This window comes from Watersipora subatra, chromosome 1, assembly GCF_963576615.1.
Source record: "Watersipora subatra chromosome 1, tzWatSuba1.1, whole genome shotgun sequence".
Classification (NCBI taxonomy): domain Eukaryota; kingdom Metazoa; phylum Bryozoa; class Gymnolaemata; order Cheilostomatida; family Watersiporidae; genus Watersipora; species Watersipora subatra.
In genome coordinates, this window is record NC_088708.1 from 462,630 (window position 1) to 1,021,750 (window position 559,121).

The window sequence follows — 559,121 nt, forward strand, 5'->3', positions numbered from 1 at the left end:
TTTGTTAAAGTCAAAGTTGTTACAAGTTGTTAAAGTCAAAGTTGTTAAAAGTTGTTAAAGTCAAAGTTGTTACAAGTTGTTAAAGTCAAAGTTGTTAAAAGTTGTTAAAGTCAAAGTTGTTACAAGTTGTTAAAGTCAAAGTTGTTACAAGTTGTTAAAGTCAAAGTTGTTAAAAGTTGTTAAAGTCAAAGTTGTTACAAGTTGTTAAAGTCAAAGTTGTTACAAGTTGTTAAAGTCAAAGTTGTTAAAAGTTTGTTAAAGTCAAAGTTGTTAAAAGTTGTTAAAGTCAAAGTTGTTAAAAGTTTGTTAAAGTCAAAGTTGTTAAAAGTTGTTAAAGTCAAAGTTGTTACAAGTTGTTAAAGTCAAAGTTGTTACAAGTTGTTAAAGTCAAAGTTGTTACAAGTTGTTAAAGTCAAAGTTGTTAAAAGTTTGTTAAAGTCAAAGTTGTTAAAAGTTGTTAAAGTCAAAGTTGTTACAAGTTGTTAAAGTCAAAGTTGTTAAAAGTTGTTAAAGTCAAAGTTGTTACAAGTTTGTAAAGTCAAAGTTGTTAAAAGTTGTTAAAGTCAAAGTTGTTACAAGTTGTTAAAGTCAAAGTTGTTACAAGTTGTTAAAGTCAAAGTTGTTAAAAGTTTGTTAAAGTCAAAGTTGTTAAAAGTTGTTAAAGTCAAAGTTGTTACAAGTTGTTAAAGTCAAAGTTGTTACAAGTTGTTAAAGTCAAAGTTGTTACAAGTTGTTAAAGTCAAAGTTGTTAAAAGTTTGTTAAAGTCAAAGTTGTTACAAGTTGTTAAAGTCAAAGTTGTTAAAAGTTTGTTAAAGTCAAAGTTGTTACAAGTTGTTAAAGTCAAAGTTGTTAAAAGTTGTTAAAGTCAAAGTTGTTACAAGTTGTTAAAGTCAAAGTTGTTAAAAGTTGTTAAAGTCAAAGTTGTTAAAAGTTTGTTAAAGTCAAAGTTGTTACAAGTTGTTAAAGTCAAAGTTGTTACAAGTTGTTAAAGTCAAAGTTGTTAAAAGTTTGTTAAAGTCAAAGTTGTTAAAAGTTGTTAAAGTCAAAGTTGTTACAAGTTGTTAAAGTCAAAGTTGTTACAAGTTGTTAAAGTCAAAGTTGTTACAAGTTGTTAAAGTCAAAGTTGTTACAAGTTTGTAAAGTCAAAGTTGTTAAAAGTTGTTAAAGTCAAAGTTGTTACAAGTTGTTAAAGTCAAAGTTGTTACAAGTTGTTAAAGTCAAAGTTGTTACAAGTTGTTAAAGTCAAAGTTGTTAAAAGTTTGTTAAAGTCAAAGTTGTTACAAGTTGTTAAAGTCAAAGTTGTTAAAAGTTTGTTAAAGTCAAAGTTGTTACAAGTTGTTAAAGTCAAAGTTGTTAAAAGTTGTTAAAGTCAAAGTTGTTACAAGTTGTTAAAGTCAAAGTTGTTAAAAGTTGTTAAAGTCAAAGTTGTTACAAGTTGTTAAAGTCAAAGTTGTTACAAGTTGTTAAAGTCAAAGTTGTTAAAAGTTTGTTAAAGTCAAAGTTGTTACAAGTTGTTAAAGTCAAAGTTGTTAAAAGTTTGTTAAAGTCAAAGTTGTTACAAGTTGTTAAAGTCAAAGTTGTTAAAAGTTGTTAAAGTCAAAGTTGTTACAAGTTGTTAAAGTCAAAGTTGTTAAAAGTTTGTAAAGTCAAAGTTGTTAAAAGTTTGTAAGGCAAGGTTGTCATACTCTAGTTGAGTTCAATCTGGTTTTGCATGTTTTCTTTGGCGACTATGAGTGTTATTACTAAGGTAGTACCACAAAAAACAGTATTGTTTAATGAATTCTGGGAACTTTCTTTAGCACTATAGTTGAAGTATAAAGCTATGCTAAGCTATGCTAAAGCCTTCTAGATCAAGTCAATTACTCATTCCCAAGCAACACTTTCAGATGAGTGACAGCCATTATGGCCAAGAAGTCATGCCCTCAATTGCCAGACGCATTCTGTTACAATGAAAGTCAAGTTCTGGCTGTTATTCTCTCAGTGTCTGGTAGCAAAATCAGTAGCTTGCTATTCCGCTACCCATGTGATAGCTCAGAAACACAGTTAGAGAATGGAGCAATAGCAGGTAAACTCACCACATTTATTAGGTTTGTTTTTTAATTAAAGCAAGGCTTTTTTCCATTTCAATCTGATCGTTTGTGCATGGAAATTAAATTGTTCAAATGTTCACATTAAATTATCACTAACACTTTTCTGCAAGTACTATTGTTCTTTCATCTTCAGGAATCCCTTCACAAAACAAATTTGCTGTGAAAAATGCTGAAAGATTCTACGAAATCACCAACCAGTAAGCTATTTCTCACATCAAACAGCAGTAAGCGATTTCTCATCATTAAGGTATCTCCCCAATCACTAACCAGTAGATTATCTCTCTATTCACTAACCAGTAGGTTATGTTCTAACAATGATTGTTATGTCACCATGTCATAGTTGCAAACTTGTTCTAGATTTCATCAGCACTTTGGTATTGGAGAAAATGGTTTGCTCACGTGAGTACTGTTTGTCTTTTGCTAACACATTTGGCCCTTACGTCCCTACATTACGCAACACTCAAAGTTTCATTTTTATATTGGTTTTGTGTTCCTATAAGCTTTCATTGGTTTTGCACTTTCTTCATATAAACACCTGCCACAGATCTTTCTCTGCTTTTTACTAGATTCTAACATTCTGTTGTTAAGCATTGATCATGAAAGGAATGCTGCGATAGCACATTGCCTGTTTGGTTTCAAGATAACACTTGCATCTCTCAACCTTTCAACTTTCTTTTACTTACCAACTTGAAAAAAAACTTTCATGAAAAATTTTCATCTTATGGGTCAATAGCAAGGAAAGCCTTACCTTCACAATGAACATTTGTTCCACTTAACTAGTGCTTTCTTTTGGCATTAAAATATTTTCGACTGATAAACCCGTATTTCATGGCAACCTCATCATTATATTCTTTTTATTTGCTGAAACACAGGTGATGCAATTTACTTCATATATTTCGCATCAGTTTCTTTAAATTTTTGGATTGTCAGTATGTACACGGTGAATTTGGTCTGATCACTACTGACTGCAATGCTTACTGTCCCCAATAAGTCTCTTGCTTCATTTTTCATGGTATCAGATTCGCAGTGCAGAGTTTTTCTGTGTCATGATGTGCGATGTTACGCATACAGTTTGTTGTGTTTTACTTGGCACATAGTTGCTAGCAGATCAGTTGTGAATGTTAACTCTGTGTAGTTCGTAATAAACAGTTAATCTTACCCTCTGTAGTTCTGAGGAAGTAACTATTCCTGGTTAAACTTGAATATTGCTTTTATATTTAATATAATCCTAAGCTAGGAGATATGATATACCTAAAATAAAATTTGGGCAGTAGACATGGCTAGTACGAACCCTTACGCAGTTGATATAGCTAGCATAACCATTATAGCTTAGACATAGCTAATACAGGCCTTAGACAGCTGTCATAGCTAGTATAACCATTAGACAGTAGACAGCTAGTACGAACCCTTAGAGAGTAAATACATCTATTGCAACATATCTTCAATTGTGTAGAAATGTCATCAGATAAAACACTAACGGACTGGATTCCATTTAGTTCTGGCTCGCTATTTGCAAAGTTGAATTATATGGGCCATAATTTCGCCATACCTGCCTCTAGCCAACCTTGCGCATGCTCATTCACAATGCTGCAACAAAGATTCCTTGCAAGATAGACATCAGAATATTCTCGTAGCGCCGCAACTAGATATGTCCCAGATATGTCCCGAGATGTGAATTTGCGCCAGCTCACTCACTTTTTTCCTTCAAGCAATAAAGCTTCCATATGCATGGAATTCTATATTTCAAGAGTTAGCAGTATATGTCATTTTGCATTTGTTAGTCGTGACATAATTATTTGTCATATTTCATACTACGTATTCTTAAATCGAACTGCAATCCTGCACAATTAGATTGCTTTATCTCATCTATTTATCTCTCATTTTTATCTATTAGAATGAGGCTTTTATATTTATCAATATCATGCCTGGTCTTCAACCTTATTTAACAAATGTTGTATTGTAATAATATTTTGTTCATTAATAAACAGATATCATAAAAATATACAATAAAATATTTGGATGCACTGTGGTTTATTTACTGGTACATATTAACAGTCATATTTAATAGTACTTCGGTGCTTATCCCTGGCTGGCCTTGTCCTTCCTGCATGAGGACACACTTTACTATGACTCCTATACTGTTTCTAAGCCAGTTCTCTGCTATTTTTATAGGTATTCTGACAAGGTTCTCTCCAACTTTCTCGCTGTTCAGTCAACACAGCTCGCTAACAAACCATTTGATGTCAAGGTGGATGATGTGCAATTTGTTGGATATCCTGTTTCTGTCAAGCATTGCCCGAGTCGCAAAAAAGGGCGGGACTCTGGCGGAGTCAGCCTTACCAATGTCAATGTAGTCTTCGCACTTCCTGTATGTTTCATTTATGAACTTTAATATTCAAGCTGATAGCTCAGCACTTTTAATTTAACATTAAAACTGGTATTTCAGCCTGTCTCTTAGTAACTAGCTGGAGTTATCTCTCCTGTCTCTTAGTAACTAGCTGGAGTTATCTCTCCTGTCTCTTAGTGACTAGCTGGAGTTATCTCTCCTGTCTCTTAGTGGCTAGCTGGAGTTATCTCTCCTGTCTCTTAGTGACTAGCTGGAGTTATCTCTCCTGTCTCTTAGTGGCTAGCTGGAGTTATCTCTCCTGTCTCTTAGTAATTAGCTGAAGTTATCTCTCCTGTCTCTTAGTAACTAGCTGGAGTTATCTCTCCTGTCTCTTAGTGACTAGCTGGAGTTATCTCTCCTGTCTCTTAGGGACTAGCTGGAGTGATCTCTCCTGTCTCTTAGTGACTAGCTAGAGTTATCTCTCTTGTCTCTTAGTGTTTAGCTGGAGTTATCTTTCCTGTCTCTTAGTGACTACCTGGAGTTATCTCTCCTTTAGGAAAGCGTGAGTGAATCGACCAAGTCTTGCTATCATCAGCTGTCACAACAGGTTGCCATGGCGATTAAGCATGAAGAGGGTCGGTGTTGCTATTTCTGCTCTGAGAGAAAGCTGATGGAGAGGGTGATAGAGGAGTATGCTCCTCCTGAGCACAATGATATCATGCCAAGGCTTAGCAGTAATACAGGTAGGCTAAGTGAGCGTGATAAAAAGCACCTTCATGCCAAGCGCAATGGTATCATGCTAAGGCACGACAACAAAAGGTCGGTGTGATTGAAAAGTTTTCTCATCTGGAGCACTGTACTATGCCAAGGCATGACAATAACACAAGAATGTGAGCTTGATGGGGCGCCTCATCAGGGCAGCTCAGAGTGGGCAAGGGAGATAACTCCTATTGCCAATGAGTTATATATGAACCATATACATATATATGTATATATACTAGCTGTACCACCCGGCGTTGCCCGGGTAATAAAAACGTCTTTGGACAGAAATTTGATTTGTATTTAATATATAACAATGTTTCCCATTCTTACTTTCAAACTACATTTCATGAGAGAAGTGTTTTGTGTAGTTGAAATAAATTTAAAAAAAAATAAAAACAACTGTAAAGGTTTTAAAACTTTGTCAAACAACTGTACCTTTCAAGCTAGTAGCCTGGCATATTGCCTATGGAAAATTCCACTAAGCTAGTTAATACGGCTAGGCTTCCAATGACGGTAAGCCATGACTTTGCGTCTGCATTGTTGTCCAGCTCCGCTGTTCTAATAATAGCTATAGCCGGAAAACCAACAGATATACGGCGACACACAGACATACTTTGAGAAATATATATACCATAAGTCCTTATGCTCAAGCCGCGTGGCTTGTCGTTGGGCGCGGCTTCTGGTTCAAAGTAATAGGCCGCGGCTAAAGCCAAGTTTTTAAAACTTACGTGAGGCTTAGGGCGGCTTCTCGATAAATGCGGTCTCTGCTCAGTTCCGCGCTATAACCGTAGAATCGCAGTCATGATACACTTTTATGTACGGGATTTTGGCGACCTGCTCGTTTATTTTCAAGGTCATGTTTATGGAATACTTCAGACTAAAGAAGAATTTATCGCTAATGTTTAACTCACCACAGTCATAGGTTATTAAAACTGTTTCATTCTTGACCGGCATCTTTCCATAAACGTGAAGCCCTCTAACAGCGCAATAAAAATTTAGCTGAGACATGGCAAGTAAGTTCTTGATGCAATGGTTTAGGAATTTTAATTCGAACTTGAAAGTAAAAGAAAACTCTTTTCGCATGTACTGGTGTAGCCTGTTTTCTTATTCAAGAGGATGGGGTATAGCGAAACCCTTCTCAACACTCTCGCTCCTGAAGGGGTCAATGACGACAAAACCTCAGTCATTAGCCGCGGTCTGTGGGCATACGTGGTTTGTTAGAGGATTATTTTTTCTTTCGTGAGTCATCTGGTTTTGAGCACAAGCCGCGCGGCTTGAGCATGAGGACTTACGGTATAGATGGTATACATACATAGCTGGTACAATGTATATATATATATCATATATATATCATATATATATATATCATATATGTGTATGATATATATATATATATATGTAGATATTATAGTGTATATAAATCTCTCTATCATATATATCACAACTATTCATATATGATATTTCTATTCATCTATATATATACCTATATACCTACATATATATATAATCTCAGTGTTTGTCTGTGCAGTTATTGTGATGAAGTTTTGTATTTACTAAGCTAATGAAGTAATGTGTAAATAAATAAATGATGAAGTATGTGTTTACTAAGCTAAATTCATTTAAATTAAATTCAACGTTTATGTTATACGTCTGTCTCAAAGGTAAGAACTACCTACAGTACGTACTGCACGTAGTACATTGTAATGTTACATTTTATTGCAGATCATAATCACTAACTAAATACACTAAAGTTACTGAAGGTAACTATAGTTACTGTAGGTAACTATAGTTACTGTAGGTATTTATAGTTACTAAGGTTAACATTTTATTTTGTTACTAATTTTTAATATGTATATAAAATTTTGATGATTTTTACCAAGAAGTGTTTGCATTAGATATTTACTATAGGTTTGCATACCACTCTGTACGCCATTTTCGATTTATGATGCCAACACTGAAACGAATTAAAATCACATAATTTACATTTAAATATACTTTTACAGTTTTTTTATTTTTCTCTTAATTTAACAAAACACTTTTCTCATGATATGAACTTTGAAAGTTAGAATGGTAACTGTTGTTATATGCTAAATATAAATAAATTTTCTGTGCAAAGATTTTTATATTACCCAGGAAACATCGGGTATTCACCTAGTATTACCCAGGAAACATCGGGTATTCACCTAGTATTACCCAGGAAACACCGGGCATTCACCTAGTATTACCCAGGAAACATCGGGCATTCACCTAGTATTACCCAGGAAACACCAGGTATTCACCTAGTATTACCCAGGAAACACAGGGTATTCACCTAGTATTACCCAGGAAACACCGGGCATTCACCTAATATTACCCTGGAAACACCGGGCATTCACCTAGTATTACCCAGGAAACACAGGGCATTCACCTAGTATTACCCAGGAAACACCAGGCATTCACCTAGTATTACCCAGGAAACACCAGGCATTCACCTAGTATTACCCAGGAAACACAGGGTATTCACCTAGTATTACCCAGGAAACACCGGGCATTCACCTAGTATTACCCAGGAAACACCAGGCATTCACCTAGTATTACCCAGGAAACACAGGGTATTCACCTAGTATAACCCAGGAAACACCGGGTATTCACCTAGTATTACCCAGGAAACACCGGGCATTCACCTAGTATTACCCAGGAAACATCGGGCATTCACCTAGTATTACCCAGGAAACACCAGGCATTCACCTAGTATTACCCAGGAAACATCGGGCATTCACCTAGTATTACCCAGGAAACACCGGGCATTCACTTAGTATTACCCAGGAAACAGGGGGCATTCACCTAGTATTACCCAGGAAACATCGAGCATTCACCTGGTATTACCCAGGAAACAGGGGGCATTCACCTAGTATTACCCAGGAAACACCAGGCATTCACCTAGTATTACCCAGGAAACACCGGGTATTCACCTAGTATTACCCAGGAAACAGGGGGTATTCACCTAGTATTACCCAGGAAACATCGGGCATTCACCTGGTATTACCCAGGAAACACCGGGTATTCACCTAGTATAACCCAGGAAACACCGGGTATTCACCTAGTATAACCCAGGAAACACCGGGTATTCACCTAGTATTACCCAGGAAACACCGGGCATTCACCTAGTATTACCCAGGAAACATCGGGCATTCACCTAGTATTACCCAGGAAACACCAGGCATTCACCTAGTATTACCCAGGAAACACAGGGCATTCACCTAGTATTACCCAGGAAACACCGGGCATTCACCTAGTATTACCCAGGAAACACAGGGCATTCACCTAGTATTACCCAGGAAACAGGGGGCATTCACCTAGTATTACCCAGGAAACATCGGGCATTCACCTAGTATTACCCAGGAAACACCAGGTATTCACCTAGTATTACCCAGGAAACATCGGGCATTCACCTAGTATTACCCAGGAAACAGGGGGCATTCACCTAGTATTACCCAGGAAACATCGAGCATTCACTTAGTATTACATAAATATTGCATCTTCAAGCTTTGAACATTGGATCTTTTTGATTTATAATTGTTAAGTATAATCAAAACCTTTTCATGCCCTAGCACTAGTAATGAATATAGTACTATCACTAGTAAGGAATACAGTACTAACACTAGTAATCAATACAGTACTATCACTAGTAATCAATACAGTACTAACACTAGTAATGAATACAGTACTATCACTAGTAATGAATACAGTACTATCACTAGTAATGAATACAGTACTATTACTAGTAAGGAATACAGTACTAACACTAGTAATGCATACAGTACTATTACTAGTAAGGAATACAGTACTAACACTAGTAACAATACAGTACTATCACTAGTAATCAATACAGTACTAACACTAGTAATGAATACAGTCCTATCACTAGTAATGAATACAGTACTATCACTAGTAATGAATACAGTACTATTACTAGTAAGGAATACAGTATTATCACTAGTAATGAATACAGTACTATCACTAGTAAGGAATACAGTACTATTACTAGTAATGAATACAGTACTATCACTAGTAATGAATACAGTACTATTACTAGTAATGAATACAGTACTATCACTAGTAATGAATACAGTACTATCACTAGTAAGGAATACAGTACTATCACTAGTAATGACTACACAAACTTTTTGTGTTGTTTATAGAGGAGTCCATGTCTCACCCATCACAAGTGATGTTGGATCGAGGGCTAGCTTTACCGAATACACTCAAGAGAGTATTTGATTCGTGAGTTGCCAACTGCAATTAAATATTCAAGTTTGCGTATATAATGATCTTGTAGATATGAAAGGGTGCCTTGTGTTATCATGCTTTGAGTTCATACCAGCGTAGGTTGTAGACATGAAGGATGTCTTGTGTTATCTTCCGTGCAGGGTCTCCGAGAAAGGCATTGTACTTGAGCTAATGAACCACTGGACTGAGATAAACTTCTGCTTACCAATTAAAGCACACAATCTGCCATTCGAGTCTCAACTCTGCATCACGGTAGGCCCTTCCTTTTTCTAAATGCCAACTCAAACATCACGGTAGGCCCTTCCTTTTTCTAAATGCCAACTCAAACATCACGGTAGGCCCTTCCTTTTTCTAAATGCCAACTCAAACATCACGGTAGGCCCTTCCTTTTTCTAAATGCCAACTCAAACATCACGGTATGCCCTTCCTTTTTCTAAATGCCAACTCAAACATCACGGTAGGCCCTTCCTTTTTCTAAATGCCAACTCAAACATCACGGTAGGCCCTTCCTTTTTCTAAATGCCAACTCAAACATCACGGTAGGCCCTTCCCTTTTCTAAATGCCAACTCAAACATCACGGTAGGCCCTTCCTTTTTCTAAATGCCAACTCAAACATCACGATAGGCCCTTCCCTTTTCTAAATGCCTTCAACTCAAACTCTTTTTTTCTAATGCGTTTGATACTACCTTTCATCTAGGCACCCGCTCTTAATTGCGTGGTTCTCGTGATGTTTTTATCACTTTGACCTTGAAACCAGTGACGAATAATTAACACCCAAATACAGTCTTAGTATTTTAGTCTGTAACTTTCACTCAATTAAGAATTAAATTTTGCAAAACCCAGTTTTGTGTAAGGCATTGACAAGATTGGAAATCTCTAAGTTGTCATTTGGTGTGGCAAACATAATCAACAATTTATTGTTATGGTTACGGGAAATTAATCAAATCAGCTGTGTCGAAGTAAAAACAACTCGTTTTGAAATCTCTGCAAACAATTGAAGTAAATCACTAACTCTTTTCTGGACTCAAGAATTGGGGTTTGGTTAGAATGTAATAAGTTATTGTAACTCATTCATGCTCTTCATTTCTCAATCAAAACTAAATGAAGCTATAACAAGGGAGTGAAGGGACTATAGTAAACACTAACTTCAAGTAGGTTCATTTGGGCTGACTCCATAGACAACAGTCTGAGAGTAGAGACTTTTCTAATTATATAGGTTGTATAAGTTATATAGGTTATATAGGTTGTATAAGTTATATAGGTATGGATGTAAAGACTGTTTATACAGCTCAATACTTCATCGCCAACCGACATACCTGTACTGTTTAAATATACCACGTTTAAATATTCAAGCACTCATTTAGATACGTGAGAAATCTGACAACGGAAACAAGTTGTATGATTGCTTTTCTACTGCTGTACCTTTTGTAGAGGATTCATGAATCCAGTCTAGCAGCTACATGTAGTTGCTGTGTGATTTGCGCAAGAAGCTACTGTAACATCTACTATTAATTGTCACCTTGTTTAGCAGTTCTGGTTAAAAAACACTTCATGCTTGACTGAACAACTTAAAACAGTTCTCCATATTATTGTATATGAATGATACATATCTTTTTAGGTTTTTGCTTCACAACTGTCTTTGTTAACTCCTTGCCTTTTGCTTTGAATTGGATTGTAAAGAACAAAGTCATGATCTGTAAAGCTTTATACAGTTCTCCGTGTTGTGATGCTATTGTAGCTGAAGTCAGTTAACTGTTTAATATGTTGCAGGAGGAGGACATTGACCGGTGCCTTGAGCTTTTGAGGTGGGTATAACTTGCTATAAGAAATATTGAAGAGGTACTGTTGGCTAACTTTGCACCATTACCGATATTACTATTACTGATATTACTATTACCGATATTACTATTACTGATATTACTATTACCGATATTACTATTACTGATATTACTATTACCGATATTACTATTACTGATATTACTAATATTACTATTATTAATATTACTATTACTAATATTACTATTACTAATATTACTATCACTAATATTACTATTACTAATATTACTATTATTAATATTACTATTACTGATATTACTATTACTGATATTACTATTACCGATATTACTATTACCGATATTACTATTACCGATATTACCATTACCGATATTACTATTACTGATATTACTATTACTGATATTACTATTACTAATATTACTATTACTAATATTACTATTACTAATATTACTATTATTAATATTACTATTACTAATATTACTATTACTAATATTACTATCACTAATATTACTATTACTAATATTACTATTATTAATATTACTATTACTGATATTACTATTACTGATATTACTATTACCGATATTACTATTACTGATATTACTATTACTAATACTACTATTACTAATATTACTATTACTAATATTACTATCACTAATATTACTATTACTAATATTACTATTACTAATATTACTATTATTAATATTACTATTACTGATATTACTATTACTAATATTACTATTACCGATATTACTATTACCGATATTACTATTACTGATATTACTATTACTAATATTACTATTATTAATATTACTATTACTAATATTACTATTACTAATATTACTATTATTAATATTACTATTATTAATATTACTATTACTGATATTACTATTACTAATATTACTATTACCGATATTACTATTACCGATATTACTATTACTGATATTACTATTACTAATATTACTATTATTAATATTACTATCACTAATATTACTATTACTAATATTACTATTACTAATATTACTATTACTAATATTACTATCACTAATATTACTATTACTAATATTACTATTATTAATATTACTATTACTGATATTACTATTACTGATATTACTATTACCGATATTACTATTACTGATATTACTATTACTAATATTACTATTATTAATATTACTATTACTGATATTACTATCACTAATATTACTATTACTAATATTACTATTATTAATATTACTATTACTGATATTACTATTACTGATATTACTATTACCGATATTACTATTACTGATATTACTATTACTAATATTACTATTATTAATATTACTATTACTGATATTACTATCACTAATATTACTATTACTAATATTACTATTACTAATATTACTATTATTAATATTACTATTACTAATATTACTATTACTAATATTACTATCACTAATATTACTATTACTAATATTACTATTATTAATATTACTATCACTAATATTACTATTACTAATATTACTATTACTAATATTACTATCACTAATATTACTATTACTGATATTATTATTACTAATATTACTATTACCGATATTACTATTACCGATATTACTATTACCGATATTACTATTACCGATATTACTATTACCGATATTACTATTACCGATATTACTATTACCGATATTACTATTACCGATATTACCATTACCGATATTACTATTACCGATATTACTATTACTAATATTACTATTACTAATATTACTATTACTAATATTACTATTACTAATATTACTATCACTAATATTACTATTACTAATATTACTATTACCGATATTACTATTACCGATATTACTATTACCGATATTACTATTACTGATATTACTATTACTAATATTACTATTACTAATATTACTATTACTAATATTACTATTACTAATATTACTATTACTAATATTACTATTACTAATATTACTATTACTAATATTACTATTACTAATATTACTATCACTAATATTACTATTACTGATATTACTATTACTAATATTACTATTACTAATATTACTATTACTAATATTACTATTATTAATATTACTATTACTAATGGTGATAAGATGTTTGAAATATACCATAACATGCACTAATATGTGATAAAACTCTCTCCCTATAATTATTTTCTCTGTAGTAGTCAGTTGTATAATCCTAGTTGTATAGCCCTGGTTGTATAGCCCTAGTTGTATAGCCTTAGATGTATAGCCCTAAATGTATTGCCCTAGATGTATAGCCCTAGTTGTATAGCCCTATTTGTATAGCCCTAACTATATAGCCCTAGATGTATAGCCCTAGTTGCATAGCACTAGATCTATAGTCCTAGTTGTATAGCCTTAGTTTTATAGTCCTAGTCATAGCTTAAATTAATCTGCTAGACTTGTGTTTCCTCAAGAGCTAGATCAAGTAACAGAGTATTGAGGAACAAATAGCAATGAATTTTCATAAACTATCGATATGTTTTACGTTATTAATTTCTATAGTACAGGGTTGTTTTAATTAACAAAGCAACAATCATTACTCCGATTTTCATGCTGTCATGGAGTAAGAGATAAAATAACTAATTATATAGGCCTATCTATATATAGGCCTATATAGACTCTATCTAATATCACGCTGTATGTTGAGTATCGTTTATGTACATTTTACCGTACTATAATTAAAATTTTGATACCATTACATTAAACATAAGCTTATCAGGTTTGAAATATCTAAAATAGAGTTGATATCTTGCACATTTCATCAAACTATTTCTAAGTGTGTGCGGTGCGTTCATATTCTTGTGTGTCTTTAACCTGCTAATCTCCACTTTATTTACCGCTCACTTCAACTGAATATAATAAACAGTTGAGTGTATCAACAGGCCTTACCACGCTATGCTCCTGCTTGTGGAGTCACGATCCCTTCTCAAAAGTTTGCCAATTGACTCAAGCCCTGCCCTTGTTAGACTTCTCAAAGTCAATTCTGCTGGTAAAAATCTCCAAGAGTTAGCTGCAGACTGCGACCTTGAACTCTCACAGGTATGGCTTATTTTAGTCGACTCTTTGTTATGTCTGCCATTCTCCACCTTGTGAAATAGCTGGGTGAATTCTTGTGAATAGCTTGTGAATTCTGGGTAGTGAGTTTATCGATCATAAAGTTGGCACAGTCATCACACGTGATATCTGCACGTATGATAAATCTCACTCTGTCAGTCATTGCGTGTCTGTGCATCCGTGTGTCTGTGCATCCGTGTGTCTGTCTGTGTAAGTACTATGCGTTTCCAAATTTGGTGGCCGATTTCATCCAAACTTTATAGGCATATATTATGCCACCCGCTCAGTCACTAACAATATTTGGTTTCAAGAATCTATCTGGTTCCTGAGAAACAGCCTCTTGAACACATACCTGGGGCTGTTTCACTGGACTCACCGCTAGTCTCACCGCTGGACTCACTGTTAGTCTCACCGCTAGACTCACCGCTAGACTCGCCGCTAGTCTCACCGCTAGTCTCACCGCTTCTCACCACTAGTCTCACCGCTAGACTCACCGCTAGTCTCACCGCTAGTCTCACCGCTAGTCTCACCGCTAGTCTCACCGCTAGACTCACTGCTAGTCTCATATAATTTTCTTTTTCCAAAACTTTAGCTCAAGTATAGAATGAGGTAGGGTTGTGCTGTCAGTGACTATTGCAGCAGTGGAGTTGGCACTCAATACTGTCTAATACAAGTTTATTATTGAAGGCTACAGTTGACTAGCTTATCACTACCCAACTCATGACAGTAGAACACTAGTACATGACAACAGAACACTAGTACAGGACAACAGAACACTAGTACATGACAACAGAACATTAGTACAGGACAACAGAACACTAGTACATGACAACAGAACAGTAGTACATGACAACAGAACAGTAGTACATGACAACAGAACACTAGTACATGACAAGAGAACACTAGTACATGACAACAGAACACTAGTACATGACAACAGAAAAGTAGTACAATACAACAAAACACTCATACATGACACAGATTCATGATTACTCACAGCCTAGCTTGTGATTGTCAAGTCCATTCCTTTCATTTGTAGGTGTTTAAGCTTGTCAGTCATCTCGTCTACTGGGCTAAAGTCACGGTCATATACCCTCTGTGTGAGCCTAATGTTTACGTTCTTTCCCCGAATGCACCAACATCACTGTGAGTTTTGCACCAGTTTGTAAGAAGAATCATCTTTACAAGTAATTAGGGGATATTCTCTCTAGAATATTTAGCCAATGTATGCGTTTAAAACAATTCTGCCAACCTTACAGTGATGTATTTGAATAAATTCTCTAACTGGTTGTGATGTTGTAACTTTGTTGAGGATATAACTCCATAGCTATCCTCGATAGATATAGCTATCCTCGTTGTAGCCGATTTTGGAGCTCACGTCTGAAAGTTCTTCAGTCATCATGCGGTTATTGACCAGTTAAGGCTTTACCTTCTATATCTTCTATAGTTATGATTTGAGGGTCTTTCTATCATACGCTTATATAGCTTTATTGTAGTAAATGGTTGTTGTTTCTGCAGGTTATTAATTCACTAAATGAACGTCTTTGCACGGTAACTTTAAGGTATACGAGAACGATAAAAATACTAGACAATGAAATTACATGCAGGTAATAAATGTCAGAGATTCATATGAAGACAGGAAACATATCAGTTAGTCATCTTGGTCATCTTTTTAGAAGAGCACTATAGATGTCTAGTGGTACCTGTAGTCTTGGTGCACAAATGTGTCTCATATACAGTTAGTTAGTAGTTATAGAACATGTGAAAATGATAGCTTTTCAAATGACTCAAGTACATTTTATATTAGTAATTGAGCATAAATACAATCATCTTATGATCTCCTGCAAGCTATAGAATGCTTTAGAGCCACATTTACTTTTAGTAAATTCACCTTGCACCACGTTTGCTGTTGCCATGGTAATATTGGCATCCACTGTGATAAATGATCACCTACTGGTACCCTGGCAGTCTAGTGGGCCGTGAGACATTGTCAGAAGGTGGTCAGTCAGTGCAGTTGTTAGAGTGCTCGTCTACTGGGGTTGAATACTTTGAGTTTAAAAGCCTGTATAAAGCATTCTTTATCTTAGTGTAAAGGAAACTGCCGTGTTCTCCTTTTTTTCCTGTTCCACAAGGAAACAAACCACTGAGTGCAAGGCAATAGAAATATATTTGACAATATATACAACAATATAAACAATTCAAAGTAGGTGTGTGCATACAATGAACAACATGCAAGATACTGCCAGGGATCTCTGCTCATCGTCGCTTCAGTCGTTCCTTATAGACTCTTGCTTCTTGATTGGCTCCCTCCCCGATAGCATGTTTGACTCGGTAGCCGACCGGAAGCGTCACCGGCGGTCGTGTCTCCTGCCAACTGGGCGCGGTCGCGACGTCGCTCACCTCAGTATCGGTTTGGCAACCGGCCCTGGCCTCTGTGATCTTTCGCCACACTAGCCTCTAACCCTGGCTCCAGGCAGGCATTTTTCTTTCGCACTTATCATCCGTATACAATTGATGATCATACACTATTGCGAGTCTTTTCAAGTAGTAGAACTTGTAATACTGAGTGAAGATGATGCTCTGTAAAGCTTTATTTTAGTGATTTTACTATTTCAGCAAATCACATCTAGTTGAAGACTTCGAGATCTCATTTCCAGACCAGTCTCAGACACTCACCGAGGTACTGTCAGAGTTTTCACTACCATTACAGTTGGACGAACACACCAGCATTATTGATGACCCCAAGGAAAAGGTACACTGTTGCTCCATCACCCCTTTCTCCTAACACTTTCACTAACTCACTATTTCTCTCTCCTCTCTATCTCTTTCTATCTATTCCTCTACATGACAGCTAGTACGGTATATTTATACATTATATATATACAGTATATCTATGAGCACAAAATTACTGGCTTCATTTACATTTTAGAAGGTGTTTTAACAATTTGAGATGTTTATAAGATAATAATGGAATTGGCCAATTTTGAGTTGCTCATCGAGTTATTTCAGCTGACATCATTTCCTTTTACATTCTCAAATTATCAGACTAGGTAGGTCACTGCACCAAAACTGGATCATGTACTTTTATCATTTGCTCAATTTAAAACTGCGTCATTGGGGGAATTTATCCTTTTGATTTCTCATTAAAAGGGGTTTCAGCAAGAGTTTCAGATTTTATCTAGCTCGTGTTTCTAATTGATTTGAGTTGATTTGATAATTCATTTTTAGAATCACTGATAGAGCTGTGTACTGTTTTCACTCTAAAACTTGTTCCATCTAAACGGGTCATGCTTGTGTAAAGATCGTTACAAAAACTCTGATCTCTGCTGGCAATATTATGCATCATGTTTTGACAGAGCCTGAAGGTGTCAATGGTGCTCTGGTTGCTCCGACGTAGGCTGCTTATACAACTGCACACTTATCTCTACCTCAAGCCTTCTTACTGCCACATGGATCTGCTGGACAGTGGTCAAGGTTGGCACTGTTTTAAGTAATGCGTATGTTTTATCTAGTCATGCACATTTCAAGTATGTGTATGTTTTATCTAGTCATGTACATTTTAAGCATGTGTATGTCTTATCTAGTCATGTACATTTTAAGTATGCGTATGTTTTATCTAGTCATGTACATTTTAAGCATGTGTATGTTTTATCTAGTCATGTACATTTTAAGTATGCGTATGTTTTATCTAGTCATGTACATTTTAAGCATGTGTATGTTTTATCTAGTCATGTACATTTTAAGTATGTGTATGTTTTATCTAGTCATGTACATTTTAAGCATGTGTATGTTTTATCTAGTCATGTACATTTTAAGTATGTGTATGTTTTATCTAGTCATGTACATTTTAAGCATGTGTATGTTTTATCTAGTCATGTACATTTTAAGCATGTGTATGTTTTATCTAGTCCTGTACATTTTAAGTATGTGTATGTTTTATCTAGTCATGTACATTTTAAGCATGTGTATGTTTTATCTAGTCCTGTACATTTTAAGTATGTGTATGTTTTATCTAGTCATGTACATTTTAAGCATGTGTATGTTTTATCTAGCCATGTACATTTTAAGTATGTGTGTATGGTGAGCTACCAGTTAAAAATAGTATTTTATCAACATGAAGTAAACTTGACTGACATTATAGCTTTCAGTTTTATAACAGCTTCAATACGGTCACTTTCCGAATTACGACCTAGATCGGTTCCAACCAATGGTCGGTCAACAGTCATAACTCAAACCATATACATGTACATTCAAAGTGTATACTCAAGGGCATCTGATGTAGAAAGTAAATCCAGCTCAAATGTTTATCAACAACGAAAAATAAAAATTTACACATAATTTAACAAATAGAAAATATGCATGTAAAAACAAAGAAATTAAAATCCGCTTTTTAGTTGCGCGCCATCAACCCTTTCTTCATACGTACCGTGTTTCCTGTTTCTATACAAGTTTTTGTGATGGTATCTACTCAACAAGTGAGCGAGGCTGAATCTACTGAATATGGTTGTAAGTACTGGTGGGTGTAAGTCATGCAGGTCGTAAGTACTGGTGAATGTAAGTCATGCAGGTTGTAAGTCACACAGGTTGTAAGTGCTGGTGAATGCAAGTCACGCAGGTTGTAAGTACTGGTGGATGTAAGTCATGCAGGTCGCAAGTACTGGTGGATGTAAGTCATGCAGGTCATAAGCACTGGTGGACGTAAGTCACGCAGGTCGTAAGTACTGGTGGATGTAAGTCATGCAGGTTGTAAGTACTGGTGAATGTAAGTCATGTAGGTCGCAAGTACTGGTGGATGTAAGTCATGCAGGTCGTAAGTACTGGTGGATGTAAGTCAAGCAGGTCATAAGTACTGGTGGATGTAAGTCACGCAGGTTGTAAGTACTGGTGAATGTAAGTCACGCAGGTTGTAAGTACTGGTGGATGTAAGTCACGCAGGTTGTAAGTACTGGTGAATGTAAGTCACGCAGGTCGTAAGTACTGGTGGATGTAAGTCATGCAGGTCGCAAGTACTGGTGGATGTAAGTCATGCAGGTCATAAGCACTGGTGGACGTAAGTCACGCAGGTCGTAAGTACTGGTGGATGTAAGTCATGCAGGTTGTAAGTACTGGTGAATGTAAGTCACGCAGGTCGTAAGTACTGGTGGATGTAAGTCACGCAGGTTGTAAGCACTAGTGGATGTAAGTCACATAGGTCATAGGTTTGATAGTGAGTCTAGTTTGAATCCTTCACTCGTGATGACAACATGAGTTGTTTAGGTCTATTATTTCTGCTAAGCTATCCTTCAGTATTATGTGTCTTATTGCTGATTTACTAATTTGCCAGGTCCTCAACTAAATGACGCGGGCAGAGAGAAACTTGCATCAATAGCTGATACTAAAGGAGAGGCAATATTTGCAAAGTAAGTCTATTTTGTATCTCAATCAAGGTCTTTGCTGAAATTGTAAGTGTTCGTAGAAATGTTTTGTTGTAACGTTCATCCAACCTACTTAAGGTTATCAACTAATACTTTGTTTTTATAAGATTATAATACTGTAAAAACCCAACGCATATTTTCTATCGAATTCATGTGAATTTAGCCCTTGCAGATTTGGTAGTTAATCGTAAGAGCTACAGCAATTGATTTTTATGCTTTTGATATTTAAGGTAAGCTACTCTTTGTAATTGTTTGCAGTTCTGAACATTCCGAGGCAATGTAAAAGTCGTAACACCATCAAATCAAAAAGCAAAAATCACCGATATTAGTCACTGAAATTATGTCATAAAAGAGGATATTGTTTAAAGCTTTTGTTGATTTTGCAGTCAACTCTCTATGAACATTTCAGTTTAATCAAATAATGTCAGCAACATATAAAATTACAATATAAACCCTAGCTACATCTCTGAATGGCTATATAGCCTTGCTATCCCATTTTTTGTGGTACAAGTCATTTTACGTCTATGGAGCCACATGAGGATATACCCTAACTATACCCATACTCTATACTCACTCTGGTATAGCTCAACTGATATTGCTAAACTAAAACACTCATATCATACTATATACTCACTCTGGTACAAGTCAACTAATATTGCTAAACTAAAACACTCATATCATACTATATACTCACTCTGGTAAAAGTCAACTAATATTGCTAAACTAAAACACTCATATCATACTATATACTCACTCTGGTACAAGTCAACTGATATTGCTACACTAAAACACTGATATATTACTATATACTCACTCTGGTACAAGTCAACTAATATTGCTAAACTAAAACACTCATACAATACTATATACTCACTCTGGTACAAGTCAACTGATATTGCTAAACTAAAACACTCATATCATACTATATACTCACTCTGGTACAAGTCAACTGATATTGCTACACTAAAACACTGATATATTACTATATACTCACTCTGGTATAAGTCAACTAATATTGCTAAACTAAAACACTCATATAATACTATATACTCACGCTGGTAAAAGTCAACTAATATTGCTAAACTAAAACACTGATATAATACTATATACTCACTCTGGTACAAGTCTACTGATATTGCTACACTAAAACACTCATATCATACTATATACTCACTCTGGTACAAGTCAACTGATATTGCTAAACTAAAACACTGATATAATACTATATACTCACTCTGGTACAAGTCAACTGATATTGCAACACTAAAACACTGATATAATACTATATACTCACTCTGGTACAAGTCAACTAATATTGCTACACTAAAACACTGATATATTACTATATACTCACTCTGGTACAAGTCAACTAATATTGCTAAACTAAAACACTCATATAATACTATATACTCACTCTGGTACAAGTCAACTGATATTGCTAAACTAAAACACTCATATCATACTATATACTCACTCTGGTACAAGTCAACTAATATTGCTAAACTAAAACACTGATATAATACTATATACTCACTCTGGTACAAGTCAACTGATATTGCTAAACTAAAACACTGATATATTACTATATACTCACTCTGGTACAAGTCAACTAATATTGCTAAACTAAAACACTCATATAATACTATATACTCACGCTGGTAAAAGTCAACTAATATTGCTACACTAAAACACTCATATCATACTATATACTCACTCTGGTACAAGTCAACTGATATTGCTAAACTAAAACACTGATATAATACTATATACTCGCTCTGGTACAAGTCAACTGATATTGCTACACTAAAACACTGATATAATACTATATACTCACTCTGGTACAAGTCAACTAATATTGCTACTCTAAAACACTGATATATTACTATATACTCACTCTGGTACAAGTCAACTAATATTGCTAAACTAAAACACTCATATAATACTATATACTCACTCTGGTACAAGTCAACTGATATTGCTAAACTAAAACACTCATATCATACTATATACTCACGCTGGTAAAAGTCAACTAATATTGCTAAACTAAAACACTGATATAATACTATATACTCACTCTGGTACAAGTCTACTGATATTGCTACACTAAAACACTCATATCATACTATATACTCACTCTGGTACAAGTCAACTGATATTGCTAAACTAAAACACTGATATAATACTATATACTCACTCTGGTACAAGTCAACTGATATTGCTACACTAAAACACTGATATAATACTATATACTCACTCTGGTACAAGTCAACTAATATTGCTACACTAAAACACTGATATATTACTATATACTCACTCTGGTACAAGTCAACTGATATTGCTAAACTAAAACACTCATATCAACTATATACTCACTCTGGTACAAGTCAACTAATATTGCTAAACTAAAACACTCATATCATACTATATACTCACTCTGGTACAAGTCAACTAATATTGCTAAACTAAAACACTCATATCATACTGTATACTCACTCTGGTAAAAGTCAACTAATATTGCTAAACTAAAACACTGATATAATACTATATACTCACTCTGGTACAAGTCAACTGATATTGCTAAACTAAAACACTCATATAAGACTATATACTCACGCTGGTAAAAGTCAACTAATATTGCTAAACTAAAACACTGATATAATACTATATACTCACTCTGGTACTAGTTTACTGATATTGCTACACTAAAACACTCATATCATACTATATACTCACTCTGGTACAAGTCAACTGATATTGCTAAACTAAAACACTGATATAATACTATATACTCACTCTGGTACAAGTCAACTGATATTGCTTCACTAAAACACTGATATAATACTATATACTCACTCTGGTACAAGTCAACTAATATTGCTACACTAAAACACTGATATATTACTATATACTCACTCTGGTACAAGTCAACTAATATTGCTAAACTAAAACACTCATATAATACTATATACTCACTCTGGTACAAGTCAACTGATATTGCTAAACTAAAACACTCATATCATACTATATACTCACTCTGGTAAAAGTCAACTAATATTGCTAAACTAAAACATTCATATAATACTATATACTCACTCTGGTACTAGTCTACTGATATTGCTACACTAAAACACTCATATCATACTATATACTCACTCTGGTACAAGTCAACTGATATTGCTAAACTAAAACACTGATATAATACTATATACTCACTCTGGTACTAGTCTACTGATATTGCTACACTAAAACACTGATATATTACTATATACTCACTCTGGTACAAGTCAACTAATATTGCTAAACTAAAACACTCATATAATACTATATACTCACGCTGGTAAAAGTCAACTAATATTGCTAAACTAAAACACTGATATAATACTATATACTCACTCTGGTACAAGTCAACTGATATTGCTACACTAAAACACTGATATATTACTATATACTCACTCTGGTACAAGTCAACTAATATTGCTAAACTAAAACACTCATATAATACTATATACTCACGCTGGTAAAAGTCAACTAATATTGCTAAACTAAAACACTGATATAATACTATATACTCACTCTGGTACTAGTCAACTGATATTGCTACACTAAAACACTGATATAATACTATATACCCACTCTGGTACAAGTCAACTGATATTGCTACACTAAAACACTCATATCATACTATATACTCACTCTGGTACAAGTCAACTGATATTGCTAAACTAAAACACTGTTATAATACTATATACTCACTCTGGTACAAGTCAACTAATATTGCTAAACTAAAACACTGATATAATACTATATACTCACTCTGGTACAAGTCAACTAATATTGCTAAACTAAAACACTCATATCGACTATATCCAATTTTAGGTGCATCGAGAGGCTAGTAAAACCATCTAAAATAGTTCCATAACAACTTGTATAAAGGTTCTATATTATTTTTGAGTCTACTGCGTCTACTAAATGAAGAGTCCATTCAGTAGACGCAGCTGTATGAATTCTTGTTTTAAATCTGGTCTTTTTTGACAGCAAATGCTGAACAGCTTTTATTCTGCTTGTCATATTCTGTTGCAGGAAGGTTCAAGTTTGTGAAAAGTTTAGTTAGAGTGCTTAAATTAGGCAATGGAATATAGAATGAAAAATTCAGTATGCGTAAATCTAAAATAATTAGCTCTGAGATATTTATCATGACAAAACGACTGGAAATCGCAGCCATATGATCAACCTTTTAACCTTCCAAGTTGTTGGTAGTCACATTGCATTTTTTCTAAAATAAATGTTACTTACCCAGGCTCTTGCCATACTTTGATGGAACCCGACATATCGAGGACATTATGTACTATGAGAACATGAGCAGGAGTGAAGTATTTGCTCATGTTGACCGATTCCTACCGATGCTCTACACGATGCAGGCTGCCGACCCTGCGACCTCATACTACGCTAAGGTTCAATAGCTCTTTCTACCCGCACATAATGAGCATCTAGAAAGCTGTCAGAATGTGGAGTTTTATACTTTTTTATCAGTTATGTTTAAGGCAACAGTTACATGTCAATAATACTTACCTACCGTTATATCCTTCAAGTTTTGGCTTTAGGATCTGTTCTTCTGTGATAGAATTGTATGAGTATTCGTGCAACCTTTTCAGAGATTCCGCATGGGAAGCCACAAGAGTACAATCACTGTGAACTGGTTCTCAATCAAATCCCTAGAAAATCATGAGCTAGTTAAACATCTATTACCTGCAATGCATACATCTATTACCTGCAATGCATACATCTATTACCTGCAATGCATACATCTATTACCTGCAATGCATACATCTATTACCTGCAATGCATACATCTATTACCTGCAACGCATACATTGTTAGCTTCGTTGGTCAGAGTTTGTACAGCCAAATACTGACTGGTCATAGCATTACTAAATATTAGTTGGCCGTGATAAGATTTGGTGAACATTGCTTAGTGGGGGGTTGTTTTAACATTGCTCAACATCAACTGGTTGGAGTGATTTTCTCTGAATAGCTCTATAAATGCATCTCAACACATATGAATACTTCCCAAAGTTTTTCCAACCAGCAGAAAAGCAGAGAATCACAAGACAGATGCTCTGACATAGGAGTACTGCAGAACACATGGATAAGTAGTATAGGGGAATGACTACTATGCTATATATGACATTTTTGTAGTCTCCCTTATTACAGTGAACTTATTTTGTCATATCGTTTATTTTTAAGTTGATTTTTGGACTCTGATGGATCTGTGTATATAAATTAATATATTTGACAATCCAACTACAACTTGTAATGTTGTAGATTTGTGTTACATTTAGATACAAATCTAGAACAAGACACTAAGTAATTTGGAACTCTCTTTGAGACTTCCAAATTATGTAGTGCTTGGTCATTCACAGAAAGGCATACACACACAAGTGCATACAGGCACAAATGTATACACACAGAAGTGCATATACACACACACACACACAAGTGCATACACACAAAGGCATACACACACAAGTGCATACAAATTTGTGAGCACCTTTAAAAGCTCTCCTGTACTGATATGCTGATTAGAACATAGCCAAAAATCTATACAAACGTTTTGATAGTGAAATACTGAGCAGCCGAGATCATCGAGACAAGAATATATATCAGAGTTGTATGTTGTAGTCATAACCGAGTAGCTTTGTATCCAGCACTTGATTATTCCTGCAAGGCTTGTTGGTTTATGCTGAAAGTACATGGATTTATATAACTACCTGCTGAGGTTTGGTTTGATAGGATTTGAATATCTACTTACAATATTTTCAAGAATAAAGACTCAGTCTTACATGAGAAACTGGAAGTATCTCATGTTTTCTATTAGCATCTGAAAAAATGTTTAGGACTCCGTGTCATGTTCTTTATGTAGTAGGGGATTGGTATCTGATTGAATATTGTCTTGAGTGCGTCCTGGAAATGTAATGGTTGAAGTAATGACTAACTCCGGTTATTTTGGTCACATATGGTAAAGCTTGACAGAGCTGTGCAAGTGCAATCGCCTCTAATGTTTTTATCAATTCCCTGACTGACTGGTTAATGAATATTTTTCTATTGATTCTTCCTAAAGTGCCAGATGATTCTGCTGATCAAACGGACCGAGTACATTGCTTAGATCTTCTCTTTTATCATCCAGTTTCACCGATATCTCCATGCAACAACTGCATGAGACAAGTCTGGCAATCATTTGTTTGTAGAATTCAATGTGATAGCCCCTTACAATAAAACATGTAATCAGTTGAATCTAATGTTTTCATTTAGAGTAGAAAATCAAATCAGTTGAGAATCAATTTTTTAATATAAATGTGTGAGTAAAATCTATTAGATTGCAGGTAAAATTGTAAATCTATTCAATTTATTCGTTTGCAATAAATCTAAAATGTGCTAAATTATCCTGGTTTTTTGACATATTATATCTATATCCTGATGTGCTCCATAGAATTGTGAAGAGTTCAGGCATGTTCAATTACATTACATAAAGGATAACTTCAAAACTCCTGAATCGTCAATGTCTGGCTAAAAACTGAAAATAGCCAGCTGAAAGCAAATAAGCCAGTGAGCTTGGTCTTATTATGTGAAACTTTAAAAAAAATGTGGGTAGTTATTCAGAAAAAGCTATCATTTGCTTTAAGAAGGGTGTCGGTATCTACGATGTTGCTATGTGTTTCCACATGAAATTACATAAAACGTGTTGTATGAAAGAAAGTTAAATGTGGTAATCCCAAAGAAGGGCTGTGTCTCCTTCTGTATTCACTTATAAACGAACCTTACTACAGGGATGATCATTATTATGGGACCGCTGAGTACTTTTCATACTATTTGTCATTAATGGCATAAACTAATTTTTTTATTATCTCAGACCATGCATGCTACACATAATTATTTGAGAAGAAAGTTTTGTAGATGCTCTGTCTGCCACCAACAGTATTCTCGAGAAATATAATCTCTTTATTGGGCGCCCATCTTATCCTACCAGGCTAGTCTCGTCTCATGGTGACAGTGTAATATTGTTGCAGGCTTTTGGTATAAGAAATTTGCAGAAGATCTCATCCTTGTACACAACTAGCGAAATGTCTGGTGTTGCACGGGTATTAAAAATCAGCTTATAAACAATGAGAAGTAATGTTGTTGCCTGCCATTAGCCTGGCGCATTGCCAATGGCTAATTTGAGTAAGCTTACTATTAAGAGCTAACTACTTGCTCTCACGGTCGAGCGCACATAAAATTACGCCATCGCTCTCCGTGACGTTGGGCCATAACGAAGAGTGGTAGCGTATTTGCATCCATATAGCGACATATATCGCCTAATGAATCCATCAGACTTATGTGGTTTAATTGGTAAGTGATTGGACTGCGCAACGGGAGGGTCTGAGATCAAATCTTCTGCGATACGGATTCTTCAATCCAATTTTTTAATAGCTATAGCCGGACAAGCCGAACTACAGACAAACTTAGGCCCAGGTAATAAAGGTCTTTGCACAGAAAATCTATTTTATTTAACACATAACAACAGTTACCATTTTACCTTTCCAACTTCATATTATGCGAAAAGTGTTTTGTGCAGTTGAAATAAATTAAGAGAAAAAATATAACAACTGTAAAGTTTTTTAGACTTTGTCCAACAACTGTACTTTCAAACTTCATATCAAGAAGAAAATGTTTTGTGCAGGTCAAATAAATTTAGAAACAAAATAAAACATATAAAAGTGTTAAAATGTGAAATAATCAGAAAGTAATAGCTAAATCAAGTCAGTTTTGCTACGATTACAATAAAAGGTGATTTGGTGCAGATTAAATGATTAGCAGATCAGATTAAATGATTAGCAGATTAAATCATTAAAGATTTAGCAGATTTATGATTACACAGAAGTTTGGGGATTCTGCTAGTGCCGAGAGGCTGTGTCAATTTGTGCAAAAGATGATATGCCTCATAGGTGTCCCTCACACTATTATCTCACATAATGGTCGTCGGTTTATTTCTGATGTATTTTGAAAAACTAGTAAAAATATGTGATATCATTCACTACATCAGTAACTCTAGACGTGCTCAATCTAACGGGCATGCTGAGAGAAGATGGCAGACCTTTTCAAAAAACTGGCTTTAAAGAACTGCAATATCAATGCAGCCATGATATCATATCATTCCATGACAGGCCTAAAAAGAAAAGCTATTTGTCATCTCAGCCGCTGAATAGCAGGGCACTAAACTCTATGGTATGGCGAATTAGAGTGTCTCGGGTTCGCAACCCGAGTTGATAAACCGAGTTGCAAGCCCAGTATTACAACCCGAGTTCACAAACTCGAGTTTGTAGATATAAGGTGCAATATACTGGTATTACGGTAGCATAACCGTAGATCTGGTTATATTAACAATGGTACACCGACAAGCACCCGTTAGCTAATAGAAATTAAACTATGTGCATGTATGTACTGAAAAACTATGTATGTAACTATGTTCTCAACCCAAGTTCAACACTCGGGTTGAGAACATAGAACACGGGGCATTATAAGGCTCCATACTATGGGTTATTTAGTCAACTTTCCTAGTAAGCCTGATGAAACTGCGTGCATTTGAGACTGAGTACAGAAGCAAGTGGATACGCTACAACCTGAGACACTGTTGTTACTTGAGTAACCTCCGAGATCCAGCCGTGGATGAGTGTATTACTACTGTGTTAGCTGCAGCAGGCAAAGAGTTGGTACTAAAGGCAGATACTAGGTCTCCGCTTTGTCAAAACAAGGTTTGTACGAGTTGATGGCCATCGGCCTGTTGATGGTCCAGACCCGAAACCTCCCACAAAAAACACAGTACTACCATTTCCAATACATACTGGTCAAGATAAAACTGAGTCTAATACCAGTTCTGTGATGACTCAACCTCTATAGAGTGATGTCGCCATTTCCGGATCAGAGTCAGCTAGATAGGCAGATCAATCAGCAGCACTGCTCGTGTATACGCACGGTAGAATCTCTTCACCGAAATATCTCAGAGACCTGCAAAGGGCAATACAGACGCCTTGCCAGAAGAAGTGTCAAAACAAATCGCCTCATCAGTCTCCGTCTGGTTTTACTGTATCTGCTAGTTCACAGACTCCAACATGACAGAACACTAATACTGAACTACCTCGGAGGCAAACCAGAACTGAAAAGATTTTTAAACCTCTGGAAAAGTTAAATTTATAGCTTTTGACTTGTCATCATTTTTTCTTGTGCTAACACACTTGCTATGTCAAGTTCACTGCGTCGTAATTCATTTAATCACTCCCAGACCAATATTGTTACTGACACTACTGTGTGATTGACACCGAGGCATCGAGATTGACTCAGTTGTACCATCTACCTGAACATCTACCTGTTCAAAAACAGAACTGTTTAGTTTAATACAGTGGTGAGGGTAAGGCATGCTGGAAGTGTGCAACATCACAACCGAATTTAACGATGCTGAGGTACGATTGAGATCATGATATTACATGGGCTGAAACTGAAATAAGAAAAAGATGTTAGTAACCCAGGGTGCACACCAACTAATCGGCTGTCTAAGTGTGCGGCATCATTTGAGCTTTAAGTGAGCGTTGTAGCTTAACAACTGTGGGCAGATACTACTGTTACATTAAAATCAGGGCAAAAATGCAAATATCAGAAAATATTTAATAATGTTCGTGTATAGAACATCCTTTACTTTCCATTGAAGTGCATCTTGCCATAATTTATCTAATTGAATACTAATCAAACAATGAGGCGATTTTCGATGGTAATTTCTGTTAGTTCTGCCTGACAAAGAGATGGCTACTCCAAAATCTGAGCTTCATCAGTCAGAGATGCATCACTTCGATTTGGGTACTGACAGGAGGAAATGACTATGGCAACGGTCAAGTAGTGAGGTGCAACAAATCCCTTGTACATACTGTATCGGTGCAACCAATGATATACAGCAAATAGAAATTAAACTATGTAAGTATGTACTGTAAAACCAGAGCTAATGGCGAATTAGAGTTTTCAGAGTTTGCAACTCAAGTTGTACAACTCAAGTTATATTTACAAACTCGCGTTTGTAAATATAACTCGAGTTACACAACTCGAGTTTATCAAAAACCCAAGCCGAGTTCTTTCAACAGCAACTCGCGTTCAACAACTCCGCTTGAGAACGTGGAACGCGAAGCACTGTCGGGGCATTGTACTTAATAACTCATCGTTTCATTTTCTATAGTTATATTTTCTATATGGAATTTTTTTGGTGCATCATTAAACGCCGTTGAAATAATTTCTATGTTTGTTCATTTTCGGTGTTCATTCAGTTTCTTGCCAGGTTCTAGAGAGATAACTCTTTTTTTCATTTGAAAAAGAAGTGGCCTGGCCCCCACATAGTTTGTTTTTAGTTTGCTTTTTACATTCTACAATTGTTTTTGTCTCTTTATATTTATAGAAATAAATATGCACAAATATCGCCAATATATATAATTTAAATATGTATATACAATGTATTGTGAAAGAAACGCATCGCGAGCAGAGTTGGTGCCAGTGTGATGGCCAAGTGACAGGCCTCCCCCTCTCACCCGGAGACTGGGCCGGCGATAAGGCAGGAGCAACGTGAGTTACGTAGCCACCAAACATACGGCGGGAAGCAAAACCGCAAGTGAGCGGAGCCAACGAGAACGAAGCAGATAAAAGAACAGACGCGTTGGAGAGGCAGAGCAGCGCAGCTCCCTGCATACGAGAGATACTTTATCCTTATACTGTGTAATATTTATGTATGCATGACGTTGTTATATTAATACAAATATGTTTATTATGTAAATATACATTGTATGCTCAGATAACAACTCGGTCTTCGTGATTACTCGGCTTGTGGGAAACCGTGAAAGTGGCACGGTAAAATCCACCACACTGGTGGCAGCAGTGGGATACTTAGCCCGAATCCACAACAACCGAGTGAGCACTACGAGGAGCAAACCTGATCTCGGCTGCCGACCTTGCTTATAAACATCGATTGAGCACACCGGGGTTAGCTAGCACTCGGACGGAAAAAGCACACCGGATCCGGCTGCCGACTTTGCTGTAGCATCGCTCAGACACACCGGATTGGTGAAGGCCTCGGAATAAGAAAAAATTATCGAGACGTTATTTCCTGCTATTGGCCAACTGTGCTGATGCACGCAGTCGATTCGCAATAACAGGCATACTCTCGGCTAGGAAACAACAACGAGACGTTATTCCCTGCTACTGGCAGACCGTGCTGAGGCACGCAGTCGACCCCCAGTAAACAGGCATACTCTCAAACAAGATGCAAAAGAGAGCGCGGCACCGACCGATTGGCCGAAGTACTGGAGCGCCTAGCAATAGCCCCACGAACTGAGGCCCCTGGGCCACAGTTCAAGGCCTCTCAGTACAACGGGACCGGCGACGTGGAGTATTTCATCCGCCAGTTCCTAGAGGTGGCGGAGGCCAACCGATGGACGAATGGAGCCAGCCTGTTGCATCTGAGAGAGGCACTTCGAAAGGATGCCGGGAACTGCGGAGAAGCAGGCGAGGTGGGAGCCATCTTTGAGATGCTCCGGGCTCAGTTCAGTCTCTCCCCTCGACAGGCAAGGGCTTGGCTAAACAGCCTTCGGAAGACGGCGACCGCCTCGCTACAGGAGCCTGGCCTGTCAAGTAGAAGGCCTAGTTAAGGTGGCCTACGGGGACTTGCCGGTAACTTACCAGGCCGATATGGTAAAAGAATTATTTTGCAACTCGCTTAATGACACCAATCTGTTGCGGCGTCTGCTGGCTGTGCCCACGGTGACCTTAACAGACGCTGTGCGAGCCGGCACAGAATTTTTGCAGATCCGGCCAGAAAGGAGGAGCCAGCCGGAGGTGCGAAGCGTCGAGGAGCTCGCCGGAGACCAGGCCGCGGTGGTCCAGAATGCCACGCTAGACCAACTAACTCAATTGGTCCAACTCCTCACCCGGCAAGTACAGAAGATTACGAAGGAACACACACCCTGTAAAGATGTATCCATAAAGCGACCCCTGCAATGTTGGAGGTGTAGGAAGATAGGGCACGTCTGAAAGGGGTGCCCTCGGGGTAGACCCACTGTTCCTGGAAACGGGAAGGGGGCGCAGCAGTAGGGCCAACTACTGCCTGCACCAAGGCCCCGAAGTCTCCACCACCCGGCAAATACTAGCGGGTGAGACCCGGCCACCCCAGTCGGGCCTCGGCCCCTAGAAGCCGACAGGAAGAGGGACTCACTCCAGGGCAGTGAAGACAGGACAGGCAGGGTCGTGCTGTGGCACCCTCATGGCCAGACTAACCCGGGCTTGTCCCTCTTCGAAACTACTATGAGTCTTTGGGAGGATTGGACCCCACTCCTGTCCACAAAGAAGAAGAGACGGACCTCGGTGCCCCCAGACACCGGGGAGGTCGAAAACCGAGGAACTCAGGGAGACAGAAGCAGCTAGCCGAACCTATTGGTATCCCTGCAACCCGGTGGAAAGACACAAGAATGAGTTCCTACCTGAGGGACCTCGGACACTCCTGTAGGGCGGATCAAAGGAAGGGACCCTCTTCGCCCAGTAAAAAACCTGCCTGAAAGGCGGCAGGGCTCACCCCTAGCGAAACACCAGAACCCTCCTTGCGGATATCCCAGGGCTCAGGCCCAGGAGTATCTGGATCTGTTGCAGGTACCTGTAATGGCGCCGAGCTGATCAGAGCCCGGGCACTGAGCCGGCCTCACTCCACGAGCTACTTCCTTCCAGGGAAGGAGGAGGAGGGGAAGCCCGCCCAGTTTCTGATCGACACAGGGTGCACCACAAATCTTCTGAGCAAACAGGGGTTCGATAAGCTTTCTCTAGCCATGAGAAGCCTGTTGGAAGAGAGTGACAGCCACGGTCTCATGGCCGATGGGACCCAGCTGACATTCTACGGGGTTGTTCGCCTGCCAGTATGACTCCGGGATGTAAAGACCGAGGAGGTTGTGGCAGTGAGTCAGATCAGCGAGGACGCTATCTTAGGGATGCCCTTCCTGGTTGCTCACCAGTGCACAATGAACTTCGAGCAGCCCATCGTGACCGTACGGGGTCGTCCCTTGGCCTGCACAGACTGACAGGACCGGTTGCTCCTGAGTAAAGTTCAAATATTGCGCGATGTGGTAGTACCTCCTAAGACGGAGATAACAGTGCCTTGCCGAGTCACCACAGAGAACCACTGCCTGCTCAGATTAATAGAGAGTTGCCCCAGTGGACTGCCACTGGCCGCCAGCTTAAACCAGCCTGGGCCGAAGGGAGGCGTGACAGGTAGGTGTCTCAATCTCACGAACCAACCCTATCACTTGCGGGCAGGGTCGGTTGTCGGCAGCTACACGGGATTAGAGGACCATCAGGTGGATGACGAACCACCTTCCCCCGGATCCAGGCCCACCTTGGGAGGCGTGGAAGCGATGCCGGGTGTAAAGGTGCCAGCCCACCTGAAGGATCTCTAAACGTCTGAACGATGAACTGCCAAGGGCCGGACCAGCTGGCACGGCTGGGGCAGCTACTGGTGCGTTATCAGCACACCTTTAGCAGGGGAGACAAGGATGTGGGTCGTACCTCCGAGGTGGAGCACTCCATTCCACTGAAGAAAGGTACTCGCCCCATCCGACAACCACCCCACCGGCTGGGCCTGGAAAAAGAGGCAGACGACGAGCGGCAGGTACAGGAGCTGCTAACAGGGAGTTAATCGAGCCAGCCAGGGGAGCTTGGAGCTCCCCGGTAGTATTAGTCCGAAAAAAAGATGAGAAATGGTAGTTCTGTGTCGACTACCGGCGACTTAACACCGTGACCACACAGGACGCCTACCCCCTCCCCCCGGATCAACGACAGCCTCGATGCCCTCTCCGGCTGCCGTTATTTTAGTACACTCGACCTGGTGAGCGGGTATTGGCAGGTACCCCTAGACGCAGACGCGCAGGAAAAGTCCGCCTTCACAATCCGATCTGGGCTCTGGAAATGGAAGGTGCTGCCATTTGGTCTGACCTCGGCACCAGCCACGTTCCAGTGGTTTATGGAGTGGGTCCTGCGCGGGCTGCACTGGAAGACACTCTTGCTATACCTGAATGACATCATCGTCGTCGCCCCGGACTTTGATACCCACTTACAACGGCTGGAGGAGGTATTGCAGTGCTTGAAGGGAGCTGGACTAAAGCTCAAGCCTTTCAAGTGCGAGCTCCTACAGCCACGAGTTCAGTACTTGGGATATGTAGTCAGCAAGGAAGGGGTAGCCAATGACCCAAAAAAAACCTGGCAGTCCGGCAATGGCGGAATCCCAGGGGTCTCCACGAGCTACAAGGCTTCCTGGGTGCCGTGGGGTACTATCGGCAGTACGTGCCCGACTTCACTGACACAGCCCGTCCGTTGAACCGACTCACCAGCAAGGGGAAGGCCTGGTCTTGGAGCCAAAAAGAACAAGAGGCCTTCGACAAGCTGAAAGAGGCGCTGTCCTCAGCCCCCGTACTGGGTTACCCAGACCCAACGCAGCCGTATATACTGGACACGGGCGCTAGTAATTGCGGAGTCGGTGCAGTGTTGTCCCAGGTACAAGGAGAGTTGAGCGAGTCATCGCATATTTCAGCAAAACACTGAATCTGGCGTAGCGGAATTACTGTGTGACTCGAAGGGAACTGCTCGCCGAGGTGATGGCCGTAAAGCACTTCCGGCCTTACCTCTATGAGGGCGCCAGTTCCTCCTGCGTACAGATCACACATCTCTCCAATGGCTGTGTCGACGCAAGGAGCCTTCCAACCAGGTGGCCAGATGGTTGGAGATCCTTGCCAAATTCCAGTCAACCCTGGAACACAGGTGCCGGCCTTCGATATGGCAACGCAGGTGGGCCCAGCCGACAGACCTGCAAAGATTGTCGACAGTGCAAGCTGATTGAGTTACGGGATGGAGGACCGACCCACAGGGAGTTGGCCCTGGAGAACCAACCAGGAAAGAACCCGAGTCTTGACCCGAGAGTCACCTGGACCGCGCGCGAGACGGCCGGTCATTCGAGCCCGCTTCTGCCCCTAGAGGCATCGAGGTCCAGCTCGAGGCCGACCGAGGCCACCCCAGGACTCTGTGGGACGGCTCGGATAAGCACCAGAGAAACCGCCACAGGAGAGTTGGCATGCATGCAGGCTGCCGGACGTGGACCAGTGGCCTCCATGTACCTATCTATGCGGCAGGCGACGGAATTAACTCCCGAGCAAATAGAATTGGGCGGATTCGAACTGCGGCAGCTACACCGCATTTGCTCATTCCTCTGGCTGCAGAACGGGGTATTGGAAGCACGTACTGCTCCACACGGCCAGCCAAGTTGGTGCTCGGTCTGCCCCCACCGGTCCGAGAAACAGCTGTTTGGCAGGCTCACGCCCTGGCCCACTCTGGAATGGAAAGAACGGTCAGCCGGCTCCGACTGACCTGGTATTGGCCAGGTATATGACGGCCATGGTGAGAAGAATGGTCAGGTTCTGTGAGGTCTGCCAGGCGGCTAAGCACAGTAGCGACAAGGGAGCAGGTAGCCAGCAGAGGTTATACGCAGGTCGCACCTGGCAAAAGGTGGCAGTGGACCTGGTTAGACCAATGCCGGAGACACCGAGAGGGAGCCAGTGGATCCTGGTGCTAACAGACCATTTCACTCAGTGGCAGGATGCCCTGGCCCTCCCAGATGCCACGGCGCCTGTAGTTGCCAATTCGCTGGACGAGCGAATATTTTGCTACATGGGCTTGCCGGAGCAAATACATACGGACCAAGGGGCACAGTTCGAGAGCCAACTGATGGAAGAACTGTGCCTGCTATGGCGGGTGGAAAAAACGAGCACCACACCGTACCACCCTCAGGCTAACGGCATTGTGGAGAGAAACAACCAGCAACTGGGAGACTCGCTACGAGCGCTTCTGCTAACACAAGGACAGGAGGAATGGGACAGACTGCTGCCCCAGCTGATGCGGGCCTACAGGGGTATGCCACACTCTGTTACGCGCAAAACAGCAAACCTGCTGATTTTCGGCCGAGAGTTACGTTTCCCTGACCTGTTGGAAATCAGCCCGCCTCCGCTGGAGGAGCGGCCTTCTCACCAGTACGTGCAGGAAACACAGAAGAGGTTAGAAGCGGCTCATGAAATACTGAGGGAGGCCCAACAGGCGGTGAAACAGGAGGACCAGAAAGAACCGCCCCTATATGCGCCAGGAGAGTGGGTGTGGCTTCGAGACAAGCGCCGGTGAAGGGGAGAAAACCCTAAATTACAGGCCAAATACGTGAGCCCTTTTAAAATCATAAAGGCTTGAGCAAACCATACCTATTTGATCGAGAGACTGGGCCAGTCTCTATCCAAAATGAGGGCCAGCTCAAGCCTTACTATGCCTGCGAGGAAAAGGTAGGCTAAGCACCAGCTACACTAGAGCCGCGATCCGGCCCAAACATGAAAGGCGCCCACGCAAAAAGGCAGGAGAGGGACTGCCAGCTCGAGCTGGAGCTGGCAAGAAGGCAAGCAAAAGAAATCGCACAGCGAAGGACAATAGGCGGTGAAAAGGAAAGCCAGTCAGAGTTGACTCGGAAGCAGGCGGAGCGGCTACTCCAATCCAATCAAGGGATAATAGCTGATAGTAACTCAGAACAAAGGGAGCCGACCACAGAAGCGTCAATTAGTGAGGAGTTAGCAGATCTGCCAACCAACCCAGCCCAGACTGAGAGCCCTTCCCCAGCTCACCATGGGGAGGAGTCTAGGGAGCCCGGTACGTCATAACCCCCGGCCAGCACGAGCTACTTGGCCACCGGACAGGTATGGCGAGTGGGCGTGGCTGCAACGATTAGTAGTCAACCCGAGCCTGCCTTCAGACAGCAAACAGGTTACGCTTACACCCTGCAGCTACACAGACAGTCTCCAGGATCTCTGCACTGCTACTACTACGAACACTCTTATCGACATGGCTAGAACAGGTGAGCTCGCTAGTTTGCTATCTACCGAGCTTTACCTGTCTGAACTCATGGCAAGCGACAAGGAAGCGAGGCTGGTGGACTTGCTGGCCCCAGAGGAGGAGTTAGCACTCTCGAGCCAGACTGCCTCTGATAAGCCTGGTAGGTGCCACCAGCGACCGAGTGCTCTGGCCAGGCTGCCTCCTCAAGCTCTGCTCAAGTTGAGTCACACCTGGTTGACACTCTGTCAGTCATCGGCCAGTCTCGACCCGCGGAGATAATTGGTTTCAAATCTATCTCCAACGGCCAGAATGACACCGGTAACTCGGCCACGACCGACTCGACAGCGTCTACCAAAGAAGTACTCGAGATACACGAGAGGCTGGATTGGGTGGCCGAGATTGAGGCGGCTGAGACGGCTAAGGCGGCTCGGGTCTCTTACATTTTAGAGACCAAGTCTAATCAGTCGCCGGCATCTCCCAAGCCCAGCAGGAAGCCAATTGTAAGGACCGAACATTTCGTGGATCGGACCACTTGGGAGAAGACACGGGCCACCAGTTCGGCACCCGGGACCTGTAACCTCTGCCAGGTCGAGACAAGCAGACGGAGGATCCGGCAGCATGTCATGCAACACTTCGCTGTTTTTGTGTGTCCCTGCCGACGTCAGCACATGTCACGCGACCAGATGATGTCACACAGGAGGACCTCCGGAGGCGGTGAATGCGGAAGCACCATCTACCTGGTGGACAGACCCCGCTGGCAGTCTTTTTTGCGCCTCTGCGGATGGCCGGCAGACCTGCCCATGCTTACCTTGGCCCACACTTACCCCACCCGAGAGGTCGGCCAGGGCCTCGACCAATCGGGCAGAAAAAAACCACCCCCGGGAGAAGCCATGACAAGAGAAGCCAGGACGAAAGCGGCCCGCACCTAGGGAAGAGAAGGTTTGGCCCGCAGACAGACGGCCTTCCCGTCCCTATAACAAAAAGGAGAACTCTCCGCCGGTGACAACCCTACCCACCAGAGCGGACCGACTTCGGAACCTGTTGGGAGAGCGGTTCAAAGAGGAGCTCCGGCGACTGCGAGAGGGCCACTGCGACCGGTTACAAGAGGATGGTCGCCGTTGGCATCGGATGGCCATCCGGGCTCGAGGACTCGTTAGGGGTGCCCGACATCGAGGTCAGGATGCCCTGTTCCTAGAGGACACAATCTTCCGGTGGGGAAAAAAAGGCTTGACAGCACCGGCTCTGGGCCCAAATACTCTCTCCCTCCAGCGTCGGTCGGATGGCCCCCATGGCCAGTCCTGGGGAAAAAGTGTGACGGAAACGCATCGTGAGCAGAGCCGGTGCCAGCATGACGGCCAAGTGACAGGCCAGACCAGGCCTTCCCCTCTCGCCCGAAGGCTGGGCCAGCGATAAGGCAAGAGTAACGCAGGTCACGTAGTCACCAAACATACGGCGGGAAGCGAAACCGCAAGTGGGCAGAGCCAACGAGAACGAAGTAGATAAAAGAACAAACGCGACGGAGAGGCAGGCAGAGCAGCGCAGCTCCTTGCATACGAGAGACACTTTATCCTTATACTGTGTAATATTTATGTATGCATGACGTTGTTATATTAAAACAACTATATTTATTATGTAAATATACATTGTATGCTCAGATAACAACTCGGTCTTCGTGATTACTCGGCTTCTGGGAAACCGTGAAAGTGGCACGGTAAAATCCACCACAGTATGTTTAAATTATTAATAAAATTCTGTAAATGAGACACTCCAATTACTCACTTTGCTTTTTTTTACAAATCCGTGTTAGTTTTGCGCATAGATATACAAACCTAGATTGGCCAATAGAAAAAAGCCTGTCAGACTTGACTGAATTGCATCTCATGCTTGACTGCACTGTTGTTAACAATGTAGCTTATAAAAAAGGTGACAAAATCACATTTGTTGTCACATAAAAACCTTCTTGAAATCATAATCCAGTAAGCTAAAGCGATTCTGTGATAATATCTGATAACCACCGTAGATTAAAACTATAAAAGTTATGAAATGTTGCACACAAATCATGAGCCATCAGGGCTTTATTTGCCCTGCTCTCCTATCCCCCTTTTCTCTTTTCCCCTTCCCCTAAGAAAAAATGGGAAGGGAGAAGTTTGAAGGGGAAAAGAGAGAAGAGGGAAAGGAGAGGCAAATAGCCTAGCCACCCGAAGAGCCAGACCCTGGCTCTTTACTGCCGTAGGTTAGAATCTTTTTCCAAAACGGCTCAAATGGGGCATAGTTGTACAATATGGCATCTGTTTACACATTCACGCAACCTCATTCGTCGAAATATTTTCATTAATATACTTCACGCATTCAATAAAACCATGTCTATTGTTCTTACGCGCCTATTTTATTGTCATTGTAATGCTGTCACTCTCAGCACTGCTATCTTATAACCTACCGTGAAAATTTGTTAAATTTTTTAACCTTAGCTTGAAAGAGTACATATCATTGTCTGATAAACATGACGAGCTTGTTGGTCACCTGTGATAATCGAAAAAGGCTGCAGAAATTATTCGCGAAGTATGGGTCACATGATCAGATTAGGACTAGATGATTAGACCAAGCCGAAAAAAAACTGTAAAGTAGTGAGCATCTATATTTGATATGGGGTCTTCGGTAAAACCCGAAATGTTTGTCATAAACTAGTGCTACGAGAAGTTTTATATTGAGCCTTTTATTGGCCTTTCAATTTACATGAGAACAGAACGTGTCAAAACAATAACCAAATGTAATGACTACGTCAGAGAAATAAACTGATTCTGATCTACGGCGGTTTCGTGATGGCTGCGATCAACTGTTCATTTTTGAGCTTTTAATAGCTTGTAATCACATTTTCACATATTTTGCACCTACAACACAGCAGAGTAAGATATGGTGAATCTTTTGATACCAAATAACTGTAATGTGAATTCTGTTGCAAGTCAGCCCTTAATTGTGATTAGGGAATTCGTTGCTTGGTTGACATCATAATCAACAATCATTACACTTCAGCTTTAGTGACCGAGATACATAGCCAGCTGTAACATAATCATTCTGTCTCATTTTTGACTTAAGACATACTTCCATACACATCATATTTAGTTAAGCATGATATTGTAGAGGACTGGGACATATACCAATTATTACGCACATATATACTGTATATCCTTACTAGCACTTGCTTGAATTTCCTGAACTTCCTTTCCATTATATAATCGTATTCCTGAACTGCCTTTCTATTATATAATCGTATGCTTATCCTGTGTGCAAATCCTATTATATTCTGTGCATCCTTTGTGTTATAAATAGACTGGTGGGCGGAGCTAGACCACTATATAAGCCAGCGCAGTGAGTAGACAAGTTGTGCTTGATATCACTCAAACTTGTGAACGCATGTTGTTAAAGCTACCATTAATAAAACTATTACATACTCGCAAGAACTGATTATATTGACGCCTGCCTGGTTGGCTCACCGATTACGCAAGCAGGCTCATTGTAACCATCAGACGGAACTGCCAGGGTGGCTCTAGAAGGCTAGGGATCGATCCACGGCTTTGTCTAGACTTGATCGGGTGTGCCATGGCATAAGAAATCAAGTCCTAAGGCAAGCCGCTAGTGGATCCAGACTAGCCTGAAATAGAGATCCAGAGGGCAGGCCAGGGTTTGGTTTCGGAGCAAGCCTGACTACCAGGTTCTTGTCTTGGACTGACTTGACCGCTCTAGGCAGGTCAATCAGGCCTCGGACAAGGCAGGCCAGTAGCTCAGGTTGCGCCTCCCTTGTTAGGAAGTAAAGCTGACTCAGCTACCGAGGTCAGATTCTTTACAATATTAGTTTATTTACCTAGCCAGAGTCTGGCTCTTTGGGTGGGTGGGCTATTTGCCCCCCTCTCCTTTCCCCTTCTGACTTCCCACTTCTTCTTGGGAGAAGGGCAAAAGAGAGAAGGGTGATAGGAGAGCGGGACAAATAAAGTCCTGATGGCTCATGATTTATGTGCAACATTTCATAGCTTTTATAGTTTTAATTTATGGTGGTTATCAGATATTATCACAGAATTGCTTTATTTTAGTGCAGGGGTTCTTAACCAGTGGGAAATTTCCCACCAGTGGAAAATTTGAGGAGGGAAATTCTCAAGCTTCAGATTGAGAATATTGATTACGCGCATTTCAAGGATATAGCTGTTGTACTGTATTTTCACCACATAGCCTACATGGTGCAGATACATGCTTTTATTGTGGGTACGGAAACTAAGCCTCGTGATGTATCAAGCAGCTTATTGGATATTCAAATTACTCTATTGTTGTGTTTATCTTGAACTTTATTTTTCCATAAATAAAAAGTATATCATGACAAACTATCCATAAAATATGATTTCTTTCACAGTTCAATTAATAATTGATTCATTTTAACTGTATGGCAAAATGCTATCTAAAAAGCCTCCTCCTGCAATCTGAGAGTGGCAGAAATACCACAAGTTTTGGCTGTTAGAGAGGGTGAAATCTCGAAGTGTGGTTTGTCCAAGTGGAAAATTAACTGAAAAAGGTTAAGAACCGCTGGTTTAGTGGATTATGTATCCAAGAAGGTTTTTATGCGAAAATAAATGCGATTTTGTCACCTTCTTCTCATTAGCTCCATTGTTAACGACAGTGCAGTCAAGCATTAGGTACAATTCAATGACGTAACGTCATGCTATTTAAGTCTGACAAGGCAACCCATGGGAATAGCTATTATTGGCCAAAGGTTTATATATCTATGGTTTTGCGTAACACAACTTGAGTTCATCAAAAACCCAAGCTAAGTTCTTTAAACAGCAACTCGAGTTGTACAAGTTGCGAACACGCAACGCGAGGCACCATAAATAACAAATAACGTGTTTATTTCACGCGGTCCCCTAATTACGATCACTGCTGTTCTTCGATATCAATATCTTACCACTGTTGCCAACACTCGCGATTACTGTGACCTAAGACGTCAATATAACCTAAGCTCCTCAAACAAAAACTAACAGACACACAAGATGGGGCGTAAGTTGCTGTTTAGGAGAAAAAATTCGTTTATAACGCTGATTTCATGTGCGCATGCTCTCGTATCCGGATATTGATACCTTGGAATCCAGACAACAAATTTCATTAATTTTTTAATATAAAAGGCTACGATTAATCACAATGATTAGCTAATAAAAAACTAGTGCAATATTGATACGTTTTAGTTGAACGTGCGTATATATTATTTTACGTTTTTAACATTATTGCCTATTCATTATACACAGAAAATGCTAGGGTATTACAACTGATCCGGTATTGGAAGTTTTTATAACTGTTCTTTAGGTAACACTTTTATATTAGTTGTTACTGTCAAATGTGATGCATATATAACAACTGCTAACAGAACTTGAGGATTTTTTAGACTTTGACTATTTTCTTTGACTTATCGGTTTTTTTCAAGTTGTGTCTGATAGTTGAGCAGAGCTTTTTAGTATATGTATAACATTTTATTAGCATTGATAATCATCAACAAAACGATGTTTTTCGCTACATGCCCGAAGAAACGAAAATAATTTACTGCCTCTTTTGTACATGTTTGAGTGTATTATAAATCTTCTCTTGTGTAGCTCATTTACTGTCTAAAATCATTGAAACATTACAATTCTGCAGGTTTAATAACATCACTGGTGTACTTCTAATACACTTTTTTCATGTGTGAACTGCACGTGTCTTGACAAAGATATTTAATGCACTTTTTACACTGGCTCATTTCTATATCGACTAAATACAACTAATAAATGTATCCGAGGTAGCAATACGTTATTGAGACATTCTAATTAACTATCCAGGTTTTATTTTTGTACTCCATTACATCACAAAAGCTCTAGTATTGCAGTGTTCTAACATATTTTCAATTTCAATACAATAAGCATGATTTAATTTCAATACAATAAGCATTTATTAAAATAGCTAATTAATTTAGTTTGACTTACTCTGAGAATATGTAGGCAACTTTTGGATGTAATTCATCATACAGGTATTTATGATTTTACATTGCATATGTTTTATATATTTGTAAGGTCTTACATTTACAGACAGTGACAATGGATAAGTTGCAAAGAAAGCGTTGGTCGCAGGAGCCACACAGTATTATTATGACACCAAAACGTCATGAACGGGTTGGTTTTTGAAAGTTTGATACGACCGTGTGTATGTACTTCGTTTCACTTTATGCATACACAAGTGATTTGGTTAACTCTATTCATGCACAAATAGTATTGTTAACTCTATTCATGCACAAATATTATGGTTAACTCAACTCTATTCATGCACAAATAGTATGGTTAACTCAACTTTATTCATGCACAAATAGTATGGTTAACTCTATTCATGCACAAATAGTATGGTCAACTCTATTCATGCACAGATAGTATGGTTAACTCTATTCATACACAAATAGTATGGCTAACTCCATTCCTACAAATGTAATTTAGTTTACTCTATTCTTATACAAGTAATATGGTTTACGCTCTTCTCATACAATCAATATGGCTGGCTCTTTATAAGCAAATGAGGCAAAATGATGATTTTTTAGATTCCGGTAGCAAAACAGTTGGAGCCGTCTCCCAAATATGATGAGTACTTGCTTCTTCTTCAGCAGAAAAACAAGTGAGAGAACTACTTATTCTATAAATAGACTCACCACACAACTTGTCGACCACGCAACTTGTCGATCAACTTGAGTAATTGATCGATATATCGATCAATTACTTTAGGCTTTTCTAGCAGCCATCTAGATAAACAATGGAATGGGGTGGGGTTGACCAAGCAACCAATCCACTAAATAAGAAAGCAGCTCAATAAATGGGTCCATTTTTTCAGGATGTTGGAAAAGGTGAAACTGACTGACAAAGCACAATTAGAAAAAGAGAAAAAGGAGAAAGGCTTTACTCTCTATGTCAATGGTGCTAATGATAATAAAAAGGGCAAACGACGGACTCCAAACCCCAGCCCTCGCATTACCTCTAATGCTAGGCTGGCTGCAGGTCATTTGAGTAGCTATTCATCTGTATTTGAATATTTACTATGAAGAACTAAATAAAACAAGTCACACCTTGTGCTCTCTCCTTTCTTCGCTGACTTTTCACACCTTGTGCTCTCTCCTTTCTTCGCTGACTTTTCACGCCTTGTGCTCTCTTCTTTCTTCGCTGACTTTTCACACCTTGTGCTCTCTCCTTTCTTCGCTGACTTTTCACACCTTGTGCTCTCTCCTTTCTTCGCTGACTTTTCACACCTTGTGCTCTCTCCTTTCTTCTCTCACTTTTCACACCTTGTGCTCTCTCCTTTCTTCGCTGACTTTTCACACCTTGTGCTCTCTCCTTTCTTCGCTGACTTTTCACACCTTGTGCTCTCTCCTTTCTTCGCTGACTTTTCACACCTTGTGCTCTCTCCTTTCTTCGCTGACTTTTCACACCTTGTGCTCTCTCCTTTCTTCACTGACTTTTCACACCTTGTGCTCTCTCCTTTCTTCGCTGACTTTTCACACCTTGTGCTCTCTCCTTTCTTCGCTGACTTTTCACACCTTGTGCTTTCTCCTTTCTTCGCTGACTTTTCACACCTTGTGCTTTCTCCTTTCTTCGCTGACTTTTCACACCTTGTGCTCTCTCCTTTCTTCGCTGACTTTTCACACCTTGTGCTCTCTCCTTTGTTCTCTCACTTTTCACACCTTGTGCTCTCTCTTTTCTTCACTGACTTTTCACACCTTGTGCTCTCTCCTTTCTTCGCTGACTTTTCACACCTTGTGCTCTCTCCTTTCTTCGCTGACTTTTCACACCTTGTGCTCTCTCCTTTCTTCTCTCACTTTTCACACCTTGTGCTCTCTCCTTTCTTCGCTGACTTTTCACACCTTGTGCTCTCTCCTTTCTTCGCTGACTTTTCACACCTTGTGCTCTCTCCTTTCTTCGCTGACTTTTCACACCTTGTGCTCTCTCCTTTCTTCGCTGACTTTTCACACCTTGTGCTCTCTCCTTTCTTCACTGACTTTTCACACCTTGTGCTCTCTCCTTTCTTCGCTGACTTTTCACACCTTGTGCTCTCTCCTTTCTTCACTGACTTTTCACACCTTGTGCTCTCTCCTTTCTTCGCTGACTTTTCACACCTTGTGCTCTCTCCTTTCTTCGCTGACTTTTCACACCTTGTGCTTTCTCCTTTCTTCGCTGACTTTTCACACCTTGTGCTTTCTCCTTTCTTCGCTGACTTTTCACACCTTGTGCTCTCTCCTTTCTTCGCTGACTTTTCACACCTTGTGCTCTCTCCTTTGTTCTCTCACTTTTCACACCTTGTGCTCTCTCTTTTCTTCACTGACTTTTCACACCTTGTGCTTTCTCCTTTCTTCGCTGACTTTTCACACCTTGTGCTCTCTCCTTTCTTCGCTGACTTTTCACACCTTGTGCTCTCTCCTTTGTTCTCTCACTTTTCACACCTTGTGCTCTCTCCTTTCTTCGCTGACTTTTCACACCTTGTGCTTTCTCCTTTCTTCTCTCACTTTTCACACCTTGTGCTCTCTCCTTTCTTTGCTGACTTTTCACACCTTGTGCTCTCTCCTTTCTTCGCTGACTTTTCACACCTTGTGCTTTCTCCTTTCTTCGCTGACTTTTCACACCTTGTGCTTTCTCCTTTCTTCGCTGACTTTTCACACCTTGTGCTCTCTCCTTTCTTCGCTGACTTTTCACACCTTGTGCTCTCTCCTTTCTTTGCTGACTTTTCACACCTTGTGCTCTCTCCTTTCTTCGCTGACTTTTCACACCTTGTGCTCTCTCCTTTCTTCGCTGACTTTTCACACCTTGTGCTTTCTCCTTTCTTCGCTGACTTTTCACACCTTGTGCTTTCTCCTTTCTTCGCTGACTTTTCACACCTTGTGCTCTCTCCTTTCTTCGCTGACTTTTCACACCTTGTGCTCTCTCCTTTGTTCTCTCACTTTTCACACCTTGTGCTCTCTCTTTTCTTCACTGACTTTTCACACCTTGTGCTTTCTCCTTTCTTTGCTGACTTTTCACACCTTGTGCTCTCTCCTTTCTTCGCTGACTTTTCACACCTTGTGCTCTCTCCTTTCTTCGCTGACTTTTCACACCTTGTGCTCTCTCCTTTGTTCTCTCACTTTTCACACCTTGTGCTCTCTCTTTTCTTCACTGACTTTTCACACCTTGTGCTTTCTCCTTTCTTCGCTGACTTTTCACACCTTGTGCTCTCTCCTTTCTTCGCTGACTTTTCACACCTTGTGCTCTCTCCTTTGTTCTCTCACTTTTCACACCTTGTGCTCTCTCTTTTCTTCACTGACTTTTCACACCTTGTGCTTTCTCCTTTCTTTGCTGACTTTTCACACCTTGTGCTCTCTCCTTTCTTCACTGACTTTTCACACCTTGTGCTCTCTCCTTTCTTCGCTGACTTTTCACACCTTGTGCTCTCTCCTTTCTTCACTGACTTTTCACACCTTGTGCTCTCTCCTTTCTTCGCTGACTTTTCACACTTTGTGCTCTCTCCTTTCTTCGCTGACTTTTCACACCTTGTGCTTTCTCCTTTCTTCTCTCACTTTTCACACCTTGTGCTCTCTCCTTTCTTTGCTGACTTTTCACACCTTGTGCTCTCTCCTTTCTTCGCTGACTTTTCACACCTTGTGCTTTCTCCTTTCTTCGCTGACTTTTCACACCTTGTGCTTTCTCCTTTCTTCGCTGACTTTTCACACCTTGTGCTTTCTCCTTTCTTTGCTGACTTTTCACACCTTGTGCTTTCTCCTTTCTTTGCTGACTTTTCACACCTTGTGCTCTCTCCTTTCTTCGCTGACTTTTCACACCTTGTGCTCTCTCCTTTCTTTGCTGACTTTTCACACCTTGTGCTCTCTCCTTTCTTCACTGACTTTTCACACCTTGTGCTCTCTCCTTTCTTCGCTGACTTTTCACACCTTGTGCTCTCTCCTTTCTTCACTGACTTTTCACACCTTGTGCTCTCTCCTTTCTTCGCTGACTTTTCACACCTTGTGCTCTCTCCTTTCTTCGCTGACTTTTCACACCTTGTGCACTCTCCTTTCTTCGCTGACTTTTCACACCTTGTGCTCTCTCCTTTCTTTGCTGACTTTTCACACCTTGTGCTCTCTCCTTTCTTCGCTGACTTTTCACACCTTGTGCTCCTCCTTTCTTCGCTGACTTTTTACACTTTGTGCTTTCTCCTTTCTTCGCTGACTTTTCACACCTTGTGCTCTCTCCTTTCTTCGCTGACTTTTCACACCTTGTGCTCCTCCTTTCTTCACTGACTTTTCACACCTTGTGCTCTCTCCTTTCTTCGCTGACTTTTCACACCTTGTGCTCCTCCTTTCTTCGCTGACTTTTCACACCTTGTGCTCTCTCCTCTCTTCGCTGACTTTTCACACCTTGTGCTCCTCCTTTCTTTGCTGACTTTTCACACCTTGTGCTTTCTCCTTTCTTCGCTGACTTTTCACACCTTGTGCTCTCTCCTTTCTTCGCTGACTTTTCACACCTTGTGCTCTCTCCTTTCTTCGCTGACTTTTCACACCTTGTGCTTTCTCCTTTCTTTGCTGACTTTTCACACCTTGTGCTCTCTCCTTTCTTCGCTGACTTTTCACACCTTGTGCTCCTCCTTTCTTCGCTGACTTTTTACACTTTGTGCTTTCTCCTTTCTTCGCTGACTTTTCACACCTTGTGCTCTCTCCTTTCTTCGCTGACTTTTCACACCTTGTGCTCCTCCTTTCTTCACTGACTTTTCACACCTTGTGCTTTCTCCTTTCTTCGCTGACTTTTCACACCTTGTGCTCTCTCCTTTCTTCGCTGACTTTTCACACCTTGTGCTCCTCCTTTCTTTGCTGACTTTTCACACCTTGTGCTCTCTCCTTTCTTCGCTGACTTTTCACACCTTGTGCTCTCTCCTTTCTTCACTGACTTTTCACACCTTGTGCTCTCTCCTTTCTTCGCTGACTTTTCACACCTTGTGCTCTCTCCTTTCTTCACTGACTTTTCACACCTTGTGCTCTCTCCTTTCTTCGCTGACTTTTCACACCTTGTGCTTTCTCCTTTCTTCGCTGACTTTTCACACCTTGTGCTCTCTCCTTTCTTCGCTGACTTTTCACACCTTGTGCTCTCTCCTTTCTTCGCTGACTTTTCACACTTTGCGCTCTCTCCTTTCTTCGCTGACTTTTCACACCTTGTGCTTTCTCCTTTCTTCTCTCACTTTTCACACCTTGTGCTCTCTCCTTTCTTCGCTGACTTTTCACACCTTGTGCTTTCTCCTTTCTTCTCTCACTTTTCACACCTTGTGCTCTCTCCTTTCTTCTCTGACTTTTCACACCTTGTGCTCTCTCCTTTCTTCGCTGACTTTTCACACCTTGTGCTCTCTCCTTTCTTCGCTGACTTTTTACACTTTGTGCTCTCTCCTTTCTTCGCTGACTTTTCACACCTTGTGCTCCTCCTTTCTTTGCTGACTTTTCACACCTTGCACTCTCTCCTTTCTTTGCTGACTTTTCACACCTTGTGCTCCTCCTTTCTTCTCTGACTTTTCACACCTTGTGCTCTCTCCTTTCTTCACTGACTTTTCACACCTTGTGCTCTCTCCTTTCTTCTCTCACTTTTCACACCTTGTGCTCTCTCCTTTCTTCGCTGACTTTTCACACCTTGTGCTCTCTCCTTTCTTCGCTGACTTTTTACACTTTGTGCTCTCTCCTTTCTTCGCTGACTTTTCACACCTTGTGCTCCTCCTTTCTTTGCTGACTTTTCACACCTTGCACTCTCTTCTTTCTTTGCTGACTTTTCACACCTTGTGCTCTCTCCTTTCTTCGCTGACTTTTCACACCTTGTGCTCTCTCCTTTCTTCGCTGACTTTTCACACCTTGTGCTCTCTCCTTTCTTCGCTGACTTTTCACACCTTGTGCTCCTCCTTTCTTCGCTGACTTTTCACACCTTGCACTCTCTCCTTTCTTCGCTGACTTTTCACACTTTGTGCTCTCTCCTTTCTTCGCTGACTTTTCACACCTTGTGCTCCTCCTTTCTTCACTGACTTTTCACACCTTGTGCTCCTCCTTTCTTCACTGACTTTTCACACCTTGTGCTCTCTCCTTTCTTCGCTGACTTTTCACACCTTGTGCTTTCTCCTTTCTTCTCTCACTTTTCACACCTTGTGCTCTCTCCTTTCTTCACTGACTTTTCACACCTTGTGCTCTCTCCTTTCTTCGCTGACTTTTCACACCTTGTGCTCCTCCTTTCTTTGCTGACTTTTCACACCTTGCACTCTCTCCTTTCTTCGCTGACTTTTCACACCTTGTGCTCTCTCCTTTCTTCGCTGACTTTTCACACCTTGCACTCTCTCCTTTCTTTGCTGACTTTTCACACCTTGTGCTCTCTCCTTTCTTCACTCACTTTTCACACCTTGTGCTCTCTCCTTTCTTCGCTGACTTTTCACACCTTGTGCTCTCTCCTTTCTTCGCTGACTTGTTCTTTTACTTTCCCACTCACTATCTTTCTTTGACTCTTTTATTTTGACTTCGTGTACCCTTCTCATCTTTACTCTTCACTTTTCTTCTTTTGAACGTCTATTTCATTATTCCGTCTTTTTTATATCTTTTTCTGCTCGAATTTTAATTTTCATATTACAAGGTCGGAGCCAGTGATAAACAGTAATTATTTCTGTAGAATTGACTCACATGTCATTAAAACCCTCAGCCGATTCTGGTCTTCCAACATCTTTTGCTGGCTCACGGTCGCGGTCGGCTCCAGACAAATCCCAAAAGACTCCTAGAAAAAACTGGAATACATCATCCGTCAACATACAGACAGCGAGAGGAGACAAAATGCACTTGCATGCGCCAGGTTTGTTACTCGAGCTAATCTTTAATCTACACCCATAACTACAGTTCTTGTATGAGGAATTACTATCGTATAGTTTGTTCGCTTGTTGTATACCAGGGGTTCCCAACCTTTTTTGGCCTAGGTACCCCTGGGGAGTCATATTGCAAAAAATGTACCCCTTTGGAAAACACAGTTCAATCAAGGGTATTATTGGTCTAACTTCATTAATATGACATGTGTGCATTATTAAAATGTGTCACTTAAACAGGTAAAGAAATGTGGTATGAAACTGTTATTTATTAAAATAAAGATAACCATGCAGCACAACTTTTATACATCGCAGTGTTTTGTTACTTTCCCACTTTATTTTGGTCAGTCTAATGGGAAGGCTGTGCCTGCTTTGCATCAGTGATCTGTTTGATGTTCTGTTCAGTACCGATAATAAAACTCTGAGGTCATCATCAACATGTAGTCGTGAGCGATATTTGCTTTTCATGTACAAAAGTGAGGAAAACCTTTGCTCACACTTATAACTACTAGGAAATATGAGCAACACTTTTAAAGCTACCTCTGAAAGCTTTGGGTAGGATGTTATCAATGAGCACCAGAACTTGCTAAAAACAGAATCTTCAAATCTATCATGTGCACCAGAGTCATTGAGGTCAATCAACTCTTGGTGCGTGTCACTATCAATATTAGCTACATTTAACTTAAATGGGTTTCTAGCCAACTTCAAATCTGTGTCATTTAAGTCAGGAAAATATTGTTGAAACTAGCAAGCCAGCTGAGAGAGGTGGTCTGCAACCAGATCTTTCATGAATGAAATTGAATCATGTGAAGGCAATACTTCTGACAAGCTATCGAACATCAAATGATCCAGCATTGACTTTTTCCACATCTCTAGTTTCATGATAAATGCTCTAAGCTCGTCTGTAAAATCAATTATAGTGGTAGAGTTCCCTTGAAGGGATGTGTTGACAGTGTTTAATCTTAAGAAGATATCTCTCAGATATGCAGCTTTCCATTTCCATTCTGAAGTCCTTAACTTCTCACTGAGTCTTGCAGCTTTCTCAGAAGTCGTGTAGCAAAGAAAGCTGCAATCTCATCAATCAGTTCCACAAATCGATTGAGGACATTGCTTTTAGAAAGCCATCTCACTTCTGTGTAGTAAAGGAAGTTTTCACGATCTGCATCGCAATCTTGACATAATTGACGAAACAACCTTGTGTTTAGGGCTGATGCTTACCTAAGTTTGTCTGAATGGCAAAAATAGTTGGCTTTAAAATGATACCAATAATAGCTCTATAGCAGTGGTTTCAGCAAAGTTATTAATAATTAAAGCCAACCAAACCAAAAATTTATTAAGCTTGTAACTTGTATTGTACCCCCTAGATTTCTAAAATGTACCCCTAGGGGTACTTGTACCCCAGGTTGGGAACCCCTGTTGTATACGAATAAATGTACTTCTAATTGTATCGTACAGCCCATACTGTAATGCCTGTTGTCATGCCTTCTTGCAGAGACTATAACTGGTAACTATGAAGAAGACTTTGAAGATGAGACCATTGCAGAAAACTTAAACACGAATAACAACGAACAGGTGAGGCAATTGATTTTAATGCGAACTTAACAACTTTGTCAATGTACTTTTCCGTTTTTTATGAGCAGTAATGTTTTTTTCACGTCTTTTAAACATTTTGCAAGTATGTTGACATGCATAGAAATAGTTTGTTGTTAATTAACTTTTTTTTAGTAAAAATTAATGCATTGCATGCAGCTATTTGGTTAAACATGTTCATAGGGTTCGAGTGGTAGTGAAGAAGACACACTGCAGGAGACTTTAACAAGGAGTAATGGAAAAGGAACTGAGCAATCAGATTTGACACAGAGCATTAGTGATCATGTTCTGCTTTCCATCAGTGATGTCTCCGTAAGTTAGTTTATAGTCTGTTGCAGTCTATATGTTAGTCTGTAATTAAAATATTAGTGGTATCGCTATATGTTAATCTGTAGTTAGAATATTAGTGATGTCTTTATATGTTAGTCTGTAGTTAGAATATTAGTGGTGTCTCTATATGTTAGTCTGTAGTTAGAATATTAGTGGTGTTTCTATATGTTAGTTTGTAGTTAGAATATTAGTGGTGTCTCTATATGTTAGTCTGTAGTTAGAATATTAGTGATGTCTCTATATGTTAGTCTGTAGTTAGAATATTAGTGGTGTCTCTATATGTTAGTTTGTAGTTAGAATATTAGTGGTGTCTCTATATGTTAGTTTGTAGTTAGAATATTAGTGGTGTCTCTATATGTTAGTCTGTTGTTAGAATATTAGTGGTGTCTTTATATGTTAGTCTGTAGTTGGAATATTAGTGGTGTGTCTATATGTTAGTCTGTAATTAGAATATTAGTGGTATCGCTATATGTTAGTCTGTAGTTAGAATATTAGTGATGTCTCTATATGTTAGTCTGTAGTTAGAATATTAGTGGTGTCTTTATATGTTAGTCTGTTGTTAGAATATTAGTGGTGTCTCTATATGTTAGTCTGTAGTTGGAATATTAGTGGTGTGTCTATATGTTAGTCTGTAGTTAGAATATTAGTCGTGTCTCTATATATTAGTCTATAGTTAGAATATTAGTGGTGTTTCTATATGTTGGTCTGTTGTTAGGATAATAGTGGTGTCTCTATATGTTAGTCTATAGTTAGAATATTAGTTGTGTCTCTATATGTTAGTCTGTAGTTCAAATATTAGTCGTGTCTCTATATGTTAGTCTGTTGTTAGAATATTAGTGGTGTCTCTATATGTTAGTCTGTAGTTGGAATATTAGTGGTGTGCCTATATGTTAGTCTGTAATTAGAATATTAGTGGTATCGCTATATGTTAGTCTGTAGTTAGAATATTAGTGATGTCTCTATATGTTAGTCTGTAGTTAGAATATTAGTGGTGTCTCTATATGTTAGTCTGTTGTTAGAATATTAGTGGTGTCTCTATATGTTAGTCTGTAGTTAGAATATTAGTGGTGTGTCTATATGTTAGTCTGTAGTTAGAATATTAGTGATGTCTCTATATGTTAGTCTGTAGTTGGAATATTAGTGGTGTGCCTATATGTTAGTCTGTAATTAGAATATTAGTGGTATCGCTATATGTTAGTCTATAGTTAGAATATTAGTTGTGTCTCTATATGTTAGTCTATAGTTAAAATATTAGTGGTGTTTCTGTATGTTAGTCTGTAGTTAGAATATTAGTGGTGTTTCTGTATGTTAGTCTGTAGTTAGAATATTAGTGGTGTCTCTGTACATTAGTCTGTTGTTAGAATATTAGTAAGGTCTCTGTCAGGTAATCTCTGGCTAGGATGTTGTATTGCAATTTGTGTTGCTCAGATGTAAGTATAAATGAGAAGCTGAGTTATAAGTTTTAATGCATAGTATGAACAGCATGTAGTAACGCTGTCACTCAATTTATGATGATCATATGAAGTACTGTTACGGTTAGTCTGCATACTTGTCACACTGTTGTAGAAACTTCGGAAAAGCCTCGAGTTGAGCAAATTTGTTAGAGAAAGCATATGCCAGGACACGGTGGGTACTCAAAAGTATATACGGGTAGGGGATGGCATATACTAGAACATGGTGGGTAGTAGAGGGCATATACCAGGCCATAGTGAGTAGAAGAAAAAGTGTTGTGTTTCTGTCTAGAATTTCTGTATACCTATTTTGCATGCCAAATAAGTAATAATATTTCGAAGAAGAGCAGAGCTGGCTGATCAACCCTATCAAGGTGATCGATTGCTTACTTGGTAGGATGACGATGATGACTCCGACCTGGAAGAGGAAATCATCAACACATCAAATCCTGAAACCTTCTCTCCTGCTGACACTATTATTCTAGAATTCGCTCCAGCTAAATCCTTTAGTCACCAAACAACTCCTAGAAGATGTGAGTTTGTGGCACTTAATTTCTGTGTGTCCGCCATTCTACAGGCTTTATCATTTGCGTGAGGCATTTTCTTTTGTTGCATCTAAAACGTATTTTTGCTGCCATTCATATAGGAGTCTCTAGTTAGTCACACTCATGTAGAAGTGTCTAGCTAGTCACATTCATGTAGGAGTGTCTAGCTAGTCACATTCATGTAGGAGTGTCTAGCTAGTCACATTCATGTAGGAGTGTCTAGCTAGTCACATTCATGTAGGAGTGTTTAGCTAGTCACATTCATGTAGGAGTGTTTAGCTAGTCACATTCATGTAGGAGTGTCTAGCTAGTCACATTCATGTAGGAGTGTTTAGTTAGTCACATTCATGTAGGAGTGTCTAGCTAGTCACATTCATGTAGGAGTGTTTAGCTAGTCACATTCATGTAGGATTGTCTAGCTAGTCACATTCATGTAGGAGTGTCTAGCTAGTCACATTCATGTAGGAGTGTCTAGCTAGTCACATTCATGTAGGAGTGTTTAGCTAGTCACACTCATGTAGGAATTTCTAGCTAGTCACTTCGCCGTAGTTCACTGTCAGTTATTACCTTCGGGCTGCACAAATAAGTGATAGTCAGTAGTGGGTCTGTTATCTCAACTGTATCCGCTCACCACTCAGCCGTACCCACTGTCTTAACTATATCCACTCTGTATCAGCTGTACCCACTTTGTATCAGCTGTACCCACTTTGTCTCAACTATATCCACTCTGTATCAGCTGTACCCACTCTGTATCAACTGTACCCACTCTGTATCAGTTGTACCCATTCAACCACAGTTGTACCCACTCTGTCTCAACTATATCAACTCTTTATCAGCTGTACCCACTCGGTATCAGCTGTACCTATTCCACCTCAGCTGTGCCCACTCTGTCTTATCTATATCCACTCTGTCTCATCTATATCCGCTCTGTATCAGCTGTACCCCCTCTGTATCAGCTGTAACCACTGTCTTTCCCATCTGTATCCCCTCTGTATCAGCTGTGCCCACTCTGTCTCATCTATATCAACTTTGTATCAGCTGTTCCTATTCAACCTCTACCGTGCCCACTCTGTCTAATCTATATACACTCTGTATCAGCTATATCTACTCTGTATCAACTGTATCCACTCTGTATCAGCTGTACCCACTCTGTCTCATCTATATCCACTCTGTATCAGCTCTACCCACTCTCTATCAGCTGTATCTACTCTGTATCAACTGTACCCCTTCTGTATCAGCTGTAACCACTGTCTCTCCCATCTGTATCCCCTCTGTATCAGCTGTGCCCACTCTGTCTCATCTATATCAACTCTGTATCCGCTGTACCTATTCAACCTCTGCCGTGCCCATTCTGTCTCCTCTATATCCACTCTGTATCAACTGTACCCACTCTGTATCAGCTGTAACCACTCTCTCTCTCTCATCTGTATCCACTCTGTATCAGCTGTGCCCACTCTGTATCAGCTGTAACCACTGTCTTTCCCATCTGTATCTCCTCTGTATCAGCTGTGCCCACTCTGTCTCATCTATATCAACTCTGTATCCGCTGTACCTATTCAACCTCTGCCGTGCCCATTCTGTCTCCTCTATATTCACTCTGTATCAACTGTACCCACTCTGTCAGCTGTAACCACTCTCACTCTCATCTGTATCCACTCTGTATCAGCTGTGCCCACTCTCTTCTCACCTGCACCCACTCTCGGCTGTGACATTATCTTAGATCTGGAATTTTCTTCCTTTCAGCCTCCTCTTCACAAAGTAACTCTCATCATCGGATAAAACGGAGGAGCAATAACAGCAATGGACACAAACGCAATGTCACAGATATTGAACTCAAAACTTGTAAGCATCATTCTGCATCAATCTTACACCGCTTTATGCCTCTAGTCAGCACGTTTCCTTGAAATTTATTTGTTTTTTTTGTTCGTTGGTTTTATTAGCTTTTGTCCTTTAAAATCGATTAAGGTCTCTTCAAGTATGCCCCATGTGATTCACTAGCTGGCAGATGTTTTCCTTGAATCATTCCTTCAATTCTTTCTTACTCTAGCTGACTCAATCGCTAAGACCCCCAGACCACTCTCATCAGTGAAAAGGACAAGTAGAGATGGACACCTCGAGTCGAAAGAAGAAAGAAACCGAGTTCTGTCAGCCCTGGAGGATGAGAATAGAGACTTTAGTCAGCAACAAGCAAAACAGTTGGGTCTCTGTAGCAAGGTTCGTCGTGTCAAGCTAACACATTATGTGACTATGTATGGGTGTTCATTAAAGGCACTTATTCGCATGCAAGTACACTTGACCATAGCAAGTACACTTCACCATAGCAAGTACACTTCACCATAGCAAGTACACTTCACCATAGCAATCCATTTGTTGTATTGTAAGGGCTGTTTAATTTTATCTGTTGACTCCACTTCGATTGCGCGTGAGTGTTGTCAGCCTTCTTAAAACACGTAGCATTCTGTACTGTTTCCAGGAACTGGTGCAGCCTGGCAATCCACTTATAAACAGTTTCATGCTGAGCAATGAGGATGATATGCGTGAAGTGGAGAACAGAGTGCTACAGATGGAGCCACGTCAGCAGAGGGATCTCATAAAGACTCTCTACCAGCTAGAGAGAACAGTCAGGCCCTCGAGCACGGCAGCTCTCAATAAGGAGGGAAAGCATGACCGCACCAAGGTAAGCATGTGGTCCTTAACACTTGCACATTTTTAGTGCTTGTTCCGATGCTTCAGGTAAGACTTAATGCATAGTTTACAGTTGTAAAGAGGTTTCCTGTTAGCCCACTTTTAGGAAAGACTAGGATCCAAAGCTATAAGGGCTCAGTGGTTTAACAATGGAGAATAACAGAGAAGCTGGTGATAGCTGGCGTATGTTTTAGAGTAAGGACTCATAGGTGATAGCGGGTGTAGGACTGGTGATAGCGAGTGTATGACTGGTGATAGTGGGTGTGTGTTTTAGAGTAAGGACTCACAGGTGATAGCGGGTGTAGGACTGGTGATAGCGGGTGTGTGTTTTAGAGTAAAGACTCACAGGTTCATAAAGTCATGCTCGAGTTTGTGTCTAACTGGGGGGCAAAGAATCTAATAGGACTCACCGAGATCCTCCTGCTGAATGAGTCCAACCAGAAGATAGACGTAAATACATCATTTCTCAAGCTGGATGGAGCGAAGAACTGTTGTGGTGTTGTATCAAACCTCTTCAACAGTCGATACAGAGTAAGTACCATCCACTTTGATAAACCATTGAAGTTCACTTTTCTAATATTCATAACGTTTCGTCATAACTAGCTATGAATTTGTCTTCTTTTCAATTGAAGTCCACTATTAGAGAGTTTAAAGATTTCACCATTATCTTATGTGTCATTCTACTTCATTGTAATGAAAGTTGTTGTGTGCAACAGACGGTGAAAGACAGAAACATGTTTTGCTGTGAAAAGTCCGGTGAGAGACCTATCAGCCTGTCTTTTAGAGTAGAGATTCCCCTTGGAACTCAAATCAACAAAATCAAGTTCTGGAATTACAACAAAAGTCTTGAGGTTGGTATTCATTATGTTAAATATTCCCTTAGCTTTTTGTCTTGCTGTAGGTAGTCATTTGTAGTAAATATTCCTTTAGCTCTTTTCTCGATGTACATATACATTATATATTCTCTTAGCACTTTGTCTTGATGTAGGTAGTCATTGTATCATATATATTTCACATATTATACATACACATCTCAAAGTTTGTTTTCTATCTGTCTGTCCTTCGGTATGTCCAGCTGTAGCTATTAAAATCTTGGAATTAAAATTTCGCATACTGCTGGACTTCAACTCATGAAGATTGCAACTGCAGGTTTGCAATACAATTCTCTAACCACGAGACTATGAAATTTCTTACAATTCATAGCTCTTACTACATACTCTATACACCCTTTACTCGATTTCATGCGCTAAATGACGTATTAATTTAAATTCTATTAACTCTATAAAACGCAATGTTTTTTTCGTGTTTTCATGAACTTTTATTTCCGGTTTTTTGTAAAGTTCAATTGCTAAATCCGCGGTCAAGGCTTTTTACGCAGACAATTCTATGATCTCGAGTAGGAATAGCCTTTACATTCCCTCTTTTTTTGGGTCATACAAAGACAGTCCGATATCTCATTTTTACATTTGTACCAGTATCGAGAGGTACCAGTATCGTCGCATTCAAAGTTTTGATGGATAGCTTCTACTGGAACAGTAATCTTTTTTATACAAACACACTTCTATGCACGCATTGTTATGATTGGGTCAACATATTCAGGATTTCTATTTTGTTTTCTTGGTTCGTATTAATTGTATCATTACCAAATAATCTTTTATTGTAATCGTACCTAAACGGACTTAATTTAGCTCTTACTTACTTACTTACTAATAGTTTCACATTTAAACACTTTGGTAGTTGTCTTATTTTGTTTCTTAATTTATTTAACCTGCACAAAACATTTTTTTCATGATATGAAGTTTGATATTGTTATAGTTAAAAGTTGTTATATGTTAAATAAAAATAAATTTTCTGTGCAAAGACTTTTATTACCCGGGCAACGCCGGACATTCAGCTAGTATGTATATATGTCAAACAATCTTATCAAACAACTTTCAGGCTTATCTGTCACACAGACAAATAAAGTTTCTATAGTCTCTATAGTTTCGATATGTGCTCTGTCTTTATTTCCTTTTATAGAAGTTGAATATTGGCGTGCGAAGGCTGCGAATTAGCATAGATGATGATATAATATATGATGGAGACATTGAGAAGGGCTGCGGTAACCAGGTGTTTGACTATGGTCAGACGATTGTCCTTGGTACAGATGACCCCGACAGTGATAATGGATTCAACGGTTTGGCCACAGGTCTGTTAGCTATTTTAGCTTGAATAACTCACCGACCTTATATACACACTAAATATATTTTTGTATGTCTACTTTTCTAAAGTGTGTAGAAAAATAATTGGATATGCCAAGAATGTTTAATTCATCATCTATTGTTAAGTTGTGGCAAATATGTAAGCTTTATTGTTTGACATATTTGGCTATTTATTTTTATATCTGGTATATCGGTGTTGTGCTTCCTTCAGCCCTGTAAGAGTTTTACTTGATGAGTCAAAACTTTACCACTGCTTGTGTGTCACTTAATGAAATACGAGAAAAAGATTTGTGTTCACAGTGGTTCATTTATAATGTGAGTTTATTACATGATGAGTAGAGTTTATGACATAATGAGGTGGGTTTATGACATGATGAGGTGAGTTTATGACATGATGAGGTGAGTTTATGACATAATGAGGTGGGTTTATGACATGATGAGGTGAGTTTATGACATGATGAGGTGAGTTTATGACATGATGAGGTGAGTTTATGACATAATGAGGTGGGTTTATGACATGATGAGGTGAGTTTATGACATTATGAGGTGAGTTTATGACATAATGAGGTGAGTTTATGACATTATGAGGTGAGTTTATGACATGATGAGGTGAGTTTATGACATTATGAGGTGGGTTTATGACATTATGAGGTGGGTTTATGACATTATGAGGTGAGTTTATGACATTATGAGGTGGGTTTATGACAATATGAGGTGAGTTTATTACGTAATGAGGTGAGTTTATGACATGATGAGGTGAGTTTGTGACATTATGAGGTGAGTTTATGATGTAATAAGGTGAGTTTATGACGTGATGAGTTGAGTTTTACTAGTTTTAATAATGCTGCTCGTGGAAGGAAAAAAGCTGTAACTTTGTTCCTTGCAAGTTGTGTTACTGAAAATATTGAGTGTGTCTTCAGCACAAGTTGGAGCCAACGCATAGTTTGAGACTTACTACTAGGATATATACACTACACAGGAAATATCAAACACTCTAACTGAAACCTTAGAATAAAAATTAGGTTGCTTGAACTGCTTACGATTCATTGCTCTTTGACTTTTGGGAGTCTTTGACTTGTTACTGCTTTCTTATCAGGAAGTTTTTCAGGAAGACAATAGTTTGTCTTGTTTTTTTTAATGTCCTGCTTTTGGCTTTCAATCAGCGACCATGAGCACTTCCTCTCAGCAACTCAAACAGATGTCATTCCCTGACCATTCTCCAAACTGTTCGACATCGAGAGATTTCTCAAAGCAGCTGCACCACCCTAATCACAAAACTGTGCATAAGTCAACCGAACACAGACAGTCTTCAGAGATGTGGATACCATTGTCAGAAACTCCTGAACCAATTGAGAGAGCTCAGACTAGAGTGCTGATGAGATCTACCGATGGGGTTGAGCCACCAGTCGTCTACAGCAGTGACTCTGATGACGGTCTGTAGCCACTTTTACTTGTACACTGCTTTCTCTTACATTGTTTGCACTTGTACACTTTCTCTTACATTGTTTGCACTTGTACACTTTCTCTTACTTTGTTCTCACTTGTACACTTTCTCTTACAATGTTCTCACTTGTACACTTTCTCTAACATTGTTCTCACCTGTACACTTTCTCTAACATTTTTCTCATTTGTACCCTTTCTCTTACAAATTCGTATAACTTTTGTTCAAAAATAGCTAGTTTGTAAAATCTTCTGGCGTATTTGAAGTTCTTTATATCTGGTTTGCATCTAACCAGTCACTCTTTGTAACTATCAACTGGACTTGCGTTTGTTATGAGCTGTGTTGAACAGTTGGGAGAGTTTTTGTAACCTCATGTAACTGTTTTTAGAGAGAAAAACATACAATCAAAACGATGTGACTCATGCAAACAAATTTGAGTCGACTATCCCTGACACTGTTGTGTCTGGTAAGCTCTCTGATCCTCGACTCACTGACACCAGGTGAGCTGCCTCATGGAGGTCACACACTTTGGTTTATATAAGTAAAACTGAGTAATTTTACAACCTGAGTGAGGTGTGTCTAGTAACTCACATTGTAAGCCTTCAATTTGATCTTGTCATGAGTCTCTCTGGATACATTCTCATTCATCTATGTTGATAGAGTGGTCACCTTCTTATCAGGGTGTTTACTGTGGTCACCTTCTTATCAGGGTGTTTACTGTGGTCATCTTATCAGGGTGTTTACTGTGGTCATCTTCTTATCAGGGTGTTTACTGTGGTCACCTTCTTATTAGGGTGTATACTGTGGTCACCTTCTTATTAGGGTGTTTACTTTGGTCACCTTCTTATCAGGGTGTTTACTGTGGCCACTTTCTTATTAGGGTCTTTACTGTGGTCACCTTCTTATCAGAGTGTTTACTGTGGTCACCTTCTTATCAGTGTGTTTACTGTGGTCATCTTTTTATCAGGGTGTTTACTGTGGTCATTTTCCTATTAGGGTGTTTACTGTGGTCACCTTCTTATCATGGTGTTTACTGTGGTCATCTTCTTATCAGGATGTTTACTGTGGTCACCTTCTTATCAGGGTGTTTACTGTGGTCACCTTCTTATCAGAATGTTTACTGTGGTCATCTTCTTATCAATGTGTTTACTGTGGTCACCTTCTTATCAGGGTGTTTACTGTGGTCATCTTCTTATCAGGGTGTTTACTGTGGTCATCTTCTTATTAGGGTGTTTACTGTGGTCACCTTCTTATCAAGGTGTTTACTGTGGTCACCTTCTTATCAAGGTGTTTACTCTGGCCACCTTCTTATCAGGGTGTTTACTGTGGTCACCTTCTTATCAGGGTGTCTACTGTGGTCACCTTCTTATCAGGATGTTTACTGCAGTCTTTTTTGAATAGAGTAAACGAGACCAATCCACACAAAAATGGTGCTCGTTCTAAGCTGCCATGGATGGAGACATCAGCGGACTGTAGTACCCTACAAGATTCTAAATCTTTAAACACTTCCACTGGCAGACCTGCAAGGGAGAAAAAACATCCAGAATGGTTGGACAAATCAGAAGAAGGCAGTTTGAGATCCTCGTTAGATGAAATGTTGGAAGCATTGGATAAGTGGGAGCCATTAGACAGACGGTATTTCTCTTCTCAGACTTGTTTCAACTAAATGGTAGTATTGAGTTTTAGGAAAAACTGTTTTCAGCGATATCATGCTCTCTTGTATTGAATACTCATTAACTTTTGTTTAGCAAACCAGAAGACTTGAAGACTATATTTGACGGAACAGTAAAAGAAGCTCAACCCTCTACAGGAATTCCCACTATGGGTAGGTAATTCTCACCATAGATAGGGAGAATAAATTTGTATTTTTAAAGAAAACAGAATACAGGTTTGGAGTACCGTCATTCTTCTCTTAGTTTTGCGGTTTAGTAACTTTTTGTACAAGCTGACACTTTAATTGATATGAATGAATGTGCCCCTTTTAAGTTGCCTCTGAGACGGAGGAGGCTAACTACAGAAAGACAGCTAGCAAGGAAATGACAAGAGCACAAAGACGAAGAGCCAACAACTGCAGCGCTGCCGAATCACGAAGAAAGAAGTGGCAGCAACCTTCAGTAGACCTTGAGGCCTCATGGACATCATTAGACATGTTCGCTCGATCACACAAAGGCCGTTTGTCAATGGAAGGTGGGTAGGTGGAGTTGCAGCCTATATCTGCTTTTGTAAAGCAGGTTTTATGTCAGTTGGCCGTTTAACGCCTTTTGTAAAAACTTGTCTATCTCTCTCTTACCCCATTATGAACACACCTTATTCTATCTCTTTATTACCCAGATATGAACTCACCAATACTCCATCTCTCTATTAACCAGATATTAACACACCAATAGTTCATCTCTCTTCTCTCTACATGTATGTAGCTATGAGCCTATGTATCTATGCACACACCTCAATGTGTCTCTGAACAGGGGATGCACTGGATGAGTACTTGAGAAGTGTGAGCACACCAGGAACTGGCATTACAGTTGATGCCACTGGACTGCTCTCCAAGGAACAACCCTCAACCACTCCGCTTCAAGTTATTTCTGAGGAGTAAGTCGTTTGTTAGTGGGTAGACAAACACTGTCGCAGTATCAATGGCTTTTGAGTTCAGCGACTAAAGGAGTCTGTCATATGGCAAGGATGGATTTAGCTTTTTTTTCTGTGGGGGGTCAGGGTGGGCTAGAAAGAGTTTAATACATGGTAAGAGGAGTTTAGCCTTGAACTCGGTCCCCTGTGAGGGTGGGCTACAAAGAGCCTGATACATGATGGTAAATGGAGTTTAGCCTTAACAATAGAGGTCTTTCTCAGTATCTCTCATCAAGCAACGTGTTAAAACATGTGCCATTTAAGCTTTTCTCACAGATGCTGAGAGAAAGAAGCATTTCTATAAGTCTGCATGTTGACTATAGACAGAATTCTCTTATGGCTAACTATAGATTTTCTATTTTTAGAGAAGCTTTCATCATACCTGAGCTGCCCAGTGGTGAGAACCTCGTTATCAATATAAAGTCAACATGGGGAGACAAGTACTATGTTGGACTGACTGGAATTGAGCTTTTTGCAAGCAATGGAGAACCGATTTCAATTGCAAAGGTGTGCTTTGCTTGTTTTTTTATTTGAGGCTCACGAGTGAAAATCGATAACTGATGGATATAAATGTGACGGTCAAGTTAGGTTTAGCTTTTTTAAACAAGCCATTTTGCTATGATGTAGCTCTTTGGTATGATGTAGCTTTTTGGTATGATGTAGCTCTTTGGTATGATGTAGCTCTTTGGTATGACGTAGCTCTTTGGTATGATGTAGCCCTTTGGTATGACATAGCTCTTTGGTATGATATAGCTCTTTGGTATGATGTAGCTCTTTGGTATGATGTAGCTTTTTGGTATGATGTAGCTCTTTGGTATGATGTAGCTCTTTGGTATGACGTAGCTCTTTGGTATGATGTAGCCCTTTGGTATGACGTAGCTCTTTGGTATGATATAGCTCTTTGGTATGATGTAGCTCTTTGGTATGATGTAGCCCTTTGGTATGATGTAGCTCTTTGGTATGATGTAGCTCTTTGGTATGGCGTAGCTCTTTGGTATGACGTAGCTCTTTGGTATGATGTAGCTCTTTGGTATGATGTAGCTCTTTGGTATGATGTAGCTCTTTAGTATGATGTAGCTTTTTGGTATGGCTCTTTGGCATGCTATAGCAACTTGCACTATACTAGTACACCTTGCTATATGGCACGATTGCTGATTGTTTAGTCACTGTTCGCTACTTTTTAATTCTCAAAAGGATTTACATTTACATTCCAAAAAGCACAGCATTTTAAAAACTATCTTGTCATATCCAGACTCTATTATTTTAGGTGGCGGCTAATCCTAGAGATATTAATGTTTTACCCGACTACAAGAACGACCCACGAGTTGTTGAAAATTTGGTGGATGGAGTGAATAAAACAAGAGATGATACTCATATGTGGCTTGCTCCTTTCACTGAAGGGGCTAATCACTTCATCTCTCTGCAATTTACACAAGCGAGTCAACTTGCTCTGTTCAGGATATGGGTGAGATTACTCCTCATTCACCGAGTGTGTTCATTACTGTCCTTTACTTGGTAATGCATTATATTTAGCGTCTCAGTCATCGGATGTAAACTGCGAAGTAGCAATTTCCTCTTGGTATTCTTGTAGAATTATAACAAATCAAGAATTCACTCATATAGAGGTGCTAAAGATGTTGAGATTCAACTGGATGGCAGATATATATTTAAGGGTGAAATAGCGCGTGCTTGTGGTGGTACTCAGGGTGGAACAGAAGCATTTGGTGACGTGAGTCGATTTTCATTTCATTGTCATTCGTCTGTGACCTAGTTATAGGGAACAATTTCAATGTATGTGAGCAACAGTACCTGGAGTAAATCTAGAGTATGTGATAGTAGCAGGAGTAAATCTAGAGTATGTGATAGTAGCTGGAGTAAATCTAGAGTATGTGATAGTAGCAGGAGTAAATCTAGAGTATGTGATAGTAGCTGGAGTAAATCTAGAGTATGTGATAGCAGCAGGAGTAAATCTAGAGTATGTGATAGTAGCTGGAGTAAATCTAGAGTATGTGATAGTAGCTGGAGTAAATCTAGAGTATGTGATAGTAGCTGGAGTAAATCTAGTGTATGTGATAGTAGCTGGAGTAAATCTAGAGCATGTGATAGTAGCTAGAGTAAATCTAGAGTATGCGATAGTAGCTGGAGTAAATCTAGAGCATGTGATAGTAGCTAGAGTAAATCTAGAGTATGTGATAGTAGCTGCAGTAAATCTAAAGTATATGATAGTAGCTGGAGTAAATCTAGAGTATGTGATAGTAGCTTGAGTAAATCTATAGTATGTGATAGTAGCAGGAGTAAATCTAAAGTATGTGATAGTAGCTGGAGTAAATCTAGAGTATATGATAGTAGCTGGAGTGAATCTAGAGTATGTAATAGTAGCTGGAGTAAATCTAGAGTATGTGATAGTAGCATGAGTAAATCTAGAGTATATGGTAGTAGCAGGAGTAAATCTAGAGTATTTGATAGTAGCTAGAGTGAATCTAGAGTATGTGATAGTAGCTGGAGTAAATCTAGAGTATGTGATAGTAGCATGAGTAAATCTAGAGTATGTGGTAGTAGAGGGAGTAACTCTAGAGTAATACTCTGTATACACTCAATACTCTGTATACACTCAATTTTCTGTATACACTCAATACTCTGTATACACTCAATACTCTGTATACACTCAATACTCTGTGTATCTATATATATATTTCTCAAAGTATGTCTGTGTGTCGTTGTATATCTGTTGGTTTTCCGGCTATAGCTATTATTAGAACAGCGGAGCTGGACAACAATTCAGACGCAAAGTCATGGCTTACCATCATTGGAAGCCTAGCCTTATTAACTAGCTTAGTGGAATTTTCCATTGACAATATGCCAGGCTACTAGCTTGAAAGGTACAGTTGTTTGACAAAGTTTTAAAACCTTTACAGTTGTTTTTATTTTTCACTTAATTTATTTCAACTACACAAAACACTTCTCTCGTGATATGTAGTTTGAAAGTAAGAATGGGAAACGTTGTTATATATTAAATACAAATCAATTTTCTGTCCAAAGACCTTTTTATTACACGGGCAACGCCGGGTGGTACAGCTAGTACTTAATAAACGAAGCTTAATGACTGAAACAAAATCATCTTTTCACGACTCTAAATTATAGCTAATTCATTTCTAATGCCTTGATTCAATGTCTGCAGACGATACTCTTCACCGTGTCAGATGAAATACTAGATGCTGTATCACGTCACGATGGCCAGTATGAGGGAGGTAACTTCTCAGATGATTGGGAAGATGATGTACCATATGAAGCCCGACCAGCCACAGCTGAAAAAGGAAATTCTGTATGTTTTTTTGTTGTATCCGCTGTTACCCTGTTACTGCTAGCTTTGGGTTTATTATTCAGCTTGTGAGCTTGTAGTGAGCTTGTATACCTGTATTTTACATCAGTGAATACAAGGTGAGCTTTTATACCTGTATTTTACATCAGTGAATACAAGGTGAGTTTGTACATCTGTATTTTACATCAGTGAATACAAAGTGAGCCTTTTAAAAGGATTTAGGATGTACCATGACTTACTGAATACCCTGCTCCATTAATTACTGTCCAATTGTTTTAGGACCGACCTCATACAAGTGTTGACACAAAGATGTGCAAAAAGGGGATGTCAGTGCATCACTCAATCAACACACCACCCCAAGCAACAGCAGCAGCGAGTATTAGGCCTGAGTCTATGGCTACACCTGTTGCTGTCGATGGCACTACCTTAGTCTATCGAGCTACCGGTCAGTCAACTTATATACACGATATCAATGTACTAGTTTAATGGCGGCTGCTGTAAGCTCGTTCCCATTATTTTTGCTTGTTCTGTCATCAAAAGCAGCATTGTTTTAATATTCTAGAGATATCCCTTAATTTTACGGAAACTTGGGGAGACCCCCATTACCTCGGACTAACAAGCATGGATCTAGTTGCTAAAGATGGTGAGGCTATACCTCTTTCAATGGAGATGTTGTCTGCCAAGCCTCAGGACTTGCATGTTCTTCCAGGCTATGAAACCGATGATAGGACCCTTGACAAGTGAGTCTTCATTCGACTTTTCAGCCCCTGACCATCCATATCTCCTTCGTTAGACTCTGTCATGTTTGTTGGAACTAGCTGGTCACTTTTTGTGCCGTGGCCTCGCTTAGGCTCTGTAAGCTACTTCGTGACATGCCTGGTATTTTGTAGACTCGTCGACGGTGTGAGCATCACAACCTCTGATGAGCACATGTGGCTTATACCCTATAGCGAGGGGGCAGACCACACGCTGACCATAACACTGAGGCAGTCTCAAGAACTCGTCGGACTGAGATTCTGGAACTACAACAAGTCACCAGAAGATACTTACCGAGGGGTAAGTAAGCTTTATGTAAGCTACATGTATGTAGAGCGCAAAGTCACTGCTACTCTTACTCTAATCCATATTCCACATTGTCAGACTGTCTCCTATGTTTGCTTACACTAAAGCTCTTTGTTGTCTAATAATACATATGTAGTACTTATTGAGTATGTGTATTATTATATATGTAGTACTTATTGAGTATGTGTATTAATATATATGTAGTACTTATTGAGTATGTGTATTATTATATATGTAGTACTTATTGAGTATGTGTATTACTATATATGTAGTACTTATTGAGTCTGTGTATTATTATATATGTAGTACTTATTGAGTATTTGTATTAATATATATGTAGTACTTAGTAAGTATGTGTATTATTATATATGTAGTACTTAGTGAGTATGTGTATTATTATGTATGTAGTACTTATTGAGTACTTGTCTCACGAACAAACGAGCGGAGCGAAGTTTGAGAGTTTTTATGATAAATGCATGTGCACACAACTTACGAAAATTATTCATCAACAACGTCGCAAACCCTTGCATCGAAATCTCATAAACAAATTTAACCATTTTTTGTAGATTCGTTAAAGTATAATAACGATACAAAACACATACAAACCTATTTAAATATGTTACCAAGTCTTTAAAAGGTAACCACAATCTCTTAAAACTAACCCATCTTATCGGATTATACATAAAGAGACAGATTAATTTGGCCGAAAATCGTTATTAAAACTGGCCAAGCCTTACTTTTATCAACATTAAGACCGGCAAACGAAATGCCGAGCGACAGAAAAGAGAACAATTAAGTCGTGCGCATTTCACGAAAAAATAACGTGCACATTTCACCATTCTATAGCATTGTCGAATTGGCGACGGTTTCTGTAATTAACGTAAAAGTACAGAAATCGTTTCTTTTTTGCCGATTTTAAAGTAACTGACATTTTGGAAACTTTTAAGTACTTTGGCATTCTAACTGATGTCCAAAGCAGTGAAAGTAAAGGAAATGACGATGATATTTTTTTCTAACAATTCTTATGAGATTATTACAATATTTAATTATAAATTTGGATATTCTTCTTGATACTTTTTGATATTGTTAGCTATGAAGTTTTGAAATGTAAACAACATTGTGCATTGGTTTTTTATTATTACTGTATTACTATATTAATAATATTGGTTATTCTAATAATATCAGTGCATTTTACTTCTAATATTGCATTTCTCCTATTGCAGGGGGAGAGATATAAACATATAATCTTTTTATTTCATTATTACTGTTTGTCATGACCAAACCCTTTTTTAAATAGATATTTTAAAAATCTATATAAATATCACAACTTCTTGATATTGTTAGCTATGACGTTTTGAAATGTAAACGAAATTGTGCATTGGTTTTATATTATTACTATATTAATAATATTGATTATTCTAATAATATCAGTGCATTTTACTTCTAATATTGGCCAATATTGCATTTCTCTTATTGCAGGGGGAAAGATATAAACATATAATCTTTTCCTTTCATTATTGCTGTTTGTTGTTTATAATAACACCCACACCCAGTACATTACAGCTACTATTGCAGTTATCCTATTGCACTGCAGTGCCATTTGACTGCTAATATTGCATTTCTCAACCATCAGTACCCTTTCTTTTTTCCAATATCACTTTGGTCGTGGGCTGTATGACAGTGGAATTTTTCGTATTAATATATATGTAGTACTTAGTAAGTATGTGTATTAATATATATGTAGTACTTATTGAGTATTTGTATTATTATATATGTAGTGCTTAGTAAGTACTTGTATTAATAAATATGTAGTACTTAGAGAGTACTTGTATTATTATATATGTAGTACTTATTGAGGACTTGTATTATTATATATGTAGTACTCATTGAGTATGTGTATTATCCATTCCAGGCTAAAACTGTTCATGTTCAGTTGGATGGGTTGGCTGTCTCACCTCCTCAAGGTTTTCTCGTAAGAAAAGGGCCTGGCAACTGCTTCTTTGATTTTGCCCAAGAGCTTCTTTTCTCTGAAGTTCTGCGGCGCATACAACTAGATTCCCAGCTTTGCATGCCAGACAGGTGGGTGCCATGTGTGCTTGCTCGTTTTCTAAATTTACTGTTCAGTTCATCTTGCTTTCTGGGGTATACTATTTTAATAATATAATTTTGTAACATGTTGTTTATTGCTATTTGGGTATTGCTGATGACAGCAACTCATGGGGTGATGAATTGGAGGATTATGTCATCAGCGCAAAGATGCCCAAGGGCTGTATCCTTTTGCATGTTCAACTGTGTAATAAGGTGATACAAAAAAAAGTAAAAATACTCTAAAAAAATGGTGTGATAAGATATTGGAGAGGGAGTTAGTAAGGAAATGCAGCTGTGCTACCTTAGCTAACAAGGGATGATGTCAAGGGAGACAACTCTTAAAAAAACACTAGGATGTCATGTGTGAATGTAATGAGACAAGATGAGAGTGTGTGAGATATAATCTTATGTTAGAATGCGATAAAACAGCGAGAGGGAGATGGTGGGAGGGAAGGAGGATAGAGAAAGGAAAAAAGAGAGAGGACGAGATGGAGGGAGAGAAGAGAGAGGAAGATAGAAAGAGAAAAAAGAAGGTCAGGGGAGAAGGGAGAGTGCAATAAGACAACGAGAGGGGAAGTGCAATAGGACATCCAGGAGGAGAGTGCAATACAGCAGCAAAAGGGCGAGTACAATACAGCAGCGATAGTGCAATATAGGAATGAGAGATAGTGCAAAAAACAGCACGAAGATTAAGATGGCATTGAAGATTGCAGTTCCGGCAATAGGGTGGTAAGGATAGAGGGGTAATGATAGGGTGGTAAGGATAGGGGGGTAATGATAGGGTGGTAAGGATAGGGGGTAATGATAGGGTGGTAAGGATAGGGGGTAATGATAGGGTGGTAAGGATAGGGGGGTAATGATAGGGTGGTAAGGATAGGGGGGGTAATGATAGGGTGGTAAGGATAGGGGGTAATGATAGGGTGGTAAGGATAGGGGGGTAATGATAGGGGGGTGGTGATAGGGGGATAATGATAGGGGGGTAGTGATAAGGGGGGTAATGATAGGGGGTAATGATAAGGGGGTAATGATAGGGGGGTAATAATAGGGGGGGCAATGATAGGGGGTAATGATGGACACAAGAGGACAGAATACGAGGTCGCAACAAGCTACATGTAGAATAGCTGGGTACAACTGGCTGGTAGGATTGTGTAGAATAGACGGGTACAACTGACTGGTAGGATTGTGTAGAATAGACAGGTACAACTGGCTGGTAGGATTGTGTAGAATAGACAGGTACAACTGGCTGGTAGGATTGTGTAGAATAGACGGGTACAACTGGCTGGTAGGATTGTGTAGAATAGACGGATACAACTGGCTGGTAGGATTGTGTAGATAGACAGGTACAACTGGCTGATAGGATTGTGTAGAATAGACAGGTACAACTGACTAGTAGGATTGTGTAGAATAGACGGGTACAACTGACTGGTAGGATTGTGTAGAATAGACAGGTACAACTGGCTGGTAGGATTGTGTAGAATAGACGGGTACAACTGGCTGGTAGGATTGTGTAGAATAGACAGGTACAACTGACTGGTAGGATTGTGTAGAATAGACGGATACAACTGACTAGTAGGATTCCGTAGAATAGACGGGTACAACTGACTGGTAGGATTGTGTAGAATAGACAGGTACAACTGGCTGGTAGGATTGTGTAGAATAGACGGGTACAACTGGCTGGTAGGATTGTGTAGAATAGACAGATGCAACTAGCCGGTTGGATTGTGTAGAATAGACGGATACAACTGGCTGGTAAGATTGTGTAGATAGACAGGTACAACTGGCTGGTAGGATTGTGTAGATAGACAGGTACAACTGGCTGATAGGATTGTGTAGAATAGACAGGTACAACTGACTAGTAGGATTGTGTAGAATAGACGGGTACAACTGACTGGTAGGATTGTGTAGAATAGACGGATACAACTGGCTGGTAGGATTGTGTAGATAGACAGGTACAACTGGCTAATAGGATTGTGTAGAATAGACAGGTACAACTGACTAGTAGGATTCTGTAGAATAGACGGGTACAACTGGCTGGTAGGATTGTGTAGAATAGACAGGTACAACTGGCTGGTAGGATTGTGTAGAATAGACGGGTACAACTGGCTGGTAGGATTGTGTAGAATAGACAGGTACAACTGACTGGTAGGATTGTGTAGAATAGACGGATACAACTGACTGGTAGGATTGTGTAGAATAGACGGGTACAACTGACTGGTAAGATTGTCTAGAATAGACAGGTACAACTGGCTGGTAGGATTGTGTAGAATACCCGGGTACAACTGGCTGATAGGATTGTGTAGAATAGACAGGTACAACTGACTGGTAGGATTGTGTAGAATAGACAGATACAACTGGCTGATAGGATTGTGTAGAATAGACGGGTACAACTGACTGGTAGGATTGTGTAGAATAGACAGGTACAACTGGCTGGTAGGATTGTGTAGAATAGACGGGTACAACTGACTGGTAGGATTGTGTAGAATAGGCAGGTACAACTGGCCGGGTGGATTCATAATATCTCCTTTTCGGTCTCCTTAACTCTATCAATCAGTTGTTTATCAATTTCACTTGATGTCTTCTCAATCAGACCTCTATTATCTGGGCCTTAATGCAATAGAGTTCTATGATTCAGAAGGAAAGAAAATTCCTCTTGATGCCAACAGTAAGTACAGTTATATGCGTATGTATCATTAGATGGTGTATAGATGTACCCAGCATATCAAAGTCGATGCGTGTTTATAAGACTTGATGTTCAATAGATGTACCTAGTACAAGTTGGTTAACAGATGAACTTAGCGCAAAAGGATCAATAGATGTATCTCACACAAAGTAGTCAATCTATCTATACAGCATTGTAACTTGTACAAGTAATGTTAGACGCTTGAATGACTCAAGTATGTAGTATTCACCCGCTGTATGGTAGATGTAGCTGCATACCCCGAGAGTGTAAATGTCCTTGATGGCATTGAGGGAGACATTCGGACCCCTGATAAACTTGTTGGTGATGCCACGGGCAGCAACTCTGATCACAACATGTGGCTTTCTCCGATTCTTCCAGGCATTGTGAGTTTAACTCTTACATGTATTTATTTCATTCATATTTTCCTGTAGTCTGTTTCTTTTACTCTGTTTAACGTCTTTTTTATTCCATTAAGGCAATTACATTCTGTTATAAATATCTCTGATAATCACATAGTTCTCAAATTTCGTATTTTGTATTATGCATTTGTCGAACTTCTTTTTATCAATATAATCCCACGACCAAACACAAGCAAAGCGATTGTTTGGGAGATTTATGACAAATGCATATGTGCACACAACTCACGAAAATTATTCATCAACGACCGTCGCAAACCCTTGTACCGAAATCTCATCAACAAATTTAATCAATTTTCAATGGAGTCGTTTAAGTACAATAACGATACAAAACACATATAAACCTATTTAAATATGTTACCAAGTCTTTATTATTTGTAGAAAATTTCCTAAACCTTACCCATCTGATCGGATTATACATAAATAGACAGATTAATTCGGCCTAAAATCGTTATTAAAACTTTCCAAGCCTTATTTTTATCAAAATTAAGACCGGCAAACGAAACGCCGAGTGACAAAGAATAGACCAACTAAGTCCTGCACATTTCACGAAAAAAAATGTGCACATTTCACCAGTCTATAGCATTGTGCAATTGCCAAAGGTTTCTGTAATTAACGTAGAAGTAGTGACAATTAATCGTTTTTTTTTTGCCGATTTCAAAGTAACTGACATTTTGAACACTTATGAGTACTTTGGTATTCCAACTGATGTCCAAAGCTGTGAAAGTAAAGGAAATGACAATGATATTTTTTCTAACGATTCTTATGAGATTATTACAATATTTATTTATAAGAATAATTATTCGATTTTATAAGATTTAATTATAAGAATAATTATTCGGTTTTATAAGGTTTAATTATAAGAATAAGCATTCGAATTTACAAGATCGAAGTATATAGTGACCGATGTTGGGCAATATGTTACTGTTATTATTTTTTCTAAATAGTTTTATTAAATAGATTTTCTAAAAATCTATAAAAATATCACAACTTCTTGATATTGTTAGCTATGAGGTTTTGAAATGTAAACAAAATTGTGTATTGGTTTTCTATTATTACTATATTAATAATATTGGTTATTCTAATAGTATCAGGGTTTTTTACTTCTTATATTGCATTTCTCCTATTGCGAGGAGAGATATATGGTAAACATATAATCTTTTCCTTTCATTATTGCTGTTTGTTGTACATAATAACACCCAGTACATTACAGCTACCATTGCAGTTATCCTATTGCACTGCAGTGCCATTTGACTGCTAATATTGCATTTCTCAACCATCAGTACCCTTTCTTTTTTCCAATATCACTTTGGTCGTGGGCTGTATGACAGGGGAATTTCTAGTATGACACGTAATATAGTTTTAATCAAATCATGTGTTTGGTTGTTTAGGAAGTATTGTGAAACAAATTTTATCAACAGATATTCATCGTTGTATGGTCTATACATAAAATCATTGAGTCCATGTTTGTGAGTGCCTGTGTCTGTATGATCTTCATGCCGGATAGAACACCAAATGTTTGCACAGATATACTCGACTTCTTAGTGAATGTTTTAAAACTAAGGCTTAATAAAATTTCCAGTTTTCTAGAATCCAGACAAAATACATTACATTGTAAAAATAATCTCTGTTAGCTGCCATATTTAATTTTGTGAATAAATTTAGTAACAGATTCAAATGACAAATTTCGCTGGTTGATTTTGAAATATTTGTTAACTTCCGCGTATTTGTGGAATTTAGCAATAAAAATGTTGTAAATATCAGTTTGATTCTTTTTAATAAATAATTAAAATTTTCTATTGTAAATTCACTTATACATTTGGAACTATTGAATTGTGGTTGTTCATCGACTCTATTATTGACTACTCTCTCCTATCACTCGCTCATCTATATAAACTTTATTAAATATACATGTTACCAATAATATATGTATACCTGTCATCACAAGTTTTTACTAAATTTCTACTGGATGATTAAAAACAGACAACCAGTGTGCAATAAGTTTTTTCTGCTAGATATAGCCTGGACCTAAAACTTTTTTTCTTGTTCACAACTTTCTGTGACTTTTTAGTAAATTTGCTGCTATGAGCCTTTATTAGTTGTCTATCATGATTGATGTTGATCTCAATCCTTTCCTCTGGCTTTCATCTCAGTGAAACTCATTAAATATACATGGAAATGTTATAAAGATATTTGTTTTCTTCGTAGCCACAGTTTTTTTATCATTTCTGATTTAAATGGTTATATTATACGTACATCTACCTAGACACAAATCAATGCTGTAAGATGAGAACATGTGGTGCAGATACAGGCATCATATGAGCTAGATTGATAGACAGACACGTAGAAAAGCAAAAAGACAGAGATAGAAAGTTTAGTTTACCCAGGAAGATGGTGGAAATTTCAGCTGGTTATACATATATGTAAGATCTAACATAGTACACAATAAACAAGTGCACTAATATGCATTATACAATATACAAGTGCACTAACATGCATTATACAATATACAAGTGCACTAACATGCATTGTACAATATACAAGTGCACTAATATGCATTATACAATATACGAGTGAACTAATATGCATTATACATTATACAAGTGCACTAACATGCATTATACAATATACAAGTGCACTAATACGTATTATACAATATACAAGTGAACTAATATGCATTATACAATATACAAGTGAACTAATATGCATTATACAATATACAAGTGAACTAATATGCATTATACAATATACAAGTGAACTAATATGCATTATACAATATGCAAGTGCACTAATATGTATTATACAATATACAAGTGAACTAATATGCATTATACAATATACAAGTGAACTAATATGCATTATACAATATACAAGTGAACTAATATGCATTATACAACATACAAGTGAACTAATATGCATTATACAATATACAAGTGCACTAATATGTATTATACAATATACAAGTGAATTAATATGCATTATACAATATACAAGTGAACTAATATGCATTATACAATATACAAGTGAACTAATATGCATTATACAATATACAAGTGCACTAATATACAGTATACAATTTACAAGTGCACTAACATGCATTATACAATAAACAAGTGCACTAACATACATTAAACAATACACAAGTGCACTAACATGCATTATACAATATACAAGTGCGCTAACATACATTAAACAATACACAAGTGCACTAACATGCATTATACAATATACAAGTGCACTAATATGCATTCCGCATATACATATACACAAACACTTAAATACAGTATACAGAAACACTAACATACAGCATACATAAACGCTAGAATACAGTGTACATAAATACTAACGTGTAGTATACATAAATAATAACATACAGTATATATAAATATTAACATACAGTATTTATAAATATTAACATACAGTATATATAAACATTAACATACAGTATATATAAACACTAACATACAGTATATATAAACACTAACATACAGTATATATAAATACTTACATACAGTATATATAAATACTAACATACAGTATATATAAACACTAAAATACAGTATATGTAAGCACTAACATACATTATATGTAAGCACTAGCGTACGATGTAAAAACATCATCATGTTGTGTACATATGAAATGGACTACTACACGTATCAAGTGCTTTTGCTTGTAGACCAATCGGCTGTTTGTAATATTTGACTACCCGCAGACAGTCTCCATGATCAAGATATGGAACTACAGTAAATCCCCTAAAAGAGGCGTCAGAGAATTTGCCGTGAGTCACCCTCTTCGCCGCTTTAAGATTGTACTAGGTTGTTGTCTACTCTTGTCATTTAGCCAATCGTTTTGCATTTATGTTCTTAGCTATTAGTTGACGACTTGCTCGTCTATAATGGAGTGTTCGGACCGGTGACCTTTGGAAGGGGAATCCTTCCAAACACAACAGGACCGCAAAACTTTCACACAATCCTTTTTACGAATGACGAGAAGATAAAGAACAAAGTAAAACACACAGTTGTAAGGTACGCGTCTTTTTACTTTTGGTTACGCACTAGAGAGCACATATTCTACTCACTACCATATGTTATATCCATATAATACAAAATATATACATTTTAAACCTTCATATTCAGAGTGAATGCCCAGCATTGCACGGAAAATAAAATTTTGCACCCAAAATTTCTTTTTTATCAATATATACAACGTTTACCATTCTAACTTTTAAATGAAGGCGTTTTTTCATTTCTGTGTGTGCTGTAAGTTTAATTAAGTTTATGCAATGCGTTACACATACAATTTGATTTATATGTCTATGTCTATGGTATAGAGAATGCGGGTTCATGCCATGTTTGTTGTAGCAACGAGACGGAGGAGTTAGATGTTCAACTGACAAATGATAACCTCGTCATGTCTAAACCTCTTAAGCTACCAGAAAAACCTGCTGATCAAGGTAAGACCTGCTTTGGTAGAACTTGATGAAACACCCCTAGCTTGTGACACCCCTGTATTGCTGCTTGACCTTATTCTGACCTTATATGACTGATGCCGGTCAGCCTTGCATTCTAGAACTGATAGTTGATCTGTTAAGTTCGATGAGAGGGTGTGAGAGCGTGTCTTCTATAGGCATGTTTTTATGGCGAATGTTCAACAATGGTTTGGAATGAATTTTGTGAGCGCTAGAACTAGATAGTTAACTGTCATACTATTTAATGAAGTCTGTATATTGTAGCCTTGCGACCAAAGACCGGCATCCATAAACAACGCAGTGGCAAGAGGTGGTGATTCTACTGTCAATCGACGCATAACTATTAGCGCACAATTTTCTTTTCTTGTATAAAAATCCTTTTTATAAATTTGTCTCAACCGATGGAGTTGTGCAATTATTGTAATTCTTTTTATTTCTTGTAATATTTTTTACCAAAACAGCTACTATGGTAAGTGTCAACATAAAGTAGGAATATTGACACTTAATAAAAATATGATTAGTTATACACATTAATGGTATATGTTTCTTAAAGTTATATCACGTAATTACATCCAGGTATTTTATAAGTGTTTCCGCTGAGCAATTAAGTGTCAGCATATCTTTTTATTTATTTACCAAATGATCTAGACGAAGAGCATTTATAAATACACACGTAAGTTATAGATGACAATTTTACACAGAGCAGTTTGTAGTAGTAATCAAATAGCAAAGTAATATCTTTTTAACTGATTGTTCCCAGATGAGCTGTGAAGCTTGGCACAGTTCTGACGAGGATGACATGGTGTATTTGCAAATTGCATCAGTTGTCAGGTGCATGCAATGGGTCATGAACGTGCATGCAAAGTATAGAACCTACCTGAAACAGGCCAACATAAGCATCTTATGCAGAGCTAGGCCTCTATTCATAGTTATTACCATAAGCAGATGCCCTCTACTCATAACATACATTTTATTGAAGTAAATTAGTTATCAATTCACCTGTTACAGTATTATGTTATTGTCTGTGGTTTTAGAGAATATCATAATTTGAGTGAACTATCAGCTTTGGGGTATTTTGTGTTTCACATAGGAATCAGAAAAATGTTTGCGACGCATCTCTATATATAAATCTAAGTGTGTATTGGTTTATTTTTTGTCGTATGTCTAGTTATCGCGACAAAGTTTCAGCAATGGAAAAATCACTTCGCACTGGAATTGAACTCAATAACCCCAGTTCTGCAAGAAAGGTGTGCTACACACCCACCCTGCCATAGTATGGAATAATTGGGCATAAACTTATTACACCTGCCAATATTTAATGACGATTCGTTAAAATACATATGCTTCAGTAGTACGCTTGATTTACTGGAAGAAAGAACATGAGCCCAGACTTCTGAAAATGCTGTAAATATATATATATAAACCTCAAAGGTTTCAGTTTGCCATCCGGTGCCTGTCTGGTTATAGCTACTGAAATCTAAGATTGAAAAATAGGATTGTATTAAATTGAACTCACGAAGTTGTAACTGCAAGTTTGTAAACAAGCGCCCCTAACCATAAAGCAACGTCGTTCTTACCATTCCTGTCGCTCTTACCAATGATATACAGCCCCCCACAGCACACATGGAGGGCTGTATATCATTGCTCTTACCATATGCCGTATACCCTTTTCGCGATTGCGCACGCTAAATGGGCAATTGTTCCTAATGTTTAATATGTACAGTACATATATAAAACTTTGATGATTTTTATTAGGGGCGTTTGCACTAGATAATTACAATGGGTTTCTATACCACTCTATACAATATTTTTGCTACAACACTGAAACGAATGGAAATCATTTAATTGTATACCGAATAATATTTCATTGTAATCGTAGCAAAACAGACTTTATTTAGCCATTACTTGCTAATTCTTTCACAGTTACCTTTGAACACCTTTACGGCTGTTTTATTTTTCTTCTTAATACATTTTTTCAACAAAAAACCTTTTTCATTGCATTAAATTTAAAATTTACAGTTATTTAAAAGTTTAAAAACTTCTAGAGTTGCTTTATTTTTTCTCAATTTATTTCAACTGCACCAAACACTTTTCTCACGATATGTAGTTTGAAAGTTAGATTGACAGATTTTGTTCTATGTTACATAAAAATAAATGTTTTGTGCAAAAACTTTTTTATTACTTGGACATTCATCTAGTTTATATATCTAAATCTCAGTGTTTGTTGTCTGTCTGTCCAGCTGTCTGTCTGTCCAGCTGTCTGTCTGTCTGTCTAGCTGTAGCGATAAAGTTATAGCTACGAAAACTCACCTTCGTACTGGATTTGAACTCACAACATTCAAATGGCAATATTCAAATACTAACAAGTGTGCATAACCATAAGGCTAAGTCATTCTTACCATTCTCATCGCTCTTACCATATACCTACTATATATCCTTTTCACAATCGCACAGGCTAAATGTGCACTTATTATTAATTAATATTACCTTTTACATTTGTTATTTTTTAGAAATATTTGTAAAAGCTAATTGTTTACTATTACCTATTCTTTCTAATTTGTACTTTTCAAATGTTCTGTTTAAAGTTCAAATGTTCTGTTACACTCATAATTTCGATACGAGCTTCTGCTAAAATCGTAACCTTTTTTTATACACACACTTTCATGCACGAACTGCACAAAAACACTTTTTTCATGGTATAAAGTTTAAAAGTTAAAATGGTAAATGTTGTATGTTAAATAAAAATAAGTTTTTGCGCAGACTTTTTTATTACCTGGGCAACGCCGGACATTTTTCTAGTATATGTATATATAGCATACACTTAATTATATTTATAGCACATACAGAAATAAACAACCCCCTTCATTTAAAACTTATAATGGTCAATGTTGTATATGTTGATTAAAATAAGTTTTTTGTGCAAACCTTTTTATTACTCATGCAACGCTAGACATTCACCTAGTAACGAGGATTTCTCCACATGGCTTTCTGTCGATTGTGTAGAAGGCATTTGCATTCTAGTCCACCATATCATCAACTGTATGCTGAGAACCACTGAATACCTTAATATCTGGAAAAGCGTTCAGATCTCTCCTATCCCTAAGTGCAGCAGCCCGGCGGATTTCAAGCAATTTAGACCTATCTCACTGTTATTCCATATCGGCAAGTTAGCAGAGAAAATTGTAGTTAAAAAGATGAAATCAAAGCTGGACACAGTAATAAATTCATTGCAGTATACCTACAGGCCTGGTGTGAGCACCACAGACGCTTCGTTTCAGTATGTACATGACCTTACTAAATTTCTTAACAATACAATCAAACAACAGAATTTGTACAGAGTGCAAGCCTTGATTTTTCTAAGGCATTTGATAGGTTGCAGCCCTCAATTGTCTTAGATAAAAAGAGAAGATATAAATTTAATAAAAATATTGTAAAGGTGCAAACACACTAGGCGATATTTAGCGCGATACCGCGCTGCGTGGCGCTAATCTGCGTTAGAACTCGCTCAGCAAGCTCATGTACAGCGATGACGCTAGACATTCTCTATTACAGCTTTATCGCGCACGAGATGCATTTCAATTTGTTGGTTTTTCCCAGAATGCAATCCTATGGCTGCTAATTTTTCGTATCAATGTTCACCAATGTATGTACAGTAACAACATTTGGCTATTTTGTTACGCTTGAAACATCCTTAAAATGAACACTGAATTGTTCATAGATTTAATAAGAGCACACCGAGTCCTGTGTTTTCACAACACACAAAAACTACAGACAAACCCAGTTGAATACCAACATTTGGGAGTCAATCGTCGCGCAGGTTGACCATTTTGAGAATGGCGAATATTTATTATATTAAAAATAAAAAACTACTATAAAGTAAACCATATATAAAAATCACAAAATATTACTGTCAAAAATGAAAGAATCGTTTTTTCTTATGTCTTCTTGTAGTGTACAATCGGTGAAAGTGAGATTGGCCTAATAAAAAAAGGGTAAGTTGTTTACGTCATTGTCTAGAAGGCGCCATATTGACTTAAATTTATCAACAATTCTGAAGAAACTGATGATACGGAAATTTTTTGACAGCTTGTGAGCGTGCCCGCGTTATCTGGTGAATTGCTCAAGTGTGTTTAGGCACATGGCAGCAATATCTCAGCATTCCTTATGACGCACGCAATAAAATTGCCGAGTGTGTTTGCACCTTAAAACTAGTAGGGAGTTCTCTAACCAATCGTAAACAGTGCAATAAGTATTCTCATATATTTTCTGATTATTTTTCTGTACAAGTTGGCAGTACCCAGGGTACAAAATTAGGACTTGATTTATGGCTGATTCATGTTGATGATTTGGAAGGAGATGGTTTTTGTTCTTTAAAATATGTGGTTGATACTACATTTTACAGGCCATGTTTAAATATTAATTACAGCAATTCTATAAGCAGTTGTGGCAAATGACGTCCCCTTACGGTTAGCCAAGTCAGAGCCATGTCGAGTCAAGACCGAGTCGTGCCGATTCCAGCCAAGTAGAATGGAGGCGGAGCTTACTAGCTATATAAGCTCGAACATTTGTGTAGAAGAGCAGAGCTGTTCTGGGCCTGTTCATTGCCTGTCACTTGATCATTTTTGTACAACTTACGAACAAAGCAGAAATATATGTATAAACTCATGCACCGAGTCTTGTACTAGTGGAGGAAAGTGAAGGCCGCACAAAACCTTTACACTGGTGGCAGCAGTGGGATCGCTAACGATCACAAGAACTCCACCGCAGGACTTGCATCAGGATCACTAAACACTGGGAGGATTACTGGACTCTAAATGAACTGGTCTGCCTAAAAAACGGTGACAATTCTCTTACTGGAAGAACTTCCTGACAACAGGAAGAAACCCAGAGAGAGCTGTGAAAAGCCCTGCGGTATCGGACCCAGTAGATGCACTGCTCCGGGAGCAAAAACCTACTAAAGGCTCCCACAGGACTTACCTGAGGAAGCAGCGTGCTCCTACTGGAAGAACTTCCTATGGGAAGAAACCCAGAGAGAGCTGCGGAAAGCCCTGCAGTATCGGACCCAGTGGATGTACTGCTCTGGGAGCAAAAACCTACTAAAGGCTCTGACAAGACTTGCCTGAGGAGGCAGCGAGCTCCTACCGGAAAAACTTCTTACAGGAAGAAACCCGGAAAGGAGCCGACAGCCACAGACACAGTAGAGGCACTGCTCTGGGAAAAAAGCAGAAACCTACTGAAAGCCAGATATGGCCAATAGAAGAGCAAGAAGTGCTAACCCGGGACCCGACCGACTAGTCGAGGCACTAGAATGGGTACTACTGATGCCAAGGGCTCAGGAACCGGCACCACGTTTTAGGACTCCTCAGTACACTTGAAAGGGAGATGTGGAGTACTTCATTGCTCGCTTCATGGAGGTAGCTGACGCCAACCAGTGGACGGAAGGAGCAACCCTATTGCACCTCCGGGAAGCACTGGGCAAACAGGCTGAGAACTGCGGATAGGCCGAGGACCAGGAGGCCATTTTCAATGCACTCCGAGCAAGATTTGGGCTCTCCGTCAGGCAGGCGCTAAGCCAGCTCAACGCCCTTAGGCGAGAGGAAAGGATGACACTTCAGGAGCATGCTATGGAGGTCGAGAGGTTGGTATGCATTGCGTACGAGGTCTTGCCAAGTCGATACCAAAATAGTATGGCTATGGAGACCTTCTGCAGCTCACTAAGGGACCCTGCCTTGCAGCGACATCTGTTGGCCATACATACGCCCACGCTGGTTGACACTGTACGGGCCGGAAACGACTACTTCCAGATCCAAAGAGGCGAGCATAAATCCACCGGATCTTCGGTACGAACCCTGGAGGGAGGAACCTCCGACCAGGTGAACTTGACCGAAACCGATGTTATAAGACAACTAGCCCGGCTGGTCCAAACTCTCACGAACAAGGTGGAACGGCTCCAGGAGTAGGTTCGCACTCCAACCGAGAGGAGGAGCCAGCCAGCTACCCTTTGTAGGGGATGTGGGCGACCGGGGCACATACGGAAAACTTGCCTTCGCTACCCCAAACTGGCTTCGGGAAACAAAAAACGGCCACAGCAGTAGCTCCGACTACTGGCTGTACCAAGGCCAAACAACCCCGGAAACACAATAGGACTACACGGGATTCAGTGACAGCCGATGGTTGGTCTTAACCAGCAAGGACTAAGCCGAGGAAAATTCGTGCACAGGAAAGGCCTGCGGAGACACGAAACTACTACCAGTCTTTGAGTGAGGCCAATCTGGACATTCCCACTGTCTCGGATACCGCCTAAGCCCTTTCGTGCAAACGGCAGGAACGTAGCTCGAAACGAAGGAGGGTGACCCCCAAATCTCCTCCACCCCAGACAGCGAGAACCACCTCCACTGGACCGGATGGTCAGAAGCCTGCCTTAAAGGCAGCAGGGTCGACCCCTTCTCCGCCTTGGGAATGGCAATCACAGGAGCCGCGGGTCTAACCCGGACGTAGGACGGCCTGAGGGACCGACCCCACCCCAGAAAGGAAGGCTCTCAGGCCTCTCGGAATATGTCTTGGAAGGCACCTCTAGGGTGCAAGCCCTCAGCCGACCTCACTCAATCAGCTATTTCCTCCCAGAAAGAGTGGAGAGGCGGCCCATCTAGTTTCTTTTAGACACAGGATGCACCACAAACTTGATCAATAAACAGGTCGTTGACCGATTGCCAGGAACTGTACGGGACCAACTCGAGGAGGGTGACAGCCATGGACTATTGGCTGACAGAACACGGCTCCTCTTCTATGAAATAATCCGTCTGGCCATCCGCCTGAGGGATGTAAAGACAGAGGAAGTCTTTGTGGTTAACAGTCTGAGCGAGGATGCCATACTCGGAATGCCATTCTTCATGGCCCATCAGTGCCCTCTTGAATTTGAGCTGCCGGTGGTCCGAGTGGATGGCAGACAGCTAGTTTGCATGGATCGACATGGTTGGCTGCTACAGAGCAAGGTACAGGTGATAAGGGGGGTAATGGTTCCCGCTTGGACAGAGATGGCAATACACTGTCGCATTACCACATGGAATTACTGCCCCATGGGACTGATCGAAGGATTTTCCGACGAACCTCTGGTAGCAAGTAGCATGAATCAGCCGAGACCTAGGGGACAGATCATCCCTCGCTGCATGAATGCTACGGAGCGGCCATTGACTTTCCGGTCCGGAGCCACAATCGGCACTTACACGAGAGTAGAGACCTCGCAGGTCAAAGAGGACGATCTTTTACTGTGTGACGCTGGTCTGACTTCAATCAATGGAGTGCCGGCTCACCTTGATGAACTGTACCAAGCGGCCCAGCCAAACTGTGAGGAGACGGGTCAAACGGTGAGGTTGGCTTCCTTGTTGAGTCGATATGCCACCGTGTTCAGTACAGGTGACGTCAACGTAGGAAGGACCACCGAGGTGGAACATTCCATTCTACTTAAGGAAGGCACCCGGCCAATCCGGCAACCCCCCCACAGACTCGGACCAAAGAAGGAGGCCGAGGCCAAAAGGCAGGTCTAGGATCTGCTCAGGCAGGGGCTGATTGAGCCAGCCGGAGGAGATTGGAGCTCCCCGTGGTGTTGGTCCAGAAGGACAGGAAGTGGCGCTTCTGCATTGACTACTGGCATTTACATGACGTCACTGAGCAGGACGCCTACCCTCTACCCAGGATCGACAACAGCCTGGACGCCCTATCCGGCAGCCGCTATTTCAGCATGCTCGACCTGGTGAGCGGGTACTGGCAGGTACCCCTGGATGCAGAGGCGCAGGAGAAGTCGGCCTTCTCGACACGGTCCGGATTGTGGAAATGGAAGGTGTTGCCTTTCGGACTGACGTCCGCCCCCGCCACCTTTCAAAGACTCATGGAACGTGTGCTACACGGCCTCTACTGGAGAACGCTGCTACTATATCTGGATGATATTATAGTCATCGCCGTGGACTTCGGAGGAGGTCTTTCAGAGGCCCCTCACGGAAGGAGTTGGCAAGGGAACAAGGGCCGTTAGCCGCGTGGGTACCGACTAGTTGCCTGGATGGGACTCCCGCTCTCGACAGGGCGGGATCGACCCTGGGCAACGTCGCATACCCCAGAGGGCCGGCAGCTCGCATGAAACTCCCCCCAACAGTGGCGAGATTGAGCCTGGGTGCCGGAGGTTCCTCTGAGGGGCTACCGGCCACACCAGGGATAACAGGACCAAAGGGCGAGCTGGCAAGAACACAAGCCACCGGACAAGGACCCGTGGCCATCATGTATCGTGCCATTACCACAGGGAAAAAGTTGCCAGCGAAACAACTGGAAGTCGGGAGCAGAGAGCTGGATATCCTGCATCACATGCGAGGCTCTCTACCCATACGACAGGATGGCATGCTGGAAGCACGCGTGGCCCCGCAGGGCCACGCCAGATGGTGCGCTATCTGCCCCCGGCCACGCGAGAGACCACGGTGTGGCAAATGCATGCCCTGGCTCACTTCGGGGTGGGAAAAACGATAAGCCGCCTCCAGCTGACTTGGTACTGGCCCGGACTGACGGCCACAGTCAGACGGCTCATCAAGAGTTGTGAGGTGTGCCAGGCCGCAAAGCATGGAGGGACAAAGGTGGCCAGAGGGAAAAGAAGGCTCTGCACCAGACGACCATGGCAGGACGTGGCCATGGACCTGCTGGAGCCATTTGCGGTCACGCCTAGGGAGAACAAGTGGGTGCTGGTCCTCACCGACCACTTCACCCAATGGCAGGACGCACTGGCACTACCTGACGCCACAGCCTTGGTGGTCGCAAACGCACTGGATGAGCGGGTCTTCTGCTACCTGGGGTTACTCGAGCAGATTCACATGTACCAGGGGGCGCAGTTTGAAAGCCAACTGATGGCCAAACTGTGCCAACTCTGGAACGTGGGGAAAACCCATACGGCTCCTTATCACCCACACGCCAATGGAATCGTTGAACAGAACAATCGGGGACTCCTTGAGGGCACTACTTTTGACCCAGGGACAGGACGAGTAGGACCTGCTGCTTCCCCAGCTGATGAGGGCATACCGAGGCACCCCAACTCCGCAACCAGAGAGCCAGCCAACACGTTAATGTTGGGACAGGAGCTGAGGTTGCCAGACCAGCTGGAAAGCCACCCACCACCAACTGAGTTCTTTCCTGCCCATGAGCATGCCCTTAAGGTGCAGAGGAAGCTGCAGACAGTGCACGAGGCGCTACGACAAAGTCAGATGGAGGTGAGACAGAAGGACCGGAAGGAGCCACTGCTTTACGCCCCAGGCGACTGGGTATGGCTCACGAATAAATGCCGGAGACGGGGAGAAAATCCCAAGCTGCAGGCAAAGTTCGTGGGACCATACCGGGTCCTGAAGGCCTAGGGAAATCACACATATCTGGTAGAATGGCAGTACCAGTCTTTTATTCAGAGCGAAGGAAGGCTGAAACCTTATCATGCCTGTCCAGAAAGGTTGGGGCAAGCCCCGGCCACCTTGAAGCCAAGGAAGGGTCCTAACATGAAAGGAGCTCGACCCAGCAGGCCGGAGAAGAGGCAGGAGGAGGTCAGAATAGACCCTGTACCTATAATGCCACCCCCAGCTGGAAAAAGTTGCTACTAAAAGCTGCAGCAAAAAGAGGGCAGGAGATAACTCCGGAAGAAAATCCGACCGGACCGGAGGAAGAAGAAAGCCAAAGACGCCCTCCGAGGAAATCAATCCGGCCACATGGAAAAAAGTTCCGGAAGAACTTGAAGCAAACCCGGTGGAGACCAAAGGGACCACAACACCAGATCCCATCAACCCCACAATCTAATCAACTCCGGTCCGGCACAATCTGAGGCCAGCCCGGACAACTAGGAAACTGGAACAGTGCGGAGATGGTGTATGTTATTCTATGGATTTGCCAGAAAACGGTCCGGAGGTCGCTCGGGAAAGTTGTAAAACGGTTCTCATGGACGCAACCAAGGCTTTTCTTTAAAAGCACTCATTTTTTCTGAACGACATCAGAGCGCTAGAAAAAATGGATAGCGAAGGCAACACATCACTACAGGACTTACTGACTTCGGTCACAATTAGCTTGAAAGAAGCTGGAGAAGGAATGGAGAGGCCAACACCGGCAAACGTGGTGGTCTTAGAAATTACTGAACAAGGAGTAGAGGCATTGTTAGATGCAACCCTAACCTAGAAGAGAGTGGAGGATCTGCTCAACAAGGCCATGCCAGAAAAGATGGAAGAGGAGTGCCGGGTGGCTGCTGTGCGCACTAAGAGGAGACGAGTCAGCCTCCACTCACCGGAGTTGTCCTCTTCTCCGCCGGCTGTTACCGTTAGAGAAAACACGCCGGTAAAAGAACCGGAGCCAGAGGAAAGCAGGCCACGGAAAAAGATGATAGTAAAGATTATCAAATACCTGTGTTCCCAGGCCGTCTCACGGGCAGAGGAACAGGTGAAGGACGGGAGTTGCCAGATCTGCCAGTTTACAACCAGCCCCCGGCGGATCCACTTTTATGTCCTACAACACTACGCCGTGTTTGTGTGCCCCTCTGACTGGCAGCACGTGTCAAGAGACCAAATGCTATTACACCACACTACTCACCAACAGGAAGGAGTGGAGCCGGTGGTGTATCTCATCGACCAGGACTCCTGAGACCGCCTGTCAGGAGAACAGGCGGGGATCTCTGACGATGGCTGCCTGCACTCTCACTACTAAAGGAAGGAGGCGCCATAGCCCGCGAAGAAGAGTTCAGCAGGCCAGGACTCAGCTGTGCCCCCAGCCCGGGTCCGCCCGGCCTCGACCAGGAGGAGCCGGACGGCCTTGGATCCTGCCGCGTCATGCACGCTGGCAGAGATAGTGGGACGGACTCCAGCTAGCCAGACCCTCCTGCAGACCCAGCGCAGCCGGGCCTGGTTGTTCGCACAAGACGCCCAGGAGTGGACGAGGGCTGCCGAGACAATGCAGACGGTCTTACAGCAGGAACACTTGGAGGGCCGGAAGCGCCAGCTACTGCTGGAGGAGGAGGAGCGCTTCCGCTACGGAGCCCGCCAGCATGAGGCCCTGGCCCAACTGGTGCTTCCTCAGGACATAAATTGGAGACTTTAGTCGCCGATGGGGGAGTGTGTGGTGGATGGCGTTTCCTTACGTTTAGCCAAGCCAGAGCCGTGCCGAGTCAAGACCAAGCCGAACCGTGTCAAGCCAAGTAGAACGGAGGCGGAGTGTACTAGCTATATAAACTTGAACATTTGTGTAGAAGAGCAGAGCTGTTCTGGGCCTGTTCATTGCCTGTTACTTGATCATTCTTGTACAACTTATGAACTAAGCAGAAATATATGTATAAACTCATGCACCGAGTCTTGTACTAAAGAAGGAAAGTGAAGGTCGCACAAAACCTTTACACAGTGCCATACACGGTGCTAGCCTATGGTCCTTAGATAATTCCATGATTTTATATGCTGCTAAGACTAATTATAAATAAGTCATCTCGACCAACTTGATATAATATGAAGTAGTTGTCTCCCCTAATACAGAAACCAAGCTTTTAGTAGTGGACTAGTGGTTGATAATAATTTAAGTTTCAACAGCCATGTAGACCAGTTGATTTTTAAATGTAATAAGCGACTCTTTTTAATGAGACAGCTAAAGGTTTTAAGTCTCAGTGCTGACGGTTTGAAAACGTTTTATACATCTACTATCAGGTCTTTACTGTTGTATGATGCGCCTGCTTGGTACACAATTTTATCATCTACATGTAAAGAAAGACTAGAGCAGATTCGATGTAGTGCATCAAGAATCATTTACCCTGACATGTGCTATGGGAATAGACTAGCTTTGCTTTCTGTACTACTGTTGAATGATCTATTTCTGGTAGTTGTGCAAATCATTTTGAAATTATTAGTAGTACTCCTGATAATCCGCTGAATCAGATAACTGTTTTATACAATCTCAGGCAATCTTTCCACGTAACAGGCACATGCTCTGTTTACCATCCTGAGATAATACACACTCAGAAGAGATCGAAGAGTCTTTCCGTTTTTATAAAAAATTTTAACAATGGCAATGTCTATACATAATTAATTGAGTGAGCACAATCATTTCAATACTGTCAACCATATAAATGTTCTATTCTATGAAGAAATTAAAGAAATTAAAGAAATTTTACTTTTATCTTTATTTAAATATCTTTATTTTATTTAATATCTTTATTATTTAAAGCTCGGATATGAAAACCAGTGAGGTGGTTATACACCACCAACTATTTTATCTATTCCAGTTGACACGCCAAATTTAATTATTTTATGAAAAAATAAAGTTGTCTGTTCCTTAATATGTTCCACAAAATATGTAGACAAACATTTCCCAATCAACTTTCATCCCCGAGAGATATTTATTAATCGCTTCTGTTAATAATACAAATATACATTGCACTAGAAACTTGTAAATATTTCATTATAACTTTCAGTAAAAGACATAATGCTTTTTGTTATTAAAGAATTATCCCCAAGTAACAAATATTTGATGACAATGGCAGGTTCCACTACAGATACAAACTCTTTATGTAAATGTCTGTTGCACTCTCTTTAGCTACTTGCCCATGCTGAAATGAAAGCTGTTTTTTTCAGACCTATATGATTCCATAATGCAAATCTCAGTCGGAGACTGCATGATTGTGAGGTACGCCACTCCTTTCTTCAGGCTAGCATATTGAGCAGTAATACTGCGTATTAAAAAGCAATTACATTGTAACAGAACGCACAGACAGCTCATTTTTGTAATTAATTAATCAAATACCTTAGGACACTTATATTTCGCAAGTATTCAGTTGCGTGAGTAGCATACAGAGTAAAATTTCACTGCAACTTAATTTCGCAGCTCTGATGAGTGCGAAAATATAGTGATGTGAAAATAAATGCAGTGGAACAAACAATTAGATTCCTCAGGTTCAGTTCACTCGCTTCACCGATAAGAAAAAAACTTCAATTTGAGACTAGTTTGTAATTGTGAACCGCAGGTAGAATGGTGTGGGCAAAGTCGATAATGCAATTTGATCGCTTGCTGCCATTTGTTTCTTGAACTATTAATAAACAAAGCTATTTAATTTCGCGTTTTCGCTCGTTCGTTAGGATAGTTTAGTTTCGCACATGAAATTTTCGCGAGAGGATAACTCCGCGAAAACACGAAAGTTAGATGAGGCGAATACATAAGTGTCCTAGGGTACTTGTGTGTACATTCAGTTGAAGAGTTGAAGTTGTCTTTTCATATTCAGTCAAAATTGAGAATTGAACTTAAAGCTGGCATATCCAATATTATATGGCTGTATATCATTACAATTGATTATAATTTCTTTTACTCCTCTTGTGGATGAGAGCATTCAAATGGTGATCCCAAACTAATTAGAGACAAATACACTGAGCAAGAGTATTACATGTAGTATATAGTTATGCACACCCAGTAAATACCAAATGCTCAAATGTAATATCATATGATTCTCTGTTAAATCTGATGATATGCCTGATCTATGATATGATAATCTATGATGACATGCTCTTCTATCCCCCTATCATTATAAGTGATCTGGATAAGCCAAACCAACCCTGACTAGTTTTAACAAAACTAAATAAAAAGACAGCCACATTCTAATATATACATATATACAAGCAAACACTTATATATATTGTATACTAGCTGTGCTATCTGGCGGTGCCCTGGTAATAAAAAAAGTCTTTGGACAGAAAGCTAATTTGTATTTAAAATATAACAACATTTCCCATTCTAACTGTCAAACTACATATCATGAGAAAAGTGTTTTGTGCAGTTGAAATAAATTAAGAGAGAAAATAAAAACAACTGTAAAGGTTTTCAAACTTTTTCAAACAACTGTAACTTTTAAACTTCATATCATGAAAAAATTTTTTGTGCAGGACAACTGAATTAAAAATAAATAAAACAGCTGCAAAGGATTTCAAACCACTGTGAATTCAAAATTTCATAACTTTCAGCGACGTACAGTATGTATTTTAATAGCGTACAGTGGAACCTTGGTTCTCGAACATAATCTGTTCCAGAAGGTTGTTCGAGACCCGAAACAATTTTTTCCATTAGAATAAATTTATGTAAATTTTAATTCATTCCAAGGCAAAAAAAAACAACTTTGGTAAAGTATTTTTTTAACATTTTACACCATAAACTGTACTGTATACTGCATACTATAAATAAAAACGGGTAGATATAGATAGTGTTTAGTTTTAATAAAAGGTTTTCTATTTATGATGATGGAAAAAGAAAACAAAAGTAAACATTTTGTATGTTTGGCTCTTAAAACATCAAAAACATTAAAGGTTAAGATACAATAACAAAAATTTTACAAACTGATAATGAAACAGCAAAAATTGCAAAAGATCAGTTACAGCAAAAATCGTAGGAAAAAGAAAATATAAACAGCAATGGCACGTTTACTTCACATCTTTAAAGGAGAATCCTCCTCCAAAACAATTTATGGTAACTCGACTGGAGGGGTTATCTCCCTAAATTTCTTCGGTAGAGGAGACGTCGTCCAAGATGGTTCATCTCTTTTTGTAAAGAATTTATGAAGGGTAAAATGCTTCTTCGTTTGTTAATGGATGTTTCCATGCTGTTTACAGAGCTGTTCTCATTCCAATGTGCATGCTCTGGTTTGGTCAAAAACCGAATTTATGTTCGAGACGAACAAACCTCAAAATCTTTGGTCGAAAACCGAGTTGGTCGAGAAACAAAGCATTCGACTTAAGTTCCACTGTATATAATCAGTACACAAATCGCCAAATTTTAAATTCGAGATAAATTATTGTCGATATATTGTAGAATAAATTAGCCCTAACAAAAAACCCGAATAAGCGTCGCGTTGCATATACTTGGGTCCCAAAATATTTCTGAGCAGGAGCATCACAACTCCTGAACACAAGGCTAAAATAATTAGCACGCGCATGGTGTATCCGTTATTTGAAAACATATCTGATCACGGCGGCGTTCTAGCTTAGTGGTGGAGCGGCCGGATAAGAAACTTGTCAATGCATTCGTCGTGAGTTCAAATCCATTGGTACATAGAATTTTAATACCAAGATTTTAAGATCTACATGTATAGCCAGAATAACACAGATATTCACAGACATACTTTGAGAAATATATACAGATATATTACATATATAGATATATTACATATACAATATATATAGATATATTACATATATAGATATATTACATATACAATATATATAGATATATTACATATATAATATATATAGATATATTACATATACAATATATATAGATATATTACATATATAGATATATTACATATACAATATATATAGATATATTACATATATAATATATATAGATATATTACATATATAATATATATAGATATATTACATATACAATATATATATATAGATATATTACATATATAATATATATAGATATATTACATATAGATATATGTATAGATATATTACATATATAATATATATAGATATATTACATATATAATATATATAGATATATTACATATACAATATATATAGATATATTACATATATACAAATGTAGATATATTACATATACAATATATATAGATATATTACATATATAGATATATTACATATATAATATATATAGATATATGTATAGATATATTACATATATAATATATATAGATATATTACATATATTATATGTATAGATATATTACATATATAATATGTATATCTAAGTGTTTGTTTGTCATTTGTTGGTCTGTTGCCGGACGTCTAGTTATAGCGACAAAGTTTTAGGAGTGAAAAAAATCGCTTCACCCTGGATTTGAACTAGAAAACTCTGGTTCTGCTTCAACTACACCTCACAGTCTACTCGCCATACTATGAAATAATAAATAATTGTGCACATACTTATTACGCCTGCCAATATTTCATGGCGGTTGCTAAAATAAGCACGCTAGCACACTTGAACTACTAGAAAGAAATACATGCCCAAAAATGTAGACCTCCCAAAATGCTATAAATATGTATATATAGCATAAACTTAATTAAACTTATAACGCACACAGAAATAAACAAACACCTTCATTTAAAAGTTAAAATAGTAAATGTTGTATATGTTGATTCAAAATAAATAAATTTCTGCGCAAAAACTTTTTTCATTACCCGTGCAACGCCAGACGAGTAAATACTTGTCTCATGGCTGTGAAGGGCTTTCTTGAAAAGGTCAACAGGCCAAACTAAACAAGCTAAACAGAAGAGATATCAACAATCAACGGTTAGAAAGATAAAACATGAAGTATGTAATTGGACTCATGAATAAGCCACTACTCACAAACATAGCTTAAGTACAGAATGATCAAATCAAGCTCTACACGTACACGTACGTTAAGTATAGAATAAATTGACAACACAATACTAGTGAATAGCAGTAGATATTGGATTAATGATTCATTGCTAAACACCAGATATTATATTATATACTTCGAACTTTGGTTAATGCAGAGAATCTGACTAGGTTTCTTTGAGTTTAAATAACACAGAAACCACTGTATATACTGTATGTAATATTGTAACTATTATTACTTACACTATTTATTGAGTAATGAAGGTGGTGCACAATGCAACTTCCCTTAAAAAGTTTAGGACCAGAATAATTTTTTGTAACATCAAATACATTATTGAAGTCACCATTACATGGTATGTTCAGTTCTAATAATTTTTCCTGGACATGACAGGAGTCGATCATATTTACACAGCTGTTGTTTCATAAAAAGCGCGCAATCCTTCACAATTTAGGCAAAAGATTTTGCAGAAATAAATGACGTATTTCTCAGAATTCTTAGAACAAACAGTCCTAACTCTAAGACGTGCATGATTATTGACACTCTTTTACGCTGTGATTCTATTCAGGCATCCTTATTGAAATTATCAAGCCCAGAACCTTTGATAGGTTGATGATGACTTCATGAGGCTAAATGGTAACTCTTCAAAGTTATTTGCCATGTTTGTCGTTGACCTGTTCAGTATGTTTGTCTTAGACTTTTTTGCTGTGTTTTACCTTTGTCCTGCCAGTTATACTTTAAAAAGAACTACCCACACCATCAATCAAGGTTTGCAGATTGACACGGACCTACATGAATATTTGTATGCGAAAAAATTATGTGATATAAGCAGTGTGTGCAATGCACCACATAGTCAATATAAGACGGTTGCGGATTGCATTTTATTATTATAATTCCAGCATGTTACTGTTTTGTATAGCGAGTTGCATTTGCTGCTAATATATTAGCAAGCATGTGCACGGCTTTTTTCAGATTGGCCATGCCCAACAAAGATGCACAAATTGTTTACCATAAGTAGTGTTCACATCTAACCTGAGTTTGGGACCAAAGACAACCTTACTCTTCGTACCTTAATTACACCCCGGCGCCCCGAGTTAAGAAGATGAAGAACTGAGCAACAGTCTGTCTATTAAGCAACAAAGAACAAAGTTACTGGTTTCTTTCGATGTTGCTACAGATAAACTGAAAACAGCGTTGAAGTTTCAGCTGGACACAGTGGCTACATGCAAAATTTTGACAGAGACCACAGATTGCTGCAAAAATAAAACTGCAAAAAGAATACAAAACAACTGACTCTCTACAATTGGTCAGTATGTACACCACTGGGTTGGTATCTCTTGGAAGCTTTAGATGGAAGTGACAGCGCTCACAAACCTAAATTTCTGTAAATTAGCACAGCTTAACTCAGCTTGTCAGCAGCAGCATGCTTAGATTTGGGCTCATACACCTGGCACAGCAGGTTAACCTAGAATCTGACTGTGAAGTTGATGTACTACTGTAAAAGTATGATAATTTTTTTCAAAGACTGGATTTCTGCCAGGTGAATACAACATTGAGGTTGATGATGCCGTGAGTCCAGTGTAGGTACGCCAAAAGAAGATACCGCTGATGATAAAAGAGGGTGTCACGAAAGAACTATGCAGGCTAGAGCAGCGTGGAGTTGTAACCAAAGTAGGTACCTCAACCGAACGGATCAGCCATATGCAGCCTGTCAGAAAGGCTAATGGGACAGTGCACATCTGCATCGACCTTTAAAATCTCAACATTAAGAGCCATTAAGAGGAATCACATAACCATGTCAGTCTTGAAGACAAGTGGCCTCAGTTGAAATCTGCAAAATACTTCTCCCTCTGTAATGCTACCAGTGGTTTCCAACGAGTCAAGTTATCGTATGAATCAACAGAGTTAACTATTTTCTGGACCCCAAATTGGAGCACAAAAAACCAGAGGATGCCATTTGACATATCTAGTGCACCAGATAAATTTCATAGAGGCTGGCTGACACTCTGGTGGAGCTGGAAGGGGTAACGGTGGTAGTGGATGACATTCTTGTATACAGCTGAGATAGGAAGGAACATGACTACCTCTTGAAAGGTTTGCTGGAACAGCCAGGAAAATTGGTTTGAGACTGAATAGGGGCAAATGCAAGTTTCTTGAGCACGAACTGCCATACATTGGCCATGTGCTCACGTCAAACAGGCTAAAAACAAATCTTAAAAAAGTGAGAGCTATTTTCAGGATGGAGTGACCGACATCACTGGAGGGGTTAGGTGCTTCTTGGGGCATGTGACCTACATGTCAAAGTTTGTTCTAAATCTATCAGCAGAGTCGAAACCTCTGAGACTCCTGGTGAACAAGACAGATTTTGGGTGAGAAGATACCAGTTAGAAAGCATTTTCTAAACTGAAAGAGATGTTCAGCAAAGCGGAAACATTACAATACTTTGATGTAAGGTAACAGGGTCATTTAAACAGATGCGTCAATGGCCAGGCTAAGGGCTGTTCTTTTACAACAAGAAAAGCCAAAATAACATATGTATCTTGCTCACTAACCACGAGTGAACGCATTGTGATCCAATAAAGCTAAAAATGCTGGCTATAGTTTTGCAATGACCAGATTTGATCAGTTCATATTAGGATAACTAGACAGGAGAGTGCAGATGGACTGTCAACCTTTGAAGGCTATTTTCAAACATTCTATCCATAAGACAACCAGGCAGATTCAAACTTTTCTGCTCACTTTGCAAAGGTACACTGAAATCAAGGTGCTTTGGAGACCTCGAAAAGAGCAGCTAACCGCAGACATGCTGTGTCGAGACTCTCACATGCAGCATCCAATGGCAAAGATAGCCTGTTCAAATGTGTTTTTGGTGGCAGAGGTTCCTGAGGACTTCCCTCCTGTAACTCTAGAGTACCATCACCTATGGAACGCTATAAGAATATCAATCAGCTGCAAGAGCTGATCTCATAGATCTTAGGAGGCACTGAAACCCTTTCACAGTCATTGAGAGCATATCACTTTTTAAAGATCAAAATACAGTTGAACAGGGATTTGTTCCCAAAGAGAACAGAGTTGTGTATTCAAGCATGCTGGCAAAAATGCTTCAAAAGTTGCACATGGCTTACCTAGGGTTCACTGCAACTCTAAGAAGAGCTCGTCTGGCAATGTACTGGCCATCTTTCACTGACAATGCACGTAAAATGCTGCGGTGCTGTCAAACATACACCAAAGATTTTTTCAAGCAAGTTAAAGAAGATCTACAAAATCATGATGTACCCATGAAGCTATGGCAAAAATCGGGGCGAACTTTTCTGAGCAAACCAATCACCACTATGTGAAGGTAGTTGACTACACTTATGATTTCATAGAGTTGAAGGAACTTGAGCATCAAGGGACAGGAGAGGTAGTCACAGTCCTAAAGAAGTATTTTGCTCGATAGAGAGTTTCTGTGATTGAAAACAGTGATAGCGGCCTCCAGTTCACGTCACACCTGTTTTCTAACTTTGCCGAGTTGTGGAGATTTGAACATACATCAAGCAGCCCCATTATCCCAATCAAATAGAAATGTGGAAGCAGCCATCAAAACGATTAAGAGACTACTTCGAATATGTAATGATCCATATATGGCACTGCTTGAGTACTGTTATACTATAACAGAAGGGATGTCTATCAGTTCTACTCAAAGGTTACTCTGTAGGTCCACAGTTCCACAAAAGGTGGAAAATTCAACTACAGAGGAGAGAAGCCATGCAGGAAAACAGCACAAAAGTTTGAAGCAACAGGAGCAGTGTGATAAAGGCGCTAAAAATCTGAGATGACTACAGAAAGAAGAGCCGGTATTTGTGGAAGATTAATAACGGCACAAGGAATGGGAAGAAGCTAAAGTCCTCAAGCAGCTAAGTGGATAGTCATACAGTGTTTAGGTAGATGAGGACCTTATGCAACGGAATTGGAGAGATTTAAGGCTGAGAAATACAGTGAAAATCGAGTCGAGACATACTGGGAAGCCGCAGGATTAATCTAGAAAAGTTCAACGAAAGACAGGGGTCTCAGATCTCCATAGACTTGGGCCTTAGCGGAATGCACCCGCCTGTCGATAAGAACGACGAAAGAACAAACCACAGTGACTATCCGATTATGTTGTATAAGCAGAGTAACTATTTGACAATAAATCTGTTCGCCTGTTGAAGTTATACTTATATTATATACTCAGTGCATGATTTATTTTAGTATTGTTGAGTTTTTCATTGGTCAGTTTTTAGGCTCGTTACTGCCATGTTTTTCGTATGTTACCCTTATAGGCTTCAGAATATCACCAGACGCGTAGGCAGCTTAGAGACATGCATAACTTATTTCAGTTGCTTTTGTGCAACTAGAAGGAGAGGGAATGTTGCGAACCGCAATTTATTACAGTATTATAATTTCAGCACATTACTGTTTCGTATAGTGAGTTGCTTTACTAGTAATACAGTAGCGGGCATGCACACAGGCTTTTTTGGATTGGCCATGTCCAACAAAGACACGCAAATCATTACCAAAGAGTAATGTTCGCATCTATCCTGAGTGTGGAGGCCAAAAACATGGCATGTTCAGTTCTAATGACTTTTTCTGGACATGACAGAAAGAGTAAATCATATCTACACAGCTAATGTCTTATGAAAAGCACCAAATCCTTCACAATTGAAGCTTAGATTTTTGCCAAAATAGACGAAGGATTTCTTAAAATCCTTAGAACAAACAGTCCTAAGCAGAGCAAGATTATTGACGCTATTTCACTCCGTGAATCTCTTCACGCATCCTTATTAAAATTATCAAGTCCATAAGCTTTTGTAGGTTGATGATGACACCATGAGGCAGAATTGTAGTTCTTCAAAGTCTTTTGCTATGCTGGTCATTGCAAAAACCTTCATTGCATGTTGGTCATTGCAATCTCATTCTTCATACCTAATTACAAAACGGCCAAAGCACCATTATGGTTTTAAAGCTGAGCTCATAAAAGCAGGAAAGTTTGAACATCTATAAAAAGGAAAAGCTAGCAGGGCTGCAGGAGGCACATATATTCTGAAGAATTAGTCTGATCGTCTGTAGATTTTACTCAGTCTAGATGATAAGCTCAAATTTATGATAATGTGCTAACCGGCATTCGCACTTGCAAGTGTCATAATATAAGTGCCACGTATCAATGTTATTTCTTTTGTTAATTAGTTCGAACAATCTTTTCCCAGTGCTTATTTCACAAAATTACTTCTTTGATACATCTTGGCAGTTTAGCTTGAGCCAAACATTGCACATTCATGTACGTATAATCATTACATAGGCTAACCCCCATTTTCATTATTGTTGCGTTACCGGACAACTATGGTATGTTGTGCGTACATGTATGTAGCCTCAAACCACGGAAGTTTTTATAAATACACTGGTATGCGGATATATTTGTGAAAATATTTTATCACTAATTTGTTAACAAATAATTTTTTTTTTATGTTCATATTCATAAAGTAGACTAATAGCAGCTTTGGAAAATTTATCATTTCTTATATCATTAAATTTATTAAAAAATACTATTGCTTCACACTGCTAAAATAATAAATTTGATTTTAATGTAGCTGTATAAAATAAACGAAGGCTTCAGATCGACTGACTACACTTTTGGCTACTTTTGACAAGAGGTCTCATGAAGACCTCCAGAGACTGTTTGGTCAACTGATTAAGACTGATCAGACCTACATAGACTGATTAAGTTTAACCATAGAGTTATCTTTTCCCCATGAGATAACTCAGGGGAGATAATTTTATGAATTCAACCACGTAATATCTCTATCGTTTCTAAGCCAACACACGACAATTATCCAGTTCGTACAGAAGCAGGGTATTTCGAACCTCATAGCGGTAGTAATCGCAACATTATCGACTCACGTGCGTCGACAAGTAAACAGGCGGGTCAAAAGATCTATGCGTGATTCAAAGGTCATCCTTCCGTAACTGTATTTGCGCTGTCAGGGTCAACATTGTATAAGCGTACTGCAAACAAAATGCTCCAACGTCTGTGTTTAGTGACTGGAGTTTTGGTAAGTGTTAAGTTGTTGGTTTTTTTATAAAATCATTTGAAGGCTGTCTAAAAATCGACGAGTTAAATATTGTGACTGCTGAAATGGTAAACTGGCTGGATGAGTATCTACCTAACACTTACCTCATCAATTGATTGTACGTCGCCTCAGAGCGACTCCGTGTTAGACTGTTAGGTTGCTCAGGTGCTGCGACAACTACTGCAATACAAAAATCCAAGATGAGCTCAAAAATACACAAATGCCGGAAACAAACCCCTTTTTGTAATGTCCTGAAGCAACAACAGCTAACTAAAATTTGTTAGTTTTGCAACCAATTATACTAAGTTAAGCTTTGGTTAACGCAAAACCTTGAGCTGACACGTGAAAGCGAGAAGACATAGCTTAGCAACATCAATCAGTACGCTCACCCTCTACTTGAAAAACAGAACTGTGACCACTCAAAACATAGAAACGGAGAAAGAATACTGAACACACAGGCTAGCCTATTGACTGTAAGCTGTACGACTTTTTAAGTATAACAAAGCTCATAGAACACAAGAGCAACCAGTATGTACATAGCGATGTACAGATGGCCACGGAACAGGCGTATTTTCATTGTTTAATAGAATAGTTAGCCAATAAATTTATCTCTCCGATCATGTTTGCATCATTCGACAGTGTGTCTTGAAACATTTTTCACGTTAATCAATTATATCGTAAATGTAAGTACAGTGATGGTGGGTATTACTAAAGGTCCTATTGAGCCATTTTCAGGTAAAATGATATATTTACATACTATGCTGCATCGATTTAAGTCATAGTATGACTATGACTTAAATCACTCAATTTCAAGTCATTTTGACTATTAATTTGTAATTTATGTGTATGTTTGCTCACAAATCGAACATCTACGATCTTGACCAGTCATTTGATGGCATTTGTGTGGTACTGTGTGCCCTTTATGGCCGTCGGTAGACCTATGAATTAGCAGTTTCCTAGTCAAGAATGGAACGATTGCATAAAACCAGTTGTTAAGTTTCACAGTTATAATTTTAAATAATTTAAAATAATTGATAATTTTTAATGATATCACACTTGTAATAAGTTTGTACACCTTTTAAAAGTATGATATTCTGGTGTCTGGTGGTATATAGGCGGGATTATCAATCAAATTTAAGTCTCACGCTTGTTCTACATAATTATGTGCTCTTGTTGCTCTTAAATTATCATGGCTTTGCTAGCGAAGCAATTATCATTCAGATTTATACAAACTAAGTTTGTTATTTTGTTATCATTTGCTATTAATGGTACACAAAGTGATACAAATGTCAAAAGTAGTTGGTTGAAACTTAATGTCTCGGCATTCATTGGTCAAAATGCATGTACATTTTAACCAGTTATATAGGACTATGCTTAACATTGCCTGAGATTTCATAATAAGACGGCTCTACTAGTAATGGCAGTGTTAACAGATTGTTTCCCCTGAACATGGCTCAATAGGATACTCAAGGCTAGATAGCGATAACAAATGATAACAATTAGATATACTGATATGATCTGTTGGTTACCAAATATTTTTGTAACTACATCACCTCACATCAGCTCGATGCCTTTTTTGATGGCTTGTACACTTGCTGGCTGTCATCACATTTCAAACCACTTGAAATATCATTAGAATTAGATTAAACTGCTAAATTACTATTCATATCTTCATAAAATACTCTTCAAATCATACCATGCTTTGAATGTGTTGGTGAAGTTGTAAGTTATATTGGATAGTTTTGAGAAAAAGACATACAAAATGAACTTGTGATCGTTGTAACCAAGCAAAACACTTCAGTAGTCAACTTCAATTGTGCATACATTGTATAAAAAATTAAGTGCAGTAGATGCTCATATAACGTAAACCCTGTATGACATAAATTCTGTGTAACGTAAAGAACTTATGTAAAGATTTGGCTTCCGACTAGGTAAACAATTCCATATAAAGTAAAAATCGGGTCTGTGCAAGTTCTCAAATTTGATTTGTATAACAAGAATCTCTTAGTTAGCCTTGACAATATTGTTTTCTCTCTTGCCACATTTAGGAGAGAGAGAATGGCATACAGGATTACGTATCACTATTATATATACTAGTACTCTGACCGCCTATTGCGCTGTGAGAGATCGTCAGGTGTGCCGATAAAGTATGGAGAATAAGTAGCTGCACAAGTATTCGGGAATACTTCAGGCGGTCGATTGGTACAAGTGTCTGGGTGTTGGTATACCAAGCTGAATGTCACGAGTTGCAGTCTCATCGAAAGCAAGCTTTTATCCTACCCTCTAACCCTGGCCGACAGATAGATAGATAGACCGATGCCGCACGTATTAAATTAAAAAAAGTTTATTTTAGCCATATAAAATATTTTCATTATCTTAATATATTTTTTTTATGGCATAGACCTTGTTATCTAAAAAAAGTGAAAAATTTGATGGGAATTGACATTGAAGGTGTGCCTTCCACTTATCTTATTGTAAAATTTCTAAAAATCATGGACCCTAAACCGAGTGAAAATGATAAGAGAAAGGTTGTCAATAAATACCAATAATATCACATTTAGTGTACAGTAATTAAATTAAAAAGTAAAGTCTAGTATTTTCCCTTTTTTAAAAACCAAAGCGGTGAGATCACGAAGATCTTAGAATGGATTAGGCAAATACATGAATGGTACTGCTTGTATAAAATAAAATTCCTATGACATAAACCTTCCAATAATAGATTGTTTATGTTGTAGGAGCATCTACTGTATTAAATTATTTCAGAGTTTTGTTCCAAGTTTAAATACTCCTATCATGCAGGTGTGTTTGAACAGGCAATAAAATTCAGTTTGGATTGTCAGAGGAGCATACAAAAACACCTACCAATAAACAACGTACCAATAAACACTTACCAATACACACCTTACCAATGAACAACTTACCCGTAAACAACTCACCAATAAACAACTTACTCATAAACATCTTTGTATTTCTGCGGGTTGCTCTCATATTTATTAGCATTAATATAAAACAAAAGTAGACTGCCAAGCATTATGTGAAAAGAGATAAAATTGTTGAATGTCAGGGTGGGTAATACCTTTGAAAAAAACCTGCGATTGGCTTGTAAGTACATATTTCCTTATTTTGAAAGATCTTCACCAAATTCTTATGTATGGTGCTGATAGGATCTCCCAAACAGGTATCATAAGCTGCTTAGTGATTTTGAATAGCTACGTACAGACATGGCTGATTGGTTATTGATACCTCTAATGGTAAGTCTATAAACCTTGGGCATGGCTACTAAGTGTTCACTATAACTTGCACCATATCAGCCGTACATGGTGATACGTATAAAGCTATTGTCTGTGCTGCAATAGTTTACCATCATGTAACTCCCATTTTAGTTGTGCTGGACGATCATTGTTTGCAATGCAGACTGCATTTGGTATGATGAATGTCCCAATGGAGGACAAACGACAAACTGTTTATATGAAGGACCTCCAAGGTTGATGACCAATAATGACGCCAGCGAGCTGCTAAAGAACTACTGCCCATCGTTATTTGTTGGAAGTGAGTCTTGGTTTACATCTCAATATATTTTCTCTAATTATCATTATGCTAAAGTTGCATAGGCGATTAAAGTACATATCAATAATCTATTGTCAAGCAACGGTGTTTACTGCATGTGGTATAACTATGATGCACTCTGTGTAGTGGTATGTTTTAATTTGCTGTACTGCATCACTAGTTGCGTTCGATATTATTAAACATGACACATCAGTTGCCTAATTATCATGCCTCTGTCATCTTTGATCACGCCCATGTCATCTGTGATCATGCCTATGTCATCTGTGATCATGCCTATGTCATCTGTGATCACGCCTATGTCATCTGTGATCACACCTATGCCATCTGTGATCACACCTATGTCATCTGTGATCACGCCTATGTCATCTGTGATCATGCCTATGTCATCTGTGATCATGCCTATGTCATATTTGATCATGCCTATGTCATCTGTGATCATGCCTATGTCATCTGTGATCATGCCTATGTCATCTGTGATCATGCCTATGTCATCTGTGATCATGTCTATGTCATCTGTGATTATGCCTATGTCATCTGTGATTATGCTTATGTCATTTGTGATTATGCCTATGTCATTTGTGATCATGCCTATGTCATCTGTGATCATGCCTATGTCATCTGTGATCATGCCTATGTCATCTGTGATCATGCCTATGTCATCTGTGATCATGCCTATGTCGTATTTGATCATGTCTATGTCATCTGTGATCATGCTTATGTCATCTGTGATCATGCTTCTGTCATCTGTGATCATGCTTATGTCATCTGTGATGTTTTAAATTTTGAAAGTCATGAATTAGCTCCCTAACTTCTTCCTTTATCACCTCTCCATGAATGTCTCTAACTAATAAATTTCTTTTTACTCACTGCAGATGAAAAGAATCCAACAACGTGCTGCAGCGATCACCAGGTCTATACATTTGCTCACAATATGGGACCTCCGCAACAGTTTTTTTCGCGCTGCCCCTCCTGTTACCAGAACTTTGTTAATCTTTTCTGTTACACAACCTGTCATGTAAACAGCTCAACATTCATGTCGGTAAGTGAAATACTAGTTCACCTTTTTAACCCTAAAGCAAAGGGCAGAGATCGTGAGTGATCATAGTTGTTTACACAATTGCTTTTAATATCGTTTTACCATTATCCCACTAGAACTGACCACAGTCCTAGTGGGCTGTTCTAGTGGTCAGTGCATGTCCATGTATGAGATACTCACAGGAGTGTCTGCTAATTCAACTATTTGTTTGTCACATGCATGTATTTGATTTATTATGTATGCACAGTTTATTAGTGTGCCGCAGCTCTTATAACTTCCTTACTACTGGCTAGAATATTGACCTGGTAGCTGGTACTGTCCCGAGCATGCCCTGTATCAACACTGATTGTAACAATTGCAACATATACAACATATCGTATGCAGTCTCATTACACACATACATGTATATACAGTCTCATTATACACATATATACAGTCTCATTATACACATATATACAGTCTCATTATACACATATATACAGTCTCATTATACACATATATACAGTCTCATTATACACATGTATACAGTCTCATTATATACATGTATACAGTCTCATTATACACATGTATACAGTCTCATTATACACATGTATACAGTCTCATTATACACATATATACAGTCTCATTATACACATATATACAGTCATTATACACATATATACAGTCTCATTATACACATATATACAGTCTCATTATACACATATATACAGTGTCATTATACACATGTATACAGTCTCATTATATACATATATACAGTCTCATTATACACATATATACTGTCTCATTAATAACAGCTCACCCTAATCTATGTTTTAGAGAATTTTAAAGCAGTGTGTTTTTATTTTGGTGGTTTGATGTAGACATGTTTATGTATTTGCCCTTCATCACCATTCAGGTGTTCAACTTTGTTGAATGTTCTCCCTTGTGTTCTACAGCCTACAATATCTTTACCATACACTGGGCCAGCGTCAGAGACCAACGCCACTTCCTCTGTAATGGAATGTGATGTTGCCGTTTCTAGCTATTTTGCGGATGGCATGTTCAACTCCTGCAAGGATGTTCAGTTCCCAAGCAACAACCAAAAGGTAGCTCTTTTTTCAGTTCATTCTGTAAAGATTAATAAAGCAAGCGCTTGATTGGTGTTTTCCACCCAATCGATAAAAGCCACACCAGTTCAGCTGAGGATATACAAACCATTCTAATCTTTCACCCACTTGTTAATTTTAGCCATTATAACGATTACATTTGTCTCATTTGCATTTGTTTATGACTACTATTTATCTCTATGTCTGTATACATTTGTCTATGACTACTACTCATCTCTATGTCTGTATACATTTGTCTATGACTACTACTTATCTCTCTGTCTGTATACATATGTCTATGACTACTACTTATCCGTATGTCTGTATACATTTGTCTATGACTACTACTCATCTCTATGTCTGTATACATTTGTCTATGACTACTACTTATCTCTCTGTCTGTATACATTTGTCTATGACTACTACTTATCTCTATGTCTGTATACATATGTCTATGACTACTACTTATCCGTATGTCTGTATACATATGTCTATGACTACTACTTATCCATATGTCTGTATACATTTGTCTATGACTACTACTTATCCATATGTCTGTATACATTTGTCTATTACTACTACTTATCTCTATGTCTGTATACATTTGTCTATGACTACTACTTATCTCTATGTCTGTATACATATGTCTATGACTACTACTTATCCATATGTCTGTATAATATTTGTCTATGACTACTACTTATGTCTTTATACATTTGTCTACGACTACTACTTATTTCTATGTCTGTATACATATGTCTATGACTACTATTTATCTCTGTGTCTAGTGACTAGTTTAGCGAATCTTCTCTATCTCTGCACATGCAGGTCAAGGCCGAAGCAGATTGCTGAAACACTCCTCAAAAGTTCTATCGTGTTTATAAACCTGCATTAATTTTCAAGTGGTGGCTATAGAATTTCACTAGTCGGTTGGTGTGTTTCATCTTGTCAGGTTGCGCTGGGTCTATATGCCTCCTTTGGGCAAACTGGGCACTTTAAAAACGTGAAATCATTCAGATGGTTTCATGAATAAATATTTTGAACAGACAATCTTTTCAAACAGGCAACAGATAATCTATCTCTAAAAGTGCGATTCTAGTATGACTTTGTAATTCCTTTTTTATGTTTCCACTTGATATTTAGCAAATATTATGAATATTTCGGTCCAATTTTTGTCTTAAAATGTTCACAAACTTAGTATTTTGTTAAAATTAAACAAAATATTATTGAAGGCCCTATTGGTAACATCATGCGCTACTAATAATACATTAACTTTGTGAGCTGTAAGTTAAGTATTAAAGGTTGACTTGCAACAAAATTCACATTACAGTTATTTGGGATCAAAAGATTCACCATGTCTTACTCTGTTGTGTTGTAAGTGCCAAATATGTGGAAATGTGATTACAAGCTCTTAAAAGCTCAAAAACGAAAAGCTGCCGTAGATTGGAATCTCTTTCGATGACGTAGCCACGAAATTTGGTTATCGTCTTGTCACGTATGTTCTCATGTGAATTGAAAGGCCAATACAAACCTCAATATAAAACTTATCGTTGTACTAGTTTATGACAAACACTTCGAGTTTTACCGAAGACCCCGTATCAAATATAGATGCTCGCTACTTTACAGTTTTGTTTCGGCCTGGTCTAATTGGCAAGTCGTAATCTGATAAAGTGACCCAATACTTCGCAAATAATTTTTGCAGCACTTTTCGATTATCACAGGTGACCAACAGGCTCGTCATGATTATCAGACAATGATATGTACTCCTTCGAGGTAAGGTTAAAAAGTTAAATGAATTTTTACGGTAAGTTATAAGATATCAGTGCTAAAAGTGACAGCATTACAATGACGATAAAACAGACGCGTAAGAACAATAGACATGGTTTTATTGAATGCGTGAAGTATATTTGTGAAAATATTTCGACGAATAAGGTTGCATGAAGGTGTAAACAGAAACCATCTCTCACAAATGCGTCATATTTGAGCCGTTTTGGAAAGAGAATCCAAACTACGGCGGTCTCGCGTGGCTGCGCTTAACTGTTCGTTTTTGAGCTTTTAAGAGCTTGTAATCACATTTCCACATATTTAGCACCTCCAACACAACAGAGTAAGACATGGTGAATCTTATGATACCAAATAACTGTAATGTGAGTTTTGTTGCAAGTCAACTTTTAACCATTCATGGTAATTTGAGGTCGAACTCCTCTGGTATGTGGCTTTATGCAATAGACATAGAATGTAGATGATTGATAGGACCAGCAGCAGCGGTAGTGTTGGAGTTCCTAACGAAGGCATCTGGCACTTTACACCAGTCTTATCATAGACATACGCAGGAATCCTATTTTGTAGGCTATTGGTATATTGTGTGGCACGACTGGCGACACCTGCAGCCCTAAGATTTGGCTTGACTTTTTGGGTGACAACTCTGCCACTCCATTCACCATACATTTCACCATAACTGACACCCCAATCAAATCAACTAACTACAATGGGAGTGAGGTCATGCTGACCCCCCTCAATGAAACAAGCTTCTCGTGTACTGACAGACCAAGTGCTGATGAATCAACTTGCAGCTGTCAGGTATAGTACTTTAGCTGTTAGGTGCTTTATTGAAAACAAATAGTGGATTGTTGTCTAAAAATGATAGTGATTCCAAATTCACTTGGAGTGTGAGTTGCAAGTTAACATAGATCCCATTTGTTGTATATATCTGGCTATATCTATATATATATATTTGTTTTGTATATATATATAATACAGTTTTATCAAATTTTACACTGCTCTTTTATTATCTATTTTATATTTATCTTGATCTGGCCCCAAAGTTATACATTGACAAATACAGTCAAACATGGATAACTCGAACTTCACGAGACCGAGCGAAAGTGTTCAAATTATCAGAGCGTTCAAGTTATCAGAGCACTGTTACAAGTCCATGTATTTACTTATTTATTAGTAGATACATGTACATATACAAACTATAATATAAATCAAAAGCACAAATGGCTTATTTCAAATTAAATGCTTCTAATGTAAAGTTTAAAACGTTTTTTATCAAGGAGTATAGAGATTTTTCTATCACTTGAGATTAGTTTGTTGTTTGAGGTGATGTTATGCCAAGACGTTTTTTAGATTGACATTGGCAAAACTTGATCGTTGTTGAAATGCTCAAAAGAAAAGACATCTTTTTCTTTTGAGCGTTTTACCCACGATCAATTTTGCCGATTTTTCTTGAAGTTTATGCAAAGATTACCTCACTTTTAACTATGAGGTCAACAGAACACTATTTTCTCATGAAAACCTCAATAAATAATATTCACAAACAAACTTTACCTTGCTTCCGAAGGGCGATCGCTAAAGGATGTTTGGTATAAATCAAATTTCACCAAACCTTTAGAAAAGTCGTTGACAAAAATATTTTGCCGATGTTGGTAATAACGACGCTTATGAATTACGAAAAGTTGAGGTGTACCTCTATGGCTTGGAATAAAGTGATTTTCTAAAGCGATAACAACCGTTTCGGTAGCCGTTGGGAAAAAAGCAGTTTGAATTAACAGTGTTAAGTTCGAGTTATCTATAGCAATTTATCATTACACGGGAACGGACCAAAGAAACCGTTCGAATTAACCATGTGTTCGAGCTATCCGAGGGCTAGTTATCCATGTTTGACTGTACTTGGTAACTGACCCTAAAGGCATTTAAACAGAAGTGGCGTTCAAATTGAGGTTATGCAGTATATTCTATAATTCTACGCTTGACCCTCAATATTTGAATGACTACGTCAATTTTAAATGAATGACTGAGTGTGAATCAAAAAATTAATTTCAATATTTACATTCCTTGAAACCAAAAAGCTATTAGTATTATCGCTATTAGTATTATTGCTATTAGTATTATTGCTATTAGTATTATCGCTATTAGTATTATCGCTATTAGTATTATCGCTATTAGTATTATCGCTATTGCTTTGTTACTTTTCAATCTTGTTAATAGCCGCAAATCTGGCTTCATGTCAGGAGATAATTTAGTAATTATTTGTGCTTGTGTAGGATTGTGAGGCAGCTTGTCCTGCCCACAAAAATGTGGTGCCAGTGAAGGAGCCTTGGCAGATACTGTCTATCGAGGGAATGGTCTTCATAGCGACTCTAATCTTTGCTGTCTTTGCCGTTTTCTTTGGAACCTGTCAGATCTGGTTCCATGTCTACAAGAATGATGCACTTGGTCTCCGTCACACCATTGTAAGGGTTTGATTATCTTTTTTATTATCTAGGTGAATTCTAATGTTGTGATAGGCAGTACTAATAATATTGTTATATGCAGTACTAATAATGTTGGTATATGTAGTACTAGTAATATCGTTATATGTAGTACTAGTAATATCGTTATATGTAGTACTAGTAATATCGTTATATGTAGTACTAGTAATATCGTTATATGTAGTACTAGTAATATCGTTATATGTAGTACTAGTAATATCGTTATATGTAGTACTAGTAATATCGTTATATGTAGTACTAGTAATATCGTTATATGTAGTACTAGTAATATCGTTATATGTAGTACTAGTAATATCGTTATATGTAGTACTAGTAATATCGTTATATGTAGTACTAGTAATATCGTTATATGTAGTACTAGTAATATCGTTATATGTAGTACTAGTAATATCGTTATATGTAGTACTAGTAATATCGTTATATGTAGTACTAGTAATATCGTTATATGTAGTACTAGTAATATCGTTATATGTAGTACTAGTAATATCGTTATATGTAGTACTAGTAATATCGTTATATGTAGTACTAGTAATATCGTTATATGTAGTACTAGTAATATCGTTATATGTAGTACTAATAATATCGTTATATGTAGTACTATCAGTATTGTGTTCTCATCATCGTTTTTAGTCTGATAAAGAAGCCAATACTAATTCACGAGACAATGAAGGTTCAGGCAATGCGTTAGAGCGCGCTGGCCTTTGGTGGGAACATCTGCTCCAATCCGCTTTCTCAAGGTTAGTAAAACCTTTATAAAGTAATAACTTAGTCCAGTGCGCCCTTAGTCCTGGCAAACCCTTTCTAGCTTATTGATTTAAACAGTTTTAATCCTATATACACATTTTGGAACAGTTAGTGGACTCATTGGGGCACAGTTAGTGGACTCATTGTGAAACAGGTAGTGGACTCATTGTGGAACAGTTTGTGGACTCATTGGGGCACAGTTAGTTGACTGATTGTGGAACAGTTAGTAGACTCATTGTGGAACAGTTCATGGGTTCATTGTGGAACAGTTCATGGGCTCATTGTGGAACAGTTCGTGGGCTCATTGTGGAACAGTTCGTGGGCTCATTGTGGAACAGTTCGTGGGCTCATTGTGAAACAGTGGACTCATTATGGAACAGTTTGTGGAATCATTGGGGCACAGTTTGTGGAATCATTGGGGCACAGTTAGTGGACTCATTGTGGAACAGTTCGTGGGCTTATTGTGGAACAGTTAGTGGACTCATTGTGGAACAGTTAGTGGACTCATTGTGGAACAGTTCGTGGGTTCATTGTGGAACAGTTAGTGGACTCATTGTGGAACAGTTTTGAGGACTCATTATGGAACTGTTCGACCCATTGTGGAGCAGTGGGTGGTATAAATTGCTGGCTGGTAGATTCAGTTGTAATTTAACTAACGATATATTTTAATAGCTGACATTGATTAATGCTTTTCCTCGTGTTTTTGTTACAATGGTGTATTATCGGCAGGGAGGAACTTATTTTTGATTGCATGCAGATGTGACTAGCGTAAATCATTTTACAGATGGGGCCGTATTGCTGCTAAATATCCATACATCATAATAGGAGTATCTCTTGTGATATGTTTCGCTTTCTCCTTTGGTATCTACTTTGCTACCGTGACAACTGACCCAGTCGAGCTCTGGTCCTCTCCAACCAGTCAAACTCGCCAGAACAAGAACTATTTTGACAAGACTTTTTCGTAAGTATCGCTACATAGTCAAGTTTGGGAGGTACTGATACAATATCTGCAAAGGAAAACGAGTTACATAGTCAAGTTTGGGAGGTACTGATACAATATCTGCAAAGGGAACGATTAAGTCTAGCTTAATAGCGTTTGAAAAGTGGCCCCCTTTAGTATCTATTGCGTGATAACTCCGCATCAACCCTAGTAAGTCATTATTGCTTCTGCAGCTTTTAATGGCTGGCAGATGATTAGCGAAGAGACCTTTTGTAAAATTATTATAAATGTTGGCTGTAGCCAGTGCTGTTCATGCTTTAATGTGCCTTGCACAGCATTCCAACTTGTTTATAAACAGCCCAGCAACATAATTCACCTTTCAGGGACCACATCATAAAATAATAGTTTTTGAGCCAAATTTGTTGTTGTCAAAGGATTTTTGCAAAGCATAGCCAATTACAAAATGCTAATGCGTCTAATACAACCATATGTTCATCTAATACAACCATATGTTCATCTAATACAATTGTACGTTCATCTAATACAACTGTATGTTCCTCTAATACAACTGTATGTTCATCTAATACAACTGTATGTTCATCTAATGCAACTGTATGTTCATCTAATACAATTGTATGTTCATCTAATACAATTGTATGTTCATCTAATACAACTGTATGTTCATCTAATACAATCGTATGTTCATCTATTACAACTGTATGTTCATCTAATACAACTGTATGTTCATCTAATACAATTGTTCTGCGTCATGTCACTTTACCATATATTTGCAAATGTTTGACCCAGAAAAAATTAATTCTGCTGCATCTTTTATATGCCAGACACAAATTTGTAAAAGCACTCTTTTCAAAGTCAAACTTTAAACTATGATATTATCATGTTAACAAACCAAAGAATGTAATCTAGCAGTATCAAATTACTGGTGTAATCTAGCGTGTAATCTAGCAGTATCAAATTACTGGTGTAATCTAGCATGTAATCTAGCAGTATCAAATTACTGGTGTAATCTAGCATGTAATCTAGCAGTATCAAATTACTGGTGTAATCTAGCATGTAATCTAGCATGTAATCTAGCATGTAATCTAGCAATATCAAATTACTGGTGTAATCTAGCGGTATCAATTTACTGGAGAATTCGGACTGTTCGACACTCACCGAGGTGGCTTTTCAAGGGAATCGTTTTAAGGGAAAGAATCATGACCTGCAGGTTAATTTTTAACAAATCTGATCATAAACTTGTTCTTTTATTTGATAATATCATGTCTCCCTCGTTAATCATAGTTCATCTTTTTTGTTTTAGACCCTTCTATCGAACTGAGCAACTTATTATAACCTTTGATAAGAAAATGTGGAAGGATTTCTCTCACCAGGACCCATACCCTGCAACTACTTTCTCGAACATCAGTGGTGCATTTAACAAAAAACTACTTGCTGAGGTCTCTATTCACTTTCGGTCATTCAGTATGTTGTTGATGAAAATCTATGTTCAAGTGAGTCTGATGTTGTTATGTGTTTATCACTATTTCTCTCTCTTGCAGCTCGTCAGCCTCCAGAATGACATCTCTGAGTTAGTTGCTCCTTACAAGGATAATGAAACAGTCAGTCTCTCGGATATCTGCTTTATGCCTCTCTACCCGGACAACACATACTGCACAATCAACAGTGCTGTCCAGTACTTTCAGGTACGGCCTCGCTATTTTCATCAGTTGCGCTGTTGCCATACTAAGCTGTGCATATCCCAACATGCACATATCCCAACATGCACATATCCCAACATGCACATATCCCAACATGCACATATCCCAACATGCACATATCCCAACATGCACATATCCCAACATACACATATCCTAGCATGCACATATCTCAACAAGCAAATATCTCAACAAGCACATATCTCAACAAGCGCATATCCCAACAAGCGCATATCCCAACCAGCGCATATCCCAACAAGCGCATATCCCAACAAGCGCATATCCCAACATGAACATATCCTAACATGCACATATCCCAACATGCATATATCCCAACATGCACATATCTCAACAAGCACATATCCCAACAAGCACATATCCTAACATGCACATATCCCAACATGAACCTATCCCTACATGCACATATCCCAACATGAACATATCCCAACATGAACATATCCCAACATGAACATATCCCAACATGAACATATCCCAACAGGACCTTTCATGGTCGTAAGCCTACACAAGGTAATGTCATGCACTGCAGAGTACATATACATGCTTAATGATAATATACCCACAGGCAGGGTTGGCGCACCCTATGTAAACATCTTGTCTAACTCAGGGCTAACTCCCAGGTTCCTCTCTCATCTGTCACTCCCAGGTCCCTCTCTCATCTGTCACTCTCAGGTCTCTCTCTCATCTGTCACTATCAGGTCTCTCTCCTCATCTGTCACTCTCAGGTCTCTCTCTCTCATCTGTCACTATCAGGTCTCTCTCCCTCATCTGTCACTCTCAGGTCTCTCTCTCTCTCATCTGTCACTCTCAGGTCTCTCCCTCATCTGTCACTCTCAGGTCTCTCTCCCTCGTCTGTCACTCTCAGGTCTTTCTCTCTCGTCTGTCACTCTCAGGTCTCTCTCCCTCATCTGTCACTCTCAGGTCTCTCTCTCATCTGTCACTATCAGGTCTCTCTCCCTCATCTGTCACTCTCAGGTCTCTCTCTCTCATCTGTCACTCTCAGGTCTCTCACTCATCTGTCACTCTCAGGTCTCTCTCTCTCATCTGTCACTCCCAGGTCCCTCTCTCATCTGTCACTATCAGGTCTCTCTCCTCATCTGTCACTCTCAGGTCTCTCTCTCTCATCTGTCACTATCAGGTCTCTCTCCCTCATCTGTCACTCTCAGGTCTCTCTCTCTCATCTGTCACACTCAGGTCTTTCTCTCTCATCTGTCACTCTCAGGTCTCTCTCTCATCTGTCACTCTCAGGTCCCTCTCTCATCTGTCACTCTCAGGTCTCTCTCCCTCATCTGTCACTCTCAGGTCTCTCTCCCTCGTCTGTCACTCTCAGGTCTCTCTCTCATCTGTCACTCTCAGGTCTCTCTCTCATCTGTCACTCTCAGGTCTCTCTCTCATCTGTTACTCTCAGGTCTCTCTCCCTCATCTGTCACTCTCAGGTCTCTCTCCCTCGTCTGTCACTCTCAGGTCTTTCTCTCTCGTCTGTCACTCTCATGTCTCTCTCCCTCATCTGTCACTCTCAGGTCTCTCTCTCATCTGTCACTATCAGGTCTCTCTCCCTCATCTGTCACTCTCAGGTCTCTCTCTCTCATCTGTCACTCTCAGGTCTCTCACTCATCTGTCACTCTCAGGTCTCTCTCTCATCTGTCACTCTCAGGTCCCTCTCTCATCTGTCACTCTCAGGTCTCTCTCCCTCATCTGTCACTCTCAGGTCTCTCTCCCTCGTCTGTCACTCTCAGGTCTCTCTCTCATCTGTCACTCTCAGGTCTCTCTCTCATCTGTCACTCTCAGGTCTCTCTCTCATCTGTTACTCTCAGGTCTCTCTCCCTCATCTGTCACTCTCAGGTCTCTCTCCCTCGTCTGTCACTCTCAGGTCTTTCTCTCTCGTCTGTCACTCTCATGTCTCTCTCCCTCATCTGTCACTCTCAGGTCTCTCTCTCATCTGTCACTATCAGGTCTCTCTCCCTCATCTGTCACTCTCAGGTCTCTCTCTCTCTCATCTGTCACTCTCAGGTCTCTCACTCATCTGTCACTCTCAGGTCTCTCTCTCATCTGTCACTCTCAGGTCCCTCTCTCATCTGTCACTCTCAGGTCTCTCTCCCTCATCTGTCACTCTCAGGTCTTTCTCCCTCGTCTGTCACTCTCAGGTCTCTCTCTCATCTGTCACTCTCAGGTCTCTCTCTCATCTGTCACTCTCAGGTCTCTCTCTCATCTGTTACTCTCAGGTCTCTCTCCCTCATCTGTCACTCTCAGGTCTCTCTCCCTCGTCTGTCACTCTCAGGTCTTTCTCTCTCGTCTGTCACTCTCAGGTCTCTCTCCCTCATCTGTCACTCTCAGGTCTCTCTCTCATCTGTCACTCTCAGGTCTCACATATCCTCCTTCACAACATTCATAAACCTTATCTTGGGTCTTCTCCACCTCTTTACTCCTGGCAATGTCCCACGCCCATTTTCCTACATACTCATAATCCCTTGTCAACATGTGTCCATACCACCTTCCATACCACCCTCGCCTCCACTCTCTCAATATCTTCCCAATCCTTTTAAGACCTGCACTTACCCTGATGTACTCATGTCTGATCTCATCCATTCTAGTCACTCCTTGTTTTTTATGTAAGCTTATGGATATTATGTTGGATATTATATCTATTGTCACTGTGTTTTATTATTATATCGATTGTCACTGTGTTTTATTATGTGTATTGTTACCATGTTTTAATTGCAGAATAACGCATCTGCTTTGGATGACATCGCTTATGACCCAACAGGCTTCGAAGTGGCTGCAGATTACATTGACCATATGAAATCCTGTACAGGGTGCGTTGTCTGTCTGTCTATGTCTTTGTATAAGTATGGCAGCAGTGAGCTATTAACAGGGGTCAGTAAAGGTTCAGTGCTATTTCTTTTTGTGTTCAAATTGTAACCAATGTACGGTTATTGGTATGTTTGAGGGTCAGGGCGCCGTGTAAGGCTTATTCCTTCTTGGTTAAATTTAGAGTTACCTTTACAGAGACCCAAGTCAGACGGTAGATGCAACAGCTTTGAAAAAGAACTGTCTCGCTCAGTATGGTGCTCCCGTCTCTCCTTGGGTCGTCCTCGGCGACTATCCAGGTTTGTAAAGTTTCTCCCTCACTCGGCTAGTGTCTCATAGTTTAATCTTAGCTTAGAGCACAGTTCAGCACGGTACGTACGTTCAACAAATATTTGTCATATCTGTCATACCTGTCATACCTGGCAGGTGACGACTACATGCTGGCCAATGCGCATGTCATCACCTTCACAGTCAACAACTACCATGACGCGGATGACCCAAAGCTTGCCAAGGCTAAGGCTTGGGAAAAGACATACTTGGAGTTCGTAGAGAACTACGTAAAGACAAAAGCCCCTGCGAAGGGAATGAAAATAGCATACAGCGCAGAGGTTGGTTATACATACGAGTCCGTTTAGACCAGTGCATTCAGTTTGTATTTGTTGAGGAAATCTTATGACCGGCCATTAAAATATACTGTTCTTTGTGAGAGCATGAGACGAGCAGAAATTAAAGCACTTGCTCATCTGTTCTTCATGCGCTTTCAGCGATCCATTGAAGATGAGCTGGCGAGAGCCAGCCAATCAGATATTGCCACAATTGCCATCAGCTACCTGCTCATGTTCGCTTATATCGCCCTTGCCCTTGGTGATTGGGTGCCTTTTGACTGCCCACAAGTGATGGTGAGTTGCCACTCTACTCATGCAAAAGGACACAATAATAACACTAATAATAACACCAATAATAATACTAATAATAACACCAATAATAATACTAATAGTTGCCTGAGTCATCGAGGTAAAATCAGCCACACATTTCCATAGCCACTACTGGAGCACACGCGCCGCAGCCGTCAGATATATACTTTACAAATTCACGCTTTTCCAAATGACGTATCTGATAAGTGTAAAGACTAGACAGTCTCCTTACACTTGTTATCATATAAAGTTTGATAAATCTATTCATTGACAGTTCTGGCAGTTCAAGAAATGTTGCATTATTATTTAATATATGAAGAAAAATGAATTGCATAAATAATTCAAGAAAATCCTAAGCTGTTGAATGTATAACTACTACAAGTATAACATGAGAGTGTTTTTTTATTTATTTGTCTAACTGGTACGAGATTTTTATGAACTTAACCACACATGTTTTACTATATTTATATACATATATTTACATCTATATTTATAGATTTACTATATTTATATACATGTATTTACATCTATATTTATAGATTTACTATATTTATAGATTTACTATATTTATATATGTTACTATATTTACATCTATTTACATCTATTTATATATTTACATTTATTAAAATGCAAAACCTAGCCTTGCTTCACCTCTTCTTCACCCCTATCTTCAATTATAAAATTAAACTAGATTAAGTTATTTATTTGCTTTCTCCGATTTCTGAGATAGCCATATGGCGCTATCGAATAGCAATACGAGGCAGTGTTACTTAGGAGCTACCCGGGAAGGTTCTAGAATTGCATGTACTTATAAAGATATCGCACGCTATATTTAGTTGTCCTGCATTCTTAATTGACGGTAACAGATGTTAATTGTGATGCTAATTTATAGACCCGCATACTGTTTATAGTAATAGGTTTTTGTCTAGTTAGCTTTTGGTCCTTGCGCTTACTGCATAGCAATTGTATTTTCTACTTGGAAGGGTCAGAAGTGTGTACTAAGAGTTAGCTAGTGATAGTGAGAATATATAATAGAGAAGATATAAATTTGGTAAGAAATTTATTAAAATTTGGCTAAGCATAAAAATGACTAAAAGTTTCATATTACACAAAAGGAGTGTAACCATAGAGTTATCTCCCCCTAGAGTGATAACTACACGAGCGTTTCCGGTGCCAACAAGGAGCGTTTAGGCCACGCCTCTTTTTTGTGCTAGGCAGTCGTAGTGATTGACTAGATCAATAACATCAGCCATGAGAAGGGTTAAACAAGGATCATGAATTCCAGTTGAGATAGTAATTAATGCTCATATTAAAGAAATGATGATTATAGTTTATTACTCTAATATATGCTTATTATTTAAAGCAATTCAATACCTACCAGGGATCGCTAAACATATTATGGAAATGTTTACTTTTTCTTTTCCATAAACATAAATATTTCCATAATTTTAGGGAAATGGATATGGAAATTTTATTTTACAAGTATGGAAATGGTATGAAAATGGAAATAATATGGAAATGAATTATGGAAATGCTATGGAAATGGAAATAATATGGAAATGAATTATGGAAATGGAATTAATATGGAAATGAATTATGGAAATGGAAATAATATGGAAATGGAAATAATATGGAAATGAAGTAGTGAAATGGAATTAATATGGAAATGAATTATGGAAATGGAAATAATATGGAAATGGAAATAATATGGAAATGAATTATGGAAATTGAATTAATATGGAAATGAATTATGGAAATGGAAATAATATGGAAATGGAAATAATATGGAAATGAATTATGGAAATGGAATTAATATGGAAACAAATTATGGAAATGAAAATAACATGGAAATGGAAATAATATGGAAATGAATTATGGAAATGGAATTAATATGGAAATGAATTATGGAACTTTTATGAAAATGGAAATAATATGGAAATGAATTATGGAAATGGAAATAATATAGAAATGGAAATAATATGAAAATGAATTATGGAAATGGAATTAATATGGAAATGAATTATGGAAATGGAAATAATATGGAAATGGAAATAATATGGAAATGAGTTATGAAAATGGAATTAATATGGAAATGAATTATGGAAATGGAAATAATATGGAAATGGAAATAATATGAAAATGGAAATAATATGGAAATGGAAATAATATGAAAATGAATTATGAAAATGGAAATTGTGACATACACGTAATCCCTGATACCTGCATGACTTGCCAAGGCACTGAATAGATAGTGAGTGAAAGTGAAGGTAATGCAAGCAGTTACTCATAGATAACATACATAGTCATACTGGGGTTGTATTACATTGGTGTGATGGGAAGCTAATCAACTGCCATCAACTATGAGCTGTACTACCCGGTGTTGCCCGAGTAATAAAAAAGTATTTGGACAGAAAATTTAATTTTATATAACATTTACTATTCTAACTTTTAAACTTCATATCATAAGAAAATATTTTTAAGCAATTTAAATGAATTAAGAGAAAAAAGAAAACAACTCTAAAGGTTTGCAAGCTTTTTCAAACAACTACAACTTTTAAATTTCATATCATGAAAGAAGTGTTTTGTTGAAATAAATTAGGAAAAAAATTAAAACTAAATGTGTTTAAATGTAAAATAATTAGCAAGTAATGGCTAAATATAATCTGTTTAGCTATGATTACAATGAAAAATTATTTAATAAATAAGGTAATAAAAAAGTATATTTTATTTTTATATAATTATAGTTAGTAGAATTAAGTATAATTTATTTTTATTTAATATATAACAACATTTGCCACTTTAACTTTCAAACAACATATTATGAAAAGTGTTTTGTGTAATTGAAATAAATGAAGAGAAGAGAGAAAATAAAAACAACTGTAAATGTTTTCAAGCTTATTCAAACAACTACCACTTTTAAATTTAATATCATGAAAGAAGTTTTTTGTTGAAATGAATTAGGAAGAAAAATGAAACTGCAAATGTGTTTAAATGTAAATTAATTAGCAAGTAATGCTAATTATAATCTGTTTAGCTATGATTACAATAAAAAATTATTGTAATCATAGCTAATTTTTATTACTTTATTTAATAAATAAAGTAATAAAAAGTCTATTTTATTTTTAAATAATTATAATTTAGTATAATTAAGTATAATTTATTTTTATCTAACATATAACAACATTTGCCACTCTAACTTTCAAACTTTTTGCTTGCTTACATCAAGCAAAGATGTCCACTAACTAGTGGACATCTTTGCTTCAAGCTAGTCTATGTATTTGATTGATATGTATTGAAATCTAAGATTACATGCAAGGGCTGTTTGTGAACTGAGGTGACAATGAATCACTCTATCACCATACAATGTCAATACTTTCAGTTGATGGCAGTCGATTAGCTTCCCATCACACCAATGTAATACAACCCCAGTATGACTATCTATCTTATCTATGAATAACCAATGATATACAGCCCCTCATGTTTGGGGGCTGTATATCATTGGAGTAACTGATTGCATTAACTCACTTACTTAACACCATCTATTCAGTGCCTTTTCGATGCATGTAGGTATTGAATTGCTTTAAATAATAAGCATATATTAGAGTAATAAACTATAATCATCATTTCTTTAATATGAGCAATAATTACTCTTTTAACTGGAAATTCATGATCATTCTCATGGCTGACGTTATTGTTCTGTCGGTCACTACGATTGACTAGCACAAAAAAGGGGCGGGGCCTAAACGCTCCTTGTTGGCACCGGAAACGCTCGTGTTGTTAAATGCACAGTTATCACTCTAGGGGGAGATAACTCTATGAGTGTAACACTCAGATAAAATGCGTAGTTGAGGACTATACGTGAAATTCTGCATTAGCTGGTAAACTGAAATAGAAGCTCAGGTATTAAAAGCTAGATAGATGGGGTCTATTATGTAATGCTATTTCGTACAAGATGTTTCTTAGAATGTCTACAAGTAGATATGAGTTCACTTTGTTTGTTTAGAGTTGTCTTCTCGGGTCTGTAAATGATGAAATATTTTTCCAAAGTACATGATTTGCAATTTCCGCTGTTTTTGGAGTAAGGCTTGGCGTGTGATAAAATTTGCAAGGTGATGTGGTAGTCGGTGCTGCTTTCTCGGAGGTCCCATATGTAGCTGCTTAGCTCGGCAGAGTGGTGTTTGGATATGTCCTTGAATGTAGACTTGTGATGGTTATATTTTGTTTTGAAGCTGTTTTCGGTGAGCCCTACATATGTGGCTACAGGTTTGTTGTCACTATCTTTTAGTGACAGTCACTTTTACTTTGAAAGATAGTGACTTTTAATCACTATCTTTTAGGTTTTATATCACTGATTTTGCTAGGCAATTGTCTGGTAATGAGCAGGTGTTTTTATTTCCGCAATTGCAGCCAGGATTAGTTGTTTCTTGATGGTTCAGTGATAGTAGCTTCTGATTGTGAGAGTTGATAGCCTGTTTCACATTGTTCATGCAGCTATAGCTTAATTTTATAATATTTCTGTTAAAGATTTTGTGTAGCTTGTGGTTGGTGGAAAATTCTTCATCGATTAATTTGAAGAAAGTTTTCCCGATGTTAGTGTGTGCGGTGTTGCTGTAAGGGAGGCTGTACCAGATTGTGTTTCTCTTTTTTGTTTATTTCTTGCCTTTCGTTGTTGAGCTCTAAGTGAGGAAAATTCTAGCTTGTGTTGGTATTCACTCTTTGCTAATGCCTCCTGATAAATAGGGGCAGCTTTGCGGAAGGCATTTTCATTTGATGAAATTTCTGGGAGTCTTTTGTTAATTGCCAGTGGTATATTTTTGATGATGTTAGATGGGTAATGAGAATCTTTGTGAACATAGGTAATGGTGGTGTTTGGCTTTATGTATTATGTACTTTGGAAAAATATTTCATCATTTACAGACCCGAGAAGACAACTCTAAACAAACGAAGTGAACCAATATCTACTTGTAGACATTCTAAGAAACATCTTCTACGAAATAGCATTACATAATAGACCCCATCCATCTAGCTTTTAATACCTGAGCTTCTATTTCAGTTTACCAGCTAATGCAGAATTTCACGTATCGTCCTCACTAAGCATTTAATCTGAGTGTTACACTCCTTTTGTGTAATATGAAACTTTTAGTAATTTTTATGCTTAGCCAAATTTTAATAAATTTCTCACCAAATTTATAGTAAGGTCTACTTCAGTATCGAGCACTTTATGCCGACTTTCAACCTATACTTTATTGTAATAGAGAACATAATTTATTAACAAAATTAAATAATTGTAGTGAAGCCATTTTTCATCAAGCAGCCTGGAGATGGGCAACTGGTGCACTGGAGGCTAAGAGTTGATTGTCTAATGGAATTTTTAAAAAGTTTCTCACCAACTTTTGGTATTTGCTCGCATGTATTAGCAAATCTTTTCAGCAATGCCATACGTTTCCTGAAAGGCCTTTAGCCAATAATAAAAAGCTTTTGTAGCCATGGTATTCTGCATTACATTCTAAAACGTTTAGTACTTGCAGCAAAATGACTTGCTGATGTCCAGTCAACTAAGCCTTTAGTATCCTGCATCGAGTGCTGAAATGAGTTTGTTATCATAATAAGTCTAAATACAGTTGTAGTATTCCGATTCTCGTCCAACTTAGAATTTATACGGTAGTTGTCATATAATAGTTTTATTCAGTCTCAATATTGATATATTTGCATTAATTCAAGTTTTTGATTTGAATTCAACACTCTATAATCGTTACAATGTTCCCAACTAAATGGATATCAGGCTGATAACACGATATCCAATTCACCAGCTTGAAAGCGTCCCATTTCTGAGCATGTTAATAGAGTATCATTTTTCAAGAACTTTTTAAGTTCACACTTTCAAGTCATGTTTAAACATCGCTAGTTGCTTTCAGAGGCAGAGTCACTAACTCGCTGTTTAAATTCATTGATCTTGACCCGCTTCCACCTATTTGTAGATACAACAGAAGTTCTCTCTTGGTTTGAGTGGAGTTCTTATCGTTCTCCTTTCTGTGTCGAGCTCTATCGGTCTTAACAGCTATTTCGGCTTCAGTCTGACACTCATCATCCTCGAAGTTGTTCCTTTCCTTGTACTAGCTGTCGGTACAGACAACATTTTCATCCTTGTCAATGCACTTGGGGTAAGTTTCATATATGAAGTCTTCTTCGTTAGTTTGTTATACTTGCAGACATTTCAAAGCGGACATTTTAAGCTCACTAAACATTTTGTTGACAGCGAGACAGAAGGCTCGTTGGGGAAAGTAGAGAAGAACAAATTGGAAGGGTGCTCGGTAAAATCGGACCAAGTATGATGCTGACGAGTTTCACCGAGGTCTGCGCCTTCTTTCTTGGTGAGTTTCTCTGTTTCACTGAGCCCTCTAGTGTTTCACTGAGCCCTCCAGTGTTTCACTGAGCCCTCCAGTGTTTCATTGAGCCCTCCAGTGTTTCACTGAGCCCCCCAGTCTTTCATTGAGCCCTCCAGTGTTTCACTGAGCCCCCAGTGTTTCATTGAGCCCTCCAGTGTTTCACTGAGCCCTCCAGTGTTTCACTGAGCCCCCCAGTGTTTCACTGAGCCCTCCAGTGTTTCACTGAGCTCCCAGTGTTTCACTCAGCTTCTCGGTGTTTCACTCAGCCTTCCGGTGTTTTCATTGGCCTACCACACATCAAAGACATTTCACCTGGTGTTCTTACTGCACTTGATAACACACCCCTTGTGAGATGGTCTCATCTGCTGTTCTTTGCTGCAGGTGCCCTCACAGACATGCCTGCGGTCAAAACATTTGCCATGTACTCAGCTTTTGCTGTACTAATAGACTTCTTGCTGCAGATTACCTGCTTTGTCAGCCTCATCAGTCTTGACATGCGACGCAATGAGGTAGAGTATCCTCTAACTTCCTCCACTCGATGCAAGTCTGAACGTATCTTGTCATGTCAACTATTCCTATAAATTTATTGGGTTTTCTACTTTTGCTTTTGTGGTTATTAGACCTGGTCTCGAAGTTGTACTGAACCCTCTGAGGATTAGTCACACAAAAATGGCTATCTCTGTAAGCAGCTGTTATTATTTTCAAACTAACTAAAAATATGTGCGCTATTTGAATATATTACAATAAGAAGTTATTCTTTGATGGTCCCATTCGATAGAAATGATAGAGAATGGTCTGTAGTGTTTATCTTTAAAAACATATTTTTGTAGAGATATAAAACTGTTTTCAAACAAGCATCTGAAGGAAATACTTATCTGTAGCATTCCTTGGGGAATACAGCTTTGTTCACAGGATTCTGTTCTATCAACCATTATATTTGTAGTTTATGGTTTGATTCAGTTTTCACAGGTGCATCTGCAGAGAACAAGGTTAACAGTAAGGATGGCTTAAAATGCCTATCTACTTGTTGTTTGCAGAAAAACAGATTTGATGTGGCGTGTTGTGTGAAAGCCGATATCGGCGAAAGATATGAGCCCAAATCGATACTTTATATTATATTTAAGCAGCTCTATGCGCCTGCAATTCTCACAGATTGGGCCAGAAGTGTGGTGGTGAGTCTGTCCAACTGCGCTCATTACTCTTCCATTATAATGTGATTATGTGTGATAGCTTTATGTCACTTTGGTAAAACATGTTATTACACTGATGGCATACTTCATGATTTCCCTATCATATGATGTAATTGTCTTTAGCTTTCCATCGTGAGAAGAGCTGCTGTGTTGTAGATCGTTGCATTTGGAATATGGGCCTGTTTCTGTCTGGCTGTCTGTAACAAACTGGATATCGGATTGGACCAAACTTTGTCTATGCCGGAAGGTTCATATGTCATCAATTACCTCACAGAAATCAACACTTACCTATCTACAGGTAAATGGGATACCTGCGCATACATGTACATCTTTCCTGTGAACCTACTCACCTTATACAATACTAAACACTGTTTGACATGGAGAGGGGGTCTGGTGCTCTTTGTGCAGCTTTTTAGATATGATGCTAGCGGATACGGCAGCAAATTCCTTCACATGGAGATATATGTGTGTACACCACATGTAAATCTCTTTTAAAATACTTATGGTTTAACAAGCAGAAAATATGATCTTAGACATTCTTCTTCTGTAGTCATTCTTCCATCGTCATTCAGCCATCAAATGTCTTAATAAAGACATTAATAATGCATCTTCTAACAAGCTGACCTCCCCTAACACTTACAGTACTGAACCCTAGCTCAGTCTAAGACAGCTCAATGTCTGCAATGTTCCCTGTCACAATGGCTAGGGGATGCCTCACCTACGCCTCACATTGTAAAATAAATGATTTTGGAATTACTGTAGTTGGGCGCTTCAAAATGCGTTTTGTAGAATTAAAGCAACATTTGGATAAGAAGTTGTTACAAGGTGCACTTTCTTTAGTGCAAATAAATTTTGCTAAGAAGTGGCCATGTACTGGTAGAACTAGGGCTAATTGAAATAATGATATATAAGGAGATGGTCATCGGAGCTCTAGCAATTTGCAGTATCATTCAATAAGCATCTTCACATCATGACTGCGGTCTTTATACCATATTTGTGGTCTTTACATCATAGTTGTCGTCTTTACATCATACTCGTAGTCTTTGACATCATGGCTGTGCTAATATGCTAGTTGAGGTTGTTTAAAGCTTGAGTGGAACTTGAAGTTGACCGTGTGAATGTGATTTGAGGTTGATCACGTGGGGGTGATTTGAAGTTGATCACGTGGGTGGGACTTAGAGTTGACCTGTGTGTGACCCAGAGTTGACCCTGCAGGTGTGACTCGGAGTTGACCATATGGATGTGGCTTGAAGTTGACCATATGGATGGGGCTTGAAGTTGACCATATGGATGTGGCTTGAAGTTGACCACGTGGTTGTGTCTTGAAGTTGACCACGTGGGTGTGTCTTGAAGTTGACCACGTGGGTATGTCTTGAAGTTGACCATATGGATGTGGCTTGAAGTTGCCTGTGCGGGTGTGCCTTTGGGGCCTGTCATGAGGTTGTTGCTTAAAATTTCATTCAGAATTGGAAAGTTAATTTCCTTGCTGTAATAAAACAACAATGGTAATATCTATTAGATAGGATCTACCTCCTTAATGCACCTAATCCTTCTCCAAATAGTACAGCTCATGTCTCGAGTCTTCCCTGCCCATGGCTGCCTCCTTAATGCACCTAAACCTTCTCCAAATATTACAGTTCATGTCTTGAGTTTTCCCTACTCATGGCTGCAACTGTTTATAACCTGTCATCATTAAAATTACTACTTGTATTTCATTATTAGTTATGACTACTAACAGAGCTGTCTATTTTATGTGCAGGAAGTCAGCTAAGCACCCTAAAGATAAAGCCTATAGCTTAGGTTAGATATTGATGGTACATGGAATTTTATCATGACTTTCAACAACTGTCTAGAATTATAATCATCCTCTACTAAATTAGGCATATTTCATTTAACTGGTGGTAGTGTGAGGCTGCCTATATCATGTATACGCTTCGTATCTACATGGACTTTATGAGTTTGTCAAAGAAGTACTCGGGTATATCCAGTAAATGTATATTACAGGTGCTCCTCTGTATGTACCCAGTAGATGTATATTACAGGTGCTTCCCTGTATGTATCCAGTAGATGTATATTACTGGTGCTCCTCTGTATGTATCCAGTAGATGTATATTACTGGTGCTCCTATGTATGTATCCAGTAAATGTATATTACAGGTGCTCCCCTCTATGTATTGAGTAGATGTATATTACAGGTGCTCCTCTGTATGTACCCAGTAGATGTATATTACAGGTGCTTCCCTGTATGTATCCAGTAGATGTATATTACCGGTGCTCCTCTGTTTGTATCCAGTAAATGTATATTACAGGTGCTCCCCTGTATGTATTGAGTAGATGTATATTACAGGTGCTCCTCTGTATGTACCCAGTAGATGTATATTACAGGTGCTTCCCTGTATGTATCCAGTAGATGTATATTACCGGTGCTCCCCTGTATGTATTGAGTAGATGTATATTACAGGTGCTCCTCTGTATGTATCCAGTAGATGTATATTACAGGTGCTCCCATGTATGTATCCAGTAGATGTATATCACAGGTGTTCTCCTGTATGTATCCAGTATATGTATATTACAGGTGCTCCTCTGTATGTATCAAGTAGATGTATATTACAGGTGCTCCTCTGTATGTATCCAGTAGATGTATATTACAGGCGCTCCTCTGTATGTATCAAGTAGATGTATATTACAGGTGCTCCTCTGTATGTATCCAGTAGATGTATATTACAAGTGCTCCTCTGTATGTATCAAGTAGATGTATATTACAGGTGCTCCTCTGTATGTATCCAGTAGATGTATATTACAGGTGCTCCTCTGTATGTATCAAGTAGATGTATATTACAGGTGCTCCTCTGTATGTATCCAGTAGATGTATATTACAGGTGCTCCCCTTTATTTTGTTGTGAAGCCAGGGCTTAACTACAGTCTTCCACCAGAACAGAATATTGTATGTGGCTCAGCTGGTTGTCCCTTTGACTCCCTCGCCGGTCAGATATATCAGGCATCTCTCCAAGCCAACGGGTGGGTCTATTCGCTCATTCTTTCTTTTCTCTGGTTAGCTAGCCGTTGTTTCTCGTAGGCTAGCTGGTGCGTCACTGCAATACAAACACCAAAGCCATCTATGCACATTTTGCAGGACATACATTGCGCATCCAGCGTCAGCTTGGATAGATGATTATTTTTCTTGGCTTCAACCACCTAAATCAGGTATTGCCTGTTGCCGCTACCGGACGCAGCCAAATGGCACGAAAGTATTTTGCCCGTCTTCTGGTGAGTGATTTTCTGCCAAAGTTTTTCTTAGATAAAACACTGTTCCGCTATTAAATAAAACAGTCCGATTACACTAGCGTAAATAATTGTTGTGGTCACTTATGCATCTTTTGTTAAGAACTCTTTCAAACTGTACTGTCTAGTATTATATCATTCTCAAGTACTTATCATCTTTTTTAGACCAAGATATAAGGTGCAAGACATGTGAGGTTGAGTTCAGCCAGGGAAGGCCAGACTCGGCTGCATTCGAAGAATATATATCTTTCTTTCTTATTGATAACCCAAATCCTACTTGTTCCAAGGGGTGAGTCATGTCTCTTTATGTCTAATTCTGTCTTCCGTATCAAGGGGTGAGTCATGTCTCTTTAAGTTTCATTCTGTCCTCGGTATCAAGGGGTGAGTGATGTCTCTTTATGTCTCATTTTGTCCTCCGTATCAAGGGGTGAGTCATGTCTCTTTATGTCTCATTCTGTCCTCCGTATCAAGGGGTGAGTCATGTCTCTTTATGTCTCATTCTGTCCTCCGTATTAAGGGGTGAGTCATGTCTCTTTATGTCTCTTTACGTCTCATTCTGTCCTCGGTATGTTTCCTCAATCAAGTTACTCCAAGTCAAACCCTATGCTCTTTTCTTTTTTCCATCAGCTGTCTGTCGGTTGTCATCAAGCGCAGTTCACACTGCTGTGGGAGGTCAATAGTATAATAACTATACTTGTTATATTGGGTTGTGGTATATACACTCAATATAATACAGTACAGTATATCCTTTGTATATACACTCAGTATAATACAGTACAGTATATCCTTTGTATATACACTCAGTATAATACAGTACAGTATATCATTTGTATATACACTCAGTATAATACAGTACAGTATATCCTTTGTATATACACTCAGTATAATACAGTACAGTATATCCTTTGTATATGCACTCAGTATAATACAGTACAGTATATCCTTTGTGTTCAGTTGAGTTTCACAATTTTTTATTGCATGTTTTTTTCTATTTGTTGATGACTGTCTGAATCGTAGGTTGATTAGGTAGGTGTAATAATTTTTATAATTTCATTATAAATTTACTAATAGACCAGAAGCTAAATATTTGTGGCTAGAGAAAAGCAAGTATGAATAAGTTAGCACTTATCACCATTGCGGGGTCACAATCATCTTAGTCAAAGGCTAGTAGATTAATTTATTCGTTGGATAATATGGTCTGTTGCCATTGGCTAATATGGTCTGTTGCCATTGGCTAATATGGTCTGATGCCATTGGCTAATATGGTCTGCTGCCATTGGCTAATATGGTCTGCTCCCATTGGCTAAAATAGTCTGCTACCATTGGCTAATATGGTTAGTTCCCATTGGCTAATATGATTTGCTGCCATTGGCTAATATGGTCTGTTGCCATTGGCTAAATGGTCTGTTCCTTGCTACTAAGCATTCTTGTTTTTCCTCAGTGCCTACCAGAGGACTGTGGAGCTCTTCTGAGACCGGTTATTATCTCCTACCTTTAGCCATTCAATAAACTGCATGTTTAATGTAGTCTAAAGCACTAATTGGTCTGTTAACTTTCAGAGGACACGCTGCATACGGTGCTGGAGTGAAGTATAACGGCACATACATGCATAACCAAGTACAGGACACGTACTATATGACATACCACTCTGTGCTCACTAAAGATCAGCAATATATTGATGCCCTTAACTTCTCCCTCAATCTCGCCTCTGATATTCAGGTTACCATGCGGAATAGCTGTGCTAGCTGTACGAATATTGAGGTCTTCCCATACAGGTGCGTTTTATTATATTCGATCAAAGTAAATCAGTTAGCTATGTTGTGTGTTAGAGCAGAAACCTGGTGTTTGGTACCCAATGCTATTGCTAGGCTATTACTGCAATCTTATTGCAGTGTCTGGCATGTCTACTATGAGCAGTATCTCTACGTACAGAAACAGACCTGGCAGAATCTCGGTATATGTTTAGCCGCTGTGTTTGTCGTCACATTTCTTCTTCTTGGCCTTGACCTTTGGTCAGCGTGTATCGCTGTCGTCACTATAGCGCTGATAGTGAACAGTATGTTTGGCCTCATGTACCTGTGGAACATTAGTCTCAACGCTGTCTCACTCGTCAACCTCGTCATGGTACGTACATCAGCCTCTATTTTTATCAGTGATACCTGCAATGATACTTACCTGTATGCGCTTATATTTACATATATTTACTTATATATGTCTATGAGTAGTAGGAATTGATTATCTGCAGTTTCACTAGGAATCATACTGTCTCTAGACTAATTCTGTGTAGTTGTCTCACAGAGGAACTATGGGACCTTATCAAATATGTTGTTGTTAAATACAGCTAATATATATAGCTATATATATACTAATATATCTAGTGGAAATCTTCTGACTAAAAAGTGCTCAATGCCATAAAGGCAGTGCATATAGAATAATTTAAAAGAAGATAAAAATTTTGACTATTATATTTACACTACTAATAGTTTCGTGTTAAAAACACTCATCAGGTGTGTTTTTAACACGAAACTATTAGTAGTGTAAATATAATAGTCAAAATTGTTATCTTCTTTTAAATTATTCTAGCTATATATATATATAGCTATATATATATGTATATAGCTTATATATGAAAAAAAACATCCTAAGCATGTTTGGCATTAGGATATTCTTCCCATTTGCAGACCATTGGCATTTCTGTGGAATTTTGCTCCCATATAATCAGATCCTTTGCGTTGAGTTCAGAGAGGACAAGACTAGAGAGAGCGGAGGACGCTCTCGCTAACATGGGTAGCTCGGTGCGTACTTTCACATTAACATGTTATCCTTATCGTATGTCCAGTAATGGCTGAGAATTGCCTGCATACAACAACTGAATTGCTGCAACAGTCCAACATTATTTTGCACTTTAAAGGTCCTGAGTGGAATCACCTTCACAAAAATCGTGGGTGTGGCTGTGCTGGCCTTCGCGGATTCACAGATATTCGTCGTTTTCTATTTCCGGATGTATGTGGGAATTGTCACCTTTGGTCTTCTGCATGGTTTGGTGTTTCTGCCAGTTCTACTGAGTTTTATTGGTAAGTTGGTTATCACTGATTGTTTGCATGTCTTTCACACAATGGAAGGGTGGCTTTCTGTTTGAACTTGCAAATCATTCACCACCACTCATCATTTATTGGAATTCCACTGTAATAGAATACATTCCTTTTTACTGGAGTATCATGTCATAATCTAGCTTTACCCGTTAACTCAGGTCCACCTGTAAACAAGGCGAGGCTGGCATATAAAACAAAGGTGGCACGAGAGCGTGTAGACAGACAGTATCTTATATCTGATTCTTCAAGGGTCAGCAGTTAGCACCAAAGACTGGGTAGGAGTTGTCCTTCCTTATTCTTGTACTGTTTCAACTGTAGACTCGGTCTAAAGCTGAAACTCATTATACTTATGCAATCAATTGGTTATTCTTTAATAAACAGAATGTAACTGATAAAGATGGTCTTTCAACTGCCCTTTCATTTTATATCACGTGGCCAGAGCTGCTACCATGTGCTCTCATTTCATGCTTCTTATCAGGGTGTAATTATATATCTGAGTTCTTGGCCATAATCTTTCTCAGACCACCTTTTGTCATTGTCTTTGTTGTATTTGTCTTTGCAGGCCAATGGTGTTTGTAAGGTGAATGTTGTTATAACTGCCTTTTTGTTGGATTCTACCTCCTTTTCTATGGATGATTTTATGTAAATAAAACCTCATATCAAACTAAAACATGTATGCATAGCTTGTTTTTCCATACAAAGTTTCAAACACCTTGACTCTACTATTTGTCTCTGTTTTCAGAGAGCTTTTGTTAAAACTTCAGCAGGTAAAACATGCCACATGCATGACTAAGGTGCTGTATACTGATGCTGTAAAGTCCACCTACATGTAGCACTTCTTGATTGAAAAACTTGGGAACATGAGAGGATAAGTTGGTATGTGTGTGAACAGACAGATGAGTATAGTGAACATGAGAGGATAAGTTGGTATGCGTGTGAACAGACAGATAAGTATAGTGAACATGAGAGGATAAGTTGGTATGCGTGTGAACAGACAGATGAGTATAGTGAACATGAGAGGATAAGTTGGTATGTGTATGAACAGACAGATAAGTATAGTGAACATGAGAGGATAAGTTGGTATGTGTGTGAACAGACAGATAAGTATAGTGAACATGAGAAGATAAGTTGGTATGTGTGTGAACAGACAGATAAGTATAGTGAACATGAGAGGATAAGTTGGTATGTGTATGAACAGACAGATAAGTATAAGTTAAATGGCTATGCACCAACTTGTATATAACAAATGGAGTATTCCTATAGTAAGCAGTTTTCTAATCACAAACTGAGTCCCTCTATAGCAAACTGAACACTTCTAAACAAACTGAGTAACTTTATATCAAACTCAGTTCCTCTATAACAAACTGAGCACCTATAGTACCGCATTTCACAGTTTGGTACCTGCTATTACAAACTGGTACTCTCTATTATAAACTGGTATCTTCTATTACAAACTGGTACCTTCTATTATAAACCGGTACCTTCTATTATAAACTGGTATCTTCTATTACAAACTGGTACCTTCTATTATAAACTGGTACCTTCTATTATAAACTGGTACCTTCTATTATAAACTGAAATATATTGCTTACAGAGCACATCTACTACAAACAGGATACATCTATTACAACAGCATACATTTATTGCAAACAAATTACCTATTTTACAAGCAGGGTACATCTATTAAAAACGGGGTACACTCATTGCAAACAGGGTGAATCTATTGTAAACAGAGTATGAACAATAATAGTCTATTAGGCTTGCAGCATGCATTTTGAACATTGCAGCGCTATTGCCATTTAAGTACCGCAGCCATGAGCTCACCATTTCGGTTGTAAGAGTTTTTTTTCTAAAGAATTGTTTCAGTGTTACACATTTTGCTTGCAGACTTGTACAGTGGACCTGCATGGTGAACTGGCATGTTAACGCATAGCCTTCTCTCTAATCCTTAGCAATTCATTCTGTTAGAATCAATAAAGCCTTTGTGTATAGGAAAAGGCTATTATGATTACTAGCCCATAAGGCCTGCAAGCACAGGCTCACTAGCATATATGACCTGCAAGCACTTGCTATCACACTTTTACCTACGAGCATAGCAGTGGATTATTCTCTATGGAAGGGTGAGCATCTCCACTGATATCTTCATCTTAATTTCGGATAATTTCTGTGCATCTCATTGCTTGTTTCTGGAAGAAGTCATGTATTTCTTTGCATTGTATGGGTGCGAGTAGGTGAGCTGTTGAGGGTTGGGAGAGCTGAGGCTAGCAAGGAGAGCGAGTTGAAGTGGAGAAAAGCAGGTCTGTAGCGGAGGTGACAGAGACGAGTAAAGAGTAGGAAATTGAAACTAGGACTACGGTTGTGAACAAGGAAGACGACAGATAGTTCAAGTGAACAGGTGAGCTTTCAAGAAGATGGGGAGAACAGAGGCTAACAGGGAGAGCGAGTAAAAGCTAGGGGGAGTAGTTGTTAGCGGAAAAAGCATTGGGAAATAGGTAGGAGTAGGGAATATCAGATAAAATGAAAAGAAAGTATGAGAAAGCAGGAAGGGCAGGATAGAGCAGGTAGAGCGGAAGACCCGCGACAGTAGGAGAGGGCAGGGCTGCTGGACACTGAACAGGCATTTCTTTGCCTGTAACTCTTAATAATGTGAGGCAATAAACAAGACTTTCACCCTATACATACATTGATGGGCTCCTTCCTTCTAGCGACTGTCTTATTTAATACTGCAAAGTTTTAGTGATAAAATTTGAGAAACAGTTTATTCTTTATTATTATTATTCTTTATTAGTGAGAAAAATAGTCAAGCAGTTCTTATGGGCTGCAGCTATCCCAGCATGCCATGCAGTAGCAGGCTTATGTCAGCGGACAATAAAGTTGAGGTATGTTTACATACAAAGTTCAACTACTGCTGTTTGCAATGCCTGGGCGCAGCATATTCTCACCGCCATAACATTGAATACATTTGGTACCTTCCAATACCTCTCCTTAGCTTCTCCGCACTTCTTAGTATGTCAGAATTTTAGTTTCAATTTATATTTTTTAAGTTGTTTTCTCAGCCAAAGAAGTTGGACTTTATATAATAGTATTCTATGTAACAGGCAAGTTAAACAGTTTTGACTTTTTACATTTTTGGTGGACAGTTTGATTAAACAAGTGCTTATCCAGATGCAGATATATTTGCTCTTCATATCAACATTCTCAAACATTTGCTTGCAATAAACTGCCAGGCATCAGTTGGGACATTCGCCTTATCCTGAGCAGTCGAACCAGCTACCATGGCAGGTGAGCCTCTTTCTATAGACCTTCTCATTGGAAAGGCGCAAGCGACTATTAAACAATGTGAGGTGATAGAGAAGTCTAGAGTGAGGGTTTCCTGGAGTGACAGCAGTGGAGACAGTATTTATCCAATGATGCTTCTGCGGGACTGTTGCCCTTGCGAGAAGTGCTTTAGCCCAAGTGTTAACTCACGGCTGACTTTGTTTGAACAACTGCTCGCCGCTGCCTCTAGTGTTGCAAACATTTCATCTCAGGTATGTTGATGTATGTGCAGCAGAAACTCTTACATGCGTAATATTACAGATTCCTTTTCTTCAGTCCTTTTTAGAAGAGAATTTTATTCGTTGTCAAAATGGGACGGTTCTGGTAACCAGCAGCATTGAATATATTTAAAAAAGAACATAATAGCACATTAAGTAAGAAAACAAAATATTAATGACAAAAATAGCCTTTGCGTTATTTGTTAGCCTGAGAGTCTATGCATTGATTGGGAGGATGGGCATAAAAGTGTGTATGAAGCTGAGTGGCTCTACAGACGCAGGCTTGAGCGAGCTGCAACAGAAGATCGACTATTGAAGATGTACTGTGAGGTGCAGGAGACCCCTTGGACGATTACGAAACCAGAAGAGATAAAAACTGGTCGATATGATGATGTAAGTTTTCAGAGAGTCCTAAGTCTAACGTACGCATCCAATTCTGTAGTTGGATAAACATGTTTATCTAAAGAGAGAGCAAAGTGTTTAGACTTCTATTTATTAATGCTGCCGTGATGCCATTTTGCTGACGCTCTTTCGCAGCTCAATATTTACTCTTTCTGTTTTTGCGCGAGCGTTTTGATCTGCTATACCGACAGCGTGTAGAGCAGATCTAAAGATTGCTTTTGAATAGAGCCTGACACAAAGTCAACTCGCGATTACTTTGTGTTCAACTCAACCATCAACTATATATTTATAGCAGCATATTAATGGACATAATACAACTATAAACAAGTAAGAAAGTCAACTAGCATTTGATCATTCATCATCACAACTTAGTCTTTGTATTTAGATTTTGCGAGATCCAGCAAAAATTGTTGAGTTCACGGAAACACTCATTCGAGATGGAGCATACGTTATCAAAGATGCGCCTCCCCGACACTGCCTTGTTGAGTTTTTAAGAGAAATAAAAGCCAAACATCAGAGCACACACTACTCGGATGGCGAGTGGGTTATTAAGAATATACCAACAAGTAAAGATTTACCCAACTCAAGCAAAAAACTAGAGCTGCACATAGACATGCCCTACCTGGTCAAGCCTCAACAGGTTAGGAGTTGTCTGTCCCCTGTACTTAGCATCGCTATTGTTTAGAACTTCTCAGCAGGTATGAGTAGTGGATATTGTTACATAAATGATTATGCGCCTGCCTGTACAATGGTGTGACTGGTGGATATGCCTGTACCCTAATATGTCATACACTGGTATGATTGGTAAATAGAATTGTCACCTGCAGAGACTGTTATTTCCAGTATGGAAGATAAGAAATATGGATGGATTACACAACATTTAAATATTGTACAAATCTAATATGTATCGTGTGTTGCAACCAAAAAAAGGTTTGTGAACTTGTAATGGCTAGTTACTTTAGCTGAGCATCATCACTAACTACCACAAATTTGTATCATTGAAAAGTATTTTTGATATGAGCTGTTGCTATGTGCTGTTGCTATGTACTGTTGCTATGTACTGTTGCTATGTACTGTTGCTATGTACTGTTGCTATGTACTGTTGCTATGTACTGGTGCTATGTACTGTTGCTATGTACTGTTGCTATGTACTGTTGCTATGTACTGTTGCTATGTACTGGTGCTATGTACTGTTGCTATGTATCACTCTCAAGCGCCATTTTGCAATCACATGTATCTAAAGACATCGCAACAATTCCTTACCGTCTGCAATAAGACAGATAGGAATTGTGCGATTGAATGTACATCATATTTGTTTGTATCATTCTTCCCGTAACTGTGTTATGTTTGGCCGTTGGGTGTGTAAGATATATTGAAATGCATTTTTAGAACAGATTTTTTTAGAAAACTTTAATCAGACTTAACTTGTAGCTGCAGCTTCTACATTGTCTCGTGCAATCTGCAGATGGAGGAGAAAACAAGCTTTCTGATGCTCTCAAAGCTGCTTTACTACTGAAGAAGGAAAACCCAGAATATTACAGAGTCCTGAGTAGTGTAGAAGTGGACTTTCAATTCATAAAGCGATACAGAGGCTCCCATGACTGGTTCATCTGTAACAGAGCTCCAATAATTCAGTTAGTAGAAAGTTTTTGATCAGTATGGCTTCGCTTCCTATCAGTACGTAGCAGCTTTACAATTGGTTAAGGAACTGAGGCTAAGATATGAAGTGTTTGTTCTTATCCTCAGAATAGAGGCTAAGATGAAGTTATATTCACTAGTTTAAGAAATAGAGGCTTAGGGATTTTGTGAGAATACTCTACTCTAAGGAATTGAGGGTAAAGGAAAGATACTTCACTCTAGATTGGAATAAAATGGATGCTACAACAGGGGTGTAAGCAGACTAGGTGCTACAGGAAGGGGTGTAAGCAGACTAGATGCTACAAGAGGGGGTGTAAGCAGAATAGATGCTACAAGAGGGGGTGTAAGCAGACTAGATGCTACAAGAGGGCGTGTAAGCAGAATAGATGCTACAAGAGGCGTGTAAGCAGAATAGATGCTACAACAGGGGTGTAAACAGAATGGATGCTACAAGAGGGGGTGTAAGCAGACTAGATGGTACAGGAGGGGGTGTAAGCAGAATAGATGCTACAAGAGGGGGTGTAAGCAGACTAGATGCTACAAGAGGTGTGTAAGCAGAATAGATGTTACAACAGGGTTGTAAACAGAATAGATGCTACAAGAGGCGTGTAAGCAGAATAGATGCTACAAGAAGGGGTGTAAGCAGAATAGATGCTACAAGAGGCGTGTAAGCAGAATAGATGCTACAAGAGGGGATGTAAACAGAATAGATGCTACAAGAGGGGGTGTAAGCAGAATAGATGCTACAACAGGGGTGTAAACAGAATAGAGGCTACAAAAGGGGGTGTAAACAGAATAGATGCTACAAGAGGCGTGTAAGCAGAATAGATGCTACAAGAAGGGGTGTATGCTCTCCTTTAAGGAACAGAAGGAAAAAATGCCTACGATATCTTAATCAGACCAGAAAAACTTAAATATGATGATCACCCCGACGTGCTCATAGCAACAGTGTGACATATCTTCATCAATACTACCTCATAGCAGTCAACTTACTGCCTTAATACAATGTATTCAGAGTTTAGAACCTCCTGAATTTGTACAGCTTTATGTGGTTACAGTAAGCATATACAACTACAGTAATAACTTTAATTCAGTATATTACGCATTCTTGTGAGCTATTATGGTATATTATTTATGTTTTGATATTTTAGAGAAGATCCAAGAACTGGTCTTCCATCTCTCTGTCGTTTCGCCGCCGAAGTGCGTTGCTCTTCCTTTAACCAGCCCGTGGAAGTCATAGAGTCGTGGTACGAGGCCTTCAGGCATTATTGGAGTATCCTTGAGCAGCACTCTATACTAATTAAGTCCTCCCCAGGTTAGTTGTGAACCGAGAAAAGATTGACCAAAGATTTCTTTTGTTAAGACATAAAAATCATAAAAAGCGTTCAGCTACAAGATTGATCAAGATCGTTGAGAGACTTGTGTTGATTATTATACTCGCAGTGCATGTAAATAAGTGGGTCACATGTAAATAAGTGGGTCACATTAAATAAGTGGGTCACATGTAAATAAGTGGGTCACATTAAATACTCTTGTCACGTCTGATATTTTCTAGGAGACATTTTAGCATTCAACAATGGGAGGGTGATGCATGCTCGAGAAGCCTTTAATCAGCAGCAGGAGAGACAACTTGAGGGTATTTATGCAGACTGGGACTATCTGATGTCTGCTTGGCGAGTCGCTAAATGTGAACTGAATCGAAGAGTATAAACTGAAGACAGCCTTTATGTTAGGAGAACTCTCTTCGCCATGAAAAATCCAAAAAACCCTTTGATGGTCGAAAAGCTCTGAAAATCACAATTGATCACAAAAGAACTCGAAAAGTGCGACTCTCAGGAGTTTTTCTCTCTTATTCTGGTTGATGCTATTATATTAGCTCACAGGCTTCTGCAAGTTTTTTGATTTTTTGCATACTTTGTCAATGATCCATGCTTTACGCAGCTAATATATCAGATATCTTACATTTTCTGTAGTCCCAGTGAGTGTATTAAACACCTAACAGCGACATTGGGAGGGTCTTGCACCTTGCAACAGCATGAGACAGCATCAGCATTTACTGTGACATACTGTAAGGAGTTTCAAAGGAAATAGACTTCTAACACTAATTATGGCAGCGTGTTCACATAAGTTCATTCACAAACAGAAAACTTCTAGTCTTTGACTCTATAAGCGACAACAAAGACCAGTCCACCCAATGAAATTGTTAAGGTTTAATATGCCAGAAGTGTTACAACTGTATCAAGTGTCCGTCTATAACTAATACTTACATTCATTACGGGCGACAGTCCAAACATGAGTATATCAATTTATTGACCTCAGCCCAGTCACTCTAAAGACTGCAATCCTGATAAATTTTCTGTAAATTTAGGCTCCGCGTTTAGTCAGCAGTTATAACGTTTAATAAATCTTTGGTTTGTAGGATTGACCCAAATTACATCACATCAGGTAATGCTAATCATTGGAACCGTTGTATATTCAGAGTAACTTACATAAAATCACTGGAGAAGCCTGAATCTGCTTCTTTACGCTTAGACGTAAAGAACAAATGTCAGCTAGACAAGTGAGTCGCGAACTATGCCAATCCGTTAGCCGAAAACTTTATTTTAGTTTCTCACACTATTTAGCGTCTTTTAAAAATGCCATCTTCACATTGCAGCCTGCTAATTCCTTCTATCTATGGTTAACTAGAGTTATCTTCTTCTCTAACTGAAGTTATCTTCTTCTCTTGGATAAAACAAATTTTGTTACTTTGAAGGTTTATAGAAGAGAGAACAAGTAAATTTGCGACCTTTTTATGTCAAAGATTTTGTGTGTAGTCAGTTCCATTTTGAGCAGTTATTTTGAACATCTTGAAGTTCCCATAAAATTATCTCGACTTTACTGTGGCAGCAAAGACTCTGTCATTAGTATATTCACAGCTCTTCCAGCTCTCTGACCTCTAAAGACTTTGTTTTGAACTTGAGTATTGCTTTAAACATTTAACACAGCACTCTATTGAGTTTATCAATCAGTCTTCAAGGGAAGAAACTTCCTGCCTTTTTCACATTCAATTAATTAGACTCTTAATTGGACTCGGAAGATACAAGTTACCTAGTTTTCTGTTTAAAAACTTCCATGGTTGTTTGCTAAATTAAAACATCTATGTGTTAGGAAAGCTCCGAGTTCAATTGAGACTATTATGGTTGCCTCTGGCACTGGCCAATAACCACTGGCACTCTGCCAGTGTTTATTAAAGCCTGGCTGGCAAACAAGCCGGCAATTCAGTTAAGCATTCCTTGTCAACAATTATAAACTAGCTGAAATATTTGGCAATACCGTGTGAACTTTGTCTTAAACTTGTTCTCCTATATCTTGCTCCCTTCCATAAGTGTCTAGCTTATATGATGTGTATATCTACAGTATTTGACATGCACTCAGTCAAATGTGGTGCAAGAATTATGGGATCAATAATTCGTAGCTTTTTAGATGTATAAATATAATCACACAGAGTTCATGAATAATTGTGGCTAAAACTGTGGAAAAACTGAGAAAAACAAATATCGTTGTAAGATGTCCCAATACCATAATATATTTAATGAGTTTCACAGAAATAAAAAGTGGAGAAAAGGATTGATAACCAGTATCAACAGTAAACCATTAATAAAGGTTCATAGCAGCAAATTTGTTAATAACCAACTTAAGTACAGAAAGTTGTGAGTCACAAAGTAGCTTGTCAGGTCTAGCATATACATGTAGTTGGTAAGAAGAAATTATTGTACGTTGACTTTTAATTTTTAGTATCAGCTAATTATATAGTGAAAGTGCAATAGATATGAGTAAATAGTTTCCTGCTATGGAAAAAAAGTTAATTTTTTGACAAAAACTGAATGTGACAATTACCTTACGTCAAAGAGAGTACAAAAAGTAAAAACAATTTAGTACAGGTTGGCGGACCCATTTAGCACTGTATGTCTAGTACAGATTGGTAGATACATTGCATATTGTAGGTTTAGTACAGGTCAGTAGATAAATTTAGTACTGTATGTTTAGTACAGGTTAGTAGATACATTTGGTACGGTATGTTTAGTACAGGTTAATGGATACATTTGGTACTGTATATTTCGTACAGGTTAGTGGATACATTTGGTACTGTATATTTCGTACAGGTTAGTGGATACATTTGGTACTGTATGTTTCATACAAACCATCAAAGGTTCGCTACAAGGTTTAGTTCTTAGCTCATTTTTTAAACTTAATAGTTCAGGATGTACATGTATGTATGTATGTATGAAGAAACTCTATGTGTGAAGAGGAGGTGACGACTCCTCAAACAAAAGGGACTAAAAAGTAGTCTCATAGAATGTTTTTTGTTTACTTGCAGTAACATCGCTCGATAGTTGTAAATCTTTACACAATTCATAGAGAGTTAACAAATAGAAGGGAACAATAGCCACGCCTTGACTAAGACATTTCAATTGATTGTCAATTAAACTCAATAACAAGCATATGTTTCTCCTCACCCTCTGCACGCACAGGTCTGTAGCCTCACTCTCTGCACGCGGGTTTTCAGCTAATTTGAATGAATAGCAGTCATATCTAGAGCTACAAGCACACCAAGAAGTTCTAGTCTCACTGTCTTTACTGGTCCTCTAACTGTCGAAGGCATTAGGACCCCTCAGGTATGTATGGGTAATATTTTTGTAAGATGGCGTGGTGTGTGTGTGTGTGGGATGTCGGTACATCGAATGAGTATGTGACATGGGTAAAAAAGACGTGTGTAGGTGTGTGTGTATGCATGCGTTTGCACGTGTGTATGCGCTTGTGTACTCGTGTGTGTGCGTGCATGCATGTGTGTGAGATGTTGGGCGTTTGGGTGTGAGATGTTGGGCGTTTGGGTGTGAGATGTGGGTATGTGTGTGGGATGTGGGTATGTGTGTGGGATGTGGGTATGTGTGTGGGATGTAAGCAAAAATTACAATCAGCACAAACATATTTAGGATACGAACTTGAAATTTTAACAAGAAATGCTTTCTTAATGGTTATTATCATAAAATGTGAAGCGGACAAAAAGGACAAGAGTACCTACATGTATATGCATTACTTTTCAAAATATTTTCTAGATAATCTTATTTTAGTCACTTGTTAAAGTTATGATAAACCAACATAAAGGCCTATTTCAAGTATAATTTTGCTAGGAATATTATTCCCTCGCTACCATATCTATTCGAATCAATCTATTTTCCGGTCTTCATGTTGTTATCATGCCATGTTGTCATATCACACTGATTCCAGGCTTTATCAAAGGAAATGTGAAAACTGAATATTACATGTATAAAAGTTTTAGGAAATGCTGATAAATTTGCTGAAAATGTTTTAAAAATACAAATAGTTTGTCTACCGAAAATCGCCATGGTAAAACAAATACATAAATATTCGGCAACCTTATTTGCCGTTCAATAATTAGTTTATTATGTATATACGTACTAAAACACGTTTAACTTTTAACATTGTGTTAGAATTAAAGCTTTCAGTTACTTATGCTACTCATCAGCCCCCTACTTCAACAGCATGACTATTCAACGATATTTTAATTTTTGCTGAAAAACTCTTAATAATAAAGATCTTTACTCGTATCATTGTCATCTTCATGTCACCGTATAATAAACCAAAATATTTAAAGAAAAATTTGTTATTATTTTTACATCTGCTGTTTGTCTAACCGTGCCAGGATTTCACATAGATTTTATGAGTGGCTTGCCGCTTCCCTTCACGCAGGTTTCATACAAACATTTTTATTTATTGAAGAAAGCGCTCTTCTCTGTTTATCAGCTTCCAATAAAATGGTACGATTTGCAGCATCAAGATAGAGCAGCTGTTCATTCTACACACTTTGCATGTTTTCACTTTGCTTTTGACTGCACTAGCGGGCAAGGTTCCTAACATACCTCTGGCTGCTTAACTGGTGACCAGAAAAAGAGGAACTTTTATTTCACTTGTTAATACTGCGATAGGCAGTCTATCAGAAAAACAAGTAGTTTTCTTCTCTTGATGAAAATGTAGCTTAAACTTACAAAACCAACCTAAGCAGGTTGTTGTGTCTAGCATGGGTTGTGATTAGATTACAAATCTACAAATGTATCTGTGACCGATTTGCTAATGTAAATGTGTTTATAAACTTGGATTTGACGGTAAAACTTTAATTATTCGTCAACTCCATACAGACGATCAAGAAAGTAGAGTACGTGTCTACAGTGTAACATAACAGCATAAAAAGCGAGTGATCTTTCATTGAGGTGAAACTTTCGACTAAAAGCAAAACTGTGATGTGGGCTTTATTGTGTTATGGCACATACAAGATTAATACTTTTGGCGTAAGTGAAAACAAAAGGCAGGTGAAGACAAAAGGCAGGTGAAGACAAAAGGCGTGGGTCAGATAGTAAGGGACTAGACATTTAAACTATGGAAGGAGGCTTGCGTGCGGGAGACATATGCGACTGATTAGAGCAATTAAAATGCTACCACTGACACCCCGGTTACGCGGAGGGTTTTGGCCTTATGGGAGTGTTTTTACTCTCAGCTGCGAACAGCGGGAAGAGTTCCATACTCAACTGAAAGTTACACAAAGTTACACAAAGCGCAAGCTGCGTGTGTTGGATCAATTTAAGCAACATAGAACAGAGAATTAGGGTGTGGGTGACACGATGGGTATCTTTCTTAAAAAGTTCTCGCAACTCAGACGAGCCACAAAGAAATTAGCTCAGTTTTGCTTATCTACCTGCAGCAGTGAATATCCCTGTATTAGCCTCTTATCTACCTGCAGCAGTAAGTATCCCTGTAATTTAGCCTCTTATCTACCTGCAGCAGTGAATATCCCTGTATTAACCTCTTATCTACCTGCAGCAGTGAATATCCCTGTATTAACCTCTTATCTACCTGCAGCAACGAATATCCCTGTATTAACCTCTTATCTACCTGCAGCAGTAAATATCCCTGTATTAACCTCTTATCTACCTGCAGCAGTGAATATCCCTGTATTAACCTCTTATCTACCTGCAGCAGTGAATATTCCAATTTGCTTTCGCTTCTGTACAAGAGTTTGAACGATACCAAGAGACATTGTCTCATGTTCCTTGTAAGGAAAGCTCTGGAAAAATAGCTTGCATTGTGTATGAACTGGTTTGAGACCATTTCTGGATGCACAAAGTTAAAACGTCTCTTAGAGCGCAAAGCTGATCACAACCTGTTTTTTACAGTTTAAATCAAAGAACTAGCAGATATGAACAAACCTGCAGAGCCTCAGGCATTTTATAATGGTAAGGATGTCGCGGAGATGGGCATTGGCACAAAACTCGTTGCTCTTACTGTGAAGAATGAGCGGACCAACAACCGGCCAATGGTTACCCCCATCTACCATACAACCATGTACAAGGCAGAGTCTAGCGCTGGATTTGTAGATCAGATGTCGAAAGGGTTTGGGTACTTGCGTGTGAGGAACCCTAACATGGATGAAGCGGAGATGACTATCGCTCAAGCTGAGGGGGCCAAAGGTAGTCTCGTTTTTCCCAGCGGAATGGCAGCCATCACTAGCACGCTCATGTGTTTCCTCAGGCCAGGTGATCATGTAGTCGCACAGTCACCACTTTACAGTTGCACTTCCTATGTGCTTGACAACATGCTCTCTGAGTTTAACATAGAAGTGAGTTACGCTGACGCTGGTGGGGATGAAAGTCAATATCGAAAACTGGTGAAAAAAAACACAGCGCTGTTGTATGGAGAGACTCTATGCAATCCCATGATGCACTTTCTCGATGTGAAAAAGTTTGCGGCTATTGGCAAAGAGTTGAAGATCATGACTGTCATTGACTCAACATTCACACCTCCCACAATTCTTGTAGGTTATAAACTAATTGTTCATCAACAGGTTCAACTTTATTTGTATGAAACTGTTATATCTGTTAGTAAATGGGCGTTACTTTGACTTGTCATGTAATTGTTATATCTGTTTGTAAATGGGTGTTACTTTGACTCGTCATGTAATTACAGCGCTCACTAGACTACGGGGTAGATGTGGTAATGCACAGCGCCAGCAAGTACCTTTGTGGGCACAGTGATATGCTCGCAGGCTGTGTCAGTTTCAACGACCTTGACCGTTATGAGAAATTGAGGACCTGGCGAGTTTTCATAGGCAGCTCTCAGTCACCCTTTGACAGCTCACAGTTGGTGAGAAGCTTACGAACACTACACGTTCGGTAAGTCGCTTATCAATAACTCTGCTAACACTTGCCAGTGCCAAGATCTGAAACCCCAGCCATCGAAAGCCAACATATGTACAATAGATGTAAATAGTATAGCTTCCGTAATCAGGTGAAAAGCACAGAAATGCGGCTGAACTTTGTATACAACCTGTGTCATAGTTAATCACAAAACACGGTGATGCTAAACAAGTAAACTGAATGTTGTCTTGAACATGAGTATGACAGCATGCCACAACACCCTTCTGGTGACATGTGTATGACAGCATGCCACAACACCCTTCTGGTGACATGTGTATGACAGCATGCCACAACACTCTTCTGGTGACATGTGTACGACAGCATGCCACAACACTCTTCTGGTGACATGTGTATGACAGCGTACCACAATATTCTTCTGGTGACATGTGTATGACAGCAGGACACAACACTCTTCTGGTGACATGTGTATGACAGCATGCCACAACACGCTTCTGGTGACGTGCTTGACAGCGTGCCACAACACTCTTCTGATGACATGAGTATGACAGCATGCCACAACACCCTTCTGGTGATATGTGTATGACAGCATGCCACAACACTCTTCTGGTGACATGTGTATAACAGCGTACCACAATATTCTTCTGGTGACATGTGTATGACAGCGGGCCACAACACTCTTCTGGTGACATGTGTACGACAGCGGGCCACAACACTCTTCTGGTGACATATGTATGACAGAGGGCCACAACACTCTTCGGGTGACATGTGTATGACAGCATGACACAACACTCTTCTGGTGACATGTGTATGACAGCATGCCACAATACTCTTCTGATGACATGCAATGACAACATGCCACATGATTCCTTAGGTGGTATGTGTATGACAGCATGTCACTAGAAGAATCTGGGTGAAAATGAGGCAGTGTGTTGTAATACTTGTAGAACTGAGAGGCACAGTGAGAATGCATTGGCTGTTGCAAAGTTCCTTGAACAGTACCCACTCGTGACAAAAGTTCACTACATCGGGCTGGAAAGTCATCCTCAGCATGCCATCGCTGCCAGTTTAATGAAAGTATGACAGGCTATCCTCTAATATGATGTTGCCCAACTACAATGATGTTGTTTTTAGTAAATAAGTTAGCATATTTAGTAGATATCTTCGCAACAGGTTTAAAAATAAAAACCTTTGTTTTTCTGCATGCAGTTCTTACCTGTGGAATATTGACAGAGCAGCCCTATTACCTTCTATTCACTATTATGCAGGGGTTTGGAGGTATGCTCGCCCTCGAGCTAAAGACCAAGGAACAAGGAGTGAGGTTTGCAGAAAGTACAAAGTTGTTCAGACTTTCTGTATCACTAGGAGGAGTTGAGAGCCTGATAGAGCACCCAAACACAATGACGCACAACAAAACCGTAGTTACATCTGATGAGGTACGCTTATGCCAATCTAAACTATATATCTTCTGTTGGAATACCTGCCCGATGAGCCTAGCATCAAATCCTTACTCTATGTCACCGAGTCTGTGATATACAGTGCTCTATTTTCCTAGGTATTATCATATAACTGATCTAATTTGACTGCTAAAAAATTCAAACATTGAAATGGAAAAATCGACGTAATTTTTAGGATTTTTACAGGCAGCTCCTAATGGAGCTACAAAAAAACAAATTCAACAGCTAATAAAATATGTAACTTCTCCCTGCGTATTATAAAATCAAGAAGACCTTATTTAAACAACAGTCGACTTGCACCACACTTTGTTATTTCCGTCTGATGAATGACGCAAAATTAGGAGAGCACGGAGGTACTACTACTCATTTAGACAAAAATTTCAAATTGAAGTTTTTTTAATTATGTTGGAACTGTAGCCCAATATGTTCAACTTAATAATAATGCCATTCGCAATGCATCGCTTGTTCAGTGTTTAATTCTCTTTAAAACTATTAAAATTATTAAATATAGGATGAACCAAGGTGACTACTGTTCACAGACTCCCCTTCCGGTCATTTAGTTGGCTGTGGGTAGCCTGCGGATGCTCTGCACGATATTAGATACGCATTATTTCTTTAAAACTTAAAAACTGTTAGTCAGATTACTTAAACCGTAGCCACAGGCTTTCTATCCCAAGACTTACGAATCTCTCTGCACAAAGTCCACCGTGTATTGACAGCAATAGCTAGGTTAGCTCAACAAGCACCAGTTATAAATGGTTCCTGATGCCAGCCTGTGTGTATTCTCCCCAGCAATATGTTCATAAACAGAGCAGCTCTTACACCCACTTTACTGCTGAACATTAAAATTGTTTGTAATACTTATCAGCGAGGAGATGGCATCCCTGACACATTGATCAGGCTGAGTGTCGGCATCGAGAACGTCGAAGATCAGATCGCTGACTTGAAGCAAGCTTTAGAGAAATGTCAGCTAGATGGGCAAACTTAGATGTGAGTGAAAAGATTAACTTATCAAGGGTGGTATTACCACAACCTTTAGCATCTCTTATGTCAATACTCGGAATATGCTAGCACTCACCAGAACAATATGGTAACCTTATTGACAACAAATGTCAAACTTATGGTTTGTTAGCGTTCTTTCTGTCTACCATATTTGATAGCGCAATATCTACTCCTAATCATCAGAATATCCACATTTGAGCACCCTATTCTATGTACACTAACTGTAACCCAAGTGTACCCTCACAAGCTCGTTATCTCATCTGTACGATTAATATCCGAACCTCATCTGTACAATTACTATCTGTTCCTCATCTGTATCATTACTTTCTGTACCTCATCTGTACGATTAATATCCGAACCTCATCTGTACAATTACTATCTGTACCTGATCCATACGATTGCTATCTGTTACTCTGCCAGCTGCCGTATAGGTATTTAGAAGTACAGGCAGTCCCACATTATACCTAATCAGTTCAATCTCACTGCTCATAAACTTTTCCAAGTTTGTCTGCATGGAAAATGGTGCACATCTTTAAAGGTTGACTTGCAATAAAATTCACATTACAGTTATTTGGTATCAAAAGATTCACCATGTCTTACTCTGTTGTGTTGTAAGTGCAAAATATGTGGAAATGTGATTACAAGCTCTTAAAAGCTCAAAAACAAAACCCACCGTAGGTTGGAAGCTCTTTATTTCGATGACGAAGCCATGAAATTTGGTTATTGTCTTGTCACGTGACGTTCTCACGTGAATTCAAAGGACAATAAAAAGCTCAATATAAAACTTATCGTAGTACTAGTTTAGGACAAACACTTCGGGTTTTACCGAAGACCCCGTATCTAATATAGATGCTCGCTACTTTACAGTTTTGTTTCGGTTTGGTCTAATCGGCAAGTCGTAATCTGAACATGTGACCCAGTACTTCGCAAATAATTTCTGCAGCACTTTTCGATTATCACAAGTGACCAACAGGCTCGTCATGATTATCAGACAATGATAGGTACTCCTTCAAACTAAGGCTAACAAATTAAATGAATTTTTACGGTAAGTTATAAGATATCACTGCTAAAAGAGACAGCATTACGATGACGTTAAAATAGACGCGTAAGAACAATAGACATGGTTTTATTGAATGCGTGAAGTATATTTGTGAAAATATTTCGATGAATAAGGTTGCAGGAAAGTGTAAACAGAAACCATCTCTCACAACTACATCACATTTGAGCCGTTTTGGAAAGAGAATCCAAACTACAGCGGTCTCGTGTGGCTGCGATTTTCTGTTCATTTTTGAGTTTTTAAGAGATTGTAATCACATTTCCACTTATTTTGCACCTACAATACAACAGAGTAAGACATGGTGAATCTTTTCTTATCAAATAACTGTAATGTGAATTTTGTTGCAAGTCAACCTTTAAGGATTATAAATATGATGGGAAATGTAGCTGTGTTATTGCTGCAGCTATGCTATAGGCGGAATACTTGCTATCTCTTTCAATGTACTTGCTATCTCTTTCAATGTACTTGCTATCTCTTTCGATGTACTTGCTATCTCTTTCGATGTACTTGCTATCTCTTTCAATGTACTTGCTATCTCTTTCAATGTACTTGCTATCTCTTTCGATGTACTTGCTATCTCTTTCGATGTACTTGCTATCTCTTTCAATGTACTTGCTATCTCTTTCAATGTACTTGCTATCTCTTTCAATTTTCTTGCTATCTCTTTCAATGTACTTGCTATCTCTTTCGATGTACTTGCTATCTCTTTCAATGTACTTTTAGGCAATAAGGCGCAAGCGAACCCGGAGGACCAACAAGAAACATCGTGTTATCTCACAGCTTTTAACAATGTTTTATTTTATAGCATTTTAAGTTCATACTTTTACCTATTTGAGTGAAGAAACACGGAGCGCTGCACTTGCAGAGATCGCACACCGATATCAACAGAGCTACTATGTCCAAGTAGCTAACCGTACAAGCTTAGTACAAGCTGAATAGAAGTTCAGTACAAAAGCGCAGCCATCTAAATACAGATAGATAGTCTGTTAAGCTTTTGTAAGTACTGGCTTATATACATGGTAATAGTTGAAGGACAATAAAATAAATGCATAGAGCAAACCAGACTTGTTTTATTCTATGGCAGGTATTGTTTTTTGATAAAGTACTTATCAATTTGTTTATAATTTACAGCTGTGGTAGGACTGCTGCAGAGTTAACCCCCAGTTGTGTTCATGCTATTTGAATGAGAAACAAGTGATAATTTGGAAAACAGCAGGAATTTGAATTCAGTCAGTATGTAGTCAGCTCAGCCTAACCACAAAAAACAAGCGTGGAGGGATTGGGTTGCACTGAAGCTTGTTAAATCATTTGTGAGTTAGGATGGTGTAGAACTGCTATGCCTATCGCTATGGTTATAGATAGCTATGCTATAATAGATAGTTATTTAGCAACGGAGCCAGTATTGATAATTATTTTAATATATTTTAAGCTGATAAAACATAAAGCCTTTCCACCTGTTAAGCAATCAATAAATAACAACAAAGCAATCAAGAAGACTAACAGGGGCAGAAGCACTTCCCTGCATTGACTTGACGGAGATGTTAATGATAGAGATAACACAAAATATTAGAAATCACTGCACAAATTGGTAAAATTTAAATAAAGTTTAGGACTGGTCGAGAGCGGCACAACGCATAGATGCAAATAAGTTGAACAGTTACTGAAGGCCGACGTAGTGAGTGAATGCGGGGGCCTTCACCATGAGCTCTTCGTACTTGTCAACAAAATAGTTGAGTCGTTCCATGTATGGCTTCTCGTGGTATGGCAACCCATTAGACAACATGAATTGTTTGACAATAGGCCGAATCTTAAGAACCATGCAGTCAGACAGATTAGGGAAAAGGTGGTGCTCGATATGGCAGTAGACCAAAGTGTGGCCCATTATCCAATCCAGGTACACATTTCTGTTGATGTTGAGCACACCGGTTGACATCTGGTAGAGTTTTGCTGGGCGGTCCTTGAGAGTGTACATGGGGAGGCCGATGTGCTGGAAGATGTTGATGTGCACATAGTGAAGCGCGGTGACAGCGCGGAAAGCAAAGAGGAAGAGGGCAGCATTGAGAGGTGTTTGATAGCCAGATATTCGCATGACTAGTGCAACATTGGCGACGAAGCCAACAGTCATCCAAAACAGGAAGCTAGCAGTTTCCTTAACTTGCCCCTTAAGCTCCTTGAGTGCTGTGGAAAATTAAACATACCTGTAGTACTCTATAAATATGGAATATAATACTCTAAAAAGATGGAATATAGTACTCTATAAATATATAGAGTACATAGAGCACGAATAGAGGTAATGCTTTTACTTACAGACAAGGGGTGCTGATACAAAACTAATGTACTGTACTTACAGACAAGGGGTGTTGATACAAAACTAATGTACTGTACTTACAGACAAGGGTGCTGATACAAAACAAATGTACTGTACTTACAGACAAAGGGTGCTGACACAAAACTAATGTACTGTATTTACAGACAGGGGGTGCTGACACAAAACTAATGTACTGCACTTACAGACAAGGGGTGCTGATACAAAACTAATTTACTGTACTTACAGACCAGGGTGCTGATACAAAACTAATGTACTGTACTTACAGACAAGGGTGCTGATACAAAACTAATGTACTGTACTTACAGACAAGGGGTGCTGATACAAAACTAATGTACTGTACTTACAGACAAGGGGTGCTGATACAAAACTAATGTACTGTACTTACAGACAAGGGGTGTTGATACAAAACTAATGTACTGTACTTACAGACAAGGGTGCTGATACAAAACAAATGTACTGTACTTACAGACAAGGGGTGCTGACACAAAACTAATGTACTGTATTTACAGACAGGGGGTGCTGACACAAAACTAATGTACTGCACTTACAGACAAGGGGTGCTGATACAAAACTAATGTACTGTACTTACAGACCAGGGTGCTGATACAAAACTAATGTACTGTACTTACAGACAAGGGTGCTGATACAAAACTAATGTACTGTACTTACAGACAAGGGTGCTGATACAAAACTAATGTACTGTACTTACAGACAAGGGGTGTTGATACAGGCAAGGGGTGTTGATACAAAACTAATGTACTGTACTTACAGACAAGGGTGCTGATACAAAACTAATATACTGTATTTACAGACAGGGGGTGCTGACACAAAACTAATGTACTGTACTTACAGACAAGGGTGCTGATACAAAACTAATGTACTGTACTTACAGACAAGGGGTGCTGATACAAAACTGATGTACTGTACTTACAGACAAGGGGTGTTGACACAAAACTAATGTACTGTACTTACAGACAAGGGGTGCTGACACGAAACTAATGTACTGTACTTACAGACAAGGGGTGCTGACACAAAACTAATGTACTGTACTTACAGACAAGGGGTTCTGACACAAAACTATATACTGTACTTACAGACAAGGGGTGCAAGCACTGGTAAAAGGATTGGAGCAAAGAACATGTAGATGTATCTGGGTATGAGGGGGGCCTTCCAAGTAGCTGAATCTCCAAGACCTAGCAATATACATGTACAAAATTTATGTACAATATGACAACAATGTGCAACAGTTCTGAAAAGTTTAGATTAGAAACTTCGTTAAAAGGTTCGACACCCACAACGTTAAATATCTAGCCATGAACTGTGTAGCAGCCATAAAAACATTTATTTTCAAAACCGAAGACTTCTACTGGGCCTACAACCCCATAAAACAGTGAGAATTCTACTGTCTGCAACCCCATAAAACAGCGAGAATTCTAATGGGGCTACAACCCTATAGAACAGCGAGAATTCTGCTGGGGCTCCAGCCCTATAAAACAGTGAGATTTCTACTGGGGCTCCAGCCCTATAAAACAGTGAGAATTCTACTGGGGCTCCAGCCCTATAAAACAGTGAGAATTCTACCCAACAAACAATACCTATGATGTTGGTATACGGGTGATGGTCTCCGATGTGTATCTGAACAGCTGCTCGGTCAGAAAACCAACCAATGACTTCTACCACAAACCATCGAGCAATCTCATTGGCTCGTCTAGACTCAAAGAGTGCATTATGGGCAGCAAGGTGACCGGCCCTACTAGTTATCACGCAGTGGCAGCTGCCGAGGATGAAGAAACCGACCAAAAATGGGAGCATGGATTCAAAACTGCAAAGGTAGAGGCCAACCTAGAAAAGAAAGAATGGGCCGAATAGTTTGTGTTCTTTAGTTGTGAGTGAAGAGCGTGAATTGGCACTAAGCGAGGCAGTACTGCAGCAAATATGACATCTAGAGAGAATTCATTGATGGTAACCCACTCATTTATTTGAAAACTAGTGACTGCCTTTTCACACTATGAAAGAGTAAGTTTACTGACAATGAGATCTAAGCGCAGCTACAGGCCTACTCACGAAGTGAAGAGGAATGGCGCATCCCATTTCCATAAGTCCATAACCAAACCTTTCCCAGTAAGTAGACTCCGCAACTATCCTCTTGACCTGTGAACTCAGTTCCTGGTACTTGGGCAGCCCTTCTACATAGTGATATATATCTTTGTCATGAGCCTCCACACTCACCTTTACCTTTCTCACCGGCTTACTAGGCACTGCTGGAGCAGATGACTCCATAGTTGCTGCATGAAAGGACAGCAGACACCATTCATGTAACTTTCAGCGAAATGTGACCGATATGAGGAACACTCTATCAATGACCCACAACACACATTTTAGCATACGCTGAAGGCATTTGCTATCAGGCAAGCATTCGTAACTTAGAAACATTCAACTATTATAACTATTGTAATTATTGTAATTGTGCATCAATGCAATGCGTTCATGCACAGTTAGGACTCTACCAGACTTTTTTATCATGTAACATTGTGTCCCGCGAGCAAGGTGAAACCTATTGTAATTCTCCTACAATTGTAAGGGAATTACAGTAAGAACTTGAATACCCCGCATGTGCCATACGCATGGGGAATCATGAAACATCCATTTGTATTGCTCGCCCAAAACAATTCTTGTGATCAACCTTTCCCATGTACTCTCTGAGAAACAACAACTTAGTCCAGCAATTTTTAAACTCCCAAATCTAATTGTAATCTGAGATTTCTGCAGGCTAATAGCATGTATTTTGTTCGAATCTATGTTGAACATGCACTTTCTCTGTGCACTGGTTAGGAAGGAAATAGCAATGAATCAATGTGTACACAAAGCCGAGAGCATATGCAGAAATGCTGCAGCATATACACAAAAGATGCAGTATATAAACAAATATTGTAACGTGTTTTGATTTGGTTAAAACAGCAAAACTGTTGAAGTTATATTCCAATGCATCCCTGAAATATTATTGAACAGTAAAGTTACTTTTATGATACACAAATAGCGCAATAAGCATTCAGGTGCTAACTTACTTTGTTGCCTTTTATGATATACAAATAGCGCAATAAGCATTCGGGTGGTAACTTACTTTGTTGCCTTTTATGATATACAAATAGCGCAATAAGCATTCAGGTGCTAACTTACTTTGTTGCCTTTTATGATATACAAATAGCGCAATAAGCATTCGGGTGGTAACTTACTTTGTTGCCTTTTAATGTAAAACTCACAAATGACTAAAACACAAATCCGTACTCGTGATAACAACTCCTGATAACTAGCAAACCTGAAAATGTAGTATACACCATTTATTCCAAACACAATTGTACTGTCTATTGCAGATATTCAAACAAAGTTTTATGTCAATAAAAACTAGAAATACTGCTATGAAATTACATTTGTATATAAAAGTATATGAATCAGTCAGTGTGACGCAGTCAGTAAATAATTTGAGTGAGACTCACTAGGATATACCCTTGACACGCATACATTGAACAGACGCAAGTCAGTAAATGATTTGAGTGAGACTCACTAGGATATACCCTTGACACGCATACATTGAACAGACGCAAGTCAGTAAATGATTTGAGTGAGACTCACTAGGATATACCCTTGACACGCATACATTGAACAGACGCAAGTCAGTAAATGATTTGAGTGAGACTCACTAGAATATACCCTTGACACGCATACATTGAACAGACGCAAGTCAGTAAATGATTTGAGTGAGACTCACTAGGATATACCCTTGACACACATACATTGAACAGACGCAAGTCAGTAAATGATTTGAGTGAGACTCACTAGGATATACCCTTGACACACATACATTGAACAGACGCAAGTCAGTAAATGATTTGAGTGAGACTCACTAGGATATACCCTTGACACGCATACATTGAACAGACGCAAGTCAGTAAATGATTTGAGTGAGACTCACTAGGATATACCCTTGACACGCATACATTGAACAGACGCAAGTCAGTAAATGATTTGAGTGAGACTCACTAGAATATACCCTTGACACACATACATTGAACAGACGCAAGTCAGTAAATGATTTGAGTGAGACTCACTAGGATATACCCTTGACACGCATACATTGAACAGACGCAAGTCAGTAAATGATTTGAGTGAGACTCACTAGAATATACCCTTGACACGCATACATTGAACAGACGCAAGTCAGTAAATGATTTGAGTGAGACTCACTAGGATATACCCTTGACACGCATACATTGAACAGACGCAAGTCAGTAAATGATTTGAGTGAGACTCACTAGAATATACCCTTGACACGCATACATTGAACAGACGCAAGTCAGTAAATGATTTGAGTGAGACTCACTAGAATATACCCTTGACACGCATACATTGAACAGACGCAAGTCAGTAAATGATTTGAGTGAGACTCACTAGGATATACCCTTGACACGCATACATTGAACAGACGCAAGTCAGTAAATGATTTGAGTGAGACTCACTAGGATATACCCTTGACACACATACATTGAACAGACGCAAGTCAGTAAATGATTTGAGTGAGACTCACTAGGATATACCCTTGACACGCATACATTGAACAGACGCAAGTCAGTAAATGATTTGAGTGAGACTCACTAGGATATACCCTTGACACGCATACATTGAACAGACGCAAGTCAGTAAATGATTTGAGTGAGACTCACTAGGATATACCCTTGACACGCATACATTGAACAGACGCAAGTCAGTAAATGATTTGAGTGAGACTCGCTAGGATATACCCTTGACACGCATACATTGAACAGACGCAAGTCAGTAAATGATTTGAGTGAGACTCACTAGAATATACCCTTGACACGCATACATTGAACAGACGCAAGTCAGTAAATGATTTGAGTGAGACTCACTAGGATATACCCTTGACACACATACACCGAACAGTGTCTTGTTTCTAAGAAACCGTGCTGAATCATGAATGAAGAACCACATTAATTCTGCATATTTTCAAGAAACTTTTGAACAGTTTGCATTCTAGAATATGTCTGATATCATTAAATACTCTCAATTCTTGGTGGAATAGTATAACTCTACATCGGAATTTATTGAGAATCAACTGAAATATTTTCAAGGTCGTATCTCTACTGGCAATCCAATTAACATAAAAAGACCAAATAACACCAGAAATGTTTGGAGCTGATGTAAGTGAATATAATTCTATACATATGATAGATATAGATGAAGTGACTAAGAAATACAAAATTTAATTAGCTGAAAGTTTACAAAATTTATGTTTTGAAGATAGCACAACCGATTCCTTTCAAGCATCAATGAATATACTCATAAGATGCCCAGTGGGTTGATAAAAGGTAATCCAGCATGAGCTATAAAATTATGTCCTCGCATAGCACAAATAGAGAATATTACTGCTAACTTATAATGTCTATTCATATGTTAATACAACGAAAAGGAAGGTGTAACATTTTAGTCAATATCCAGTATAAAATAAAACTATAGAGATATTATAATAAACTCCAGCTCAAAAAATTTGGGTCAACAGAGTTAGAAATAATGTATGAAAAAGTAAGACGAAGTCTACTAGCCCAAGACATGTTCAAGTGAGCTGAGTGCCAAGGTAAGATGAGTTCTATAGAGCTCAAGCAGTGATCAAGTGAGCTGAGTGTTAAGGTAAGATGAGTTCTATAGAGCCCAAGATGTGTTCAAGTGAGCTGAGTGTCAAGGTAAGATGAGTTCTATAGAGCCCAAGATGTGTTCAAGTGAGCTGAGTGTCAAGGTAAGATGAGTTCTATAGAGCCCAAGATGTGTTCAAGTGAGCTGAGTGTCAAGGTAAGATGAGTTCTATAGAGCCCAAGATATGTTCAAGTGAGCTGAGTGCCAAGGTAAGATGAGTTCTATAGAGCTCAAGATATGTTCAAGTGAGCTGAGTGGCAAGGTAAGATGAGTTCTATAGAGCCCAAGATATGTTCAAGTGAGCTGAGTGCCAAGGTAAGATGAGTTCTATAGAGCCCAAGATATGTTCAAGTGAGCTGAGTATCAAGGTAAGATGAGTTCTATAGAGCTCAAGATATGTTCAAGTGAGCTGAGTGCCAAGGTAAGATGAGTTCTATAGAGCTCAAGATGTGTTCAAGTGAGCTGAGTATCAAGGTAAGATGAGTTCTATAGAGCCCAAGATATGTTCAAGTGAGCTGAGTGTTAAGGTAAGATGAGTTCTATAGAGCTCAAGATGTGTTCAAGTGAGCTGAGTATCAAGGTAAGATGAGTTCTATAGAGCCCAAGATGTGTTCAAGTGAGCTGAGTATCAAGGTAAGATGAGTTCTATAGAGCCCAAGATGTGTTTAAGTGAGCTGAGTGTCAAGGTAAGATGAGTTCTATAGAGCCCAAGATATGTTCAAGTGAGCTGAGTGTCAAGGTAAGATGAGTTTTATAGAGCCCAAGATGTGTTTAAGTGAGCTGAGTATCAAGGTAAGATGAGTTCTATAGAGCCCAAGATGTGTTCAAGTGAGCTGAGTGTCAAGGTAAGATGAGTTCTATAGAGCCCAAGATGTGTTCAAGTGAGCTGAGTATCAAGGTAAGATGAGTTCTATAGAGCCCAAGATGTGTTCAAGTGAGCTGAGTATCAAGGTAAGATGAGTTCTATAGAGCCCAAGATGTGTTTAAGTGAGCTGAGTGTCAAGGTAAGATGAGTTCTATAGAGCCCAAGATATGTTCAAGTGAGCTGAGTGCCAAGGTAAGATGAGTTTTATAGAGCCCAAGATGTGTTCAAGTGAGCTGAGTATCAAGGTAAGATGAGTTCTATAGAGCCCAAGATGTGTTCAAGTGAGCTGAGTGCCAAGGTAAGATGAGTTCTATAGAGCCCAAGATATGTTCAAGTGAGCTGAGTGTCAAGGTAAGATGAGTTCTATAGAGCCCAAGATATGTTCAAGTGAGCTGAGTGCCAAGGTAAGATGAGTTCTATAGAGCCCAAGATGTGTTCAAGTGAGCTGAGTGTCAAGGTAAGATGAGTTTTATAGAGCCCAAGATGTGTTTAAGTGAGCTGAGTATCAAGGTAAGATGAGTTCTATAGAGCCCAAGATGTGTTCAAGTGAGCTGAGTGTCAAGGTAAGATGAGTTCTATAGAGCCCAAGATATGTTCAAGTGAGCTGAGTGTCAAGGTAAGATGAGTTCTATAGAGCTCAAGATATGTTCAAGTGAGCTGAGTGTCAAGGTAAGATGAGTTCTATAGAGCCCAAGATATGTTCAAGTGAGCTGAGTATCAAGGTAAGATGAGTTCTATAGAGCCCAAGCAGTGATCAAGTGAGCTGAGTATCAAGGTAAGATGAGTTCTATAGAGCCCAAGATATGTTCAAGTGAGCTGAGTGTCAAGGTATGATGAGTTCTATAGAGCCCAAGATGTGTTCAAGTGAGCTGAGTGTCAAGGTAAGATGAGTTTTATAGAGCCCAAGATGTGTTTAAGTGAGCTGAGTATCAAGGTAAGATGAGTTCTATAGAGCCCAAGATATGTTCAAGTGAGCTGAGTATCAAGGTAAGATGAGTTCTATAGAGCCCAAGATATGTTCAAGTGAGCTGAGTGTCAAGGTAAGATGAGTTCTATAGAGCCCAAGATATGTTTAAGTGAGCTGAGTGTCAAGGTAAGATGAGTTCTATAGAGCCCAAGATGTGTTCAAGTGAGCTGAGTGCCAAGGTAAGATGAGTTTTATAGAGCCCAAGATGTGTTCAAGTGAGCTGAGTATCAAGGTAAGATGAGTTCTATAGAGCCCAAGATGTGTTCAAGTGAGCTGAGTATCAAGGTAAGATGAGTTCTATAGAGCCCAAGATGTGTTTAAGTGAGCTGAGTGTCAAGGTAAGATGAGTTCTATAGAGCCCAAGATATGTTCAAGTGAGCTGAGTATCAAGGTAAGATGAGTTTTATAGAGCTCAAGATATGTTCAAGTGAGCTGAGTGCCAAGGTAAGATGAGTTCTATAGAGCTCAAGATGTGTTCAAGTGAGCTGAGTATCAAGGTAAGATGAGTTCTATAGAGCCCAAGATATGTTCAAGTGAGCTGAGTGTTAAGGTAAGATGAGTTCTATAGAGCTCAAGATGTGTTCAAGTGAGCTGAGTATCAAGGTAAGATGAGTTCTATAGAGCCCAAGATGTGTTCAAGTGAGCTGAGTGCCAAGGTAAGATGAGTTCTATAGAGCCCAAGATGTGTTCAAGTGAGCTGAGTGTCAAGGTAAGATGAGTTTTATAGAGCCCAAGATGTGTTCAAGTGAGCTGAGTGTCAAGGTAAGATGAGTTCTATAGAGCCCAAGATGTGTTCAAGTGAGCTGAGTATCAAGGTAAGATGAGTTCTATAGAGCCCAAGATGTGTTCAAGTGAGCTGAGTGTCAAGGTAAGATGAGTTTTATAGAGCCCAAGATGTGTTCAAGTGAGCTGAGTGTCAAGGTAAGATGAGTTCTATAGAGCCCAAGATGTGTTCAAGTGAGCTGAGTATCAAGGTAAGATGAGTTCTATAGAGCCCAAGATATGTTCAAGTGAGCTGAGTGTCAAGGTAAGATGAGTTCTATAGAGCTCAAGATATGTTCAAGTGAGCTGAGTGTCAAGGTAAGATGAGTTCTATAGAGCCCAAGATATGTTCAAGTGAGCTGAGTGCCAAGGTAAGATGAGTTCTATAGAGCTCAAGATGTGTTCAAGTGAGCTGAGTATCAAGGTAAGATGAGTTCCATAGAGCCCAAGATATGTTCAAGTGAGCTGAGTATCAAGGTAAGATGAGTTCTACTAGCCCAAGATGTGTTCAAGTGAGCTGAGTGCCAAGGTAAGATGAGTTCTATAGAGCCCAAGATGTGTTCAAGTGAGCTGAGTATCAAGGTAAGATGAGTTCCATAGAGCCCAAGATATGTTCAAGTGAGCTGAGTATCAAGGTAAGATGAGTTCTACTAGCCCAAGATGTGTTCAAGTGAGCTGAGTGCCAAGGTAAGATGAGTTCTATAGAGCTCAAGATGTGTTCAAGTGAGCTGAGTATCAAGGTAAGATGAGTTCCATAGAGCCCAAGATATGTTCAAGTGAGCTGAGTATCAAGGTAAGATGAGTTCTACTAGCCCAAGATGTGTTCAAGTGAGCTGAGTGCCAAGGTAAGATGAGTTCTATAGAGCTCAAGATGTGTTCAAGTGAGCTGAGTATCAAGGTAAGATGAGTTCCATAGAGCCCAAGATATGTTCAAGTGAGCTGAGTATCAAGGTAAGATGAGTTCTACTAGCCCAAGATGTGTTCAAGTGAGCTGAGTGCCAAGGTAAGATGAGTTCTATAGAGCCCAAGATATGTTCAAGTGAGCTGAGTGCCAAGGTAAGATGAGTTCTATAGAGCTCAAGATGTGTTCAAGTGAGCTGAGTATCAAGGTAAGATGAGTTCTATAGAGCCCAAGATATGTTCAAGTGAGCTGAGTGTCAAGGTAAGATGAGTTCTATAGAGCCCAAGATATGTTCAAGTGAGCCGAGTGTCAAGGTAAGATGAGTTCTATAGAGCCCAAGATGTGTTCAAGTGAGCTGAGTGTCAAGGTAAGATGAGTTCTATAGAGCCCAAGATGTGTTCAAGTGAGCTGAGTATCAAGGTAAGATGAGTTCTATAGAGCCCAAGATGTGTTCAAGTGAGCTGAGTGCCAAGGTAAGATGAGTTCTATAGAGCCCAAGATATGTTCAAGTGAGCTGAGTGTCAAGGTAAGATGAGTTCTATAGAGCTCAAGATGTGTTCAAGTGAGCTGAGTATCAAGGTAAGATGAGTTCTATAGAGCCCAAGATATGTTCAAGTGAGCTGAGTATCAAGGTAAGATGAGTTCTATAGAGCTCAAGATGTGTTCAAGTGAGCTGAGTATCAAGGTAAGATGAGTTCTATAGAGCCCAAGATATGTTCAAGTGAGCTGAGTGCCAAGGTAAGATGAGTTCTATAGAGCTCAAGATGTGTTCAAGTGAGCTGAGTATCAAGGTAAGATGAGTTCTATAGAGCTCAAGATGTGTTCAAGTGAGCTGAGTGCCAAGGTAAGATGAGTTCTATAGAGCCCAAGATATGTTCAAGTGAGCTGAGTGTCAAGGTAAGATGAGTTCTATAGAGCTCAAGATGTGTTCAAGTGAGCTGAGTATCAAGGTAAGATGAGTTCTATAGAGCCCAAGATATGTTCAAGTGAGCTGAGTGTTAAGGTAAGATGAGTTCTATAGAGCTCAAGATGTGTTCAAGTGAGCTGAGTATCAAGGTAAGATGAGTTCTATAGAGCCCAAGATGTGTTCAAGTGAGCTGAGTGCCAAGGTAAGATGAGTTCTATAGAGCCCAAGATGTGTTCAAGTGAGCTGAGTGTCAAGGTAAGATGAGTTCTATAGAGCCCAAGATATGTTCAAGTGAGCTGAGTGTCAAGGTAAGATGAGTTCTATAGAGCCCAAGATGTGTTCAAGTGAGCTGAGTGTCAAGGTAAGATGAGTTCTATAGAGCCCAAGATATGTTCAAGTGAGCTGAGTGCCAAGGTAAGATGAGTTTTATAGAGCCCAAGATGTGTTCAAGTGAGCTGAGTATCAAGGTAAGATGAGTTCTATTGAGCCCAAGATATGTTTAAGTGAGCTGAGTGTCAAGGTAAGATGAGTTCTATAGAGCCCAAGATATGTTTAAGTGAGCTGAGTGTCAAGGTAAGATGAGTTCTATAGAGCCCAAGATATGTTCAAGTGAGCTGAGTGTCAAGGTAAGATGAGTTTTATAGAGCCCAAGATGTGTTCAAGTGAGCTGAGTATCAAGGTAAGATGAGTTCTATAGAGCCCAAGATGTGTTCAAGTGAGCTGAGTGTCAAGGTAAGATGAGTTCTATAGAGCCCAAGATATGTTCAAGTGAGCTGAGTATCAAGGTAAGATGAGTTCTATAGAGCCCAAGATGTGTTCAAGTGAGCTGAGTATCAAGGTAAGATGAGTTCTATAGAGCCCAAGATGTGTTCAAGTGAGCTGAGTGTCAAGGTAAGATGAGTTCTATAGAGCCCAAGATATGTTCAAGTGAGCTGAGTGTCAAGGTAAGATGAGTTCTATAAAGCCCAAGATGTGTTCAAGTGAGCTGAGTGTTAAGGTAAGATGAGTTCTATAGAGCTCAAGATGTGTTCAAGTGAGCTGAGTATCAAGGTAAGATGAGTTCTATAGAGCCCAAGATATGTTCAAGTGAGCTGAGTGTCAAGGTAAGATGAGTTCTATAGAGCCCAAGATATGTTGAAGTGAGCTGAGTGCCAAGGTAAGATGAGTTCTATAGAGCCCAAGATATGTTGAAGTGAGCTGAGTGCCAAGGTAAGATGAGTTCTATAGAGCCCAAGATATGTTGAAGTGAGCTGAGTGCCAAGGTAAGATGAGTTCTATAGAGCCCAAGATATGTTCAAGTGAGCTGAGTGTCAAGGTAAGATGAGTTCTATAGAGCTCAAGATGTGTTCAAGTGAGCTGAGTATCAAGGTAAGATGAGTTCTATAGAGCCCAAGATATGTTCAAGTGAGCTGAGTGCCAAGGTAAGATGAGTTTTATAGAGCCCAAGATGTGTTCAAGTGAGCTGAGTATCAAGGTAAGATGAGTTCTATAGAGCCCAAGATGTGTTCAAGTGAGCTGAGTGTCAAGGTAAGATGAGTTTTATAGAGCCCAAGATGTGTTCAAGTGAGCTGAGTATCAAGGTAAGATGAGTTCTATAGAGCCCAAGATATGTTCAAGTGAGCTGAGTGTCAAGGTAAGATGAGTTCTATAGAGCCCAAGATGTGTTCAAGTGAGCTGAGTATCAAGGTAAGATGAGTTCTATAGAGCCCAAGATATGTTCAAGTGAGCTGAGTGCCAAGGTAAGATGAGTTCTATAGAGCCCAAGATGTGTTCAAGTGAGCTGAGTGTTAAGGTAAGATGAGTTCTATAGAGCTCAAGATGTGTTCAAGTGAGCTGAGTATCAAGGTAAGATGAGTTCTATAGAGCCCAAGATGTGTTCAAGTGAGCTGAGTATCAAGGTAAGATGAGTTCTATAAAGCCCAAGATGTGTTCAAGTGAGCCGAGTGTCAAGGTAAGATGAGTTCTATAGAGCCCAAGATATGTTCAAGTGAGCTGAGTATCAAGGTAAGATGAGTTCTATAGAGCCCAAGATGTGTTCAAGTGAGCTGAGTGTCAAGGTAAGATGAGTTCTATAGAGCTCAAGATATGTTCAAGTGAGCTGAGTATCAAGGTAAGATGAGTTCTATAGAGCTCAAGATATGTTCAAGTGAGCTGAGTATCAAGGTAAGATGAGTTTTATAGAGCCCAAGATGTGATCAAGTGAGCTGAGTGCCAAGGTAAGATGAGTTCCATAGAGCTCAAGATGTGTTCAAGTGAGCTGAGTGCCAAGGTAAGATGGGTTCTACAGAGCCCAAGATATGTTCAAGTGAGCTGAGTGTCAAGGTAAGATGAGTTCTATAGAGCCCAAGATGTGTTCAAGTGAGCTGAGTGTTAAGGTAAGATGAGTTCTATAGAGCTCAAGATGTGTTCAAGTGAGCTGAGTATCAAGGTAAGATGAGTTCTATAGAGCCCAAGATGTGTTCAAGTGAGCTGAGTGTCAAGGTAAGATGAGTTCTATAGAGCCCAAGATATGTTCAAGTGAGCTGAGTATCAAGGTAAGATGAGTTCTATAGAGCCCAAGATGTGTTCAAGTGAGCTGAGTATCAAGGTAAGATGAGTTCTATAGAGCCCAAGATATGTTCAAGTGAGCTGAGTATCAAGGTAAGATGAGTTCTATAGAGCCCAAGATGTGTTCAAGTGAGCTGAGTGTCAAGGTAAGATGAGTTCTATAGAGCCCAAGATATGTTCAAGTGAGCTGAGTATCAAGGTAAGATGAGTTCTATAGAGCCCAAGATGTGTTCAAGTGAGCTGAGTATCAAGGTAAGATGAGTTCTATAGAGCCCAAGATATGTTCAAGTGAGCTGAGTATCAAGGTAAGATGAGTTCTATAGAGCCCAAGATGTGTTCAAGTGAGCTGAGTATCAAGGTAAGATGAGTTCTATAGAGCTCAAGACGTGTTCAAGTGAGCTGAGTATCAAGGTAAGATGAGTTCTATAGAGCCCAAGATATGTTCAAGTGAGCTGAGTGCCAAGGTAAGATGAGTTCTATAGAGCCCAAGATGTGTTCAAGTGAGCTGAGTGTCAAGGTAAGATGAGTTCTATAGAGCCCAAGATGTGTTCAAGTGAGCTGAGTATCAAGGTAAGATGAGTTCTATAGAGCTCAAGATATGTTCAAGTGAGCTGAGTATCAAGGTAAGATGAGTTCTATAGAGCCCAAGATGTGTTCAAGTGAGCTGAGTATCAAGGTAAGATGAGTTCTATAGAGCCCAAGATATGTTCAAGTGAGCTGAGTATCAAGGTAAGATGAGTTCTATAGAGCCCAAGATGTGTTCAAGTGAGCTGAGTATCAAGGTAAGATGAGTTCTATAGAGCCCAAGATATGTTCAAGTGAGCCGAGTGTCAAGGTAAGATGAGTTCTATAGAGCCCAAGATATGTTCAAGTGAGCTGAGTATCAAGGTAAGATGAGTTCTATAGAGCCCAAGATGTGTTCAAGTGAGCTGAGTATCAAGGTAAGATGAGTTCTATAGAGCCCAAGATGTGTTCAAGTGAGCTGAGTACCAAGGTAAGATGAGTTCTATAGAGCCCAAGATGTGTTCAAGTGAGCTGAGTGCCAAGGTAAGATGAGTTCTATAGAGCTCAAGATGTGTTCAAGTGAGCTGAGTATCAAGGTAAGATGAGTTCTATAGAGCCCAAGATATGTTCAAGTGAGCTGAGTATCAAGGTAAGATGAGTTCTATAGAGCCCAAGATGTGTTCAAGTGAGCTGAGTGTCAAGGTAAGATGAGTTCTATAGAGCCCAAGATATGTTGAAGTGAGCTGAGTGCCAAGGTAAGATGAGTTCTATAGAGCCCAAGATATGTTCAAGTGAGCTGAGTGCCAAGGTAAGATGAGTTCTATAGAGCTCAAGATGTGTTCAAGTGAGCTGAGTGTCAAGGTAAGATGAGTTCTATAGAGCCCAAGATGTGTTCAAGTGAGCTGAGTGTCAAGGTAAGATGAGTTCTATAGAGCCCAAGATATGTTGAAGTGAGCTGAGTATCAAGGTAAGATGAGTTCTATAGAGCTCAAGATGTGTTCAAGTGAGCTGAGTGCCAAGGTAAGATGAGTTCTATAGAGCCCAAGATATGTTCAAGTGAGCTGAGTGTCAAGGTAAGATGAGTTTTATAGAGCCCAAGATGTGTTCAAGTGAGCTGAGTGTCAAGGTACGATGAAGTCTACTAGCCCAAGCAGTGTTGAAGTGAGCTGAGTGCCAATAAGCGTTACAGGGACTGACTGCCAAAGTAAGATGCTATGCAGGGATGCTATTCATAAGCAGCAGTGCTTATTTGGCCTACACTTTTTTGTATCCGTGTTTGAGAGCAGAAAGAACTTTTCGAGCTATTATAATAGAACTCATTAAATGTGCTAACATGTAGGTAGGTTTTAGTATTATGAATAGTAAAGAAGTATTATATAGGCAATTATATATAAGATATCGATGCATAGCTAAACATATCCATCTTTAAAATCAGCGTGAAGGAAGGGCTTCAAGGATTGCCGACTTTAGTAATGACCCGCAGATAAATGTGACGGCGTTCTGTAACTGCTTAAAGGTGCTAATACAATATCGCATCTGCATCTAATTTAATTCACATTCCAAAACAAACAGGTTCATAATTGAATTTGTTTAGCTTAGACTAGAAAAGCTTCAGAAAAGAATAGCGAGTGAAGTCGTGTATACATGACTAGCCCGCTATTGACAGCTATTGACAGCAACATCAGTGCTTGAACGATTGGCAGAATGAGTACAATGACACGGTGAAACTAAGTTTAGAGAAGAAACTGCACTCTACAATCAACACGAGTTCTAAATCCTCTCCCATGAATAGAAATGAGACCTACAACCATGCTGCAGCTGCGCACTGCACCTTTGAATATTGATTTTCAAGAATAAACTAGAGCGTTATTCATGCCTCTAGCTTACATAGTATCTAAACATTGGTATCTCCTTACATCATAATAGTTTAATAACAAATATAAGTGGGTCTGAGCAGCTATACACATTATATACACGCGATATATAAGAATATTGGTGCAACTAAAGACCCATTAGAACTCCATTGACCCTTTCTGTCGAGATATGTATGTTGAATGAAATAACATAATAATCAGGTCAGATCTAGTTAATATTTCCATTAGAAACTGGGAAATAAACTTGTTGGTGATAATACAATAGAAAAAGGAATGTGTACAATTGACTATACAGATAAATGATGAAAACTCTTATATAATTTGATATAAATATAAATAGTGGACTAGAAAAACATGTTCAAAATCACAATATTTGAGAATTGAAAGAAATTCAAGTTATTTGAGTCTTGTAAGAGTAACTTGCTCTGAATAGAGCGGTGAAATGCCGGGTGTGGTCACTAAGGGAGCACCATTCGCCACTTGCCAGGCATAAAGCTTGGTCCGCTCCTGGCCTGAGTTTGTGTTGCTGGGATCTGCCAAAGTTTTATCCATGCTATATATAGTAGGGCTACCACCTGTCAGACAAGACCTATTTGTTAGCGAGAGAGAAGGCTTAGCAGAGGTTGACCTCGGAACAGATGGACTGTGCACTCTCCGCTTTAGTTTTTGCATTTGGTCAGACGTACAACTCTGAGGACGATGCGCTTGAGAAAGACGTGCGGCACTAACAGAAGGAAGAGCAGTCAAAGCGGCAGATGATGTTCGTGAATCGTGATAGTTATGGCTAGGCTGATTCCTATGTTGCGTTATCTTTTCAGTCTTCCTTTGATGGGTCGCGGAAGCTCTGGGTCTACGTAATCTTGGAGGCCGAGAAGGAATTGATCGGAGATTTTGCATGGGCTTTACGGACTTATTTTGTGTATGTCTTAAAACAAGTTTAGAGATCTGGTCAACAAGATTACCACCTGAACCAACTTCGACATCGGAGGAACAATCTGAATCAGAGGAGTCATCTGAATCCTCTGAACTTGAGCTGAGTGACAACTCATCCGACGAGTCACTGCAATTCTCTCGAGCAGGTATTTCACGGATACTCACTAGATCCTTCTTAAAGGTCACTTTTTTCCTAGCGTGTCGGCCACAATATCTCTTCCTTAGAGCTGTATGTGCTGGTTTCACGAATGTCTGATTGCTGGTCTCAGACATTGCCATATCTAGCCTTACATGGTTGACAGGTAAGCGTTCACCCACGGGTATTAGTTCTCCGGCATGCAAGAGCATGCTGCCAACTGTGTGCTGGCGATTCTCATATACAAGATGCTCAATCTTGCCTTTAGACTTCTCCAAAGATTACAGCCTTGCGCAAGCAAGGCAGACACTGATAACCTTTACAATCGATTACGTCCACAATTGCAGTAACCGTCAACAGGCTCCAATATGTACAAGAGATTGCACGATGAATGCTATTCATATACAGAGGTTGAGTAAATACCACGATTGCCGTCCTCTGATAGTTCAAAGCACCAATAATAAAGAGAGTGTCGACAGCATATGCTAGTCTCTGTCAGAAGTTGTGTTAGCTGTTGCTACACTTGCGATAAGTTAGCATTTTTACACAGTTATAAGTCGATTAAAAACAATTGTCAATGCATTAAATTAGCCAAGCTAAACCTGGCAACCTTCCTTTGAATTTAACTTAGTCTGTATACAAGAATATTCTCTAGCTCAATGGAGATTAATTTGCTCCAATTGTGTATATCACCGCATAATCTCAATGGAACCAATTGACATGAGAGAAAGATTGATTAGCATTTGGGATGAAGACCGCTATAAACACACACGTTTCATTCACCAATGCAAAGGTTGAAATAAGACACGGGCAGCATTAAACCTTAGTCTTGTGTACATAGTGTAAAGGTCAGGGTTTCTGGCTGCACAAAAAACATCAGCTTATTTACAGTGTGCTAACATAAGGAGACAAATCCTTTTAGTGATTCATGCATACGAGGGGCAATCGTAAAGTTCCAGGAATTGTCTCAGTACACAAAAACCGTTAATCGTAATCACTTAATTTAAACTGTCCCCTTCAAAGTAATCGCCTGAGCTTGCTATGCACTTGTCCCATCTGTGTTTCCACTGATCCATGCAATGCTGGAAATCACTTTCCGTAAGGCTTCGGAGTTGTCTCGTCACATTTTCTTGAATAGTTGGTATGTCGTCAAATCTTTCACCTTTCATTGTCAATTTGACTTTGGGGAATAGGTAGAAGTCACATGGTGCTAAATCAGGTGAATAAGGGGGATGGTTAAGCACAGTCACCTTATTTTTTGCCAAATACTGACGTACCATCATGAGCATTGTCATAGTGTAGGTACCAGTCACTTGAGAGCCACAAATCTCGACGTTTCCTTCTGATACTGTCTCTAAGTCTTATCAGAATGTCTTTGTACACATGCTGATTCACAGTTTGACCATGTGGCAGAAATTCAGAGTGTACCACACCTCTAATGTCGAAAAATGTTATCAGCAGCGTTTTTACATTTGAGCGAGACATTCTAGCTTTTTTAGGCCTAGGAGAGCCAGGGGATTTCCATTGAGAACTTTGTGATTTGGTCTCTGGGTCATAACCATAGACCCAACTTTCATCCCCAGTCACAACTTTTGAAATAAAGTCAGGATCTTGTGTTAAAGCATTTTTTAGTTCGATACAACAGCTAACTCTTTTTTCTTTTTGGTCGTCAGTGAGCAGTTTGGGTACCATATTTGCAGAGATCCTTCTCATGCCTAAATCTTCAGTGAGAATAAGATGACATGTACCATAAGCAAGCCCACTTTCTGCTGATATTTCCCGTATAGTCAATCGCCTATCTCCCATCACCTGCTGCCTCACAAGGTCTGTGGCAGTTGTGGTCCTTGAAGTTGCCGGTCTGCCCATGCGGTCATCATCTTTAGTACTTGTTCTTCCCTCTCTAAATCTTTTGTGCCATTCATAACAGGCTGTTTTCTTAAGGGCAGAGTCTCCATAAGCTGTCCGTAACATTTGGAGCGTCTCAGCACCGGACTTTCCAAGTTTTACACAAAATTTTACACAAACGCGTTGCTCTTCTACTTCATTCATTTTCGAAAAATCCGACGAACGATAAAAAATGACCTTGACATTACCTACTATAACTTCATTGCGGGTGCTCTGACAAGCGTAAAACTTTGGCTATGGGGAAATCCCGTGCTGCTTAGCAACATGGAACAATCAAAACAACTGCACATGGTCTTATATTTGACTAGGAAAACGATTCCGGGAACTTTATGATCACCCCTCGTAAGTGTTAGGTTGCAAAAGACAGAAAGAATAAACAGGAACCAATAGAAAGCTTTACATGAACATAAAACATATGAATTGCTTTTTTAATTCGAACTTTTGTAGACTTATTTTACCTCTCGTACATCGTACTTATGAGTGTACAACTTCGGCGATTACCAAAAACAACCTACTCAACTAGTAGCTCCTCTTATTGAACACTTCAGAATGAAATAATGTAAAACAAATGCATGAGCGGGAGAGGTTGTGTGAAACAATCATAAGAATTAAGCTTTGTAGGCCCATGATGCCAGTTAATTGTACAGATAATTGGTTTGTGATGAGGCTTTTAACAGGATCTAAGGCTCCGTTAACGGCGTAAACATTATTTTGTTGTGAAGATGAGAAATTATGGTCAAGTAGATGTTAGACTCGAGGGAAAAGGGTCAAGAAATATAATCCCTTGTACATTCAGTCTGCTCTTATGGTATATCATCTAAACTTGTGCAAAAAGAAGCATTCTTCTAATTTAAACCTCGCAATTCCTGCGCAAGAGAGGATAACTCAGGTCTAACAAAAGACTAAATTGAGAAAACAAGGGGAGGAAGATCATCTTATAATTAAACCAATAACAAAATGGAAACATCCTAACCATAATTACAATGACTTCATGCCTATGAAGCCTAATTGTCTTTTAAATTGAGAAGACAATGCGTGCACAGTTAAGGTAATTCTCGGTGGCAGTAGATCAACATTTACCTTTCCATGCACAGTTAAGGTAATCCTCGTTGGCAGTAGATCAACATTTACCTTTCCATGCACAGTTAAGGTAACCTTCATTGGCAGTAGATCAACATTTACCTCTCCATGCACAGTTAAGGTAACCCTGATTGGCAGTAGATCAACATTTACCTCTCCATGCAGTTAAGGTAACCCTCGTTGGCAGTAGATCAACATTTACCTCTCTATGCACAGTTAAGGTAACCCTTGATGGCAGCGGATAAACACTGACCTCTCCGTGCACAGTTAAGGTAACCGTTGATGGCAGCGGATAAACATTGACTTCTCCATGCACATTAAAACTATGACCTGATAGCTTTAGAAATAGATGCTAGTAGAGCAAGCTAACCTACTGCTCACCATATAACTAGGAAGTTTGGTGAATGCTCCAAATCTCTTCATTAAATTCACCAGCGAGTGATCTTCAATCAACAGAGTAATTACTGTAGACCACAAATAGGTCAAGTAGTATATAGAGGATAACTCCAAGTTTATAGATACACACAGACCTACATGCAGGTGATTGCATGTTGCACATCCTCTTCAACAATACTGTAAATGTTCTCTTATACACACCCCAACAGACCGCTACGCATACCCAAAAGGAGTACATGTAGAAAATTTAAAAACACCTGTAATCACACAAAAAGGAAAGAACATTAAAACTAATAAAATCTAACAGAGCTGGGCCAAATCTCGACAACACTTTTGACTGTCAAACTAAATGTTAAAGATCAACAAAGTTCCAGCCATAACAGTATCAGATGACAAGATTTCTTTTACACAATACGATTCAAACAACATAAAAAAGAATACCCATTTACCTTGTATTGATTTCAATAAAAACCATTACATTTCAGCAGATTATGATAACAAGTAGGGAGGCTCTTTTCAAATTAACAAATGTAAAATCACTTTATTGCACCATTTATTATCCTAAATTCAACTCATCAATAAATGTACATGAAAATGAAGTAAAACAATGAACCAGGTAATAATTGTGGACCTTAAAAAACTCATAGAAATACAAGGTGAAAGCTGTGGATATATAAGCAATGAATCTTAAGCGGGTGGCATCTTGCTATGCAGCCTCAGCTTTAGCTTAATAAAAAACCTTATGAAATCAGGAATCTAAAATTACGCACACGCTATTTCTGTTACATGAAAAAATACAAATGTCAGCAGATATTAGGAAAAGAGGCTATCATAATTTGCTGCTGATTGGTTAGTAGATAATTCAGGCAGCATTACCACAGACTCCACAACTTACGACAGTTCTAATGAATAGATGCATTATTAAACTAGAGTCTTTGGCTCATGTGAGTCAACACATCATATAACTAGTGTCTTTGGCTTATGTGAGTCAACACATCATATAACTAGAGTATTTGGCTCATGTGAGTCAACACATCATATAACTAGAGTCTTTGGCTCACGTGAGTCAACACATCATATAACTAGAGTCTTTGGCTCATGTGAGTCAACACATCATATAACTAGAGTCTTTGGCTCATGTGAGTCAACACATCATATAACTAGAGTCTTTGGCTCACGTGAGTCAACACATCATATAACTAGAGTCTTTGGCTCATGTGAGTCAACACATCATATAACTAGAGTCTTTGGCTCATGTGAGTCAACACATCATATAACTAGAGTCTTTGGCTCATGTGAGTCAACACATCATATAACTAGTGTATTTGGCTCATGTGAGTCAACACATCATATAACTAGAGTCTTTGGCTCATGTGAGTCAACACATCATATAACTAAAGTCTTTGGCTCATGTGAGTCAACACATCATATAACTAGATTCTTTGGCTCATGTGAGTCAACACATCATATAACTAGAGTACATGTATTTGGCTCATGTGAGTCAACCCATCATATAACTAGAGTCTTTGGCTTATGTGAGTCAACACATCATATAACTAGTGTCTTTGGCTTATGTGAGTCAACACATCATATAACTAGAGTCTTTGGCTCATGTGAGTCAACACATCATATAACTAGAGTCTTTGGCTCATGTGAGTCAACGCATCATATAACTAGATTCTTTGGCTCATGTGAGTCAACACATCATATAACTAGAGTCTTTGGCTCATGTGAGTCAACACATCATAACTTCTCCATGCACATTAAAACTATGACCTGATAGCTTTAGAAATAGATGCTAGTAGAGCAAGCTAACCTACTGCTCACCATATAACTAGGACGTTTGGTGAATGCTCCAAATCTTTTTATTAAATTCACCAGCGAGTGATCTTCAATCAACAGAGTAATTACTGTAGACCACGAATAGGTCAAGTAGTATATAGAGGATAACTCCAAGTTTATAGATACACACAGACCTACATGCAGGTGATTGCATGTTGCACATCCTCTTCAACAATACTGTAAATGTTCGCTCAAACACACCCCAGCAGACCGCTACGCATACCCAAAAGGAATACATGTAGAGAATTTAAAAACACCTGTAATCACATGAAAAAGAAAAAAACATTAAAAAGCTAATTAAGTCTAAGAGAGCTGGGCCAAACTTCTACAACACTTTTGACTGTCAAACTAAATGTTAAAGTCCAACAAATAGAGTCTTTGGTTTATGTAAGTCAACGCATCATATATATAGAGATAAGAAACTTACCAACGATCAGAATGAAAGAACGTATCTGGTCTATCAACTCTACAACAAACAAATACAATGAGAACGGAGGATGAGCCAAGCAGATTTTGATATAACTGTTTTTGCAAAGAATTTAAAGGAATAACCTAAGATCTTTATATTCAAAAAGTCTATTAGTATTTGTAATACTAGTCATAAGTCTATTAGTAATTTTTCTGCCCAATACTCATGTCAAAATCTATAATAGTCACTACTTTCATTTGCAGCATTACTCTAAAGTACAATTAATTTCAGTTTTTAATTGGAAAGGTTCAAAACCTTATACTATTTAAAAATGTTATTAAGAATTATCACGAACTTTTGCCAACCACAAAGGTGCTTTATAGCTCCGCATCTATGTCTACTGGTCTACAAATTTATAGCTCTCTGTCTACTGGTCTGCAAGTTTATAGCTCTATGTCTACTGGTCTGTAAGTTTATAGCTCCATGTCTACTGGTCTGCAAGTTTATAGCTCTATGTCTACTGGTCTGTAAGTTTATAGCTCCATGTCTACTGGTCTGCAAGTTTATAGCTCTATGTCTACTGGTATGTAAATTTATAGCTTTATGTCTACTGGTCTGCAAGTTTATAGCTCTATGTCTACTGGTCTGCATGTTTATAGCTCTATGTCTACTGGTCTGCAAGTTTATAGCTCTATGTCTACTGGTCCGCAAGTTTATAGCTCTACGTCTACTGGTCCGCAAGTTTATAGCTCTACGTCAACTGATCTGCAAGTTTATAGCTCTATGTCTACTGATCTGCAAGTTTATAGCGCTACGTCTACTGGTCTACAAGTTTATAGCTCTATGTTTACTGGTCTGCAAGTTTATAGCTTTATGTCTACTGGTCTGCAAGTTTATAGCTCTACGTCTACTGGTCCGCAAGTTTATAGCTCTACGTCTACTGGTCTGCAAGTTTATAGCTCTACGTCAACTGATCTGCAAGTTTATAGCTCTATGTCTACTGATCTGCAAGTTTATAGCGCTACGTCTACTGGTCTACAAGTTTATAGCTCTATGTCTACTGGTCTGCAAGTTTATAGCTCTACGTCTACTGGTCTGCAAGTTTAGGCAGATCTCTACCAGCTAATTTTGGCTGTTGTATTTTCATAGTTTAATTGCTTGGTTTACTTGTGGTTGAATAAGGGAAAGATTTAAAAACATTTCTCAGCATATGATATACCCTACAGGATGAATTTATTCGCGGAGTTAAATTTCGTGAAAATTGCCTTTTCATGCATATTCGCGGATTAATTTATTCGCGGCTGAACACTGTCACTCTCTATGAAGAATTAACTCTATTGCAGCTAGCAATAGAGTTAACCCTACGCATGCGCACACCGCGTGTTTCAGTGTGCGCATACACCAAAACGCGATGCACACCCCAGCTTGCAACTACGAGTCGATCATGCTAAGCTATAAATTTTTTGCTGCGTTCAGAGGTTTTTTCGATATAATATATATAATATTCATCGATTTGGAGGCCTTTGATGAACCAACAATTTGTGGTAAGTAATGAGTTTTTTCAAAACCATTTACTAAATTAGTTGAATTTTACTTTGGTTCTTCGGTAAAACGCAATATTTATTTTTTCCATCCCTACCGCTTCATTATTTGTTATAGTGTGAGAGAGAGATTTTTCATCATACACGGAAGCACAATGACTGCAAGGATGGTAGATGTCATTCTTAGAAGATCATCAATCATTCAGGGAGGTCTTGAAAATGAAGTAGAAGTGACTGCAGCTGCTAACGAAGAGAATTTATCTGTTTTAAAAAAGGAACAAAAACGCCTTTACGAGCACAAATTTTTGGTTAACCGGCAGAACTTTGCAATAGTAAGCCACGAGGAGAGTTCTGATGATAACTTTCTTACCAGTCATGTAGTAGCGAGAGAATCGCCTTTAATATCTACCCAAGACAGTGACAGAGCTGCTATTACCAAAATAACTAGTCAGAGAGCACCATTACACGCTAGTATTCACTTATCAAGAGTACCAGTTTAATTTTATTGCTAGACAACCGCCATTTAGACTAAACTGTTTATATTTACTCTATTCATCGTTTGTAAAATTTTGTTTGTATTTAAAATACTTTATTTGTACACTCAAGTTTGTAATAAATTATAATATATCTATACATGAAATAAAATATATAATATAATCATGTTTGCTGCAGCGATATCAAGGAGTTGTCGTCGATGAAGGGGTCTAGGTTGACTAGTTGCTTCTCTGCCAATATTCCTGCCTTGATGAATATTACTCCTTGTCTCTAGTTTTCGTGATCGGAGTAGATTGTTTCATTCTGAATCTGCAGTAAACCCAAAAATGAAAAAATATTAACACATGCAAAAGTGCAAAAACGTGCTGTGGTGCAGAAGTGCAAAAACAATAGCTAAAGTATTTAATGAAAGCGATCAGTTTTTAAACAAAATAATTAACTAATGCAGTTAAGTATGGAAAAGCGTATCTGCATTGCAAATCAAATACATACCATAATGTCCAGATCAGAATCATGATCGTCCTCAACTTCGGTATTAGAGATTGATGGAGTTGATTTCAATGTAAAAAGACTAGGAGAGATTTTTTTGCGATGACGAAGCCATGCCGAATAACTTGTGAAAACCTTGAATAATTTTGTAAAGTTTGATGCAATGGCAATAAAACTCGAAGCCCCGGCAATGATTTTAAAGAAGTTTTGGAACTCGACTACGTTTAGTACTTCTGCCAAGCGACTATTTTTGTGATGACGCCATTCTGCATATCTTGTGACAACCTTTAATAATTTTGTAAAGAAATGTGATGCATTGGCAATGGTGTTAGCTCAAAGCCCAGGCAATGATTTTTAAAATGTTTTGGAACTCAACTACGATTAGTATTTATATTAAAAACTAGCCTAGCAACTAGTTTTTAATTTGATGCAGTAGTTATTCTCCCTTGTGATTAAAAATAGAACTAATTATTCACGGAATTTAATAATTCGCGAAATTGACTGTTCGCAAAATCGTGAAGTTTTATAATCAACAAATATTTTCCTTCTGTAGGGTACTTACGCCTGGGGTATTTTGCTTTTAATGACTTTCAGCAGATATTCAGTAAAAGATGAATTTATAGAAATGATATGAAACATAATATAACGTAGAACAATGCACAGGCAGGGTTATAGTAAAGGTTATACTAAAAGTATTCATCTTTAAAATAAAACTTTGATGTAGCTAGTTATGCCTCTGAATGTTTCAGTAAAAACTGTCACTTAAAACTGCAATCTATCAAGTTATTTAAGCTGGAGTTGTCCTCCCATGGGGTAAAAAACGACATACAACCTTGCTCTTGTGAAATCAACTATATGATCAAACATGAAGAGCAATAGTAGTACAGTGAACTCTCGCAATACGATTTTAATCTGTTACAGGGTTGGCATCGTATAGCAAAAATGTCATCTAGAGGGGTACAGAAACCCATAGCAATTATATAATGCAAGCATCCCCTGGTAAAAATCATCAAAACTTTATACAAGTATTGAATATATTAAAAATTAGTAACCAAACAATATGTAACCTTAGTAACTCTAATTACTTGTTCAGTGGTTATGATCTGCAGTAAAATGCAACATTACCATGATTACATGTGTATGTGCAGTAGCAGAAGTATATACTGCACGGAGTTTTTACCTTTGAGACAGACGTATAACAAACTTTGAATTTGACTTGAAATGAATTTAGCATACTAAACACACACTTATAGCAAAGTTTTAATGTGTATTTCTAACTATTTTACTTAAAGGTTGACTTGCAACAAAATTCATATTACAGTTATTTGATATGAAAAGATTCACCATGTCTTACTCATTTGTGTTGTAGGTGCAAAATATGTGGAAATGTGATTACAAGCTCTTAAAAGCTCAAAAATGAACAGTTAATCGCAGCCGCACGAGACCGCCGTAGTTTGGATTCGCTTTCCAAAACTGCTCAAACGTGATGTAGTTGTGAAATATGGTTTCTGTTTACACTTTCATACAACCTTATTCTTCGAAATATTTTCACAAATATACTTCACGCATTCAATAAAACTATGTCTATTGTTCTTACGCGTCTGTTTCATCGTCATCGTAATGCTGTCACTTTTAGCAATGATATCTTATAACTTACCGCAAAAATTCGTTCAATTTTTTAGCCTTAGCTTGAAGGAGTACATATCATTGTCTGATAATCATGACGAGCCTGTTGGTCACCTGTGATAATCGAAAAGTGCTGCAAAAATTATTTGCGAAGTATTGGGTCACATGATCAGATTACGACTTGCTGATTAGACCAGGCCGAAACAAAACTGTAAAGTAGCGAGCATCTATATTTGATACGGGGTCTTCGGTAAAACTCGAAGTGTTTGTCATAAACTAGTACTACGATAAGTTTTATATTGAGTTTCGTATTGGCCTTTCAATTCACGTGAGAACATACGTGACAAGACAATAACCAAATTTCGTGGTTACGTCATCAAAATAAAGCGATTCCAATTTACGGCGGCTTTTCGTTTTTGAGCTTTTAAGAGCTTGTAATCACATTTCCACATACAGTCAAACATGGATAACTCGAAATTCAAGGGACCGAGCAAAAGTGTTCGAATTATCGGAGCATTCAAGTTATCAGAGCACTGTCACAAGTCCATATATTTACTTATTTACTAGTAGATACATGTACATATACAAACTATAATATAAATCAAAAGCACAAATGGCTTGTTTCAAATTAAATGCTTCTAATGTAAAGTTTAAAACGTTTTCATGAAAAAGTATAGAGATTTTTCTATCACTTGAGATTGGTTTGTTGTTTGAGGTGATGTTATTGCCAGGACGTTTTTCAGATTGACATTGGCAAAACTTGATCGTTGTTGAAATGCTCAAAAGAAAAGACATTTTTTTCTTTTGGGGTTTTACCCACGATCAATTTTGCCGTTTTTTCTTGAAGTTTATGCAGATTACCTTACTTTACCTGGGATTCGTTAAGAGCAACACTCCGAGGCAGTTCAATTAGAAGTTTTACGAGGTTTTACGGTACATTCAATATCACTCACGCTTCTTTAATAGATACTTATTGAATGTACACACGTATTCTGTGTTTAGGTCAAACGATGAATAGTTTTTTGTAGCTCAGACAACGTATACGTTTAATTACAACATTTTTTAAGACGTTTTAAACATTCAACATTCCGACGTTGATTCAACACAGAATCAACGTCGGAAAACTATTCATCACGGGCTAGCCGAGTCACGCACTCAAGGATTTTCGCCACGCACATACAAAACAACATGCGATTTTTGTTTTGTATGTGCGTGGCGAAAATTCTTGCGCGCGTGACCCGGCTAACCCGTGCTATTCATCGTATCGCAGTATAAATCAAAGTTCACCAAACTTTTAGAAAAGTCGTTGACAAAAATTTTTTGCCGATGGTGGTAATAACGTCGCTTATGAATTACGAAAAGATGAAGTTTACCTCTATGGCTTTGAATAAAGTGATTTTCTAAAGCGAAAACAACCGTTTCGGTAGCTGTTGGGCAAAAAAACAGTTCGAATTAACAGTGTTGAGTTCGAGTTATCTATAGCAATTTATCATTACGTGGGAACGGACCAAAGGAAATGTTCGAATTAACCATGTGTTCGAGCTATCCGTGGACGAGTTATCCATGTTTGACTGTATTTGGCACTTACAACACAACAGAGTAAGACATGGTGAATCTTATGATACCAAATAACTGTAATGTGAATTTTGTTGCAAGTCAACCTTTAATAAATTGCTGTTACAATTCTAGTGTCGTTGTTTTGTATTAATGGATTTTATATTGGTGAATGTTTTACATGTGAATTTGAAGTCAGACACATTATACATTTATTGAACTCAGACACACTATACATTTACATGTAAAACAAGTTCTGATAAGGTCTTAATAAGGTAGCTGGTCATATCTCTAACATCATAAAGCTATGGTAAAGGTCGTTTTATGTATCAGCTGATAAGGATGAAGCAAGATGATTCAAGTCATTGGTAATAGCAATACCCGGTCCTAAAATAGGTATCTTTGCAGATTTCCTGTTGTAGATTTATTTCTCAAGTCAGCAATCCAAAACCATCAGTCAGAATAACAGCCAATATTTTTATAGCGCTGTCATCATAACTGTAGGCAACTCCTCAGCCAATGCTTTCATAAGCATGTAGTTGTACTTTTTGAATGCTACACCACTGACCAGCAAATAAATTATCTCCAGAAAACTGTATGATTTTACATGTTTAACTGTTTAAACCTTGCCAGTTCAAAATTATGATCAGCATGACATTTTAATTAATGAACAGTAAAAAGTTTGGAGATAGCAAATCAAAACAAAGCTGCCAATTGATTGTTGAGAACAGATCCTATTGCTGCCCCTTCGGTTTAGCAACAACTGTAACGAGTTCAGACTCAACATAACTACTGCTGAAAAACTGAATACAACTGCTTCCATCAAATCTAGGATACGATGTGCTATAATTGCTTTGATGTGAGATTATTGCTTTATTGTGATATTATTGCTTTAATGTGATATTATTGCTTTAATGTGATATTATTGCTTTAATATGCTATTATTGTTTTAATGCGAGATCATTGCTTTAAAGTGAGATTATTGCTTTAATGTGTGATCATTGCTTTAATGTGATATCATTGCTTTAATGTGATATTATTGCTTTCATGTGAGATTATTGCTTTAATGTGAGATTCTGCTGACTTCTTGGTGACTGAAATGTTTCAAATACTTTCTGTTCTTTACAGCGCTAGATACAGTAAACCAAAATCTTACAAAATGGCTGCTATAGAAAGGTCAAACATGAAAATACAAGTAAATGTCTGGCGTACAATGGCTTTTTTACACAGTAATTCCTTATATCTTTAAAAGCAAGCTGAGCATTGTAACCCGCCTCAATCATCTTAAAAAGTGACAAAATAAAATCAGCACAGAAGAATGATCTGTTTACTAGACTTAAATGTGCATTTACACAGCCTCTCTTATTCAATACTATATGTATCAGTTGATTATTCTTTGACAAATATAATTCTCAAATGGCTGAGTATTGTTCAAACACTGAAAGTCTAAGTCATAGACCTAAGAAAACCTTTTTAATACAAATTGATCTGTATCATATTTCCTTCACAACACACGGTTCATACAACTACAAATATCCGAAATATTGTAGAATATTGGATTATCACTCTATAATGATTAAACTTATAACACCTATACTCTGTTCTATCTCTACATACACAACTATGAGTAGCTTACATCCTAGGAAAGTGTACAAAGCCCAAACAAACTTCGATAGGTGTCAACATTGCGATTGGTGTTAGCACTGCGAGAGGTATTAGCCCTGCAATAGGTGCTACCACTGTGATAAGAGTTAGCACTGCAATAGGTGCTACCACTGTGATAGGTGCTGCTATGTAAAATGTCGCAAGCAGAACATAATGCAAAAGGTTGAGTAACCTATTCTTTAACAGCTAATATATGGGACCTGTGTCTGTAACTTTTCACAAACCTCTGATGGTAGGTAACTGTTGCATTTTAAGCTCATTATTTCAGTTGACAGATGTTATATATGGCTATGCTATATATTTATATGCAAGTCCCGAGTTGCTGAGTGATAACTACACTGACAAAAATGCATTATCCCTTTATATTGCTGTGCATATGAGTGCATCAGTTGGCTTTATATTGCTGTGCATATGAGTGCATCAGTTGGCTTTATATTGCTGTGCATATGAGTGCATCAGTTGGCTTTATATTGCTGTGCATATGAGTGCATCTGTTGGCTTTATATTGCTATGCATATGAGTGCATCAGTTGGCTTTATATTGCTGTGCATATGAGTGCATCAGTTGGCTTAGCTGTTGTTACATGTTATGTGAACAACTGTTGCGTGTGACAATATTACTATATTCATTATATATTACTATAGTTACAGCAAACATATGTGTCGCGGTCACAGAAACCATGGTTAAGTCGCAAATCACGAAGTTGAGTTATCCGACTTTCAAGTTGCACCAACTGAATTTATAATATTGGTAACGATTTTTGTAACACGTGCATCTGGACCAATCAAAGAGTGATCTTTCTGAATCTGAAGTTTAGCCAATAGAAGTCTTCAACCCTGGGAAAAACCCTCTTAAAACCGTTGCTAAGCTAAACAGGAAGTACTGAAAAATGGCGTTCGATAAATATAATCGTTTCTTTTTTGTCGATTTTAAAGATAACTCTGACATTTTGGACACTTGTAATCAGTACTTTGATGTTCTAACTGATGTCAAAAGCAGTAAAAGTAAAGGGAATTACGATGATAATTTCCTAACAATTCTTAAAAGATTATTACATTATTTAATCATAAGAATAATTATTCGATTTTATAGGATTATTATCAGATTTAATTATAAGAATAATTATTCGAATTTCCAAGATCAAAGTATATAGTGAGTGATAGTGTGCAATATGTTACTGTTGTTACTTTTTTAAAGATTTTGCTGATGATTTGGTTGTGCCCGATACCGCGGTACTGCCAAGCCGTTTTAAATATCTACAAAATTAAGTAATACATTTTCTTATAAATATACAGCTAATTCTGTGACAACCAGCTAAAATCTGTTTAGATTTTTGAATTCAGCATAATTTTTTGAATAGAAACACAGAAATCTAGATGAATATCACAACCTTTTGATATTGGTTGCTATGACGTTTTGAAATGTAAACAAAATTGGGCATTGGTTTTCGTTTCTCAAACTTTAACACCAGTTTTCTCAGAACTATGTTTTCGCACTAATGGTAAACGCGCATTCAGTTTATTGACCATAAAATCTGCTGTAAATAAGCTAAAATCAAAATTTTTTTTGCAAAATAACTGAAAATTTTCTCTTTCTGCTAATTTAGATAACTCCATATCTTACAATCCCGACTTAACCATGGTGTCTGTGATCATGACCCATATTATAATCAACTCTCCTGCTTTCTGTATCTGGCCTCTGGCCATCTTGAATAAAAGAAAATACACACTGTTATCGCTAAATCAGACAGTACATTGATTGTTGCTATGTATGATGAGTTGCTATGTGTTTGATGAGACTACAAAATCTTTGGCGATATCCCAAGATGTGCGAACCGGAGAGTTGACATAATGATGGGAGGGAGAACTATGGAGGAGCATGACTAGACTCTCAGAACAGTACCACAAAGAGCAAAGGATTTCGGTATAACATTCAATAGGAATAAATGCCAATTCTCCAAACCTGAGCTAGAATTTTACGGATCCATCTATGCATGAAGAGGACTACAACCGTCAGTGAAGAAATTGGCGATAAAAGAGTGTCCACCTCAAAAAAACAAAGAATCAGTGCACAGCTTCCTGGAAATGACAGGATAGGGAAGGGTAGAGCACGTTGCAACTAAAAATGCATTTTTGGCTATAAAGTTTAACTAAAATATTGGAATATAATTTAAATAACCACATAGGATGCAGAAATGTTTTACATACCCTACAGTATGAAAATATTTGATGGATTTAATAATTCACAATTTTGCGAAGAGTCAATTCCGCTAATTATTAAATTCCGCGAATAATTAGTTCTATTTTTAAACACAAAGGAGAATAACTACTGCCTCAAATTAAAAACTAGCCGCTAGGCAGAAGTGCTAAACGTAGCTGAATTTCAAATTTTTTTTAAAAATCATTGCCAGGGCTTCGAGTTAACCCCATTGCCAATGCATCACACTTCTTCACAAAATTATTCAAGGTTTTCACAAGTTATTCGGCATGGCGTCGTCATCGCAAAAATCTCTCCTATAGTTTTTACATTGAAATCAACTCCATCAACCTCTAATACTAAAGTTTATGACGATAATGATTCTGATCTGGACATTATGGTATGTATTTGATTTGCAGTGCAAATACATTTTTTTATATTTAAATGCATTAGTTAATTCTCTTGTTTAATGACTGATCGCTTTCATTCAATACTTCAGCTAATGTTTTTGTACTTCTTTTACACTTGTTAATATTTTTCTTGTGTGTTTACTGCAGATTGAGAATAAAACAGAACCTATTACGAAAACTAGAGAAAAGTAGTAATAGTCAGCAAGGCAGGAATATTGGCAGAGAATCAACCAGTCAACCTAGACCCTTTCATCAACAACAACTCCTTGATATCCCTATAGCAAACATGATTATATTATATATCTCTATATATATTCATATGTAGAGATATATATATTCAGAATATATATATACATATTTTATATATATTTTTTAAAAGATTTTTAGAGATATTTATATAGATATTTTTATGTATAGATATATTACCGTATAATTTATTACAAACTTGTGTACAAATAAGATATTTCAAATACAAATAAAATGTTACAAACAATGATTGGAGTACATAAAAACAGTTTGGCCCATATGGCGGTTGTCTGGCAATAAAACTAAACTGATACTCTTACGTATTACGTAGTTATTTTGGTAATAGCAGCTCTATATTGCTGTCACTGTCTTGGGTAGATGTTGAAGGCAATTCTCTCGCTTCTAAATGGCTGGTAAAACAGTTAGCATCAGAACTCTCCTCATGGCAATATTCTGCCGGTTGGCCAAAAATTTGTGATTGTAAAAGCATTCTTGTTCCTTTTTTAAAACAAATATATTCTCATTAGCAGCTGCGGTCACTTCTATCTCAATTTCAAGACTTCCCTGAATGATTGGTGATCTTCTAGGTATGACATCCACCACCCTTGCAGTCATTGTGCCTCCATGTATGATGAAAAAGCTGCTTACTCTACTTATTTCACGGGGTAGATGACCAACCGTTGCGCAGTCTGCGTTTACTAGCTTTACTGCAAATGGGTCGTGCAGATTATTGGACTCTCTCACACTAAAACAACGAAGCGGTAGGGATGGAAAAAATAAATATTGCGTTTTACCAAATAACCAAAGTAAAATTCAATTATTAATTTAATAAATGGTTTTGAAAAAACTCATTACTTACCACAAGTTGTTGGTTTCTCAAAGGCCTCCAAATCGATGAATATTGGTGAAAATCTCTGAACGCAGCGAGAAATTTATAGCTTAGAATGTTCGACTCGTAGTTGTAAGCTAAATAGCAACCTAAACGCGGGGTGTACGCATGTGAAGGGTTAACTCTATTGCTAGCCGCAATAGAGTTAACCCTTAATAGAGAGTGATTGAGTTAATCCACGACTAAATTAGTCCGCGAATATGCATGAAAAAGGCATTTTGCGCGAAACTTGACTCCGCGAATAAATTCATCTTGTAGGGTATGTATGCCAAATGCTAATTATGTTGGTTGCATACTTTGGAAAAAATTACAAACGTACTAATTGCATAATTTGTGTCAATGTGCCCAGGTAAGGGGAATGTTAAAACATCCTATGGGTTACATTGAATCATCCTTGACTTTCATAGTAAATTTTAGTTTTAAAACTGTGTTTTCTTGAAATTTATTTTCGGCCAAACAACTCAAATTTCCACTGATTCTCTAAGCAAGAAAAACTTGAAAAGAGTTGGCTATGAACTTTAGAACAATGTGTACAACAATCATGACAAACAAGCTTCCAAACACAGTACAACAAAGCATATAAACATGTTGATCTAAATATCAAACTTTTCTTTCTATATGTTAAAATTTGCAGTCGTGATATCAATATTGTCCAGAAATTCAAGAGCTCAAAACTTCAACACTACTCAAGCTGTTCCCCTCCATAAGAATAGAGAGACAAGTTTGAGACACGTTGCAACTTGCCCCTCTATTTTATCATTAAAACATGTTGCAACTTGCCCATACCCTTTGTGTTTTAACGAGCCCCAAATGACAAAGAGTAACCAAAATGTTTATCCCAACTATGGATGATGTAATCTCATGAAGTTGGTGGGTACATTGTGAAGAGAACATGTCTATAGCTGCCTCCAGTGACTTTTGATAACATAGGATGATGTACAAAGAAGATATGCAATTCTCTAAATTTGGATATAAAAATAAAAGAGCAAAAATTTACAAATAAATTTTACAAAATCATGGCTCACTTAAATTGCTGTTCTTTTCATTTTAAGCAATCAAGATATCTCATAAGATAACCTAGAATGATGACCTAGAAAGGTCTTTAATTAGTGAGATAAGAATTCAAAATGATGTGAACAAGCAAGAAATTTGAGGTGTGTTTCAACGTGCCCCGCATTGCAGCAAACTCCACTCTCCCCTACCTCTTGAAATGTATCGCACAATATGCATCCATCACTTCACCATTGCGAGAACTCGACAAACAAAACACCAGATTTAGATGAACTCGAAAAGAATGCAAAACATTTGAGGAGATTAAAAAGATTGCAAGCGACCACACAGTGGCGTAGTTTGAAGCAGACAAAGATATTGTCCCAACCATCAGACCACAGAGAGGGGTTACGACCAGTCCACTTCATCAGCTGCGCCATGATGGATACTGAAAAGCACTACAGCCAAACCAAGCAAGACGCCTTAGCCGCCAAATAGTGCAAAAAAAAGATTTAGCATGTACTTGCTGGGAGCTTCCCACTTCAAAATCATACCATCACACAAACCATTGATACACATGTTCCACAATGCAATTGCCAAAATACCACCCCAGATTGAGAACTGGGTCATGATTATGCTAAACATAGATTTCGAACTCAGGTACAAACCGGGAAAAGATGAACAAGATCCCATAGACCAGACATGACTCGGAGAGACGCGCACTGACTGTGAATGAGCTAACAACAATTGAAGAGAACGATGCCACATACAAAAAAAGATGGCTGACACCCAGAACTCAAAGAGAAACATCAAAGGACACTCACTCAGTATTTGAGATTTTGCATTATGTCGACAGACCTTTGCAGGAAAGTGGGCTATTCCATTTGAGCCTATGTTTTATGAGATTACCAAGATCAAAGGATCCCGGGTCCACGGCCAAAGACTAGCAGACAGAAAGAAGCTGTGCCATGACGCCAGCTGGTGGAAACTGCTTTCCGAGATCTGTTTGAATAACTCAGAACAAGGGATAGAAGTACATCTCGCAACCATACTTGATGAACCAAGTGAAGATGAGCCAACAGATAATGCCACCCTATCACTCACATCTAGTATTGGAGAGATCGAAGACAGAGCACCCAATATCACTTCGAGCGCTGTAAAACCGAGCCAGATGAACTCCGATACACCTCAAAACCGACCCAAACACAGGCCGACTGTCCTGATCGACCATGAAGAAAAGGCAGCTACCGATGCAAGTCAGAACCAACTACATTGTGCATTGACTCTTAAAATGCACAATGAGTTTTGTATATATATTGCATTTTGCATATATATACATTGCATTTTTTTCGAGTTAGGGAGTAGTGTTACGTGAACAACTGTTTTTGTGTGTGATAATCACTATATTCATCGTATATCACTAAGATTACAGCAAACATACTATATTCATTTCTCCCATTTTCTATATCTGGCCTTCAGCCAACTTGACCAAAAGAAAATATACGCCGTTATAGCTACATGTAAATAAGGCAATACATTGATCGTTGCTCCTATATATAATACAGGTATATGTATATCCACATCTACCAGCTAGCCTTCCAGTTTATAATCATCAGTGTAAATTTGTTGTCACTAAATATCAGTGCTTACAAGCTGTAGAGTGTGTTGGTTATATACCTCTTAGCAAGAAAAACAACAAGACAATTATTGCTGTTATATTGACATTTCACTAAAACTGAAAGGGAATAGAGTCAGACCACAGGATATACATACATGCATTATGCAGTTGCTTGAAGATATTAAGACATCGACAAAGAATGGAGTAAGACCAAAAGATATACATACGATGCTCACAATGGGACGTACAGATAGCAAGCCACACCAGCAACAAGACCTCTGAAGGCATCCAAAGTCCAATAATAAAGCGACAAGCTAATTAGTGTGATATTACTCATACCGAATGATACCCTACCCATCCCCACAACCCAATTGACAATGTATTATAGTGTTTTCACATGTTTACATACTTCATGTTTCATAGTAGTTCTGTTGTACATTTTGTTTTATTGCTCACACCCTATTTAACATTCTTTATTCTTGTGTTGTAGAGAGCCATGGTGACGGGCTCCACTCTACCATCTTGGGTTACTTATTCAATAAACAGTGACTAACAAGTTAACTCTCTTACACAACTACCAATAACAACCAAATACTAATCGTCATAACATTACAATTAGGAACTCCAAAATGAAAAGATTCAACCACAGAAGATGAGCTAATCGCTTATCAGAGAAACCACGAGATGTTGAAATTTACTCCCCTCCCAACTAAAACCAGACATTGACAAAATAACTTGAATATGACGTCTCATTAATCTTGTGAAGTCCCTGACGAACACAAGCGCCATCAGAAGCAATGTTACACAACTACAGCATTCGCTCCACTAGAACAGCGCTCGTCTGATGACGTACCTAAAGCCAGTGCTCCCTCTATGACCAACTTCAGCAACCTAAAGACACAACCCTGAACACTTGTACATTTACCCTCAGGATAACCAAATGCCTATAAAAGAGAACACTTATAGTAGTTCATCTTCTTTTGACATCAACACCTTGTAGACGTACAAGACTGAGCTAAAGAGCAGATACAGCTGTTTGGAGAGTATTTTTTGTATTACTTAGCTTTTATTACTTCTTGTTAACTTTATTTTATAATTTTGCTACTCATGTATTAGGTTTTGGTTTATGAGAATAAAGAATATTTCTATTGCTACATTAAGCTCTGAGAAATAGCATAGTTAGACTTGCACTAAAGATCTGGGTCAAGTCCTATAAATTGAACTCTCAACTCTTGAGAGCCATAACAAAACAAGGCGGCTTGCCTTTGAGTAATCAATAATAGAAACATAGTCTGGATAAAGCGAGAACATAGTAGTTACTAATCAATAATGTTAGTGTGGTGTTCAAGTGAGTTAATTCCTTAAATACCACACATAACACTGCGCTGCATGAGTAAAACTAATTTTGCCATGTAGTGGAAGTATCATGATGTTGAGTTAGTTTTTAGAATATGTTACCTGTTTTATCATTCGGTAAAATGCATCCTCTAACACACTAGCTAAATAATCCTTAATATGGCAATAACATATGAGGTCGATATATATGACTAATCTACCCAAATATAAACTTTAGCTGAAACTGTGAACCAATGACTATTTTGGCTTTTAACATGGCTTAGAAAAACTCTACACACTAGTTTCAGCGTGGCAGTTATTGCTGGGTTTTAAAAATAGCCCCTAAAACAAAACTTTACATTTTTTCACTAGAATATTTTGGCTTATCTTAAGTGATCTCCTTTATATGCCACTAAAAGTGAATATTTTAACAGCTTTCTATCTAAAACCATAAGAGACATTAAAAATCCTACAAATAACTACTCAGCTAAAGCACTAGAAACTTATATAGGCCTATATAACAAGTTAAGCTTGCACTACTGACTAACATTAAACTCAATTACTCGAAAAATAAAAACCACTGACAAAATAAATTAAATCATATGAGGCACACCACTTCCACATTGTCTAGTGTGAAGACAACTACGAGGTAATATCTGAATGTCCGTATTGAGGTTACAACAGTATGCTAATATTATCATGAATACTGCTTGAAACGATTGAATGTACAATTAACTACTGAGTTACTAATATTACACGTTTTACAAAAAAAACAGTCGTCATTAGCAAACAAAAACCAAGATACATAAAACAAAAAATACATATTTGATATTGATGCAGGCGAATACTTACTAGGTATGCTAAAATCTGGGAGTCGATCGTAGCAACCTGCGCTGAACTTTGTACTCAGGTATCGATGACCTCTAACATTAATTTGAATAGCCAAAGGTGCATAAAGTTAAAAGTCTGGCCAGCAGGCTTGGCAGAAGTTAATTTATGCAGGTATATCAATTACAGTATGTAAGCAGTATTACCAAATTTTAAAAACATCAAACAAAAAAATTAAAATTTTTGGCAAATAATATTAGTTTTACTATAAATTAAAGATTTTTACAATCAATTACCAAAATTATGTGAGCGCTTTTATTAAACAAAGGCTCGCTTCACGAACTTTAGTTGTACGCGAGACAGCTAATTGCTGAAGAGAGCAAGGCGAAAACCCATAGTTTTGTAGTCACGTGTGACAAACATTGAAGCACGCACTACAACCTAAACTCTCCATCTAATAACGGAATAGTTGTGGTCCTTGTAAATTACATGTATAGTGGATAAATGTCTTCCGTGGAAAGCCATATGCATGTGGTATGAGCACTACTACTGCGGGCGGAATAGTTGACGCCCAATACAAAAAATTTCCGCTGTATTGCGATTCAGAGTCTCCGGATTGAGCGATGCAGGATTGAAAAACTTTCGTTTATTCGAATAAATTCTTTTTTTCAACAAAATGCAGATGTATATCAACTATTAATTATGTAGAGCTAGTCCGGTTGCACAAACGTAAGTTTTTCTGGTAAGAGTCGTAACTTTCTATTGTAATATTTTAGCTTGTCCATACTTAATAGAAGATTTGGTTGTAAATGACTACCAAACGCCTCTGTAAGCCAAACTTGGAAACTTGCGTTTTATATTTGGCGACACTGCGCCTAATTGAAGTTTCAGTCATGTTTTATTGTGACTTCTGTTATATTTATTTGTTGATGCGCACTTTAGTACGAATTCATTTGCGTGAGCCATTATCATGTGTGGAAATAGAAGGTTTATTTTAAACATAATCGCTCTGCATCCACACATAGGCCTACATCAGCGTTAAATTTGTTTTGTCATCTTTTTCTATTTTTGATTCTGTCTAGTTTATACGCTTAAACTAGACATAGTCAAAAATTATCGTTTGGCTTATGAAGAAAACTGGCAAGAGTGGGGTGGTGAAGAAAGCTCGCAAGAGTGGGGTGGGGACAGCCCCTGGCTCTAGTCTCTGCGCTTTAACTAACGCTACAACCTGCTGAACCCAACAGGAGGGAGCTGAAACCAACTCACTTGTGCTCTGCTGAACCCAACAGAGTGCGCTGAACCCAACGCTGCTGACTGTACAACCTGCTGAAACCAACAAGAGGGAGCTGAACCCAACTCACTTCCGTTCTGCTGAAACCAACAGATTGCGCTGAAACCAACGCTGCCAACTGTACAACCTGCCAAACCCAACAGGAGAGAACACAACTCTTGTAAGGATAATTATTTAATTATCCAATTTAGTTGTAGTAATTTTGTGTGAGCTTGCTGTTAGTGACGATTATAAACGATATTTCTCCAACAATAACGACTTTATTATAGTAATACTAATCATACGTTTAATTCAAGAGTCACAAACCCAAGCTGAACTGCCTAAAAATTAGTGGCAGTATTTATATTACATAAGCGATTGGCCTAGAGATTGACGGTTATCGTTCAAACCGACCAATCATATAGTCTTGCTGATTGCCGAGTTTCTAAGAGTTTTCACATTCAGAACAATAAAAATTATTGTTAGACAATGAGCCATTGCAGTGTAACAATCTAAACACTAACAAAAAGACCAGAAAATTTTACATATACTAGATAAGGAACAGTAATCGTAACAAAACAGTAAGACATATTTTGATAATAAAAAGGGCTAATTACCAAATCTTATCTTGAGGAAACGTATGAATAATAATGGAAACAATATTGTTTAAGTAGCTTAAACAACTAATACTTAATTGGAACAGAAACTAGATTATTCTGTGTTGATGTAGCCATGAATCAATGGTAGGTCACCTACTGGCAGCAGAGTGTGGAATTGCTTGTGAATGACTAATAGTTTCTATTTGGAAAGAGCCCCCCTGATAAATTCGTCATGGTTCTTGACTTTATTTTGAGAACATAAAACGTGAAACGGAATATAAGAATACACGAGATCGTTGGGAGATAATACGAGAAAAAAGATAATTGACCGATCAGATCATAACATGAAATAAACAATTTGTCGATTAGTGTTCACTGAGGCATAATGCATTGTTTTTCAAACCGCCCCCGCAATATGTATGCCGATGTTTTGTGTCAGGTGCTGGTGTTGTACCTTCCCCAATGGCTTCGTCAGGATGTTGGCTAGGTTATCGCTACTTGGTATATACTGATATTCAGCATCGTCACGCTCGCGGATGAAATGATATCGTACATCTATATGCTTTGTGCGTTTCATCTGACCTGGACGTTTTGTTGTGAGTGCTATAGCACCTTGATTGTCACAGTAAATGAGTGTTTTAGGTGGTTGAGCGATAGAATGTCCTAGTGATACGCAGAATTCACGTAGATAAATCATCTTCTTCACAGCTTCAGCAAGAGCAATGTATTCAGCTTCACACGATGATAGTGCGACAGTTGGTTGTTTCCTGGTTCTCCAACTAATAGGAGCACTGCCGAGTGTGAACATATATCCAGTGGTTGATATTCAGGACTCTTCGTCTCCGGCCCAGTCTGAGTCACAATAGCCAGTTAAATTTCCATGACTTTGTGTAAACGTCAGTTTGTAGTGTTTGGTTGCTTGGATATATCGAAACAAGCGTTTCAGTGCCTCAAGTTGAGGTTTCCCAGGGTTGTTCAGATATTGGGATAACTTGGAAACTGTCCAACAGATATCTGGTCGAGTGGCCGTCATGAGGTATAAAAGACCGCCTATGGCTTCTCTATAGGGAAAACTCTTCGTGTCGTCAGTTTCTGTGTCATTGTTAGATAGTAGCTGGATTCCCTTCTCAGCAGGTGTTGCTGCCGGTTTGCAGTTTTTCATTTTAAACTTGCGCAAGATCTCGGTTGTGTAGCTCTCTTGGCTCATGTGATAATGTCCCTTCTCATCAAAGGAAAAGTCAATGCCGAGGAACCATTTGAGTCTCCCTCGGTCGTACATGTGAAATCTCTTGTTCAGAAGCTTCTTTGCATAGTCAATCATTGTTGGTTTGTTGCTCGCAATGATGATGTCGTCGACCCAAAACAGAATCAGAATTTGGTTTCTGAGATCAGCTTTTGTATAGATACATGGGTCACTTAAGTTTGGAGTGAATCCATTTGATGTCAGGAATTCTGTCAGAGTCTGATACCAGTTACACCCACTTTGTTTCAGACCGTAGATAGATTTTTTCAAATGACAGCTTAGGTTTGTGCCATCTTGTGTTTTTTCCTCATAGCCTTGTGGTTGCTCAAGATAAATCTCTTTGTCTATGGGTGCATTAAGATATGCTCCCTTGACATCCATTTGATGGAGTTCCAGACTTTCATTAGTAGCCTTTTGCAGTAAGGTCCGAATTGATGCGAGTCTTGTGGTAGATGAGAAAGTTTCTTCATAGTCTATCCCCTGAGTCTGGGAATAGCCTTTGGCCACATGTCTGGCCTTATATTTCACTTGGCCAGGGGCTTCACCTTGCTTCAGAGCATAAACCCAACGTCCTTGGGTTTCATTTCTGTTTGTAGGTAAGGTTTTGACTTCCCAGGTTTCATTTTCTTTCAGAGTGTTCACTTCAATGTCCATTGCTTCCTGCCATTTGTCTCTTTCATTAGATGTTATGGCTTTTTTATAAGTGTGAGGGACATTGTATATTGCCCTGTATGCATAGTCAACATCGACTGTTTTGTGAACATAGTCGGATAAATATTTTGGTTTATTTCTTTGTCTGTTGGGACGCAGTTTGATATTTGTAAGGTTTTCAGCAGGTTCTTGTGGTATGGAATCACCCCTTGGTGTGTCATTTCTGCTCTTGTTAGTGTGTTTTGTAGCAGGTTCTTGTGGTATGACATCACTTCTTGGTGTGTCATTTCTGCTCTTTGTTTTTCCGTCACCAGGTCCTTGTGGCATGACATCACCTGCAGGTGTGCCATTTCTGCTGGAATTTGTTTGTTCTTTAGGTTCTTGTGATATGAAATCACTTAGTGTGTCATTTTCGCTGATATTTGTTGGTTCTTCAATTAAATCGTCATCCATATCCGAGGCTCCAGTTTTATGGACCTGAAGATCTCTTGAGGTTATGAGTGTGTTTTTCTCTGTCAACACTATGTAACTCTGACTTCTTGCGTGTATACCTAAGTAGGTACCAGGTTGGCCTCGGTCCTGTAACTTCGTTTTGTGACCCTCTGAATAATAGGTGCATGATGAGCCAAATAGATGAAGCTACCTCATGTCTGGTTTGATACCTGTCATCAGTTGAAAAGCAGTTGACCCGGTTCGTCTCTGATAACTTCTGTTGCGGATGTATTGGGCATGACGAAGTGCGTAGGGTCACAAGTTCTTAGGCAAGTTTGCATCTTTAATCATTGCTCTTGAGCTTTCCATGAGTGTTCGCCAAGATCTTTCAACTTTACCATTCTGGTAAGATGAGTATGGGGCTGTGGTAGTGTGTTTAATTCCATATTCTCTCAATACGGCTGTGAAAGATGCACCAATGTATTCCCCTTCTCCATCTGAATGGAGCTCTTGGATTTTTTCAACTGTTTCAACATCTGTGATGAACTGCTTCAGGGCTGTTGTGGCATCATCTTTGTGACGAAGTGGGTATGTGTGTATCGTGTTTGAGAATTCATCCATGAAGTTGATAGCAAATCTGTGGCCTTCCTTAGATGTCGGAGATATCGGTCCACATAGATCTGAATGTACTCTTTGGAGAGGCTTTGTCGCAAGGATCTGATGTTCATCTTGTTTGTGTGGTTGTTTGGTTATCTTTATTTCTAGGCAGGTGATGCAGGTCTTACGGTCTTTTGTGTGATCAGCAATTCTCATGCCATTGGTCACCTCCTGTAGTTTGATTGTCTTTACGATTGGCATGTCCCAAAGTTTTATGCCATTCATCAAGTGACTTCGTTACATAGGCAGAACTCTGTTTCTCACTATTGTTTGTTTGTAGGAAGAACAGTCTACCTTTGCTTATGATTGGGAACTCTGTGTTTCTTGCAACTAGGATGTTTCTTTCTGGTGAGAATGAGATTTTGGCTCCGCATGCAGTGGCTGCATGTACTGAGAATAAGCTTTGAGGAAAGCTTGGGGCGTAGAGTGCATCTTTGAGGAACATGGTTCTCCCCTGATTCTGCTTGTTTATGATTGTGTATTTGGCGGTTCCACGAGCCTTGATGATCTCATTTGATGAGTGGCCATCGGCCATCTCAATAAAATGCTTTGTTGGCTGGAAAGTGTGGTCAAAGTCAATGAAAGCTTCTTTGGTGTTTATTACATGGCTTGTTGCGCCACAGTCTACTATGAGTTTGAATGATTCGGAATCCTGGGATGAAGGGTTTGTGGTGCTGAATGCATCTATTTTGAATGCAAATGAGCCGTCGTCATCATGTGTTGCGTTGGCAGTATTTGACATGAACTGTTGTTCCCTTTTATTTCTGCGGCAAACTATCTCCACATGTCATTTTAGGTGGCAGTGCCCACATTTCAGTTTATCTCTGGAGTAGCACTGAGATGCGTTATGATTTTTTCGTCCTCATGCTTGACAAACTTGGCTTGGAATATTGTGGAATTTTGTTGGTTTCTGGTTAGAGAATGTTCTGGAAAGATTTTGGTTCCTTGTCGGCCTGTGTGTGCTAACAGTCATAGCAGTTGCGGGTTGACTTCTTTGCTGTCGATCAAAATTTGTGAGTTTGGCTTTGAATTCAGCGAAAGTTTCAGTTTTATCAAGTTGTGTATGTATAACAATGAATGATTGATTGATAAGAAGAAGGGAGGCCTTTCAAAATCATGGCTTTTATCAGATTGTCACTGATTGTTTCATTAGCTGCTTTCAAACCAGTTGCATAATTTTCAGCACGAATTAGATATCCTGAGATGTCTTCAGCTTCATTCATCTCGATGGTAGTGAGTTGTTCATACAGTGTTAATACTCTTGGTTTTTCAGTGGATATGTAGTGATCACATAAGATTTGTAATGCCTTACGTTCGACATTACTAGCATCTCGCATGATAAGTTGTAAAGAGCGTTCGTCTATGTATTGAACTAACTCAGCGTAGGCTCGTTTATTGTGCTTATCAAAATCTGTATGATTATCTACATCTTCTTCTTTTGGCAAAATTGACTGATGAACAAGTTCATTTTGAGTGTACAAGTGAGCAAGGAATCTGGTTTCTCAAATGTTGTAGCAATTCATGTCACTATTGAAATACAATCTCTGCAGTAGTTCATTTTTACTGGCCCTGGGCCCACAACCTGTTGATGTAGCCATGAATCAATGGTAGGTCATTGACTGGCAGCAGAGTGTGGAATTGCTTGTGAATGACTAATAGTTTCTATTTGTAAAGAGCCCCCCTGATAAATTCGTCATGGTTCTTGACTTTATTTTGAGAACATAAAACGTGAAACGGAATAGAAAAATACACGAGATCGTTGGGAGAGAATACGAGAGAAAAGATAATTGACCAATCAGATCATAACATGAAATCAAAAATTAGTCGATTAGTGTTCACTGAGGCATAATGCATTGTTTTTCAACATTCTGACACGTAACCATGAACATAAAAAAGTTCTTCAAAAGAGCGAACAGTAAGAAAAAAATTATAAAAGATTGGTCACTGCGTAAAAATCTTAATACATGCCGTCTGTTATCTTTTCTAGGTCAACCACTTTCCCAAAAATCCCTTCTCTATATATATCGCCTAAGTCACCTTTCCCTTTTTCGGTCTATTATGCTTTTTTGCGCCGGTAGTCCGAAGCGCTTTGATGAGCCTGACGTCAGTGGGACCGATAGCATCCAAATAAGACAATTCTTTGGAGTTATTCCCCCCACGGCTTTTTGCATGGCCACCACTCCTTTCATAGAGTTTGTTCTTTAGAATATCTCATTTATTTTTAAGTTTACAACACTTAGGTTGTTTGAACTAATTTAATTAATATTGGATCAGACACTCGTGAAGGTGCCAATCTATAAACAATGCCAACATTCACCAGTAGAAGATACATCTTTATTTCTATAAGTTCAACATATTGAATACACAACTAACAAAATTCTAAAAAAATAATAATAGTCCGTGTTAAAAATATCCAATGACACCCTTACACAAACAGTTGTCTATGCTCTTCCGTTGAGTCTCGCATGTCTGCGAGTCTCGGCAGTCAAAGCCATGACGGTTCAAAGAGAAGAAGATTCAACGGTTAAAAAAAAAGTGCTTTATTAATAAAAAAAAGAACAGAAGAGTCGTTGAAACGGTTCTCTTTTATAGATGTCTCCGGTAGCCTGTAAGAAGGTACAGGATTTAGGTTCTCAGGTCCTGTTCTTTATCTTGTAGAGAGCTGGTATTTGAGGAGACTTGTGAAATTGTGAGATTACTGCAAAATTGTGTAAAGGTATTATGTGTATGACTGATTTGTATTTAGCCTACTATTTCATAACATCGAAACCTATCAACTGACTATGACAGATCTAAAACACAGAAGGACAAAGGTGTTAAGTGTGAGCATTTATATAAATGTTGTATCTGAGTTTTGTGGAGTCTTGAAACAAATTAGGGCATTTACACTATATGGTACAATTGGCTTCTACTTACAAACCTTTCTACTTACAAAACGGCTTCCGAAATGAATTACTTTCGTAGATAGAGATTCCACTGTAATTTTATTTGTAGGTTTGCTAGACCCACCAAGATCAAACTCAAAAGAGCGTAATTAACTTCCTCGAAAAAAATTGTATAAGCTCCATATATTTTTTTTTTATCTAAATATCTGCAGCTTCATTTTTATACACGAATAGACAGAAAAACATATAAAAGAAGACAAATTTTGTGTTTAATATATATAGATGTGTGAGTTCCTCTACATACGATACGATATCACTTTCTAGAAAGAGCTCATCTTTAAATCTTTGTAGTTGTTGTAAACTAACTTGCTAGGGGCCTGTCAACAGTTTTGCACAAGTTGATCTAAGCTCTGTAGCCCTGCATTCTTTTCTATTTAAGAGTGTATATTTTCTATTGATCTATCCATAATTTCTCTTCTTGGTTGGCCCTTCCTCCTTGTAAGATGTGTAATCTTTCAACAGTTTTTTTACTGTCGCTGACTTAGGTCGTTCCCATTATTATGTACTCTCCCCTTTCGTTGTTCGACGTAAAGTTAAACTGTGAGAGGATTTCCAGCCATTTGCACCAGCTGTTCTTTGATCATGTGCTGTCCAGAATAACCAAGTTAATGAGGTGTGGTCTGTCCATATAACTGTGGCTTGAAGTGCTCCACCACACATGATGGCCAATATTTCACATCAGATAATACAGCAATTCTGCTGCTCACGATATATAGTCTTGAAGTAGTAGAAGACTATCTGGTCTTGCATATTTTGTTTCAAACAGATGATGGCTTCAAAGCGTATTGCGCTGGCATCTATGCTCAAGATGAATGATAGCTGATAGTCCAACTAAGCATCTTTCAAGGTTAATTAGTTCAGTTTCCGGTAGTTAAAGCAGAAGATCCATCTGCCATCTTCTGTACTAACATTACTGGTGAACTTTTGGCACTCTGTACGTTAATAATAAAGTGTGTTCCTTTTAGCTCACTTGAATTTCTAACTAATTCCCAATGGCCATCCTGTGTCGATGCTGGCATTGTTTGATAGATGCACTCTTTTCAGTTAGTGAGATTCATGTTCAACATGCCTTGGGCAGCAGTGAAGGGGTAGCAGCTCAGCCTTTTGCTTATTGGCTTAGTGCATGATGGTCTGATGTGTCTTTCAGTGTTGAGGAGAGTCCACCCTGGCCATACTGTCAGTTTTATGCAATACCTATCTAGGCTGGACTACAGGTTGCAATGTTTTTTTAACAGTTAGTTTTATGGTGTGGGCTGTCACTTTGTACAGACCTACAATTGTTCCTTTTTTGATTTATATAAAAAGGAGGCAACTACGTTGCCATGGTTTGAAGGAATTCTTTCGACTAGCACAGCTGCCACTTTTATGGTAAGGTCATGCAGGTCAGTATCATGACGTTTGCGTGTGGTTGTAACTCTACAGTCATAATAGTCTGTACTCTGATTTCTAAAGGCCTGTGTTGGTCCCTAGTCGGTCTCAGCTGGACACAAAATCCTTCCCAATATGCAAAGATGCCCTCTGAAAGTCAAGTTGGCTATTAGATAAACTCCATCAGGAAATTGAGCACCAATAGTAAGCTGTTTTGTAAGCTGGTGTTAATAAGTCTGATTACCTATTCTTATATGAAGTTTGGTCTAGCTTTTGATGGGTGTGATGAGCGGGTAGTCGCACCATAAGCTAGCTTTTGATGGGCGTGATGAGCGGGTAGTCGCACCATAAGCTAGCTTTTAATGGGCGTAATGAGCGGGTAGCAGCACCATAAGCTAGCTTTTGATGGGCATGATGAGCGGGTAGTCGCACCATAAGCTAGCTTATGGTCATAGTTTTTCACTGTTTGGTCTCTAGCGATGGGGTGAGCAGCGCCAAAGCTATCCAAAGTTGGCTGACAAAAAAGTAAATATTTTCTCCTGGTCAGAACTTCAGCCTCTTCAGTATCAAATGTGCATGCCTTTTTCAGATGCCATATTTTAGACTTGTTCTTGACAAGTTTCATAGTCAGCGTCAATTAGCCTGTTTCTAACATCTCCTTTTAGGCATAGTGCGAATAGAAAGTTTCATTTGGGGTTAGTCCACTTATTGTGATGGGCTCTTTGAATGTCTGTAAAATTTTTCAACACTCATTATAATGTAGCCTATTGATAGTTTGTAACTGGGATTGCTTGTCTTGAGCCTACGGAGAAGGTAGTATTTCAGTTATAACGGTTTCGACTTTGTTTTCGCTGTCGCTTGTGTCAATCCTAGACATTGTCATGTTTTAGAAATAATTCTACCACTCCTTCCAGTAAAGAGAATTTTCAGTTGCCTAGTTGGGCACTTTGTAGGTCTGCTTACGACATATAAGTGTATTTAAATAGCTGATAAGGAAAAAGGGATGTCCACATTTAATGACACTCAGTTAATAATCATGAGCAGCTGAAAGCGATAATGGTAATACGAGACTTTATTTTTTGCTGTTAGTTTCCACCAATTTCGCCACCGGCGTTGGGTACTTTGTCAGCGAAATCATTGAGTCAGAGTATCTTGCCAATTTTTCTGCTAAACAAGTGTTTTTGTACTGACCACTCAACTGCCGTTTACCCTGATGAGTCCATTGTATTGGGCCTTTGGCATATTTTTAGTTAGGCAGATTGTTAGTGTCGCTACTATAAAATAGCAACTCACTTGTGCCTTCGTTCACTTTTGAAAGTCATTATAATCTTCTTTAACTGTTCATTGGTTAATCAACAGTGCTGGCTATATTAAGCTATGTATTACGACTGTTCATTGGTTAATCAATAGTGCTGGCTATGATGAGTTATGTATTATGACTGTTCATTGGTTAATCAACAGTGCTGGCTATGATGAGTTATGTATTATGACTGTTCATTGGTTAGTCAACAGTGCTGGCTATGATGAGTTATGTATTATGACTGTTCATTGGTTAGTCAACATGTTTATTCTGCGTACAGATACTCGTATTATGTAAGTTCAAAGTTAAGTTATTTGTTAAGTTGGTAAATTGCTTCCCCAAGCTCTAAGAATCGTTCATTGCAATTTCATCATGCTATTGAAATAGTGCCAAAGTGTATTGCTGTATTAAAAGCTATCATATTTTATAACAGACAGAGTTGCTTCTGATATTAAAGTGGTAGAGAATATTGTTTCAATTATAGTGCAATATGAAACCCTTTGGAAAAGTAAGCCTAGTAATATATCTATTCATCATGTATTTACTATGGGTAGATAACTAATAATTACGAGCAAAAATTTGAGCCAATTGGATAAGGGCAGACAATACCAACATTTTGGAGTTGCAAGTATTGTTAGCTATGTTCAGCGTTGGCTGAACAGCTCCATTGTCATTTTTGAGCTGATGTTACTACGTAGGTATACACTAAGTTCCATTGTCACCTTTGAGCTGATGTTACTACGTAGGTATACACTAAGTTCCATTGTCATCTTTGAGCTGATGTTACTACGTAGGTATACACTAAGTTCCACTGTCATCTTTGAGCTGATGTTACTACGTAGGTATACACTAAGTTCCACTGTCATCTTTGAGCTGATGTTACTAGGTAGGTATACACTAAGTTCCATTGTCACCTTTGAGCTGATGTTACTACGTAGGTATACACTAAGTTCCACTGTCATCTTTGAGCTGATGTTACTACGTAGGTATACACTAAGTTCCATTGTCACCTTTGAGCTGATGTTACTACGTAGGTATACACTAAGTTCCACTGTCATCTTTGAGCTGATGTTACTACGTAGGTATACACTAAGTTCCACTGTCATCTTTGAGCTGATGTTACTACGTAGGTATACACTAAGTTCTACTGTCATCTTTGAGCTGATGTTACTACGTAGGTATACACTAAGTTCCACTGTCATCTTTGAGCTGATGTTACTAGGTAGGTATACACTAAGTTCCATTGTCACCTTTGAGCTGATGTTACTACGTAGGTATACACTAAGTTCCACTGTCATCTTTGAGCTGATGTTACTACGTAGGTATACACTAAGTTCCACTGTCATCTTTGAGCTGATGTTACTACGTAGGTATACACTAAGTTCCACTGTCATCTTTGAGCTGATGTTACTACGTAGGTATACACTAAGTTCCACTGTCATCTTTGAGCTGATGTTACTACGTAGGTATACACTAAGTTCCATTGTCATCTTTGAGCTGATGTTACTACGTAGGTATACACTAAGTTCCACTGTCATCTTTGAGCTGATGTTACTACGTAGGTATACACTAAGTTCCACTGTCATCTTTGAGCTGATGTTACTACGTAGGTATACACTAAGTTCTACTGTCATCTTTGAGCTGATGTTACTACGTAGGTATACACTAAGTTCCACTGTCATCTTTGAGCTGATGTTACTAGGTAGGTATACACTAAGTTCCATTGTCACCTTTGAGCTGATGTTACTACGTAGGTATACACTAAGTTCCACTGTCATCTTTGAGCTGATGTTACTACGTAGGTATACACTAAGTTCCACTGTCATCTTTGAGCTGATGTTACTACGTAGGTATACACTAAGTTCCACTGTCATCTTTGAGCTGATGTTACTACGTAGGTATACACTAAGTTCCACTGTCATCTTTGAGCTGATGTTACTACGTAGGTATACACTAAGTTCCACTGTCATCTTTGAGCTGATGTTACTAGGTAGGTATACACTAAGTTCCATTGTCACCTTTGAGCTGATGTTACTACGTAGGTATACACTAAGTTCCACTGTCATCTTTGAGCTGATGTTACTACGTAGGTATACACTAAGTTCCATTGTCATCTTTGAGCTGATGTTACTACGTAGGTATACACTAAGTTCCACTGTCATCTTTGAGCTGATGTTACTAGGTAGGTATACACTAAGTTCCACTGTCATCTTTAAGCTGATGTTACTAGGTAGGTATACACTAAGTTCAAACATATGTTTATCATAAACAAAGTTGTTTTATCTTTTTCAAATCCTTTTGCATTGTTCTTGATGAAATCTGTGAAGCTTGATGTTTTGTATAAGTGTTTTGTATAAGTGTTTTGTATAAGTGTTTTGTATAAGTGTTTTGTATAAGTGTTTTGTATAAGTGTTTTGCTATTTTACTCTCAGAGTGTCCAAAAATGTCCACATCTTCTATCGCCTAACAATTTTCAAGGTTTTCTAACTTTTCATTCGTTGATGGAATATGATTTGCTGCTAGGGTCTGGCTCCATTTCGTTTCAGGGCTAGTTTTTTATTTTCCTTCCTTACTAAGTAATTACTAAGCCAGCACTTCTTTCCTTCTTGCAACTCTCAGTGCAGATTGCTTTGCTAGTACTACCCAGCGTGACTTTTCTCCATATTCGTTCAAGGTCCTCCAAGTTCAAGGTTTTACGATGGTAATAAGTCAAACTGCTTTGATCCACGTTTTTCGTAGACTATTTTTCAAACTCGTAACCTAATTTTTCCTTGCAGCTCAAGAGAAGATAACTGCTGTCACTGTCTGATCTCTCTAATAATTATTCTCACTTTTATGTAGGAGAACACAACTCTAGATTCATAACACCTGGTACCACTCAAATCACATTTCATGCACAGGTTAATAGGGCAGGCGTTTATGAACAGTATATTCATTATATTTTGTTAGAACTAAAGACAGAAGTTTTTTATCAATAACAATTCCTTCATTTCTGATGAAGCTTGCTTTGGAGTGTCTCGTATATGTATATCTAGCATGTATATATAAATATACTAGCTGTGCCACCCTGCGTTGCCGGTGTAATAGAAGAGTATTTGGACAGAAAATAAATTTGTATCTAACATATAACAACATTTTCCATTCTAACTTTCAAACTACATATCATGAGACAAGTTTTTTGTCTTATAAACAATGAAAAATAGTGAGAATTTTGCTATTAGCCAGTTTAATAATGTGAGCGAACAGCTTCTCGTGACGTTATGCTATGACCCGCGTCATTCGCAAAGCAGTTAGGTTTTGCCCTGATATAATGACTTATATTGGCAGGCTAGCAATTCGACTTCCGTAGTCTAGTGGGCTAGGCATAAGACTGGTGAACGGCTTGGTCTGAGATCGAATCCTCTTAAGTTTTGGAATATTTATTCCAAGATTTTAAGATCTATAGCCGGATTTCTGACGACGACACACGGACAGACTGTGAGAAATATATATATAGATATATCTGGTGAAGTTGTTCAATCAAAAAGCAAGCGTAAAAGCAACAGTGGTTGAATATTTTCTTAAAGGTTGACTTGCAACAAAAATCACATTACAGTTATTTGGTATCATAAGATTCACCTTGTCTTACTCTGTTGTGTTGTAGGTGCAAAATATATGGGAATGTGATTACAAGCTCTTAAAAGCTCAAAAACGAACAATTAATCGCTGCCATCACGAGACCGCCGTAGTTTGGATTCGCTTTCCAAAGCGGCTCAAATAGGACGTAGTTGTTACAGGATGGTTTCTGTTTACACTTTCATGCAATTTCATTCGTCGAAATATTTTCACAAATATACTTCACGCATTCAATAAAACCATGTCTATTGTTCTTACGCGTCTGTTTTATCGTCATTGTAATGCTGTCACTTTTAGCACTGATATCTTATAACTTACCGAAAAAATTCGTTAAACTTTTTAACCTTAGCTCGAAGGATTACATATCATTGTCTGATAATCATGACGAGCCTGTTGGTCACCTGTGATAATCGAAAAGTGCTGCAAAAATTATTTGCGAAGTATTGGGTCACATGATCAGATTACGACTTGACGATTAGATAATGCCGAAACAAAACTTTAAAGTAGCGAGCATCTATATTTGATACGAGTCTTCGGTAAAACCCGAAGCGTTTGTCATAAACTAGTGCTACGATAAGTTTTATATTGAGCTTTTGATTGGCCTTTGAATTCATGTGATAACATCACGTGACAAGACCATAACCAAACTGTAATGACTACGTCAGATAAATAAAGAGATTCCAATCTACGGTGGCTTTGCGTTTGTGAGCTTTTAAGAGCTTGTAATCACATTTCCACGTATTTAGCACCTACAACACAACAGAGTAAGGCTTGGTGAATCTTTTGATCCCAAATAACTGTAATGTGAATTTTGTTGCAAATCAACCTTTAAGTTTTGAGTTCTTTCTAGTTAACAATTCAGTAATAAAGACTTTATGGATGTACAGATACATGTATAACTATATATGAGTAAGACTTTAGTCGCCCTCAATAAATGACTATTAGCTAAAGGAATGAGTGCTATCAGGGGTAACAAGATGACCATTCTTTGATTAACAAGATGAGCACTCTATGGTTATCAGCATAGCTACTCTATTGTTATCAATATAACCACTTTATAAATAACAAAATGACTACGCTATGGTTATCAAGGTACCGTAAGACCTCTAATTGGACGCGCTGAGAAATTATCAGCTTGAGCACCGACGCATAGTCTCTAAAAATTCTCACCCCTATTTGAAATAATTCTCAGTTCATTTCTTTAAAAACAGTTGCTATTTTGTTCTTTCTGGTTTCAGTTGTTCATGCTTGCATTAGATATCTGTCAGATTGTATGACAGTCATTAGATATCTGTCAGATTGTATGACAGTCATTAGATATCTGTCAGATTGTATGATAGTCATTAGATATCTGTCAGGTTGTATGACCATCATTAGATATCTGTCAGATTGTATGACAGTCATTAGATATCTGGCAGATTGTATGACAGTCATTAGATATCTGTCTGATTGTATGACCGTCATTAGATATCTGTCAGATTGTATGACAGTCATTAGATATCTGTCAGATTGTATAACAGTCATGAACATCTTACCTGCTACTGTGTTGTCAGTTGTATTTCAGTTGTTCATGCTTGCATTAGATATCTGTCAGATTGTATGACAGTCATTAGATATCTGTCAGATTGTATGACAGTCATTAGATATCTGTCAGATTGTATGATAGTCATTAGATATCTGTCAGGTTGTATGACCATCATTAGATATCTGTCAGATTGTATGACAGTCATTAGATATCTGGCAGATTGTATGACAGTCATTAGATATCTGTCTGATTGTATGACCGTCATTAGATATCTGTCAGATTGTATGACAGTCATTAGATATCTGTCAGATTGTATAACAGTCATGAACATCTTACCTGCTACTGTGTTGTCAGTTGTATTTCAGTTGTTCATGGTTGCATTAAATATCTGTCAGATTGTATGACAGTCATTAGATATCTGTCAGATTGTATGACAGTCATGAGCATCTCACCTGCTACCATGTTGTCAGTTGTATTTCAGTTGTTCATGCTTGCATTAAATATCTGTCAGATTGTATGACAGTCATTAGATATCTGTCAGATTGTATGACAGTCATGAGCATCTCACCTGCTACCGTGTTGTCAGAGACATTAATCTAGTCGAAGCATTCTAAGTTGTCTAGAATATAATTCCCATCAGGCAAGAAGAGCATTGTATAGCACTACTCTGCACATATAGGCAGCATGGTATGGCAGAGCCTACTACATGCCAGCTTTCTTATTATTAATAGGGAAGCCCAAGGACACAGAAAAACACTAGTTGACTTTTAATGATGTTAGATGATATTGTATATGCTATTAGATAAGGCTGTATAATGTTAGATGATATTGTATATGCTATTAGATAAGGCTATATAATGTTAGATGATATTGTATATGCTATTAAATAAGGCTGGATAATGTTAGATGATATGGTATATGCTATTAGGTAATGCTATATAATGTTAGATTATATTGTATATGCTATTAGGTAATGCTATATCATGTTAGATGGTGCTACATGATATTAGAGAGATTATGCATATAAAGCAGCACTTAAGGCATTGCTGCTCCGTGATTCACTCTTCAATGGGATAATTACTCACGCTTCATGTCGAATCAATACTGTTATCAACCTACCTAATCAATAGCTGAGACCTTTCTGCCGCGTTTGCTCAAGTCGGTAGTCGGGCCTTGCAGTCAGTCTGTGCAACTTATTGATTCGAGGTTAGTACGATCCTGACTATCATTCTTACTGTCTATTCTCTTCTTTCTTCTAAATTTTTTAAAGTAAGCAATGCCAGAACTTCAAATCACCTGAATATGTGTCTATTAGTTTTTTTTTTAGTGATTTGTTCTAGTGTTTGTATATAAGCGCTGACAGAAATGTGACTGGTAGCACCTATTATTCTCGAGACTCATCTGCATCCGGGTGTTTGGATAAATACTCCCAATAAGTTTCAGAAAAGATTTCATAAGTTTTACATATAGACGCTGTAACAGTCATGTCTGTTATAAACTTTTTATAGTAGAGTTTGGTGTTTTGGCTTCGGTGGTACTAATTGCTTCCTTAGATTCCTGGTAATAAAGCTGTTGTCTTCAATCTAAAATCAAGGGCAGCACCTTATGCTCACATTATTTAAAGACAGCTTATGAGTGAATACACTGTCTCAAAGTTATCGTGGTATGAGTGAGACTTGTACATGATATCTTACTCATCGTTTCTTGAGATGCTCTGGTGAAATCAGCGGTAAATGTACATGTTTGCTAATCAGGATTGCCCTGCAGTTTGATTACAAATAGTGTATTATGTCCGTATTAGGTTGCATATTTAAAACATGCTGCAGTTGTACTTTTTTGTTGATCATCTTTATTTGTATATAATTCACAGACAGAGGATATATAGAGGTTAATAACAAGCCATCGCGCATTCTGCTAACGTGATACGTGTACACGGTCTCCTGTCAGCCTCAGCTGTCTAACCTTGAACTGTAGCAAGGTCATTACTGTTACCTCTTTATTTCTTTACATTCATTCCTTTATATATAGTACACTCTCTACATACATCTATATATAGTACACTCTATACATACCTCTATATATAGTACACTCTCTACATACCTCTATATATAGTACACTCTCTACATACCTCTATATATAGTACACTCTCTACATACATCTAAATATAGTACACTCTCTACATACATCTATATATAGTACACTCTCTACATTCCTTTATATATAGTACACTCTCTACATACCTCTATATATAGTACACTCTCTACATACCTCTATATATAGTACACTCTCTACATACCTCTATATATAGTACACTCTCTACATACATCTAAATATAGTACACTCTCTACATACATCTATATATAGTACACTCTCTACATTCCTTTATATATAGTACACTCTCTACATACCTCTATATATAGTACACTCTCTACATACATCTATATATAGTACACTCTCTACATACCTCTATATATAGTACACTCTCTACATACATCTAAATATAGTACACTCTCTACATACATCTATATATAGTACACTCTCTACATTCCTTTATATATAGTACACTCTCTACATACCTCTATATATAGTACACTCTCTACATACCTCTATATATAGTACACTCTATACATACATCTATATATAGTACACTCTCTACATTCCTTTATATATAGTACACTCTCTACATACATCTATATATAGTACACTCTCTACATTCCTCTATATATAGTACGCTCTATACATACCTCTATATATAGTACACTCTCTACATACCTCTATATATAGTACACTCTCTACATACCTCTATATATAGTGCACTCTATACATACCTCTATATATAGTACACTCTCTACATACCTCTATATATAGTACAATATATATATACACCTTTATATATGGTACACTCTCTACATACCTTTATATATAGTACACTCTCTATATACCTTTATATATAGTACACTCTTTACATACCTCTTTATATAGTACAATCTATACATACCTTTATATATAGTACACTCTCTACATACCTCTAGACATAGTACAATCTATACATACTTTTATATATGGTACACTCTCTACATACCTTTATATGTAGTACACTCTACACATACCTTTATATATAGTACACTCTCTACATACCTTTATATATAGTACACTCTCTACATACCCCTATATATAGTACACTCTCTACATTCCTCTATATATTGTACACTCTCTACATACCTTTACATGTAGTACACTCTCTACATACCTTTATATGTAATAGACTTTATACATCTATACGCAGTACACTCTATACTTCTATATATAGTACACTCTCTGCTCTATATATAGTACACAATCTACTTACTTTTTACATAGCAAACTGTAAATTTCCCTTCATAGAAGTTGTGCTGCACTGAGGTTTTTGTACCGCTGGATAATAATCCATCCATACGCAAGGGTTGGACAACTCAAAATATATTTATAAAAACTCAAAACTTCATATGTTCGTAATATCTAACACACCCTTTAGTTCTGAGGGTTTAAATGAAAAACATAAAAAAACAAAATTAATCTCCAATTATTTGTGAACAGTGTGTATGTTTTACTCTGAATTTTTAAGCTATCCCTTCCTAGTAGCAGCCTATGCTGTAACTACACTATGATGTACCTACACTATGCTGTACCTACACTATGCTGAACCTACACTATGCTGTACCTACACTATGCTGTACCTACACTATGCTGAACCTACACTATGCTGTACCTACACTATGCTGTACCTACACTATGCTGTACCTACACTATGCTGTACCTACACTATGCTGTACCTACACTATTCTGTATTTACATTATGCTGTACCTACACTATGTTGTACCTACACTATGCTGTACCTACACTATGCTGTACCTACATTATGCTGTACCTACACTATGCTGTACCTACACTATGCTGTACCTACACTATGCTGAACCTACACTATGCTGTACCTACACTATGCTGTACCTACACTATGCTGTACCTACACTATGCTGTACCTACACTATGCTGTACCTACACTATTCTGTACTTACATTATGCTGTACCTACACTATGTTGTACCTACACTATGCTGTACCTACACTATGCTGTACCTACATTATGCTGTACCTACACTATGCTGTACCTACACTATGTTGTACCTACACTATGCTGTACCTACACTATGCTGTACCTACATTATGCTGTACCTACACTATGCTGTACCTACACTATGCTGTACCTACACTATGCTGTACCTACACTATGCTGTACCTACACTATTCTGTACTTACATTATGCTGTACCTACACTATGTTGTACCTACACTATGCTGTACCTACACTATGCTGTACCTACATTATGCTGTACCTACACTATGCTGTACCTAGCGTTGAGCAGAGTTTACTGTTTGACAGGTTTTATGTGTTGATGGGTCAGATTTCAAGCAGCCTGAACCTTTTTGACAACTGAGAGATAAGTTTCAGATGGTGCTTCTGCGGATTGACTGAGAACTTGAGTATTATTACTGCATTATTAGAATTTAGAATGTTATCAAAGCTTGTTGTAGTAGATAGAGGAGCGGAATACCGATTAATAACTAGTTTATAGTCTATGTATATCTTCAAATCTGTTACAATACAGGTCTTTACATGGCTATATTTGCGAATATTCTACTTGTTCAACATTTAAAAGATGTAGTTTGTTCGATACATTTTAATTACTATTGCGAAATGCAGTGCTAGTAGCCAAACCATGGTGAATCAGACAAAGGTCTTTTACTTGGAGAAGTTGCGATCGGGAGATGACTTTATGTTATGCATTCGTCATGCGCTATTACTGAGTCTTACAATGTTGTTAACACAGACATCTCACCGAGTCTTCTAATCACCATCATCATATCCATCATATCATATGCAGACCAGCTAGATATTTAGTAAACCCCAGTTATTAGAGATTAGCATCCAAGACTCGGTTGATTGCATCAGTCTAAAGAATGAGAGAGCGGAAGTGGTTAGGCTTATAGACTAAGCTCTGAGATTTATGGGTGATGAAGTCCGTCGGCTGTGTTATGTGTATGTTTTTATCTAGTTCGCAGTTGAGGAAAGCAGTAACATTCCCATTTGTCGGGTGATCATATTTCGATTGAAGTCATATAAAAGACATCCATGTAATGATGTTCTGCGCACAACAGAAGTGTGTGTCACTTTGAAATCCAGCCTTATTCCTCAGTGAACTCATGGGCTACGAGTCTTACTTTCTAACGAACAAATAAGCTTTCATTATGTGTACGCGTTACAAGTAACGCGTTACACTCTGGCGTTACACCCATAGGCTGTCTACCTGGAGGTATTAGAACTGCCAGTTGTCCATGTCGGGTTTTTGTCATCCACTGATTAAAAACGAACATACACAATTGGTTTTTTGTAGGTTTTATCAGCAAGTATGGATATTTTTCTATCATTTGCGATTGTTTTGTATATTTCTGGTGATCCGACTGCCAGAATGTTTCTAGATTTAAATCGATGAAATTTGATCTCGGTTAAAACGGAACACCATAGAAACCAACATCGCATCCGAAAAATTGGTAGGCTCACAAATATTGTGGACAGCGACTGTATGATTCAAAATTCTATATCATATCATCTCAGTACACGCAAGTTGATTGTCACAGGTCATTATAAGACAAGAGTTTTGTTCACCCTGAGAGAATAACTCTAATGTGAGAGTGTCAGGTTCAGTTAATTTAAGCTTTCTGAAAAGAAGGACACCGCATCATGTTTCCTCTGAATAAAATCTGCTTACTCATTAGATTGTGTTATGTGTAGGATTTCAGCTGCTGGCTCTAGTCTGCAGACATCATGACATCTTTTTTGACATGCTACTTTTGGGCAGCTCATTTGGAATGTCAATGAATGTTCCTGAGCAGCAACACAGAAGTTACTCATGTCAATCTTGGATCTGCAGCCAAGCTCATAAAAAATAAAGTGCAATAAACACCTTCTATTCATCTTTTTCTGTAGTGAAATTTATACCTGCTCCAAAAGCATTTGCATTACCTTAAATTTACCTTATTCAATTTTGACCCACAAATAAACATTAAATTGCCTGCGAATAGTTCAAAATATCATAATATCACAATAATATCACAAGGATGGCATTTGAAATGGAAGGTTTGGGTGTCAGCTACAGTTTTATGGCTGTTGAAATGAATTGTTAATTTTATGTTCTGTTATTGTATCTGTCACAATTATGTTGGGACAGATAAAGTAATGAATACGTTATATTCTCTCTATTTTAATTAAATGCTCTCAAGTAAAATCTGTCATATACAGCTGTATGCTGGGTATTATAGCTAGTAGACTGTATACATATGACTAAACGTCTGGCTACATGCCTGACAATATACGCTTGATGCGTAGTGCAGATATTCGCTGTAGTTACCCACACCCTTGGTACTGAATGACATGTTGTGTTTACAAATAGATTGGCCAATGTGACTTGGCCTCAGTGGTTTGAAGTCCATAACATTCTTGTTGGACTTTCCATTACCATTATTGATATCATCATCTATTATCAGACACCAACACTTTACAATAATAATAATAATATTTTAGCCAGGGTAAACAAATGATTCACATTGATGATGATAAATAATCAGCCAATATCAAAAGTAATTGAAGTTCAAGAAACTAATCAATTTAAAAAAATTCCTCGTTTAAACCAGTTTAAGCCAGTTTCAATTATCTACAGAATTATCTAAAAGATTTCATGAACAGCTCCAGTGTTTACTAGTGGTCTTTATATATCCGTTACTAGTCGAAATATATGTGTCTGTATATAATATAAATACGTGCTTGCGTGAGGCCTTGTTGTCAACACTGCTTAAAAGTGAATCTCAAGTGAAATTAGCTTTCGCTAGAAATGAATTAAATGGAAACGAGATTATGTTGGTTGAGAATCAACTGTATCAGTCAATCACAGATCCATGAGTTTCTTCCCTACTGATATAGGACAACATGTTCATTTATACACAGAGTATCGACGACACACTTTTTTACAAAATTTATGCATTTAGGCAGTTCAACCTGAATCACCTCACGGTTAAGATAATTACTATATATGTCAGGTTGTGTACAATCAATGCATTTGAGTCGCAGAGGTAATCTTCCAATATCTCATATTGCCTCCATCTGATCGAAATTTCAAATAAGTACAAACATGAGATAGCTTATTCACTTATGCATAATATTGATGTTTCTGCTCTAGTTTGTTAATCTAATTTATCCTCAATGTACTTCTTCTTGCCTCATGCATTTATAGCTTTACCCTGGTAGGGCCCTTGTCACTGCTCTCTTCCTCCAACGGCCCATTATCAGTTGCTTATTTCAATTAGCGGTTACCATGGCGATGTTTTTCGCTAATCACCCGAACTACTGCCAACAAACATTACTGATATAATTTCTACGTATACTTCACTTCAATAGAGCGTAGATTCTTTGATGCAGTTAAATGACTCCAGAAGTTTCATCTACTCAACATTCATGATGTTAGCCAGATATTACTTCTGTTACCCGTCTGTTCAGTTTGAGGTGTGTTAAACTTACAGTTTCTTACAGTAGGTAAGATTAGTTGTTGTCCTTGACTCACAAGTTCTTCCTCGAGCAATAAGCAGTTATTGCTGGGCTCCACAGCTTTACGGACCTGCTGTCAGACAGAGCTGCGATCAATGAGTAAATACAAATGTTACAGGAGTGCATACATGCCACCCGAGGTTTGGTGTGCCAAGTCTGCAGCGGAGCTCCAACGCTTACCCTTGGACAAAAGGAGGCTGCGCGGAGATGTAATCTCAGCCAGTTACGGGCCTGGGGATGACGCTCTGCTTGGGCTGGAGGACTGTACCAATAACAATGTCTGTAAGTCAGCAATGTTTTAGGTTATTATTGTAGTCTATTTAATACTCCCATCTTCCCTCTCACACGAGTACTGATCAGCGCTTCAGATTATGACAGGAGAAGGTTAGACAGCCATTGGATGTCTTAGGAAGAGTTTGTGGCTGGTGATGCTTTTTGCATATGAAATACCTTATAAATGGTGCCAGGTAGGTGATCCTGGTAGGTGTTTGCTGATAGGTGGTACGTGGTACATTGTAGATGGTGCCTGATAGGTAGGGAGTGTCAGGTGGTGCCTGATAGGTAGGGAGTGTCAGGTGGTGCCTGATAGGTAGGTAGTGTCAGGTGGTGCCTGATAGGTAGGGAGTGTCAGGTGGTGCCTGATAGGTAGGTAGTGTCAGGTGGTGCATGATGGTGGTGGGTGTTAGGTGGCATGTGGCACCAGATAGGTTATCCTGATAGGTGATTACTACTATGTGTATGTGATAGGCAGCACCTGATAGGTGCTGTCTGACAGTTTGTTTAAGACCACAGATACTTACGGAATATGGACTACGCACCGGTGTTATGGCTTATCTCTGTGTTCACAAATCCATAAGCACAAGACAGTCTATAATAGGTTTGTTCTAAGCCCAACACTGAATGATAGCATCTCTTAATTCAGCTCACATTGTTGAAAATGTAAAATATATCAATGTTATCTTGACACACTAGTATCGACACGTTGGTGTGCTATTTTATATTAGTAGTACCACAGGTAGACAATCTCATAAATTATATTTTGATTCGTCGTACCTACAGCCGTCTGCAGTGAATAATGTGCAGCTGTTAAATTTGAAGATATGCGTATTTAAAAAAAAATAAGAATAAATAATTTTAAGTGAATATCTGATATCAATAACAAAATAAGGCTTTTTATATGACTCGCTGTTATAATAGGTTTCTATTAAGCTGACCGGCCACACATGACATCCCCTGCATATGTTGTCAAAACAATACCTGGTCAATATGGCAGCAAGAACACAGCAATCTTCACAAAAATCAGTTTATTCTACCAATTAATAGACTCTTCTTTTTCTTGAGTTGCCTTTTCGCCTAGAGACGCCGGTAATCAGATCTGGTCTGAGAATCCGGTCAGAGAGTGTCATTCCTCGTGCAATCTGAAAGTACTTTCTGATATGAAAAGGTCCTTTTAGGTGGGTTAAAAACGTAAATGTAAACAGAGTCTTTTGAATACTCTGTGTTCTGCTGGAAATAAGGCCCCACCTGCTCAGCAATCATTCGCATTCCGCGGGTCAAGCTCCTGGCCATTGAACTGATCAGAATGTTTGAGTAAAGAGCTTTTCTGTTGCCTGTGTATCGGGTCAGATGTTTTATAGCAGGTCTATGTAGATCTGAAGTGACGGTGGTATGTACCATAGAGTGATGGTTGTATATACCATAGAGTGATGGTGGTATATACCATAGAGTGATAGTGGTATATACCATAGAGTGATGGTGGTATATACCATAGAGTGATAGTGGTATATACCATAGAGTGATGGTGGTATATACCATAGAGTGATAGGGGTATATACCATGGAGTGATAGTGGTATATCTTGGAGTAATTGTGTGTGGGGTTCAACCATAAAAATTATTTGTTATATGGATTCATGTTATATAAACATAAAATGTAACGTACTTCATTTAGTCCAGATCATTTGCATGGTATCTATGTACATGTGCTGAAGAGAAACAACAAAATATCACGGTAGTTTAAATAGCATGCAAGGTTATGTTTGACCTTCACATTTTGGTCGTTTGGACAATACAGAGCTGTAGCCCAATGCGTATGAAAGCAGTTTTACATTTACATTACTAGATTTCTGTTATGGTTGTTGTTTTGATGGCCCTTTGACCTTTGACACTAAAATACATAATCACTTTGTAACTGGATCTTTTTGGTGTTGAAAGAAACAGCAGTTAGTGCCTTAGGATAGGATAGATGTAGTCATCTTTCTAACACTCGATACATAAAGGTTGATATTAAAAATAATAAATTATTGCAATAGAATTAAAGGGTGTTTTAATGAGCATAGTATATGGCATAGTATGCCTCTTTACGCTGCTATTGGAAAATGTTCTGTCTAAACACTGCGATGTCATAATATACACTGGCATAATAAATACATTATATAAACTATGACGGTGTAGTACCAGAGAGTATAAATATTATACTGAGCTATGGGTTATACTATAGAACAGTGCTATGGATGAGTACTATTGGATAGCACTATGGAATAATATTATACAACAGTACTACAGATTAGCATTGTAGGGGAGTTCCATTGAGTGTGTAAGTAATATCCATAGAGTGGTACTATGGAATATTATTTTATAATATTGAATTAGTGTCATAGAGCTATACCATAGAACCATAGAGTAGTACGTTAGAGCAGAACAATGCAGTAGCATTAGAGTATTTAGAAGTTTAGAAGACTATAAGGATGCGATGCGAGGCTACTGTTTCACCCCTTCAATTACCATCACATTTGAGTAGCAGACAGTTTGAGATGTTTATATTATTCCAAAAATTGCCAGATAGATTGTATAATGGAATTAGTTAAGAAATTGTGAAGGAGTTAGTTATGGTGAAGGGTATGGTTATCTTTACGTCTAATCTGGAGAAACTTGAGAAAGTGTAAGCGCACATACATGTAATCGCTAGGCTTGATCTGATATACTCGCGGATATAACAACACTGTATCAGGTGAAAATCTCCCCAGTCATTTCCTACAAAGCTGCTCAGTCATCCAACAAAATATATTGATGACCTCTTGACCTTTTGCAGACCGGCATCGCTCAACGGTGTATTATCTTCACATTCACATATATTTCCTTGAATTCTTATTGTTTTATATCGTTGTGCTATCGTTGTGCTATCGTTGTTTATTTTATTATTTTCTAAAAAATCACCAAGGGTTTTGCATGAACCCGTGTGAGTTGATCACACCCAGTCTAGGCTTTCCATCAGCGACCTGAGAGTTTGAGTACCTCAATATTGTAGCCATTCATAACAATGGACTGTAGTGCTACTGCTAGTAATAGCTTGGGGCATTCATAACGATGGACTGTAGTGCTACTGCTAGTAATAGCTTGGGGCATTCATAACAATGGACTGTAGTGCTACTGCTAGTAATAGCTTGGGGCATTCATAACAATGGACTGTAGTGCTACTGCTAGTAATAGCTTGGGGCATTCATAACAATGGACTGTAGTGCTACTGCTAGTAATAGCTTGGGGCATTCATAACAATGGACTGTAGTGCTACTGCTAGTGATAGCTTGGGGCATTCATAACAATATACTGTAGTGCTACTGCTAGTAATAGCTTGGGGCATTCATGCGACAAACTCTTTTTATAGAGATGTTAATGCATCAGTGCTGTTGTTATAGAGATGTTAATGCATCAGTGTGGTTGTTATAGAGATGTTAATGCATCAGTGTGGTTGTTATAGAGATATTAATGCATCAGTGCTTTTGTTATAGAGATATTAATGCATTAGTGCTGTTGTTATAGAGATATTAATGCATCAGTGCTTTTGTTATAGAGATATTAATGCATTAGTGCTGTTGTTGTCATTGACTTTTTTAGTTAGTTCAGTAAAGAACTAAGACATTTAGTGCTCTGGGCAATGCATTATTACTGTGGCACTTTGAAATATTGTTCAAGTATATTACAAAAACACACATGCAGAACCGTCCCAATTTTGCTAGACAATAAATATGAAAACAGCCCATTGTTTTGCCATATACACTCGTTTGTTGGAAATACTGCACAAGTAGCATTAAACACACCTAGTCAGCGCCTAGTCAGCACCTAGTCAGCAGTGTCTAAACTCACCATCACATAGAGCGTAGTTTGTAAGATTCTCATTTTACATCTGTATGATCCCATTGGCCAATCGCGTTATCTCTTTACTCCCCTGTTTAACACTCCCGAGTTATCTCTTTACTCCCCTGTTTAACACTCCCGAGTTATCTCTTTACTCCCCTGTTTAACACTCCCGAGTTATCTCTTTACTCCCCTGTTTAACACTCCCGAGTTATCTCTTTACTCCCCCGTTTAACACACCCGAGTTACCTCTTTACTTCCCCGTTTAACACTCCCGAGTTATCTCTTTACTCCCCTGTTTAACACTCCCGAGTTATCTCTTTACTTCCCTGTTTAACACTCCCGAGTTATCTCTTTACTCCCCTGTTTAACACTCCCGAGTTATCTCTTTACTCCCCTGTTTAACACTCCCGAGTTATTTCTGATGAGTAACTTCTGGTTGCTAGGTCAATCTTGACCATCAGAAATCTTTTGTTCCAAATATTTATTCAATCCTTTTTACATTCTATGACAGTTCACTGTGATGTTTTGCTACCGATAGCGACCCATTATGTTCACGTTCTCTAGTCTATAGTTCTTATCAATAACCTATCAATCAACAAAACTAAGCAATGCTATACTAGTTGGTTTCACTGTGAGTGTACTGAGTACTGTCATACACTCATCACTAATCACTCATCTTAAGGCTGAGTGATTATGTATGGAGAGAAGACAAATTACCCTACGCCTGAGGAAGTTGGGTGTAATAGGGTGTATTCACTACAGTAACAGTTTTTAATTATTTTGTGATTTATTGCTGTAAGTTGTTGCAACAAATTGCCCACTTTTCATATTTACATTTTATTTCACCGAAATTTCAGCGAGCAAAAAAAGATCAGGTAAAGACAGAGTTGAATGGGGGCGGAGCAGCAGGAAGGCGTGTGGGATGGCGATATCGCTGTATGACCGAAACCCCGTAACAGGCAAAGTATCAGGTGTGTATTAATAATACACGGTAAGAACTTGACTAGATGGAAGCGGGTGTGGTAAGCAGTACTTCCTAATATGCAGATTATGTTGTATGCTATGGGTTGGTCTGTGCGGCATGGAAATGTGTGCAAGCGTGTGAGGAACAACTCCTGATAGCTAAAACGTGACCGAGATGGTGATCAGTAAAAACATGTAATGTCGTGACCAAATCGGGTCGATCCTTTAGAAGATGATTGCTGCTCAATGATAGAATTGGGATATTTGTCTGTTAATTCTTGAAGTAATAACTGTAATGACCGTGCCAAAGCCATGTTAAGGCCAGTTGCAAAAATGGTAAAATTCTGGACATGTATGTTTGTTTTATGGCACATTTTGTTTTTATTATTACAAGTTATGAAAATATTTTTTAGCCAAAATTTCTAATTTTAATATTTTTCGGTATGCAAGGCCGCAACTACCATTTTGCCCAACGTGGTTTTATGGTGAACATTCTCGGGATAATGCTGATCTCTAAAATTGTATCGCAACGACTTTATTGAACAAACTTCTTTTGATCTATGCAAGGTTAATGTCAGCATGACTGTAATTTTACTGATCTTCTTATGTATCAATATGTTATGGACTGAGTTAGTGTTACAGATAATGTATCAACATGTTATGGACTGAGTTAGTGTTACAGATAATGTATCAATATGTTATGGACTGAGTTAGTGTTACAGATAATGTATCAACATGTTATGGACTGAGTTAGTGTTACAGATAATGTATCAACATGTTATGGACTGAGTTAGTGTTACAGATAATGTATCACCATGTTATGGACTAAGTTAGTGTTACAGATAATATCTGTATTTTGTGGTTAAGAGTGCGCAAAAGTACAAAATTCTCACAAGTGGCGCCTGTGCATGAATAAGGGCCACCCAGGAGCTCGACTATAACCAGTTTTTTATCCTTCAACTGTCTGTTGGTGAGTTAAGGCGTGATGTAGCAAGGGTAGCCCTATAAGGCAGTATGGTCAGCACTTACATATAGCAAGGGTAGCCCTATAAGGCAGTATGGTCAGCACTTAAATGTAGCAAGGGTAGCCCTATAAGGCTGTATGGTCAGCACTTACATGTAGCAAGGGTAGCCCTATAAGGCAGTATGGTCAGTAATCATCCTCAGCTGTTAGTGGCCATGATGATTAGAATGCCTCTCATGTGCAGGTTGTCACTTACTTTTTTTCTAATAAGTAACAACCTAGTAATTTCAACAACATATGGCAGAATACCATCAGTAAAGGTCATCTGACAAATTGTTATCCATGCAGATGTCACAGATACACCTAATAGTATTTTTGTCTCTATGTTTCACAGCTGCTTATGTTGAATAAAACTGTTTGTGCAGCTGTCCGTTTCTCTATAAAATCACGCCCACCTTCTACAATAAATCTGTCATTTGCAATTAAAGAATTTGATTTCTAAAAAACAAGTCATTTTGATAACATTTACCTGCGCCGAATGTCATCTAAACCTGCTGTTTAGATCAGCACTAAAACTAGGCAGCCCATAAACCCCGAAATGTGTGTGTATGTGTGTGGCCAGGCTTCACTATCCTCGAACTCATAAGACAGATGCATACAGCTAAGTGCATTTAAATTGATAGTTACAAGCCAACTATGGCTTTGCAATGACTCTCTACTTGACAGCCACACTGCATCTTGAAAACAAGAGAATCACTGTAGAGGAACATTAATTTATATTTTGTAGTATTCGTGTTGACTGACTGGCTCTCAAGGATCAATATGTGGCTATTTCAAATGCTTATACCTTAGCTGTCTGCGTAGTGCAGCAGCATTAGTTTGTAGTGGTGAAAAGTCAGTGTATCCATCTTCTCTGACATTTCTGTAACTCCATCAAGACTGTTTTGAAATATAACTCAAACTACAAATTTTGCAACCCATTTCTTGGAAACGTGATGAAATAATTTTCAGCTTAACAGTTATTACTGCTGTTCAAATCTGACAGACCTGACCAGGACAGACAGACATGGCCAGGACAGACAGACATGGCCAGGACAGACAGACATGGCCAGGACAGACAGACATGGCCAGAACAGACAGACATGGCCAGGACAAACATAAATGACCAGGACAAACAGACAGACATGGTCAGGACAGACAGACATGGCCAGGACAGACAGACATGGCCAGGACAGACAGACATAGCCAGGACAGACAGACATGGCCAGGACAGACAGACATGGCCAGGACAGACAGGCCAGACAGACATGGCCAGGACAGACAGGCCAGACAGACATGGCCAGGACAGACAGGGCCAGGACAGACAGACATGGCCAGGACAAACGGACATGACCAGGACAAACAGACAAACATGGCCATGGTTGTCTTAGAAGAAACTGTATTTCCTGGCACGTGCATTGATGTTGATGAGCAGGAACAGACAAGGCAATAAAACATTACAAGCCTGTTTGTTTTCATACGTGTAGAGCTGCTACAACTGACTATTGACATTTTAGGCGACCCCATAGCTGACTGCTTTGCTCAAGTGTCAAGAACGGAAAGCTCTCTCATAGTAATAGCTGATGGAGTGAATTGGGGTGAGAGGTCACGGCTTGCTGCCAGCTGCGCTGTCACTGCTGCAGTTGACTATCTGACCAACAAACTATTTCTCGATAATGATGTTCCGAGTTCTACCCAGGCAGGATATTACAGATAGTTAGATACTTATATTGGCTGGTTTATATATTTAGACTTGTTCATGTGGAGATGTAGCGGTAGTATCAATACAGCAGGTGCTGGTACCAACATAGTTACTATAATAATAATAGAATATCACTGTATGAGTTTATAGCTCACACTCTTTCCTCTCCATTAGAATTGCTGATATTTTAGTTTTCTAATTTAGTTCAAGCTAAAATTTGAAATCTTCCAAGGTGCTCATGTGTAAAAACATTTTTCACTCAATAGCCACTCGCCTGGTTTATCTGGGCAACCAAAAACCGGAAAATGAAAAGGTTACGTGTTAAACCTAAAGAATTGTTACAGATTGATTCCTTTAAAGCAAGTGTGAAGACTTCTCTAGCCTCAACTAGCGATAGCTTTTCTCTGAGTCATGTCAAAACTAAATTTAGATTTGTATTCAAAAGCGACTGATTATGAACTTTCAACACTGTCTACACAACGGTTTATAAAAAGTGTATTTAGGAAGGAATGATGGATTTAGCAATTTCTATATTGTTACAATTTTAAAAGTGGAAACTTATTTGTTTAATATTCAAATAAGTTTTATTGGAATAAATTTAAAGTTATGTAAAAATGGACTTGGTTGGTTGTACAAACATAACAAAAAGCAATGCAACGTGACTCATAATGATAAAAATGAACGTGAATTAATTTTGATTACTCCAGCTATACTGACAGTCTTGGCTTTTGCCTCTCTACATACTTCTGTCGAGATAACCAAGGAACAACTTTTCCTACAAAAAACAAAACTTGAACAAAACAGAGCCCTAGCTTTACCAGGATTGATTTTCTTTTTAACTTTCTGAAATTGTGAGCAGTTTTTTTAGCAAAATGGGCACTTGTCATGTGAAGACAACTCTTCTGCTTTTAAATTATTTGTTATTCTACTTTTATTGATTCAACCATTGGTAAAAGGGTTTTAGTTGCTTAGATAAACGCCATAAATTTCTTGCTCTTGACCTTTGCCCTCATATAACATGAATACGCTGCTTTAATATGTGGGTCAACGTCAGCACCAGCTGGGTAAACGAGCTTCACATCTTACCGCTAAATGGCTTTTGGGTGTTTATGGTTAGGGAGACATACAAGTATCCTGTTAGATTCAGCAAAAGTAGATCTTCTGCTACAGACCACCACTAACAAAGGCAAAAGTTTTGTTACTGAACAATCCTCGAAATTGACAGTAACTGAACATATAAGTTATTAACAATTAACGGTTAAGTTAAGAACAATAAGATATTGAAAATCATGCGAAGAGCGTTATAGCTGTACAGTGTGTACAGTGCATCTTAGCCGCTAGATAGCATTATAGAATGCACTTAGTAAAATGTTTAACCTGAATCAATGAAATCTGCTGCTCCATTTAATAATTACAACAGAGCAATTCGGAGTCCAATGAGATTCTATGACTGCAATTGGAAGTTTTTTTCGTAAATAAATGTGACTTAGAAAAAGGTTTCAGTCTCGATTGTTTTTATTGGATTATCAGTTTTCCAAAAATCTAGTATTTTAATAAAACATTTTAATAAAAACTGAGCAAAGAAAACAAATCTTCACCACATAAGTTAAACCAAAATGAAGTGTTGACTAATTTATTCTAGTTAACTTATAGTTATTTAATATAACTAATATAACTACTCCGAGGTGGCACAATAAAATAAACAATTGACCATCTCCCTTTATTATCGAATATGCATCTATTAGTTTAGCTTGGAGGTATTCGTTTATGATTTCGAAACGGAATGTACACTATTTGGGGAATAGAGATCACTTGAGTGTAACACGTGCATGTTGATTATGACTGCAGTTTCATTTGTCCTGGTAGCAACATTCATAACAAGATACCGACTAGTTGGATAGCAACTAGTTGTATATCGACTAGTTGGATACCCACTAGTTGTATACCGACTAGTTGGATACCGGCTAGTTGGATACCGACTAGTTGTATACCGACTAGTTGGATACCGACTAGTTGGATACCGACTAGTTGGATACCGACTAGTTGGATACCGGCTAGTTGGATACCGACTAGTTGGATACCGACTAGTTGGATACCGGCTAGTTGGATACCGACTAGTTGTTACCGGCTAATGTTGGATACCGACTAATTGGATACCGACTAGTTGGATACCGACTAGTTGGATAGCGACTAGTTGGAGAGCGACTAGTTGAATACCGGCAAGTTGGATACTGACTAGTTGAATATCGACTAGTTGGATACCGGCTAGTTGGATACCGGCTAGTTGGATACCGACTAGCTGTATACTGACTAGTTGAATATCGACAAGTTGAATACCCACTAGTTAGCCTCTTCAATCCATTTTATGAAAGACTTATTTTATCTTTTTAATTTTGTCCTGTTTATTTCAGGAAGTTCTAGATCTCATGAGAAAGGCTTTCGACCTCGCTCACGAACTAATTCTACAACATGGGGCTGGTCTGACAACTCTAGGTATAGCGGCCATATTGCCCATCGAGCACAGTACGCAGTATGCAGTCTGCTCAGTGAATGTAGGTGACAGTCTTGCCTACGTGTTCAGCAAACGCTACGGCATGAATGAGCTGAGTATAGGATCGCATGACATCACCGTGGAAAGAGATATAAAGGATGCGGGTGGAGCTATTGGCCCAGTCAACGGCGAGGAACCTTACCTCACTAATCTGACATTTTGTTTGACTACGTGCGAGCCTGGTGACATAGTGTTCCTAACTACAGATGGAGTGAGTGATAACTATGACCCGGTCGTAACCAAATTAGCCGTGCCAGCATGCGCAGAACCTCTTTTGCAAAGCGTTGACACAAAACCAGCGATGCTGCCGTGTGAGAGACATTTGTTCGCGATGAAAGGCATGGAGAGGGTTATTCATGAGTATGAACTTGAAACACATCTTGACATTTCGTCGAAAGAGCTCTGCTTGGCCCTTACACAACACATCGTCAGCCTAACCTCGCAGAAGCGTCTAGTGATAGAAAACCCAGTCTATTACAATAGACGATACAAGGCAAAGGAACGCAGGAAGATTGAGGATACAATAAGGAATACAATTAGGACATTACCCGGTAAATTAGACCACGCCACAGTTGTTGCGTATGAGGCTGGAGTATATACAGATGAGTCATCACCTAATGAGGCAGCACAAATTCTTGCTGCCAGCATGAGTGCCACAAGCTTTTGTTCCTCACCAAAAAGTCACTTTTCGCACCGTCCAGCAACCTGATATTTTTCACTTTTTTGTAGCTATTATTTTTAATTATTGTACATTTACCCGAGCTCCACAACTTTGCCATAAGTTTGTCTTCCTTTATGAAGATGAAGTAGGCCCTTACAGCATCTGTAGCCTGCAGATAACCAGTTATATAGGGAAGGCAGATATTTCAAAGTATTTCTATCCTACTTTGACTATTCATTCAAATAAATTTCATTCAAATAAATTTCATTCCACTAACTTAAACTAATTCTCTACGCAGTTAGCTCCTTACGTATGAGTATCGTACGAAGCCATCGGCTAGTAAATCTACATGAGTTGGTAGGTAGCCAATATAAAGTTCATGGTTAACACAACAGCAACACAAATTTAAAGGCATTAATCTCTTTTCTGTCAGTTGTGCATTGTGAATGGATTCACATATCTAAATGGACAATGGTCATTTCCAGCAGTCTGCTGGACACAAGTTAATTTGTATTTGTCACAAAATAAAAAAAGTATAAAAATATATGTGAAGAATTTATTTGACTCGAGGACTTTATGGATATGGAGTTTAAATGCATGAATCGGGTGCTGACATTGCTATACTGGATGAGCCAGGACTTGTCAGCATATTGTATAGAGACAAAAAATATTGATTAGATATTAGTAGAATTAGGCTTATTCGACGTCTATGGTGACAGGAGACTAGACAGAAGTTGCACAAAGTATACATAGAATTCTCATTGAGTTCTGTAGTCTATGGTTGCATGGTGAAGGGAAGCACGGGCAATCTTTGACAGAATCTACAAACCATCCATGACACTATCAGTTGAAGAATTACATACACATAGAAATATGAATAAACTTTCCAACATAAGATTACCTAATCGTAATTGGTTTCCTTAAGAGCTGATCATCAGATCAAACTCCAATGCATAATGTTCTCTCTTCGACAGCAACTCAACAGTGGACTCACTATTAATGGCAGCGCAGTTTGCCTTTACTAATAGCCATCTCTCCTTGCTGAAGTGAACAGTGAACTTGTTAGCACCCTCCCCATAAACACACAAAAGCCTTGCGGTGGTATGATACAAAGGTTTTTTACCCAGCTGAGGCTGATGTTGGCAACGCCCTAAAGAACTTGTTTAAACTGGTGTGTTTGTTGTACGGGGACAGAGGTTAATGAGCGTGTTGTAAGGGGACAGAGGTTAATGAGCAGAATATTTACAGCGTGGACCTACCAAATATAGCCCTAACAGTAAAGGTTCAATCAACAACAATGTGAAACCAAATAGGAGTTGCCTTCACGTGACAACTCTAAGATATGCCAATGATAGATATGCCTACTGCATAACCCAGTATGGGCATAAACAACAGATAATGACTGATAACAGATAACATACTTGGGGCTTGCAAAATTCCTCAAGCCAGTTGAATGCACTAGCTGACAACTCGGCAAAATTAGAGACGGATATGGAGCTGTTAAATGAGAGGAAAAGGTTGTCCATCATCTGCTGGAACTACAAAACAATACAACTAACATAACATACCACAGCAAAACTCAGAATGGCATTGGCAGAGGTTTGCTACTGTATCACAATTTCATACCTTGATAAGGATATAAGAATCACAAGGAAGACCTTCCAAACTTTGACAGATTTTAGTAGGTATAGTAAATACATGTAGGTTGTAATAGGTATAGTAAGTAGGTTGTAGTAGGTATAGTAAATAGGTTGTAGTAGGTATAGTAAGTAGGTTGTAGTAGGTATAGTAAATAGGTTGTAGTAGGTATAGTAAGTAGGTTGTAGTAGGTATGGTAAGTGAGTTGTATGTAGTAAGTACAAAAAAGTAGATCATAAGTCAGGGTTGAGTAGCATAGCAAGAAACGTACAACTCTGAACTTCAGTTCATCTGGAAGCTGATCCTCACGAATCGGGTCTGAGGTTTCATGCATCTTGACAATGTGCTGATAATTTCTGTAAAAGTAGTTCAGACCATTTATTTCCTTTTACAAGTATTTGAGAAAACAAAAGCTAAAGAGGAAGCCCTACTAACAGCAGTTTGCCACTGCTAACTGTAATATACAAGCGGGAATTACAGCAAGTTTTTTTTAGCAGTTTAGACAATGTTGAGTTGTTTTGCTTTTGGCAGTTGATTATTGCATTGAAGAAATGGTTTTCTGGCTGCGCATAATAAATGGGTTATATGTGTGTTTGCTCCACATTAAAACACCAACAGCTATATGTCATGATGTACTTCAAATGATTCATAGCTTACCACTAAAATGTTACAAAATAACCTAAAAATAAATGTATGACCATCTACAAAAATTATCAAGAATTACAAAACATCTTAAAACATGCCTTCCTGATATTTATTACTATGTCTAACATGACTACAGTTTCAAAACTAAGGTAATCAGCATCTGAATTAAAGCCCGGAGTGAGCTCTTCAAGCTCACTCCGGGTTTTAATTGAGCTCGGGGTGAGCGCGATGAGCTCTTCGATTGGTGTGATTGAGATTCATCTCAATCACACCAATTGAAGCTCGGAGAGCTCATCCATGGCAGTGAAGATTACAGCTACATGAAGGTCATCTAGGGAGCTGAGCACACTATGATAAAACAAGTTATTGTTGAAGGTACAACCTTATGACGCGCAAGCATTTTATCAAATACTGGTTAGATTATCAGACCTAGGCCCATTTGATGAACATGCACAATGGTGAGGTTAGTGCAACTCTGCTATGAATCAGGAGTGGCTAAACAAGCAACTGCAATACAGTGTGAAACCAATATCTTAAAACACTTTACATCAGGTTTTACCTGCAGCTCTCATTCAAGTCTCACCACCATCTATACTTATAATTACCTATATCTATATCATCTATACCTATACACACCTAACTCAGCTCTTGTTATATAACATATTTGTGTATTCCATTATTTTGGCCAGAAAATATCTTGTATACCTTAAGAATCTGTATACTTTGCACATTTAGAGCAACCCGAAACCCTTACTAGCCTATATCTATAATAATATCCCTTATAACTAAAGGCAATAGTCTGGAGAAGGAGGGAAGACTCCAGCACACTATAATAATATCCCTTATAACTAAAGGCAATAGTCTGGAGAAGGAGGGAAGACTCCAGCACACTATAATAATATCCCTTATAACTAGAGGCAATAGTCTGGAGAAGGAGGGAAGACTTCAGCACACTATAATAATATCCCTTATAACTAAAGGCAATAGTCTGGAGAAGGAGGGAAGACTCCAGCACACTATAATAATATCCCTTATAACTAAAGGTAATAGTCTGGAGAAGGAGGGAAGACTCCAGCACACTATAATAATATCCCTTATAACTAAAGGTAATAGTCTGGAGAAGGAGGGAAGACTCCAGCACACTATAATAATATCCCTTATAACTAAAGGTAATAGTCTGGAGAAGGAGGGAAGACTCCAGCACACTATAATAATATCCCTTATAACTAGAAGTAATAGCATAGAGAAGAGAGCTGGGAAGATTTCAGCGCATACGCTTTCATGATCTTCAGGGCCATCACACTCTTCCTTAGCTTATCCAGGTTCTCTTCTTGTTTATGTTTCTGCTGCAGTGAGAACTGGAGATAGTCAATGGCTGTAGAGAAATAAATACAAATTGGTCACAAGGTTCGCATACACATTGTAACAATTGCGCCGCTGGTAGGTTTTCTTAATATGCCGGAGTGAAAGGGCACTCGCTACAGAAAGTTCCTGCTATTTTTATTTAAGTTATTATTTAGCAATTTTGTGCTTGAAACGAACACAATAATATACAACAGAAATTTATGAAAAGTCGTAAAACTTATCACAATGTAACAAAATATTTTCATAATATTTCTAACGAAAAGCGAATGCCAAAGAAATGTATCAGCGAATAGTCATGATTATATATTAAACAGAATAGATTTCTAGCAAAAGGTGTCATTTTAAAATAGATTTACTTTTAATAGAACAGTTTTATTGTTGTATTATAACAATACTGTGCAATAGAATAACACAAAAATAAAGACATCGAATTTTGACTCACCTACTGGACTAAAATTAGAATTAGTTCAATTTCAATTTTATTGGAACAATTTTATTCCAACACCACTGGAACCAGTGTTAACAATGTTAATTCGAACATTAACCTGATAGTGATGGAATCAGTGTTAGCTATGTTCATCCTACCATCCTACTACTAATCACAAAACTATTACACAGTTTAGCATGAAACGTTATTATAAAGTATAGCCTGAGAGTCACATACATGTAGAATATAGTTTTAGTAATTTGCTAATGTTGTGAATAGGCACAGAAACTAGAGGAAATTTTGGCAAAACTCACTGTTTGCCAGCACCTCTCAACAAATACATACTAATGCTAGAAGCTTACATTTTTGTAAAATTGTGGCTTTGCTAAGTTTGCTAGAACCGATGCTGTCCGCTTGCTGACACGTTGGGACAACTCGTTGAAGCTCTTCATAGCCTTTCTTTATCGCGTCGCGCCTCTTCTGCTCTGCAAATGTGTGTGCCTCTCGTCGGCGGTCCTTGTAACTGACAGTTGATCTCGTGTCACTGTCATCATCATCATCTACATTCATCATACAATCTTCCGTTAGAATAATAATAATCAAGCGAGTTACAAAAATGTGTTTAAAATTAAATACAATACGTATTTACTAAATCTCTAGTAATAGGAGAAGCTACATTTTTTTTAAATGACTACACACAACAGGGTAATTTTGTTGGGAGTAATAGCATCCCATGAAAACCTCTACACTGTCAGTAGTTTCTGAAACTTAATCTTTTAGTCACATAGGTTACATTCTCTTCAAGGATGTTTTTGTAAAACTTGCTTTCATTTCCAATTTAGAAACCAATGCCATGAAGATAGATTTGCTTTGAATAGCAGGGTTTTATTTGTATATGTTTAAAGTCTTTAGCAAACTTTAGCTTTAATTGTTTTGCATGGGCTAACAATTGAATTATGGGTAACAATTGAATTATGGGTAACAATTGAATTATGGTCTATCAATTTTAACAGTGCCTAAAACTGTAGTAAAGAGTTTTCTCAAACTAAGTTATGCTAATATAAAAATTTAAACAAGTTTTTCTACAGGTAAATAATCGTAATTTGGTTTTGTGATTATCTGCAGTATAATTTTGAGATAGTAACCACATTTTCAAGAAAAACTAAAACTTCTCATGTAATACTCTTCCAATATAAATATTGGAAGATATTAGAAATAAATAACATATATATGCATGTATCTATAAACAGTAGGCGCTCCTACAACGTAAAGAATCCGTTCAAGGAACATTTGCGTTATGTGGAATTTACATGATAAGAACAGTAAAATATCTGTTAATGGCCTAATCCATTACGAGATCTTTCCAAACTCAACCCTTTGGCCATGCAAAAAGGAAAAACTTGACTTAACTCTTGTAATTTGTGGGCTGTACCGTAACAGCCTACGGTATTATTGGGCTGCTGTTATTATTGCAGTATTATTTGTTTGTATCAACAACTTTTCTTTTTATGATCAATCTCACTGGTTTTATAGACCATGATTGCGGTAATTTTACAACAAGTTGATGGGGACTGCACATTTTCGACTTTCATTTACAACGATTCGCTTATTTTTTCTAGACAACAAAGTCTATTCTGCAAAGCAAAACTAATAGCAAATATTTTGTATGTCAACAACAAGGCAAAACAACAAAATATTTTTACTATAAAAACCAGTTTTACCTGTTCGTCATCTATCTGTATCCAGGGGTCAAGGTTAGAATAAAAGAGAAGTTTTAACAATATTCCAACTCGTGACATTAAGATTGGTAAACTAGCGCTGTAAGACCTGCGCCAATCGATCACCTTTGTATTTATGAACAATTACGCAGCTATCCTATTATCCTTTTTGTCATCCCATTTAACGACTAGAATGTCGCGAGTTATATATAATAGATATAATGTTATATGGAACAGCGCTTTTTTCCAAAAGTGCGGCAAAATAATCTAACATTCAAATCAAATGTGAAAACTTGTCCGATCTGACGCTTTACATTATATGGAACTTTTTACGTAGTACGAAGCAAAAACTTCACACATTTTTTTACGTTATCTGAAATTTATGCTATCTGGAATTTACGTTATAGGAGAAATACGTTATAGGAGAAATACGTTATAGGAGAAATACGTTATAGGAGAAATACGTTATAGGAGAAATACGTTATAGGAGAAATACGTTATAGGAGAAATACGTTATAGGAGAAATACGTTATAGGAGAAATACGTTATAGGAGAAATACGTTATAGGAGAAATACGTTATAGGAGAAATACGTTATAGGAGCGTCTACTGTATATAAATCTCAAAGTTTTTCTGTCTGTCTGTCTGTCCAGTTATAGCAATAAGGTTTTAACAATGAAAAATCACCTTCGTACTGAATTTGAACTCACGACAATCTATTAGTCTCGCAAATCTGCTAACAATCGTGCATAACCACATGACTAAGCGGTGCTTATAAAACCCATCGCTCTCACCATATACTGTACATCCCTTTTGCGATTGCACACGCTGAGTTATTAATTAACATAGGGCACTCTCGGGTTACGCTGCCCTGTTCTAAGATTTTTTTTTCGCCTTACGATGCATGGAGCATAATGGTTTTTCGTCGCAGCCATATGACAACGAAACTTTTTAGACTGTTTTTCTGCCATACGACACAAACAAAGCAGCGTTATTCGTTATAAGTTATAGCAAATAAGAAACCAAAAACAGGTAAGTATTACAATTTTAGCCTATAACAAAGTTGAAGTTTAGTAAAATACATACTAAAACTCAGTTTTAGGTATGTGTTTAGTAAGCTAAATTCATTTAAGTTAAAAAGTCAACATTTTTGTTATATGTCTGTCTCAAAGGTAAAAACTCCCCACGGTACGTACTGCACGTAGTACATTGTTATGTTACATTTTCTTGCAGATCATAACCACTAAAGTTACTGTAGTTAACTATAGTTACTTAAGTTAAGATATTGTTTTGTCACTAATTTTTAATATGTACAGAACATAAATAAAATTTTGAGGATTTTTACCAGGGGACATTTGCATTAGATAATTACTATGGGTTTCTATACCACTCTATACAACATTCTCGCTAATTGAACCTCGCAAAAAGCCGGAAATAGAAGTTCACGAAAATGCAAAAAAGCATTATGTTTCATAGAGTTAATAGAACTCATAGAGTTCCCAATAATACGTCATTGAGCATGTGCATACGTTATACAGTATATGATAGTGCCTTTATGATAAATGTCATTTAGCGACTTTAGCATGTGCATACGTTATGCGGTATATGATAATCTGTTTGATCAGTATGCCTTGCGTAGCTCAGTGGTATAGCTGGTGGTTAAAAAAACTTGCGGACGCAATCTCCGTGAGTTCAAATTCATCCGGACGCGAAATTTTAATTCCAAGATTTTAATAGCTATAGCTGGACATACTTAAGGACAGATGATAGAAAACAGACGACAAACTTTGAGAAATATATATATAGACTGAGAGAGTTAGTAAAGCATGTTGTATTCTTATCTCTTATCTTATCTTATCTTATATGTGTAAATGTTTAATTGACTTTAATGCAAAAGAATAATTAATGAACCTTAATTAATTACTTGATTAATTAATGACCTTGGCCTAGTTGCCAGCAGGAGTTCACTGTAAAAACACAAGCGCATTAAGTCTTCCTTTTCAATTCTTCACGTCAAAAGTGATTAACTCTGTCTAGTCCAAAAGGAAAAATCGTCCATAAAAAGGTAGAATAGCCTTACTGTCACTGTTGTGCACGGAAGAAGGTGGAGAGCTGAAGTGGCTATAAAAAGAGTTCGTGGCACCCACTCTAAAACCGCTTTTGCTCTCATCCTCTGCATTTGTCTTAAACATGTTGAATTCTGACTAAAATTAGTAAAAGTCATTTAGCAAAGACAAGCAATAAAGACTAACAAAATCTTTCGCATAGATGGTCTGTAGCCCCTATGGGCAAAACATCAACCTTGCTGCCTCAACAATGGTGCAACAGAGCGTGGCATATTTTTCAGAAACACTATTTTCTAGAGGTTCTTTAATTTTGGTAACAATTTGTTAAATGAAGTCTTTTGACAAAGCTACACTTCAAATTTTATTTCTGTCATTTTCTACGTGAATTTGGCAGGTGCAAAATTGAATAAGGAAGGGTATTATTGAAGTGACTAGGAACTCGACATATTCCAGCAACAGTACTATTTATTGTATAAAAGCAGTTTTATATTTTGCTTGTTGATATATTTGGAGTTGTTCACTCATGCATACAATTTTTCATGTCATATATCACATAATGCTTGGAATAACATTGCGCAGTCTCTCATGACCAGAGGCGTTGTTTAGAAATAAAGTGCGTCCGGTTAAAAAACAATCACAGCAAAACTACATCATTGAAGTGGCATGGAACCCTACAGGTAACAGTACTACTTAAGTAACACGGAACCCATGTTACTTGTAATGTGAAGTTTAATGTTACTTTACATGTTACATGTAAAGGTAGCATGTAACAGTACTGGTAAAGAGACATGAAACACAAAGCTCAGCAGTTTACTACCACTGAAATGACATGGAACTTTAAAGGTTGACTTGCAACAAAATTCACATTACAGTTATTTGGTATCAAAAGATTCACCATGTCTTACTCTGCTGTGTTGGAGGTGCAAAAATATGTGGAAATGTGATTAAAAGCTCTTAAAAGCTCAAAAACGAACAGTTAATTGCTGCTATCACGAGACTGCCATAGACTAGAATCTCTTTCCAAAACGGCTCAAATGTGATGTAGTTGTACAAGATGGCTTCTGTTTACACTTTCACGCAACCTCGTTCGTCAAAATATTTTCACAAATATACTTCATGCATTCAATAAAACCATGTCTATTGTTCTTACGCATCTATTTCATCGTCATTGTAATGCTGTCACTTACAGAACTGATATCTTATATAACCTACCGTGAAAATTCGTTTAATTTTTTAACCTTAGCTCGAAGGAGTACATATCGTTGTCTGATAAACATGACGAGCTGTTGGTCACCTGTGATAATAGAAAAATGCTGCAGCAATTATTCGCGAAGTATGGGTCACATGATCAGATTACGACTAGCCGATTAGACCTAGCCGAAACAAAACTGTAAAGTAGCGAGCATCTATACCTATTTGATACGGGGTCTTCGGTAAACCTGAAGTGTTTGTCATAAACTAGTGCTCCGTTTTATATTGAGCCTTTTATTGGCCTTTCAATTTACGTGAGAACATCATGTGACAAAACAATAACCAAATGTAATGACTACGCCAGAGAAATAAACTGATTCCAATCTACGGCGGTTTTGTGATGGTTGCGATCAACTGTTCATTTTTGAGCTTTTAAGAGCTTCTAATTACATTTCCACATATTTTGCACCTACAACACAGCAGAGTAAGACATGGTGAATTTTTTGATACCAAATAACTGTAATGTGAATTTTGTTGCAAGTCAAATTTTAAGAATAATGATTTTTGGTCCTTACATATAGGCACGCAGGTGTAGGTGATGTGATATGAAGGAGTCATGAAGTGTTGGCACAAGTGAGTGGTTGATGCAGGTGCAAGAGTTGCTTTGCAAAGCAAAATGGTAATGAAGAGAGTTAAGTGATGAGGGAAATGGTAGCAATCATTTGCTAGGCACTGAAATCATAATGGTAGTGAAAATAGAATTATTGGCAGAAGCTTTGAATTTTCCAACTCAAGAAAAACTATGCGGAAAATTAATGATGAAGCCTGAAAATGGTGTAGTGTTTGAAGGTTAATAATAAGTATATTGAACTTATGTTTAATACTGCAGCAGAAGTTTCAACAGTATCTGAAACAATACTGAAGATTGGAGTTGCAAATAGGGAAGCCATTGAGGGCTTTAAAAAATGTTGATGGTAGAGGGGGTAGTGAAGACGAGAGTGAGCCATTCAGCAGTTTACAGCTGAAATGCAGCTAAGCAGAGTGCAATGATGTGTTGAAAAGGCGGTCCATATAGAAAATCCAAACAGAAGTTAAGAGTAGCGCAACAAGAAGAGGTAGGTAACTCAGATGAGCGAGATGAATAAAAAAAGGCTAGTGTCTGAGGAGATTTTCGTGAAGCAACTTTAGGCCAGTTGCGTCGCAAATTGAATTGCTTGACAAATCTGGTCTCACAGAAAATGAAAAAAGGCATCGTATGATGGGAATTGATGAACCTCGGGCTGCATTGGTATCTGATGCAACAGACGCTGCAAAGAGTTAGAAAAGTTGGAAGACGTCTTAGAGATTAGTGCATAGTGAATATATATTGTTGCGAGAAAAGTGAAACAAGATTTTTTTGGGTCTTTAGAACTCATCAACCAACAAGTAACTCCGATTAATCTGGTTGCCACACACCATTATTGTGTCAACAGGTGGCAGAGAATGGTAGTTTACCACTTTTAACATTTTTTTCCTGTAATTAGTAATTCCGTGGCCTATAGCCCTTTTAGTTGATGAGCTGCAAATAACTAGCTATTAAAAAGGGAGTAGAAATACAAAAATCTACTTTTTCTTACGGAGTGAGCAATGCGCCAAATCAGCTAATCATAACTGTACTCAAATCTAGGTCATTTTTAATGCAGTGGATATTTGCTTGTATCGATAGCAATTAGGTCTTTAGTTTGTTTCCGGTATCGTTCAGTTAGAGGCTGTCGTTAACGTTGGTAGTAGCAGTGAAAGATTTATATCTCTACATAAACTGATTTTCATAGCTAACTATCGTGATTGCATAATTCATTACAATCAGATATTACATCTTAATAACCTAATACGCTTTATGAAAAAAAGCAGCTAATTGGACATTTTTGTGGAGCACTACTTACAAAGAGTCTGCGAGGTTCATTGCAACCAATTAAAATCATCGCAACAACCCACATTGTTGACTCATCCAAATACGGAATGCTGGAAGAGGTTTGCTAGCGAGCCAAAATATCAATCAAAGTGCTTCTCAAACTGTAAAGAATCTCACACCGGCTGAAGAAACCATTGTGAGAAAATAGCAAACCCATTTACTCCATCCTTCTATGAATAATCAAATGATTAATCAATCAGGTAATAAATGCATTATTTTATTGAAAATTCTGCATTCTTTTACCAGATCATTTATCTGCCATAACCATGTACTTCTTTGTTAGAGGGCATGTACTGTAGTCAACTGCATGATTTTAATATAATTATAATCACTCAATTAGGCCACTTGGAACAGCTCAGTTAGAGAACAACCCAACCGTGATATCACTACCACAAAGGAGCTTTGTGGCGAAGGAAGTCCACTACTACCACTCTTGTAAAAAGAACCACTGTCGCATAGTGCATACGCAAACTGTTTCTACCACAATTGAAATCAGTAAGTTGACCTAACAATATTCTATAAAGTGCATAGAGCAAAATTGAATCTTTCAAGAACCTTTTTCACTATAAAAAGTGCTGTCTCATGTCTTGTTCTTGATGGAAAAAAAATATATATATGAAGTTTATTTTGTCTGTTTTATTCAAATATGATAATGAGTTTTATAACTAATCCATTAACCTTTTAAATGATTGTATATTTATATTTTTATTGATAGGTTGCCAGACAAGGACCGCCAAATAGATATGAATGATACTACTTGTATGATAAAGACAATGGGTAAAGATAGCAGTGATAAGGGTGATAATGAGAAGATCAATCTTATTACTGACATCTGTCTGAAAACGTTCTATAAGCAAAACAAATAGCATGTCCTGCTTAACATTTTGAATCAAACAAAATGGGCCAAAAGTTTGTTGTAGATACAATTTAGTGTCAAATAGGTGCCATGATGGTTGTTTGTTATGAATAAAATGCATCAATAATAATGGAATTAAATGATGGTGAAGATAAAAAAGGGGTTACCAAAAATGCTCAGTCTTCATCATATGCAATCAGCTGCGATCATTGGTCATGGGCAAGCAGCAAATGTAGTGAGTAGTCATGACCGTATCTAGAATATCATACAACTATCCTATTTGTCTGACCATCAATTTCAGGTGTTCCCTTGAACTCCCATTCACTTACTAACATCTGCTGTTTGCTCTCGAGTCTTTCACTTGAAGAAATTTGCTGAATCACAAATAGTTTTTTTATGTGTGGTTTTCTTTGATACACTCTTACCGTATACTTTGTGAAGGTTTCAATAGTACAGTGTATTGTGTGTGTATTATAGTGTATTGTTGTGTAATCCATTCAATGCTGCTCAAACGACTCATTGGCTAATGCATTTCAGACAGAATTTTGAAACTTGTGTTTGAAAGAGGTTTTTCTAGTTGTGAGATCTGACTGGATGACCAAAGGAACTTGGCGGGTAATGAGACTGCAACAGGGTTCATGAGACAACTGTAGTTGCAGATATATGGACCAAGTAGGTAACACTTAACAACACTGTGCAACAATACCTAATCAAAAGCAGACAGTAGTTTGATGTATAGTTTATTACCTATATGCATGATATGGAATCATATGAAATTATAATCTACATCATTGATCCATTGGATTGCAGTACGCTCCAACTAACAATAAGCCACCTCGTTTTTGCAGATTAGTGATCGAGTGGAGTGTATGCAGAATTTTCAATGAATCAATGCATTTACTTTTAGATTGATTTATCATTTGATTATTTATTAAAGGATGAAACAGATGAACAAGTTTGCTGATTTATCAACATAATTTCTTCGGATTTGAGATTCCTTTCAGCTTGGGAAGTTTTTTGATATTTTGACTCATGAGTAAATGTGACCAAGCATTCAGTATAGTCTGTACAAGAGACAAGCAGTTTGAGTCGTTAAGGGGGCTTTAACTATTTTCCAATGGACCTCTCAGGCTCTTTGTAGATACAGTACTGCTCAATACTTCATAACGTTCTACTACCGGCTTATTTCCATTAGCAAAGCTTATCAGCTCGCTAGGATGTAGTACTGTATTGTAATGAATTATGCAATCCAAGATAGCTAGCAGTGGGAATCAACTTAAGTAGAGATATTAAATCTTTACTGCTACTACCAATGATAATGCCAGTTTCTAACCGAATGATACCTGAAACAGACTAAGTACCTAATTGCTATCGTTGGCCTTAAATAGCCACCGTTTTAAAAATCTAGATATTTGTAGAGCTGATTGGCTAATTTGTTTAGGTTTTTGTTTATGTATTTCTACTCACCCTTTAAATGGCTAATTATCGCTGCTCAACAATAGTTTCACCGGTAGGTGTCATTAAAAAGGTGAAGAAGGCTCTGGTCTACCTATTAAACCTAAGATCCATTATAGCCTACCCCATGGTCCTGCCTCCTTTGTAAAAATGTGACTCAAAAATGTCCCGTGGCAACCAGACTATATCCCATTGTCAGTGGGTTATAGGAGATGCTTGAACCGTTGCAAATATTACTCTTTCTGCTGATGATAAAAGCATTCAATACTTATGTAAAAATATGAAGTTAAAATTGAGTTGTCCGTACTCCAAAGCAACACATACATCAGCTCGACACTCAAACAAGAGTCATAACAGTTTATAGGTAAATAGGCCCAGCAGTTGAAATAGTGAAGGAGAATAAGGCTTCACAGGTAGGAGAAAGAGTCTGAGTAAGCAGAGGGGTAAGAGAGCCTCCACAGACAGGGAAAGACCCTCAGCAGGCAGAGGTTAAAGAGGCTGCGATGTTGAAACTGTCTTTTTACAAATGTCTTCATTAGCCTGAGAAACAGTGTTCAGGCACTCAGGTTCCGTTCTTTATGTTGTCGAGTGTTGGTATTTGAGTGGACTCATCTTAAGTACGTCATGTGAGGTTATTGGAAATGATGACTAACTCCAGTTATTTTGGTAATGTCTGATAGAGATCTAACTTGTTTTGGTAGTTTTCTGGCACGCCAATTGATGTCTCTTTCCTCATGGGTTGCTTCTATTGAAGGATTCCTATCAACTTGTGGATGGGTGTATGATGACTGTTTTCCTGGTGGTTCTCTGATGTACCAGGTGTTTTTTCGTTGTAACATTGAATATATATGCGGTAACTTAGGTGCTGTTTCCATCTGGCATCTGTATTTGCTAATATTCCCATATAACAAAATCTTACGAAAACTCTTAAGAGCGAAAGGTAGGGTTCACTGAGATTCTTTAAGTCTACGTAAAATAGAATCCCAAGGCCTCGTACCGGACAAGGAAGAGGGATCATCAATACTGGGAAAAAGAAAAACTACAATAGTTTTGTACTACAATAGTTATGAAGCATACCATCTCACGTCTCTGGAAGTTCTAGGCAAAAAAACTGAAAGTAAGATGGTTTACTTATTTGCTGGTTTAACTCTCAAGTCCACACCTCACGCTATCGATTTTAAAAGCAGTAATTTAGTAGCAAATTATGGAAACCTTTAAATTTCTGCTTAATCGAATGAATACACCACAAGCTGTAGCGTGTGAAGAATATTTACCATTGCGATGCGACCTTTTCGCACTCGCACGCCTTTAGAGCGTGGTCTTCGCGAAATAGGCTGTGAGCCAAAAATCCAACCATTTTGCGATGAACTGTTTCTAGGTTCATAGGTTCACTCTAGTAGTACAGTACGCGGTGTCGAACACCATAATATACAATGACATGTATATACAGTACATACTGTATAACACTCTATGCAGTACATTGCCCTTGAGATGTTGGGCGACAGCGGAATCACTTGTTGACAATGCGTCAACATAACAATAAAGATAGGTTCAATGTGAGAACACGACGAAGCTTACTCGCTACTATTAGGCGTGTCAAAACTTATAAAGAAAAGACAACTCTAACATCAGAGCTCACGTTTCCTATTTGCTCAAGCTAACAAAGTGCGCTGAACCCAACTCTTTCTACGATGCAGTCTGTTGGGTTCAACAGGAGGTCATTGAAAGCAACTCCTTATAGTCTACTAAAACCAACAGTATGCGGTGCGCATGATGTTTCTTGTCATACAACCTGCAGGGTCCAGTAGGACAGTGTTTTGCTGAAGCCAACACTAACACCCAATACTTTTAGTGATGTAATTCGCTAGACTGCATAGGAGAGAGCTGGAACCAATTTGTTATACTTTGCTTGATCACACAGAAGTGAATTCAATTTTTTGCTAAAACATTATCTTTATCCGAAGGCGACGATTTTTAAATCGAGAGATGACTGAGATGTTTCCGTAAATAAATTATTTCATTCATACTTACAGATCTGTGAGAGCAACTTACAAACTAAAGCAACATAATAATTTCAGCAGTGTTTGTGCTATACCAGTACTGACATGATACTAACACAGTACAGCACCACAGTACTCACACAGTACAGCACCAGGGTACTGACACAGCACAGCACCACGGTACTCACACAGCACCACGGTACTCATACAGTACAGCACCACGGTACTCACACAGTACATCACCACGGTACTCACACAATACAGCACCATGGTCACAGCACCACGGTACTCACACAGTACAGCACCACGTTACTCACACAGTACAGCATCACGGTACTCACACTGTACAGCACCACGGTACTTACACAGTACAGCACCACGGTACTTACACAGTACAGCACCACGGTACTCACACAGTACAGCACCACGATACTCACACTGTACAGCACCACAGTACTCACACAGTACAGCACCACGGTACTCACACAGTACAGCACCACGGTACTTACACAGTACAGCACCACGGTACTCACACAGTACAGCACCACGATACTCACACAGTACAGCACCACAGTACTGACGCAGTGCAGCGCCGCGCTACTGACGCAGTACAGCGCCGCGGTACTGACGCAGTACAGCGCCGCGGTACTGACGCAGTACAGCGCCGCGGTACTGACGCAGTACAGCGCCGCGGTACTCACGCAGTACAGCGCCGCGGTACTAACGCAGTGCAGCACCACGGTACTGACGCAGTGCAGCACCACGGTACTGACGCAGTACAGCACCACGGTACTCACACAGTACAGCACCATACAACACAGTTCAGACAAGACACATCATGTTTATAGGTAATGGGCGGTTGTATTAGAGAACTTGAAAGTTAGCAAAATGGCTGACAATCGTTTAATTAGTGTAACATTCGATTGGGTGATTTATGAATTCTTCTTTACCCTTCACATTCTATGCAATGCCCAATCATAACCTGTAGGCTTGACCTATATTATCGTTCACCAATTACTTGTGTGTTGTTTAATTATTTCTGTATATCCCTTTGAGGCCCGAGGACAACTTAATTGTGCTGCAATGATGAAACTTGGTGTATGCAGTGTCTAAGTAGCACTTAGAACAAATATTTTGTCAATTTTGTTTTATTTATTTTATTTGAAACATTATAAAACGTCCCTCCCAGGGGACGCTGGACTTGGGTATCTGCAAAATTTTGACGTGTACTTGATAATAAAATAGGTTGAGCAAGTAATTATGACAATTGTATTTTGTACAATAGTACTGGCACTCTACTATAAAGCATGCACACAGCTTATAAGACTAGGAGTGAAACTCCTGCAAAGTCCAAGTGCCATTTAATTATGAAAGTCTAGAAAACAGTTTCTGTCCGGCACCGTGCAGAGGAAAACATCACAGTGCACACATTTCACACTTGTTTTGAATTTGCAACCTTCTCTTCGGCAACGCGCACTGTTTTTTAATCTCATTGCCATAGGTAAATGTTTTGCACCTTTTTCTTGACTTTTTTGTGTTGGGAGAGGTACGACTTGACGGTATTGACGTGGAGTGTCATCAGGATCATCACTAGAGCTGCTGGAATCCCAAGCATCATCAATAAGTTGCTCTCCTAGCAAAAAACGGTAGTCATACAGCTGCATTATTTTGGAACCTGTGTTGTTCCTTCTGTATTCTAGCCAACAGTTGTTCTCAGCTACATCTGTAAGATGCATAATAACTCGGATCGGCCACCGCTTTGATCGTGCCGTAAACCGATGGTATGAAATCATCTGATCACATAAGTCTACTCCTCCCATTGATTTATTGTATTCTCGAATGGCAGCTGGTCGAGGCACAGTAAGAAATGACTTAGTCTTTTTGCACCATCTCCGGCACTCATCTCTTGGTTCTAAGCTATGTAAAGAAGAAGCAATAAGAATGCTCTTGTTGTCAAACCACTTTATGATGCTGATCTGCTCGTCTTTCTGGTTTGCAGAGACAAATTGCTCCATGGCTCCTCTATCTTTCTTCTTCATGACTTTATCTGCTGAGAACGTTACTGGAACATTCTTGAGGCTAATAGTCCCTGTTAGGGATATGTCCTTTTTGGCCAAGTGATCTATCAAAGGTATGGTAGTAAAGAATCTGTCACAGAATACATGACTTCCTTGCACCACATCTTTAGTGAGCCGCAGGACCGCTCCTACTCCTTGCCCACCCGAACCATCGTCAAGCTTGTAATCTTTAAATGTATTTTCACCCTGATATATGTCGAAGTCTAGTACCATGCCACTAGGAATTGCTAGCACAAAGTTTTTGAGGCCTGTTGGGGACGGCTTTTGCGGCACGTATTGCCTAGCTGGACATCTTCCGGTGAAAGATATCATCTGCTCATCAATAATCACTTTGTCTCCCCTAGCTACCTGTGTGCAAGCAGTTCTTATCTGTTCAACGAAGGGACGGACTTTCCAAAGTCTATCTGCTTTTTTCTCGTGCTCATTTACCGAGAAGTTGTCAACTACTTTAAGATTATTTCTGATTTTAAAAAACCGTGTTCGAGACATTGAATTTGCTATAATTGGTACCCTCGTCTTCTTAGACCAATACATTCGCAGTCTCTTCATGTTGATGCAACCCATTATGAGGCTCATCCCAAAGAACTTCTTAATCTCTGACATCGTTGTACAAAGACTTTTGCCATGGTTCTGGGCATGATACTGGTTGGTCAGATCAGCTATTGTTTTGAATGTGTCATCATTCAGGTATGCTTTGAATGATTCCAGTGACGTCTTATCAAGCACTGGTGGGTCAGAGAGCGCAGGATGTTGGGAGAACCTACTGGAAAACGTGTCACTTTTCTTGAAATTATAGCTTCTCTTTTTGCTCGCATCCTTTTTTTTGGTAGGAGGTTGTGGTTCGGCAACATCATCATCTGTGTCAGCATCATAATCTTCATCACTGGTGTTTTGAGAAGCTACATCTTGTTCTGGGTTGTACTCATCTTCGCTTGACAAGTATTCAAGATCAGACTCATCCAGTTGGGCTAATAGATTATTATCACCATCCCCATTTAGTGACAAATACCGCTTTTTTGATGAATTTCCTACAAAAATTAGTTTTATTGTCATAAAAACTTGGACAAATGCACACATGAGCATTGTTGACAAGTCAGCAAAATAAACTGTGACTGATAAATACTTCAACTTTACATTTCTAAAATGTATGCTAAAAATTGTTTGTAAGCATTAAGCTCCAGTGTCCCCCGCAGAGGACATCGGATTTAAGCTTGAGCAAAATAACTTCTAATACTAGTAAATAAACTTTAAACTAGTTCAACATTTTGAAATGCATGTTAACAACAAGAATATGTAGTTTAAAATTATAGATGCACTGTTTGAACAACTATACAGATAGATTTACCTGGAAGGTTTGAAGTTTCACACTTTGAAGTGGAGGCAGCCATCTTGAATGTTTTCTACCTCTCACAAACGAGAGTGAAGCAAGTACCAACATGAGAAGACAATAAACACATTGTCCCCTGACAAGGTCATTAGACCTTAATACCTACAAATTGCTAGGCTCAATTGTATCACTAATAAAAGAATGTCCTCTTCAGGGGACTCATGGCCTCAAAGGGATATAAGGCCTTTATGCTGCATATTTTGGTCAGTCTGCTCTCGCTGTGATTTTAAACTTAGGGATTCAATTGAAACAAAGCAACAATATTGATATAAATGGCAGACTAACTAGAATTGAACACTAGCTATATCTACTTTGCTTTCATTATAAGCTACAGGTAAGATCCTCAGAGCTTCAGTCACTCGAGGTTTCAGGAGACTACTAGGAGGTTTGGGTGTCCGTTCGTATATTTGTGGTATAAGACTGCGAACTCTACCTGCATCCACTCAAATGTTCTAACCTAAATAGACAAGTGTTCTGTGAAAGGTAGTAGTTATTGTCACTGGGTGAGAGTGCTAGATGAACAAGTGTTCTGTGAGAGGTAGTAGTTATTGTCACTGGGTGAGAGTGCTAGATGAACAAGTGTTCTGTGAGAGGTAGTAATTATTGTCACTGGGTAAGAGTGCTAGGTGAACAAGTGTTCTGTGAGAGGTAGTAGTTATTGTCACTGGGTGAGAGTGCTAGGTGAACAAGTGTTCTGTGAGAGGTAGTAGTTATTGTCACTGGGTGAGAGTGCTAGATGAACAAGTGTTCTGTGAGAGGTAGTAGTTATTGTCACTGGGTGAGAGTGCTAGATGAACAAGTGTTTTGTGGGAGGTAGTAGTTATTGTCACTGGGTGAGAGTGCTAGATGAACAAGTGTTCTGTGAGAGGTAGTAGTTATTGTCACTGGGTGAGAGTGCTAGATGAACAAGTGTTTTGTGGGAGGTAGTAGTTATTGTCACTGGGTGAGAGTGCTAGATGAACAAGTGTTCTGGGAGAGGTAGTAGTTATTGTCACTGGATGAGAGTGTTAGATGAACAAGTGTTCTGTGAAAGGTAGTAGTTATTGTCACTGGGTGAGAGTGCTAAATAGACAAGTGTTCTGTGAGAGGTAGTAGTTATTGTCACTGGGTGAGAGTGCTAGATGAACAAGTGTTCTGTGAGAGGTAGTAGTTATTGTCACTGGGTGAGAGTGCTAGATGAACAAGTGTTTTGTGGGAGGTAGTAGTTATTGTCACTGGGTGAGAGTGCTAGGTGAACAAGTGTTCTGTGAGAGGTAGTAGTTATTGTCACTGGGTGAGAGTGCTAGGTGAACAAGTGTTCTGTGAGAGGTAGTAGTTATTGTCACTGGGTGAGAGTGCTAGATGAACAAGTGTTCTGTGAGAGGTAGTAGTTATTGTCACTGGGTGAGAGTGCTAGATGAACAAGTGTTTTGTGGGAGGTAGTAGTTATTGTCACTGGGTGAGAGTGCTAGATGAACAAGTGTTCTGTGAGAGGTAGTAGTTATTGTCACTGGGTGAGAGTGCTAAATAGACAAGTGTTCTGTGAGAGGTAGTAGTTATTGTCACTAGGTGAGAGTGCTAGATGAACAAGTGTTCTGTGAGAGGTAGTAGTTATTGTCACTGGGTGAGAGTGCTAGATGAACAAGTGTTCTGTGAGAGGTAGTAGTTATTGTCACTGGGTGAGAGTGCTAGATGAACAAGTGTTTTGTGGGAGGTAGTAGTTATTGTCACTGGGTGAGAGTGCTAGATGAACAAGTGTTCTGGGAGAGGTAGTAGTTATTGTCACTGGATGAGAGTGTTAGATGAACAAGTGTTCTGTGAGAGGTAGTAGTTATTGTCACTGGGTGAGAGTGCTAAATAGACAAGTGTTCTGTGAGAGGTAGTAGTTATTGTCACTAGGTGAGAGTGCTAGATGAACAAGTGTTCTGTGAGAGGTAGTAGTTATTGTCACTGGGTGAGAGTGCTAAATAGACAAGTGTTCTGTGAGAGGTAGTAGTTATTGTCACTAGGTGAGAGTGCTAGATGAACAAGTGTTCTGTGAGAGGTAGTAGTTATTGTCACTGGATGAGAGTGTTAGATGAACAAGTGTTCTGTGAGAGGTAGTAGTTATTGTCACTGGGTGAGAGTGCTAGTTGAACAAGTGTTCTGTGAGAGGTAGTAGTTATTGTCACTGGGTGAGAGTGCTAGATAGACAAGTGTTCTGTGAGAGGTAGTAGTTATTGTCACTGGGTGAGAGTGCTTAATAAACTGGGCATTTGGGCAACCAGAGACAATCCTTGGCCTAAATTGCCATGTTTACTGTACTAGAGAGCTATCTGTGTGCTTTGAGTAGTCATGACCAGTACAGGACTCAGCCAGTCTTTGGTTTAACCCTACCAGGCCAACTTTTGGTCAAATCCAGCCCGGCCAGTATTCAGTCCAACTGCCCCGGGCCAGAATTCGATCAACCTGCACTATTCCTATATTCAGCCTAGCTTTTGCAGAGCCAGTCTTTAGACAAATTCATCTGGGCCAGTTTTTAGCCGAGCATCAATTGTAGCTGAAATTATAAGATGTTGCGATTACGCCTTACATAAAACCAGCTTTTTCAATTCGATGTATCGCAATGGGTACTATTAAAACTTACGTACATTTACAAGCAATATATTTAGAGCATATGTTAAGTGTTATCAGTTATAAACACAAAATGCCTGTTTCAAAAAATGTGCATGGAAAACAAAAGAACAGCTAATAAACTACACTACAACACATATCCACATTCTATTCTAGTCACTATTCAGACACTCAAACATTTTAATTAATTCTATATGTTCTTAAAAGGTTGTCAGTCACAAAAAAATCTTGCTTCAATAAAAATGGATTTTTATATCTTTGCTAGGTTAATCAGCAGACGTCTGCGCATAATTATTTGCTCCTTTATGATGGGTACATATGCTGTCCAACTCGAGAAACTTCTTGGAGTTGTCTATCTCATGAGACTTAAAACCTGCCTTTAGAACCATAGAGTAGAGTCTGTTGAATATTTCTATTAACTTTCTGCTTAACATTACTAGTTTCAATAATCTTGTTTCTAAAGCTGTTTTAGGGTAATAACCAAAACAGCTTATAAATATTCTTTATAAAAATATCCTATAGAACAGATACCAGAGAATATGTACATGAATTTGCTATACGGTAGCATGACAGATATCACTCAGAATTCCCTTTGCTTATGTTATATATGCGTCTATGCATATTATAGGCTCCGAGGCTACGTCTGACTCACCAGACCCAGGATTAGGACATCGCATGACATAAAGGCTATATACAAGTATACAAGGTGACCAGGCCACAGTTCTCTCACTTGACTTCTTCTCACTGGTAAGTGACCAGTAGGAATCCAACATGGCGTCTTAGGCAGGATGCAGTGAACGGTGTAGAAGTCGATATAGGAACCCCAGCAGGAGGGTTTGGTTTTCTGAATCTAGCGGTAAATGACTAGATGAGAAGATAGTTAAAACCTTAAAGGTTAATGAGAAGTTATCTTTACTTTTGATACAGGTTCAGATGTTTCTACACTCACTGAAAAGGTGGCTGATACACTTATGCTAAACCTTGAAAAACCTACAAGACACCTGAGTGGTGCTGACGCATCTAGGCTAGATGGCGCAGGTGTCAGTATTGTATGTATGAAAAATACATATAAGAGTATAGCTACTTGTGTATATGTTCTATATATGCACTAGCCGTAACTTGTTAGGCATACCAGAAATTAGAAAATTAAATTTACTGGCTGTCATCAATGCTACATGCTTAAAGGTTGACTCGCAACAAAATTCACATTACAGTTATTTGGTATCAGAAGATTCACCGTGTCTTACTCTGCTGTATTATAGGTGCAAAATATGTGGAAATGTGATTACAAGTTTTTAAAAGCTCAAAAATGAACAGTTAACCGCCGCCGTCACGTAAACGCCGTAGATTAGAATCCCTTTCCAGAATGGCTCAAATAAAACGTAACTGAACAAGATGGCGTCTGTTTACACTTTCATGCAGCCTCATTCGTCGAAATATTTTTGTAAATATACTTCTCGCATTCAATAAAACCCCGTCTATTGTCCTTACGCATCTATTTCATCATCATTGCAATGCTGTCATTTTGAGCACTGATATCTCAAAATCCACCGTAAAAATTGGTTTAATTTTTAAACCTTAGCTTGAAGGAGTGCATATCATCCTCTGATAAACATGACGAGCCTGGTGGTCACCTTTGATAGTCCAAAAATGCTGCAGAAATTGTTCGCGCTGTTAGGCAGGAAGTATGGGTCACATGATCAGATTACGACTAGAGGATTAGACCAAGCTGAAACGAAACTGTAAAGTAGCGAGCATCTATATTTGATACAGGCTTCTCGGTAAAACCCGAAATGTTTGTCATAAACTAGTGCTATGAGGCGTTTTATATTGAGCCTTTTATTGGTCTTTCAATTCATGTGATAACATCATGTGTCAAAACAATAACCAAATTGTTTGAGTATGTCATAGAAATATATTGATTCCAACCTACAGCATTTTCGTGATGGCGACGATTAACTGTTCGCTTTTGAGCTTTTAAAAACTTGTAATCACATTTCTACATATTTTGCACCTACAAAGCAACAGAGTAAGACGTCGTGAATCTCTTGATACCAAATAACTGTAATGTGAATTTTGTTGCAAGTCGACCTTTAAATGAGCTTGATCCTATAATATTTATTATGTCTGTTACCATGATCTCTATTAAAGTTAAACCCTAATTAAACAGAAGTAAACTAAAACAGCATATAATAAATAAACTACATAACAGTTGGAAATACAACTCAACTCCTGCATTTAAGCAAGTCACTTGGCTACCCTACTGATCGCATATTTCAACAGGTGTTGATATAAGCGTGTCCAGCTGCAATGCCTACATCTTACCATATCTATACAGTTTATTCTTCTCGACGAATCTTTGTGCTGTAATTTGCCTGTAGATGGTAAACGGTAATGGCAAACAAACATGTTTGTACCATCGTTAAATATTCTTTCTGGCTGACAACTGTTCATCTTGATCATCTCTCTCCAGACTCTCCAACTCTCGCTCATGGGGCGCGCCTTTCACTATCTTTCTTTCTTCGATTCCATCGCTCTCCAAACTTCTCCCTTCTCCTCGACGGGCTCCTTCAACTTAATGTCCAACCTGTTAACCTTTTCTTCGTAGTAAATATTCAAGCTGTCTCGTTTTCATGAGAACAGCTCCATCTCAATAGGGCTCTGGCTATGTATCGAAGAATTGGTATCATATCCACATGTCATATATATATATATCATTTGCTCATGATCTCTCCCTTTAGCCATCTTATTCAGTGTGTATCATTCAGGCTGGATTGATGGTGTTTGTATATTGTTTTCTTGTTTTCATAGTGAATGAGAAAATGGTTAGTACAGCGGTTAGCCAGTCCACGGATCACCTCTTCCTGTGACTCAAGACTCTCCTCTTCATCATGTTTCAACAAACACTTTATACAACACCTGATAGAAGAATTACACGTACAGTAGTTCTAAAAAATTATACATAAAACTGACCAAATATAGAAAGTTTTGTTGTAGATTTTCATAGATACTCATAATTCTTTTAATCCAGGATTACACAACCTCTCTGTGTAATCTGAATATATGAGATCGATTACTGTACCCATATCATACACACTAAATACTGCTTTACACGCAAGCAGTTTTCACACACAGTTATGTTTTATCACTATGGCACCACTATTGTAATTTTGAGCACAACCGAACAGCGGATATAGGTGCTTTAGATTATAAAGAATATAAAGGAGTCTACTGACAGTGCAGTCCAGAGAGCAGAGACTGATGACCCACTCCAGTTGATTCCTGGTATCTCTCTACCAGCAGAGTCTAATTTATTACCCACTTGTCAGATTGATAGAACAATACATCAATAGAAGAAACCAGTGAGCCCACCCGGCGTATTACCAAAATTAGCCAGAGTCACTTCCAGGGCCACAATACAGCAGGCTTGTTCTCAAGAGAATGAGAATAACTATAATAACTCCTATACGCTGCCAGCCTACGAGTCTTTTACCAGCAGCAAAATGCATATCTCACTTCCTACGGGCAGCAAGTAAACCGCCCACAAGTGGTGTTACCTTTGCCCTGTCAACACAGAGATGATCAGAGGCTAAAGGGAACTGCTTACACTAATAAGACTGTATTTCTGAGATGCCCAAAACTTGTGGCATCTGCCGCAGTGCCTTATGCACACTAATTATGAAACAGAACATTGCATGTGACAGCCAGCCAACAGCATTAGGTAAGGGTCATTTATAAACCTGCCATGACCTTACAAAAATATTGACCTGTCTGCAGTAATCAGTTGAAGGGGTTCCATTTATTAAAACCCACTTGAGATGTTCTGTCAGTTTGAGGGATCAGGCTAGCAAGAACACAGGCCAATGAGAACACAGGCTAGTGAAAACATTGGCTAATGAGAACACAGGCTAGTAAGAACACAGGCTAGTGAGAACAATGCTTTCCACAGCTATTGTAAGGCAAACTTATGCCATTCAGGTTTTCTATAATCAATCTGTGATGTTAATAGATTCTGATTAATTGAAGGATACTCTTTCAAAGGAACCTATTAGTATTTCAATTCAGTGATGTCTTCATTGGTTATATGCTGCTCAAAAAATTTCCTACCCATTAGGCAGGTTATGTGCGCAACTGATAGACATTAAAACACTACTGGCTATTGTGCAGTACAACCCGCTATGTCAGAATGACTATGTCTACATCTTGAGAAGGACAAAGTTTGACCTCATCTTCGCTTGTATAGAAGAATAAGTGAGCGGAAGAGAGGCTTCGATTCATGAGACTCTTCTGAGCTGCCTGAATATGTTTACTTTGAGTGTGATGATGAACAGGATGATACCAAGGATGAGAGGTTAAATGAAGAATTGAATAGCAATTTGGTGTAAAAACTCAAAATATTTGTTGAAGAAAAGAAGAGGAGGCAAGCGGGGATTGGAGAAAAACAGAGGAGGCAAGTGGTGATTGGAGAAGAGCAGAGGAGGCAAGTGGTGATTGGAGAAGAGCAGAGGAGGCAATGTGGGATTGGAAAAGAACAGAGGAGGCAAGTGGTGACTGGCGAAAAGCAGAGGAGGCAAGTGATGATTGGAGAAGAGCAGAGGAGGCAATGTGGTGATTGGAGAAGAACAGAGGAGGCAATTGGTGATTGGAGAAGAACAGAGGAGGCAATTGGTGATTGGAGAAGAACAGAGGAGGCAATTGGTGATTGGAGAAGAGTAGAGGAGGCAAGAGGTGATTGGAAAAGAACAGAGGAGGCAAGTGGTGATTGGAGAAGAGCAGAGGAGGCAATTGGTGATTGGAAAAGAACAGAGGAGGCAAGTGATGATTGGAGAAGAACAGAGGAGGCAAGTGGTGATTGGAGAAGAACAGAGGAGGCAAGTGGTGATTGGAGAAGAACAGAGGAGGCAAGTGGTGATTGGAGAAGAACAGAGGAGGCAATTGGTGATTGGAGAAGAACAGAGGAGGCAATTGGTGATTGGAAAAGAACAGAGGAGGCAAGTGATGATTGGAGAAGAACAGAGGAGGCAAGTGGTGATTGGAGAAGAACAGAGGAGGCAAGTGGTGATTGGAGAAGAACAGAGGAGGCAATTGGTGATTGAAGAAGAGCAGAGGAGGCAAGTGGTGATTGGAGAAGAGCAGAGGAGGCAAGTGGTGATTGGAGAAGAGCAGAGGAGGCAAGTGGTGATTGGAGAAGAGGAGGCAAGTGGTGATTGGAGAAGAACAGAGGAGGCAATTGGTGATTGAAGAAGAGCAGAGGAGGCAAGTGGTGATTGAAGAAGAGCAGAGGAGGCAAGTGGTGATTGGAGAAGAACAGAGGAGGCAATTGGTGATTGAAGAAGAGCAGAGGAGGCAAGTGGTGATTGGAGAAGAGCAGAGGAGGCAAGTGGTGATTGGAGAAGAGCAGAGGAGGCAAGTGGTGATTGGAGAAGAGGAGGCAAGTGGTGATTGGAGAAGAACAGAGGAGGCAATTGGTGATTGAAGAAGAGCAGAGGAGGCAAGTGGTGATTGAAGAAGAGCAGAGGAGGCAAGTGGTGATTGGAGAAGAGCAGAGGAGGCAAGTGGTGATAAGGAATGAGAATGAGCATGTTGTTATTCAAAATGTTAAAACTGGCCAGCCTGGTACGAGACCTGCTATCCGTTAAAAGTCCTTGTTTTTCAAGCTTCGATCTCTGACCTTAATCTTGAACCTGTGACCTTAGAGCACGAGCTAAAAAGAAATGGACAAAACTTTCAGAATCTACACCTTTGATTTGACTTGTTTGTAAATTTTGGTTTATATCGGTGAATCCTACAACTCCGTAACTAGGTGAGTCCGTAACTAGGTGAGTCCGTAACTAGGTGAGTCCGTAACTAGGTGAGTCCGTAACTAGAGGAGTCCGTAACTAGGCGAGTCCGTAACTAGGCGAGTCCGTAACTAGGCGAGTCCGTAACTAGGCGAGACCGTAACTAGGCGAATCCGTAACTAGGCGAGTCCGTAACTAGGCGAGTCCGTAACCAGGCGAGTCCGTAACCAGGAGAGTCCAAAACTAGGTGAGTCCGTAACTAGGCTAGTCCGTAGCTAGGTGAGTCCGTAACTAGGCGAGTCCGTAACTAGGCGAGTCCGTAACCAGGCGAGTCCGTAACCAGACGAGTCCGTAACTAGGCGAGTCCGTAACCAGGCGAGTCCGTAACTAGGCGAGTCCGTAACTAGGCGAGTCCGTAACTAGGCGAGTCCGTAACTAGGCGAGTCCGTAACTAGGCGAGTCCGTAACTAGGCGAGTCCGTAACTAGGCGAGTCCGTAACTAGGCGAGTCCGTAACTAGGCGAGTCCGTAACTAGGCGAGTCCGTAACTACGTGAGTAAACACATGAAATGAGGCGAAATTGTAACTATTTCAACTTTTCAGTTTGTTTTCTGTTCACGTCGTAAGGCCGAGGCAATGACCCCCTTTAATTTAAAACAGTCATAACATCGCTTTGAATAAAGATACTTGTCAAATTTAAATCGCATGTTGTTTGGTATACTTTAAAAAATGTAACATATGTAAAGATTTGAAATGTGTCACAATAGCCTGATTTCCAAAATGACAGAACACTTCGCATGTCTTACAAATTGTACTGCTCTTGTAGTTGTGACTTAGTTTATAAATAACTAGCTACATTTATTAATTACAAGGTTTAACGATTGAGTCTTGATGGAACTTACATTATTTTTGATAAACTTCTTGTATTGTTGTGTGTACCGCATGAACTTATATTGTGCAATGATATACCTACATATTATTCTGCATTGAGGATAGGAAAATTAGATTTTTTTTCATAAAGGATAGCTTATAAAGGTTAATACAAAATAAACCTCAAAACCCTTGCCATTGAGTGTCAGTTTCCAATAAGGCTTGCTTAATGAGAAGTAAAGACGCGAAGTGCAATACAGATATGACTTAACATTAATCATGGAACAAATGGAAACTGTGTTCACGCTCTCGGCCATAGTTTCTAGGACGGTAAAAATAAGATGCATTGATTGCATGTACTACCTCATACCTGCATTTACGTACAATAGAACTGCAGGCTTCTTCTTGTCCACAATGGATTAGATAAAACGTAGAAGGATAGAAACAATAAAGTATTATTAAAATTCTCCAATAGGAATTTCATTTTATACACCAAACTGTGATTGCTACAATTGTTTAATTCTCATTTAAATAATCGAAGTGACCTTATAATTTGACTGTTGAGTGGCCTGCATTCAGTTTAGATAGCAACCTTTGTAACATAAGAGCGTGACTGGCAATAGGCATCAAGTGAATATTCTAGAACAATACTATTAAACAGTATAAACTTCCAACAGTTCCAAATTTATATTTATTTATCTGTAAGACAAACATATCGAACAATCAAAAAACTTTTTATAAAAAACTGCACAGCAGCTTCCTTAGCAACAGCTTCCTTAATAACAGCTTCCTCAGCAACAGTTAGGTGCAAAAGAAAGGTAAGCTATTATCAGATAGGCATGACTGTCACTCATCACAGGAGACCATTAAAATATAGGACTTGACCCCAAGGTTAGCTATCAACTTATGCTTCTATAGTAAAGTTAGCTGCTGCAGAAAATGGCTATTTGAAAGTGTATGAATTATGTGGAGCACAACTTAAAAACACAATAATAACCATAGACAAGCCTTTACACAGGTAACCTCTTGTTCACGATTCATCTGTTTCGGGCAGACGCACTCGGCTGAGATACTCTACTATCTTTCTTGGTGTATCCAGCTTCTCCATTTCATCATCCGGTATTTCTATACCTGTCAACAATCACCAAGTCTTTCTCTTACCGTGACAACGAGTGATTTAATTTCGCAAAAAATGTGTAAGATATGTAGCAGATTTCTAGCTAAACGCTCAATGACTTCCCAGTCGATAAGCCAACCAATTCACATTACCGAATTCATCTTCGACTAAGGTAATCATCTCCACATGATCTAAGCTATCCATTGAGAGATCCTCTTTAAATCTGGTATCAAGAGACAACTACAAGAAATACATGCGGTTGTATATAAATATGACGCGGAGGATCTGAAAAGCCCCAGAGAATAAATGAGGTGATCAACTGAGACTGAAGATAAATTGAGACAAAAAACCAAGGTAAATATTACTGTACCTCAGGAGATTTTGGGCTAATTTTGTCATATTGCTGAATGGCAGCAAATACCCGATCTCGAATGGCTGTATTCACATCAGCTGTAGTGCAGAGTCGAGCTATGTTAATCCATTGAACTGCCTACAAGAGCAATCCATAATTTTTTCAGTAAATGTAGGGACTAGGTGAAGAGCTGCAGTTGAGCTGTTGACATGAATTTGACCTAATTTGATCTACACCGTGATGAACTACCATATTTTATTACTTTGTCACTAACTCAGATTTACCAGAAATTTGTGACTAAAAACTTTGGCAGAGCAATAATTATATGTAAACACTACTTCTTCTTCATCAATTTGTTTATAATAATTATATTATTACTCTGTAGAGATGCATAACAATTATATTATTACTCTGTAGTGATGCATAATAATTATATATATTATTACTCTGTAGTGATGCATAATAATCATAATACCTAAGTAATTGTGTCATTGTTGTTATTACTTCATATTCTGACATAACCTGGTAGTTTTCTACAAAAAAAGATGCAACATGCTGAATCTATTTATCAAAAGAAAAATTTGTATACTATCTCAATTGTATCTGTCACAACCATCTCTGTTCACATTAGCCAAGACATCAATCTCGGCATCAAACAAAAACCCCTCTTCGGCATTACACTCTATAAAACATGATTGTACTACAACAGTTTTACTTTGTACCTCTGTCTCTTTGGCAATAGAACTTAGTAAAGACAACAACTCTTATGGGAAAACTGTATAAACTATTTTTTTACGTTTAAACTGGTTCTGGTTCATTTGCATTTTGATTAGTGCTATTTGTAGCATTTAATGGTACTTGTACTCTGACATGCTATATTTCAATATTCTACGTTACAATAACAAAAATAGACTATTGGTTTCATTTTTACTTACGGTATTAATGTATCTTAACATCACATCGTTAGCAGCAACAAAATGGTTTTAAATACTGAAAGCCGCTGTTAGATAAACCAAGTATTGGTAATAGTAAAAAGGTAATAAAAAGCGTATTTGAGTTGTGAAGCCGGATCAAACCTATCTTGTCTCGCTTTAGTAGAGATGATGTGAAATATATTGAATACAATTCATTACAAGTATATGTCCAAATCTAAGAATCATGTACAAATGATACAATGTAACAATTATGTACTTCAAGTATTAGCGATCATATAGATTTGTTACGCGTATTGAAGACTTGACAGTGATTGTTTAAACTATTAATTTGTGTAAACTATAGGTAATAAACTCTCTAACAGGAGCGTTAGTAAAAGCTCTTTATCACATTACACGCTAATGATTTTTCTATGAAGTTGAATGATTGATACAAAACAAAATGTCTATGTGACATTTGAAAGAAGATCTATGATTTATTAGCTGCCACCAATTACAAGATTACCTGCCAGAGCAAAGCAAAGATGGCACAACATTGCAATATGCTGCCAATAGACCAATAAAAAATCATGTTATCAAAATTGTTGTGTTCTGTATAACGGTTATAAAGATAAACAAATCTGTTCGCTTTATCACAATAAATTCCTTTATGAAAACAAAGGTAAAATACTATTCATAAAGTCTCCTAAGCTACATGTATCTCCTAACAACCAGGCAATGCAAATTCCATTATCATGAATAAGAATTTTAAATAGACCATTGGTGAAAAATGATAAGACCTTGCGATTTCCACACGATTACCTGTAGCTGATGATCAATTTTTAAAAGCACTTCTTGATTACTTTTGCCAACACAAAAGTTTTTAGAATAGCAATTACTAAAAACTATATAAGAATATCTGCGAAACTACAATTAACAATATTATTATCCGATAAGTTTATTTGGTTTTTGTGTTGTCAGTTATTTGTTAAATGCTTTAAAAAAATAAAGTAATTTTTAATGCTAGCATTAGGCACTCAAGTCTAGGGAGCATTGCAATGTGATAACTTAACTAATGTTATTTAAAAAATTATTTGGTCAGCTTGAGAGTAACATTGAATACACGACTTGGCATGCTTTGTCAGCCTAAGAGTGACATTGAATACACGACTTGGCATGTTTTAAAATACGTCTTATGGTTATTCGATTATATCCCAACTCTTAAATCATGCAATGAGCAATTTATCTAACTATGAGTAATCTAACTAAGTAATATAACTATTTATCTAACCCAACATATGAGAAACTTGAGATGCGAAGAAAACTCCGTGCATATTTTTGATTTGAGTTACTAGACAAATTTGAGAGATATGATCATACAATACAGTTCTCAACGAAAGAGCTAGGTGGCGAGTATGCGAGAGATATGACCATAAAATACAGTTATCAACGAGAGATCTAGGTGGCGAGTATGCAAGAGATCTAGGTGGCGAGTATGCGAGAGATATGACCATACAATACAGTTCTCAACGAGAGAGCTAGGTGGCGAGTATGCAAGAGGCCGCTTACAAGAACAACATTGCTCGGTCTTTATTATTGGATAGAGTTTAAAAAAGGTCAGCTAAAAGTGAAAGCGTATCAGTAGAAATGAAAGTGAGGTAAAAAGAGCCCTGCTGCTAAAAGAACCATAAAAACTGACAATGAAAACAAAATTCGAATTATGTTTTGTGTAACAAAAAATTAACATGAATTTTCATTTTTCAAGTATGTGTGTTTATAATAAGCTAAGTTCATTTAGGTTGAATTTAAAGGTTATGTTATGCAGTGTCACAAAAGTGTAGCATACCAAGTCAGTTGCTATCAAGTCTCTCATACACTACCATTAGCAGCATTATATTTTATTGCAGATCATAACCACTAGATAGGTATAAGTTATATTGCAGATCATAACCACTAGATAGGTATAAGTTATATTGCAGATCATAACCACTAGATAGGTATAAGTTATTTTGTGAGCATAGGTAGTGAATTAGAACAATTAAAAACAGGTTTTTCCATTGTAATATTCTGTTTTGGGTGTTTTTTTTCAAAAAGTGGGAACAGATTAATTTGTATTTATTCGATATAAGAAAAATTGATTTAAAATACGACATACGAACATTGACATACGAACTCGACCCCGGAATGCATTAAGCTATTATGTTAAGATATGACTACTGGGTAAGACAACAAATGCGAATTAAAAAACTAATTGTTATGTAAAACTATTTGAACAATAGTCTGACCACTTGTAAAAACATTTATTACAAGTCAAGATTATAAATCGATGCATACATGTAAATAGTCAAAGTTCAACAAAATCAAAGATACCTATGTGTGTGATGAACATAGCACTGGAGGCATTCTATCCAAACACTATTTTACTTGCTATACTTGCCAAGTAATTCTACATTACGTTAGAAAAAAATAAAGAATCTAGAAGAAAGCTGGGTCTGAATGTTCAAATTATAAAAACTAGAACTGCCACTAAAATAATAACTGACGTCAATAATCCTGCAACATCTCATAAAATCATACTGATTAGGGTAAATATGTACCCTAAGTCGCAAGCTGTTTTATAGCTCTATTATTTTAATTTTTGTCAAAATTTAGCCTCTGTTTTTTTTTGTGTTTTATAGCGCTATTGTCGGAAAATCACATTTTTCTTGTAAAACTATATTGCGGACCCGCGTACACTAAAAACCCACTGCCAAATTGTAAGCTAATAACATATCAATAACAGAAATCTATTCTAAAACCATTCCATCTGTCATAGACATAGAGTTAAAGTTTATATCTATGGTTTTAGATTACGATATTTCATCATAACCTTGCCTGTGTCATTGGCTTGTCATGTCTGGGGACAATATTAATCCCCTAATGCTAATTGGTCAATCTTGTATTTCATCATTTTTACTAATTTAGTACAGTCAAACATGGATAACTCGTCCACGGATAGCTCGAACACATGGTTAATTCGAACATTTCCTTTGGTCCGTTCCCACGTAATGATAAATTGCTATAGATAACTCGAACTCAACACTGTTAATTCGAACTGTTTTTTTGCCCAACAGCTACCGAAACGGTTGTTTTCGCTTTAGAAAATCACTTTATTCAAAGCCATAGAGGTAAACTTCATCTTTTCGTAATTCATAAGCGTCGTTATTACCACCATCGGCAAAATATTTTTGTCAACGACTTTTCTAAAAGTTTGGTGAAATTTGATTTATACTGCGATGCGATGAATAGCACGGGTTAGCCGGGTCACGCGCGCAAGAATTTTCGCCACGCACATACAAAACAAAAATCGCATGTTGTTTTGTATGTGCGTGGCGAAAATCCTTGAGTGCGTGACTCGGCTAGCCCGTGATGAATAGTTTTCCGACGTTGATTCCGTGTTGAGTCAACGTCGGAATGTTGAATGTTTAAAACGTCTTAAAAAATGTTGTAATTAAACGTATACGTTGTCTGAGCTACAAAAAACTATTCATCGTTTGACCTAAACACAGAATACGTGTGTACATTCAATAAATATCTATTAAAAAAGCGTGAGTGATATAGAATGTACCGTAAAACCTCGTAAAACTTCTAATTGAACTGCCTCGGAGTGTTGCTCTTAACGAATCCCAGGTAAAGTAAGGTAATCTGCATAAACTTCAAGAAAAAACGGCAAAATTGATCGTGGGTAAAACCCCAAAAGAAAAAAATGTCTTTTCTTTTGAGCATTTCAACAACGATCAAGTTTTGCCAATGTCAATCTGAAAAACGTCCTGGCAATAACATCACCTCAAACAACAAACCAATCTCAAGTGATAGAAAAATCTCTATACTTTTTCATGAAAACGTTTTAAACTTTACATTAGAAGCATTTAATTTGAAACAAGCCATTTGTGCTTTTGATTTATATTATAGTTTGTATATGTACATGTATCTACTAATAAATAAGTAAATATATGGACTTGTGACAGTGCTCTGATAACTTGAATGCTCTGATAATTCGAACACTTTTGCTCGGTCCCTTGAAGTTCGAGTTATCCATGTTTGACTGTATTTTACTACTGTAACTGTTAGGTTACTTAAAACTCAAATAAACTATGAGATACATGTAAAACTCAGACACCATTACTTTATCATAATTTGTTTTCACCCATTGTAAAATATTGACACGTTTAAAGTGGGTGTTAAATTGGTGTCCATAAATAAATGAATTTTGAGGGAATTTCTCAAAAAGGTTTTAAAAAATAACTTTTTTCAGTCAATAGTGAACGCCCGAAATTGTAGGAATCTGTGAATCACCTAAAGATATGCTATGTGTAATAAAATCATTATTAAATCATGGGTGTTTTATGTAACATTTAAAACAAAATACTTTTAGAAACTCAATTAATATTCAACAGGGGTTTATAACATTGAGCCATGATTAACTGTTGTAATTGTATTATGTGACTTGTCTACTATCTATAAAAAAACATTCAAAACTTTCTATGTAGAGTGATGTTCACCAGGCACGCTCTATACTGCAGGCATATTCTTTGTAGCAACGGTGACAGAAAAAAAGAAAAAGTTAGCCTAGCACTGTTATTTTTCATCAGAGAAATTATTTTTTTAGGATCCTAAATTAGTTTCACACATATTTGAAGCTGACAAGCAGACCTTCACTGTAACTTGAGCATTTTCTTTATAATTGTGTCACCGTTGCAACATGTCACCATTGCAACTTCCTTACAGCAAGTGTTTGTTTGGTCATTATCTACTGTTGAAAAATGGGTACAGAAAATTAAACATGTAGGCAAAATTTCCGACATGGTCACATATTTAACTAATCAGTGGCATAAATTTCTATCACACTACTACGTAAAATATGCACACTCATCGTATTACGAGGAATAAAAAATTAATCTCAATGAAAATGAGGTGGTTGCTCGAGTGAAAATTTCACTCAGTGAAATTCAGTGACTTCAGTGAAAATTACCATACTTTTCACCAAAATGAGATCTAATTCGCTCATCGGTCCTATACACAGATTACATTATTTTCAATTGTGCTCTGGGGTTCTGCTGGTGTAGAAAGTTTGTGTTTTGTAAGTGACTGTACCACTCATGATAAGTATGCTGCACCTACCTTCATGGGCAAGCTCATTGTCAAAATACTTGCTGCTGATAGCAAAGTAACCAGCCTCAAAATCTTTTCTGATGGTTCAGCAGCACAGATGAAAACAAATTTCTCATGTCAAACTTGTATTAGTTCAAAGAGAGCTATAGTATAGAATCTTGAGCAGAATTTGTTTGCCGTGACAAAAGACACGTGACAAAAGACCAGTAGATGGAAATCGCAAGTTGATAGTAAAAGATGCCAACGATTTTGCCATGGCATGTAATAAATCTACAGAAGAAATTATTGTGATTTTTATTACTACTATGTCTGAAGAGAGGGAATTTTTAGATCAATGTTGGCTGCTTATACATGCCTTGAAAGGTATTTAGCAAGTACATAATGAGCAAGCAACAAACAAATACTCTGTTTCATATAGTCGAGTCAGCCAGAGTTCCGACCACAAAAAGCATTCCTTCATACATCTAGATGATGTTGAAGCTGAACCTGCTTCACCATGTTCACATGATGGCAGATGATGAAGGTGGTAATAACCAAAAAGTTCCCAGGATAAAAGTAGCCGAGTTCGTTTTAACGAAAACGGAGAAAGAAAAAAGGCCTTCAAAAATCATGTAGGGTTGGTTAGAAGGGTAGACTGTGAAGATTATGAGATTCAGTTTTTAAAACGGGCTAATTTCCTAGTACTAATGCTTTTACAGTAAAAACTAATAATGGTTCATGGGTGACAATTGACCAGATCACCATGTCACTGTCTTGTCCAACACTAAACAAGAGCGAACCATGTTGCTTTAAAGAAGACCTATCACTAGCAGAATGAGGTCGTATTTTTAGCTATTCAATATTTTTGGAAACTCCATACTTTAAAGACTTCTAACAATATCATTGTACTTTATGTTTTTTTAAATTCTAGATAATCCAATTACTGCTAAATGTACTGTTTGTGTATATATAAAATCTCGATTTTAGTTGGTGCATTACAATTATGTTTGTTAGTTTTCACTTCATGTTAATTATGTTTAAATTGATAATTTCATTATATTTTATCATATCAATAAACCATATACAATAAAAAATAATCTAAAGCACTAATTCCCTTCAAAATTCAGACGAGTTGCAACGGTGACAAGAAGCTGTTGCAACGGTGCCAAATGCTAAGGCTTGTAATTTACCTTCATCTTGACATATATCACTATGCACATGATTTTTATTGTAGCTGTACGTGTTCTAAACATCATAACTCGGCAAGACCATTGTGGTGTATCATAAATCACAGTTTTTCAAATAGCTAAAATAACTTCTAAATGTTGCATTGCTGATTATGGACAGACCCAAATGTCAATTAATTCTTACCCGGAATTATCTTGATCACTAACAAATAGCCTAGTAACACAACAAAAAATAGCTCAAATTCTAATGTGCAATGAGTATAAAAGCAAGTTTCCTCATTGAACTAGTTTAGACTTCATGTCTTCAAACGCTGTAACAAAAGAAAACTGCTGAAAGGTTGAGAAAGGAATGCATAAAAGCAAGTTTTTTACTTGCAAGTAATCTAATGGACGAGCTGATAAAAAGCCAAATTTAAAATGTTACATTACATATAGAAATCTAAAGCACCAACTATCTTATTAGATCTATGGTTGAGTCGTACTGGATAGTTAGACATGTGCAATTGCTATTTCTTACTTGTGGTTGAGTAAAAGCCTTTGTCACGGAATTAGTAGCCGTACAAATTTTGTGACGTAATTCAAACGTATGCTGAGTTTTCAAAAAATAAGATGGGTTACTTAGAGCCCGCTTACAGAAATGTTTGTTTCTCAACAGAAAGCGCCCGGTCAAACAATTTGCAGCCATTTTTAAACACGCGTGGCGTGGAACCGTGATTTAAGCCTTGGCATCAATAAAATTTTGTTGGCATCGGCTTAAAACCCATCCTGCGCAACTTGAATTCTGAGGCTGATAAACTACTTGCATTGTTCGGTCAAGGTTGATTTGATGGCTATCTATTTTTGCGCGATGTAGTTTTGCACGCGTATCCACAAGCCTAGAGGGTGTTGCATATAATTATCTTTCAGAATTCTTTCCGTCTATCAACCTATCTTACGTGCGTTTTAATTAAGGATGAGCAAAATGCACATATATTAGTTTGGTTTAGAATCTACCAAATTATCTAAACGATTTTGTTCAAGCTGAAATAATTTGTTTATTTAAATATAGATGCATTCTTCCATACCATATTGCAATCTGAAATTTAGTTCATCTTATAGCGCTAATTGAATGATATGTAACTCAAATACACTCAAAAGCTATCTTCATCTCCATTTGTAGGTAAAGCAAATATTTATTGAGACGACAACTCCGATTTCTGTGCGGGAAAATAACGTTGCTAACAGGTCGTAATTGCAACTTGTTTCTTTGATGTAGTCAGTTGTGTTTGCAAAAACAATATTGTTGCAAATGTAATAAAATACGACATGCTCTATGCTTACTCGAACTTAGCCCCCTTCACTGGAATCGAGTTTGTATGCTTTCAAATGCAGGAGATAGCGCTGTTAAATGCATCTTCTCTCTAATAAAAACATGCTGGTTTGTTAATAAAGGTAAATTCTGTAAAAAGCTGCACGATTCAGCAAAGGTTTAATGAATCATTGATGTAGTAGCAAATACAAGTTAGTATATACACTCGTTTGTCTATATTTATTAGTCAAATGATAAAATAAAAATGCCTAGGTAATTGTATCTTTGAATACTCGTGGACAGGTAAGTTTGCTAACAATTTAAGGTAGGTAAATAGTTGCATTGTTCTGGTCATTATTCTTCCAACTGCTTCAAATAATTTTTGCATATCACATGAATGAAAAGGCCATTATCAAACTACAATAACATATACTTTAATTAACATATTTTCTTCTGCAAACATAACTGTCCTTAGCGCCATAATAATGTACTACAGTGAATGTATTTCACTTTCAATATTAACTCATTGCGTACCAAGAGTCGCGTAGTGTGGCACGGCACAAAATTTGCGCCAAAAGCGGTTTTATGGTGGTGCGGTTTTAGTAGGCTTCATACAAACTGCTTCTGATTAGGAAGTTAATTAATTAGCTTATTGTATCTGTACGTAAACAAATAAAAACAAAGTCATCTGCCTTTGTTGAACTAATAGAAAAACATGTTTACAGTCCATGTTGAGTTTCACTTTGCAAGAATGTTAATTTTTATTGCAATTTTTTCTTTGTATTTACCAGGTGTAACAGACCCATTACAGCTACCAAGGCTTCCCAAATTTCAGTATTATTTATTATTAAATTATTTATTGAGTAATAGTACTAGTAACAGTGACTATTTTATTCTTAACGATAATAACGCCGTAAGTAATAATAATAAATCTTTAGGCTCGGAACACGGTCAAGTTGTTAGTCACAATAGTAGGAAACAGCCAAAAATGTATCCGAGCTCATTCCGCAACATCTTAGTAGATTTTTTTTCTAATATCAAGTAATTTAAAAGCCTTTGCTGATTAATCTGGTATTAAAGCCTTTTTCATAGGCCGTGCGGTTCAAAAGTTAGGACAGCTTTGTAAATATTAGGTTTTATCGAACATTTAATTATGTTCCATCAGTAAGAAAAAGAATTAGGTAGAGAAAGAGTTGAAATGTGTATTTTAAGTCGAATTCAAAAACAAATAATGTGCTCATTTGCAGTAGTGTGGTCATTTTTTTCTATATCAGCACTTGCTTGTAAACATGGGTAAACTCAAACTGCATATTTGTCATCTCTCTTTTATTAATGCTTTCAGTTTTTCACGGCCGTTTTAAACTTTTCACTTGTGGAGTTCAGTTCAGCTTTATGCAGATTTATTCCCTGAATCACTAAATTTGCCTTAAACTTGGCATCGCTACATTTATGTGTTTTATTTTTATTCGCAAATTTTTCAGTAAAAATTTGCTAACTAAATCAGGGTTTTTGACTATACGTGTGGTAATGTACTGTTAAAGAATTGTTTTTATAGAATCACAAGCTTTTGCATCCTGTTTTCTAGGCTGTTTTTAATAAACATATTTTCTTCCTTTATTTCACTGTTACTATTAATCTAACTTGGAAAGAAGGGAGAACCTAGATGACAAAATCTTTTATAGAGTACACCCTAAATAATAGCATTTTTGCTGGGAATCCTGGTTTATCAGTGCTAGGCCACACTATCTTTAAAGGTGGGGAAACAGCAGTTGAATTTACTAATTTTGAGAAAATTGTTAATGCAGGCAGTTTCTATTATTTTGGTACAGTTATCTCAAGATATAATTTTGAACCATTTGGTATGCTTATTTATGCTCAATCTGTAACAAAGGTCAATCTGTAACAAAGGTCAATCTGTAACAAAGGTCAATCTGTAACAAAGGTCAATTCCGAATTTTGGTCACTCTTGTAATAGCTATGTTACCTGTCTATCATTCCCCATTCTCTTGTTACTGCAAAAGGGTTTGCAAGATATTGTGTAAGACAATCTAATATTAAACAATAAAATCTATTCTATGGCTATATGTAATTGTCAGTCTTTTTTCATTGACCAGATTTTTCTCAGTATCCCTTGGTATGTAATTATGTGTCATTGTTTCTTTCTTCATCCCTTATTGTGTTATATTAAATTGCTGTTTCAATATTCCAGTAATTATTAACATTTGTTAATGTCTGATTTTGTTTTTATCAAACTTGGACATTGTAAAAAGAAACAATGCAAAATCTATTATTTTTGTCTGAACTGTAAACATAGGAGCAGTCCAATGTTTCATCAGATACCTTAACATGAACTATCTCGTGGGCCACAGCTTAATGCACAGTTTGCAGCGTTTGAGCATTATTTCATCAGGCAAAAAATCATACCTACGAAGGCCAATCTAGATTTACTTTTGACGTGTTAAAATGATTCAATTATCACGTTTCACAATTATATAATTCTTGTGTCTCGCTTTTAACTCTTGGATTAAGCATTGAAACATTTTTTGTGATTTTTTTTAATATTCCAGGGAAAGCTAGACATTTTTTTGCCGTTGTTGCCTACATGACGTTAATGGCATGCAATTACTCATTTTTGTTGAAGAAATGGCAATTATCTAATCACATTTGAAGTGTTCCTTAATATGCCAAAGTTTAATCTAACAATCAATTGCAGATGTAGGGCGGTATACACAAGTTGATGTATATTCCTATACCAACAGAATGCCAGTTTCCCGCGAGATCCTGTTTCTACAAGACGCTGCTGAGAAGATTGCAAGTCTCAATGCCTGTGTGTAAATAAATCTCTTTTGCTCTTCCATTATTAGCATTTCCAGAACTTTTGTGCTCATTTATTCTCCTTTTGCTATTCACTTTTGCTTTTTACTCTATTATACCTATTTGTAATGTCCCTCTTTTTTACTTCTTTATTATACCTATTCGTAATGTCCCTCTTTTTACTTCTTTATTATACCTATTCGTAATGTCCCTTTTTTTTACTTCTTTATTATACCTATTCGTAATGTCCCTTTCTTTTACTTCTTTATTATACCTATTCGTAATGTCCCTCTTTTTTACTTCTTTATTATACCTATTCGTAATGTCCCTCTTTTTACTTCTTTATTATACCTATTCGTAATGTTCCTCTTTTTTACTTCTTTATTATACCTATTCGTAATGTCCCTCTTTTTTACTTTTTTATTATACCTATTCGTAATGTCCCTCTTTTTTACTTCTTTATTATACCTATTCGTAATGTCCCTCTTTTTTACTTTTTTATTATACCTATTTGTAATGTCCCTCTTTTTTACTTCTTTATTATACCTATTCGTAATGTCCCTCTTTTTTACTTCTTTATTATACCTATTCGTAATGTCCCTCTTTTTTACTTCTTTATTATACCTATTCGTAATGTCCCTCTTTTTTACTTCTTTATTATACCTATTCGTAATGTCCCTCTTTTTTACTTCTTTATTATACCTATTCGTAATGTCCCTCTTTTTTACTTCTTTATTATACCTATTCGTAATGTCCCTCTTTTTACTTCTTTATTATACCTATTTGTAATGTCCCTCTTTTTTACTTCTTTATTATACCTATTCGTAACGTCCCTCTTTTTTACTTCTTTATTATACCTATTCGTAATGTCCTTCTTTTTTACTTCTTTATTATACCTATTCATAATGCCCCTCTTTTTTTCTCTTTTCATCCTGTTGTATTCTCTGGCATCCTTACCCTCTTCTCCCCTTTTAACTGTTCCATTCGCCTGTTTTTATTCAATTGCCCTCTAGTCATTTCACTCTCTCTACTCACTCGCCTGCTGTCCTTTTTGTTCTCTTACTTTTTTTCATCTCCTTTGCTACATTATTATTTCTCTCAATTCGTGCCCTTCACTGCCTTACTCTTGTTTTCAATATTGCTTTCTCTGTCCCCATTTTATTCTTCCTCTATCCTGTTATTTTTACCTTATCACTTATTTTTCAATTCTCACTGTTTTTGTATTTTCCTTTTCTCTTTTTTAATATTGCCGTAAAGGCCTATACCTTCACTCTTTAATATTTTAACTTTCACCATAGGGCTACTTCTTCTCTCAATCGTCAGCTCTAGAAACCACTCAGCTCATACCATCTGCTAGTGCTGCTAGTCTAAACATAATCTATAATATATACTTGCGTTCTCTGCCGATTGCAAGCCTTGTTTTTATATGTCCTAAATATTCAAAAACGCTTTACATATTTGTGTTATCCTGTGCGACTGTTACAGCAGTGAGCAGTGCACCTGTAGAGGAGGGTGAAGTTTCATCAAGTAACCCTCCCATATTGGCTACCGAGCAGTTTGAACCCGCGTTACAGGTGCGTGAAGTCAGATAGATATGTTTAGTAACAGCTGTACCAACTCTCCATTAATGAAGATTGTGAGGTTATGAATATGCAAAAGTAGTTTTTATAGGCTCAACTAACCGGCAACATAAAACCTGTTATTGAATGTTTGTTGGCCACTCGCAGTGCTTGCATATTCTTTGCAGGAGTTACAAGGCTTTCTCTTTATACTCAACTTTCAAGGAAAGATTGTATCTGTGACAGATAACGTTACGAACTACCTTGGCTATCAGCCATCTGAGTGGCCAGATGCCAGCATCTATGATTTTCTTCATGTTACCAATCATGCTTCATTCAGTCAAAATATGCTCTCCCGTCTTGGAGGTAACTATATCTCCTTGCTTGTTCTTTTTTGTGCAACATGATTTATGTTTTCTGTGTGAAAAGGCTTTACTACAACTAGTGCACAAAACCATTTAGTAGGCGAGCAAGGGCCTCTAATTTGTGGGTGAGGCTCACAGATAGGTGAGGCTAGCTGATAAGGGAAACTACTAGGTGAAGTCACCAGCAAAAAGTGACACTAGTAGATGAATTACACTAGCAGGTGGCTGATACTAGTCTGCGGGTGTGACTAGTTGACGGGTGACATTAGGTGGTGATGAGACTAGCATGTGAGCGACACTAGGTCACTCACATGCTAGGGACTAGTGTCACAGACCTTGTGTCATTAGTAGACGAGTGCACCCATAGATGAGTAATAATAGTATTGTCAAATCTTTGCCTACAAACTTTTTAGCATCCGACGTAAAATATAGGCAAATATTTGTCTTGACATATGAAGTAATTTTCAAATTTTGATGTCCGGAATTTTTTAAAACATTAGTTTTTTGAAAATAAAAATGAAGAAGTTGGTAGAAATTAAAAATATCATGTAAAAATGATAGAAAGGTCAATAGAATAAGTTGGTTTAAACTATATCTAATGTATAGTTTAAATTAATCTAAGTAAGTAGTGCTGCATATTTGTATCACTCGTGCCACTGAACCTTTATTTCATAAAACCTCTTTTCACTGATTCATTTAAAACCTGGTTGTGTCCGTGTTTATTATTAAATGCAAAAGTTCACAAGATCTCCATATTCCTCCAGGAAGAAATCGCATAAAATTGTTTACAAATGCTTTAGTTACGTAATTTGACCCTTAGTGTATCATGCTGGTATAGAGTAATTAGCTTGAAGGGATGACTATATCATCAGCATTTATACCTAATTTCTTTTCGATGAGCCTGTATATTTAGTGATTTGAATTGAATTTAGGAATGCCATATATTTGTCCTTTTGATTTTTGCAAGAACATATCAGCTAATATGGCATCACATTCCATGGTGCTTGTTACTCCATTTTAGATAGCATAATATACTAAGTCTCTTCTGTAGATGGAAAGGCTTGTTTGAATTCCACGACGATCATACCCCCATTCCCATGTCGAATGCGCCCTGGCACATCCCCTACTGTTATGTCGCCTACTGGTACGTCTTCCTTTTATGTTTAATAGTTGATGGCTCACCGTTCTCACATCACTCTCCTCGATGCTTTCAAGTTAATAATTGCATAGAGTTATGAGAACCTCTAGCATTCTACTATTTGAAGCAGTGAAATGAAGTAGTGAAGCCTTTTCTTTCTTTTCTTCCTTCAAAGGGCAAGGTTCAAACTAATCCTCACCACCAATTTATTGCATTCCGAGTCTTAAAATAATAAGTAATAAATTAAAATAATAAATTGGAGGATAATTAGAAATGTGTCAGCAGAAAACATCACTTTACTAAGTTTTTGCAAAGATGTCCAAATTAATTTTTTTCAAAGCTTGTATGGGTTTGTTCACACTATAATAAATTTATTTGTGTGTGTTAAAAGGTGTGTGATTGTTGAGTATGGTAGCGTTTATTTGATTGGAATTATCCAAGAGCACACGCAGTTATGTATCACATATTTACAAACAATTTTGCACATTCGCCATAGTTGTTCACAAATATACTGTTTAGGTTGAAATATATCGTTTAGGTTGAGATTTACCGTTTAGGTTGAGATATATCGTTTAGGTTGAGATATACCGTTTAGGTTGAGATATACCGTTTAGGTTGAGATATACCGTTTAGGTTGAGTTATACCGTTTAGGTTGAGATATACCGTTTAGGTTGAGATATACCGTTTAGGTTGAGTTATACCGTTTAGGTTGAGATATACCGTTTAGGTTGAGATATACCGTTTAAGTTGAGATATACCGTTTAGGTTGAGATATACCGTTTAGGTTGAGATATACCGTTTAGGTTGAAATATACCGTTTAGGTTGAGGTATACCGTTTAGGTTGAGATATATCGTTTAGGTTGAGATATACCGTTTAGGTTGAGATATACCGTTTAGGTTGAGATATACCGTTTAGGTTGAGATATACCGTTTAGGTTGAAATATACCGTTTAGGTTGAGGTATACCGTTTAGGTTGAGATATACCGTTTAGGTTGAGATATACTGTTTAGGTTGAGATATACCGTTTAGGTTGAGATATATCGTTTAGGTTGAGATATACCGTTTAGGTTGAGATATACCGTTTAGGTTGAGATATACCGTTTAGGTTGAGATATACCGTTTAGGTTGAGATATACCGTTTAAGTTGAGATATACCGTTTAGGTTGAGATATACCGTTTAGGTTGAGATATACCGTTTAGGTTGAGATATACCGTTTAGGTTGAGATATACCGTTTAAGTTGAGATATACCGTTTAGGTTGAGATATACCGTTTAGGTTGAGATATACCGTTTAAGTTGAGATATACCGTTTAAGTTGAGATATACCGTTTAGGTTGAGATATACCGTTTAGGTTGAGATATACCGTTTAAGTTGAGATATACCGTTTAGGTTGAGATATACCGTTTAGGTTGAGATATACCGTTTAAGTTGAGATATACTGTTTAGGTTGAGATATACCGTTTAGGTTGAGATATACCGTTTAGGTTGAGATATACCGTTTAGGTTGAGATATACCGTTTAAGTTGAGATATACTGTTTAGGTTGAGATATACCGTTTAAGTTGAAATATACCGTTTAAGTTGAGATATACCGTTTAAGTTGAGATATACCGTTTAGGTTGAGATATACCGTTTAGGTTGAGTTATACCGTTTAGGTTGAGATATACCGTTTAGGTTGAGTTATACCGTTTAAGTTGAGATATACTGTTTAGGTTGAGATATACCGTTTAAGTTGAAATATACCGTTTAGGTTGAGATATACCGTTTAGGTTGAGATATACCGTTTAGGTTGAAATATACCGTTTAGGTTGAGATATACCGTTTAGGTTGAGATATACCGTTTAGGTTGAAATATACCGTTTAGGTTGAGATATACCGTTTAGGTTGAGATATATCGTTTAGGTTGAGATATACCGTTTAAGTTGAGATATACCGTTTAAGTTGAAATATACCGTTTAGGTTGAGATATACCGTTTAAGTTGAGATATACCGTTTAGGTTGAGATATACCGTTTAGGTTGAGATATACTGTTTAAGTTGAGATATACCGTTTAGGTTGAGATATACCGTTTAGGTTGAGATATACTGTTTAGGTTGAGATATACCGTTTAGGTTGAGATATACCGTTTAGGTTGAAATATACCGTTTAGGTTGAGATATACCGTTTAGGTTGAGATATACCGTTTAGGTTGAAATATACCGTTTAGGTTGAGATATACCGTTTAGGTTGAGATATATCGTTTAGGTTGAGATATACTGTTTAGGTTGAGATATACCGTTTAGGTTGAGATATACCGTTTAGGTTGAGATATACCGTTTAGGTTGAAATATACCGTTTAGGTTGAGGTATACCGTTTAGGTTGAGATATACCGTTTAGGTTGAGATATACTGTTTAGGTTGAGATATACCGTTTAGGTTGAGATATATCGTTTAGGTTGAGATATACCGTTTAGGTTGAGATATACCGTTTAGGTTGAGATATACCGTTTAGGTTGAGATATATCGTTTAGGTTGAGATATACCGTTTAGGTTGAGATATATCGTTTAGGTTGAGATATACCGTTTAGGTTGAAATTTACCGTTTAGGTTGAGATATATCGTTTAGGTTGAGATATACTGTTTAGGTTGAGATATACCGTTTAAGTTGAGATATACCGTTTAGGTTGAGTTATACCGTTTAGGTTGAAATATACCGTTTAGGTTGAGATATACCGTTTAAGTTGAGATATACCGTTTAAGTTGAGATATACCGTTTAGGTTGAGTTATACCGTTTAGGTTGAAATATACCGTTTAGGTTGAGATATACCGTTTAGGTTGAGATTTACCGTTTAGGTTGAGATATACCGTTTAGGTTGAGATATACCGTTTAGGTTGAGATATACCGTTTAAGTTGAGATATACCGTTTAAGTTGAGATATACCGTTTAAGTTGAGATATACCGTTTAGGTTGAGATATACCGTTTAGGTTGAGATATACCGTTTAGGTTGAGATATACCGTTTAGGTTGAGATATACCGTTTAGGTTGAAATATACCGTTTGGGTTGAGTTATACCGTTTAGGTTGAGATATACCGTTTAAGTTGAGATATACCGTTTAGGTTGAGATATACCGTTTAAGTTGAGATATACCGTTTAGGTTGAGATATACCGTTTAGGTTGAGATATACTGTTTAAGTTGAGATATACCGTTTAAGTTGAGATATACCGTTTAGGTTGAGATATACCGTTTAGGTTGAGATATACCGTTTAAGTTGAGATATACCGTTTAGGTTGAGATATACCGTTTAGGTTGAGATATACCGTTTAGGTTGAGTTATACCGTTTAGGTTGAGATATACCGTTTAGGTTGAGATATACCGTTTAGGTTGAGATATACCGTTTAAGTTGAGATATACCGTTTAGGTTGAGATATACCGTTTAGGTTGAAATATACCGTTTAGGTTGAGATATACCGTTTAGGTTGAAATATACTGTTTAGGTTGAAATATACCGTTTAGGTTGAAATATACCGTTTAGGTTGAGATATACCGTTTAGGTTGAGATACACCGTTTAGGTTGAGATATACCGTTTAGGTTGAGATATACCGTTTAGGTTGAAATATACCGTTTAGGTTGAAATATACCGTTTAAGTTGAGATATACCGTTTAGGTTGAGATATACCGTTTAGGTTGAGATATGCCGTTTAGGTTGAGATATGCCGTTTAGGTTGAGATATACCGTTTAGGTTGAGATATACCGTTTAGGTTGAGATATACCGTTTAAGTTGAGATATACCGTTTAGGTTGAGATATACCGTTTAGGTTGAAATATACCGTTTAGGTTGAGATATACCGTTTAGGTTGAGATATACCGTTTAGGTTGAGATATACCGTTTAAGTTGAGATATACCGTTTAGGTTGAGATATACCGTTTAGGTTGAGATATACCGTTTAGGTTGAGATATACCGTTTAGGTTGAGATATACCGTTTAGGTTGAGATATACCGTTTAGGTTGAGATATACCGTTTAGGTTGAGATATACCGTTTAGGTTGAGATATACCGTTTAGGTTGAAATATACCGTTTAGGTTGAGATATACCGTTTAGGTTGAGATATACCGTTTAGGTTGAGATATACCGTTTAGGTTGAGATATACCGTTTAGGTTGAGATATACCGTTTAAGTTGAGATATACCGTTTAGGTTGAGATATACCGTTTAGGTTGAGATATACCGTTTAGGTTGAGATATACCGTTTAGGTTGAGATATACCGTTTAGGTTGAGATATACCGTTTAGGTTGAGATATACCGTTTAGGTTGAGATATACCGTTTAGGTTGAGATATACCGTTTAGGTTGAGTTATACCGTTTAGGTTGAGATATACCGTTTAGGTTGAGATATACCGTTTAGGTTGAGATATACCGTTTAGGTTGAGATATACCGTTTAAGTTGAGATATACCGTTTAAGTTGAAATATACCGTTTAGGTTGAGATATACCGTTTAGGTTGAAATATACCGTTTAGGTTGAGATATACCGTTTAGGTTGAGATATACCGTTTAGGTTGAGATATACCGTTTAGGTTGAGATATGCCGTTTAGGTTGAGTTATACCGTTTAGGTTGAGATATACCGTTTAGGTTGAGATATACCGTTTAGGTTGAGATATACCGTTTAGGTTGAGATATACCGTTTAAGTTGAGATATACCGTTTAGGTTGAGATATACCGTTTAGGTTGAGATATACCGTTTAGGTTGAGATATACCGTTTAAGTTGAAATATACCGTTTAGGTTGAGATATGCCGTTTAAGTTGAAATATACCGTTTAGGTTGAGATATACCGTTTAGGTTGAGTTATACCGTTTAGGTTGAGATATACCGTTTAAGTTGAGATATACCGTTTAGGTTGAGATATACCGTTTAAGTTGAAATATACCGTTTAGGTTGAGATATACCGTTTAGGTTGAGATATACCGTTTAGGTTGAGATATACCGTTTAGGTTGAAATATACCGTTTAAGTTGAAATATACCGTTTAGGTTGAGATATACCGTTTAGGTTGAGATATACCGTTTAGGTTGAGTTATACCGTTTAGGTTGAGATATACCGTTTAGGTTGAGATATACCGTTTAGGTTGAGATATACCGTTTAGGTTGAGATATACCGTTTAGGTTGAGATATACCGTTTAGGTTGAGATATACCGTTTAGGTTGAGATATACCGTTTAGGTTGAGATATACCGTTTAGGTTGAGATATGCCGTTTAGGTTGAGTTATACCGTTTAGGTTGAAATATACCGTTTAAGTTGAAATATACCGTTTAGGTTGAGATATACCGTTTAGGTTGAGATATACCGTTTAGGTTGAGTTATACCGTTTAGGTTGAGATATACCGTTTAGGTTGAGATATACCGTTTAGGTTGAGATATACCGTTTAGGTTGAGATATACCGTTTAGGTTGAGATATACCGTTTAAGTTGAGATATACCGTTTAGGTTGAGATATACCGTTTAGGTTGAGATATACCGTTTAGGTTGAGATATACCGTTTAGGTTGAGATATACCGTTTAGGTTGAGATATACCGTTTAGGTTGAGATATGCCGTTTAGGTTGAGTTATACCGTTTAGGTTGAGATATACCGTTTAGGTTGAGATATACCGTTTAGGTTGAGATATGCCGTTTAGGTTGAGTTATACCGTTTAGGTTGAGATATACCGTTTAGGTTGAGATATACTGTTTAAGTTGAGATATACCGTTTAGGTTGAGATATACCGTTTAGGTTGAGATATACCGTTTAGGTTGAGATATACTGTTTAGGTTGAGATATACCGTTTAGGTTGAGATATACCGTTTAGGTTGAGATATACCGTTTAGGTTGAGATATACCGTTTAGGTTGAGATATACCGTTTAGGTTGAGATATACCGTTTAGGTTGAGATATACCGTTTAGGTTGAGATATACCGTTTAGGTTGAGATATACCGTTTAGGTTGAGATATACCGTTTAGGTTGAGATATACCGTTTAGGTTGAGATATACCGTTTAGGTTGAGATATACCGTTTAGGTTGAGATATACCGTTTAGGTTGAGATATACCGTTTAGGTTGAGATATACCGTTTAGGTTGAGATATACCGTTTAGGTTGAGATATATCGTTTAGGTTGAGATATACCGTTTAGGTTGAGATATACCGTTTAGGTTGAGATATACCGTTTAGGTTGAGATATGCCGTTTAAGTTGAAATATACCGTTTAGGTTGAGATATACCGTTTAGGTTGAGATATACCGTTTAAGTTGAAATATACCGTTTAGGTTGAGATATACCGTTTAGGTTGAAATATACCGTTTAGGTTGAGATATACCGTTTAGGTTGAGATATACCGTTTAGGTTGAGATATACTGTTTAGGTTGAGATATACCGTTTAGGTTGAGATATACCGTTTAGGTTGAAATATACCGTTTAGGTTGAGTTATACCGTTTAAGTTGAGATATACCGTTTAGGTTGAGATATACCGTTTAGGTTGAGATATACCGTTTAGGTTGAGATATACCGTTTAAGTTGAGATATACCGTTTAGGTTGAGATATACCGTTTAGGTTGAGATATACCGTTTAGGTTGAGATATACCGTTTAGGTTGAGATATACCGTTTAGGTTGAGATATACCGTTTAGGTTGAGATATACCGTTTAGGTTGAGATATACCGTTTAGGTTGAGATATACCGTTTAAGTTGAGATATACCGTTTAGGTTGAGATATACCGTTTAGGTTGAGATATACCGTTTAGGTTGAGATATACCGTTTAGGTTGAGATATACCGTTTAGGTTGAGATATACCGTTTAGGTTGAGATATACCGTTTAGGTTGAGATATATCGTTTAGGTTGAGATATACCGTTTAGGTTGAGATATACCGTTTAAGTTGAGATATACCGTTTAAGTTGAGATATACCGTTTAGGTTGAGATATACCGTTTAGGTTGAGATATGCCGTTTAGGTTGAGATATACCGTTTAGGTTGAGATATACCGTTTAGGTTGAGATATACCGTTTAAGTTGAGATATACCGTTTAGGTTGAGATATACCGTTTAAGTTGAGATATACCGTTTAGGTTGAGATATACCGTTTAGGTTGAGATATACCGTTTAGGTTGAGATATATCGTTTAAGTTGAGATATACTGTTTAGGTTGAGATATACCGTTTAAGTTGAGATATACCGTTTAGGTTGAGATATACCGTTTAGGTTGAGATATACCGTTTAGGTTGAGATATACCGTTTAGGTTGAGATATACCGTTTAGGTTGAGATATACCGTTTAGGTTGAGATATACCGTTTAGGTTGAGATATACCGTTTAGGTTGAGATATACCGTTTAGGTTGAGATATACCGTTTAAGTTGAGATATACTGTTTAGGTTGAGATATACCATTTAGGTTGAGATATACCGTTTAGGTTGAGATATACCGTTTAGGTTGAGGTATACCGTTTAGGTTGAGTTATACCGTTTAGGTTGAGATATACCGTTTAGGTTGAGATATACCGTTTAGGTTGAGATATGCCGTTTAGGTTGAGATATACCGTTTAGGTTGAGATATACCGTTTAAGTTGAGATATACCGTTTAGGTTGAGATATACCGTTTAGGTTGAGATATACCGTTTAGGTTGAGATATACCGTTTAGGTTGAGATATACCGTTTAGGTTGAGATATACCGTTTAAGTTGAGATATACTGTTTAGGTTGAGATATACCGTTTAAGTTGAGATATACCGTTTAGGTTGAGATATACCGTTTAGGTTGAGATATACCGTTTAGGTTGAGATATACCGTTTAGGTTGAGATATGCCGTTTAAGTTGAAATATACCGTTTAGGTTGAGATATACCGTTTAGGTTGAGATATACCGTTTAGGTTGAGATATGCCGTTTAAGTTGAAATATACCGTTTAGGTTGAGGTATACCGTTTAGGTTGAGATATACCGTTTAGGTTGAGATATACCGTTTAGGTTGAGATATACCGTTTAAGTTGAGATATACCGTTTAGGTTGAGATATACCGTTTAGGTTGAGATATACCGTTTAGGTTGAGATATACCGTTTAGGTTGAGATATACCGTTTAAGTTGAGATATACCGTTTAGGTTGAGATATACCGTTTAGGTTGAGATATACCGTTTAAGTTGAGATATACCGTTTAGGTTGAGATATACCGTTTAGGTTGAAATATACCGTTTAGGTTGAGATATACCGTTTAAGTTGAGATATACCGTTTAGGTTGAGATATACCGTTTAGGTTGAGATATACCGTTTAAGTTGAGATATACCGTTTAGGTTGAGTTATACCGTTTAGGTTGAGATATACCGTTTAAGTTGAGATATGCCGTTTAAGTTGAAATATACCGTTTAGGTTGAGATATACTGTTTAGGTTGAGATATACCGTTTAGGTTGAGATATACCGTTTAAGTTGAAATATACCGTTTAGGTTGAGATATACTGTTTAGGTTGAGTTATACCGTTTAGGTTGAGATATACCGTTTAGGTTGAGATATACCGTTTAGGTTGAGATATACCGTTTAGGTTGAGATATACCGTTTAGGTTGAGATATACCGTTTAGGTTGAGATATACCGTTTAGGTTGAGATATATCGTTTAAGTTGAGATATACTGTTTAGGTTGAGATATACCGTTTAGGTTGAGATATACCGTTTAGGTTGAGATATACCGTTTAGGTTGAGATATACCGTTTAGGTTGAGATATACCGTTTAGGTTGAGATATATCGTTTAAGTTGAGATATACCGTTTAGGTTGAGATATACCGTTTAAGTTGAGATATACCGTTTAGGTTGAGATATACCGTTTAGGTTGAGATATACCGTTTAGGTTGAGATATACCGTTTAGGTTGAGATATACCGTTTAAGTTGAGATATACCGTTTAGGTTGAGATATACCGTTTAGGTTGAGATATACCGTTTAAGTTGAGATATACCGTTTAGGTTGAGATATACCGTTTAGGTTGAAATATACCGTTTAGGTTGAGATATACCGTTTAAGTTGAGATATACCGTTTAGGTTGAGATATACCGTTTAGGTTGAGATATACCGTTTAAGTTGAGATATACCGTTTAGGTTGAGTTATACCGTTTAGGTTGAGATATACCGTTTAAGTTGAGATATACCGTTTAAGTTGAGATATACCGTTTAGGTTGAGATATACCGTTTAGGTTGAGATATACCGTTTAAGTTGAGATATACCGTTTAGGTTGAGATATACCGTTTAGGTTGAAATATACCGTTTAGGTTGAGATATACCGTTTAAGTTGAGATATACCGTTTAGGTTGAGATATACCGTTTAGGTTGAGATATACCGTTTAGGTTGAGTTATACCGTTTAAGTTGAGATATATCGTTTAGGTTGAGGTATACCGTTTAGGTTGAGATATACCGTTTAAGTTGAGATATACCGTTTAAGTTGAGATATACCGTTTAGGTTGAGATATACCGTTTAGGTTGAGATTTACCGTTTAGGTTGAAATATACCGTTTAGGTTGAGATATACTGTTTAGGTTGAGATATACCGTTTAGGTTGAGATATACCGTTTAGGTTGAGATATACCGTTTAGGTTGAGATTTACCGTTTAGGTTGAGATATACCGTTTAGGTTGAAATTTACCGTTTAGGTTGAGATATACCGTTTAGGTTGAGATATACCGTTTAGGTTGAGATATACCGTTTAGGTTGAGATATACCGTTTAAGTTGAGATATACCGTTTAGGTTGAGATATACCGTTTAAGTTGAGATATACCGTTTAGGTTGAGATATACCGTTTAGGTTGAGATATACCGTTTAGGTTGAGATATACCGTTTAGGTTGAGATATACCGTTTAAGTTGAGATATACCGTTTAGGTTGAGATATACCGTTTAAGTTGAGATATACCGTTTAGGTTGAGATATACCGTTTAGGTTGAGATATACCGTTTAGGTTGAGATATACCGTTTAGGTTGAGATATACCGTTTAGGTTGAGATATACCGTTTAGGTTGAGATATACCGTTTAAGTTGAGATATACCGTTTAGGTTGAGATATACCGTTTAGGTTGAGATATACCGTTTAGGTTGAGATATACCGTTTAGGTTGAGATATACCGTTTAGGTTGAGATATACCGTTTAGGTTGAGATATACCGTTTAAGTTGAGATATACCGTTTAGGTTGAGATATACCGTTTAAGTTGAGATATACCGTTTAGGTTGAGATATACCGTTTAAGTTGAGATATACCGTTTAGGTTGAGATATACCGTTTAGGTTGAGATATACCGTTTAGGTTGAGATATACCGTTTAGGTTGAGATATACCGTTTAGGTTGAGATATACCGTTTAAGTTGAGATATACCGTTTAGGTTGAGATATACCGTTTAGGTTGAGATTTACCGTTTAGGTTGAAATATACCGTTTAGGTTGAGATATACTGTTTAGGTTGAGATATACCGTTTAGGTTGAGATATACCGTTTAGGTTGAGATATACCGTTTAGGTTGAAATATACCGTTTAGGTTGAGATATACCGTTTAAGTTGAGATATACCGTTTAAGTTGAGATATACCGTTTAGGTTGAGATTTACCGTTTAGGTTGAAATATACCGTTTAGGTTGAGATATACTGTTTAGGTTGAGATATACCGTTTAGGTTGAGATATACCGTTTAGGTTGAGATATACCGTTTAGGTTGAGATATACCGTTTAGGTTGAGATTTACCGTTTAAGTTGAGATATACCGTTTAGGTTGAGATATACCGTTTAAGTTGAGATATACCGTTTAGGTTGAGATATACCGTTTAGGTTGAGATATACCGTTTAGGTTGAGATATACCGTTTAGGTTGAGATATACCGTTTAGGTTGAGATTTACCGTTTAGGTTGAGATTTACCGTTTAGGTTGAAATATACCGTTTAGGTTGAGATATACCGTTTAGGTTGAGATATACCGTTTAAGTTGAGATATACCGTTTAGGTTGAGATATACCGTTTAGGTTGAAATATACCGTTTAGGTTGAAATATACCGTTTAGGTTGAGTTATACCGTTTAGGTTGAGATATACCGTTTAGGTTGAGATATACCGTTTAGGTTGAGATTTACCGTTTAGGTTGAAATTTACCGTTTAGGTTGAGATATATCGTTTAGGTTGAGATATACCGTTTAGGTTGAGATATACTGTTTAGGTGTTGTTCTGTCTAAAATAGCCTAATGCTGCTATCAAAATTAAATCCGTGGTGAAGCTGTGTATATATTGGCCAGATGTTTCTGGGCTGCTTTCATTTTATCCTTTTGCGGTACCTTAGGCTTGGCACTGTTGTGCAATGAATGCTTTCTGAATCGTGTTCTTTGTGGTTCCTTCAGATGGCATGGGAAAAAAGACTGACAGTGAGTCATTGATTCACGTGCAAATTTCTAGTCTTCCTTTCTGTATTGAACGCCTTTCTTCACAAAGTTCCTCTTCAGCGTCAGGTCGGTATTTAAGTACATACATTAATGCATTGAGTACAAGTATTTATTTGGTACATTGTTCACTGTACATTTTCATTCGTTCATGCCATAATTCGCCCACTTTTGAGATGGCATAAGGAGTAGTCTCTGAGGTACATTTTTCAGGTTCTTCATTGTACCTGGTATGCATTGCGCAGAAAGTGGATGATCCCATCGCCATGTGGTCTCGTCCTGTTGCTCGTTCCAGCAGAAGATTCACACCACAACCTCAGTCCTCATTTTTACCAATTTCTTCTACAAAGTCTTCAGCTCAGGTCGACTTTGCTATGCAACTCAACCTAGACTGGCTCATATTGCACTGCGACTTCAGGTACCATTTCCCTTCTTTTCCTTTCATTCACTCTTTCTCTTCAAATTTTATCCTGTTTTTCGATGTTAAGAACCCCCCTAGCATTAATATAATGTATTCACTGCTCGACTGGCGTCCCCTACAGAGCTGTGCAACTTGCAGCATTAAACTTTTTATGTGAGTATACAGGTTGAGCTGAACTGTCACGATGGTTGTGTCGATGGTATCTATCGAATCTTTTTTATTACAGGGGAATGTCGGAACCGAATGACCTTTCCAGCCGGTTTATTGGCAAAAAATTCACTAACTTTGTGCACAATAATGATCTCACACCCTTTCAGAAGTACGCGGACACCGGTAAGTGCCAATTCGACAAATGTTTGCTTTAAGTTTATATACGGGGTGGGGGGGGCGGTGAAGGTCCCCACTGCTTTTGTCTCTCAAGCCTTATTTAAATAGTCTTATTTTGGCCATTTGAACAGGTCTTATAGCCAACTCGCAGAGATCTGTTGTAGAACTGTCAACTTAGCTTCCGCTTATATAGATGGCTCACAGATGGTTAAAACTGCTCATAAAAAGTCCCAGTTTAGACAACTCCTTCATATGAGTAAGAGTACACGCATGTAGAGTAAGTCACAAAAATTCTCTATCTCACATCCCATCCTTACTGTCTGAGCCATCTCTCCCGACTCTTCCATTTCTCTCCATCTCACATCCCATCCTTACCGTCTGAGCCATCTCTCCCGACTCTTCCATTTCTTCTCTCCATCTCACATCCCATCCTTACCGTCTGAGCCATCTCTCCCCACTCTTCCATTTCTTCTCTCCATCTCACATCCCATCCTTACCGTCTGAGCCATCTCTCCCCACTCTTTCATTTCTTCTCTCCATCTCACATCCCATCCTTACCGTCTGAGCCATCTCTCCCCACTCTTCCATTTCTTCTCTCCATCTCACATCCCATCCTTACCGTCTGAGCCATCTCTCCCCACTCTTCCATTTCTTCTCTCCATCTCACATCCCATCCTTACCGTCTGAGCCATCTCTCCCCACTCTTTCATTTCTTCTCTCCATCTCACATCCCATCCTTACCGTCTGAGCCATCTCTCCCCACTCTTCCATTTCTTCTCTCCATCTTTCTTCCAACCCATTTATCATTATTCTCCCTCTCTGCCCTTCATTCTTTGCCATTCTCATTATTATCTCTATGCAATCCATCGGCCTGACAGTACTGGCGAAAAAATATCTCATTAATATTCCGACAGTACATTTGTGAGGATGGCACTCATCCGTCCGTTGAGAATGCATGTGAGAGTAGACAACTCATGAACTCTGCGCTCATCACCTAAATTAGCCTGGGTTCTCTCTGCTTCTTCAGGCAAAGCAGTTGGTCTTTCGAATGAATAGTTGTGGACTTAGAAAGAAAACAGGGTTCGGTTTTGATCTGTTATTAGGCTAAAGCCAATAGCTTTATTTTGAGCCCTAGTTTTTTTTGTTTTAATGATTTGAGCACGAGAGATGAAAACACTAAAGTTAGTAAACTTTTAACCAGTGTGAAGAAGATGACAAATTTATAGAATAATGGAGTTGTGTGGTTTCAATAAAGGATTAATTCACTATTCCTTGTTCACGAGATACTCAATTCAAAGTGCTTTATATGAGTGTAATTGCTTGTGAATGGTACTATAAAATCTGAAATGTTTTCATACAACATCTTCAGATTTGCATTTGTTTTTCTGTAGTGCAGTGGTTTTAGTATGTACGTGAGTCTTGGGCTTACCTAGCTGCTGAAAGCTTCATTCAACATATGGCAGAGTCTACTAAGGCCCCTGTCTTGGAAATTCACCATTCTAAGCAACTAAAGTCAAATCGGTCAATATTGGGGCAGCGTCTGTGATAGGATAACTCACATCAATATTCTGCCATTGCATAGGAGAGAATAACTCCTATTAATATTCAAACAGTGCTCAGAGAAAGTAATTCCAAAATTCTGTGAGAGAACTTTCATTAATAATCTCACAATATGTGCGAAAATAATTTTCATTAATGCTACATGTATGTTAACAATATACGTGTTCAATAGCTTTAACAAATATTGCGCTGACACATGTGAAAAGATAACTGACATTAATATTGGGATGGTGTATGGAAGAAGATAGCTCTCACTAGCTATCTGAGTGCGCTTGTGAAAAATATCCATATTTGATGTTCCTTTCATCTGTCAATAGCTGATGTTTAATGGTTTTCTTTGTCAAGCTCTTGGAGTTGTTTGACCTGCATTTGCTCTAAATATTGTTCCGCGTGATTGCACCACAACTTTACTACTGAATACTTTTGTTGAACTCTCCAAGTATATTTACCCGTGTGAATAGCATATATTTCTAAATTACTGGTACTTGAAGTTTAAAAGCCATCTTGCAACGTCTTGTCATTTTCACCTACGTAAATCAGCCTAATTTGCCTTGATTAAAGGTAAATAGTGTGCTAGCGCTCTGCATACAAAAATATGTGGTTGCTGCAAGAATATTTTCATTATTGCCATGGAATAAGCTAGCTTGTTTTCTGTAATAACCATGACAAAATCATTTTGACATACTCTTAGACACTTTGTAAGAACGGTTAAGACACGAGTGGAAGCGCCTCATCAAGTACTATGTTTTTTGGTCGATGGCACTTTATAATATCAACCATTTTTACTCTTCAAGCAGTCATACCAGAGCTGTATCAAACTATGTATTACGGTTTGATACATTCCAAAAAGTTTGCCATGTTAGCAACCAGAGTGTAGAATACAATAGGCACATAGGAGTTATGTTAGCAACCAGAGTATAGAATACAATAGGTACATAGGAGTTATGTTAGCATGGTAGATATAAGCTAGTTTCATTACAGACTTCTTTTATGCTGTTTGTTGGACATTGTACTGGTGATTACTGGTGTTGAAGCTTGCAAAAAGGTTCACAAACATGACATGTTAGTCACATGTTTGCTTGTTTGTTTTGATTAGATAATTTTGTCAAGCTGGAAAGTTTGACCGAATCAGCATTTGCCAGTTTTAACTCGGACTTGTTTGAAAACTTAAATATTTCTGTTGGAAGCTGACACCGTTTCAACACTGCTAGTTAACCTCCGATGCTAGTAACAGCTTTTGATTAGTTGTGACCGATGCTATTTCATAGCGGATTACTAAATCTTGTATATATGTGACAAAGACTATGTAAACATTTATGCTACAGCCATATACTGTAGTGGTGGCCAAGCTTAGCCATTCAGACCCTGAATAGAATTTATTTTATATACAGACTATTCGTCACACATACCCTAAGTGTACATGTGGCTCAAGAACGCCTCAGTAGACACCATAGTAACTGTTTTACAGATTTAGATTGCATACTACTATGTGTGTTTTGGCGGTGTCAAAAAGTAGATCAAGTCAAATACGTTCATTGGCTCTCATTTTCTGGGTAACAAAAATCATTGTACTCACTCGTCTCCTGTTGCATGACACCCAATAGCAGTTAGTGTGAGGCAGAAATCATCTGTTCATTAGAACTGTGGACTCGTCTGTCCTTCAAGCTTGTGCGTTTTATGAATCCGGTGTTTATTATATGACATAGATCACATCAATATATGTAGGCCTACTACCGAATAATCTGGAGAACATTCTATAGAATATCTTAGAACATTGCCTCATATTGCAGCCTCTACATATGAAAGATTGATCTGATAAAACTTGAGCTATCTCAAGTCTGCTTTGTAAGTGCTAGCCACTAGGCTAACACAAAGGTTCCAGTATTGTGTCACATGAGGCAGGTTTAGACTACAATTTTGACATCCTCGGGTTTGGTTTATGAAGAACACTCATAAAGAAAAAATGACATAAGAGCCTTACGTATTCTTATGTGCAATTTTAACAATATCTCAAAATAATTGCATTCACTTTTGGTGATATATGTGAAAGCATCAGTGGGTGGACAATTTCAAATTTTCTTTACATTTATAACATACTCTTTAAATTGGTTGTCATTTTGAGATATTCTTTCCTTCCAATGAGGTAGTTTTCACGAATGTTATTAAAATATTTTATGGATGATTCACCTCTCCGCTATCTTACTCAACCGATTAAGCTGTGTAATAACAAACGAATCAATAACAATTAATTTGTTCATTGTTTCTGTTGGTATCGAAGTCCATTTTCCAACTCCAAGTCTTTAGGTTTTTTGGAACTTTTGATTGCAACACCACAGAAATAATTTATGGCGCCTTACAGTGCCTCGCGTTGCTTGTTTGCAACTCGAGTTGATCAATTCGAGTTGCACAACTCGAGTTGTGAACGCGCAACACGACTTTTCAAAAGTAAGGTGCAATATACTTGTATTACGGTAGCATAACCGTAGATATGGTTATATTAACGATGGTACATCAAGAGGCACCCGTTAGCTAATAGAAACTAAACTATGTGTGTACTGTAAAACTAGAACTAATAGCGAATTATTAGAATTATACTGTGCCGAGTTTGCAACTCGAGTTGCAGAACTCGAGTTGTACAACTCGAGTTTGTAAATATAACTCGAGTTGTACAACTCGAGTTGCACAACTCGAGTTCATCAAAACCCAAGCCGAGTTCTTTCAACAGCAACTCGAGTTCAACAACTCGGCTTGAGAACATCTCATCATTTTATTTTCTCTAGCTATATGGATTTTTTTTGTGCATCATTAAACGCCGTTGAAATAATTTCTATGTTCATTTTCGGTGTTCATTCAGTTTCTTGTCAGATTCTAGAGAGATGACTCCTTTTCATTTGAAAAAGAAGTTGCCCGGCTGGCTGCGAATTTCTTTTTCCCCAAACAGGTTTACATACGGCAGTAAAATTCTGGCTCATGATTGGCTTTAGTAATTGAGTTTTAGTAACCAAAACTTACATCATTACAATACAAAACCAATAGTTATAATTAGAAAGAAACACAAAATTCTAAATAACGTAGCAAAACTGATGTTATCATTCAAAAAGTGCTGTTTAAACGTAAGAGGCGCTCACTTAAAACTCATTAATTTAAGCCATTTTGAATTAAATTTTGAAATTTTGTGTATTTCTCTAATTATAACTATTGACTTTCCATGTAATGATGTAAGTTTTGATTACTAAAACTCAATTACTAAAGCCAATCATGAGCCAAAATTTTACTGCCGTTTGTAAACCTGTTTGGGAAAAAAATTTCGCTGCTCGGTTCTCTTATAGATTGTTCTTAGTTTGCTTTTTACATTCTACAATTGTTTTTGTCTCTTTATATTTATAGAAATGAATATGCACAAATCTCGCCAATATATATAATGTAAATATGTATACATATTTAAATTATTATTAAATTTCTGTAAATGAGACATCCCAATTACTCACTTTGCTTTCTTTACGAACCCGTGTTAGTTTTGCGTATAGGTAACACAACTCGAGGTCATAAACCCAGGCCGAGTTGTACAATTCGGCAACTCGAGTTGGACAACACGGCAACTCGAGTTGTACAACTCGAGTTGTGAACGCGCAACGCGAGGCACTGTAAGGCGCCATAAATAATTAGTAAGTGTATCAGGCTAATAGTAGTTCTCTTTTCAACTCGGTCTTGATACTTCAATGTATACGGGAAAAGTTTCCTCATTTACGATTGAAAATGCTACGTATGTGTTTTGAGGCCTACTTTCATTACACATGATTTCTCTTTATTCGTGCTAGAAATTTCTGTTCAAAATGGCATCGCGTAGAAAGTTTTTTTCTGTTAAAAGTTGTTTGGACACTAATATTGACTAGTTCAGCTGTGCAGAAGAGGAGTTGAGGTCAGAAGACATTGTGGAAGGTAGTGAACAACCAAAAAATATGAAAATGTATAAAACGAAGGCGACAATCAGAACGCAACCGGTCGAGCAAACGACGTTAATATTTTTGTTTTAAAAATTTAAATTTGCTTTAAGATGTTAATGTTTGTTCCTGCATGTATGATAATTATGGTTTGTTTATGTCACTTGCTTTTGAATAAGTATTGGTAGTATTTGATAGATTATTGTTATAAAACTTATAAATCTGCATATTTATCACATTTGATTGCATCCTTGCGGTTATCTTAACTCGGCTTGATAACTCCTGTTCTATTGCACATGAAAAGCCTGTTTTGGCTGTAAATTGTAACAAACATTTCAATGAGTGCAATGAGCTTTTATGCAACATTATTAAATATACTTTTAAAATGAAATTATACATTCAAATTGATAATGAAATAGAAAAATTTAAAATTACAACACCACAGAAATAATTAGTAACTGTATCAGGCTAATAGTAGTTCTCTTTTCAACTCGGTCTTGATACTTCAATGTATACGGGAAAAGTTTCCCCCAACAAATGGCAACGCAGGCTATAAGATCCTCATGGGTTAATCGCAAACAATAGAAATCAACTGGTAGAGACATGTATCAGCTGAATCAACTGGTAGAGACATGTATCAGCTGAATCAACTGGTAGAGACATGTATCAGCTGGCTTGTGAATGTTTATTAAAAAAATTATAACAAGTCGAGGTAAGTTAACAAATTTTTGTTGCCTACAAACAGGGTGATGTCGCACTGCTCGAAGGGTGTCGCACTGCTCGAAGGGTGTCGCACTGCTCGAAGGATGTTGCACTGCTCGAAGGAGAGTGCAAAATATAAGCGGCATTCGATTCACCTATATTTGGCTTAAATTTATTTTTTCAACATCCTGGCAAGGTGTTTTAAAAATGCATTGCCACACTTTATTTGAACGTTACCTCTAATAAAGCGTCACTATAAGGGAAGTGTTGAGAAACAGAGCACCATGGCATTCAAAAAAAGTTTTACGGTGTTTATGTTAGTGATGTTTTTTTGTGACATAACAGGCGATTTTAAGCATTTTTTTCAAAAGCCTCAGACAACAGAAAACAATGGAATAATAATGCATTGTCAAAGTCATAAATTTCTTACTTAGTTGGTTATGTGACTGGAACAAACTTGTTTATCATTTCTCATTGATTGGTGCTTAGAGAAGAGAAGTAGAGACTTCTGCTCCTGTATCGAATGTAAACTCATCCAAACGGCAACCAGGTGCGAGAATGGCTTTATTAACCCTTTCTAGAATCGGTAGATTAATTGATTTCAAAGAAATTGATGTAGTTTTGCGTTCACTATTTCGGTTAACTCATAAAACAATTTGTTGTGTACTTTCATCAACTAATCAAATGTGACCAGTAAATTTTTTCCTACAAGTTGATACTAATAATGACTAGATAATGTTGACTATACATGGCTTTTCGGGGATGCAGTTGGTTTCGCCATATATTCGAACAGATTATTTTTAAAGATGTGGCTTGCTTATTTTATTTGGTGACTACGACAAAATAAGTTAACTCGACGATCTAATTACCGTAGACTTGCAGAATCTAGTTGGTACTCAGATGTTTACACAGCATTTAGAAGAAGCTAGTGCGACAAGTTTTCAAAACTTATTGAGGTGTTTGAGACATTTATGAGAATATATCTGTAGCTAGATCAAAAATTTTATTATAGCCATTTAGCAGATTAAAAATTTTATTCTAGCGGTCATGAGCAAACAAAAAATATATGCCAATAGAGTCGCGTAGGACTAGAGTTCTATTGCAATGGCCAAGGTGAATACGAGAGATAGAAAGAGGCTGTTTCACTATATACATTATTTTTGGTAAGTCTATGCACTTTTTTTCTGAGCGTTTTTACCGCAATCAATTTTTGTCGATTTTAATCTTCAAATATCTTTACAATGAGATCGCCTAAAACAACAAACGACATCTCAACTGATAGAAAAAAATCGATACTTTCTGTTAAAATCAACTGAAATTTGACGCAATCACATCTTTAATTAATATTACCACCCGTCAATTGATATAATATAACAACGCAGTATGGAAATTTATTTTCAATTCTAACGTGATAATGGTGATTGCCTACGACGCCATGTTAAATAATGTGCAGGTACCTACCAGGTTACAACACTGTAGAATAAGAACATCCGTGAGCTTCTGTATAGCTTATATACCAATAGTCCTGAGAAGCCAATAAAGCTGTTAATCCTATACTGTCGTAATCTGATAGCTTTAACACCATTGCAATATCTTCATTGACCTTGACTCCTAGTAGCGTCTCACCATTGCCATAGACATCGTTACGCAACTTAAGACCTAGAAACACGATTACACACCAATAAGTATTATACAAAGTGTCTCTGAATATAAGTAGTATACAAAGTATCCCTCTGGATATAAGTAGTATACAAAGTATCCCTCTGGATATAAGTATTATACAAAGTATTCCTCTGGATATAAGTACAGTCAAACATGGATAACTCGAACTTCAAGGGACCGAGCAAAAGTGTTCGAATTATCAGAGCATTCAAGTTATCAGAGCACTGTCACAAGTCCATATATTTACTTATTTATTAGTAGATACATGTACATATACAAACTATAATATAAATCAAAAGCACAAATGGCTTGTTTCAAATTAAATGCTTCTAATGTAAAGTTTAAAACGTTTTCATGAAAAAGTATAGAGATTTTTCTATCACTTGAGATTGGTTTGTTGTTTGAGGTGATGTTATTGCCAGGACGTTTTTCAGATTGACATTGGCAAAACTTGATCGTTGTTGAAATGCTCAAAAGAAAAGACATTTTTTTCTTTTGGGGTTTTACCCACCATCAATTTTGCCGTTTTTTCTTGAAGTTTATGCAGATTACTTTACTTTACCTGGGATTCGTTAAGAGCAACACTCCGAGGCAGTTCAATTAGAAGTTTTACGAGGTTTTACGGTACATTCTATATCACTCACGCTTTTTTAATAGATACTTATTGAATGTACACACGTATTCTGTGTTTAGGTCAAACGATGAATAGTTTTTTGTAGCTCAGACAACGTATACGTTTAATTACAACATTTTTTAAGACGTTTTAAACATTCAACATTCCGACGTTGATTCAACACGGAATCAACGTCGGAAAACTATTCATCACGGGCTAGCCGAGTCACGCACTCAAGGATTTTCGCCACGCACATACAAAACAACATGCGATTTTTGTTTTGTATGTGCGTGGCGAAAATTCTTGCGCGCGTGACCCGGCTAGCCCGTGCTATTCATCGTATCGCTGTATAAATCAAATTTCTCCAAACTTTTAGAAAAGTCGTTGACAAAAATATTTTGCCGATGGTGGTAATAACGACGCTTATGAATTACGAAAAGATGAAGTTTACCTCTATGGCTTTGAATAAAGTGATTTTCTAAAGCGAAAACAACCGTTTCGGTAGCTGTTGGGCAAAAAAACAGTTCGAATTAACAGTGTTGAATTCGAGTTATCTATAGCAATTTATCATTACGTGGGAACGGACCAAAGGAAATGTTCGAATTAACCATTTTTTCGAGCTATCCGTGGACGAGTTATCCATGTTTGACTGTAGTATACAAAGTATTCCTCTGGATATAAGTATTATACAAAGTGTTTTTCTGGATATAAGTGCTATACAAAGTGTCTCTCTGGATATAAGTACTACACAAAGTGTTTCTTTGGATATAAGTACTATACAAAGTGTCTCTGGATATAAGTATTATACAAAGTGTCTCTGGATATAAGTATTATACAAAGTGTTTCTCTGGATATAAGTGCTATACAAAGTGTCTCTATACAAGTGTCTACTGGATATAGGTTGTGCTCAATGTTTTCTCAGACATTTCTATAGCACTCTTTATATGAAAACAAGAAGTAGTCAAATCATTGCATACTCAGTATTCTTGAACTGACCTTTTTGAGGGTATGTTTAAATGAGAGGCAGTATAAAAATCTTAGTAAAGTGAGTAATGCACCGGCTTGTTCTGATTGTGCAAACATGTCGTTTAGGCCTGGCGCCTCACAATTATTATAGCCACCCTTCACAAAGTGCATTATGGTAGCCAACATTTATCATACATACCACACACGCACGCCACACATACATGAGTACCACACGCCACACATGCATACCACACATGTACCACACACACGCACGTCACACACAATTCATACATACACATACCGAACATTCTACAAATTGAAGTCATCAGTGTACCATTTGATATGACTCATGTACTCATACACTCATACTTCCTGTGTCCATACTTCTTGCGTTTATGCTTCCTGTGTTCATACTTCCTGTGTTCATACTTTCTGTGTTCATGCTTCCTGTGCTCATGCTTCCTGTGCTCATACTTCCTGTGTTCATGCTTCCTGTGTTCATACTTCATGCGTTCATATTTCATGTATTCATACTTGTGTTTATGCTTGTGTTCATACTTCTTGTGTGCATACTTTTTGTGTTCATACTTCTTGCGTTCATACTTCATGTGTTCACACTTCATGCACTCATACTTCATGCGTTCATACTTATATGTTCATACTTCATGCATTCATACTTCCTGTGTTCATACTTCCTGTGTTCATACTTCCTGTGTTCATACTTCCTGTGTTCATACTTCCTGTGTTCATACTTCCTGTGTTCATGCTTCATGCGGTCATACTTCATGTATTCATACTTGCGTTTATGCTTGTGTTCATACTTCTTGTGTGCATACTTTTTGTGTTCATACTTCTTGCGTTCATACTTCATGTGTTCACACATCATGCACTCATACTTCATGCGTTCATACTTATATGTTCATACTTCATGTATTCATACTTCATGTGTTCATACTTTATGTGCTCATATTTCATGTGTTCATACTTACTGTGCTCATACTTCATGTAATAATACTTCCTGTGCTCATATTCTAACCTCATGTGGCCATACCTCCTTCACTGATGGCTCTGGCGCTCATCGCTCGTGCGCTCATAGATATTCGAAACAGTTAAACTCAATCTGGCCGCTGTTATGCTTTGGAAACAATTTCTATTTCTTATTTACAGCATTGCAATTGTGTAGTACAAAACCTTTTGTGATTCCATAACAGATATGTCAAGCTGGTTCCCACTCGAATATATGACAAGAATTTGCTTGTCTAAACAAAGGTCGGTTCACGCTGTGGCAAACTAATGCCCTTGCGTATAGTGCCTGTATAGCGTATAGTGCCTGTATAGTGCCTGTATAGCGTATAGTGCCTGTATAGCGTATAGTGCCTGTTTAGCGCACAAGCTGTTGTCAACTAGATTGTTTTGGCATTGCGTTATTGCCAATTCACGTATTTACAACCTCAATAGTGATGGCTTGAGTGCGAAAGCTAATCGAATGTAACTAGGGTATAGGTCCAGCTTGTCCAGCGCAGCCTCTACGCTGTACAATATTGAGCGCGTAGCGCTTCCATGGATCAATGAATCATACAATCGACTGCTTTTACAAACATTCAACTCGCCGAGCAATCTAATCCCTGGTTGGCTAACAGCTGCATAACATAACATAATTGTTACTAGCTATAAACTAGCAAGACCAGTGCTCGCGACTATCTAGGCTAAGTAAGCGCGCTTACTACTAACACTCACATTGACTTGTACTAGTAAATTGGCAACTACTAGTGTCTGATTAAATCCGTTTGCACTGATCAGCTGAAGGCGAGGAATATTATTCTACGGAGATGGTGAGTTTAATACTGCGCAGGTCTTGCTCTATCTTTGCGTTCTTACAATATGAAGGTACCTACCTACCTACCTACCTACCTACCTACCTACCTGCCTGGGCAGTGACCTATTGTCTTCTACTGATGCCAATAAATAGAAGCCTGTCTTTCTCTTCATTGGAATGACCAATTTTGTTTAGCCACACAGACTAGATCTGTTTGGTTGAGGGAAGGAGTAAACAATTCGCAGTTTGATACAACGGTTCGATCATGTTTCGATTTATTTACCATGGTTTCTCTTTGTATGTGCCCAGTGACCATGGTTTCTCTTTGTATGTGCCCAGTGCGCGAATGAAAGGAGTTCTCTGGGTCTGTTAACAGTGATGCATTAAGTTAATTTAGTTGCAGCCAAGTAATGCAGCCAAGTTAACAGAGTAGCCTCTGTTAACTTGGCTGCATCAGCAGCAATATCTAACTGTTAGATGGTATACTCTGATCGTCGATGATGCTTTTGCTGACAAAGTTACTCTCTTTCTTCACTGACTTTCGTCTTGCTGAGAACCATAACTTTGAAATTCAGACTGTTAAGTCATTTTTCTTATTGTTGCACTGTGGACGTGTAACACTCCTGTACCTATCATATACTGTTTGCTACTGTTAAACTGTGGGTGTTTAACACTCCTGTACCTATCATATCTGTACCACTGTATGCTACTGTTGAACGTTATGGTGTAACACTCCTGTCCCATTAGTTCTGGCCAAATATGAAGTTTTGGCTTGCAGAAATTTAGAATGTCGAAGGTAGTTGGAGCTATCGTATTGATTGGTCAACATTCAGTGGTTAGCATTGAGTGGACCAACAGTGGTTAGTCAGCAGTGGTTACTCAGCAGTGGTTACTCAGCAGTGGTTAGTCAGCAGTGGTTGGTCAACAGTGGTTAGTCAGCAGTGGGTAGTCGGCAGTGGTTAGTCAGCAGTGGTTAGTCAGCAGTGGTTAGTCAGCAATGGTTAGTCAGCAGTGGTTAGTCAGCAGTTGTTAGTCAGGAGTGGTTAGTCAGCAGTAAGTAGGCAGCAATGAGTGGTCAGCATTGAGTGGTCAGCCGTGAATAATCTATGGATGCCTCCAAAGCTGGTATCAAAACTTTATCATTTGGAGATTGTGGCCAATCATCTCGAGCATATAAGCTTATCATCATGTATAGGCTATAGAATGCATTAGTAGCCCTAGATTGCACAATAAACCGTAGGTTAGAACAGATAGGCAAGTCTTGATTCACTGTCCACGAGATTATGATGTACCCTGAGAGTGCTCATGAATAATGGCAACCTGCATTGCGAGCTTTATCTTGTCACCGTACCATATACCACGCATATGGTGGTAGATGACCAATTTCACTACACTACATTACATGCATGTGTCGATTTATATTCAGTCTTTGTAAATAGAGTTGAATATTCTCTGCAGTGGATCGCAGAGTTTGATGAATAATGAATATTTTTTTGCCTCGTGTTTTGCCATAAGTGGTGCAATAAATCACTCGTCGTGTTAATGATGGGTTGGGGATTATAGTTTGCATCTGCTATGACCAATGATGGTAGGGCTCGGTGTGAACTCTCCTTCAACCATTTAAATCCTCCCAACTATAATCTCACAGCCATCTCATTACCATCAAGTACTGGTCCAGTTTACTGAAATGTCTATGAGCTTTGTCCGAGTGACTTACACAAGTCACTCGTGTTAGGAGATGCTTGATGCAGTGAGGATGGCTGTCATGGTCATCTGCCAGCAATGACCCGTAGCGATAAAATAGAAGGTACTCCCTTCGCCTTGCTGTACAAAAGATTGCAAGCAGTCTCTCTAGAACACCGTATATAGCTGAGGTGTCGTTGCTATGCTATATCTGAATGTGGAATTTGAGACATCCAGTGCATACTGGAAGGGCTCAGCTGGAGTTAGTCTAGATCACATTTTGCTGGCAGCTCAATCTATCTATTTATCATCTATGATTTAGTGCATAGTGAAAAGTAAAGTGATGCAACTAGCCTATGGTTTGTTTTCTACTGGTTATGATACACTTTGTTTACACGAGCTTGCCTCTTGTTTGACCTTTCCGATTGGACCCTTCCAATTTGACCTTTCCAATTTGACCCTTCTACTCTCCATTCTCGAGCAGGTGTCTCCTTTGATTCTGCTGTCCAACTGCTGTCCTGAGTCACACACATTTTAATAGTATATTTCGCGAATCGCTGACGATAGGATCTTTAGAACAGCTTTCTCATAGGAGTCAGTGAAATACATTAGCGCAATTATAAAGGCTGTAACAACAATCGATTGTTATTCTACGATCAGAAATTATTCTATGCGATGGTTATTGTTAATTATTGCATTTTGTAATCAATCCCATCATGTCTTCACTGTAGTTGTTTAAAACAATTGCCATAAAGTCTTTGATGAAATCTACAGTGTAACCATCATACAAAATTCCATGTGTATGATGTGTGAATTCATTTTATATTTATGAATTTAGCGATGAAAAGCCAATTATTGTCAGGATTCAGCTCTGTTATGTGTACCATGCATCCCACGCTAAGTTCTGCAGTACGTCATACAGTCCAAATATTGGAGCTGTTTGCATACCGCAACCTAGCTCAATTGCTATATGACAACACCCCTTACACCTCATCATTAGTGGGACCTAGTGCATTAGATGAAATTTTACAAGGTTTTCCGGTCAACTACATGTAATTACTTATAGTCGAATTGTTATGTTTTCATGAGTCTTTACCATTGACATGTGCTTCCATGAACCTGCCCTGCCACCTTGACATATGCATCCATGAACCTGTCACCTTGACATATGCTTCCATGAACCTGTCACCATGACATATGCTTCCATGAACCTGTCACCTTGACATATGCTTTCATAAACCTGTCACTTTGACATATGCTTTCATAAACCTGTCACTTTGACATATGCTTCCATGAACCTGTCACCTTGACATATGCTTCCATGAACCTGTCATCTTGACATATGCTTCCATAAACCTGTCACCTTGACATACGCTTCCATGAAGCTGTCACCTTGACATATGCTTCCATGAACCTGTCATCTTGACATATGCTTCCATGAACCTGTCACCATGACATATGCTTCCATGAACCTGTCACCTTGACATATGCTTTCATAAACCTGTCACTTTGACATATGCTTTCATAAACCTGTCACTTTGACATATGCTTCCATGAACCTGTCACCTTGACATATGCTTCCATGAACCTGTCATCTTGACATATGCTTCCATAAACCTGTCACCTTGACATATGCTTCCATGAAGCTGTCACCTTGACATATGCTTCCAGGAACCTGTCATCTTGACATATGCTTTCAAAAATCTGTCACCTCGACATATGTTCCCTTGAACTGTCGCTTTGACATATGCTTCCATGACCTGTCACCTTGACATATGCTTCCACGAGCCTGTCACCTCGACATATGCTTCCATGAGCCTGCCTCTTTGACATGTGCTTCCATGAACCTGTCACCTTGATACAGTAAACGCTCCTATAACTTAAATTCCACATAATGTATGAAATATATTTAAAGTTTTTGCTTCGTATTACCTAAAAAATTGCATACAACGTAAAGTGTCAAATTGTGGCGAGTTCTCGAATTCGATGTGATTAACGATCATCTTGTAGTTAGCCTTAAAATGTCACTTTGTTGCTCTCATCGCACTTTTGAGACAAAACGGCGAACGTATAGCGTTATTTCTATTATATATACAAGTTCTATGACATTATAGTTCGCCGTGATACATCATCCGTTGTGTTGACGAAACAGATAAGTAGCTGCGCAATTGTGTATAAATACTTAAAAGGGATCGATTGGTGCAGGTGTTACACAGTCGGTCTATCAATCTGAATGTGACGAGTTGGTGTATCGTCGAAAGATCTTTTATTCTAACCTTGACACCCTAGAGACCAGTAGACGACAGACAGATACACGACAGACAGATACACACCGCTGTTATTATAGTGAAAATATTTTTTTTTTCTTTATTGTAGGTGTATAAAATATCTGTTATTAATTTTTTTTGCAGAATAGACTGCTGTCTAGAAAATAAACAAATTGTAAATGAACACAGAAATGTACTTAATTTATTGTAAAATTACTGCTATCATAAACCATAAAATGAGTGAAAGTTATGAAAAAATAAGAGAAAAGTTGTCGATGCAGACCAGTAATACTGCAGTTACAGTTCAGCCAACAATTTAAAAAGTCAAATCTAGTTTTTCCTCTTTTAATAGCCAAAAGGGTGTGTCTGGAAAAGTCTTGGAACGGATTAGGCAAATTTACTTGTACTTTACTGTTCTTATAATGTAATGCTATACATCATGGACTTGCAGTAATGTAATACTATATATCATGTACTTGTAATAATGTAATACTATATATCATGTACTTGTAGTAATGTAATACTATATATCATGTACTTGTAGTAATGTAATACTATATATCATGTACTTGTAGTAATGTAATACTATATATCATGTACTTGTAGTAATGTAATACTATATATCATGTACTTGTAGTAATGTAATACTATATATCATGTACTTGTAGTAATGTAATACTATATATCATGTACCTGTAGTAATGTAATACTATATATCATGTACCTGTAGTAATGTAATACTATATATCATGTACTTGTAGTAATGTAATACTATATATCATGTACCTGTAGTAATGTAATACTATATATCATGTACTTGTAGTAATGTAATACTATATATCATGTACTTGTAATAATGTAATACTATATATGATGTACTTGTAGTAATGTAATACTATATATCAGTTTTTTCAATAAAATGAGTTTAATAAAGTGAACACACTTTACAATTGCATTGTGAGATCTTTGGAAGTTTGATTGTACTGCTTGTACTATAGCAGGCCATCTATCTACTATATAAACGGCAAAAAATCTATCTGTATATTTGTGTGTGTGCGTGTGTGTTGGTCCACCTTATGGAGTACCGCACCTTTCAGACTATGGGTCGCTGCTTGTTTCTGATGAGTTGAGCCATGCGGCTTATATAAGGGTGCGGCTACTCTGTAGTTTTCAGACTATGGGTCGCTACTTGTTTCTGATGAGTTGAGCCATGCGGCTTATATAAGGGTGCGGCTACTCTCTAGTTTTCAGACTATGGGTCGCTACTTGTTTCTGATGAGTTGAGCCATGCGGCTTATATAAGGGTGCGGCTACTCTGTAGTTTTTTCTTTCATCGCTAAAGCGCATTAACTGGAATCTCTGGTTAGGGCGCCTCTATACATAACCTATTCATCATTTTCCCGTTTTCCCACAAAATATGATGTAATAATTACAACTCTATGAATTTTTTTAGCTCTAAGACACGCGATGCTTATTTGTCCTCGCTGTATTAGGGCTAATTTGTTTTCGGCAACCGATATCGACAATAGACTCTCTCGATATTAGAATTTGGCGATTAAATTCTATTAACTCTGTGAAACATGATGCCTTTTTTGCGTTTTTGTGAACCTCTATTTTCGGCTTTTCTTAGGGTTCAATTGCTAACTCGGCGTTAAGGTTAATACTTTTCACAGGGTCAATTGTGCTATCTCGAGCAGGAATAGCCTTTAGAATCTAGATTCTCTCACCTTCGTTCAGACAAAGACACTTGCATCTCATTTTTACATATCGTCATACCAGTATCGTCGTATTCAGAGTTTTGATGGGTAGCTGTTGGTGGAACAGTAACTTTTTTACACACACACTTCTATGCAATAATTGTTATATTATTAGTTCAACATATTCAGAATGTTTATTTTGTTTTCTCAGTTCGTATTAATTGTATCATTACCGAATCATCTCTTATTGTAATCGTAGCAAAACAGACTTAATTTAGCTATTACTTGCTAATTATTTCACTTTTACATCTAAACCCTTCTATAGTCATTTTGTTTTTTTTAATTTGTTTGACCTGCGCAAAACATTTTTTTCATGATATGAAGTTTAAAAGTTGTTTGACAAAGTTTGAAAACCTTTGCAGTTGTTTTTATTTTTTCTCAAATTATTTCAACTACACAAAACACTTTTCTCATGATATGTACTTTGAAAGTTAGAATGGCAAATGTTGTTAAATGTTAAATGCAAATAAATTTTCTGTGCATAGACTTTTTTATTACTCTGGCAACGCCTGGGTACAAGTACAGCTTATGGTGTAAAATAGCAACTACAAGCTTAGCAAGTACAGCTTATGATGTAAAATGTTGAAAAAATACTTTACCGAAGTTGTTTTCTCGCCTTGGAGCGGATTAAAATTTACACAATTTTATTTTAATGGGAAAAATTGTTTCGGATCTCGAACAACCTTCTGGAACAGATTATGCTCGAGAACCGAGGTTCCATTACCCTAGGACACTTATATTTCGCTAGTATTTAGTTTCGTGAGTAGCACACAGAGTAAAATTTCGCTGCAACTTAATTTCGCGACTCTGATGAGTGCGAAAATATAGTGATGTGAAAATAAATGCAGTGGAAAAAACATTACATTCCTCAGGTCCAGTTCACTAATAAGAAAAAAATTCAATTTGGGAATAGTTCGCATTTGTAAACCACAGGTTGAAATGTGTGGATGAGATCGACAATTCAATTTGATCACTTGCTGCCATTTGTTTCTTAGACTATCAATGACGTCTAGGTCCCTCCCGCCGTGACTTTCACACTCGAATCCCAAGAAGAAGAAAATAGATAGGTAACAACCAACTTCACAACCAAAACTGTATGACCCTTACGCTGCCATAAACGCATTTATGCGTTTTCTAGGGGCCACTGCCATAAACGCATTTTTGGACTTTCTCAGCAATTGTGTGGTAACCTGATTTTATTATTTGTTGACCACATAACCCACGGTCTTTAAGAGTTTTATGAAATTGACTGTGTTGTCCGAAGATTTCTCTATAAAATCAGCCTAAAACAACGAAGCACTTTTAAACTTTTGTTTGAGAATTTCTAATCTAAAAACGAACATTTTTCTGTGAGTTCATTAACTACCCCGCGCGAGTCATGAAACAGATAATTAGTTGTTGATGACATCAATAGTCAATTTAGATTTTCGTGATTATACAGATAATTAAAGTAGAACTTGAAAAAATACTGTATACATATCATGAAGCAATATCGGCAATTTCGGTAAAATGGCTGGCACTAGGCCGGTAACGAATTTGTACATGGTTGGCAATGAAAGAGATAATGTGGTTGGACCTGATGATGGTTGATATTGTTTTTGGATGGTAATAAAATTCATCACTACAATAATTATTCTTCAATTTTATGACTTCACCTACCAGACTTTCATCCTCATCAGTTACAAATCCAGTGACTAAACTGATATAATCTTAATTTGCTTTGCCATGCTGCTCAGTCGGTGTATTAGCTATAATGAGTTTACCAGAAATTTCCCATTTATCCCAACCACAGACGAAAATTGCCTGCATTTCTAATATTACGATTTTATTGTGGACATCAATGAACAAAGCTATTTAACTTTGCGTTTTCGCTCGTTCGTTGTGATAGTTTAGTTTCGCTCATTAAATTTTCGCGAGAGGATGACACCGCGAAAACGCGAAAGTTAGATGCCGCGAATACATAGTGTCCTAAGGTATACGTTATTAAAATATATAGGTCGCTGAAAGTTATGAAATTTTAAATTTACATTGGTTTGAAAACCTTAACAGTTCTTTTCTCTCTTCATTTATTTCAACTACACAAAGCACTTCTCTCGTGATATGTAGTTTGAAAGTTAGAGTGGCGAATGTTATTATATGTTAAATACAAATAAATTTTCTGTCCAAAGACTTTTTTACTACCCGGGCAACGCCGGGTAGCACAGCTAGTACATACTAAATGTAGTCACCCGCGTTCAATTGAACTCTGAACTCAGGAAGAGCCTGCATCATCTGATACCTTGATTGAGACAAAACCGTGTATGAAACTATTAGCACAAAGAAATATCAAATCTATTGAGAAGACTAATTTCTGCGTATTTTTTATCAATGTTGGTATTTATATAAGTACGATGACAATTAGCATTCATTACGAGTTAACCAACATTCATTAGTGTTGACTATTTTCACTAGCGCTTCGTCTTAGCTCTTCGTCTTAGCGGTAAAATGGAAAATGAACAATTTTTGCTATTTAGCAGGAAAAGGGGAAACATTTTCATCAAGTTATTTTGTATTGGTTAAATTTTAACCTTATATCTTAGGCCTGTTGTATAACTTTTTGTTTTACTATATTCTGTATTAGTTGATGTTTATACGAATAACCCTTATATAAAATAAACAATAAATAACCCTTACATAAAATCAATTTCGGTAAACACGTGTGTTTGAATTTACTCGCAAGTAAATATCTGTATTGATAAAGGATGTCATCAGTGAGTGGAGCTGTCAAATTTTTTTCTTGTTTTCTTCTTACTGTTAGAATCAATTAATAATATTCTATTCTGAACTTGACATATTTTATGCATGTCCATGTTTTATAAATTGATCCTTTGTAGCATGCTTCAACGCATGCAAACGCACAAATTTACGACTTTTTTTAGTATTCGGTGTTTGTTAAAAACCATGTTGTCAAAGTTAATCATGTTAGACATATCAGTTTTTTTCAAGACAAAAATAATTTAGCAGTATTTGAATTTCAAACCAAATTCATAACAATGTTAAGAGAAGTAAGTCCTGTTAATTGACTTCCTTAAAGCATTGACATCTCACTGTAAATTTGAATGGGCAAAATTATGGTTGAGATAGCATGCGTTATTTAGAGTAGTCAGTCTTTGCCAGTGTTAACACTGCCTTTAACAGTTGTGCACAAAGATAGTATAGTTGCCATGTCACTGCCTAGCAGTGGTCTCTGAGAGCCGACTGGTGCTAGCTGGCGCTAGTCGGTATTGGCGGGTGCTAGTCGGTACTGGCTGGAGCTAGTCAGTACTGGCTTGTGCTAGACAGTATTGGCTGGTGCTAGTCGGTACTGGCTGGTGCTAGTCGGTTTTGGCGGGCGCTAGACGGTATTGGCTGGTGCTAGTCGGTACTGGCTGGTGCTAGTCGGTATTGGTGGGTGTTAGTCGGTACTGGCTGGTGCTAGTCGGTACTGGCTGGTGCTAGTCGGTACTGGCTGGTGCTAGTCGGTACTCGCGGGTGCTAGTCGGTACTCGCGGGTGCTAGTCGGTACTCGCGGGTGCTAGCTGGTGCTAGTCGGTACTGGCTGGTGCTAGTCGGTACTGGCTGGTGCTGGGTGTTGCGTAGACATGGCTAACTTCTCACTTCTCACAGTCAATGTGATGACATTAGCTGCCAACATTGATTCTAACCTTTTCGTGCCTCCTATCTTTCCTTTCAGTTTCTTGATTTCGTGATATTTTGCTTGATATTTATGAGGGCGGTGGGCAGCTGGTGCTGTTCACTAGCTCTATAGGCAACAGCAACATGTGTATAGGCAGATGACAGTAATTCAACTAACAACATGATTGACACTTAAGAAGACAATGCACTTTCTCACCTGTTGGCACCAATCAGACAACTCAGACATTGCTTCATTAGGTTTATTTGGTGATGTGTAATTGACTATCTTCAAAAGTGTTACTATGTTAACTTTATACTACCGAGGTAGAACTGAGCTCATTTATTCTGTATAACAGCAGAAATTATTGCAAAGTAGAGAAAATAGCTATTCTATCGTTCTATCTTCCATAACATTGATATGAAATTATTGTCACTTTGTGTGTTTCTTTTCACCAGTACTACATGGTTGATGTTTGGATAATGAGCTGTCACATCTGTCAGTAGTAATGGACAGTGGGCCCTCGTCGTACGATATTACTTCGTTCTGGTGTTGGGATGGATGGAAAGGCAAAAATGTCGTAATGGAGTGATATAAGCGCCTCCAGTAATTATAGAACACATAACATACTGTGTACTTTTATATACGCATATATACGTATAATTTTATTGTAATACTGTGTACATTACTCTTATTGTAATACTGTGTAAATTACTCTTATTGTAATACTGTGTATATTACTCTTATTGTAATACTGTGTATATTACTCTTATTGTAATACTGTGTACATTACTCTTATTGTAATACTGTGTATATTACTCTTATTGTAATACTGTGTATATTACTCTTATTGTAATACTGTGTACATTACTCTTATTGTAATACTGTGTATATTACTCTTATTGTAATACTGTGTATATTACTCTTATTGTAATACTGTGTACATTACTCTTATTGTAATACTGTGTACATTACTCTTATTGTAATACTGTGTAAATTACTCTTATTGTTATACTGTGTATATTACTCTTATTGTAATACTGTGTAAATTACTCTTATTGTAATACTGTGTACATTACTCTTATTGTAATACTGTGTACATTACTCTTATTGTAATACTGTGTACATTACTCTTATTGTTATACTGTGTACATTACTCTTATTGTAATACTGTGTATATTACTCTTATTGTAATACTGTGTACATTACTCTTATTGTAATACTGTGTATATTACTCTTATTGTAATACTGTGTACATTACTCTTATTGTAATACTGTGTACATTACTCTTATTGTAATACTGTGTAAATTACTCTTATTGTAATACTGTGTATATTACTCTTATTGTAATACTGTGTACATTACTCTTATTGTAATACTGTGTACATTACTCTTATTGTAATACTGTGTACATTACTCTTATTGTTATACTGTGTACATTACTCTTATTGTAATACTGTGTATATTACTCTTATTGTAATACTGTGTACATTATTCTTATTGTAATACTGTGTATATTACTCTTATTGTAATACTGTGTACATTACTCTTATTGTAATACTGTGTATATTACTCTTATTGTAATACTGTGTACATTACTCTTATTGTAATACTGTGTATATTACTCTTATTGTAATACTGTGTATATTACTCTTATTGTAATACTATGTATATTACTCTTATTGTGTGATAATGGACCAACGATAATATTCTAACGTACTATTTCGCTTTGAGTTCAGTAAAAATTGTATTGTCCAACTCCAAATGCAGTAGCTTTTCATACTGTTAATAGCTGTAAGGCCCTGTCAATGAGTGAATACAGCAAGATATACGGTATTTGTAGCAAGTTATCAGTAATCAGTGCTAACAAAGCATGAGATTAGTTCTTGCACAGGCTCAGATCAAGGCCTCAGCTCAAGCTTTTCACAGTTGCCATGGAATGTCTGTGTTATTATACATGTATCAACAGTCAGTCCAAGTGAAAAGGAGTAGATATAATTAACAGTTAACCACTGTTGCTACTCTTTAAAATCTTTCTTGTAACAGGTATAGATGCTCACTACCGATAAGTCAGTATGATAGACTTCCTTAAGTCCAAAGAATTACATTTTCTGTCGTTAATCGTTTCGTATTGAATGACATGCCATACTTGCCTGGCTTACAGCAGGTATCACAAGTCTCTAAAGTATTCAAGATAGTTTGAACATCAATGCCTTACTGATGGAGACCAATAGATTCAGAAATATACCAACAGAGACTGCCAATAGTTCACTGTCCTATCGACTAGTTATTCAACAGCATCTTCTTTCACCGTTTCCTTTAAAGGTTGACTTGCAACAAACTTCACATTACAGTTATTTGATATCAAAAGATTCAACATGTCTTACTCTGTTGTGTTGTAGGTGCAGAATATATGGAAATGTGATTAAAAGCTCTTAAAAGCTAAAAAACGAACAGTTAATCGCAGCCACACGAGACCGCTGTAGTTTGGATTCTCTTTCCAAAACGGCTCAAATGGGACATAGTTGTTACAGGATGGCTTCTGTTTACACTTTCATGCAACCTCATTTGTCGAAATATTTTCACAAATATACTTCACGCATTCAATAAAACCATGTCTATTGTTCTTACGCGTCTGTTTTATCGTCATTGTAATGCTGTCACTTTTAGCACTGATATCTTATAACTTACCGAAAAATTCGCTAAACTTTTTAACCTTAGCTCGAAAGAGTACATATCATTGTCTGATAATCATGACGAGCCTGTTGGTCACCTGTGATAACCGAAAAGTGCTGCAAAATTATTTGCGAAGTATTGGGTACCATGATCAGATTACGACTTGACGATTAGACCAAGCCGAAACAAAACTGTAAAGTAGCGAGCATCTATATTAGATACGGGGTTTTTGGTAAAACCCGAAGTGTTTGTCACAAGTTAGTGCTACGAGAAGTTTTAGATCGAGCTTTTTATTGGCCTTTCAATTCGCGTGAGTACATCACGTAACGAGACAATAACCAAACTGTCATGACTACATCATCAAACTAAAGAGATTCCAATCTACAGCGGCTTTTCGTTTTTGAGCTTTTAAGAGCTTGTAATCACATTCCCATATATTTGGCACCTACAACACAACAGAGTAAGACATGGTGAATCTTTTGATACCAAATAACTGTAATGGGAATTTTGTTGCAAGTCAACCTTTAAGTATGTTGTTGTGGGCACCTTGTGGTTGAGTTAGAAACATTTATTGTACTTATAGGTAGCAAATTTGGCTGGTATTTCCCTGTTCCTCTTCACATAATCTTTAATTAATTCATGAAATTTTATTAAACCACCAAGAAACATCTGCTCATCATCTTTTTTAAATTATGTACGATTCTGCATATGGGTTAGCATGGGGTGAAAAGTGCAAGTGATGCACAAAAAATGCAGAAACAAGTGAGAATAAAGAGGCTGCGTGTGACTAGGAATAACGCATAATAATAATGCATAATAATAATGATAATAATAATGATAATGTATGTAATACTTTTTACGCTTCATTCATAGCCACTTCACGAACAGCCTCTCCATTGTTACATCTGTCAGTCTTTTTCTTATTTGAATAAACTGATTTCGTTTAATTTATTCCACTCCGATGAAAAACTTGAGTCTAAATACTACAGATAACTATATAGGCCTACTTAGAATTGAAATGAATACATCTATCCTGAAACTATACACAAAAACGAAATTACGTGTAAGAAACTAAGCTAATAGAACAGAGATATCCAGAGAGAGCAGTTTTATTGTCACTTCTGTTTTATGCTACGAATTGATAAAATGAAGTTTAGAGTTACATATGGCGCTAGTTTAACATAGATTAAATTGACCCTTAAACTGGTCTAACTAATTTCTGTTTTGTTTTAAAATACATGTATTACACAAGTTGTTAACAATAATGATGACATAATGACAATAATAACATTTACCGATGTTATGTCAGGAACGTCAATACCAGTGTTGCTTGGAATGCTAGGAGGCATGGAATGCTAGCAGGCTCGCCACCCTCCTTAACGGCTACTGGAATAACTGAAGTACAACGGTGGTGTTTTAGATGACAAATGGTATATGGTGTTGCTCTTTGGGTTATAAGGTAGTTTTGTGGACAGCGACAGTTGCGTGGACAGTTGCGCGTGATTGTTTGTTCATGATTCCAATTAAAGGTCTAGATTTCTATGAGATGTAATAGTGCCGGACTGCTAAACTGAATGTCTGAGTTCAAATCCGTGACCACACAATTTTTTTCAACCTCCAATTGTGGATCTGAACTGACAAAGTTCTTATAACAGTAGAGATTGTTGCGTTACAATAGTTACCATAGTTACCGTGTGTGCTAAGGATTCCTTGTCTAGCCATTGTAGCTTTTATAAAATATTTGTGGTTGCGGGTTGTTTTGAAGGAACTCAAAATTCCTCACAATTTATGTTGCCTATTGGTCAGTGGACTACACATGCCATTGTTATTGGTACCATAAATTCATCAGGTCCGTCTTGTTGCCACTTGTTTACAAGTAGCGCGTGGTTTAGGACATAGCCGAGGCAAAGTACGGATCATCTAGCGGTTAGACGGTAATCATAGACAATTGGCAAACGCTCGGCTGTACTAGGCATGTAAATAAACGTGAAGGGTCATTTATACTACCGATGGCATGTTGGCAACTTGCCAAGTTCGACCTACCACACCAAGACATCAAGTCATTGGTGAGTTTCTGCACAGTGGAAACTGTTTTCACTAGTGCTTTAACACAAGTACTTCTTGGCCAAAGAGTTTACGCTTCTGTTCGAGTATCGAGTACATAGTAGTGCATGGCACGAGTACTTCTTGGCCAACGGGTTTTTCGAGTATCGGGTTTGTTGATACAGGTTTTATGTCTAAAATTTCCAAACATCAGACATATTTTAAAATTTACAATGCAATTATAATTCTATTCAATTTATTTATTGTTTTTACTATTTTCTAACAACCGATATTTGTGCTCACAGCCTTAACCCTTTGAAGTTTGAACCCCAAGTGTCGGTTTTCAGGCATGGCGTAGGGTGTGTGAGAATCTCCATCGGCCAGAATTCTGGCATTCACATGGCTTTGTTTACAAAAGCCATTTCTAAGTAACAGCGTAAATCAATCAAATTAATGTTTGCACAAAATATTAAACCAGAAATTTTACTCCCATTTGTAACAGTTTTCAAATATCTTTACCTACTTTCTTCTTTTTAATAACAAACTTTATTTGAACGATATCTCGAAAAAATTGAAGGGATTCGTTTTTTGGTAGGTCATGAACGATTGTGATGCAAATAAAGAACTTTATAATACTAATTAAAACTTTCCAGTATATTTTGAGTCATAAAATAATGATGAACATGTGCTCAATGGACATGATGCTATTGTGAATGTTTTTATGAGTTTTTTTTTAAATCACAAACTTTTATAGTTTTAGCCCGAATAATGATAAAGTACTGTTTTTCTGTTTGATTACATCTGCTGTGGGTTGCCCGACTTTTTTTACTAGTGTTTTACCAAATATCATATATTATGAGCACATTCAGATATATATAATAAAAGTTTAAAAACTTTGGATCGTTGGACAGATTGCCCAGGGTTACTGACACGCAATGACACAAGAGGCCAGTGTTCAAAGGGTTGATAGGCGGGTTATTAAACAGTGTTTAGAGAGCAGGGCGCAATAGACCGAGTTTTTGTCCACTCGACTCGACGAATCTGTGTGAAAAAACCCGAAATCACAAGTCAAAACCCGAACCCGCAAGATCGAAAGGCTCAAAATCTCTATTACCCGATACTCGAGAGAGGATGAACCCGGGAGTCCAACGAGTTTTATTACCCGTGCCCAGCACTAGTTCACACTGAACCGCTTGTCATTTTGGAAATTTCACACTTTGTTTCAGATAGACCTATTAACTATACTAATATAGGTATGTACTAATATAGTACAGTCATACTTCAACTACCCAGTCCCAGAATGCATCAACGAGCTTGATGCATTCTGGGACTGGGCTCGTATGTCAATTTACTCGCATGTTGGTGCAATTTATTTCTATATAGAACGATTAAACATATATTGACTGGTTTCCATACTCTAAAAAACACAAACAAAAACACTTAAAACAAGATATTGTAACAGAGAAACATGTTGGTAATTGTCCTAACTTATCACATGCTTCCAAAAAGCAACAAATGAAAATTTTCCATTAAATTATATTAATTAAAATGTAAAATCAAATACGTACATACAATAGCAGCTAACGCTAGCATTTGCCTAGGAGGGAAAGAAAAGTTATCTCCTTCATTACAGCTTTTGACTTTGATAAATTTGAATTTTGATGCACAGACTTGAAAGCAAACTTTTATTTTAAAATTAACGTAATTGAAATTTCTTTGACGTTCGTAGTTTTAAATTTCTCGCGGCTTAGCTAATTTTTCCTTTGTTTCGCTCTTACGATCAACCGGTCGTTTTAAGAGAAACCTATCTAAGGACGTTTGCCTTTATCGCCCTTTCAACATGTTGCCAAAAGGACGAACACAGGTGTCGTCAAAAAGGGCAAATGCACGACCGCTTGCCAACTTGTCCGAATGTCTATTTTTATAGTTTTGATAGATAGCATCGGCCTTTTCACACAGTATTATTTCAGTTGCGCTGTCGCCAGCCAATTGTTTGTCTTTTATCCAAAGCATGAGCAGTCTCTTCTCTTGTCATAAAGATCGCTATGCCGTTTTAAAACTATGGTTAGTCCTTTTGCAGGCTTAATGCCCTTAACATTATCCTTCTATTTGATCATTGTGTATATTGGAGATGTATTTCTGTCATATTGGCGAACCATCTCAATCACGCGTACACCTTTCTCATATTTTCCAGTAATTTCACGTTTAATATCAATTCTTGTTATTTGCTTTTCTTTGCATTATCCATCATTGTACCGGTTAACTTTCGGTCTCTCCGCGGTACTTTTAATTCACATAATTTTGCACTGAAAAACGCGCACAAAAAATTGAAAGTTGAAAAATACAGAGGAATGTTGTTTTCATCAAACACCTCCGACATACTTGGCCATTGACTCGCGTGCTCGTATCTCATACATGGCTCGTATGTTAGTGCTAAAACTTGCCTAAAAGCTTGCTCGTATCTCAAGTTCCTCGTATGTTGGTGCACTCATATGTTGAAGTATGACTGTATAGTTAATAGGTCTATCATTGACTCTCATTAATAACTATTGAGTTAATTACACTGGGCATACTATAAACATCACAAATTCACAACCTTAAGATAGCTAGGCTAGGATGAATGAATCCTATGGTCACTGTAGTAGAGCATAGGCATTCGTAATATCAATTATGATCTGAACATTATGATTTTGAGGCCTGGCCACACACATCGATGAAATACATCTGAAGCGGTTGTTGAAGCGCCATTTCTGTCGAAAGCTATTGGTAATTTCTAAACATACTTTTGAATGTTGACACAGCCCTAATTAAGATTACTCTGCCATGCAAGAAGTGAATCTGAGCCTATGACCAGTGTATGTATTGCAATTATTGATGTAAATGTAATGGCAGTGCCTGATAAAGTATATGATTTACTCATCTTACCATTCAGTGGCTACTTTCAGTTCATTCAGTTCTCCATCCCTCTATTCCCCTTCACCATCCCTCTATTTCCCTTCTCCATCTCTCTATTCCCCTTCTCCATCCCTCTATTCCCCTTCTCCATCCCTCTATTCCCCTTCATCCCTCTGTTCCCCTTCTCCATCCCTCTATTCCTCTTCTCCATCTCTCTATTCCCCTTCTCCATCCCTCTATTCCCCTTCTCCATCCCTCTATTCCCCTTCTCCATCCCTCTATTCCCCTTCTCCATCCCTCTATTCCCCTTCTCCATCCCTTTATTCCTCTCCTCCATTCCCCTTCTCCATACCTCTATTCCTCTTCTCTGTCTCTCTATTCCCCTTCTCCACCCCTCTATTCCCCTTCTCCATCCCTCTATTCCCCTTCTCCATCCCTTTATTCCTCTCCTCTATTCCCCTTCTCCATCCCTCTATTCCCCTTCTCCATCCCTCTATTCCCCTTCTCCAGCTCTCTATTCCCCTTCTCCATCCCTCTATTCCCCTTCTCCATCCCACTATTCCCTTTCTCCATTCCTCTATTCCCCTTCTCCATCCCTCTATTCCTCTTCTCCATCCCTCTATTCCCCTTCTCCATCCCTCTATTCCCCTTCTCCATCCCTCTATTCCCCTTCTCCATCCCTCTATTCCCCTTCTCCATCCCTCTATTTCCCTTCTCCATCCCTCTATTCCCCTTCTCCATCCCTATATTCCCCTTCTCCATCCCTCTATTCCCCTTCTCCATCCCTCTATTCCCCTTCTCCATCCCTCTATTCCCCTTCTCCATCCCTTTATTCCTCTCCTCTATTCCCCTTCTCCATCCCTCTATTCCCCTTCTCCATCCCTCTATTCCCCTTCTCCATCCCTCTATTCCCCTTCTCCAGCTCTCTATTCCCCTTCTCCATCCCTCTATTCCCCTTCTCCATCCCACTATTCCCTTTCTCCATTCCTCTATTCCCCTTCTCCATCCCTCTATTCCTCTTCTCCATCCCTCTATTCCCCTTCTCCATCCCTCTATTCCCCTTCTCCATCCCTCTATTCCCCTTCTCCATCCCTCTATTCCCCTTCTCCATCCCTCTATTTCCCTTCTCCATCCCTCTATTCCCCTTCTCCATCCCTATATTCCTCTTCTCCGTTGTTATTTGTGAGAAACTATTTGTTAATAATTATTGTTTCAATGAATGCTGTAAATATTAAAGCTTTTTGCTCAGTTATTTGAATTTAGGTGATTGCCAATCAAATGTTATTATCATGTATGGCGAACACTTTTCAATGTAGTTTCGCTCGCTTTTTATCAGCCTTGCGCATGATTTACCCCGCTTTTTATTCTCCGACTAAGACAAAAGAATAGGATAAAAATACCTGAATTGGCATGTCAAATATTTTTACAAGATTTTATCAGATTTGTATTGTAGAGTTGTTAACAAAGCCTTTGTATCACAGAATCGTTTACAAGGTCTTTGTATCACAGAGTTGTTAACAGTCTCTGTATTGTAGGGTTGTTAACAGTCTCTGTACTGTAGGGTTGTTAACAGTCTCTGTATTGTAGTTGTTAACAGTCTCTGTATTGTAGTTGTTAACAGTCTCTGTATTGTAATTGTTAACAGTCTCTGTATTGTAGTTGTTAACAGTCTCTGTATTGTAGTTGTTAACAGTCTCTGTATTGTAGTTGTTAACAGTCTCTGTATTGTAGTTGTTAACAGTCTCTGTATTGTAGTTGTTAACAGTCTCTGTATTGTAGTTGTTAACAGTCTCTGTATTGTAGTTGTTAACAGTCTTTGTATCACAGAGTTGTTAACAGTCTCTGTATTGTAGTTGTTAACAGTCTTTGTATCACAGAGTTGTTAACAGTCTCTGTATTGTAGTTGTTAACAGTCTTTGTATCACAGAGTTGTTAACAGTCTCTGTATTGTAGTTGTTAACAGTCTTTGTATCACAGAGTTGTTAACAGTCTTTGTATCACAGAGTTGTTAACAGTCTCTGTATTGTAGTTGTTAACAGTCTTTGTATCACAGAGTTGTTAACAGTCTCTGTATTGTAGTTGTTAACAGTCTTTGTATCACAGAGTTGTTAACAGTCTTTGTATCACAGAGTTGTTAACAGTCTCTGTATTGTAGTTGTTAACAGTCTTTGTATCACAGAGTTGTTAACAGTCTCTGTATTGTAGTTGTTAACAGTCTTTGTATCACAGAGTTGTTAACAGTCTCTGTATTGTAGTTGTTAACAGTCTTTGTATCACAGAGTTGTTAACAGTCTTTGTATCACAGAGTTGTTAACAGTCTCTGTATTGTAGTTGTTAACAGTCTTTGTATCACAGAGTTGTTAACAGTCTCTGTATTGTAGTTGTTAACAGTCTTTGTATTATAGGGTTGTTAACAAAGTCTTTGTAACAAATCTCTTCACCATTTTCTAATTCGAAGGTTTGGTAAAAGGGTTTGTAAGTTGTAATGTCGCTGCAGCTTTGGTGCCACAGGTAGGCCTACTGGTAGTGTGCCACAGGTACTGGTAGTGTGCCACAGGTACTAGTAGTGTGCCACAGGTACTGGTAGTGTGCCACAGGTACTGGTTGTGTGCCACAGATACTGGTAGTGTGCCACAGATACTGGTAGTGTGCCACAGGTACTGGTAGTGTGCCGCAGGTACTGGTAGTGTGCCACAGATACTGGTAGTATGCCACAGGTACTACTAGTATGCCGCAGGTACTAGTAGTGTGCCACAGGTACTGGTAGTGTACCACAGGTACTGGTAGTGTGCCACAGGTACTGGTAGTGTGCCACAGATACTGGTAGTGTACCACAGGTACTGGTAGTGTGCCACAGATACTGGTAGTGTGCCGCAGGTACTGGTAGTGTGCCGCAGGTGCTAGTAGTGTGCCGCAGGTACCGGTAGTGTGCTGCAAGCACTGGTAGTGTGCCACAGTACTTTACTCGCCATGATGCCAAGCAGAATTACTATTGTCTAGAGGTGTACTTGCATATTGTATGAAATATTGAAAACATGGCAAATCTTATCTGAACACATTAATTTAAAGGTATGAGTGTGTTGCCATGAAAACAATATAAAACTTACCATTCTCAAAATTGTATGGTGAGGTGTCATTATTTTTCTCTGACTTTTCACCTTGTAGATAATTACTTCTTCAATAATAAGCTTGGTGTGATGAACATTGCTATCTTTTTATTATTGTCCATTACAGTGCACCCTCGAGATACGATGTTAATTCGTTCCAGAGTTGGCATCGTATGGTGAAAAAATCGTATGTAGGGGTATAGAGACCATTGTAATTATACAATGCAAACGCCCCCTGGTAAAAATCGTCAATTTTTTTATATAAATGTGTACATATTGACAATTAGCAACAAAATAGTATGTTAACTTTAGTAATTATAGTTAACTACAGTAACTGTATTGTATTTAGTGTATTTTAATGGTTATGATCTGCAATAAAACGCAAAATTATTATGTGTTATTTATTTATAATGTTTTCTTATTTACAGCATCCAACTTTGTTGACATAGAAATCACTTTTCCTTCGTTTTGTAAAGTTTGTATCGGTCTCAGATTCCATAGATAACGAATTAAATGTAGATACTTGTAGTTATATACGTATGCTGACTTAAAAGTTTATAGTAAAAGCTATAATAACGCTACAAATGAATATTTGCTCTCGCTTGTGCATTTTACACGAAATTTCCCACGCGGACATGAGAGCAGTCGATCATCGTGTCTCTTCTAAACGTTCTAAGAATGTTTTCGGCAAACCATATTTCGGTGTCTTTTATTTCGACGTGTGTTATGAGCACACCGACGGCCAAATTTTAACTCGGGCGAAACTTTTCTCAAATTCGTATGGTGAAATAAAATTCGTATAGCGAGGTGAAGATATCACAATGTTCGAGTTCGTAAGGTGAAAAAGTCGTATATCAGGGTAATCGTATCTCGAGGGTGCATTGTATGTAAGTTTTATTTTGTGTGTGCAATGATACTTCAGACAATAAACATTGTTTGATGCTCATATCGTCACTTCCTCGTTTCTCAATTTACTCATATCTCAATTCATTCATATCTCAATTTACTCATATCTCAATTTACTCATATCTCAATTTACTCATATCTCAATTCACTCATATCTCAATTCACTCATATCTCAATTCACTCATATCTCAATTCACTCATATCTCAATTCGCTCATATCTCAATTCGCTCATATCTCAATTCGCTCATATCTCAATTCACTCATATCTCGATTCGCTCATATCTATGATTATTAAATCTCAAAGAATCTCTCTCGTTAAAACAACTATGTTCTTCCTCGCATTTTTTTTTAGAAGCATTGAAAAGCGAAATCAGAAAAATGGATTAATAGGTGCATCACAACATTTGAGTTATTCCAAATGCTAGTTAGCAGCATTCTAGAAGATTCTAGATTGTTCAGACAGCTAATCTAAATGATTTTTTGGTAAGCTGATATTTCGATCAGTGCAACCCACACAAAAGAGAATTGTAAGAACAAACAAAACAACATGAATCAACTTTTAGTGAATAGAATCGATTGTGATTTACTAACATCTATCGAACTGGCTGAAAACCTTGAGCTCTCATCTCAGGATCTTGACTGTGCTTAATAATTACCCCTGGGCCAGTCTTATCACATCCAGTATACCCGTACCTGTTACTTTCACATCATGACATCCATGTCTTGTCTTTGGGACAGATCGCATCCAATACACCCGTACCTGCTACTTTCACATCACGACATCCGTGTCTTGTCTTTGAGACAGATCGCATCCAGTACACCCGTACCTGTTACTTTCACATCACGACATCCATGTCTTGTCTTTGGGACAGATCGCATCCAGTACACCCGTACCTGCTACTTTCACATCACGACATCCATGTCTTGTCTTTGGGACAGATCGCATCCAGTACACCCGTACCTGCTACTTTCACATCACGACATCCGTGTCTTGTCTTTGAGACAGATCGCATCCAGTACACCCGTACCTGCTACTTTCACATCACGACATCCATGTCTTGTCTTTGAGACAGATCGCATCCAGTACACCCGTACCTGCTACTTTCACATCACGACATCCGTGTCTTGTCTTTGAGACAGATCGCATCCAGTACACCCGTACCTGTTACTTTCACATCACGACATCCATGTCTTGTCTTTGGGACAGATCGCATCCAGTACACCCGTACCTGTTACTTTCACATCACGACATCCATGTCTTGTCTTTGGGACAGATCGCATCCAGTACACCCGTACCTGTTACTTTCACATCACGACATCCATGTCTTGTCTTTGGGACAGATCGCATCCAGTACACCCGTACCTGCTACTTTCACATCACGACATCCATGTCTTGTCTTTGGGACAGATCGCATCCAGTACACCCGTACCTGCTACTTTCACATCACGACATCCGTGTCTTGTCTTTGAGACAGATCGCATCCAGTACACCCGTACCTGCTACTTTCACATCACGACATCCATGTCTTGTCTTTGGGACAGATCGCATCCAGTACACCCGTACCTGTTACTTTCACATCACGACATCCATGTCTTGTCTTTGGGACAGAAGTATCAGTATTTTTTGTATTGGCTGACTACATATGTCTATTCTCTGTGTCTGCTAGCTGGTAGCCAGTTGGTTTGTCAAGATCGGCTCATTTGTTTGTATACAGAAGTCTGACGTTGAGCTTAGCATGATTGTTCTCATTAACCTAGTCTAGTGGCTTTTTGAAACCATACTCAGCAGCTGGCTGCAGGCCTGTATGTATACTAGCATAGTGGCATGGTTAGGTCCCTCAGTGTAGTAGTATTTTATGTGCTATTATGTGCTTATTACACCAATCAGTGATTTGTTAGGCGATTTGAATAGATAGTGAAAAGTTTTTTATAATTCACTTGACCATATCTTCATTTGCTTAACTCCAGTGTGATACCGTTTTAGCAGCGTGTGTATCTCGTATCTTACACATTTTCAGGTTAGTATCGTGTTTTACTATCTCTGTCATATTTGCCACTAAATATTGGTATTTAGTAAAAAGATTGTCTTCAGGTACCTGGAGACTATAGTAACTGGTAAAAACGTGAAAATAGAAAGAAATACAGTACACATGAAGTGAAGCGTTTTGTTCAACTAGGCGGTGCCTATGTGCACGGAATATGAACACTAGGTGATATCGCGAGTGTCCTTATTGCAGTAGTGAGGGCTGGTGCCACGCAACACTCCAGCCCAAGTAACATCTACAGGTTCAAGTTGACAGAAACGCGTAACGTATTTGTCTACACCCGTGCCCAAGTAATCTCCAGCCAAACTGATGGTACACAGGCTATCTTCTCTAAACATTCCATTGTAAGGTGAGTTGATATCAGCAGTTGACTTCCTTGTTGCCTTATTTAACTCATCATTTTGTGCTATCTCGGGCTATGCTCAAGCTCTATACTTGGGCCATGCTCAAGCTAAACTCCACTCGGGCCATGCTCAAGCTAAACTCCACTCGGGCCATGCTCAAGCTAAACTCTACTCGGGCCATACTCAAGCTAAACTCCACTTGGGCCATGCTCAAGCTTTCTACTCGGGCCATGCTCAAGCTCTCTACTCGGGCCATGCTCAAGCTCTCTACTCGGGCCATGCTCAAGCTCTTTACTCGGGCCATGCTCAAGCTTTCTACTCGGGCCATGCTCAAGCTCTTTACTCGGGCCATGCTCAAGCTCTCTACTCAGGCCATGCTCAAGCTAAACTCCACTTGGGCCATGCTCAAGCTAAACTCCACTTGGGCTAAAAAACAAATATTTGTTTAAAACGTTTGACAGCAGATGATTCCAGTTTTTTTTATAACATATTTGAAATACGCTTCAGCGATTGCGCTCTGGAGTGTACAGTCAATGAGGTGAACAACTCCATTGTGTGACATGCTAGAGATATTGTAAAGCAATTAGTGAAAAAACATACTATTGTTTGGAATTGTAAAGAACGGAAGCGTGCTCAAATATAAACAATAAATATATAACATCCTAAATATATAAATCGATTTGCATTTATGTGTGGTAGTTGTTATAAAATGACTCATACATTTTTGTTGATGAACTTGTAGCAACGATGGAGTTATGTCACTTTTAAAAGTCATTCTGGCTGTATCACATTGAATCTAAACATTTAATAACATAGACATTGCCATTTATGACATTACTATGTACCATTCGGAAACAATAATTGCCAAGAAAATCCAAATTGCAACATCACTAAGCAGATAACTCTTTTCACGGCCCCACGGCACTGCTCTTCAATTCATTTTTTTTCAAGTTCAACTATGGCATATGTATGTGCATCTATTCATCATATAGTTAGTTCAACTATGGCATATGTATGTGCATCTATTCATCATGTAGTTAGTTCAACTATGGCATATGTATGTGCATCTATTCATCATGTTGTTAGTTCAACTATGGCATATGTATGTGCATCTATGCATCATGTAGTTAGTTCAACTATGGCATATGTATGTGCATCTATTCATCATGTAGTTAGTTCAACTATGGCATATGTATGTGCATCTATGCATCATGTAGTTAGTTCAACTATGGCATATGTATGTGCATCTATGCATCATGTAGTTAGTTCAACTATGGCATATGTATGTGCATCTATGCATCATGTAGTTAGTTCAACTATGGCGTATGTATGTGCATCTATTCATCATATAGTTAGTTCAACTATGGCATATGTATGTGCATCTATTCATCATATAGTTAGTTCAACTATGGCATATGTATGTGCATCTATTCATCATGTTGTTAGTTCAACTATGGCATATGTATGTGCATCTATGCATCATGTAGTTAGTTCAACTATGGCATATGTATGTGCATCTATTCATCATGTAGTTAGTTCAACTATGGCATATGTATGTGCATCTATGCATCATGTAGTTAGTTCAACTATGGCATATGTATGTGCATCTATTCATCATGTTGTTAGTTCAACTATGGCATATGTATGTGCATCTATGCATCATATAGTTAGTTCAACTATGGCATATGTATGTGCATCTATTCATCATGTAGTTAGTTCAACTATGGCATATGTATGTGCATCTATGCATCATGTAGTTAGTTCAACTATGGCATATGTATGTGCATCTATTCATCATATAGTTAGTTCAACTATGGCATATGTATGTGCATCTATTCATCATGTTGTTAGTTCAACTATGGCATATGTATGTGCATCTATTCATCATGTTGTTAGTTCAACTATGGCATATGTATGTGCATCTATTCATCATGTAGTTAGTTCAACTATGGCATATGTATGTGCATCTATGCATCATGTAGTTAGTTCAACTATGGCATATGTATGTGCATCTATTCATCATGTAGTTAGTTCAACTATGGCATATGTATGTGCATCTATTCATCATGTAGTTAGTTCAACTATGGCATATGTATGTGCATCTATTCATCATATAGTTAGTTCAACTATGGCATATGTATGTGCATCTATGCATCATGTAGTTAGTTCATCAAATCCTAGTATGCTCATATTTTTTATTTCTTTAGGAACTGTGAGTCAAGTGAGTTGAAGGGATCGGCATCTACTAGTCTTATGAAAGCAATTATTCAGTCAAAAACTCAAAATTCCAGCGTAGCAATAGAAGGTGTCAGCCCTGGTTCTCGTCACACCACATCTTTCGAGAGGTCTTCCACCACTTACAGCCTTAATTCTGCTGGTCAGACCAGGAGAGACCAGGGAGGACAGACCCAGGGAGGACAGACCCAGGGAGGACAGACCCAGGGAGGACAGACCCCGGGAGGACAGACCCAGGGAGGACAAGGTGGCGAGTTCAGACATCGCTATCACTCTGGTGAACCAACACAGTCTACCTCCAATATGATGTCAGGTTGATTTTAAGAAATGATCTCTTTAAGTTTTTTATTGGTGTTACCACTTACAAGTCTATTTGATTAATATCCATGATTTTGTTGATTTCACTCATGCAGGCGAAAACAACTCCATGATTTCCTTTGATCTAATGTGAATCACTTCCTTGGCGCATGTGATCATTTTCTTTCCAACAGTGTGAGTAGGTACTGTCACAGTGTCGGTTACAAAGTGAGTAGGTACTGTTGCAGTGACAGTTATAGTGTGAGTAGGTACTGTTGCAGTGACAGTTATAATGTGAGTAGGTACTGTTGCAGTGACAGTTAAAGTGTGAGTAGGTACTGTTGCAGTGACAGTTAAAGTGTGAGTAGGTACTGTTGCAGTGACAGTTATAGTGTGAGTAGGTACTGTTGCAGTGACAGTTCTAGTGTGAGTAGGTACTGTTGCAGTGACAGTTATAGTGTGAGTAGGTACTGTTGCAGTGACAGTTATAGTGTGAGTAGGTACCATTGCAGTTGCAGTTATAAAGTGAGTAGGTACCATCGCAGTTGCAGTTATAGTCTGTGTAGGTACTGTTGCAGTGGCAGTTAAGTATTTGTTGTTTGAGATGAAACCTATGCATAAGCAGTTAGCCACAGTGGGCAAGTCTTAATTATACCTTCCACTAGTCATATCTGACTTATTATCAGTAAGGTTTGGGAGATGTACTGCAACACCTTTACACTTACTTCTGAATGGAGGAATATTTGCTAGTAAGTTGTATGTGTTAAGTTCACATCTCAAATACACAGCTCAGCAAAATGCTCCTTTGCCCCAATGGAAGGCCTTGCCCTTTTCCTAAAATAATATTGTGACAAAACTGCTAAAAAGAGAAAATAAATAATGAACATATTCTCATTTTAACGCTCTCATCTTAACGCTCTCATCTTAACACTCTCATCTTAACGCTCTCATCTTAACGCTCTCATTTTAACACTCCATCTTGTTTTTGTAGGTCTTCCTCAGACCCCTGACTTCAACTTTAATGACATATACACATCTCGCATGGGGACAACTCGGATGGACCTCGATCCATATGATAATCGCATGGCGTGGGATAACAACTCCATGACTCTTGTCTTGTCACAGCATAGTGGAGGCCACGAGCAGATCATAACTGAAGGGGCTTCACACTTGCCACTACAAGGAGTTTCTCCGATGCAAACAGACTCCAGCGGTCTTATTGCTCGTGAGTGTCACAAGGAGCTCAAACATTGCTTACGATTAATAATCTGGCTTATTTAGGATCGTGTGAGTCGAAGCCACAGCTTTGCCTCGGTAGTCTTCATGCATTTGACTAGATCTTGTTCACTCGAGTCAATCTTCACAACTAGGAATATAACATCTTTGCCTATTTTGTCTTCCATCATTGCTGGAGGCAATTTATCAGATATAGAGGTGTTCAATAAACAACATGAACAACAAATAACTGTAAGGGCGATGTGACACTGTGTCGGTTTAAATTAACATACTGTAAGGGCGATGTGACGCTGTGTCGGTTTAAATTAACATACTGTAAGGGCGATGTGACGCTGTGTCGGTTTAAATTAACATACTGTAAGGGCGATGTGACGCTGTGTCGGTTTAAATTAACATACTGTAAGGGCGATGTGACGCTGTGTCGGTTTAAATTAACATACTGTAAGGGCGATGTGACGCTGTGTCGGTTTAAATTAACATACTGTAAGGGCGATGTGACGCTGTGTCGGTTTAAATTAACATACTGTCAGACCGCTGTGACACTGTGTTGTTTTAAATTAACATACTGTAAGGGCGATGTGACGCTGTGTCGGTTTAAATTAACATACTGTCAGACCGCTGTGACACTGTGTTGGTTTAAATTAACCTACTGTAAGGACGGTGTGACACGGTGTCGGTTTAAATTAGTATACTGTATGGACGACGTAAAACTGTGTTGGTTCAAGTCCAACAGCTTGTTGATGCGTCAATATTTGTTATTTTTTATGTCATAAGTTTTATTGCATGTTTTATTGTCGAGAATCAAATTTTAGTCTAAACATTTTAGAAAGTTTCTTTTACATGGTCATGCCTTTTTACATTGGTGTAGGATTTGTTCGTATATTTGGTTCAGCGTACAAGCCTGTCATGGCATGGGGCCATTTGCAAAGACAATCTTGAATATCATTTTATAACCGGTGTATATGCGTATGACTGATCTCTTTGGGGTTGTAGTCGAGAGCAAAAGCCACATGCAGTCTGTTACCTCTTTTAACTCATATCAAAGTCAGACTGCCCCGATGAGCCAGTCAGCACCAAATGGAAAACTTAGAGAACTTCTGTCTTCTGTTGGAACTACTAGCGGTCAGTCAAGTTTACATCTTTGTTTCCTTCTTTGCAGTCTATCAATAAATCTCACTATTCTCACCAAATGCTGTCAGTCACCTTAGGTATGTCACCACATAAACACAACCAATCTACCTTACCTATTTTCCTATCAATAATTTGTTTACAATCTGTTAAAGGTTAATCAAAGTCATACGATGTCAGCATATTGTGTCAGCAATTTAGCACCCACCTTTCTCTAGTAGTTATAGTGGTGACAGCTGGTGCAGGCACAATTATTATGGTAAAGATGTCAGCGTCCATAACTATTTTCCAAAGTGAAGGTAGTACAAACTTGGAAGTTGTCTACTCAATACGAGTTGGCTACAAGTCTTGATTTTGCTCCCATCCATTTTCTTGCTACTGTTTTTTTCTGTACATTTTCCTACAGGTAGAATAAGCATTTCTTTATCAGTTTCTTATTGTTAGATATCGGGCATTATTTTGGGCTTCTTCAAGATATTTGACATCGTTTCTAATAGCCTCGGCATTGACACTACACTTCATCTCTTCCTATATGTTCAGTTTATTAACAGCTTCTTAAGTTAATCCTAGTTTATGTGTTCATAGTGGTTACTATAGTAGCGGGTAGGAGGGTAGATATTGGAATATAATGGCACAGCTATCAAAAGGGAGGTTTTAAAATGCGGGGAGCTGCACATGCATCATACTAAGTTAGTTGTATAGTCACCCCAAAGTAAACACTTCTGTTGCATGTGAGACTATATTATTTAGGAATTAGGTCTAGGATAGCACGTCCTGTAATGACATTCCCCAAGGGACTCTAGATATATCTTTAACCTTTAATCTTTCTTTAGTTTTTAAATTGTATCAATAAAAAGAGATTGCACAAGTCGGAGTCAGATAAAGTGGTCTGTAAGTTTTTAGCCAGACTGCGTAAGAATTGTCATTTGTAACTTTGAAGTTCATCATCTATTTGGTAGGAGAAATTATTGCCGATTGGGTTTTATTCTCCCAGTATTAATTAAGAATTTAATAAAACATCCCAGATGTTCAAGTATATCTATAAGACAAATAGAGCTGTGAATCGTGAAATAAAGAATTTTAATTTTTTGTTAAAAAACTGATAATTTCAGCAAAAGTAGTAGAAGAATTTAGTTCATAAATTTCGCAACTTTACGAGTGCTCTAAATAGCAAAATGTGCAGAACAAACAGATTGATGTGAATTGAAAACATAGAGCGTTCTTGATAGTACAGTCATACTTCAACTTACGAGCTTAATGCGTTCCGAGACTGAGCTCGTATGTCAATTTACTCGCATGTTGGTGCAATTTATTTATATATAGAACAATTAAATATATATTTATCGGTTTCCATACTCTGTAAAATGCAAATAAAACACTCAAAACAAGATATTGTAACAGAAAGAACATGTTGGTTATTGTCCTAACTTACCACTTGCTTTCAAAAAGCAACAAATGAAAAATAATGCAAGGAAATGCGTTAAATTAAAATGTAAAATTAAATACATACAATAGCAGCTAACGCTAGCATTTGCCAGAGAGAGATATATAAGTTATCCTTCATTACAACAGTTGACTTTGATAAATTTGGATTTTATCAAAGTCTTAAAAGACAAACTTAGAAGCAAATCTAAAAGCAAACTTTCATTTTTAACTTAACGTAATTAAAATTTCTTCGGCGTTCATAGTCTGAAGTTTCTCGCTGGTTAGCTAATTTTTCCTTTGTTTCACTTTCACGACTAGCCGGCCGTTTTAAGATGAACCTATCTAAGGACGTTTGCCTTTGTCTCCCTTTCAACATGTCGCGATTAGGACGAACACAGGTGTCGTCACAAAGGTTTAATGCACGACCACTAGCCAACTTGTCCGAATGTCTATTTTTATAGTTTTGATAGATAGCAACGGCCTTTTCAAATAGCGTCGTTTCAGTTACGCTGTCACCGGCCAATTGTTTATCTTATATCCAATGCCTGAGCGGTCTCTCCATCAGCGGTGGTGAAGATCGCCGCGCCGTTTAGAAACTACGGTTAGTACTTTTGCGAGCTAAATGCCCTGAATATAATTCTTCTGTTTGATAATTGTGGATGTATTTCTGTCATATTGCTGAGCTAGCTCAATCATGCATACACATTTCGCATATTTTTCAATAATTTTCCGTTTAATATCAATTGTTATCATTTGTTTTTGCTTTGCATTATTTTTCATTTTACTGGCAAACTTTCGGTCTGCGCACAGTACTTTTAATTCACATAATTCTGCACTGAAAAGCGTGCACAAAAACACGGTACAAAAGTATAACCTGTGCAGTTGAAAAATACAGATTGATGCTGTTGTCATAAAACACCTCCGGCACACTTGGCAACTGACTCACGTGCTCGTATCTCAAATATGGCTTGTATGTTAGTGCTAAAACTTGCATAAAAGCTGGCTCGTATCTCAAGTTTCTCGTACGTTGGAGCACTCGTAAGTTGAAGTATTACTGTACTAACAGTTGAAATGTGGAGCACTACATGCAAAAAATGTGTTTGACAAATTATTGTTCATGCGCAGCAGTTGTCACTGTCTCTCTGTCACTAAATTCTAAAGCTGTCTGTATTGAATATTACTGGTGGTGTAGGTAAGCTGTACCTAGGCTATGCCCAACGTCTGCACAAGGTAAATGTAAGCTTTGGTCGTAGAAGCAAAATTTGCGGACTCTGAAAAGAGAGTCATTGTAATGACCTCACAAGTTTCACACTAGGCCTGTTGTTATAGTCAGTGTTTAGATTGTATAAGACTAAGCACTTATGAGGAGACCTGGTTATATTACAGGATGTGTTTATGTGAACTTGACCTTGCGCTGTCAGCGATGGGTATGAACATCCAGCACGAACCAGGTTTTATAAATGTATAACGCCTGGATGGATGTACTATTGATAGGGTGTAGCTAAAGTAATATTTTCTTAAGATGTTAATGTGACTGTAGGGGTGCTAGATGTCCTAGAGGTGTGTAAGCTCTGAAACCAGCACGAGTTACCTTCTCTCATCTTACATTTCCCGATTGTTAAAGATAGTGATTGGTCAATTCCCGATTGTTAAGGATAGTGATTGGTCTCTATATATTTCTATCACTTTACTTCACTTGACTCCCATGCAATTTTATTCAAACCCTTGGGAAGTATTTTGCTATAGAGTTTTCATCCCAGTTTATGATGATTGAGTAGTTATTTTGAATAAATAGTTCTTATTTGCATCTCTGATACCTGACCATTGATAATTCCATTACTGCCATTTGACTGAAATCCATGCAGTAATTGTGATACATCCATGGCTCTGATCTTAAAATCATACCACCAGCTGAGCTGACTTTAGCTCTAACCTTTGCTCCCCTGTTCTTTCTGAGTAGACGTCGCTGCTGCCGATGCTTCCTGTCTTTCACCATCACATAGAAAGAGTCCTAATCAGTCTGGCGCTCGTCTTCGAAAGTTACTTGGCACGGAAGAGGAGGGTGACTTTGCAAAAATGGACTTGTCGTTCTCACTCAGAGTGAACAACAGCGCTAGTTTAACCTCTACCGATGTTACCGCTCTCACCACTTCCTCTCCCACGTCCACCTCTAGTAAAGGCACTGATCAGTACCAACTTTTGAAGGTATGCGCCGCTTGAGACAGCGGCAAGGCTTCTCAAACTCTAGTTGTAGATATCCAAATTTTGCCATTTCCTAATCTACTTTGCGTGTCTACTGTTATATCTGCTGCATCAATAATATTTTTGATGTTTGTAAGTAACAAGTGGCTTAAACCCTCTCATCACATATAAGTTGTAATCTTAAAATTGTCAATTGTATAAATTGATGAAGCTTTAGTCAACCCACTATTTTGTTGAGTCACACTCATGAGGATATACATTAACTTTGTCCTCTACCGCGTGGCAGTTGTGTGACATCATTGGCAGCGGTCTGGAATCATCGGCAGCGGTGTGGAATCATTTAGCTAAAAAAAATAAAGCAAATTAATGCTTCACAAGAATTCGTATAACCTTCCAGTAATTTAAACCTTTCGCGATATATCTATTAAAATTGGACATTTGTCTATTAAAATGGCTTTATATTATGATAAGTTTGTTGATCATGAAACTCTCTTTCTAGTCGTACACTAGCGGAGTCAGTATTCTCTTCATCGCTCTTGGCTTGCATTCCTCGTACTCTATGTTTATTATGAGGAACTAAAGCGCTTAGTTTAAAGAGTATTAACCAAAAGATCAACTTGTGGTAGTCTCCAATCCAAGCTGTCAATCTTAGCCCAGGTTTTAGAACAATAAACCTGAATGTCTTACTATCCATTTTTAATCCCTTAAATACAGCCGAATGATGCGCAAGTGATGCACGTGTTGCGATGAGTATAAGCTGGCCAATGAGCTGTTTAATGATCTGGACTCTCTGCGCAGTGGGGTTAAACAACTCCGTTTGAGCTGTTGGTTAGACTCCGTGTGATTTTGGTTCGTGAATGTGAAATGGTTGTTATTAATCGACATTCTGCTAACTGCACAATGTGCTAGTTACCAAATGCTGGCCATTTTAATTCTCCAAAATGTTGTCCAACCAATCATCTTTTACCTTAGTGGACTTCAACCAATAACCCATAAATTAGAGGGCAGCAAAGCGATCTACTTACAACCTCTCGTTTCACCTCTTCAACGGCTAGCTTGGTCTCAGATCTCTAATTTTATAGTGCCTTTTGCGTTCATTGGTAATGTAGGTATGTTTATTGCCTCTACGCATATTTGTCTACAGCTCTTACATGCAGGTTAAGTTATAGTTATTCCCAGGTTTTGTTATAGGGTAAATGCCTCTTGGTTCTACCTCAGCGCAAGCCATCACTACTCATTGTTCAACTATCACTACTCGTTCAACTATCCCTACTCGTTCAACTATCACTGCTCGTTGGTCAACTATCACTACTCATTCAACTATCACTACCCATTGTTCAACTATTACTACTCGTTCAACTATCACTACTCGTTGTTCAACTATCACTGCTCGTTGTTCAACTATCACTGCTCATTGTTCAACTACCACTACTCATTGTTCAACTATCACTACTCGTTGTTCAACTATCACTACTCGTTGTTCAACTATCACTACTCGTTGTTCAACTAAGGATGTTTATTAATATTATTAATCGCTTATTTACTGAATAGAAGCTGCTGAGTGAAGAGTCGCGCTCAGAGGAGAATGAGAGGTCAGAGCAAGATAGTATTCTTCAGAAGCTTTTCAAGCAGGATGAAAATGGGGTAAGCATACGACGTCTTACATCCTTCTATCCTAGCCAGTCAATTTTTTTGCATATTCTGTATGAGTGCCTCGGAGCGCCGCACTATCTCACCCTTAGCAGGGCCCTATCTTATTTTCCAAACCATTGCTTTGAGAGAGAGTTCTCATGGGCGAGTGACAAGAGCGTTATGTTGGTAATATACTTTGGAAGGAAAACTGCCACTGCCAAATTAATTATTTGATGTTTGTTCTATTTTTAAACTTAAAAGCTGGAAACTATCGATTATTTTTTACAAATCGTTTGCATCCTTCATTTATTTGTTGCCCGTCTAAAAACTTCCATTTTATATATACATATTTTCTACTAAATACATACATGAAATAAATCTATTTATTGACAAAATGGAAACATTAGTAATAGAGCAGGTTAGAAGATATGATTGACGGGTTGAGCCTTTTGACGGTTGGTTGCTGGCAAATGAACCATAACTGAACCATATTGAGTTATTGTCAGGTTATTATATTCAACTATTTCTCATGCTTAGTGGACCTTTTAGTTTGGTGTACTTTATCTCTGTACAAAAATAAACACGAGGTGCGCCAACTTCAACTGGCAGATCTGGGGTTGAGGGAGGAGACCTATGATAACTTTACACTGTGACAAACACAGTAATAAAACAGTCTCTTCCTTTCGTAATCATTGTAATACAGTGTGTCCTAGTCTCATCTTTCACGCAGTATCTCATGCTATCTCTCTGTTTATAATTCATTCTGAGTATCATAAACCCATCCTTTCACTCATAGTTCTGAACGAACATCATGATTTGCTTACAATAAAAAAGGAGCCAAAAAACGAATAGTTTTTTCTCACACAGCAACTTTCCATGGTCACTTTTGGTCGATGTTCTTACGGTAGGTGACACAGCAACTGTCCATGGTAGAATGTGATCATTGTTCTTACGGTATGTGACACAGAAACTGTCCATGGTCGCATTTGATTGATGTTCTTACGGTAGGTGACACAGCAACTGTCCATGGTCGCATTTGATCGATGTTCTTGTGGTAGGTAACACAGCAACTATCCATGGTCGCTTTTGATCGATGCTCTTACGGTGATTGACACAGCCACTGTCCATGGTCACTTTTAATCGATGTTTTTACGGTAGGTGACACAGCAACTGTCCATGGTCGTTTTTTATCCATTTTCCTACGGTAGGTGATACCGCAACTCTCCATGGTCGCCTTTGATCGATGCTCTTACGATAGGTGACACAGCAACTGTCCATGGTCGCTTCTAATCGATGTTCTCACGGTAGGTGACACAGCAACTGTCCATGGTTGCTTTCGATTGATGTTCTTACGGTGGGTGACACAGCAACTATCCATGGTCGCTTTTAATTGATGTTCTTACGGTAGGTGACACAGCAACTATCCATGGTCGCTTTTGATCGATATTTTTACGGTGGGTGTGAATTAGTTCATGACGCTTCACATTGACAACTTTTTTTGATATAGTCTGTGACGCGTCATTCTGCGCATTGATAAGCTCTGAAGTAATAACTTTAGCAGCCATGCCAGCGCTGTGTTAAGGGCATTAGCAACAATTGTATTTAATTGTTCGTCCAAAGATTGTATTACTGAAAGTATTTTCTCACACGTTCGCAACTTGTTTGCCATTTTTTATACTTTACTACGCCGTAGCTACTTGTGTGCACAATCCGTTTGCTTTTTTAGGGTTGTCTTCTTTCCGTGAACCAGAGTTGACAGGATTTTGTTTCAAATCGTATCACAAAAATTATATCGATTCAAATTCTATCGATTTTTGCTTTTCTGATGTCAGCCCATGGTTATATTTTTATGGATCTTCTAATGTATCAACCTTTTGTTGATCAAATTGGTGATGTAGGCAGTTGCCCACATAGCTAGAGACGGACAGCGCTTGCTAAGAGTGGGCTAGAAACCTTTTCTCCTCGCGTGCTCCTAAGTGTTTGCTCTGTATAATAATACTAATAATAATAATAATGATAATTGACTGCACTTCTTATCTGCTGCAGCTTGTTGCCCACATAATAACAGTTAGGTAAATACATGTACATTTAAAGATAACACTTGAATTAAAGCTGTGCAATGGATTTTCCAATTTAGAAAGATGATAGCCACTTGGTTTAATTATCCAATATTAGGTAAGGAGAGACAAATCCATACATATATAAAACAGTAAGTCTGCATGTGTGTGATGTGTCTGCACACCTCTACTCTACCTCCACACCTCTACTCTACCTCCACACCTCTACTCTACCTCCACACCTCTCCTCTACCTCCACACCTTTACTCTACCTCCACACCTCTACTCTACCTTCACACCTCTACTCTACCACTTCTACTCTACCTCCACACCTCTACTCTACCTCCTCTACTCTACCTCCACACCTCTACTCTACCTCCACACCTCTACTCTACCACTTCTACTCTACCTCCACACCTCTACTCTACCTCCTCTACTCTACCTCCACACCTCTACTCTACTTCCACACCTCTACTCTACCTCCACACCTCTACTCTACCTCCACACCTCTACCTCCTCTACTCTACCTCCACACCTCTACTCTACCTCCACACCTCTACTCTACCTCTACTCTACCTCCACACCTCTACTCTACCACTTCTACTCTACCTCCACACCTCTACTCTACCTCCACACCTCTCCTCTACCTCCACACCTTTACTCTACCTCTACTCTACCTCCACACCTCTACTCTACTTCCACACCTCTACTCTACCTCCACACCTCTACTCTACCTCCACACCTCTACTCTACCTCCTCTACTCTACCTCCACACCTCTACTCTACCTCCACACCTCTACTCTACCTCCACACCTCTACTCTACCTCTACTCTACCTCCACACCTCTACTCTACCTCCACACCTCTACTCTACCTCCACACCTCTACTCTACCTCCTCTACTCTACCTCCTCACCTCTACTCTACCTCCACACCTCTCCTCTACCTCCACACCTCTACTCTACCTCCTCTACTCTACCTCCACACCTCTACTCTACCTCCACACCTCTACTCTACCTCCACACCTATACTCTACCTCCACATCTCTACTCTACCTCCACACCTCTACTCTACCTCCACACCTCTACTCTACCTCCACACCTCTACTCTACCTCCACACCTCTACTCTTCCTCCGCTCTTCCACTTTACCTCCACACCTCTACCTGCACTACTCTACCTAGACTTTTCTATATTACCTCATCTTAGTGTTACGTATGCTGCAGTGCTGAGCTAGTACGATTTTGGCAGCCTGACAATCTCCTCAACTCGTGTTGCTTTAGTTGAGCGAGTTGGAAACTGGCTGTGTTGACAGTATAAATAAATATATTCTCTAACTCTATCTTTTATTGGCTTCTAACAGCTCCTTATCGGTTTCTTATTGGCTGTCTGAGCTATAGCCTACCTTATTGCAACTTACATGTACCTGCTTACCTGCTCCAACACTGCCTCCGACACTCCTCCCAAGCAATGTCTCGGTCAGCGATTAAATAGCTCTTGACTTTTAGGTCGAGAAAAAGTCGCTGAGTGCTTTATCACCCGATAGTAGCGGCGTGAGCTCCACCAGAAGGCACAACAGTGGTGGTTCTAGCAAGGACAGCAAGGTACGTGCCAAAGTGTACCTGAGCGTAATAAGTGTGCTGAAGTCTACTTTGGCGTAACAGAAAGTGCCAAAGTGTACTAAAGCTCGATAGAGAGTGCTAAAGTGTACTAGTGCATAATAAATAGTATCAAAGTGTACCAGAGTGTTATAGAAAGTACCAAAGTGTACCAGCGTATATCACAGGGTATCAGGTATCAGGTGATGAAATGTAGGAAAGACGAACGATTTAGGGATGCTGGTTAAATGGAAGTTATGTGCTGCCTACAAATGCTAGTTAGAAACTGAAAGTAAGCTTTAATAATAGCTATGGCAGCAGTAGATAAATCAGAAAGAGGTGCGCTTGGCATTTTTTGCCGGTCTGCGGTTAAATTGTGTTTACAGCTGCCAGCCAGTTTGCGTGATGAAATATAAAATATAATTAAATATTAGATTCATTATGTAGGTTTGATTACAAAACAACAGTCTGTTCTGGCTCACCTTTGCTCATTTTGATGGTAAGAAGATTGCTGCCGCAAAATTACGTGGCCGAAACAGTTCTTGCGAGCAACCTTCACCCATGCAGCGTTTTAGAAACCATCTCTGTGCGCATGGTTTTAAACCCATATCTGCGGGCATGGTTTTAAATCTATCTCTGTCTACATGATTCTAAACCAACCTCTGTGTAAATGGTTCTAAACCCGTCTATGTGTGCGTGGCTTTAAACCCGTCTCTGTGTACATGGTTCTAAACCCAATTCTGTGTACATGGTTCTAAATCAATCTTTGTGTACATGTTTCTAAACCCATCTCTGTGTAAATGGTTCTGAACCCATCTCTGTGTAAAAAAGTAATATATTCATGTAGAGCAAGCATCTAAGGGTTTCTGTATTTTCTTGCAATTGATTTGCAATTTTATTAATTAATAAAGTGACAATGTGAGTTCCATTTGTCATAAGCCATTTAAATATTGTTACTGATCGTTTTCTAAACATCAACTTTGTTCATAGCAGCTGTAATCAGAATTCAGTTACGTTTAAACAGCTAGTAAATGATCGTATGACCTTTAAGGTAATTCAGAGCATGTTGAATTGTAAGAAGCAATTTTGCATCGCAGTCAGTTTTATAAACTACTCGCTAAGCTAAAATACGACTTTCAATTAGATCGGTGATGTTCTGTTTAACATTCATTTTGCTAAATTATAATTATATAACATTTATCATATAACATTTATCAATAGGGTAGAAAAGTGCAAGGTAAACTTTAAATTAGGTATAGTAAGCAGTGAATTGTTTGATATTCAGTAAAAGAAAATCATACATCTGAACATAACAAGGGTTGAATTTAATCTGGGAATGTAACAATTACTGTATCAGTTACCGTTATCGGTTATTGTCTCAGTTAACGTATCATTTTTCGTATCAGTTACTGTCTCAGTTACCGTATCAGTTTTCGTATCAGCTACGGTATTAGTTACCGTATTAGTTACTGTATTAATTACCGTATCAGTTACCGTATTAGTTACCGTATTAATTACCGTATCAGCTACAGCATTACTTACAGTATCAGTTACCGTATCAGTTACTGTGCCAGTATCTTTTTGCTGGTCTAATTTGAAGTGTTAGATTTTGTATTTCTGATCAAATTTAGTGCCTAGTATTTGATGCATACAATCAGTACAATATAATGCATTACATTTGCAATTACAGTATTGCATTTGGTATTTCCTTTCCATTTCACTCCAATAGTTTAATAGAAGGCATCACATTAACATTCTGATCTATTAAAATAGTTTAATAAATTGCACATTTCAGATTGTTTGCATGCTTGCGCGTTGCATTACATTTGATTATTACTGATCCAATACAGTGTGCCGTGTTTCGAAGTAATGCCTTCCTGCCATGTCCTATTACCGTTCAAGCAATATTTTTGCAGTCACTGAACAATCTTTCAATGGGAGCTTGCAATGATCAATAAATTTCAGTCTTGGCTCTTCACAATACAGGGATACCCGCGTATTAGTAAAGTGATTGGCCCCGCCTACCTTGGCTGCTCGCCCCTTACTCCCAATCCCTAGATTTAGCCTTGCCTTGCTAATTCATTAGGCTATCAATAACCCCTGTCACTCGAAGAGAGCACAGCCAGAGTGCCTAGCCTCCATCGCTAGTCTCGCTTTTTGCCTTGTTCCAGGCTTCATCTGAAGACATTTCTGCGCGAGGAACTAAGCGTAAGATCAGTTCATCAAGTGCGCCACTGCTGCCTACATCTACTGCTCAAACTACCGCTTGCCATGACACGTCAGCCAGTACAGCTCTATTGACTCATCTACTGACCAAACCTCTGGATAACCTGACCAAGGTAGGCAGGTGCCAGTCATTCACCTTCCTCATCTCCTTACCGTTTACACAATCATTTAATTTGCTCCAAGTAAACAACGGTATTCAAGCTTGCTGAGTATGGCAGCATGTACTCTCCCAAATGGTGAATCCAGCCAGTTCATTGGTTCATTTACAGTGTCATACATATAATTTCCATTTGCAGCTTTCGCTCTTTCATTAGTTGTAGCGATTCAGCTTAGGTGAGGGTCATCATGGCTTCTCCTTTCTGCGGTCCTCTGCTATTTCATATTGTTGAACATCCTCTCCCATGACTCCTCTCTTCCCATTTCATGCTATGAAACTCAGTTGTAGCTGGTGACAACACGCGCTCACAGAGAAATGTTGAAGTGCGGAACACATTGTGTTATACCCGTAGTTGAAGGCTTTCCGGTCGTTATATCAGTATTGCATAGCATACCGCTGTCCATATCTCTAATCAGATCAGCGTGTTTTATAAGGCGCATGCTGTGGAAACATTGGCCAGTTAATAGAAGATAATTAGTGCTTCGTTTCAGGCGCTGAACTTGGTATAGAGGTTGCTGTGGGATGAAAGACTGCTCAGAAGCAGCCTGTCTCTTGTCGCTATTCTCACATTCCCCATGAATATTCAATCATTCCAAAACCCATCAATAATATCAGCTTATTGCTTTTCATGACATGTTTCTCGTTCACATAATAGCCTTTTGTTGTTGGATTGCGGTGTAGCTAGGGAGTGCTGGTCTGTGAACATTGCGCTCACTGCCTGACCGCTTGCCTCGACACTAGTAGCGACACTAGTAGCGCTTACTACACTAGTTATGCACGAGCCTACCAGTCTGCATCTACCAGTCATCATCTACCAGTCAGCATGTGCGTGACTTTGGCTGTTTGCCCTACTACACTCGCTGCTACAGAGGAGCACAGCCATTAGCTTTTTATCCTTGGCTCATTCTCCTAGTCTTAAATCTGCATATAGTTCTTGATCATTTGTTTCGCGACTATATAGGTCATGTTTCTAGTCTCATATCATCTTCAATAACTTACACTTGTCATGATGTATTTTTGCTTTTGCTAGTGCTAGCTACAGAGTATTATAATTAGACTGCGATAGACTCTACAGTGCCATAGTGTGCGCTCTATTCCATCTTATGGGCGCTGTCAGAATTTCGAAAAATACCTATGATTGAATGGGATGTGTAATGAACATTGGTTCACTTCTATGTGTATATCTTTAAACTTGTACATCTACATGCCGCCTTCAGTGATGTGCGACCGATACGCTAATTACTCTATGGATGACTTGCGAAGGAACCCAATAAAACATTTTTAGTGTACTGGTATGCTGAAAGCGTTTGTTATAGACAGACTTTTGGTTATTTTAGCCATTAAACATTAAACTGTTTATAAAGTTCTGAGGCCGCGGCCTTTAATGATGTACACGTATATGCTTATCCACTGTCAATTGGACCTGACTTGATTATCATCTACTCTCACATACCTTTATTAAGACAAAAACTACCACAGATCTCCTACAATTAGGGGGTGCTGGTGAATGGAATCCATGTCGCATATTTAACTCCTCGTAGGAAATTCAAAAGCACACTACGTTGCTTGCTGTGCCTGACTAAGTTTAGTTAGTTCGGCTGAGTTTGTGGCCATAATAGTGACCCAATCGAGGCATTTAGGGAGACAACTTATAGATCCAATCGAGGCATTTAGGGAGACAACTTATAGATCCAATCAAGGCATTTAGGGAGACAACGCAGACCCAATCGAGGCATTTAGGGAGACAACTCAGACCCAATCGAGGCATTTAGGGAGACAACCCAGACCCAATCAAGGTATTAGAGAGACAGCTCATAGACCCAATCGAGGCATTTAGGGAGACAACCCATAGACCCATCGAGGCATTTAGGGAGACAACCCATAGACCCAATCAAGGCATTTAGGGAGACAACTCAGACCCAATCGAGGCATCTAGGGAGACAACCCATAGACCCAATCGAGGCATTTAGGGAGACAACCCATAGACCCAATCGAGGCATTTAGGGAGACAACCCATAGACCCAATCGAGGCATTTAGGGAGACAACCCATAGACCCAATCGAGGCATTTAGGGAGACGACCCAGACCCAATCAAGACATTTAGGGAGATGACCCAGACCCAATCAAGACATTTAGGGAGACAACTTATAGACCCAATTGAGACATTTATAGAGACAACTCAGAGTATATGGATTTTCTTTTTGAGAGAATTTAAATATCACCACTATTTTTAGAAACTAGAGAGTAAAATTTCACTTAGTTGTTGTTAAAGGTTTGCACTCTCATTGGTTTTGGTAAACTCCAAGTTAACATTGCAGCAGCTTAGGAGTTTTTCTTAACTATAATTATTGATATTATTTCCTCATTCTATATTGGTTTTTTTCCATTATGTAATTAAGCCAGGGTTTTTGTAAAGCAGGTCCTATTACTGTTAAGTCTTACCGTTAACATTTTAAACTGTAATTATGATGTGCCATATTCTATGAATGAATCTGTATAGTTGAGATCAAATCTCTCATTAGAGATTCAAATTATTGCTTAGTCAGTTTCAGGTCTGTCTAACCACTTATTAACATTTCTATTATATCTTGCTCTATATGCCCAACTTCTTTGTTCTACTAATCTTCAGTGCACTCTAATAATTCTTTCCGCCGGTATGCACCATTTTGTGATTGGCTGGTTACTATTGTCATCCCTTTGTTTGTTTATATACGACAGATTTGATTGGTGAAATGCTAAAGTTTTCTGTATGTTTGGAAGACGTTTTCCTATCCAATCACCATCCATCCAATCACCCGAAGTCATCGATTAATTTATAACAAGTATTTTACTTCACTGGCAATTGGCATCAAATTATCAATTCAACATATGATCAGAGATTCAGCAATCATAAGAATGGGCATAAATAAGCCTGCTTGCTCTCCAAATGTGTCTATCACTTGTTTAAGTGCTTTCAATAAAGATGGCTGATGATGACTGGTGGTTTTACCAATGTCGAAGACAACACAAGCAACTGACTGCCAAGCTGAACAAAACTGTTTAAGATGCACTCTAACCTCAACGTACATGTATAAAGTTATTCCATTTCGATATTTGTTTCACATGTCAAAGCAATCATATGTCAGAGCCATCGTATGTCAAAGCAAAGCTTCTTATAAGAATATATTGTGTTTTCTTTTACTCCTTTGATAGCCCAAAAACAATGAAGTACTTAACAACTTCAAGTAATTACATATGGCATCGAAACAAATCAGTTTTAAATAATTAAACAAATATTAAAACTAACAAGTTGCATGTTAAAACGAAATTAATAAAGTAATAATCAGTGAAACGGGTTTTTATCATTATTGTACATGAGAATCACGATGATGTGGGTGCAAGCTTGCCATTGCATGGGTCTGGTGCTTGAGTGAATGATAGAAGCATGTGGTTGTACTGGTCTAACTTACACTAGATATAGTGCTTGAGCGAATGATAGAAGCATGTAGTTGTACTGGTCTAACTTACACTAGATATAGTGCTTGAGTGAATGATAGAAGCATGTAGTTGTACTGGTCTAACTTACACTAGATATAGTGCTTGAGTGAATGATAGAAGCATGTAGTTGTACTGGTCTAACTTACACTAGATATAGTGCTTGAGTGAATGATAGAAGCATGTAGTCGTACTGGTCTAACTTACACTAGATATAGTGCTTGAGTGAATGATAGAAGCATGTAGTCGTACTGGTCTAACTTACACTAGATATAGTGCTTGAGTGAATGATAGAAGCATGTAGTCGTACTGGTCTAACTTACACTAGATATAGTGCTTGAGTGAATGATAGAAGCATGTAGTCGTACTGGTCTAACTTACACTAGATATAGTGCTTGAGTGAATGATAGAAGCATGTAGTTGTACTGGTCTAACTTACACTAGATATAGTGCTTGAGTGAATGATAAAAGCATGTAGTTGTACTGGTCTAACTTACACTAGATATAGTGCTTGAGTGAATGATAAAAGCATGTAGTTGTACTGGTCTAACTTACACTAGATATAGTGCTTGAGTGAATGATAAAAGCATGTAGTCGTACTGGTCTAACTTACACTAGATATAGTGCTTGAGTGAATGATAAAAGCATGTAGTTGTACTGGTCTAACTTACACTAGATATAATGCTTGAGTGAATGATAAAAGCATGTAGTCGTACTGGTCTAACTTACACTAGATATAGTGCTTGAGTGAATGATAGAAGCATGTAGTCGTACTGGTCTAACTTACACTAGATATAGTGCTTGAGTGAATGATAGAAGCATGTAGTCGTACTGGTCTAACTTACACTAGATATAGTGCTTGAGTGAATGATAGAAGCATGTAGTCGTACTGGTCTAACTTACACTAGATATAGTGCTTGAGTGAATGATAGAAGCATGTAGTCGTACTCGTCTAACTTACACTAGATATAGTTTAATCTAACTTAATCTAATTATTCTTATTATCTTATTGTTTGTTCTTTAGTTTTTATCATCTATTTAACAATTACTTACAAAATTGTAATGTCTTGAGAAGTTACAGCCATCGCAGTTAGAAATGTTGTACTTTCTGAGTTGAATATTTACCAGTGTTTTGAGTCATAGGTCGACAAGTTTTTATGTAAGTGATTTTATGTAAAGGCAATAGTAGGTCGTAACAACTTTAAACTCATGAGCAGCAAGTTTTCCTAATTCTGTTGGTGCTTTCACCAGTGACAGACAAGGCATTACCAACAGTACAAATATTAAGATCCGAGTCTGATATGGCTAGTATTCTATCAGATAAAGATGGACTGATAGGGAATGCGGCAAACAGAGCTAAATTCACTTTCACTGGTGTCTTTGCAGGTTGAAGCCTGCGAGATCACAGCCACCCCACTGGAGAAGCGCAAGGCGCAGAAAAATAAGTCGAACCAAAGTTGCAATGTCGTTGACGTAATCGACAATAAAATAATGCATGGCACCGAGCAAATAAACATGGAGCGGTTCACTGCAATAGACAGCATGGTCGATGCTACCAACTATCACAGACAAAATTCTGGCATTTATGCCAATGGCGCCGTTTATTCAGGCCATCAGGTTCAGCAGGCGTCCTCAATCGTCCCAGATGCACCTTTAACAGACATGCCCAGGGTGCCAGAGCAACCCTTAGCAGACATGTCTGGCGTAACCAGCTACATTTCTAACGATTCCAAAGACTTTTTTCATAGCAATCTCCCACCTTCCCTTTCCTCTCGGTCAAGGCCACCTATGGACTTTGCCGAGTCAAATAGGTTTGAAAATATGGAGAGCAACTCATCCGCTTCAGTCCTTCAGCACCTGCTCAGTCCCGATTCGGATAACTTGATTATTCAAGAGCTAGAAAACCTTCTCGGTAAGTCTATGGAGCTAGTATAAGTCTATGGATCTAGTGTAAGTCTATGGAGCTAGTCTAAGTCTATAGAGTTTGCGTAACTCTATGGAGCTAGCTTAAGTCTATGGAGCTAGCGTAAGTCTATGGAGCTGACGTAACTCTATGGACCTAGCGTAACTCTATGGAGCTAGCGTATGTCTGTAGAATGTAGGGTTAGCAGTGTGTGTAGAGGTTAAGACTTTTCAGTAGTTGATCCACTTAGACAAGTTTCAGCTGAAGTAGGCAGGAATGTCATTGCCCTAGTAAAAAAGACCAGGGCTCCGCTGTAGCTAGTAGATACGTATGGTCCATATGTTTAAGATAATAGAAACATACCAAAATACTTCCATCTCGTGCTCATTGGCATTGAGGGCTGCTTCTTGTTTGGAAACAGCCTGCGCTGCTGTTGATCAATATTCTGATTACGTAAAGTCGCTTTACTCGTATTCAAGTATGTAAATAGCGCTGGGGCACCCAGGGGATCGCTACTTGCTCAGCCTGTGTGGTCTTTAACTACTGCTCTAGCCTAGCATTTACCTTGCACAACATGCCTCAACACATCAGCTAGTCATTCTATCAGTCATTCTATCCGCAAGCCTGTAGCGATGAGTACAGCTATACGTCTGCTTTGCCTTAACTGATTATATCATAGGAAACGGTTGAAGGGCAACTAAATGTGTGTATGTTGGTTTGAGGTTTGCTTTGTTGTTTCAAACGAGCTAAGGTAACTAGTGTTCGTCTATACCTTTACAGATATAGATGAAACATTACGTTACAGACACCCTGATTATCACTATTACTTTCACAACAATCTTCTTCCTTTACTAAAAACTAACTGGCAGATTAAATTCAAGAATCTCTCATCACTACACTACCTAGCTGTTATCAAGTATACTACTCTCTTCTTTAACTCTTCTACTTTACTTTCCGAAGGTTTACTTGAAGGTTGACTTGCAACAAAACTCACATTACAATTATTTGGTATCAAAAGATTCACTATGTCTCACTCTGCTGTGTTGTAGATGCAAAATATGTGGAAATGTGATTACAAGCTCTTAAAAGCTCAAAAACGAACAGTTAATCGCCGCCATCACGAAACTGTCATAGATTAGAATCTCTTTCCAAAACTGCTCAAATGGGGCGTAGTTGTACAAGATGGCTTCTGTTTACACTTTCATGCAACCTCATTCGCCAAAATATTTTCACAAATATGCTTCACGCATTCAATAAAACCATGTCTATTGTCAAAATGCGTCTATTTCATCATCATTGCAATGCTGTCACATTCAGCACTGATATCATATAACCTACCCGTGAAAATTCGTTTAATTTTTTAACCTTAGCTTGAAGGAGTACATATCATTCTCTGATAAACATGACGAGCCTGTTGGTCACCTGTGATAATCGAAAATGCTGCAGAAATTATTCGCGCTGTTTGGCAGGAAGTATTGGTCACATGATCAGATTACGACTAGAGGATTAGACCAAGCCGAAACAAAACTGTAAAGTAGCGAGCATCTATATTTGATACGGGGTCTTTGGTAAAATCCGAAGTGTTTATCATAAACTAATGCTATGAGAAGTTTTATATTGAGCCTTTTATTGGCCTTTCAACTCACGTGTCAAAACAATAACCAAATGGATTGACTACGTCAGAGAAATAAACTGATTCCAATCTATGGCAGTTTCGTGATGGCGGCTATTAACTGTTCGTTTTTGAGCTTTTAAAAGCTTGTAATCACATCTCCACATATTTTGCACCTACAACACAGCAGAGTAAGACATGGTGAATCTTTTGATACCAAATAACTGTAATGTGAATTTTGTTGCAGGTCAACATTTAATGCTGGTTCAAACTGTATCGCTGTATATCGGCATCGATGCCACAATATTTCGGTGATCATCGATTATCATAACATTATCACGAACCCATCCGCGTTCGCATAAGCAAATACTCCAGGGCGTAGTGTTCTCATTTTTTTTAAATTTTCGTGAAGAAACCTCTTTGTTTTTGAGCGCTTGAATCAAACACTAATCCCACAGCTATCATCATAAACGGAAATCCGTGAATCATGCTATCTGCGACCGTGAATTACTATCCCCGAAATGGTTCACATTGTACAGGCAGTCGTCGATGCTCAGCGAAATATCAGGAAAGTTTTACAGCTGCAAACTTTCGCAACGTATTTGTGTTGCTTTGTCGATGGCATCAGTTTACAGTTCAAATAGTAAACTGTGAACGCCGACAAACGGCGATATAGTGTGAACCAGACCTTAGTAAATGTCTTCCTTGTCCGCCATGATGAGAAATTTCTTCATGTATTTTTGTTTAAAAAAAATTCCTAACTAAAAGGTACCGTTCTATATATATAAACTAATCATATTGCCGAAACACTGTCTGCGAAACAAATGTGGTCAATGAAAAGTTGACACAGAAGAAAGACCGGTAAAACTACAGCCGCAGAACGGCATCATACCAGCAAGGATCAGTAAAAATTGGATGGGTACAATTATTACAATAAAATATTAAAATTGGATGGGTACAATTATCGCAATAAAATAATAAATTAGGATGGGTACAATTATTACAATAAAGTTTAATAGATTTGATCTTGGCGAAAGATTACTGCTCATGGACGAAAATCGGCCCAAAAAGATCAACCTGACTGTAGTTGTAGCATCGCTAGGCAACAAATATGGCAGACAGGACGTACATGAATGAACAAATCTTTGGTAACAAACGATAATCTAGACGATTAGGTTGTGAAATGAAGTTGAACAATTGGTGTAGTTGCGGTACCGGCATGGCCACCACAGATAGTACCTTGATGTTGATAAACGCTTAAAGTGGGACATCATGGACTGGATAAAAGAATAAGCTAATCATATGAAATTATCTTTGGCTACAAATAAATATTGCAGCTTTACATTTTAGCAAGATGGATCAGATGCATATCATATGCTAGTCATATCATGTGCTCGTCATATCATTGGCTAGTCATATCATAGGGTAGTCATATCATATGCTAGTCATATATGCCTAGTCATATGATATGTTAGTCATATCATATGCTCGTCATATGATATGTTAGGCGTATCATATGCTAGTCATCATATGTTGGTCGTATCATATGCTAGTCGTATCATTTGTTAGTTGTATCATAGGCTCGTCATATCATATGTTAGTGATATCATATGCTAGTCATCATATGTTAGTCGTATCATATGCTGTCGTATCATTTGTTAGTTGTATCATAGGCTAGTCATATCATATGTTAGTCATATCATATGTTCGTCATATCATATGTTAGTCATATCATATGTTAGTCATATCATGTGCTAGTCGTACCATCATAGCCTAGGCCATTTGCGTTGTACACTAACCCTGTAGTCTGCAACTCGTGTTCAATTACCCACAGCTCATTTTTGTTGAGTGACTGCCAGCTAGCTGACAGCCAGTTGTTCATGAGGAATTCTTATGCAGCTTGTTAGTTGCTAGTTGCTGATACTTGCTTATAGGAGGAGATACAAGCATGCAGTTGACCTCACCAGAGGATGAAAAGGCCATTAAAGATATAGAGAAACAATTGTTGTATGGAACAGAGTCATTTCCTGGTGCTCCCTCGGAACCACATAGTCCTGGCTTCTCATTAGGTAACGGATAATCACTTTCATATTCCATATGAGCGAGTATGGCATGTATGACAGTATGACAATTGCCATGGGTTTTCTATGTCTAGTTGTGAAGAAGGTATGAGAGAGGTAGTGAGGTAGGAGAGAGGTAGGAGGGAGAGAGGTAGGAGGGAGAGAGGTAGGAGGGAGAGAGGTAGGAGGGAGAGAAGTAGTAGGGAGAGAGGTAGGAGGGTGAGAGGTAGGAGGGTGAGAGGTAGGAGGGTGAGAGGTAGGAGGGAGAGAGGTAGGAGGGAGAGAGGTAGGAGGGAGAGAGGTAGGAGGGAGAGAGGTAGGAGGGAGAGAGGTAGGAGGGAGAGAGGTAGGAGGGTGAGAGGTAGGAGGGTGAGAGGTAGGAGGGTGAGAGGTAGGAGGGAGAGAGGTAGGAGGGTGAGAGGTAGGAGGTAGTGAGGGAGAGAGGTAGTGAGGTAGGAGGGAGAGAGGTAGGAGGGAGAGAGGTAGGAGGGAGAGAGGTAGGAGGGAGAGAGGTAGGAGGGAGAGAGGTAGGAGGGAGAGAGGTAGGAGGGAGAGAGGTAGGAGGGAGAGAGGTAGGAGGGAGAGAGGTAGTGAGGGAGAGAGGTAGTGAGGGAGAGAGGTAGGAGGGAGAGAGGTAGGAGGGAGAGAGGTAGGAGGGAGAGAGGTAGGAGGGAGAGAGGTAGGAGGGAGAGAGGTAGTGAGAGAGTGAGGTAGGAGGGAGAGAGGTAGTGAGGTAGGAGAGAGGTAGGAGGGAGAGAGGTAGGAGGTCACAAGAAGAGGTCACAAGAAGAGGTGATTAGGTTATACAAGACATTACTCTTTATATAGCTACAACCTACAACCTTGTTGGCTTATGGTCAGATATTAAACACTTGGTATTTATTACCTTCTCCCAGATGCCTTCACGACAAACGACAACTTGGATAGCCATAATTAATTCGACAAATGATATTTATAATGAATTAATTTTGGCTGTCCAATTTTGCTAAGATTTAAAGTTGGAACTTGTTGTGTAATCATTATAGGGGTTTCATTAGAAGATCGATATAGGGGTTTCATTAGAAGATCGATATAGGGGTTTCATTAGAAGATCGATATAGGGGTTTCATTAGAAGATCGATTTTGTGTGTAAAAAGTCTGTAAAGAACATCAGATGGCATTTTGTGTCTAAATGTTTTTTGCGAGTAATCAATCCTGCTCTAAGTCCTTTCAATGCCGGTTATGAGGGTCTGTAATTTGTAAGGGACACCATGTAATTTGTTAGCACCTTGTAGTAGTGCTACCAGTCTTTTCAGTCCATCGGGTGCCCTCATTGGCCAACTCTGGAATCGCTTGAATGAGTTAAACCTAAATGGACATGGAGAGTTACTAGTTACTATCAGGTTGAAATGCTAGCAACCTCTTTAGTATTTTGCTAGAAGGAATTGGAAGAATGAAGACAAATCGCTTTTAACAAATTGTTTTTGATAGACTATTGGTGGATCACGCTTCATTGCCCTCCGCCAACAATGTAGATTTGTGATAGATAAAATGTTTTAAGCCGAATGGTACTGGGTGCAACGTTCTTGTTTGCTAGGGAGCTGAGGAGAGCTCGTGGTTTACGCAGCTACCTTCAATTACAATGCTCATGCTCGATCCGCCTTCATACCTCCCAGTTAATATTCTTCATAATAAATAATTAATTCTATGAATATGTTTGTTCTGTCTAATAGAATGTAGTTTGCTAGATTGACTTTGAATTTATAAACATGAATGAATAAAAAGTATTGACAAAGTTTTGGGATATTTAGGATATTATAATAAATTTATTGCTTAGAGCATTATCATCACACAATTGATTGAGTATTTCGTTATGTAGTACGAGTAGTAGTGTATGAGTAGTAGTGTACGAGTAGTAGTGTACGAGTAGTAGTCTACGAGTAGTTGTGTACGAGTAGTAGTGTACGAGTAGTAGTGTGCGAGTAGTAGTGTACGAGTAGTAGTGTGCGAGTACGAGTAGTAACGTGCGAGTGTAGTTTTAATAAGGGAAATAGACAGAATATTTGTAACTCAGATCGTGCCAGGACATCTCTTTTGTTCGTTGTGAAACTCTCCCACGCGTGACTTGTTTTGGTATTCCAATTGTGAGGAGTAGGTTGCTCTCGCACTTCAGTATTAATTGAATCGGCTATTTTGCAATCAAAAAGTTTATCAGCACTCTAGTGCGCCTGATCCTTTTCTTCCTCTTTCTCCATTTTCAGTCACTTTGCTGGGTCCAGTAACTGTCCATAATAAATCTTTCATCGATCCTCTTAAAAGCCGATTGTGATAGAATGTAAATTTATGATATTTGTCAATTGGTCTATAGCACTTCAGAGAGTCGATCATTTTCATTCCAATACACGACGTCTAGTGTCATGCGGTGATGAATGTTGAAGTAATAATTGTAGGGGTCATGCAATTGCTGTGTCAAGGTTAGTAACGGTAGATAACTCAGCCATGTGTCCACAAATTGCCTGCCATCTGTATAGCTTTTAACCGCTACTTTTTGACAGTCAGGTCAGTCCTAACGAGACAACTTTTTATGAGCGATACATGGCAGAATTGATGTTTCAATTTGTAATTATGTAATCAGGTCAATCTATTTGTTTTCGATTTTTGCTTTTTCCGTGTTGGTTCTTAGTTGAATTTTTTTATCAATTTTCAATGTATCGACATTTTGTTGATCAAATTTGCTTCATGGGAAGTGGCACTGTGAGAGAAAGCAGTGACGCTTTTGGGTGTGAACATAAACATGGCTGGAACGAACACCAACTGACATACAGTTTCAATATTTGTTGGTGCGTATTTTGAGCCCGGCCATTATAGAGATCACTAACGATCATTTCACAAGAGTTACCTTCCCATGTACTGCCTGCACTTTGTTTAGATTGTATGTAGTGTGCAGCAGGTAGGATAAGTAGTTTCCTGCAACAAAACTAGCTTTAGTTGACAGACCATCCACCATGCCATCAGTCAAGTTTTTTCTTTAAACTTTTGAAAGCGACACTATCGAAATAATTAATCACAGTACCGAGCTAAGTGTTCAATGGAGCACCATGGTGCTGACACTAGCTGTGCTACCCGGTGTTACCCGGGTAATAAAAAAGTATTTGATCCGAAAATTGATTTGTATTTAACATATAACAACATTTGCCATTCTAACTTTCAAACTGCATATCCTGAGAAAAGTGTTTCGTGTAATTGAAATAAATTAAGAGAGAAAATAAAAACAACTGTTAAAGTTTTTAAACTTTGTCAAACAACTTTTAAACTTCATATCATGAGAAAAATGTTTCGTGCAGATCAAATAAATTAAAAAAATTAAAATGACTATAAAATGGTTTAGATGTAAATGTGAAATAATTAGCTAAATCAAGTCGGTTTTGCTACGAGTACAATAAAAAATGATTCGGTAATGATACAATTAATACGAACTGAGAAAACAAAATAAAAATCCTGAGTATGTAGAATTAATAACAATTCTTGCATAGAAGTGTGTATGTATAAAAAAGGTTACTGTTCCACCAGAAGCTATCCATCAAAACTTACGAATACGACGATGCTGGTGCCTCTCGATACCGACCAGTACAAATGTAAAAATGAGGTATCGGACTGTCTTTGTCTGATTGAACGGTGAGAGAATGTAGAGGCTCTTTCCAAGGAGACGATATAATTGTCCGCGTGAGAAGAATTGGCCTTGACCCCAGATGTAGTAATCGAACCTTACGAAAAATATTTCTTAACAGGGGCATCGTAACACGTGGCCGCATTGGTAAAATAATCAGCACGCGCTATAGCCGGAATGACAAATCCACGGACACACATACTTTGAAAAATATATATTTAGATTTTGTAGTTGAACTTTTATTAGAACGATATCTGCCAAAAATGGTTGAATGAAAGAATAATAATAATAATAAAGATTGGAAACTAAGTAAAAATAATAGTGATAGGAAAATGAATAATGTTTAAACTTCAAACACGATACTCAAATTATGGTTAAAAAATGCAAGTTGAAATAATAATAATAATAATAAATAATAGCGATAATGAAACAAGCTTTAAAAACTTTCAAGCTTCAAAAGTTATAAGAAGTTTATACTGTAAATGTAATAAGAGAATGTAAATCTATCTATATATATATATATATTTCTCAAAGTATGTAAATATAAGAGAGTGAGGTATAACTGATACTTGTAATCTTACACAATAAATCATACCTGTAGTAAATCTTACAGATAATCTAGCAAATAATCTTACAAATGATTGTTGTAAAATGTTAAATTAATTACGAATTACTAATTGATTAGGTTTAGAAGGAAAGGTGTGTAAGCTAATACACAAAGCGAGCACTGATAGGAACTTTTGTGAAACACATGTTTATTAATGAACACAATATACGTCTGATGAGGAAAAGAAATAGCGCTTGTTAATACATGTATAATATATTGCCATTAAAATAAAACATTAAATAACAAATTGAAAAATATTCACACAAACAAAGATGTTTGAATTTGAACTTAAAAAAATAACGTAAAAAGATTTTTTTAACCTAACAAAAATTTTGTTCGTATTTAATGACTGTGCAACGCAAGGTATCAAATCATAATCCTAATGTAGCTGGGAAAGTCTTCTGAGCAGCGGGAATAAATTAAAATTAGTAGCGAACTAACTGTAGATGTAAAATAAATAGCAAGTATGTAAACTACGAAATGTCGATGCAACATATATCTTTTGGTAACATATATAATCGGTACAAAAATCGCCAAGTTTAAAGTTGGAGATAAATTATTAGCTTTAATGAAAAAAGACGAAGAAGCATCGCGTTGCATACACTTAGGTCCTGAAATATTTTTGAACAGGGCATCATAACGCAATGCTAAAATAATTAGCATGCGCATGGGGTATGCGATATATTAGAACGTCTCTGATCAATATGCTGTTCTAGCTCAGTGGTAGAGTGTCTGGATAAGAAACTTGTTGATGCATTCATCGTGAGTTCAAATTCAACAGAACTCGTAATTTTAATATCTATAGCCGGAATGCAGACAGATCCACAGACTTAGAGAAGTATATATATAAATGCTAACACCGTGTGGCCAGCTATTTGATTGTAGGGGACAGTTTTACACTTAGCATTTTATTCAAATTTTATTCAATTTATTATTCCTGTCAGGCTGCTTTGGTTAAATTTATAAACTCAATATGGTTTTATGTGAAGTGCAGTTCAAATAGTGTAAAGTACAATTTGTAGCCAGGGTGATTGAATGCAACCTTGTCGCGAGTGGCTGCGGTGTTACCCCCATTATTGATAGGTTATGAAGGAATTTCATCAAATTCATTGTATGAACATCCACGTGTTTTGTACATTGGACCTTGGTCGATCATTGAGACATTCTAGAATGAATATTTCAATAAATCAATAGATATTCAATAAATCAATAGATAGTCATTCTAGCCCACATTGCTCCTATTTTATGTTCCCTTAAGCATCCGATCTGCTCTCACCCCTCTCGTCTTTGATGCTCTGTATCTTGAAAGCACGTGATGAGGAGTGGTACAGCCATAGATATAGTAAACCCTATAGTATATAGGGTTTACTATATCTATGGGTACAGCCATGCTAACAGTCATGGCCTGCAGCATTGTCACGCTGTAACAGCCATGCTAAAGTCAATAGTTGTCTAGCCCTGATGGTTAATTTAATAACTTATTAACTATTGGTAACTGATCAATGAGAGTGTTTACAGGGCTCACCAATGTTCCTGCATCAGCGAGCAACCCGGCAAGGGCCACAGCAATATATAACATTCACCATAAGCCTCAGATGTCCAGCATGTCTAGCTCGCATAATATGCAGTCGTATGACGGGCCAAGTCACGCGGGTACACAACAGCAATCTGGACTGAGAAGTCATTTACAGCAGGGTAACTTGCCTTGTCAGATTTTACCTGTACACTATATACTCCTTACTCTCACTTGTACACTATATACTCCTTACTCTCTATCACTTGTATACTATATACCCCTTACTCTCTATCACCTGTACACTATATACTCCTTACTCTCTATCACCTGTACACTATATACTCCTTACTCTCTATCACCTGTACACTATATACTCCTTACTCTCTATCACCTGTACACTATATACTCCTTACTCTCTATCACTTGTATACTATATACTCCTTACTCTGTATCACCTGTACACTATATATTCCTTACTCTGTATCACCTGTATACTATATACTCCTTATTCTCTATCACTTGTACACTATATACTCCTTACTCTCTATCACCTGTACACTATATACTTCTTACTCTCTATCACTTGTACACTATATACTCTTTACTCTCTATCACTTGTACACTATATACTCCTTACTCTCTATCACTTGTACACTATATACTCTTTACTCTCTATCTCTTGTACACTATATACTCCTTACTCTTTATCACCTGTACACTATATACTCCTTACTCTGTATCACCTGTACACTATATATTCCTTACTCTGTATCACCTGTATACTATATACTCCTTATTCTCTATCACTTGTGCACTATATACTCCTTACTCTCTATCACCTGTACACTATATACTTCTTACTCTCTATCACTTGTACACTATATACTCTTTACTCTCTATCACTTGTACACTATATACTCCTTACTCTCTATCACTTGTACACTATATACTCTTTACTCTCTATCACTTGTACACTATATACTCCTTATTCTCTATCACTTGTGCACTATATACTCCTTACTCTCTATCACCTGTACACTATATACTTCTTACTCTCTATCACTTGTACACTATATACTCTTTACTTTCTATCACTTGTACACTATATACTCCTTACTCTCTATCACTTGTACACTATATACTCTTTACTCTCTATCACTTGTACACTATATACTCCTTACTCTCTATCACTTGTTCACTATATACTCCTTACTCTCTATCACCTGTACACTTTATACTCCTTACTCTCTATCACTTGTACACTATATACTCCTTACTCTCTATCACTTGTACACTCTATACGCTTTTCTCTCTATCACTTTGGTGGAATACTATTAACAACACTAAAAATGATATTTTGTGAGTATACAGTTATGAAATGTTATACGTAGCTCACAAATCAATTGTTTATAAACTATTTTTATGAGTAATAAAATCTTGCGTATTTTTTGCTTATTTTACTTGTGTATTTCACGAGCACACTCTAACTGGTGACATAATTTAGTCACACTAATTATCTTCTGTTGTACTTTCAAGGTATTTATGATTGATAGATTTGCTATTGAAGTTTTTCGACACAAATCTAGAATTTTATTTCATATCGTCATGGCCAAGTATCGATGAATTCACCAGGACAGCTTGAGCTTATTCTAATGCTTGCTATTTGCGCTGGTACATTTCCCATTAGCCATTAGAAGTTTCTGTACGATTGCTTCTACCATTGGCTATCAATTTTGTGCATAAACAAAACAACTGTTGATATATTCTTTCATTTGAATGTGTTTTTTCTCTATTACAATTATATTTTTCCATGTTTGTTTCGTTAGGAATGGTCAGGCCAGGCATGACATCAATGAGAGCAACTCATAAGTCACTTGCCAGGCAAGGCAGCGGGCCAGCAATTAGCTCCAGTAGATCACTTTCGCAGTCAGCTGAGGTTAAAATAAGACGTCGTTCTGGCAATTCCCCATCTTCCTTTTCACCTCTCAGCACTAATCAACTTGGCCAGAAGGTTCAGGTGAGTAGATGTGTGGTTAACTGTATATTCTAGGAGTTATATAGAGGTAGATCGGTAGGTAGTTTGCTGTGTACTCCCGGAGCTCTAGGTAGCGGAAAAATAAACACGTCAGTAGATTCTCCAAAAACGGATTCTTTGCTACTCCCGTCTCATCTTTCACAGTCTTTTTCGACAACAAGTCAGTTTTTGACAACAACACGTGTATATATCAACAACACGAGTATGTATCAACAATGCGAGTATATATCAACAACACGAGTATATATCAACAACAGGAGTATATATCAACAACACGAGTATATATCAACAACGCTTGTATATATCAACAACGCGAGTATATATCTACAACGCGAGTATATATCAACAACGCGAGTGTATATCAACAATGCGAGTATATATCAACAGCACAAGTATATATCAACAGCCCGAGTATATATCAACAACGCGAGTATATATCAACAGCCCGAGTATATATCAACAACGCGAGTATATATCAACAACCCGAGTATATATCAACAACGCGAGTGTATATCAACAACACGAGTATATATCAACAACACGAGTATATATCAACAACGTGAGTGTATATCAACAACACGAGTATATATCAACAGCCCGAGTATATATCAACAACGCGAGTATATATCAACAACACTAGTATATATCAACAACGCGAGTGTATATCAACAATCCGAGTATATATCAACAACGTGAGTGTATATCAACAACAGGAGTATGTATCAACAACCCGAGTATATATCAACAACACGAGTATATATCAACAACACGAATGTATATCAACAACGCGAGTATATATAATGTACTTATGGTATAAATTTAATATTTGTCAGCACACCCAGTTATAATCAAAAGACGGGCAACAAGTTATGGCGTATCATCTCTTAATATCTACCCATAGTAGTAAGAATAGTAGTAAGGATAGTTCTATGCCATTCACACACTTAAAGGTTGACTTGCAACAAAATTCACATTACAGTTATTTGGTATCAAAAGATTCACCATGTCTTACTCTGCTGTGTTGTAGGTGCAAAATATGTGGAAATGTGATTACAAGCTCTTAAAAGCTCAAAAACGAACAGTTAATCGTCGCCATCAGGAAAACGCCGTAGGTTGGAATCAATTTATTTCGATGACGTATTCAAGCAACTTTGTTATTGTTTTGACACGAGTTGTTATCACATGAATTGAAAGGCCAATAAAAGGCTCAATATAAAACTTCTCGTAGCATTAGTTTATGACAAAAACTTCGGGTTTTGCCGAAAAGCCCGTATCAAATATGGATGTTCGCTACTTTACAGTTTTGTTTCGGCTTGGTCTAATCGGCTAGTCTTAATCTGATCATGTGACCCATACTTCCTGCCAAACAGCGCGAATATTTTCTGCATCATTTTTTAACTATCCTAGATGACCAACAGGTTTGTCATGTTTATCAGAATATGATACACACTTCTTCGAGCTAAGGTTAAAAAATTAAATGAATTTTTACGGTAGGTTTTGAGATATCAGTGCTCAAAATGACAGCATTACAATGATGAAACAGGCGCGTAAGGACAATAGACATGGTTTTATTGAATGGGTGAAGTATATTTGTGAAATATTTTGACGAATGAGGTTGCATGAAAGTGTAAACAGAAACCATCTTGTTCAACTATGTCCCATTTGAGCCGTTTTGGAAAGGTATTCTAATCTACTACGTTTTCGTGATGGCTGCAATTAACTGTTTGATTTTTAGCTTTTAAGAGCTTGTAATCACATTTCCACATATTTTGCACCTACAACTCAGCAGAGTAAGACTTAGTGAATCTTTTGATACCTAATAACTGTAATATGAATTTTGTTGCGAGTAAACCTCTAAGTAGGAGCTCAAGCAAACATTTGCTAGCCTTCCACCCCCTAACAACCCCTCTCCGTAATGAAACAACGAATCATATTAAAAGTTGCATTACGTGCAAGTTAAGAAATTATGAAGAAAGTTACCTTTTGAAGGTAGTTGTTATGATATGATAGATTAAAGGTATCAGCGTCAGGATAGGAAACTGATAAAAATCACTTATTGGCTATTGTTAGAAGATAATCTACTTTTATCACTGACATCAACATCATTGCTAGAGAACTTTTATATGAATAAACTGTACACTCCGCATGCATACTTTGTTTTGCGAATGTTGTTTGAGTTTTATAAATAAGTACTTGTAGATGAATTGAAGGTTTGTTGATCGACTTTCAGTCTGTATTTCAACTTCAATATTTTAAGCTAAAGAATGCACTTATGCTTAGTATGGACTTTTACTTGTTTGAATAACTGTGCTTATAATTAACTGGGATCATTGTGAGAAGGAATCGCGTTTTTAGATATGAACAAGAGTGGATAACTTTCGATTGTCACTATGAATAATTCATAAATAGTTTCAACGTAAAGATTGACAGTGTATCGCTATACATATCCACATGAAGGCAACTGAATATCCGCTTATGCGAAGTTGCGGTAGATGAGGCCATGAAGTAGGAGGAATGACTGTGTTCATAAAATAGTCAAGCTGTCTTATTGATGCTCCTTAGTGTAGTTATTGTGGGACCAATTTGCCTTGTGACCTGACTAAGGTCATCAATAACATCCCTTTGTAGAACAACTACCCTATACCAAGCAATTTTGGTGAGCTTATGAAAAGCACTGATCCACCCCCAAATGTAAAACTTCCTCAAGACTTGAATAGCAATACATTCGGGCTTCGTACATCCGACCGAATACGTCACGATGGATCAACACCTCATACCAGCAGGGTATGTACCAGGCATGATTGTATTTTGAAGATAATATTGAAGGGCTGTCGATAGAGTAAGAGCTGTTGGCAGGATTAAAGCTATTTGCTAGTGAATGTCTCTTCATTAGTGTTTACTATACGGAAATAAAGCAATTATCAATATGTTATTAATACCATTAAAAAGGTGCCTTTTGGATACAGTAGCTTCGTGAAAGGTTGCTAATCAAAGATTATGGAGCTGAAAGTCTTGTAATGGTAGGGTAAGGATAAAAGCATTGTCGCCATCAGTTGGTTACTGACGGTAAATAAGCACTGTTAGAGTAAGGGTCAGTAATTCATAAAGGCAGCTCTCGAGGAGCTACTGGCTTGGTGTAAGCGCGTGTAAGGATGTATGGGAGGTAACTGCAGTTATTATTACAGTTTAGTCGATGTCCTTAAAAGGAATCTAATGTCAATGTTCTCATTCTTCTGAGATTCCCAATGCCAGTGCACTGGTGTGAGATTGGCAAGTTGTTTCTCGATCAGTCATAGCAGATTAGGCTAACCTTTCTGGACATGCTGATATAAGTATGTTTTATGCATGCTTTTTATCAACACAGGTGCAGGGTCCTGCTAGCTTTTCTCACAGCCCCATGGACCTCCCATCTTCCCCGCAACATTTCCGTTTTCCTGATCAATTTGGTACAGGAGCACGAGGAGCGCCGCAACGGCCATTGCTGGGTGGACAGGCCACTGGCTCATATCATGCTGAACATTTGAATTTTTTACCGAGTCAGCAGCAGATGTCAAATAAAGGGGACTTGCATTCACCTCAGACTATTAGATCAGGACCAATGGAAAACCCAGGGAATACATTGACCTCTACCGTCCATCCGCTATCTTCTGGAACACAAGCTAACCTTCCTAATCTTCCACAGTACAGTCATGTTAATCAGTAAGCATGACTAATTGCTCCCTCATCATCTAGCCCTATTAGCCAGTCTGTAAGGTCTATTGCACACCTTGTCTGTAAAGTCTATTGCAAACCTTGTCTGTAAGGTCTATTGCAAACTTTGTCTGTAAGGTCTATTACAAACTTTGTCTGTAAGGTCTATTACAAACCTTGTCTGTAAGGTCTATTGCAAACCTTGTCTGTAAGGTCTATTGCAAACCTTGTCTGTAAGGTCTATTGCAAACCTTGTCTGTAAGGTCTATTACAAACCTTGTCTGTAAGGTCTATTGCAAACCTTGTCTGTAAGGTCTATTACAAACCTTGTCTGTAAGGTCTATTGCAAACCTTGTCTGTAAGGTCTATTGCAAACCTTGTCTGTAAGGTCTATTGCAAACCTTGTCTGTAAGGTCTATTGCAAACCTTGTCTGCAAGGTCTATTGCAAACCTTGTCTGTAAGGTCTATTGCAAACCTTGTGAGTAATAAAGTAGAAAAAAACGATTCAGTAGATCTGCCATGTAGGGAGTTTAGTCAGTAGGGGAGACAATTAATCAAAGGAGGGAGTCAGCCTGCAATGGAGATAATCAGTCAGCAAGAGAGAAGTTCAAGTTAGTCAATGGGGAAGTAGTTGATCTGTAAAAGAGGGAACAAGTCAGCAGAAGCTACAAGCTGAAACCCTATATTGGTTAATTTGTTGTTAATTAATTGGTTGATTTTGTCAAGATTCAACCAAATAGTGGTGGCATTCAAATGTGAAGATAACTCCTTATAAGTAATGTTATTCAGTAAAACGATGATAGCGTAAGAGAGATCTGATGTAAAATGTGAATGATGTCATGCAGTGCTGAGTCTGTAGGTAGGGAGTCAGCTATAGGTAGGGAGTGAGCTATAGGTAGGGAGTCAGCTATAGGTAGGGATTGAGCTATAGGTAGAGAGTGAGCTATATGTAGGGAGTGAGCTATAGGTAGGGAGTGAGCTATAGGTAGGGAGTCAGCTATAGGTAGGGATTCAGCTATAGGTAGGGAGTGAGCTGTAGGTAGGGAGTCAGCTGTAGGTAGGGAGTGAGCTATAGGTAGGGAGTGAGCTATAGGTAGGGAGTGAGCTATAGGTAGGGAGTCAGCTATAGGTAGGTAGTGAGCTGTAGGTAGAGAGTGAGCTATAGGTAGGGAGTGAGCTATAGGTAGGGAGTCAGCTGTAGGTAGGGAGTCAGCTGTAGGTAGGGAGTGAGCTATAGGTAGGGAGTGAGCTATAAGTAGGTAGTGAGCTATAGGTATGGAGAGAGCTATAGGTAGGGAGTCAGCTATAGGTAGGGAGTCATCTGTAGGTAGGGAGTGAGCTATAGGTAGGTAGGGAGTCAGCTGTAGGTAGGGAGTGAGCTATAGGTAGTAGTCAAGAATACACTAGGTGAATAGCTGTTACTGATATTTTGTTTACGTGAGTCTAGTTTGGCGCGTGAAGTTATCTCACCCTAGCTGGCAACAGCGGTCATTGTCTTGCGCACTGTACGATTTGCAATGCTAGTGATACTAGGTTCTCTTACCACCTTTGTAAAATGGAAATGTCTCAGCATGAGTAATGAAAAGTTGAAATTGATTTTAGATGGATACTCAACCAAAGGTATTACAAAATTGTTAATATAGGCTTGCTACGTTCAGTAGCTCGCCTGCGCATACACCCTCAGTAACCTTTTACACAAATATATTGAGTTGTGTTGTAAGCTATATGGCTGCCGCTGCTTGTCATTGACCTTGGCTGCTCTCCGGCATGCGCATTACCTAATTTGCCTCACTGGCCTCTTCACTCATCCTTGCTCTTACAACCATCGCCTGCCTTCGCTCCATGATTTTAGCACAAGAGCTCATAAGCTTATATTACCAGGCAATATTTAAACTGCTACTCATCTTGATGGTGGTTAGTAGGAGTTATGCTTTCTCGTACTGCAGGGACACCACCTTGGTATAGACAACATCAATGCATACGTGATTTCTGTCACATGAGATGTTATGTTATTAAGAACCCTGGTGCCTCCTTGATTCTCATAGCGAAGGTCATAGACAAGGATTCCAGGAAATTGTTTCCCATTTGAGAATTAGCCGTTTTTGTCGAATAATGTTTTTTGTATGGTAGAATAGTGAGCCATGCCAGTTAAGCTATAATAGATCCAGTGTATAGTAGCTGCAAGCATTTCTGATTACGTAGACACCTGATTGGCTCCTGTCTGTTCACTATTGACTGCTTTCATCGATATATAATCACTAGCTGAATGCCTGGCGTTGCTCGGATAATAAAAAGTCTTTGCGCAGAAAACTTATTTTTATTTAACATATACAACATTTACCCTTCTAACTTTTCAACTTGATATCATGTGAGAAAAGTGTTTTTGTGCAGTTTAAAAGTTGATTCGCAACAAAATTCACATTACAGTCATTTGATATCAAAAGATTCACCATGTCTTACTCTGTTGTGTTGTAGATGCAAATTATGTGGGAATTTGATTACAAGCTCGTAAAAGCTAAAAAATGAACAGTTAATCGCAGTCACAAGAGACCGCTGTAGTTTGAATTCTCTTTTCAAAACGGCTCAAATATGATGTAGCTGTAGTAGATGGTTTCTGTTTACACTTTCATGTACACTTATGTACACTTATTATTCGTCGAAATATTTTCACAAATATACTTTACGCATTCAATAAAACTATGTCTATTGTTCTTACGCGTCTATTTTATCGTCATTGTAATGCTGTCTCTTTTAGCAGTGATATCTTATAACTTACCGTAAAAATTCATTTAATTTTTTAACCTTACCTCGAAGGAGGACATATCATTGTCTGATAATCATGACGAGCCTGTTGGTCACTTGTGATAATCGAAAAGTGCTGCAAAAATTATTTTCGAAGTATTGGGTCACATGATAAGATTACGACTTGACGATTAGTTCAAGCCGAAACAAAACTGTAAAGTAGCGAGCATCTATATTTGATACGGGGTCTTCGGTAAAACCCGAAGTGTTTGTCATAAACTAGTGCTACAATAGGTTTATATTGAGCTTTTTATTGGCCTTTCAATTCACGTGAGTACATCACGTGACAAGACAATAACCAAACTGTCATGACTACGTCAGAGAAATAACCGGATTCCAATCTACGGCGGCTTTTCGTTTTTGAGCTTTTAAGAGTTTGTAATCACATTTCCACGTATTTGACACCTACAACACAACAGAGTAAGAGGTGGTGAATCTTTTGATACCAAATAACTGTAATGTGAATTTTGTTGCAAGTCAACCTTTAAATAAATTGAGAGGACAAATAAACAATGATTATATGGAATTGTGTGTATAAAAAAGTTTACTGTTGCAGCAGAAACTCGTTGTATTCAAAGTTTTAATAGACGATACTGGTACCTCTCGAGACTGGTACAAACGTAAAAATGAGATATTGAACTGTCTTTCTCTGATACCTTGTCTGTCCAAACAGGGAGAGAATGTAGAGGCAATTCCTACTCCCGATAATAAAATTCTCCATGTGAAAAGTATTTAGCTTTCACAGATTTGCTAGAAATAGGAGTGTAACAGTACATTTAAAATTAAAATGGCACATTTGAAAATTACAAATTGAAAAAACAGGTTAATTGGTAATGGTGTCAAAAATTAGCTTTTAATTTTTTGTAAAATTAAAAAAAATTCACAAACAATGGTGAAAGGTAAAATTAATTAATAATAAAAAATGCATATAGCGTGTGCAATCGTGATAAAAATATTTACATGTCAGAGCATTAAAGATGACAAAAACAGGTTGGCCTAGTGGTTAAGCGCGCTTGTTTGTAAACTTATTATTTGAATGTTGCAAGATGAAATCCTCTGCAGAGCCGAATTTTCATCGCTATATTTTAATCGCTATAACTGGACACAGGGATGAAAACAAAAAGACAAACAATAAGGCAAACATTGGGATTTATACATGTAGGTTTATACGCTGGCTCACAGGAACTGTTTTACGTCGCTGCGAGGTTGACTTTGTGTAAATGCATGTTTTATTTTGTGTGGCTGTTCGATATATTTTGAGTGGTTGCAGGGCAGTCTCATTTTCAAGTGCCTTTCTGATTTACTTTTTCTGCTTACAGGTTGTATTTTGTTTTCCTGCAAGATTGATTTTTCTATTTGCGGATTGTATTGTGTCTCCATGTTGCCTATTTTGTATACTTGTACTTTGTTTTTCTGTTAGGCGCTTTTCTGTTTCTGGGAGGTTTATTCTCTATGTTCAAGTTTATTTTATATTCTTACAGGGCTTCAAGCAACTCAGTTAGTAATTCGCAGTTTGTGAAGCAGGATTTGAAGGCTGTCATAACCGCTCGGGCTCAAAAGCAAATAGCTTCACCACAAAATCAGAAGTTGAGCAAGCAGCATGTCATGGGTATGATGTCTCCATCGGCAGCGCAGAATTCAAGCATGTCTAGTGAGCCTTTTTCTACCCAATTCTCATCAACACCAGTATCGGCAGGAAAGGCTGATGACGACAGTGTTTTACCAGATGACATTCTTGATCAAAGTGAGTGGGGCTCGCAGTACGCTCTCTAACTTATGCCTCGTTTATACCAATATTTTTGCATGGTCTGTCATGCGTTTCAGTTCGCGCAAGCAGTTGTGTCCCCGATTATTTGCGATACAGCAATTCGCAAAGAGTGCATGACTTCACCCGAATTGCATTATGGCCAATTTTAAAAAATCACAGTACTTTTCAGACTATTAGCCGCCACTTTTTTTCTGATGTTTTGAGTCATGCGGCTTATATAAGGGTGCGGCTATTCTGTGTTTTTTTCACCGCTAGGGCACATCAACCGGAATCTCCGGTTAGTGTGCCTTTAGCGGTGAAAAAAAAAACAATGCTTAACGGTACGGTGCCGTTAGGCACTGGGTTAAAAAGCGTCAGTTAATACGGAACAATGCCTACGTTACGTTGTGCACGTTCTCATGTATTATACTCACTGACCTAACTGATATATACATTGAGTGTGTTCTCATGTATTATTGTCACTGAACTGATATATACATTGATTGTGTTCTCATGTATTATAGTCACTGAACTGATATATACATTGAGTGTGTTCTCATGTATTATACTCACTGAACCCACTGATATATACATTGAGTGTGTTCTCATGTATTATACTCACTGAACCCACTGATATATACATTGAGTGTGTTCTCATGTATTATTGTCACTGAACTGATATATACATTGAGTGTGTTCTCATGTATTATACTCACTGAACCCACTGATATAAACATTGAGTGTGTTCTCATGTATTATTGTCACTGAACTGATATATACATTGATTGTGTGTTTTCATGTATTATAGTCACTGAACTGACTGACACGCAGAATGAGATACAACAAAACCATATTGATTCCATAGCCAAATCTAACTCGATCCCTGATGAGGTGCCAATGACAACGAGTGGCAATGCAATGATAACCAATGAGCATGACCTTGCCGTGCAACATTTAAACCAGTATAAAAAGGACTATACTGCCCTCCGTAATGAATACCGAGAGCTAGTTGGTGGGTTGTTACTTGTTGCATTCGTTTCAGTAGCATAACCAAGTGTGAGAATATCAACTGCTCACAAAGTCATCTTTCTACTTTTTGTGCTTAAGTAGCCCGTTTTTACATAACATATATATTTTTATTAATATTAAATTTGTTTAATTTTATGATCACATGTAGTAGAAAGAGCTTGTATAGACCATCAAACGTGTATAGCATTTACTATATAGCATTTACTATATAGCATCGTAATATTCATGTAATATTCATGTAACATTCATGTAGCACATGTAACATGAATTATTTCATGTTAAACATGAATATTCATGTAAAATGTTCATGTAACGAGTTGCAAACTGATTCACCAGTAAAAGCGCTTCACAAAAGTTGTTGTTCGTCTTTTAATGGGCATCAATACAAAGATTGTGACACATTTTCATGTAGAGGCACCGGAGTTTAATTTTTCTGTAGTTATGAAATATTCCTTTTCAAACTGCCATTTGTGAGGATCTTTGGGTAATCTGGTGCTTCTCCTATTTTACCATATTTATAATGGCAGTTGCTATGAAGCAATGACCTTTTGCTGGAATTCACTCAACCTGTACTCTAAAACTAGCGAAGAAGCATTCAAGCATTTCACTCGCTCTCCATATTGTCTTGCAGGAGATACTTCGCATCAGTCTCAGGGGGCACTAGGCCAAGTTTTTCGTAAGCAGCTCTCAAAGTCAAAACAGAAGAATAACCTGAAATCTCCTACAGAACCACTTAAGTCGGAAAAACTGAAGCAGCATACAGACAACACTCCAGTAAATGTAATTACAATGGAACCTAGGGTAAGGATTTACTTTACGTCTAAGGATTATAGGCTAGGCGTAACTCTACACTTTACGTCTGAGGAATATAGGCTAGGTGTAACTCTATACTTTACGTCTGAGGAATATAGGCTAGATGTAACTCTATACTTTAATCTGAGGCATATAGGCTAGGTGTAACTCTACTCTGTCTGAGGAATATAGGCTAGCTGTAACTCTACACTTTACATCTGAGGAATATAGGCTAGATGTAACTCTACTGTTTACGTCTGAGGAATATAGGCTAGGTGTAACTCTATACTTTAATCTGAGGAATATAGGCTAGGTGTAACTCTACTCTTTACGTCTCGGTAATCTATGATCAATATCATTCAGCAAATCAGCAGTTTGGTGCTACACCTTTATTGTTATTTTATATAACAGAAAATAGTTTTTATTTGGTCTGTGCTCAAGATATTTCAACAAACAATTGTACTTATATGAGCTCTTCTGTGAGCACCAATAAAAATGTAGTGTGCGAAGGGCTACCCAAAAAAGGCAAATCTAGATTTAGTTTAAAAAATTTCCGTGTCACGTTTTCTGTAAATAGGTTGAATCCGCTTTACATACAGCAGACAACTAACTATGTCGATCGGATTACAGAATACTGAAGATTCTGCAGTTCTTTAAACATCTATTTGTTACAAGATGTAAAGTTTTAAGTTTTTGGTTGTGGTCGCAATGACTGATTGTGCAAAAGAGAATTCAGGGTAAAGTTACAATTTCAAGTCTTACAATTTTAAGTCTTACAATTTTAAGTCTTACTATTTTAAGTCTTACAATTTCGAGTGACGCTGCATCAAGGTAACATCGCTCCTTCATTGTGTGACCAACTTTCCTGTGCCATTAGATAAACCATTTAGACAAAATATCTTTAATTTTGGCTGGTTAAACATCACTGAAGCTTTATGCTGCATTTTAGATATATATATTACGCACAAGGATGGTGCCAGTTGAAATTAATTTGACTTTCCAAAATTTTGTCTAGTTTCTTTTATGAATTTTATAGCCACCCATACAAGAGATGCAGCCAAATGATCAGAGGGGCAGTGTGCTTCTTCTACAATTGCTCACAGAGGATGTAGTCACATGATAGCTTGATTTCCTTTACACATATTTTTTGAGAACGCGTGAGCTCCACACTGCTCAGCTCTCTCTCTCTCCACTATTACTACTTCAGGGTTTATAGCGTTTTAGATGTGACACAAAGACACTTTCTGTACGTTTTGTAAATAGGATTTTTCTTAGCATATCTTTTTACAACCATCGCAGTATTGTTGATGGTACGTTACTTGATAATGTTATATATGCGCCACATAACAAAATTACTAAACTATGTATTTTTTGAGTCTTTTTGTTTAAACAATTACTTTTTTTGATAGTTATGAAGGACTGTTTGCTTGGTATAGAGCAAATTATTTTTAACAAATTGTCATATTTTGTACAGAGCATAAATTGTATACAACTTTTGAAATATATTGATAAGGTCTTTAATAGTCAAATATTGCCATAATTGCACCAAGTACATCATATACAACTGTTGTCACAGGTCATTGATAATTTGTTGCAGCCAGTTCATTCTGGCAAGAATATTTAGTAGCATTCAAAATTGTGATCCAGTGAAATCCTAGATTCATAAATCAGATGCCCTTGCAGCCACTAAAATGGGCTATTCATCGAATAAATATGTGACCTGCTTAAAGCGCCATTGCTGTTCTTATAGCTGACAACTGGAAAGTATTCAATTTGCTGCAAATATTTAATCAATGGTATCGAGTTACGTGAAATGGACAAAGATGAGCGAAAAGTATTCAAATAGTAACTATGCATGCACTTTAGGGGAGCTTCAATATTATTTGCAATTTTGAGCTCAATCTTAACACTACTTCAGATTGTTTTACATACAGCTGATGTTAGGCTATTTCATGTACGACTGTACGTAATTACATGTACTAGGTTTCTATGCTCCGAATGGATTAGGAGTTTCTTCCACTTTGAATCGTAGAAACAGTAAAATCCAAACGGATTCAACACCATTTTGCTTCGGAAAATTTGTGCGAAGGCGTTCGCAGTGAGACTGCTATTTTACGTTACAGAAACGCACCGGGCCGGTGGACTCGAATCGATAATACCCAGTACAGTGTAACGGTAAAAAAGTTCAGCGCATTTCATCGCACTGCAAGTTTATTCCGACCACAACTACCGCCAACGATAAAGTGTTCATATTACAGTAATGAGATAATTACCTTTTTGCTACATAATTCATTAAATAACTGAACTTACCGATTGTACAGATTTCCGCAGCACTGGTTCCAACATTTTCCTAGGTTTAGCTTTTTAGTATAGAAAAAAACGTTTTTTTACTAAAAGAGATTGTCGTTTATGCGACCTTTGAAGTAATAACTGTATAGCTAGTAAATTCTGTTGCTGTTTTGCAATATTGAGGGATATTAATCGTAAAGAAAACTCTGATCAGGTATCCGGACTGACAGTGCAACAAACGTACGTAACGTAAGATTGCTCATAATAATATTAAGCACGAATTGAAAAACTACCGTGACCCGCAAGCAAGTCCACTTAGAGAAGTTTTGTTCCGAGGAGTACATAGCTAGTTGTGAAAAAATTGAGAAGTGTAACTCTGAATCACTAAAATGGTAGGGTGCGAATTCGACGAAAGAGGTCAAATCCATTCGCAGCATGGAAACCTAGTGCATATGTATCAAATAATTTTATCATTCACTTGCTGTAACCGTACTGGTTGCAGCAAGTGAATGATTATAGAAAGGCAAAAGCTTGGTGCAACCGCACCGGTTGCACCAAGCTCTTGCCTTTTTGCTTTCGACAGTACATGTAACACTGGATGATTCCCTGAAAAAAATGTCAATGTTTTTTATATTCCTGGGGAATTCATCCTCAGCTGGCTAATGAGATTAACGCCTCGATATTAGCGACCTGCATTATATCTTATCTTATATATCTGTGTGTTTGTCCAGCTATAACTCCCTGGCTGAGTTCTCAAACCAGTCATGTGGGACACAAAGCGAAATTCACAAAATGGATTACAAGTTTTGGTCTTTTTTAATTCCATTTTAATATTAGTTAGAATTTTCAAAATCCAGTAAACAATATCCTGACAAAGATGACAATGAATAAGTAAAATATTTTTATCCTATCAGTATTCATTGCGGCTAAAACTACTTTTCACAATTCCAGTTGACTGGTTTGTTCACAAACTACATGTAGTTTAGAAGTTAGAGCACAAAGCAGCCAACTGGTATATCATTGATGTATAACAATGCGTCTGAGGATGCACAAGCGCATAGAATTACATTGGTTTATAATAGGTCCTATATAATAGTTTACAAATACTGTATTTGCTTTCTCTAGATGAACAACCAGATAGTTTACGACATTAAGGTACATAAGCTCAAATTTATGATGGTAACTTAGTCTATTTTAGGAGCGAATTCACGTATGATTTGTCTGTTCTGCCAAAAAAGGAAGCATTGACTCGAGATCTTTCACTTTTGCTTCAGCTAACATTATCACCCTTTTTGTCTTCTGGAGCATTGGCTAATCTGATCTCAGATGAGGATCCTCTTGACAGGGTTTTACTTATAACAGAATCAAATTTTAGACTAGGCTTATTCGTGTGCTCACAATGAGAAACATTTTGAGGTCTAGCTGAGCGGTAAACAAGCTTCTTCACCTTGGTGTAGCGTACCAGTTTATAATGCCCTGTTTTTGTCATTTCACTATACATTTTGATGTGTTTTTTCCAAAGGTGACTTCCATAGTTTTTTTTGTTTGGTTTTATATTGAGTAGGTGTCGAATAACATGACATTCTTTTTGTTGTGTTGGTATCAACATCATTGCAAGGTTTGCTACAACACCATATTTAACGCTATATATAGAGAACTGATAATAATACAAGCACCATTTTGCGGTATTCAAAAACAAGATTAATTATTGATGACGAAAAATGCTGTAAAAGTTTAGGTTCAGTTTTTTTTAAATAATATGGTTTAATGTACAAAACCTACCTACCTAGATATCTGGTTTAAAACTTCACTTTTTTCAATACAATTTTTGTGTTGCCTCTTATTTGCAACCTCCATGCTTGTTCAAGTCTTGCAACGAAGCAGTGGTGAGTTGTGAGTTGCCTATATGCAATGAAGCAGTTTTACAATTCACTATATGCAATTTCTGTCTGAAACCAAGACTGCAAAGGAAAAGGTAATTTCCTCACACACAAAAAACTACTAATCACTGATAAAAATGAAACAAATCTGACTTACATATCTCAACCGGCTTAGTAATGAATTTTTTAAGTTTCATCAGGACTTTACGGACACCCAGCATATAGTCTGTATTGAAAAAACCAGTTGACTGGTTTGAGCTCTAACGACGCAGAATAAATCCATTTAGCTGATTTGTGTGACTGAGATCTCAAAAAAAAAAAACTATGCAAAGAAAATTTGTCGATATATTTGTAACCCTATAAACACTCAAAAAATGCAATCGCAATTTTTTTCGTTTTCGCAGTTAGCTGATTTGAGAACTGAGACAGCGAACTGTTAAAATCTTGGAATAAAGAATCCGTATCGCAAAAGATTTGACCTTGGACACTTCCATTTGCCAGTCCAATCTCTTACCAATTAAGCCACACAAGCGGGTGATATATGTATATATTATGGGGGCGATTATATGGGTGCAAATACAAGCTACTACTTTTCATGATGATGCTGCGCCTTGGGGAGCAGTTAGTCAAGTAGTTAACTCTTATTAGTAAGCTTACTCAAATTAGCCACTGGCAATGTGCCAGGCTAATGGCAAGCAACTACATTACCTCTCATTATTAATAAGCTGATTGTTAATACTAGCGCAGTATATTTCGCTAGTATATATACTGCATGAACAAGTCATTACTAGAAAGGAAACGCAACAGTACCTTAAAGCCTATGTCGCCTTCATTAATGGGTACAAAGATGTGGTTTATTACAAAAATATAAGTTACTGCACTGCTAATGCAAAGTTGAACACTGTTGTCAGAAAAACAACATGACACAACAAGATACGAATATCACCAAGTTTCAACTTAGCTGAGGGAAAAGGTCAACAAAAGAGTCATTCCAGTCCAGAGAGAGGCCATCGCCACTCGTGGGACTATAATCAGACGAATAGTCGCTGTAAGGCGACTTGTTTCCTTCAGAATTAGCATCAATACTGTTATGGATATCATAAGAGTTGAACATACACTGTGCATCTGGAACCACAGCTTGTTCAGGAGGAATAGGATGTTCATGAACCATGTCAGGATCAACTTGCAACAGATTTTTTACATTCATCTCCGAATTAGCAGTAGGTGAACCAACATTCTTGTGATAAAGATGATCACGGCTTATACAGTCTCTGTTGGGTTCCAGGCATTTTGATGAGGGCCCCACCACTGTTGGGATATATTTTGTAAACGCTTCAGCTTCAATTTCTGTGTCAAATCCAGAGACTGTAGAGTTGATATCACATTGGAGGATGGTATACAATTGCTGAAATATAAGCAATTCAAACTCAAACAATGCCAGTCTTATCTTACAAGCACCCAACGCTTAACCAAATGATGAATCAGCTCTACAGTGGCCACATTAAAATGTTGGAAAACAAATAGATTGACACCTTCATGTTCAACAAATACATAAAAAATTGCAAAAGCACTCTTGTGTAAAGTTAGTTGTTTAACTATGTTTTTCTGTAGGAAGTTTGGTCACTTAAGTTTTTTGGTATGCACATCAATCTATAGCCTATTTTAAAATATTTATCACTTACATTTTTATTGTTCAGAGCAATTCAGACGGTTCCCTACTTATGAACATTCAAGTTAAGAACAACGATACATACGAACGTATGTATGTTGTTCGTAACTCGAATAACTTTCGAGTTATTTGTTTGAACTTTGTTTGAACTTTACATACGTATTGTAAAGGGGTTTGCCGGCCTTTACTTGGCACGATCTCTACTAATAAATAAAGAGAAGAGAGTGCGTGTAGTTTCATTCAGCTTTTAATTAGCGAAGGAAATTTCACTAGCCGAGGAGCATCTATATATATATATAGATGGGTAACAATCTATTTACCTTATCTATTATATATATATATATATATAATAGATAAGTGGTCAGGCCTACTGCTAACAGCACTTCACGCTCTAAAAAGTGTGGAGTGTTATAACTAACTAGAGTGTTGGAATATGTTGATGTTACTTATCTTTCTTCCAGATTGATGTTTTACTCTGGGGTCACGACAGGTCTGTTTCGTGCTGGTGCACTCTTCAGGTGACTTGCATTAAATCAGGTGACTTGCGTTAAAGATTTAACACAAGTCACCTGAAGAGTGCACCAGCATGAAACAGACCTGTTGTGACCCCAGAGTAAAACATCAATCTGGAAGAAAGATAAGTAACATTAACCTATTCCAACACTCTAGTTAGTTATATATATATATGAAGTTTATTAAAAGCTACAGGTTAAAATCATTAAAACATTGACTCGATTATTGAGCACTTTACAGTGTAAACCACATATACTATATATACATACGTGACGGGTTATATATATATATCAGTTATGTAATGATATATTTACTTTTGTTGAACAGCCTGTAATTATTTTCTTGAAAATTTCTTTTAAATATGGTGCCACAGAAAAAGATCAATAAAATTTTTGTTTTTATCTATTTATTTTATTGATGAATTAAAACTCAAGTAAAAGCTCAAGTTTTACTATAGCGTTGTAATTTTAGCTTACACCAGACTATGTTGGCAGTGAGATGAACTAACCCGCAATTCTTCTGCAAGATCTGGCCCTGAGACACCAATGAACTCAGCACTGTCATCAATGCTAATAAAGTCTGAGTCTGTTCCTTCTGCTGAGGACTAAGTACTGCTGACTTAGAAGTAGACTCAGGCTTTACTAAAGCAGAGCTGACAGGTTGAGATTCTGACACTGAGTTATTTGAGCTGCAGTTTGGACAGTAGGTCAACAGTCTTAGTTGCTCATTTTGTTCCAACAATTGCTGATTGGCAGTTTTCAATTCAGCAACTTGATCTTCGAGTTCATCCATGTATACTTTTCTTCTATCTCTAGCAGCCTGTGCAGCAACCCGATTCTTCATTTTTCTAAAAAATAAAAATCATGTTTCTTTGGTATTCGATTACCCTAGCAATGATCTATGAGGCGGTAAACAAATGAATGTCAAATGAAAATAACAAATGAACAATAACAAATGAAAATCCTTTGATTTTGGCCCAGTATATTTCAAGTTGGGTATACATGTCAACATTGTGCTTATACCTTCTTTGAAGTTTTTCTCCAGGTGAAAGATGGGTCAACCTTTGTCGCTTCCTTGGATGAACACTCCCGTCCGCTTCATGTAAACTTTCATCCCCATCACTCCCAGTCGAAAAATGCATTATCTGGCTGCTGCAGTATTTTAATCCAATACTTTCTGAAAACATACAATACGATTATTCCACGCCGAGTGTTCTGCTGACAAATAACGGTCACAATTCAGCAAAAATATTACTAGTATTAGACAAATAGCCTACCCAAATGTATTTTGTCTCCAGAGCACATTCAAGTTTTTTAACGTAAACGTAGGAGTGAAGATTTCTTTAATGCAACAGTTACACCACAACAGTTCTAATGCTACAACTTCCCTATAATAAAAAACTAGTATAAGTACTGAAATATAATTAAAGACATTGAACGTTCAATTACAACGGAAAAATTAATAAATTGGGTGTTTAGGAGTATATCTAATCATAAAGACCTTACATACTAACCGTTGCCGCAGTCTCAATGTTTACGATCGTAAATTAGAAACGCTCATCAGAGTTTAAAAGAGCAATTGAGCTGTTTCTAACAAGCGAACTGAATATATGTAAACGGCTTACGTACCATTTCATCATCTTTGCTCCATTACGATCAACAACCGTTTTCTGATACTGATGTGGAACTTTGTGATTCGACAAACTTCCAACGTGGCAATAGTTGATTGGTACATTACATTGCGGGATTGACGTAGTTGGTGACGATTTTTCTGAGGTATTCACAAGGTGCAGCAACTATTTATATCACACGTAATACATGTACGTTGTTATTGTACTCATTACGAATTCCAGTCATGTAAATGGACCGCAGAAAAATTGGAAACAACGAGCTATTAACGGGTGGGGTTTACAATCAACGCAAATCTACAATAGTTTTCGCTTGGTCAACGTCTATTGTATATAACAGGAGTTGTCTACCTATTTTTACTGACAGTATCAAGAGCGTACAACTACCAATATGACAAAGCATCGTTTGCTGTATGACTGTCTGCCTAATGGAGCAACAGTTGGCAGTAAGACTAAATATTTTGTTCCAGATTTACTAACGTGAAAGTGGTACCGAAAATAGCTGCAACACAACATTTGTATGTCTATCATGTCTTTGAAGCTTATCATTCAAAGTAACACAGACAATAGGTTGCTATTACCGATGATATACAGCCCCTGTATTATTACAGGGCTGTATATCATTGTTGTTACCAGCAGAATGAGACAAAGAGCTTTGTGCATTATTGATACTCACATATAAGGCTTAAGCTGACAGTTTGTAATATTTCACCACTAAGAGTTTGCGTCTGCTCGCTTTCTACTATAAAAGCCAACAAGTAGGAATAAATGTTTAACTAAATTCATGTAAAACGTTGTCAATGCTTGCTAGAATATGGTGCATGGTGTGAAAACTATGTTTTCTGATTATATGAGGAATTCATACACTCAGAACTTAACCCAGTCTTTCGTAAAAGGAAATTTTTTAGAGTATTTTTGTTCCATCCTGCCTAAACTGGGTTTCATATTTGTTGTTTGTCCAGATTTCATTCACTATAAGGTTAGTATTTTTGCTTTGCTGAACTCATGCTGGCCATATTAACTCAAAATATGGAACTTATAATTGTACAGGAGAGTTTGCTGGAATAATATTATCTACGACACTGATTTATAGCCTTCTATACTTTCATTGACTAGGAGAAACCATTGTAGTTTAAAATGAATTCTGTCTGCTTTCAAATTGGAAGACGCAACGCAATCTGCCAACGTAAACGCAAATTAAAAGTTAAGACTGCTTTTTTTTATTATATAGAAGGACCTCTGCTGTCTGTATGTACTTTCACTGGCTGTAAGTACCTCTGCTGTCTGTCAGTGCCTTCACTGGCTGTAAGTACCTCTATTGTCTGTCAGTGCCTTCACTGGCTGTAAGTACCTCTGCTGTCTGTCAGTGCCTTCACTGGCTGTAAGTACCTCTACTGTCTGTCAGTACCTTCACTGGCCGTAAGTACCTCTACTGTCTGTCAGTGCCTTCACTGGCTGTAAGTACCTTTACTGTCTGTCAGTGCCTTCACTGGCTGTAAGTACCTCTGATGTCTGTCAGTGCCTTCACTGGCTGTAAGTACCTCTACTGTCTGTATTGATTAAACTCTGTAAGATTGAACTCAGAGGTGCTACTTTTGCATTGATTTCACTCAATATTCCATATTTGGGAAATTAGAAACTAATAGCAAGAATACACAAAAGCGGTTTATCAGTTCAAGTACTCATCTACATGTATATTGAAATATAATTTAAATGTCTGCCCACCTGTAAGCTCGCACTGCCAACCTTGCCCTGCCTGCCTTGGTTCTCTAGGCTTTGGCCGATCACCTCCACGCATTCATATACAGTTGTTAGATGTTTATTTTGAGTGACTTGTGTATTTTTATTTGTTGCCCTTTAAACAAACATGCATGCGTAGTTGAGGGCAGATCTGTTTGGATATGGAAGGATAGGTGAATGGCTGTGGCTAAGGCTTGCTGTCCGTAATAACTGTTTAAACTGCAATAGTTGTCACACGCGCATGAAGATCATTGCCTGCTGACATGAGACTCTTACTAGAAAGGAAGGATGAACACGTGAGGTAAGACAAAAATTCTGTAGTAACATGTGTAAACATCTGTTAAATTGTGTATGCCGGTATGACTAGGAAGGATGGTTGATGCTCTGATTGTGCAAGGCTCATGTGTAAGGCGTTGAGGACTTGAGGCCGCATTATGCACACCGCAGGCTGTAGAGCATCCCCTACCTGTACATGTATTTGTTTAGCCTACTTAATGATTCTTGGTTTTCACCACTGCTATTGATATCCTTATTCACATAACTGTGGCCACGCAGCAAATAACAGAGAGGGAAAATGTTGAGGCACTGAGGTGATAATATTATGTCAATTTCCTATTTTTCCTTCTTTTGGTGTGATCTGAATGATCTCTACCATGGTTAGTATTAATAGTCAGTAATCTCTACTATGGTTAGTATTAATAGTCAGTAATCAGTACAATGCTTAGTATTAATAGTCAGTAATCTCTACTATGGTTAGTATTAATAGTCAGTAACCTCTACAATGGTTAGTATTAATAGTCAGTAATCTCTACTATGGTTAGTATTAATAGTCAGTAATCAGTACAATGCTTAGTATTAATAGTCAGTAATCTCTACTATGGTCAGTATTAATAGTTAGCTGTCGCTATTCCTTTCAGCATCTACGGTAGTCACTATGATTACCCAAAGTCAGGATCCCTCGGGATGGGCCACATTGATAAGTTATCAGACAATGCTAGCAACGGCTCCTGCAACAATCCAGCCAATTACAAGCAATGAAAAGATAAGTCAGAGGAAACCAAGTTTGTATATTTAGAAGATACAATGGCAAAACTACAATAGAAAACCTTATAAATCAATCTTATAGAAAAAGTTAACATCGTGTACAGAGAAACTAGACTATCATTTTAATGCTGTATGTGATCCTGTAAGTTTTGCGTGTCTTCGGAAAAAAGATCTTGGAACACTATGAAGAAGTTAGGTACGAACATAACAGTAGCATAATTAATGTTCTAGAGATGAAGTTGCAGTCACATGACAATATTTCATGGAACAAGACAACTTGGTCGTACTACCAGCATGGACAAAATAGAAAAGAGAGTTAGTCACTGGTAGCAGTAGCATAGTTGTAGACTGAGGCGGCCAGAGTTCCCGCTACCAAACCAGTAGCCCCAAGTTGCAATGGGCCATAAGCGGCACTGGACACTGCGCCGGCGAGTACACCTGCACTAAGTCCAATGTACGACGTCGTGTCCACTCTGACCTGAGTTCTGTTGTGTCGTAACCGATAGGATCTGTCATAGAAAGCGTATTCCATATCGACATCTTGATCACTTCCCTGAAATACCACAGCAAGAATGACCTTGAGTAAGGATGACCAAATATATGAAAGAAACAATGGAGACACGCATATTCATAGCCTGTCTTGACAAACTGTTGTTTTTGCGGAGTTGTCCCCGTCGAGCGGGCGAGCAACACAACAGCTTGTCACAAGGCGTACTGCACCTGATGCATCAGCTGGACTTATAGGGAGTTGTTCTCTTCCGTCTATGCGGCTTAGTTGCGATGTTATATCGGTCGCTCCATTGGTAATCATAACTGATTTCACGCAAAAATTTATGTAGAAAAAATAAGATTACAACGTTTAACCAAAGACTGTTGGTTGTTTACAACTCTGTTGTAAACTTTAGTAAAACTTAGGAATAAATTAAATTGAAAATAAATCCATAAGAACAAATAAAACTGACTGATACAAAAATAGAAATTAAACTGACTAAGCGCACAAATAACGACATGTTTAGTCGCTGTTGTTGCCTAAGTTCTCAAGTTCTACTAAAGTTTACCGCAGAGACTGGTCGCTGGTTAAACGTAATCTTATTTTTTTCTACATAAATCTTTGCGCTAAATCCGTTACGATTACCATTGGAGCGACCGACATAACATCGCAACTAAGCCGCATAGACGGAAGAGAACAACTCCCTATAAGTGCAGTTGATGCATCAGGTGCAGTACGTCTTGTGACAAGCTGTTGTGTTGCTCGCCCGCGCGACGGGGACAACTCCGCAAAAACAACAGTTTGTCAAGACAGACTAGCATATTCAGTGTGTAGGTAGAGGTGGTGATAGAGATACAAAGCTAGTATAACATAGACTACATGAACAGAGGTATAGAGAAGACAGTGTGTAGGTAGAGGTGGAGATAGAGATACAGAGCTAGTATAACATGGACTTCATGGACAGAGGTATAGAGGAGACAGACAGTGTGTAGGTAGAGGTGGTGATAGAGATACAGAGCTAGTATAATATAGACTACAAGAACAGAGGTATAGAAGAAACAGGCAGTGTGTAGGTAAAGGTGGTGATAGAGATACAGAGCTAGTATAACATGGACTATATGAACAGAGGTATAAAGGAGACGGACAGTGTGTAGGTAGAAGTGGTGATAGAGATACAGAACTAGTATAATATGGACTACATGAAAAGAGGTATAGAGGAGACGGACAGTGTGTAGGTAGAGATGGTGATAGAGATACAGAGCTAGTATAATATGGACTACATGAACAGAGGTATAGAGGAAACAGACAGTGTGTAGGTAGAGGTGGTGATAGAGATACAGAGCTAGTATAACATGGACTACATGAACAGAGGTATAGAGGAGACAGACAGTGTGTAAGTAGAGGTGGTACTTTGCAATGATTCATGCTAGATATTGACAATGAGATATAATGATACACGGATGCCAAACCACTAGATAGAACATGATAAACATGTGGGACAACACTTTGACCTAGAAACATGTCATAGCTACACATCTGATGACACTTGATATACATGTGTATGTAGTGTATGAGAGTTATAGCAAATATAGTTACTGGAAACGCATGACTATACCATAAGGTTTGTCAAGTGTCAAGGTCATTCTCCAACAGAAGCTTAGATGTAATCGGGCTGACTATAGCGAATAACAACCAGCTAAAATCGCACGCTACAATGTAATATCACAAATATTGAACAATTAAGCCAGCAGTTGTTAAATCATAAAAACTTCTTCAAAAGCTGTTGTAAAATAACGTAGTCAAACGAGTCAAGAGATACACTATCAGGCTGGGTTTGTACTTAATGCTACAGACATTTTGAAGACCGATTGTGTTTTTCAGACACGAAAAATGGAGGATATAGGTCGCCCTAAAAAACAATTGGTCATTACACAATGTATGAACATTCACTGAAGCAATATCTAAAGAGGTCAAGGATGCAATTGCACATACAAGGACATGATAGTTTGCTTGAAAATTATCTGTGAGTAACGATTTAAGATAATCGACATGCTAGGTTGCCAAAGTAGACATGAATGATGATCACAAACCACCCTTTTGGCCCACTTTACTGCATACGTTACTAAGTGAACGCCAGACGTTGCCCAGATAATAAAAAGTCTTTGAACAAAAATCTATTTTAATTTAACACAACATTTACCATTTGAACTTTTAACTTTCATATCATGAGAAAAGTGTTTTTGTGCAGCTCAAATGAATTAAGAAAAATATAAAAGACTGTAAATGCTTTAAAACCTTTTCAAACAACTGTAACTTTTCAAGTTCATAGCATGAAAAAAGTGTTTTATTGAAATAAAATAGGAAGAAAATAAAAATGTAAATGTGAAATCATTAGAGAGTAATGGCTAAATATAGTCTATTTCGCTACGATTACAATCAAAAATTATTTGGTATACAATTATATGATTTCAGTTCGTTTCAGTGTTAGCATCATAAAGCGAAAATATCGTATAGACGTACAGAGTGGTATAGAAATATAGTAATTATCTAATGCAATCACCTCCTGCTTAAAATCATCAAATTCATAATCATTAAACATTAGTAACAAAACAATATGTTAACCTTAGTAACTATAGTTACCTACAATATGTAAACCTTAGTAACTATAGTTACCTACAATATGTAAACCTTAGTAGCTATAGTTACCTACAATATGTTAACCTTAGTAACTATAGTTACCTACAATATGTTAACCTTAGTAGCTATAGTTACCTACAATATGTAAACCTTAGTAGCTATAGTTACCTACAATATGTAAACCTTAGTAACTACAGTTACCTACAATATGTAAACCTTAGTAGCTATAGTTACCTACAATATGTAAACCTTAGTAACTACAGTTACCTACAATATGTAAACCTTAGTAACTACAGTTACCTACAATATGTAAACCTTAGTAGCTATAGTTACCTACAATATGTAAACCTTAGTAGCTATAGTTACCTACAATATGTAAACCTTAGTAGCTATAGTTACCTACAATATGTTAACCTTAGTAACTATAGTTACCTACAATATGTAAACCTTAGTAGCTATAGTTACCTACAATATGTAAACCCTAGTAACTACAGTTACCTACAATATGTTAACCTTAGTAACTATAGTTACCTACAATATGTAAACCTTAGTAACTATAGTTACCTACAATATGTAAACCTTAGTAACTACAGTTACCTACAATATGTAAACCTTAGTAGCTATAGTTACCTACAATATGTAAACCTTATTAACTATAGTTACCTACAATATGTAAACCTTAGTAGCTATAGTTACCTACAATATGTAAACCCTAGTAACTACAGTTACCTACAATATGTTAACCTTAGTAACTATAGTTACCTACAATATGTAAACCTTAGTAACTATAGTTACCTACAATATGTAAACCTTAGTAGCTATAGTTACCTACAATATGTTAACCTTAGTAACTATAGTTACCTACAATATGTAAACCTTAGTAGCTATAGTTACCTACAATACCTTTAGCGCATTTTGTGGTTAAGGTCTGCAAGAAATGTAACATTACAATGTACTACGGTGCAGAGTTCTCACCTTAGAGGCAGACGCGTAACATAAATGCTGAATCTAACTTATATGAATTTAGCTTATAACTTATATGAATTTAGCTTACTAAACACATACTTGAAGGAAGTTTTAGCATGTATTTTAGTAAACTTCAAACTTGTAACTGAAATTTTATCACTTAATTGTTTGCGAATACGTATTTACTATAACGGATAACGCTGAACTGAGAACTGAGCGGCAAAATAGCGCGTCGAAATTTTTGTTATTTCGACGTAATCAGTACAACAATCACTAAATTGTAATTTCAAAAGAAATTATTGTTGATGTCGAATGAAGAAGAACGAATTCGCCCTAGTATGGCTACGACGAAAAAGCATCGTGTTTCATAGAGTTAGGCAAAAAATATTATATGACAGAGGCATTGTAACGCTTGGGCGCAATGTATCAATTAATACGCCATTTAGCGTATGCAATCGAGAAAAGGATATACAGTATATGATATGAGCGATTGAATTTTAAGGACTGTGTAGCTCAGTGGTAAACTGCATGGTTAGAAACTTACAGTTGCAATCGGCTAGAATTCTAATCCAGCACGTAGTGAGCTTTTCATTATAAGATTTACATAGCTATCACTGGACAAACAGATATCTGAACAGATGATGAAAAACTTTGAGGTTTATCTATATAGACTAAGGTACTAAGGACATATGATTACAGTAGATTATTATCGACAACTCATACTACAAACTATTATTTCAGTTCCATATAGTTGAGCACTTGCTGAGCACCTGTATCACGCGTCACTCTGCCTTTCACATGTACTCGTACAATAAGGATGGATATTTATTAAGTATTGTATAAACTTGTATATCAGCATCAAATGCAATACTGTATTCATATCTGCTGTGTGTGTGCGGTAAATGTGTTGTCTTGGCACACTTCGACAGTACTATTAAAATAATACTTTCCAATTAGCAAAGGAGATGTAGTAAAAGTTTGTAACCTAGGTTGGGCACAACCAATGAGTTAGACTCAGACATCTAGGCCCAATACCAAAATTCATAATCGACTAAATAGAGAGAAAAACAAGACAACATACTTGAAGCCTCTAGCTACGTGTATGATGATCTTACAAGCTCGCTTAAGCAGTGCGGATAACAAAAACAGCCAGACATGGAAATGAGCTCATTTCACTTATTTCAATTTCAACACCATTTAAACAGCATCGCTATTTTAACATTTCAATACAAATGGTTATATGAGAGATCACTGCATTATCCCCAAAGTAGGATATAACCAGTTTCCTATAAACTTGGCCAATAACTTGCATAATGAAATGGGCGGGATGCATGATAAAAGTATGATATGACTATGTATTCTTATAGCCATGATATGACGATGTATTCCTATAGCCATGATATGACCATGTATTCCTATAACCATGATATGACCATGTATTCCTATAGCCATGCTATGACCATGTATTCCTATAGCCATGCTATGACCATGCATTCCTATAGCCATGATATGACCATGTATTCCTATAGCCATGATATGACGATGTATTCCTATAGCCATGCTATGACCATGTATTCCTATAGCCATGCTATGACCATGTATTCCTATAGCCATGATATGACCATGTATTCCTATAGCCATGATATGACCATGTATTCCTATAGCCATGCTATGACCATGTATTCCTATAGCCATGATATGACCATGTATTCTTATAGCCATGATATGACCATGTATTCCTATAGCCATGCTATGACCATGTATTCCTATAGCCATGATATGACAATGTATTCCTATAGCCATGCTATGACCATGCATTCCTATAGCCATGATATGACCATGTATTCCTATAGCCATGATATGACCATGTATTCCTATAGCCATGCTATGACCATGTATTCCTATAGCCATGCTATGACCATGTATTCTTATAGCCATGATATGACCATGTATTCCTATAGCCATGATATGACCATGTATTCTTATAGCCATGATATGACCATGTATTCTTATAGCCATGATATGACCATGTAATCTTATAGCCATGATATGACCATGCATTCCTATAGCCATGATATACCATGTATTCCTATAGCCATGATATGACCATGTATTCCTATAGCCATGATATGACCATGTATTCCTATAGCCATGATATGACCATGTATTCCTATAGCCATGCTATGACCATGTATTCCTATAGCCATGATATGACCATGTAATCTTATAGCCATGATATGACCATGCATTCCTATAGCCATGATATACCATGTATTCCTATAGCCATGATATGACCATGTATTCCTATAGCCATGCTAGACCATGTATTCTTATAGCCATGATATGACCATGTATTCCTACAGTCATAATATGACTGTGTATTCCTATAGCCATGATAAACTAAACATATGCTCGATAAACCACAGAAGCTAGAATATTCGAAAAACTACTGAAATAAAGGCAACATTGCTCTCACCTTAACCTGCGCCATTCTGGCGTATGTAGCCAAAACACCTGCAGGCAGACCGAGAAGCATCCCATTTCTACCTCCATTCAGAAATCCTTTGACAGGGCACTTGCCTGGCCTGACAGCTCCTAGACCAGCACCAGCCATGCAGCCAATAATTGCAAAAGCCTGGGCAAACTTCGTAGTTACATGAACATACAGCTCTGCCTGTATATAAGTAAAAATGCAATTATTATCGATAAAAAAAGTGTACAATCACCATTAGGACATTTAGAGACCATTCGGCCGTACACGAAATGCCAGTTAATTATTAAACACAACACCACCGTTCAAAATAGTTCTAGATTTATTCATGTGTTTTGTGGATTTATTCCTAGATTTATTCATTATGGTCCCGCGTGATCATAATCTGTACTTATGTTTTCTGTAACAGCACAATTCAATATTTGCAACGGCATGAGACATTTGACAGAAAATTTAGAAGCAACACTTGAATCCATTTGATCTAGAAACAATACGGTATAGTGAATTACTAGTACTAGGGTTACAGTATGGTATAGTGTACTACTAGTACTAGGGTTACAGTATGGTACAGTTAACTACTAGTACTAGGGTTACAGTATGGTACAGTTAACTGCTAATACTAGGGTTACAGTATGGTACAGTTAACTGCTAGTACTAGGGTTACAGTATGGTACAGTTAACTGCTAGTACTAGGGTTACAGTATGGTACAGTGTACTACTTGTACTAGGGTTACAGTATGGTACAGTGTACTACTTGTACTAGGGTTACAGTATGGTACAGTGTACTACTTGTACTAGGGTTACAGTATAATATAGTGTACTACTTGAAGTCCTGATATAGTATCTGAACTAGTGATGAGCATAGCAGTTTTAACGCATACATGCAAAATATACAAACATACACTTAACTGTATACATATAAGAATAAGCTGCGTGTACGAGGGCACATATAGGGCAAGCAGCTCCATACCTTTGCATGAGGAACTGCTTTCATGCTCTCTTCATCTACCTTGAACCCCACCATGTTTTTAAGGTAAGGATATTTGACGGTTGGAACAGACTCATCAGACATGTTGCTAGTGAAACTCTGAAATAAGCAGACATACAGACAGCAAGTCAACAACAAGACTCTCCATCTACAATTAGTAAGCAATGAAAATGTGAGTAACAATATGCATGAATGCACTACCATGTATGTTATTATGCCATTGTAAGAAGAAAAGATTGGTCACTATATTATAATTCTGTTTATTCCCTTTTATCACTGTTAGCTGACTCAATACATTACAGATCTACTACAGATCTACATGGGAGAATTTACCCTTTCAATATGTACCTGATACCATACTGACAGTCCATTGTATTAATTCTGTGTACAGTACCAGCATATAATGTGCAAAAAATAGCCTAAGTGTTTGTTTTTCTATAGCAGATATATGTGTTGTAGATAGTCAAGTTTTACCTTAGTACGAGATCGACAAGTCTGACAATTATTCGTTTTATACTTGATGTCATCGAGGTTTAAATATTTCCTATTAACCAACACTGTTTGCTGCTGGTATGCAATCATTTGTGCCTAGTTGAAGCTAATAAGGTCTGAGACTATTTGACAAGCTTAATGAGCGATAGATTTAATTTACGATAGTAAGCTATAACTGTACACAAAAATACTATGACCATTCAAAAATTTTAATTAAAAAATGGTTACCAAAACACTGCTGATATGGACCATACCATACACGAGGGCCATTTAATCAATAAGGTGAATTGGTTTACAAAAAGTGTTCTATTATAAGTAGAAAACTACAATGTTTCAATTTTTAAACATAATTTCAATGCGATGACACAAACTTTTGCCATTGCAGTAGCAGCTTTTGAATGCCCTACACATAGAAATTTTTAGATTGAACTTTTAGAAGGTCGCTCACTGCAATCTTAACCTCATCATCACAATCGAAATAGGTTCCCCTCAGAAACTCATTTACAAGCCAAAACAGGTAGAAGTCAGATGATGCAAGAACAGAACTGTAGGGAGGATGTGGTAGGAATTCCCAATGAATTTGGTTGGTCGTTTCTGTTGTTCTAGCTGCTGTATGGGGTCTAGCATTGACTTGATGAAAGATAGCCCCCAACTTAATGCGAACCTCGGTTTATTCTCTACACCTTTCTTAACCTGTTTCAAAAGCACACATTGGATGGTATTGCTGACAGTGGAGCTTTCTCATGATAGGAATTATTGATAGGTCCCAAAAAACACAGAAAGCATGACTTTACGGATAGACTGCAGTGACTTGAACTTTTTGTTGTGAGGAGATTCGCTATGTTTCCACTGCATTGACAGGTGTCTGGATTCCGGTTCTTAGTGCCAAATTCAAGTCTCATCACAAGTGGAAATCTTTCTAAAGAACCCATTATCTTCTTTCACATTGAAAAAGGTTCTGTTGTCACAACACAACCCTGTTCTGTCTGTGCTCTTGAGTCAGTTGTCTGGGAACCCGCAGACAGCTGACTTTAGAGTAAGCCAGGTCCTCAAACAATTTTGTAGACTGTAGCAACTGACTAAACAACTTTCTTTGCAACATCCTCCATGATTACTATTCTCTCAGACATGAACAAGCCCATTAACTGCTTCAATCATATTAGTGATTATCACATCAACAAGTCTACCTGATCTCTCTTCATCATCAACACTTTTCCTGCCTTCTCTAAACAATTTTGCCTATTTGTAGACTTTTTTGACTAAAATGTCTTTTGCATAAACATTCACTATTCGCCTGTAAACCTCACTGGATTCACACCCTTCTGCTACCAAAAATTTAATAACTAATCTCTGTTCAATTCTGGAGCATACGTCTTGGTCAGCCATTCTAGTCTCGACGTAGTCGGCAATAAAACTATGCCAACATAAATAAATTTTTATGTGTTGATTTACACAGACATTAACTCCGCCATACCCCAGTTGATTTGTTCTAATAGTCTAAAGTAAGATTCCCTTTTATCTAGGTTTCAAGGTTCTGGGCAAATTACCTCTCTGGCTCGGTTGCTCTTGGTTGATTTAGCACCATATGTTTTTACAATCATGAGCATTTGCAATCATCTCAACATGACATGAGAGATATGTTGAAAAACATGGTTTTTCTCATTTCATGTCAAAAATATTCCATCTGTGTGCTATGAAGGCACCCGCTGTAACAGCTCACAAAGGCAACTAACCACAACTGTCACACTGAAAACTGCAACAGCCTACAAAGGCAACTAACCATAACTGTCAGACACAGAAAACTGCAACATCCCCCAAAGGCAACTAACCACAATTTTCAGACACTGAAAACTGCAACAGCCTACAAAGGCAACTAACCATAACTGTCATACACTGAAAACTGCAACAGCCCACAAAGGCAACTAACCATAACTGTCAGACACTGAAAACTATAAAATCATCTCATGACACAATTTAGTTGAACAGAAAAGCCGTGCTACTAGTAAACTCGACGATGTTGACTGTTTTACCAATCCCACCTATATTGCAACAGCAGATCTGGTAACCTCTAGTTGAAGTCTTCTATTTTATTTATACTCATAAACTGTGGCTTCAATTTCTTTTGAGTATTTGCATGCATTTTACCCTTTTACAAATGACTACCCAAACAGACTTATAAAGATTCCAATACGCTATGGCTTTCCATAATAATGGGCAAGATAAGACAACTCATAAACTATATTTGTTAAAATGCTTATCAATTTTAAAATGGTTTATAATGTAATTCACCACCAATCTGACAGCTGTAATAATAAAAAAACTAGCTGTGTTGTTTCAGTGTTTTAGCTAAGGGATTAATGACTACTAACCAAGATATAATTCTACTGTCACGTGCAGGGATGATATTAAGATATGAAGGCGGTATATCACCTATAAGCTGAAATAGTTTATAATTGTGAAGTCAAGAAATATTGCAGTCATCATTTTTCATACACTACTATAATTTAAAGCAAGTATACTACTGGTATTCCGCCATTTCATAATCTTCTCAAGCTTATTTTAGGTCAGCAAGTAATACGACTTTTGGTTTCAGTGGTTTAAGGAGACATCATTTATGAAATTGCAAACGATTTGTGGAAGCTTTGAGATAGCTAAGTTTCACAATGTTGCATACAAGAATTTTCAGACAAATCAATTATTACTTAGACTTCTGAGCTTGATGTTCTTTCTTGAAAATTGAATGCTCTTGTGGACGAGATTCTGTCACAGCGCATTGATAATTCAATTTACCAAGAATAAAACAAATTGCAAGGGCGCAAATAATATATACAAATAATAAGCGACTGCTTGAAAATACTGCCTGGTCACTGAATGCCAAGCATCATTAAACCAAGACTTTGAAAACTAGTAGACCAATTTTTATTTTGATTACAAAATAAGAATCAGCATGTCTGATTTACATGTGAAAAAACAAGAACGCTGTTCGTGGCCGTTATGGTTTAAAGTATAATAAAACATATACACCATGGATATCCAATAAAAATTAAGAGATTGCTTAGCAATTAGTTTATTCACACTTAAAATCTAGTGTTTCGTCTCAAAAATGACAAACTAATAATTAATGTGGTTATTTTTATCTTGCCAAAAGCTTTTTACCTAGAAGCAATTAATAGATTTTGAAATTACTAGTTTACATGACAAGAAGACGAATCATCTCTAAGACAACTGATTTCCTTAAACGTGATTAATTAGAGTAATAAGTCCAAAGTGACCGCTATTAATAAATGGCTAAAGATACCAACATTAACAACATCAAGCATCCGTCACTGTCAAAACCTTTAATCTGCCCAGTGTCCAACATTTGCTAAAATAAAAATACTTTTCCGTGATGACACCGTGTGCCGATTGTGCCCAAAATTAAAAAATCAGAAAAGTAAGAGATCAATACAGAGTAAAAAAACTAGCAAAATAGGTATTGTTGGATCTATTGCTGTTCTATGTTATGTACACACGAAGCCTAAAAGCTTGCCTAACAAAAGCCAATAATTTTCACCAAACTATAAGAAACTAAGATGTAACCAAAATCTTGATAATAACAATGATATACAGCCCCCTGTATATCATTGATAATAAACACATAAGCAAAACGTACGCGCTCTTTTTGGTATAGTAACGTCAAAGGATTGTGTAATGTTTATAGAATATGAAAATTACAGCTAAGGGAAAATATTCAGTAAAACCGAAAAAGCTTGCAAATAGTTGCCTTAATAATCCTGTCCTTCGTTATTGTGATGAGTAAACTTTAGTATGAACTTCCTACAATGACCGCTTGTAATCGAATGAATCTCACATATCCATGAGCAAGCATAATAATGAGCTAAACACGCAAGGAAAATACTCCAACATTGCATAATGAGACAATGTGGCCACAAGTGATAATAAAAACACAGAGGTAAATTTAGTGCTAAGGTAACGAAACAACAATATTATGTAATACTAATATATAGGAACACAATAGACTCGCACAAAGCGGATTAAGAAGTAGGGATAAACATGCTGTGTACAACTTTACTACATCATGCAATATACAAATATTTAGCCACAGCTATGATCTAACTGTGAAGCCATGTATGAAATAACAAATAATGCTAAATTTTTAAAATGTAGCCAACGCCACCCGTCGACTCGACAACTCGCGGTTTCAACTCGCTCACTACTAGCCGGCTTTCTACCTTCTTTAGCTTTTACAGATCTTAAAAACTTTCGGTACACAAAGTTTGTGAATGGTCGGATTTTGAGCGCCAATCTTTAAAGAACTTTTTACCACGACCTTTAAACCCAGAGAGTAGGCGGAGATTAAAAAAAAAGAGGCGCAAGCCTAATAGTCCAGCTGTACATGTAATGCTAAATTGTAAAATAGCAGAAAACGGTTAGCAGAAGTTTTTTTGATTACTTTAAAATAATTAATCAAACATAAAATAACTAAACTAAAACTTTTAAAAAATAAAAATTTGCCATTTCTAATAAAAATGTTAAAAATACAGTTGTACTATTTTGCAACGCGCAGTCATGATTTTATAATTACTACGCCCTGTTAAACTATGAGTGATCTGGTTTGTCATTATTAAAGAAAGTAGTGCGTACAGGCCCGTCTTCCTTGGAGCGGATGGGCGGCTGAGCTGCCCTAACTTTTTAGTAATTTTTAACGGCTATGTACTAAGAATTGCAGCCTAAGCTCATTCACTTGGAATTTCCAATTACGTACTAATTGCGAGCGCTAAGTTGCGCTCTAGTGCAACTAGCGATGAGGCTCACTAATCTAGTACACTTGTATTGGTTTTGCCTGCCACTAATGCCACTATGCAGTGAGTGAGAGATCATTTTCTGCATTGAAGCACTATCGGTCAGGCTCGTCTAAATAATCTTCTAATATTACAAATATATACTAATATTACAAATATATAAAGATGTTGAAGTACACGTAGATACAGAATCAGTTGTGAAAGATTTCTGCCATGGACACATTGACAGAACAAAAGCTATTGCAATAAAGAAGTAATAGCTCTTGTTCATTCAATGTTTTTTTTTATTACAGAAATCTGTATTGTCATGAGTTTTATATCGCTCGTTAAATAAAGAGAATGTTTTGCCTACCATGAACCATAAGCAATATATTTATGTAGATTTCGATGTTTACAATTGATTGCATGTATGCATGCTTTAAGGGTTGTTGATGCCTAAAAGGTCCAGAGCTCTTAAGCACTGCCCTGTATCTCGTTGAAGAGGGGGGCTAACACCGCCCCCTAAACCCCCAAGTGTCCATAACTAGTCGCCTAACATTTGCAGCCCCAACTTGCAACCAGGGAATACAGGCCTGAGTGTGTAGGCTGCATGCATGCTTGCAAGTTGAAATGGAAAAAAAGGCTGCTACCTCATATGCTTTTCACTGTCTGAAATAAAAAAATGACAACTGTAACTTGATTGTTTTATCATCCAAGCGGCTCAGCACTGCTGAGTCATATGCTCAGCAATATATTAACTATCATATTGAGCCACAAAAGAGTTTATCCAGAATCTATTTGCAAAGATCTTCTAAGGAACTGAAAGCATCATCATCTTCTACTACCACCAACACCTCTCAATATGATATCACTATCAGCTGCCATGAGAAATGCTACAGCTATTTCACTCACACAAAAAACATTACAATCAGTTCAAAGGAGAACTGAAGAGAGTTGAGTAATACTATCTCAAACAACAATCTGGCACAGTTTAGTTTTGTAAATTTTGCTACACTAGAAGAGGATCAGATGTTTGTTGTTCTAGTTAAGGCTTATGTATATACCTATAAGATGCAACTGTTTTACGCAGAGTACACAAAAGTCTAGTGTGTTTGTGTAGAATGATAAGTTCTTAAAAATAAATAAAACAACTATAACTTTCAAACTTCATATCATGAGAGAAAGGTTTTGTGCAGGACAACTATGAATTAAAAATAAAAGAAACAACTGTAAAGGTTATCAAACCACTGTAAATTTAAAATTTCATAACTTTCAGCAACGTGTAAGGTTGTTTGAAACCTGAAATAATTTTTCTTCTTAAAATAAGATTATGTAAATTTATTTTTAATTTAGTGGTCCTGAACAAAACCTTTTCCTCATGATATAATGTTTAAAAGTGACAGCTGTTTGAAAAAGTTTAAAAACTTCTACAGTTGTTTTTATTTTCTATCTTAATTAACTACACAGAACACTTTTCTCATGATATGTAGCTTGAAAGTTAGAGTAGCAAATGTTGTTATGTGTTAAATAAAAATAAATTTTCTGTCCAATAACTTTTTTATTGTAACCATTTAATTGTATTAATTTTTCATTGAAATCATAGCTAAACAGATTATATTTAGCCATTGCTTGCTAATGATTTCACATTTACATTTAAACACATTTACAGTGTTATTTTTCATCGTAATTTATTTCAACAAAACACTTCTTTCATTACGTGAAATTTAAAAATTGTAGTTCTTTGAAAAATCTTGAAAACTTTTACAGTTGTTTTGTTTTTCCTCTTAATTTATTTGGACTGCATAAAAATGTTTTTTCATGATATGAAGTTTAAAAGTTAAAATAGTAAATGTTGTATACGGTATGTTAAATAAAAATAAATTTTCTGTCCAGAGACTTTTTTATTACCAGGGCAAAGCCGGGTAGTACTGTTTAATAATTAAATCCTATAATCAAGTTATCAATATGTATGTATTGTTATTTATCAAATCTCAATAAAAACCACCATTATTTGTTGAAGTTGTCTCCCTTGTGGCTGTAGAAAATACATTTAATAGCATAATGCATCTATTCACTTGTGTAATAGTTCAGTGACTAGGTATGAAATACATTGATATAATCACCTTGTATATAAAAAAAGTTAAATAGTTGTTTAAAAGCCTTTAGGTCACCTTAGACTGCCATGCACACATTACAGGTGTAAATGGCAAATGTCGCCGCCAATAAATTTGACGCTGATTGAGTATTGGCAAGGTTGGCCATTCTGACAAAATGAATTTCGAAAGACGTACATTACAGCTATCTTTTGAAACAGTCAAACCCTGTTCTGCTTTTGGTTTTTTAAACTAAAATAAATTCAACAATTCAGCATCACAGGAACTGGACTATGAGTGGAAGAGTGACTAACTCACTGAATTATGGTATAAGATAGTTTTTGTAAGATCACAGCCTACGAGTTCTAGTCGGTTTGAAAAATGTGTAGCTGTGTTGGCGATTATAGTACATTCCATAGTTATGATACTTACTTATTATAGTTATTATTATTGTTATACTCATTATTCCATAGTTAGTTACTATAGTTACATTATAGTACACAATTTATTTCTGTATACATTCAGCAACCGAGTTAAGAACTGCGGGCTAGACACTCACAAATACTGGTGGTTATCTTTTAAAATTTCACCCTAAATTATACCCTACCCATGGAATGGCATTGGCCTATCTAAACCAATGAACTTCCAATAGTAATTAGAGAAATGGAAAATCATAGTTATTCAAAGAAAAAAACTCATTTATCTGCTGCAAATCAGTGTTTTGCCATTAATTGCTACCACTATGACAACCCTGAAACACGGAGGGTTAAAAATATATCATTTCAGGAGTGCGTTTAGCGTTTTATTCCTGCATTAGTAGCACTAGTACAGCAGTAGCTGTTTAGAAGAAGCTTGCTAGTAGCTGATTAGCAGCTTGCTTCTGTTACTACTCACAGCCAGCCTTTAGTGAACCTTTACCTGATTTTATTATTTTACACATCACTATCGTTGACTGTTTTTACTAGAATTAATCTGTGCTGGTTGATTCATCTTGGCTGATGTTGGAGACAAAGTAGGTCAGTACTGGTGCTGCTATATTCAAATAACAACAGTCTATGGCGCCTTACAGGGCCTCTCGTTCCGTGTTATCAACTCGAGTTGTTGAACTTGAGTTGCTGTTCAAAGAACTCGGCCTGGGTTTTTGATGAACTCGAGTTGTGTTACGCAAAACTAACCCGGGTTTGTAAAAAAGCAAAGTGAGTAATTGGGGTGTCTCATTTACAGATCTGCATTTGCGCATATTATATAAAATTTAATAATTGATTAACAATAATAAGAATATAAATACATATTTAAATTATATATATTGGCGATATTTGTGCATATGTATTTATATAGATATAAAGAGACAAAAACAATTGTAGAATGTAGAAAACAAACTGAAAAACAATCTACGTGAGGGCCGAGCCACTCCTTTTTCAAATGAAAAAAAGAGTTATCTTTCTGGAACCTGACAAGAAACTGAATGAACACCGAAAATAAACAAGCATAGAAATTATGTCAACGACATTTAATGACGCACCAAAAAAATTCCATATAAAAATATAGCTAGAGAAAATGAAATGAGTTGTTAAGTATGGCACCTTACGGTGCCCCCACAGTGCCTCGCGTTCCATGTTCTCAAGCCGAGTTCTTGAACTCGAGTTGCTGTTGAAAGAAGTCGACCTGGGTTTTTGATGAGCTTGAGTTGTGTAACTTGAGTTATATTTACAAACTCGAGTTTGTAAATATAACTCGAGTTGTACAACTCGAGTTACACAACTCGAGTTGAGAACACAGAATGTGAGGCACTTTAAGGCGCTGTAAACAGTCACTGTTCTTATAGATCAGGTGTGTCAGTTACATGGAACAAACTTTGTTAGTAACTGCAATCTTTATCATTATCACTAGAGCAAGTTTTTGTCAATAAAATGAACTTCTGTTGGTTGATAAGAATGTTTTAAAACGCTCAGAACATCCTGAATATCAAAGGTAATTTTTTTCTAGAAGGTTGTAAGTCAATCTGTCAATTTTTTTTGTCAATAAAAGTTTTCCCTAGTTATAACTGACTATAAGACCACAAATCATAATCTGTATGTTTGTTTAATAATTTGATTACCTAGTTTTCTTATGATCAGGTTTCCGAGTAAAGAGAAAGAACCAGAAAGATGGCATACATAGTGGACTGTTTCCAGGCAGCAGGAGATTCCCAGCAAAAATGCAACTCTATGTAGTGCCCACTTCAATGAGTCTATGATCAATAAGACTATTCAAATTGGGCAAATTTTACAAAGGCTGTACAAATTGTACGGTTTGCAGGCATTTACTAGTTAAATTTATTATAATTTATATATACTATAATGCTATTAGAGATTATATTTAGATCATCAGGAGATCTGGCTCATTAGCTTTTTATGCATAGGTCATAGGTCATAGGTCATAGGTCAGAATCACAAACTAATTTGATGGTCAAGTTTAATGTAAATAAGATTTATAGTTTGCTTTATATATGAATACAATTTGTACAGTTCGTAGGCATTTAGTTGTTTAATTTATTATATGATTTTTATATATAATGCTATTAGACATTGTATTAGCATCCGAGCATCGGGCTCATTTTCCATGCATAGATCATTTATGTTCCAAATCACAAATAAATTTTGTGGTCAAGCATACTTTAGTTAAGATTTATAGTTTGCTTTCGGTCTATTTCAACGAATATCACAAATCAAGATATATTGTGTGTTGGGACCTACTGGTGCAATAGCTAAAGCTAATCTAGGCTCGAGGCCAATTCAACCACTCCTCGAACAAAGCAATGTAGGCTGCAAGATTTTAGTCAAATGTATACAACAGTTTTGGCCAGTTTTCTGCTCTTGGTGATATAAACAACTATTGTGACCTCTTATTAGATAGTCAATAAGTTTTAAAGCTGAAGTTCACTGGGCTGGTAAGGTGAGCAATGCCAATGATACCTTTAAATCCAGTGGAAACATCTGTTGATAAGAAATGCAAATTATATAAAGCCGTATAGAGTTATCTGCGTTTTGTTGAAACCATGCCAATAGCCATCCATCTACAACAAAAACTTTGTTGTAGATGAATACAAGCCTATGAATCTGTCGATCTTTAGCTAGCTTGACTTTGATGTAAAGGTTAAATGATTCTGTAGCTCTTTAACTTGACTTTGATTTATAAGTTGATTAGGATTGGGGATGGATAAAAGCACCTACGAGCTCATTGAGATTAAATGCCGTACAACGTTGCTAGGTTACTACAAAGCGAGGCATAACCTTGTAGCACGGTTTGAGATGGCACTCAAATTGTTACACTTATAAATGACCTTGACCATTTATTCCAAGAGTAGTATAATTCAATGGACTCACTCATTGAACTCAGAACTCTGGAATGGCCAATGTCATTTGCGAGTCGGCAAATGGTCGGCGACATCCGGTCGGCGTCATGTTGAGTTAGCGTGTGAATTTTATGTTTTGGGGTTTCAAGTCCAATGGACTCTTATCACGCTTCCACTCAGGGCGCAACCTTATTTAGTCATGTGACTTAAAACTAGATCGTTACTTTGCGTACTCAATCGTGGAACTTAGCTAAAACTTAGCTAAAAGCGAGGCGATCGTTACTGGTAATTCTGTGAATGTGCATAGAAAAAGTTGTACTGGTTAGTAAAAAATACTTAGTAACAAATATTGTAAAAAATAGGAACCGTTTGAAGCTATTGAAAAGTCTGTTTGTAAATATCCTTCAGGAAAAACTAATAATCAACCAACTCCGACATAAGAAACTGCTAGCATTGTTTTTAAAATAAGAATTTTGCCAACTTTCATACATACATACATTTCAAGGATGCGATTTCGGCAGTAAAATACATGTATAATAAACCAATACTTTAGCACAATAATAGGCCATTTTAACTGTGTAGTATGTGGTGATAATAAGAAAGTGTCATGTGGGATTAAGGTTGAATTATGTTTTACACAATTAATCCGAATCCACACATACTGTACATCAGTGTTGATTTTGCTTTGTTGTCTCGTTCTATTTTGACTATGTTTAGTTTGTGCACGTTTGCTTAGGGTGTGTGGACTAATTTGATTATTGCTGGTTCAGGCACTAATGGAGGCGCTAAGCTATTATAAGCAATAACAGTAAAAATACTGCATTATTCTATAAGTCTAATGATTAAAATGCACAACTAACAAGTTTTAAAAACCATAATATTAATGACAAAAGGTTAAAATTAGCCAATGAATGTTACACTTTTTCTCGAATGGTCGTCCATGTTCGTTTACTCAGTCCTGAATGGCTGCGGGCCTCAACAGTCAAACGAGAGTCCTGACAGCCCATAAATAGAGAGGATCAGAAGTTGAAACAGAAGGAACTTTGGGGGTGAAGGGGAAGAGGCTTCAGCAGATGATTGAAAAAGAGGCTTTACAGACAGAGACAGAAAAGGCTCTGCAGACAGAGTGGACAGAGGCTCTGCAGACAGAGTGGACAGAGGCTCTGCAGACGGAAAGGAAAGAGGCTCTGCAGACGGAGGGGAAAGATGGTCTGTAGACGGAGGGGAAAGGGGCTCTGCAGATAAAAAAAAAAGGCTCTGCAGATGGAGAGAGAAGAGCTTTGCAGACGGAGAGGAAAGAGGCTCTGCAGACGGAGGGGAAAGATGGTCTGTAGACGGAGGGGAAAGAGGCTCTGCAGATGGAGGGGAAAGAGGCTCTGCGGATGGAGAGAGAAGAGCTTTGCAGCTGGAGAGGAAAGAGGCTTTGCAGACGGGGAGGAAAGAGGCTTTGCAGACGGAGGGGAAAGATGGTCTGTAGACGGAGGGGAAAGAGGCTCTGCAGATGGAGGGAAAAGAGGCTCTGCAGATGGAGAGAGAAGAGCTTTGCAGACGGAAAGGAAAGAGGCTTTGCAGATGGAGGGAAAAGAAGCTCTGCAGACGGAGAGAAAGAGGCTCTGCAGACGGAGGGAAAGAGGCTCTGCAGACGGAGAGGAAAGAGGCTCTGCAGACGGAAGAAAAAGAGGCTCTGCATACGGAGGAGAAAGAGGCTCTGCAGATGGAGAAGAAAGAGGCTCTGTGGACAGAGGGAAAAAGACCCAATCATTGGACCTGTTCTCTTTAATAAATGTCTCTGTTAGCGTGTGCGAAGGTGTTTAGGCGCTCAAGTTGTATTCCTTATGTTGCAGAGGGTTAATATTTGAGTGGACTGGTCTTAAGTAGGTTATTAAAGTGCACTGATGGGAAATGATGACTAAAACTCCAGTTATTTTGGTCGTCTCTGGTAGGGGTCTAATTTATATTGATGGGTTTTTGGCCGGCCAATTGATGTATTTTTTCTCATAGATTACTTTCATTAGAGGTTTCTAATCCACTTGTGGATGGGTATATGATGACTCTTTTACCTTATAGTTCACTGATGTACTAGGTGTGTTTTGTTCGTTGTAATATCCATCGCTTTTTGGCGTCATCAAGCCGTTTGCACATGCGCTCGTTCACGAAAAAACGCCATATTTGTAAAAAACCATCGTTATTTTTTCAATAGTATTTTTTGGTGTTGTTTTGATACTATAATAAAAAATTGCAAAAAAAAGTTTTCAAAAATTCAATGCAAAAGCTTCGTGTTTTAAAAGTCGATAAAAGTCTATAAAATTGACGACAACGATAAAATGACGTCACGAAAAAAATAAAAGGAATGCATATATCTGCCGTGGCTTAGGCGTTGTATCTCTCCGGCATCTGTGTTTGCTAATCTATATATCTATTTCTCAAAGTATGTCTGTATGTCGTATATCTGTCTGCATTCCGGCTATAGCTATTATTAGAATAGCCTAGCTGGGCAACAATGCTGACGCAATGTCATTGCCTACCAGCATTTTAAGCTTACTAACTAGCTTAATAGAGTTTTCCATTGGCAATGTGCCAATGGTCTGCCACTTGCTGGAGAGTTGCCTGCCAGCAAGTGGTAAGCAAATCTCATCAATTATCATTGTTTATAAGCTGATTTTTAATACCCGGGCAACGCCGGGAGGCACATCTAGTATATGTCTACTTAAAGCCTATCTGTGGATCTGTCAGTCTGCATTATGGCTATAGCTATTAAAATCTTGGAATGAAGACTTCGTACCAAAGAAGATTTGATCTCGGACCCTCCTGTTCACCTGTCTGACGCCATACCCATTAAACCACAAAGATTGAGTTTTTCGCTAGCCGATTTATGTCACTATATAGGAGCAAATACCCAACGGCTTTGCATACTGCGCAGAATGATTGCGTAACGTGAGATGAATAGCTCTCATTAGTAAGCTTACTAAAATTTTCCATTGGCAATGTGTCAAGCTAATTGCAAGTGGCAGGCAACTCTCATTACTTCTCATTGTTTATAAGCTGTTTTTAATACCGCGAGCAAGGCCGTGAAACACAGCTAGTATTTATATACAACAAAATAATTTCTTATATGAGTCTGCATGATAAGTGTGGCTTGATGTGCTTGTAGGTTATTTGGCACAAATGTTGTTTACTGCTTCGTTTCCATGGCGTTAAGGTAGAACACTAGATGGATTAATACTACCCTACAGCCATCCTTTGTATGACATGAATAACTGGTGATTTGCAGCCTGTTACTGTAGTTTAATAAACTTTGATCTATCATGAGATGACGGGCTTTTTAGCTGGTATTCAATGAAGATCTTTTTGGGGGTATGCACCACTCCCCTTCAAGGCCTCCAATTGGATGTAGTGGTTGAGGCAATTAGGATATCGGATCTGTTGTTGGTTGTGCTATGCTTCCTTGTAAAAGAAACCCTCCAAGAAATGTTGCGCCACTTAACATAAAAACTTTCATGCTATGACAGGTTGCTATAGGACATAAAGTCTGCTATGGCAGGACATAAAGTCTGCTTTAATATTGATACATAGAAATACTAAGTGGACCAACTATTATATAAAGTGAAAACAATAAATCATTTTCAAGACTTAAAGCATTTATATTTAGCGCTGTAATGTTATCAAGCTATTAAACTATACAAGTTTGCATCAAAGTAATTAATATGATCATTTTGCCCTGATTTAGATTAGTTTGAATCAAGTCAAGCTGATAAATAGCAATTACTGACAACTCATCAATAATGTTGATCTGGTCATCTCGCAATTACCAATAAAGGTCTGTTACAATATGATTATGATTGTTTATATAAAGATTGAAATTATTGTTTCGTATTTTACCAATTTTATATGGCAGAATTTCAATAGCTATCGCTATTATTAGTGTGGACAAATAGATCTATTATTTTGCCTATACTGTATTGAGGTGTTTACTGTATTGAGGTGTTTACTGTATTGAGGTGTTTACTGTATTGAGGTGAATGTTTAAATTTTTAGCTTAAGAGTTGTTAACAGACATTTAACTGATTTAAGTGAGACAATTTTTTTAATTTTTTTGCAAACCAGAAATGTGTAGCCAATAATAGATATCTATGCCCATATGACAGATATTTCTACTTCAAACCATGCAGTTTTATATATCCACAACTTGTGTCTAGACTTTTACTAGGGCTGAAGTGAATCTATCAAACTCAGAATTATAGCGCCTGCTTGAGAGAGAATAATGTGTTAATCTCAAGGCTTATAAGGCATTCGCTTAACTAAGCTGAGGGAGTTAACATCGGCTAAATGGCATATAAACAAGGGAACATTTGAAATGAGGGGAGTTGGTTTCTGTCTGCTAAAAACTAATAAGCTAAGGTCCACCATTGACTGTTGGTATCAGTTGTTTTGAAATAGTCGACCCTGGGTGATTTTCTCTTATTCCTCTAATTTAGCATATTACTTTAACTGATCTCTAACCTAACTTTTGCCATTCACCCGCAAAATATTCTAAGTTTTTTATTAAACTTTTTTTATAATTGTGTGGTAATAATATAAAGATGGCCATTGTTGTTAAAGATTTCATCTGAAATTTTTGAAACCGGACTTCATCACAGATCCATGAAAAAAATGCAGTAGCGGAATCCGCAACCAAGTATGTCTCTATGTATGTATGTCTCTATGTATGTCTCTATGTATGTCTGTATGTCTCTATGTATGTCTCTATGTATGTCTCTATGTATGTCTCTATGTATGTCTCTATGTATGTCTCTATGTATGTCTCTATGTATGTCTCTATGTATGTCTCTATGTATGTCTCTATGTATGTCTCTATGTATGTCTCTATGTATGTCTCTATGTATGTCTCTATGTATGTCTCTATGTATGTCTCTATGTATGTCTCTATGTATGTCTCTATGTATGAATGCTTAAAATGGCCCGAAGAAGACAAGTAGCATACTCATGTCTATAAATTTATTAATTTTAGCTATAAAGCGTACAAAGCAGGAAAGATGGCTACTCGGAGGGCATTGCATTTTGTGTTGAAAATCGGCAACAGAAAACAATCAATTGATTTTTTTAAAGACACTCTTGGAATGAAGGTATGTTTGTTAGCTTATTTTGTTTAAAGTTATACCCTTGTACATTACTATCTTTATCATTTTTTTGCAATGTTATCATTTACACGTATTTATGACTCTTCTTCCTGTCCTTTTTTTCTCTATAGATTCTACGGCATGAAGAGTTTGAAGAAGGATGCAAAGCATCATGTAACGGGTATGTCTTTGTACACACAAGTATATAGAAGTATATACAAGTATGCACAAGTGTATAGTATATGTACAACTATGTCCCAACTATCACTTACATGTATTTCAAGTGTAATATGGTAATTTAGACCTTATGATGGACGCTGGAGCAAGACTATGGTAGGATACGGATCTGAGGATAAGCATTTTGTAGTTGAGCTCACGTATAACTACGGCGTCAGTGGCTACGCCCTTGGCAATGACTTCAGGGTAAGTCTATGAAATACAAGCTGGATAGAACATTCACAGTAACATATCGACTTACGTTCACCTTTACATACTAAGTTTTTGAAAACTTTAAATTTGAGGAAATATTTGTCTTGTCATACTAACTAATTTTCAAAATTCGCAGTTCCAGATTTCTCAATCATCACAGATTTGTAAGTAAAAATAAATAATCCCGTAGAAATTGGAAATACAACATAAGATGGACAATATGCATAACTTGAGTTAATTTAAACTGTATATAGTGTAAGAGAAAGTAAGTTTCTCCATATATTTTTATCATTCACTAGACAGCCAACCCCACGCATAGTTGAACCAACACTTCTATTCACGTGTCTCTCACAAGGTTACTCTAAGGTCAAGTAACAACAATAACTTTTTACTAGTACTTTTAATTTAGCTGCTACATACAATTTGACTTTATATTTAGTTTAAATAATTTTAGATATTGGGTTTTAAAGTTATTTGTAATTTTTGTTTGTTTTTGTCTTTTGAATGAATCCAACATAATACAATTATTCGTATAAGAATATTTGCTCCAACTACAACAGTTTTGACATAAGAACTACAACAGTTTTGACATAAGAAACAAGTATACGAACGAATAAGCTTAAAAAATAAGCTTCACCTGCAAGTTAGGTCTTGGTCTAACAATTGAAAAGTTGTTAGGGCTGTTAACAATTGAAAAATTGTTAGACCAATCCTAACTTGCAGGTCATATTCACAATATTATAATTTAGGTCTGTAATATGCCAAGGTTTGGCAGAACTTATGGTTCTTTTTGCGTATTCCTTTTATTCTTTTGCCTTTACATTTGTTTGTTATCAGTGTTTGTGGTTTGTATTTGTGGTTTGTATGCATTCCTTTTGTAGGGTTTCACTATAAAGTCGAGAGATTTATACACAAAGAATGGCGGCCATTTACAAGCCCCTGATGGCTACTCATTTAATATTGTGAATGAAGATAAGAAAGGTAGGTCTATCCTCCCTGCTAATAAAAAAAGGTAAGTCTGCTTTCCCTGCTAATAAAAAAGGTTGGTCTATCTTCCCTGCTAATAAGAAAGATAGGTCTATCCTTCCTACTAATAAGAAGGGTAGATCTACCCTCCCTGCTAATAAGAAAAGGTAGGTCTACCCTCCCTGCTAATAAGAAAAAGTAGATCTACCCTTCCTGCTAATAAGGAAAGGTAGGTCTACCTTCCCTGCTAATAAGAAAAGGTAGGTCTACCCTCCCTGCTAATAAAAAAAGTAGGTCTACCTTCTCTGCTAGCTGTATGATCTGCAGCTTAATACTGTAAAGGTTTTGTGAGAACTTTCCTTTACTAGTACAAGACTCGGTGCATGAGTTTATACATATATTTTCTGCTTTGTTCATAAGTTGTACAAGAATGCTAAGTAACAGGCAATGAACAGGCCCAGAACAGCTCTGCTCTTCTACACAAATGTTCGAGCTTATATAGCTAGTAAGCTCCGCCTTCGTTCTACTTGGCTGGGCTCGGCTTGGCTCGGTCTTGACTCGGTCTTGACTCGGCATGGCTCTGGCTTGGCTAAACTCTGACCTCATTATTCTGCCTGACTGAGCACAGCCCAGCTCGGCTTAGCTCAGCCCTAGGCTCAGCTCTCAGCGGATCACATTCCACAACACTCTCCCCTCCATTGGTGACCACGGTTTCCAATCTAGACCTTGGGAGAGAGCTTATGGTAGCCACTTGGCAGACCTCCTGTCCTGTCAGGGTTCTGTCCAGGTCCTCGTCATTTGCTTCGGAGACAGCTTCTCCGGGGCAGCTCGTGCTGGCCTCAGCAGTTGCCTCCTCCCACTCCTGATTTTCCTTGGGTGCTGCCACACCTACCAGCTCTGGTGCACCCAGTGCTTTCTCAGCTTCTTTCAAGCTAGTTGTGACCGAAGTCAATAAATCCTGTAGCGAGGTGTTACCTTCTCTGTCCATCTTCTCGAGTGCTCTAACGTCATCCAGAGAAAACAAGTGTTTTAAAGGGAAAGCTTTGGTCGCGTCCGTGAGGACCGTTTTGCTGCCTTCCTGTTCGACCCCCGGACCGTTTTCCGACAATTCCATGGAGTAGCATGCCCCATCTCCGTACCGTTCCGGCTTCCTGGTGGTCCGGGCCGGCCTCGGATTGTGCCGAACCGGAGTTGATTGGATTGCAGGGTTGATAGGATCTGGTGTTGTGGTCTCGTCGGTCTCCACCAAGTTTGCTTCCGGTTCTCCCGAAACTTTTTTTCGTGTAGATGGATTGATTCCCTCGGAACTCGGACGGCATCTTTGGCTTTCTCCTTCCGACCGGATATTCTCCCGGAGTTATCTCCTGCCCTCGTTTTTCTGCAGCCTCTAGCAGCAACGTTTCCTAGCGGAGGGGGGGGGTGGGGGCGGCAGCATTATGGGTACAGGGTCTATTCTGACCTCCTCCTGCCTCCTCCGGCCTGCTGGGTCGAGCTCCTTTCATATTAGGACCTCTCGTTGGCTCCAGGGTGGCGGGGACTTGCCCTAACCTGTATGGGCAAGCATGATAAAGTTTCAGCCTTCCTTCGCTCTTAATGGAAGACTGGCCCTGTCGTTCCACCAGATATGTGTGGTTCCCCAGGCCTTCAGGACCTGGTATGGTCCCACGAACTTTGCCTTTAGCTTGGGATTTTTTCCCCGTCTCCGGCGTTTATTCGTGAGCCATACCCAGTCGCCTGGGGCGAACAGCGGTGGCTCCTCCCGGTCCTCCTGTCTCACCTCTATCTGACTTTGTCGTAGCGCCTCGTGCACCGTCTGCAGCCTCGGCTGCACTTTAAGAGCGTGCTCGTGGGCAGGAAAGAACTCGGTCGGTTGTGAGTGGCTTTCCAGCTGGTCCGGCAAACTCAGCTCCCATCCCAACATCAACATGTTGGCTGTTTCTTCGGTTGCGGAGGGGGGTGCCTCGGTATGCCCTCATCAACTGGGGAAGCAGCAGGTCCCACTCGTTCTATCCTCGGGCCAGGAGTAGTGCCCTCATGGAGTCTTCAAGTCCCTGATTGTTCTGTTCAGCGATTCCGTTGGCCTGTGGGTGATAAGGAGTCGTATGGGTTTCTCCACGTTCTAGAGTTATCACAGTTTGGCCATCAGTTGGCTCTCAAACTGCGCCCCCTGGTCTGTGTGGATCTGCTCGGGTAACCCTAGGTAGCAGAAGACCCGCTCATCCAGTGCGTTTGCGACCACCGAGGCCGTGGCGTCAGGTAGTGCCTGTGCGTTCTGCCATCGGGTGAAGTGGTCGGTGAGGACCAGCACCCACTTGTTCCCCTTAGGTGTGACCGGAAATGGCTCCACCAGGTCCACGGCCACTTTCTGCCAGGGTCCTCCAGCATAGAGCCTTCTTTCCCCTCTGGCCGCCTTTTACTCTCCATGCTTTGCAGCCTAGCACACCTCACAACTCTTGATGAGCCGTCTGACTGTGGCCGTCAGTCTGGGCCAGTACCAAGTCAGCTGGAGGCGGCTTATCGTCTTTCCCACCCCAGAGTGAGCCAGGGCGTGCGTTTGCCACACCATGGTCTTCTGCATGGCCTGGGGAAGGATGGCGCACCATCTGGCGTGGCCCTGCGGGGCCACACGTGCTTCCAGCAGGCCGTCCTGTCGTATGCGCAGAGAGCCTCGCATATGATGCAGGATATCCAGCTCTCTGCTTCTGACTTCCAGGTGTTCTGCTGGCACCTTTTCCCCTGTAGCGATGGCATGATACATGATGGCCACTGGTCCTTGTCCAGTGGCCTGTGTCCTTGCCAGCTCGCTCTTTGGCCCTGTTATCCCTGGTGTGGCCGGTAGCCCCTCGGAGGAACCTCCGGCACCCAGGTTCAATCCCTCCATTGTTGGGGCGAGAGTCCCGTGCAAGTTGCCGGCCGGCCCTCCGAGGTATGCGACGTCGCCCAGGGTCGATCTGCCCTGTTGAGAGCGGGAGTCCCATCCAGGCAACTGGTCGGTACCACTCTGCTAACGGCCCTTGTTCCCTTGCTAACTCCTTCCGTGAGGGGCCCCGTCCATCTGCTCAATGCTCGCGCATTGCCGGCAGTTTTCGCAAATTTGCCTGCTCAACCCATCTGCGTTCTCGTGGCGAGTCCCTGACCGATGCTGCAGGACGTAGCGGAACTCGGCCAGGATCTCTAGCCACTGGGCTACCTGGTTCGAGAGTTCCCTCCTGCTGCATAGCCACCGGAGGGATGCGTGGTCTGTCTGTAGAAGGAACTCCTGGCCATACATACATGGCCGAAAGTGCTTCACTGCCTTTACCACCGCAAGCAGTTTCCGTCGAGTTACGCGGTAATTGCGTTCCGAGGGGGTGAGGGTCTTGCTGTAGTAGGCAATGACTCTCTCGCAGCCCTTCTGTACTTGGGACAGCACGGACCCCACTCCACATCCGCTGGTGTCTGTGTCCAAAATGTACTGCCTCCGGAGATCCGGGTAGCCCAAAGTCGGGGAAGTGCTGATACTATCCTTCAGTGCGTTGAAGGCGATCTGTTCCCCTTCCGTCCATCTCTAGGGCTTTCATTTTGCAGTCAGTCGGTGCAAGGGATGCGCTATAGTGGCGAACTACGGGATATATTGTCGGTAGTAGCCGACCGTCCCGAGGAATCCTTGGAGTTCTTTCACTCCGCGTGGGCTCGGCCATTCTGTGACTGCCTTCACCTTGTTGGGGTCTGTAGAGACTCCGTTCTGGCTTACTATGTGGCCCAGGTAGCGGACCTGAGGTTGCAATAGTTTGCAGTTGGATGGCTTCAACTTCAGTCCGGCCTTGTAGAGTCTCTGGAAGACCTCTTCCAGCCGATGCAGATGCGTGTCGAAGTCTGGGGTGATGACTATATCATCCAGAGATAGTAGCAGCATTCTCCAGTAGAGGCTGTGTAGCACACGTTCCATGAGTCTTTGGAAGGTGGCGGGGCGGATATCAGTCCGAAAGGCAACACCTTCCATTTCCATAATCTGGATCGTGTCGAAAAGGCCGACTTATCCTGCGCCTCTACATCTAGGGGTACCTGCCAGTACCCGCTCACAAGGTCGAGCGTGCTGAAATAGCGGCTGCAGAACAGGGCGTCCAGGCTGTTGTCGATCCTGGGTAGAGGGTAGGCGTCCTGCTCGGTGACGGCATTTAGACGGCGATAGTCGATACAGAAGCGCCACTTCTCATCCTTCTTCTGGACCAACACCACGGGGGAACTCCAAGCTCCTCCGGCTGGCTCGATAAGCCCCCGCTTGAGCAAATCCTGGACCTGCCTTTCGGCCTCGGCCTCCTCCCTTCCGAGTCTGTGGGGGGGGGGGGGGGGTTGCCGAATTGGCCAGGTGCCCTCCTCAAGTGGAATGAAATGTTCCACCTCGCTGGTCCTTCCTACGTCGTCGTCACCCGTACTGAACACGATGGCATATCGATTCAGCAAGGAAGTCAACCTCCCCGTTTGACCTGTCTCCTCACAGTTCGGCCGGGCCGCCTGGAACAATTGCTCAAGGTGAGTCGGCACTCCATTGATTGAAGTCGGACCGGCGTCACACAGTAAGGGATCGTCCTCTTCAACCTGCGGAGTCTCCACTCCCGTGTAAGGGCCGATAGCGGCTCCGGACCGGAAAGTCAATGGCCGATCCGTAGCATTCATGCAGTGGGTGATGACCTGTTCCTTGGGTCCCGGCTGATTCAGGCTACTTGCTGCCGGAGGTCCGTCGGGAAATCCTTCGATCAGTTCCATTGGGCAGTAATTTCGCATGGTGATGCGACAGTGTATTGCCATCTCTGTCCGGGCGGGAACCACTACCCCCCTTATCACCTGTACCTTGCTCTGTAGCAGCCGCCCATTTCGATTCGTGCAGACTCGCCGTCTGCCATCCACTCGGACTACCGGTTGCTCAAATTCGAGAGAGCACTGATGGGCCATGAAGAATGGCATTCCGAGTATGGCATCCTCGCTCAAACGGCTAACCACAAAGACTTCCTCTGTCTTTACATCCCTCAGGCGGATGGCCAGACAGATTATCCTGTAGAAGGAGAGCTGTGTTCCGTCAGCCAATAGTCCATGGCTGTCACTCTTTTCGAGTTGGTCCCGCACGGCTCCTAACAATCGGCCAAAGACCTGCTTATTGATCAGGTTTGTGGTGCATCCTGTGTCTAAAAGAAAATGGATAGGCCGCTCCTCCACTCTTCCTGGGAGGAAATAGCTGGTGAAGTGAGGTCGGCTGAGGGCTTGTGCCCTAGTGGTGTCTTCCAAGACATCTTCCGGGAGGCCTGGGAGCCTTCCTTTCTGCGGTGTGGTGGGGTCGGTCCCTCGGGCCGTCCCACGTCCGGGGTAGACCTGCGGCTCCCGTGATTGCCATCCCCAAGGCAGAGAAGGGGTCGGCCCTGCCACCTTCAAGGCAGGCTTCCAACCATCCGATCCAGTGGGGTGGTTCTCACTTTTTGGGGTGGAGGGGAGTTGAGGTCACCCTCCTTCGTTTTGGGCTACGTCCCTGCCGTTCGCACGGAGGGGCGTAGGCGGTATCCGGGACAGTGAGAATGTCCAGATTGGCCTCATTCAAAGACTGGTAGTAGTTTCGAAAGGTAGTACTGGTACAGGTAAAGGGTAAAGGTAGTACTGGTTTCGACTGGTAGTAAAAATTTCTTCGGCCTAGTCCTTGCTGGTTGAGACCAACCGTCGGCTGTCACTGAATTCCGTGTAGTCCTATTGCGTTTCTGGGGTTGTTTGGCCTTGGTACAGCCAGTAGTCGGAGCTACTGCTGTGGCCGTTCTTCGTTTCCCGAAGCCAGTTTGGTCTAGCGAGGGCAATTCTTCCGTACGTGCCCTGGTTGCCCACATCCTCAGCAAAGGATAGCTGGCTGGCTCCTCCTCTCAGTTGGAGTGAGAACCTGCTCCTGGAGCTGTTCCACCTTGTCTGTGAGAGAGTTTGGACCAGCCGAGCTGGTCGTCCTATAACATCGGTTTCGGCCGAGTTCACCTGGTCGGAGGTTCCTCCCCTCAGGGTTCGTACCGAAGATCTGGTAGATTTACACTCGCCTCCTTGGGTCTGGAGGTAGTCGTTCCCGGCCCGTACAGCGTCAGCCAGCGTGGGCGTATGTACGGCCAACAGATGTTGCTGCAGGGCAGGGTCCCTTAGTGAGCTGCAGAAGGTCTCCATAGCCATACTATTTCGGTGTCGATTTGGCAGGTCCTCGTACACATTGCGTATCAACCTCTCGACCTCCATAGCATGCTCCAGAAGTGTTGTTTTTTCCTCTCGCCTAAGGGCGTTGAGCTGGCTTAGCGCCTGCCTAGTGGATAGCCCGAATCTTGCCCGGAGGGCATTGAAAATGGCCTCCTGATCCTCGACCCATTTGCAGTCCTCAGCCTGTTCGCCCAGTGCTTCCCGGAGGTGCAATAGGGTTGCTCCTTCCATCCACTGGTTGGCATCGGCTACCTCAGTGAAGCGAGCAATGAAGTACTCCACATCTCCCTTTTCGGTGTACTGGGGAGTCCTAAAATGTGGTGCCAGTTCCTGAGCCCTCGGCACCAGTGGTACCCGTTCTAGTGCCTCGACTAGTTGGTCGGGTCGCGGGTCAGCACTTCGTGCTCTCTTATTGGCCATGTCTGGCTTTCAGTAGGTTTCTGCTCTCTTCTCAAAGCAGTGCCTCTACTGTGTCCATGGCTGTCGGCTCCTTTCCGGGTTTCTTCCTGTAGGATATTCTTCCGGTAAGAGCTCGCTGCCTCCTCAGGCAAGTCCTGTCAGAGCCTTTAGTGGGTTTCTGCTCCCGGAGCAGTGCATCTACTGGGTCCGATACCGCAGGGCTTTCTACAGCTCTCTCTGGGTCTCTTCCCGTAGGAAGCTCTTTCAGTCGGAGCACACTGCCTCCTCAGGTAATTCCTTTTGGAGCCTTTAGTAGGTTTCTGCTCTTGGAGCAGTGCATCTACTGGGTCTGATACCGCAGGGCTTTCCACAGCTCTCTCTGGGTTTCTTCCTGAAGTCAGGAAGTTCTTCCAGTAGGAGCAGTGTAGCCGTTTTTCAGGCAGCCCAGTTCATCCAGAGTCCAGTAATTCTCCCAGTGTCCAGTAATCCTGATGCAAGTCCTGTGGTGGAGTTCTTGGGATCGTCAGCGATCCCACTGCTGCCACCAGTATAAAGGTTTTGTGCGACCTTCACTTTCCTCCATTAGTACAAGACTCGGTGCATGAGTTTATACATATATTTTCTGCTTCGTTCATAAGTTGTGCAAGAACGCTCAAGTAACAGGCAATGAACAGGCCCAAAACAGCTCTGCTCTTCTACACAAATGTTCGAGCTTGTATAGCTAGTAAGCTCCGCCTCCGTTCTACTTGGCTGGACCAGGCACGGCTCGGTCTTGACTCGGCTCGGTCTTGACTCGGCACGGCTTTGGCTTGGCTTTGGCTTGGCTAAACTCTCACCTCGTTATTCTGCCTGACTGAGCACAGCCCGGCTCGTCTTAGCTCAGCCCTAGGCTCAGCTCTCAGTGGATCACATTCCACAACAATACATGGCGGCATCTCGGAGCTACAGTTATTTTAATCACAGACAGATATTATGGACTATACATTTCAGCAGATATTATGCACTATACATTTCAGCAGATATCATGGGCTATTCAGATACCAAACTGCATACAATATCGCTTGTTGCACGCACATATACCACATATATAAACATTATGTGTTTCACACAGACCTTCTAAATTATTTGTTCACTGGTGACATTGTCAGCTCCCCGATGGTATGTCTAGTTTTAATGCTTTTGATGTAGTATACAGAATGAGATAGTATGTCGTTTTGTATTACAGATGATCCTGTGTCTCACGTCACTCTCTCTGTCTCAAACATATCTAAATCATATGGTATGTACAAGTAATGTAAAGCTTTATTTGCCTTACTTTGTATGACTTCCTATAGATGCATCAGTTCTCGTGGACTTGTCTGATTTGCCAATGCACTCATGTTTGACTCATTTTTGGTATACTACATGTCACTGCGTATAATGCTTGCTATCTCTAACTCCCAGTCTGTAGTTCGCGGTCAGGGGTGTTTCACATATGGTTAACATACCAGAAATTATTTGTCTCAGTCTACATGTACACATATACTGTAGAGTACTAGGTAGGTATTTGTCTCAGTCTACATGTACACTTATACTGTAGAGCACTAGGTAGGTATTTGTCTCAGTCTACATGTACACATATACTGTAGAGTACTGGGTAGGTATTTGTCTCAGTCTACATGTACACATATACTGTAGAGTGCTAGGTAGGTATTTGTCTCAGTCTACATGTACATATATACTGTAGAGTACTAGGTAGGTATTTGTCTCAGTCTACATGTACACATATACTGTAGATTACTGGGTAGGTATTTGTCTCAGTCTACATGTACACATATACTGTAGATTACTGGGTAGGTATTTGTCTCAGTCTACATGTACATATATACTGTAGAGTACTAGGTAGGTATTTGTCTCAGTCTACATGTACACATATCCTGTAGAGCACTAGGTAGCTATTTGTCTCAGTCTACATGTACACATATACTGTAGAGTACTGGGTAGGTATTTGTCTCAGTCTACATGTACACATATACTGTAGAGTACTGGTTAGGTATTTGTCTCAGTCTACATGTACACATATACTGTAGATTACTGGGTAGGTATTTGTCTCAGTCTACATGTACACATATACTGTAGATTACTGGGTAGGTATTTGTCTCAGTCTACATGTACACATATACTGTAGAGTACTAGGTAGGTATTTGTCTCAGTCTACATGTACACATATACTGTAGAGTACTGGGTAGGTATTTGCCTCAGTCTACATGTACACATATACTGTAGAGTACTAGGTAGGTATTTGTCTCAGTCTCTATGTACACATATACTGTAGAGTACTGGGTAGGTATTTGTCTCAGTCTACATGTACACATATACTGTAGAGTACTGGGTTGGCTTGTTGGGAATGACCTGCTACGAGAGAACATCAGATCGACTTCTGCTCGGCTATTCAGATGATCAGGTGCAGCATTGCTATGTGTTATGTTTCTGCACAGAAGCAATTAAATAGAGTATTAAATTAGAGAAATGGTTTATTGCACACTCCAGAGACAACTGATTTGATAACAGAAAACCCAAGTATTTATATGTTTGGTCATAGGAAAGCTTTGTAAAAAGCTACAAGCATTATTAATAGCTATAATGAGACAGTACTATAATATATTAGCTTGTATAAAGCTTTAGCTAAAAAGCATAATGTTTGTTGGCAAAGTACCAATAATACTTGGCACTTGCATGACACCTCCTCACTAAGCTAAAGGTTCTTTCTGGTTCTCTTAGACCTTCGGGGTTTGTCTCTGCTATACTCATCTCCATCAGGTAGACGAGGGTTGCGTGGTCTTCTTCTAGACGGAGGTTGCTCTGTTACAGTTGTAGGGGCTGGTAGTTGCAGTTTTGTCTCCTCTGTTATATCAGGTTTATCTCCAGGGTCTTGATCTTCTTCTGTTGAGTATCTTGGTCTGAGTTGTTCAACATGTCTTCTCCAAGTAGGTCCCTTTGGTACCACTTTGACATTGAGACTACGAGTTCCATATATCTTAGTAACAATGGCTGGAACCCATCTAGGTTGTCTGTTGCGTCTAGGTCCATGATACAAGGCATAGCATGGTGCTCCAAGATTGTAGCTGTGTATCTTGCTAACTGTCTTTTCTGCCGATCGGTTGACTTCTCTGGATTGATGAAACTGTGCTATGTGTGCGGGTGATGGCAATAGGGTGTCAATCTTGCATCTCATCTGTCTTCCATTCAGCAGCTGACTGGGAGAGTATCCTGTAGGAAGTGGTGTCCTTCTATAGTGCATCAGGAACTGTTGTAGTGCAGATTTAGGTGAGAGTGACGATTTCTTCATGGCTTGTTTGAAGGATTGTACTAGTCTTTCAGCTGCGCCATTTGTAGCTGGATGGTAGGGTGCTCCAGTGAGGTGAACAATGCTTCTCTCTTGACACCACTGCTGAAACTCTCCTGAGGTGAAGCTGGTAGCATTGTCAGTGACTATGGTGTGAGGGTATCCAAAGTGTGCGAATATCTCCTCTAAGATGTCTGTGGTAGCTCTGGTAGAAGTAGATGACATCCTGTGTATGCATGGATACTTTGAGTAGGCATCTATCATCACTAGCCATTGGCTGCCCATGAAGTTCACTGCATGATCTAAGTGAAGACGACTCCATGGCTTCTCAGGTAGCATCCAGGGATGTATAGGATACTTCTGTGGAAGCTTCTGGTGTTCAGCACAGGCAGTGCACTGTCGGCTTGTCTCCTCTATATCAGAGTCAATGCGAGGCCAATAGACAGCAGTTCGAGCTAGCTTCTTCATTCTTTCCATTCCAAAGTGTCCAAGGTGAAGGATCTTTAATACTTCCTGTTGTAACTTGACAGGAATGACTACTCTGTTGCCATATAGAAGACAACCTTCAGTGATAGAAAGTGAATCTGAGATCTTGTGGAAGAGTGACAGCTGAGTCTCCTTCATCTCTTTGTTACCAGGCCATCCTTCTGCTGTGTAGCGCATTACTGTGGCTAGTGTTGGGTCTTTCTTTGTCTCCTTTGCTAGAACATTGTAGTCTGTAGAGTTGAGCTGTTGTCCAATAGTGTGAATAGTGCATACGGTATCAACATCATCCTCATCTTCTCTTGCATCAAACTCTTTATCAGGTCCAACTGGCAGTCTTGAGAGGACATCTGCATTTTGATGATGCTGGGTAGATCTGTATTCTATGGTGTAGTCATACTGATTTAGTACCAGTGCCCATCTTGCTAGTCTGTTGGCTGCTAGAGCTGGAACTCCTTTGGTAGGTCCTAGAAGTGTGAGAAGAGGTCTGTGGTCAGTTACCAAGATAAACCGTCGACCATACAGGTACTGGTGATACTTCTTTAGAGCAAATATGATTGAGAGAGCTTCTTTTTGTATTTGTCCATATTTCCTCTGTGTGCTGGTCAGTGTTTTTGAAACATTGGCTATTGGTCTCTCACTTCCATCAGGATAACGATGAAATAGTACAGCTCCCAGTCCAGTTTCTGAAGCATCACATGAGATTCCAATGTCAAGATCTGGGTTGAAGTGTGCTAAGACACTATCAGTTGATAGCATATCTTTCAGTTTGTTGAAGCTCTTTTCTTGTTCAGTGCCCCACTTCCAGGTCTCTCCTTTGCGTGTCAGTTTGTGCAATGGTCCTGTGAGTTGTGACAGATTGGGTATGAACTTGCTGTAGAATTGTGTAGCTCCTAAGAAAGATCTTAGCTGAGTTAAGTCTGTTGGGACTGGCATCTGTTGTACTGCATCTGCCTTCTTTCCTTTAGTAATTCCCTTTGAAGTGAGTTTGTGTCCCAGATACTCTACTGTAGGTTGAGCAAAACAGCACTTGTCTTTTCTACATCTGAGCCCTCTTTCTTCTAATCTTTGAAGAAGTCGACGTAAGTTTTGTAGATGGCTCTCTGCATTGGCTCCACTCACTAGTATATCATCTAGGTATACTGCTACTCCTGGGAGGTCTTGTGTCAGTTGCTCCATGATTTCTTGAAAATACCCTGGTGCTGAGCTTATGCCAAAGGGCAACCTCTTCTGTAGTAGTACTCCTCGGTGTGTTGATAGTGCTAGTCGTCGTTGACTTTCTGGTGCCAACAATATTTGATTGTAGGCATCTGCTAAATCAATCTTTGTGTAGCAATAGCCTCCACCTAGTTTTCTGATTAGATCTTCTGGTAGTGGGATAGGTTTCCTATGTGTTTCTAGCTGATTATTGATAGTCTTGGAGTAGTCTCCACATACTCTGATCTTCCCTGCAGCTTGACCTGTTGTAGATTTGCGTACAGGTACAACTGGTGTTCCATACTGGTTGAATTGAGTTGGTTCCCATATGCCTTTAGCTACACCTGCTTCGTATGCTTGGTTGAGCTCTTCTGTCAAGGCAATAGGAACTGGTCTGGGTCGGCAGAAGACTGGCTTTGTTGAAGGTTTGAAGGTTATCTCTAGTTCAAAGTTCTTGAGACATCCTAGCTCGTCTTTGAATATTTCTGGAAATTCTTTGCACATCTCCTTACACTTGATTTGTAACCTCCCATCTGGCTGGTTCTCTGTGATTGTTGATACAAGGTTCTGTTGTAGCTTGTCATCAATAGAGATGCCTAGTTGCTGTATAGCAGTTCTTCCTAGTAGGTTGAGATCTTGTACAGCACTAATCACAAATGGTAGTCTGACTTCTTTCTGTGCATCCAATTGGGCAGTTAGCTCACATCTGCCAAGCGTCTCTATGAGATGTCCTGAGGCTGATTTGTAGTTAACTGTAGTAGGTTTTAGGTTTGGCTTTCCTAGCTTTTCCCATATTGATTTACAGATGAAGTTGTCACATGCTCCAGTGTCCAGTTCAAGTGTGAAGTTGTCTCCCTCCAGTTTGATGTTTTCAGCAAGTTTCACCATCTTGGTTGATGTGCATTCTATCATCTTTACTGGTTTTTCTGCTGCAGATGATTTCTTTTTCTTGCATGCTCTTTCTATGTGACCTTGTTTAGAACAAAAGTTGCAGGTGGCTGCTTTGAATCTGCAGTCATCCGCTGTATGGTTAGTTCGGTCACATCTGTAGCATAGCTTTCCTTCCTTCTGCTTGTCAGGTGTAGAGTTGTTTTTCTGGATTGGTTTGTATCTTGATTTCTGTTGAGCAACCTTGTTGACTTTAGACGAGTTTCCATAAACTGTCTCTTTGGCAACTTTAGCTGCTTCTTCTGTTTCCTGTGCTACCTGTATAGCTTTGTTGAAGTTGAGTTCATTGTCCTTGACCTTGAAGAGAGATTTGAGAACTGCTTCATTGTTTACAGAGCAGATAAATCTTGTTCTGAGAGCCTCATCTAATGGATCTGTAATGTCTATGAAGGCACATGTAGTTGCATCTTGACGAATTCTGGCAGCTAACTCTTGAATAGTTTCTCCAGGTTTCCTCTGCATGTCACTCCAATACTTGTAACGCTCTCTAACAATGAAGCGCTTAGGGTCATACTGGTCTTTGAGAAATTCCAGTATTTCATCCATGTTGAGGTCGTTGATCTGCTTGGGTGTTGAAAGCTGAGCTGCCATATTACTAAGCTGCTTGTAGAGTGTAGGCTGTTGGTTGGTGAGAAAAGTGCCAGCAATCTTGTCTTGATGAATAGAATTTGCTGCAATGAATGTGTTGAATCTGTCTATGTAATCTGTTAGTAGCTCTGCTGTTGGGTCAAAACCTGGGAAGGCTGGAACAGCGGTTGCAGCTGTTTCTTGTTTCCGTTGTAGGTTTTGTAGTAGTAGCTCCATCAGTTTCTTATTCTCCTCCATTCTTTCATCTTGCTGACGTCTGTATTCCTCTTGTTGCTGCTTGAACTCCTCATGCTGCTGTTGTCTATGCTCTTCTTGCTGCTTTCTCTGCTCCTCTTGCTGCTGTCTCTGGTCCTCCTGCTGCTTCTGCATTAGCTTGATCAGGTCTGCTACTTCTGCCATTGTAGTGGTGCAATTTTGAACAGTTACTCTTGTAATAAACTAGAACTCTTTGTATCGATTTTATCAATGATAAAATCTGAACAAAACTCTTTGTAACTGTTCAAAAGAGAAATCCTTGTTGCCAATTAGCTTCTGTTATGTTTCTGCACAGAAGCAATTAAATAGAGTATTAAATTAGAGAAATGGTTTATTGCACACTCCAGAGACAACTGATTTGATAACAGAAAACCCAAGTATTTATATGTTTGGTCATAGGAAAGCTTTGTAAAAAGCTACAAGCATTATTAATAGCTATAATGAGACAGTACTATAATATATTAGCTTGTATAAAGCTTTAGCTAAAAAGCATAATGTTTGTTGGCAAAGTACCAATAATACTTGGCACTTGCATGACACTATGATTATCACAACTCTCTCTACCTTTTTACTTGGAATCTAATGCTATTCCTGGTAGATTTCATTGTGCAATTGTTAGTTGGTTTTGTATAACTGTTATTAATGATAAGATAACATTTCATTTGAATACATGTAGGTGTCTATGTAACTGCCTGAATAAGTTGTCTATATACAGTAACTACGTATGCATACAATACAACTGGAGTGTGCTTGTGATGAAGTTTCCATAAAGTCATTGTTATTTGAATGTACAACTCACTAACTTTTATTGATGCGAGGTGTTGCTTGAAAACATTGAACTCGTTATAACAAGTGGTAAATGTCTCGAACGTATTCCTCATGAGGTTTTTGTGAATATATAGCCTTGTGTAAAGTTTGTCAACCCTACAAGTATTTGTATGTACGTGTATGTATCTGTGCACTTTCTACATTCATGTATTCATGATATATTATTACCTCTTACAGGCTCATCTTGAATTGATAGAGACTAAGGACAATGTTGATCATGCCAAAGCATTTGGAAGGATTGCTTTTGCTTGTCCTCGTGAACAGGTAGGCAAATACTGGCTTTCTCTGTTAAGTAAACACTGCAGCCTCTCTCGGTTCATATAGCTATCTATATACTAGAAATTCCCCTGTCATACAGCCCACGACCAAAGTGATATTGGAAAAAAGAAAGAGTACTGTTGGTTGAGAAATGCAATATTAGCGGTCAAATGGCACTGCAGTGCAATAGGATAACTGCCATGGTAACTGTAATGCACTGGGTGTGGGTGTTATTATATACAACAAACAGCAATAATGAATGGAAAAGATTATATGTTTATATCTCTCCCCTGCAATAGAAGAAATGCAATATTAGAAGTAAAATGCACTGATATTATTAGAATAACCAATATTATTAATATAGTAATACAGTAATAATAGAAAACCAATGCACAATTTTGTTTACATTTCAAAGCGTCATAGCTAACAATATCAAGAAGTTGTGATATTTATATAGATTTCTAGAAAATCTATTTAACAAAACTATTTAGAAAAAATAATAACAGTAACACATTGCCCATCATCGATGTTGTTAGTGTGACTATAACACTTCAATAGTCATCCAAACTTATAATTAAATATTGTAATAATCTCATCATCATTTCCTTTACTTTCACTGCTTTGGACATCAGTTAGAATACCAAAGTACTCAAGTTTCCAAAATGTCAGTTACTTTGAAATCGGGAAAAAAGAAACGATTTCAGTACTCCTACGTTAATTACAGAAACCTTCGGCAATTCGCCAATGCTATAGACTGGTGAAATGTGCACGTTATTCTTTCGTGAAATGGGCACGACTTAATGGTTCTATTCTCTGTCGCTCGGCGTTTCAATTGCCGGTCTTAATTTTGATAAAAGTAAGGCTTAGCAAGTTTTAATAACGATTTTCGGCCAAGTTAATCTGTCTATTTGTGTATAATCCGTTCAGATGGGTAAGTTTTAAGAATATGACGATACTTTTCAAAGACTTGGTAATATGTTTAAATAGGTTTATATGCGTTTTGTATCGTTATTATACTTAAACGACTCCACAGAAAAATGGTTAAATTTGTTGATAAGATTTCGATACAAGGGTTTGCGACGTTGTTGATGAATAATTTTCGTGAGTTGCGTGCACATGCATTTATCATTGAAACTCTCAAACACTCGCTCCGCTCGTTTGGTCGTGGGATTAATCTCCAAGTTTGTCATCCGTGTGTATGTCCCTTGATACGTTCTGCTTTCGCTATTAAAATTTTGGACTTAAAAGCTCACGTTCCACTGGATTTGAACCCGTGAAGAACACGACCGAAGGTTAGTAATCCATTTGTCTAACCAAGAGTCTACGAAGGCTCTTACGATTCATCGCTCTTATCATATACTGTATACACCCTTTTTTCGATTGCACACGCTAAATGACGTATTAATTGAAACTTTATCAACTCTATGAAACGCAATGCTTTTTTTTGTGAAGCTCTAATTCGGGTTTTTTGAAAGGTTCAATTGCTAATTCGCGGTCAAAGGTTTTTCAGGCAGTCAATTGCATTATCTCGAGTAGAAATAGCCTCTACATTATCTTTCCATTCAGTCAGCCAAAGTACCAGACAAAGATAGTCTGATAGCTCATTTTTACATTTCTTCCAGCATCGAGAGGTACCAGTATCGAGAGGTACCAGTATCGAGAGGTACCAGTATCGAGAGGTACCAGTATCGAGAGGTACCAGTATCGAGAGGTACCAGTATCGAGAGGTACCAGTATCGAGAGGTACCAGTATCGAGAGGTACCAGTATCGAGAGGTACCAGTATCGAGAGGTACCAGTATCGAGAGGTACCAGTATCGAGAGGTACCAGTATCGAGAGGTACCAGTATCGAGAGGCACCAGTATCGAGAGGTACCAGTATCGAGAGGTACCAGTATCGAGAGGTACCAGTATCGAGAGGTACCAGCATCGAGAGGTACCAGCATCGAGAGGTACCAGCATCGAGAGGTACCAGCATCGAGAGGTACCAGCATCGAGAGGTACCAGCATCGAGAGGTACCAGTATCGAGAGGTAACAGTATCGAGAGGTACCAGCATCGAGAGGTACCAGCATCGAGAGGTACCAGCATCGAGAGGTACCAGCATCGAGAGGTACCATCATCGAGAGGTACCAGTATCGTCGTATTCAAAGTTTTGATGGGTAGCTTCTGCTGAAACTGTAATCTTTTTTATACACACACTACTTCTATGCATGAAGTGTTATTATTAATTCAACTTATTCAGGATTTTTTTTAGTTCGTATTAGTTATATCATTACCAAATCATCTTTTATTGTAATTGTAGCAAAACAGACTTAATTTAGCTATTACTTACTAATTATTTCACATTTACATCTAAACACTTCTATAGTTGTTTTACCCTATTTTGTTCATTAAGTTATTTGACCTGCACAAAACATTTTCCTCATGGTATAAAGTTTGTAAGTTACAATTGTTTGACAAAGTTTGAAACCTATACAGTTGTTTTACTTTTCTCCTAATTTATTTTAACTGCACAAAACACTTTTCTCATGATATGAAGTTTAAAAGGTAGAATGGTAACTGTTGTTATATTTTAGATAAAAATAAATTTTTTGTGCAAAAACTTTTATTACCTGAGTAACGTCGGGCGTTTACTCTGGGCGTTGTATATAAATCTCAAAGTTTGTCTGTATGTATATGTGTATGTGTGTAGTTTGGTATGTCCAGTTATAGCTATTAAAATCTCACATGCTGGATTTTAACTCTTGAAGATTGCAACCGCAGGTTTGTAATCCAATTGTTTAACCAGGAGTCTACGGAGGCTCTTATAATTCATAGCTATTATTATATACTGTGTAGACCCTTTTCCGACTTCACGCGCTAAATGACGTATTAATTTAAACTCTATGGACTCTATTAACTCTATAACACACAATGTTTTTTCATTCTCGCTGTACTAAGGCTAATTTGTTTTCCACAAAATGGTATCAACAATAAATTCTTTTGAAATTAAAATTTGGCGATTGTATCTCAGTTCAGCGTCATCCGTTACGGTAGAAACGGGCTCGCAAACAGATGAGTGATTAAAATTTTTGGTTAAAGCTCACTAAAATGCATACCAAAACTTCCTTCAAGTACGTTTTTAGTTAGCTTAATTCATTTAAGTTAGATTCAGCGTTTATGTTACACGTCTGTCTTGAAGGTAAGAACTCTGCACGTAGTAAATTGTAATGTCACATTTTCTTGCTGACCATAACAGCAAAATGCACTAAAGTTATTGTAAGTAACTATAGTTACCATATTGTTTTGTTACTGTTTTTTAATGATGATGATTTTAATGAATTTTACCAGGCAGTGAATGCAGATAATTACTATGAGTTGCCATACCACTCTATACGATATTTTCGCCTTATGACGCCAGCATGGAAATAAACTAAAATCATATAATCGTATACCAAGTTACAGTTCAGTTTTAGTTGTTTGAAAAAGTTTGAAAACCTTTACAGTTGTTTTCTTTGTTCTCTTAATTCATTTGAATTGCACAAAAACACTTTTTCCATGACATGAAGTTTAAACGTTAGAATGGTAAATGTTGTATATGTTATATAAAAATAAATTTTCTGTCCAAAAACTTTACGTAGTATAGCTATATGCTCATAAATATTGCTGTATGTCCATATATATTGCTCTATGTTCATTTATATACCCTAGGACACTTATATTTCGCTAGTATTTAGTTTCGTGAGTAGCACACAGAGTAAAATTTCGCTGCAACTTAATTTCGCGGCTCTGATGAGTGCGAAAATATAGTGATGTGAAAATAAATGCAGTGGAACAAACAAATTAGATTCCTCAGGTCCAGTTCGCTAGTAAGAAAATTTTTATTAATTTGGGACTAGTTTGTATTTGTAAACCGCAGGTATAAGTGTGTGGGCGAGATCAATAATTCAATTTGATCGCTTGCTGCCATTTGTTTCTTGGACTATCAATGACGTCTCGGTCCTTTCCGTTGTGACTGATATGGTACCAATATTAGATCTCAAGTATTTATAGCACGCGATGGCCATGGCACGTTTTGAGTTTACTTGTAGGCTGAGAGGATTCCATGTTCATCGAGAATTCTGGACTCCTAACAGGGAAGACGTTTTGACAGTATGTTATCAAAAATAGCTGAGGAGGAAGGCAATTACTCATGGACTTTTTTTGTTAAGGAAACGAATGGTGATTTGATTTACTCGATGAACAAAAATATAATAATTAAATTTATTATTAAAAAAAATTTATCGAATACCATATTAAACAAATTTCAGAAAATCACCATTGGCTTCCTTAACTTTCTAGCAATAATGTCCCACTTAATGAACTTAAAATAAAATCGGCAAAATTGATCTTTGTTAAAACGCTTAAAAGAAAAATATGTCTTTTTTCTGAGCGTTTTAACTGCATACAAGTTTTGCCTATTTTAATTTAATAACGTCTCGTCAGTCACATCACCTATAACAAATCAAATCTCAAAAAATAGAAAACTGTTGATACATTCCGATAAAAATTTTTAAAACTTCATATGAGAGGCCCGGCTGAGGCCCTACCTACATAAGATAAACCTGTTTGAGACTTACACCACCCCCCTCAACACCCCCAGGTGTTCATAACTAGTCGCCTAACATTAGCCGCCCCAACTTGCAACCAGTGAATACAGGTCTGCAATGAACAGAGCTATTTAATTTTGCGTTTTCGCTCGTTCATTAGGATAGTTTAGTTTCGCTCATGAAAATTTCGCGAGAGGATGACTCCGCGAAAATGCGAAAGTTAGATGACGCAAATACATAACTGTCCTAGAGTAGCTATACTAGTTGAATGCCCGCCGTTGCCTTTGCCCGGGTAATAAAAGTTTTTGCAAAATTTTTTTACATTTATTTAACATATAATAACAGTTACCATTCTAACTTTCGAACTTCATTTCATGAGAAAAGTGTTTTGCGCAGTTTAAATAAATTAAGAGTAAAAATAAAACAAACATTGTCAAACAATTGTAACTTTCAGACTTCATATCACAAAGAAAATGTTTTGTGCAGGGCAAATAAATTAAGAAACAAAAAGATAAAACAACTATAAGTGTTTAAATGTAAATGTGAAATAACTAGCAAGTACCTAATAGCTAAATCAAGTCTGTTTTGCTACGATTACAATAACAGATAATTTGGTAATGATACAATTAATACGAACTGAGAAAACAAAATAAAAATCCTGGGTATGTTGAACTAATAGTAACAATTCGTGCTTAGAAGTGTGTGTATAAAAAGGTTACTTTTCCAGCAGAACTTTCCATCAAAACTTTCCATCAGAACAAAATATCCATCAAAACTGTGAATCCGAAAATACTGGTACCTCTCGATACTGGTACAAATGTAAAAATGACATATCGGATTGTCTTTGTCTGACCAAACGGTAAGAGAATATCGAGGCTCTTCTTTCGGAGATAATACAATTGTCTGCGTGAAAAGAATTGGCCTCTCTGCGGTTGCAATCTCTGTGAGTTCAAATCCACCACATAGTGAGCTTTTCATTCCAAGATTTTCATAGCTATAGCTGGACAGACCAAAGTACACAAGTACAGACAAATTTTGAGATTTATATATAGAGATGTTCGTATATATTGCTGTACGAAAATATATACATGTATATTGCTCTACGCCCGTGCATTCTGCTATATGCCCATAGATTTTGCTGTGTGCTCATATATTATGCCGTTTGCCCATATATAGGGGAAAGTTGGGTGATATGGGACGCTTAAGCTTCCAGCAAACTCGGCAAGTAACTCGACTAAAACTTCACCTTTTTGTTGAACAGCTCGACTATCTTGCCATGTTATTAAATTTTTAGCAGCTTATAGCTATTAGTTTGTCCACAATATCTTTTTTTGTGTGTCCCATATCACCCATGATTTTGATGGGCTTATGGGTGATATGGGACAGTAATTTAAACTTATGAAAGCTGTTGTATTTTACCACACCGCTACCATTATTGCTACTGACAAAGTTTAAAATATATGTGAAAGAAAGAGCAGTAATAAAATAACATCGTTTGTAAAATAATTGTAAATATTTATTGGAGTAACAGTTACAACATGTCTTTAAAGAAACAAACTGCCTATGTAAGTATTTGACCCTACCACCACATTATTTTTGTTATCTATTTAAAATGAACACAGTGAGTAAAATAACAGTAGCAGTAAAACACATTGCTTGCCAAACCGCCCTCAAGTCTATGAACTAGTCCGATTCGCAGTTATGACATGTATACAAGTGGTAACCAGGAGTGCAGGCTTCATGAGCCCAATGTTTACAGTCACTGCACTGAACCCATGGTTCCCTTGATGTGCTGCTACCGAAGTGTTCAAAGCACACAATACAAATGTTAAACTCGTCGTCTGAGTCGTCGGAATAAGATAAAGGTGGCTTTCTTCTTTTTTGTTTGTCTTTTACTGACTTTTTGGGTACGGCGAGATTATCATTACCTTTTGATGTTAAAGTGGGCTCGCTAGAAGATTTTTTAGCTGCCTTCTTTGCAGCCTTTTCTAACAAGGTGACTTTCACTGGTGTTGCGTTTAAGACCGTACTACTTTGAGAGCGTGATTTGTCTTTGGTCTTACTAAAGTTCATAATTGGTTTGGGAGAAATCTCGCTAATCAATGATCTGACACATTTGCTTTTAGAAATAACCAAAAATAATGTATGATCATGATCAGAAGCTGTGCTCAAAGTAGAAATTTCATAGCCATTGTTAGAGCTATCAGCTGCAAGAGGTTGGCCATTTGAAGTTTCTCTGTTCTTGTTGGTCTGACCTGTTGGCTGACATGTTTCCATGCCCTCTGTTATATTGTCATGATGTGGTCTCGGTACTTCGAAATTTGCAGCTTCCAAATCATCTTTAAAAATACTAAAGTCTTCATCACTAAACACGCTTCTGTTAAATGGCGATATGCCTGTAGCGAGGAACCCAGAAAGTGCTAGGTCCATTCGACATGTAGATGAATATGCCTTGTTGAAAATCCCAGCTACATCGACAGGCGTAACAACCTTTCCAGGATTTTTCAACAGCCACAAACGTACACTCTCTGCATAGTTAGTTTTTAGTGGTTTAAAAAAACTCACATCTAGTGGTTGGATTCTATGCGACGTATGTGGGGGAATCGTTACAAAGTTTATACCATGGTCACATAAAAACTGCCAAATCTCTAGCGAAAGATGGCTGCTATGATTGTCGGCGATAAGAAGTACAGGATTTTCTAAAGAGCAATTGGTGAACTTTTGAAAGTGTTGCAACCACTTGAGAAACAGTTTTTCATTTACCCAGCCACTCTCTGAGCATTCTCCGACAGATCCTACTGGTGCTCCATTCATAAGATGGGGAGCCATTCTTATTCTCTTAAATATAAACATTGGTGGTACAAATGTGCCGGTTGCGCTCATGCAACATATTACGGTTGTATTTGTCCCTCTTTCTCCACTTGTTACTGCTCCTACTCTTTTCTTTCCACGCGCTGCTAAGATCTTCACAGGTTTGGTTACAGTGAATACTCCAGTCTCGTCAACATTGTATATGCGTGCAGCATCAATTGCAAGAAAGGGCTCCAAATTGTCATAGAATTTTAAAATAGCAGCTTTGTTAAATGCCTTTGCTCTGTTCATTGATGTGCCTTCAGGAAGTCGAACAGCAAGCTCTGGATGGCGTCTAATAAATGCTGTAAACCATTCTTGCCCAGCCATTTGTGACTCCTTGTTGAACTTATGTGGGATGCCTTTCTTCTCTGCAAGCTGTAATAAGTCAGGAAAAGGTAAAATCATTTGGTGAAGATTCTTATAATCTTCAATATTGTTAGGCATTGCAGAACAAGATTGATTTAAAAAGTTGACAGGATCCTAAAATTATGGTTTTAGCTATTTACTTGATATGCTAGCTTCCTTAGGTCTCTTGCGGTGATTCCGCACAATGTCCTTTCCATATCTAGTACATGACTAACAAGATCTTCTTCCATATCACCTAGCACGGGTTTTCCACCTAGAGCAATCTTTCCAATACTGAGGTTGGACTGCTTTCGAAGTAGAGTTTTCCGTGGTATGCCATACTGTGATGAAGCTTTACGAAGAGACATTCCATTTTTTACACTGTCTAATGCTTTCAGCAAAGCATCCTCTGACCATGTAGCTCGAATGTTTTTTGTAGTATAGCGAGGCATGTCTAACAAAATCACAAAAGAGGACTTAGCAAAGAGCAATAGTAGTATACGGGTGATATGGACCACCTGTCCATATCACCCATATACAGGTGGTCCATATCACCCATACACACATATTTTTGTTTAAAGCTATTGTTAAAAACAAAGCAGACAGAACAAATCCAATTGTTGAAGTAATGATGGCAAGATAAGGTAGAACAACTTACCTTTTCCACTTTGAAAAATATTGGATGTTTTTTGCCAAATTGGCAAGAAGAAGGCTGCAAATTGTTAGAAGGAATTGTGTAAAAACAGTTAAATTACTCTCTCTACAAAGCATGCTGTTTTATGTAGGCAGCCATTTTGCAGGAAGTAGGGTAACTAAACCTTGACCTTTTACTACCTTCAGCTGTATCCTATTACTGTTGCCTAGTGAGATATAAACTGACCCATATCACCCGGTAGGTCCATATCACCCAACTTTCCCCTACGAGCATTGCTCGTATTGCTCTACACCCATATGTATTGCTCTAGAGTCTAGACCCATATATTGTGCTGTACACCCTAATATATTGCTGTAAATCTATATGTATTTCTGTACACTTGTATATATTGTTATACGTCTAAACGTATTTCTGTACACCCATATATGTTGTTGTACGCCCATGTGTATTTCTGTATACCCATATATATTGTCGTGCGCCCATATGTACTTCTGTACACATACTCATGTATATATTTTCATACGCCCATATGTATTTTTGCACAATTACCATAAAACCGCTAATTGAATGCCACCTTTATTTGAACGACACTTCTATTTGACCGCCATTTTGACATTCTTTGATCTCGATGAATCCATAATAGCAAGTTATCAGTAGAAAAGTGTCCACAAAATCGTTTTAATAATTACTCGGTTGCATCAATAACAATGGATTCTTTCATTGTTTCTGTTGGTATTGAAGTTCGTTTTCCAGCAGATCTATTTCGTTTTTTCGTTAGGACTTTGAAATCAACACCTAAAAATAATTAGTAACTGTATCAGGCTAATAGTAGTTCCTTATTTAACCCGGTCTTGATACTTCAATGCATGTGAAAAAAGGTTCACATTTACGATGGTGTATGAACGATTAGTGTTAGGCTTAAAGTTGAGCTTAGCACCCACGTGGCTAAATGTTTATCATTATTTGTGCAAAATGCAACGCGTAAAAGTTTTGCTCTGCCAAAAAAATTGTTTGGACGCTAATATTGACTAGTTTAGCAGTTCAGAAAAAGAGTTGAGACTAAAGGATATTGTGGAAGGTATTAAACAGCCAGAAGAATATGAAATCGTTCTAGACAAAAGCAATAATCGGATCGCAACTGGCTGAGCAAACGATGCAAATATTTTTGTTTCAAAAATGTTAATTTTTGTTTCTGCATGTATTATAATTATGGTTTGTTTATGTCCCTTGTTCTTGAATGCATATTCGTAGCATTCAAGAGATTATAATTATATAACTTATAAATTTGCTGATTTATAGCATATTATTTAATAGCAGCATTTTAGTTGTATAAAGCTTACAATGGATTGATGCTCATAATTCCTCTTCTATTGCACACGAAAAGCCAGTTTTGACTGCAGACTGTACAAAACATTTCAATGAGTGCAATGAGCTTTTTTATGCAATCTTGTTAAATATAGCTATAAAATAAAAATATGCTTTCAAATTTAGAATGAAATAAAAAATGGAAAGTTGCAACAAATTGCAAAGCAGGGCACAGGCTATAATAACATCCCAGGTTAAACGAAAGCAATAAATATCAACTGGTAGAGATATTTCTCGGCTTTCCAATGCATATTTATTTAGAGATCTACGACAGGTTGGAGGTAAGTTAGCAGATTTATTGCATCAGAAAGGGTTAACATCACTCCTCATGGGGGAGAATGCAAAATATAGGCTTTGGAAATTACAGGCGACATTCCTTTGCCCGTAAAAGGGTTAAATTTATCTTATCAAAATGCTGATGAGCTAGTTGAAAAATACAATACCAGCCTCTATTTGAACGCCATCTCTATTTGACTGCCACTATAGGGGAAGTGTGGGAAAGTAGAGCGCCATAGCGCTCAAATAGGGTTTTTACGGTATATATATTGATGCCAAAAATTTTTCATGGTGATTAATGTTTAATCTTATGTCTTCAGTTGCCCGAGCTACAAGCCTGTATGAAGAAACAGGAGCAGACAATTCTAACAGAGCTCGTCAGTTTGGACACACCTGGAAAATCTACAGTTGATGTAGTCATTCTTGCAGATCCAGTTAGTATGCACACACGCTGGCAGCTTCTGTTCATTATCTTGCTCCTATTGTCCCCAACTTTGCTAGTATGCACACACGCTGGCAGCTGTCATTCTTTATCTTACTCCTATAGACCACAATTCAGTTAGTATGCACCCACACTGACAGCTGTCATTCTTTATCTTACTCCTATAGTCCACAATTCAGTTAGTATGAGCACATGCTGGCAGCTGTCATTCTTTATCTTGCTCATATATACTAAAATTCAGTTAGTATACACACATGCTTGCAGCTGTCATTTGTTATCTTACTCATATAGACCCGGTTTGGTCATTGTACAAACATTCTGGCAGCTGTCATTCTTTATCTTACTCATCTAGACCCCAATTAAGTCAGCATGAACACATGCTGACAGCTGTCATTTATTATCTTCTATAGACCACAATTCAATCAGCATGGACACATGCTGGTAGCTGTCATTCCTAATCTTACTCATATAGACCACCATTCAGTTACAGTCATACCTCGACATATGAGTGCCCCAACTAGTGCTGCACGATATCTTTGCATGTACATTCGATTATTTGGTCTCAAAATATATCGAATATCGAAAAATATCGAACATTGGAGTTGTCTTCTCTCAATATGTAGTGTTAGACTTTAAAATAAACGATAAACGTGTAAAAAAAATGATGGTTGAAAAACAGGAGTTGTCCCCTCTTTACAATAAGCTGAATAGACGACTCCATTTTTGCAAAATAAAATCGGCCGATATTTCGATAAAATATCGGCTTCGATATTCATATCGACTTAAAAACTGGCCAAATATAAAATCATCCACTTAAATATATCGTCACATCGAATTATATCGTGTTATCGTGCAACACTAGCCCCAACATACAAGAACATCAAGATACGAGCAGAATTTCTAGCAAGTTTCTTCCTTGAGATACGAGTAATCTTTGATATACGAGCAACCAACCCGGTTCTTGTTGGCCACTATATGGCCATATAGTGGCCACTATATCTCGCCTACTGTATGCGAGAGGTCGCTTTTAAAAACAGCATCGCTCGGTCTTTCTCCTCGAATCAGTTTGTAAAAAGTTTGTAAAAGGTCAGCTAAAAGTTATAGTACAGTAAAAGTATAGTAGTGAGGCAAAAAGCGCAGAACTAGAAACAGATAATAAAAATATTAAAAGGACAAAATTAAAGCTAAGTTTTAATAAAAGATTAAAACTTAGCTTTAAGTGTGTGTTTAGTAAGCTAAATTTATTGAAGTTAAATTCAAAGTTCCTATTAAGTTGCGCCACAAAATTTTACTGTACCGAACGCGTTGGTGTCGAGTCTCTCTCAGACCTCTGCTAACCACTACGTCTGTCTCAAAGGTAAAAGCTAAGAGTGATATACATAGCAATGTTACATTTTATTGTGGATTTTTTTACAACTAAATAGGTTTTTTTTACTTTGTTAGCATAAGTACTGAATTACAACAATTAAAAACATGTTTTTTGACCATAATATCCGGTTTTATGTGGCTTTTTCCATAGTACGATAATGGATTAATTTGTATATACATGTAGTTGTTTTATATAGGAAATAGTTCCTTGAGACACAATTTAGTTGGGGCTCAAGGAAGTAGTCAAGGACTTAGTCGGGCTTAGTATCAGAACGCATTAAGCTCGTATGTTGAGGTATGGCTGTAGTATGAACACATCCTAGCAGGTGCTATGCTAAGACATGTTGCATTAAACTCGTATGTTGAGGTATGGCTGCAGTATGAACACATCCTAGCAGGTGCTATGCTAAGACATGTTGCATTAAACTCGTATGTTGATGTATGGCTGTAGTATGAACACATCCTAGCAGGTGCTATGCTAAGGCATGTTGTTTTGCTAATTTGCAGATTTTGGTAGAAAGATATATAAAAATCTCTAGTGTTGTACGATTAAAAGACTCATGTCATAATGACATAATTTAAATGCAGTGTTTTTTACCAGGTGCACAGTATTTGTTGGAGTTACCTTCTCTTCCTAGTTTGCGTTTCGCTGTATTATCATGAGCTCACCATGAGCTCTGTTGATGGTAGCAAGATTGTTTCTTCCATTTCATCTCAGCATGTATATGTATCTTCACGGCATGACTTGAGGGAATCTAGACGACTCATCTAGACTATTCATGTACCATAGCGTAGCGTAGTACGATTGAACTTAGCTGTATATTGATTTGAAACTAAACCATTAAATCATTTCATAATAGCTTTTTTATTTGCTGCCAATGATGTAGCATACTGTAGCCCAGAATAGGACAAATTTTACTAGTGAGAAAACGAGACAGTTCTTAGTTTTTTATTTGGGTTTTGAATTCAAAAAAAGTCTAAATTGTTTTTATTTAAGTGTTTCTGTATGGAACTTAGTCTAATACAGTAGACTCCTCCAGCGTAAATAATCCATTCTATGAACGTTTACGATATCGGGATTGTACATTATACGAACAGTAAAATACATGAAAATTGTCTTATTCATTTCAAGATTTTTCTAAACTCATCATTCAAACTCAAATCCAAACTCACCCCATTGGTTGTACAAACTCACTCCATTGGTTCTACAAACTCACCTCATTGGTTCTACAAACTCACCCCATTGGTTCTACAAAGTCACCCCATTGGTTCTACAAACTCATCCCATTGGTTCTACAAGCTCATCCCATTGGTTCTACAAACTCATCCCATTGGTTCTACAAGCTCATCCCATTGGTTCTACAAACTCATCCCATTGGTTCTACAAACTCACCCCATTGGTTCTACACACTCACCCCATTGGTTCTACAAACTCACCCCATTGGTTCTACAAGCTCATCCCATTGGTTCTACAAACTCATCCCATTGGTTCTACAAACTCGCCCCATTGGTTCTACAAACTCGCTCCATTGGTTCTACAAACTCGCCCCATTGGTTCTACAAACTCGCCCCATTGGTTCTACAAACTCGCCCCATTGGTTCTACAAACTCGCCCCATTGGTTCTACAAACTCGCCCCATTGGTTCTACAAACTCGCCCCATTGGTTCTACAAACTCACCCCATTGGTTCTACAAAAAGGAAAAAACTAAACTTATTAATTGATTGGCTGTATCATAGCTGCAGTAGCCTATTATTGGTTTGCAGCGACAAAATTTTTCCTTGTTATCACTTTCACAAGTTTTACGGTCCATGATTGTGGTATTTTTACAATAAGTCAGGGGAAGTGCACATCTCCGAAATCCATTTGCAACAATTTGTTTATTTTTCTAGACAACAATGTTCACTCCGCAAAAAAATATGATAACAATTTATTTTATACATTTGCAATAAAGTAAAATAAAAATATATTTTCTTTATATGAGTATTGTCTACCTGTTTGTCATCGATGTGTTTTTAGGGGTCGAGGTTATGATAAAAAATAGCTTGTGGCGATAGCTATCTTTTATCATAATCATGGTCTGCCAATTCAAATGCCAACTCGTAACGTTCGAATTGGTAGATCAACGCTGTAACACCTGCACCAATCGATTGCCTCTAAATATTTTTGAACAATTGCGGAGCTACTGTTTCTCTGTGTTTTGGTGACACACCTGACGATCTAACATGGTGAACTAGATTATCACGAAGCATACATGTGTGTATAATAGAGATAACACTATGCCTACATGTGTGTATAATAGAGATAACACTATGCTTACATGTGTGTATAATAGAGATAACACTATGCTTACATATGTGTATAATAGAGATAACACTATGCCTACATGTGTGTATAATAGAGATAACACTATGCTCACATGTGTGTATAATAGAGATAACACTATGCCTACATGTGTGTATAATAGAGATAACACTATGCCTACATGTGTGTATAATAGAGATAACACTATGCCTACATGTGTGTATAATAGAGATAACACTATGCTCACATGTGTGTATAATAGAGATAACACTATGCCTACATGTGTGTATAATAGAGATAACACTATGCTTACATGTGTGTATAATAGAGATAACACTATGCCTACATGTGTGTATAATAGAGATAACACTATGCTTACATGTGTGTATAATAGAGATAACACTATGCCTACATGTGTGTATAATAGAGATAACACTATGCTCACATGTGTGTATAATAGAGATAACACTATGTTTACATGTGTCTATAATAGAGATAAAACTATGCATACATGTGTGTATAATAGAGATAACACTATGCCTACATGTGTGTATAATAGAGATAACACTATGCCTACATGTGTGTATAATAGAGATAACACTATGCTTACATGTGTGTATAATAGAGATAACACTATGCCTACATGTGTGTATAATAGAGATAACACTATGCTCACATGTGTGTATAATAGAGATAACACTATGTTTACATGTGTCTATAATAGAGATAAAACTATGCATACATGTGTGTATAATAGAGATAACACTCTGCTTACATATGTGTATAATAGAGATAACACTATGCTTACATATGTGTATAATAGAGATAACACTATGCCTACATGTGTGTATAATAGAGATAACACTATGCTCACATGTGTGTATAATAGAGATAACACTATGCCTACATGTGTGTATAATAGAGATAACACTATGCTTACATGTGTGTATAATAGAGATAACACTATGCCTACATGTGTGTATAATAGAGATAACACTATGCTCACATGTGTGTATAATAGAGATAACACTATGTTTACATGTGTCTATAATAGAGATAAAACTATGCATACATGTGTGTATAATAGAGATAACACTATGTTTACATGTGTCTATAATAGAGATAACACTATGCTTACATAAATTTAGATTTAGAATTTACAACATAAATGAATTTAGCTCACTCAACACATACTTGAAGCTAAGTTTAGTACGTATTTTACTGAACTAAATTTGGACTTTGTCATTGTCTAAATTTTTATCACTTCTCTGTTTTTGAATTCGTTTTTTACTATAACTTTTAACAAATAACGCTGAACTGAAATAGCTAAACACATATTTAAAGCTAAGTTTTAGTATGTATTTTACTAAACTTCAACTTTGTCATGAGCTAAAATTGTAATACTTACCTGTTTTCGGTTTCTTATTTGCTATAACTTATAATGAATAACAGTGAACTGTGATAGCGAGCATCGTACATCTCTTTCAGGTGTTGTGGGACGGATTTCAGCTCTGCATTTTCGTCGTAATCAGTTCACTGACTGCCAAATTTTAATTTCGTAAGAGAGTTTTGTTGATTTTGAAAATTGTCATAACGAGGAGACTAAAAACATCGTGGTCCACATCATAAGGTGAAAAACCGTAAAGCAGGGATGTCATAACCCGGAGTGCACTGTACAAGATTGCATTGTATTCATTCTTAAATTTTCACCAATATTATGATAGTGCTGATTATATTAATCGGTTGGGTTCGCTATAACAACAGACAGTAGAACAAAAAATATATAAAACTTTCCTCTTTTGGTTGTTGAACATTGTGACCACATGGAGCCAATTGAGCTTCTAGTGAGCATAAACACATCGCTGTCTCTATTCACTGTATTGAACTGTATTGAACTGCAAAGCTGCTATTTCTCTCATCTTCACCTTGGATCTGACCAAATTATTGACCCCTTACAAGTTTTTAGTTAATAAAAAACCAAAGTTCTGTTTCGTTTGGTAAGCTAAGTAGGCTAACTAGCGCTCTATGTTCTGTTGCGGTTAATAGGCTAACTAGCTCTATGTTCTGTCAGATTAGCAGGCTAACTAGCTCTATGTTCTGTTGCAGTTAGTAGGCTAACTAGCTCTATGTTCTGTCAGGTTAGTAGGCTAACTAGCTCTATGTTTTGTCAGGTTAGTAGGCTAACTAGCTCTATGTTTGCTCAGGTTAGTAGGCTAACTCGCTCTATGTTCTGTTGTGGTTAGTAGGCTAACTAGCTCAATGTTCTGTTGCAGTTGGTAGGCTAACTAGCTATATGTTCTGTTGTGGTTAGTAGGCTAACTGTAGTCAAACGTTTATGCTTTGCTTTACTACTGTACATAGTAATTGTTAATTGTTAGGCCTGATGAACATAATTATATTGTAGGATGGACATGAAATTTGCTTTGTTGGAGACGAGGCATTTCGAGAGCTGTCACAGGTTGATGAGACAGCTGACGATTTACTTTCAAAGGTAGGACTTGCTCATATTATTTGTGCTGTGATTCAAAACTGACTTTGATCTTCTGATTTCTTGATTCATTGTTGTTTCTGTGTGTCTTTGTAGTTTCTATGGAGTCATTGTAGTTTCTATAGAGTCATTGTAGTTTCTATGGAGTCACTGTTGTTTCTCTGGAGTCATTTTAGTTTCTATGGAGTCATTGTAGTTTCTATGGAGTCATTGTAGTTCCTATGGAGTCATTGTAGTTTTTATAGAGTCATTGTAGTTTCTAGGGAGTCATTGTAGTATCTATGGAGTCATTGTAGTTTCTATGGAGTCATTGTAGTTTCTATGGAGTCATTGTAGTTTCTATGGAGTCATTGTAGTTTCTATGGAGTCGTTGTAGTTTCTATGGAGTCATTGTAGTTTCTATGGAGTCATTGTAGTTTCTATGGAGTCTTTGTAGTTTCTATGGAGTCATTGTAGTTTCTATGGAGTCATTGTAGTTTCTATGGAGTCAATGTTGTTTCTATGGAGTCATTGTAGTTTCTATGGAGTCATTGTAGTTTCTATGGAGTCATTGTAGTTTCTATGGAGTCATTGTAGTTTCTATGGAGTCGTTGTAGTTTCTATGGAGTCACTGTTGTTTCTCTGGAGTCATTTTAGTTTCTATGGAGTCATTGTAGTTTCTATGGAGTCATTTTAGTTCCTATGGAGTCATTGTAGTTTTTATAGAGTCATTGTAGTTTCTATGGAGTCATTGTAGTTTCTATGGAGTCATTGTAGTTTCTATGGAGTCATTGTAGTTTCTATGGAGTCATTGTAGTTTCTATGGAGTCATTGTAGTTTCTATGGAGTCGTTGTAGTTTCTATGGAGTCATTGTAGTTTCTATGGAGTCATTTTAGTTTCTATGGAGTCATTGTAGTTTCTATGGAGTCATTGTAGTTTCTATGGAGTCATTTTAGTTTTTATCGTTTGTAGTTATGTAGTTTTGTAGTGTTTCTCTAGAGTCGTCATTGTTCACCATATAAAACAGGTTTCTCACCATTTGTTTGTATGATCTGTTTTGTAGGCAATTGCGGCTGATAAAAGTGATGAATGGTACATGAAGCATAAGATAGCCAAAGAGATTCAAAGTTAATCCTCATTACATATTCATGAAAACTTTTATGAAATCACCCGTGACTTTTGCTAGAATTATTTCTAGCAATTCTAGTAATTTCACGGATTTGTGTTAATTACACAATGCCTACAATTGTTATATTTTCTGTTTCTAGATGGTCCTATTTCTATGTAAGAATCCTCTGCATTTCGAGCTGAGAAGCATATTTTGATTCTGAGTTCTTCCTGCGCTTGCCTGTGGGAACAAATTTTTGTCAATTTATCCAGCTTTTCTGACATTATTTCATTGCCCTTATTGCAATTCTTTCATTTTTATAAATTTGATAACCCCATTTTTAAAGCTACAAAATTGTATAGGCTACATTGTTGAGGAATATAAATTTATGTGGTTGTATTCACATATCTTACACCTTCTCTTGTGAAAGGTTTTTTTACTGAATTTAGACATAGGGTGGGAGCTCAAAACTCTATACAGCACCTCATTGCAATTTTAGCTATTGCTCTTTATGTGGTGAATATGGATGCTCTGCGAGATAGCTAGGATAAAAAAGATTGCTATATGATCTTCATCTGGTCGGTCACTCGTTTACTACAGCTGCCAGTTGACCAGAAACACAAATATGCTTGAGAATTTGGAGCCGTCAATAATATTTGGAGCGAACATGCCGCAAAATTGTTTTTACGTGCATGCCTGCTTTTTAAATGGTACCTTATTTTGGATTACAAGGCTTGTCTATAACCAATTTGTACAGAGAAAGAACGTTTTAGAAAGTACGAGTTGTCTTTTCATTTTGAAAAACTAAATAGGCGAAATGGATTCGCTGCGCACGAAAACTTTTTATCGTCGATATCTGCCATTTATGTCCTCTCATGAATCTGCAGTTCTTGCTTTAGTTAATCTGATGAGGCTTATGATTGGAAGTGAAGTCTCACCATAGTTACTTTATGCGTTAATAGTTTAGATTAGAACGCAAGTGTTACAATACCTATACACAATTTATTAAATCTTTCAAAATTGATCAATATAATTTTAACCGTAAAAAGCTAATCGAACTGAAGGTTTAAATAAAATCAAACATACTTTCATCACTATCCAAGATTGCAGTCGTTAGATTATGTAATATTTATGTAACATAAATACCTGTAAATATACTGTTCCTACGTGTATAACACGCCTTTTTATGTAGGTGGTTTGTTTTTTTTATGCGTGACTATGGTATAGGCGCGTTCAAAACATCATTTATATTTCAACTTGGCTGCCTCCGTAACAAGAAACTCATTAGCATTGGTGGGATGATCAGTAACACCCATTTGGTGATAGCAGTCATCAAAGACATGATAGACCGACAAGTGAATAAACGTCACTTGCTTTAAAGCATGCTGTAGCGTTTTGTGATTATGAACGACTTTGTCACAAGCTGATAGTTTTGCCAAGATTGGTGAGCCTGAACCTGTTCCAATCTGCAACAAAACGGGCTTTTAAATTAGCCATATATATTTAAATAGCCATATACCTTTACACCATCTGGTTGCAATTTGTTGCTAGTGTGAGATGGATAGTTTTCATGATGAATCCGTTTTAGTCTGTCATCTTTATAGTTTTGGATGGCAAATGTGGTGGCTGAGAATATTTGTAACAGGCTCTTAAGCTGTTGGTTTTAAATGAGCAATGAACTGCTCTATCAGTGGTGAAAAGCTAGCTGTAGTCATCCGACCTGTGTCACTCATCATACCTAAAAAACCTGGCAGTGTCCTACTCATATACCGCTTTTGGGTGGCTAGATGACTGCATGTGACACAGTTATTCCGCTGGCACTTAAACAGCCTTGTGAGTGTGTCTCTCATGGCTGGTGTAACCTGCCCTATTCGTTTGCACTTTTCAGCAATGATTTTCAGGGTGATGTGATTAATTGGCAGGCCGGTTGTGTCTATGCTGGTTATTTGGTGTGGGGAAAGTTATGCTTAGCCATCACTGTTAGCAAAGGAACTCTATATTTAAGGATTGAAAGCAGTACTACCAGCTGAAATAATGATATCTAGCTAGTTAAAGCTGTTGCTGTAAAAATGAGGATCTAATTTTGCCTGGTCACTTATATAATCTTCCATTATTTGACACTAAAACGCTATTGGCTCTAGGCCAATAAGTATACTGATTGTTTGGCTTTTTTGCTTTACGATGATTTCCATCTTTAAGCAAGTACTGTATGCCTCTCTCTAGATTGGCAGGGATCACTTGATCAGGATTATCATATTCAGACTTGTATTATTTAAGATGCTGTCTGAGAGTGTTGAGTGACATTCTTGTTTTTAGTAGATATCGCAGAGGCACACTTTTTTTGTCAGATGGATAGCTTAATCCTTAGAAGTTATTTTATAGACACTTTACTCACACTTTCTCTGATAACCTTTGAAGCTATGATCATTGTCTGAAGAATAAAAAGCACCGCATTTATATCTACAAGTACAGGCACATACACACTTCATCAGTATTGCACATAATTACTATGTACTTATACAGTAATTTGTTATGCTTTGCCAATATGTTCATGCTTTCCATATCCTTGCATGTGTAACAAAACAATACTTTTATCAACATCACATACACCAAAAGTTTTAGTTGTTGCAGTTACGAGAAAATCCTTTGCCAAATGAACAAGCAGAATAAAAACTCTTTAAGCTGTATAACTTTTTTACCATCATTAAATATGTTGCCAAACAATTAATGAAGCTAGTTGAAAGTAATAAGATAAATACTCACCAATATCAACCAAATTTGTTTGTTTAGTCATAACTGCTATTTTACAATGACACTATTGCATAACAAAAGAACAAAAGTTAACTACAATTATTTTTTTAAATATTGATCATACAAATTAACCCTAATGTGCCAACTAGCCCAATATAATTCAATGTCTTAAAAAAGTAGCAAAAGCCTAATGTAACGAGTTTACATACTACATGGCAATAAAGCTTCACTATTTTGAAAATTCAGGATTAAACCATTGCAGTATATTTTAGAAAATTATTTTCTCATTGTTTAGTACAGATGTACAGATTCTGCTATTTGAGTAGCTGCTATAAAAATTCATTCAGCAAATCTAGTTGCTGACTTCGGTTAGATTGTGTTATCAATATCAACTCCGGAATACTTGAATCAGTAGTTCTACAAAACACTTGGACGCTGATTCACACCATAATCTTTGCTCTGACCAATTCAAACCATAAACTAGCCCTTCTTCAACTCTTATTTTTTTTAAGACAAACTAATAGGTTGCTACCTATTGCTACCTCAAACTACCTACAGTTCATGCTGTAGTTTCCTAACATAATTATTAATTATTTGAAGCTCTATTATAGTATTGGAAATCAAATATCTCAACAATAATCTGATTGGAAGATGTATTTCACCGCCATAAGTAAATTGTAAAAAAGACAACTGCAATATAAATGTACTTCGTACCTTTAAAATTAATATTCTAAAACGCGATTAAAAATTATTTAAAACAATTTATCAATCGTTTAAATGCAGATACGTTGTGATTGCACCTGCCATGGTCGACTTCGATGTTCTGACAAACATCCGTTTAAATATCTTAATGGTTTTTTGCAAATGATAGCTCCTCTGGGCACAGCATTAACTCCTAGAAATGCAAGAAATCGGCTCAAAAATGTAATATTAAACTATTTTCTGTGTAAATAAATTTTTGTTTTCATGTAACCATAGAAAATGACTTAGCCGATCGATATTCCTATACTACATACCACATGGGCTACTGCTCACAAGTGCAAATGACTAATTATTATATTGTTTGTAGGTTGTCAATTATCTTTTTTTAAGATATAATACAAGGTTTTTTGCCAGATTCTCTTTGAAAATTTGTAGATTTACTATCATATTTTGTCTCAATATAATTTACTATTATTTTTTTTCAAACTCAGTTTTTTGAAGGTCATTATTTATATCTGATTTCAACTCCTTCGCATTGACCATTAACGAATTGAATCTGCATGAATTTTAAGATCTGAGTTGAATTGCACCTTTTATTGGTTGTACAAATAGGAATAAATGGGAAAGATGAAGTCACTACAAAGATTATAAACTCTTATACTCCTTGAATATGTTTTCAATTATGTATTAATATAACTACATTAATAAATTTTAGCTGCCGACACTGATATTCAAGAAATTTATACTTTCTAAAGATGTACAATGGAATAGGCTTGCAAACGGCTAGAGGCAGTGGTACTAATGGTTATGTGCAGAAAAACCTGGGTGCCGTTCGTCACCACAAAGACAAGGTCAGTACAATAAAATAGATTGTTGTAATATATTTAAGTGCTTTACAATCTGACCTGCGGAGGAGCCTGTTAAGTTATAAAGGAAAAATCATGTTTGTTTTAGAAATTTGGTTTTGCAGCTTCTGTTTATCAAACATACCCATTTGGTTTTGTAGCTTCTGTTTATCAAACACCCATTTGATTTTGTAGCTTCTGTTTATCAAACATACCCATTTGGTTTTGTAGCTTCTGTTTATCAAACACCCATTTGATTTTGTAGCTTCTGTTTATCAAACATACCCATTTGGTTTTGTAGCTTCTGTTTATCAAACATACCCATTTGGTTTTGTAGCTTCTGTCTATCAAACATACCCATTTGGTTTTGTAGCTTCTGTTTATCAAACATACCCATTTGGTTTTGTAGCTTCTGTTTATCAAACATACGCATTTGGTTTTGTAGCTTGTCTATCAAACATACCCATTTGGTTTTGTAGCTTCTGTTTATCAAACATACGCATTTGGTTTTGTAGCTTCTGTCTATCAAATATACCCATTTAGTTTTGTAGCTTCTGTCTATCAAACATACCCATTTGGTTTTGCAGACCACTTATAAGACTGAAGATCAGTTGAAAAAATTAGATGAGACGGCGAATAAAGGACCAAATGCTGAAATTCTACTTCATGAACGGAAAAGGAAAGTAGAATTGAAATGTTTGGAAATGCAGGAACTCATGGAAGAGCAAGGGTAGGGCTAGTCAGTATTCTTCTCTAAATATACAACTTGGCATGTTCTGATATGTTTGACATGTTTTTAAACCTCACTATATACATCAACAACTCTATTGCAGGTACAGTGATTCAGAGATAACAGAAAAAGTGTCTTTGTTTAGAAAAATGTTATTGGAGAAGGAAAAAGGACAAACAACAGGGGCAGCTCCAGTGCTTGATGAAGCTGGGCGACCGGTGTAAGTTCAATTATCTATTGCCAGGTTTCTGATAAAGCTGGGCGACCGGTGCTAGTTCAATTATCCACTGCCAGTTTTCTGATGAAGCTGGACGACCGGTGTAAGTTCAATTATCTACTGCCAGTTTTCTGATAAAGCTGGGCGATCGGTGTAAGTTCAATTATCCACTGCCAGTTTTCGATGCTATTATTAACACTGCCGCTCGTATGCGCTTTGATAGTTCTACAACAGTTTGGGACCACGCTCTATTCTAGAGGTAGTTCAAAAAGCTATCTGTTTGAATTCCATAACAATTTTTTTCCTGAGAAATTATGTAAATAATTTTAATGCATTTTAATGCAGAAAAGCTGTCTTTTCAAGCATTCGAACATTATTTTACGCCATAAACTGCAGTATTTTACAAAAGCAGGAAATATGTAAAGTATGGTTCAACCTCAGTCTTCATATGTTTAATTCAAGACTTGTCTTCAGATACCGAACAAAAATTCAAAGGCCGTCAGTTGCTGGCTGATGCTCTTTCTTCCTTATCTCTCTCTCATCTCTTTCCATCTCTCTTTATCGCCTTCTCTTTCATCTTTAGTATCCCAATGCAGTAGGCGCTCCTACATTGTAAACCATCCATTCTAAGGATTTTACATTATACAAACAGTAAATACATGTAAATTGCCAAATCCGTTCTTCCAAGATCGTCCCAAACTAATCCTTCAAACTTGTATATTTCAACACTTGGCAAAGCCATTTTCTAATTGTGGAATGAATTAAATTGATTCAAATTATTTGTAATGGGAATTATCATTTCGGACTTCCATCCAATTTATAACTTTTTGTATCGCCTTCTGGAACGGATTGTGGTGAACGTTGAAGCCAAGACTACATTAAATTTTTCATTAATGCTCCAGTAATAGAGTAGGCTAGTCCAGGGTAGCCCAGGGAGTAGGCTAGCCCAGGGAGTAGGCTAGCCCAGGGAGTAGGCTAGCCCAGGGAGTAGGCTAGTCCAGGGAGTAGGCTAGCCCAGGGAGTAGGCTAGCCCAGGGAGTAGGCTAGCCCAGGGAGTAGGCTAGCCCAGGGAATCTTCAATGTCAATTTAAGTCCATTTTTTTACTTTCTCCATCAACATCATCGTCTATGCTTCGAAGGATAAAAGGAAAAATGTTTTATATGGCTGAAATAAAAGAAAATATATCTTTCTATATGAAACTCAAAGTTTGTCGTTGGCTGTCTGTTCAGATGTCTGCCTGTCCAGTTATAGCTATCAAAATCTTAGAATGAAAAGCTCGCTATGTGCTGGATTAGAACTCACAAAAATTGCAACCACAAGTTTTTAACTACGCATTTAGCCACCGAGCTACACAGTCCTTAGAATTCCATTGCTTTTATCATATACCGTATACCCTTTTCTCAATTGCACACACTAAATGACTTATTAATTGATACATTGCACCCACTCGTTACGTTATAATATTTTTCGCTTAACTCAATGAAACGTCATGCTTTTTTATCCTTGCCTTACAAGAGCGAATTTGTTTTCTGTCATACAAAATCAAAATAACTTCTCTCGAAATTAAAATTTGGCTATTGTTGTACTGATTTACGCTGAAATAACAAAAATGTCAACATGCTATGTTTTCAGTTCAGCGTTATCCGTTATGGTAAATACCTATTAGCAAACAAATAAGGGATAAAATTTTAGTTAAAAGTTTGAAATTCACTAAAATACATGCTAAAACTTCTTACAAGTATGTGTTTAGTAAGAAGTGTAAGTACTAGTTATGTAAGTGTTAGTGTAAGTACTAGTAAGTATGTGTTTAGTAAGTACGTGTTAGTCAGCTAAATTCATATAAGTTAGATTCAGTGTTCATGTTACACGTTTGCCTCAAAGGTAAGCACTCACAGCGCGTAGTACATTTTAATGTTACATTTCTTGCAGGCCATAACCACAAAATGCACTAAAGGTATTGTAGGTAACTATAGTTCTAAGATTAACATAGAGTTTTATTACTATTTTTTAATGATGAATTTTATCAGGCAGTGATTGCATTAGATAATTGCTATGGGTTTCTACACCACTCTATACGTTCCGGATGATATTTTTCCCTTATGATGCCAACACTTAAATGAACTAAAATCATATAATTGTATTCCAAATAATTGTTCATTTTAATCGTAGCAATACAAACTACATTTAGTCATTACTTGCTAATAATTTCACATTTACATTTAAACACTTTTACAGTTTTATTTTTTCTCCTAATTTATTTTAACAAAACACTTCTGTCATGATATGAAATCTAAAAGTTACAGTTGTTTGAAAAAGTTTCAAAACTTTTACAGTTTTTATTTTATCTCTTAATTCTTTTGAACTGCACAAAAAAACACTCTTATGATATGAAGTTTGAATGGTAAAGGTTGTATAATTATGGTAAATAAACATAAATTTACTGTTCAAAGACTTTTTATTACTTAGGCATTCATCTAGGAATATAATAAAAGTGGTATCTGTCTGTTCATTTGTTTGTCCGAAACCAGGTTAGAGGTCAGGATAAACGATTTTAACGAAACCCCTAACGTTCACCTGGTAGACTGACACTAACACCTGCACCAATCGACTACTTTTAGGAATCTTTGAATAATTATTGCACAGCTACTTATTTTCTCGTGACACCTGATGACCTCACACAGCACACTAGACTGCCAGGCTACTATGTATAATAGAGATACCCCTCTACATCGTTTTCTCACCAAAGTTTGGTAAGAGAAAAAACAATATTGTAAGGCTAGCTATTCAACTCAAATTTCAAAACTTGCCCAGACTTTACGCTATAGGGACTTGCTTACGGGAAACGAAGCAAAAACTTTACGTAAATTTTTTACATTAAATAAAATTTATGTAAAAGGAGATTTACATTATAGGCATGTCTACCATATTTTGTGTATGTGTTTTGTTCTAATAGAAACTATCTCATCAAAGATCATATGAAAAAAGCACAAAAACATCAATGGTACCACAACTAATTTTTCTGTGTATTAAAGATATGAGAAAAGAGAGGGAGAAAAGGAGCAATGGAGTCAATAGTCAGGTTTTCTCCGCTGATCTCAGGGGTGTTCGGGACCTGAATTTGCGTGTATGTGCATGTGCTTTATTTCATCAGAAAAATGGAAAATTAAGATATAGTTGATATATTGATTAAATGGGAAAAAAATAAATAAAAGCTTAATTCCTACATATTAAGGTAAGATGAGGCCCACATGCGCAGTAGCACTGCAGCTGGTCGAGGCGCTGGGCCCACAGAAGTTTGCATATCTTGATCAGTAAGATCAGATTACCGGATGATTTTATCAAATAGTATGCTATAAATCTGCAGATTTATAAGTTATATAACAATAATCTATCAAATGCTACAAATATATATTCATGAACAAGTGACATAGATGAGCCACACTTATAATACATGCAGAGACAGAAATTGTCAAATTGACGTTTTGAAACAAAAATATTTGCATCATTCGCTCGGCCAGTTGCATTCTAATTGTTGCTTTTGATGGAACAAACATTTTCTGGCTGTGCAATACTTTCCACAACGTCTTTTGACATCAACTCTTCTTCTGCACTGCTGAACTAGTCGATATCAGCGCCAAAACATTTTTTTAGCATAGCAAAACTTTTGCAAGCGTTGCATTTTGCACAAATTAAATGTGTAAAAGTTTTGCTCGCTGAGCACAACTTTTAGCCTAAAACTATTCGTTCATAGAACATCGTAAATGTAAACCATTTTTCACATACTTCAACGTTTCAAGACCTCGTTGAACAAGGAACTACCATTAGCCTGATAAAGTTACTAAGTATTTCTATGTTGTTGTTTTCAAGTTTTAACAGAAACGAAACGAAAAACACTAAAGTTGGACAACGAGAGAATTAATTGTTATTGATGTAAACGATTCACTATTAATACGATTTCGTGGACACTTTTCAGCTGATCACTTGCTGTTACGGCTTCCTAAAGATCAAAGAATGTCAAAATGGTGGTCAAATGGAGGTGGCGTTCAATTAAAGGGTGGCGCTTTAGTTTTTAACCCTTCTCCCATAGTGGCGGTCAAATAGAGGTGGCGGTCAAATAGAATTGGCGTTCAATTAGAGGTTTTACGGTAAGTTAAAATATTTGGCATATTTCATTAAAATTCAAGTATCAGGCTGGTCTTGATTAATCTAGTCTTAACAAGTGGCTTGATTAATCTTGATTAATCTAGTCTTAACAAGTGGCTTGATTAATCTTGATTAATCTAGTCTTAACAAGTGGCTTGATTAATCTTGATTAATCTAGTCTTAACAAGTGGCTTGATTAATCTTGATTAATCTAGTCTTAACAAGTGGCTCGTGACATTTCTTTTAAAGCTATTTAATGTTAAAATTTTTCGTAAGTTTCTTGGAAGACTGTTCCATTGTGATGCAACTCTGTATTCAATTGTTTTTTGACCGGAAGCAGTATTAAGTATTGAGAATGGTAGATCGGTTTTCAAAAATCTACCATCATAGTGAGAATCTTTTTTACTTCAAATCATTTGATTATGTGAATGTACTATCAAAAGAATTTTATAAAGGTAATTTTTATCAACATGCAACACAAAAAGCTGAACAAACATGGACTTAGCTAATATTAGTAGTGGTTTATCAAAGATTATGGGCATTGGACGCTTTGGTGATACTGTATTAATAGTTTTTTAAAATAATGGAATGGAGCATTTCTCCATGATTTCAAACGATAACTAATTTTAGAGTTAATAAATCAGTTATATATTAGTTTCATAACGCTTCTGGGTAAAAATTTGGAACATTTATCAGGCTAGAGGTACATGTAGATCTTATCTGCTCATTTAGCTTATCAATCATCCCATACCAGGTATCTGTGTGCATCCCATACCAGGTATCTGTGTGCATCCCATACCAGGTATCTGTGTGCATCCCATACCAGGTATCTGTGTGCATCCCATACCAGCCATCTGTTACAATGAATTCCTAAGAAGCTGATTGAAGATGTCTCCTGGAACTCCAAATCAAATAATTTTATTGGTTTTTGTTATTGTTTTAGTTGTTATTGTTCAATTTTTTAAGCTCATCAACTATATCGATTGCTAGATTCGAAAAATAAATTTGTATTGTCAGCATACAGAATAGGTTTAAACAGGTTTTCGTGCTGGGCATCTGAAGCAGGAAATGTCAATTTTTTTTCAAATTTAATATGCCTGAAAGTATAGTAAAGATGCTAAAAAACCGGGGTTGGACTATAATTATCTCTATTTTACCATTGCTTTTTATTTGATATATCTATTTTATACTATGACTTTTGATATGATATCTTTATTTACTATTGCTTTTGATATGATATCTCTATTTACTATTGCTTTTGATATGATATCTCTATTTACTATTGCTTTTGATATGATATCTCTATTTACTATGGCTTTTGATATGATATCTCTATTTACTATGGCTTTTGATATGATATCTCTATTTACTATGGCTTCTGATATGATATCTCTATTTTATTATGCATTTTATTTTAGGACTAAGAACACGCATCAGCTTGCTGAAGCAAACAACGAAAAAAATGCCAAATTAAGAGATGCTTTTGGTTTGAGTGAATTTTACGTAGATGGTTCGTCCTTAAATCCGAATCGAAAGCACCAAGAACTGGAAGCAAAGGCTAGAAAGGAGGCGGAGACTAAGTATAAGTAAGGTTGTTTGTTGAACATGAAATCATGAGTTACATGGACTGGAAGTTCTTGTAAAGACATTTAAAACCTATTTCAGCATTGCTAACTGAAGTCGGAGAATTGAAATCATTCGTGTGGAAGCTCACTTGAATCATGATAATTTTTGTGTTGCCTATTCTTTCCATTTTTATCATGTGCAATTCAATAAACATTTCACTAGCCTACCTTGTTACAGGTTATTACTCAGCGATAATGATGACGACAATGAAAGTAAAAAGAAGAAGAAAAAGAAGCGCAAGAGAAGGTAGCTTGCTGCAATGACAGGCCTTTTAGTTGCCCCATCAAATCACTTATTATACTATACTAGTACTATACTAGTACTATACTAATACTATACTAATACTATACTAATACTATACTAATACTATACTAATACTATACTAGTACTATACTAGTGCTATACTTGTACTATACTAATACTATACTAATACTATACTAGTACTATACTAGTACTATACTAATACTATACTAATATTATACTAATACTATACTAGTACTATACTAGTACTATACTAATACTATACTAGTACTATACTAGTACTATACTAATACTATACTAATACAATACTAATACTATACTAATACTATACTAATACTATACTAATACTATACTAATACTATACTAGTACTATACTAATACGATACTAGTACTATTCTAGTACTATACTAGTACTATACCAATGCTATACTAGTACTATACTAGTACTATACTAGTACTATACTAATACTATACTAGTACTATACTAGTACTATACTAATACTATACTAGTACTATACTAATACTATACTAATACTATACTAGTACTATACTAGTGCTATACTTGTACTATACTAATACTATACTAATACTATACTAATACTATACTAATACTATACTAGTACTATACTAGTGCTATACTTGTACTATACTAATACTATACTAATACTATACTAGTACTATACTAGTGCTATACTTGTACTATACTAATACTATACTAATACTATACTAATACAATACTAATACTATACTAATACTATACTAATACTATACTAGTACTATACTAATACGATACTAGTACTATTCTAGTACTATACTAGTACTATACCAATGCTATACTAGTACTATACTAGTACTATACTAGTGCTATACTTGTACTATACTAATACTATACTAATACTATACTAATACTATACTAATACTATACTAGTACTATACTAGTGCTATACTTGTACTATACTAATACTATACTAATACTATACTAATACTATACTAGTACTATACTAATACGATACTAGTACTATTCTAGTACTATACTAGTACTATACCAATGCTATACTAGTACTATACTAATACTATACTAGTACTATACTAATACTATACTAGTACTATACTAATACTATACTAGTACTATACTAGTGCTATACTTGTACTATACTAATACTATACTAATACTAGTACTATACCAATGCTATACTAGTACTATACTAATACTATACTAGTACTATACTAATACTATACTAGTACCATACTAATACTATACTAATACTATACTAGTACTATACTAGTGCTATACTTGTACTATACTAATACTATACTAATACTATACTAATACTATACTAATACTATACTAATACTATACTAATACTATACTAGTACTATACTAGTATTTTTGAGCGTTTTCATTTGATCAGCTAATTAGTCTCATATATTATATATCATGCAAGAGAACATCTAATTAGATAAAAGGCTTTGCCAATTATTTTACATTCTACCAAGTGAATTGTACAGAAAATATGCTACTACAACCTCTGCTCTTTTCTGACCAGACATTACATCATTTGAGTGAACAGATAAGAGTTGCCGCTTTATCACATGACTTGAATAAAAAAGAAATGAACATCACACCTTGCATTAGTCATATAACAGTTGCATTCTAATTATAGAAGTCCATCGAGCAGCAGCCTAGAGTCTGACATAGATGATGGAGAGGCTGAGCCAGCGAGGCATCACCAACGGTAAATAGGCTATGCAGTCTTTGAGGAACCAGTAGAATTGTCCAAGTTGATATTCATGACTATCGCTTAGTATCCAAGTTTTTGTTGATGCTGTCTACAAACATTTTAATTTTTTTTCAGAAACAGCAAGGATTCTGTAAAAAATGGCTCATCACACTTTTCTGATGAACCAACTAAAACAGATGGTCACAGGGCTGACCACACTGACTCCTATTATGACAATAAGGAAAGAGCAAGAACAGACGAGAAAAAACACCATGATTCCAAATCTACACATTATGACGACTCTAGGGTCAAGCGTCGTGTGTCCCGTAAAAGTTACTCACCTGCCGCTTTAGAATTGCGCTCTAAGGAATATTCAGATTCGCGTAAAGATTCATCAAAGAAACGCAAGCGCAGATCAGAATCTTCTTCACCAGCGAAACGTTCTCGAAATTATAAGGAGGAAGTGAGCAGGTCTCGAAAAAAAAGCCAAGATTTGGTGTCACCTGAGCATAGACGTAAAAAAGATGAGAGTCGATCTCCTCATCGTGCCTCCCGTCATCATCGCTCACCTCCTAACAGTAGATATACTTCGAGAAAGCACAGTTCATCTCATTATGGCTCAAACTCTGAACATAAATCAGAGAGAACTAGAGGCAACAGGTCGCCTCGCAGATCAGAGAAAGATATTCTGACTAAAAGCTCTATGGAAAAAGGTAGACGATCAAGAAGAGATAGCAGTTCTCCTCACAACAGGCGTGCATCGATATCTCCAGAGAGATCCCGAAGGAACCGTGATTATACTTACCACGAGTCTGTAAAGGAGAAGCATTCGCATACAAGACAGAAACGTGAAAAAGTTTCGCCTAGGGGAGAAAGTAAGTATCCCAATGCGCATCAGCTTCGCAGTCCTGAGCCTTCTCGTGCTGCACAAGATTCGGAGCATGTAAGCTACTCCAGGAGTGCTGTTTCTTCAGAGCTTCGTTCTCGCAAATCAGATGATAGGCATCGCTCGAGTTCGCATGAGTATTCCAAGGATAACAGTTATGCTGAGTCTCACAAGCGGAGAGTGTGCACTCCACCTGTGCATGAATCTGACTGTCAATCACCCAGCAGAAACAAAAATGAAATTTCAAGTGTTTCATCTGATGTCAAAGCTAAGAAAGACATGCACACTTCTGATCCTGATGAGTCTCCTGGTAGCTCTGTATCGTCTCCTAGATCATCTCATAGATCATCGTCTAGGTCATCATCTAGGTCATCCTCAAGGTCATCAAGGGCGAAATCACAGTCAGTTGAAGCATCAGGGAAAAAATCACTTTCTCCTGCCAGTCCACGCTCGAAGAGTAGTGGTTCCTCTGACTCTGGCAGTGGCTCATCTGGCTCCAACTCTGATTCATCAGAAGATGATGGAGCAGCAGAACACTCAGAGCTTGAGAGAGCTAAGAAAGAGCCACACATTCGACAAGATCCTAGTCCACAAGCAGTTTCACCATTGCAACAGGAACAGATGTCGCCAAACAAATCACGAGGCTCAAGATCAAGTAGATCGAGCTCGTCGAATGGTCAGAGGTAAATTTGGCTATATTATATATCCTTATTAACGTAATCCTGATGTTACACTTGCTAGTCCTCTGTCATCTCTAACCTTGTTTAGTTTACTAGAATTTGCACAACAACGAATCTGCACTGAAAGTTGGTGATTGTGATGGTCAGTAAGAGATATTAGGTTTGTTTAGAGCATACCATCATACTGCAGTGGTCTTGTTACCATCTAATATAAACAGTTTGATTCAAGTATTAACCTTTTTTAAATTCTGATTGGTTTATGCGTTCATTTAAGATTTTGGTCAAGCAAAATATAGAGCTATTGGCTGCCATCTGCTGAGTTCTCCATGAAACAACTATTTTTTTCTTTAGTTTGCTCAAGGCAACATATGTGAGTAATTGCTATGCGGTATTTGCTCGAATAAGTATGCTTGATTCATGCTTCTGAAGTCCCTTCTAGGGCTAATGTTCATAAGCTAACTCTCAATCTTGCAGCTCTTCTTCATCGAGTGGATCTAATTCAGACAGTTCCTCTGACTCTGCAAGTGATAGCAGCGATTCAGAGCACGCCACTAAAAAAGAAAAGAAACCAGCCCTGCGAGGCTATCGTGTGGAGTCACTCTCTCCTTCTCCGCAACCAAAAAAAAGGTAAGTTCACAATTTATTACTATTCTCTCCATCATAGTTCTCTATCACATTTATAGTAAGTGTTACATGTAAATATTCTGATTAAAAAACACTATTGTTTTAGTTGTATGAGTGGATTTGTTGGTGGGTTGCTTAATATGCTATTTCATTTTTATAAAAAATTCCAGTTGATTTCTCACAGCAGTTGGGGTGAAAGCATTGTTAATACAGTTTAATTTGAATTGTGTCCTATTTATAACTGAATAAAGTAGCCTGTTGGAAAGAAGAGATCTTCAGCTGGCTCTGACAGCAAAAAAGTGGCTTCCTTTACTAAATAGCAGCAGAGTGCACTAATTTGCTTTTCCCAAATGAGGTTACTAATGGTTTCATCTTCACCTCTCATATAGTGTCAATATCTCTGTTTCATCATCACCTCTTATATAGCGTCAATATCTCTGTTTCATCTTCACCTCTCATATAGTGTCAATATCTTTGTTTCATCTTCACCTCTCATATAGTGTCAATATCTCTGTTTCATCATCACCTCTTATATAGTGTCAATATCTCTCTTTCACCTTCACCTCTCATATAGTGTCAATATCTCTGTTTCATCTTCACCTCTCATATAGTGTCAATATCTCTGTTTCATCTTCACCTCTCATATAGTGTCAATATTTCTGTTTCACCTTCACCTCTCATATAGTGTCAATATCTCCGTTTCATCTTCACCTCTCATATAGTGTCAATATCTCTGTTTCACCTTCACCTCTCATATAGTGTCAATATCTCTGTTTCATCTTCACCTCTCATATAGTGTCAATATCTCTGTTTCATCTTCACCTCTCATATAGTGTCAATATCTCTGTTTCATCTTCACCTCTCATATAGTGTCAATATCTCTGTTTCATCTTCACCTCTCATATAGTGTCAATATCTCTGTTTCATCTTCACCTCTCATATAGCGCCAATATCTCTGTTTCATCTTCACTTCTCATATAGCGCCAATATCTTTGTTTCACCTTCACTTTTCATGTAGTGTCAATATCTCTGTTTCATCTTCACCTCTCATATAGAGTCAAACTTGAAACTACTTTTTTAAAGAAATTCTGTATAATAGCAAATGTTGCTAATACACATATGCTTGTTATAATTGTGTATACATGTATTTTTATTTTTGGCGTGCTGCATTGTCAATCGGCCCTTGTTGAGTACTTCAATTAACTCATTCCATATTGTATGATCGGAATTCAGAATAGCCATAATCTAACAGATCGCTGCGCTACTTGTAAATTTGATGAATGGTCGCTGTTGGCGGCTGTTAAATGCATAAGAATTATTTTGATGAATGGTTAATTTATTTACATATGTGATATATTGGTCCCGACGTAGAATTTAGAGAGTAGTTGTCTTGCTTCAGTATTTCTGTACATCATACACAGTCCTACTCTAATTATGGCCAATTCCTCCATTATTTTGACAGACGATCAAGGTCACCGAGAATGCGAGCTCACCAGTCTAATCGCAATGATTCCAGGTATGATATCACCCTTAGACTTTCTAACGAACCATGTGATATCAAGCTTGTATCATAGCCCGATGATTATCTCCTTTTGTGTAAAACAGACAAAGTTGAGTGAAGTCAGACAGCGCTGCAATAGGATTGACTAAGGAGTGTGCACTCAAATATTTCTAATGTACACAGTCAGATCATGTGAAACAAGACAGAAATTCAATTCTAAAACAGAAATTGTTTTATAAAGATCTGAGCTGTCGACACATTTCAAGTAATCATTGCATGTAGGAGTCCATAGTCTTTAGTAGATTTTTCATGAAAGTTAATCTGCACACTCTGGTAGATGTATATTATAATAATGATACTCCATTGGTGTAATAGCAGTTGGTTGTAGTATTCTAGAAGAGGATATATTCATATCAAGTGTTTGCCATAATTTTACTATTGGTTTGTCTTGTGTTGCAGCATTGGGCGCATTCTATGTATATATGTACAAAAGCTGCTTCCATGTGTCACGTGATTGTCAGCTCATTATTAGCAATAATTTTTTCATTGTTCTCTATATTGACTCTTACCGTATGACTAATTATGAAATAAAATATCTGTAAAGAGTTTTTACTAATTAAATGGACAATAATTTGTTAGCCAGTTGGGTTTTTGGCTTTTCGTCATTATGTAATTTATTGATCTCCTCCATGTTTCCTTTTGCAACGGTGTCCAAGCCAGTCAAGCCTATAATTATTCATTTCTTCTATACATGTTAAGATGTGATGGAAACAAAATATGCTTGAGTTTTGAGCTGAAAATTCATCTTTAATTTAAACATATCTGAGGTAAGTCTCCGCTGGTGAAGAGAGGTGCCACTGGCAGTTCGTAATTACGGTCAGCCAAAAGCCTATCTATAGGGAGTGCTAGCCAGAAGAAAACCTTGGTTTTTACATCTGAAAAATTGAAAAATCTTTACTCACAACCCCTTCAAGCTTACATTGACTTTTTGTTTTTCACAGACAAAATAGGAGCGGATTCGGGTCTGTAAATCGCCCCAGATCAAGGACACCGCAACGCCGAAGGTCAAGGTCACAACAAAGACGACGATGGAAATCGCCGCAGAGGCGCCATTCACCTCACCGAAGGCGTCGTCATCGTTGAACTCTCTTGCTCGCAATTCATTGTCATACATTCTCTTGTAAATAAACCTTGTATTAAATGAATTTGCTCATTCCCAATAGCTATTCATGCTATACAGTTTTAGTTTAGTTTCTCTCAATATTTTTGAATGAACTAGCCGTTTTCATGGCTATCTCGCATCATCTGTTAGTATGTATACACATACATTACTCCAGGTCTGGCAAATTTATGGAGTGGAGTGTATAGCCTTTATTTCATCTACTGTTGCATGTATATATGACACCATTTGCTAGCGCATACATATATATTAAACATAAAATTATTGAGAACATTGCTATGGGGTAATAATATGCTGAAGGTATTGATTTTGTCTGTTTCAGCCATTGGATGGCAGTTGATGTCTACTTCAATAAAAATATTTAGTCTGTCAGTTGTAAAACCCTGAGCAAATGCTTTATCCATACTGCTCAAGGTAACTCTTCAGGTTCTCATCAAACAGGTCACATCTGTAAGGTCAGAAGAATTGGTCAACAGCACCAGATAAATATCGTTTCAGCTACCAATTTTTGATTTTCAGTAATGCGTAATGTCTGAGGTTTATGTCAATGCACTAGTATGTATATAAATAGAATCTGTTAAACATGACTTATGAGCAAAATATGACTTGTGAGGTTTACACAGATTATAGATGTAGATGAAATACAAATATTAAATACCAACCTGATGGGCATGTCTATGGAATAGTATGGATTCTTTAGTGCGAAGTCGGAATAAAGTTTGTACAGCTGATTCAGAAGGTTATCGACATAACTGAGCTGTGGATCTGTGAGAACTATAAATTTTATTCCTACAAACGTAACAAAAATGAATTAACATTTTTACTTTGAGAGCCGTATTACAAAAGTAGAAGATGACTCCCCTATTAGGTGCTCTAGCACTTGTCACAGCCAGAAAACAGATGATGACCTCTTTATGAGATCCTACAACTTGAAGGGCAGCGTGAAACGAAATGACGCGACTTCTCAATACGTGCCTATCCTACGTGTATAGACACCCTCCACAATGCCGACAAAGAGATCGAGTATAAAATTGAACTTGTGTGTGTATTTTATTTCATCAATCAGTAGAAATATAACATTAAGCAAAATGAAGATATGGTTATAGTGTTGATTAAATTAAACCAAATAAATGAAAGCTTATTTCCTACTTGTTAAGGCATGATGAGGCCCACATGCGCAGTAGCACTGCAGCTAGTCGAGGCGCTGGGTCCACAAGAATTGGCACACTTGAACAGAAGGTTTGGATTAATCTAGGCTTTGCAAATGGCTTTTAACATTGACTATAAAACTAGTAAATGCAAAAGTTTTGCGTAAGTCTATTGGAAGACTGTTCCATTGTGATGGTACTCTGTATTCTATTGTTTTTTGACCGAAAGCAGTAATGGTAAAGATAGAGTAGAATTTAGCAATTTGGTGTTATAGTGTGAATCTTTTTGGCTTTGTTATCACATGAATAAAATTTTGAATGAGCCATCAAGAAAATTTGATACAGTTTATCAACAGGAAACACCAACAGCTGAATGAACAGGGACCGAGATGAAGTCAATGGTAGTTTATTAAAGATTATGCGCATTAGACGTTTTGTGATATTTATTTTTTTTTAAATAACAAAATAGAGCATTTCCTCATGACTCCAGACAGTAACTAATTTTAGAGTTGATAAACCTGTTGTATATTAGTTTCCTAACACTTATGGGGCAAAAAACTTAGAACATCTGATAATCAGGCCTGACATAGATCCTATCTGCTTTATCATACTGTCCCTCTAGCAGGTGTCATACCGCACCTCTAGCAGGTGTCATGCTGTACCTCTAGTAGGTGTCATACTGCACCTCTAGTTGGTGCCATATTGTATCTCTAGTAGGTGTCATACTGCACCTATAGTTGGTGCCATATTGTATCTCTAGTAAGTGTCATACTGTATCTCTAGTAGGTGTCTTACTGTACCTCTAGTAGGTGTCATACTGCACCTCTAGTAGGTGCCTTACTGCACCTCTAGTTGGTGCCACATTGTATCTCTAGTAAGTGTCATACTGTATCTCTAGTAGGTGTCTTACTGTACCTCTAGTAGGTGCCATACTGCACCTCTAGCAGGTGTCATACTGTACCTCTAGTAGGTGTCATACTGCACCTCTAGCAGGTGTCATACTGTACCTCTAGTAGGTGTCATACTGCACCTCTAGTAGGTGCCTTACTGCACCTCTAGTGGGTGTCATACTGCACCTCTAGCAGGTGTCATACTGCACCTCTAGTAGGTGTCATACTGCACCTCTAGCAGGTGTCATACTGCACCTCTAGCAGGTGTCATACTGCACCTCTAGCAGGTGTCATACTGCACCTCTAGCAGGTGTCATACTGTACCTCTAGTAGGTGTCATACTGCACCTCTAGTAGGTGCCTTACTGCACCTTTAGTAAGTGTCATACTGTATCTCTAGTAGGTGTCTTACTGTACCTCTAGTAGGTGTCATACTGCACCTCTAGCAGGTGTCATACTGTACCTCTAGTAGGTGTCATACTGCACCTCTAGTGGGTGTAATACTGCACCTCTAGCAGGTGTCATACTGCACCTTTAGCAGGTGTCATACTGTACCTCTAGCAGGTGTCATACTGTACCTTTAGTAGGTGTCATACTGTACCTTTAGTAGGTGTTATACTGTACCTCTAGTAGGTGTCATACTGCACCTCTAGTAGGTGTCATACTGCACCTCTAGCAGGTGTCATACTGTACCTCTAGTAGGTGTCATACTGCACCTCTAGTAGGTGCCTTACTGCACCTTTAGTGGGTGTCTTACTCCTCTAGTTTTAGTGTTTTAGTGTGAATAGTGCCGGGCAACAACCCAATAAATCTTTGATCATTTGATTAAACTACAAGTTATCCTCAGCTAATGACTGGGCTACGGTATGTTTTGAAGACTGTCGCTCAATGATTCCATCGTTAAACCATCAAACACTCCCCATGTGTGTCTTCACTGCCCCTATTTGCGCTGTACTCTACTTTTTCACATTTTCTCTTTAGCTACTTTACTTTGGCTTGTTTAATAATAAATAGACTTTTCACAAGTACATTAAATTTAAACCTTTTTCTATACTAAGTGAATGCCCGACGTTGCACGAGTAATAAAAATCTTTTTGCACAGAAAATTAATTTTATTTAACATTTACAGCGTTTACCATTTTAACTTTTAAATTATCGTGTTTATTTCTGTGAGTGTCTGATCAATGCATGATTCAAATATTTGAAAGCTCGACGCATAGCTAAACAGGCTGTTGAAAAACATTTCTTACTACTTATGCTACACATTTATTCAAGATTTAATACAGCTTATAAACAGTGGCAGGTAATGTAGTTGCCATTGGCTAAGTTTCTTTACCCAACGAATTGGAGTAACTTGAATTAGTCTAAATATATTTAATAATTTTTAAATATATTAAATTTTAGGGTGGTGGGTTCCTAAATAGGTATAACAACCAATGAAATTTTATACTATGTGTAAAGAATATATCTAATATCTGTATGTAACAGCTAAAGAATTTGATTGTTGTACATGAAGTTCATTATAAGAAAATGAAAATACAAATCTTCAAAAACTTCGCATTATGAAAAAAGTGTTTTTGCAGTTCAAATAAATTTAGAAAAAAATAAAACAACTGTAAAGGTGTTTAAATGTGAAATAAGCAAGTGATGGCTAAATAAAGTCTGTTCGACTACAATGATTACAATGGCAAATTATTTGATACTGATACAATTAATACAAGCTGAGAAGGCAAAAAATCATCAGTGTACCTATGTTGAATATTAATGAGTACATAAACGTGTGTGTACAAAAAAGTCACCGTTGCAGAAGAAGCTATCTATCAAAACTTTGAATACAACAATACTGAAAACAAACACAAAATTGAGATATTGGAATTAAATACATCACTGAAGCACATGAAGGTAAACAATGTTATTTGTCCGACCGAGCAGAGAGAGAATGTATATCCCATTTTAGGAAGTACAGTTCTACTGCTGACAGTTTTTATTGATTGACTTTTGGTGTCAATCAGTCAGATTTGTTGTGAGTCAATGCAAATGAAAGTCCATTGAAAAGTTGAAGGCGTGTAAATTAAAACGGCATGTTTGAAAATGACAAATTAAGAAAATAAATAATGAATAAAAAGCTTTTAAAAGCTTTTAAAACAAAAACAAAAGGTAATATTAATTAATGATAAAAAGTACATACTTACATGTAGCTTGTATCCTGCAATCGCGGCTAGAAGTAGAGATGGTAGTAAAACTTCAATATGCCGAATGAATGTGGAAAACAATGCTGAACCGATATTTTAATAACCAAGTTTTCTCGGAGTTAATGTATTTCAACCAATTGCTGTCAACTGGACATAGGAACGACAACAGACAAACATAACACTAGATATATAGACTTGTTGATATATACACTTTATACACATGTATATATATTTAAGTTCTGCGGATGGATGGGCATGTAAACAAATGTTAGGCTACCATAGAGTACATGGCGGTAAATGTTACATTTATTTGCCTTATTTTTATGTTTACCTTCTTGGTTATTTCTCTTTAAACTTAACACTTGTATGTGCCATAGGTTATTTATAGTACTTTTGTTTCTAAATGGCACATATTTGCCAAGCAGTAGCTAATATGTGCCATTTAGACATGTATGCTAGCCATGTACAGATACTACGCATGGCTATCATACATATGTAGTATCAATACATTTATGGTTGCTTCAATGGTTCAAGAAATATATATTTTCTTTTTATTTTCATTCAGTTGTTTCAGCATATTTTTGACAATTTTCAGAATTTTTAACGCGCAGCCATAACTGAGTCAGTATTAAGCGAGTTCGTTGTTATATGAGGACTACTCGAATTCGGTTTGGGGCCAAGGTATATTACCAATCTTCAAGTAGTATATAAAATACATGTGCAGATTTCTAACCTGTGAGTGTCTGCATACAATGGAGTTTAAAAGTATCAGCTTCCAAGATCTGTATTCCAGAGGATCGCTCTTCAGGCGACAACTGGCATCCAAAAGCGAACAGTCTAATAACACAAAATATATTTCGTAAGAACTGATCAATCAAGAGTATTTCCACAGCAAGTGATAAAAAAATTTAAACAAACTTACGAATGAAACATGCTGGCTAACATTATCTTTTCATTTGTTGTTGGTTTCAAACGACCAAATTTGAGAGAGATCGGATAATGTTGAGGATCGTCTAAGTATTCCTTAACATCCGTGCCGTCCTCAAATGAGCAGCCTCGCAATGGTCGACCATTCGCAGCCAGCAAATAATGACCCACTAGATAATACAAGAACATCTTCACAAGACACCTACTGATTACATAAAAACTAGCCTACCATACTAGAAGGTACTAATACAAGGATATATTTGATACTTATTATGATATTCAATATTCATCAGCATTGTTGTTATGCACTTATATATATGTTCGTATGCACTTATATATATGCTCGTATGCACTTATTCTGGGAAATGAAACACTACTTCCTGTCACGGATCTTAACATGGTGGTAGCGTGGTCCATTTTCATTGCTAGTATTACTAATGTAAATCGATAAATATTTCTTTAATCTCAAGTTTGACTGTATTATAATCGACCAGAAAATGTCTCAACTACCTGCACCAAAGGAATTCGACTATTCTCGACCCGATGGCTTCACTGACTGGCTAAAAAGGTTTAAATTGTACAGAATTGCCAACGAACTTATAAATAAGGACGAAAATGTTCAAATCGCAACGTTGTTGTATACAATGGGCGAAGACAGCCAGCAACTCTATGACACCTTTTCATTTACCGAGGAAGACAAGGACAATTTTGACGTAGTAACTAAAGCGTTTCAGGATTACTTCACCCCTAAGCGCAACACGATTCACTTGAGAAGTCAGTTTCATGCTAGAAACCAGAGACCAGACGAGTCCATTGAGAATTTTGTCAGAGAGCTATATCTACTAAGCGACCACTGTGATTTTGGGTCAGAAAGAGACAATTCTATAAGAGATAGGCTAGTAGTAGGCATTATTGACAAGGAACTATCTGCTAAACTTCAACTTGACACTCTCGATCTTGCCAGGGCAATATCAATCTCCCGACAACACGAGCTTGTCAAGCAAGATATTTCGACCCAGGTATCTGTAGAAGCAGTCGCGCACAGCCAGTACAGTCGCAGTTTCCGAGACCACGAAAAGCGGCACAATGCAAACAGCCGGTGCAACAGTAACTCCTACAGCTATTCTGAAGCAACCACTGCCCAATCTCACACCATAACCAACTGTAACAACTGTGGGGGTAGCCATCAACGTCGACAATGTCCTGCATATGGCAAACAATGACACAACTGCAAAAAGAACAATCACTTCTCAAAAGTATGTAGGAGTAGGCGCAATCCAATGCCGAATCAGAAAACCGCATCAGAAATTGTCGACCAGAGTATGCCATGTAATGACAACAACGTATTTTACCTGAACGCCGTAACTAACATAACCGACAACAATGATCCTTGGTTTGTGAGTATACCTGTAAACCAGTGGTTCCCAACCTTTTTTTTGCATTTACCCCTTTGCAAAATTTTCAAATACAAATTCCCCCTGGAAAATGTGGAGTGTGAACCTATACTATATTGTATTCACTGAAGGGGCTACACAGGTACATATATGTAGGTCCGCAGCATATATATATATATACATGTATTTATTTGTTAAATAACTGAGAGTAGCATATATGGTAATAAGTCACGTCAACATTATTGTTTTTTCGGTACACTCAACGGGTGTGGGGTGAGATTATGAATTTTAATAAGACCGCTCCTGCTGATGTCTCTGTGCAAGTTTACACAAATCATGCTTTGTTTTTTATAATGCACAACTCAAGTCGCTCTCAAGGTCAAGTCGATTTATTTTCTTATTTTCAAGGTGGAGAATTGATGAAAATCCTACTTCGCGTAGTTAGGTACAGCTAAATGGCATCAGAATCTTTATTGCCTTTTCAGCAATGAGTGGAGAAATGTTTCTTGCTGAAAGCCAAAACTGGTCAATAGACATTGATCTGAGATCATCTTTCAGTGCAGAAATGTTAACCAACTCAACAAACTCCTATTGTAGCTCCTCTAAAATTTCTTCAACATTACGTTGAAATGGATTTCGTGTGATGTTGAGAATCTTTTTTTCTAAAGGTAGCTCAGGGAAGTAGCATCCAAATTTTGTTATGAGATCAGACAGGTGTTCAGTAATGGTTGCCACTAGACTACCAGAAGCAGGTTTTGTCTTCCAACAATTCAGTGAGTGTGGGAAAGGATACCGTGTTCCCAGTGCAGGTTCGTGTATGTCACAGTACCAGCTTTGCTTTGAAAGCATCAATGCTGTCATGAAAGGCAAGGAAATGATGATTGCTCCCTTGTAACTTCAAGTTCAACTTGTTTAGCGAGGCAAATGTATCAACCAGGTATGCAGTCTCAAATACATAGTTATCAGCTTTCATGGCTGCTAAAAGTTCATGCTGGCTTTTACTTTCAAGAAAATTCATAACCTCGGGCGTAGCTCAAAGAGCCTGCCTAACATGTTTCCCTTTGGCAACCACCTCACTTCAGTATGAAATAACAAAGTTGTAAACACGACAGCACCTTCAGAACGTAATGCTGAGAACAATCTGGTATTTAGTGCTGGTGCTTTGATGTAATTCACAACTTTTATGTTTACATTCAAGTTTGATTTCAACGCTTGTGGAAGAGTTTTTGATGCTAATGCTTAACGGTGAATGAATCAATGCACTCCTTCTATATCAGGGTTCTTCTGCTTGATCTGTCTTACAAAGTCTGATCTACATCCTAACATAGCAGGTGCTCCATCAGTACATACACTTATTAACTTCTCCCAACCTAACTTGGCCTTTTCAAGGAAATTTTCAACTATTTTCAACACATCTCTTGCTGAAGTTGTTCTAAGCAAGGGCTGACAAAACAGAAACTCTTCTTCAATGGATGTGTCATGCACATATCTATCATACTACAATAGCTGGGAAGACCAGCAACATCAGTTGACTCATCAAATTGTATGGCCCAAAAATGGGAATGCTTTAATCTTAGCAACCACTTTCTCTTCAACATTTGCTGCAATATCATCAATGCGCCGCTTCACAGTGTTGTTGGATGGTGGGAGGTCTTGAAATTTTTTGTCTAGCTCGTTTTCCAAGTACTATTGATGCGCAGTCTAACATACATGGCTTGATCAGGGTCTCTCCTATTGTATGTGGCTTTTTACACTGAGCAATACGGTAGGAAACAGCGCATGAAGCTGTAATAAGTGCATTACTATGAGCATAGAGATCTCCACTTGCATCAAGTCTACTTCTCTTTACTTGCCGCTCTTTGGACTAAAAGTAATCCCGGTCATTCTCAGCTAGTGTGGGGTGAATTTTTTGCGAGTGTTGCTTCAACTGACCGGGTTTCATGGAGTCATTTGAGAAAGTTTCCAGACATATCACACATTGCAGAAGCTGAAGACTGTTTTTCGTAAGATACGAAAACCAATAATCCAAGTAACTCTCAGTGTAGGTTCGTTTGTTTGCCTTTGACATCTTGCACTAATTAACAGTTGTGAAAATAAAACGGCGGCTGAAAAATATTATAAACGACCTAGAATCTGTTTGTACAATAATAATTATCTGTGACTGTATTAATATTTTCATTTGGTTTACTACTATAGATGCATGATTATGTGACTTATTTGCAGAAAAGCAAGTAAGACATAACATGAGTGATAATAGGAAACAATGTGAGCATATATGTTATTATACTTATACAAAGAATCTTATAGATTTTTTTCTTTTACATGTGATGCAGTAGTTGATAAGTGAGTGTGTCCTTGTGTCAAATACATGTGCACTGTGAGCAGCTCAATGTGAAACTAAGCCTTAGTTTGACCATAGTTACCAAGGTCATTGATTGAGGTCAAGCTGGCTTATTGGAATTTTTCCAAATTGTTGGCAGAGATTATTACATTTACAGTACCTACATGCAGACTGTATTACAATGAATGTACAGTAAAAGGTACTTGATCTACTACCCCAGCCATAATATACATGCAATAGAAGAGGAATGAGAACAGAAAACACATCTAGGATTTTGTTAAGGCTTAAAAGCGCGTTCAAAAAATGCGAAATTATAAAAAACTAAAATTCCCCCTTTAAAATGCCAAATTCCTCCCTGGGGAGAATTCCCTCCAGGTTGGGAACCACTGCTGTAAACGATTGCACAGTGAAATTCAAAGTTGACACTGGGGCAGATGTGACCATTCTTTCAAAGCAGACTTATGATTCATTGTCTAACAAACCCTTGCTGTCTAAAGCTGACATTCTATTGAAATCTGTCAATTCTGATGTTACTGCTTATGGTTATTTTGTTCTAAATACTACATATGATAAGAATGATTACTTTCTGAACTGTTATGTAGCTGATACTAGATCCGATCTTTTGTCCAGGGGTGCGGTGGAGCAGATGGCGCTCAGAGGTGCAGTGTCGAGCGTTACGTCAGATGTGCTCAAGGGTGATCCAGCAACTATTAAACTCTGCAACGACATCAAGCCCACTTGTATATATGCTCCTTGCCGCATACCTTTTCCCATGTTAGATAAAGTAAACAATGAACTAGACAGAATGATGAACGAGGGCATCATAAGATCAGTTACGCAACCCACTGACTGGTGCTCCACTTTAGTACCGGTTCAAAAAAAGTCCAGGCAAGTTAGACTCTGTATTGACCTCCGAGCGGCAAATCGTGTGGTAATTAGGGAAATGTATCTGATACCATCCTTTGATGAGCTAACCTCAAAATTCAACGGCGCAAAGATATTCTCAACTTTTAATGCTCACAGTGGGTACCACCAAATAGCTCTAGACGAAGCGTCTAGTTTATACACCCGTTCATAACGCACCGCGGCAGATTCTGCTTCAATCGCCTGCCATTTGGCATCACCACAGCGATTGAGATTTTTCAAAGGAAGATGGAGGATATTCTAAACGGGTTGGATGGTATAGTTGTCTATCAAGATATCTTGGTATTTGGGCCAAATACAAACGAACACGACAAACGACTTGACATGCTAATGACCAGAATCACAGAACATGGACTACAATTAAACGAAACAAAATGCACCTACAGACAACCAAGTGTGAAGTTCCTCGGACACATATTCAGCGGTGAAGGCATTCAACCAAACCCAGACACGATCCAAGCCATAGCAGCAATAGCCAAGCCAGTGGATGTCCCTGCATTAACAAGAATTTTAGGCATGGTTAACTATATGCAACGTTACATAGCAAACCTAACAGAACTAACCAGCCATTTGTACCGCCTCCTGCGCAAGGACACCCAGTGGACTTGGGATAACCCCAAGGAGGAAGCTGTTCTAAATATCATTGCCCAACTCAAGCAAACTCCAGGACTGAAACACTATGACAGTAGCCTTCCTGTTTCTATACATGTATGCTGCTGCCTCTCAGAACGGCATTGGTGCCGTGCTCACACAGAAAGAGCACTGCATATTCCTCGCATCACGTTCTCTCAATGACACAGAAAAGAACTACTTTAATATGGAGCGAGAGTTACTAGCACTTGTGTGGGGCTGTGAGAAGTTCGACCAGTACCTCCGCAGATTAGCCAGCTTTGACCTAATAACTGATCACCAGCCATTAGTTTCCATGATATATGGAATAGATATCAACAACACACCAACAAGATGCCAAAGAATGTTGATGAGATTCATGCGTTACAATCCTGTAGCAAAACACATACTCGGTGCACAGATGATCGTCCCGGATGCCTTGTCGCGGATCCCCCGATGACCAACACAAAGTTTGCATCAAGCTAACGGAAAAAGTTGAGACACATCTTACCTCGGTGAGGTCTAACTTACCTATTTCAGACAAAAGGATCCAAGAAATAGTCCAAAACACCCAAACAGACCCAACATTACAAGAAGCACTCAATCACACCCTAAATAGTTGGCCAAAGCCCAGAAAGGATGTACCCGGAGCATTACTGCCGTACTTTCACGTTAGGGCAAATTTATCTGTCGCTGAGAACATGCTGTTATACAACAACAGAATAGTAACACCTGACACGCTCAAAGCAAATACCTTCAAGGCGATACATCAAGGAATTTGGGGTCTCAAAAAATGCAAATCTCGTGCTGCCCAAGCAGTCTGGTGGCCCAAGCTAAACCAAGACATTCAGGTACACATATCCCAATGCGAATATTGCAATCTGAAAGCACCAGCCAATCGGAAAGAACCTATGATCTCGCACAACCTCTCAGACTCAAAATGGCACACTATCGCTAAAGACCTTCTCGAACACAACAGCGCCAAGTACATTGTAGTAGTTGACCTTTTCAGTCGATATCTTGAAATAGTACACACCCACAACACAACTACTCCCATTATTGTTCAAAAGCTAAAATCGATATTTGCTCGCTGGGGTATTCCCGTTAGACTAATAAGCGATAATGGTCCACCTTACAGCAGTCAAGAATTTGCCATGTTTTTGGCTGAGCATAGCATAACTCACATAACTAGCAGTCCGTGCTACCCACAGTCAAACGGCGCAGCCGAAAGAGCGGTACAAACCGCCAAAAAAATTCTAGCTCAACTTGACCCAGCTATTGCCCTGATGACCTATCGATGCTCAAAGACAGTGACATGATATAGCCCAAACCAAATAATGCTCGGTGCTGATATTAGAACATCGTTACCCAAACGTGACGCACCCGAGCCGGTCGATTCTCAAGCAATTCTTGGAAATGATACCTTCGCAAAGCTCGCAGCCAAAACGCAATATGATAAATCAGCACTCAACCAACCCCTCGACAACATAGAACCGGGCACATAGGTGCGTGTCCGATCGGGCGACGAGTGGAGCGACAAGACTTATCCTGTCATCGACAAAGCTGATACACCCAGATCGTATATTCTGCTCAATAACAAAAACGGGCGAAAATTTCGTCGCAATAGACGCCAAATCCTTCCAGCCATTACATCACCTATAGCCAATACAGGCCCTACACAACCAAGCGCAGCAAATGTACCTGAGGACAACACGCAATGTGACTCACCTCCTACAACTGACGCACAGACTTACAACAGGTACACCACTCGCTACGGCCGCACCATTAATGCGCCCAAGTCGTATATGCCCGACTAACGAACGCCCGGCGTTGTAGGCCCGGCCGGGGTGTGCTCCAGTGTACCTCGAGGCTCATGATGGGTTTAAGATACCACTGTAGTATATGTTTTGTCCACTACTCAAATGTTGTCTTTTGTTACTGTCTCTGTCAATTGCATAACAATTATATGTACTATTTTCTTTTACAATTGTCTTAAGGTGAGGATGTTACGATATTCAATATCCATCAGCATTGTTGTTATGCACTTATATGTATGTTCGTATGTACTTATATATATGTTCGTATGCACTTATTCTGGGAACTAAAACACTACTTCCTGTCACGGATCTTAACAAATCTTAACATCTTAACAAATGACCTCATCAAATCAGAAAACTGCATCAAAAAAGCAAAGGTACTCAAACAACAAGGTTTAGATCATCACTAGCGAATGCCAGGTGTTGCACGGGTAATAAAATAATTACCTAATGAATTTGAATAACTTCCCTGGAAAGCTAGATCTTTACCAAAACAATACACATAACGGTCATCAGTGCTAGTTATTAACCCAAAGCAAGTACTTTAAGCACTAGTGTCTTAACCAATGTAATGACTATTTGCCCAATAAATCCATTGTATTTTGTGTAGTTTAATGGTTAAATTTGCCACCTCTAGATTTGGAGATCCCGAGATTAAATCCAGAGCTGTGCGAATTTTTTGTCGCTAGATTTTAATGGCTATAACTGGACACAGAGTTTAACAAAAAGACAAACACTGAGATTTATATATAGATTACAGACTAACAATCACATGCAGTTCTAAACAAAACATGGTAAAAAATTACAACAAAAAGTCGCATACATAATGGTGTAGAAGTAGTGCTCTAAAACAGTGTGCTCCAAACTCGGATTTATAAAGAGTCTCATCGTTTGATGTTTACAGTTTACTGAAAGATAAGGAATATAGGTAGGCTCTACCAAAACAAACGGTTGCTTGTTGCAAATTTAGGCCTATCAAACGCATCATGTTCAGACTTATTCATGTTCAGACTGCAACTTCTGGCTGATACCCTCATCAAAGCTTTATTTCATAGCATAAAACAACTGGACAAGCCTGACATACCTTGATAAATGTACATATATAACATTTTGAGGTAAGACCAAAACCATGTTCAACAACAGTACAGACGCTATATATAATGGAATCAATGGTTAATATAACAACATGCTCTCCTACTCCGGAGGAATTGCAAAAATACTTAATTGTTTATGAGCACAAACCCAAGTATGAAGATATGGTAATACATATACAGTGCACCCTCAGGGTACAATTTTGATCCGTTTCAGGGTTGGCATTGTTTGGTAAAAAAATCGTATGTAGGGATATAGAATCCATAGTAATTAGATAATGCAAACTTCCCCTGGTGAAAATCGTCAAAATTTCATACGTGCCGTACATGTTAAAAATAGATAACAAAATAGTATGTTAACCTTATTAACTACAGTTATGTACAGTAACTTTATTGTATTTAGTGGTTATGATCTGTAATAAAATGTTTTTGAATTCACCCCAATTAAGTTTAGCTTGCTAAACACACACTTAAAGGTAAGTTTTAGTACATATATATTTTTTATTATATTACTGAATTTCAACTTTTTATCACTAAAATGTTATCAGTTATCAGGTTGTCTTTTCTTTCACTATAACCTTTAGCTGATCCGTTCAAAACACTTTTCAACCTAATTAGGCAAGCAAGCCCGAACGATGTTCAGTGGAACCTCGGTTTTCAAACGCTTCAGTTTTCGACCAACTCGGTTTTTAACCAAAAAGTTTGAGATTTGTCCGTCTCGGATCTCGACCATAAATTCGGTTCTCTACCAAACCGGAACAACAGCATTTGAATTCAACATTCGGAACAGCTCCGGAAACAGCATGTTTATACGTTTAACGACGTTGTTATGAGCCACTTTCGGGAGGTTCTCAAAAAAGGGAGAAGTTGTGCATCATTAATTCTTTACAAAAAGGAGCCATCTGGGAGGACGTCACCTCTACCAAAGAGATTTTCTAGAGACACAACTCTTCCAGTCGAGTTACCCTAAATTGTTTTGGAGGAGGATTCTTCTTCAAAGATGTGAAGTAAACGTGCCATTGCTGTATCTATTTTATTTTTCACACAATTTTTGATGCAACTGATCTGTTGCATTTTTTGTTGCTTCATTATCAATTTCTGCGATTTCTGGTATTGTATCGTAACTTTTAAGACGTTTTAAGAGCAAATCATATGAAATGTTTACTTTTTTGTTTTTCTTCATCATCATAGATAAATAAAAAACCTTTTATTAAAGTTAAATACGATCTATATCTACCGGTTTTTATTTATAGCATGCAGTATACAGTACAGTTTATGGTGTAAAATGTTAAAAAATAATTTACCGAAGTTGTTAAATCGACTTGGAATGGATTAAAACTTACATATATTAATCTGGGAAAACCTGTTTCGGATCTCTCGAACAACTCGATTTTCGACCAACCTTCTGGAACGGATTGTGTTCGAGAACCGAGGCTCTAGTGTATTGCTGTTTTGTAATAAAGGGGATTTTTGTTAGCAGATTAATAAAGGTTGTCTGATCACTGACCTTCTGTTTGAGGGATTGCAACTCCAACAATGCTACTAGTTTTAAATGGAAAATACTTTATTATCGTTTTACGCACAAGAATTGATCAACTGAGAGAAATTGGTCATGGTGTCTCTTTCAGGCGTTGAGAAGATATTTTTGGCCAACAGCATTTTAGTGTCTTTATTATTTTGACGCAAGATATAAGCATACCAACTGCCAAATTTGAACTCGGGCAAACATTTTCTTGAATTCGTATGGTGAAATAAGATTTGTATAATGAAGTAAAAAATCATGATGTTTCACTTCGTAAGGTGAAGAAAATCGTATATCAGATTAATCGTATCTTGAGGGTGCACTGTACATAAACAATGGGAAAAAACGAACATAAAAAACTGTAAGGTGATATCTATATACAAACTGATTGTGAAACTTGCCATCGATTTGAAAAGTGCCAATATAAGAGACTTTGACTCCATAACAAAATAATTCATGTGAGAAACTATTAAGTAAAAGTAGAAGCATTTTTCAACTTCAATGAAAAATGCAGACTCAAAAAGTTTTTTGAAGTACAAGTTAGCATGTACATTGTATATATGTTAGTTAACAAAACTAGAGTGCTTGCCAATGGTTTATTACCAAGGAGAACCGTCATTCAGTGTTACATATGCTGAGTTTTTAATCAACATGTATAAGTAACAAACAAAGAATAAGCAGTCCTCAACATCAAAACCCCAATGGCACAGCTCAGACTGTTAGTAGCAGCAGCAACAGCTAACATTCTAGTAAAAGCAAAAAGATAGCAGTGCTTCATGTAAGTTAGTGCTAATTCACCACAACACCATTAAGACAAGTTTAAATCAAGTCAGCATTGAAGCTTTTTAAGGATAAGTTTATCTATCAGTGCTCACTGGATAAACACTGATACACCACAAAATTACAAATAGGCTTGAAGCAGTTATCATTATATTTTTTTTTAATTTATAATAATAGTAGCCAACACAGCACTTCGACAATTTAAAAATAATAGTGTAAGATTAGAGCCAACATAGATGGGTAATCAGAGTTGCTGACCAACACAACAATTCGTAACTAGTAACATACATCTAACAGTTATACCAATAATGAATTTATTTCTCATCCTACAACATATCTATATCTGTTCAAACTGATCCCTACCCGTTATATCACTCGCGCACATTCCCCAAATAATGAATCATAACTTCAGCTTACAGCAAAAAATGTTACAGCCTACCTTTGATGCCGTCTCTAGCACCAAAGTCCACGGCTAATTTTTCATCAAAAACTTTCAGGGTTATATCCAATGGAAAGCTAAAAGTCTTCTCCACGTCAGTCTTGGGCACATTATAATCTTTGTCGTATATTAAACTTCCTCCTCTGCTCACGACGTACACCGAATACACAGCCATTGAATCTCATGTAGGGTAGACGCAATACGCGACACCAACAGGACAGTAAGGCAATGATGCTAAATGGAATCAGTTATCGCAATTAATTAGCAGTAGTGCATTCATTGCATAGGCTCGCCTTTCACCGTATCCTATATAACTTTTTTCTATAGCTATTTTAGGTATAACAACTTGATGATTAGCGTATATACAACATATGGTGAATGAATGAACAGAGATGTAGCTCCGCCTTTTTGTTACGTACGTTGCCCGCCCGTTTGTATTACAGAACTGACGTAGCATTTCAACGCCAATCAACTTTCGATATCGTTAATAAATAGGCGTGGTTTTCCAATTAATCGCCATTTTGGGACGTTTGACGCTGTCTGTATCATCTGAAGCTGTCCATCATAACTGACATCGGAAGTCTTCTGTTTATTTACGCTTGTATTAGCCATGTGCCTGCCATGCCTACATGCGAACGACTTGTGATGAAGCATGTCCTGTGTTATAAATGAAAAGCAATTTACTACATGTCTTACAATAAAAAACACAATTTGGCACGATGCATAACGGCTGTACCAATATGATTAATGTAAAACGGCTGGTGTAGAACTTCGTTCACTCGTATATAGGCGGTTACCGCATGATCGTTGTTCATAACATTTTTAATTCATCAATATACGACTTAGTTTGGCATGAATCATAAATCGTCAACGCAAAATGTTTTAATAACAGTTACAAAAAAAAATTATCCCGAATAACAATTTCATTAAAATAGTAACCCGTAATAATTTTATTAACTTTTTTAAATTTTACTATTTGTAATTATGCCTAAATATAAATATTTTGTTGTCAATAGGCCTATCAGTATTTTTTTTCAAACCATAACCTTATAGTTCAGGCCTAAAGCCAAGCATATAATGATTATCTTCTAGTCAGACCCTTTTTTTATATACTAATAGGAAGTTTATCTATTTAGGATTAATAGGACTAGCATCTGAACTTCTAAACAAAGTAACCAATGTTCTAACTCCACATTCTCTATTATATGTAGTTACAGGTTTGTGTTATCATAATACTGCTCGGTTTATAAGTGATGTTGAAAAAGTTGTTTTTGCAGCCCAAATGACGTCATTGATCAACGTATGCTCTACTTCGACTAGTGTTTGTAGAGCTAATTGCTTAGTCGCCCAGTTTTTTTCTAGATTTTGCAATGCTGTCAACAGATTTATATGGACACTTTTATGTCAGGCTTTGTATTAACCACAAAAGACTATCATTAAGTTCCGGATTGTGGTACAAATTCAGGAGTTGCTATATTTATTATTTATTTTAGTGCTCATGCAGGTCCATGGCTAATAATGTTGTGTATGTATTGGAGGTTTTTACATAACAAAAACCAATGACTATTTGGCTATAATTTAGTACTTGCTTTTTCACTACATTCATCAAGTACGGCATATTATACTTGCAAAGTCATTTTCAGCAAGTATTTTCGTTGCACTTATTTGTCAGTGAGTTTGCATGATGCTGAAGCTTAAAAAATGTACTAGTCAATTTGATGATTATAAAAAATATTGCAAAAGAAACCATCTGTATTTTTTGCATGAACACGATATAGAAACCTTGGTTTTTTACAAAATATTACTGGTGTTCCAACCAGCTATATTGATATTAAAATTATTTTCAAATGTTGAAGTTTGATTCAGATTGTATACACAATTAAACCCAGGCTCAAAACTGCTTACATGATTTTGGAAGTTTTATTTTTTATAATGGAAAATAATATCTGTTTCATGAAGATTAATGGAAAAAGTTAAAACCTTTGTTAAAACAACTTTTGCTAACTTGAATTGTTTTGCTTCGCAAATATCAATATGTATAACTGTTTTGATTAATTTTTAGTTTTTCTCTAGGACAGTGCCCTATCGTTCCCTATCACTCTTGTTATCAGCGTTGTTATCAGTCTTGTTATCAGCGTTGTTATCAGCGTTGTTATCAGTCTTGTTATCAGGCTTGTTATCAGGCTTGTTATCAGCGTTGTTATCAGGCTTGTTATCAGTCTTGTTATCAGCATTGTTATCAGTCTTGTTATCATCGTTGTTATCAGCGTTGTTATCAGGCTTGTTATCAGGCTTGTTATCATCGTTGTTATCAGCGTTGTTATCAATCTTGTTATCAGCGTTGCTATCAGCATTTAGAAACCATCATAACCATCATATCACAATGGTTCACAAATCGCGATAGAGTGTTTGGTGTTTTGCTTTTTTAAAACTTGCCGATAGTATCCTAATAAAGATCACCCTTTTTTCAGTACAGCCTGAAATGATCAGTATTTAACTACCTGCATGGCCTACAGTAACCTCGCCTCTGATGCAGAATTGACCCTCAATATGGCCAATACTTACAGGTAGTAGCCAAAGAATCAGCTCACATTGAATTTGTTTTTAAATGGCCTTGGTCTGTTTTAATTCTTTTATAGACATACATACTCAGTCTCTTATAATATATCACATTTTTTTATTATTTCAGTGGTGTTCACACATTCTCCAGCATAGCCCAATCTTTGGGTACTGCATCCGCACCCGGAGGCCAGGGTTCACACGCAGATCTAATTACCGGTGCAGAAAGACTAGAACGAGATAAAACCGACATTCTCAGGTTTGTGCCTATAATCTAGACATGTTTCAGTTTGAAACAGACAATGTTAGCTTATTGTTAGTTGAGTGTAGCAGAATTTTATTGTCAGTTGTAATCAAGTTTTAGGAACTTTGCTAGCAAATCAATCAATCAATTATGGTAAAAAATTCTCAAAACTTCTTATTAGGTAATTGTCAGATTATAACTTCGTTCGTTAATGAAAATACAGAGTAAATCAGTAGTAAATTGTCCACAAGTCCGTACTAATAAAGACTCGGTTACATCAATAACAATTAATTAGATCGTTGTTTTTATTGGTATCGAACTCGGTTTTCCAACTCCAAATTTTTAGGTTTTTTTGTTAAAATCTTTGATCGCAACGCGATAGAAATAATTAGTACATGTATCTGTCTCAGGCTAATACATGTAATAATCTTTTTTAACGCTGTTTTGATACTTTGATATATACGAGAAAAAGCTTTTGCATTTACGATTAAAAATGTGCTACTACGTATTTTGAGGCTATAATTTTGAGACTATTTTGATTACACACGGTTTCGTTTTATTGGCGCTAGAAGTTTCTATTCAAAATAGCATCGCGTAAAAGTGTTGCTGTTCCAAAAAGTTATTTGGACGCTAATATCAACTAGCTCAGCTGTGCAGAAGAAGGGTTGAGGTCAGAAGTCATTGTGGTAGGTATTGAGCAGTCAGAAGAATATGAAATGGCTCGAATCAGAACGCAACTGGCCGAGCAAATGATGCTAATATTTTCGTTTATTAAAAATGTTAAGATCTTTTTTTAAATGTTAATTTTTGTTGCTGCTTGTAGTATAATTACAGTTTGTTTACGTCGCTTGTTCCTGAATATATATTTTTACCATTTAACAGATTGTTATTTTTATTTATAAAACTTATAAGTTTGCATATTATTTGATGGCATGATTGCAGTAATCTGAACTCAGCTTACAATGGAGCTTGTAACTCCTGTTATTTTGCACATAAAAAGCCAGTTTTGGCTGCAAACTAGCAAACATATTGATGAGTGCAATGAGCTTTTATGCAACCATGTTAAATATAGCGTGAAATGAAATAAAGACTAAAGCTCCAACAAATTGCAACGCAGGCTGTAAGACCATCATGTTAATTGCAAGCAACATATATCAACTGGCAGAGACATGTATCAGCTTCCTCGTGCATATATATTCAAAGGTTGACTTGCAACAAAATTCGCATTACAGTTATTTGGTATCAAAAGGTTCACCATGTCTTACTCTGTTGGTTGTAGGTGTAAAATATGTGAGAATGCGATTACAAGCTTTTCAAAGCTCAAAAACGAACAGTTAATCATGAAACTGTCGAAAGTTAGAATTCCATCCTATGGCGTTTTCGTGATGGCTGCGATTAACTGTTCGTTTTTGAGCTTTTAAGAGCTCGTAATCACATTTCCACATATTTTGCACCTGCAACACAGCAGAGTAAAACATAGTGAATCTTTTGATACCAACTAACTGTAATGTGAATTTTGTAGCAAGTCAACCTTTGAAATCGAATCAGTTTGTTGTGCAGATATTCGTATTTTATGATTCTATAGAAAACAAATGCTTTGATGAGATTAAGGATGTTATTATTAGAGCTGCACAACGATTATAAAAATTGATCGCGATTAATAACTGGTCTGAACCAGTTAATCTTCGATTAATCTAGCAAAAACTTGCATATTCAAAAACAAATAAAACAGCTACATATAGAATAATTATATTTTAAACAATTGTTAGCAGTAGTACATGTTATGTACAATGTACATAAGTTACAATGTAACAATTATTATGAGTATGAAAACTGTTCATGAAAGTCTATAATTAAGTCAGCCAAGAGTTGAGGCAGCACAGTTTATTCACATTATCTGAATAAAGAGATGCCCTCTTCCTACATACAATATTGCCAGCTTTAGAGAATAGCAGCTCACAGGGGACAGTAGTGCCAGTAGTCAGTAGTATTAGTTATTGTCTGTGACAGCTGGTGATGAATTCTGCGGTAGGATGAGAATTAGTTAAAATATATCTTAATGATGATGTGCTGTGGTGGTAAGCAAATTCTTTCTGGCACATACTGCACTTCGCTTTCTTGTTTACAAGAAAGCAGTAGGGAAAGACATTTTTTCTGCGTTTTTTCTATCGAAAGGCAAGTTCGCTGAGCTCTTCATTGGGTTTATTTCTCGCAACGATTTGATTGGGCTTCCGTGTTTTGGTGAGTTCAGCTAAAACCATTCTACATAATGTTGGCGAGCTTACCGAATTTTAGTGGTTGTTGAAATGCCTGTGTTTTATTTGAACACAAAACTGAACATAAAATAAAATATGTGAGATATGATGGGAAGCTTAACTCGTTAGAGAAAAAGATATCCTCAGCAACCATATCTGTGGAAGGTTAATTGCTTACAAACAAAGCAATTAATTAATCCAAAAACTATATTTAGTTGACCAATGAAGGGCTCAGCGAACTTGCCTTTCGATAGAAAGACCCATTTTTCTGCGTTTATGTTCCGATAAAGTGTCAATCTTATATTACTAATATTCTGAAGCCGAAATATGATTGTGATTCTTTTGAAAAATGAAAATACATGTATAATTTACTTGGGAAAGTTTTTAAAAATAAACAAAACAAACTGTAAGATAATAAATAATACTGAAATCACTTTTGTTGCTATTACCTAGAAACATGTTCAAACATCTAACAGCATGGCCGCTTACGGCTAGATCAGCACCGCTTGTGCATTGTATTGTATAAACAAGTTTAATGTTAGCGACTCACTGTGTTTTCATAGTCGAGTGCAAAATAATTGTGGTTTAATTTATTGGTTAGAAAGTGTTGCTTGTCATAATATATATTTGCTAGCAAATTAAATGGTAGTAACCCGCTACGTTATTATTACTAACGTATGGTACTAAACAGTACAAAGGAAAGGAACCACATCAAGATCATCACCTCGGTTGCATTTTAATTGAAGATTAATTGGCCCAGCTCAGTTAATCGTTTATTTGTATTGGTTGCCGTTAATCGTTTAATTAACGCGATCATTGTGCAGCTCTAGTTATTATACATAGTAGTACAGAAGCAAGGTCATGTAAAGGTCATGTAAAATACAAACCGTGTGATAGGACTTATCTTGCCAACCGTGTCGTCTATTCCTGCAATCCTAATGTAAAGAGTTATATCAAAGATTAAGTTTTGTGGGATATATAAGTTTTTCTTATGTCGTAACATACGTTTCATCTAAATAGCTTCAGTTTTAATCTATTATATGCATGCTCAGACACAAGACTTATGCCTTCATTTAGGCATCCACTATTTCCATTGATGTCAATGCTGTTTGAGAAGTGTGAATCAGCCACCAGTAATATTGGCAAGGTGATGAGCACTGAGTCATTCAACGCCGAGATGAAACAATTTGCTGCAGCCATGGCAAGTAATCGCGCTTCCTTGACTGGGAATTCTCCACTCATTGGTGGCAACAAGGAGCTTGACAATCTGGTTTGTACTTTTCGCATCTTAAAAATGTCTAGTGAATGTGGAGTAATCATAAGATAATAGTCTGTAGTCTAGTAAATGTAGAGTAACTATAAGCTAGTACTCTATATTCTAGTACATGTAGAGTAACTATAAGTTAGTACTCTATAGTCTAGTACATGTAGAGTAACTATAAGATAGTAGTCTATAGTCTAGTTCATGTAGTGTAACCATATGATAGTAGTCTATAGTCTAGTAAATGTAGAGTAACCATAAGATCATCTATTAGATCATTACTAAAGATTTAAGAAGTTTAACTTATGGTGAAAGTTATTAGTTGTTAGTTGGCTCTATTCAGTCACAATTGGCTTGTCTGTTTACTGTCTTGAGTTGAAGCTCTCTTGTCTTGAGTTGAAGCTCTCATTTCTGTTCACTGTCTTGAGTTGAAGCTCTCTTGTATGTTCACTGTTTTGAGTTGAAGCTCTCTTGTCTTGAGTTGAAGCTCTCTTGTCTTGAGTTGAAGCTCTCTTGTATGTTCACTTTCTTGAGTTGAAGCTCTCTTGTCTTGAGTTGAAGCTCTTGTGTATGTTCACTGTTTTGAGTTGAAGCTCTCTTGTCTTGAGTTGAAGCTCTTGTGTATGTTCACTGTCTTGAGTTGAAGCTCTCTTGTCTTGAGTTGAAGCTCTTGTGTATGTTCACTGTCTTGAGTTGAAGCTCTCTTGTCTTGAGTTGAAGCTCTTGTGTATGTTCACTGTCTTGAGTTGAAGCTCTCTTGTCTTGAGTTGAAGCTCTTGTGTATGTTCACTGTCTTGAGTTGAAGCTCTCTTGTCTTGAGTTGAAGCTCTCTTGTATGTAACCCAAATTACTCAAGAAAATTACCAAAGCTTTTAACGCATCAGCAGCTCGTGATCCCTACTTTATTTCTTTTGTGGTTTTTGCTAGAATAATTTTAGTTCTTACATAAATATTGCACAGCTATTTCAATACTGTTAATCTATATACGATTACGAGTGTAGTTACTGCATTCGTTTGCTGTTTTCTGTTTCAAAGGTGATAAAGGCCATTCAGGTCCTAAGAATTCACCTTCTCGAACTTGAGAAGGTGAATGAACTTAGTCTAGACTTTTGCTCTCGCTACATCGCATCTATTAAAACCAAACTGAACAGTCACACTCTTCTGAAAGGAGACGATTCTGATAGCGATGATGAGTATTACGATTTTGGTAAGTAGCCACTAGTCTTTAATTGAAATGCCGAGTAAAAGTAATTTTAACAAAATATGCATCTACAAATGTTGTTTTTAAGACCATTTTAACTGCGTGAGTACTGCCTTTAACATTGCGCATTATTTGTATGTTGTTCCTTTGCATTATTTGTGCATCACTTGAAACAGCTCTCGATCAAGCAGCAATGGTATTTGTTTTTGTAGTTGTCTTCTTTTTATTCATCTATTTTTTAATTAAGATCGACAAGTATAGTTGCTGTGGCAAGTATTTTTTATTTAAAGTTTTATTTGCTGGTTCTAATTTTGTAGTTTGCTCTCTGTGAAGAAGCTTTGTGATTTTCACAGATATCTTTCTAAAGATAGGTCAGGCAATATAACGAAATGAAGATAGCAGTTTCTTTCATCTCTAGAAACATTAAACTAAAATTAAGGCGATTGAATAATAAAGAGGCTTTAAAAAATCCTGGTTTTGGGTGGCATTACTATCCAACTGTAGCATTAAGCATTTGTATCAGTAGCCGTTGTATCTATATAACTATAGCATTAAGTGTTTGTACTAGTAGACGTTGTATCTATATACATGTAACTATAGCAATAAGTGTTTGTACCAGTAGCCGTTGTATCTATATAACTATAGCATTAAGCATTTGTATCAGTAGCCGTTGTATCTATATAACTATAGCATTAAGTGTTTGTACTAGTAGACGTTGTATCTATATACATGTAACTATAGCAATAAGTGTTTGTACCAGTAGACGTTGTATCTATATAACTATAGCATTAAGCATTTGTATCAGTAGCCGTTGTATCTATATAACTATAGCAATAAGTGTTTGTACTAGTAGACGTTGTATCTATATAACTATAGCTATTATACAATTGGAACTTGTCACTTAAAATATCAGTCTTTGTTCTGACGTGCTTCACCATGTATTGTGAACTGCAGGGAAATCCATACTAATAATTATAGAATATTTATAGACTGTTGATGTACTTCACGCTAAATTCAATTTTTATACTGGTTATTTTTGTTTTTTGTGACAGATTTTCTTTTCCAGATTTTTTAAATGAAAAACTATTTTTCTTTTTTATTAACTAATCCTAATCTCTCTTTTGTTGATTACATATTATTAAAATATATCAGAAAATGGTTCCAAGATAATTTTCAGTTTTTATGTCGATAATTTGTTAGCTTGGAAGCTCTAGAGATGTGTTCATATGCTTTTTGCCTTTACAGGTACTGTATTTTGCATTTCATGAGATGTTTGCTCGTGTATTCAAATGTTTGTTCGGATATGACCCTATATTGACCTTTGTAGAATATATCTTTTCTTTACCATATATGCAGACTTTTGTGCAGATATCGCGCGTGTCCTTCTTGTCATCTCAATCATTATACTCGTGAGAGTGTTATACATATTAGTATTGATTATTTGACAGCAGGTACTTACTGCCCGCCAATAGAAACGGCTCTCTCAGCCACCTCACAATCAGAATCCCCACAACTCTCATCCCCTTCCTACAGTACTGCAGATCCTAGTTTCGCAGCAATGACTTCCCTTGAACACACTCGTCAGGTATGGCTGCCAATCAGCTAGTTATATATATATAGCCATTATATATAATATATATACTATTATATATATGTATATATATATATATATATATATATATATATATATATATATACTAGCTGCATTACCCATCTACGGGAACAGATTCACGTACAGCAAGAGGTTTATTAAGAGTTGTCTTTCATACTGTAAAACAACTCTAAATATGCAGTCTACTGAAATTGTTGCCCCGAGCAGACTATGCATACACATACGCAGTCATACATGTCAATAATGTTGGGGGGAGCACAATGGACATCTGCAATGTTTTTTACAGCTAGATGCGTGTGAAATCTAGTGAATATTCTAGATTCATGCATCTACATCCATTCATACTCGTCTATATTTGCAGTTGAGGATCGCCCGCTTTTGCCGCTGCGTCTCCGACTCCGCCGACCAGTCTTTACCTGCCGAGCAGATGACAGTTGCGCCCTTGCACTCGCCTCGCAATCAATCGCCTCGCAATCAATTGCATTGCACTCTCCTCGCAATCAATCGCCTCGCACTCACCTCACAATCAATCACCTCGCATTCGCTTTGCAATCAATCGCCTCGCAATCAATCGCCTCGCAATCAATCGCCTCGCAATCAATCGCAATCAATCACCTCGCAATCAATCGCCTAGCACTCACCAACTCGTTCATTCTGGAGACTCCCACCGCACTCGGGGCAAAAAAGGTCTCACGCGCTTCCCCGAGTGACGCCACGGCCCCAAACCCGAGCCGCTAGCTGCATTACCTGTCTGCGAGAACAGATTCACGTACAGCAAGAGGTTTATTGAGAGTTGTCTTTCATACTGTAAAACAACTCCAAGTATGTAGTCTACTGAAATTGTTGGCCTGATCAGACTATGCATACACATGTACATGTATGCAGTCATACAGGTCAATAATGTTGGGGAGAACAATGGAAATCTACAATGTGTTTTACAGCTAGTCTACAATACATCAGTCTCAAACCACTCAAATTGGAGTTGTTCTATTTTTGTACAGAGAACTGATAATGAAATTGACATTGCTAGGCAAACCGAAGTTTTTCAAACTGGCAGTACTGAAAAATTTCGCATCTTGTAAGAGATTCTACAAAATGTTTTGCTATCGCCAGCATTTATTGAATGGAGACTTCTACATGCTTAAAACACTAATCATGGCTCACCAGTTTTTCATCTACAGCCTGTGTTTTGACATAGTATATACAAACAGTACAGCAATAATGTGGTTGTGTTGATAAAATTTATATGTATAACAGCACAGACAGTATGATGTCAAGAGAGATACAGCATTAGCATCTTACAATAATAAAACAATGCCAACATGATAGCCTTTTTATGAGATATAATACCGGTAAGGAAAAAGAATGCATGAATATATATTATATATAGGCCTACTGCAAAAATATGTTAGAAAATGCTGCATGTGAATAATATGTAGGTATAGCAGAACATGAAGGACATAGCATGACATAACAATAACATAATGTTAATTCAATGCAAGCATGAAGTAACAATAACACAATGTTAGTTCAATGCAACACTTGCGGATAGACAACATTTTTTGTTTTTCTATCGGGTGTATGAACAAAAAGTTTTTGGCTTTTGCCTACTTATGAGCAGGCGACGTACAGCTAGCTGGTCATGGCTAAAGCAGGGTGACAGTAAATCGATACCAGCTGCTCTCTTTTTTCTCACCGTCCCCTATTCCAACGCTCGAAGTACCCGTGCAAGTTCTGTAGTAGTAAATTACAGTACTTATAGCTGGAAAAAAATTAAGGTAACTCAGCTGTGGAAGGAAATGAACATGTTTACTATCACCAACAGTGGCAAATATAACGTTTTTAAGTAGTAGAAATGTGGCGATTCATAGACAATACAACATTGAATGATAAGTACTTACTTTTTTGAAGTAGAAATTTAGTAGGTAAAACGCAGTAGCAATACCCGTGCAAGTTCTGTAGTAACTGTAGTACTCATAGCTGGGAAAAAATAAAAGTAACTCAGCCGCGGAGGGAAATGAACATGTTTACAATCACCAACAGTGGCAAATGCAACCTTTTTTTAAGTAGTGGAGATGTGGCAATTCATAGACAATACAACATTGAATGATAAGTACTTACCTTCTTGAAGTAGAAATTTAGTAGGTAATTTTCAAAGCGAAAACAATTGTCTCGGTGGTCGGAAAAGACAAACGTTCACATGTCCTTCCGTTGGCTTCGTTATCTATGCCGAAATATATTGTTTATAAATTTCACCGTACGATCGAATAAAGGAAAGACCGCTCTATAAGGTGGACTAACATGCACATATATACAGACAGATTTTTTGCCGTTTATATCGTAGATAAGTATACACATGTATATATATTTCTCTCAAAGTTTGTAGGATTAACTGTCCGGCTATAGATCTTAAAATCTTGGAATAAATATTCCGTACTGAAGAAGATTCGATCCCGGACCCTGCTGTTCACCAGTCTGGCGCCTTACCCACTAGACTACAGAAATCAAATCGCTAGCTTGCCAATATAAGTCATTATATCAGAGCAAATACTTAACTGCTTTGCGTCTGACGCGGGCCATAGCATAACGTCACGAGAAGCTCACATTATTAAACTGGCTAATAGCGAGCAACTCTCACTACTTCTCATTGTTTATAAGACAAAAAACTTTTCTCATGATATGTAATTTGAACGTTAAAATGGCAAATGTTGTTATAATTATGTTAAATACAAATCAATCTTCTGTCCAAAGACTTTTCCATTACCCAGTATATGTATATATATATACATATACTGGGTAATGTATACATATATATGTATACATTATATATGTATACATTATGCATTCTATTAAATTAATGTATACATATATATACATGTATATACATTAATTTAATTTATATATGTATACATATAAATATATAATGGCTTTTGTCTCTGCCTGGGCATTGCATGTTTAGAGAAGACTCGTGTTATATATTTTTGTAAGCAGTTTTCCACCCCATCAACTAAGAATGCGAATGAAGTAAATGAGCTTCACAACCTTTTTGGAGTCATCGGCTCTTATAAGGCAGCTTTTTACCATGAAAACCATTGGGTGAATTCTTAATTGACTTTTAAATATATTTTGATAGTCACTGATTTTTGTCTTGCGATCAAGTGTTTTAAGAGACTTAGCTACATAAATATTTGCAACACTTACAATTTCTCAAGTGCATATGACCTTCATATGACCTTTACAAATCGGTAAAATATTGGTGGAGACTGAGTAGTACCTTCAAGGTAAATAATGGCCGAGGATGTTGCATCAGTGTCATGTTAGTTAGTTGGTTAGTTAGTTGGTTAGCTATTCCATTGCGCGCAGATCAGTCTAGGGTCTTCAGCTACCCTATCATGTCACTGATGTCTTCAGCTACCCTATCATGTCACTGATGTCTTCAGCTACCCTATCATGTCACTGATGTCTTCAGCTACCCTATCATGTTACTGATGCCTTCAGCTACCCTATCATGTCACTGATGCCTTCAGCTACCCTATCATGTCACTGATGTCTTCAGCCACCCTAACATGTCACTGATGTCTTCAGCTACCCTAACATGTCACTGATGCCTTCAGCTACCCTATCATGTCACTGATGCCTTCAGCTACCCTATCATGTCACTGATGCAATTTCCCTGGCCATTATTTCCCCCAAGGTGCTATTAAGGCTCTGCTAATATTTTGTTGCATGGATTTGAAACGTTATGTTAATGACAAATCCTAAGTTTTGCAGATATAACATGTAGCACGAGTTCTCGCAATACACATAACTGCGGCGCTGAAATCAGTGACCATTAAAAGCATATTTTCAAGCCATTCAATGGATTCATCCGATGGTATTACAAGAAAAATGCCACCTTTTTTGACTGAGCTTATACTCTACATCCTTCTCAGGTGTTCATTTGAAAGCCTGACAGAACTCACTAGACGAATATTTTTATAGTATCAAAGTTGTCCACGGACCATGCTAGCATAATGGCTAGTGTATCCTGAGGTGTAGGCGTAGGTATCTTGAGCAATTTAAGACCAGATGCTATTCATGACATCCTGTAGCGAGAATGGAACTAGTGACTAGTGTATCCTGAGGTGTAGGCGTAGATATCTTGAGCAATTTAAGACCAGATGCTATTCATGACATCCTGTAGCGAGAATGGAACTAGTGACTAGTGTATGCTGAGGTGTAGGCGTAGATATCTTGAGCAATTTAAGACCAGATGCTATTCCTGACATCCTGTAGCGGAATTGAGCTGGTGACTAGTGTATCTAGAGGTGTAGGTGTAGATATCTTGAGCAATTTAAGACCAGATGCTATTCCTGACATCCTTAGCTGGGATGGAACTAGTGACTAGTGTATCCTGAGGTGTAGGTATCCTGAGCAATTTAAGACCAGATGCTATTCCTGACATCCTGTAACGGGATTGAGCTGGTGACTAGTGTATCTAGAGGTGTAGGTGTAGATATCTTGAGCAATTTAAGACCAGATGCTATTCCTGACATCCTGTAGCAGGATTGAGCTGGTGATATGCCACTTGGCAGCTCAGAGTGTTAATCATTACACCACAGTTGACGAAAATGCCACCTTTCGCGAGCAGATAACTCCAAAAGTTAAATTAGCGTATGAAAGCTCTGAAACTGCGAGCGTAATAAATTAGCGCAGTAATTAACCTAACAGCCAGGGTGTCTGCTATTTATTAGATTGAAGAAGGCCCTTTGTCAGAAGTGCTAACTCACAGCCGAGCACCCATGTCTAGCATTGGTCTGCCAAGGTCAAAGTCTTCAACTGCATCTACAGGTATGCTTTCTATAGCGTGCTTGAGAAGCCAGGTATGCATTATGTGTTCAATATGTTCATTCATAGATTTAAATCTTCAAAGTTAATTTGATGTTGTTTTCAAAGATTTTGCTGTCAACTGTCCATTTAGCTACAATAGTGCACATGAGATGGCTCGCAGTGACACATGTGTACCCATTAGCCAGCTAACAGTGACATATGAGTACCCACTAGATAGCTAACAGTGGCACATGAGTACCCATTAGATAGCTAACAGTGGCACATGAGCACCCATTAGATAGCTAACAGTGACACATGAGTACCCATTAGATAGCTAACCGTGACACATGAGTACCCATTAGATAGCTAACAGTGGCACATGAGCACCCATTAGATAGCTAACAGTGACACATGAGTACTTATTAGATAGTTAACAGTAACACATGAGTACCCATTAGATAGTTAACAATCTCACATGAGTACCCATTAGATAGCTAACAGTGACACATGAGTACCCGTTAGATAGCTAACAGTGACACATGAGTACCCATTAGATAGCTAACAGTGACACATGAGTACCCATTAGATAGCTAACAATCTCACATGAGTACCCATTAGATAGTTAACAGTGACACATGAGTACCCATTAGACTGGTTGACAGTTTAATGCTGCATTAGACTACTTGACAGCTGGTTGACATTGGTACTATCTAGAATTAACTCGGTAAGATTGCATAGGATTTTTTCGGACTATCAAAACCTGCCTGCTATCTTGTCTTCAAAGGAATAATGGCTTTTACAAATCTTGGAAAGATGGCAATTATCTTACATATTTTCTGTTCTAGTTAGACAGTACTTGTTCTAGTTGGACAGTACTTGTTCTAGTTAGACAGTACTTGTTCTAGTTGGGCAGTACTTGTTCTAGTTGGGCAGTACTTGTTCTAGTTGGGCAGTACTTGTTCTAGTTAGACAGTACTTGTTCTAGTTGGACAGTACTTGTTCTAGTTGGACAGTACTTGTTCTAGTTGGGCAGTACTTGTTCTAGTTGGGCAGTACTTGTTCTAGTTGGACAGTACTTGTTCTAGTTGGACAGTACTTGTTCTAGTTGGCCAGTACTTGTTCTAACACAATTCTCATTTATTTGATCTGATAGGTCTGTTGGTTAGCTTCATTTATTTGAACTAGAGATTTTAGTATGCGCTCGATAGAGTAGACAGATATGTATGTATCAGGTCATTTGTAAGGTGTACAAATGTACAAGACATCTCAATTTTCTTGGCTCTATTGCGAATCTGTCGCCATACTATAACACTCAGCAAAAACAGCAAAGTGTTAATACACTACATATGACATGAGGATAGTGAGTGGCTCTTGTATACGCTATTCAAAAGTCATGGGTTACCTTAGATTAAGTTTGTAATGTTGATAAGTTATGGCCTCTTGACTTCACTCATAGAGCTAGAGTGCTAGTAGTTATATGATGAAGCACTTCAGGGGTGATGTAACATGCATAGCGGTTGTTGCAGAAACTGGAGAGCAACTGACCAGCTCGGATTTGAACAGAAATGCCCTCTCACTTACCTCCAAGCGTGGTGTCCTGCCTAAGCATGCAACTCAAACTATGAAGTCCTGGCTTTTTCAGCATATTGTGGTGAGTTCTACAATATGTAGCATATTGTGGTGAGTTCTGTTTCTGGTTTGTCTCATAAGTTTTACGTATCTTCAAATTTCTCTTAAGTTTTACGTATCTTCAAATTTGGCAGCAGTTCTAGTGTTGCTGGTGAATCTCATCAGCTTGTAAAACAGTTTTTATCCTAAAAATAGCGCGGCTAGTTTATTTTCAGGATTTATGTAGGTTATGTTAATTCATTTTTAGGTTTGATTGATGAATTGTATAATAGGTTTGCTCTCGTAGTCCACCAGCTATTTCTCCATTTGTGTATCGCACTTATAACATGTATGAACTATGCAGCTGTATTTATTGAATGAAAGACATTTATACTCATTCAAGTTTCATCAACCATAGTCTTTTCATATGCTGTTTTAAAACCACAAAATATATAAATGTTTGTGTGCTCTTTGCCCTCAGCACCCATATCCGACAGAAGAGGAGAAGAAACAGCTGTCTCAGCAGACGAATCTTTCCATTTTGCAAGTGAACAATTGGTTTATAAATGCCAGACGCAGAATCTTGCAGCCAATGCTCGACTCTGGCGCCTCACCGGAGCAGTCCAAGGTAGCTGCTATCTTTATAGAGTACTATATTCCATCTTTATAGAGTACTATATTCCATCTTTATAAAGTACTAACTGCGTTACCCGCCTACAGGAACAGATTCACGTGCAGCATAAGGTTTATTGAGAGTTGTCTTTCATACTGTAAAACAACTCCAAATATGCAGTCTACTAAAATTGTCTTGATCAGAGTGTGCATGCATATATACATGTAAATGTTGGGAAGAACAATGGAAATCTGCAATGTGTTTTATAGCTAGATGCGTGTAAAATATAGTAAATGTTCTAGATTCGTGTGTCTAGATTCATGCTTCCGTTCATACCCGTCTATATTGGCAGTTGACGATCGCGCACTTCTGCCGCTGAGCCCCCCTCAGCTGACCAGTCTTCACCCGCCGAGCAGTTGACAATCGCGCTCTTGCACTCCTCGCCTTGCAATCAATCGTGCTTTTGCACTCGCATTCAATCGCCTTGCAATCAATCGGCCCTCACCCGCCTCGCAATCAATCGCCTTGCACTCTCCTCGCAACCAATCGCCTCGCACTCGCTTTGCAATCACCTCCCCATTCACCTCGCAATCAATCGCCTCTCCATCAATTGCCTCGCACTCGCCTTGCAATCAATCACCTCACCTTGCAATCAATCACCTTGCACTCGCAATCAATCGCCTAGCACTTAATCACTTTGCAATCAATCGCCCCGCACTCGCCAACTCATTCATCCGGAAAGCCGCGCCTGGAGACTCTCGCTGTACTCGGGGCGAAAAAGGTCTCCAGCGCATTCCCGAGTGACGCCACGGCCCCAAGCCTAGCTGTGCTACCCGGTGTTGCCCGGGTAGTAAAAAAGTCTTTGCACAGAAAATTGATTTGTATTTAACATATAACAACATTTGCCATTTTAACTTTCAAACTACATATCATGAAAGAAGTGTTTTGTGTAGTTGAAATAAATTAAGAGAGAAAATAAAACAACTGTAAAGGTTTTCAAACTTTTTCAAACATCTACAACTTTCAAACTTCATATCATGAGGAAAAGGTTTTGTGCAGGACAACTGATTTAAAAATAAATAAAACAACTAAAGGTTTTCAAACCAATGTAAATTTAAAATTTCATAACTTTCAGCGACCTATATCTTTTGATAACGTATAGTGGAACCTCAGTTCTCGAACATATTCAGTTCCAGAAGGTAGTTCAAAAACCGAGTTGTTCGAGATCCGAAACAATTTTTCCCATTAAAATAAAATAATGTAAATTTTAATCCGCTCCAAGGCGAGAAAACAACTTCGGTAAAGTATTTTTTCAACATTTTACACCATAAGCTGTACTTGTACCCGGGTAATAAAAAAGTCTTTGCACAGAAAATCTATTTGTATTTAACATATATAACAACATTTGCCAATATAACATTCAAACTACATAAGTAACATGCGAAAACATGATAGGTAACCTATCATGAGAAAAGTGTTTTGTGTAGTTGAAATAATTTGAGAGAAAATAAAAACAACTGTGAAGTTTATCAAACTTTGTCAAACAACTGTAACTTTCAAACTTCATATCATGAGGAAAAGGTTTTCTGCCAGTCTAATAAATTAAAAAAAATAAAACAATTGTAAAAGGGACAAGATGTAAATTTCAAATAATTAGCAAGTAATAGCTAAATTGAGTCTGTTTTGCTACGATTACAGTATGAGATGATTCGGTAATGATACAATTAATACGAACTTAGAGAACAAAATAAAATTCGTGAATATGTTGAATTAATAATAACAATTCTTGCGTAGAAGTGTGTGTATAAAAAAGTTACTGTTCCACCAACAGCTATCCATCAAAACTCTGAATACGACGATACTGGTATGACGATATGTTATGTAAAAATAAAATATTGTAGTGTCTTTGTCTGATCGAAGGTGAGAGAATCTAGATGCTATTCCTACTCGAGATAATACAATTGTCCGCGTGAAAAGTAGTGACCTTAACAGCGATTTAGCAATTGAACCTTAAGAAAAGCCAGAAATAGAGGTTCACAAAAACGGCATCGTGTTTCATATAATTGATAAAATTTAATCGCTAAATTCTAATATCGAGAGAGTCTATTGTTGACATCGTTTTGCCGAAAACAAATTAGCCCTAATACGTCGAGGACAAAAAAGCATCGCGTGTCATGAAGCTAAAAGAAAGCCATAGAGCTGTAATTATTACATCATTTTGTGTGAAAACGGCAAACGATGAATAGGTAGGTTATGTATAGAGGCGCTCTAACCGGAGATTCCCGTTAATGCGCCCTAGATACCTAGTAGCGGCTAATAGTCCGAAAAGTATGGTACTCTATAAGGCAGATACACAGACAGACAACGATTGCCGTTTATATAGTAGATTATATTCCATCTTTATAGAGTGCTAGACTACATGAATACCCGGGTAATATAAAAGTCTGCACAGAAAATTTATTTTATTTAACATACAACATTTACCATTCTAACTTTTAAACTTCATATCATGAGAAAAGTGTTTTTGTGCAGTTCTAGTATATTAAGAGAAAAAATGACCGTGAGTACATGGAATTGTGTGTATAAAAAGGTTTACTGTTGCAGCAGAAGCTCGTTGTATTTAAAGTTTTGATGTACGTTACTGGTACCTCATGAGGCTGATACAAATGTAAAAATGAGATATTGAACTGTCTTTGTCTGATGCCTTGTCTGTCCAAACGAAGAGAGAATGTAGAGGCAATTTCTTCTCCCGATAATACAATCTCCATGTGAAAAGTATTTAGCTTTTACAGATTTACCGAAACCAAAAGTTGCTGCAAAGAAACTGAAAATTACAAATTTAAAAAATATGTAATGGTGAAAAAACAAGCTTTTAAAAATTTTTAAAATAACAATAGTAAAAGGTAATATAAATAATAAGCGTATATTTAGCGTTTGCGATAGGAATATTCCTATATGTAAAAGTATTAGCAGTGATAAGGACGGTAGGACGGCTTAGCGCTATGTGCGCTGGTTTGTAAACTTGCGGTTTAAATGCCGCAGTTGAAATCATCTACGAAGTTTTTAATCGTTATTACTGGACACAAGCATGCAAACAAAATGACTAACAAAAAGACAAACAAACAATGAGATTTATATATGTACCATAAAACCTGTAATTGAATGCTATGGCGCCCTATTTTTCAAACCTTCCTCTCTAGTGGTGGTCAATTGGTGATGGCGTTCAAATAAAAGCTGGCGTTGTATTTTTCAAATGGCTTGTCAGAATTTTGGAAAGAAAATTTAGCCCTTTTCGGGCAAAGCGGATGTCACCTATATTTTGCTTTCTTTTTCCGGTGGAGCAATGTTAAACCTTTTGGATGCAATAAATCTGCTAATTTGCCTCTAGCTTTTCAAAGATCTCTAAATGAAATATTTCTAACATGATCTAAGCCGAGAGATATCTGTACCAGTTGTTGCCTATCCTTCGTTTTTTCGTGACGTCATTTTATCGTTGTCGGCCATCTTTATAGACAATTTTTTTGTTAGAAACACGAAGCTTTTGCAATGATAATTTGAAAATGATGTTTTTGTTTGCAATTTTTTATTGTAGTATCACAACAATAATTAAAAGTACTAGTAAATCCAAGAAAAATGATCGTTTTCTACAAAAATGGCGGCTTTTTCATGAACGAGCGCATGTGCAAACGACTTGATGACGTCAAAAAAACGATGGATTGCTTGCAATTAATCTGTGTTGATATTATAGCCTGTGCCTTTGTTTGCAATTTATTAGAGCTTTCAATTTTTTATTTCATTCTGAATTTGATGGCATATTTTTATTTTATATCTAAATTTAACAATCTTGAATAAAAGCTTATTGCACTCAATGATATTTTTGCTACAGTTTGCAGCCAAAACTAGCTTTTTATGTGCGATAGAAGAGGAGTTATGAGTGTCGATCCATTGTAAGCCGTGTTAAGATACCGTGAGGATGCTATTGAATAATATGCTAAAAATCTGCAAATTTTTAAGTTATATAATGATATTTAATTAAATGCTACAAATATATTTATTCATGAACAAGTAGCATAAACGAAGCGTACTTATATTACATACAGAAATAAAAATTAACGTTTTTAAAACAAGCGTTTGCTCGGATAGCTGCATTCTGATTGTTGCTCTCGATGGAACGAACATCTTCTGGTTGGTCAGTACCTTTCACAATGTCTTCGGACCTGAATGCATTTTCTGCACTGCTGAACTAGTCGATAATAGTGTTCAAACAATTTTTTAGCCATGCAAAACTGCTATGCATTGCATTTAGCACAAATGCAATGCGTAAAGGTTTTGCTCGCTAAACATAACCTTTGCACCATCGTAAATGTAAATCGTTTCTATATACATTTACTTCGAAGTATCTAGACCGCGTTAAACAAAAAACTACTATTAGCCTAAGGCAAATATAAATTATTTCTATGGTGTTGCTTTCAAAGTTTTAACGAAACTAAAACAAAAGGTTTTGGAGTTTGACACCGAAAAAATTAATTGGTATTGATGTAAACGATTTATTATTAATATGATTTTGTGAACACTTTTCTACTGATCAATTGATATTATAAACTTGTAAAGATAGCATAATGTCAAAGTGGCGGTCATATGGAGGTGACGTTCAATTAGAGAGTGGCGCTCTGTTTTTCAACCCTCTCTCAGGGTGGCGATCAATTGGAGGTGGCATTGAAATAGAGGCGGCATTAAATTAGAGGTTTTACGGTAGATTGATTCCTGCTTTGTAGCTTCACATTCAGCTTTTTGTTGTTCACAGTAAAAGCTAAATTTGTGTTGTTCACCTCAAAAAACTATCATTATTTATTCTTATGTGGCTCCAAATATGAAATATTTTTCGAGCTGCCATGCATGTTGACATATTTTTTTTTAACTGAGCCAGTGAAAATGGTGAATGGTAGTCTCTGTCATCATATCAAGAAAATCAAGAACTAAAGTAAGTCTAATTACTTGTATAAATCAAATGGGATTCACGACTAGTTTCAGCACCTGATCAAGCTGCAACATGGATTCGCAGTCCTTTTTGATGAATTATACAGTGTTACCTTTCGGCCTTGGATTTCTCTTTCGCTTTGTCATTCATTCTAATAGGAGCCTCAACATTTCTTCTGCGTAATTTGGTGATCCGTCTGTTGTAATGTTGGCAAGCATACTCCTGTTATTTAACAGCATTTTGTATGCTGTTAAATAAATTCTCTCCATTCGTTTATTCTGCAGGATTTTATATTCACAACTATTTCATTACCTTTAAATTTAAGACGTTCCTTTTTTGTAAAATGACTGGTTTTCGCAAGTGTGAGTGCAAGTAAATAACCTATCATCAATAGCCATAGATTGTTGTGTTGAAAGGTTGCTGGGGTAATTAGCATGCTTGGTAAAAAGTGTCATCTTGATGTTGTGTTCTTCTACTGTAGAACTGTAATGATTTCTTGGCAAATAAGACATGCAGCTTTAGGCTACATTAAGTGAACACAACAGGCTAGATGTGGCCTACAGGCCCTAGGTTGCCCACCCAGCTCTATGTCTATGATCTATGCTACTGGTTGTAGTCTAGAAAATGTAAAGCCCAAGCGAGGCAGGCACAGAGGTTTTGGCCACTCACTCCTTCTGATGAGAGAGCTAAAGAGTTGAGTGCAACAGGTAAAGAGGTTTTTAGGCTGTATGGATAATCCTTGAATCGCTCTATGATGTCTAAAACCAGAAAGTCTCATTCTTATACCAACGGCAATTCGATAAGTAAAGATAATTTTACTTTAAGTTTTAATTAGTTGTAGTTGAGTTGAATACTTTATTTTTTTAATTTTTCAACATAATTGTCAGACAAGTCAACTCATTTCTGCCATCTTGGCACTAGTTCCTTGATCCCATCAGCGTTGAATTCTATAGATTGTCTCCGTTGCTATTTGCTCACAGTAGCTTTGACCTCATCGTGAGTCTCCATATCAATGCTTCTGGTATAGAACTTTAGAGTACTAAAGAGATGATAGTCAGAAGCCGCAAGATTAGGGCTGTAAGATGGGTGGTCCAGCAGCTTCCAACCAAGTTGGTTGATGGTCTCAATGGTTCGACTGGCATTGTGGGACCTTGCATTGTCTTGATGGAGAATGACGCCGCGAGATTGCGAACCGCTTCTCTTGTTCTTAATGTTCTTCATGACTTGGTGTAGCAGTTGGCAGTACTTTTTACTGTTTGCTGTGGTTCCCTGCTTGAGAAAACTTACTGTAATGGGGTCTCTGACATCCCAAAACACTGTCACATCACTTGTTTGACACTTCTCTGTGCTCTATTACATTGTGACAGGAGAGGAAGGGTGTTTCCACCTCAATGACTGCTGCTTTGACTCTGGCTTATCATGCCCCACCCAAGTCTGTTGAAAAAGGAATATCTCTCTTTGGACCCTGTCCAGATTCTTTGTAGACATTTCCAATTGCTTAACTTTGTTGGCATCACTGAGCATTTTGTGTACCTACCTGCAGCACACCTGCCTACAGCACACCTTTGAGTATCCAAAATCTTCATGAAGAATGAAATGTATCTTTCCAACGGAGATGCACAATGATTCAGCAGTTTCCTTGATTTTGATCATCTGGTCTGCCCTGACAAGCTTGTCCACGGCCTCCAAATTGCCTGCTGTGGCTACCTATTTTGGCCTAACTGACCTTGGTTTGTCCTCAATAGATGTCCTTCCTTAAAACTGTTAGCCTATTTGAAAACTCTGTTTTGGTTGAAACAACTGTCACAATATTGAGCTTTCATTCTCCTATAAATGCCACTTGGTCTGATGCCTTCGTTTAACAAAAATATTATGGCCGCTCTCCATTCAACACGTGACCAAATTTTAAGAGCAGCCGTGTGAAAATAGTCGCCAAAAGCATTTATAGTCTCAGTTAACAAGATTACAGTGTGAAGTATAATGTATCACAATAATAATTCAACTTACAAGAAAACTATTTTTACTCATCAAATCAACTCGTATCAGACTGTGTATAGTTGTTGTGTTGTAGGGAACTGCAGGGTACCAGAGTTTGTAGAAAAGTCACTAATGCTGAATCAGGGCAATGGCAGAACTAATTCACCCCCATTTCTGCAGAACAGCTACTCTTCCATGTCAAACTCGGACAGCGGGGATGGCGTACCTGATACGACTGGCAACACTGGAGAGACAAGCAGCCATGATGCACGCTGTTCAAGTGGTCCGTCTGTACCATCTGACACTCCTCAGCTCACTAATACTGTTAAACTAGAGCCTCATGGTGAGCCCCTTGGCTGACACGAGTCAAGTGCTGTTTTTTTCTTCAGTTTATCGGTGATCTCCCTGAGTGGTCAGTATGTTTTTATTATGGTGTCTGATCGTTATTGTTGGTTCAAGACAACCCAACTTATTACTACTGTACTGTAGGTGTAAATATATTTTTATTCATTAGTATTCTATTTTTTTCTAATCATAGCTGGACAATTTCATATGTACAATCCTTAATAACTTTGGACTTCTGTTTTGAAACGTGTCAAGTAGGGTACTTGACATAATGGCAATTGAACTGATAACATTATCTTTCTAGCCAATATTTTTTATTATATTTTTTAACGTTTTTCATGGATTCAGTCTAATATTTTTCTGCAGCAGTTCATTATTCAGCAGTGTTTTGAAGTTCCGATGCCAATATGCACAGACAAAAATAAAGGAAACACGAAAAATCTCTCGATGGAATCTCATAATCTAGAAAAATTGACTTTTTTACATGCAACCACATATTCTCAACTGCATTGCTTAACGACGATTGAGGTCCAGCTACTCACCTGAATCATTTGCATTTGCCAGAACCAATTTGATAACATTATGAACAAACTGAACACGCCGAATTGATATGGCTTAATTGGTTTGTATGTGCACAAATAAAACATCAATGTCAATGCAGTTAGGGTTGATTTGTTCCATCATTTCTTTTAAAAAATATTGGTATAATAAATAATGTATAGAATATATAGAATGTATAAATAATGTAAGTGTTATTTATTGTTATTATAGATATTACGGTTTTCTCATTTAATCAAAGGGTATGAGATGATTCAGTTTAGTAATGGATAACATGGCAGAATAAATTGATTGCAAAGTACTGAATTAAGATAAATACATTGGAATTACTTGATAAAAAATTAGGGCCACAACTCTCCACACGGCTTACCACAAGATGCTTAAACATGATTTACTTAATCTCTTCATGACTTACTTGGTCTCTTCACAACTTACTTGGTCTCTTCACGACTTACTTGGTCTCTTCACGACTTACTTGGTCTCTTCACGACTTACTTGGTCTCTTGTGACTGACTTGGACTCTTTACAACTTACTTTGTCTCTTTACGACTTACTTGGTCTCTTCACGACTTACTTGGTCTCTTGTGACTGACTTGGACTCTTTACAACTTACTTTGTCTCTTCACGACTTACTTGGTCTCTTCACGACTTACTTGGTTTTTTCATAGGATATAATTATAGAAAAGGAGTATGTCATAATCCTGAATGAGACATTTTGGCGCAGATGTTATGGCCCAGGTTAAAAGTTCAGAATTTATCCATCTTTCATTGTAACTTATGGCTCAACAAACTTTAAGTAAAAGTAGAAGAGAAAAATTTGTCCATAACAGCTACATTTACACATTTGACAGTAGTTCACAAGATCCTTGGCTCAAATTTTGGAGATATGAACGTAAAAATTCATGTAAAGTAGAAATCCACACTAAAGATGGTGAAGTGATTATCGAAATAAACCAGCATGGACACAAATCACCGGCTGCATCAATTGAATCTGCTCACACTAAATAAGCAATAAAACACTGAATGAAATACTAAATTGAACAAGTGAAATACACCAAACTGAAATTTCAGTTTATTGTTTCGATATGTTTCAAAGAAAAAAGTATGAGTGATGTTTTATGAATAGAATGTTTTTGCATTTTTTATTATCATTCCATGTTATTTATTTACTTATAAAAGCATAAAAAATTTCTTTAGCCTCAAAATAGCGGTCTTAAAAAGCCTGGCACCAAAAAGTCCTGCGCCGGAAAGTCTTAGACCGGTCATAACTGGTCATAACCAGTCTAGGTGATTGATGGAGGTGAATATATATGTATTGGTGTATTTATAGCCCAGTCTATTACAAAGGAGAAATTAAAGAACGCTTGAGACCCAATTTATTGAACATCTGCATAGTTGGAACTTGATAAAGATATATTCTATTTGCCGGTAGTAAAACTAGCTAGCAATCAAAAGATGAAACTACATGTCACAGTTACTACATTAGGTTCTAAATCAAGTATCATAACTAGTCAGATGAAAAGACAAAATTTACCTTCGCATAACATTTCTCACTCATCCCAGTGTCACATCTTTCAAGCCAGCATTCACAAAGCTTACTGAATTACCCGATTATTGCATATTCGTTCTGATTATCCGACTTCAAAGCAATTAACTAACCTATAATTAACCATTTCCTATTATTGTTTTGTTCATAAAATATAAATTTTGGGAAGCTCCAGAGCACGTGCTACTTTTATGAACAACCAAGAGGCACTTGCGGGTTTTTTACTGCGGCAGCTTTCGACAAACATAAATCCCATCAGAAATATCAATCAACACTGCCGTCACTCTTGAATCATCCTTTATCTTTAGATTGAGGTCTCTTATAGTCGTAGTACTCGCTGATGTGTCCTCTGCATTCAAGACTTTTCCGTGCCAGAATGCCTAGATAGGTTAGGAGATTAAGATAATAATCTATTATTGGTTTGAAAATAATAGCACATATTTGCACACTCCATTCTTTGTAACATATGCACAGATTTGACACTCACATTATCAATGGCTATGATTCCATTTGGTCGAAGGAGTTTTAAAGCAAACTCATAGTAGCGGTCATAATTATCTTTGTCAGCATCAATAAACACAAAATCATAAGTGCCAGATTCTCCTTCATCTATCAAACCCTCTGGAGAAATATAAATAGCCACTAGACAAGTAAGCGTGCTAGCACCAACATGACGCAAAACACAAATCTAACTTGAAATATGTGCATCTTAGCGATAAAATCTCAAGTCTAGTTGAGCATGCCAATTTACCGATGGTAGGATATCAATATAGCATACAATATAAACCTAGCATAGATCTACTGATCAAACCTATCACTTGCTTGCTCTGACACCCTACACAGGTTCACCTATGGCACACTACACAGGTTCACCTACAACACTCTACACAGGTTCACCTAAGACACTACACAGGTTCACCTATTATACTACACAGGTTCACCTATTATACTACACAGGTTCACTTAGGACTCTACACAGGTTCACCCACGACACTCTACACAGGTTCACTTACGACACACTACACAGGTTCACCTATGACCTATGCAGGTTCACTTACAACACACTGCACAGGTTCACCTATGACACTATACAGGTTCACCTAAGAGCTATGCAGGTTCACTTACGACACACTGCACAGGTTCACCTATGACACTACACAGGTTCACCTACATGTACAACACTCTACACAGGTTCACCCATGACACTACACAGGTTCACTTACGCAATGTAGTTGCCGCCTCAGCAATTTTCAGATGAATTTTGTGATCAACCCCTGCCTCCTTCCAGATGGGAATACCGACTTGTGGCCATGTTTCGCTGACATCACAAGAGACAACTTTACCGTCATCAGGTATGTGCAGGGCCCATGACAGGGAGCTGTAGCCAGTGAAGACACCTGCAGCATTCTTTCGCTACTATCTCAATTGATTCAGCGTAAATGTTATCATAGAAACAAGCAAAATACTGCTTCATCAAAGGGAAAATTTGGATTCCTCATTGTTCAATACATGTCAATTGAATCAATGATGTTTTCTGTGTTCCTACATATAGTTGCAATGGTAGAAGCATAGCAGGCAGTGTAAGAACTAAAGAAGGAAATAAGAAGCGACCACCGCATACAGAGTTCTGAATTACAGATAAACAGCATGGTGCTTCTGTTTAGCCAATCAGCTAGTTATATATAGCTTGTATATAGACTTGTACAAGGCAGTTCCCTCGGTGATGTTACAATAGCAAATGAAGTATGTAAACAGTAGATACCAAAATTTGGTAAATTGTTTTGGTTATATGTAAATACAGGTGTCACTGTACGACTTTTGCATTCAAGAATAGCTCAGGGTAGGGTAAGTAGGGTAGGTAATAAAATATATATAACTATATATATATACAATAATATATATATAACTATATATATACAATAATATATATAACTAAATACATATACAATAATACATATATAACTATATATATTATATATACTCTTATTCAATGCATTTGTTTTAATGCCTGTGTAATTACCTGACACCTTAATGCTTTTCATCAAACATAGCCAATTAAGTTTTTTGTTGCAGGTGAATTGTAATGAAACGGTTTTAATAAGGAGCAAGCTGTAACGGAATTTCCTTGAAAGGTTCAAGTCATTTTATCGACTTGTTAGCATTTATCAAGAAGTTATTGTAGATTTTTCGAGCTATGAAACAAATTAGACCAACTACAGATTGGTCTATTCAAAAGGTACGATTGTGATGCACTGCACTAGCGTGTCATGGTAACTCTTATTACAAGTAAATATAGAAGTCGCTGTAATCACTCTAAACAGTTTTGCGCTAAACACACTTGATAAAAAACTTTCCTACGCATTCATAAAAGACCAACAAAGAGGCTGTAATGCCTTAAGACTAGAGAAACTGTTTGAAATGAGCTAAAAATAATTTGAGCTCATACCTATAGCTACAAGCACGAGCTAAAACTACTTCCTAGACTTGAGTATAAATTCTTAAAGATGGCTGCTTCAAGTAATTTGTGTTAAAACCATACTTTCAATGAAAGTAACGAATAATTATGCTAGTAAGCAAAATTGCTAGGATATGAGAAGTACAAAAGGAGTTCCCTAGCCTCCTCACCTGAAAGACTATTTTCATACTGGCTGAATGCCCGGCGTTACAGGGTAATAAAATAACTACCCAACGAATTCGAGTAACTTAAGCTAGTAATTTAATCTAGTCTAAATCGTTACTAAGTGATGTGTACTAAGTAATAAGTGTGTGCACTAATATCCATAGCATGACAGGGACAATGTAGTGTAGTGCTTTAGCGCGCCTGTCTGTGGACCTGGAGGTTCATTCTTAAATTTTAATTGCAATAACTAGACACACAAATGACAGACAGACAAACACTGAGATTTATATATATACTAGTTGAATGGCCGGCCTTGCCCAGGTAATAAAAGAGTCTTTGCTTGAAAAATTTATTTTTGTTTAACATGTACAACATTTACCGTCACCACTCTTAAACTTTATATCATGCATAGGTGTTTTGTGCAGTTCAAATGAACTTAAAAAAAACTAAAACAACTGTAAAGATGTTTAAATGTGAAATAATTAGCAAATAATGGCTTGATAAAGTATTATTTGGTACAATGATTACAATTAAAAGTGAGTTGGTAATGATACAATTGAAACAAACTGAAAATAAATAAATAAAAATCATGAATATGTTGAATTATTAATAACAAAGAGTACATAGAAATGTGTCTATAAGAAAGATTACTGTTGCTGCAGAGGCTATCCATCAAAATTTTGAACACTACTATACTGGTAACTCTTGATAGTCGATACTGGCACAAAAATTTTAAATGAGATATCAAAATTAAATACATCGGTGAAGCGCACGAGGGTACTTGGACTGAAGCGAGAGAGAATGTAGAGACGATTCCTAGTTTCCTACTTCCTACTAGAATATCCATGTGAACATATTTTATTTTTACAATTTTTAGCGATTACCCTTTGTAATAACTGGAAAGCCAAAATTGAAATTGTGCCATTACAGCTGCACTGCAACGGAACACTTAAAATTGAAACTGTTGAAAAATTGACAATTACAAATAAAAAAATGAATAATGGATTTTGAAAGCTTTTTTTAAAAATTTCAAAAAAAGAACAAACGCAAAAGTAACAAAACCTACATACTTAGCTTTAATAACTATAAGGGTACGGTAGAGGGGCTGAATCAGATAAGAATGGCTTAGCGTGATGGTTAGGTGTGCCTGTTTGCATACTTGAAATCACAATTGTCGAGAGTTTAATATTAGTAGTGTGGGAATTATCATTGCTAGACTTTAATCGCTATAACTGGACACAGCAATGACAGAAAACGAAAGACAAACATTGAGATTTATACAGATGATAGATAAAAATATGATAACATTACATTACCCGACCTACTCTCCCATTTCAAGCATATTTAGCAAATAATCACTCTATTTACTTGGTCACCCGATTCCAGCATGAAGCTTGACTGTTGATAATTATTTTGCCTCTTTGAGGCACTTGAGCAAAAAACAAGTCTGTTGCACAAACCTCTGAGGACACTAATTTTCATCACAGAGGTAAAAACCAACAATTGATTCAAAACGTGTGCGAAAGTTACATCTAACTTTTATGTCTACATTTGAAAGAGTGAGTAAATATCGAGAATTAGCTCTTCTGTATCATAAGTAGACAAAAGCGTATTTACCAAGCATGTTGAACGGAAGCCTATCAGAACAGACATAATTGATGTGCTTATATACCCAGCATTAGAACGGTCAGTGCCTACTCTCGTAAGTGTCTACTCTCGTCAGTGCCTATCCTCATACGTGCCTACTCTCGTCGGTGCCTACTCTCGTAAGTGTCTACTCTTGTCAGTGCCTACTCTCGTAAGTGTCTACTCTCGTCAGTGCCTACTCTCGTCAGTGCCTACTCTCGTAAGTGCATACTCTCGTCGGTGCCTACTCTCGTAAGTGTCTACTCTCGTAAGTGCCTACTCTCGTCAGTGCCTACTCTCGTAAGTGTCTACTCTCGTAAGTGCCTACTCTCGTCAGTGCCTACTCTCGTCAGTGCCTACTATCGTCAGTGCCTACTCTCGTCAGTGCCTACTCTCGTAAGTGCCTACTCTCGTCAGTGCCTACTCTCGTCAGTGCCTACTCTCGTAAGTGCCTACACTCGTCAGTGCCTACTCTCGTCAGTGCCTACTCTCGTAAGTGCATACTCTCGTCGGTGCCTACTCTTGTAAGTGTCTACTCTCGTAAGTGCCTACTCTCGTCAGTGCCTACTCTCGTCAGTGCCTACTCTCGTCAGTGCCTACTCTCGTCAGTGCCTACTCTCGTCAGTGCCTACTCTCATAAGTGCCTACTCTCGTCATTGCCTACTCTCGTCGGTGCCTACTCTCGTCAGTGCCTACTCTCGTAAGTGCCTACTCTCGTAAGTGCCTACTTTCGTCAGTGCCTACTCTCGTCAGTGCATACTCTCGTCAGTGCCTACTCTCGTCAGTGCCTACTCTCGTCAGTGCCTACTCTCGTAAGTGCATACTCTCGTCGGTGCCTACTCTCGTAAGTGTCTACTCTCGTAAGTGCCTACTCTCATAAGTGCCTACTCTCGTCAGTGCCTACTCTCGTCAGTGCCTACTCTCGTCAGTGCCTACTCTCGTAAGTGCCTACTCTCATAAGTGCCTACTCTCGTCATTGCCTACTCTCGTCGGTGCCTACTCTCGTCAGTGCCTACTCTCATAAGTGCCTACTCTCGTAAGTGCCTACTTTCGTCAGTGCCTACTCTCGTAAGTGCCTATTCTCGTCAGTGCCTACTCTCGTCAGTGCCTACTCTCGTAAGTGTCTACTCTCATAAGTGCCTACTCTCGTCAGTGCCTACTCTCGTCAGTGCCTACTCTCGTCAGTGCCTACTCTCGTAAGTGCATACTCTCGTCGGTGCACACTCTCGTCATTGCCTACTCTCGTCGGTGCCTACTCTCGTCGGTGCCTACTCTCGTAAGTGTCTACTCTAGTAAGTACCTACCCTCGTCAGTGCCTACTCTCGTAAGTGCCTACTCTCGTAAGTGTCTACTCTCATCAGTGCCTACTCTCGTCAGTGCCTACTCTCGTCAGTGCCTACTCTCGTAAGTGCCTACTCTCGTAAGTGCCTACTCTCGTAAGTGCCTACTCTCGTAAGTGCCTACTCTCGTAAGTGCCTACTCTCGTAAGTGCCTACTCTCGTAAGTGCCTACTCTCGTAAGTGCCTACTCTCGTAAGTGCCTACTCTCGTAAGTGCATACTCTCGTCGGTGCCTACTCTCGTCATTGCCTACTCTCGTCAGTGCCTACTCTCATCAGTGCCTACTCTCGTAAGTGCCTACTCTCGTCAGTGCCTACTCTCGTCAGTGCCTACTCTCGTCAGCGCCTACTCTCGTAAGTGCCTACTCTCGTCAGTGCCTACTCTCGTCAGTGCCTACTCTCGTAAAAGCCTACTCTCGTCAGTGCCTACTCTCGTAAGTGCCTACTCTTGTAAGTGCCTACTCTCGTCAGTGCCTACTCTCGTCAGTGCCTACTCTCGTCAGTGCCTACTCTCGTAAGTGCCTACTCTCGTAAGTGCCTACTTTCGTCAGTGCCTACTCTCGTCAGTGCATACTCTCGTCAGTGCCTACTCTCGTCAGTGCCTACTCTCGTCAGTGCCTACTCTCGTAAGTGCATACTCTCGTCGGTGCCTACTCTCGTAAGTGTCTACTCTCGTAAGTGCCTACTCTCATAAGTGCCTACTCTCGTCAGTGCCTACTCTCGTCAGTGCCTACTCTCGTCAGTGCCTACTCTCGTAAGTGCCTACTCTCATAAGTGCCTACTCTCGTCATTGCCTACTCTCGTCGGTGCCTACTCTCGTCAGTGCCTACTCTCATAAGTGCCTACTCTCGTAAGTGCCTACTTTCGTCAGTGCCTACTCTCGTAAGTGCCTATTCTCGTCAGTGCCTACTCTCGTCAGTGCCTACTCTCGTAAGTGTCTACTCTCATAAGTGCCTACTCTCGTCAGTGCCTACTCTCGTCAGTGCCTACTCTCGTCAGTGCCTACTCTCGTAAGTGCATACTCTCGTCGGTGCACACTCTCGTCATTGCCTACTCTCGTCGGTGCCTACTCTCGTCGGTGCCTACTCTCGTAAGTGTCTACTCTAGTAAGTACCTACCCTCGTCAGTGCCTACTCTCGTAAGTGCCTACTCTCGTAAGTGTCTACTCTCATCAGTGCCTACTCTCGTCAGTGCCTACTCTCGTCAGTGCCTACTCTCGTAAGTGCCTACTCTCGTAAGTGCCTACTCTCGTAAGTGCCTACTCTCGTAAGTGCCTACTCTCGTAAGTGCCTACTCTCGTAAGTGCCTACTCTCGTAAGTGCCTACTCTCGTAAGTGCCTACTCTCGTAAGTGCCTACTCTCGTAAGTGCATACTCTCGTCGGTGCCTACTCTCGTCATTGCCTACTCTCGTCAGTGCCTACTCTCATCAGTGCCTACTCTCGTAAGTGCCTACTCTCGTCAGTGCCTACTCTCGTCAGTGCCTACTCTCGTCAGCGCCTACTCTCGTAAGTGCCTACTCTCGTCAGTGCCTACTCTCGTCAGTGCCTACTCTCGTAAAAGCCTACTCTCGTCAGTGCCTACTCTCGTAAGTGCCTACTCTTGTAAGTGCCTACTCTCGTCAGTGCCTACTCTCGTCAGTGCCTACTCTCGTCAGTGCCTACTCTCGTCAGTGCCTACTCTCGTCAGTGCCTACTCTCGTCGGTACCTACTCTCGTCAGTGCCTACTCTCGTCAGTGCCTACTCTCGTAAGTGCATACTCTCGTCGGTACCTACTCTCATCATTGCCTACTCTCGTCAGCGCCTACTCTCGTCAGTGCTTATTCTCGTCAGTGCCTACTCTCGCCAGTGCCTACTCTCGTAAGTGCCTACTCTCGTCGGTGCCTACTCTCGTCATTGCCTACTCTCGTCAGTGCTTATTCTCGTAGCTCACTGGCTCAAAAGTGAATGTCTAACAGATTTGCTGCTGAACGTTAATGAGGGCTGTTATAATAAACTCGATTTAAAACCATTTTTCAAATTATTAGCGGATTTTCATATAATACCGTTAAACCTCAACATGAAAATTTAAAACATAAACTTAGATATAGAGTGCAGGAGAAGGGTGATACAAAGGTAGAGGTTGTGATAAATATGGAGTACAAGGGAAGGATGATACAAAGGTAGAAGTTGTGATAAATATGGAGTAAAATGGAAGGATGATATAAAGGTAGAGGTTGTGATAAATATGGAGTACTGACAGCATAAAATATCGATTTTAGTAATAGTTGTGTTTTTGTAATTTCATTTTAGTTGTCACCAGCCTCTTCACTTTCATTTTCAAATCTGCGATGCTTTAGGTGACGAAGAAGGTCACATGTTGTAATCTGCGCTGCTTTAGAAGACAAGGAAGGTCACATGTTGTAAGTCACTTTGGGGGTATCATCAAATACTTGCTGGAATTTTACAATGTATATTACGGCATTCGTACATACGGTAGATTTGACTGTCACGCTCACTAACTGCACTATATACAGATGCAGAAAAGAATTACTAATGTCCATGAATTCGTGCATCAAAGGCAAAAAGGCATTCTTACCAATATCTATGCATCGCTTAGCACCAGCAAACTGTAGCATGTTGCATAACAAGGTCACTCCTTCATAACCGGCGAGCATGGTAGGATGACTCTCCAACTTGGTTAACTACGAACATGTTAAAATCACCTTCAGGTCAGATCTCATGTATGTAAACAAAATTCTATATAAAATAATAATTGTACACAGTATATAAGTTGATAGCTGTGCACTGTATACAAGTTGATAGCTGTACACTGCATATAAGTTGATAGTTGTACACAGTATATAAGTTGATAGTTGTACACTGTCTATAAGTTGATAGTTGTGCACTGTATATAGGGTAATAGTTTTACACTCTATACAAGGCGATAGTTGTACACTGTACATAAAGTAATAGTTGAACACTGTATACAAAGTGATAGTTGTACACTGTACATAAAGTAATAGTTGAACACTGTATACAAAGTGATAGTTGTACAATGTACATAAAGTAATAGTAAACATGTAGAATACAATTGTTTATAAAACTCACAGGCTTACAACTTAATGAAGTGTCACATAAGTGTTTGAGTAATCATGAAAGATGCTAGTTTATCTACCGAAATACCTCAATAAGCTTCTTCTGGCATGGATGCAGCTTGGATACATTGGAAAGAAAATAATAGTCATGGGCAGTTGTTGGCGAGCCGCTGTGCTGAGGCTTTTTGCTCGTAAATTCTGCCATCATCCTCTTTTGTCTTTACGAACAGCCTGTCACAAGTTTAAGATTTACATATCATTGATATGTAATACTTTGGACGATCATAAAACTAATTGCTGAATTGCATAAGGATGGCGTTTCACATTTACACTTCTATGTAGAGCTTGTCCTATTCGCCTAGCAGGCTTTAAAAAATAGAATGGCAACCAAAACTTGAGAGCAGATTGAGTCCGTTATCAATGGCTTATATTAACAATTTTAGCCAATATACAGCCGCTGACACCATTACCAATACAACTACCAATACATCCAACATTATTCATCGGTAAACCGAATCTAGATTTAAGATGAATATAGCGAAAAACAAAGTGATTTAACAAAAATAAGACAGGTAAATTTAACAAAAGAAACACTATGAAATAATAATAGTTTTAATTGTGTAGTAGCCAAATAATAAAGGAAAATATTGAAAGACAAAAAGTTTAGCCATCAGTAATAAATAAAAAATCAGCAATATGATCAGCGAGCCTTATGTGCCCTCAGAACCTTATGTATCCACAGATCCTAATATAGCCTCAGAACCTTATATATCTTCAGATCCTTATACATTCTCAAATTCTCATATAGCCTCAAATCCTTATGTATCTTCATATCCTTATATATAGAGACTGACACCCAGCACCTCGACTAGGTGCAGTGCTATTGCGCACTTGGGCTTCACCGTTCAAACAAGTTAGCAATTTTGTCTTGGTATACTCTAATAGATATTTTGTTTTTACATTTTTTTTTAATACGTCGTATCTATTCCTCATAATAAACTAAAACACCTGCTACTGTATTTAACTCTATCCAGATTCGAAAAACCAAAAAGTTTAAAGTTACTTTAACAGGAATCAATAGCAAAATTGCCGCTCCACATCAAACCAGTTTTGTGTAGTTAATAAAAGCTTCATGTGTGATAGTATGACTACTTTAGCCTTACCAGCAATACATAGACTAGGCATACTACAACATGGCGCGTCAGATTTTAGTAAAATAGCAAATCTAATTGTTGTAGAGTTGAAAGTGATCGAGATATCAATTTCAGGTAAACAGAAGTCTTCAGTTAGTTCAAGCGTTAAATCAAGTGCGGCACCTAATACAGCACCTCTTAGAACTGTGCCTTAACCGAGGATCATTAATTGAGAGTAGACATAAAAACCCTGTAGATTATGGCATCATAGCTATAGATGAGTCAGCTATAGCTGACTCCTATTGCGTTGAGTGGTAAACTAGATGGGCCACTGCCCATCTGTGCAGATCTATAAAGTTCTTTTAAGTCACTTAGTACTTTCTATTGGACCCTATTAAGATTTTTGGGCACATCAATGATTTTTTGGTACAAGCCCCCATCAGTAGCAGAGCTTGGTCGGAGATTGTCTTAAGCTGATGGAAATGGGCCAACTGTTTTGAAATTGCACAAAGAAACAACTGATTTTTTTTTTAAAACTAAGCTTTTTGAATAATAATTTTGAATAAATTAAATGTCTTTAATTTCAAGAGCATGAGTTTTATCGTGAGAGGTTGATGGTGTGAAAGAGTTGTAGACAGAAAACTGTTGAGCAGTTACACCTGGATTATCAAGGAATAATCAAAACCCTACAGAGAGCACAGACATCAGCATTTTGGCTTGAGATTAGCAGAACTCGCTTATCATGTTACTTTTGTGTTTGAAGAGGCCTTTGATCTTCATGCCTATTATTGAAGATAATGTACATCTGAAGTGATAGAAGTACATTAGTTCGGGACAGGTAAAAAGGTTTAGCTTGGCATAATATATAATTTCGCAAAAGGTTATTGGTGAGAACGTTAAACTCTAGTGCATCTGACACGATAGCACATTGGGTGAGTGTTTTCTGATATTGGTAAGTCTGAATGTATGATATCAGACAATCTTCCATCGGCATTTCCCGCAAATTGTTTTCCAAATGGGTAAGCTTATTGTAGCCATTTGCTCAAGAGATTTGGCGCAGAAGCAAATGTGGTTGAATGCCCTTAATACCACCCATGGTCAAAGCGTGACTCAAACCACTGGACTACTAATCCTAAGTCGGCACACTAACTACTGAATCATGACTGCTCCCCATATGATAGCCCAGAGTGGCGGATGGCGCCGAGCCCAGGCCTCAACTGGCGCCCAGATATTGATCGAAAAATGAAATTATTTTGTAGAGCTCAAGGTATCATGCTAAAAACAATTGCATCTATCGGATAATGGTCAGATTGAGAAGACAATAATACCAGTGAAGCTTAGGATTCTATTTGATAGAGGCAAATTATGTGCTTAAAGTTTCGCCATATGATGTGAAGCTGCGCAGTTTGAGACTAGCGAGCATAAGAGTTGTCGAAAAATCTACACAGATAAAAACTGAAAAAATCTCTGCTGGTGTCTGGCCAGACACGAGTGTTGGTGTTGCTAGTACCAGATGCAGACAGGCTGCCAGACCCCTGGTACTGCTGATAAGATAGTTGGCACGTGGTTTTCCATTTTTTATCTCAAGGTGTTGTTTCAGGGAATAAAGTTGATATACATCCATGATTAGTGATAAGAGCCATCCGCTTCTGTTGACTTTTCACTGTTTACTGTATATTATGAAAAATCTTTTGGCCAACACTGCGCTGTAAATTAGATAATTTCTGATAATTAGATAGTAAGACGAGTAATAACATGCAACTTGGCTTTGTACTCTGGTAGTTGTATGTATTTAAAGTAGTTCTGTGCCATCTTGGAATTATTATGTAGCAATTATAAATTACAATGTATAAGTTATTTGTTTGTTCAGTGTAAACCAATCCAACTCACTGTCCAGACTAATTTCATTAAGTGGTGACACACTATTTTTCTATTTAGTTGCCCTGCATTCACTCTGTAGTTGTCTATTATTATGCTATGATCTATTATGTGGAATGGTGGAGTATACAAGAGATGTTTTGTTACTCTAATGCTGAGTTGTTGTCATGTAGACCTGAATAAAGCAACTCCTAACTTGTTGCTGCTTTGGTAAGAGAAAAATACCAGTTCTTTGGGTCCTGACAAGTGGAAATGACCAGAGAGATGCAACTGTCCTGCTGGTGCACCGTGATGCTGGCACAATCTGAGATGCTGATGCAATCTGAGCGATTGTCTCAGATTGTCAGCCTAGTTGCTTATTGGAAATTATGCTTGCTGGTGCACTGTGTTGCTGGTGCAATCTGAGAGATTAATAGCCTAACTGTTAATTGAAGATGATGCTAGCTGGTGCACTTGTGTTTGCAGGTGCGATGTGTATGCTGGTGCAATGTGTGTGCTGGTGCACTGTGTTGCTGGTGCAATCTGAGAGAATAATAGCCTAACTGTTAATTGAAGATGATGCTTGCTGGTGCACTTGTGTTTGCAAGTGCGATGTGTATGCTGGTGCAATGTGTATGCTGGTGCAATGTGTGTGCTGGTGCAATGCGTGTGCTGGTGCAATGTGTGTGCTGGTGCAATGCAGGTGAAATCGAGCTAGTCGATGTTCGCAGAAAGATCCAGTGAAGGCTGAAGTATGTCTTGTAATGTGTACAAGTATGAACATATCCATACAGACAGTGTTGAAGAAAAATCAGGGCAACCCTCGAACCAGGCCAAGCAGGAACTGATGCTTGGTTATAGAAGCTTAGGCACATCCTATTTAACTATACTTCCACCACTGCCAGCGTAAAAGCCGTTAGTACCGACTCACCATCAAACAGCCGATAGCAGTCTGGAAATATACCAACGCAACCCCAACAAGAGCCGATAAACCAGACTCTGTATAACAGCCGATAGCAGACTGTGTATACAGCGCAACTCCAACAAAAGCCGATAAATACAGACTATATAACAGCCGATAACAGACTGTGTATATACCAGCGTAACTCCAACAAGAGCCGATAAATCAGACTCTATATAACAGTCGATGGCAGACTGTATATATACCAGCGTAACTCCAACAAGAGCCGATAAATCAGACTCTATATAACAGCCGATGGCAGACTGTATATATACCAGCGTAACTCCCACGAGAGCCGATAAATCAGACTCTATATAACAGCCGATAACAGACTGTGTATAGACTAGCACAAGCTTTTAAGCCAAGCTGACTAAGTTACAAAACAGATGCTTTGTACTTGAATAGATTTATTGTGATATCACAGTATGCCTCACCATACTAGGCAAGTCTCAACTGCCTCTCAAATGCGAAGACAACTGTTTATATAAGCAAGCAGAAGCAAACTCAACATATGATTGGTGGTTACGAGTAGTTAAAATTTGTAGGCCGAAACGGCAGTTATTTTTTAAAAGAACAAACACTTTGTACAAGTAAATACATGATATCAAAATTCGGCTCCATTTTTGTAATGCCTTAGGTAATATGGAAAAGGAGATAGTAATAAAACAAACAATCAACAAATATTCTTTCTCTACTTTTAGGGTAGTTTTCTACCTGTGAGTCTAAAAAAGCGGTTGCCTTAGAACCCTGCTAGCGGGCGTAATCTAGCCTGTTCTTATTCTTGTGAGCACCTTGGTTTCCGATAACCGTTGACTTACGGTACAATTTAAATTACCTGGTTGCATATATAAGCCCAGGTTACTCCCTGTTATGCATTATCCAACATGGCACTCAATTGCAAGCATTGCAACTTCTCTACCTGCAAGCCACGCGCACTCCGTCGCCATGAACGCACACATGTTCATCGGTGCATTCTCAGTGACTGCTATTTTGACCAGCGTGAGAAACTAGCCACACACTGAGTGGAGGAAGGAGAGTGGATGCAACGCGGTCCAAGCCTATTTGCGTTGAGCTCCGAAAACTCACCGGCTAGTCATAATTTGAGGTATATTGAGCAAAAATTCAACACCTGTGGAGTCTATTGAAAGTACAATAGTCAAAATAGCAGGTAAATCTTATGCCTAATGCCTTAATTGAAAATCCAAATGCACGTTGACATTAATTAATATTGGCTATCGTTGTCACTCTTCCACTCAGCTTCTACCTGAGTTCGGCCTATCAGAAATGCTAACTCCTGAGTGAACAGAAGAGTATAAACAACCGTGTAAACATAGTTTCATATAGAGCCTCACTTCAGGCTGCGGCGTTCGTTCAGAAAATTTGCATACATTTGCATCGAGCTGAATTTCTTCTTACACTTTTTAAAGCTTAGAGCTAGTGCTAAAATAAATATTGACTGGATAACTTTTATATCAGTCTAAACTAAAAAAATTTTAAATTTAATAATAATTAAAATATTACTTATTATTTAAAAAACGGGTTTTACCAATTATCCCACGACCAAATGACCGGAGCGAAGTTTGAGAATTTTTATGATAAATGCATGTGCACACAACTTACGAAAATTATTCATCAACAACGGCGCAAACCCTTGCATCGAAATATCAACAAATATAACCATTTTTTGTAGAGTCGTTAAAGTATAATAACGATACAAAACACATAAACCTATTTAAACATGTTACCAAGTCTTTAAAAGGTTACCGCAATATCTTAAAACTAACCCATCTGATCGGATTATACATAAATAGACAGATTAATTCGGCCAAAAATCGCTACAAAACGCTTGAAAAGCTTGGTTTAATAATAGTTAAGACCGGCCTACGATACGCCGATAAAGCCATGCGACAGATAGTAGAACTATTTAGCAGTGCGCATTTCACCAGAAAAACGCGCTCATTTCACCAGTCTATCGCATTGTTTAATTGCCGAAGGTTTGTGTAATTAACGTAGACTGTTTGAGGCGTAGACCGATTTACAGGTACGAAAATGTGGTACACAGTTTATCAGCCTACGTTTTTGTCCAATTACCGAAGGTTTTTTAAATTATCTAGAACATTATCCAGATTTCTATACATCTTATCTACAAGCTAGGGCGGAACTACAATGCCCCTTTATGACAAGAATATTTCTTTATTTCACTCCAGTTTGCATAAAACTTCCAGACGCGTGAATGCCAATGCTTGCTTTCTGTTACATATCGCTGTCAAAACCATTCTACATTCACAACACAACCAACTTTCAAACTGTATATTACACGGCAGCTTGCCGTTTTACTTCTAATATTGCATTTCAGAGATATAATAAACATATTTTTTTGTTGTTGTTGTTAGTTAAATTACGTACAGTAGGTTAGGTCTACAGCTTGAATTAATATTTATTTTACTTTTGTAAAACATAAGTTTGAGATAGTCAAATATTTATTTTATTAATATTTATTTCTGTTACATATCGCTGTCAAAACCATTCTACATTCAACACAACCAACTTTCAAACTGTATATTACAATATATTTTACTTTTAATATTGCATTTCAGAGATATAATAAACGTATTTCATTATTACTGTTGTTAGTTAAATTACGTACAGTAGTTTAGGTCTACAGCTTGAATTAATATTTATTTTAACCAACAACCAACTTTCAAATTGTATATTGCGGAGGACTGGACATTTATACTTATCTATGCCATCGTTAGAGTGGCACCATCAACCAATATCTGTATCCTATTATTATAACCTTATATACGCCTTCCTCGTATGTCTTTGTTATGTAACATTTTGTATCTAAGCCTGTCACGCATGCATGCCTTAATTAAACCATATATTGTTATATAAGAGTCATTACACTCCTTTTATGGGCAAGAGTAGAAGTAGGCGGAGAATGCCAGTATATAAGGAGGGGGCACAAGTCACCTCAGTGGAATTGTTGAGATGTTTATGCTATTGTACACGTGTTCATGCTTATATATAATAAATAGACTAAACCTTACTCACACGAACTGATTACATTTATGCCTGCCTGGGTGGCTTAGAGAGGGCCATTCAACCAGAACTGGTCTGACTCCGGATAGAACTGCCTGAGAGATACCTAAGGAAGGCTAGGGGTTGGTCTACGCTACGACTGGACCTGATCGGAGATGCAATAGCATAAGAGATCAGGCCCTAGAGCGAGCTAGTCCGGGCCCTAGACTAGCCAACGATAGGGACTCAGAGAGCAGGCTGTATTGGAGTTCCGAGTGAGCCTGAGGTTGGGCAACAGCCACAGACTGATCTGACCACCAAGCGTGTCAGGCAGGCCCGGCAAAGGGGAGGCCCAGAGTTCAGGCTGCACCTGCCTGTTAGTACAGTAAAGCTGGCTCAGCTACCGGGGCCAGGCCTTTACAATATTACACGGCAGCTTGCCATTTTACTTTTAATATTGCATTTCAATATAATAAGAGATATAATAAACATATTTCATTATTGCTGTTGTTAGTTAAATTACGTACAGTTTGCAAATTTGCAAATTCTTCAAATTGAACATCTCTGGTTCGATCATTCATTCTTTCCTACACTTTGCTAAACCTACTGACACTCAGCAGCTAAATGGCCCTGCTTTGCAAATTCTTCAAGCTAAATGTCTGCAAATTAAATACATCATAATTGACAAACTTTCAATGATTGGCTGCCGCCTGATAAATGCAATTGATAAACGTTTGCGACAAGCCTTCCCTGAAAAATCTGACCAGTTTTTTGGTGGTTGCTCCATAATCATGTTTGGCGATTTTGGTGAACTACCGCCTGTTTTAGATGCCAGAATGTTTCAGCCCAACGTCAGGAGTGCTGTTTGTTTGCATGCCCACTCAGCTTACCAAACCTTTGATACTGCATTCTTCTTAGCCCAATGTATGCGTCAAGCAAACGATCTAATCTTCCGCGACCTATTACTAAGACTCCGTGATGGAGAGTCGACCGAGCAAGACTATGAACTCCTGTCGCGCCGATTTCCTGGCATTGCTGATCATGATCCCGTCTTCGATACTGCTACTCATCTATTTTCAACATGTGAATTGGTCCACAGCTACAGCTCAAACAGACTTACTACTTGGCAATCCCATTCCACAGATTAACTCAAAACACGCTGGCCGCAATGCTCACTTGGCATCTTCTAATCTTGCATGCGCTCTTCAACGCACTGTATTTCTATCAGTCGGGTCGCGAGTTATGCGTAGAGCAAATCTTTGGGTTGAGAAGAGATTAGTCAATGGTTCAATTGGTACTGTATTGCGTATCATATACTGTGCAAATCAAGGCCCACCTGCAATACCTGCTTTCGTTGTCTGCATATTTCCATATTATTATACTGGTTTAACATTTCTTCCCGAACACCCCAACAGTTTTCCAGTTATACCTATCAAGCGTACTTGGACTGCTGGCTATGCCACTCTTAGCCGGACAGGCATTCCTCTCGATCTAGCATGGGGTTTGACAATACACAAGAGTCAAGGTCTTACCATGGCTAAAGCTGTCATTGATATAGGCCACCACGAAATGACCGCTGGAATATCGTTTGTTGCTCTCTCTCGAGTTCGAAACATCAATGATTTACTTGTTAACAAATTCGCTAGGGAGCGCATCACTCGATTAGCTATCAATGACCAAAATACAACGCAAAAGAGAGGAGACTAGACTGCGCGACCTTTAACAGATACTGTATAATTATAACAGATATTGTAATATCAACAATTAATCAATTACTCGTATACCTGGTTTCAACCCAACTTTACCTCCAAAATAAATTGTTAGTTGCACCTTTTTAGAGTCGTGCTCTCTCAAATTTATTTTATATCATCTCAAACAAGTCTCATTTACACTATACTCTGTCAATTCCTGCTGATAAATACTTTTTCAACAACCAACAGTACCCTTTCTTCTTTCCATTATCACTTTGGTCGTGGGCTGTATGACAGGGGAATTTCTAGTATTATATATAATTTTAGAGTTATCTTTTTAAACATATAGGAAAAGAAAACTTCTAATATATGGGAGTCACCAACAAAGTAAAGAATGGAAAAGTAGAATAGTTGTGGTTAAGTCACTCTAGCTACTTTTTGAAATGGGTTTTTGGAGGGTGAAAGTTAGTGTCTCAGTAATACGTTATCAATTGGAGGCGTGGTATTTCCGCCGCCCCAGCTAACTAGCTATGATGTCATTGCCTAAAGTTTAGGCAGTTTAGGACCTAAACTCTTATTCGTAAACTCAGAACACACACAATGACTCCTTCTATCGGAGGACCATTGGCACCTGAGTAGAACATAGAAGAGTATAGACAATCATGTAAACATCATTTTACATAAAGCCTCGTTTTCGGTGGCGGTGTACGTTCAAAAAATTTGCATACACTTGAATTAAGTTGAATTTTTTTTACACTTACTGAAGCTTAGAACCAGTGCTAAAAACAAATATTGACTGGAGGACTTTTATATTAGTCTAAACTAACAAAGAAGTTAAAATTAAATTATAATTACAAAATTAATTATTATTCAAAAAACTGATTTTACCAATTATTTGATATACAATTTTGAAGTTTTTTTAAAACATTTTGGAAAGAAAAACTTCTAATATATGGGAATTGGCAACAAAATAAAGAATGGAACAGTAGAATTGTTGTGGTTAAATAACCCTAGCTACTTTTTGAAGTGGGTTTTTGAAAGGTGAAAGTTAGTGCCTCAGTAATATGTAATCAACTGGAGGCGTGGCCGCCGCCGCCACGGCTAACCAGCTATGACGTCATTGTCTAAACTTTTGGCACCCAAACCGAAGGGAGGGAAAGCTGGGCTTCGCGTCCTAACAAACGGCGACCTGACCCTCGCCCAGTACAAGACCGCAAGCCATACTCCGGAACCTTCCCCACGTTTTAGCGACATTGATCCTCTAGGGCAGCTGGACTCGCCAGTGTACGCCAGCTGTGGCCTGTGCTCACACCCCCTTGGCCCTTTTCAGGGCCACCACTGTCTGATAACGAGTTGTTCCTTTGCTTTAGTGGCGGAAAGTCTTTTTCGAAACTTTCAAGCCAATTTACTACAGGGTATTTAAATCATAGAGGGCGGACCCTAGCAAGTTCAACCAGGTTAAAGAGAATAGCTAGGTACATGAGAATTTGCAATGAAAAACAAGCTTGTCCTCAACACATGATTAAATAATGGCTACACATATAATGACTACGCAACAGAAACAAGGAACAATTATGGATGTGTATAATTGGTTATTTGTATCAGTTCACATCACCTGCCGGAACCAGCAGCGGGAACGCAACTGCTAAAAACGTTTTACCTGATGATATTTGTTATGATGCTCTATGCTACGACGGTCTTTGCAGTGCTATGATTCATTTGACATCGGTTGAAAGAGACACGTTTTTATTTTCAGAAAAATAAGCTCATAAGTTAAGCGTCTTCGTGAACTTACTGCTTGTAAGGGTTTCGGCAACATTTACGGTATATACGTCAGCGGCATTTAGCGTATCAATAATTCTTTGAATGTGATGCGCTTATCGACTATTCTGTGCCGTATTTAGATTCATTCAAGCGTAGCACAAACTTGCTACCGCTTTTTATGATAAAGCGACTTTGCTCCGATCCACAATTATGTTTTCTGTCAATCAAACCTTTTGTAAAATACCTTCCATAAATAGATCGTGAATTTTGTTGTCCTAAAAAGACGAACTTCGCAAATCTTGCTTTACCTGTACGCGTACCGGCAATACATATTAATATAGCTAATTGACAAAGTTTTAGTGAAAAAGTTTCTTTGTGGTGCTTAACCTATGTCAGTGGCACCTAGTCCAATCAAATGCACCCAATGTTATTATCGGTCAACACGTAAAGTGGTAGAGCCGCATAGCAGAGCCGCGTGACTAATGGAAGTGTCTAAGGACTTCGCTCGTTTTTAAACCAACAGGCCACGCCCATTATATTATTTGATGTTGGCTTGCAACAAAATTCACATTACAGTTACATGTATTTGATATCAAAAGATTCACCATACACTCCCTATACGACACTGGTCATTACGTGGCACTAAAATTCACAGGCCCGTATTCCCTGAGACGGCTGGGCAGCTGAGTCGCCCCAACTTTTTAGTGATCTTCGGCGGCTAATTAGTAAGAATTTCAGTCTAAGCTCATTCACTTGGAATTTCCAACGACTAATTACCTAGCGCTCTAGCGCAACGTTGCGCTCTAGCGCTACTAGCGATGAAGTAGAGAGGCTCACTAATTATCTAGTATTGGTTTTGCCTGCCACCAATGCAGTGGGTGAACAATACTTTTCAAACAATCCAAACATCAATGAGGAACACTATGGGGCAGGCTGTCTAAATAATCTTCTAATATTACACATATATAAAGATGTTGAAATAGATACAGAATCAGTTGTGGAAGATTTCTGCCATGGACACATTGGCAGAAGAAAAGCTTTTTAAAAGACAAGTGTCAAGCTATAGCAATCAATCTTTTATGTACACATGTACATGTATATTTGTGTTTGCAGGCTAAGTTTGTTGCTCATTGTATTCCTAGGTGGCCATAATTTAAACATAGTAAGTTTTAAGCAGGCCAAGTAATCTATTTGTTGTCTTTCCCTGGTGCATGTAATATATTATTTAAACTTATTTTTGTAACTGAAACAGGTGCTCTTAAATTTAGTTTTTAAAAGACAAGTGTCAAGCTATAACAATCAATATTCTATGTACACATGTAAATGTATGTATATTTATTAATATAAATGTAAATATACATATATATGGTTACAACTCAAACCCATGTAACTCTGTAGCTAGCTCTCTTTGCAAGACTCGCAATGACTCACATTGGCAGGACTTGAATATCCACCTTAAATAATACAAAATACACTTTAAAATGCTCTAATTTTGCTCTTAATTCTCAAAATTATCTCGGGGGAAGGCCGAACCCCCTTCTCTGAGAGTACGTTTCACTTCCACTCCCAGACCCTTCCCACATGACCGAGTCAGACCTTTGGCCCTCTGGCAACTACTAATTGACAGTCTCCTGACCACTTTTTCTTTGGACAATACAGATCTGGTTGTGTGGTAGGTGCCAAATATGAGGGAATGCGATTACAAGCTCTTAAAAACCAAAAAACGAGCTGCCACACGAGACCGCCGTAGTTTGGATTCTCTTTCCGAAACGACTCAAATGTGACGTAGTTGTGGTAGATGGTTTCTGTTTACACTTTCATGCAACCTTATTCGTCGAAATATGTTCACAACTATATTTCACGCATTCAATAAAAACATATCTATTGTTCTTACGCGTCTATTTTATTGTCATTGTAATGCTGTCACTTTTAGCACTGATATCTTATAACTTACCGTAAAAATTCATTTAATTTTTTAACCTTACCTTGAAGGAGTACATATGATTGTCTGATAATCATGACGAGCCTGTTGGTCACCTGTGATAATCAAAAAGTGCTGCAAAAATTGTTTGCGAAGTATTGGGTCGCATGATCAGATTACGACTTGCCGATTAGACCAGGCCGAAACAAAACTGTAAAGTAGTGAGCATCTATATTTGATATGGGGTCTTCGGTAAAACTCGTAGTGTTCGTCATAAACTAGTGCTACGATAACTTTATATTGAGCTTCAATTCACGTGAGAACATCACGTGACAAAACAATAAATAAATTTCATGACTACGTCAGAGAAATAAAGAGATTCCAATCTACGGCGGCTTTTCGTTTTTGAGCTTTTAAGAGCTTGTAATCACTTTTCCACATATTTGGCACCTACAACACAACAGAGTAAGACATGGTGAATCTTTTGATACCAATTAACTGTAATGTGAATTTTATTGCAAGTCAACCTTTTTAATGGAGAAACTCCAACACTAACAAATAAAATTGGCTTCCATTTGCAATAGCTTTGAAATTGATTGCCCTATTATATACGGTTAGACAGAAGACGAAATTCCCTACAAGATGCTGTCAACCATGATATACAGCCACCACATTTGGGGGGCTGTATATCATAGGTGTCAATAATTTTATAACCTAAAGGTTGACTTGCAACAAAATTCACATTACAGTTATTTGGTATCAAAAAATTCACCATGTCTTACTCTGCTGTGATGTAGATGCAAGACATGTGGAAATGTGATTCCAAGCTCTTAAAAGCTCAAAAACAAACAGTTAATCGCCGCCATCACGAAACCGCCGTAGATTGGAATTAATTTATTTCTCTGACTTACTCAAACAATTTGGTTATTGCTTTGACACGGGATGTTCTCATGTGAATTGAAAGGCCAATCAAAGACTCAATATAAAACATCTCGTAGTACTAGTTTATCACAAACACTTCGGGTTTTAACGAAAAGCCCGTATCACATATAGATGTTCGCTACTTTACAGTTTTGTTTCGGCTTGGTCCTTATGGTAAAATCTATAAACAATCTATTTTGGCATAGATGGCGTTTAGACCACCTATTGTTAAACCGAAACAGGCATGTTTTGATACAAGATTCCTGAGAATTTTAATGGGTGATATTGTGAAAAAATGTCGGCATTGTTCTTAACTTCATTGGAAGAGGCCAACAGCTTTATAAGAAAATAGGAGCTACGAACAAACGTTCAATGGTCAACATACAAAACAGAGAAGAAGTGCTCGGGGACTATACCATTTGGTGGTATGTAGGTTGTTGTATGAAAATACTGCGAAACAATTTACCAATAGGGAATGCAGCCAGACCACAAGATAAGCATATAATGCATACAAGCAGCAAGGCGAATAAAAGATGTCAAAAGATCCAATAATTGAAAACATCAAGAGAAAATTAGAAACTTTCAAATTGGAAAAAATAAGTCATGGAAACTGCATCAGCACCGACTGTGGAAACCACCAAAGGGAAGTGGAAGCAATTAAACCTACCAACCACCTTCAGAAAAACACAAGAGAAACATTAGAGACGAATCAAATGAGTACACACATGTAGATCTGCCACCCCTGTCAAACATGACCTAGATACTAGGAGTAAGTCACGAGCTCCACCTAACGTGTCAACATAACGTGCACCAGCTGAAGACTTACGCAAACAAGATATCTTCACACGCCTGACAAAGCATTGAACCTTAACACGCAACGTACACCCACAGGCTAGCCATCTCACAGGCTAGCCATCCCACATGCCGGACATCTATTATAAAAGAGAACAGCTCCAATGACTCAGCAGCTCAAGCTTGAGCTCTGGCTCTCTCTCTCTCTCTCTCTCTTCCCGAGGGCCTCCTTGGACGCTTTCCCATCTGTTTGCTGAGGAGTCTCCCTCTCTCTTCTCTCCCCCCCCCCTCTGGAGCCTCATTCTCTTCCACCAGATGAGCTTCTTTCACGCCACTATCTTAACTGCTGACACTCTCTACCTATGGCCTCTCACAACTCTCGTTTGACTGTCAAAACTCACAGCTTTACAGGACTGATCAACAAGCATAAACGACCGTTCGTTCGAGTAAGGATGTAACTTTCCTTGGCTATTCTCATTGTTTTGTCATTAATATTATTGTTTTAGAATTTTATTAGTTGTGTATTTCATTGTTTGACTTATAAAGAAGTAACTTTGACTAGTAAATATAAACATTGCTTACAATAGCTCAAACACCTTCACTTGTACCTGAACCAGTAATAATCAAATTAGTTCCCACAAGCTAAGCAAAAGTGCTCAAACTAAACATAGTCAAAATAGAATAACATGACAAGCAAATTCAACACTGATATTGTGTGTGGATTCGGATTAGTTATGCTTAACATAATTTCTCCACAACTACACACAACAAGGTCGATGTTGGGGCAAAAATCTCTGGTTGGGGTTGGCAATTGACTTTGGTTGTGTAGTCAATCATTGGAATAAGTCCTATTCTATACTTTAGAGAAACCAAGAAAAAAGCATCGTGTCAGTATTTGTCTTGCTTGGCAGCTACTCCTCGAATCATTCACCTGTCGAAATAATTTTACTGACATCTCATTGGTCGGCATCTATGCCGAAATAGAATGTTTATAAACTTAACCTGGTCTAATCGTCTAGTCGTAATCTGATCACGTGACCCATACTTCCTGCCAAACAGTGCAAATAATGTCTGCAGTACTTTTCAACTGTCGCAGGTGACCAACAGGCTCGTTATGTTTATCAGAGAATGATGTGCACTCCTTCGAGCTAAGGTTAAAAAATTAAACAAATTTTCAAGGTAGGTTTTAAAATATCAGTGCTCAAAGTGACAGCATTACAATGATGATGAAATAGACGCTTAAGGACAATAGACATGGTTTTATTGAATGCGGGAAGTATATTTGTGAAAATATTTCAACGAATGAGGTTGCGTGAAAGTGTAAAAAGAAGCCATCTTCTTCAAATTACATCCCATTTGAGCCGTTTTGGAAAGGGATTCTAATTTACGGCAGTTTCATGATGGCGGCAATTAACTGTTCATTTTTGAGCTCTTAAGAGCTTGTAATCACACTTCTACATATTTGAACCTACAACACAGCAGAGTAAGACATGGTGAATCTTTGATACCAAATAACTGTAATGTGAATTTTGTTGCAAATCAACCTTTAAAGATGTGATTGTGTCAAATTTTAGTTGATTTTAAAAGAAAGCATTTTTTTGTCTATTAGTTGATATGTTGTTTGTTATGTTAGGCGATCTCATTGTCAAGATATTTGAAGATTAAAATCGGAAAAAATTGATCACGGTAAGAAACGCTCAGGCCAAAAATACATGCCCAGATTTGCCCAAAATGATGTAACGAGTGATACAACCTGTCTCTATCTCTCGGCTTCACATCGACTATTGCGATAAAAGTCTAGTCCTATGCGGCTTTATTGGCATATGTAAAAGAATTTGCCGGCCTTTACTTGGGACGATCTAGACTATTACATGAAGAGATGAGAATGCGTGTAGTTTTGTTCAGTTTTTATTAAAGAATGAAATTCCACTAGCCGAGGAGCGTACGGCTATCTGCTCTGCCCAACTGAGTGAGCACGCTCATTTATATACAATAAACTCACCCATTCCGGCTAACGAAACCGAGTAAAAACCGTATAACATTAGTAATAAACAGAATCGCTAATCTGTTGTTATGGTTATAATACAGCGATAAACGAAGACATAATAGCAATATAGTATATGGACAAGTTAATAACGATATAATAAAAAAACAACACAGCTTGCAAGATATAACATATAAAAATATTTACACGAATTACGGAGTCATGGCCAGGCGTCCACCCCACACTCCCCTTCATTAGAGACTGTGTCTAACTAATACAAAAAAAGGTGGAACAACCAGCTGGGCCCACGTCTCAAGCTGCTTAACATAGTGTTCAAGGTGGCTAATTTCTTGATCAATTGAATGCTTGTCGTCGGTAGCTGGCAAATCCTGGTTCTAGTACTGAGGGCTGCCTTTTGGAACTGTCACTTTTCTCCCTAAAGTTATCACTGTGTGGCCTGAACACGGGTGACCAACTGGAGGCGGTCCTAATAGAGTGGTCCGACGATTTGGACTAGTCTCCCGGGTCGTCTGGTCTATGGTTGGATCTTCATATCCTCTCGTTGTCTGGTAGCCCAATCATCGTACCGTTCCGGCTTTTTTCTTGTACGGGACGAACGATGATTTAGATCTTCTGTAGAGGGGATGGACTTTTCTACGGCCTGGAGGGACACCGCTAGGTGTCCGGAGTTCAGGTCCGCATCTAACTCACCGGTGCTTTCTAGAGGGAAAGGGTTTTTTCCTCTAACTTCGATATGGGGATGTGCCGCAAGAGGTTCAGAGTTCAAACCCTCATGCAAGTTTTCATTTTCGGCAATGGCCTATGAAGTTGCCTTCTTATTTTGTCGAGCTTATCAGCTGAACTCATTTGGGAAAGGAACTCCGTTAATTCCTTTTCAGGTTGCGGGAAGTTTCTTCATGAGGGCCGAGCCCTCCTGGTCCCTTCCATTTTTGGCCCCTTTTGAGGCTCAAGCGTTGCCGAAGCACGGCCAGGGCTTCCTGGACAGGCGTAATAAGGTTTCAACCTGGACTCGTAATGAGTCAAGGTTTGGCCCTGTATTTTCACCACATAGGCATGGTTGGGCCAGGCGGTTATGACTTGGTAAGAGTCCATGAACTTAGCTTGTAGCTTAGAGTTTGCGGTGGCTCTTTTAGGTCTGCCTGCCTAGTCTCCATCTGCGCCTCCCTGAAGGCCTCATGTGCTTCTTCCAGCCTGTGCTGCCTCCGCAGCACGTAGTCACTGGCAGATTGCATCTCCTTGGGAGAGGGTAACATTCTAACTGGTCAGGCAGACGCAACTCTCTGCCAAACATCATGAAGTTGGCCGTCTTGCCTGTCACTGTGTGGTGGGTGCCCCGGTACACTTGCATGAGCTGGGGCAGGAGCTCACCCCATTCATCCTGGCCTAGTTCCAGCAAGATGGTTTTCAGAGAGTCGCCCAGGCCTCGATTGTTCCTCTCAATGATCCCATTTGCCTGGGGATGGTAAGGAGTAATCCGTGTCTTGCTCACCTTCCAGAGCTGGCAGAGCTCCTCCATTAGTTGGCTCTCAAATTGAGCGCCTTGGTTTGTAAGGATTTGCTCTGAAAGCCCCAGGTAGCAGAACACTCTTCCATCGAGGGCACTAGCCACTACTGGAGCCGTGGCCTCCGGAATGGCACTCGCATCCTGCCAGCGGGTAAAGTGTTTCGAGAGCACTAAGATCCACTTATTGCCCTTCGGGGTCGTGGGGCCCACCAGGTCGACAGCGGCCTTCTGCCAGGTCGACGGCAACTTTCTGCCAGGGTCGGCCAGCGTATAACCGCTGCCGGCTTCCTGTAGGCTTATTCCCTCAGTGCTTGGCGGCCTGGCACACCTCACAGCTTCGTACTAACCTGTGGATTCATTCCTGCTATGCAAAACCCTGAGCTCCTGGCTCTCTAACTGTTCTGAAGGCACTTAGGTGTGGCTTCGAAGTGCTTGGTACATTATGGCTATGGCACTTTTGCCCTCGCTCTGCAGCCAAGCCAACTGGTTAGTTAGCTGAGCTGATGCCTCAGGTCTCAGGGTGGCTTCGACCAACCTCGAGCTGCTCCACCGTGCCCCCGCGGAGGCAGGGTGCCGGTCCATATGGCTGGTCGTCTCACGCATGGTCCTGGCGACCTCTTCCCAGCTCTTACGTGGTTCCTGGTGGTGACTAGTAGTGCCTCGGATCATCACACGCTTAATGTCAGGGAATCCAGGATGGCCTCGATCGGTCCCTGGTTGACCTTGGCTGTTTCAGTGGAAACAGGGAGTCGCACCCGTTGACCGGTCACTTTGTGCACGGGCCTGGCGATCCCTGACAGACCGTAGTTTCTCCCGATCACATTAGCTTCCTCCTGGTCTTCTTGGTCCAACTCCAGCCGAATTGGGCCCCCATCGCGGTACTCTATCTGGGCACACTGTCGACAATCTTTGCAGGTCTGTCTGCTCAAGCCATTGGTGTTGCCGTGCATTAATCCTACGCAGTGTTCCAGCTTGTATTTGAGCTCGGCTAGCACCTCCAGCCAACGCGCCATTTGGTGGGAGGGCTCCTTTCTGCGGCAGAGCCATCGCAGGAGGCATGGTCCGTGCGAAGCCGAAACTCCTGTTGATATAAGTACAGGCAGATTTGTTTTACCGCTTTGACCACTGCCAACAGCTCTCTATGTGTCACACAGTAATTTCACTTTGAGGGAGTGAGTGTTTTGCTACAGTAAACAATCACTCATTCCTGGTCGTGATGCTGCTGTGACAGCACAGTTCCTATGCTGCACCTGCTGGCATATGTGTTCAAGATATAGGTATTTCTCTGATCCGGATACCCCAGCCCGGGCGCTGTGGTGAGGCTGTGGCACAAGGTGTCAAATGCTGCCTGCTCCTCGCCTGCCCATCGCCAGGGCTCTTCCTTTCTCACCAGCTGGGGGAGGGATTTCGCAATGGTGGCAAACCTTGGGATGTACTGACGATAGTATCTGACAGTACCCAAGAACCCTTGCAGTTCCCGGACTCCACACGGGGTTGACCACCTTCACTTTGGCTGGATCTGTGGCAACACCTTCGCTACTCATTAGGTGACCCAGGTACCGCACTTGGGGCTGTAGCAGTTCGCACTTTGTTGGTTTGAGCTTGAGTCCAGCTTGCCGTAGTCGCTGGAACACTTCCTCCAGCCGCTGGAGGTGAGTTTCAAGTTCAGGTGCAATAACAATCACATCATCCAGGTACAATAGTAACGTCTGCCAGTGGAGCCCGTGCAACACTCTCTCCATCAATCGCTGAAAAGTGGCCGGGGCAGAAGTCAGTCCGAAAGGAAGGACTCTCCATTTCCACAATCTCGAGTAAGTGATGAATGCTGACTTTTCCCTGGCATCTTCATCTAGCGGAACCTGCCAGTATCCGCTGACTAGATTGAGGGTACTAAAATATCGGCTTCCAGCCAAAGCATCCAGACTTTCATCTATCCGGAGAAGCAGATAGGCTTCTTGTTCTGTTACCGCGTTGAGCCATCGGTAATCCATACAGAGCCGCCATTTTCCATCCTTCTTCACTAATACAATAGGCGAGCTCCCCGCTCCTCCAGCCGGCTCAATCAACCCTCTGGCCAACAGGTCCTGTACCTTTTTTTTGGCCTCGGCGTTCTTCTTTCACGGGTATGGAGTGCTCCTCGAGCAACGTTCTACCCGTGTCATCGTCTCCAGTGCTAAACACTGACCCATACTTGCTCAGTAGGGTAGCCAGCTTCCTAGCCTACTCTGCGTTCTGGCACGAGGGTCTTGCGCCCTGGTACAGTTCCTGGAGATGCTGGGAGACCCGTGGCTCAGCCTCGACTTGGGTGATCGGCACAGCAGGACCTCCCTTGAGGGGAGGGGTGCCGGCGATAGGAGGAGGCGCTTCCACACTAGTGTAAGTGCCTACGGTGGTTCCCAAACGGATGGTAAGGGGTTGCGGGTTCGGGTTGAGACACCTAGCCAACACCTTTCTATCCGCTCCAGGCTCGTTCAGGCTTGTAGCTAGAGGCAGGCCTTCAGGGTAACCTTCTATTATCTCGAGTGGACAGAAATTTCATGTGGTCAACCTACACCTGACCGCAACCTCTGTCCTAGCTGGTACCACCAAGTCCCTAATTACTTGTACTTTGTTCTGAAGGAGCTTTCCTATTTGGTCGGTACAAGCCAATGGCTTTCCATCCACGTTCGTCGTGGTTGTTTGAGCTCTATCAAGCATTGGTGTGCGACATAGATATAGTAAACCCTAGATATGCAAATAATCAAAATAAGTGAGGCCTATAAATAGCATGATGCCACGTCGTGGTGATGTGTAGAGTGAATCAGCTGATCTATGAATTCCTATTGACTTAACACTATAACCTGCACAATTATTCCATAGTTTGTGCATCTCAGACTGCATATTTTATTGAAAATATATAAAACTTATATAATGATTTTGGATGAGAAAGGCAAGAATCTTACACACATGGTAATGAATAATACCAATGATTTAGAAGCTTCTATATCATTGATAATACAAAGAGTGACCAGATAGCAATTAAACTAATAACAAACTAATGAATCATGTGAGATTTAGAAGCAGGTAAGCTTGACCACTGTATTAAACACCCACTAGACATGACTGAAAATAACTAGACAAGATAGTTTTTGTCTAAGGTTGGTTGAACTAGATTCCTGCTTCGAAGCGGCATAGTGTATTCTGATTTTAATATAGTGATTTACTATAGTTTTGAGTATATTGTTGGCATGCACTGTGCATGTAAAACCTTGATTGAGGTTATGTAATAAGAGATATGTTATTGTCTGCGATGTTTAAAAGCTCTCTGTGTGATACGATAGCTATCCATGTGTGAGCGTAAGCACTTTTCTACAGCAATACATATTCGACCTATCAATGGGGTCACCAATCCTCCTCTGTTTTTAACTGAGATTAGGGTTATGTCATCACTGCTTCTACTTCCCACTATTTCTACATTGGTCAAGAACTTGATACAGTCATCACATTTGAGTTAGAAAAAATTGCTCATCACCGAACTCCTCATCTTCACCTTCCTCAGCTTTTGTCTCTTCTTTCTTTTTCTTTCTAGCCAGAGAATGTAGCAGGAGTTGGCCAGTTTTTTCAGCCCTGCTCACATTCAGATTAATGCAGTTAGCAATGGGACTTGGTGTGATATCTGCTTTTATGAGTAGTGCTCGAAGTGCAGATCTAAAGCACTGCACATCCGGGTGATTGTTATAGCCACCCTTAGATCGTATTGTGGAAAACAGAGTCTCAATGTGATCCTGGTTGATCTTAAAGGTTAGGAAGTAGTTGGTGTAAGAATGGTTGCTGAAAAAATGTTGAGCAATGCCATGTACAGATTTGGCTGCTGACACAAAACCAATGATGAAGGTTTTACTATTATTTTCCACTAGCAGCTTTCCGCTTGGTTGTCTTTAATTGGCATAGATAGCTTATGATATTGTTGAGAACTTCTTGTTTTGAGTTGAAGTTCTGTTTTGTTATAGGCAATTCAGGACATACCTGGGGTGTTGTAGTCTCCTCTGATGACATTTTACTAAGAATTTGGTCTTATTGTTAATTTATGACTTATAAACTAGTATGACAAGCATGCTTTCACTACGAAACTCATTGCTCAATTGAAGGCTCTGATGCTGTGGTGCACATCACAGCGGCGTAATGTCGCGAAAACAACAGCCAATTATATGCCTCACTTTTGCTCCATTGTAATAATAGCTACTTGCCAATCTAGGGTTTACTATATCTATGGTGTACCTTGAAAAAGGGTATGCCAAGAATAGCGTCTTCATTAATCTGACTGACTATGAAAACTTCTTTGGTCTTCATTTCGCGGAGCGTTACTGGGAGCCGGATTACACCGTGAAGGGGTAACCTAGTTCCATCAGCGAGCAGGCCATGGGTGTCACTCTCCTCCAATTGTTTTCTTATACCTCGGGGAAGTCAGTCGAACATCCGTTTTCCCAGTAGGTTAGTGGTACATCCGGTATCCAACAGGAAGTGCACTGCTCGACCTTCGATTTTGCTCGAGAGGAAGTAGCTGGTAGAGTGTGGGCGCTCCAGCAGGCATGCTTGAGCAGGTTCCCTGTGCTCGAAGGGGGCTGCCTGAGGCTGCTCCATTTGTGCAGGTAGAGAACGTGCCTGGGCAAACCTCTTTGGATGGTGAGAAGGCTGTCCTCGGTGGGACAGAGCACCAAGGTACCGGAGAGCAAGGCATAGTGCTTACTTCGGGGAACTCATGCCTGACTCTTTTAGGTGTAGTGGTTGGAACGTGTTCTGGATAGCTGTGGGGGTTGCTTTGAGGTGGAGTTCTGGGTCGGCCTGATTTTCTCGGATAGGTCCATCCGGGTGAGGCCTTGGCTGAATCGGTACTTTGTTTTTTCTTGGCCCACGCAGGGCCCTTATTGCAGCTAGTGGTGGGTGCTACTGCTGCTGCCTTCTTTCGTTTTCCGACTCTTTTTTCTTTTGACTGGGGCACTCCTTGCAGAGATGTCCCGTGCCTCCACACCCCCAACAAATGGCAAAGTTACTTTCTGGAGGCTCTGTTGGCTTGTTTTTCAGCTGCTTGACCTGTTCCGCCAGCTGCTTTACTGTAGATAGCAGTACATTCAAGGTGTCTTGTTCGACACTGCATACCACACTATGTCTCGTATTGGCCTCTGAGTCTTCTATTTCTTCTACCGCAGTTCGGACGAATCTGCCCAGAGTCGGTTTTTCCCCAGATTTGATCTGAAAATTTTTTTTTCCGCCTGTACTGCGTCCGTAAGAGTCTCCGTGAGTACGGCTAGAAGGTGCCGCTGTAGGGTGGGGTGGTTTAGAGAGTTTGAGAAGTACTCTTTTGCCATGTTGCTTCTTAATGGTTCGAGCAGTTCCGTGTAGGCTATTTGGACTAGCCGTTCAATTTCCATTGCGTGTTCCTTCAGGGAGGTTTGGGTTCTTTTTTTTAACTGTTCAGCTCTGCTCGGGCTTGTCGGGCAGATAGTCCAAATCGGGCTCGGATGGCTTCAAATATGGCCGCCACTCCGACTGCCCTTCCGCAGGACTCTGCCTCTCCTTTCAAAGCCTCTCTGAGGTGCAGTGTGCTGGCCCCCTCGGCCCACCTATTTGCAGCTGCGATTTCTTTAAATCTGGTAATGAAGTATTCTGGATCTCCGACGCCATTATGCTCGGGTGTTTTGAACTGTGAGGCCGGTTCCGGGTTCCGACTTAATCTGCCAAGTTGCTCAATGGCGTCAGCTAGTCGATTCGTGTCTTGATCTACACTCCTTGTCCTCCTTTGAGACATGACTTGAGCTTCTCTCCGGGTGAGGGGGATCGTTATGGACAATTGTGGCCTGACTTGGAGTGCTTAAAGCTTTTTTGGCAGTATCAAGAGCCTTACAGAGTGGGGGGGGGGGTGGTTGGCGTAGTGCCAGTCATCAACCCTTCTTTGGAGTACTGGATAACTTGCTTATTTTAAAACACCAGGTTTCTCTACGAATGTGGAAATAGCTGTGTAGCTATCTTCGCCAGATTCAGAACCCCCCGGTGTTTGCCATACTACTCCAGTTTTCCTCTACTGAGGTCTGCCGGAGTTTGACTTTCAAATTTCTCGATGGTGCCTGCCGAGTTCGGCGCTATTCCACTGTTGCCACCTGTGTAAAGAAATTTACTGGCCTTTACTTGGCAGTCTAGACTATTATATGAAGAGAAGAGAATGCGTGTAGTTTCGTTCAGTTTTTATTACAGAATGAAATTCCATTAGCCGAGGAGCGTACGGCTATCTGCTCTGCCCAACTGAGTGAGCGCGCTCCTTTATATACAATAAACTCACTGTTCCGGTTAACGAAACCGAGTAAAAACAGTATAACATTAGTAATAAACAGAATCGCTAATCCGTTGGCATGGTTATAATACAGCAATAAACGAAGACATAATAGCAATATAGTATATGGACAAATTAATAACGATATAATAATAAAAAGAACAACACAGCATGCAAGATATAACATATAAAAATATTTACACGAATTACTGAGTCATGGCCTGGCGTCCTCCACACATATATTTTATTTTGTATTTGCTCATGTTGGCTAGAATAAATTTTAAATCCAGCTACAGATACATTATTATGAATGTCACAAACACCTTAAATGAGAAAAAGTAAAAACTTGTCATATTGCTTCCTCTAAAAGCTGTGTAAACATCTTAGTACTGACTACCAATTCTATCGGCCTACGGTAATTATGTCAAGCTAACTAAGTAGAATAAGGTCTTTGTATCGGCGCAGTTCCGTCGCTACCTACATCGGAAACTAGCTACTAAGTAATTTAAGCAAGCTGCATCTGTGAAAAGAATATGTGGCAAAACCAACTGCATCCCTAAAAGTCATGTACATTGTATAGTCAACGTTATCGAGTCGGTATTGGTATCAATTTGCAGAAAAAAATTCACTGGTCACATTTGATTAGTTGATTCAAGTACTAAACAAATGGTCGAACCATGCAAAAAGTACTTGTCAATACAGCTCTGATTACACTTCATAAATCCATCTATCAGACAAGATTTCAGCCCAATTGTCAACGGGGCTATGATGTATTCAATGTTCTGCAAATCATGTTTTGCATTATCTTCAACAATATTATTTTATTATATAATTTTTACAAGCCAAAAATTTTCTTTTCTGCATAAAGCTTTTATTAAAAACATTCATCCAAGTTTCATCACTTACCTAGTTTCAGCTCATACAATAGGACAAATTAATCTACTGCAGCACACTCAAACAAAACATATCATGGTTTGTGCAGCACACATTCGTGTCTCTCTTTACCATTTATGGCAGTTTCCACACTGACAAAGCTGCTTCGCTGGTGGGACAGCATAAACATCCTGTAATCAAAAAAACAAATGCAATAAATATATGTCATTTATAGATATGTCATTCTAAGTCGTATCTACTGAAAACTTTCAAATTGGGAGTTAAATAGATTGCGAGTGTAATTTTCAAAATGAATAAATGTTTAACAAAAGCATAAGTACACCAAGCCAACAATTCGAAGCTTTGGTTCTGGAAGATGTGCATTGATCAATTGATTTTCCTCACTCTCTACAAGTGAGAAGTGAACATCTAAAGTCTAATCATGAATCTAATTTACTAGCTAAAACTGCCAAAAAAAATTTGAAGCAAATATTAAAGCTAGATGAAACGATAAAAAAATTATAAAATGATGATTGGTGATAACAAAAAGTTATAACTTCATTAATTAGTAAATGTATTCATGAGTACTAATATTATTATCTTAAGTATATTCATCAATCTAAGCCATTGCATTGCTAGATGCTATGGATTAAAAAGAAGCCGTCAAGAACGCACGGTGCATCCGTATCTCGCACGCGCGCACAGGAAATTACATTATAGTCTCAAACAGAGAAAGATAATCTGAATGTAAAAACAACAGTATATCTATAAGCGGCTCATAGTAAAAGATAAATTTACCTTCATTTTCCTATCTTCCTCTGCATCATAACGCTGCTGACGCCTGTCAGCTCGAACCATACGCTGTCTGCCCCAAACTTGAACCACTGGGTGCTCAGAAAACTCAGAATCACCTTCTCAGGAACTGGAAGCAGTTTTACAATCTGTTGTTCGTCAATAAAACGTGTCGATCGAGTAATTCATTAAAGGAACGATGTTATTTAATTTAGTAAATATCGCTGTCGATGCGATGTAATAATAAAGTAAAATCCCTAACTTCGAGATCTCAGACAACGCGTTTTACGAGTGATAACATTTATTATGACCTATATAAAAATTTCGTGTTGATGATTGGCTAAAAAACAGATCTAGTATTTATTGCTCGTGGACTCTTTTCAGATATATCACTCGTCACGTCACGAATGAAGCACCCGCTCGAATCTGAGCTTTTTAAAAGATGGCCTCATTCAAACACTTATATCTCTGGACAGGGTTAGTCTATAAAGACATAAATGACTTCAAAATGTAGCTGACGTTTTAGCCTTTTACTGGTCTTAGTTTCATTAAATCGACCTTTAATGAAACTAAGACCAGTAAAAGTCTTACTGGTCTTAGTTTACTTTGACCAGTAAACTAAGACCAGTTCACTGGTCAAAGTAAATTGGTCTTAGTTGACCAGTTTACTGGTCAACTAAGACCATTAAACTGGTCTTAGTTGACCAGTTTACTGGTCAACTAAGACCAGTTGACCAGTGTTTCAACTGGTCCAGTTGAAACACTGGTCAACTGGTCTAGTTGAAACACTGGTCAACTGGTCTTAGTTGACCAGTGACTTGTGTTTGACGCAATCACATCTTTAAGAGAAGATAGCCCTTTTAAAGCTCAAGTCAAAGAACAAGTCTTACCTAAATGGGACCTGCATAGGCAAATGGCTCAGTTTTTGATGGTTTTGTATCTGCAACCAGTTTCCAGTTTGTGTTTTTAGAGGAATTATGTGTTTTGCTGCCTGTGGAAAAAACCTAGTTGCTGCTGCTAAACAGCCAACAGATATAAAAACATAGTGGCAATATTCATTTGAATAACGTGTGGACAAATTTCCTTAAAATATGGGTCTCACAAGCGCGCAAGCTACTTATCAGCATAAGAAAGAGCACAACAGCAATTGCAATTAAAGCATTATCTCAAAAACCGATCAAAAATGTAAAATGAACATTAAGGAATAGGCGTTGAACTCGATAAAAACAACCTAAAATATTAATTTCCTCAGCCCTGCGCTTTTCCTTTTGCGTTGGCTAGGCACACAAAGAATGAATTGCCATAACAGCAACATTAAAGGGTTGTGAGCACGATTCCCTCTAAGCATGGTTTGTGAACAAATGAGCACTGCCCCCTGCGTGTCTGCGCACAGAATATCTGAGCAGCGCATAAAGTAAACATGCATCCAGTATTGAAAATAAACACATAGTTAACTCGGTATTATGCAATATGTGATTAGCTGTCCCGGGTTGTTATTTGATGCGAACCTCTCATGCATTCACATCACAACTTTGTTTACTGGCCGCTGCGCCTGTGTGTTCCTGACCCCCTGGTACTGTAAGCAGAGAGGCGTGTTCGCTGTGGAGGCTGCCCGACCCAAGGCAAGGTATTCTTTACCCATCATAATAATGGCAAAACGAATGGGCACATCCAGTCACCAAGTAAAGAAGAAATGTGGCCAGTTTAAAATGGAATGGCTGTCGGAGTATGTGCAAGCGGAAGACAAACCAGTGAAACTTGATGAAGCTTTTTTTTCGAGTGAAAAAAGTCTACTCTGTAAGACGCGTTGCGAAGCTAAAGTAGAAAGCGAGTTTTTGGAGAGTGTGGAGCAAAGATAGGCCATCAACCTGGGCAAAGTGTACAACCACGGGAGAGGAGATAAAGACATGGGGAAAACAAGGTAAAATTTAAGTTCTCAATCAGTTTCGAGCGCCGTTTTAATCTGTTAAAAATAATAATTATTAAACATCATTTGTGTAGATGCTAATAAAACAGTGTAGTTCAATATTTTGCAGATATAGTTATTTAATGTTTTATGAATTACAACACACGTCATTGTGCAACATGTTAATATTTTAACTTTTGCCTGAAATATTTACAGGTCTAAATCTTTCCAGAGCAAAAGCTACTCAGAATAAGTATCCTTACACTGTGGAAGAAGCAAGCAGATGCATCTGCAGAATGAAGAATAAGATGAAATTTCACTACTCAGTCACATCTGTGCTTATCTGGTGTTGTTTACCAAGACATTTGTGTGTATTGATCAGTAACTTGTGTAATATCAGTTAATGTAATAGAACGATTGGTAGGCCTAATTAAAATTGTGTATGTATTTTTTCTACAGGCAACGTTGCACGAGGGGACTTTCAGATTACAGTTGGTCCATTGAACCCAATGAACACCAGCACTCTCTCCAACATCACAGTAGGACGCTGTCATGCTTCATGCCTTGCTATAATTTATACAAACCATCGTTAAAACATCCATGTTAATATGCTACGCCATTCGTTACTTGGCTTTTTAGTTTTTTACCGAAAGCGGTCAAACACACTCAATAAAGAAGTAATTTGATAGACGCTACGGTTGTTATGTTATTGTTTTGTTTAAAGCATGCAACTTAATGTGTATGATGAATATGATACTGCGTGACCACAATTTGCATGGCGCATGTTGCTCACAGTTGTCCACGGAACCGCTCAATTACTGTGTGTATTTGCTCAGACACAAAAAAATTTAGAGGGAACATTGGTTGTGAGGGTTTATCTCAATTCAAGAGGGCCCCATTCAATAGTCTAGGTTAATATAGCACAATAAAACTACATCTCCACCTACTTTAAGAGATGGTAGAACCTTCTAGAGAGATTAGCTATTACTTGTGTTTTTCACTACAAGTTTTGGCAGCCCAAAAGGTGAAAGAGTTACTATGTCTACCAGGCAATATGGACTTCGAAACTTTAAAGTTTGACAGAAGATGTGCAATCAACCATTGGTCAAACATCATTGGTCCTGTTTCTTTTTAAAAACAATAGAGAACTAGGAAATTTTTACTTTCATCTCTAGTAACATTCATGTGTTAATACATATGTTATTTGTATGTTACTGTATACACCTGATAATATAAGATGAGGAAAAGTAGGCTAGTAACAGCGAAAGCCTTCCACTGGCTGTCATGTGGCAAGCCCTTTCATTTATGAATTGAACATATTTATTATAAAACATGTGCTTATTCTCGCGACAATTAGTTGCCAGTTCAGCGTATTCTCCTACAATCTCCTACAATACCCTACAATGTAGCTTAACATGAATATATAAAATTATAAATGGTTCAAATGCTATTATGCACTTATTGCCATTTCGTTGCTGTAAGCCTCACCGGTTGACTGAGGGTGATTATCTGATGAGAAAGGGAATCCTGAGACATTAAAGGGCCGACATAAGACTATCGGATAAAAGAAACAATAAACAATGTCTATATAGCCTGAGGTCAACCAACAGGCTAGAGTAGCAAATAATGGGACCACAAAACAAATAGATTGTTGAGCTAAGGAATCTGTAAATAAAACTATGAATACAAAGTTCTATGCGATAGAACATGAATGATAGAACATGAATGATAGGACAGAATACTGCACTGTCTACCTCCTTCTTCATATCCATCATGTTCAAGTATTCTTTCACCTTGGTTAGTGCACCCAGTACTTTCACTACTACAGGTATTACTGTTACAGATGTTTAGTTACAGCACCCAGCGCACCCACTACCACAGGTATTACTGTTACAGATGTTTAGTTACAGCACCCAGCGCACCCACTACCACAGGTATTACTGTTACAGATGTTTAGTTACAGCTCCCAGCGCACTCACTACCACAGGTATTACTGTTACAGATGTTTAGTTACAGCACCCAGCGCACCCACTACCACAGGTATTACTGTTACAGATGTTTAGTTACAGTTCCCAGCGCACCCACTACCACAGGTATTACTGTTACAGATGTTTAGTCACAGTTCTCAGCGCAGCCACTACCACAGGTATTACTGTTACAGATGTTTAGTCACAGTTCCCAGCGCACCCACTACCACAGGTATTACTGTTAGAGATGTTTAGTTACAGCTCCCAGCGCATCCGCTACCACAGGTATTACTGTTACAGATGTTTAGTTACAGCTCCCAGCGCACTCACTACCACAGGTATTACTGTTACAGATGTTTAGTTACAGCTCCCAGCGCACTCACTACCACAGGTATTACTGTTACAGATGTTTAGTTACAGCTCCCAGCGCACCCACTACCACAGGTATTACTGTTACAGATGTTTAGTTACAGTTCTCAGCGCACCCACTACCACAGGTATTACTGTTACAGATGCTTAGTTACAGCTCCCAGCGCACCCGCTACCACAGGTATTATTGTTACAGATGTTTAGTTACAGCCCCCAGCGCACCCACTACCACAGGTATTACTATTACAGATGTTTAGTTACAGCTCCCAGCGCACCCACTACCACAGGTATTATTGTTACAGATGTTTAGTTACAGCACCCAGCGCACCCACTGCCACAGGTATTATTGTTACAGATGTTTAGTTACAGCTCCCAGCGCACTCACTACCACAGGTATTACTGTTACAGATGTTTAGTTACAGCTCCCAGCGCACCCACTACCACAGGTATTATTGTTACAGATGTTTAGTCACAGTTCCCAGCGCACCCACTACCACAGGTATTACTGTTACAGATGTTTAGTTACAGCCCCCAGCGCACCCACTACCACAGGTATTATTGTTACAGATGTTTAGTTACAGCACCCAGCGCACCCACTACCACAAGTATTATTGTTACAGATGTTTAGTTACAGCACCCAGCGCACCCACTACCACAGGTATTACTGTTACAGATGTTTAGTTACAGCTCCCTGTGTTCCCACTACCACAGGTGTTACTGATACAGATGTTTTCCACAGCTTTCTTACTTCTCTGCGATTTCCTAATATTTCTGTATCTTTTCTTTTTCTGTTCTGTTGTCATTGGGTACAACCATGTATATAATGTTAGTCTTTGTAATTGAATATTTGTATATTAAGTATGAAATATTTTGAATTCAATATTTTTGATGAACTTATTTATAGAAGTGTTTAAATAATTGCTTTTTATTACGTTTGAGTTAACACATCGCAAAACAATAAAGTGATAAATTATGTTTACTTTCAGGTGAGCAAGTAAATGATTTTCTGAGACGTATTACAAGAAGTTACACAACTAATTGTATTTTAGCGCTACATATTACAATTACACCTATTATTCTTGTCATGTGTTTTTCTGTTTGTATTATGTAGTTTACCAATGCTATTTTTGAAGTTTCAGCTTACTTAATGTGATATAATCACATAATGTGCTATTTTTTCAATCACTTCATATTGTATGTTTTGTGCGGCATTTTTTGGGGCTTTGCATATATCCTACTATCATATTACTGCTTGATCTTAGATATCTTAGTATATTTTGTTCCTCCAAGCAGATAAATACTGGTTTAGTTGGTAGTTATCCCTCCTCTGGTCTCTAATATTTCACTAGATTCACTGCTGCCCATTCACTAGTCTGTTCAGCTCAAGCGATTATTGTCTAGCAATGAATATCTTTATCACAGAAAATCTAATCTCGGAATCTCCCTTTCACCAGACGATAAGCTAACCCATTGAGCTTCGAGAGATGTATTGGGTTGACTGAGCAATATGAGTTGTTATCTAGGATAAAATACACAAGGCGACTAAAGCTTGCTCTGATTAGTGAGTTTAGCAATACGGATACTAGCTTAGTAAAATTTGCCATTGGCAATGTGCCTGGCTTATGGCAAGTGGCCGACAATTGTTTATAAGCTGCATTTTAATACCCGTTCAACGACGGGCGTTCGGCTAGTTTACAAATATAGCGGTTAAGACCCGTAATGCATGTTCAACACTTGTTTGGCTTTTCAAATGTTGGCAATATTGTAAAACAAATATAAAGTATTTGCAAATCTATATAATTATATAAATCTCAATGCTCACCCATCTGTACATTTATCTGTCCAGCTATAGCGATAGTTTTAAGAATGAGAACTCCGCTGCAAACTGGATTCTGAACTTACAACCTCCAGTTCTGCGAACATCCATTTATCCGATACACACACTATCCGACTGGCTATACCATAGAATAAATTGGGCACATACTTGGAACACATGCCAATCTTTCTTGGCTTCACATTAAACATGGCTGCTATCGCTATGCATAAACCCATACTAGAAGAAAAATGCAAGACAATACATGAAGAAAGATGTTTCAACTTGTAGCCATAGCCATAACTTATAGCCAACAAGACTGTTGCAATCCGTAGTAGTAGATCCGTAGTAGTAGATCTGCAGTAGGTACTGCAGCTGGTATGGTATGAATTACACAGAAATAAACACGGTAAACCGAAATAGCGCAATTCACAGAAATGAAACTTTCATTTAAATGTAATGTTGATTACAAGTAAATTTTCTGTACAAAAACATTTTTATTACTCGTGCAACGCCAGGCATTCATTTAGTGACATATATATGTATTTATATATATGTATGGTATTTTATATTTATTTTACAATAAAGCCAACATTTAAAAATCAAACGAGTGTTGAACTCGCGTCACATGTCTTAGCTGCTACAAAACCGACGCAGTTATTGTTGGTGCTTTATTTCAATGGTTGAATCCATTTTCTCACATTATTTTGATGATCAAAGCATGAGGTACAAACTAGTGACTGCATAAGATTTGGCTCATAAGAACGTAGTTAAATAACATCAATACATTAGGGCTCGGTTGAGTCTAGATCATGAAGACCAACAAAATTCTAAATAACCACGAGATGGCTGCAACTTGTAACAGTTAAAAAAATCCTCACAAGAGTTGCTAGTTAAGTTACAATCCAATGACAGGTTTGCCACCATCTCTATACGAGTCTATAGATAGTCTTCTTAAGCTATTGACAAGTAGAATAATTATGAGTAAAATGGAATGATCAGGCAGCACAAAGTGTGTCAGTGCAGCCAGTATGCGCTTGCCTTCACTTGGCTTATAATTACATGCCTTTGCAATCTTGCTGCATCCTATCACAAATAACTCTGCAGCATATCTGTACTTCATACCTACATCTAACCACTGCATAAATAGTCTCCGACTGTATCTCACTTTCTTTATTTACATGTATATTAATACAATGAATGCATACACCTGCCATATACAAAACCATGAGAGGCATGTGTAAGAGTTCATCATACAAAAACAGACAGTTAAATAATGACAGCATAATTATCATAAGAGTGTATGAACATAAGAGTATATGAACATAAGATATGTATAAATAGGCATGAGCGCGCATCTGTACAATGTAGATATGTGCAAGGCAAAGCGGATAATGCATCAAGTGTTGAGACACCATAAACCTCCACAAATGCAGTAGTGTGACGTAACATTGAATCTATTCTTTTGTTCAGAGGCTGGCCAGGTGAGGAGGGTTACAGCGTTACACCTAAAAAGAAAACTCCATCGTCAAAGTTAAGGCTTGAGGAAAAGGCTCACAGTCTATTGTAGGGATATGAGAGAGACAGGATGCTCATTGGTCCATGTTACAGTAAATATTTGCTTATAACTAGATAATAACCATCAGAGAACATTGAATGACTCTATCAATCATAATTGGTAGATTTGCTATGAGCTGATAATGACTATGCAAAAGTCAACAACTAATGTTAGCCTGGCCTCTATGATGAACACATCAATTCTCCTCGGTGGTCCACAACTTTGTGAACTACATGTATTTAAAAATGCTATCTCCTACATATATATTTTGGTTGCCTTCGATGTTTGAAGCGGCGATGAACGAATGGTACAAATATGACCTTCACAATACTGACTGACACTTTAGCAATTCTAGAAACAAGGTCCCGCTAACCACTTGATCGCAATTGGTCTACTGAGTATCTTGTGTTACCTGATACAGCGCTTGTACTCTTCAGTGTTAATAGCGATCTGTGTGTATATATCCTTTCTTCCATTGGTCGTGTACTGTCCACTCGGTACTTTCAAGCAGCCAATGCTGCCAGCCTGCTCTCCAAACGCATGCTTGCTCGCTCGGTCTAGGCTTATTGAGACAGGCAACTCACTCCAACAAATACTCCTCTCAAATGGAGGGAGCACAAGCTACATAAGAACAAATACGCATTTGAAATGTCATCAACGACCAAATGTAGGTAAAAAAGTTTTGGTACTTGCAGGTTTTGGTATTTGGTACCTCAAATACTCTCAATGTATGACTACAAGGTACCAGATATAATCTAACAGAGCTGTTATCCTCAATATATGACTACAAGGTACCAGTTATAACCTAATAGAACTATTACCTTCAATATATGACTAAAAGGTACCAGTTATAACCTAACAGAGCTATTACCTTCAATATATGACTAAAAAGTATCAGATATAACCTAACAGCATTATTATCCCCAATATATGACTACAAGGTACCAGATATAACTTAACAGAGCTATTACCCTCAATGTGCGTATGACTACAAGGTACCAGATATAACCTAACAGAGCTGTTATCCTCAATATATGACTACAAGGTACCAGTTATAACCTAACAGAGCTATTACCTTCAATATATGACTAAAAAGTACCAGATATAACCTAACAGCATTATTATCCTCAATATATGACTACAAGGTACCAGATATAACCTAACAGAGCTATTACCTTCAATATATGACTACAATGTACCAGTTATAACCTAACAGAGCTATTACCTTCAATATATGACTAAAAAGTACCAGATATAACCTAACAGCATTATTATCCTCAATATATGACTACAAGGTACCAGATATAACCTAACAGAGCTATTACCTTCAATATATGACTACAAGGTACCAGTTATAACCTAACAGAGCTATTACCTTCAATATATGACTAAAAAGTACCAGATATAACCTAACAGCATTATTATCCTCAATATATGACTAAAGGGTACCAGATATAACCTAACAGAGCTGTTATCCTCAACGTATGACTACAAGGTACCAGTTATATCCTAACAGAGTTATTACCCTCAATATATGACTAAAAGGTACCAGATATAACCTAACAGAGCTGTTATCCTCAATGTATGACTACAAGGTACCAGATATAACCTAACAGAGCTGTTATCCTCAATGTATGACTACAAGGTACAAGATAAAACCTAACAGAGCTATTACCTTCAATATATGACTAAAAAGTACCAGATATAACCTAACAGCATTATTATCCTCAATATATGACTAAAGGGTACCAGATATAACCTAACAGAGCTGTTATCCTCAACGTATGACTACAAGGTACCAGTTATATCCTAACAGAGTTATTACCCTCAATATATGACTAAAAGGTACCAGATATAACCTAACAGAGCTGTTATCCTCAATGTATGACTACAAGGTACCAGATATAACCTAACAGAGCTGTTATCCTCAATGTATGACTACAAGGTACAAGATAAAACCTAACAGAGCTATTACCCTCAATGTGTGACTTCAAGATACTAGAGGATAGATTTATTGGAGAAGATAGATTTATTGGGGAGGATAGATTTATTAGGGAGGATAGATTTATTGGGACGATAGAATTATTTGGGGGGATAGAATTATTGGGGAGGATAGATTTATTGGGAGGATAGATTTATTGGAGAGGATAGATTTATTAGAGAGGATAGATTTATTGAGAATAGAATTATTGGGTAGGATAGATTTATTGGGGAGGATAGATTTATTGGGGAGGATAGATTTATTGGAGAGGATAGATTTATTGGAGAGGATAGATTTATTGGGGAGGATAGATTTATTGGGGATAGATTTATTGGAGGATAGATTTATTGGGGAGGATAGATTTATTGGAGAGGATAGATTTATTGGAGAGGATAGATTTATTGGGGAGGATAGATTTATTGGGGATAGATTTATTGGAGGATAGATTTATTGGGGAGGATAGATTTATTGTAGTGAATAGATTTATTGGAAAGAATAAATATTTTTGCACCTCATTGGAGAGAAGAATGCATTCGTCGATGAGCGAAATCTGCATAGAGATCCCTTCCCTGAGAGACAGGATAAGTTGTGTAAGGAGTTGGAAGATACGAGCGAGTGCATCAAAGCTCGTACTGCATGAAAGTACAGGTCGTATTCTCGGTACGGCATTGTACCAAAGCCTCGTGAGTAAGATCAGCTCTCTCAAAGTCGATAAGGAGTTGATGTCTTTGAGAAGCCAAGAGCCACTGCTCGCTGGATAATTATTGTACTGCATAGGGATACTGCTTAGTAGCGTCATTGTGAGGTCACACACCCATTGCACTAGCGGCTGTAGAGAGCTAGCCTTGGCTGCAATGTAGTGAAGGAGAATATGGATTAACAGGTTATTTCAGACTGCCAGTTGGTTGGTTCAAGTCTATCTACTTTTTTGCTTGATCTTACATTTATTGCATCTCCGTGCCTATGATTGATCTTACATTTATTGCACCTCCGTGCCTATGATTGATCTTACATTTATTGCATTTCCATTTCTATGAATCTGCTTTGATGCATGAAAAGTATGTAAGTTTAACTTTTACTTCGATGTTTATTGTTTTATGAAACGTCTTACTAGGGATCATTAAACAATATGAAAGGTACTCTTGGAAGATGTCGATTGTCATAAGCAATATCCACTATGTATTCAGTACCACATGTTGTCAATCCTAATGCGACAATTTGTTTGTTTGCTGTAAAAATAGTTGACAGCAATTAGAAATTGAAACGAAAATCACCAACCAACCACTGATAATTGCTAAACGTTTAAATGTGTAGAGTAGTTGACATTGTGAACTGACAGCAACAAACAACACGAGTAAATGCACTCGGTGGTGTTATTATTAGTTGGTGGTGTTATTATTAGTTCATAAATCCTACCATCTTCTATGACTGTGAAAACTTCCCTGCCATCATTTTTGAAAAGGGAATGATACAACGCATTAACTTATACGAATAATACTTTTGGATCAATCAAAATTATTGGGGTGCAGTCTCTCCCTATAACTCGACATGATGACATAAATATCCTATTGACAATATATATGAGAGTACAACATAACTATCATATTAACAATATATATGAGAGTACAACATAACTATCATATTAACAATATATATGAAAGTACAACATAACTATCATATTAACAATATATATGAGAGTACAACATAACTATCATGTTAACAATATATATGAGAGTACAACATAACTACCATATTAACAATATATATAAGAGTACAACATAACTATCATATTAACAATATATATGAGAGTACAACATAATTGTCATATTAACAATATATATGAGAGTACAACATAACTGTGAGTTTAACAATATATATGAGAGTACAATATGACTATCATATTAACAATATATATGAGAACACAACATAACTATCATATTAACAATATATATGAGAGCACAACATAACTACCATATTAACAATATATATATGAGAGTACAACATAACTATTATATTAACAATATATATAAGAGTACAACATAACTACCTTATTAACAATATACTGTACATGTATATATTGCAGATTTATGAGTGAGAATCATAAATCCCACGGCACCCACGGCACCTTGTGGGTACCGTGGGATACCCACAAGGTGAAATGTACAAACTAACTGGTGTAAGCACCACTTGAAAACTGATGGAGGGTTTTGAAATGTGATACAGATTTGCTTTTGGCATTTATGCAATCTGCTGCAAGCTGGCCTGCATGTGCAGAAGATTAATGTCAGACAGTAAACTAATCGCCAGTTGATGTTTAAGAGTACAGTAATACTTCAACTTACGAGTGCTCCAACGTACGAGAAACTTGAGATACGAGCCAGCTTTCAAGCAAGTTTTAGCACTAACATACGAGCCATGTTTGAGATACGAGCACGTGAGTCAGTTGCCAAGTATGCTGGAGGTGTTTTATGAGAACAGCATCACTCTGTATTTTTCAACTGCTCAGGTTATACTGTTGTACCGTGTTTTTTTTGTGCACGATTTTCTGTGCAGAATTATGTGAATTAAACGTACTGTGCGTAGACCGAAAGTTTGCCAGTAAAATGAAAGATAATACAAAGAAAAAGCAAATGATAACAATTGATATTAAACGGAAAAATATGCGAAATGTGTATGCGTGATTGAGCTAGCTCGGCAATATGACAGAAATACATTCATAATTATCAAACAGAAGGATTATATTCAGGGCATTTAAATCGCAAAAGGACTAACCATAGTTTCTAAACGGTGCAGCGATCTTCACGACCGCTGATGGCATTGGACAAACAATTGGCCGGTGACAGCGTAACTGAAACAATGCTATGTGAAAAGGCCGGCGCTATCTATCCAAACTGTTTAATAGACATTCGGACAAGCTGGCTAGTGGTCATGCATTAACCATTTGTGACGACACTTGTGTTCGTCCTAATCGCAACATGATGCAAGGGCGACAAAGGCAAACGTCCTTAGATAGGTTTACCTTAAAACGGCCGGCTAGTCGTGAAAGCGAAAAAAAGGAAGAATTTATCGCTAACCAGCAAGAAACTTTAAACTATGAACGCCGAAGAAATTTTAATTACGTTTAGTTGAAAATGAAAGTTTGCTTTTAGGTTTGCTTCTAAGTTTGTCTTTTAACACTTTGATAAAATCCAAATTTATCAAAGTCAACTGTTGTAACGAAGGATAACTTATATCTCCCTCCCTGGCAAACGCGAGTGTTAACTGCTATTGTATGTATTTAATTTTACATTTTAATTAATCACATTTCCTTGCATCATTTTTTATTTGTTGCTTTTTGAAAGCATGTAGTACGTAAGGAGAATAACCAACATGTTCTTTCTGTTACAATATCTTGTTTTGAGTGTTTTATTTGCTTCTTTTAGAGTATGGAAACCAATCAATATATATTTAATTGTTCTATATATAAATAAATTGCACCAACATGCGAGTAAATTGACATACGAGCTCAGTCTCGGAACGCATTAAGCTCGTAAGTTGAAGTATGACTGTAATGGTGAAAGTCGTGGATAACAAAGTAATATGACTCAAGCTCACGCGTGACTAGTTCATAGCATAGACATCAGGAGTTCATGTCTATGTTATGCCGAAAAAATGTGTAGAAAATAAAATATCATATTTTTATTGTCATAAATAAATGTAGTTTTAGAATACTCTCAGCTAACCATGAATTGTATTCAAATCCTTGAGTAGGTGAGACATGATGAAAGTATGTGTACAAAAGCAGGCAACTTAAAGGCAGGCAACACTTACACTCATCTGGTAAAAAATCTGAAAGAGGTTCCAACATGGAGAGCAACTTATCAACATCTTGTTCAGCATTATTTCCTGGTTGTCCCAGTAACCAGCGAAACTTCTCCTCAGCATTCTACAACCATTAGCATCCCTTATTTCTTCACTATTACAAGCTACAGCTGCCAAATAACTGCATATTCAAAGTATTAAATTACCGTTAAACATCTACTTATAATAACGTCAACATATATGTTTATGTGGAATGGCTAACTGAAATATTGCCTATTGAGAGAATGTTTACTCCAACATAGAATGATCTGGAAAGAGGAAACAAGTTTTGAAACAAATTAGTTTATATGTTAAAGTTTGACTGTTTTATCTTCTATTGAAAGTAGCATAGGATGTATCATGGGCATTCAACCAGCGAGGAGCGGTTTGGAAGTTGTCCTTCCATTAATTACTGTGAGGTAACAACTCCAAATATATGCTTATATACATGAACGCATAGTGCCATGTCCTTGTCAGTGTATTATGATCTTGATGTCGCCTACCTGATCAGATTCGTCATAAGCTGATGAAGAGAGCACAGCTATGAAGGCCTGGCTGGTATGGTGTAAGAGAAGGGCTGTCAGATGATCAGCAGCGGCCACCAAACCAGCTTCGTTGCTCATCGACAGCGCTACCTGCAGCGTGATATCAAAAGATATGTAGGACTTACTGCGGGCGATTGCACGAGCCAGTGTGCCCGCTAGAAGGTCTATTCAACTATGACATGCAGCTGCTTGAAGAAATAGAATGATGGTACACAGGCTAAATATATACATTTGACAACTATTGTAGATAACATATATCAACTAGCCCAACAGTTTAGATTAAGTGAAAGTAATGTGTGAACAGCAACTGGCACGGAAATTAGCGATCAAACGTAGTCAGTGATTGAGAGATTACCAAGAATTATATTATTATTTCAACGGCGATAGGAGTCGTCACTTATAAACAGCAAATTTGTGATAATAAGTAATAAACTCAATATTGAACAGCAACAAATAATGTTAATATTGATATCATACGTTATCGTGATTAAAAAAACCTTTTTACAACAACTCTCATCTGCGTCAGTCTAGAACTCTCATCTAGGTAAAAACAACATAAACATCGATAATGCTGGTAAGTCAATGAATATCAGTAAATAGCGTGCAATGTGTATGGTGAAAGTTACTCGGACTTTTGTTCATGCTTTTAATTTTTTTAACTTTTGTTGCGCTGCGTACATATTAATTTAATTAAGGGTTTGTTGCTGCGGTCTGCACAGCGATGGCCTTCACTTCCGTTTGTCGTTCTACTTCACTAGTACAGTAATACCTTGAGATAGGAACTTAATGCGTTCCGGGACTGAGCTTGCATGTCAATTCACTCACATTTCAAATCAATTTTTCCCTTATAATATAATTAAATACAAATTAATTCATTTCCATTCTCAGGACAAAAACACGTAAAACCAAAGAAAAAAATGTTTTTAATTGTTCCAATTCACCAGTTATGATCCGGAATAAAATATGACATGATTATGTACTGTACTGTGTGTAGTTTTTACCTTCGAAGGCAGGCGGTAGCGTGAGAGAGAGAGAGTTGACAGTGATACGTTTGGTATGCTACACTCTTGTGACACTACGTAACATATCCTTTAAATTTAACTTAAATGAACTTAGCGTATTATACACACACTTAAAAATAAGTTTTAGTCTTACGTCATACTAAACTTAATTCTAATTTTGTTTCATTTTCATTTTTCTACTTTTCTTCTTCTATCTTAACTCTTTTTGAATATCTCTCTTTCTGACTCACTTTCACCTTTTAAAATGTTTTTTAAACTGATTTGAGGAGAAAGACCGAGCGATGCTCATAACTGGCCTCTCGCATACTCCACCCAATGGCCGCATCACTAACCATCTTATATGCGCGTATCTCAAATTTGTCACGTATCTCAAGACAAAAATTTGCTCAGAACTTTCCTTGTACCTCAAATTTCTCCTATGTCCGGACGCTCGTATCTCAAGTCATTATTGTCCATAGAAATACATGTAGTAGTGATATGGAACCAGCTGAATAAGAACATAAGACACTGAGCAGTATTATAATATTATACCATCTCATCTGAGTTTAAACTACTAAATTAAATTATTAAATATCTTCATCTACTTCCTAATAGAGAATTCTAGTTAGGAAACTAGGAAGGCAACATGTCCCATGCCAAGCCCATGTATTGAAATAAACTCCTACACTACCATGATTCATGCCAGGCAGCATTGCTTTGGTGTGTATTCACAGCAGCATGACAACTTTCAGGAGAGCAAACATACACACATACCTTGTTTACTCAAGTGAGCAAGCGAATTCCTTTGTATTTTGCAAAAGTTAATTATTATGTTACAATTGCATAAAACAAAGGTTTCAGAATAGAACTGAAGCTAGATTGTTAGCCGCCTAGTGTCACAGTCTAACCTTACGATGTTGCCAGGCAACTAGCTAGCGGATGAACTCAGCGCGATACATTTACCTTCATCATGTCCATCCTGGTTGATAGCTGGGCTTGTAGTCCTCGAGCTTGCTTTGACAAACCAGCCAAGAGGTTTTGGGAGACTTTGTCGGCCAAGCCGAGGTCTGTCAACAGAATATCAAGGCTTTATATCATTTTCAGGCACCTCTAATGATATTTGTTTTAAACTGAATTGCTAAAAATATCTCAAAGTTATGAGACACAAATTTATATAATTTCTGTAACTAAATTATTTTAATCTTCATTGCGATTTTACATGAATTCAGGCTACATTGCAGGCTCTCGACAATTGGCTCATACAGTACGGACATTCATAACAAGCCACAACATACAAAACTATGGCTAATATTATTGCAGATCTTTGCAGAAACATGCCTACTAATAAATCAGTTCAGTCACTTCACAATAGAATGAGGAAGCCAGCTGACAAATAAGAGAAGCAAATAATATGACCTGTCGTAAGATGCTGGTGTAGATAACTAGAAATTCCACTGTCATACAGCCCACGACCAAAGTGATATTGGAAAAAAAAGGGTCTGATGGTTGAGAAATGCAATATTAGCAGTCAAATGGCACTGCAGCGCAATAGGATAACTGCAATGGTAGCTGTAATGTACTGGGTGTGGGTGTTATTATATACAACAAATAGCAACAATGAAAGGAAAAGATTATATGTTTATATTTTTCCCCCTGCAATAGGAGAAATGCAATATTGGCCAATATTAGAAGTAAAATGCACTGATATTATTAGAATAACCAATATTATTAATATAGTAATAATATAAAACCAATGCACAGTTTTGTTTACATTTCAAAACGTCATAGCTGAAAATATCAATAAGTTGTGATATTTATATAGATTTTTAAAAAATCTATTTAACAAAACTATTTACAAAAAAGAATAGCAGTAACATATTACCCATCATCGATGTTGCTAGTGTGACTATTACACTTCAATAGTCATCTAAACTTATAATTAAATATTGTAATAATCTCATAAGAATCGTTAGAAAAAAATATCATTGTCATTTCCTTTACTTTCACTGCTTTGGACATCAGTTAGTTCACTTTTGAATACCAAAGTACTCAAAAGTTTCCAAATGTCAGTTACTTTGAAATGGGCAAAAAAGAAACGATTTCTGTACTTCTACGTTAATTACAGAAACCTTCGGCAATTTGACAATGCTATAGACTAGTGAAATGTGCACGTTATTTTTTCGTGAAATGCGCGCGACTTAATGATTCTATTCTCTGTCGCTCGGCATTTCGTTTGCCGGTCTTTACTTTTATTAAACCAAGCTTGTCAAGCGTTTTGTGACGAATTTCGGCCAAATTAATTTGTCTATTTGTGTATAATCCGATCAGATGGGTAAGTTTTAAGAGACTATCGACAATTTACAAAGACTTGGTAACATTTTTAAATAGGCTTACATGTTTTGTATCGTTATTATACTTTAACGACTCTACAAAACGATGGTTAAATCTGTTGATGAGATTTTGAAACAAGGGTTTGCGCCGTTGTTAATGAATAATTTTCATAAGTTGTGTGCACATGCATTTATCATAAAAACTCTCAAACTTCGCTCCAGCTCGTTTGGTCGTGGGACAAATAAAAATAAACAACCTGTTCTAAAGTAAGATAACCGACACCTGTTGCGCCCACGCATCTTGGAAATGAGTAGGCGAACAAAATGCATGACTCAGAGTTGTATGCAAGGGTAACTACTTCTTGTATGCAAGGGTAACTACTTCTTATGAATAGAACGCTTGCTCTGAAATTCCTTAAAGGCGAATGACATGGAATGCCGCAAGGTGTGAAGTCATAGGCCACTTAGTACGATCGTTATACGCTTGGGCACTCCAGCGATAAACTATGCAAAGAAAAGAGGAGAGTTGGCATCCACAATCACCTAGCGACAATGTGAAGAATGTGCTCAGGAAAGCCCCCGTCAAGGAAAACCCGGAGCATACCAATTGAGCTACACTTAGGAGTTGCCTACAGTTGACAGGCAGCAGACAAGCTGACAAGAATGCGGAAGAACGGGCAAAGCATTATTTGGAAGATCTACATGTAGATGGAGCAAATTTTAAACTGGAAGATGAATGTCATGTCTAAATGGTGGCAAGACACTGTGGAGAATAAGAGTCAGTAGCCACTTGAGACCTTAGGTTGAACAGAAAGTTGTGATACCTAGACATGTTGACTCAGGTCCTCCAAAGAGCCTTATCAATAAGCACCTCGCACACGATGGTTGTATAGTTTATAGAAGCGGGTCCATATTTTTAGATAAATTGCGTTCTTCTGAATGTTTTTTGTTGCTTCTTAACGCATTCACTGCATTTTTTTGTTCAATGCACAGGCGAATGACTAGATGTATTTTATTCTATATGAATATATAGAATAAAATTCTATATATTAAGTATATTCTATATATATATATATATAAAATATAGAATATATTCATGTATTCTATATGAATAGTTCTAATCCTAAGAGTTTGCTTTATTTCTAGATGTATCTTATTATTTCTCGGCATATTGCATTCTTTATCAATATATTATAATATTTTAAGGTAATAAGAACACAAAGAAAAAAAGGAAACGATTCAGATTAGCAGTTACGTACAAGGGAGAGGTAAAAAAGTGGTGTTTACCTGAGCGAAGGCACAGAATGGTATCCTCACACGTCACACCAGTGCATATGTCATACTCCAACAGTGTGCTAAGTTCTTCGACTGTTACATTCTTTCTTCCAAACAAAAGCATGCGACACTCGCTGGTCATTGCAACACACACACAGCCATTCGGGGATATAGCTAAGGAGACAATCTTCTCATATTCATTGGTCATGTCCGAGGAGCAGATCTCCGCGTCATTAAGCGACAATCTGGAAATGAGCCGCACATCAAGGTCATCGCAGGCAAATGCTGAGCCGAAGGGAAAAAGAGAGGTATTGTCAGTCAGAAGGGGGCTGGTCGCGTAGGCTGTCACACAGCTCGGGAACTGCACAGAAGTCTGTCTGACCCAGTGAAGATTCTTTTCAGGGATAATAGTGTTGGCGTGGAACGCTGTGTGGAGACCAAGCGTTTCCTCACACATGCTCCATTGCTGAATTTCAGTACCGTGAGGCTTGTCTATAGCGACAAGCACTGCGCTGCTGCTCATTGGCTGCACGCACTGCACCGAGCTGATCCTATCAACTTCTGTGCACTTGTCAACAAAGAAGGCGGAGAAGCAGTCACAGGTTATGAGGCATTGGCCTGGCTGAATGTAATACCCGCTCGATGTTATCTATAAATACACCGTAACCGGTTCTAAAATTAATTCATCCATTCAGAAAGCAGACAGCTGAATTAACACTATGAATAAATAGCTGCAAAGACACAGCCTGATGATGTCATAGCCTTCTTATTCCTTGGACATTCAATAATTAGTGCCCATTTCAAATATAGTACCGGGTTCAAATATACATACAGATTTGCTTCCTGGCAGAATCAAACAGCTCCAATGGTTCGTGAACATGTCTGCTATTGATAGCAAGTTGATAGCAGTTAAAAAAAGCGCATCCGCTGCGGCGGATGGCGCAATACATGCCAGACAGGAGATGGGACTATAAGACTTGCTATTGCTGTAGAAACAGGAAATATATGGCCCTTTGGTGCAGACTTTACACATCAATGAAAGAAAGTAAGCTAGGATATCGGCAACGAAGGCAGCGAATGTAGTTTATTAGGTATCATACGTCAACAGAGAGCTTGTGGAGTCTGATTGGGTCCTTGGTTCGACCAGTTGTGCTAAGAATCTGGAGGGAGCCATTAGCTTCCAGTACTATATCGGCGCACTTAAGCATTCTGTCTTCAAATGTTTCCAGGGCTGTACGAGTCACAACCATCTCTGGTTTTTGATTAATAATGCCGACAGCAACCTATATATGACAAGAATAATATTGCTGATCTGAGATTAAAGGCTTAAAGATGTGGTTGTGTCAAAAAGGTCAATTTAATGAAATTAATACCAATAAAAGGCTAAAACATGAGCTACAATTTGATATCATTTTTGTCTTTGTAGACCAATCCTGTCCAGAGATAAATGCGTTTGAATGAGGCCATCTTTTAAAAAGCTCACGTTCCAGCAGGTGCTTCATTCGTGACGTAACTAGTGATACATCTGAAAAGAGTCCATGAGCGATAAATAGAAGGTCGCTTCATTAGCCAATCATCAGCACAAAATTTTTATATAGGTCATGATACATGTTATCACTCGTAAAACGCGTTGTCTGTGATCTCAAATTTAGGGATTATATTCTATTATTAAATCGCATAGACATCGATATTCACTAAATTAATTAACATAGTAACTTTAATGAATTACTCGATCGACACGTTTTATTGACGAATGACAGAATTGTAAAATGCTGTAAAGCTACTGCGAAGGTGACTCCGAATTTTCTGTGCCTCAGGTGGTTAAAGTGCTACGGAGGAAGATAGGAGAATGGAAGTAAATTTATCTTTTACTTTGAGTCTCCTATAGATAAACTGTTGAGTTTACATTCAGATTAGATTTCCCTGTTTGAGGTTATAATGTACTTTCCTGCGCGTGAGGGATACGTATGTACAGGGAGTTCTTGACGGCTTCTTTTTAATCCATAGCATCTAGCAATACAATGGCTTAGATTGATGAATATACTAAAGAAAAATATTTTTAGAACTCATTAATACATGTACTAATTAATAACATTATAACTTTTTGCTATCACTAATCATTGATTTATAATTTTTTATCGTTTCACCGAGCTATATTTGCTTCAAATTTTCTGTGGCATCTTTATCTAGTATATTAGATTTATGATTTGACTTTAGATGTTTAGTTCTCACTTGTAGAAAGTGAAGAAAATCGATTGATCAATGCAAATCTTCAACTTCCAGAAACAAAGCTTCAAATCGTTGGCTTGGCGTACTTATGCTTTTGTTAAACATTTATTCGTTTTTAAAATTACACTCGCAATCTATCTAACTCCCAATTTGAAAGCTTTCAGTAGATACGCGTTAGAATGACATATCTATGAATGACATATATTTATTGCATTTGTTTTACTGATTACAGTCAGTGTGGAAACTGCCATAAATGGAAAAGAGAGACTTGAATGTGTGCTGCATAAACCATGATGTTTTGTTTGAATTTGCTGCAGTAGATGAATTTGTTTTATGGTATCAGTTGAAACTATGTGAGTGGCCATGACTTGATGGATATTTTTAATAAAAGCATTAGGCCAACATGAAAATTTTTTTACTTGTAAAAATTATATAATAAAATAATATTGTTGAAGATAATGCAAAACATGATTTGCTATGCAAAACATGATTTGCAGAACATTGAATATATCATAGCCCCGTTAACACCTGTGCTAAAATCTTTTCTGATAGATGGATTTATGAAATGCAATCAGAGCTGCATGGTCAGGCACTGTTGCATAGCTCGACCATTTGTTTAGTACTTGAATCAACTAATCAAATGTGACCAGTGAATTTTTTTCTACACATTGATACCAATAATGACACGTTGACAGTCGACTATACAATGTACATGACTTAGGGATGTAGTTGGTTTGGCCAAATATTCTTTTCAAAGACGCAGTTTGCTTATTTTACTTACGGTAGTAAGAAACTAGTTTTCAGTGTGGGCAATGATATACAGCCCCTCCCCAAGGATAGGCGACGGACATAATGTGGGCGGGGCTTTTGGGAGGCTGTATAGCGTTAGTGTGGGTTGCGACAGAACTGTGCCGATACAAAGACCTTATTCTACATAGTTTGCTTGACAGAATTACTGTAGACCGGTAGAATTGGTAGTCGGTACTAAGATGTTTACACAGCATTTAGAAGCTAATATGACAAGTTTTTAATTTTACTTGTTTGAGGCATTTGAGACATTGGTAATAATGTATCTGTAAGTGGATTAAAAATTTTATTCTAGCCAACACAAGCAAATATAAGATAAAATTTATGCCAATAGAGCCGCGTAGGACTAGACATTTATCGCAATAGCTGATGTGATTACGAGAGTTAAGGTCCAAACACACTAGGCGATTTTATCGCGAGCGTCATGAGGAGGGCGGAGATATCGCTGGCGTGTGCATAAACACACTTGAGCGATTCACTAGCAAACGTTATAATTGGCACGCCCACAGACTGCCAATAAAATTCCGTATCATTAGTTTCTTCGGAGTTGTTAATAAATCTAAGTTAATCAGTATGGCGCGGCCTAGGCAACAACGTAAACAACTTACGCATTTGTTATTAAACCCATCTCACTTTCACGGATTGTACATGCCTACACTACAAGAAGACAAGAAAAAATGATTATTCTATTTTTAACTAAAATTTTTTACTATTTTTATACATATTTTATTTTGTAGTGGTTTTTTATACTTAATATATTAAATATTTACCGTTCTCAAGATGGTCAACCTGCGCAACGATTGACTCCAAATGTTGGTTTTCAAATCGGATTTTTGTAATTTTTTTGTTATGGTGTACAAGACTGGGAGTGCTATTATTAAATTTATGAACAATCCAGTGTTTGTTCTGAAGATGTTTCAATCGTAACAAAATAGCAAATTGTTGCTGCTGTACATTGGTGAACAGCGATAAAAAATAATTACCCGCCATAAAATTGCATTCTGGTAAAAGCCAACCAATCGAAATGCATCTCGCTAGCGATAAAGTTGTGTAGAGAAAGTCTAACGTTATCGCTCTGCATGAGCACGCTGAGTGAATTCTAGTGCAGATTAGCGCCACGCAGCGCGATATCGCTCTAAATATCGCCTAGTGTGTTTATACCTTTAGAGACAGGTTGTATCACGTGTTACATCACTTTGGGCAAGTCTGGGCATGTTTTTTTGGCCTGAGCGTTTTTACCGCGATCGAATTTTTTCGATTTTAATCTTCAATATCTTGACAATCTTGACAATGAGATCGCCTAACACAACAAACAACATATCAACTGATAAACAAAGAAAAATACTTTCTTGTAAAACCAACTCAAATTTGACGCAACCACATCTTTAAGCATAACCAAGTGTGATTAGTGTACGCTACTGTGGTTACTGTATGCTACTGTGGTTATTGTACACTACTGTGATTATTGTAAACTGTGGTTATTGTATGCTACTGTGGTTATTGCAAACTACTGTGGTTATTGTATGCTACTGCGGTTATTGTATGCTACTGTGATTATTGCATGCTACTGTGGTTATTGTACACTACTGTGATTATTGTAAACTGTGGTTATTGTATGCTACTGTGGTTATTGCAAACTACTGTGGTTATTGTATGCTACTGCGGTTATTGTATGCTACTGTGATTATTGCATGCTACTGTGGTTATTGTATGCTACTGTGGTTATTGTATGCTGCTGTGGTTATTGTATGCTATTGTGGTTATTGTATGCTACTGTGATTATTGCATGCTACTGTGGTTATTGTATGCTACAGTGGTTATTGTATGCTGCTGTGGTTATTGTACGCTACTGTGTATTAAAATCCAAAGTGTTATAAAACAAACAAGTGCGAATAGGTGAAGTGACCAATGACTAGGTCATAGTAAATGCATAATAATCTCTTTAGTATCAATTACATAAGAGTCTCCAGTATTACAGATCTGTTCTAGAGTCAGAGTCTATAATTAATGGATGTTGACATGCTATCATGTTTCGAGGTCACTTTTAAGACATTTTATCAATCTTCAACCGAATTTTGCTTAAAATCATGCAGGAGTTATGTTACCTTATCAAACTACTCGACTGTTTTCATGTATTTTAAATGCTGTATATCACCACACATTCATCAAGAATACCGCTTTATATCTTAACAGGTATCAGAATAGACAGCTTTAGCTTCTATACAGTTGAGACAGTTCAACAAAGGTGAGCGAATTTCAAACTTACTTCTTCATGTGCGGAAGGATAAACAATATGACAGGGTTTCCTATTGGTCATTAGTTAGCAGCAATGATATTTTTGCATTTAGTCATATGGAGAAAGGAAACGAACCACTCCGGATGACGTGACGGCAGCCCATGCATCGAAAGACCTCCCTACAAATGAACCAACAGCAGGATTGACTGAAGCCAGAAGGAACTTCTTCTCATAGATTGTTTGATCTCTTGAGTCCTTTGCAATGGTAAGCTAAAAACAGAGCAACATACTCCATGAAATTGTTATTGTGTACCAAACTTCTATACATAAAGTACAACAGTAGTATTAATCATGCAGTTGTATACAAATTGCCTTAGTGTTATACATGTGTTGAATTCATATATCATATAGTGTTACCCTGAAAAGTTCATTACACATCCTTGGTTATATACATCCACATATGCTATAAAATACCATATGTATATATCATATGTATATCATATATATAAACATATACATAGGTCATATACAATAATATGTATAATAGATGTAGATGAATTTAAACTACATTGTACAATATATACATAATAATACAACATTATATTAATTAAGGCTACAAATTGTTTTGGCTTACACATTTTCACTCATCGGGTGCTGGTGTTGTATATACTATGTCCACAGTTTCACTCATCGGGTGCTGGTGTTGTATATACTATGTACACATTTTCACTCATCGGGTGCTGGTGTTGTATATACCATGTACACATTTTCACTCATCGGGTGCTGGTGTTGTATATACTATGTACACATTTTCACTCATCGGGTGCTGGTGTTGTATATACCATGCACACATTTTCATTCATCAAGTGCTGGTGTTGTATATACTATGTACGTATTTTCACTCATCAGGTGCTAGTGTTGTATATACCATGTCCAATACTCTCATATCAGAATAATGCTGATTAGGAGGTAAATAGCCATGGTATTGGCAGCAATATTAAATTATATATTATAATCACAAATACAAACCAGCTGTGTGGAGCTGATCCATTTAAGGGCAATAATATCATCTCCATAAAGACTCCTTGTATAGTTAGTGTAAGTCCATTTGTTTATCATCGATTCCTGCATCTGCCACAGACATATCTGTCCACTGGCCTCAGCGGTCAGCAACTTGGTGCCTGATGTGTCCCAGACAATGTGCTTGATCTCGCAGTCCACGGGTACAACAACATGAACATTCCAAGGAGCAGAGAGAGGGCATACGAATAGAGTGTCCGCTACTCCTCCGAAGTCACTGCAAGCAATTAAAAATGCATTTTAGAGAGTAACACGCCAGGCTAACATAGCTTAGTTCTCTTAGCTCTCCATCTTTCTCTTCTTCTGTTAGTTCTGGTCTTTAGCTGTACGTATCATGAGAACTGAAGGATGCATACAAATGAGCACAACCCTAACACAGTGGCTAATGTGTTAGACAGAACGACAGTAGACTAGCATGAGACAGTACTAGCTAGAAGTATGAGACAGTACTAGCTAGAAGTATGAGACAGTACTAGCTAGAAGTATGAGACAGTACTAGCTAGAAGTATGAGACAGTACTAGCTAGAAGTATGAGACAGTACTAGCTAGAAGTATTAGACAGTACTAGCTAGAAGTATGAGACAGTACTAGCTAGAAGTATGAGACAGTACTAGCTAGAAGTATGAGACAGTACTAGCTAGCGTATGACAGTACCAGGTAGTATGTGACAGTAGCAGATAGTGGTATGTGACAGTAGCAAGTAGTAGTATGTGATAGTAGCAGGTAGTGCTTGCCACGAGTATTTCTTGGCCAACGGTTTTTCGGGTATCGGGTTTGTTGATACAGGTTTTATGTCTAAAATTTTCCAACACCCAACATCTTAAAATTTACAATGCAATTATAATTCTATTCAATTTATTAATTCTAAACAGGCGAGCTGTTTAGAGCGCAATAGACCGAGTATTGTCCACTCTACTCGACGGATTTGTGTACCAAAACCCAAGCTCGCAAGTCAAAACCTGAACCTGCAAGATCGAAATTTCTATTACCCGAGACTCAAGAGAAGATAAACTCAAAAGTTCAACGGGTTTTATTACCCGTGCCCAGCACTAGTAGCAGATAATAGTATGCGATAGTAGCAGGTAGTAGTATGTGACAGTACCAGGTAGTATGTGACAGTACCAGGTAGTAGTAGTATGTGACAGTAGCAGGTAGTATGTGACAGTAGCAGGTAGTAGTATGTGACAGTAGCAGGTAGTAGCATGTGACAGTAGCTGGTAGTAGCATGTGACAGAACCAGGTGGTATGTGACAGTACGTTGTAATACTGAGGTGACGTGAAGAAAACTCCACTTACCAATCAGGAAGCTTAACTGAACCAGTTTGTTTCTCTTCCTGACCCTTCTTTAGCTTGTAACAACGAGGGGCTGAAAAGGCTATGAGATTCTTTCTGGAAATCACACATGAATTGAACCTCTTTCCAAGAGGAGGGAATTTTGTAACACCATCAAATTCAACAGTAGATATCAGCTCCATCGATGACTACAATAAACGTTCTAGAGTTGATTGCATTAGCACAAATAGCACATCTAGCATGAGTACAGTAGCTAAGAATCTTGGCTACACTGTCACGACATTTACCTTAGCGATATTAAGGCCTGTTTAAAATACTTTAAACTTGGGTTTGAGAATGCGGATGGTTCCAACCATTCCAAGGGCTTCAGTTAAATATTAAACCGTAAATACTTATACTGATATTTATAAAAAAGGTATTTTATGAGACTAAGCATGAAAAACCTGTTGAGTTTCAGTAAGTATTTTTGTTATCTGTGTCAAAGGTTGCCCGTGTCTACATTGATTAATAGATAGATTCATGGGTGTTTCAACGAACAGTTCTATTGGAGTTACATAATAATGTCAGTCAAGAAAATTATTAATCATCCATGTTTATGTTAGCAAATTCTTAGGAAATGTTCATCCAGTAGATCTTTTTCATATCCACTGGCACATAGTGAGAGAAGAAAGTGGAAGAAACATGAATGATGAAATGTAAATACAGACAAAAAACCAATGCAACTGAAGAGTAGCCAGTATTTAATTATAGGCATGCAGCAAACCATGAACCTCACCTCAATGCATTCTTTTTATTACATCAATTGCCGAAGAGCACTTTTACTCATTATACGGGCTGCCCTTGCCAATAACTATTTTAGGCTGGGTTTCTATAGGCTGAGATACTTAAAATCAATAATCTTGACATAACAAAGTCTAGGCTGGTCAAGTACTGGTCACGACACAATAATCATAATTAATAGTGAGTAGATCATTATAGGAGACAACGACAAACTTAACAATGCGTGGGTGTAGGGCAATTTGTGATCAAGCGTGAAAAAGTATGAAAGGCTTCGGATGATTAAGCCTTGAAATAGCTTACCACTAATTCATGCTATAAATAGTTTTTACGCACATAATCTCAATGAGTCAATTCAATTACCCATAATCATTGATTTTACAGTATGACATAATAAACTAAATATAAACATTACTGCATTATTTCTGAAACGAGTACCCAGTACCCAATAGCCATTTGTTCCAGGTGTGTTAATGGCATATTTACTACTCAAAGACATCCACAGACAACGGCCGAATAAAGACAAATGCTTTTTTAAAATATTTCATATGCACAATACTATTTATAACGAATGTAGTTTATTAATTTAATAAAAAAATTTTGCCAGGCAGTTACAGCATACTGAAGCCTATAGCTTTAACAGTGCAACCAAAGCAATTACAAAAACTGATGGTATCAATGCATATTATACCTAACAGATATTGAAAGGCCTTAGCATCTACTGTGTATATATATATATATATATATACTAGCTGTACCACCCAGCGTTGCCCGGGTAATAAAAAAGTCTTTGGACAGAAAATTGATTTGTATTTAACATATAATAACGTTTCCCATTCTTACTTTCAAACTACATATCACGACAGAAGTGTTTTGTGTAGTTGAAATAAATTGAGAGAAAAAATAAAACAACTGTAAAGGTTTTAAAACTTTGTCAAACAACTATAACTTTCAAGCTGTTAGCCTGGCACATTGCCAATGGAAAATTGCAGTAAGCTGCTAGGCTTCTAATGACGGTACTGCATGACATTGCGTCAGCATTGTTGTCCAGCTGCAGTTATTCTGATAATAGCTATAGCTAGAATGCAGACAGATATACGACATACACACGGACATACTTTGAGAAATATATATACATATAAATATATAATATATATATATCACTGTGTATGTTCGTCTGTGATTCAGTCTGTGATTCCAGCGATAATAGCTATTAGTATCTAGCAATGAAGAACTCGTGTCGCAGGAGATTTGATCTCGGAACCTCCTGTTCACCAGGCAATAAGCTAACCAATATAGCCAAGATGCATAGGATATACAGCATTAGGCGATATGAGTGGTTATCTAGGTTAAAATAACTATAGCACGCCACTTTTTGGCGCAACGCCACTAAAGCTTGCTCTCACGGCTCTTATTAGTACGTTTAGCAATACTAGCTTCTCAAATTAGCCATTGACAATTTGTCAGGCTAATGGCAAGTAGCAGGCAACTACATCACCTGCCACTGTTTATAAGATGTTTTTTTAATACCTGTGCAACGCTGGTCATCTGGCTAGTTGTCTAATAAACATTATGCTATCGCGCTATGAGAATTCTATTGTCCATCAGAGAGGCCTTAGTGTTTAGGAATTCATTTCACTTGACTAGCTGGCAAGGAGCCGGAAAACTCTTAAAATACAGCCACACATAACGATTGTTTTGTTCATTCTGACCGAAAACACGAAATGAACAAAAAACACAGAATTATTCGGCCGTAATTCACAGAATTGTCTGAGCTGAGCATGCACACCGAAATCGTCGACGAAACGCTTTTAATTGGCTGAACAATTTTTAGATTCTAGCAGCTTTTACAATTTTTACAGTCCAAGACACGCATTACGACACAATAAAAGTACGAGCGCAATTCTCCATAGTACATACGGTGCAAGTGCCTAGATTGCGCTATTGTTTATTCTTTTTTAATAATAATTTCTTTTTAGCAGCAAAAGTTCCGTTGTAGTAAGAGTTGCCACCTTTACCGCAAGTCAATTGCATCATATTTACTATGACAAACCGGGTTAGTATTTTCTTGCGTGTCGCGTTAAGTGCCTCAGACTATATAAATTGCAAAAGCTGCTGGAATTGTACTCGCAAATAATTTGTTTAGCCAATTAAAAGCGATTCGTTGCCAATTTCAGTGTGCTTGCCCAGCTCTGACAATTCTGTGAATTTTGACCGAATAATTCTGTGTTTTTTGTTCATTTCGTGATTTCGGTCAGAATGAACGAAAAAATCTTTACGTGTGGTCGTACCTTTAAGAGTAGTATGGCAAAATTTCAGCATATTTTGCAAAATGAAACTCGAATTGCAAATGATAACATAGAAACTAAAAACCATATTTGCACTTTAGTCTTAAGTTAGACACTTTAAACTTGTGTGCATAAACAGATTTAGTTAATACATGTAAATGATACTTTTTGCCAGTTTTTGGAATTTTTTGAGTACACAAATGATACATTTTTACTGTATACAAAAATATAGAATTATATTGTGAGCTGAGATTTGCGCCAAGGTTTTCTGTCACATGTAAAAGCTATCGCTGATTTCAATTTGCCAGTGTCGTCAAAGCCGGTCAACCTTGTACAATTCAAATGCACCACTTAAAAACATGTTGCCAAACCAAATTTATGCGTAATTAACCAATACAGGTTGATATTTGTAGAGATATTTATTTATATAATGTGTTGATTATACATAGTGTGATCCTAGTGTCTTAGAACCTAGTGTTGTCAGTCAGGCAGAGGAGAAATCAAAGAAGTGAAAACAGATTCTTAGATGAAATTCAAGAATTGATAGGTAGACCGTATAACATTTACTCTGGCATCAAGTGCACTCTGGCATCAAGCGTACTCTGGCATCAAGTGCACTCTGGCATCAAGCGTACTCTGGCATCAAGCGTACTCTGGCATCAAGTGTACTCTGGCATCAAGTGTACTCTGGCATCAAGTGCACTCTGGCATCAAGCGAACTCTAGCATCAAGTGTACTCTGGCATCAAGCGTACTCTAGCATCAAGCGTACTCTGGCATCAAGCGTACTCTGGCATCAAGTGTACTATGGCATCAAGTGTACTCTGGCATCAAGTGTACTCTGGCATCAAGCGTACTCTGGCATCAAGTGTACTCTAGCGTAGGTGTTGGAGATCATATGTTGCATATTATTGCAGATCATAACCACCTAATAGATAACTATAATTACTAAGGTTGCTGTATTATTCGATTATTAAATTTTACTATGTACAGTATGTACATGTATATAAAATTTTGATGTTTTTTTACGGGGGTTTGCATTAAATAATAGGCTTCCTATATAATAGGTTCCTATACTCCTCCATACGACATTTTTGCCTAACGATCCGAACACCAAAACGAATGAATGTCGTATAGAGAGGTTCATCGTATTAGCTTCCAATATATTGAATTGAGCAGAATATAAAATGACTTGTTTAGTTTTAGTTAGGGAGCGGAAAACAGAAAACTATGTAACAAAAAGCACAAACAGAATATTTAGTATCTGTGGAAGTTTACTTTTATAATCATACGTGAACAAATAAGCATAAAACATGTAGAAATAAAGTTTGCCACAGCAATGTAGTTGCATAGGTCAAACAAGGAGGTTGAGGAACTGTTACAAAAAAAAGTAAAAATGTAAATAGATGTACATGTATAAGTAAAAAATATACAAGCTGTGTTAGCGTTATTCTTAGGGTACGTTACATATCATATCTCTATCACCACTTCTAAATATGAACTCGCGTATTGCTTAATCTAAACTTGTGTTCTCTGAAGTAGATTATCATATTTACTCACTACAATGCTGGAGACTAGGCCTCGAGATCACATTGGGGGATTTCTGATCGGTGGGGTCTACAGATATAGAAAATAGCGTACTAAAAACAGTGTGCAAATATTTGATTATATTTGGCATAAACAAACAGCGGAGACAATTGTACACAGTAATTAAACTAACTGCTTGTTATAAAATTTAGTGTTTCAGACACTACATTAATAAGTTAATACCAATAAAACATCAATTAATCCCCAATGGCCAAAAAATTACTCTTAGCAATAAAATAATTATAGTTCGCTATTACAAGGGCTGAGGATGAAATCACCAGCAAGTTTATTCCAATAGAAACTGTTTCAAAAAAAAGGTGAGAAGTTTAGCGCGTTCTCCTTTGTGAATATCAATGAAAATTAACCACCGGGAGAAGCTTATTGAGGCAGCTTTTTCATTCGTTCGAAATTTGGGTACATCTTATCTATCGATATACAGGTATTAATTTCTCAAAATATGTCTGTCGTCTGTCTGTCATTCCGGCTATAGCTATTATTAGAATAGCTGTAGCTGGACAACAATGCTGACGTAACGTCATGGCCTACCACCATGAGAAGGACTACTACCCCTACTGGAATTACTAGCTTACAATTAGTAAGCTTACTAGCTTACTTAGTTCATAAGCTGATTTTTAACACCCGGGCAACGCCGGGAGGCACAGCTAGTAAACATATAATTGCGGTAATAATAAAAACCTTTATGAAGGATAACTTTGTTATTAATACAGAAAGTACAGAAAGTTAATAAATATGACGATAACTAATGACTCACAATAGTGGCTGAGCGCAGATGCTTCTACCAAAGATAATTTTGCAACAGCAATTCGTCATGGTTTTGGCAGCCAATTGACATGACGCGATCTGTCAATCAAACTAAACTATTGACCAATCAGTGTCCAGATACGACGAGGCTTGGCAACCGATGTTGCTATCCGTCATGACCTCCGACAAGCAACAATAGTGAATGTTGTTTTGAACGTTAATTTTGTTTTTATTTTTACCATCTATTTGACGATTTAAAATGATGAAACGATGTCAATGGGGTCTTTGTGACTCCGTTGACATCGTTTTCGACTTTGTGACTTTATTTGAATTTCAATAAAGATAATTTCTACAAAATATTGACTTCATACAATAAACAGAACAAACATTAACATGCATACATGTACATTATGCTAAGGGCAGAATTAATCATTATTCCAACAGTCATTTTTTTATCCGAATGAGAAAAATAGCTGGTCACTTGAAACACACATATAAATAATTGGACACAAGTACATTAAAGAGAAATAAGTATTGTCAATATATTTCGGCTATATATATATATCCAATATATTTAGCTCTAGCATTGAGCCAGCATTCTGTTCACCACTGCTGGTGGCCACTGTCTTGTATGGCTTGGGTGCTAAGTACCCAAGTCGTATACCCCTCATAGCTGCGAGAAGCTCAATGTCCCTGTTTAACAGCTGAACTTTTCTGAAATAAAGTGAAACAGAATGTATTATCACACTTTGCATATATTTTAAAGATTTAACATTAAAATTTTATTATTATAAGGAACACTTTTTCAATTCATACTTGAAGAATTGTTGACTATTTATTCATAGCATTGTAACTAAAACACATGTGTTTTATTTATAAACACAGTTTCTTCAATAAAGTGTTGAAACTCACTACTTGTTTTCAATTTTATACCTATTGTCAGTTATGTCTGCAGTCAGTGGGCGCTTCTTTCGGTCTTCATTTATCAGCCAACTGATGATCATGAAGGACACTGGCTCTGCAATGATTTTTCTCCCCCTTGGCCTGTCCCATTCCTGCGGTTTTGATGTGCAGGCTGGTTCACTGGGAACTTCTTGCAGGCCATTGGTCAGCCAGTCTGTCAACTTGAGAACTAGTCCCAAGACATGGACAAACACCCCTCCAGCTCTAAAATTTAAATGTCTTATTATGAAATAATGGGACTCAATTAAATTCAATCAAAAATTAAATGTATCAATTAATGCACATTTTGACAGTAACGTGCCTAAAATAATATCAATAGACATGTTGCACAGAATTCTTCCAATCTCCCATTTGCCATATCAAAAATCGTTAAAAAAAAACTGTCAACGTACAAATTATTTGGTCTAATCTTGACAGGTGCTGTACCTGGTATAGATCAGACTCATGGAACGAAAATGAGGCAGTCATGGTGAATATTACTAAAACATACACTTATTTTTGTAAGAATTAAAGAATTAATTTATTTTTGTAAGAATTAAAGAGTTAATTTACCCCGCTTTACAAGAGTGTGCATCAGTGACCTTCAGAGGCTTCTCATTCTTTCGCTGTGACCGGTGCGTTGTCGCCTTTAAAGTACTTTCTTCATCATTTTTTCAACAAACACATTTACTGACGCAAAGAAGCTTTCATTTGCATACTTTCTTCCTTGAATTCGTTGCCTAAGAGTTGGAATATACGGTAAAAAGCTTTCACCAAAATCACTCGGTAAACAATGTAGACTTCGTGTAGCCCCCGCCATTTTGCTTTATGCTTGTCGGAGGTCGACTAGTTGCTTGGTCAAGTGACGAGTGGGTGGAGCTACTCTGGGAATCGGCGTCATGTCAATTGCTCGAAAACACTGACAAAAAGAGCTATGGGCTTGAATATCATTTTGCCAATTGAGCTTTCCAGTGCTGAGAACCAGATCAATAACTAATCAAGCAGAGGAAAGCAGAGGAGCATGTGATGGGAAAGTCAGCATAGTAAAACAACAATAAGGATGAACTCCTGTGATGGTCGTGCTAGATGAAGTAGCAGCTATTATAGAAGCAATAATCAGCAAGTTACAAAAAGCCTAAATATAGGTTTAAAAATATGGCTAGTAGCCATTTTTGTCATACGCTGAGATGCAATTATTGGCCTGTTTATTAGGAGAATGTAGTACGCGTGGTACTAAACACTTGAGCAAAAGGATTGTGGCATAGGATGGATATTTCTATGAAAAAAATATTTTGTAACGAGTCAGGGTTACCCGGACAAAGCTTTGCCTTAGTTTGTCATAACTATGCAACAGGATCAAAAGAATGACAATGCCCACTTTGCACCCGCGTAGAATGTGCAAAACATTAATTATGAGTATGCTCTTTGATGAAATGGGAGTGGTGCTTACGGAGATAGTTAACCATTTGAACCACTCGATCAAGTCTGTACTAGGCGTGCTCTTTTTTGCAGTTATGGACAAAAACTAAGAGAAATTAGAGTAGACAAGAGCAAGCTTTTAACTGACTCCAGTAAGGGCTTTCTAGTATACCCATACTATTGACCTTTGTTGTTCATCGTAAACAGTGTGAGAACCGATTCTAACTAATACTCTTTTGATATCACGTTGCTCAATTCAATGGCAAAGTTGATGGTCAACCATCTCATAATGCTACAAAAACTCATTCTAAAGGACGTGTTAGTTTTCACCTCAGCCTGTGAGAAAGTTTTGGCCCTATTTGGTAACACAACTTTAAAATAAAAAACTGACCATAAAACTTTGGAAGGTAAACTTGATAACATAAACCTGTTCTATTTATTTTTGTGAATGTAATTATTCAATTTGCACATGAAAAATAACCCATCACTCACATTTTAGGAAAACACATCCAGATGAGTGAGGTGACTTCCTGCAATAAGCCTGTAAAGTTGATGTAGTGAGTACAAAATTTAGCGAAACTGTAGAGGACTACTTCAAAGGCAACACAAAACCAATTGTCAGACACTGGAAACAACAAACCTTTTTGCTAAGGAAGGTTTCTCAACAGTGAGAATTTTATATGAACAGAAGAAAGCTATAAGAATTCATGGCATTGATGATCTGATCCAGTTGTGAAGTTATTTAGTACTGTATTTAACTGATTGCAAAGTCTTCTTGTTTTGTATTCAATGACCAAAATTTGAGAGTGCAGCGATTAATGTTATATTTCTGGTAAAAAATAAGATAAAAAGATGACATAGCTTTTCAAGCCACCCAGTGTTGCAATGACAACACACGTGACAACTTAAATTTCACCAACGTCAAACTTAATTAAAAACTTGATGCACAGGTGGTAAAGGATGTTGTCTATGTAAATAGAGTTATCTGAAAGCGTTATTCAATAAGCTCAAATTATTTCATTGTTAAAAAACCTTTCTAATTGATGTAGTTGGAAATGCCTATTGCATACATGCGTGTATCTTAGTGTTTATGTGGATTACAATTTGCAAAGTTGCACTGTTTAATTTGTTGGATAGTTCACTATAGCTACTCACTACAGCAAATTAGTTAAAAAGAGAGATCGGCTATTTGGTACTGTCACAGTCTCTGGAATTGCATAGGTGTTAAGCAAGTTGCGTGGTTAAAACAGTTTTGTGTCAGCGTCGTTTTGTTAGCGTTGCCCATTTTTATTACGTTTACGTACATCAGAAAAGTGATTCGGTAGCGATAATAGCTTGCTTTTCCATATAGTACTTGTTTCGTTTACAACATTAGATTTGCATGCATTCAAATCACAACCGCTTAAAATTTTTCTTCAATTGGTTACGGTTTTATAAATAGGTTCGTCGAGCACATATATAAAAAATAACAATCAAATAATCTATAACTAGTTCATCGCAAACTTATATTATAAGCATGGTGAAACATGCACAATGTTATAACCATATAATGTTTTTAGTATCGTTAAATGTGCTATGCAGTAACAATAAATGTTACAGACTATGCCATAGACCACTCATGCTTTTGGTAAAGAAGAACGTTTTGTGGCTCCACAACATTAGGTTGTTATAGGCAAAATCAGTAGTAAAAATATCAATGAACTTTAAACATTTTTGGCGTTACAAATTTTTTTTCTAAACGTAATAAGTAAATACAACTGAATGTTTAAAAAAGTTTTGTAAAACGATGAGTGATAAAGTTGGCAGTATACAGATACACGACGGAGGCGAGTGGAGGGCGGGTTTAATGTACGGAAGTAGACAACTCTTATGTTGTTTACATCATTTGAAATTGTTTTACATGTACGTGTAGTAGCATAGCAATTCCATCTACTATACTCATGTGGCACCTTCAGCAAATATTCATCAGCACTTACAAAAATTATAAGAATATATCTACATTGTTTAAATTTCAGTTTCCAATTCAAATGCTCCGTAGTAATATACCTACACAATAATAATTGGCTATAAGATGTACCTTTAGACTAAAAGCTAAGAATAAAACTTTTGAAGCTATTATAGTGATAAAAATTATGTACTTGCAATGGTACAAAATACAAAAATTTGGAACAAGCCACAATGTATTGTTAAAAAATCCCTTTTACTTAAGTTCGTTATTCTAAGTGAACATTTGTAGGGACTCATTAGGCAGCAGCTTTGCCAAGTGACATAAGTAACTGTATCAGTACTTAGTAATTAATAACCACTTATACAGCGGTTATGCAATTGATCTGTTGATTAAGTTAAAGCTATGTATTTTTACATGATGGCCAAAGCTATTTTTATCCAATCCAACATTAAAGTGAAAAAGTGAGATCATCAGTTGTTCTTTGAAGACATGAAAAGATATTAAGATAAGAATACAATCGAAGTGAGCATGAAGAGCACATATTGAAAATAAAAGAATACTATGGGTGGTATTTCACGCTGCCATCAAGATATAGACTTATATAGATTAGCCTGTGTCATACATGAGCGCTACACCCTGTCGACCGCGCCCTGCCTCCAATTTATGTGGTCTGCAGATTTCATCTGAGAGATCATTGTGTAAGATTATAAAAAGACAGTAATTGATAAGACAATAGAATTTGCTCACTATGTGTCAGAGATTTATAGGGAGGCTTTGAGAAAAACCTATCACAGTTGGAGATCAACAATCGCTACATGAAACAAGACAGGGGGGGCAAAAAATTGGTAATTTTGGTGGAACTCTTAACTCGTTTAGATGCATGGATTATGTGTGAAATGTCAATGCAGTACAATACCAAGGCACTGCCAGCACGCGGCCAATTTCGGACAATAGGAATGAGATAATCAATATCGAAACTATTTATACAAGCGGAGTTAAAAATATTGTTGGCCAGTCTCGGTTATGGCTCATCTTAAGGAGAGTCACAGCAATGAATGGTTTGACTCGGAGCACTAGAGAGATAGAGGGCTGAGTGTGGAATGTACTCGAGTGATAATTGTATTAATTATTAGCTTATTGCTTTGCAAACTTTGGCACTAGTTCTTCTCATAATTACGGTTCCTCATTAAATTGTAAGTGTTTCATTAGAGCGAGACTGCCAGCAATTGAGTATCGATCAATCGAGTTATTCATTTGTTTGTCTTCTTAAACAACTGGGCTAAGCAAACAATGAGATGGGAATATTCTATGAGTGGGAATTCTCCCAAATCAGCCCCTGGTTCTTAAATGTGTACCAATGCAAATTATTTGTTAATACTCTAGTTGACATATACATGTAGTTATGCTGTTATTATAGTCAACATACTGAGCAGTTAGTTAGGCTACATTGCATTTGGTCGTTTTTCTGTTTAATATGCTTGATTATTTGCAGTATATAAATGTTCCACCGCGAATGTCTCATTGCCTATGTGCACACATACATGTATGAGTACAATTATGAACCTGGTAAAGTGGTAACGATTAAAAGCCTCGTCATCTTTGCAGATATCACCAAAAATCAACGGTTGCAAAATACTATGGTTGAGAGAAAATGTTCTCTACATCATCGTGGGTGGTAAATCAAGTACAAAATCATTTAAGCAGACTAGATGTAACCTCTGATAGCAATAACAAATATGTTAAGATAGACTGAGGCGCTGCATTAAAAGCGGCATTGATGCAGAAACAAGTGCCTTTTTGTACCAACACGCTAGTTCAGTTTATATATCTTTTATAGTGCCCACTTTACCTGCGGTGGCTTCTGTTATGATCAAGTACAGTTTTCTTTCCTGCCTACAATATGGTTGACATTGCAATTAATCTATTGGGTTTTAATCAAAGTGATTACTGATCAATATTTAAACTGGCCTTGACCAAATAACTCATTCACCGATATTCAACTCATGTAGATGCAAAGGTGGTATTCTATATATAAACGTGCGAAGGAAGTAATGCTGGGAAGTAATGATGGGCTCTAGCCCAAGTAATACTTTTCTGCTGTTAGCCAGCCAATGGTATATCCAAGGACGTAGCCTCAGGCCTATAAAACCTATTAGGCAAGATACTATATCAGTAAATTTTGTCTTAGCCTGGCTGGTAAAACTAGGTATTTTCAACTACGGTAGGCCTACAGTGAGTTGTTGGAGATGTGTGCTGGTTCAGAGAGCGTTTTGAGAAATTTCCCGAACACTCACAAGATTAAAGTCGTATCTTATAAATCAGACCCTAAACGATGAAAATCTTTGATTCATGAAAAAGTCTGTACCAACTGATTTTTCTAATGACTCAATGTTCTTTCACCGTTAATTATTGCTAATTACTTTGTGATCTTCAAAGAGCTGTCAGTGATACTGCCTATATTCATGCGACTATGTTGTAGGCAGGCGAAGTGTATAGACCTGCTCAAACCAGAATAGCTGTTGTTAGTTATCTACCATAATTTGCCAAACATTCTCTCATAATCTACCCATAACTTATCATTTCTTCATATTAGATCACATGAATAAATAAGCTGTCAGACTCATCAGGGCTTATGAGACATCGCTGTGGTAAGTAGTCTACGTATGCATCTCTGTTCTACTCAGGAAGAAACCCTTACATTGACTGTAGCTCTTGCGACTGTATACAAAATTGCAAATTCATGAAAGCCAATTTGTAGATCAAAACTATTTATTTATCAACAAACAGTCAGAACGCCCATATATTTCATCATAAAAACAATACATACATAAAACACCTGGCTAATGAGCCAGAGTTTACATATTGATAGCAATAATATTGTTTGTTTTTAGAGAACTACATGTATTTAAAAGTTTCCTAGGCACTAGACACCATCTTTTGAGATACACGCTATTTGCACTTGATAGAGCATTGGTAGCACACAATGATGAGGACAGGCAACTGTTGCTTGGCGAATTCTCACAGACGGTAATGAAATTCAGTGATAAGATCAACTTTAAGAAAGCACGATGCCATTACCAGCCAATCAAACTATTCCATCCCATTCTGAGTTCTCAGTGATCAGCATAGTACTTTCTTGGCCAACCAGAAGAGAGAGAGAAAGAGGGAGAGAGAGAGGTTAAAAGCTTCTCGCCCAGATCCTTGCCACTAGATCCAGATTGTTCAAAAGGAACTAGTATGTGTTCAGACCGTGTATAAAAATGGATATTATCATAACAAACTGTAGGTGTTATGCGCTTGTTGGTGCACAGCGGAAGAAAACTACAGTGTTTTCAAATACAGCGTTTTTCTCGATACACGTGTGCACTAAGCATTCGTTATGCACATAGGTATACTGATGAGAGGCGCGGTGAAACATACACAGTACGTAAAGTACACATATGCGTCCTGCATACATACATGTAAGTGCATCCTGCATACATACATACATGTAAGACGCATAAACAGTTGCACACTCATCACAGGCAGTTTCTACTGATTTTTTAATATGAAGTTTGATTTAAGTTGAAGGGCTTTTACATCTTGTAAAATTGTATGATAAGTTTGAACACCAGTATTCTATTCCTGTATGTCCTCTCAAAATCTACACATTTGACTTTCATTTTATAAATGAGTTTAGATTCCATTAAACTTTTAATTTGTTGATGAAGTAACGATGAACACAACATTATAAATATTTGTACTTTAATCCAGACTGATTAAACAGAATATAGTGCACTCAGAATGTGTACCCAGACTGCAGACTGCAGAAAAAATACCTACATTAAAACACAGCATGAAGATTTCAAGGGGTAATGTTCAGGTGCATGTAAATTTATCTTTTGGATCAAACTCGGCGTAGTAAAGCCTTCATATAAAAAGTTAATTACTTTTGGTGCTTGCTTTAATTTTAGAAATATTTTATATTATAGATACTAGTTTTAAAAGAATACATTATAGATTGTTTGATTCTTCTCTTAACACATAAATTTATTTAAAATTATTTTAGCTAATTACACATCGCATTCAAACAAATACATCACATTAAGCTAGACAAAAATACGTGTAAAAGCTGAATATTATGTGAAAAACAATTTAATAAAATGATAATAATTAATAAGAAATTGTTCTTTTTTGTTACTATGGAGGCGTGAAAACAAATAGCTAGGGTTGACTATGCACGGAGTTTGAGATAGAGGTAAGAAGCTAACTAAGCAGGGTAGCTTATAGCTAGCTAAACAGGGTAGCTTATAGCTAGCTAAGCAGGGTAACTTATTTACACCTACCTAAGAGTAGATAAAGTGTAAACTAATAAGTATATTTTCAATTATTTTAGTATGTTTTATGTTATACTTTTAATTCACACTAGCCTTTTTACTCTCATTTATAAAACTGTATTTTGAAAAACTTCAAAGTTGCTAGCTAGAGATTAATTTAGCGTCAAATATTTTCCCTAATTTCATGTCATGTTTATATATTGCATTTATATATATATTGATTTATTACATTTATATACACGCATTAAATTTAGTATACCATATTTAATAAATTCGTAAGTAAAGCTTGAACTATACAACAAAAGAGAAATACTTCATTTAGGCCATAACTAATAATAGCCAACCAAACCGCTTTACCAACTCCTATTCATTTGTTTCCAAAGTCTCTCGGAGATACATAACTTAAGCAAATTGCTTTGAACTCTATTCATGGTTTTTGTATATAAAATGACTGGTGCTTTGTAAAAGATGTATGTCTTCCTTATTTAAATCCTTACCAAGTACCTTTCTGGCGCTTTACCAGCTTAAGCAGATTTTATCCAACCATTTAAGAATCGTCTTCCTATGACTGGGCCTGTACAACGGTATTCAAGTATGCAATAAGACAAGAAGGTGAGTGTATATCGAAGGATCTGACACGCAGCCACAATATAATATGGCTAGTGGGCGATTCACTCTCACACAGAAATCTCCTAGAGCTAGTTGAGGTAAACAAGAAAATTGAATGTTGACTGCCAGAGTGACTTGTGCTCACGCAATATTGTTCAGGTCAACCCGCTGTATAAAAAGTGGATGCTGAGAGTTAGAGATGGTCGGCGGAGCAGCGGTTACAATAAAAAGACTTATAGGTTGATACTGAGAACTTCCTGTTCCAAATTAAAATGTCTGGTTCCTGATGCTGTTACATTTGGTATTTCTCTTTCGCTTCATCTCTTCCTCTCTGTCACTGCTCCAAATATATGTTTTCTTTTTTCCAGTGACCACTCCTTCTTGCCCAACGGCTACCATAGCAGCCCATAGATGTGACACCATTTAGTTATTATAATTGACCATAGAATCCCTATCAAGTTATATTCATTGCCTTAATAAGCTGCTCAAGTTGAGGGTTGGTCTGGCAGTGAGAGCTGACTAGAAACAGAAATAAACAGAACTGAATTAACGAGTTACACTCCTGGCTGTGGCTCGTGTCTAGGCAACGCATGACTTTATCGATAATCTTCTGCCACCCGCAAACCATAGTATTCAGCTCCCTAGCAAATTAAGTTTTACCTTTTGGTTATGAAAGCTGAAGTTATACAATTTTATGTATAAAACAAGTACTACATACGTATTGTTTCTAGTGGCTGTCGAATGCGCTGACAATCTGTTGTGAAACTTTATTGGTTGGCCGCTGCCTCCTTATTTTTCTCACTCTTCTTATTCTTCCTACTCAACAGTCTCACCTGCGAACGGTCAGCGGTCCATAATAGCAACGGGTAACTTTATATTCTTGTGGTTTCAATAGCTGACTCTCGTGGGCAATCAGTATTAAACATCTTGCGGCTAGAACCTCACAACTGTGTGCTGACAAAATGGGTGGCAGCTAAATAGGCATCTATAGACTACATGAACATTTATCTTTTGGATTGCTAGAAAGCAAAAAGTGCACAAAAAAGACTAAAAAAGTATGGCGTGTTTCACTAGAAGAGTGATTGCCTGTGTGTATTCTTGAGAGAGTTTGGGCTCTTAGCTACAGACTGCCCTCCTAGCATGGCAGTGAAAATACAAAAATATTTTATTTTTTACGAGTGTATTTTTACAAATGTTATTGTGTATGTAGTACACTGTCAGTCGAATACCCTTCAATTAATGACACTTCCTAGCACATGGCTCACGAGGAGTCCGCTAACAGTAATTGTCACATGCCTTTTGCTACTTATAATGATACCCTCATTCTATTTTGTCCTTTTTGTTTGTTAGTAAATCCTTCATTTTACAAATGACCTCACAATGACCTCAAATTTCAGTTTACCTATCAGTTGCAAAGGTATAAGATTTCAACTGCCAATAAAACTGCTGCGCTGCGACAAAACTGAAACTAAAGTCCTTTGAAATGAATTCTATCCATTTTTGGATACTAAGCTACATTTTCATGAGTACATGGAATGAAAATAAT

The 559,121-nt window shown here is 38.0% G+C and overlaps 27 protein-coding genes, 1 long non-coding RNA gene and 1 pseudogene across 37 annotated transcripts; 16 read left to right on the forward strand and 13 right to left on the reverse strand.

The window, feature by feature from the left end:
* The first annotated feature begins 1,883 nt into the window (after positions 1-1,883).
* Positions 1,884-24,513, forward strand: LOC137402499 (GATOR1 complex protein NPRL3-like). Of its 2 annotated transcripts, XM_068089002.1 has the most exons (14): positions 1,884-2,066; positions 2,225-2,288; positions 2,449-2,490; positions 4,264-4,459; positions 4,974-5,160; positions 9,361-9,442; positions 9,589-9,700; positions 11,220-11,254; positions 14,131-14,287; positions 15,342-15,448; positions 16,919-17,054; positions 17,659-17,776; positions 19,626-19,701; positions 24,014-24,513. In XM_068089002.1, exons 1-14 carry the CDS (start codon positions 1,904-1,906, stop codon positions 24,174-24,176), a joined length of 1,638 nt encoding a protein of 545 aa, XP_067945103.1. In that variant the 5' UTR covers positions 1,884-1,903; the 3' UTR covers positions 24,177-24,513. The 2 variants fall into 2 exon arrangements, with proteins under 2 accessions (XP_067945103.1, XP_067945111.1); XM_068089010.1 differs by lacking the exon at positions 2,449-2,490.
* An 18,268-nt stretch (positions 24,514-42,781) lies between these two features.
* On the forward strand, positions 42,782-76,913 carry LOC137385605 (katanin-interacting protein-like). The gene is made up of 35 exons (XM_068072102.1): positions 42,782-42,856; positions 43,273-43,346; positions 43,560-43,723; positions 49,370-49,546; positions 51,046-51,125; positions 51,360-51,455; positions 53,040-53,099; positions 53,322-53,457; positions 55,213-55,311; positions 55,517-55,683; positions 55,943-56,146; positions 56,488-56,685; positions 56,871-57,005; positions 58,174-58,342; positions 59,519-59,788; positions 60,185-60,296; positions 61,198-61,431; positions 61,545-61,621; positions 61,783-61,983; positions 62,262-62,385; positions 62,787-62,928; positions 63,689-63,886; positions 64,013-64,150; positions 65,600-65,743; positions 66,020-66,185; positions 66,303-66,480; positions 66,631-66,796; positions 68,715-68,881; positions 69,013-69,071; positions 71,442-71,552; positions 71,814-71,953; positions 75,663-75,764; positions 75,854-76,011; positions 76,348-76,439; positions 76,719-76,913. Exons 1-35 carry the CDS (start codon positions 42,782-42,784, stop codon positions 76,769-76,771), a joined length of 4,866 nt encoding a protein of 1,621 aa, XP_067928203.1. The 3' UTR covers positions 76,772-76,913.
* LOC137398680 (axoneme-associated protein mst101(2)-like) lies at positions 45,035-49,238 on the reverse strand (annotated as a pseudogene).
* Positions 76,914-85,123: 8,210 nt separating the features above from the next.
* Positions 85,124-85,837, forward strand: LOC137385607 (uncharacterized). Its single transcript, XM_068072103.1, has one exon. The coding sequence runs from the start codon at positions 85,124-85,126 to the stop codon at positions 85,835-85,837; it is 714 nt and encodes a 237-aa protein (XP_067928204.1).
* A 12,928-nt stretch (positions 85,838-98,765) lies between these two features.
* LOC137410608 (NPC intracellular cholesterol transporter 1-like) lies at positions 98,766-130,608 on the forward strand. Its single transcript, XM_068096052.1, has 27 exons — positions 98,766-98,873; positions 102,275-102,440; positions 103,331-103,497; positions 104,430-104,579; positions 106,929-107,159; positions 108,629-108,817; positions 109,487-109,593; positions 110,385-110,561; positions 111,862-111,997; positions 112,100-112,243; positions 114,995-115,086; positions 115,280-115,380; positions 115,508-115,689; positions 115,846-115,980; positions 121,974-122,156; positions 122,252-122,366; positions 122,763-122,890; positions 123,419-123,553; positions 123,728-123,869; positions 126,450-126,588; positions 126,704-126,837; positions 127,018-127,141; positions 128,412-128,627; positions 128,745-128,976; positions 129,534-129,647; positions 129,764-129,926; positions 130,103-130,608. The coding sequence occupies exons 1-27, from the start codon at positions 98,838-98,840 to the stop codon at positions 130,204-130,206; spliced, it is 3,942 nt and encodes a 1,313-aa protein (XP_067952153.1). The 5' UTR covers positions 98,766-98,837; the 3' UTR covers positions 130,207-130,608.
* LOC137410566 (uncharacterized) lies at positions 102,665-103,237 on the forward strand. The gene has a single exon (XM_068096004.1). The coding sequence runs from the start codon at positions 102,665-102,667 to the stop codon at positions 103,235-103,237; it is 573 nt and encodes a 190-aa protein (XP_067952105.1).
* A 1,409-nt stretch (positions 130,609-132,017) lies between the features above and the next one.
* Positions 132,018-137,472, forward strand: LOC137409498 (gamma-butyrobetaine dioxygenase-like). The gene is made up of 8 exons (XM_068095568.1): positions 132,018-132,064; positions 132,176-132,339; positions 133,172-133,474; positions 133,688-133,873; positions 134,268-134,522; positions 135,314-135,516; positions 136,672-136,835; positions 137,076-137,472. The coding sequence occupies exons 3-8, from the start codon at positions 133,220-133,222 to the stop codon at positions 137,228-137,230; spliced, it is 1,218 nt and encodes a 405-aa protein (XP_067951669.1). The 5' UTR covers positions 132,018-132,064; positions 132,176-132,339; positions 133,172-133,219; the 3' UTR covers positions 137,231-137,472.
* A 2,555-nt stretch (positions 137,473-140,027) lies between these two features.
* Positions 140,028-148,296, forward strand: LOC137404808 (cystathionine beta-lyase-like). Its single transcript, XM_068091042.1, has 7 exons — positions 140,028-140,178; positions 142,753-143,390; positions 143,543-143,748; positions 144,678-144,807; positions 144,999-145,166; positions 146,056-146,177; positions 147,970-148,296. The coding sequence occupies exons 2-6, from the start codon at positions 142,776-142,778 to the stop codon at positions 146,173-146,175; spliced, it is 1,239 nt and encodes a 412-aa protein (XP_067947143.1). The 5' UTR covers positions 140,028-140,178; positions 142,753-142,775; the 3' UTR covers positions 146,176-146,177; positions 147,970-148,296.
* A 350-nt stretch (positions 148,297-148,646) lies between these two features.
* On the reverse strand, positions 148,647-187,265 carry LOC137402030 (fatty acid desaturase 6-like). 3 transcript variants are annotated; one of them, XM_068088499.1, is made up of 7 exons: positions 180,639-180,727; positions 171,325-171,363; positions 169,041-169,102; positions 151,640-151,860; positions 151,171-151,417; positions 150,670-150,768; positions 148,647-149,424 (listed from the first exon to the last, which is right to left on the reverse strand). In XM_068088499.1, the coding sequence occupies exons 4-7, from the start codon at positions 151,853-151,855 to the stop codon at positions 148,904-148,906; spliced, it is 1,083 nt and encodes a 360-aa protein (XP_067944600.1). In that variant the 5' UTR covers positions 151,856-151,860; positions 169,041-169,102; positions 171,325-171,363; positions 180,639-180,727; the 3' UTR covers positions 148,647-148,903. The 3 variants fall into 3 exon arrangements, with proteins under 3 accessions (XP_067944600.1, XP_067944608.1, XP_067944616.1); XM_068088507.1 differs by lacking the exons at positions 169,041-169,102; positions 180,639-180,727 and adding an exon at positions 187,213-187,265; XM_068088515.1 differs by lacking the exon at positions 169,041-169,102 and having other exon boundaries at positions 180,639-180,729.
* On the reverse strand, positions 164,909-165,980 carry LOC137410663 (uncharacterized). Its single transcript, XM_068096125.1, has one exon. The coding sequence runs from the start codon at positions 165,884-165,886 to the stop codon at positions 165,002-165,004; it is 885 nt and encodes a 294-aa protein (XP_067952226.1). The 5' UTR covers positions 165,887-165,980; the 3' UTR covers positions 164,909-165,001.
* Positions 166,926-167,723, reverse strand: LOC137385613 (protein GVQW3-like). The gene has a single exon (XM_068072111.1). It carries the CDS (start codon positions 167,721-167,723, stop codon positions 166,926-166,928), a length of 798 nt encoding a protein of 265 aa, XP_067928212.1.
* A 570-nt stretch (positions 187,266-187,835) lies between the features above and the next one.
* Positions 187,836-221,701, forward strand: LOC137400192 (PP2C-like domain-containing protein CG9801). Of its 3 annotated transcripts, none has more exons than XM_068086530.1 (5): positions 187,836-187,930; positions 210,547-210,710; positions 215,421-215,534; positions 218,047-218,228; positions 220,643-221,701. In XM_068086530.1, exons 2-5 carry the CDS (start codon positions 210,557-210,559, stop codon positions 221,489-221,491), a joined length of 1,299 nt encoding a protein of 432 aa, XP_067942631.1. In that variant the 5' UTR covers positions 187,836-187,930; positions 210,547-210,556; the 3' UTR covers positions 221,492-221,701. The 3 variants fall into 3 exon arrangements, with proteins under 3 accessions (XP_067942631.1, XP_067942623.1, XP_067942615.1); XM_068086522.1 differs by lacking the exon at positions 187,836-187,930 and adding an exon at positions 188,346-188,639; XM_068086514.1 differs by lacking the exon at positions 187,836-187,930 and having other exon boundaries at positions 210,494-210,710.
* Positions 221,702-221,906: 205 nt separating this feature from the next.
* LOC137402786 (max-like protein X) lies at positions 221,907-236,077 on the reverse strand. The gene is made up of 7 exons (XM_068089296.1): positions 236,029-236,077; positions 229,316-229,439; positions 225,881-226,078; positions 225,002-225,101; positions 223,353-223,437; positions 222,865-222,981; positions 221,907-222,264 (listed from the first exon to the last, which is right to left on the reverse strand). The coding sequence occupies exons 1-7, from the start codon at positions 236,029-236,031 to the stop codon at positions 222,202-222,204; spliced, it is 690 nt and encodes a 229-aa protein (XP_067945397.1). The 5' UTR covers positions 236,032-236,077; the 3' UTR covers positions 221,907-222,201.
* A 782-nt stretch (positions 236,078-236,859) lies between these two features.
* On the forward strand, positions 236,860-237,606 carry LOC137385620 (dynein heavy chain-like). Its single transcript, XM_068072119.1, has one exon. The coding sequence runs from the start codon at positions 236,860-236,862 to the stop codon at positions 237,604-237,606; it is 747 nt and encodes a 248-aa protein (XP_067928220.1).
* Positions 237,607-238,115: 509 nt separating this feature from the next.
* Positions 238,116-240,220, reverse strand: LOC137385623 (piggyBac transposable element-derived protein 3-like). Its single transcript, XM_068072123.1, has 2 exons — positions 240,178-240,220; positions 238,116-239,860 (listed from the first exon to the last, which is right to left on the reverse strand). The coding sequence occupies exons 1-2, from the start codon at positions 240,218-240,220 to the stop codon at positions 238,116-238,118; spliced, it is 1,788 nt and encodes a 595-aa protein (XP_067928224.1).
* Positions 240,221-242,803: 2,583 nt separating this feature from the next.
* Positions 242,804-248,287, forward strand: LOC137385626 (involucrin-like). Its single transcript, XM_068072126.1, has 4 exons — positions 242,804-242,807; positions 243,739-243,855; positions 247,219-247,899; positions 248,055-248,287. Exons 1-4 carry the CDS (start codon positions 242,804-242,806, stop codon positions 248,285-248,287), a joined length of 1,035 nt encoding a protein of 344 aa, XP_067928227.1.
* A 1,850-nt stretch (positions 248,288-250,137) lies between these two features.
* Positions 250,138-258,854, reverse strand: LOC137385753 (uncharacterized). Its single transcript, XM_068072292.1, has 4 exons — positions 258,675-258,854; positions 250,948-251,067; positions 250,730-250,817; positions 250,138-250,591 (listed from the first exon to the last, which is right to left on the reverse strand). Exons 1-4 carry the CDS (start codon positions 258,840-258,842, stop codon positions 250,491-250,493), a joined length of 477 nt encoding a protein of 158 aa, XP_067928393.1. The 5' UTR covers positions 258,843-258,854; the 3' UTR covers positions 250,138-250,490.
* A 3,351-nt stretch (positions 258,855-262,205) lies between these two features.
* LOC137385630 (nuclear receptor coactivator 1-like) lies at positions 262,206-277,661 on the forward strand. Its single transcript, XM_068072133.1, has 8 exons — positions 262,206-262,272; positions 263,745-263,833; positions 264,007-264,184; positions 265,235-265,327; positions 276,697-276,804; positions 276,949-277,153; positions 277,383-277,489; positions 277,615-277,661. The coding sequence occupies exons 1-8, from the start codon at positions 262,206-262,208 to the stop codon at positions 277,659-277,661; spliced, it is 894 nt and encodes a 297-aa protein (XP_067928234.1).
* Positions 277,662-288,663: 11,002 nt separating this feature from the next.
* Positions 288,664-356,899, forward strand: LOC137385734 (serine-rich adhesin for platelets-like). 2 transcript variants are annotated; one of them, XM_068072270.1, is made up of 20 exons: positions 288,664-288,759; positions 311,968-312,124; positions 314,327-314,667; positions 315,643-315,876; positions 316,881-317,009; positions 320,401-320,645; positions 322,194-322,286; positions 325,836-325,931; positions 328,097-328,264; positions 333,169-333,694; positions 337,232-337,366; positions 343,129-343,305; positions 344,953-345,143; positions 347,790-347,945; positions 348,526-348,860; positions 350,455-350,472; positions 353,136-353,398; positions 354,210-354,413; positions 355,062-355,231; positions 356,259-356,899. In XM_068072270.1, the coding sequence occupies exons 3-20, from the start codon at positions 314,373-314,375 to the stop codon at positions 356,340-356,342; spliced, it is 3,519 nt and encodes a 1,172-aa protein (XP_067928371.1). In that variant the 5' UTR covers positions 288,664-288,759; positions 311,968-312,124; positions 314,327-314,372; the 3' UTR covers positions 356,343-356,899. The 2 variants fall into 2 exon arrangements, with proteins under 2 accessions (XP_067928371.1, XP_067928373.1); XM_068072272.1 differs by lacking the exon at positions 350,455-350,472.
* Positions 306,155-306,541, reverse strand: LOC137385642 (anti-sigma-I factor RsgI-like). Its single transcript, XM_068072148.1, has one exon. The coding sequence runs from the start codon at positions 306,539-306,541 to the stop codon at positions 306,155-306,157; it is 387 nt and encodes a 128-aa protein (XP_067928249.1).
* Positions 356,900-360,223: 3,324 nt separating the features above from the next.
* Positions 360,224-363,227, reverse strand: LOC137385748 (X-box-binding protein 1-like). The gene is made up of 4 exons (XM_068072288.1): positions 363,087-363,227; positions 362,596-362,749; positions 362,144-362,420; positions 360,224-360,796 (listed from the first exon to the last, which is right to left on the reverse strand). The coding sequence occupies exons 2-4, from the start codon at positions 362,712-362,714 to the stop codon at positions 360,344-360,346; spliced, it is 849 nt and encodes a 282-aa protein (XP_067928389.1). The 5' UTR covers positions 362,715-362,749; positions 363,087-363,227; the 3' UTR covers positions 360,224-360,343.
* Positions 363,228-365,172: 1,945 nt separating this feature from the next.
* LOC137385755 (uncharacterized) lies at positions 365,173-383,494 on the forward strand. Its single transcript, XR_010977799.1, has 3 exons — positions 365,173-365,241; positions 373,602-373,728; positions 383,040-383,494. It is a non-coding gene; the product is annotated as an uncharacterized lncRNA (long non-coding RNA).
* On the reverse strand, positions 365,988-373,676 carry LOC137385752 (uncharacterized). Its single transcript, XM_068072291.1, has 3 exons — positions 373,539-373,676; positions 372,554-372,751; positions 365,988-366,537 (listed from the first exon to the last, which is right to left on the reverse strand). Exons 1-3 carry the CDS (start codon positions 373,638-373,640, stop codon positions 366,301-366,303), a joined length of 537 nt encoding a protein of 178 aa, XP_067928392.1. The 5' UTR covers positions 373,641-373,676; the 3' UTR covers positions 365,988-366,300.
* Positions 383,495-384,498: 1,004 nt separating the features above from the next.
* On the forward strand, positions 384,499-423,399 carry LOC137385747 (glyoxalase domain-containing protein 4-like). Its single transcript, XM_068072287.1, has 11 exons — positions 384,499-384,577; positions 389,265-389,379; positions 389,505-389,554; positions 389,676-389,796; positions 390,684-390,783; positions 398,585-398,638; positions 399,723-399,802; positions 405,161-405,247; positions 415,625-415,738; positions 421,822-421,908; positions 422,949-423,399. Exons 2-11 carry the CDS (start codon positions 389,290-389,292, stop codon positions 423,015-423,017), a joined length of 852 nt encoding a protein of 283 aa, XP_067928388.1. The 5' UTR covers positions 384,499-384,577; positions 389,265-389,289; the 3' UTR covers positions 423,018-423,399.
* A 3,767-nt stretch (positions 423,400-427,166) lies between these two features.
* LOC137385736 (serine/arginine repetitive matrix protein 2-like) lies at positions 427,167-441,233 on the forward strand. Its single transcript, XM_068072274.1, has 10 exons — positions 427,167-427,297; positions 427,879-428,021; positions 428,125-428,241; positions 433,801-433,968; positions 434,186-434,254; positions 435,934-436,005; positions 436,126-437,559; positions 438,031-438,183; positions 439,643-439,696; positions 440,683-441,233. The coding sequence occupies exons 1-10, from the start codon at positions 427,202-427,204 to the stop codon at positions 440,822-440,824; spliced, it is 2,448 nt and encodes an 815-aa protein (XP_067928375.1). The 5' UTR covers positions 427,167-427,201; the 3' UTR covers positions 440,825-441,233.
* LOC137385751 (trafficking protein particle complex subunit 4-like) lies at positions 440,840-457,289 on the reverse strand. Its single transcript, XM_068072290.1, has 5 exons — positions 456,935-457,289; positions 446,013-446,187; positions 445,824-445,927; positions 441,524-441,650; positions 440,840-441,309 (listed from the first exon to the last, which is right to left on the reverse strand). The coding sequence occupies exons 1-5, from the start codon at positions 457,107-457,109 to the stop codon at positions 441,258-441,260; spliced, it is 633 nt and encodes a 210-aa protein (XP_067928391.1). The 5' UTR covers positions 457,110-457,289; the 3' UTR covers positions 440,840-441,257.
* Positions 457,290-459,404: 2,115 nt separating this feature from the next.
* LOC137385739 (homeobox protein PKNOX1-like) lies at positions 459,405-480,834 on the forward strand. Of its 3 annotated transcripts, none has more exons than XM_068072278.1 (10): positions 459,405-459,501; positions 459,624-459,752; positions 463,070-463,262; positions 464,289-464,460; positions 465,903-466,039; positions 470,800-470,896; positions 472,402-472,526; positions 472,965-473,111; positions 478,691-478,781; positions 480,146-480,834. In XM_068072278.1, exons 1-10 carry the CDS (start codon positions 459,440-459,442, stop codon positions 480,409-480,411), a joined length of 1,419 nt encoding a protein of 472 aa, XP_067928379.1. In that variant the 5' UTR covers positions 459,405-459,439; the 3' UTR covers positions 480,412-480,834. The 3 variants fall into 3 exon arrangements, with proteins under 3 accessions (XP_067928379.1, XP_067928380.1, XP_067928381.1); XM_068072279.1 differs by having other exon boundaries at positions 465,906-466,039; XM_068072280.1 differs by lacking the exon at positions 478,691-478,781 and having other exon boundaries at positions 480,146-480,303.
* A 1,433-nt stretch (positions 480,835-482,267) lies between these two features.
* On the reverse strand, positions 482,268-502,062 carry LOC137385749 (probable caffeoyl-CoA O-methyltransferase 1). The gene is made up of 6 exons (XM_068072289.1): positions 501,974-502,062; positions 491,248-491,390; positions 490,661-490,766; positions 483,724-483,897; positions 482,988-483,121; positions 482,268-482,880 (listed from the first exon to the last, which is right to left on the reverse strand). The coding sequence occupies exons 2-6, from the start codon at positions 491,365-491,367 to the stop codon at positions 482,722-482,724; spliced, it is 693 nt and encodes a 230-aa protein (XP_067928390.1). The 5' UTR covers positions 491,368-491,390; positions 501,974-502,062; the 3' UTR covers positions 482,268-482,721.
* Positions 502,063-523,800: 21,738 nt separating this feature from the next.
* On the reverse strand, positions 523,801-547,622 carry LOC137385737 (mediator of RNA polymerase II transcription subunit 16-like). 2 transcript variants are annotated; one of them, XM_068072275.1, is made up of 12 exons: positions 547,553-547,622; positions 542,932-543,116; positions 541,585-541,852; positions 540,691-540,825; positions 536,384-536,566; positions 535,296-535,932; positions 532,642-532,745; positions 530,636-530,767; positions 530,103-530,217; positions 526,804-527,141; positions 524,724-524,932; positions 523,801-524,261 (listed from the first exon to the last, which is right to left on the reverse strand). In XM_068072275.1, the coding sequence occupies exons 2-12, from the start codon at positions 543,108-543,110 to the stop codon at positions 524,153-524,155; spliced, it is 2,409 nt and encodes an 802-aa protein (XP_067928376.1). In that variant the 5' UTR covers positions 543,111-543,116; positions 547,553-547,622; the 3' UTR covers positions 523,801-524,152. The 2 variants fall into 2 exon arrangements, with proteins under 2 accessions (XP_067928376.1, XP_067928377.1); XM_068072276.1 differs by lacking the exons at positions 542,932-543,116; positions 547,553-547,622 and having other exon boundaries at positions 540,691-540,734; positions 541,585-541,706.
* Between the last annotated feature and the right edge of the window lie 11,499 nt (positions 547,623-559,121).

What these genes read in the sequence shown, in the direction of transcription:
- LOC137402499 (XM_068089002.1), top strand. Translation starts at nt 1,904, where the DNA reads ATGGCCAAGAAGTCATGCCCTCAATTGCCAGACGCATTCTGTTACAAT. An exon ending in TTGATGACCCCAAGGAAAAG is followed by an intron (nt 17,055 to 17,658) that starts GTACACTGTTGC and finishes ATGTTTTGACAG; the next exon opens with AGCCTGAAGGTGTCAATGGT. An exon ending in TCTGCTGGACAGTGGTCAAG is followed by an intron (nt 17,777 to 19,625) that starts GTTGGCACTGTT and finishes CTAATTTGCCAG; the next exon opens with GTCCTCAACTAAATGACGCG.
- LOC137385605 (XM_068072102.1), top strand. Translation starts at nt 42,782, where the DNA reads ATGGATAAGTTGCAAAGAAAGCGTTGGTCGCAGGAGCCACACAGTATT. An exon ending in AAAGCATATGCCAGGACACG is followed by an intron (nt 53,100 to 53,321) that starts GTGGGTACTCAA and finishes CTTACTTGGTAG; the next exon opens with GATGACGATGATGACTCCGA. An exon ending in AACCGATTTCAATTGCAAAG is followed by an intron (nt 62,929 to 63,688) that starts GTGTGCTTTGCT and finishes CTATTATTTTAG; the next exon opens with GTGGCGGCTAATCCTAGAGA.
- LOC137385607 (XM_068072103.1), top strand. Translation starts at nt 85,124, where the DNA reads ATGGACCTGCTGGAGCCATTTGCGGTCACGCCTAGGGAGAACAAGTGG.
- LOC137410608 (XM_068096052.1), top strand. Translation starts at nt 98,838, where the DNA reads ATGCTCCAACGTCTGTGTTTAGTGACTGGAGTTTTG. An exon ending in GGTCTGCGCCTTCTTTCTTG is followed by an intron (nt 122,367 to 122,762) that starts GTGAGTTTCTCT and finishes TCTTTGCTGCAG; the next exon opens with GTGCCCTCACAGACATGCCT. An exon ending in AGTATTTTGCCCGTCTTCTG is followed by an intron (nt 126,838 to 127,017) that starts GTGAGTGATTTT and finishes CATCTTTTTTAG; the next exon opens with ACCAAGATATAAGGTGCAAG.
- LOC137410566 (XM_068096004.1), top strand. Translation starts at nt 102,665, where the DNA reads ATGCCTCTGTCATCTTTGATCACGCCCATGTCATCTGTGATCATGCCT.
- LOC137409498 (XM_068095568.1), top strand. Translation starts at nt 133,220, where the DNA reads ATGGCAGGTGAGCCTCTTTCTATAGACCTTCTCATTGGAAAGGCGCAA. An exon ending in ACCTGGTCAAGCCTCAACAG is followed by an intron (nt 134,523 to 135,313) that starts GTTAGGAGTTGT and finishes CTTAACTTGTAG; the next exon opens with CTGCAGCTTCTACATTGTCT. An exon ending in AACAGAGCTCCAATAATTCA is followed by an intron (nt 135,517 to 136,671) that starts GTTAGTAGAAAG and finishes TTGATATTTTAG; the next exon opens with AGAAGATCCAAGAACTGGTC.
- LOC137404808 (XM_068091042.1), top strand. Translation starts at nt 142,776, where the DNA reads ATGAACAAACCTGCAGAGCCTCAGGCATTTTATAATGGTAAGGATGTC. An exon ending in TTACGAACACTACACGTTCG is followed by an intron (nt 143,749 to 144,677) that starts GTAAGTCGCTTA and finishes TAATACTTGTAG; the next exon opens with AACTGAGAGGCACAGTGAGA. An exon ending in TCGCTGCCAGTTTAATGAAA is followed by an intron (nt 144,808 to 144,998) that starts GTATGACAGGCT and finishes ACTATTATGCAG; the next exon opens with GGGTTTGGAGGTATGCTCGC.
- LOC137402030 (XM_068088507.1), bottom strand. Translation starts at nt 151,855, where the DNA reads ATGGAGTCATCTGCTCCAGCAGTGCCTAGTAAGCCGGTGAGAAAGGTA. An exon ending in CCCGTATACCAACATCATAG is followed by an intron (nt 150,769 to 151,170) that starts GTATTGTTTGTT and finishes GTATATTGCTAG; the next exon opens with GTCTTGGAGATTCAGCTACT. An exon ending in AGTGCTTGCACCCCTTGTCT is followed by an intron (nt 149,425 to 150,669) that starts GTAAGTACAGTA and finishes AATTTTCCACAG; the next exon opens with CACTCAAGGAGCTTAAGGGG.
- LOC137410663 (XM_068096125.1), bottom strand. Translation starts at nt 165,886, where the DNA reads ATGCTCTTGCATGCCGGAGAACTAATACCCGTGGGTGAACGCTTACCT.
- LOC137385613 (XM_068072111.1), bottom strand. Translation starts at nt 167,723, where the DNA reads ATGAATGAAGTAGAAGAGCAACGCGTTTGTGTAAAATTTTGTGTAAAA.
- LOC137400192 (XM_068086514.1), top strand. Translation starts at nt 210,524, where the DNA reads ATGAGTAAATACAAATGTTACAGGAGTGCATACATGCCACCCGAGGTT. An exon ending in CTGTACCAATAACAATGTCT is followed by an intron (nt 210,711 to 215,420) that starts GTAAGTCAGCAA and finishes CCGAAATTTCAG; the next exon opens with CGAGCAAAAAAAGATCAGGT. An exon ending in ATGTTCCGAGTTCTACCCAG is followed by an intron (nt 218,229 to 220,642) that starts GCAGGATATTAC and finishes TGTTTATTTCAG; the next exon opens with GAAGTTCTAGATCTCATGAG.
- LOC137402786 (XM_068089296.1), bottom strand. An exon ending in GCCCTGAAGATCATGAAAGC is followed by an intron (nt 223,438 to 225,001) that starts GTATGCGCTGAA and finishes CTACTTTTACAG; the next exon opens with AAATTATCAGCACATTGTCA. An exon ending in AGGAATTTTGCAAGCCCCAA is followed by an intron (nt 222,265 to 222,864) that starts GTATGTTATCTG and finishes GATGGTTTGTAG; the next exon opens with ATTCTGTCAAAGATTGCCCG.
- LOC137385620 (XM_068072119.1), top strand. Translation starts at nt 236,860, where the DNA reads ATGATACTAACACAGTACAGCACCACAGTACTCACACAGTACAGCACC.
- LOC137385623 (XM_068072123.1), bottom strand. Translation starts at nt 240,220, where the DNA reads ATGGCTGCCTCCACTTCAAAGTGTGAAACTTCAAACCTTCCAG. An exon ending in TGAAACTTCAAACCTTCCAG is followed by an intron (nt 239,861 to 240,177) that starts GTAAATCTATCT and finishes TAATTTTTGTAG; the next exon opens with GAAATTCATCAAAAAAGCGG.
- LOC137385626 (XM_068072126.1), top strand. An exon ending in GCTAGATGGCGCAGGTGTCA is followed by an intron (nt 243,856 to 247,218) that starts GTATTGTATGTA and finishes TATTTGTTGAAG; the next exon opens with AAAAGAAGAGGAGGCAAGCG. An exon ending in AAGAACAGAGGAGGCAATTG is followed by an intron (nt 247,900 to 248,054) that starts GTGATTGAAGAA and finishes TGGTGATTGAAG; the next exon opens with AAGAGCAGAGGAGGCAAGTG.
- LOC137385753 (XM_068072292.1), bottom strand. Translation starts at nt 258,842, where the DNA reads ATGGCTGCAAATTGTTTGACCGGGCGCTTTCTGTTGAGAAACAAACAT. An exon ending in TTAGCCCAAAATCTCCTGAG is followed by an intron (nt 250,818 to 250,947) that starts GTACAGTAATAT and finishes TATTTCTTGTAG; the next exon opens with TTGTCTCTTGATACCAGATT. An exon ending in CTTAGTCGAAGATGAATTCG is followed by an intron (nt 250,592 to 250,729) that starts GTAATGTGAATT and finishes GATTGTTGACAG; the next exon opens with GTATAGAAATACCGGATGAT.
- LOC137385630 (XM_068072133.1), top strand. Translation starts at nt 262,206, where the DNA reads ATGCCAGTTTCCCGCGAGATCCTGTTTCTACAAGACGCTGCTGAGAAG. An exon ending in AGTTTGAACCCGCGTTACAG is followed by an intron (nt 263,834 to 264,006) that starts GTGCGTGAAGTC and finishes TATTCTTTGCAG; the next exon opens with GAGTTACAAGGCTTTCTCTT. An exon ending in TCAGAAGTACGCGGACACCG is followed by an intron (nt 277,490 to 277,614) that starts GTAAGTGCCAAT and finishes CCATTTGAACAG; the next exon opens with GTCTTATAGCCAACTCGCAG.
- LOC137385642 (XM_068072148.1), bottom strand. Translation starts at nt 306,541, where the DNA reads ATGGAGAAGGGGAATAGAGGGATGGAGAAGGGGAATAGAGGGATGGAG.
- LOC137385734 (XM_068072270.1), top strand. Translation starts at nt 314,373, where the DNA reads ATGAAAGCAATTATTCAGTCAAAAACTCAAAATTCCAGCGTAGCAATA. An exon ending in TACCTCCAATATGATGTCAG is followed by an intron (nt 314,668 to 315,642) that starts GTTGATTTTAAG and finishes TTGTTTTTGTAG; the next exon opens with GTCTTCCTCAGACCCCTGAC. An exon ending in CTCTGGATAACCTGACCAAG is followed by an intron (nt 328,265 to 333,168) that starts GTAGGCAGGTGC and finishes GTGTCTTTGCAG; the next exon opens with GTTGAAGCCTGCGAGATCAC.
- LOC137385748 (XM_068072288.1), bottom strand. Translation starts at nt 362,714, where the DNA reads ATGCATTTTTCGACTGGGAGTGATGGGGATGAAAGTTTACATGAAGCG. An exon ending in GGAGAAAAACTTCAAAGAAG is followed by an intron (nt 362,421 to 362,595) that starts GTATAAGCACAA and finishes TTTATTTTTTAG; the next exon opens with AAAAATGAAGAATCGGGTTG. An exon ending in AACAGACTCAGACTTTATTA is followed by an intron (nt 360,797 to 362,143) that starts GCATTGATGACA and finishes CTTATATTTCAG; the next exon opens with CAATTGTATACCATCCTCCA.
- LOC137385752 (XM_068072291.1), bottom strand. Translation starts at nt 373,640, where the DNA reads ATGTCTGATGAGTCTGTTCCAACCGTCAAATATCCTTACCTTAAAAAC. An exon ending in AAGCAGTTCCTCATGCAAAG is followed by an intron (nt 372,752 to 373,538) that starts GTATGGAGCTGC and finishes ACTTATATACAG; the next exon opens with GCAGAGCTGTATGTTCATGT. An exon ending in CCAGAATGGCGCAGGTTAAG is followed by an intron (nt 366,538 to 372,553) that starts GTGAGAGCAATG and finishes GTGGTATTTCAG; the next exon opens with GGAAGTGATCAAGATGTCGA.
- LOC137385747 (XM_068072287.1), top strand. Translation starts at nt 389,290, where the DNA reads ATGGCTACTCGGAGGGCATTGCATTTTGTGTTGAAAATCGGCAACAGA. An exon ending in TTGCTTGTCCTCGTGAACAG is followed by an intron (nt 405,248 to 415,624) that starts GTAGGCAAATAC and finishes TTATGTCTTCAG; the next exon opens with TTGCCCGAGCTACAAGCCTG. An exon ending in TAGTCATTCTTGCAGATCCA is followed by an intron (nt 415,739 to 421,821) that starts GTTAGTATGCAC and finishes ATTATATTGTAG; the next exon opens with GATGGACATGAAATTTGCTT.
- LOC137385736 (XM_068072274.1), top strand. Translation starts at nt 427,202, where the DNA reads ATGTACAATGGAATAGGCTTGCAAACGGCTAGAGGCAGTGGTACTAAT. An exon ending in GAACTCATGGAAGAGCAAGG is followed by an intron (nt 428,022 to 428,124) that starts GTAGGGCTAGTC and finishes ACTCTATTGCAG; the next exon opens with GTACAGTGATTCAGAGATAA. An exon ending in TCTCCGCAACCAAAAAAAAG is followed by an intron (nt 438,184 to 439,642) that starts GTAAGTTCACAA and finishes TTATTTTGACAG; the next exon opens with ACGATCAAGGTCACCGAGAA.
- LOC137385751 (XM_068072290.1), bottom strand. Translation starts at nt 457,109, where the DNA reads ATGGCTGTGTATTCGGTGTACGTCGTGAGCAGAGGAGGAAGTTTAATA. An exon ending in TGCTAGAGACGGCATCAAAG is followed by an intron (nt 446,188 to 456,934) that starts GTAGGCTGTAAC and finishes TGTATTATCTAG; the next exon opens with TGGGTCATTATTTGCTGGCT. An exon ending in TTGTATGCAGACACTCACAG is followed by an intron (nt 441,651 to 445,823) that starts GTTAGAAATCTG and finishes TTACGTTTGTAG; the next exon opens with GAATAAAATTTATAGTTCTC.
- LOC137385739 (XM_068072278.1), top strand. Translation starts at nt 459,440, where the DNA reads ATGGCCTACAGTAACCTCGCCTCTGATGCAGAATTGACCCTCAATATG. An exon ending in GATAAAACCGACATTCTCAG is followed by an intron (nt 459,753 to 463,069) that starts GTTTGTGCCTAT and finishes GCCTTCATTTAG; the next exon opens with GCATCCACTATTTCCATTGA. An exon ending in CCTCACCGGAGCAGTCCAAG is followed by an intron (nt 473,112 to 478,690) that starts GTAGCTGCTATC and finishes TACTGGTTGTAG; the next exon opens with TCTAGAAAATGTAAAGCCCA.
- LOC137385749 (XM_068072289.1), bottom strand. Translation starts at nt 491,367, where the DNA reads ATGATGGCAGAATTTACGAGCAAAAAGCCTCAGCACAGCGGCTCGCCA. An exon ending in TAAGCGATGCATAGATATTG is followed by an intron (nt 483,898 to 490,660) that starts GTAAGAATGCCT and finishes AGAATGCTGCAG; the next exon opens with GTGTCTTCACTGGCTACAGC. An exon ending in TGAGGCGGCAACTACATTGC is followed by an intron (nt 483,122 to 483,723) that starts GTAAGTGAACCT and finishes ATATTTCTCCAG; the next exon opens with AGGGTTTGATAGATGAAGGA.
- LOC137385737 (XM_068072275.1), bottom strand. Translation starts at nt 543,110, where the DNA reads ATGGAGCTGATATCTACTGTTGAATTTGATGGTGTTACAAAATTCCCT. An exon ending in TCAGTTAAGCTTCCTGATTG is followed by an intron (nt 541,853 to 542,931) that starts GTAAGTGGAGTT and finishes AATTGCTTGCAG; the next exon opens with TGACTTCGGAGGAGTAGCGG. An exon ending in GGATCAGCTCCACACAGCTG is followed by an intron (nt 540,826 to 541,584) that starts GTTTGTATTTGT and finishes CTCTGTTTTTAG; the next exon opens with CTTACCATTGCAAAGGACTC.